This window comes from Oncorhynchus mykiss, chromosome 5 (genome assembly GCF_057628025.1).
Source record: "Oncorhynchus mykiss isolate SJ-2025 chromosome 5, ASM5762802v1, whole genome shotgun sequence".
Taxonomy (NCBI): Eukaryota; Metazoa; Chordata; class Actinopteri; order Salmoniformes; family Salmonidae; genus Oncorhynchus; species Oncorhynchus mykiss.
The window spans coordinates 47,257,083-47,747,500 of record NC_143026.1 but is presented as its reverse complement, the minus strand read 5'-3'; the positions used below and the strand labels follow the sequence as shown (position 1 = coordinate 47,747,500).

The 490,418-nt window shown below is 43.1% G+C and overlaps 8 protein-coding genes across 21 annotated transcripts in view; 2 read left to right on the top strand and 6 right to left on the bottom strand.

Annotated features, from left to right (window-relative positions):
• LOC101268922 (Smad7) overlaps positions 1–17,537 on the bottom strand; it is a 24,136-nt gene extending 6,599 nt beyond the window's left edge. Inside the window, 3 exon segments of the mRNA NM_001281336.1 lie at positions 10,427–10,498; positions 15,290–15,343; positions 16,431–17,537. Coding sequence (NP_001268265.1) covers positions 10,427–10,498; positions 15,290–15,343; positions 16,431–16,899 — 595 coding nt within the window. The 5' untranslated portion in view covers positions 16,900–17,537.
• Positions 17,538–34,871: 17,334 nt separating this feature from the next.
• On the bottom strand, positions 34,872–191,803 carry LOC110523972 (dymeclin). 8 transcript variants are annotated; one of them, XM_036977713.2, is made up of 17 exons: positions 191,524–191,760; positions 175,994–176,205; positions 170,349–170,401; positions 164,775–164,868; positions 160,957–161,090; positions 155,773–155,845; positions 152,704–152,829; positions 148,734–148,876; positions 109,360–109,548; positions 109,098–109,276; positions 105,473–105,598; positions 102,948–103,061; positions 102,630–102,724; positions 85,970–86,054; positions 52,093–52,275; positions 48,364–48,477; positions 34,872–36,645 (listed from the first exon to the last, which is right to left on the bottom strand). In XM_036977713.2, exons 2-17 carry the CDS (start codon positions 176,131–176,133, stop codon positions 36,496–36,498), a joined length of 1,998 nt encoding a protein of 665 aa, XP_036833608.2. In that variant the 5' UTR covers positions 176,134–176,205; positions 191,524–191,760; the 3' UTR covers positions 34,872–36,495. The 8 variants fall into 8 exon arrangements, with proteins under 8 accessions (XP_036833608.2, XP_036833609.2, XP_090091175.1 ...); XM_036977714.2 differs by having other exon boundaries at positions 175,994–176,200; positions 191,524–191,728; XM_090235049.1 differs by lacking the exon at positions 155,773–155,845 and having other exon boundaries at positions 191,524–191,803.
• Positions 191,804–192,373: 570 nt separating this feature from the next.
• LOC110523971 (UPF0729 protein C18orf32 homolog) lies at positions 192,374–201,139 on the bottom strand. Its single transcript, XM_090235052.1, has 3 exons — positions 200,778–201,139; positions 196,865–197,102; positions 192,374–193,352 (listed from the first exon to the last, which is right to left on the bottom strand). Exons 2-3 carry the CDS (start codon positions 197,072–197,074, stop codon positions 193,272–193,274), a joined length of 291 nt encoding a protein of 96 aa, XP_090091178.1. The 5' UTR covers positions 197,075–197,102; positions 200,778–201,139; the 3' UTR covers positions 192,374–193,271.
• A 2,637-nt stretch (positions 201,140–203,776) lies between these two features.
• Positions 203,777–258,711, top strand: LOC110523970 (adducin 1 (alpha)). Its single transcript, XM_036977703.2, is given in 17 exon segments — positions 203,777–204,046; positions 227,507–227,719; positions 228,876–229,038; positions 231,109–231,260; positions 233,256–233,336; positions 234,015–234,164; positions 234,514–234,657; positions 239,968–240,066; positions 240,337–240,504; positions 240,789–241,136; positions 243,682–243,777; positions 244,075–244,167; positions 249,926–250,082; positions 250,372–250,626; positions 250,629–250,757; positions 251,664–251,747; positions 256,535–258,711. Coding segments are annotated over 16 exon segments (2,643 nt in total). The 5' UTR covers positions 203,777–204,046; positions 227,507–227,524; the 3' UTR covers positions 256,864–258,711.
• Positions 258,712–260,788: 2,077 nt separating this feature from the next.
• On the top strand, positions 260,789–293,895 carry nop14 (NOP14 nucleolar protein homolog (yeast)). Of its 2 annotated transcripts, none has more exons than XM_021603156.3 (19): positions 260,789–261,160; positions 261,328–261,510; positions 264,709–264,843; positions 265,489–265,630; positions 265,883–266,025; positions 266,334–266,471; positions 266,748–266,870; positions 267,097–267,228; positions 268,052–268,346; positions 268,621–268,751; positions 268,868–268,953; positions 269,058–269,193; positions 275,568–275,669; positions 278,387–278,540; positions 281,183–281,342; positions 283,441–283,588; positions 292,636–292,754; positions 293,306–293,461; positions 293,711–293,895. In XM_021603156.3, the coding sequence occupies exons 2-19, from the start codon at positions 261,328–261,330 to the stop codon at positions 293,811–293,813; spliced, it is 2,586 nt and encodes an 861-aa protein (XP_021458831.3). In that variant the 5' UTR covers positions 260,789–261,160; the 3' UTR covers positions 293,814–293,895. The 2 variants fall into 2 exon arrangements, with proteins under 2 accessions (XP_021458831.3, XP_021458832.3); XM_021603157.3 differs by having other exon boundaries at positions 260,807–261,160; positions 261,311–261,510.
• Positions 293,896–295,192: 1,297 nt separating this feature from the next.
• On the bottom strand, positions 295,193–297,874 carry LOC110523969 (vimentin). The gene is made up of 4 exons (XM_021603159.3): positions 297,066–297,874; positions 296,045–296,722; positions 295,753–295,800; positions 295,193–295,644 (listed from the first exon to the last, which is right to left on the bottom strand). Exons 1-2 carry the CDS (start codon positions 297,553–297,555, stop codon positions 296,046–296,048), a joined length of 1,167 nt encoding a protein of 388 aa, XP_021458834.3. The 5' UTR covers positions 297,556–297,874; the 3' UTR covers positions 295,193–295,644; positions 295,753–295,800; position 296,045.
• Positions 297,875–314,279: 16,405 nt separating this feature from the next.
• LOC110523967 (uncharacterized) lies at positions 314,280–344,873 on the bottom strand. 6 transcript variants are annotated; one of them, XM_090236654.1, is made up of 6 exons: positions 344,537–344,871; positions 333,368–333,495; positions 333,072–333,101; positions 330,404–330,546; positions 324,114–324,191; positions 314,280–314,820 (listed from the first exon to the last, which is right to left on the bottom strand). In XM_090236654.1, exons 2-6 carry the CDS (start codon positions 333,468–333,470, stop codon positions 314,800–314,802), a joined length of 375 nt encoding a protein of 124 aa, XP_090092780.1. In that variant the 5' UTR covers positions 333,471–333,495; positions 344,537–344,871; the 3' UTR covers positions 314,280–314,799. The 6 variants fall into 6 exon arrangements, with proteins under 6 accessions (XP_090092780.1, XP_090092779.1, XP_021458826.1 ...); XM_090236653.1 differs by having other exon boundaries at positions 333,350–333,495; positions 344,537–344,867; XM_021603151.3 differs by lacking the exon at positions 344,537–344,871 and adding an exon at positions 334,162–334,782 and having other exon boundaries at positions 333,350–333,495.
• A 25,135-nt stretch (positions 344,874–370,008) lies between these two features.
• klf4 (KLF transcription factor 4) lies at positions 370,009–377,502 on the bottom strand. The gene is made up of 5 exons (XM_021603148.3): positions 377,149–377,502; positions 376,893–377,007; positions 373,292–374,132; positions 372,990–373,157; positions 370,009–372,108 (listed from the first exon to the last, which is right to left on the bottom strand). The coding sequence occupies exons 1-5, from the start codon at positions 377,151–377,153 to the stop codon at positions 371,933–371,935; spliced, it is 1,305 nt and encodes a 434-aa protein (XP_021458823.3). The 5' UTR covers positions 377,154–377,502; the 3' UTR covers positions 370,009–371,932.
• Between the last annotated feature and the right edge of the window lie 112,916 nt (positions 377,503–490,418).

The window sequence follows — 490,418 nt, the reverse complement described above, 5'->3', positions numbered from 1 at the left end:
CTCAGCTCTCTCAGCTCTCTCCCATGGGCCTGTGGTTGTTTCCCCGTGTTGCATATATGCAGACTATGTCTAATTCCCCTGACTGTCCGTCTGTCAGGCGCTGTGACACAGTGGCTGTAGTGCCGTCTATATGTATGCACAGCCAGGGTTTTTCCCTCTCCAGAGGGGAGGCAGACAGGCAGGCAGGAAAACAAACACACACACAGGGAGAGAGTCAGAGAGGGCCTGCCGTCAGCATGACCACAGAGAGGCAGATGAATTACAGCCCTGAGCTCCGGCCGGTGGCAGCCCTCCTTCTTCCTTCTCTCTGTCTCCCTCCTTCTTCCAGACAGGCTCCGCTCTGCCTTTCTCTGCTCTGCTCTGGGCCCAGGAGGGACATTCCAAACCCCGCCAACACCAGAGCACTGTTTCCACTTACTCTCCCTCCCTCTTTTTCTCTCTCTCTCTCTGCTTTCTTCTTCCCTCCTACTGCAGTAGAGCAGAGTACAGCTCTCTCCTTTTTAACATTTTATCTCCCCCTCTCTCTGTGCATGCTGTTTTTGTTGTCGTAGGCTGGCGTCATTTCAAACGGGGTCGGTCTGAAGGGTACAGAGTGGAACAGAGAGGAGCAGAGGGGGAGCAGGGCACGTTACCCCCTCCTCTTCTACCCCACCACTCCACTCCAACCAAAATAAACGATACACTCTGAAAGACGAAGTGTGTGTCCCAAAGGACACCCTATTACCTATATGGTAAAGTAGTACACTGTATGGGGAGTAGGGTGCCATTTGGGACACAGGCAAATACTTGTGTGGCTGTCCTCTAGTCCCCTCCTATCTACATGAAGAGTACTAGGCTAGGCTGCTGCCATCTGCTCCAAGGCTCTTTGTTTGGCCTGTTTTCTGAGCCAGCCCCTGTTCTTATAGACTCAGGTAGATGGTCTGGAATAATGTCAATACATACTCAGGCTAGGTAATGGAGTTGTTTGAGCCTGGTTTAAACCATCCATCTTCACAAAACCACAAACTCACGGGCCTACGTTAAACCAACCCCCCCCCCCCCCCCCCCCCCCCCCAAAAAGCAGACAAAACTAAAATGATATCACAGTTTTATATTTATCTTACACTAAAAAGAAAAGATTACAAGCTGGTAGTAATGGCATACAGGTCTATATCACCAATGAGACTGCAGAAAAGGAAGCTCTCTCTTTCACAACTTTGAAAGAAGAATGTTCTTTCAGTCCTCCAACAATGTGTAACACCCAGCTCCATTCCACAGGGAAGAAGACGGGCCCTCTTCAACCCCCCACCCCCTGTGGATTACCCCAGCTGTAGCTGAGACGTTTGGGCAGCGGAGGAAGAGATGAGGGGGGAGAGAGAGACTGGAGACAGCGAGCATAGCAGACTGGAAAAGTGAATGATTAATTCTGTCTGACTCCACACTCCGATCATTACTATTTCTGGGTGTCTACACAAACACGCGCACTGTGAGACAGGCACGCGTGCATGCACGCACACGCAGACAAACACCTGAGGCGCACACACACACCGACTCAATACGGCTACCCTGTGTATACAGCAAAGTTATCGCTACTCGTGTATTTATTCCTCATCTAATTATTTTTCAATTATTTCTATTTCTTTCTCTCTGCATTGGTGGGAAGGGCCCGTAAGTAATAATTTCACTGTCAGTCTACACCTGTTGTTTACAAAGCATGTGACAAATACAATTTGATTTGAGGCGTATATAGACATACACACGCCACGGGGGGGCTGGTGAGGGGAGGACGGCTCATAATAATGGCAGAAATGGGAGTGAATGGAACGAACCATGCGGAAAACCGCGTGTTTGATACATTTGATACCACTCCACTGATTTCGCTCTAGCCATTACCACGAGCCCATACTCTCCAAATACGGCGCCACCAACCACCTGAGACGCACAAAGCATTTTGTCATTTTTTGTTCACTTGCTGTTTAACCTTCAACTGTGAGTACAGTTAGGTAAAGACAGAGAGGACACCTGAGAATGAGTTCTTGTTTAGCCTGGCTTTTCAGGTACCCTTCTCTCTCTCTCTCGCTCTCTCTCGACACGGAGGGGGGAGGCGTCTTTCTCTTTCAGTCAGGCAGTCATAGTCTCAACACCCTGCTCCGCCTGTGGGCAAGTCTATTCCAGGGGTCACAGGTCATGACAATACATTCATTTCTGTGTTCTCTTCTTTTCTGTTGCCTGGCCTCGTCTGTCTCTTCCTCTTTTTGACGACAGCTGAACTGACTTTAACGAAAGGACAGGCTGCATACTTTGTCGATCTTAAACCGATCTAGTAGACTGGTACGTATCGATTTCTGAGCACACACACACACACACACACACACGTAACCTTTTTAGGTCCTATAGTTCTTATAAAGTTGGCTTTGTTCTGTGTCTTGTGCAAACATACAAAACAATGTATCGCCACAATACACAAGTGATCAACTATCCCGACTATAGGAGACATGCGGTGCTTGAGCGGTGGAGTCACGTCATATACAGTACAGTCACTGGAACGAAAGGCCCAGCTAGCCGGCTGACATAATTACAGGAGCATAACTTAATGATAATAATTCAGAGGCTCGGCTAGATCCAGGAAGAATACGGTTCTCACACTCACAGGCCAGAAGACAGGCCAAACACACACACACACACACACACACACAGACACTCTGTGGAAGCTCTCGAGCGGCTCCAGGGTGGGGCATGAAGAGTTATTACCCTTCTATAAATGTTATCTTTTTCCTGAGGCATCAGCCCCTCTGACAGCAGCAAAATCTCAAGAGGCATTCCCTCCCCAGCAATTAGCCAAGGTAAACTCCAGCCAGTCTAAACACAACAGAGGAGGAGAGGAGCGAAGGAGAGGACTGGCTCTACTGACCTAGGGCTGGGGAGAGAGAGGGGGGGCATGAGAGAGAGAGGACATGAGTGTCAGAGTGACATCGGCACTAGTATGATGTTCTTGAGAGAGAGAAAGAGGAAGGAGAAAGGGGGGAAAGAGAGAGCGAGAGAGAGAGAGAGCGAGAGAGAGAGGAAGGGAGAAATGGGGGAAAGAGAGAGAGGGAGAGAGAGAGAGAGAGAGAGAGAAAGAGAGAGAGAGAGATGAAGGGAGAAATGGGGGAAAGAGAGAGAGAGAGAGAGAGAGAGAGAGAGAGAGAGAAAGAGAGAGAGAGAGAGAGAGAGAGAGGAAGGGAGAAATGGGGGAAAGAGAGAGAGAGAGAGAGAGAGAGAGAGGAAGGGAGGAATGGGGGAAAGAGAGAGAGAGAGAGAGAGAGAGAGAAAGAGAAAGAGAGAGGAAGGGAGAAATGGGGGAAAGAGAGAGAGAGAGTGCGTGACAGTGTTGATTTGTTTGCTAGGCCCTGTCCTGTTCCCATAGGGTGCCAATCAATGAAGGGGGAAACGTCTAATTAGGGAAGAAGTATTACATAACAGGGAAGATGTCAGCAGCTCTTTCCTCCAGTCCAGGAAGTCTGTCCATACAGACATACGAGCCCAATTCGCAGGAAGGGGACATGAGTGGCTGCACATACACAAAGGGGGGGGGGGGGGGGGGGGGGCATGCAGCTAGTGTTTCTAACTTATTTATAAATCTGAACAAATGCGTACAATAAATCAAAAATAACTAGTACCCGGCAACCACAGGGACACATCTTCTCAGAGAGGGAACTATAGAGCCCTGCTTTTATCATTACTCCACAGGCCAACCCAGAGGTCACTTATGTGAGGATCACAGGAATTTCAGCACTGGCCCAGCATGGGACTGGATACATGGAGCAGGTTTGGGGTCAATTTCATTTAAATCCAGTCAATTCAGGAATTGACTAGATTGAAATTGACCCCAAACCTGCTCCGTGTCCAGTCCCATGCTGGGCCAGCGCTGTCAGTCAAACTAGTATTCCTCAGAACTATATTCAGGATGTGCAGCCTTCCCCATGCCAGAGCCTTGCTCTCTAACCAGACCCGTCTCTCTGTAACAATTATCTCTACTTCCACCACGCGGGGAGGGGGACGACGACAAACCCACCGCCCGGCCCCTTCCTAGTTCCTATACCCCCCCCAACCTCAGTCACAATACCCCTGCCCTTCCCTTCCTACCCCGGCCCAGGCTGGCTAACTGATTTATTATTCCAACACTACATCATTTGTGAGGGAGGGAGGGAGGTGGAACCCCCCCCCCCCCCCCCCCCACCCCGGCCGAGACGTCCCTGAGCGACAGAGTAAACAAACACTGCAGGGTGGAGAAGGAGACGGTGCTGGGCATGCAGGCAGGAATGATGATATCATCATGGGTCCTTCACCCCACCACAGAGATGCCCAGAGCAGGGCTTGACTAGAACCCTGTCCCTCTGACACCGCTGTAGCCGGAGCGACACAGACAGAACAACCGGCAGCATTGTTCTACATCAGGATGTCAGGGATCTCCGTGGGAACCAAACCGGCGCCAGGCTACACTGCCACGGCAACGACCATAGTGCTGCCTGCCAGGCAACCAGTCAGGCCAGTTGGGCACTAAAAAACTATTTGTTGATGTTTTAAAAGCATAACTGATTATTAAATACTATCCGTGGTACATTTATGTGGTTTAGGGTTAGGGCAGATCTATGAGTTCCCCTGAACCACAGCCACTTCCTAGAGACCTGGGCATAGGTATGTGGATGGGACAGAGACCGTACTGTCTGTCATGCAGGCAGGCAGGCATGGGTGCCGGTACCCAGACCTCTGCTGTAACCAACCAGCTTTACTGACGGATTACACATGAATGGTCTGGCTGGCTGTGGTTGGAAATAGCAGAAAGAGGAGAGAGAGCACGTTGCACAGAAATCTCTCTCTCTACCTCGCTCTCCCTCCACCTCTCTCTTTGTGGCTAGGGGACTGGCGGTGGTGAGAAAACACGCCAGGGAGAAGGAATGTTCCCCTCTCCCTTTTGATCATCTCCATATAATGAGTTATGTGAAAAGCCGCTGCCTTCGAGCCGCCGAGGCCAAACAATGGCCACCTTGTTCCCTGCCGGCCTCCCACCAACTCTCTCTCAGAACACCACACAGCTACATAACCAAGTCCCACCCAAACCTTTCACTCTTCTCTGCCTGCCCAAAGGTACAACCGAAAAAAGAAACTCTCTACCCGTGAAGAACTCACACACAACTAAAGGCAGGGCCTCTGCCTGGCCAGAGGTAGAACTCACACACAACTAAAGGCAGGGCCTCTGCCTGGCCAGAGGTAGAACTCACACACAACTAAAGGCAGGGGCCTCTGCCTGGCCAGAGGTAGAACTCACACACAACTAAAGGCAGGGGCCTCTGCCTGGCCAGAGGTAGAACTCACACACAACTAAAGGCAGGGCCTCTGCCTGGCCAGAGGTAGAACTCACACACAACTAAAGGCAGGGCCTCTGCCTGGCCAGGGGTAGAACTCTTGTCAACTCTGTTCGGCGCCCCTCAAGCCTAGAGCAAAGGAATCTGACTGAACTGGGGATGGAAACGTTGAGGGTAATAAATATAGTTGAGGTTAGGGTTGGACATGGGGATAGGAGCCTTACAGAACAGTCACAGGGTGGGTTTGTGTGATTTCCTGGGGGCCTAGCCTGAGCCTGGGCATTTACTACTAATGTGTAGAGAGCCTGAACAACTGGACTGGTTTTCCTCTTCAATCCTCCCCCTCTCACAGTTTTTCAGATTCATGCACCATAATGACAGTGGGTGGGGAACCGTGGACGGCCAGAACCAAATTAACTCCCTGCCCGCCAAGAGAACTCCTTGGCCGCAGCTCTTGGAGAGGAAGTGGAAAGTAATGAAAGTTCCTCGCTCAGCGCAGCTCAGTCAACTGAGAAACACACAGATCGCCTTCCAAATGGCAACCTATTCCCTGTATAGTGCACTACTTTTGACCAGAGACCCACGCGGTCAAAGTAGTGCACTATACAGGGAATAGGGTGCCATTTGGGACGCAAACACCGAGGAGAGGGCTGTTTTGAAATTACAGAGAGAGAAAGAACTGCTTCTCCTTTGACCCTGCCTTTTCCCCTCTCTGCAAGTAAGAAAAACAAAGGAGAGAAATAAAATAAGTTTGGGGATTGAACTGAAAAGCTAGAGAAGGTTGAAGTCAAGATGTTTGGCCATTTGATTAATCAGGGATCTCTCTAAACTGTGACGAACTGGGTGTTCTGTTCAGCCTAACTCTCTCTCTCTCTATCGTTTTACTGACTTGACTGTCTTCAATGTTTGCTTTCCATTCAGAGGAGGCCACCCTCATCTCCCTCCCTGTTCATTGCCTTTTCCTCAAACACATGAGGTAATTTCCTGTGACTGCCTGTCCTTTCCTTCTCTGTTAACCCAAACAAGACAGGAATGTAACTAACGGGGGACTGTAGACTGTGGCTGCTCTGTTGTAGCTGTTCTCTGGAGAGGTTCACCTCCACCACCTCGCCGCTCAGAGTGGGGCCTGGGGACAACAAGGAGCTAGCTGACAACGCAGAGACTGAGAATCTGGCACAGGGTGGAAGGACTGAGAGAGGCGAGGTATAGGCTGTAAGACTTAAACATTGAAGGCAAGACGGAAAGAGAAAAGGTACAGACTGAGTAGGTTTTTATACTTTAGTACCGTAACACCAAGTACTAACATAGTACCAAGAGACAGGCTCCGACAGCCTGGTCTCACTGGTCTCCACGGTCAACTTGACGGTGGGAAGAAGAAACCCCATTAAAATGTTACCAGAGTCACCGGGCCTATTCCTTATGTTAAGCGGCTAATAGCCAGTTCAGAGGGGCTAGAGGCTGGGTTCGCTAGCTAACAGTTTAATAATGTACTTCAACCTAAATTTAACTTGCTGAGAAGAGGAAGCTAGGCTAGCGCCTGTGTGACAGTAGGCTGACATCCAGTGTGTGTGTGCGTCCTGTCAGCCTGCCAGCCAGCCAATGTCCCTGTGTGGGTCATTCTATCCCAACGTCTGACGGCCAAGGCCGTGGCATGTCTCACGCACGGGCACACGCACGCACACACACACGCCTGTCAGCTCAGCGCCACCACAGCAGAGCAGTGAGCCAGAAGGATCAGGTTACAACAGGCACTCCGGGGTCATTCCTAGCCGGCACCAGCCAGGCATGCCACCTCCGGCTTTGAACCCGACCCCCACCACTACTCACACGCACAGAGTCCCAGCCACTCACGACCCAGACCCATAGAATATAGAGGAGATACAACACCTAACCCCCCTCCGACCCTGTCGCCCACAGACAAAGTCATATGGCCCCCCCAGCACTCCTCCCGCACAGTGCACCAAGGACAGGAGACAGAACAGCTTGCCCCCCTGTGACCTGACTGTGTCCACCCTCCCCCCCCCCCACCCACCCACCCACAGGAGATACAGTACATACAACACCTAATCCTTTCCTCACCCCCACCTCACAGTCTACACCTCCCCTGTTTCCCGATGCTCGGCGCCCACCCCAATGTACACACTACGAATCACCAATAGTCGCTATGCCATTACTATACTATGTAGCACTTTGTGACATCTGCTGATGTAAAAAGGGTTTTATAAAAACGTTTGATTAATTACTATACCCCCCCCTCACCCACTCAGCAAGGTCCGCATCCACATCCCCAAACTAATATTTGAAACACTTCAGCCATGAATATTACTTTAAAATACAACAATCACAAACTGAACAAGAAACACAAAGCCCACCCTGCCTGGGGTAGGGGACCTGACTGTGCCAGGAGAAGAACCATGAGTAGGAGGGGGAGGAACTGGAGCAGAGAGACAGGGGCCAACAGATACAAAAGAACAGACCCACTACTATGGCCAAATTCTGGTCTCTGTCCATCCGGGACTCGTGACCCTCTGTCCTAGCCTCCGGCCCAATCCTGGGCCCAGCCCCGGCCCACTGCCAGTCTCTCCGGCCATCCCTGGCTCGCCTCCCTCTGCTCCACTCGGATGACGTGCTAGAGGAGGCTTTAATGTTCCTAGTCTGGCAGGCAGCCTAGTTTGCATTTGTGCTTGTCACTGTCACATTGATGTTAACTCCTTAATAACCCTGCTTTCCAGGACAACAGAAAGCCCGAGGTTAGGGACAGGGACGAGTCTGGGGCTCGGGGCCTCCCACCAGAATATATTCCTACCAGTGCAGACCAGCTCCACAGTAACTAGCGTGTCTTCCTCCCACTAGATAATCTATAGCAGAGCACTAGTCTGTCTCACCATCCTGACCCTGAGCCAACCAGACCACAAAGGTGGAGAGAGAAAGACAGAGAGAGGATTTGCTATTGCTCTTTTATCCCCCATAGTTTTTCTTTCTCTCTCTTTGTTAGCTTTTTATTTGATTTAACCTTTACTTAACTAGGCCAGTTAAAGAACAAATCCTTATTTACAATGACTGCCTAGACCGGCCAAACCCGGACGACGCTGGGCCAATTATGCGCCATCCTACGGGACCCCCCAATCACGTCCGATTGTGAAACAGCCTGAATTCGAACCAGGGTGGCTGTAGTGACGCCTCCAGCACTGAGATGCAGTGCCTTAGACCGCTGCGCCAGTCGGGAGCCCAAAGTGATTTCTTCCAAGTATTTCATTTACGGTTGTGTGCAGCCAAAATACTGTTCAGTTCACAAATATTGCAAGGTTATTTTGTGTTTTTTTTATTTAGGAATATAAAAATCTCAATGTGCGAGTTACTTAGGCTGAGGTAATCTTCATTGAATGTCATATTCCAATTTCAATAGGCTGTGTACTGTGTGTGTAACAGCAGTACCATCCTCCCTCCCTCCCTCTCTTCTTCTGTAAATACGTCTGGGTAGCAACATAAAAAGGGCAAAGTGAGTGAATTAAAAGGTCAACATGGAGCCTCCGGGAGGGGCATGTTTCTTTTGTGAGAGCCCCGGGGGGAGCACAGTTTTCTTCCCTTGCCAGAGAAATCAAATCCTTGGCTCCAGGCACCCAGGCCCTTTCCTCCCTCACTCCCTCCCTGCCGCCCCCCTTCCCTCCCCTCACTGAGCCCCATTCACTAGGGCTGGCCGCCCTGCCTTGGCTCAGCCAGGAAGGAAAACAGGGGAGGGGTGCATGCCTGAGGGAGGAGAAGAGGAGGGAGAGGAGGAGAGGGGATTAGCTAGTTAGACTCCAGTCTAGGATTTCACAGTGTGCACTGGGGTTCTAAGAAACAGGCTAAAAACCTCTCCACAACAGAGAGACCGAGAGCTGCGCTTTTCTGTTTCAGGGGGCTTTGTTTTCTCTGTGTTTATACACTCAGCCAGACAGCCAGCCCAGCTTACAATCTAAGTCCCCAATCTAAAAAGCCCCTATCTGGAGACTGCTGACCCTCCCCCCCCGTCCCTCAAAGCCAACACCAGCTCCTCTCCTAAACAAAGGAGGGGAAAAAATACGCAGTGAGCAAGCTAAGCACCCCAACCAACTGACATAAAAAGCCTTTAAAGTCTCTGTAATGAGAAACATCTGAACGAGAGAGAGAGAGAGAGAGAAAGCACAGCTAGGCTGGAGGAGTGAATTCTTCACCCCCCCCCCCCCTCTTTCTTCCACCCCCCCTCCACCTCATAAACACTATGTTATCCGCTTGCCTCTGGGTGGGGGGCGAGGTGGAGAGAGACGTGAGAAAGGTGGTACAGCCTACAGGATTATGGGAGAAAATGTAAGACTTAAGAGGCCGTCCAAAAACACCTCCCTCCCTCAGGTAAAGAATATATTATTACTACCAGAGAGGGACAGAGTGAGACAGAGAGAGGGACAGAGTGAGACAGAGAGAGGGACAGAGTGAGACAGAGAGAGAGAGACAGAGAGCAGTAGCACAGGTTAATAAGGGTAGCAGACCCCCCCTCCCCCTGCTAGCTGAGTGCATTGTGTTCAGAATAACGTGGACTCAACCCCATGACCAGCCAACCTTAACCAACCCTTTAAGCAGCTTGCATGTCTGTGCTCATGTTCCCATGGAGGGTATAGTAATGAGGGCTTCATCCATCTTTAGATGCTGTGGCCCCTTGTCATCCACTGATGACACGATTATCGCCTCACAAAATGTATACACACACATACACACACACGACGTAACATCTCAGCTCAGATCCCCATCCCAGGCAAAATCAAGAAGAGTGCAAACACACGCACACACTATACAGCGCTCTCTAAAGCAAACAGAGTTTTTTCCCTGTTTGGATTACATTAAACAAAACAGCATGAGGGAAAATGAAAGGAGGAACAGAGAAGAACGCTTGTTCAAAGAGCCGGGAGGAATTTGTGTGGATTGGATCTCTTGAAACACGCCTCCCTTCTTTCATTACAGCGAGGAGGGGAAGTAGGGGCCCCTCCAATGAGCCACTGCATCATGACAGAGCGAGAGAGGGAGGATGGGAGGGAGAGAGAAAGAAAGAAAGAAAGAGAAAAATAAAAACCAACGGGCTTGTGTCTTACCTGAGAGCCCCACGGGGGCCGAGTAGGTAGTTCCTCCAGTCTCAGTGGATGAAGGCCCCGAGTCTAGTGAATCTGAACGAAGAGAGAAGGACAGAGAGAGAGAGAGAGAGAGAGAGAAAAGTGTGTGTGTTAGAATGAGAGATCAACCACAGTGTGAGCAGAGAGAGCAGCTGTGAGAAGCTGTGAGAAGCTGTCAATCACACAGTGAAATCAATGCCTAATGAAGACACTGGACCACTGAACTCTGGGAGTCACTCAGTCAGTTCAGACAGCTAGCCAGGAGCCCTACTAATAACCTCACAGATCCACACACACACACACACAGCTCACTCCTACGAACTCACTGCACTTCTTTCTGGTGAAATGACCCCCAAAATACACCAGTAGTAGATACATATTTGTTTGTCGTTTGTAGCTTTGTAATTGTACAGAATTTCAGACAGAACATTTGATAGCAAAATAATATGACGCAAAACAAAAGCGATCAGATTCTTAGCATGCTAGTTAGCCGGACAGACACATCAAGTCTTAGCAGCCCTTCACCAGATATGAATAGAAGTGACTACTAAAGCGGGAGGCCTGCCCTGTGACGGCCTTCAACACTAGCCACCACTAATCCCATAATCCTCTGCAGTCTTCACTCAGAGAGACAACTAGAGCGGCCATGTTGGAGCAGAGAGAGGGAGAGAGACATAGCGAGGGAGGGGGGGCTGGCAGTGGCTCTGACGACAGGCTCTGGCAGGTCTCGACACACACAGCACTTTAAAACATACAGCAGCGCCCCTGCTCTGTTCCTTCTCCCAGTCCCAACCCCGTAAAAACCAACCACTCCTCCACAACACAATCACATTTTCCTTTTTCCCTCAAACTTTCTAAGAGGCCCAGAATAAATAAATGCCTGGCTTGGAGGGAAAAGAGGCGTTGACTTGAAAAACATGTCCGACTCCACTGCAGCCGAGCACTACTTCATCAGAGCCTGGTTGTGGCCCAAAATGGCACCCTATCCACTGGATAGTGCACTACCTTTGACCAGAGCCCTATAGGACTCCCTACGGGCCCTGGTCAATAATGCACTACATTTGGGAATAGGGTGCTATTTAGGACACTGCCAGACCAAGTCTCTAATAGGAGTATACAGGTTAGCAGGATACACTCCATCAAAACCCAAAACAATGAAGGAAACAGGAAATAGCCCCAGCCTTGAAAACTGTGTATAGCGCATTTTCTTAATGGCATACTAGCCAACAGAGGAAACTCTGGCTCCCTCTCCTCTCCTCCTTGCCCCCCCCCCCCCCCAACAGGAGATGTAGCAGCAAGGGAGATGGGTATTACACTTGTATGTAGTGTTTATAGCTCCTCTACGTAGTGTAATAACTTTTCTATGCAGCGTTATTATTTGTCTATAAGACGACTACTGACGCAACGGTCTGTGCGAGTCAGTAATGAATCTGTTCCGATATGTGGACTGTGTCTCAGCCTCCATAGGATCCAAAAAGACTCTGTCAAAACGGTACTGTGGTCAACCTAACGAGATACAGGGCCATGGTCAAGCAGCCTGCCTCTCTTTCATGGCTGTCCAATGAGGCAGGCCTGGTTTCCTGGGCACGGTTCACCACAGTACCCGGGGCTGAGGTGGAGCTAGTCCAGACCAAAAACCTGGAAGACCTACTGAGAGAGAGAGATGGAGGGGGGTTGGAAGAGCGAGTGAGATGTAGATAGAAAGTCACAGGGACGGGGTGTAAAACAGATAGAAACAGAACATTTGGAAAAAAAAGAGTGTGGGAAAGAGGTGAACTGAGTGATTTAAAGTAAGTGACAGAGAGAGAGAGAGAGACAGAGAGAGAGAGAGCGAGAGAGAGAGAGAGACAGAGAGAGAGAGAGACAGAGAGAGACAGAGAGAGGGGGGGGGGGGGGAGAGAGAGAGAGAGAGACAGGCAGCTAGCGTTTTACGACGGCAGCTTTTGATACTGCCCATTTTTTGGCAGTGTGGCGAGACAGACTGACACGTCCATCCGAATCCTGTTCCTTAAACAACTTCTCTCTCTGTCCTTCTCCCCCCCCCCCCCCCCCCCACACACACACACACACACTCTCCTGTTCAGATTTACGCATGCGGCAACAGAAACTGAAACACACACCGCTGACTACCCTTTGACGTGTCTGTTTTTTGATAGGCAAATGATTGTAGCATAAACTTCAGACATTGGAATCATCAATGCACTGCTAAGCTCTTATTATTGACGGACTATTGATCATCTGCTGCTTATGTCCTGTTGGCAAACTGTCCACACACACTCAGACTTGCAGTGCCTCTGGTATGGCAGTTAGTCTATTGAACTTGGCCCGTGACCAACCAGCTCCTACCTGGGTCCAGTGAGAACTGTCTGTCTGCCTCTGTCTGTCTCTCGAGAGGATCCTTGTCCTCGTTGTACATGGCTGGCTCTGCTGGTCAAGGACACAAGCCTTGCAACATCATGCCTCTAACCCCAGTGGAGTCAACGTTCACACACACACACACACACACACACACACACACACACACACACAGTACAACCCACACACAGTACAACCCACACACAGTACAACCCAAGGCCAGGCAGAGAAAAAAAAATGATACTAAACACACCTATACCTCTCATTCTAAGTGTTATATATGCAGGTACACACTGTAGTGGCACTCCACCATTGTGCTGTGGGAGAAAAGCAATGTGGTATTCCTCCTATTGTGGCGTGATGAGGCAGGACATTGCAATGCAGACCAGACCACCATGTAATCCAGTAAGACGTTAGCATGGTAATGTGGCCTGTTGAAACAAATTGTGGTAGGGAGTCAGAGGACTAAATAGAGCTGGAGTGGACACACACACAAGCGCACGGGCACACGGAAGAGGAGTCAGAGCCTACATAAAGTGGGAGGACTGGATGACTGACAGCTCCCTTGGCCCAGAGGGAATACCCATGTCTGTCTTTCAGGCATCTCATCTGTCCTCTACATCTAGGCTCAATGTGTGTGTGTGTGTGTGTGTGTGTCTCCGTAGCCCAGCCACGCTCCACTCCATTGTCCTATTAATATCTGTCCTCTCTCACACACTTTAGTTTCCCTCTCTCTCTCTCTCTCTCTCTGCTATATTAACATAGACTAAACCCTCGAAGAATCGCAGCTGCACATGAACATCCTTTCTTTTCTTTCCCTATGTTCAATGAAAGACACTTTCTCCTTCTCTGCTGCTGCTGTTGGGGAAACTTCTGCTGCTTCCTGCTCTATTGTTTCCCTGGGCTTTTCCTCCCTGTCTTGTTGTTTTCCTCGGTCTCTCTTTCTTCTTTCCTCCTCACCACAACCAGATGAGCGACTAGAGTGTGTGTGTGTCGTTCTCTCATTGGGGACATGGCGTATTCATCCACATCACTCACTGAGAAGCGACACTCCAAAAAGAGCAGCGGAAGTGTAGTAAACGGTTAATGGAGCCCTACAAGCATCCTCACAGGAAGCTGCCTCCCAAACGATTTCTTCCTACCCCCGGGACCCTATTACCTATATAGTGCAACAACAACAACAAAAATGTTTAAAGTAGTGTACAATATAGGGAATAGTGTAGTATTTGGAACGTCCCCTCTGTGCGGCCTGATCGGGGCCATGCAGGAAACCCAAAAACTGTCTGATTCATAAAAGGAGTGACTCACTCACGGCCGCCGCCAAAAACACTTCAACTCACGACCTCGTCCTCGCTTAACTCAACACTGTCTCTTGATTCTCTATCTATTAAATGACAAACACGTATCTAATGGTTTCATTTCAATGTTTAACATACACATGACATCTACCTGACCATAGTAGAGCAAGCTGTAAGGATTCATTCCATTTCAGGCATGGATGAGCTCCATGATAGACTGCAGCAGCAACACACACAGCAATTCAATATCTACCAACTTCGCTTTTTTTGGCAGACACTTCCTTCTAAAATGGCTCACGGGCTAAACCACAGGCCTGCATACACACATTAAGAGCTCCAAACACACGCACACGTGACACTCCCAACCCCTCAGCTGTAATCTACAGTCAGAATAATTCTACAGATAAAACTGGGCTCCAGAAATCTTTGTATTTTCCCCTTGTGTGATCCACATCTCCCCCTAAACTGTCTCCCTTCACTGGAGCTGCCCCCCCACGGCGTGTGCATCTTGCGTGTGTGTGATTGTTTGTGTGTAACCTCCCTGCGTGTGTCTCCTCTCTCCCTGTCCTCTGGTGCCAATGCTGTTTATCTGTCCTGCTAGGTCATCCCCTCCAGCCCAAAGTTTGTGCAGACAGACAGCCACTACAGAGCTGGTGCCGGTCTGGAATGGGCCCTGGCCTTGGCTACCTGCCATTCTATTACAGGGCCCTGATCGGCACTGGGCTGCATGGCGCGGGCAGGCATGCCACTCTCAGTCTGACTACCATCATAAATCAAAACAGAGCGAGGAGCATTTCCATATACACACAGAGCAGAACTCAATGCACCTAATAGTGTGAATGACTTGAGCTAGTATGAGACTTCCTTTTTCACTAGTGTCATAATAACACATTGTTTAGAAATGACTGGGCAAAAGTATAATGTTGTTGTAATGACTTATGTTTAAAACCTATAATAAGTTATAGGCCTATAATGTGCCTTTTTAATTTCTACAAATGGAATGTAAGTATAATTTTCATAGAAATGAAGTGGAAACAACGTTGATTAAACCAGTGTGTGCCCAGTGGGTATACTCATTGGAAAAATACAAACACAACCAGAAACCTCAACATATGTAGCCTACATTCAAGAAACATTCTTGAAAAACGACTCTTTCTTTTTTAAAGAAAAAAGAAGTAATAATAAAACTCACCGGGTGGTTTAAGAAAGTCCATTGGGTATCGGGAATAAGGCGGAGGGGGAGACTCTGAAAACGAAATGAAAGAAGGCATGAGAAAAGGGGTCCAGGGGAAGAGAGAAACTTATGATAACAGTTTGCATTCTTTTGGAAAACTGTTTGTGTTAGCAGTGAGGGTTGGAGGCAGGGCAGGCAGCAAGGCTGCCTTGATATCTGGTGGAGAGATAAACAGGGGGCGTCTGGCGCCAGCCTCCAGGCGACTATCTGACTAGGCTCCGACTCAGGCTGTGGAGATACGGCTCTCTTTTGGCTCACAACAGAACAGGACACTCCAATCGGAATCGTTGCCGGGCTGGCTGCAAGCAAACTAACTTGGTCCAGACTGACTGTCAAATACACAAGATAGTCTACATGAAAGGCTACGTGAAAGGTCATTTAAAATAGTTCAACTTTGTGTAGGTCTCGTGTGTTATATTATAGGCCTGTTGTTAGTAGTACTTCTGACATGAAAACATTAAAGTACAATCAACTCGATTTGTTTTACGAGACAAAACTTGGGAAACCACATTTAACATGTGTAGTAGGCCTTGCATTCGGTATAATAAATATAATATAAACATATAGGCCTTTTTTAATTCTTTATAAGCGTTTCCAAGTAGATTTTAAAGCAAAAACAAATATATAAATACAATTAAAAAACAATAACTTGGCCAAGCTTTGCCAAACCAATAAAGAGATGACATAATATAATATACTGGACATAATGTAATTACAATTGCATTGACCTTTGTAATCTCTGCATTACTTGCGAGGAGTCATTCAAAGCAAATCTAGATTTGTATTATATCCCAGATAGATAAATAATAAAACGGGGGACTTCTGCCATATGGTCATGACATGATGATGCTGATAAAACTGTTCTAACGTCACACCAACCAAGTCTGACCTATGCTATTGCAATAGACACCACCGGTAAATTGTGTCAACATGTCTGGCAAAGTGACATGCCAATCAATTTGCCCATATAATATATAATAGTGAAACAGATAGACCATGCATATAATTAGCAATAACAGATGTTTTTTCCCCCTTCATGTTATTATTTTTTGTAAAAATAAAAAAAAACAGCATTAACGGTCCGTGTATGTTAACTTACCGAGTTCACAAAGCCTGCTCATGTGGTGAGGATTGCAGCAAACGAGTTCTGGGTTAATTTTCCCATAGGATTCACAGCAAGGTAGCCTTTTTAATTCCGAGCAATGCCTGAGGTCCGACCACCGAAACACTTTGTAGAGCAGCAAGGGGAGGGAATAAGACTGCTGACCCAGTTTGGTGTCCACTTTGCTGGGTAGGAGCAGGCAGGGGCTCCGTGCACCCCCCTTTGACTCCACCGCTTGCAAGAGCCCCTCTAATTGTTTCTCTTTGATTTTTTTCAGTATCGAGTGGGTCAGGGCTTTCAATTCAGCCTCCGTTCCGGCGCTAGTTTTCCCGGCAACCTTCGTCGATTTACCCATACAGCAACCCCGGGATCCATGCGTTCGTGTATCCGTCTCCCCGTCGCCCTCGACGGGCGCACGGCTCCTCCAGAGTCGCCGGACGAGCCCCGTTCGTTTGGTCCTAAACATGCGGGACGAAAAGAGGGTTTCCCGGCTAAAAAACGAGCATGATGTCCGCAAATCATGAAGATTCCGGGATCCGAGTCCAGGCAACGACAAGCAGCCTGAGATATTATTATGGAGAAACTGGGAGGTGGAGAAGCAAAGAAAATCTGTAGCATACGCCAGTCTAATTTTCTCAAAACTAAACCCCACAAAAAAAAAAAATGTCAAGGCTCCTGCCGTGATAGTAACCTTCTCTGTAAAGAGAAATTAACCATCACCTTAACGGTATTATTATAACACTATAATAGGCCTACTGCTAATACACAGCTATATCGAAACATAAATCTTAATGTCAATGTAGGAACGCTGAGCATCTAGAATACAAAATAGCAGCATAGAGAAATTGTTACAATGTAGAGCTAGGCTACTGTGAACATTAAATGCTACATTCGTTCCATTCCATCAGTGTGCTATGTATAAAGAAAAACATTGTAACATTACTTTGCGCGTATGGTTATGAGTAGGATTTTTTTTTGTGGTATTCTGAGCCAATAGGCTAAATATCCTGGTAAAATACTATAATTATTATATCCACGAGAAAAAAAACGAAGCTCGCCCGTTTTCTTTAGAAAAAAAAATAATCCACACAACCCTTGATCCGAGAGCAAAAAGGCTTTAACAAAGGCCGGTGTCTATGTTTTTTTTATCCCCTATCTTCTAAATATCATAACCGTCTGCACATGATGTGATCTTCCAATATAGATTTAGATGTTACGAGAGAAGGAAAGGATCCTCCAAAAACAGATCCAAAGCGAATGAGCAAATCCAAAACTGGAGCCGCTGAGGTGCCAGACAGAAATCTACCCCGAGTAGTAGAGGTAGTTGCGTTTCCGATTGAATACCGAACAGTCTTGATTACAATAATTACCTACAGCCTATATATCTTCTAAATATCCCTTGGTAAATTAATCCAGCCACTTTTCGGAATGAATTTCTGTAATCGGAGGAATAAAGCGAGTGGAGTTTGACAAAGAAGTGATGAGATCGTCAGAAAAGGTCTGCGAATGACTCGGATAGCTCAAGTGCCCTTGCCTTCTCTCACTCGCTCTCTCTTTCTCTGACTCTCTGTGCTCTTAGCTGTGTCCTCCGGTGCGCATTGGCGCGCCCCGTCACGTGGTTGTCTAGACACCCTGTCGCTTAAAAAAAATGATTGTCTTGCGCAAACAAGAGATCAAGTAGCTTACATACAGAGAATTCGTTGGGTGAGGAAAAGTTTCAATTTCCAGAAATTACAAAGTAACAAAATATAAAAACAAGGCGAAAATATCACGTGGTGGGGGGGTATGGAGCTAGAATGGCTATTTTACTATATAAATGAAACACACTCTCTCTCTCTCTCTGAAAGAGAGATAAGGGTTGATTCAGGGTAATAGTTGTCCAAACATTATGATTTGTTTTAACTTTTATTTACTTTGCGCCATATGATCACATTAATGCAGTGGGCATAAATATAAATAGGCTAACTATGATTGACATTGATCATAACACAATAATATTGTTGGTATTATAATATATTGTATTATAATTATATATTGTAATATATTATATTGTTGTTATTGTTATTAGGCTATTATTATTATTATGTTTCCCTTTAATGGTGGGTAACCTAGTTGCACGGTCTCAACCTTTTTCCCCTGAATGGTCTCAACGAACTACTGCCTCCCTCTGGTGACAGTTATTTCCCTGTGAAATACATCTGACATAGGTTACCTACTTATTTATTACACATTTGGCTACTGATCATGGACAAGTTCACTGTTATTGTACAAAACGTTTTGTTGTATTTTTTCTTAGATAATATCCCACACTTGGGTTGTCTACCCTGTCTATCATTGTCAGAGACTGGTGACTGTTGCCAATCAACAGATTATAGGCCTACAGTAGTAGTTTGCTAATCTCAGTTTGCCTGAGTAGGTTACTTTCACATCTACATTATCAGATCAAATTTTAAATTGGAACCTATAAGCATTTCACTTCACCCGCAATAACATCTGCTAAATATGTGTATGTGACCAATATAATTCTATTAACATAGGCTAATCGTCTGGACTGGAGCACCACCATTTGAAATAGCCTACAGTAGCCTAATGGGACCGGAAACCTAACTATGGGGCCTAGCCTATAGTTTATATCTTTCTTGTGCTGGGGAAATGTGTAACATTTCCTGTTGATACATCCAGCCTGATAGTATAGACTAATAGGGATCCTACCATCTGATTCAATGTAGCTAAAATTATTTAGAAGAGAGACCGAAGCTTAATTGTAAAACATCATCCAAATTACAGAATAAAGAGAATGCAACACCTATTTATCTATACTTGGGGTGTGGAAAGGAGACAGAAGACTACCTTCCCTCCCCAAAGTCTACAAATCTCTACCAAAAGGAATGACAACATATGTCCCCTTTAACTGACTCGTTGGCTGTACAGACAGGTCTGTCTCTGAGTTGGTCGGTGTGAGTAAATTGAAGAATGCTGTCTGCTGTAGCCTAATTGTGTGCTAGACATAAGGGGAGGAGACGCAGGCAGGCAGCAGTAGCCTACTATGTTAATGTGGGTGCCAGTCAGGCAAGGCAGTGAGTGTCGCTGCAGGGCACTGGGATGGGGTGGATGATGGTAATGATGATGGGATATGTGTGTTCTATTCAGGATGGCAGGCACCAACAGTCAATGGCTCAGACTCATTGTTCCACCGATTCCCCACTGGCGCCGCACATCAGTTTAAACTCAACCAACAGCAGCAGCACGCAACATTTTTAAGGTAGTCTGGAAGTAATCTACACCAAAAACAACCACAGTTCAGAACATAGAGTTTGTAGAATCCAGTTTTTCTCCCTGGCTCTGAGTAATAAAAGTGGATTCACCCAGTTTACAGGAATTATTTTTATCAATACATTTTTTATTTCAAATTGACAAAATAAAATTATGTAGGGTGACTAGCCCCCCGAGCAGAAAGGGTAAGTAACCCAATATTGGAAAGGTAATCTTAATGTTTTGTACACTCAGTGTGTGTGTGTGTGTGTGTGTGTGTATATATGCAGTTGAAGTCGTAAGTTTACATACACTTAGGTTGGAGTCAATTAAACTCGCTTTTCAACCACTCCCACATTTCTTGTTAACAAACTATAGTTTGGCAAGTCGGTTAGGACACCTACTTTGTGCATGACAAGGCATTTTTCAAAAAATGGTTTAGACAGACAGATTATTTCACTTATAATTCACTGCATCACAATTCCAGTGGGTCATACGTTTACATACACTAAGTTGACTGTGCCTTTAAACAGCTTGGAAAATTCCAGAAATTATGTCATGGCTGTATGAATGTATGTATGTACGAAGCTTGGGATAGGCTAATTGACATCATTTGAGTCAATTGGAGGTGTACCTGTGGATGTATTTCAAGTCCTACCTTCAAACTCAGTGCCTGTTTGCTTGACATCATGGGATAATCAAAAGAAATCAGCCAAGAAATCAGCCAAAAAACAATTATAGACCTCCATAAGTCTGATTCATCCTTGGGAGCAATTTCCAAACGCCTGAAGGTACCACGTTCATCCGTACAAACAATAGTACACAGGTATAAACACCATGGGACCACACAGCCATCACACCGCTCAGGAAGGAGACGCATTCTGTCTCCTAGAGATGAATGTACTTTGGTGCGAAAAGTGCAAATCAATCCCAGAACAACAGCAAAGGACCTTGTGAAGATGCTGGAGGAAACAGGTACAGAAGTATCTATATCCACAGTAAAATGAGTCCTATGTCGACATAAGCTGAAAGGCCGCTCAGCAAGGAAGAAGCCACTGCTCCAAAACCACCATAAAAAAGCCAGACTACGGTTTGCAACGGTACATGGGGACAAAGATCGCACTTTTTGGAGAAATGTCCTATGGTCTGATTAAACAAAAATAGAACTGTTTGGCCGTAATGACCACCGTTATGTTAGGAGGAAAAATGGGGGGGGGACTTGCAAGCTGAAGAACACCATCCCAACCATGAAGCACGGGGGTGGCAGCATCATGTTGTGGGGGGGGGGGGGCTTTGCTGCAGGAGGGACTGGTGCACTTCACAAAATAGATGGCATCATGAGGTAAGAAAATGAAGCAACATCTCAATACATCAGTCAGGAAGAGTGAAGCTTGGTCGCAAATGGGTCTTCCAAATGGACAATGACCCCAAGCATACTTCAAAAGTTGTGGCAAAATGGCTTAAGGACAACAAAGTCAAGGTGTTGGAGTGGACATCACAAAGCACTGACCTCAATCCCATAGAACATTTGTGGGCAGGACTGAAAAAGAGTGTGCGAGCATGGAGGCCTACAAACCTGACTCAGTTACACCAGCTCTGTCAGAATTCACCCAACTTACTGTGGAAAGCTTGTGGACTACCTTGAAGAATCTCAAATATTTTGATTTGTTTAACACTTTTGGTTATTTTTTATTTTTATTTAACCTTTATTTAACTAGGCAAGTCAGTTAAGAACAAATTCGTATTTACAATGATGACCTACCCCGGCCAACCCCTAACCCGAACGAAGCTGGGCCAATTGTGCGCCACCCTATGGGACTCCCAATCACGGCCGGTTGTGATACAGCCTGGAATCGAACCAGAGTCTGTAGTGACACCTCTAGCACTGCAATGCAGTGTCTTAGACTGCTGCGGAGCTCAATAGTATAAATAAAGGAAACCTTGGAATGGGAAAGTGTTTTTTCTTTATTTTTACTATTTTCTACATTGTAGAATAATAGTGAAGACATCAAAACTATGAAACAACACATATGGAATCATGTAGTAACCAAAAAAAAGAGTTAAACAAATCAAAATATATTTGAACTTTGTGGGTTGGAAAAAGTATTTTTTGTGTCAGTAATTGGGCAATGTTCGGGGCTCTTACCCAACATTATCCTATCCTGTCTGCTCATGAATAGATTATTCTGCCAATCTGCCTGCCTTCTATTCATACAAAAGCAAATATTCTACATTTCCGAAAAACAAAACCCAGTTAGAAATACAGAAGATAACATTAACCTTATTTAACTGTTACATTATTATCTACAACAGCCTTAGTGGAAATAGGCCATCATGTATTTAAGCCATGAACATTCTAGATAATCTTTAGTAATGTCATTTATTGACACACAGGACTGGTTTCATGTCTAAGCAATTAAACCAGATTACTCCACTGGAGCAATCACGCGCATGTGATGATTGATGTAGGCTACATGCATGGTGATATATGCTCATGTTAACCCAGCAATTGCACAGATAAGAGCAATAATAAAATAGAGAAAATAAAGATTTGTATTATTCTGATCTCAGAGCAGATAGGACCAAACTGCAAACAAATTATAAAAAATAATGAAATACCACAATTAGTTACTCCATTCCCGAGCGGAAACCAAGGGTACAAAGTTGCATGTTCAAGCACATTCGACTACCACTTTGTTATTTAAAAATAAATAAAAATTCTGCTATGCACTACGAGAAGGGATGCAATGGACATAGCATACAGCAACAACATCTAGCCATTTCACAGTTATTTACAAAGAGCAGTGAAAAGGGAAAAATTGCATGCATAACAAGCACAGGGGAATTCCTCAAATCACAAGACCGCGTTTGGTTAGTAATTCTGTGTAGGCTAACTGTTCCATAAGGCATGAAACTTACTTTTCTCTCATAATAAAAAAATCCTAAAAAACGTGCTTTACATTCATAAAGTTTATTTGCGTTACATTACGTTTATCTACATGTAAAATGTATTGACCATCAACCAGCTTATCTGAGAGAGAAACCAGTCATAGCCTTATCAATAGCCAACACTTGCACTGTTTGTCTGTGAGTGATCTAATGTGAGTGATCTGCTACAGTCATACCCAGCATGTCTGTCTTTATGAGGTCACAGCAGGAGGTGGGTTGATCCTGACTGACCACCTCATATGATAATGCCCTTTTAGTGGTCAAAGTTCATCTTGATTTATCAGTGGCTGCATCAGGAATGACACCCTATTCCCTAAATTGGTCATTTACAATGCTAGTTTCATCAGCTGTTGTAGAATGTGATATGAAACACAGTAAAACATAGTTTGACTGCACTGGACCTTTACATGTAATTTAGAAAAATATCATCTATATTGTTCCTCTGTGAAATCTGAAACTTGTTAATTGATTTAATTACTTATGCATTTAATTCATTATGTTGTTAAATTATCACTTTACCTATCTTTATTTGTTTCGGTGTCAAGTGTCAATCATAGAGATACAGTGCCTTGCGAAAGTATTCGGCCCCTTGAACTTTGCGACCTTTTGCCACATTTCAGGCTTCAAACATAAAGATATAAAACTGTATTTTTTTGTGAAGAATCAACAACAAGTAGGACACAATCATGAAGTGGAACGACATTTATTGGATATTTCAAACTTTTTTAACAAATCAAAAACTGAAAAATTGGGCGTGCAAAATTATTCAGCCCCTTTACTTTCAGTGCAGCAAACTCTCTCCAGAAGTTCAGTGAGGATCTCTGAATGATCCAATGTTGACCTAAATGACTAATGATGATAAATACAATCCACCTGTGTGTAATCAAGTCTCCGTATAAATGCACCTGCACTGTGATAGTCTCAGAGGTCCGTTAAAAGCGCAGAGAGCATCATGAAGAACAAGGAACACACCAGGCAGGTCCGAGATACTGTTGTGAAGAAGTTTAAAGCCGGATTTGGATACAAAAAGATTTCCCAAGCTTTAAACATCCCAAGGAGCACTGTGCAAGCGATAATATTGAAATGGAAGGAGTATCAGACCACTGCAAATCTACCAAGACCTGGCCGTCCCTCTAAACTTTCAGCTCATACAAGGAGAAGACTGATCAGAGATGCAGCCAAGAGGCCTATGATCACTCTGGATGAACTGCAGAGATCTACAGCTGAGGTGGGAGACTCTGTCCATAGGACAACAATCAGTCGTATATTGCACAAATCTGGCCTTAATGGAAGAGTGGCAAGAAGAAAGCCATTTCTTAAAGATATCCATAAAAAGTGTTGTTTAAAGTTTGCCACAAGCCACCTGGGAGACACACCAAACATGTGGAAGAAGGTGCTCTGGTCAGATGAAACCAAAATTGAACTTTTTGGCAACAATGCAAAACGTTATGTTTGGCGTAAAAGCAACACAGCTCATCACCCTGAACACACCATCCCCACTGTAAAACATGGTGGTGGCAGCATCAAGGTTTGGGCCTGCTTTTCTTCAGCAGGGACAGGGAAGATGGTTAAAATTGATGGGAAGATGGATGGAGCCAAATACAGGACCATTCTGGAAGAAAACCTGATGGAGTCTGCAAAAGACCTGAGACTGGGACGGAGATTTGTTTTCCAACAAGACAATGATCCAAAACATAAAGCAAAATCTACAATGGAATGGTTCAAAAATAAACATATCCAGGTGTTAGAATGGCCAAGTCAAAGTCCAGACCTGAATCCAATCGAGAATCTGTGGAAAGAACTGAAAACTGCTGTTCACAAATGCTCTCCATCCAACCTTACTGAGCTCGAGCTGTTTTGCGAGGAATGGGAAAAAATTTCAATCTCTCGATGTGCAAAACTGATAGAGACATACCCCAAGCGACTTACAGCTGTAATCGCAGCAAAAGGTGGCGCTACAAAGTATTAACTTAAGGGGGCTGAATAAATTTGCACGCCCAATTTTTCAGTTTTTGATTTGTTAAAAAAGTTTGATTGTGTCCCACTTGTTGTTGATTCTTCACAAAAAAATACAGTTTTATATCTTTATGTTTGAAGCCTGAAATGTGGCAAAAGGTCGCAAAGTTCAAGGGGGCCGAATACTTTCGCAAGGCATTGTACATTGAGAACTCTCGATGGATATAACCCGATTTAGTCTAGAAATCGAAGGCTTCCACCATTTAAAAGTCCAATGTAGCCGTTTTTATCTCAATATCAAACAATTTCTTGGCAACAATGTGATTGTTTTAATTAAATGGTCTAAAAGAAGAAGAAAAAAATGCTTCTTAGCAAAGAGCAATTTCTCAAACAAGAATTTAGCTAGGGTTGTCAGAGTTGTCTTTGCTACCTGACAATTTTACGGTTTTTACTTTTTAATTATCGTTTATATTTTTAGTTTTTCCCCTCACTCAACTTTTTTTCATTCAACTTTTTCACTCCGGACGCTTTATCTGGACATGGTTCGTCAGGACCTCCACCAGCCAAAGCTAAGTAGTAACATTAACATGATGCCTTCTAATTCGCTGTACTCATAATATACAGGAGAACGATCGCCTTACGGTGAGGATAGCTGTGCTGCAAGCCCAGCTTCAGACGCAATCATTAGGCAAGGGTCATTTCAGTGTAGGAAAGGATGAAACAGCGTCTGTGCCACCAGTAAGTACAGATAGTTGCGTTAGTATAAATCCCCTCGCACGGTCCCCACAGCCGGACAACTTTCTCATGGCTCCCTCACTTCAAAGGCAGTTATAGTCAATGAACTAATCACTGATGATAATCTTGATGTGCTTGGCCTGACTGAAACATGGCTTAAGCCTGATTAATTTACTGTGTTAAATGAGGCCTCACCTCCTGGTTACACTAGTAACCATATCCCCCGTGCATCCCGCAAAGGCGGAGGTGTTGCTAACACTTACGATAGCAAATTTCAATTTACAAAAAAAAAAAACTGACGTTTCGTCTTTTGAGCTTCTAGTCATGAAATCTATGCAGCCTGCTCAATCACTTTTTATAACTACTGTTTACAGGCCTCTTGGGCCATATACAGTGTTCCTCACTGAGTTCCCTGAATTCCTATCGGACCTTGTAGTCATAGCAGATATTATTCTAATTTTTGGTGACTTTAATATTCACATGGAAAAGTTCACAGACCCACTCCAAAAGGCTTTCGGAGCCATCATCGACTCAGTGTGTTTTGTCCAACGTGTCTCTGGACCTACTCACTGCCACAGTCATACTCTGGACCTAGTTTTGTCCCATGGAATAAATGTTGTGAATCTTAATGTTTTTCCTCATAAACCTGGACTATCGGACCACCATTTTATTATGTTTGCAATCGCAACAAATAATCTGCTCAGACCCCAACCAAGGAGCATCAAACGTCGTCCCAGACAACCCAAAGATGCTTTGATGCCCTTCCAGACTCCCTCTGCCTACCCAAGGACGTCAGAGGACAAAAATCAGTTAACCACCTAACTGAGGAACTCAATTTAACCTTGCGCAATGCCCTAGATGCAGTTGCACCCCTGAAAACTAAACATTTGTCATAAGAAACTAGCTCCCTGGTATACAGAAAATACCCGAGCTCTGAAGCAAGCTTCCAGAAAATTAGAGCGGAAATGGCACCACACCAAACTGGAAGTCTTCTGATAAGCTTGGAAAGACAGTACCGTGCAGTATCGAAGAGCCCTCACTGCTGCTCGATCATCCTATTTTTCCAACTAAATTGAGGAAAATAAGAACAATCCAACATTTATTTTTTATACTGTCGCAAAGATAACTAAAAAGCATCATTCCCCAAGAGAGGATGGCTTTCACTTCAGCAGTAATAAATTCATGAACTTCTTTGAAGAAAAGATCATGATTATTAGAAAGCAAATTACGGACTCCTCTTTAAAACTGCGTATTCCTCCAAAGCTCAGTTGTCCTGAGTCTGCACAACTCTGCCAGGACCTAGGATCAAGGGAGACACTCAAGTGTTTTAGTACTATATCTCTTGACACAATGCCGAAAATAATCATCGCCTCTAAACCCTCAAGCTGCATACTGGACTGTGCTTGGCCCTCCTATGTTGAACATAATAAACGGCTCTCTATCCACCGGATGTGTACCAAACTCACTAAAAGTGGCAGTAATAAAGCCTCTTGAAAAAGCCAAACCTTGACCCAGAAAATATAAAAAACTAATCGGCCTATATCGAATCTTCCATTCCTCTCAATTATTTTTGAAAAAGCAGTTGCACAGCAACTCACTGCCTTCCTGAAGACAAACAATATATACAAAATGCTTCAGTCTGGTTTTAGACCCCAACATAGCACTGAGACTGCACTTGTGAAGGTGGTAAATGACCTTTTAATGGCATCAGACCGAGGCTCTGCATCTGTCCTCGTGCTCCTAGACCGTAGTGCTGCTTTTGATACCATCTATCACCACATTCTTCTGCAGAGATTGGAAACCCAAATTGGTCTACACGGACAAGTTCTGGCCTGGTTTAGATCGTATCTGTCGGAAAGATATCAGTTTGTCTATGTGAATGGTTTGTCCTCTGACAAATCAACTATAAATTTCGGTGTTCCTCAAGGTTCTGTTTTAGGACCACTATTGTTTTCACTATATATTTTACCTCTTGGGGATGTCATTCGAAAACATAATGTTAACTTTCACTGCTATGCGGATGACACACAGCTGTACATTTCAATGAAACATGGTGAAGCCCCAAAATTGCCCTCGCTAGAAGCCTGTGTTTCAGACATAAGGAAGTGGATGGCTGCAAACTTTCTACTTTTAAACTCGGACAAAACAGAGAAGTCAAATAAAACCGCCCCCACAATATTTTTATCATCAATTTCTCTCAGCCAATCATCAGTCATTTGTGTAAGTGCTGTGCTTGTTGAATGTCATTCCCTGTAAGCGTGTTGAAAGTCTGTTGTCAATATGTTTACAGTAAAATAGCATTGTATCTGGTCAAACATAATTTTTTACAAAAGTTTACTTAGGGTTGGTAACAGGCTGATTGGTCGGCTATTTGAACCAGTAAAGGGGACTATTATTCTTGGGTAGCATAATTACTTTTACTTACCTCTACGCCTGAGGGCACACACTTTCTAGTAGGCTTAGATTGAAGATATGGAAAGATATCTTCAGCTGTTCTGAGCTGCCCTTCATAATGTCATTGTATCCCACATGAACTATGATAGACTCAATTTCCTGATGCTGGTTTAAAATGTTTGGGAGCATCTTATTGATGTCCTGTACTCGTGCTCCTGGATCGCAACGTTTTTGCTCCAGGTAGTAAGACATTTCTCATCATTGAAATCTGCCCATTCCTACCCCTCACACATTTCGTTGAACCTTTCATGGGTCCACGAGAAGCAGGATAGCGTGCGCCCGCTGCTCCCAGTGATATGTCCAGACCTCCCACAGCAGGCAGACCTCCCTGTCAGATTCAGAGAAAGGAGCCGAACTCGACAATGAAACTGCTGCTGTAGTCCGCGTAGTTGGAGTCAGCACCGCCATTGCAAACAGTCAATCCCTATGATATTACATGTTTGGTTGTGACACATTAAAAATACATGACGATTGACCAACTTATATATACCACTTATTTTAATGGTACGTTTACAAACATACAGTATCAGTCAAAAGTTTGAATACACCTACTCATTCAAGGGTTTTTCTTTATTTTTTCTATTTTCTACATTGTAGAATAATAGTGAAGACATCAAAACTATTAAAAAACACACATGGAATCACGTAGTAACCAAGAAACTGTTAAACAATTCAAAACAATTTTTTATTTGAGATTCTACACAGTAGCTACCCTTAGCCTTGACGAAAATGTGCACACTCTTGGCATTCTCTCAACCTGCTTCACCTGGAATGCTTTTCCAACAGTCTTGGAGTTTCCACATATGCTGAGCACTTTTTGGCTGCTTTTCCTTCATTCTACGGTCCAACTCATCCGAAATCATCTCAATTGGGTTGAGGTCAGGTGATTGTGGAGGCCAGGTAATCTGATGCAGCACTCCATCATTCTCCTTCTTGGTCAAATAGCCCTTACACCGCCTGGTGGTGTGTTGAGTCATTGTCCTGTTGTCAAGCAAATGATAGTCCCATTAAGCGCAAACCAGATAGGATGGCATATCGCTGCAGAATGCTGTGGTAGCCATGCTGGTTAAGTGTGCCTTACATTCTAAACACTGACAGTGTCAACAGAAAAGCACCCCCACACCATCACACCTCCTCCTCCATGCTTCACGGTGGAAACCACACATGTGGAGATCATTCGTTCACCTACTCTGCGTCTCACAAAGACACGGAACTAAAAATCTCAAATTTGGACTCATCAGACCAAAGGACAGATTTCCACCGATCTAATGTCCATTGCTTGTGTTTCTTGGCCAAAGCAAGTCTCTTCTTCTTATCGGTGTCCTTTAGTAGTGGTTTCTTCAGCAATTCGACCATGAAGGCTTGATTCACGCGGCCTCCTCTGAGCAATTGATGTTGGGATGTGTCTGTTACTTGAACTCTGTGAAGCATTGATTTGAGCTGCAATTTCTGAGTCTGGTAACTAATAAACTTATCCTCTGAAGCAGAGGTCTTCCTTTCCTGTGGCGGTCATCATGAGAGCCAGTTTCATCATGGGGAAAGGGGGATACCTAGTCAGATTGCAGCCCAGTATTCGGGCTGCAATTTGAGGCTGGTAAATTTAATGATCCTCCCCAGCAGAGGTAACTGGATTTTAATTTCCTGTGGCGGTCCTCATGAGAGCCAGTTTAATCATAGAGCTTGATGGTTTTTGCGACTGCACTTGAAGAAACTTTCAAAGTTCTTGAAATTTTCCAGATTGACTGACCTTCATGTCTTAAAGTAATGATGGACTGTCGTTTCTCTTTGCTTATTTGAGCTGTTCTTGCGATAATATGGACTTGGTTTTTTACCACCCTTACCTTGTCACAACACAACTGATTGGCTCAAACACATTAAGAAGGAAGGAAATTCCACAAATTAGGCAGACCTGTTAATTGAAATGCATTCCAGGTGACTACCTCAGGAAACTGGTTGAGAGAATGCCAAGAGTGTGCAAAGCTAGCATCAAGGCAAAGAATCTCAATTATAAAATATATAGTGATTTGTTTATGGATTCATTTTTCAATTTTCACCTAAAATGACATACCCAAATCTAACTGCCTGTAGCTCAGCCCCTAAAGCAAGGATATGCATATTCTTAGTACCATTTGAAAGGAAACACACCAACTGTTCTTTTGTATTTTTTTGTACCATCATCTTTGAAATGCAAGAGAAAGGCCATAATGTATTATTCCAGCCCAGGTGATATTCAGATTTAGGCAACTAGATGGAATCAGTGTATGTGCAAAGTTTTAGACTGATCAAAAGAACCATTGTATTTCTGTTCAACATATTGTTTCAAGACTGTTCAAAGGTGCCTAATTTGTTTATTAATAACTTTTCATGTTCAAAATTGTGCACTCTCCTCAAACAATAGCATGATATTCTTTCACTGTAATAGCTACTGTAAATTGGACAGTGCAGTTAGATTAACACGAATTTAAGCTTCCTGCCAATATCAGATATGTCTATGTCCTGGGAAATGTTTTTGTTACTTACAACTTCATGCTAATTGCATTAGCCTACGTTAGCTTAACCGTCCCGTGGAAGGGACACCAATCCCAAAGAAGTTTATAACGACTTTTGGAGCTAACTAGTGTGCTCAGATTATATCCTGATGTCGACATGCATGTAAAGTTGTATTCATAACATTGCTAACTTAGCTAGCTAGCTAACATACATTGAGAAAACAAGTTATATTAAGTGGCTAGCTATTTAGCGTTAGCAACATTTGGTGATCAATGAGATAGAGCTAGCTAACCAGCTGAGCTAGCAAACAATGTAACAAAAGTATAATTTCTTATTTGAAATTATAATTATTGAAATGTTTCAATATTTTATTTACATAACATTATTTAAATATATATTCTAAGTTTGGAGACTTGACAGTTAAAAAAACAAAACATTTTTGGGTGGTGGGACTGTAATTTGCACCACTTAGGTAGAATCGGCCATATACTACACAACTTTTGACCAGTCCCCAAACGGGGTGGCATAGTGAATAGTGTGGTATTTCAGACACACCCTGTATATTGTGGAACAAACATAACAGACTTACAGCATGGGGTCATTGGAAGGACGGGCATGACTAACCTTTTAGACTTAAATCTTACTGTTTGAGAAAGAGGGGGAGAGCGAGAGAGAGAAAAGGCTAATCTAGAGGCTAGCAGAGAGTAGTTGTTAAGGCTCCAAAGGATTTATGACAAAGAATTGAACTCTGAACCACAGTTTTATGGCATTATACGACATTAAAGCATGTTGTAAAAAAGCACCGTAATTTCTCTCCACAGAGAGAAAGTCAAGCTGAGGGCTACATGCATGTAAAAGCTATTAGCCAATGTGATTTTTTTTTAAAACACTGCATGGATTTGGCAAAAAATTGTAGGCTATTTAACTCACCACTTTGATTTGAAGTTGGGAAAATTCCCTTTGATAACAGCACTATGACAAGCTGTCAGATTATGAGGAATAAAACTGTAGCTAATTCTAACCTGAGGGAAAGGAGAGGCAGGTTGTTAGCTCTGCGGTCTGGAAGTCTTGTTCACACCAACATAATGACGGCATACATACCTTTTAAGTAGGCAGGGACTGCTTAAATTTTAAGGTGCCTTAGTTGACAGTAGTGCTGCTGCTGACAACATTGTATATCGACGTGCAAAGAGGAGGGATTATTGCTATGCTCAAATGTTGCAAACCTTTTTTCCACTAGCCTGAGAGAACAAATGTTCTAACACTGCATGTAAGTGAGATTGAAGATATGTCAATATTCCTATTTCATGGCCTCCCGAGTGGGGCAGCGTTCTAAGGAACTTAAGGCGGCGCACAATTGGCCCAGCATCGTCCGGGTTAGGGGAGGGCTTGGCCGGGGGGGACTTTACTTGGCTCATCGCGCTCTAGCGACTCCTTGTGGTGGGCCGGGCGCCTGCAGGCTGACTTCGGTCGTCAGTTGAACAGTGTTTCCTTCGACACATTGGTGCGGCTGGCTTCTGGGTTAAGAGGGAGGGTGTTAAGAAGCACAGTTATGCGGGTCATGTTTCGGAGGACGCATGACTCGACCTTCGCCTCTCCCGAGCCCGTTGGGGAGTTGCAGCAATGAGACAAGATCGTAATTGGATCGCAATAGGATATCACGAAATTGGGGAGATTAGGGGGTAAAATACAAAAAAATAACAAAAAAACAATAGCAAGTTAATCCTGTAAATGTGGCATCCGCATAACAATGACAGGAGAGAAAACGTGAGGATATGATGGAGCCGAGTGACTTGGTATATAGAGAAAAGAGGGCCTAGAACCAAGCCCTGGGGGACACCAGTAGTGAGAGCATGTGGTACAGACTCAGATCCTTTCCACGTCACCTGGTAGAAGCGACCTGCCAGGTAGGATGCAATCCAAGCATGTAAGGAGCCTGAGATGCCTAGCCCTGAGAGGGTGGAAAAGGAGGATGTGATGGTTCACAGTGTTGAAGGCAGCGGCTAGATCTAGGAGGATGAGAACAGAGGAGAGAGTCAGCTTTGGCCGAGTGGAAAGCCTCTGTGACACTGAGGAGAGCAGTCTCAGTTGAGTGACCCGTCTTGTAGCTTGACTGGTTATGGTCAAGAAGATCGTTCTGAAAGAGATAACAAGGGAGTTGGTCATAGACAGTACGCTCAAGTGTTTTGGAAAGAAAATAAAGAAGGGATAATGGTTTGTAGTTTTTGAAGTCAGAGGGGTTGAGTGTTGGTTGCTTAAGGAGGGGAGCAACTCTGGCCATTTAGAAGTCACAGGGGCGCAGCCAGTGGTCAGGGATGAGTTGATGAGGGAAGTGAAGAATGGAATGGGAGGTCTCCAGAGATGGTCTGAAGAAGGGAGGAGGGGATGCAGTCGAGTGGGCAAGTTGTCGGACGGCTGGATATTACTAGTCGCAGGATTTCATCTGAAGAGACAGAGGGGAGAAAGAGGTGAAGGGTAGTTATGTGAGAGTGGGACCAGTGGATTCAATAGGCTCAGTGAATGAGGAGCGGATATCGTCAACCTTCTTTTCAAAGTGGTTGACAAAGTAATCCGCAGACAGGCCGGGGGAGGACGTGGAGGATTAAGGAGGGAGGAGAAGGTGGAAAAAAAGTTTCCAAGGGTTAGAGACAGGAGCTTGACATTTAAAGCCATAGTAAGCGACTTTAGTAGCGGATACAGAGGAAGAAAAGGTAGAGAGGATGGAATGGAAGGATGATAGGTCCTCCAGAAGTTTAGCATTCCTCCATTTCCACTCAGCTGCCCGCAGCCTTATTCTATGAGCTCACAGTGAGTCACTCAACCACGGTGCAAGAGGGGAGGGCTGAGCCGGCCATGAAGAAAGGAGACAGGGAGAGTCATAGGATGCGGAAATGGGGGTTAGTAGGGTCGAATAGGCATAATCAGGAGAGAGAAGGATTTAGCAGCAGGTAGAGATGATATGATAGAAGAGTAGAGAGTAGTGGGAGAGAGCGAACATTGCGATGGGGCATGACCATCTGGGTAGGTGTGGTGAGCCATTGTCGGGAAATGAGCTTATCAAGGTGTCAAGCTCTTTGAGTAACTCTCCAAGGGTACCTGGTGGGAGATAGATGACAACAATATAAAGCTTGAGCGGACAAGTGACAGTGACAGCATGAATTTCAAATGAGGAGATGAGGTGTGAGGGGGATAAAGGAGAACATCTCCACTTAGGAGAAATGAGTAGCCCTGTGCCACCACCGAAACGACCAGATGATCTCGGACTGTGAGTCAGCTGACAAGAAAGCATCTGGAGTATGTTCTCTGGTGTAATCCATGTCGCTGTCTAAGCCAAAAAGTGTAGGAGCTCAGCCTTCTTGACCGCAGGTTGGCAGTTCCAAACGCTGCCGGTGACTAGGAATTCCACATGGGTTGAGCACGCAGGGTACACTAAATTAGAAATGTTGCAGCCAAGGGGCAGGGATCATCTGTAAAACCTACAAGGAGAGGAGTGAACAGGGATAGAAAACACACAGTTGAAAAAGCTTCAAAAGAGCAAAGTGAGATCATCTGTTTCGGCGACGGTCGTAGTTTTGGCGATGAGACTGCCGCTGACACGACCGCCGCTATCCAGGGATCAGGGTTGTATTCGCTACACACCAAATTTAAGAAAACAGACCAAAATATTCCATAAAAAAAAACATTTTCTGTTGCATAATGGTTTGCTACGGTATACACTAATGAATACGAGCCATGTTGAGGTCTCTATTGCTTCAACTACATCTCCCAGAAGTGGTCACTTGGCCTACGTTCCAAATGGCACCCTATTCCCAATAAAGTGCACTACTTCAGACAAAAGCCATATAAACCTGGTCAAAAGTAGCACAGTATATAGAGAATAGGGTGCCATTTGGGACGCACCCTGTAATGGAAGCCCTCTAAGGTGACCCCTACTACAGGAAACAACAAGGTGAGTATAGCTAGCATGGCACTTTACCAAGACCGTAGCCATCTGGCGCATCTAGAATGGGTGTGTGTAGGTGTGTGTCATGAGAGTTAGCTAATGAAAGGACAGAAAAGAGCAACCGGAGATAGACTCTACACTTTTTGTAACAGGCTTTGGAGCAGTCCAAACCCAGAAATGGAGTAGAAATGTTACATCATTGTCAGTAGCCGTCATATGGTCTATTCTTTACATTAAATTAAATAAAGTATTATTGTAATTCAGCCATGAAAATTGCTCCAATAAAGAGGAAAAAGCATGAAATTCCATTCAATAGGGTTGACAAACACACAAAGGATCATATTGTATTGTTAACTCCAGCTACCTAAGTGGATTCATGCTTCAATTTCACCTCCTTATAGAAAACAGTCTGTCTCTCTGTGGTCATTGTAATAGAGTAATATACAGATAAAATGTACTCTAGATCTGTACATACCAACCCATCACTTTTTAAACATACAATCATTTTTTACAATAGATGTTTTTGTGATTACATAGGAGGTATAGAAGACAACTATTACATTTGAAGTAGAAAGGAGATATTATATGAAGCATGTTACTTTAGTACGTTGTTACCAGAGTGAACTAACATTCCAGAATAATTTACTTACACGCAAACAGCAAGATTCCAGTTTTAATACATTCTTCTTATTTTTCAGAGGAAAACAGCGGTCATAACAACCCCAATGAAATAAAATGCTTTCAAGAGTGCTTCTCAAGGGCCTACCAATTGGATATCACGAAATTGAGGAGAAAAAGGGGTAAAAGTACAAAAAATAAATGATTTAAAAAAGTAGAAAAAAAGAGGTGCTTCTCAAACTTCACGCACTCACTATAGAGAATACTCTCGTTACTGAATGCAAGGAGAGAGTACATCTTTGGGTACATCCGAATAATCTCTTTTTCCCCAAAGTGAGCACTTGTTCACCTCCCTTCAATGGATTTAAATGTGTGGGAAGTAGTGGACAAGTGCACACTTCAGGAAGAAGTAGTGCACTATACTAGTGCACTATATAGGGAATAGGGTACCAATTTTGACGCATCCTGGAACATTTACAAGGCTAAATAAACATGTGACAGCCTATACAGTGTATAGTTATTTTTATATTTTTAATAATTATGCTTCCTAAATTCAACTTTGTCAGTTGTTGTTGTTCTATATTGACATTAAGACAAATACGTAACTACCAGGAATACAATTCTTTGCTGATGTTCCTTTACAAGGATATTAAGGTTCTCATTTTGCTACTGTTGTTGCTGTTGATTGTCGTTTATGTTTTGGTGGGGGCAAATATCAAAATCCATACATAAATACAATAATAAAAAAAACAAATCCTATAAAACAATCAAATAAACAAATAAACAAACAAACATGATTGTGCACAAAATAACATTGAAAATAAGGACCCCCTGTTTTGCTAAACTACTGATAATAAATAGTTACTGTGGTAAAGACATGACTTAAGACCGTCACAAAAGCCTGGTCCCAGATTCTGTATGTGACAAGTTCTGGGACTAGGCTACAGCGACAAGTATCGTATTGACACCTCTAGGTCATCACCAATGTTAACTGTTATCAACTATCAAGTCCTCAACCTAGGATCCCAGGTGACCTGCTCTGAATACTCTGACAGTTGAATACTCTGAATACTCTGATTTTTTAAATTTCTTTGAACCATAACTACTTCACTTCATAAAAAAGAGAAAGATTTAAGCAAACCCAAAAGAACCAAGGGTGAATTTGAAGTGAGGCAAAACCAGAGAAGACTGAGGACAGAAAATGCACCAAACTCCCAATAATGGAGAAAACAAACTGTCTCTGTTAAGAGTACCATCCTTAGTATTCAGTGCTGCTGTTGAGGTCTGGTTGTGGAGCTGAAACATGTGGAAGCTAGCCTGGTTGTACCAGACTGAATTATGACTCACAATGGTGAGCTCAGTGTTCAGTCTGGACTAACCAGGCTACGTGGAAGCACAGAGGAAAAGTTTGTCTGATATGAACGAATAGGAGCAGAAAGGAAGACCAGTATATTCAATGTCCTCCTGTCTAACATCCCATAGTAACCCAGGGATCTGTCTGTAGAGGCACTTCCAAAGCAGTGCGCGCACACACACACACATGGGCGAATCCTAACTTCCACTAAGGTAACATCTTCCATTTACATCGATGCATGACTAAGTGAACATTTGACGAAAGTGGAAGTTTGGATTGGCCCATAGCTAGACAGACGTGAACTCTCACAATCAGCCAGAGTCCATGCTGAAGAGTTCTATGCCTGTAGGGCTCCAGTTAAGGCCTACTCCAGAGTTGAAAACCAGGGACCACACGTAAGGGATGAAGAAGTCTTCAGGCTGGTCCTCCTCCACATACCTAAACTTCAGCTCCGGGAACTTCTGTAGAGAGACAGAGAAAAGACAGAAGAAGAAAATGTTAAGATAAAGATCAATGGACAGGACAATCACAGAGATGGAGTCTTGATCTTTAGTCTCGGTCTTGAGACTTTCCGGTTTTGACACCATCTCTGGACAAACATACAGTACCTGTCAAAAGTTTGGTCACACCTACTCATTCAAGGGTGTTTCTTTATTTTTACTATTTTCTACATTGCAGAATAATAGTGAACACATCAAAACTATGAAATAACACATATGGAATTATGTAGTAACCAAAATAGTGTTAAACAAATCAAAATATATTTTAGATTTTACAAAGTAGCCACCCTTTGCCTTGATGACAGCTTTGCACACTATTCTCTCAACCAGCTTAAATTAACACGTGTGCCTTGTTAAAAGTTAATTTGTGGAATTTCTTTCATTCTTAATACGTTTGAGCCAATCAGTTGTGTTGTGACAAGGTATACAGAAGATAGCCCTATTTGGTAAAAGACCAAGTCCATATTATGGCAAGAACAGCTCAAATAAGCAAAGAGAAACGACAGTCCATCATTACCTTAAGACATGAAGGTCAGTCAATCTGGAAAATGTAAAAAAAAAACGTTGAAAGTTTCTTAAAGCGCAGCCGCAAAAACTATTACACACATCTGATTCAGAGGGGTTGGGTTAAATGCGGAAGACACATTTCAGTTGAAAGCATTCAGTTGTACACTGACTAGGTATCCCCCTTTCCCCATGATGAAACTGGCTCTCATGATGACTGCCACAGGAAAGGAAGACCTCTGCTTCAGAAGATAAGTTTATTAGTTACCAGACTCAGAAATTGCAGCTCAACTCAATGCTTCACAGAGTTCAAGTAACAGACACATCTCAACATCAATTGCTCAGAGGAGACCGCGTGAATCAGGCCTTCATGGTCGAATTGCTGCAAAGAAACCACTACTAAAGGACACCGATAAGAAGAAGAGACTTGCTTTGGCCAAGAAACACAAGCAATGGACATTAGATCGGTGGAAATCTGTCCATTTCTGATGAGACCAAATTTGAGATTTTTGGTTCTAACTGCCGTGTCTTTGTGAGATGCAGAGTAGGTGAACGAATGATCTCCACATGTGTGGTTTCCACCGTGAAGCATGGAGGAGGAGGTGTGATGGTGTGGGGGTGCTTTGCTGGTGACACTGTCAGTGTTTAGAATGTAAGGCGCACTTAACCAGCATGGCTACCACAGCATTCTGCAGTGATATGCCATCCTATCTGGTATGCGCTTAATGGGACTATCATTTGTTTGACCACAGGACAATGACCCAACACACCACCAGGCGGTGTAAGGGCTATTTGACCAAGAAGGAGAGTGATGGAGTGCTGCATCAGATGACCTGGCCTCCACAATCACCTGACCTCAACCCAATTGAGATGGTTTGGGATGAGTTGGACCGTAGAATGAAGGAAAAGCAGCCAACAAGTGCTCGGCATATGTGAGAATTCCTTCAAGACTTGGAAAACCATTCCAGGTGAAGCAGGTTGAGAGAATGCCAAGAATGTGCAAAGCTTTCAAGGGAAAGGGTAGCTACTTTGAAGAATCTAAAATATATTTTGATTTGTTTAACACTTTTTTGGTTACTACATGATTGCATATGTTATTTAATAGTTTTGATGTCTTCACTATTACTCTACAATGTAGAAAATAGTCAAAATAAAGAAAAACCTTTGAATGAGTAGATGTGTCCAAACTTTTGACTGGTACTGTATATGACCAGAGAAATGTCAGATTCAGTGTCTATAACTCCCTGGTATTCCTTACAGATGACAACACAAAAGAGTCAGTATCTACAGCCGGTTGGTGACAGCCAGTCAGGACATGAGCTAGCTAGCTACAAACAAAAACTGGTTAAACTCATCCATCTGATGTAATTCCATCTGCACCAGTCTAGTTGCTGAGGTAAAGGTACTTAGGTGGCCTCTGACCTTTAAACAGGCCCAGTTAAATGTGTTCAGCCCTCCATTGACCTAACTGGGACACTGGAAACCATAAACTGAAGACACTTACTGTGAAAAGGTACTTGCACCCTTTCTGATTTTCTCTATTTCTGCATATTTTTGATACTGAATGTTATCAGATCTTCAATCAAAACCTAATATCAGATAAAGGGAACCTGATTTAACGAAGAACAAAACAATGGATACTTATTTTATTAACACAGTTATACAACACCCAATTCCCCTGTGTGAAAAGTAATTGCCTCCTTGCACTAAATAACTGGTTGTGCCACCTTTAGCTGCAATGACTGCAACCAAATGCTTCCTGTAGTTGTTGATCAGTCTCTTACATCGCTGCAGAGGAATTTTGGCCCACTCTTGCATGCAGAACTGCTTTAACTCAGCGACATTTGTGGGTTTTCAAGCAAGAACTGTTCGTTTCAAGTCCTGCCACAACATCTCAATTGGGATTAGGTCTGGACTTTGACTAGGCCATTCCAAAACTTAAAATGTGATGCTTTTTTTAAAGCTATTTTCATGTAGGCTTGATTGTGTGTTTTGGATCATTGTCTTGCTGCATGACCCAGCTGCTCTTCAGCTAACAGAGGGATGGCCTGACATTCTCCTGTAGAATTCTCTGATACAGAGCAGAAATCATGGTTCCTTCTATTAAGGCAAGTTGTCCAGGTCCTGATGTAGCAAAACATTCCTAAACCATCAAGCTACCACCACCATGCTTGACCGTTGATAAGATATTCTTACTGTGGAATGCAGTTTTGTTGACTCAAGTTTGCCAAAAGCACCTGGAAGCGCCTGGATGATCATCAAGAGTCTTGGAAGACTGTTCTATGGACATATGATTCAAAAATATAACCTTTTGGACGACATGGGTCCCATGGGCCTACTCCCGAACGCTGTCCCAATCAGAACGATGCTGAAATTATCATCTAGTTGACCACATGCGGGTAGGCTATTCCTTCAAATTTATTACAACGATTGGATAACTTAGGGAGTTTCAGTATGCAACAATTTAATTACATGCCTTCAATTGCATTAGCCTACTTTATTCAAATATTTTCATCATTCTGTGATATTTATTCCCACAGTAATTCTTTATGGATTCATCCAGTTGTGGTTAAGAAAACATTGCATGCTTAGTGGTGGGCTATGCGAAGAGATAGGAGAAGTGACATGCCTTGCAAAGTTTAGAACTGGCAGGAGGATGGTTACCTGGGGCTACCTAGCAACCATCAAGAGTTTAACAGCGTAGTGCGTGCCAATGCCTCCTCAGCATTTACGGCTACATATCATACTAAACCGTAGGCAGAAGTTGACTGACATTTTTACTAGGTCGTTGCGCGTAAATAAATGTTTTGGCTTTGATACCAACAATACCTCTCAGATACAACAAAAATGTGGAAAAAAGTTGACAGTATGGTAAAGTTGGCGGAAAAACATCTTCGTATGAAAGGAATATTAGAGACTCACTCAATCAGGGGGAAGTTGTGGTGCCTTCAGAAAGTATTCACACCACCCCTTGACTTTTGACAAATTTTTGTTGTGTTACAGCCTGAATTTAAACTGTACTAAATTTAGATTGTTTTTTGTCACTGGCCTACACAAAATACCCCATAATGTCAAAGTAGATTTATTTTATTTATTTTTAAACAAATTAATTCAAACTGAAAAGATGAAATGTCTTGAGTCAATAAGTATTCAAACCCTGTGTTATGGCAAGCCTAAATACATTCAGGTCACTTAACAAGACACATAATAAGTTGCATGGACTCACTCTGTGTGCAATAATAGTGTTTAACGTGATTTTTGAATGACCACATCATCTCTGTACCCCACACAATTTCCAACACAGATGAAACCACAAAGACCAGGCAGGTTTTCCAATTTCTCGCAAAGAAAGGCACCTATTGGTAGACGGGTAGAAAATAAAAAGCAGACATTGAAAATGCCTTTGAGCATGGTAAAGTTCTTAATTACACTTTGGATGGTGTATCAATACACCCAGTAACTACAAAGATACAGGCATCCTTCCTAAGTTACCGGAGAGGAAGGAAGCCGCTCAGGGATTTCACCAAGAGACCAATGGTGACTTAAAACAGTTACAGACTTGAATGGCTGTGATAGGAGAAACTGAAGATGGATAAACAACACTGTGGAATGTTGTTGTACTTAATCCACCATACTAACCTAATTGATAGAGTGAAAAGAAGGAAGCCTGTACAGAATATTCTAAAACATGCATCCTGTTTGCAATAAGGCACTAAAGTAGTACTGCAAAACATGTGGCAAAGCATTTAACTTTTTGTCCTGAATACAAAGTGTTATGTTTGGGGCAAATCCAATACAACACATTCCTGATTACCACTCCATATTTTCAAGCATTGTTGTGGATGGGTCATGTTATGGTTATGCTTGTAATCGTTAAGAACTAGGGAGTTTTTCAGGATAAAAAATAAACGGAATGGAGCTAAGCACAGGTAAAATCCTAGAGGAAAACCTGGTTCAGTCTGCTTTCCACCAGAAACTGGGATTTTTTATTTTATTTTTTAAAACAAGCATTTCGCTACACTCACATTAACATCTGCTAACCATGAGTATGTGACAAATAAAATTTGATTTGATTAATTCACCTTTCAGCAGGACAATAACCTAAAATGAAAGGCCAAATCTACATTGGAGTATTTTACCAAGAAGACAACGAAAGTTCCAGTGTCCGAGTTACAGTTTTGACTTAAATCTGCTTGAAAATCTATGTCAAGACCTGAAAATTGTTGTCTAGCAATGATGAACAACCAATTTGACAGAGCATGAAGAATTTGGAAAAGAATAATGGTCAAATGTTGCACAATCCAGGTGTGGAAAGCTCTTAGAATCTTACCCCAAAAGACTCACAGCTGTAATCGCTGCCAAAGGTGATTCTAACATGTATTGACTCAGGGTGTTGAATACTTATCTAATGAAGGTATGAGTGTTTTATTTAGTACACATTTTTTATTTATATATATTTTGTATATTTTATATATTATGTTCACATTTTTCTTCCACTTTAACATATGCATATTTTGTGTACACAGTTGAATACATTTCAATCCCACATTGTAAGAACAAAATATGGAAAAAGTCAACGGGTGTGAATACTTTCTGACGGCACTGTATGTGCGTGCGTGAACCCATTTAGCCTCAGTTACTTGGCTCTCCTAGCCACATCTAGCCCACTCCCTGAAAGCTACACCCCATCTTTGATTTCAGGTGACATCAGGTGAGAAAGAACGCTCGTTAAGGAAGACCAGAGGGGTTGCTTAAGGGTTGCTAAGGTTATAGTTCAGACACAGTGGTAGGATTGTCAAACGTTTGCCTGCCGACAGTACTTAGCACCTCTGAACTGTGTCGGCAGTCAATCTCTTTAGTATTCACACAGCAGAGACCTTCAAGTCGTCAGCTACTCAGCCTAATTAAAATACTCCAAAACAGAAGAGGGAAGTAGTTTTGTTTGACAATGCATGTCCGTGTATGTTGCTTAGCTAGTTCATGGGTAAAAATACAAATGGTCAAGATTGGTCTAGATTCCAAAGTTAGCTAGCTGCGCTAATGTTGTTATTTTGTAGAAAACTCTTGTTGATACTAGCCAGATAGCCACAGCTAGATAACTGCTTAGCAAGATGACGAAGAAACAATTTAATTAACTTTCCATAATCTCATACTGCCAGCGCCAGCCCATAGCCAAATGTTTAGCTAGCTAGCTAATGTTAGCATATTTGCTAGCTAGCGCAACATAGATAGCTAGCTAGAGACATTGCAATAACTCCACAGCGAACACAGGCAGCAGTTTCATGAAAACTAATCCATTGTGATTTAATTAAAATATCAATACCTACCCTGCTCATGCCCAGTAACAGCTAGTGTCCTTCCTACTATCAACAAGAGGCCAGCCAGAAAGTCTCTTTCAACCAACAAACCAGCCAAGCCAAGCCCTACCTAGCCTATCCAAGAAATGCAGCAGGCAGGCCTGTATAATCATCAATAATACAGTGATATCTCATCATATCCCACCAGTTCACAGGGCAATGCTTGGGCCACACACTAATCACTGTATTATAGTCTTCATTGTGTCCACTCAACACAATAACAGTTGTGGGTATGGGGGTATCGGTCTGTGGAACAGACTGACATATGGGCTATGGACCCTGTGTGTTCATATGATACTCTGTATCAGCCAGTGCTTCATCTGGCTAGCTATCATTAGGCATTCAAAACAGCTATCTAGATCAGTCCCTTGTTGCTTGCATGGCTTGCTGTCAATGTTGTTTTGTAAGAACTTATCTAGCAACTTATCTAGTAATATGGTCAGGTAAACACACTACAGAGCCCAATCCAGACACCCTTGCACTGGCCCCAGTGTTTCCTGGGAAGCAGACACAAACAAGCTGGTCCATGATTGGCTCATGTTTGGCCTGGTTTCAGCAATTCCCCTCTCTCATTCCCTTCTCCCTCCCTTTCCCTGCCTGCAGAGCAGACTACATACTTGGCTCAGCCTTATGCCAGTCAGAGTCAGACCAGCCCAGGCGTGTATCCCAAATGGAACCATATTCCCTATTGGCACTGGTAATAAGTATTGCATTATAGGGAATAGGGTGCCATTTGGGATGCATGTCAGACCAGCGCCCCTAGCCCTCGCTCCCCAGAACACAGACTGACTGACTGGGTCCATATCTTGACTGTAGGACTCTCTGTTCCCACTGTTACATGGCTTAGAAGGAATAGGCTTTACAGACCCCACACAGACAGAGTGGAATGCAGCTAGAAGCATATTAGAAAAATAATAATAAATACAATTCCACACAAAACAACAAACGTTTATTATATTATTGGTACGTTTCAGGTAGATCTTCAGGTGTGTTTCAGGTGTGAGGGGCTCGTCTACTTCTCTGTCTGCTGGCCTCTGGAAGCCCCAGTTATGGAGCGTTCTCCTCTCTCCTCTCCTACTTTCCTCTCCCCTTCCCTCCTCTCCTTACCACTTTTCTCACCTGTACTCACCCCTTCTCTGTCCAGTCTCCTTCCCTCCTCTCTCATATCCTCCCCTACTCCACTTTACCCTCCGCTCTCCTCTCCCTTCCAAAGGAGCCAAACTGTCTGTACCTTATCACTACAGAACGAGGCAGCGCAGGCCAAACAATACATTCCACAGGCGCTGTCTGATTGCATCCCAAATGGGATACTATTCCCTATATAGTGCACTTTTCTGGTCAAAAGTCGTGTCCTATGTAGGGAATAGGGTGCCATTTGGGACATAGCCTGTTTGTCATTGAAAGTCATTGAGCCTGATAGGTGGAGGAGTAACAACACACAACTCTGTTGATATTCAAATGGAGAGGAGGGGGAGTGGGGACTGGGCTCACAGAAGACTGGAAAGGAGAGTGAAAGCCAGGGATGGATGTAGAGGGAGAGTGAAAGCCAGGGAGGGATGTACAGGGAGAGTGAAAGCTAGGGAGAGAGGGAGAGAACCTGGGAGAAGGAGATGAAAACCGGGAGAGAGACCGAGAGAAAGCCAGAGACAGAGGGAGGATGGCTAGCAGGCAGGAAGAGAGAGACAGACAGAGACAGATACAGAGGGAAAGGCAGATAGAGGGAGGCTGGACAGCAGGCAGGGAGAGAGAGGGGCTGGCCCCTAGCCCTGGATGGGTCCTTTGTCTCTGTCTAGGGGCTGAGGGCAGAGGTCTGAGACAAATAATAGGGACAGTCTGGCGCTGCTGATACACTGTGGTGTGGGGAAGAAACATCAGCTGGATATCCCTGGGGCATTCTCACCTTCTGTTAACCCTTTCATATAGATACAGACAGACGGCCAGGGACATACGCATGTCTAGGCTGACTCATTGACTCACAAAGTGTCTACCATGCTGGTCTATGTCTAATTCTATGTCCATGTCTAGTTCATTCGCCACTTATATGCTAATATATGTCTAGTCTAGTTCATCCGTATGTGCAATAAAACCTGTGACTCTGTTTGTCCGAAGAGAGATAAAGTCAAAACCGGAGCCCTTGATACACAAACCCAGACGTCCATGAACATACATCCTTTAATTTGTGTTAGAAGAACATGGTAGACTTGTATAGTCTATGTCTAGTTTAGTCCATCTGTATAGAACCAGTGACTGACTAGACTGTCCTATCATCATAATTTTATAGATTTTTATTTTATTTAACTAGGCAAGTCAGTTAAGAACACATTCTTATTTACAATGACGGCCTACCCCGGACGACGCTGGGCCAATTGTGCGCCACCCTATGGGATTCCCATTCACGGCCGGATGTGATACAGCCTGGATTCGAACTAGGGACTGTAGTGACGCCCCTTGCACTGAGATGCAGTGCCTAACACCACTGCACCACTCGAGAGCCCACTAGACATATATTAGCATAGAAGTGGTGATTGAACAGACATAGACATAGAATTAGACATAGACCAGCATGGTAGACATGGTAGACACTGAGTCAGCCAGACATGCTGATGTCGCTGGCCGTCTGTCTTTATCTTTATGAAAGGGTTAACAGAAGGTGAGAATGCCCCAGGGATATCCAGCTGATGTTTCTTCCCCACACCACAGTGTCCCAGCAGCATCAGACTGCCCCTATTATGCGTGTCAGACCTCTGCCCTCAGCCCATAGGCAGAGACAAAGGACCCATCCAGGGCTCAGATGATAATGGTAAAAGGAAGTCAGAATTAATCATTTGAACTCCACATCCACACATTCAGCTGCTGCCGAACCCACCTCCTGTGATGGGCAGATTCAGATTCACTTTTATTAAATCGGTTAGTTAGATAGCCAGTCGAAAGATAATACAGGCCTTGCCAACTATTGTCTAATTTTCTAGTACTCTACCATGCAAGGCACTAAATAAAGAAAATGTCATTGGTAGCACTGGTGCGCTCAACTTTAAAAAGCTAGGAGCACCACATGAAATTTAGGAGCACCAGAAGCAGATGTTTTGCCCTACAAACTAGTATGTAGCACGGTAAAGACATGTGTTTATTATACAAATACCTGTCATTGAAATGACTAAGTCATTTGTGGAATATTAGGTTTCTGCATTGTGTAAAAGCACAATATTTCCATTGAAAATGTTACTGTCTCTTTAAAAAGGTCAGCTTTGTGATGATGACATGCAAGAGATGTGCCATTTAGTCATTGCAAAGCTGTGATCTCCTGAAGAAGCTATCCCTTTTACATTCTTTCTGTGCCCCCAAGTGTTTGGATAAACTGGTAAAGTTAGATAGCTAGCCAATGAGGTAACACGACTGAACAAAGTGCAAACAAATGGTTAACAACCGCCCACAACATGGTTTATTATGGATGTAAAATGGTCCCGGCGATCTGCTATAGCAGGGTCTCCCAAACTCAGACCTGGGTGCACCTTTAGTTTTTTTGCCCTAGCTCTACACAGCTGATTCAAATAACCAACTCATCAAGCTTTGATTATTTGAATCAGCTGTGTAGTGCTAGGGACCGAGTTTAGGAAACCCTGTACTACAGGAAGATTTTTTATGTTGCGCTGGTAATATGGGACAGATCCTTAGACCTGGTTGTGCTTTAAGTAAACCATTGTCGCTGTAGTAATGTTGCAACCATGACGCTACCGAATCTGCAATTGCTTTTTTTCTCAAGGGCACTCAAACAATGGTACAGCGAAGCCTTATCATTACAATTATTAACTGGGAGATTTTTCCCCTAATAATCGCACAGTGCTCCCAAAATTAAACTCCTGTTCGCACAGCAAAATATTGAGTCGCACCTTAGAGCCCTGCTACCATGCCATCTCAATTGAACAAATAGCTAGGCAATGCTCTATATAAGTGCTTTGTGAGGGCATTTAAAGAATTATTGATAATTTCATACAGCATTAATCATTAGCCTATTAATTCTTATTTGGAAGATAAGGTTGTGTCCCAAATAGCACCGTATTCCCTATATAATGTCCTACTTTTGAAAAAAAAGAAAAAAGGAAGAAAGAAAAAGGGCACTATATAGGAAACAAGATACCATTTGGGACACAACCTAAATAAGGGGAATGAGTGAACGCAGACAGACAGACAGACAGCCAGCCAGGGAGACAGACAGCCAGGGACAGACAGCCAGGGAGACAGACAGACAAGACAGGGAGACAGACAGACAAGACAGGGAGGGAGACAGACAGGGAGGGATGGAGACAGACAGGGAGGAAGGGATGGAGACAGACAGGGAGGGAGGGATGGAGACAGACAGGGAGGGAGGGAGACAGGGAGACAAGGAAGTGATGAGTATCTCTCAGGCAGAGCAGACTGAAGCAGAGTTGAGCGATGGAAGGATCGACCTAGATTATCACACTGCAGTGGTAATATTGTGTCAGGATACATCAGTCAATTGCAGCATGATATCATTACACTAAAGAAGAGATGAGAAATAAAGCTACACTAGCTGTCAATCAGACCAGTTCCATACCCTGCATAGACAGACACACCTAAACTACAGAATAGATACTTGCCTAGATAAAGGATAACGCAGGGGTTCTCATGGGCTACATACGGAAGGTGTTGATACAGGAATCCTGTGCTACAGACACTGAATACTGTACACAGTACAGTATTTGAAAGAAAACAAATACCATTTAAACTCAGGTTCTGACAGATACCTATGCCTAGATGAATAGACTGCAGAGTTTTTTTCCTAAATGCTACATAGAGAAATGCTGAAACGGAGGGTGCTGAGATATACAGGAGGATATGGCTGGTCGTCAGACAGAATATCCCTTTTATCCCTTAGCTAGCTAGTTACAGTAGTAGTAGACACAAATGCCTTCCAGTTCCAATGACATGAGACAGAACATGGAACACATGATGAAACACTCAATTAAGGCGTCTGGGCGCTGAAGATGGACCCCATGCCTAGGATACATATTTCCTCCTTGATTATTGTATGGATGGGGAATTGTGGGTAGGTGGCGTCCCGCGGCGAGAGCAAGGTAATGAGGTGCTGCTGTCAGATTTATTTCTCTCCCGGATTACACATCCCAAATGACACCCTATTCCTTATATAATGCACTGTCAAAGGTAGTGCGCTATATAGGGAATACGGTGCCATTTGTGACACAGGCAGAAGACAAAGTGTCGGAGCGATGGCACCTTCTTGAAATGCCATTACCTGCAGCAGCATATTTACCAGGCAGGAAGGATGGCTGTGATGGGAACATTAATGCTAATGAAGATTTGAGCTGGTCTTTGTCTTAGCTCATCCTCATCCCTAACTCCCCAGTCCCAGACAAGCTCTCAACATCCCAGTCCATCCCTTTCTTATAACTCCCAACTCCCTTTCCCCATCTCCCATCCTATCCACCATCCCCAGCTCCCATCATTAGCTCCCAGCCCCATCACTCCAGCCCACATTAATCCCTATCCCCATCCCTGATCACTCCTACCAAAAGTAATCAGATTACGTTCGGGTAATCTAAAAGTTACATGACTAATTACAATTTTGGACAGGTAACTAGTAACCGTAATGGATTATATTTAGAAAGTAACCTACCCAACCCTGTGTGTGTGCGTGTCTATGGTGTTACCTTGAGGCAGTCTTTGAGCAGAGAGTCTGCGTACGTCCGTCTGTGTGTTGGTCTGGGTTCTTACCTGGAGGCGGTCTTTGGGCAGGTTGTGTGTCTGTCTGTCAGAGTGCGAGCGTGTGTGTGTTACTTACCTTGAGGCGGTCTTTGGGCAGGGCCTGTGCTCCCTTCATGATGACCTCCTGAACCCTCTCTACTGACAAGTCTGTCCCTGCTGCCTCAAGACGCTGGCTGAAGAAACCTATCACCTGGGGGACAGGGACACACGTCAGAAAAAGGATTTGTGTGTGTGTGCATGTTAGCTTGAGGAACCTTTCAGTTGAACTGTTATTTTTCAGTCGTGTGTGTGTAGTGTGAGAGATGGTGTTTTTTTGTTGTAAGTGGACAATTACACACACACACAGTTACACTTTAAGGTCCAGTCTTTTTCGTGCGCTTTTCGGTGTCGCCACTGACACTCTAGAGAATTAACACTTCAATGAGTCTCGTCTCTGTACATTTGTACATCAATAACATATGTTGATCTGATTGAACTATCATCTCTTCTCAGCTTCTATTTGTATCATCTGGATCCTAATTAATTTAACCCTGTTATTTGGGTCTTCACAATAGTCTACCATTGCAACAGACGTCCCCCCCCCACCATCACCCCTTAGGCAGGGTTGTAGTAGACCACATATTGAGTGTCTCGGTCTCGTATCCATTTTTACTTGACTCAATCAATGGGGACTTGTAATTTCTTCCTGAGATCAGCCGAGACCCGAGGCTTCATTTATAACCGTTGTGTAAATTTTACACAAAAAATAGAGATTCATAAACTTGGTGCAAGCCATACATACGCATGTGTCCCATTATGAATTAGACCGGTTGTGAAAAAGCCCATCCTTCACCTTTTATGGTGACAATAACACCCTTCTTTGCTGTAAACTTTGGAAGTATTGGAATTAGGCCAAGACAGTATCTAAAGGAAATAGCAATGGCCAACTTGATCAAACGTCTTGGGAGGTGGCAGAATGTTTTCTTTTGCAGTGACATTTGCTGTATCTGATCGTCCCGGAAACACAAAAGCAATAACAATAACAAATTGTTTTAGACTTGCAAACAGATCGTTTGCCTTCAATAATGTTCTGCATTTACTTTTTCCTGAACCTAAACATGCTGCACTGCCGCAAATTCGGAAACATTGTCTACTCTGAAAAAAATACTAGCAGTGCTAGCCTACACACATTCAATGCAAAAGATCAACTGTCTGTTCACCTGTCAAATTCTATTGTAGGCCTATGTTATAACAGTAGTTCCTTTCAGATGTATAGAGCAAAAATGAATTATAATGGCCTATTTAATAGGCCCAATTAAATGAGATGCGCATGGTAATTTCTTGTATGGCTACTTGGTGAATATGAACACTTCATGGCCAGAAAGGTGAGGAACATATTATGCAATGGTAGATATATTTATTATGTTTATAAATTAAATAGTCTACTCGAGAAATTACAGTACTCAGACATAGCCCACACATGTCAACGGAAACGATGAACCGTCTGCTCTACCGTTAAACTGCGTTTCAGATTGAATCTATTTACTACTGTGAAGTGGGTCCAATTAAATGAGAGATGGAACAAATGGTAGCCTATCCTAACTTGTTGTATAAGCCTATAAGTTATTTTGCGATTATGAAACAATCACTAACCAGGTTTCTATCAAAGCTTTTGTCGGATGAAAAAAAATATATGACCGGCCTGATGGAAACAGAACATTACCCAGTAAACGTTCCAAACGTCGACAAAACCAAATATGCTAGACAAGGTGGGATCTTTTTGTACCGGTAAAATAAATTATTACGGAATGTTGGTGGAAAATATTTTATGCACAAATATTGATTTAATAACCATCAGATTTGTTGTATTTAGGGGTCCAGCAAAATTAAGGAAGTTTATACAATTTTAAAAACATTACAATACATTCACAGATTTCACAACAGACTGTGTGCCCTCAGGCCCCTACTCCACCTCATATCTACATTACTAAATCCATGTGTATGTTATCGTATGTGTGTGTGTGTGTCCGTACCAATGTTTGTGTTGCTTCACAGTCCCCGCTGTTCCATAAGGTGTTTTTTGATCTGTTTTTTAAATCAAATTTTACTGCTTGCGTCAGTTACTTGATGTGTAATAGAGTTCCATGTAGTCATGGCTCTATGTAGTACTGTGTGCCTCCCATAGTCTGTTCTGGACTTGGGGACTGTCAAGAGACCTCGTGTGGCATGTCTTGTGGGGTATACATGGGTGTCCGAGCTGTGTGCCAGTAGTTTAGACAGACAGTTTGGTGCATTCAACATAAAAGTAAAAGACATAATAAAAGGCATACTTCAATAAAAGTCATATTGAAGTCAACTTGGAGTCACGCGATGATGACATGTTGCGTGGTCCTCCCACTACGACTCGGGAAAGCATGCAATTTATTAGGCTACAGATTAAATAAATTATGGACTTCACAGGGTTGTGAAAGTGTGAGGTGATGAGCTTGCTGCTCCTTTCCAATAAATATCTAGAGTCTTATTGTAATGGGTCCTATGTGTAGCTGGTGTAGAGAGTCAGGCGCAGGACAGCAGATATGAGTAATAAACGTACTTTTACTCAAAATGTAAAAATATACAAAGTAACAAATACACGCACACCACGACAGACCGAAAATACAATAAACAATCACTCACAAAAACCTATGGGGGAGCAGAGGGTTAAATAATGAAACAGTAATTGTGGGATTGAAATCAGGTGTGTAAAACAAAGACGAAACAAATGGAAAATGAAAAGTGGATCGGCGGTGGCTAGAAGGCCGGTGACGTCGACCGCCGCCCGAACACGGAGAGGGACCGACTTCGGCGGAAGTCGTGACACTTATTCTAGTGACACGATGGCCGGGGATTGGCTGCCGTTTGACAAATAAAAATCTAGTATTTTGATAATAATAATAATAATCTCATCATGTAGGCTATATGTGTGCTCCAGCCAACAGCTCTCAGAGCCAACAACACGCAGGTAGCGCTGTTGGCTGGAGTGCTTGTGCCAACACCAGAGTGGGCACACTCACTATATAACGCAACATTTTTTGTGCGAAAACCATCAGTAGAGTTCAAAATGCGATGGAAACCAATTGAATTTGTTTAATGGGAATTTAACTGCAAAAGGTATTATTATTTGCCCTACGTCATCACGTATAGCCTTTTATCTGCAACAAGTCCATCTCAGTCACACATATCTTCTGGGGAAAATGCAGATGTTTTAATATTCACATGAAATTCTGTCACCAATTGGATGGAAACCTAGCTACAGTCCCAGACAGACCTCTCAAACAGGATGCAGCACACACAAGCATCAGAGGCAGCAGGGCTGGGTTACAGGGAAAGGAGTAGTGAAGATTAGGCTGCCATCTGTCTTTACTGTTTCGAGACACTTGTTGGAAGACTGAATGACAGCTAGAGTAGCTCTCGACAACATAATCATGTTCTTAATTAATATTTTACTATCAGCCCCATGAGGGTACAGAGAGTGGACTTATTTTATTCATCAATACATTTCAGAAACTTGTATTGAGTTGTACTGTGCTGGTTTCTTCTCATCTGACACTTCAATAGTGACCAGCCCTCATACCAAAACATACAAAGCCGATTCACAAAACTACTGAAGTCTTACGCTTTCTAAATCCTGTTCATAAATTGTAAATTGCCATTTGTTTTCTATGAAGAGTCTTAGATTCATGTTTGAATTTAAATTCATTGGAATGGGGTGCGTGCGTGTGTATGAGCAGTGTACGTCTGTATGTGCATGCGAGCACTCAATTGTATGCCTCTCTCTCTCACTCACTGTGTCGAGGTTCTGCATGATGTCCTGGAAGGATGGGTGTGTTCTGAACTGTTCAAAGAGCTCTCTCTTGTAGAGCAGGGCGTAGACCAGGTTGGGGTTGTGGTGTAGAGAGTTCGACAGACACGAGTTGATGATCTCCAGCATCATCCTGATCACCTCCTCAATCACATTCAGGTCCTGGGCCTATAAAAGAGAGAGATGACTAACTATTAACATACAGGGCCTATAAAGAGAGAATCTGATTTATTTTATAAGAGACAGAAGAAGCAAGACACAATAGACAACTTTTAGGTGAAACATTTAATGACCTGATATTTCACTTTGGGGGAAAACTGTATGAAAGAATTACCCTGATGTGTCACCTTTGTCTTACTGCAGTAAATTAGAATTTTTTGCTAAATGTCCAACACAGTGGTCATCTGGTTTAAAGCAAATAGAGATTACATAACCAAAAGAACAAGGCTACTAGAAGTAAAAGGGAAACTTTGTTCCTAGAATCAATGGTTTCCATTGGGTCGTAAATAGAAAGTGACTGTGTGTGAGAGCACGGCAGCCTAGCAGCGGCCATAGCGAGGGAGCCAGAGAGGAAGCCGGGGGCACCACTAGGTCCGTAGCGGTAGTACACAGGGATCACAGGGGCAGGCAGGCGGCAGGGTGGTTGTGTCATGTTGAGGGATACCCATTGTGATGCCTGCGTGGCTGAGATGGTATCTAGCTCCATACAGACTGTCTGGAGTCTCTGGCTAGGGACCAGACAGCACTGCAGCACTCTGCTATGCAAAACAGCAACATATTATGCCTGCCTGCCTGTGAGGGAGGGAGGAAGGGAGAGAGGGAGAGAGAGAGAGAGAGAGAGAGAGAAAGCAGAAGGAGCGGGGAAGTGAAGTCCCTTCCGTGGCTGGATTACAGCCCTGCTCCCTCCCTCCATTACCTCATGCTATCGTTCACTCCCACTTTGTAAACCACCAATCTCTAATCTCTAACTATGCTCAGAATATCAAGGAACCTAGGTTATTGTAAAGGCATCAAATCATGTTCTAACAGCTGAAGTAAGGTCACTCATCTAAACATGTGCCATTGGCCTGAAAACAATCATGTAAATTCTAAAACTCACAATCATCAATACACCAGACATAAGGACGTGGTGGTGGTTAGGGCTGTGGCGGTCATGACATTTTGTCAGCTTGTGACGGCCAAGCAAATAACTCCCAGTCTCACGGTAATTGACCATTAATTAACATAAACACATTTAGCATCTCCTTGCTTCCACACACAGTTTACAAGCCACTGATGCAGACCTTTGGAACATCTACATTTTAAAAAGTCGAATAAATCCATGTAATATAGCCTACAAAAAGAACAATAATCAATTATTTATTTTAGGCAGGTCAAAAGAAACATAATATGAAGAAAATGTAGTCTGTTTCAGATTAACAGAATAGCTTTCCTTATGTTAGGCCTTGATCTGGCTATGCCATATGGCGGTGGGCTACACTAGTTCATTTAGCAGACAAGATTTGCTTAGAATTCCGTGGAATTATTTTATAGTATGAAGAATACAATTGAACATAACTGAATAAAATAGAAAGGTTATTTTATACAAATGATTTGGGGGAGTGCGCACATGCGGCTATTCTGTGTTGAAAAGTTAACAAAGATATGCTTAATTATTTATGTAACTTTAGTTGTGAAACAGATGAGCTCATGGGCTCTCATGTGGTGTTTGATTAGATTTTCAAATACATTTGCATTGATGTCAGAGTGATTACAGGGACAATAGAGTACTGAATAGGAGGCAGTTAGCAAGTTTGGTAGGCTACAAATGACCATCAGCAACATCAGAGCTTGGAGACGCCTATTTGGAGAAGTCTAATTACCATGATTACCATACAGTCACTGTAACGGCCCTAGGGGCGGCAGGTAGCATTGGGCCAGTAACCGAAAAGTTGCTGGTAAAAATCTGTCCTTCTGCCCCTGAACAAGGCAGTTAACCCACTGTTCCCCGTCATTGTAAATAATAATTTGTTCTTAACTGACTTGTCGAAAGGGAAATAAAGATTATATTAAAAAAATTACCCTCCATAACCATCTGTGCACCCACAGAATAAAATAGAACATATGCTATGGGTCTACCACTCTACCATAGCTCCAAACAACATGGGCTTCCAGGGTGTCAGCTGGGTACTAGCAGCAACAACACACCATACCGTTTCAACTGCATAGGGACTCACACTGTCCTTTTGACTCACAAAACAACTCATGTCCGAACCAATTTCCTCACAGCGAAGGAGAGAAGACATCACTCCTTCAGAGGGGGAGAGAGAGATAAGGGGAGAGAAAGAGACAGACGCATGGTATCTGCATCCGCATGGGGCTGCCAGCCTGAGGCTGGTCTACTTGCTATTTCCCTTTCGACTCACTCCCTCCCTACTGCTTGTCTACTTGCCATTTCACCTTTGACATCAACAGTTTCATTCTACCCAGTCCCTCCCTCCCTGCCGTCTGGCAGCGCTTATGCCATATTCCCATGGCTGAGAGGGAGGAAAGAGCATGGCTGCATCCCAAATGGCACCCTATTCCCTTTATAATGCCCTACTTTTGAAAAGGTCCCACATGGCTCTAGTCAGAAGTTGTGCACTAAGTAGGGAATATGGTGCCATTTGGGACACATACAATCATGTCTGTCTGCAGCAGCAGGAGAGCTGGATCACCCTCTGTGCGTCAGACCAATTTAGACCCCTGCACTAATGGCTTCTGAGTGGCTAAGACGGAGCCAGCCCACCAGCCGAGAGTCACTGGCTGAAAATCGAGTCAGAGACGCAATGGGGAGCCACTGACTGCAGGACCGCTGAGCACAAAAATGAAGAGAAGGAGAGGAGTGAGCAAGAGCGATCCATTCTGAGGACACAAAGGGTAGATAGGAAGTGCACACTGAAAGATGGATAGTTGGTTTATCTGAGTGATGGCATCTCCTGGCTGTAGGGCTGTGGGGTCCTCTGCACCGCCATGTGATACATGTTCTCTGAACAGCTGGATCTCCAGTACCTTACAGAGATAGAGTCATGCCTGTTCCAGCCCAGGAGAAAAGAGAAGGCCTAGGAGAAAGCTAGTCTGAATAATCCCATGCAGCGTAGCTATAGCTAGATATCATCTTCTAGGGTAAGGCGGGGTAGCAGAGATGGAGAGGACATACTGTGCTCTTCATCTACATCTGATAGTGCAGCGCTGGCTTGTAGATAGCCGCTACTCAGATAGCCACTGGCTTGGCTGCCTGGTGTATTACATTACAGTAGTTTATGAAATGACATGGAAGAGAATAGATATCAGTCCAGCTGATCAGTCCTGCAAAGGTTCTCAGAGTCAGATGTCAAGATCAGAGATATGGAGAACAGTGAATCATCTCTAGGAGAGTGTGTAGGAGCGACATTCAACCTACTGCAAAACCTGCATCAAAAGGAAATGTATGTGCCAGAGTATGATTATTGGTGCGTGAGTGTATGTCAAAGAGGCAGCTTGTGTATGAGGGAGTCTGTGTGTGTGTGTGTGTATATAAAACACATACAAATACTCAAGATAAAACTATGAGGCAGCGATATGACGTTGTCATAGAAACATGCACATGATGAGCAAACGGAACACAGATATGGAATGAAACGGGGTGTTGGTGTGTGTGTGTGTGAGTTGCTCGCATCAAAAAGCTTTTTGTGTTCAAATAAACATGGTGTGTGACAGGAACAGTTTGTCTGATAACTGTTGAAAAGAGCCAGGTAGTGACCCAAATGGCACTCTATTCCCTACATAGTGCACTACTTTAGACCAGAGCCCTTTGGGTCTTGGTCAAAAGGAGTGCACTATATAGGGAACAAGGTGCCATTTGGGACAGACAGAGTTAGTAAAACATTTATTCACACAACCATCTGTCATGTAGGACACAGGGAGGGACAAGGCCGGATTAAGAAATCATAGGCCCTTTTTTGTGCTGGCAAAAAATTGAGTTGTTGAGAATTAAAATAAATAAATATTGGTTCTACAGACAGATTAGTCTTCTCTTTTCAGCGGTAGGCATTTGCTTTCCAAACTGTACATTTTTACCGCAATTGTATTTAGAAATTTGCAAAAAGGCAAAATAACAGCCGCAACCAACCATAGAAATATAATCTATAGATAACAGTTCCCACTCAAGTCAGGACGGGAAGCCATTGCTAGCGTACCCATGAGTTTAACACTCAAATTGCCAGGGTAAGAGCAGATGTTCCAAATCCCTTCTATGGATTATAGGTCTATGGCCACAATAGAACAAGCTGTATATTTGGCGCACATGCTGCCCAAATTGCGGCCTTCCTGACTGTAGGCAACCGGTCACTGCCAAACTAAACACTTGAGTAAATGAGGGATACAACGTTTATGTTATGATGTGTTGGGTGCATTTTCCTGGCTTGGTTTAGGTCCACTTGTAGAATCTATGCCAAGGTGCACTGAAGCGGTTCTGGCAGCTCATGGTGGCCTAACACCCTTTTAAGACACTTTATTTTGGCAGTTACCTGCATGGCTTGTGATCAAATTTTATCCAGTTATTTTTTTGTAACTACTGATGCTCTGTGGCTAAATGTTGCTCTCTGGTGTATTTTGAACATTGAAAGCGGGCTCCTTTGGTTGGATAAAATAATAATAAAAAAATAACTTTTTTTTTTGCTTCGTGCCCCTTATGGCATTGGGCCCCTGACTCACACAGTTGGCCAGTCACATTTTCTTAATATGCAGTTTATTTTTTATTATTCAGTTACCCATTCAAGGCAGTTACCCACTTGGGCCTCCTACCTCCTCTCCTCCCCCAATCTGATGATGAGCAGAGCGGCAGCAGGCGGCTGTCTACACTCATTGAGAGAGGGCTCCTGAATCCTCCTGTGGTTGCGGTAAAAATATGTAAAATATATACTACATATACTGTATTTCATGTATTGTTTTGTTGTTTTTGCTACCTGTTGGGCCCCCCACGGGCCTGGGAACAGGGGCCTCCGCCCCGGTAAGCCCCTGCATTCACCCGGGCCCTGGGGAGGGAGTGTATACATTTGTTGCCCTGGCTAGGTTCAGAAGAGCTCGTGTGTGTGTCTCCCTTTCAGTGTTTCAGTTCGGAAAATTTGTCACAGACAAGTGACTGGGAAGATTTATCAGACAATTTATCAGACATCTGAGAAACTTACAGGCCATCCATATGCATTGGGTGCGTATCCGATTAGGGCGTCCACCCATGTAGAGCCAGCCCCATCAATAAATGAGGGATATTGGCCAAATGAGACACATTTAATGTGTAGCATATGCAAAACTTTATAGCCTATTGTTTTATGGGTTTTTAATTTTCTAAAACAATAATTGTCCACCTCACGGTTCAGCTGTCGGAGATTTGAGCACTAAATGTATCAGGGCATTACATGTATAGGCCTATAGGATTAGGCATCCACTTTAAGGTATTAATATATTTTTTTACATTTATAAAAAATCAAGAAAAGCTTAAGCCTCAGAGAGAGAGAGAGAATTAGATATGCCGGCGCCATGCTATGACACCGACATGGACTTTTTATAGTCAGATATACAGTGCATTCGTAAAGTATTCAGACTCCTTGACTTTTTCCACATTTTGTTAGTTACAGCCTTATTCTAAAATTGATTAAATCTACATACAATACCCCATAATGACAAAGTGAAAACAGGTTTTTAGATATTTTTTTAAACGTATTAAAAATAAAAAACAGAAACACCTTATTTACATAACTATTCAGACCCTAATCTATGAGACTCGAAATTGAGCTCAGGTGCATCCTGTTTCCATTGGTCATCCTTGAGATGACTCTCCAACTTGATTGGAGTCCACCTGTGGTAAATTCAATTGATTGAATATGACTTGGAAAGCCACACACCTGAGAAAATAGGTTTTCCTCTAGGATGTTGCCTGTGCTTAGCCCCATTTTGATTGTTTTTTTATCCTGAAAAACTCTCCAGTCCTTAACGATTACACGCATACCCATAACATGACGCAGCCACCATTACGCTTGAAAATATGGAGAGTGGTACTTAGCAATGTGTTGTATTGTATTTGCCCCAAACATAACTTTGTATTCAATAGAAAAAGTTAATTGCATTGCCACAATTTTTGCAGTATTAATTTAGTACCTTGTTGCCAACAGGATGCATGTTTTGGAATATTTGTATTCTGTACAGGCTTCCTTCTTTTCACTCTGTCAATTAGGTTAGTATTGTGGAGTAACTACAATGTTGTTGATCCATCCTCAGTTTTTTGTGTTTGAAATCCCGTGCTCAAATGGGGGACTTCACAGAAAATTGTATATGTGGGGTACTTAGATAAGGTAGTCATTCAAAAAATATGTTTAAAACTATTATGCAACTTAAGCAAATTTTTACTTCTGAATTTATTTAGGCTTGCCATAACAAAGAGGTTGAATACTTATTGACTGAAGACATTTCAGCCTTTTAAGTTGTTATTAATTTGTAAAAGTTTCGAAAAACATAATTCCACTGACTGGAGTCAGTGACAAAGAAATGTAAATTGAATACATTTTAATTTTGTGATATCCAATATCCAATTGGTACAGTCCTGTCACATCACTGCAACTCCCCTGCAACTCCCCTACGGACTAGGGAGCGGCGAAGGTCGAGAGCCTTGCGTTCTCCGAAATACGACTGCTTCTTGACACACTGCTCGCTTAACCCGGAAGCCAGTCGCACCAATGTGTCGGAGGAAACACCGTCCAATTGGCGACTGGAGTCAGCTTGCAGGGGCCCCGGTCCACCACAAGGAGTTGCTAGAGCGCGATGGGACAAGGAAATCCCGGAAATCCCGGCCGGGCAAACCCTCGACGCTGGGCCAATTGTGCACCGCCTCAATGGTCTCTCCGTCACAGCCGGCTGTGACACAGCTTGGGATCGAACTTGGGGCTATAGTGACGCCTTAAGCACTGCGATGCAGTGCCTTAGACCGCTGTGCCACTCGAGAGGCTCCAATTTAATCCATTTTAAATGGTCTGTAACACAACAAAATGTGTAAAAGTTTAGGGGTGTGAAAACATTCTAAAGGCACTGAATGAATGAATATTAATTACAGCTAAATCATTTTACGTATTCAATTAATAGTTTAGTACCAAAACCAAGAACCCTTTCCAGCTTCTTTCTGAAGCTTTAAAGTCGCAATAGTCTACACGTCACAGAAATACAAATGGAATTTACACAGCATAATTCCCTGAGTGCATTTCACTTCCCAGGTTGCACATGGCAGCTGGATGTCTAGTTTCTACTGGCTACTGCTAGGAAGCCCAGACAAACGCAAAGTAGTCTAAATATATTGCTGTCAAGTTGAGTGCGTTTCACATGACTTTTGGGTTGTGTAATCATATCATAATGCTCACATGAATGGCATGCTGAAAATATATTAATGACATTTATCACACAATTATTCAAATTTAGTAGAATAACGACAACGTTACAATGTAACGGTAAAATCGTTTTTTTGCCGTTTTGGAACTAAACCTCCCTTGCACTGCACTGCTTTGTAACTAACACCTTTTGTTTAGTTGCATTAGTGGGCTGGCCCTCATCTGCTCTGTAATCAAAGTTTCCAATAGTTCGCTTTTGGAGCCATTTATGTCAACACATTGTGGGCGTGGAGGTATGATGTTTTCGTTAGAAGAAGCCATGACAAAGATATTTAAAAGTAAGGTTTCCCCTTCTGTCTGTGTCAATGCTTTCAGTATTTTCTCTCTCTTCAAGCTTAAGTGGTTTGCGCTGACAGCTGCATGTGCAAGCGCAGCCTGGCCAGCCCCCTTGAGAAAATTCTGACAAATTACAACAGACTCGATCCTCGCAATCCATATATGATGTGAAATACATTTGACAGAAGTACCGAAAGTGACAAATTCTAGCACCAAACCGTTTTGCATGTTCTAGTATCAAAGTACCAAAGTTTCAGTATACCGTGCAATACTTGATATAGGAGTACAATTCGCTTCTTTCTATCAGAATATTTTTCATAAAGATAAGCATTCAATTCTTAGATTATAGGACTAACTTTGGTAGGCCTAAAACATTCTTCCTCATCTCAAGCTCAACTTGCAGAGTCAGTTGAGGCGTCGGTGAGCACTGCCTTCAAATCATAGGACTACAGTGCCTTGCGAAAGTATTCGGCCCCCTTGAACTTTGCGACCTTTTGCCACATTTCAGGCTTCAAACATGAAGATATAAAACTGTATTTTTTTATGGATATCTTTAAGAAATGGCTTTCTTCTTGCCACTCTTCCATAAAGGCCAGATTTGTGCAATATACGACTGATTGTTGTCCTATGGACAGAGTCTCCCACCTCAGCTGTAGATCTCTGCAGTTCATCCAGAGTGATCATGGGCCTCTTGGCTGCATCTCTGATCAGTCTTCTCCTTGTATGAGCTGAAAGTTTAGAGGGACGGCCAGGTCTTGGTAGATTTGCAGTGGTCTGATACTCCTTCCATTTCAATATTATCGCTTGCACAGTGCTCCTTGGGCTGTTTAAAGCTTGGGAAATATTTTTGTATCCAAATCCGGCTTTAAACTTCTTCACAACAGTATCTCGGACCTGCCTGGTGTGTTCCTTGTTCTTTATGATGCTCTCTGTGCTTTTAATGGACCTCTGAGACTATCACAGTGCAGGTGCATTTATACGGAGACTTGATTACACACAGGTGGATTGTATTTATCATCATTAGTCATTTAGGTCAACATTGGATCATTCAGAGATCCTCAGTGAACTTCTGGAGAGCGTTTGCTGCACTGAAAGTAAAGGGGCTGAATAATTTTGCAAGCCCAATTTTTCCGTTTTTGATTTGTTAAAAAAGTTTGAAATATCCAATAAATGTCGTTCCACTTCATGATTGTGTCCCACTTGTTGTTGATTCTTCACAAAAAAATACAGTTTTATATCTTTATGTTTGAAGCCTGAAATGTGGCAAAAGGTCGCAAAGTTCAAGGGGGCCGAATCCTTTCGCATGGCACTGTATGTTATCAAAAGCTAATAGCAACACCACACCGTCACAAAAGTTTCTAAACTTTATTAGGGTAATATCAAAAGTCAAGGAATTGTTTATAGGGAAAATAGAGCAGGATATTATATTGTGGAAAACACAACATTAAAGTTGGAACTTTCCTTCACTGGAATTAAACAAAACATTTGCAAACTGGTTTAAACCTTAACAAAAGTTTTGAACAGGCTGTATATTGCAGCAAGCACCAAGAAAGGCTAGTGCCAACCTTACCCAACAAATGACAGCAATAGGTTAATGATATTTACAGTGCCTTGTGAATGTATTCGGCCCCCTTGAACTTTGCGACCTTTTGCCACATTTCATGCTTCAAACATAAAGATATAAAACTGTATTTTTTTGTGAAGAATCAACAACAAGTGGGACACAATCATGAAGTGGAACGACATTTATTGGATATTTCAAACTTTTTTAACAAATCAAAAACTGAAAAATTGGGCGTGCAAAATTATTCAGCCCCCTTAAGTTAATACTTTGTAGCGCCACCTTTTGCTGCGATTACAGCTGTAAGTCGCTTGGGGTATGTCTCTATCAGTTTTGCACATCGAGAGACTGACATTTTTTCCCATTCCTCCTTGCAAAACAGCTCGAGCTCAGTGAGGTTGGATGGAGAGCATTTGTGAACAGCAGTTTTCAGTTCTTTCCACAGATTCTCGATTGGATTCAGGTCTGGACTTTGACTTGGCCATTCTAACACCTGGATATGTTTATTTTTGAACCATTCCATTGTAGATTTTGCTTTATGTTTTGGATCATTGTCTTGTTGGAAGACAAATCTCCGTCCCAGTCTCAGGTCTTTTGCAGACTCCATCAGGTTTTCTTCCAGAATGGTCCTGTATTTGGCTCCATCCATCTTCCCATCAATTTTAACCATCTTCCCTGTCCCTGCTGAAGAAAAGCAGGCCCAAACCATGATGCTGCCACCACCATGTTTGACAGTGGGCATGGTGTGTTCAGGGTGATGAGCTGTGTTGCTTTTACGCCAAACATAACGTTTTGCATTGTTGCCAAAAAGTTCAATTTTGGTTTCATCTGACCAGAGCACCTTCTTCCACATGTTTGGTGTGTCTCCCAGGTGGCTTGTGGCAAACAAAAAAATACAGTTTTATATCTTTATGTTTGAAGCCTGAAATGTGGCAAAAGGTCGCAAAGTTCAAGGGGGCCGAATACTTTCGCAAGGCACTGTATTTTACAACATGCCTACTTATAAGCTATCTTAAACTAAACACTGAGCACACAATTAAAAAAAGGCAGATCGAACTTAATTTAGTCAATGAAAATTTCTCAACAGAATGAAACTCATTTAGCATATTTAAAGAACTGGTTTAGATTAATATATAGGACTACAATAATAACAATAACTACACATTCAAATGGCTCTCGTGTGAAGTAGTGACCCGCGACATACGCCTAGTTTCCTGAAATGGGTCACACAACCGTTTTTGGCAGAAAAGCCTTTTAGAACTTGTGAACTTCCATGTGTCTAAATAACAAACGTCTATGCCATCTGTAAATACTAATAAAATTGTTAAATTACGAGCATAGTTGGTTTAGCCATAGAAAAAGATTGCAACCTTCCTGCTAGCCATGATTGGCAGAGATAACGAGTGGGCTGAACATGCCAAGAGATGTGTTCGGATTGGCCATATACTGTAGCACATTTCTGTCTATTTGAGCTGGTTAGTATGTGTAGGTAATCCTGTCTAACGTGGCTATTAATATATATATATATTCTTAGTAGAATGGCATACGTGTTGCTCTCCACTTTCTGGAGGGCCGAGTTTTGAAGTCAGTGAAATTAGATGATGATAGCTAAGGAGATGGAGAAAACACCGGTCTCTGGATTACATCTTCAAACTAAGGGCAATGATGGCATCCGTGACAGGGAGAAGCGTCCAAACATGATGCACAAGATAGTCTAGCTAGCTACATTTTCAGATATTACACATTTATAATTTTGACAAAGTCGGTTTCATTTCAAGTTAAAGTATACTGTTAGCTAGCTACCTAACGTTAGCTGGCTGGCTCACTAGCTAACATTACGTGTATGAAATTATTATTCGTATGTCAGGGCCATTTGCTTGGCTACTTATAGCCTAATGTTAGCTAGCTGCAGATTCATGCAAGTTGGTAACATCATGAGTTGGGATTATGGTTCATTGTTTACCTAGCTAGCTACATGTCTTAACAAATGACTCCACTATGCAAGTAACCACTTATTTTATAAATGTTTCATTTAACTAGGCATGTCAGTTAAGAACACATTTTTATTTACAATGACGGCCTACCCCAGCCAAATTGTGCACCGCCCTATGGGGCTCCCAATCATGTCCAGATGTGATACAGCCTGGAATCAAACCAGGTACTGTAGTGCCTTAGATCACTGAGCCACTTGGGAGCCCACTCGGGTGTGTTCGTAAATTCAGCCTGGCCATCTACTTCGATTTTAGAGCACTCTCGTCTGAGTGTGATGGAGCGCAGAATAACTGTTGAATTTACGAACGCTCAAAACCCATTGAATATGGCCGGTGTCAGTAAACGTCGGCAAAAAAGCATAATTCAATTGTTGCCAGCAGCACAGTCACAGTCATCAACGCTCTGGATAACATGAAAACAACCTAACCAGCTCTGCCAAGGCGCATAAAATGGTCAGAGTGGGGTGTCCTCTCATTTGTGTCTGGAAGTAGCTAGCCAAAGTTAGCCAGTTAGCTTGGGTGCTTGACTGCCGTTGTGAGGTCAGAACGCACGGATCAACCATACTCATCGGCCAGAGCGTCCAGTGTGCGGTCTGAACGCTCCCAGAGCGAAACGCTCTGAATTTACGAATGGACATTCTGATAGCACAGTTGCGGTCACCAACGCTCTGGATAACATAAAACACTGCCTAAACAGCGCTGCTAGGGCGAGTAATGTTCAGTGAGGTGTTCTCTCATTTGTGTCTGGAAGTAGCCAGCAAGTGAGCCAGTTAGCTTGGGTGCTTGACTGTTGTTAGTACAAAACGCTTGGATCAACCCTTAAAGAGATGGGTCGGGCTAAAGCTTAAGAGGATGTGAACGATGCTGAATGGGTGTAGACAAATAAGAGCTTTCCAGTTTGTACCAAAACACTCAAATTAAATTTCTCAAAAGTGAGGTTAAAAGTTTATCAACTTTCAAAGCAGAATTACTTTCCTATTGCTCCTCAAATGCAGTGTATGATATACCATTTTGTAGCTGTGTCTGCTTTAATCCAATGTAAAAAAAACACACATTTTGTTACATAAGACGGCGGGCAAGGCGGTCGGTCACGTACACAGTGCATTCGGAAAGTATTCAGACCCCTTAACTTTTTCCAAATGTTGTTTCGTTACAGCCTTATTCTAACTACAATACCCCATAATGTCAAAGAAAATACAGGTTTTAAAAAATGTACAGACCCTTTGCTATGAGACTCGAAATGGAGCTCAGGTGCATTCTGTTTCCATTGATAATCATTGAAATGTTTCTACAACTTGACTGGAGTCCATCACTGGTACATTAAATTGATTGGACATGATTTGGAAAGGCACACACCTGTTCTATATAAGGTCAAAGCAAAAACCAAGCCAGGAGGTCGAAGGAAGTGTCCATAGAGCCCTGAAACAGGATTGTGTGAAAGCACAGATCTGGGGAAGGGTACCAAAATATGTCTGCAGCATTGAAGGTCCCCAAGAACACAGTGGCCTCTATCATTCATTAATGGAAGAAGTTCGGAATCACCAAGGCTCTTCCTAGAGCTGACTGCCTGGCCAAACTGAGCAATCGGGGGAGAAGGGCCTTGGTCACAGAGTTCCACTGTGGAGATAGGAGAACCTTCCAGAAGGACAACCATCTCTGTAGCACTCCACCAATCAGGCAGTTATGGTAGAATGGCCAGACAGAAGCCACTCCTCAGTAAAAGGCACACAACAGCCCGCTTGGAGTTTGCCAAAAAACACCTAAAGGACTCTCAGACCATGAGAAACAAGATTCTCTGGTCTGATTAAACCAAGATTGAACTCTTTTGGCCTGAATGCCAACCGTCATTTCTGGAGGAAACCTGGCACCATCCCTACGGTGAAGCATGGTGGATGCGGCATCATGCTGTGGGGATGTTTTTCAGAGACAGGGACTGGGAGACTAGTCAGGATCTAGGGAAAGATGAACAGAGCAAAGTACAGAGAGATACTTGATGAAAAGGTTCACTTTCCAACAGGGCAACAACCCTAAGCACACACCCAAGACAACGCAGGAGTGGCTTTGGGACAAGTATCTGAATGTCCTTGAGTGGCCCAGCCAGAGCCCGGACTTGAACCCGATCGAACATGTCTGGACAGACCTGAAAATAGCAGCAATGGTTCCCATCCAACCTGACAGAGATTCAGAGGATCTGCAGAGAAGAATGAAGAAACTTCCCAAATATAGGTGTGCCAAGCTTGTAGTGTCATACCCAAGAAGACTTGAGGCTGTAATCGCTGCCAAATGAGTAAGGGGTCTGAATACTTATGTAAATGTAATATTTCCATTTTTGAATTTTTATAAATCTGCAAAAATGTCTAAAACCAGTTTTTGCTTTGTTATTATGGGGTATTGTGTGTAGATTGATAAGGGGAAAAAAATGATTTAATCAATTTTAGAAAAAGGTTGTAACGTAACAAAATGTGGAAAAAGTAAAGGCGTCTGAATACTTTCTGAATGCACTGTATATATATAAAAAAAAGTGTAGACACACCTCATTCAAGGTTTTCCTTTTTTAAAAACTATTTTCTACATTGTAGAATAATAGTAAAGGCATCAAAACTATGAAATAATACATGTGGAATCACGTAGTAACCAAAAAAAGCATGTGTTATTTCATAGTTTTGTTGTCTTCACTATTGTTCTACAATGTAGAAAATAGTTAAAATAAAGAAAAACCCTTGAATGAGTAGATGTGTCCAAACTTTTGACTGGTACTGTATATATAATGATAAATCAAATGATTATAAATACTTTTTTTTTTTTTGCATCCTACATGTATAGCGAGTTGCACAGTAGCCTGCATAAGGTCGAGCATCAATGTTCTTCTCATCTTTGTCCACTACAATATTAAAACTTGTCCAATACGGAGGACATTCCCTTTGAAGGCTTTTCACTATAGGCATACTCTAACTTTCGTTTTACTTCAGGCCTCCATCTTCGCAATCAACAGTATCCTAAGGCTCCTCTCTCGCTCTCTCCCTCTCCTCAACAGCAGGCGCATGCACATAAGGCAGTGCGCAAGGAGTGAGAATGGTGCTGAAGGGTGAAATCGTGATGTATGATATGCAGCCCCGGACAATTTATTTTATCGGCCAAAAGCCGGCAATTACCGGCAACGGTAGCCCTGGTTTGTGTGTGTGTTGATCATTTGTGACTTCCCATGACTACAAATCAGACAACACGAAGAGAAACAAAACATTTCTTTAAAACAGCTGTCTTGAGAGAGAGAGCTACTAGCCTGGGATGACACATGGAATTGAATAATAATACATATTTTTGATATTGGTCGTATTCCTACTAGCACTGCTTTTGTGGAATTTGGAGGTTTCAGGTTTCTAGCAAACCAAGTGGTGGGACTGCAGTTTGACTGAAAACTAAAGTGAACCTTCTATCATAAGGCTGCACCGCAAGAGGCTGAGAGGGAACCCAAGTCCTGACTAAGGACAACTCTAGTCTGGAATCAAGAAGTCCAAAGCAGCTTAAAGACACTAATGAAATAAGCCCAGTGGCGATCTGACTGCTTAGCAATGCAGGCTGACCAACACACACACACACACACACACACACACACACACACACACACACACACACACACACACACACACACACACACACACACACACACACACACACACACACACACACACACACACACACACACACACACACACACACACACACACACACACACACACACACACACACACACACACACACACACGTCCGTTACCATGGCCACCTCCTCAGAGTCTGCCCTGATCTACCTGTGGTGTGACATTTTAGCAAGGTGGGAGTCTGTTGCCAACGTTATTAGCATTATGACACTTTATTCAACACTGTGTGTAGGTGTGTGTGTGTGTAACAGGCTCAGTCAGTAAATGTCAGTCAAAAGCTCTGGTGATGGCTGCTTTACTCAACACAGTTAAACCTAATGACAGCTTTACATCTCGCTACGTTATGGAGAGAATTCAACGATAGGACTAGACTTGGCTATCGATTAGGAGAAGCCAATCATCAATCACTTCCTGAAATCGGGCTGATGTCATTGGCTCTGGAAGCAGGAGAAGATTAACCCAACACACATTACTAATGAAACATACAGTGCCTTCAGAAAGTATTCACACCTCTTGACCTCTTGACTCCACATTGTTGTGTTATAGCCTACATTTTAAATTGAATAAATTATGTTTAAAAAAAAAAAAACATTTTTACAATGAATTCAAAATAAAATGCTGAAATGTCTTGAGTCAATAAGTATTCAACCCCTTTGTTATGGCAAGCCTAAATAAGTATAAGAGAAAAAATGTGCTTAACAAGTCACACAATAAGTTGTAATAGTGTTTAACACGATTTTTTAATGACTACCTCATCTCTGTACACCACACAGGTCCCTCAGTAGAGCAGTGAATTTCAAATACAGATTCAACCACAAAGACCAGGGAGGTTTTCCAGTGCCTCGCAAAGAAGGGTACCTACACTGTAATCCCTTTGAGCAAGGCGAAATCCCTTTGAGCATGGTGAAGTTATTAATTACACTTTGGATGGTGTATCAATACACCCAGTCACTATAAAGATACAGGCATCCTTCCTAACTCAGTTTCCGGACAGGAAGGACAACACCTTGAGGGCAATGGTGACTTTAAAACAGTAACAGAGTTTATTGGCGGTGATATGATAAAACTGAGGATGGATCAACAACATTGACTGGGGAGTTTTTCCAGGATAAAAATAAATGGAATGGAGCTAAGCACAGGTAAAATCCTATAGGAAAACCTTTTACAGTCTGCTTTCTACCAGACACCTTTCAGCAGGACAATAACCTAAAACACAGGGCCAAATCTACACTGGAGTTGCTTACCAAAAGGAAAGTGAATGTTCCTGATTGGCCGAGTTACAGTTTTGACTTAAATCTGTTGAAAAATCTATGGCAAGACCTGAAAATGGTTGTCTAGCAATGATCACCAATCAATTTGACATAGTTTGAAGAATTTTGAAAATAATAACTGGGCAAATGTTGCAAAATCCATGTGTGGAAAGCTCTTAGAGACATAACCAGAAATAATTGCTGCCAAAGATGATTCTGTATCGATTCTGGGGGTTGAATACTAATCGAATCAAGATATATTAGTGTTTTATTTTTTATACTTAGGATTAAGGAGGAGGACAGGTAATAGATGTGTGTGTGACAGCGACCTTGAGACAGCAGAGGCAGCCAGACCAGACAGAGCCTCACTGAGCAGTGTCTGTTTGTCTGACTGACTAATAAGGATTGATGGTGTGTCATGGAGCAGAGGTACCATCTGCCTCCCAAATGGCATCCTCTTCCCTGTATAGTGTACTATTTTTGACCAGGGCTCATAGGGAGGGGAGGTGGTGGCCCGCCAGGCACGGACTCCAGAGTTTTAGGTTCTAATTAGTCTAGCTGAAGAAGAGGAGATGAGAGGATGAGGAGAGTGAAGGGGAGAAGAAGAGAAGAGAGGATAGGAAACAAAAGAGGGAAGAAGAGAGAAGAGGAAGGAGGAAGAGAATGGGAGAAAGAGTAAAGAGGAGAGTAGCAGGAAGCGTTGGAGGTGGCAGCTTGCATTTCCCACTCCTACAGCTCTCTCTCCCTGCAGCAGATCTCTGTCTGTAATGAGATTAGCCCACTGCACACCAGGGAATCCAGGTCAGATGCAAATGTGCAAGCTAGACGTCTGTGTGTGCTTCGAAGTGTGTGTGTGTGTGTGTGTGTGTGTGTGTGTGTGTGTGTAAGCTCAACGTCTTTGTGTGTGTTAGACATGCTAGGCTGATTAAATGAGAGGTGCCCCAGTCTCTCCCCATATGTAATGAAGCAGAGACTTAAAAAAAAAATCCAGACACCCACACCACCTGCCCCCTTCCCCACTCCTATACTCCTCTGTCTAGCCACATTTCCCTCTCCTCTTTAAATACAGCAATAGCAATATATACTGAGTGTACAAAACATTAGGTTCTTTCCATGACAGACTGACCAAGTGAATCCAGGTGAAAGCTATGATCCCTTAAAGATGTCACTTGTTAAATCCACTTCAAATCAGTGTAGATGAAGGGAAGGAAACAGGTTAAATAAGGATTTTTAAGCCTTGAGACAATTGAGAAAAGGATTGCGTATGTGTGCCATTCAGAGGGTGAATGGGCAAGACAAAATATTTAAGTGCCTTTGAACGGGGTATGGTAGTAGGTGCCAGGCGCACCGGTATAATTGTGTCAAGAACTGCAACGTTGCTGGGTTTTTCACGCTCAGCAGTTTCCCGTGTGTATCAAGAATGATCCACCACCCAAAGGACATCCAGACAACTTGACAACCATGGTGTTCCAAATGTTTTGTACACTCAGTGAAGGAGGGAAGCATACATTAAGTATTTTACAGATATCTACACTACCGGTCAAAAAGTTTTAGAACACCTACTCATTCATGGGTTTTTCTTTATTTTTTACTATTTTCTACATTGCAGAAAAATTATGAAGACATCAAAACTATGAACTAACACATATGGAATCATGTAGTAACCAAAGAAAATGTTAAACAAATCAAAATATATTTTTAATTCTTCAAAGTAGCCACTCTTTGCCTTGATGACAGCTTTGTACACTCTTGGCATTCTCTCACCCAGCTTCATGAGGTAGTCACCTGAAATGCATTTCAATTAACAGGTGTGCCTTCTTAAAAGTTAATTTGTGGAATTTCTTTCCTTCTTAATGCGTTTGTGTTGTGACAAGAGGGGGGGGGGGGGTGGTATACAGAAGATAGCTCTATTTAGTAAAAGACCAAGTTCATATTATGGCAAGAACAGCTCAAATAAGCAAAGAGCAACGACAGTCCTTCATTACTTTAAGACATTATGGTCAGTCAATGCGTGAAACTTTGAAAGTTACTTCATGCGCAGTCGTAAAAACCATCAAGCGCTACGATGAAACTGGTTCTCACGAGGACCACCACAAGAAAAGAATGCTGCAGATAATACGTTCATTAGAGTTACCAGCCTGCTTCACAGAGTTCAAGTAACAGACACATCTCAACATCAACTGCTCAGAGAAGACAGCATGGTCGAATTGCTGCAAAGAAACCACTACTAAAGGACACTGATAAGAAGAAGAGACTTGCTTGGGCCAAGAAACACGAGCAATGGACATTATACCGGTGGAAATTTGTCCTTTGGTCTGGAATCCAAGTTGGAGAGTTTTGGTTCCAACCGCCGTGCCTTTGTGAGACGCGTGTGGGTGAACGGATGATCTCTGCATGTGTATTTCCCACCGTAAAGCATGGAAGAGGAGGTGTTATGGTGTGGGGGTGCTTTACTGGTGACACTGTGTTTTATTTGGAATTCAATGCACACTTAACCAGCATGGCTACCACAGCATTCTGAAGCAATACGCCATCCCGTCTGGTTTGAGCTTAGTGGGGCTGTCATTTGTTTTTCAATAGGACGATGACCCAACACACTTTCAGGCTGTGTTATGGCTATTTTACCAAGAAGGAGAGTGATGGAGTGCTGCATCAGATGACTTGGCCTCAACAATCACCCGACCTCAACCAAATTGAGATGGTTTGGAATGAGTTGGACCGCAGAGTGAAGGAAAAGCAGCCAACAAGTGCTCAGCATATGTGGGAACTCCTTCAAGACTGTTGGAAAAGCATTCAAGGGGAAGCTGGTTGAGAGAACACCAAGGGTGTGTAAGCTGCCATCAAGGCAAAGGGTGGCTGTTTGAAGAATCTCAAATATCTTTCTTTAACAGTTTTTTGGTTACTATACAATTCTATATGTGTTATTTCATAGTTTTAATGTGTTCACTATTATTCTACAATGTAGAAAAAAAAGAAAGAAAGAAAAACCGTTGAATGAGTAGGTGTTCTAAAACTTTTGAACAGCCATGATTGGGAGTCCCATACATGAGATATGTTCATTCTATCCCTATCGCAGATGTTGAGGATGTACAGTATATGGGACGAATGGCTTCAGGTGCTTGTGTGGAGGTGAGCCGTAGTCATTACTGACAATGATCCTATCTTTTTTTAAATTAGTTTTTTATTTAACTAGGCAAGTCAGTTAAGAACAAACTCTTATTTACAATGACGGCCTACCCCGGCACAATCCGGACGATGCTGGGCCAATTGTGCACCGCCCTATGGAACTCTCTATCACGGCTGGATGTGATACAGCCTGAATTCGAACCAGGGACTGTAGTGACGCCTCTTGCACTGAGATGCAGTGCCTTAGACCGCTGCGCCACTCAGAATGCTGTGGTAGCCATGCTGGTTAACTGTGCCTTGAATTCTTGACTGACTTGTTTGGCTATTTGCATAACCGCAGACATAGACCGTGTGTGTGTTGTAGATGAGAGAGTGTGTACACTTAGGAGATAACTGTTAATCTGTGTACTGCTGATCCTTAAACCTGGAGGGTAGGGCTGAGCGTGCGTGTGTGTGTTAAGACTGGTTTTAGCATTCAGCATGACACAGGGTCAGGGGAGGCCTCGGGGACTGTCTGTTCTGTCTGAGTGTCTACGTCCTGCTGTGTTCTTTGTGTGTGTGTGTATATATTTGTTCTGTGTGTGTGTGTTCTGTGTCTGCCACTACCTACTCATTTACAGAACAGGGCTGATCATCAGTTATTAATAACAACAATGCCAATACAGCCTGCCTTCTGATATGTCACCAGGGGCAAGCGTTGGTTACCGTGGTTACGGAGAGCCTCCGGGCCTGGCTATATTGAATAGGTCAGAGGTTAATGGGTCAGTGGTGAGGTGTGACGGCCAGGAGAAAGCATATGTGTGTGTGTGTGTGTGTGTGTGTGTCAGGTCATATCTGCTATCTGAGTGAGAGTAGAGTAGCAACACAACATAGCCTTTGTCAAGGCAAAAGGCAGACAGCACACAGATCTGAGGGAGGTTAAGAGACCAGACAGACCACAAAAGGAAGAAAAAAAATGACCAAGTAGAATAACTGTCTGTTAGTACGATGAATTCCAATTGTTACAGCTATGTGCACTATTTACTGTCAATAGAAGGAGAAATACTTCCCCAAGTCATGCAGATGAAGCGCTGAGAACATTTAAATGTGTTGAATTATCAATGGTGGTGACTATTCCATTGTGTGAGTGTGTGTCCTACTGCGTGTGCGTGTTCTGCTCTTAACAATGCTCTCTATGAGGCTGCAGGCTTAGTGAAGAGACATGAACATCTGCAGGATTTTCTCCTAAAGCAGGAGAGCTGGCATGAATAAACAAGCAGCTTAATGTATTGGCTGTCCCGCTCCACACGGGAGGTACTTTGTGTGTGTGTCTGTGCATGCGTGTATGTTCGGCTCCACTCGGGAGGTTTGGTAGGGGAGTATGCAAAATCCAAACCGGTCAGAACCACCTACCGCAGTGAAACAATAAAAACAACACCAGCAACCAATGGTGCACCACAGCCCTAGGGGGAGAGAGAACGAGAGTGAAACACACAGACAGAAAAGAGCTGGCGTTGAAACAACAAGATTATTTTGGGAGGCTGTAATGGGTAATTCTCTGACCTGCATTATAGCACATAGAGGGAGGCATTCCATAATCACAATTACACCACACTGTACAGGGCCATCCCTCCCCTCTTCCCCTGCCCTTCGTCTCCCCCTTACTGTTATGGCCATATGAACTGGACCAGATTAAAGGGGAGGGGGACGGGCGGTGTGTGTGTGTGGACGGACAGCAAGGAGGTCTACAGAATGTTCCCCCCCCTTTTCTGAAATAGAAACCTTGTTATTCCCAAGGTAAACAAATTACACTTCCTGTACGCAAAGGAAGTAATCAGCAACAGTGGAGGAGGAGAGGATGAGAGAGACAGAGATAGAGAGACACAGTTTTAGCAGACAGGGAGGGTCAGCAGTTTTATCGAAGCCCCTCACTTAATCACAAACTGGCTTCCACACAAGAAGAGGAGGGCCTTCTGCAGAAAGTGTTTAGGTCGGCAAGTCTTATTCCAACCACCAACCCCTTTTCACGCAATACAGTATAGAATAGATGAAAGGTAAAAGCTTAGAACTGTTTCTGCGGAAATATCTACACTGCACTTACAAACACAGCACAAACCTCTCCAAACCTCTTCAAATGGTCAATGATATCAGTCTGTCTGACACGACAGACAGCGACAGACAGACAGAATACAGGGCGTTAACTGAATTGAACTGAACTGTATAGAGCAGTAGTCTCAGTACTCTGAGTATTATGGAGGCTCAATTAGGGCTCAGCCCATGTAATTACAGGAGCTTTCATTTGTCCGCTAACATTTCGGCTTTGACTTCATTAAAGGCTCGAGACGAGTAGTGTGTCTAGGGGTGAGAGAGTGTGTGTGTCTGAATCCATGTAAGTGGGAGAGCGAGAGTGTGTGTGTGTGTGTGTGTTCATGCATGCTAAGAGACTCAAGTTCAGAAGTCAGATAAGTAGCACTTGTTGTTTGCTGAAACCCATGCTGTTAGAGTGGGCCCTATAGTGCATTATAGAAGTACAACACTACCAGACAAACTCCCATCCACCCCTCGTGTCTTACTTTCTTTCATCAGACACCCATATCTGAAGTCATTTTGTGATCGTGTGTAGCTCAGTTGGTAGAAGCATGGCACTTTGCACTTTGCAGTTGATTTCCGCTGGGGCCACATATGGGACCGTACTGTACTCAACGTACTCTAAGTGTTTACTGTACTGTAAATTGCTTTGGGTGGCATTTATTATTTCACCAACATCTGTAAGCTAACCTAGCGACAGCTCAGCCTAGTGGGCTTCTGGGTAAAGCTGGCTTGGGTTGGGAGTCTGACCTGCCTGTCTGCCCTGACAGTTAGCTAGAGGCCAATAGGAATGCTGGCTGGAACTGAGAGGTTGGCTGGTCTGGTCTGCCTAGTGCCCTGGCTCCCTGGCAGTGGTAGCTTCGTGCTAATCCAGCCCCCATGACTGGCTGGTCATTAGTGGATTAGTGACTAACTGGCTGCTTCCACCTGCTGACTGTAACCTCAGCCTCAGTCTGAGCTACTCCCCCCTACCCCCCTCTCTATCTAAGCCAGCAGTGTAAAGACCACAGTACATAAAATACCTGTATAGTATTAGGCCCGAGAGCCGGCTGGCTGGGGCGGCCCTACTGAAGAAAGATGCTGGCTGCAGACAGTAAGGGAGGGAGACAGGAAGACAGACAGGCAGAACAGACAGACAGACAGAAAGAACAGACAGGGAGAGAGGCAGATGGACCGGCAGGCAGACAAGTGGGCAGCCTCTGACTCATCCTCTCTCAGTCTTTGCAGCAGTCTGTCGGAAGGTTTGCCTGCCATAAGCAGGGTGACAGTGTAAACTAATGACGGAGGGGGTGTGGAGGTAAAGCAGCAGGAGCGAAAGGGATGAAATGAATCTCCTCGCACTAGCAGGGTCACCTGTGCATATTGTGGTGTGTCATCATAGTGTTGTAGTATTCCTAAGTACTAGTTTAGCGTTTGAAAACAAACAAATAAATGATACCGCTGCAGTATGGATTCAGCCGAGCAGCACAACAGCTACAGTATATGTGATGCAATATTCTAGCTAGCAGGACTAACCCACAGAGGGAATAGTGCTCCAGGCTGAATCGGTGAGTATATATACAGACAATTAAACAGAGCAGATTCAGTGAGCCCACAGATGTAAACAGAGACACACGGAGGTCTGGTATGCCATGTTAAAGAGGTTATCTATACAGTATGTAGGGTTTAGGATGTATCTGTGTGGTGCTTTGATCTCCTCACAGAGATGAGTCCAAACCACTATTTCTTTCTTCAATATATTTCAACTATCCTTAAGAGGGAAAACAAAAACAACAAATCATTCCTGCTACTGGTTCCTACTGAGTCCGGGCCCTAACGTTCAGTTGAGCTCATCACGAAAGGACGAGGCGAGGGATTGAGTGGTAGAGTAAGATGGGGGATGGGCAGGGGTGGGCGGATAGCTGGAGAGAATGAGGGAGAGTGAGTGTGTGCGTGCGTAACAGCAGTCACTTTGAAATGTTCATTAGTAAACAGACACATGACCTCTGCTGAGGGGGTTTACAGGGGATAGGGGCTGGAGCTGCCCTTGGCCTGTCCCCAGGGGCCAGGGCCTAACCCTCTACAGACCTGACACTAACCAGACCCAGCTTCACAAACACACAGAGACAGAGAGAGAGACAGAGAGATACTGTGAGAAATACTCCCAAATAATATCATATTTTTTCAAGATAATATGTCAATCAATTCCCAACTTCTGTGCATTTACTAATGACATAAAGATGGGAATTATTCTGGGTGAGGGACAAACTGCTAATATTACTTCCAGATATGTATATGATTTCCATAGCCGGAGGGACATCCCATGACCATTAATACATTGTATATAACTTACAACTAATACATAGTGTAACCATCATCCATTTACATTTTCTTCATGTAAATTCATTTATTAGCCATTCCTTCGTTCTTTTTATCATCTTATTTTCTTTAATTAAATGTATCGACCAAAGATGACAATACAACAGCAGTAGTGTTGTACCTGTATACATGATTATATGTACTATTTTTATAATTACTACTGAAATGAACTGTATTTCAATATCCTCATTGCATTGTACTGTATTTACTGAAATGCTGTACCCCTATACTGCTTTGTCAATATCTACAAATTATATTTCATCCAATAAAGCAATCTGAATTAGAATTTGAGAGCTTGAGAGAGCGAGATAAAGCAAGGGAGAGAGAGAGCGAAGGGGAACGAGCGAGGGAGAGAGAGAGCGAAGGGGAAAGAGCAAGCGAAGGGGGAGAGAGAGCGAGGGGGAGAGAAAGAGAGGGAGGGGGAGAGAAAGAGAGGGAGGGGGAGAGAAAGAGTGGGAGCGAGGGAAAAGGAGAGCAAGGGGGAGAGAGCAAGGGAGAGAGAGGGAGCGAGGGAGAGAGAGGGAGCGAGGGCGAGAGAGAGAGAAGGGGGAGAGAGAGAGCGAGAGGGAGAGAGAGCAAGGGGGAGAGAGAGCGAGGGGGAGAGGGAGCGAGGGGGAGAGAGCGAGAGCAAGGGAGAGAGAGAGGGAGCGAGTGAGAGAGAGCGAGGTAGAGCGAGGGAGCGAGGTAGAGCGAGGGAGCGAGGGAAAGCGAGGGAGCGAGAGAAAGGGAGAGCGGGGAGCGAGGGGGAGAGAGTGGGAGAGAACGAGAGAGAGAGCGGGAGAGAACGAGAGAGAGAGCGGGAGAGAGACCGAGAGAGAGAGAGAGAGAGAGAGAGAGAGAGAAATCGAGACCGAGAGAGAGAAAGCGAGACCGAGAGAGAGAGCCGGACCAAGAGAGGGAGAGAGAGAGAGAGCGAGGGAGAGAGAGAGAGAGCGAGGGAGAGAGAGAGAGCGCGAGGGAGAGAGAGAGGGAGAGAGAGAGGGAGAGAGAGAGGGAGAGAGAGAGCAAAAGAGAGAGAGAGAATGCTGTGTGCGTGGGAGGTAAGGAACAAGGGTTGATGAACAGGAGGAGGGGGATTTGGTGGTGGTGAGGAGATGCAAAGACAAAGTTGAGTCCCAAAAGGCACCCTATTCTCTATAACGTGCACTACATTTTCATTTACATTTGCCACTTTTTGGTCAAAAGTAGTGTACTAGAAAGGGAACAGGGTGCCATTTGGAACACACAGGTATTAGGGGGAAACGCCCCCACTGAGCTGACAGTGTTTGAGGTCTCTCATCCTCTCTTTTTAATATCCTCCTGCTTTAAGGACAATCCTACATTAAACAAACATTAGCTCCCTCTCCCTCGCTCTCTCTCCATAGCCTGGCCACCATGCCAAATTACATTGTTTCCAGATGCCAGTCAGTCACAAACTCTCTCTCTCCCTACTCCCCTCCTCTCTTTTTCTACACCCCTTCGGTCTCTCTCGCAGTTCACTCTCTACTCCCCCGTTCCTCCTCCCCTCGAGCAGCGGGGAACGGAATACTGTCAGGGCCAGCTGCTTTATATTACTGCCTTTACATCCACTCTTCTGCTAAACAGACCAGAGAGGAAAGAAAGAGGGGGGAGAGAAGGAGAGAGAAAATAGAGAACGATGAGGGAGACTACAGAGGGAAGGAGTATTGCGGCTAGTTAAATATGTTTTGTCCCGCCCCACTTGGCATTGACACCGAGCAGATACTACTGAACAGGAACAGGGATGGGGACAGGGCTAGATACTCTACCCCTCCCTAGCAGATCAGTGACTCAATCAGGTCTGATGCCTGTGGCCAGTGGCCAGAAAGCTGCCATATAGACCAATGTCCCTATAGCCCATGATAACAATAACATGTTCATGGCCAGCCAAGCCCACTGTCATTCACAAAGGGACTGTGGGACTGAATATGAATATGGGCCAGAAGGCAGAGAAGGATTTCATCAGAGTGGTCCATCGAGCTCACATGGATTAGAATATATCTAGGTGTCATATGGAGCTCAGTGCCCTGAGCTGCAGTCTAGCCTAATGAGAACATCCACAGCTCTAAGCACATGGGGAAGGGAAGAGGGAAGCTTTGGAGAAGGAGGGAGGAAAAGAGAGAGCTGGTTACCTCTAGGCTACAGAGAGCTGGTAGGCCCATCCACCGAACTACCAGGTGTGAAACAGGGAAGGGACTCAGGGAGTATGATCATTTGGTATAGAGCAGACCTAACTCACGCTATTAAATGAATCAAAACAGGAAAATGTTACTTTTGGCTAGAAATCCAAAAGGAAAGACTAATCAGAGAAAAACATCCTCCTGTGTGCTACTTATACCCCCCCACTAGAATCTCCATACTTTAATGAAGACAGCTTCTCCATCCTGAAGGGGGAAATCAATCATTTCTAGGCCCAGGGACATGTACTAGTCTGTGGCCACCTAAAGTCCAGAACTGGACAAGAACCTGACACACTCAGCGCACAGGGGGAGAAACACCTACCTGGAGGTGACAGCATTCCCTCCCCCATATATCCCCCCCCCACTTATCCAACCAAAAAAAGACACCTGAGCCTACGCCTTCACTATTGTGAATCACTAAAGCAATACAGAAATACACAACGAAAAAAAAGGAACAGCACGTCAGAAATCAGCTCAATGTAATTGAAGAGTCCTTAGACTCTTTGAAAATTGGAAAACACAAAACAAACAACACAAAGAGTTATCTATCCAAAAATTGAGATGTATAGGTAAACCACTTCCCCAATATGTTTGGCCCTATAACAAAGAACAGCTAGCAAAAACATATACATGATCAAATACAAATCTTAGAATCAACTATTAAACACTACCAGAACACACTGGATTCTTCAATTACATTGAATGAACTACAGGACAAAATTCAAACCCTCCAACCCAAAAAGGCCTGTGGTGTTAGTATTTATTATGGATCCCCATTAGCTGCTGCCAAGGAAGCAGCTACTCTTCTTGGGTTCCAGCAAAATTAAGGCATTTTATCATTTCATTTGTATCCTCAAAGAAATGATAAAATATACAGACCACAAATTCCAATTCTCTATACTTAAACATTATCCTTAGCTCTGGCATATTCCCCAATATTTGGAACCAAGGACTGATCACCCCAATCGACAAAAGTGGAGACAAATTTGACCTCAATAACTACCGTGGCATATGCATCAACAGCAACCTTGGGAAAATCCTCTGCATAATCATTAACAGCAGACTCGTACATTCCCTCAATGAAAACCATGTACTGGGCAAATGTCAAATTGGCTTTTTACCAAATTACCGTATGACAGATCATGTATTCACCCTGCACACCCTAATTGACAAAAAAACAAACCAAAACCAAGGCAAAGTCTTCTCGTACTTTGTTGATTTCAAAAAAGCTTTAGACTCAATTTGGCATGAGAGTCTGCAATACAAATTGATGGGAAGTGGTGTTGGGGGAAAACCATACAACATTATAAAATAAATGTACACAAACAACAAGTGTGTGGTTAAAATGGACAAAAAACACACTTATTTTTATATATAAATATATATATATACACAGTGGGGCAAAAAAGTATTTAGTCAGCCACCACTTGTGCAAGTATATATATACACAGTGGGGCAAAAAAGTATTTAGTCAGCCACCAATTGGGCAAGTTCTCCCACTTAAAAAGATGAGAGAGGCCTGTAATTTTCATCATAGGTACACTTCAACTATGACAGATGACATGAGAAAGAAAATCCAGAAAATCACATTGTAGGATTTTTAATGAATTTATTTGCAAATTATGGTGGAAAATAGGAATTTGGTCAATAACAAAAGTTTATCTCAATATTTTGTTATATACCCTTTGTTGGCAATGACAGAGGTCAAACGTTTTCTGTAAGTCTTCACAAGTTTTTCACACACTGTTTCTGGTATTTTGGCCCATTCCTCCATGCAGATCTCCTCTAGAGCAGTGATGTTTTGGGGCTGTTGCTGGGCAACACGGACTTTCAACTTCCTCCAAAGATGTTCTATGGGGTTGAGATCTGGAGACTGGCTAGGCCACTCCAGGACCTTGAAATGCTTCTTACAAAGCCACACCTTCGTTGCCCGGGCGGTGTGTTTGGGATCATTGTCATGCTGAAAGACCCACTATATGTGAATTGATCGCCCCCCATCTATCCTCAGAGGTCGTACTGTTAAGTGACCTAAACTGGGATATGCTTAACACCCCGGCCGTCCTACAATCTAAGCTAGATGCCCTAAATCTCACACAAATTATCAAGGAACCTACCAGGTACAACCCCAAATCCCTAAACATGGATATGTGGATATCTTAGATATGATCCTGACCAACTTTCCCTCTAAATACACCTCTGCTGTTTTCAACCAGGATCTCAGCGATCACTGCCTCATTGCCTGCGTCCGTTATGGGACCGAGGTCAAATGACCACCTCTCATCACTGTCAAACGCTCCATAAAACACTTCTGCGAGCAGGCCTTTCTAATCGACCTGGCCCGGGTATCCTGGAAGGATATTGACCCCATCCCCTCAGTAGAGGATGCCTGGTTGTTCTTCAAAAGTGCCTTCCTCATCATCTTAAATAAGCATGCCCCTTTCAAAAATTTTAGAACTAAGAACAGATATAGTCCTTGGTTCACTCCAGACCTGACTGCCCTTGACCAGCACAAAAACATCCTGTGGCACACTGCACTAGCTTCGAATAGTCTCCGTGATATGCAACTTTTCAGGGAAGTCGGGAACCAATACACACAGTCAGTTAGGAAAGCCAAGACTAGCTTTTTAAAACAGAAATTTGCATCCTGCAGCACTAATTCCAAAAGTTTTGGGACACTAAAGTCCATGGAGAATAAGAGCACCTCATCTCAGCTGCCCACTGCACCACCGATAAAGCCACGATAATCAAGAATTTCAATAAGCATATCTCTACGGCTGGCCGTGCTTTCCACCTGGCTACCCCAACCCCGACCAACAGCTCTGCACCACCAGCAGCATCTGGCCAGAGCCCCCCCTGCTTCTCCTTCACCCAAATCCAGACAGCTGATGTCCTGAAAGAGCAGCAGAATCTGGATCCCTACAAATAAGCTGTGCTAGACAATCTGGACCCTCTCTTCCTAATATTATCCGCCGCCATTGCCGCAACCCCTATTACTAGTCTGTTAGTCTGTTCAACCTCTCTTTCGTATCGTCTGAGATTCCTAAAGATTGGAAAACGGCCGCGGTCATCGCCCTCTTCAAAGGAGGTGACACTCTAGACCCAAACTGTTACAGATATATCCATCCTGCCCTGCCTTTCTAAAGTCTTCGAAAGCCAAGTGAACAAACAGATCACCCACCGTACCTTCTCTGCTATGCAATCCGGTTTGCGAGCTGGTCATGGGTGCACCTTAGCCACGTTCAAGGTCCTAAAAGATATCCTTAACCGCCATTGATAAAAAACAGTACTGTGCAGCCGTCTTCATCGACTTGGCCAAGGCTCTCGAATCTGTCAATCATCGTATTCTTATCTGCAGACTCAACAGCCTTGGTTTCTCTAATGACTGCCTCGCCTGGTTCACTAACTACTTCTCAGATAGAGTTCAGTGTGTCAAATCGGAGGGCCTGTTGTCCGGACCTCTGGCAGTCTATGGGGGTCCCACAGGGTTCAATTCCCGACTCTTTTCTCTGTATATATCAATGATATCGCTCTTGCTCCGGGGGATTCTTTGATCCACCTCTATGCAGACGACACCATTCTGTATACATCTGGCCCTTCTTTGGACACTGAGTTAACAAACCTCCAAACGAGCTTCAATGCCATACAACACTCCTTCCGTGGCCTCCAACTGCTCATAAAACGCTAGTAACACTAAATGCATGCTATTCAACCGAGAGCTGCCCGCACCCGCCCTCGCGCCTAGCATCACTACTCTGGACGGTTCTGACTTAGAATATGTGGACAACTATAAATACCTAGGTGTCTGGCTAGACTGTAAACTCTCCTTCCAGACTCATATTAAGCATCTCCAATCCAAAATTACATCTAGAATTGGCTTCCTATTTCGCAACAAAGCCTCCTTCACTCATGCTGCCAAACATACCCTCGTGAAACTGACTATCCTGCCGATCCTTGACTTCGGTGATGTCATTTACAAAATAGCCTCCAACACTCTACTCAGCAAATTGGATGCAGTCTATCACAGTGCTATGCGTTTTGTCACCAAAGCCACATATACTACCCACCATTGCGACCTGTATGCTCTTGTTGGCTGGTCCTCGTTACATATTTGCCGCCAAACCCACTGGCTCCAGGTCATCTATAAGTCTTTGCTAGGTAAAGCTCCGCCTTAGCTCACTGGTCACCATAGCAACACCCACCCGTAGCACGCGCTCCAGCAGGTATATTTCACTGGTCATCCCCAAAGCCAACACCTCCTTTGGCTGCTTTTCCTTCCAGTTCTCTGCTGCCAATGACTGACACGAATTGCAAAAAAAATTACTGAAGTTGGAGACTTATATCTCCCTCACTAACTTCAAGCATCGGCTGTCAGAGCAGCTTACCGATCGTTGTACACACAGCGCATCTGTAAATAGCCCAGCCAACCTACTACCTACTTCATCCCCATATTTGTTTTTTTTTCTGCTCTTTTGCACAGCACTATTTCTTCTTGCACATCCTCATCTGAACATCTATCACTCCAGTGTTAATTTCTAAATTGTAATTACTTTGCCACTATGGCCTATTTATTGCCTTACCTCCTTACTTAATTTGCACACACTGTATACACATTTTCTATTGTGTTATTGACTGTACCTTTGTTTATCCCATGTGTAACTTGTTGTTTTTGTCGTTGTTTTTGTCGCACTGCTTTGCTTTATCTTGGCCAGGTCGCAGTTGTAAATGAGAACTTGTTCTCAACTGGCCTACCAGGTTAAATAAAGGTGAAAAAATACAAATACCTAACCACTGTGACCGACCCAAAATTAAGGAAATCTTTGACTTTGTCTCTAACTCTGAATGATCGGTTATGAAAAGCCAACTGGCATTCACTCCGGAGGTGCTGACTTGTTGCACCTTCTACAACCACTGTGATTATTTTTATTTGACCCTGCTGGTCATCTATGAACGTTTGAACATCTTGGCCATGTACTTTTATTTTTTTTATTTTTTATTTTACCTTTATTTAACCAGGCAAGTCAGTTAAGAACAAATTCTTATTTTCAATGACGGCCTGGGAACAGTGGGTTAACTGCCTGTTCAGGGGCAGAACGACAGATTTGTACCTTGTCAGCTCGGGGGTTTGAACTCGCAACCTTCCGGTTACTAGTCCAACGCTCTAACCACTAGGCTACCCTGCCGCCCCAGGCGCAGCCAGAAAAGGACTGGCCACCCATCAGAGCCTAGTTCCTCTCTAGGATTCTTCCTAGCTTCCTGCCTTTCAAGGGAGTTTTTCCTAGCCACCATGCTTCTACATCTCTATTGCTTGGGGTTTTAGGCTGGGTTTCTGTATAGTCCTTTGTGACATCAGCTGATGTAAGAAGGGCTTTATAAATATATTTGATTGATAAGAGACTCAGTTAGCATAGCCTTGCTATTGAGAAAGGCCGCCGATGGCAGACCTGGCTCTCAAGAGAAGACAGGTTATATGCACACTACCCACAAAATGTGGTGGAAACTGAGCTGAAAACTGAGCTGCACATTACAACATCCTGCCAAATGTATGACCATATTAGAGAGACATAGATGCACATAGATGCGCAATCACACCAGCAAGATTTGTGACCTGTTGCCACAAGAAAAGGGCAACCAGTGAAGAACAGTTACCATTGTAAATACAACCTATATTTATGTTTATTTATTTCCTTTTTGTACTTTTAACTATTTGCACATCATTACAACAATGTATATTGACATCATATGAAACTTTTGTGAGTGTAATGTTAACTGTATATTTTTGATTGTTTATTTCACTTTAGTTAATTATCGATTTCACTTGCTTTGGCAATGGGGGGGGGGGGGGGGGGTGAAGAACCCCTTGGACCTTGAGGGAGGGGGAAAGTCACTGCAACCAGTCACCCAGGAGAAGGGGCGGGGGGGAGAAGGGGATGGTGAAGGCTGCAGACTGGGAGGCAGGAAAGCAAGAGATGGAAAGAGGAGAACAGTGGCCTAGCCAGTCTCCTATCACCAGTAAAAGGCCAAAGGTAGATCCACTATCTCCTAGGCCTCCTATCACAACACCATCTACTACTAACAAAGAGAGAGACGGAGAGAGATGGTGTGTCCTAGAGAATTACAGTGACAGAGGACTGGGGAGAGTGATAAATGGGGTGGGAGAGAAAATAAGGGTGAGATGGAGTGAGAGAGCAGTGAATGAGGGGGGTGGTGGTGGCTGGAGTGGAACGAAGGACTAGGGGCGATTGTAGGGGAAGAAGTAAAGTCAACCCCCCCCATCACCCTCGCTTTCGCCCCTTCTCACCCGGCACGCACGCTCTGGAGTCAACTTTAATTACTGCCACGTGCCACTTCATCCCTTTCATCCCCCCGCCTCTCTACATTTCCCTCCTCCCCTCTCCCACAGCTAGCTCCCTCCTCAGCCTTCCCTCTTAGCCTCTCCCCTGCCCATTTCTACCCTCTCCCATGAGACCAAGACCTGCTCCCTCCTCACCCATCTCACCCCTTCACTCCCCGTCAGCCTTTCTCTTCTCCCCCCTCTACCCTCTGTAAATCGTGTCTGAGCTTGTGGCTCTGCGTCACGGCAGATCAGTCACGAGGCCTGAAGGCAAAGTGGGGCCTGTCACTCTGCCTTTGTCCTGCCTAGTCTCCCCTCATCTCCCATCCTCCCCCCTGTGACGCAGCACACTACACCCCAACACGACTCACACAGCCTGCCTGGCTCTACAGACAACAACACTGCCGTGTGCATATCAGCGTCACATTTTCATAGGTGCTTGTTGTATATATGCATAATGTGTATTTATTGCAGTACAAATAGTTGTTATTATTAGGAGCTTTGGTGAGTAATTTCCAATGTATTTGTTTCACAAGGAAAATCAACTTTAAAAAAACAAGTTTTTAAATGTGTGTGCCAAATATGAAGGTGTGTTTATTTGTGTGTTTGCATCCAACGTGTTATGACGTTTGTAGTGACTGATTGAGAAGCTGACTGATTGAGAACCGCAAACAAATTAAGTAATTGTAGGTTGTTGACTGGATGTTATGATAACCACCTTTATGTTCAAACTGCAGGATTTCCTTCTTCCTAGCACTAAATAAAAACCTCTTAACAACATTACTTAGTAACAGAACAAAACTTTGAAGTCTAGACTGGACGTGAGATACGAACACAGAACAAGATCCCTGAGAGCTGGTTGGAATCTAGTCACAACTTCTTCCATTGAGACCAGGGTCATATTTATTAGACACCAAACATAAACAGGGGGCGGTACTACCTGAACTGGTCCAATAAGAAATGTCTTGTTTTTGTTTTCTGTTGCAAAATATTTCTTTACTATGTTTTGCTATGGTGTGCCCTAATGAAAATTACCCCGACCAGCTTATTGTTGGAGCTTGGAGGAGACCTTCCATGATATAATTCACACAGACATATAGCAAACATGATATAATTGATAAAGACGTATTCAAAACACAATGTGACGAGGGAGGGTAATGTTTGGGTGAAGTAATATCATTGGCCAGAAGTTAATTCAGCATCAACGACTCTAGACATAGCAATGGTATTATCAAGTATATGGGTGTATGTGTGTGTGTGTGTGTGTTTTGGAAGGGAAAAGGGCCATTAAGGAGACATCCAAACAAAAGAGAGTGGGGGTGAAGGGTGCTTCCCTTCTGCCTGTGTGTGGGAGGAGCCTAATCACTGACACGCACACACCTCCAGCCACTTCTGGGTCTGTGCGTCTGGGTGTCTAGGTTTGCGTATGGCCTCTGTCTCTTACTGGGTTTGCATCTGCATTCATGTCACCTGTGTCTTTGTTCCTGTGTGTTTAGGGGGGGTTGTCAGGCATCAGGCCCCCCCAGCCCTAAGGCCTGCTCCCTCCCTGCAGACAGAGGAGGCTGTGGTGTGTGTGGCTGATTGCAGTTGACGTGGCTGGAGGTCCAGGGGACCAGGGAAGTGGGGGAACTGTACTCACATAGTCTGCCCGCCGCAGGCCCCGTGGAGACTGGGTAGCCTGCTCCAAAATCTTGTTGTGCTTCTTGGACAGCAGTGCAAACAGGCTGAGGGGGTGAAGAGGGAGAGAGAGGGATGAGAGAGGGAGCGAGACAGGGGAGGAGGGGGTGAAGAGAATGAGGGAATGAAGAGAATGAGGGAGCGAGACAGGGGAGGAGGGGGTGAAGAGAATGAGGGAATGAAGAGAATGAGGGAGCGAGACAGGGGAGGAGGGGGTGTGAGAGAGAAGCAACAGCATGAATCAGACTAGCAACAACATCCTCCTCACATCTCACTCAAGAAAGACAGACAGAGACAGCGTTACAGAGGAGATCTAACACACAAACACTGTCACTAACACACATGATGCTGTACGCACTACACATGGGTATTTCTATAAACTAGGGTACCATTGAGGATTTCCTGCGGTGGACAACTTATTTGCTGTTGATAAATTGATAATAATCAGCCAATTTTTAAAATGTCATTACATTAAGATATAACAGGGGAACATAGCTACCTACATTCAATACAATTCACAAGTTGATTTAAAAACAGTCTAAAACCTTTTCTCGTGGTTGGAGTCTTGACAGACATGTCCAACATCGCTTGACATAAAACAACTTTTCTTTCCTTTCATTTATGGCAGGTGTTGTTAGTTATAATACGTTTTAAATCAAATCAAATTGTATTTGTCACATGTGCCAAATACAACAGACCTAACAGTGAAATGCTTACTAACAATCCCTTAACCAACAATGCAGTTTTAAGAAAAATAATTGTTCAGTAAAAATTAATTAAAGAGCAGCAGTAAAATAACAGTAGCGAGGCTATATACAGGGGGTACCGGTACAGAGTCAATGTGCGGGGGCACAGGTTAGTCGATGTAATTGTGGTAAAATGTACATGTAGGTAGAGTTAAAGTAACTATGCATAGAGTAGCAGCAGCGTAAAAAGGGGGGGGGGGGGGGGGTCAATGCAAATAGTCTGGGTAACCAGCTGTTCAAGAGTCTTATGGCTTGGGGGTAGAAGCTGTTAAGAAGGCTAGAAGGGACCTAGACTTGGCACTCCGGTACCGCTTGCCGTGTGGTAGTAGAGAGAACAGTCTATGTGGCTGGAGTCTTTAACAATTTTTAGGGCCTTTCTCTGACACCGCCTGGTGTAGAGGTCCTGGATGGCAGGATGCTTGGCCCAAGTGATGCACTGGGCCGTACGCACTCTCCTCTGTAGTGCCTTGCATTCGGAGGCCGAGCACATGCCATACCAGGCAGTGATGCAACCAGCCAGGATGCTCTCTATGGTGCAGCTGTATAACTTTTTGAGGATTTGAGGCCCATGCCAAATCTTTTCAGTTTTCTGAGGGGGAATAGGCTTTGTCGTGCCCTCTTCATGACTGTCCTGGTGCGCTTGGACCATGTTTGTTTGTTGGTGATGTGGACACCAAGGAACTTGAAGCTCTCAATCTGCTCTACAACAGCCTCATCGATGAGAATGGGGGCATGCTCAGTCCTCCGTTTCCTGTATTGTGAATGCTGAGCTGTAATCAATGAATAGCATTCTCACATAGGTGTTCCTTATGTCCATGTGGGAAAGGGCAGTGTGGAGTACAATAGAGATTCCATCATCTGTGGATCTGTTGGGGCGGTATTCAAATCGGAGTGGGTCTAGGGTTTCTAAGATAATGGTGTTGATGTGAGCCATGACCAGCCTTTCAACGCACTTCATGGCTACAGACGTCGGTAGTCGGGTCGGTAGTCATTTAGGCAGGTTACCTTAGTGTTCTTGGGCACAGGGACTTTGGTGGTCTGCTTGAAACGTGTTGGTATTACAGAATCAGTCAGGGACAGGTTGAAAATGTCAGTGAAGACACCTGCTAGTTGGTCAGCGCATGCTCGGAGCACACGTCCTGGTAATCCGTCTGGCCATGCGGCCTTGTGAATGTTGACCTGTTTAAAGGTCTTACTCACATCGGCTAAGGAGAGTGTGATAACACAATCATGCATGCTTCAGTGTTGCAAGCCTCGAAGCGAGCATAGAAGTAATTTAGCTAGTCTGGTAGGGTCTTGTCACTGGGAAGCTCGCAGCTGTGCTTCACTTTGTAATCTGTATGGTTTGCAAGCCCTGCCACATCCGACGAGCGTCAGAGCCGGTGTAGTACGATTAAATCCTAGTCCTATATTGATGCTTTGCCTGTTTGATGGTTCATTGGAGGGCATAGCGGGATTTCCGGGTTAGAGTCCCGCTCCTTGAAAGCGGCAGCTCTACCCTTTAGCTCAGTGCGGATGTTGCCTATAATCCATGGCTTCTGGTGGGGGTATGTATGTACGGTTAACTGTGGGGACGACGTCATCAATGCACTTATTGATGAAGCCAGTGACTGATGTGGTGTACACCTCAATGCCATCGGAAGAATCCCGGAACATATTCCAGTCTGTGCTAGCAAAACAGTCCTGTAGCTTAGCATATGCATCATCTGACAACTTCTTTATTTATGCATCCTGCTTAAGTTTTTACTTGTAAGCAGGAATCAGGAGGATATAATTATGGTCAGATTTGCCAAATGGAGGGTGAGGGAGAGTTTTGTACACGTCTCTGTGTGTGGAGTAAAGGTGGTCTAGAGTTTTTTTCCCTCTGGTTGCACATTTAAAATGCTGGTAGAAATGAGGTAAAACGGATTAACTTACATACCATTTCATGTCTCCTTATGTTATGGCGTGAAAACAGCTTTCATGGGCACATAAATTCCAAGTAATATATGTGATTGGAAAATGGAATGTTTCTAACCAGAAGAGTCACCTTAACTTGATACTTATAATAAATGACATAGTAATGACAAATTCCATAGTAGCCTAATGGGCATATTCACAATGGGGCCGATTCAGACTTAGTAAATGTATGCCTTTTTTACGCATTTTGATTTAAGTACTTCTAAATATTTGGTATTCAGACTTATGCACGTGCGACCCTATGCACGTGCGAAATGAGATTTGCATGGGTGTGGCTCCCTTGTGAGCACATAAAATATTTTATTCAAACCCAGAAAACACACTCACTGGGTGGACTACCAATTTGATCAGGCATAGTTTCTTCAATTCATTTTTTCTGTTCAATTATCTAAAGAAATCACTTGAAATACTGTGCAAATTTATTTTGGTCAGCACAACATTAGAATGTAACAACAAGTAACTCAGAAAATCAAATAGGCCTACTGGAATATCTTGAAAATCAGACATTTCCTCAATTTGGTTCTTGAAAAGTCTTTGAAATTATTGTAGCCGAAATTATTATAAACTCTCCTGATCAAATGTAAATATCCAATATTTTCATTTCTAATCAGTTTTTGTGACAGACTTCTGACACTTTTTGCATACTTTTTGGGGAGAGTTTTTGTTCTATAGGCTATAAAAACAATACAATTTAAAATGCACATCCTTGAAAATGATGATTGTGCTTGAAAAAGTAATTAAAAGTCCATGAATTTGACTTTCCAATGTCTGTACGAACCCTGCATTTTGGTTTATGGGCCAATTGGCATATATTATCCATTTTGAAATGTTGATCCATCCCAAAGTCACACTTAGGACCCATTATTTATAGAAAGACCCAAATATATCTTAGAAAATATATTTTTAGAAAACACAAATTCCTAATGAGAGAAAATACAGCAATTTCTCAGTAGCATTATTTAGAAACTATAGATCACAGATCAGTCTGTGATGGTTTAGTTTGTCTTGTTTATTTTTTTAAATCATTGAACCTAAACTGTATGTGTAAACATGTACATGCAGGGCCCAGCTGTAAATGAGACCTTGGTCTCAGTCTGTGTTCCTTGTTTAAATAAAGGTATAATAATAATAATAAGGTGAATCCCAAATGGCACCCCATAGTGCAATACTTTTGACCAGAGCCCTAAGGTCTACGGGATAGGGGGCCATTTGGGATGCAGACAGAAGCTCCAGCTACGTACATCTATGGATTCTTTAGAAAAGGTTTGTATGACTCATTCAACTGCAGATTTGGTGGTTTGGCATATGCTTTTCATCCGTCTATCTACACATTAGCTGTCTTAACAAATCATTCCAAACAGTGTGTCTGTGTGTCATTCCAAACAGAGGCATCATCATCACAAGGCATGTTAACACAAACAACAACGCAACCAGGGGAATGAAAGCAAGGCAAACAAGCCTCAGAGATAAAAGTGCAGCTAAATATAATAGAAAATAATAGAACAAAGAAAAAGTTTGTTGTGTGAAAGATGTAGAGGATCCTGATGGATTGAGGTACATAAAAGACATATGCATCCCAAATGGCAACCTATTCCCTATACAGCATACTACTTTTGACGAGAGCCCATAGAGTTAGTTAGAGGACTCATGGATATAATTGAGGGCTTCCACCATTTTAAAGTAGTCAACTGGGTGGGGATTCCTATGGGTTGGGCCAATGATCAGAGCCTTCTCTTCTTCAACTTGTGTTAAATATGGTTTGTAAATGTCTAAGTTATATCACTACCATCTAATGGCCACAATAAATCAATGACATAAGATTTGGTTCAGGATTTGGTTCAGGACCCCAACATCAATCCACAAAATAAGAAGAAAATTGACCACTTCAAAATGGATCCTTATCCATTTTGAAGTGGTCAATTTTCTTCTTATTTTGCTGTCACAGACACCATAACGGGATAGATACAGATGTGAGTCCTCTAACTCTATGCGAGAGCTGTATAGGCCTTGGTCAAAAGAAGTGCACTATAAAGGGAATAGGGTGACAGTTGGGACACACAGAGACTGGTAGTACTAAGAAGTAAATGGCATGATAACAAGGCTGCGCAAGGGATGCTTGAATCTTTAGTATGCAGGCTGGCAGGGCAAGGTCAAAACAAACAAACAGGTGAAAATCGTATATATTCTGAAACAAATCGTTCAATAATATTCTTTAGAGTTGCAGACCATGTTCGTTGTTGACGGAGACTGACTACACATGCAGCTTATACATGTTTGGTACCCAATATCATTCAGACATCAGACTAACGTTACTATTCACATCCGTTTTCTCCAAAATCATCAAATAGATTCTGTGTAACAGAATATGGACGTCAACCAATCCTTGTTCTATTGGTAAACTTATAACAGGGGTGGGTAAACTTTTGGGCTTGATGGCCACATTAAGAAATTAAACGGAGGGCCGCAAAGATTTTGTTTTAATGATTTGTTTGTTAAAATCTATTTGAGGGCTAGAAAAAGGGCAGTTTAAAAAAATTATATATATAGGTCCATTATAACTTCTACATACATTCTGTGTAGTTTCAGAGTGGCCTAGAGTGTTTTTTTTGTCTTTACAGAGCACAGATTCAACTACAAAGACCAGGGAGATTTTCAAGTGCCTCAAAAGGGCAGTGATTGGTATATTGATGGGTAACAATAACAAATCAGTCACTGAATCTCTCTTTAAGCATGGTCAAGTTAATAATTATGCTGTGGATGATGTATTAAACCACCCAGACACAAATATAGTCATCCTTCTGAACTGAGCTGCAGGACTGGAAGTAAACTGCTCTGGGATGTTACCATGAGGCAATTGGTGACATTAAAGCAGTTACAGAGTTCAATGGCTGTGATGGCAGAAAACTAAGGATGGATCAACAACATTGTAGGGACTCCACAATAATGACTTAAATGACAAAGTGAAACAAATACACAAATATACAGAATACAAATATTCCAAAACATGCATCTTGTATGCAACAAGGCACTAAAGTAATACTGCAAAAAAACATGGCAAAGGAATACACTTTTTGGCCTAAATGCAAAGCCTTATGTTCGGTGCAAATCCAACACAACACTCCTTATTTTCAAGCATGGTGGTGCAGCATCATGGTATGGGTATACTTGACATCGGCAAACACTGGGGAGTTTTTCAAGATAAATAGAAACGGGATGGAGCTAGGCATAGGCAAAATCCTACAGAAAAACCTGCTTCAGTCTGCCTTACGCCAGACACTGGGAAAGGAATTCACCTTTCGGCAAGACAAGAACCTACAACACAAGGCCAAATCTATGCTGGAGTTGCTTACCAAGAAGACTTGAAAGTGGCTGTCTAGCCATGATCCCGAACATCTTGACAGAGCTTGGAGAACTTTGAAAATAATAATGGTCTAATATTGCACAATGCAGTGTCTAAAGCTCTTAAAGCTGCAATATGTAACTTTTTTGGGGGGACCCGACCAAATTCACATAGAAATGTGAGTTAAAGATCTCTCATTTTCATTGACAACAAATCTTAGAAGCGGTAGATCGGTTCTATGTGCGCTATTTCTATATTTCCTGTTCTTAAGTTTTTGCGTCTTTTATTTTCGGTTTTGTACACCAGCTTCAAACAGCTGAAAATACAATATATTTGCTTATTGGAAAGATATTACACAGCAGTTTAGATAGTACAATGATTCTCAACACTATGCATTGCTTGTTTTGCACAAACTTAAAACAGGCAAACTGTGAGAATTTATGCAACTAGGAATTCTGCATAGTGCACCTTTAAAGAATTAGCCAAGAAGACTCAAAGCTGTACTCGCTGCCAAAAGTGTTTCTATATTTCATTTAATATATATTAATCAAAAAAATAATAATCTTCCTCTGGCAGAGTATTTTGGGAAGATTGTTGACAAATGTTTTAAATGCCACTTTGTAACAAAACGTGAAGAAATCCAAGAGGTATGAATACTTTTGCAAGGCACTGTACATCATTAAGTCTCTCAGGGTCGGCCTCCATAGTGGCGCAGCGGTCTAAGGCACTGCATTGTAGTGCTTGAAGCATCACTACAGACCCGGGTGCGATCACGGGTGTGTGACCTGGGTCGTGACCGGGAGACCCATGAGGCGGCGCACAATTGGCCCAGCGTCATCCGGCTTAGGGGCGGGTTTGCCGTCTGGGATGTCCTCGTCTCCTCGCGCTCTAGAGACTCCTGTGGCGGGCTGGGCAAATGCATGCTGACACGTCGCCAGATGTACAGTGTTTCCTCTGACACATTGGTGCGGCTGGCTTCCGGGTTAAGTGAGCAACGTGTCAAGAAGCAGTGAGGCTTGGTAGAATCGTGTTTCAGAGGACGCATGGCTCTCGACCATCCGTATGGGAGTTGAAGTGATGGGACAAAATTAACTACCAATTGGATATCACGAAATTGGGGAGAAAAAGAGGTAAAAAGTAGAAAAATTATAATAATACAAAAATAAAGTATTTCATGGTCTGCTCCACTGACCTTGAGTACAGGCCACCATGGATCAACACACATCAATATACACAAATACTTGACAACATAGGCTACATGCCAACACACACAGACCGAGACACATCCTCTTTCTCTATCGTCTTTATAAACCAAGTGGGAACAATATGAGAGATTTTTTTAAATAATTTGGCAAAAAAAAATATGTATAAAATATATAGATACACCTCAGATTTGAAAAAAAAATCTGTACAGCTACAGTCATTACTGCATGCAATTTCTAAGCAACCAGCTTCAAATGGCATACCATCGGCACCCAGTCCACCATTGAATCAAACAACCATTTTTTCTAGTAACATTCCTGTAATCTTTCTCTTCTATCTCAGAGTACTCAGCCTGGACCACAGAACATAAATAATTAAATCAATTCAGCCTAGGCTCCTCATGCAGTACTGAGCTGTCCATCACCACATGCCCCTACCCTTGAAAAATAGAGAGTGCCCCCCCCCCCCCAAATGGCTCCCTATTCCCTATATAGTGCACTACAAAAGGCATAGGGTGCCATTTGGGATGCACGGACAGCCTAGCTCAGTCTCTCTCTCTATCCCCACTAGAAACAGCAGAGCAGATGGTGGCTGATGCTCAATAATAACAAGTAGAGACGTATAAACAGCCGCGTGGGAATACACAGGGGAGCTCACCGCCTAATAACACACAGGAGCAGGGCAGGCACACACACAGACACACATGGAAAAACACACATACAGTGCATTCGGAAACTATTTAGACACGTGGTTACGTTACAGCCATATTCTAAAATGGATGAAATTACACACAATACCTCATATTGACAAAGTAAAACAGGTTTTTACTCACAAGTTTGGACACACCTACTCATTCAAGGGTTTTTCTTTATTTTTTTTACTATTTTCTACATTGTAGAATAATAGTGAAGACATCCAAACTATGAAATAACACATATGGAATCATGTAGTAACCAGAAAAGTGTTAAATCAAAATATATTTGGATTTCAGATATTTCAAAGTAGTCACACTTTGCCTTGATGACAGCTTTGCACACTCTTGGCATTCTCTCAACAGCTTCATGAGGTGGTCACCTGGAACAGATTTCAATTAACAGGTGTACCTTGTTAAAAGTTAATTTGTGGAATTTGTTTCTTTTTTTAATGCATTTGAGTCAATCAGTTGTGTTGTGACAAGGTAGGGGTGGTATACAGAAGATTGCCTTATTTGGTAAAAGACCAAGTCCATAGTATGGCAAGAACAGCTCAAATAAGCAAAGAGAAACGATAGTCCATCATCATTACTTTAAGACATGAAGGTTAGTCAGTGAAGTGCTTTCTGAAATGGCTGTCAGAAAAGGGGATAAACATTGATCTGGCAACTGTTTCAAAACAGGAGAAGGGTAATATTCTCCCGAGTTTTTATGCCACCGCAAGGACTGCTAAAGGAGACTGATATAGAATCAGCAGCATTGTTGGACACTGCCACTTAAATGAGCCTCTACTGAGCTGGCCTTGGTGCCTGATGAGAGAAACGGAGTTCCTGAAAGCAAACAATGTCTTTGCTGGTATCATAAAACAGCTGAGAAGGGAGGGCAGGGACAGAACCAGCCAACACCCAGCTATAACACAGCAGAACCTAAATCCGAAGCCTTGAGCCCCGCCACCCCTAGAGGATTACTGAATAAGGTGTGGTTTGATTTGCAGTTGCTTTTGGCCGAAGAGGCAACAAAGGAAATCGCAAACTGAAGCCAGACTCATTCGTAATAAAAGAGGACAAAAATGGATCGAGATAGGCAACACTGAGTTTCAATGAAGAAACCAAGAACCACAAAAATCCAATGGAAAGAGACTAAGAGAATCGTTGTGGCTGCATGTATGAACACCTAGGGAAAGAGCTTTGCTTGATCGCTAGAAAAATCACGAAATTACCTGAACATGCCCCAGCCTTTTATCTACACCCCAAACAAAATCTCTCTGATGACGACAACATGTGGTATACCATAGAGCCAATGGGACTCAACACTCTTTCATCAATGCTGCCCCGTCTGTGCAAGGTATAACATTTTGTTCAAATAGCTAGGCTGCTATACAGTATATGAATATAATAAACATGAATAGAATCATTGTCATATTGTCATTATTAATTGCTCGCTCTCTCTCTCTCTCTGAGGCTGGCACATCCCATAGGTATACCAAACACTGCATCAGGACAACTGCCATCCAGCAGCTCTCCGATGCAGGTCTGGAGGCCAGAGTATGTGTACGGACGCAGGGCTGAAAGCTCTCTTAGGAGCTATTGGAAGCCGTCCACGGATAACAGAAAGAGATGGAGTAACATCCTAACAGCTACGTGCGACAACAAGGCAGTTGTTCCTGAGAAAAGGTGGCCAGCTGCGCTTGAGTCCCCGGCATTAGACAAGTACTGAATGGAAATATGCATTTCAATGTGTATCACGAATAAATAGCTGTCGATGCTGTGAACATCTGAAAAAAAGTGTCATTGTGGATTCTATTCTGATCTGCTGTATCAATGTCTTTGCTACAATGTTTCAGCGCCATTTTCAGCTCCATGGACAGCGCCCCTACAATGTTTCCATCTGACATAACATTTTCCTATGCATAGACCAGATGTGCACTGTTTTCAGAACCATGGACAGCGTCCCTAGAAACCAATGTTCTGGAACTATCAATCAGCATTTGGGAAATTTTGCTTTACATGGCAGTCAATATGAAAATAACTAACGACTAGAGACCACCTAAAATGTCACTTGACAACCAGTGTTAGTAAATGTAGCATCATGTTTTTGTTTCAAAATTAATAGTTTGGGAAATAATCTTGATTTTTAATGCAGGTAACCCGTTGTATAAAAACAATAGTACACTCGAGGCCATGTGATATGACATTTTTATCATGGCTGTGGTGGACTACACCAATCGGCTTCGCCTCGCGGATATGACCACATCACAGCCATGATAAAAATGTCATAACACATAGCCTTGTGTACTATTGCTTAATTGTTGATTGTAAAACATACACACTAGGGTATGTCATATAAAAAAATATAGTATTTAATTGGGGCTTTTACATGGCGTGTGTGTTTTTGTTGATTCCAAAACATAACAGTCACACTTGGTAAAATGAATGAGATATGGGCATGCTCAGTTTTGTTTTCGTTGTTTCCAAATCATAGACACACTATGCTGGCTTTGACTGAGATCTGGCATTGTTTATTCAGTTAATTTAACGTCTGGGCATGCTCTGAAGCTTTGTCCTCTTTAAAAGCCTAAGGGGAAAAACTCAAGGGGAACAAACATCCTTTGTTATGAGGTCTCTGTGTTTTTTAAAATGGGAGTGGTTGCAGATACGGCTTCTCCCGGACCTGTTTTTTCCTGGACTAAAGGCCTTGAAGTTTCTGCACATGTGCAGATCACGTTCTGGTCAAGTGTTTATTTACCTAATTCTTCAGGTTTTACCGGTGAAATGTCCATGCAGCATCTGCATACCAACCATTTCATCTCAATCAGTTTCATGAGTTGAATGATCTTGTAAAGTGAGCAAATTTTAGAGCAGATGGTGTTAAAACTATAGCATAGTCTACCTGTGTATCTTGCCTAGTGGCGCACATTGTTGAATTTGGCCACAAGAGAGAAATTACGTGGTGTTTTTGTCTTGCAGTAACGTTATACTATGCTACTATATTCAGTTTGTTATGTAGAATACTATCATTATGTGATCAGACATTGATTCAGCTTTGATCTAACTTTATTAAACGAGCCCGAGTAGCCTGTTCTCTACGAGTAGAGCAGAGATTGTGTAAAGTAGAGAATAAACAAATGCAGAGAACGTGATCAGCACACGAGCAGAAGCTTCGGGTCCTTAAGTCTGAGGGGAAAAAAAGATCAGGGAAAAGTCTGATCCACAGCCATGGCCTTTTTATAAAGGTGGTGAGATGGAGGGGGCACACTTTGTTACTAATTGATTGACAGGGCAGGGTGCTAGCTGCCATACACTATTGTTTTGGCATCAGTGTCATGGCAACCTGTTCAATTGTTCATGTCTAGTCTAGACAGTGCCTGGAAGCTGTGTCAGATTGACCTACTGAGAGAGAGCCAAATTGCCTGGCCACCGGTGAGCAGTGCGCACACGCTCACCTACACACACGCACATACGCACGTACACACACTTGCTTTCTCTCTCTCTCTCTCTCTCTCACATCAGCAGACTAGGGCCCCCCAAAAAACATATAGCTAGACCAAATGGGAGAGAATCTCCCAAATTGTTGCAAAAAGAACCTAGCCGGATAAATGCAGTACTGAGCTGAGATGTACACCTGCTACACATGTCAGCACCATTCATCCGATGCAGGTCACGGAGTCCATTTATCATTGGCTTTATGTGGGGTGATTGAGGTACTGAAAAGTGTATTGAGATATGATTACCAGTGCTGGCTAAGAGGCCTGGGTCTGAGTCTGTCTGTAGGGTAACTAAGATTCTATGGCGTCTTTTGTAGCCATGGTATTAATAAGACTGAGAGGCACACCTGGTGATCCCCACCAGCACAAAGACTCTGCCACACTGACTGACTGCAAAACCCTAGTCTACAGCACAGGCAGCAGTGGAGGCTCATCAGAGGAGAAAGGAGAGGACCATCCTCAGTGAATTTCATTAAATTAAAAATAGTTTAAAAAAAAATGTAACTGATCCTTTTTAGATAAAACTATACTAAATATTTTCACGTTACCAAATAATTGATTAAAACGCACTGTTTTGCAATTAAGGTCTACAGTAGTCTCAGCAGCACTCTGTAGGGTAGCTACATGTTGTAGCCTGAGGACAGCTAGCTTCTGGGTACATTTACTTCCATACATGGTTCCATACATGGCTCATGGTTCTCACCCCCTTCCATAGACTTAACACGGTAATTATAACAACTTCCGGAGGACGTCCCCCAGCCTATTATAGCTCTTGAAGCATGAACTGATATTTTGTCCACCCAATCAAAGTATCAGAGAATTAATCTAGCACTGAAAACACAAGCTACAGCCAGCTAGCACTGCAGTGCATAAAATGTGGTGAGTAGTTGACTCAAAGAGAGAAAGAAAATAGTTGAACAGTTTTGAACAAATACATTTCTTCCAAAATGGAGAAGCAAGATAGACAGAGATGGTAATTCTTTCCCCTCACTTAGCTAGCAAATGCAGCTAGCTAGTTTAGCCACCTCAAACACCATGCTCAAACAGAGGGATGCTATGTTAGCTAGCTGGCTAAGACTATCCAACAAAACACTGGAACTCTTCCAAGTCAAGGTTTTGATTTTTACAAATGTATTGCCACCGGGGCCCACCAGTTTAAGTGCTAAATTGTACACTAACGTTACTGCATGATTGTAGCTGGTTTACTAACACGTTAGTTCTATTAGCTATGTTGACTATGACATTACTTGATATAATATGGTGACAACGATGTAGGTTGTGTGTAGTGGTTATGATATGGATTGGCTTGGAAAGTTTTTTTTGCCTGGTTACACAGCTGATGTGTTGTGCATTGAAGTCCACAAGCGAAGGGAAAAAAGGTGAGAGGAGAAAATCAAATCGATGCGAGAAGGAATACAACGTGGCTGGTATGAAAGTGAACTGTGTTTATGTGTTATCAGGGGTGTATTCACCACCGATTCTGTTGAAAAACGATTCTTAAATGGAAGCAAATGGAATTAAATGGCAATAAACATACCAGAATTTGTCAAATAGAAACTCTTGTTTGCAATTGTTCTACTAATAGTTACACCCTAGATCAGCTAGATGCAGGCAAGAGTGTGCAAGGCGGGATTGAATGACACCAACATTTTCTCTCGACCTGTATGCACCTATGTTGTAAACTTTCATTCATAGGCATGGTTGTAGCAACCTCGTGATAGGCATAGGAAAATTTGAGTATCGTGTAGTAGCCTAAAAATATTGCTGTTACATTGAACTAGGTGAATGGAATATGAAATGACAGTCATCCAACATGCTGTAATACAATATAATTTCTTCACTCATCTTAAATGGCACTGACCGCCACCGACTGACAGGCACGGCTTTACAAAGAACATGCATGTGTAGAATGTATCTTTGTCAAAGGTAGGGCTCTAGAGAATAGGGGGTCATTTTGGATCCATTCAGCGAGTCCATTATCCGTGAATCATTCCAGCATGCAAAGATGCAATACAAATGATGCTGTGCTCATGCAGCAATCAGTAGGACAGAAAGATAATAAAAAAAATGTAAAAGAAGCAGGAAGAGAGGGCAGCAGAAGACTAGTAGTCTTAGAGTCTGGTTATAACCCGGAAGCATAGGACTTGAGAATGAGCGAGCAAGTAAAGTGCACAAGCTCCTGTCCTAGTGCGTCGCACGCGGTGAACCAGCCAGTGTTTGTGGCGACTGCAACTGGAGTGGGGGAAATACATATGGTCCAGAACATACAAGTATCTCCGCATGTGGAGGCTGGCGCAGCTGAAAGAAAAGGGGAGGAGGAAAAAAAGGACAAAAAAATACATAAAATAATTTGTTTTCTCCAATTTCGTAAAAAAAAAAAAACGTAAAATACTTTAGCATAGTATGTTTGGGTTACGGTCAGAAAGGTGACAAAGGGGTTCAAAAAGAGGCAAAAGAGAAGCCATCACTGATTGTCAGTTTGTTTAATATTATAGCTCAACAAGACATCCCAGAATAATAACTGATAACAGCCAAAAGTATCGAAGGATTCGAATTTGTGTTTGACTCCAGCAAACTATTCTCACTAGACAGTTAAAGAAAATCTAACATTGACTTAAGCCTTGAGCATGCAGTAAAATCATTGGAATAACTTTCCTTTACGACACTGACTGTTCATGTAGCAGTCCTGTGTAGCCAGGGTTGTGGGTTTGATTCCCATGGGGGGCCAGTAGGAAAAAGCATGAAAATACTTATACACTCAAGACGCTCTGAATAAAAGTGTCTGCTAAATGACTCAAATGTAAAATTATAACCAATGCTTTGCCTGAAGCTTGGCGTTCTAGATATACTTCACATGCTCTTATACAACACAGTAGTATTTTCTACTTTGTTTGTGAAATTAGATACATGTAGGGCGGCAGGTAGCCCTGGGCCAGTAACCGAAATGTAGCAGGTTCAAATCCCCAAGCTGACTAGGTAACTAATCTGTCGATGTGCCCTTGAGCAAGGCACTTAACCCTAATTGTTCCTATAAGTTGCACTGGATAAAAGCGTCTGCTAAATGACTCAATTGTAAACGTGTAGAGAGATGATGTAGAGGAGAGGAGGCAAGATCTGGAGGCATCTGCAATGGGGCTGAGATGCAGAGATGCACAAGCAAATCAGTGTAGGAACTACTATTACCTTTCCCTCCACCACCACATCCCAAATCTTACTTTTATTTCTTATTCTTAGTCGTTTTTTTTGTTTTTTTTAACTGCATTGTTGGTTAGGGGCTCGTAAGTAAGCATCTCACTGTAAGGTGACCTGTTGTATTGGGCGCATGTGACTAATACAATTTGAAGAAAGACTGTGTCAGCTCGGCTACTCTCTTAGTAATAATAAAACACGAAGGAGTGTGTGTGTATGCATTTCTGTTTCCATTTCCCCGTGGTCACGAACAGCATTAAATGATCCTGAATGAATTGATGAGAGGAAGAGGAGAGGCCATGCACTTGTCTGGTCGTTCTGGGTGAACATTGAAAGGGAGCGTGTATGTGTGTTAGAATGTATGACCAGTGGAGTGTGTGCTCCTAACCAGGGCTCATCTGGAACAATGATCTGGGTGAGTCACTGGGCAAGCCCTTCACATTCCCATTCATTCATATAGTTAACTTCTAACCACAGAGTCATGAGAAATCTCCTCCCTCTCAACAGCTTGGAGTCATAACCATTACCTTCCTTGACTGACTGACTGTTTCAAAGCCAGAATACACAACCAGAAGACGTGATGTCTTTATTGAGAGCCAACCACAGATCTATGACAGCTAGCCAAGTGGTCTAATATGTGATGAGCCACGAGATGAGCAATAGACCTAGGCTACAGCATTACAAAGGCTGCAGCTGACGAAGACGTTGGCATAAATTGAATCTGTACATCCAGTGAAATATCTAATATCAATTGTTTTACAAATAAAAAGAGAGTAAAAGAAAGTCAAAATAAACACAAAGCACGTAATTCCAAGCACTTTCCCACTAACTATGTGTCTTATTATGACCAGCAACTTTATTCCATCATCAGGGTGGAGTAAGTGTTTGTGTGACTGAGTGAGTGTGTTTTCTTATACATGTGTTTGTCTAAGCTTGTTTGTGTGCTTAGTAAAGCTACCAAGGCAATCTGGAATCTGTTGCTATGTATCAAGTCGTCAAGGCATTCAGAGAAGCCAAACGAAATCACTAACTCAATCACACATCAAATAATCACCATATAAAATACTACCACTCCACCCTACAGGATAATTTACAAAACAGAATAAATATGCACAATTATTACCCTTAAAATGTTGACCTTATACTTTGTATGTGCTTGTCTTTAATTCCGTCATGCACCAAACCAACATGGTCACTGGCACCAAGGGAAATGTGTAACCCATCTGTACTTCCAATCCACCAATCTAAAAACATGGTTTCAATCTGAAATCAGTGCGTTGCAAATTGTAATTGTAATGCAATAATCTGCCAATATAATGATAGTCATTTTATGTCGGACTTAACTAGCTACACTTCCAAACCGCCGACCTAAAAACACTGTTTTCAATCTGGAAGCACTGCGTCAATCTGCAAGAAATGGATTGGAATGTGATAATCGGCCAATATAACGATCGACTATCTTAGCCACAGTTGTTATGGAAATGTTGAAATTATGTGTTGTGAATCAATCCATGCTAATGCTTGCATACTGGTGTGGTGATTTGGCAAGGGTTGGTCCTCTGTGGTAGACCTTATAAAAATAAAAACATTTTTTTTTATGGTAATGTTTGTGACTGAATAGTGGCAGACTTTAGTACAGAAGGTACTGTAGGCCATGAGTCAAGGAAGAAAACAAAAGCGTAATCAAATGACTCATTTAAATCCTCTCTGATGAGGACAATCAATCCAACCTTTGTTTTTCTCCGCCTCTACTGCCTTGGTGAGGGAACGCTGCAACATCAGTAGCTAAGAAGATAGGTGGTCTTTCCCACTCAGCACAAAACACAACCCTGGAATATCTACACCAGAAGGTGCTGCACAGACCTGCTAAACCTCTACAATGTTCAATCTACCAGTAGGCTTTAGTTCGAGTTGAGATCATATTAATACCCATTAACAAGCATTGGCCATACCCATGTCTGTGTTGACAGTCAGCAATAGTTCTACGGAGGACGGAGCTGTAGCCTCACCTGATGATGCGCTGGGCTGCATACTGGTGTAGGCAGCGGAACTGGGCAGACATATTGGCCAGGGCAGCCAGGCAGTTGGTGTGCAGGTACTTATCCTGGAAGAGAGGAAGTGAGAGACGTGTATTGACCTACCTGGAATTCCAAACAAAGCTAGGAGAGGGTAAACAAAGTGTATGTGGAGATTTGTTTTTTGTGTGTATTCGTGTGAGTGTGTGTGTGTGTGTGTGTGTGTGTGTGTGTGTCTGTGTGTGTGTGTCTGTGTGTGTGTGTATGTCTGTGTGTGTGTGTGTGTGTGTGTGTGTGCGCATGTGTACTCACCCTGGTCCGTGTCATGTTGAACTGGATGGTGCGTATGACCACTAGGATGAGTAGACTACCCAGGGAGATTTCTGTTAATGAACGCTCTGAATACCAAGTTATGTTTTTTAATACCTGGGAGAGAGGGAGAAAGAGAAAGAGGGCGAGTGAGTAACTATTCAGCATTTTTTTATAGCAGTGTTGGAGGGAGAGGCAGGTGGGGGTGTCCACAGCAGCATGCCCCCCGGGGTATTTTTTTGTAGAAGGACTGTGAGAAGGTCATTTCGGGTGACTTTTTAAAGGTACATTATACTCCAAAATGAATGAAAATCAAATGACTCTGATCTATCTATAATCCTCCCCAGACATGAGCATATAACATATTGCCCCCAAAATATTTTAGGGCTGACATTTTACCATAGCTTATATATGGGACCATACCATATTATCAGGCAGGTGTGCTATTAGCAATGAGCAAGGTTTTTTTCTGGATCAAAAAGGGACTACTTTCCTGCAATTTTATAATTTTTTCCCATGGAGCGGAGAGACAATGTTGCATTTTGCCATGGAAAATTCTGTGTTCTTATGATCAAACATTATAACAAAATCAATGGGGCCCCTGGGCATGTGCCCTGCGTGCCCGATCGGTAAGCCAGCCATGGCAAAAGTACTCCTAAATTCATAGTTTTATTTGATTGGTTTCATTGTTTTAGCTTTTATTTAGTCGATTTCTAGTTCTCAAATATATAAAACATATAGGTCATTTAAATGTTATACAAACTTGGTCTGGTTTTAGTCATTTAAGCTTTACACTGACAGTTTTTCTATCCCCAAAAAATAAATAATAATAATAATGTTTGGTGTGGCGGCAAGAATTTAGCAGTGGCGCGCCACTTCTAAATGAATAAAGTAGAAACACCGGTACTGTACAAATTAAGAGGAAAAGTTAGAGCACCGCCAGCAGTAGCTATCACAGTTTCGATCACAAATCACTTTTTTCTCTGTAAAACACAAATATCAAAAGTGTTTCATGCAACTATTTTTCCATTACTACAGTAGGCCTATTACTTCTGGTTGTCAACCTTGTGTTTCCAGGGTGCTTAGCAACCACGGTAACAGCACTTCATGTCAGAAGTAAAGTAAGTCTCGGTAACGGTTGGCAGGACAGGATGTCATAAGGTTTGGCCTTACTTTATGTTGGGGAAGGATATAGATTCTGAAAAAGCAATCTAGACACACACAATTACACATTAAATAATGCATTTGAGATTGCACCTTCTTTTCCACTAACATGCAGAAATAGAATAATGCACTAATTTAAAGACCTATTCTGTACTGTCAAACTATCACAGATTTAGACTTCAAAGAGATAATTTGTGAAATTGACTAGGCTGCGCCATGGTCACGTCTGCACTATCAAATGCAAAAGAGGTTGTAGAAGCCTAGCTGTGATGTGTGTAGTAATACATGATCCGAGTCCATCCACCTGGCTCTGGAGACACTAAATGGAGTCACAGTGACACAGCACTGGGTGACAACCATCAGCAACTGATGGACAAAACATAGACCAACATGGTAGTATAATCCCAGGCTCAAATCACGGCCCCAAAACACCACAACAGCATTAAAGTACTTCTGCATTGATTTTTCTATGATGAAAAACACCCATCTGAATATTGAGAGCTGGCCTGACTGTGGTTGGTTTATATTGAACCTAGTACTGCTGGAAATTACATGTCAACAGCAAAGAGACCAATGTGAAATGGATTTTCATCCAAAACATAGAGACTCAGAGAGAAGTCTGCTGGCAGCTACAGCCTAGGCTTTCGGATTTCCTGCTGCAGTCAAACAGGGTTCCCAAATGACACAATATTCCCTATATAGTGCACTACTTTTGACCAGAGCCCTATGGGCCCTGGTGAGAAGTAGTGCACTATATGGGGGATAGTGCCATTTGGGACTCAGACGGAGACAAATTCATATGCAGCCCAGCCAGTTGCCTGAAACTCGATAGGCTCCGCACGTACAGAGAAAGAGAGGAATGACTTTAAAATGTCAAAAATGATTCACACAACTAAAATGTAATGGAAGAGCAGAATGGTGTCAAGCACCGTGTCCTAAGTGGTTTAAAGGCTCTCTGTTCAAACACACGGCGAATTCATTGACAAGCTGAGTAGGAAGAAAAAATGAAGACTGAAATACACAGAGGGAGATGGGGAGACAGTGTCTATCATAGAATGTACTGTTCTTATCTGAAATGGCACATGTCCTGACGTTTGAGAAATCATACCTCATACAGAGAAATGTCTCAGACGTCTATAACCAGAATGTGCTGAAAGGGAACACATGTTTGCAGGGCTGTGTCCCTTCTGTCATAGGAGTGCAATTACTGGTGTGCATCATTTGTGTGTGACACTGGAGTACATTTTCAGGGCTCAATCAATCAGGGATACTACTCACCCCTTCACGTATGGATCTGTTGAAGGTATCGTCCTCAGTTAGGATGAGGAGGATGGTGAGGGTTAGAGTGAGGGGTCAGTACTCACCACCTCATGTATGGACCTATTGAAGGTATCTTCCTCAGTGAGGATGAGGAGGATGATGAGGGCCATGTAGACGTGATGAGAGTTCCTGTCTTCCACATGATACAGGATCTTGAGGATGGGCATCACCTAAGGAGGAGGGGAAGGAGTAAAATAATTAGAGAACGAGCATGTGCGTTGGCTATTCGTATTTTCATGTATTTATTTAGCCAGGATAGTCCACTCAGTAACACATTACACTGTTTACCAGGATGTCCTGGTCTACTGTGTGTGTGTCTGCATGGCGTTTCTCCAGGGTACGTGTCTGCATGGTGTTTCTCCAGGGTACGTGTCTGCATGGTGTTTCTCCAGGGTACGTGTCTGCATGGCGTTTCTCCAGGGTACGTGTCTGCATGGCGTTTCTCCAGGGTACGTGTCTGCATGGCGTTTCTCCAGGGTACGTGTCTGCATGGCGTTTCTCCAGGGTACGTGTCTGCATGGTGTTTCTCCAGGGTACGTGTCTGCATGGTGTTTCTCCAGGGTACGTGTCTGCATGGTGTTTCTCCAGGGTACGTGTCTGCATGGCGTTTCTCCAGGGTACGTGTCTGCATGGCGTTTCTCCAGGGTACGTGTCTGCATGGCGTTTCTCCAGGGTACGTGTCTGCATGGTGTTTCTCCAGGGTACGTGTCTGCATGGTGTTTCTCCAGGGTACGTGTCTGCATGGTGTTTCTCCAGGGTACGTGTCTGCATGGTGTTTCTCCAGGGTACGTGTCTGCATGGTGTTTCTCCAGTGTAGGTGTCTGCATGGTGTTTCTCCAGTGTACGTGTCTGCATGGTGTTTCTCCAGTGTACGTGTCTGCATGGTGTTTCTCCAGGGAACGTGTCTGCATGGTGTTTCTCCAGGGTACGTGTCTGCATGGTGTTTCTCCAGGGTACGTGTCTGCATGGTGTTTCTCCAGGGTACGTGTCTGCATGGTGTTTCTCCAGGGTACGTGTCTGCATGGTGTTTCTCCAGGGTACGTGTCTGCATGGTGTTTCTCCAGTGTACGTGTCTGCATGGTGTTTCTCCAGTGTACGTGTCTGCATGGTGTTTCTCCAGGGTACGTGTCTGCATGGTGTTTCTCCAGGGTACGTGTCTGCATGGTGTTTCTCCAGGGTACGTGTCTGCATGGTGTTTCTCCAGTGTACGTGTCTGCATGGTGTTTCTCCAGTGTACGTGTCTGCATGGTGTTTCTCCAGGGTACGTGTCTGCATGGTGTTTCTCCAGTGTACGTGTCTGCATGGTGTTTCTCCAGTGTACGTGTCTGCATGGTGTTTCTCCAGGGTACGTGTCTGCATGGTGTTTCTCCAGGGTACATGTCTGCATGGTGTTTCTGTTTTGATGGTTTAACTGCCATGGTTCAACAGCCATTCTGTCAACTTCTGTTGTGAAATCCTGCATTCCTGCTGTGCAGACTGACACTGTTGCAGAATAAGCAGGCAGAGTGCACTGAGCAAGCTCTGACACGAATTCAACATCCCAGACTACACTAAGAGAAAGTGTGTGTTTGTGTGTTTAGGCCTCCAGCATTGTTCCACAGAGGGGTGCTTCGGGAAGCGCTATGTGTGTCCACCCATGTGTGTGTGTGTGTGTGTTTGTTCAAGCATGGTTCCACTGTGTGTGGGAGTGATCCTCTGTCACAGGTGGGTCCTGCAGAGCAATGGTCTGTGGCGCCCCCCCTCTGTGCTCCCTAATAAACTTAAAACCTGCTAAGAGGTGACGTCACAGCACACCCCACAGGAACAGCTGTCTACTGTGCCCCACTGTGTCAGCAGGGAAAAAATAAGAACTACAGTGCCTTGCGAAAGTATTCGGCCCCCTTGAACTTTGCGACCTTTTGCCACATTTCAGGCTTCAAACATAAAGATATAAAATTGTATTTTTTTGTGAAGAATCAACAACAAGTGGGACACAATCATGAAGTGGAACAACATTTATTGGATATTTCAAACTTTTTTAACAAATCAAAAACTGAAAAATTGGCCGTGCAAAATTATTCAGCCCCCTTAAGTTAATACTTTGTAGCGCCACCTTTTGCTGCGATTACAGCTGTAAGTCGCTTGGGGCATGTCTCTATCAGTTTTGCACATCGAGAGACTGACATTTTTTCCCATTCCTCCTTGCAAAACAGCTCGAGCTCAGTGATGTTGGATGGAGAGCATTTGTGAACAGCAGTTTTCAGTTCTTTCCACAGATTCTCGATTGGATTCAGGTCTGGACTTTGACTTGGCCATTCTAACACCTGGATATGTTTATTTTTTAACCATTCCATTGTAGATTTTGCTTTATGTTTTGGATCATTGTCTTGTTGGAAGACAAATCTCCGTCCCAGTCTCAGGTCTTTTGCAGACTCCATCAGGTTTTCTTCCAGAATGGTCCTGTATTTGGCTCCATCCATCTTCCCATCAATTTTAACCATCTTCCCTGTCCCTGCTGAAGAAAAGCAGGCCCAAACCATGATGCTGCCACCACCATGTTTGACAGTGGGGATGGTGTGTTCAGCTGTGTTGCTTTTACGCCAAACATAACGTTTTGCATTGTTGCCAAAAAGTTCAATTTTGGTTTCATCTGACCAGAGCACCTTCTTCCACATGTTTGGTGTGTCTCCCAGGTGGCTTGTGGCAAACTTTAAACAACACTTTTTATGGATATCTTTAAGAAATGGCTTTCTTCTTGCCACTCTTCCATAAAGGCCAGATTTGTGCAATATACGACTGGTTGTTGTCCTATGGACAGAGTCTCCCACCTCAGCTGTAGATCTCTGCAGTTCATCCAGAGTGATCATGGGCCTCTTGGCTGCATCTCTGATCAGTCTTCTCCTTGTATGAGCTGAAAGTTTAGAGGGACGGCCAGGTCTTGGTAGATTTGCGGTGGTCTGATACTCCTTCCATTTCAATATTATCGCTTGCACAGTGCTCCTTGGGATGTTTAACGCTTGGGAAATATTTTTGTATCCAAATCCGGCTTTAAACTTCTTCACAACAGTATCTCGGACCTGCCTGGTGTGTTCCTTGTTCTTCATGATGCTCTCTGCGCTTTTAACGGACCTCTGAGACTATCACAGTGCAGGTGCATTTATACAGAGACTTGATTACACACGGGTGGATTGTATTTATCATCATTAGTCATTTAGGTCAATATTGGATCATTCAGAGATCCTCACTGAACTTCTGGAGAGAGTTTACTGCACTGAAAGTAAAGGGGCTGAATAATTTTGCACGGCCAATTTTTCAGTTTTTGATTTGTTAAAAAAGTTTGAAATATCCAATAAATGTCGTTCCACTTCATGATTGTGTCCCACTTGTTGTTGATTCTTCACAAAAAAATACAGTTTTATATCTTTATGTTTGAAGCCTGAAATGTGGCAAAAGGTGGCAAAGTTCAAGGGGGCCGAATACTTTCGCAAGGCACTGTAAGTCAAAGAGGATGACTCAGATTACACAGATTACATTTCAGAGTTTCCGTTAGGAGAATGTGGTGCCGGAAAACGTGACCAACAAGATTTTAAATTTGTACCTAATAAACTGAGCATATGTTCTCATGTTTGTGTTTTGATGCAGCAGTGTGTAGAGAGTAGTGTATGTGTGCGCAATTTGTGACTAACTCACCAGGTTCTCCATGTCTGTGCGTGACAGCATGTATGTCCTCATGTTAGTGTTCTGATGTAGTAGTGTGTAGAGTATCAGTGTAGCCTGGTCGGATCTCTGCTGCTCACACAGAGCTGTGTAAAGGCTGTTGAAGTTAATCTGGAACATATGGTGCTGCTCTGTAGGGACGGATGACATGTCTGTGGAAAACACACAGGTTTAGTACCCATTCATTGAAAGGTCCCCCTGTCACCTTTTACTGGTACTAGCGCATATTCTGTACCTTGTGTGTTTTTGAAGCATGTGACAGCCTGTCTGTAGGGATTGGGACAGTTGTTGGGTCCATCTGTCAGATTGGCTAGCACCAGAAGCAATAACAGGCTCTGATTGGACAGTGGCAGAGGGTTCTGTTCCTGTTCCAATCCTGGCTTACTGCCGGCTCCACCCAGCGCGAACACACTCCACAACCCACCTGGAGGAAACATAATAGTGAAGAACTCAAAACTATGAAATAACACATATGGAATGTGCAAAGCTGTCTCAAGGCAAAGGGTGGCTACTTTGAAGGATATAAAGTATGTTTTGATTTGTTTAAAACTTTTTGGGGTTACTACATGATTCCATATGTGTAATTTAATAGTTTTGATGTCTTCACTATTATCCTACAATGTAGAAAATAGTAAAAATAAAGAAAAACCCTTGAATGAGTAGGTGTGTCCAAACTTTTGACTGGTACTGCACGTCACAGGGTTATACAGACTTTAGCACATCACCCAAAACCAACACAACACGCCTTTTACTATATTGTCAGAAGCATCATCAGACCTCGGTAGTAGCCTATTTCATGCTGTGCTCTAAAGATGGCATCGTAGTCACACAAATACATTAGAAGATCATTGTTGATCTGATCAGAAACACTGTGCTCACAATCCTTATCTCCTAATGATGTCGCTGGTGAATTTAGTTAGAATTTTTAAATATATTGCACAATCGGCTAAGGTTTTTACTAGGCGCGAGCCCATCCAGGCTTGAGTCCCGTGAGCGAAACAGACGTAACGAGCTTGAGAAGAGTATACTGAAGCAAAGATTCATCCAAATTTTAGATAAGAAAATATCCGCCTACCTTTCTGTCATGTCAACCATCCATCCAAATGAAATAATTCCATATGTCTGCCTTTTGTCTTTATAAACATTCACATAGCCTATTCCATGATACGGAGTAATCCAACGAGCAACACTGCAGCTGTTGACTGCTGTTGTATCAATGCATTTATCACGGCAGTATTCATACCCCTTGGAATAAGGTTTTGTGTCTGTCCTATATCTAGGTGATTTTCAGGATGTCTCATGGTCTGACAAACACCGCAGTAACACCTTCTACAGCAGATGCGGAAGGCAGACCTAGGCAGATGCAGTGGATTGAGACGGAGCCCATGCAATATCTCCAGCTTAAACTAAAATAGTTTTAAGGGGATTTTTTATGTTACTTAGAATGATGCACAGGTGCATCAATAGACTGAAGGATTTCAATTCTTCAAGCTCTGTCAAGTTCATTTACTTATCATTGCCAGACAGCCATTTTCAAGTCTTGCCAAAGATTTTCAAGCCAATTTAAGTAAAAACTATCTAGGCCACTCAGGAACATTCAATGCAACACTGTAGGTGCTTACCATTTGGCCTTGTGTTTTAGGTTATTGTCCTGCTGAACGGTGCATTTGTCTCTCAGTGTCTGTTGGAAAGCAGACTAAAAAAGGTTTTCCTTCAGTCCTTGCCGATGACAAGCATACCCATAACGTGATGCAGTCACCACCATGCTTGAAAATATTTAGGAGTGGTACTCAATGATGTGTTGTGTTGGATTTGCTCCAAACATAATGATTTGCATTCAGGACATAAAGATACATTGTTTGCCACATTTCTTTGCAATTTTACTTATTGCAAACAGGATGCATGTTTTGGAATATTTTTTATTCTGTAAAGGCTTCCTTCTTTTCACTCTGTCATTTAGGTTAGTATTGTGGAGTAAGTACAATGTTGCTGATCCATCCTCAGTTTTCTGCTATCACAGCCATTAAACTGCGTTTTAAAAAGTCACCATTGGCCTCATGGTATTTGTATGTATTATGGATCCCCATAAGATGCTGCCAAGCTACTCTTCCTTACTGGCAGTTATACAATTTTAAAAACAATACAATACATTCATAACACACTAAGTGTGTGCCCTCAGGCCCATACTCCAGATCTACAACACATAATCCATGTGTACGTGTGCGTATAGTGCGTATGTTATCATGTGTGTGTATGCATCTGTTTGTGTTGCTTCACAGTCCCAGCTGTTCCTTAAGGTGTTTTATCATCTGTTTTTAAAAAAATATCTGATTCTACTGTTACCTGATGTGGAAGAGAGTTCCATATAGTAATGTGCGCCTATCAGAGTTTGTTCTGGACTTGGGGACTGTGAAGAGACCTCTGGTGGCATGTCTTGTGGGGTATGCATGGGTGTCCAAGCTGTGTGCTAGTGACGGACTTCTCCCAATCTTAGCTACTGTTGTATCAATATGTTTTGACCATGACAGTTACAGAGAGTTGTATGTGTGGAGTACAGATATGAGGTAGTCACTAAAAATTTGTGTTAAAAAACTATTATTGCACAGAGTAAGTACATGCAACTTATTATGTGACTTGTTAAGCACATTTTTACTCCTGAACTTATTTAGGCTTGCCATAACAAAGGGGTTGAATAGCTGACAAGATATTTCAGCTTTTCAATTCTAATACATTTGTAAATGTTTCTAAAAACATAATTCCACTTTGGGTAATGTGTGTAGGCCAGTGATACAAAGTCAAGGGGTATGAATACTTTTTGAAGGCACTGTATAATCAATACACGGCTTTCAAGGAGTAGGGTATTTAAGGCAAGTGTATTTGATACAAAACAGTCTATAAGAATATTTTCCCATTTTATGAAACTAGCCAACATTATCACATTCTTTTGCTCGCTCCAGGAAGGCAATTTGTCCCTGGATTGCAAACTAAATCCCCTGCATCATCTTGTAAATGATTGTCATTCTGCCAATTTGAAAATGAAAATGTAGACTAATCATAAATGTAATAATAGCATAATTGATTTACCCCAATGAAAACTTGGACAGAGGGCATAAAGCGCATTTCGATAGATGCATGCATCAGTACCAAGCCTTTTTTTTATAACTGCAACATAAATTAATTTAATTTACAAGGATATGTTAACTGTCAGCTGGCTACTGTAGGAAAGTTACAATCAAATTAAACATTTGTGACATAACTGAACCTTTTAGCCCATCCTATGAAGTGGATGTTACTTGTCACCCGTCTTTCCCTCTCATTTTAGTAGATATATTTTTGCCGTAATGATTTGATCACACCATGCAACTAGGGATGTAGCCTACAGTCAGAGAGGGAAGATGGACAATGTTGATTGGCAGGTGAAAAGGGGTTGAAAAGTAAAAGTAGGAGGCGGGATTAGGTCGGCTCCTTTCCTCCTTGCTGGGCAGAGATTTCAGAACCCGCAACCCAAATGTATCACAATGTATTTGCCATACCTCACAATCGATTGGACTTCCTGCATGTATTATTTTCGCTGTGACAGAACGTTTATATTTTCCGTATACTGTACCTAACAAATTATATAGTCACTGAACTAATAAGGCCACCACCATTTTGGGATTTTCAGACAATCTTAAAGCAACATCTTAAAGCATAAAGAAATCTGAAAATGGTGGTGGAAAATTGTGTTTCATTTAGACAGTACACACAATTGTTTCTTTCCCAGCGGCTCGCCATTCAAGCAATGGAGGAAAATGAAGCCTTTGCAGCCTAAATGGAGGATGCTTTATGTACGAGCCGGTCCACGGGGGACAAGAGTGTATTGCACACTATCGGCTGCCTAGGCTAAGATTTACTAGGCTACTGAATTCCCTATGGTTGTTTAGCATGCAAAATGACTTGTAGGTCAATGAACAAGGTAGGAGAGGTTGCATCAGTTGTCACGAAATATTAGATATTTTTGGAAGATGTATGTAATATGAGCAAAACCTGTTAATGAATCGGCTATTTGTAAATGTTTTATCGATTTTCTGACAGATACATGCTTTTCTACATGACCAAAAGTATGTGGACACCTGCTCGTCAAACACCTCATTACGAAATCATGGGCTTTAATATGGAGTTGGTTACCTCTTCCACTAGAGGCTTTCCACTAGATGTTGGACATTGGTGCGGGGACATGCTTCCATTCAACCACAAGAGCATTTGTGAGGTCAGGCAGTGATGTAAGGCGACTGCGTTGTGATGGCACCGGAGGGGAAGGCTGCCATCTTATCAGCTCTTAACTAACCATGCTATTTTGTTTGTTTTTTTCACGTTGTTCGTAACTTGTTTTGTACATAAGAGACGGTAGCAGCAACATTATGAGCGAAAAGAGCTTCTGGACATCAGAACTGAGATTGCTCACCTCAAACTGGACGAAGAGTTCTTCTTCAATGAGTCGGACGGGAGGGATATAATACAGACACCCGACAGCTGGTGCACGATATCTAAGGAAGTCTCGAGGTTTTGCTCGCCTGAGGTAGAGTATCTCATGATAAGCTGAAGACCACACTATCTACCGAGAGTAGATCATCTGTATTTTTCATAGCTGTCTACATACCACCACAGAAATCATTGCTGGCACTAAAACCACACTCAATGAGCTATACAAAGCCATAAGCTAAAAGGAAGATGCTCATCTAGAGGCGGTGCTCCTAGTGGCCGGGGACTTTAATGCAGGGAAACAAATCAGTTTTACCTCATTTCTATCTGCGTTTTAAATGTGCAACCAGAGGGAAAAATATTCTCGACCACCTTTCCTCCACACACAGAGACGTGTACAAAGCTCTCCCTCCATTTGGCAAATCTGACCATAATTATATCCTCCTGATTCCTGCTTACAAGCAAAAATTGAAGCAGGAAGCACCAGTGACTCGGTCTATAAAAAGTGGTCAGATGAAGCAGATGCTAAACTACAGGACTGTTTTGCTAGCACAGACGGGAATATGTTCCGGGATTCTTCCATTGAGGTGTACACCACATCAGTCACTGGCTTCATCAATAAGTGCATCGAGGACGTCGTCCTCACAGTGACTGTAAGTACATAACACAACCAGAAGCCAAGGATTACAGGCAACATTCGCACTGAGCTAAATGGGAGAGCTGCCGCTTTCAATGAGTGGGACTCTAACCCAGAAGCTTATAAGAAATCCCGCTATACCCTCCGAGGAACTATCAAACAGGCCAAGCATCAATACAGGACTAAGACTGAATCGTACTACACAGGCTCTGACACTCGTCGGATGTGGCAGGGCCTGCAAACTATTATAGATTACAAAGGGGGTCATAGCCGAGAGCTGCCCAGTGACACGAGCCAACCAGATGAGCTAAATCACTTATATGCTCGCTTCGAGGCAAGTAACACTGAAACATGCATGAGAGTATCAGCTGTTACGGACGACTGTGTGATCACGCTCTCCCGCAGTCTATGTGAGTAAGACCTTTAACAGGTAAACATTCACAAAGCTGCAGGGCCAGACGGATTACCAGGACGTGTATTCCGAGCATGCGCTGACAAGTGTCTTGACTGACATTTTCAACCTCTTCCTGTCTGAGTCTGTAATACCAACATGTTCAAGCAGACCACCATAGTCCCTGCGCCCAAGAACACTAAGGTAACCTGCCTAAATGACTACCGATCTGTAGCATTCACGTCTGTAGCCATGAAATGCTTTGAAAGGTTGGTCATGGCTCACATCATCACCATTATACCAGAAACCCTAGACCCACTCCATTTGTGCATACTGCACCAACAGATTCACAGATGATGCAACCTCTATTGCACTCCACACTGCCCTTTCACACCTGGACCAAAGGAACACCTATGTGAGAATGTTATTCATTGACTGCAGCTCAGCGTTCAACACCATAGTGCCCTCAAAGCTCATCATTAAGCTAAGGACCCTAGGACTAAACACCTCCCTCTGCAACTGGATCCTGGACTTCCTGACGGGCCACCCCCAGGTGGTAAAGGTAGGTAACAACACATCCGCCACGCTGATCCTTGACACAGGGGCCCCTCAGGGGTGCGTGCTCAGTCCCCTCCTCCTGTACTCCCTGTTCACTCATGACTGCACGACTCCAACACCACCATTAAGTTTGCTGACGACACAGTGGTAGGCCTGATCGACAACAATGAGAGGTCAGAGACCTGACCGTGTGGACAACAACCTCTTCGTGATCAAGACAAAGAAGATGATTGTGGACTACAGGAAAAGGAGAACCTAGCATACCCCCATTCTCATAAACAGAGCTGTAGTGGAGCAGGTTGAGAGCTTAAAATTCCTTGGTGTCCACATCACTACCAAACTAAACACACAAAGACAGTCATGGAGAGGGCACAACAAAACCTATTCCCCCTCAGGAGACTGAAAATATTTGGCATGGGTCCTAAGCTCCTCAAAAGGTTTTACAGCTGCACCATTGAGAGCATCCTGATGGGTGGCAACTACCTCCGACCGCATGGCATTACAGAGGGTACAGCCCAGTACATTTAACAAAAAAAAAAAATATATATATATATATATATATATATATATATATATATATATTTTTTTTTTTACCAGGTAAGTTCTCATTTACAGCAACGACCTGGGAAATAGTTACAGGGGAGAGGAGGGGGATGAATTAGCCAATTGTGAGCTGGGGATGATTCGTGACAGAATGAGGGACAGCTTGGGAATTTAGCCCGGACACCAGGGTTAACACCCCTACTCTTACGATAAATGCCATGGGATCTTTAGTGACCACAGAGAGTCAGGACACCCATTTAACGTGGAATCCGAAAGACAGAACCCTACACAGGGCAGTGTCACTAATCACTGCCCTGGGGAATTGGGATATTTATTTAGACCTGAGGAAAGAGTGCCTCCAACTGGCCCTCCAACACCACTTCCAGCAGCATCTGGTCTCCCATCTAGGGACCGACCAGGACCAACCCTGCTCAGCTTCAGAAGCAAGCCAACAGTGGGATGCAGGGTGGTATGCTGCTGGCATCACTGACATCACCAGGGCCAAGCTTCCTGCCATCTAGGACCTCTATACCAGATGGTGTCAGAGGAAGGCCCTAAAAATGGGCAAATATTCCAGCCACCCTGGTTATAGACTGTTCTCTCTGCTACGTCACGGCAAGCGGTACCGGAGCGCCAAGTCTAGGTCCAAGAGGTTCCTAAATAGCTTATATCCCCAAGCCATAAGACTCCTGAACAGCTAATCAATGGCTACCCAGACTGCTACTACTCTCTGTTATAGTTATGTATAGTCACTTTAATAACTCTACCAACATGTACATATTACCTCGACACCGGTGCCCCCCCACATTGACTCTGTACCGGCACCCCCTGTATATAGCCCCGCTATTGTTATTTACTGCTGCTCTTTAATCATTTGTTATTCTTATCTCTTACTTTTTAAAACATATTTTCTTCTTCTTTTTTCTTAAACTGCATTGTTGGTTAAGGGCTTGTAAGTAAGCATTTCACTGTATTCGGCGCATGTGACAAATAGAATTTGATTTGGTCTGGCTTGCAGTTGGCGTTCCAATTTATCCCAAACGTGTTCGATGGGGTTGTGGTCAGGGCTCTGTGCAGACCTTCCACACCGATTTTGACAGACCATTTCTGTGTGGATCTCGTTTTGTGCACAGGGACATTGTCATGCTGAAACAGGAAAGGGCCTTTCCCAAACTGCTGCCACAAAGTTTGAAGCACAGAATTCTCTAGAATGTCATTGTATGCTGTAGCATTAAGATTTCCCTTCACTGAAACTAAAGGGCATAACTTGAACCATGAAAAACATCCCTGTGCTTTATAAGCATATTTATAACACCTTATAAGCAATGTGAAACGCATGATTATAGGCGCTAGTAACTGCTCATAAATATATATGAAAATATTTTGTAGAAATTATGCTAAAAAATAAATGTATAGAAAATGGGACAATGAAAGCAAGCAACCTACAACGCCTGGTACAGAGAGGAATGTAAGGACCAACAATTGAGATGTTGCTATTAAAAATACATTCTGAACATGGTACTGTATTTTTTTAACACAGTGCATTCTGGCTCTACTAAACCTTATACTATCAGAGGAAAGAACACAGACCGTGTGTTAGAAGACTAATCTTTATCAAAGTGAAATGGATCTGTCTCCATCTAGAGGTGATAGACATTACTACAGTCCTGTTTCCAAGCCTGACTGCTCTTCCTACACAATTATGGGCAGTAATAGCTCTGCTATTGTCAAAACCACGTTCCTTCTTTGATCTGCTGGGTTAATGCTTTGGTCCATATTCATCTGTGTTCTTGGAGAAAGAACTGAATCACAGCAAATGCAGTTTGTCAATGTAAAATGTGACTGGGGAGCAGTAGTCTTTCTGTGTGTGTGTGTGTGTGTGTGTGTATCCCTGACTCTGTCCAACTCAGTCTAATGCCCTGGAGCTGGACTGTATGGATCCAGTGGGTGGAAAATCTGCCTGGACATCTCAGTGCCTCGGCCAAAGGACATAAACAAACACCATCCACAGCAAAAAACAGACCATGGTCACATCCCTGCTTTCCCCTCTGTCCGCCTCGGCCCCCCCCCCCCCACAGTTCCCCCTCAGGATAGTGACGTCCTTGCCAGTCTCCCTCAGCCCCCAGTCTGTGGCCTGCCCAGGGGCCACAGTGCTGGTCAAGCACTCCAAGCTAATTCCTTGCATGGCGTCTAGCGGTGGCGGCTGGCGGCAGTAACCCAATGGAGCGGGGGAGTCGGGGGTGAGAGGGAGGAGAGGAGTGGGGTAGATAAGGAGCCCTTGTGACTGAGCCCTGCTCATCACTGGCACCAGACCGGCTACACCACACCCATCTCTGTGAGAGCAGGTCTCCGTCCAAAATGATACCCTATTCCCTACGTAGCACACTACCTACAAAATTATATAAAATACTAGTAGTGCACTATATAGGGATTAGGGTGCCATTTTGGACACAGACCAGAGCAAAGCAGAGCCAGGGTCTGGCTGTCTGGCAGCAACGCTTCCTGACTCACTCTACTGACTCTCTCTTTATCCACCTCTCTCTCAATCTCTTTCTTTCTCCCCCCTTCTACTCCCTTTACCTCACTGTTATGCATCTGGCTTGCTTACCCTGCCTGCCTGCCCACTACACAAATACAATAATGCAATATCGCATGTGCCTTTCTGGCTCTGGCCCTGTCGCGCCATTACAGAAGGAGGAGGAGAGGCTTAATGTGGACACAGGGACTGGCGCCTGGGCTGGAAGAAGGCAGGGTGCATTGAGGGCACATCCTCGGCTCCAGGCTAGCCCTTGGTCTGCCACACCACCCACACAACAACAACACTGCCCTTCTCTTGCTATTCAACCAGGAATTAACACTGCAACCCGTTCATGACTGTTTGGCATTTCTCCCCAGCTATCAGGCTCCCTCTGAGAGAAAAGTCTCCATGTTAGGATTAATAAGAGTTTACAGTGGTCTACCACACTCTCTCCCTCTCTCCGCCTGTCCGTCCGTCCGTCCGTCTGTCTGTGTGTGTGTCATATTCAGTTGATCATGGCCCACGGTCTGTGAGAATAAATCCAGACTGACCCATACAATGATTGTAATAATGAACATAGAGATAGTGTCACAATTATTGCCATTTGACAGGACATCAAATCCTCATTATGAGAAATGGCTGATAGTTCATTGTAAAGTGAACCTTGAACAGTATCTACCGTATTCATGTTCACCCAGCATGCTGTCGGTCTCTCAGGCTTCCATCTGTGTGCTGTTAACAACGAGTCATACACTAACAGCTAGCGCCATCATAGACAAGACACTGGCATGACATATATTTGAGAAATCTACAGTTGAAGTCGGAAGTTTACATACACCTTAGACAAATACATTTAATCTCAGTTTTTCACAATTCCTGACATTTAATCCAAGTAAAAATTAGGATCACCACTTTATTTTAAGAATGTGAAATGTCAGAATAATAGTAGAGAGAATGATATATTTCAGCTTTTATTTCTTTCATCACATTCCCAGTGGGTCAGAAGTTTACATATACTGATTGAGTGTTCGGTAGCATTGCCTTTAAATTGTTTAACTTGGGTCAAACATTTCGGGTAGCCTTCCACAACCTTCCCACAATAAGTTGAGTGAATTTTGGCCCATTCCTCCTGACAGAGCTGGTGTAACTGAGTCAGGTTTGTAGGCCTCCATGCTCGCCACCTTGACTTTGTTGTCCTTAAGCCATTTTGACACCTTTGGAAGTATGCTTGGGATCATTGTCCATTTGGAAGACCCATTTGCGATCAAGCTTTAACTTCCTGACTGATGTCTTGAGATATTTCTTCAATATATCCACATATTTTCCTACCTCATGATGTCATCTATTTTGTGAAGTGCACCAGTCCCCCCTGCAGCAAAGCACCCCCAAAACATGCTGCTACCACCCCCGTGCTTCACGGTTGGGATGGTGTTCTTCGGCTTGCAAGCCCTTTTCCCTCCAAACATAACAATGGTCATTATGGCCAAACAGTTATATTTTTGTTTCGTCAGACCAGAGGACATTTAACCATGAAGTACGATCTTTGTCCCCATGTGCAGCTGCAAACCGTAGTCTGGCTTTTTTTATGGTGGTTTTGGAGCAGTGGCTTCTTCCTTGCTGAGTAGCCTTTCAGGTCATGTCAATATAGGACTCGTTTTACTGTGGATATAGATACTTTGTACCGGTTTCCTGAGCGGTAGGACGGCTGCGTGTTCCCATGGAATCCTTGCGAACTATTGTTTGTACAGATGAATGCGGTACCTTCAGGTATTTGGAAATTGCTCCCAAGGATGAACTAGAATTGTGGATGTCTACAATTTTTTTCTGAGGTCTTGGCTGATTTCTTTTGATTTTCCCATGATGTCAAGCAAAGAGGCACTGAGTTTGAAGGTATGCCTTGAAATACATCCACAGGTACACCTCCAATTGACTCAAATTATGTCAATTAGCCTATCAGAAGCTTCTAAAGCCATGAATTTTTTTGGAATTTTCCAAGCTGTTAAAGGCACAGTCAACTTAGTGTATGTAAACTTCTTACCCACTGGAATTGTGATACAGTGAATTATAAGTGAAATATTGTGTCTGTAAACATTTGTTGGAAGAATTACTTGTCATACACAAAGGGGATGTCCTAACCGACTTGCCAAAACTATAGTTTGATAACACTAAATTGGTGGTGTGGTTGAAAAACAAGTTTTAATAACTCCAACATAAGTGTATGGAAACTTACGACTTCAACTGTACGTCTGCTCAATCGCATGTACACTGTTGTGAGTCTAACGGAGGGTGACTTGTGCGGAGATGAGATGACGTTAAGAAGTGATGGCAGTCAGTAAAACAGAACCAGCAATGTAACACATCAGCCTACACTCTCACAACTCCCACACAAGATTTGATCCAACGTTTGACACCTTGGAAGTGTTTTGTTTACCTGTTGTTCAAGCTACCTACACTCTCTCTTCCAAACCAGCTCACTCAAACAGCTCCCTCCCACACAAGAGTTATCATGTTTCTTACACCCTAAATGGTTTGTTTAACAATTTGAGTTCCTAAACCTTTCACAAATGCTGAAATCCTGCAAAACATTTACACGCAAATTTGTTCTGCACACGATTGATAAAAGAGGCCCAAAAAGAGGGTAGGGGGAATTTCTCAAACCCTAGCTTCCTGGAACAAGTCATTCTGACTGGAAACATGAAAGGGAGGGAGAGGGGAGCAGACAAGGACAGAATGTGTGTGTGTGTGTGTGTGTGTGTGTGTGTGTGTGTGTGTGTGTGTGTGAGGAACAGAACAGACAGATTGTGCTGGTTATTTATTTCCAGTCTTCGTTTTATTTTCAGTAGAGTAAATGAATTAGGACATGGTGGCGGAGTGCCAGCAGCTTAAAGACGTCGTGAGGTCTGTAGGCGTGCTGATTTACCAACAACAGGAAAAATATGCACACACACCAATACATTTACCAACGTTAGGAGAAACATACACACAGCAGAACATACAACGCTGTGACGACTGCCGACACACATACAGTGCATTCAAAAAGTATTCAGACCCCCTTCACTTTTCCCACATTTTGTTACATTACAGCCTGATTATAAAATGGATTAATAAAATAAAATAACTAAAATTGACACACAATATCCCACAATGACAAAACGAAAAAGTATTTGTCATTTGAGAAAATGTATTTAAAAAATGTAAAAAACAAATACCTTGTTTTACATAAGTATTCAGACCCTTTGCTTTGACACCCTTTGCTATGACACACGGCTGAGGTGAATCCTGTTTCCATTGATCATCCTTGAGATGTTTCTACATCTTGATTAAAGTCCACCTGTGGTACATTCAATTGATTGAACATGATTTGGAAAGGCACACACCTGTCTATATAAGGTCCCACAGCTGACAGTGCATTTCAGAGCAAAAACCAAGCCATGAGGTCGAAGGAATTGTCCATAGAGCTCCAAGACAGGATTGTATAGAAGCACAGATCTGGGCAAAGGTACCAAAAAATGTCAGCAGCATTGAAGGTCTCCAAGAACACAGCGGCCTTCATCATTCTTAAATGGAAAAAGTTTGGAACCACCAAGACTCTTCCTAGCAGTGCGGCTTGGCTGGGTTTCGGAGGATGCACGGCTCTCGACCTACAGTGAAGCACGGCGAAGGCAGCATCATGCTGTGGGGTTGTTTTTAAGAGGCGGGGACTGGGAGACTAGAGGGAAAGATGAACGGAGCAAAGTACCGAGAGATCCTTGATGAAAACCTGCTCCAGAGCACTCAGGACCTCAAACTGGGGTGAAGGTTCACCTTCCAACAGGATAACGACCCTAAGCACACAGCCAAGACAATGCAGGAGAGGCTTCGAGACAAGTCTCTGAATGTCCCTGAGGGGCCCAGCCAGAGCCTGGACTTGAACCGGATCGAACATCTATGGAAAGACCCGAAAATAGTGTGCAGCAACTCTCCACATCCAACCTGACAGAGCTTGAGAGGATCTGCAGAGAATAATTGGACAAACTCACCAAATACAGGTGTGCCAAGCTTGTAGCATCATACCCAAGAAGATTCGAGGCTATAATCACCGCTAAAGGTGCTTCAACAAGGTACTGAGTAAAAGGGTCTGAATACTTATCTAAATATAATTTCATTTATTTAAAAAATCTATAAACCTGTTTTTGCTTTGTCATTATGGGGTAGTGTGTAAAGATTGATGAAAATAAACATATATTTTATCAATTTTAGAATAAGGCTGTACTGTAACAAAATGTGACAAAAGTCATGGGGTCTGAATACGTTCTGAATGCAGTACCAGTCAAAAGTTTGGACACCTACTCATTAATGGGTTTTTCTTTATTTTTCACATTGTGAAAACTATGAAATAACACATATGGAATCATGTAGTAACCAAACAAGTGTTAGAATCCAAATATATGTTATATTCTTCAAAGTAGCCACCCTTTGCCTTGAAGACAGATTTGCACACTCTTGGCATTCTCTCAACCAGCTTCATGAGGTGGTCACCTGGAATGCAATTCAATTAACAAGTGTGCCTTGTAAAAAGTTCATTTGTGGAATTTCTTTTTTTCTTAATGCGTTTGAGACAATCAATTGTGTTGTGACAAGGTAGGGGTGGTATACAGTAGATAGCCCTATTTGGTAAAAAAACAAGTCCATATTATGGCAAGTACAGCTCAAATAAGCAAAGAGAAACAACAGTCCATCATTATTTTAAGACATGAAGGTCAATCCGGAAAATGTCAAGATATTTAAAATTTTGTTATCAATTTTCACCTAAAATGACATAACCAACTCTAAATGCCTGTAGCTCAGGACCTGAAGCAAGGAAATGCATATGCTTGATACCATTTCAAAAGGAAATACTTTGAAGTTTGTGGAAATGTGAAATGAATGTAGGAGAATATAACACATTAGATCTGGTAAAAGATAATACAAAGAAAAACACGTGTGTATTTTTGTACTATCATCTTTGAAATGCAAGAGAAAGGCCATAACGTATTATTCCATCCCCGGAGCAATTTCAACTATGGCCACTAGATGGCAGCAGTGTACATGCAAAGTTTTAGACTGATCCAATGACACATTGCATATCGGTTCAAAATGTTGTATCAAGACTGCCCAAATGTGCCAAAATCGGTTTATTCATACATTTTCAAGTTCACAATTGTGCACTCCTCAAACAATAGCATGGTATTCTTTCACTGTAAAAGCTTTTGTAAATTGGACAATGCAGTTAGATTAACAAGAATTTAAGCTTCTGCCCATATCAGATGAGTCTATGTCCTGGGAATTTTGATTCTTTCTTACAACCTCATGCTAATCACATTAGCCTACGTTAGTCTGCAAGCGGGACACAGATCCTGTGGATGTTAAAGTGCAGTTGCAAAAAACATCAAGCTTTATGATGAAACTGGCTCTCATGAGGACCACCACAGGAAAGGAGTTACCAGGTTAAATAAATTGCAACCCAAATAAATTCTTCACAGAGTCCAAGTAACAGACATCTCAACATCAACTGTTCAAAAGAGACTGCGTGAATCAGGCCTAGTCGAATTGCTGCAAAGAAACCACTACTAAAGGACACCAATAAGAAGAGACTTGCTTGGGCCAAGAAACACAAGCAATGGACATTAGACCGGTGGAAATCTGTCCTTTGGTCTGATGAGCCCAAATGTGAGATTTTTGGTTCCAACCACCGTGTCTTCGTGAAATGCGGAGTAGGTGAACGGAGATGATCTCTGCATGTGTGGTTCACACCGTGAAGCATGGAGGAGGTGTGATTGTGTGGGGGGTGCTTTGCTGGTGACACTGTCTGTGATTTATTTAGAATTCAAGGCATACTTAACCAGCATGGCTACCACAGCATTCGGCAGCGATATGCCATCCAATCTGGTTTGTGCTTAGTGGGAGTATCATTTGTTTTTCAACAGGACAATGACCCCAAAACACACCTCCAGGCTCTGTAAGGGCAATTTGACCAAGGAGAGTGATGGAGCGCTGCATCAGATGACGTGGCCTCCACAGTCGCCCAACCTCAACCCGGGGAGGTGGTGAGGGCCCTGGGAGTGTGGTGCCAGGAAAATAACCTCTCACCCAACTTCAACAAAGGACCTGATTGTGGACTTCAGGAAACGGCAGAGGGAGCACCGCCCTATCCACATCGATGGGACTGCAGTGGAGAAGGTGGAAAGCTTCAAGTTCCTCGGCGTACACGTCACTGACAAACTGAAATGGTCCACCCACACAGACAGTGTGGTGAAGAAGGTGCAGCAGCACCTCCTTCAACCTCAGGAGGTTGAAGAAATTTGGCTTGACACAATTGAGAGCATCCTGTCAGGCTGTATCACCGCCTGGTACCGCAACTGCACTGCTCGCAACCGCAGGGCTCTCCAGAGGGTGGTGCGGTCTGCCCAATGCATTATCGGGGGCAAACTACCTGCCCTCCAGGACACCTACAGCACCCTAACCTACAGCACCCTATGTCACAGGAAGGCCAAAAAGCTAATCAAGGACAACAACCACCCGAGCTAATGCCTGTTCACCCCGCTATCATCCAGAAGGCGAGGTCAGTACAGGTGCATAAAGCTGGGACAGAGAGACTGAAAACAGCTTCTATCGCAAGGCCATCAGACTGTTAAATAGCCATTACTAGCACATTAGATGCTGCTGCCCTATATACATAGAGTTGAAATCACTGGCCACTTTAATAATGGAATACTAGTCACTTTAATAATGTTTACATATTTTGCATTACTCATCTCATATGTATATACTGTATTCTATCCATTCTACTGTATCTTAGTCTGTCACAGACATTGCTCACCAAAATATTTATATATTCTTACATCCATTCCTTTAGATGTGTGTATTGTTGTGAAATTGTTAGATATTACTGCACTGTTACAGCTAGAAATGCAAGCATTTCTCTACACTCGCAATAACATCTGCTAAACACGTGTATGTGACAAATACAATTTTATTTGACCAGTACACACCTCACAACGAGGGCCAGAAGTTTTTACCCTGACAATGGTTCTACATTACTCCTGGTCCTAATCTTGACATGCTATATTCTTCATGTTGATGTCTTAATAACTTCCACTCCCACCCCCCCACACTCTAGCCCAAAGCATGCCTTCTCTGGTAGTAATGCGGGCACTAAAACTGACTAATCCAGGCCAAGTCATGGTGCCATGTCCAGGAGGCAGGAGTTGGGCGAGGAAGCGGGGGCCAGGGCGAAAGAGAGACGAGAGGCAGATAAACAGAAGGCCCAAACAGGGGCTAGGAAAGGGAGCAGGGGCCGGGTCAGGGCATACAGGCCCAGGCATACTGTAGACAGGGTACCCAGACATGGAAAGAGACCGGGTTGGGTCGAGGCAGACAGCAGACAGGCCCAGGCATACTGTAGACAGGGTACTCAGACATGGAAAGAGAGACCCGGGCTGGGTCGAGGCAGACAGCAGACAGGCCCAGGCATACAGTAGACAAGGTACCCAGACATGGAAAGAGAGACCGGGCTGGGTCGAGGCAGACAGCAGACAGGCCCAGGCGTACTGTAGACAGGGTACCCAGACATGGAAAGAGAGACCGGGCTGGGTCGAGGCAGACAGCAGACAGGGTGCCTAGGCAGGGGCTAGGAAAGAGAGCGGGGATGGGTCGGGGCAGACAGGCCCAGGCCTACTGTAGACAGGGTGCAAATCCCCACAACAAACGCAAAAGCCAGCCAGAAAAACAATCTTGAAACATAAAATAGTGGAATACTCGAGCAACGCTTTATCGGAGCCATGGTCTGTTTTGGGAGAACCCAGACAGGCTGCCAGGACAGGGTGGGCTGAGGGGCGTGTGTGTGTGTGTGTGTGTGTATGGGAGGGAGGGAGGATGTGGTAGCTTTTGGGATACTGGACAGGAGGCATGCTATGCTAAACAGATTACAAAGCTCTACTGACACCACAGGTAGTAACTCAAACATAAAAGAAGTGGAGCAACTGCTACCAATGGTATGAGGGGAGACAAAGTTTGAGTACAGATGAACTACAACAGACAGCATACAGGACAGCATGTTTAACAAATTACGAAGGCTACTCCCTGCCACAAGTGATGACAACGACTCAATGCATATAGTACAAAAGAAATGGAGCGACTGCTATCAACGGTATTAATGCCATTGTATGTTACTGTTCATGGATATAGCCTAACCGTTTTCCAACTGGTGTTTGTAAGAGTTTGCAACAGTTTTCACTGGAAACTAAGCCATATGTCTCTCTGGAATCACCTTAAGATTGTAATTTTGCCCAGAGCGTTGGAACATAATGATAATGACAGTACAGTAAAAGGAAAATTACAATCCAGTTGGTTGGGTGGCTTCAAAGCTCTCTTTTCTCTCCATGGAGACAAATAAGAGGGCTGATATAAAACTGGTTTGATGAATAGATGAATATGTTGGCTACCGCCCTGCCTACAGACAGCCCGACTGACTGGCTGTGGCAGGCTAAGTGATTGACTGACTGACTGGTTGGATGGCTGACAGACTTCCTGGGAATACCCCACTAAAGATCACACAGGCACAGGGCTAAAGATCACACACACACGCTCTCTGTCCTGTCGTGCCATGTGAAACAGGATCATATTGTCATGCTGGGACTGGGAGCGAATAAGTAGTGGGGAAATTGGCCCTACCTTGAAGAGGGGAAACAAACCAGTGAGTCTGTCTGTCCATCCATCCAGGCCCCATCCCATCTAGAGAGCAGAGATGAAGGGCACATTGTGACAGTCAGGATTCCACAGCTCTCACACATTCATTCAGATTCACCACGTCGCTGAGTCACACATGTGATCACAACAATTCGATAGAGAGCCTTGACCAAACCCGTCTGTCTGCCTGCCCAGGCCTCCAAGGCATGTTGGCCTTTTCTGCCACATTACACACTTTGTTCCAGTGTGGACACCCCAGGCAGTCTCTAATCTGTGCTCATCCAGTTGAGGGGACGATCTGTCCCAGTTGTGGACATGACTAGTCAGCCAACATCCGATATGGCGTCTATCTATCACTGTGTGTGTGTGCGTGTGGGGAGGGAGGAGATGAGGCAGTAGCAGACACAGAGGCTCTTGGGGATTACAGAGAGGTCAGGGTATAACTCAGATCACACAGTCAGGCAGTAGATCGCTACACACTGACACACACACAAGTCAGAGACACAGACAGAGACAGGCCGGCTGCTGATGGCCCGCTGATAGGCGTCTGCCACCAACAAAGAGCACTTATCTGTGGGAAACCGATGACCGCCATTCCATTTAGACACACAGACTCTCCCTCTGGTCAAGGGCCCTCTTTCTCTTGTTTTGTTTGACAATGGTTTTCTTTTCCCCCCCATTTAGACAGCCTCTCACTCCCTCAGTCTCACTTTGGCCATGGCATGGCCGCTCGCCCTCTTTCTCTTCTATGATTGACCATGGTTGTATCTCATCTCTTTCTTTAATATATTTCCCTCTAGTTCGTTTCATCCCCCTCTTCTCCTATCGCTCTTGCTCTCTGTCATGCTCTCCAACAGGGCCATGTGTCCTGGTATATCTATAGAGATATATAACATCCTTGTTACATCCTTATGATCACAACAATGTTATTAATTTAATTTCCCTTTGCTTGATTTTGCCTCTCACGGTTTGCCATGTCTTCCTTTCATTATGAAATGGGATCTTTCATAGCCACAAAGTACATTGGGAGTAGGAAGAATTATCCAGTCCTCCACAGAGATAGTGCTCAGTAGCGGTCCCATCTCGTCTGATGAGGAGTGATTCCAACTGGCCTCTTCCTGTTCCCTGAAAGTATTTTCTTCCTGCTCCTCCGCTACAATCACACAGGCCTAGCTTTCCCATGGAGCAGCAGCACTGTGTGTGTGAGTGTGAGTGTGAGTGTGTGAGAGAGAGAGAGAGAGAGAGAGAGAGAGAGAGAGTGAGTGAGTGAGTGAGTGAGTGAGTGAGTGAGTGAGTGAGTGAGTGACCATCGGGTTCTTGGTCAACTCCCTGACCAAGGCCCTTCTCCCCCAATTGCTCAGTTTGGCTTCTCCCCCAATTGCTCAGTTTGGTGGCCAGCTCTAGGAAGAGTCTTGGTGGTTCCAAACTTCTTCCATTTAAGAATGATGGAGGCCACTGTGTTCTTGAGGACCTTCAATGCTGCAGACATTGCTGCAGACACAATCCTGTCTCGGAGCTCTACGGACAATTCCTTTGACCTCATGGCTTGGTTTTTGCTCTGACATGCACTGTCACCTGTGGGATCTTATATGCCTTTCCAAATCATGTCCAATCAATAGAATTTACCAAAGGTGGACTCCAATCAAGTTGTAGAAACATCAAGGATGATGAATGCAAACAGGATTGTTGAAACTTGTTGAAAGTTCTTTTTGAAAAAGGAGAAGCTAACAAATTAGCAACAACATCCTCTTTGGCAACACCTGCTGCAGCCACTGAAAACTAGCCGACCAAAAAAGCTATCTAGCTAAACCGTGGGAAAACTACTGCTCGCAAGAAGGCAGAAGTTTCCATAAGTTTTTTGTAAAAATGGTCCCACTCATTAAGTTCAAATGTGATTGGTTGATTCCACTGATTCCACCAAAATGTTGCCCTAATGCAGTTGAATGGCAGATATCTTTATCTTGCTTCTGATGGCCTAGCCAATGTCTGACTTAGCTAGCTAGATTTATCTCCCCAGGGATCAGCAAAGAAAAAAGATTGGATATTATTTTCACTTCTTTCCAACAAAAGCTGAAAACAAATCAGAACATAATTGAAAATAATATAATTATCATTATATATTTTAATCATTATTTTACAAGTTCTTTCTTAACCCTTCTCTGAAGGCCCTTTGTTCCCCACTGTGTTTTGGTTAGTAACCATTTGTCGAGTGGCTCTATTTTTCCTCAGCATGCATTTTTTTCACTATTCTGAATGTCTAAAGAATCCATATGTTGTTCTGAAATATGAACACAGAAATACTGGACATTTTGAACTCTTGTTATAGTGTTTTTTTGACAAAATGACACTCATGATCTTGAATTGGTCTCACATTTTCTCGGTCTTGACTCGATTTGCTCAGGTCTTGAATCGGTCTCGCTTTAGGTGGTGCGCCTGGCACCTACTACCATATCCCGTTCAAAGGCACTTAAATATTTTGTCTTGCCCATTCACCCTCTAAATGGCACACACGTCATCCATGTCTCAATTGTCTCAAAGCTTAAAAATCCTTATTTTAACCTGTTTCCTCTCCTTCATTTACACTGATTGAAGTGGATTTATCAAGTGACATCAATAAGGGATCACCTGGTCAGTTTGTCATGATGAAGTAGATGTTATTAATGTTTTGTATACTCAGTGTACAGCATTTCACAACTTTGGATTTCACCCCCAACATATTTGGATCGGTTTGGGGTCCGCGGACCGATGCACTCGTATTTTAGACATTTGAATCGGTGGCCGATGCGTATCGGTTTTATTACGCTAAATAGAATTTTCCTCGGACATCAACTCTAAGCCAGCCTAGTCCCCTGTTAGTGTTAACACCTCCACATCCTCTTTTATTGTCCAGGGGACTACATGCTGCACACTGCTGTACAAATACCATTCATTCTCGGCTTGGCTGTCAGACAGAACAGGCTTGTTGTCCTATATAAAGACATCAGTGTGAGTAGGGTACTAAAGTTTGATTTACAATCAGGATGCATTGTAGACTGTAGTTAGCTGTAGCCTTGGCATGCAGACAAGCAGTAAACTGATTTAGCTAGCTGCCATTGTAGAATGATGCCATTGTACGGTAGAATGGGAGAGGAGGATGTGTATGAAGATGCACAAAAAAAGCAGACAGAGAAACTAAGTAACGAAGAAACTAACATCATGAAGTACAAACACCTGTCTAGTCTGGTCGGAACAGGACTCTTTCTCGGTCTCTAAATCTGTCTCTGAGCACACAGCCTTCCTTATGTGTCATGTCTGATCTTTTCCGGGTAGACTACAGTGTGGACTGTCTGATAGATCGAGGGGAGTTGCCCTGTCCTATCTATGAGCACACAGCACTCTGTCGTACCGTCTGTGAATGGGAGACATTATGGAACAATATCAAGGCATGGCCCTCATTCTGGCGCACAGATGGATAGACACACATTTTTTACATTTAATTAATTCAGCAGACGCTGTTATCCAGAGACATACAATTAGTGCATTTATCTTCAGAAAGCTAGGTGAGACAACCACATCACAGTCGTAGTAAAACAGACATCTAACCTCCCGCTGAACCCTACCCAGCAGCCTTTAGTGGCCTGTGAAGGGCCTTGTGTACTAAGTGGAGTGAAGAGGGAAATACAGAAGTGGAGAATCAGAGAAATGAGAAGCTGAGCGATAAAGAAAAACATCCACCTTGCTAACACACTCCACACTTTGGAGGGATATGGTTGATCAAAGCTCCCTGTCACAAAACAGTACAGAAAAGTTAAACCCCTTTCTTCCATTCAGCAATGCTCTCCTGTCTATCTTCATGTGATCTCTTTATTTATTTTTACTATCAGTAAATTATAGTTAAATCTCATATCTGTCCAAGTAGCATTGAGCTCAAGGCCGTGACCCACAGCCCCCATCCCACAGAGACAGTGAGACAGCTGGCCCTGGACATCCAGGCTGTGGTTTGGCCATGACAGGCTTTCTGGATTCCCCTGGCTGTTCCTGGCCAGCAAAACATTTATGATGACTGATTATCTTTTTATCACAGGCTACATCCAGCATCAGAGGAAGAGAAGGTCCTGTAGCTGTGTGCGTGTGTCTCAGCGAGACCTAACCAGCCACATCCCTGGCACTGAGAGATTCCCACAGTTAAAACACAACAGGCAGTCATCTGACTCTAAGGGACCATTGTTTACTCTGCTACAGTACTTCACTACTTCCCCATTAAAACGGGATGTGTCCCAAAATGGCACCCTATTCCCTATTTAGTGCACTACTTTTAACCAGGGCCCATAGGTCGATAGTAATTTTAAAAAGTGCACTATGTAGGTAATAGGGTGCCATTTGGGACACAGTACTGGTATCACAGAGAGTGAGGACTCCACAAAATCTAACTATAAACAGGAAAACCCCAATTCAAAACAAAGGCAGCTATACCACAGTCATTAACTTAATTGATCAAATATATAATGAATCTCCATTCGCCAAAGAGGTCTCCAAAACAGATATATTGTTTTATCACAGTGGGGGAAGGCTTCTTGAGAATAAAATACGAGAGGGTTGTCGAGTGTCTTGGTTTCCCTAGCAACCCCAACTCCTGTGTGTGTGGGTAGTGTTTAGAATGGCAGACTATCGCAATGACAATGAATTTGGGGAACAGTCGGACAATACCTTACACATAGGGAGGGAGTCCCTGTAGGGGAGTTATGGCGTGTAGTTATTCAATGCACAAAATACCCCTTATTCATTAGTGACTACTGGCTATGATTGGAAATTGATACAAAATACCATTGCAGTGTCATTTTTGGAACATCAATAATTTCAACACGAAGTGTCCACTCAGATTCCGACCAAAGATGATAAATAGATCCAGAGAGAGACGAGAGGTCTGACATCACTGTTTTGGTCTGTTCCTGGAAAATCAGGAAGTAAAACAGGCAACAGAGTCTGACAGAGTCTCGGGGCTGTTCATTAAAATGAAATGCATCCTTGCACTCTCTGGATGATGGAGACACAGATTCAGTACAGTCATGCCGGCGCTGTCTGTCCTCTACTAATATGTCTAAGAGAGTCTTGGCTTACATCAGTACAATTACATTTTAAATGTTGAAATGATGGGATGTAAAACTAATCCTGTGATTTACGCGACTTCTGTTCAGACGAGACGAGGCAAAGTATAAAAATCTAAGGCCGTAAACTGGGCTTTTTTAGATAATGTCATTTCCTGGCGCTCTCAGATCTACTTATAATTGCTTGTACAGACCCAGGTAATACAACATCACATCAAATATCAGTGTGTGTGTGTGTGTGTGTGTGTGTGTGTGTGTGTGTGTGTGTGTGTGTGTGTATACACAGTACCAGTCAAAAGTGTGGACACCTACTCAAGAGTTTTTCTTTATTTTTACTATTTTCTACATCGTATAATAATAGTGAAGACATCAAAACAACGAAATAACACATGGAATCATGTAGTAACCAAAAAAGTGTAAAACAAATCAAAATATTTTATATTTTAGGTTCTTCAATGTTGACAGCTTTGCACACTCTTGGCATTCTCTCAACCAGCGTCATGAGGTAGTCACCTGGAATGCAATTCAATTAACAAGTGTGCCTTGTAAAAAGTTAATTTGTGGAATTTCTTTCCTTCTTAATGCGTTTGAGCCAATCAGTTGTGTTGTGACAAGGTAGGGATGGTAGACAGAAGATGGCCCTATTTGGTAAAATACCAAGTCCATATTATGGCAAGAACAGCTCAAATAAGCAAAAGAGAAACGCTAGTACATAATTACTTTAAGACATGAAGGTCAGTCAAGGGCAGCCCAAATAAGTGCTTCAGAGTTCAAGTAACAGACACATCTCAACATCAACTGTTCAGAGGAGTCTGCATGAATCAGGCCTTCGTGGTCGAATTGCTGCAAATAAACCACTACCAAATTACACCAATAAGAAGAAGAGACTTGCTTGGGCCAAGAAACACAAGCAATGGACATTAGACCAGTGGACCAGTGGAAATCTGACCATTGGTCTGATGAGTCGAAATGTTAGGTTTTTTTTCCCTCCAACCGGAGGAGGAGGCATGGTGCAGGATGTGTGATGGTGTGGGGGTGCTTTGCTGGTGATTTATTTAGAAATCAAGACACACTTAACCAGCATGGCTACCACAGCATTCTGCAGTGATACGCCATCGTATCTGGTTTGCGCTTAGTGGGCTATCATTTGTTTTTCAACAGGACAATGATCCAACACACCTCCAACCTGTTTAAGGGCTATTTGACCAAGAAGGAGAGTGATGGAGTGCTACATCAGATGACCTGGACTCCACAATCACCGGACCTCAACCCAATTGAGATGGTTTGGGATGAGTTGGACCGCAGAGTGAAGGAAAAGCAGTCAACGGGTGCTCAGCATATGTGACCCGTTTCAGGAAACTAGGCATATGTCGCGGGTCACTACTTCATAGGCAAGCCGTTTGAAAGTAAACTATTTTTTTAATATAAAATGCGCGCTTCTGTCTATTTGAGTTGGTCAGTATGTCTTTGTAATCCTGTCTAACGCTGCTTTGTTTTTTTTACGCATTGTGTAGAAAAACTGCATAAGTGTTGCTCTCCACTTTCCGAGTTTTGTAATCAGTGGAATTCGAGTATGATAGCTAGGGGAGGTGGAAAAAAATATCTGTCTCCGGATTACATCTTAAAACTAAGAGCAACCATGGCATCCGACAGGAGACGTGTCGATCCATGAATGATGTATACTGGTAAGATAGTTACATTTTCAGAGATTACACATATCTAATTTTGACAGAAAGTGGTTTCATTTCAAGTAAAAGGTTACTGTTAGCTAGCTAGCTAACGTTAGCTGATAATACGACCGCACCTGAAATGGTAACTTGGATAGTGGAGTCTTTTGTTAAGACATGTTGTCACGTTCTGACCATCGTTCGTGTGTGTTTTCCTTGTTTTAGTGTTGGTCAGGACGTGAGCTGGGTGGGCATTCTATGTTGGATGTCTTGTTTGTCTATTTCTATGTCTGGCCTGATATGGTTCTCAATCAGAGGCAGGTGTTAGTCATTGTCTCTGATTGGGAACCATATTTAGGTTGCCTGGGTTTCACTGTGTGGGTGTGGGTGATTGTCCTATGTGTTGTTGTCCCTGTCTCAGTGTTAGCTTACACAAGTATAGGCTGTTTCGTTTTTTTCGTTAAGTTCTTTGTTTTGTAGTGTTTGTTATTGATTCGTGTTTTACGTTCGTTCATTAAACATGGATCGCAACCTACACGCTGCATTTTGGTCCGACTCTCCTTCACATACAGAAAACCGTTACAGAATCACCCACCACAAAAGGACCAAGCAGCGTGTCAACAGGCAGGAGCAGCCCAAAGATGAGATGCGCAATAAGGATTTCTGGACATGGGAGGAAATCCTCGACGGGAGAGGACCCTGGGCTAAACCAGGGGAGTGTAGCCGCCCAAAGGTGCAGCAGGAGAAGAGGCAACAGGAGCAGCCCAAAGAGGAGGACAGCATGGACTATACTTCTTGGGAGGAGATAGACAGGTGGGCGGTCGACCCAGTGCCGGAGCCCGCCTGGGATTCGATGGAGCAGTGCGCGGAAGGTTATCGGAGAATGGAGTTGGCAAAGCAAGCACGGCGGCGCGGACGGAAGCCCGAGAGTCAGCCCCAAAAATGTATTGGGGGGGGGGGGCTAACAGGGAGTATGGCTACGCCAGGTAGGAGACCTGCGCAAACTCCCTGTGCTTACCGGGGGGCTAGAGAGACCGGGCAGGCACCGTGTTATGCAGTGGTGCGCACGGTGTCCCCATTGCGGGTGCATAGCCTGGTGCGGTATATTCCAGCTCCGCGTATCGGCCGGGCTAGATTGAGCGTCGAGCCAAATGCCATGAAGCCGGTTCTACGCAGCTGGTCTCCAGTGCGTCTCCTTGGACCGGCTTACATGGCACCAGCCTTGCGCTCGGTTTCTCCGGTTCGCCTGCATAGCCCAGTGCGGGCTATTCCACCTCGCCGCACTGGCAGGGCGACCGAGAGCATTCAACCAGGTAAGGTTGGGCAGGCTCGGTGCTCAAGAGCTCCAGTGCGCCTGCACGGTCCGGTCTACCCAGTACCACCTCCACACCCCAGCCCTCCGGTAGCAGCTCCCCGCACCAGGCTTCCTGTGCGTGTCCTCGGCCCAGTACCACCAGTGCCAGCACCACGCATCAGGCCTACAGTGCGCATCGCCTGTTCAGTGCTGCCAGAGCCTTCCTCCTCTTCAGCGCTGCCGGAGTCTCCCGCCTGTTCAGAACTGCCAGTCTGCAAGGAGCTGCCAGTCTGCAAGGAGCTGCCAGTCTGCAAGGAGCTGCCAGTGGGCAATGAGCTGCCAGTGTGCATAGAGCTGCCAGTCTGCAAGGAGCTGCCAGTCTGCAAGGAGCCGCCAGAGCTGCCAGTCTGCAGGATGCCGCCAAAGCTGCCAGTCTGCAAGGAGCCGCCAGAGCTGCCAGTCTGCAGGATGCCGCCAAAGCTGCCAGTCTGCAAGGAGCCGCCAGAGCTGCCAGTCTGCAAGGAGCCGCCAGAGCTGCCAGTCTGCAAGGAGCCGCCAGAGCTGCCAGTCTGCAAGGAGCCGCCAGAGCTGGCAGTCTGCAAGGAGCCGCCAGAGCTGCCAGTCAGCATGGAGCAGCCAGGGCCGCCAGTCAGCATGGAGCAGCCAGAGCCGCCAGTCAGCATGGAGCAGCCAGGGCCGCCAGTCAGCATGGAGCAGCCAGAGCCGCCAGTCAACATGGAGCAGCCAATCAGCATGGAGCAGCCAGAGCAGCCAGTCAGCATGGAGCAGCCAGAGCTGCCAGTCAGCATTGAGCAGCCAGTCAGCATGGAGCAGCCAGAGCAGCCAGTCAGCATGGAGCAGCCAGAACTGCCAGTCAACCAGACTCTTCCAGATCTGCCAGTCAGCCAGACTCTTCCAGATCTGCCAGTCAGCCAGACTCTTCCAGATCTGCCAGTCAGCCAGACTCTTCCAGATCTGCCAGTCAGCCAGACTCTTCCAGATCTGCCAGTCAGCCAGACTCTTCCAGATCTGCCAGTCAGCCAGACTCTTCCAGATCTGCCAGTCAACCAGACTCTTCCAGATCTGCCAGTCAACCAGACTCTTCCAGATCTGCCAGTCAACCAGACTCTTCCAGATCTGCCAGTCAACCAGACTCTTCCAGATCCGCCAGCCAGCCAGGATCTGCTGGATCCAACTACCTGCCTGGGCTTCCTCTCAGTGCTGAGCTTCCTCTCAGTGCTGAGCTACCCCTCAGTCCCGAGCTGCCCCTCTGTCCCGAGCTGCCCCTCTGTCCCGAGCTGCCCCTCTGTCCCGAGCTGCCCCTCTGTCCCGAGCTGCCCCTCTGTCCCGAGCTGCCCCTCTGTCCCGAGCTGCCCCTCTGTCCCGAGCTGCCCCTCTGTCCCGAGCTGCCCCTCTGTCCCGAGCTGCCCCTCTGTCCCGAGCTGCCCCTCTGTCCCGAGCTGCCCCTCTGTCCCGAGCTGCCCCTCTGTCCCGAGCTACCCCTCTGTCCCGAGCTGCCCCTCTGTCCCGAGCTGCCCCTCTGTCCCGAGCTGCCCCTCTGTCCCGAGCTGTCATTAAGGAGGGTAACCTATCTAGGGACGCTAAGGAGGTGGACTAAGACTATTATGGAGTGGGGTCCACGTCCAGCGCCAGAGCCGCCACCGCGGACAGATGCCCACCCACACCCTCCCCTATAGGTTTAGGTTGTGCGTCCGGAGTCCGCACCTTGGAGGGGGGGTACTGTCACGTTCTGACCATCGTTCGTGTGTGTTTTCCTTGTTTTAGTGTTGGTCAGGACGTGAGCTGGGTGGGCATTCTATGTTGGATGTCTTGTTTGTCTATTTCTATGTCTGGCCTGATATGGTTCTCAATCAGAGGCAGGTGTTAGTCATTGTCTCTGATTGGGAACCATATTTAGGTAGCCTGGGTTTCACTGTGTGGGTGTGGGTGATTGTCCTATGTTTCGTTGTCCCTGTCTCAGTGTTAGTTTACACAAGTATAGGCTGTTTCGGTTTTTTCGTTAAGTTCTTTGTTTTGTAGTGTTTGTTATTGATTCGTGTTTTACGTTCGTTCATTAAACATGGATCGCAATCTACACGCTGCATTTTGGTCCGACTCTCCTTCACATACAGAAAACCGTCACACATGTACAGTTGAAGTCGGAAGTTTACATACACTTAGGTTGGAATCATTAAAACTCGTTTTTCAACCACTCCACAAATTTCTTGTTAACAAACTATAGTTTTGACAATACAGTTAGGACATCTACTTTGTGCATGACACAATTAATTTTTTCCAACAATTGTTTAGACAGATTATTTCACTTATAATTCACTGTATCACAATTCCAGTGGGTCAGAAGTTTACATAAACTAAATTGACTGTGCCTTTAAACAGCTTGGAAAATTCCAGAAAATTATGTCATGGCTTAAGAAGCTTCTGATAGGCTAATTGACATAATTTGAGTCAATTGGAGGTGTACCTGTGGATGTATTTCAAGGCATACCTTCAAACTCAGTGCCTCTTTGCTTGACATCAAGGGAAAATCAAAAGAAATCAGCCAAGACCTCAGAAAAAAAAATGTAGACCTCCACAAGTCTGGTTCATCCTTGGGAGCAATTTCCAAACGCCTGAAGGTACCACGTTCATCTGTACAAACAATAATACGGAAGTATAAACACCATGGGACCACGCAGCCGTCATACCGCTCAGGAAGGAGACGCGTTCTGTCTCCTAGAGATGAACGTACTTTGGTGCGAAAAATGCAAATCAATCCCAGAACAACATCAAAGGACCTTGTGAAGATGCTGCAGGAAACCGGTACAAAAATATCTATATCCACAGTGAAACAAGTCCTATATCGACATAACCTGAAAGGCCACTCAGCAAAGAAGAAGCCACTGCTCCAAAACCGCAATAAAAAAGCCAGACTGCGGTTTGCAAATGCACATGGGGACAAAGATTGTACTTTTTGGAGAAATTACCTCTGGTCTGATGAAACAAAGACATAACTGTTTGGCCATAATGACCATTGTTATGTTTGGAAGAAAAAAGGGGAGGCTTGCAAGCCGAAGAACACCATCCCAACCGTGAAGCACGTGGGTGGCAGCATCATGTTGTTGGGGTGCTTTGCTGCAGGACGGACTGGTGCACTTCACAAAATAGATGGCATCATGAGGTTGGAAAATTATGTGGATATATTGAAGCAACATCTCAAGACATCAGTCAGGAAGTTAAAGCTTGGTCGCAAATGGGACTTCCAAATGGACAATGACCCCAAGCATACTTCCAAAGTTGTGGCAAAATGGCTTAAGGACAACAAAGTCAAGGTATTGGAGTGGCCATCACAAAGCCCTGACCTCAATCCCATAGAGAATTTGTGGGCAGAAGTGAAAAAGCATGTGCGAGCAAGGAGGCCTACAAACCTGATTCAGTTACACCAGCTCTGTCAGGAGGAATGGGCCAAAATTCACCCAACTTATTGTGGGACGCTTGTGGAAGGCTACCCGAAACGTTTGACCCAAGTTGAACAATTTCAAGGCAATGCTACCAAATACTAATGGAGTGTATGTCAACTTCTGACCCACTGGGAATGTGACGAAATAAATAAAAGCTGAAATAAATCACTCTAACATTATTCTGACATTTCACATTCTTAAAATAAAGTGGTGATCTTAACTGATCTAAGACAGGGGATTTTTAATATTAAATGTCAGGAATTGTGAAAAACTGAGTTTCATAGTATTTGGCTAAGGTGTATGTAAACTTCCAACTTCAACTGTAGCTAGCTAGCTAGCTAGCCAGCCTGGTAAACAATGAACCATAATCCCAACTCATGACGTTACTACCCTGCATGAATCTGCAGGTAACTAACCAACCAGGTACAATATTAGCCAGCTAGCTATCTAACATATGATCTTATTATTTGTATCTCAGAGCTATTTGCTTGGCTAGCTATAGCCTAATGTTATCTAGCTAACATTGAACCTGGCTGGTTAGCTACCTGCAGATTCATGCAGGGTAGTAACGTTATGAGTTGGGATTATGGTTCATTGTTTACCTAAGTAGCTAGCTACATGTCTTAACAAAAGACTCCACTATGCAAGTAACCATTTCAGGTGTGGTCGTAAATTCAGTCTGGCCACCTATTTCAGAGCACTCTCGTCCGAGTGTGCCAGAGCACAGAATAAACTGATTCATTTCCGAGCGCTCAACAAATGTTGAATATGGCCGGTGGCAGTAAACATCAGCAAAATAGCGTAATTAAATTGTTGCCAGCAGCGCAGTTACAGTCACCAACGCTCTGGATAACAGGAAAACAGCCTAACCAGCTCCGTGAGGGCGAGTAAAATGGTCAGAGTGGTGTGATCGCTCATTTGTGTCTGGAAGTAGCTTGCTAGCTAGCCAATGTTAGCCAGTTAGCTTGGGTGCTTGACTGCCGATGTGAGGTCAGAACATTCGGATCAACACTACTCATCGGCCAGAGCGTCCAGTGTGCGCTCTGAACACGAAACACTCTGAATTTACGAACGGACAATCTGTCACCAACGCTCTGGATAACATAACAGCCTAACCAGCTCTGCTAGGCCAAGTAATGTTCAGTGAGGTGTTATTTTCCCAATGTTCCCATACTGTAGTGGGGGAAAGGGAGCACAGAGGTTTTAGCAGCTCACTAATCACCGTGGCAGCGCAGCGGCTCGAAGCACTTGTCCGGTCACAACTTGCAGACTTGTTTACGTGTTGCTGTGTGTTTTGTTGCCCACCTTACTTTGCTGCCTGACAACTTTACGGTTTTTACTTTTTAATTGCCGTTTATATTTTATATTTTTCCCTCACTCAACTTGTTTTCCCATTCAACTTTTTCACTCCGGACGCTTTATCTGGACGTGGTTCATCAGGACCTCCAACAGCCGAAGCTAAGTAGTAACATTAACATGATGCCTTCTAATTGCAGTCGCTGTACTCATAATATACAGGAGAACGATCGCCTTACGGCGAGGATAGCTGTGCTGCAAGCCCAGCTTTAGACGCAATCGTAAGGCAAGGGTAATTTCAGTGTAGGAAAGGATGAAACAGCGTCTGTGCCACCAGTAAGTACAGATAGTAACGTTAGTATAAATCCCCTCACACGGTCCCCGCAGCTGGACAACTTTCTCATGGTTTCTCGAAGGAAATGCTGTAGGAATGCTCAACCGGTGTCGCTCATTCAGCCGACAGAAACGTTTAACCGATTTTCCCCATTAAGCAGCGAGTCGGAGTCTGAGGCCGAGCCTTCTCTTGTCTCTACTCCTCCCGTTACGGGGTCTGAGACAGTGCCGGCTAAAGATGGTGCCGGCTAAAGCTAAAACTGGCGAGTGTAGAGAGTATAGAGATATTGTTATCCACGTTGGCACCAACGATGTTAGGATGAAACAGTTAGAGGTCACCAAGCACAACATAGCTTCAGTGTGTAAATCAGCTAGAAAGATGTGTCGGCATCGAGTAATTGTCTCTGGCCCCCTCCCAGTTAGGGGGAGTGATGAGCTCTACAGCAGAGTCTCACAACTCAATTGCTGGTTGAGAACTGTTTTCTGTCCCTCCCAAAAGATAGAATTTGTAGATAATTGGCCCTCTTTCTGGGACTCACCCACAAACAGGACCAAGCCTGACCTGCTGAGGAGTGACGGACTCCATCCTAGCTGGAGGGGTGCTCTCATCTTATCTATCAACATAGACAGGGCTCTAACTCCTCTAGATCCACAATGAAATAGGGTACAGGCAAGGCAGTAGGCTGTTAGCAAGCCTGCCAGCTTAGTGGGAGTCTGCCACTAGCACAATCAGTGGTCAGCTCAGCTATCCCCATTGAGACCGTGTCTGTGCCTCGACCTGGGTTGGGCAAAACTAAACATGGCGGTGTTCGCCTCAGCAATCTCACTAAGATAAAGACCTCCTCCATTCCTGTCATTATTGAAAGAGATTGTGACACCTCACATCTCAAAATAGGACTACTTAATGTTAGATCCCTTACTTCAAAGGCAATTATAGTCAATGAACTAATCACTGATCATAATCTTGATGTGATTGGCCTGACTGAAACATGGCTTAAACCTGATGAATTTACTGTGTTAAATGAGGCCTCAACTCCTGGTTACACTAGTGACCATATCCCCCGTGCATCCCGCAAAGGCGGAGGTGTTGCTAACATTTATGATAGCAAATTTCAATTTGCCCCCCCCCCCCGAAAAAAAAATTACGTTTTCATCTTTTGAGCTTCTAGTCATGAAATCTATGCAGCCTACTCCATCACTTTTTATAGCTACTGTTTACAGGCCTCCTGGGCCATATACATCATTCCTCATTGAGTTCCCTGAATTCCTATTGGACCTTGTAGTCATAGCAGATAATATTCAAATTTTTGGTGACTAATATTCACATGGAAAAGTCCACAGACCCACTCCAAAAGGCTTTCGGAGCCATCATCGACTCAGTGGGTTTTGTCCAACATGTCTCTGGACCTACTCACTGTCACAGTCATACTCTGGACCTAGTTTTGTCCCATGGAATAAATGTTGTGGATCTTAATGTTTTTACTCATAATCCTGGACTATCGGACCACCATTTTATTACGTTTGCAATTGCAACAAATAATCTGCTCAGACCCCAACCAAGGAGCATCAAAAGCCATGCTATAAATTCACAGACAACACAAAGATTCCTTGATGCCCTTCCAGACTCCCTCTGTCTACCCAAGGACGTCAGAGGACAAAACTCTGTTAACCACCTAACTGAGGAACTCAATTTAACCTTGCGCAATACCCTAGATGCAGTTGCACCCCTAAAAACATTTCTCATAAGAAACTAGCTCCCTGGTATACAGAAAATACCCGAGATCTGAAGCAAGCTTCCAGAAAATTGGAACGGAAATGGCGCCACACCAAACTGGAAGTCTTCCGACTAGCTTGGAAAGACAGTACCGTGCAGTATCGAAGAGCCCTTACTGCTGCTCGATCATTCTATTTTTCCAACTTAATTGAGGAAAATAAGAACAATCCTTAATTTATTTTTGATACTGTCGCAAAGCTAACATAAAAAGCAGCATTCCCCAAGAGAGGATGGTTTTCACTTCAGCAGTAATAAATTAATGAACTTCTTTGAGGAAAATATCATGATTATTAGAAAGCAAATGACGTACTCCTCTTTAAATCTGCGTATTCCTTCAAAGCTCAGCTGTCCTGAGTCTGCACAACTCTGCCAGGACCTAGGATCAAGAGAGACACAAGTGTTTTAGTACTAAATCTCTTGATACAATGATGAAAATAATCATGGCCTCTAAAACCTTCAAGCTGCATACTGGACCCTATTCCAACTAAACTACTGAAAGAGCTGCTTCCTGTACTTGGCCCTCCTATGTTGAACATAATAAACGGCTCTCTATCCACCGGATGTGTACCAAACTCACTAAAAGTGGCAGTAATAAAGCCTCTCTTGAAAAAGCCAAACCTTGACCCAGAAAATATAAAAAACGAATCGCCCTATATCAAATCTTCCATTCCTCTCAAATATTTTGGAAAAGGCTGTTGCGCAGCAACTCACTGCCATCCTGAAGACAAACAATGTATACGAAATGCTTCAGTCTGGTTTTAGACCCCATCATAGCACTGCGACTGCACGTGTGAAGGTGGTAAATGACCTTTTAATGGCATCAGACCGAGGCTCTGCATCTGTCCTCGTGCTCCTAGACCGTAGTGCTGCTTTTGATACCATCTATCACCACATTCTTCTGCAGAGATTGGAAACCCAAATTGGTCTACACGGACAAGTTCTGGCCTGGTTTAGATCGTATCTGTCGGAAAGATATCAGTTTGTCTCTGTGAATGGTTTGTCCTCTGACAAATCAACTGTAAATTTTGGTGTTCCTCAAGGTTCCGTTTTAGGACCACTATTGTTTTCACTATACATTTTTCCTCTTGGGGATGTCATTCGAAAACATAATGTTAACTTTCACTGCTATGAGGATGACACACAGCTGTACATTTCCATGAAACATGGTGAAGCCCCAAAATTGTCCTCGCTAGAAGCCTGTGTTTCAGACATAAGGAAGTGGATGGCTGCAAACTTTCTACTTTTAAACTCGGACAAAACAGAGATCCTTGTTCTAGGTCCCGAGAAACAAAGAGATATTCTGTTGAATCTGACAATTAATCTTAATGGTTGTACAGTCGTCTCAAATAAAACTGTGAAGGCCCTCGGCGTTACTCTGGACCCTGATCTCTCTTTTGACGAACATATCAAGACTGTTTCAAGGACAGCTTTTTTCCATCTACGTAACATTACAAAAATCAGAAACTTTCTGTCCAAAAATGCAGAAAAATGTATCCATGCTTTTGTTACTTCTAGGTTAGACTACTGCAATGCTCTACTTTCCGGCTACCCGGATAAAGCACTAAATAAACTTCAGTTAGTGCTAAATACGGCTGCTAGAATCCTGACTAGAACCCATAAATTTGATCATATTACTCCAGTGCTAGCCTCCCTATACTGGCTTCCTGTCAAGGCAAGGGCTGATTTGAAGGTTTTACTGCTAACCTACAAAGCATTACATGGGCTTGCTACTACCTCTCTCTCTGATTTGGTCCTGCCGTACATACCTACATGTACGCTATGGTCACAAGACGCAGGCCTCTTAATTGTCCCTAGAATTTCTAAGCAAACAGCTGGAGGCAGGGCTTTCTCCTATAGAGCTCCATTTTTATGGAATGGTCTACCTACCCATGTGAGAGACGCAAACTCGGTCTCAACCTTTAAGTCTTTACTGAAGACTCATCTCTTCAGTAGGTCCTATGATTGAGTGTAGTCTGGCCCAGGAGTGTGACGGTGAACGGAAAGGCTCTGGACCAACGAACCGCCCTTGCTGTCTCTGCCTGGTCGGTTCCCCTCTTTCCACTGGGATTCTCTGCCTCTAACCCTATTACGGGGGCTGAGTCACTGGCTTACTGGTGCTCTTTCATGCCGTCCCTAGGAGGGGTGCGTCACTTGAGTGGGTTGAGTCATTGATGTGATCTTCCTGTCTGGGTTGGCGTCCCCCCCTTGGGTTGTGCCATGGCGGAGATCTTTGTGGGCTATACTCGGCCATTGTCTCAGGATGGTAAGTTGGTGGTTGAAGATATCCCTCTAGTGGTGTGGGGGCTGTGCTTTGGCAAAGTGGGTGGGGTTATATTATATCCTTCCTGTTTGGCCCTGGGTATCATCGGATGGGGCCATAGTGTCTCCTGACCCCTCCTGTCTCAGCCTCCAGTATTTATGCTGCATTAGTTTGTGTCGGGGGGCTAGGGTCAGTTTGTTATATCTGGAGTACTTCTCCTGTCTTATCCGGTGTCCTGTGTGAATTTAAGTATGCTCTCTCTAATTCTCTCTCTTGGAGGACCTGAGCCCTAGGACCATGCCTCAGGACTACCTGGCATGATGACTCCTTGCTGTCCCCAGTCCACCTGGCTGTGCTGCTGCTCCAGTTTCAACTGTTCTACCTGTGATTATTATTATCTGACCATGCTGGTAATTTATGAACATTTGAACTACGTGGCCATGTTCTGTTATAATCTCCACCTGGCACAGCCAGAAGAGGACTGGCCACCCATCATAAACTAGAGAGGAACCAGGCTTCTTCCTAGGTTTTGGCTTTTCTAGGGAGTTTTTCCTAGCCATCGTGCTTCTACACCTGCATTGCTTGCTGTTTGGGGTTTTAGGCTGGGTTTCTGTACAGCACTTTGAGATATCAGCTGATGTATAAAGGGCTACCTTTTGTGACTTCCGGCGCCGACAGAGATGGCCGCCTCGCTTTGCGTTCCTAGGAAACTATGCAGTTTTTTGTTTTTTTACGTGTTATTTCTTACATTAGTACCCCAGGTCATCTTAGGTTTCATTACATACAGTCGAGAAGAACTACTGAATATAAGATCAGCATCAACTCACCATCAGTACTACCAAGAATATGTTTTTCGCGACGCGGATCCTGTGTTCTGCCTTACAAACAGGACAACGGAGTGGATTCCATGCAGCGACCCCCAAAAAGAACAACTCTGAAAAAGAGGGAAACGAGGCGGTCTTCTGGTCAGACTCCGGAGACGGGCACACCGTGCACCACTCCCTAGCATTCTTCTTGCCAATGTCCAGTCTCTTGACAACAAGGTTGATGAAATCCGAGCAAGGGTAGCATTCCAGAGGGACATCAGAGACTGTAACGTTCTTTGCTTCACGGAAACGTGGCTCACTGGAGAGACTCTATCCGAAGCGGTGCAGCCAACGGGTTTCTCCACGCATCGCGCAGACAGAAACAAACATCTTTCTGGTAAGAAGAGTGGCGGGGGCGTATGCCTTATGACTAACGTGACATGGTGTGATGAAATAAACATACAGGAACTCAAATCCTTCTGTTCACCTGATTTAGAATTCCTTACAATCAAATGTAGACCGCATTATCTACCAAGAGAATTCTCTTCGATTATAATCACAGCCGTATATATCCCCCCCAAGCAGACACATCGATGGCTCTGAACTAACTTTATTTAACTCTTTGCAAACTGGAAACCATTCATCCGGAGGCTGCATTCATTGTAGCTGGGGATTTTAACAAGGCTAATCTGAAAACAAGACTCCCTAAATTTTATCAGCATATCGATTGCGCAAACAGGGGTGGAAAGACCTTGGATCATTGTTACTCTAACTTCCGCGACGCATATAAGGCCCTGCCCCGCCCCCCTTTCGGAAAAGCTGACCACGACTCCATTTTGTTGATCCCTGCCTACATACAGAAACTAAAACAAGAGGCTCCCACGCTGAGGTCTGTCCAACGCTGGTCCGACCAAGCTGACTCCACACTCCAAGACTGCTTCCACCACGTGGACTGGGACATGTTTCGTATTGCGTCAGACAACAACATTGACGAATACACTGATTCGGTGTGTGAGTTCATTAGAACGTGCGTTGAAGATGTCGTTCCCATAGCAACGATTAAAACATTCCCTAACCAGAAACCGTGGGTTGATGGCAGCATTCGCGTGAAACTGAAAGCGCGAACCACTGCTTTTAATCAGGGCAAGGTGTCTGGTAACATGACCGAATACAAACAGTGCAGCTATTCCCTCCGCAAGGCTATCAAACAAGCTAAGCGTCAGTACAGAGACAAAGTAGAATCTCAATTCAACGGCTCAGACACAAGAGGCATGTGGCAGGGTCTACAGTCAATCACGGACTACAGGAAGAAATCCAGCCCAGTCACGGACCAGGATGTCCTGCTCCCAGGCAGACTAAATAACTTTTTTGCCCGCTTTGAGGACAATACAGGGCCACTGACACGGCCTGCAACGAAAACATGCGGTCTCTCCTTCACTGCAGCCGAGGTGAGTAAGACATTTAAACGTGTTAACCCTCGCAAGGCTGCAGGGCCAGACGGCATCCCCAGCCGCGCCCTCAGAGCATGCGCAGACCAGCTGGCCGGTGTGTTTACGGACATATTCAATCAATCCCTATACCAGTCTGCTGTTCCCACATGCTTCAAGAGGGCCACCATTGTTCCTGTTCCCAAGAAAGCTAAGGTAACTGAGCTAAACGACTACCGCCCCGAAGCACTCACTTCCGTCATCATGAAGTGCTTTGAGAGACTAGTCAAGGACCATATCACCTCCACCCTACCTGACACCCTAGACCCACTCCAATTTGCCCAAATAGGTCCACAGACGATGCAATCTCAACCACACTGCACACCGCCCTAACCCATCTGGACAAGAGGAATACCTATGTGAGAATGCTGTTCATCGACTACAGCTCGGCATTCAACACCATAGTACCCTCCAAGCTCGTCATCAAGCTCAAGACCCTGGGTCTCGACCCCGCCCTGTGCAACTGGGTACTGGAATTCCTAACGGGCCGCCCCCAGGTGGTGAGGGTAGGCAACAACATCTCCTCCCCGCTGATCCTCAACACTGGGGCCCCACAAGGGTGCGTTCTGAGCCCTCTCCTGTACTCCCTGTTCACCCACGACTGCATGGCCACGCACGCCTCCAACTCAATCATCAAGTTTGCGGACGACACAACAGTGGTAGGCTTGATTACCAACAACGACGAGACGGCCTACAGGGAGGAGGTGAGGGCCCTCGGAGTGTGGTGTCAGGAAAATAACCTCACACTCAACGTCAACAAAACTAAGGAGATGATTGTGGACTTCAGGAAACAGCAGAGGGAACACCCCCCTATCCACATCGATGGAACAGTAGTGGAGAGGGTAGCAAGTTTTTAGTTCCTCGGCATACACATCACAAACAAACTGAATTGGTCCACTCACACAGACAGCATTGTGAAGAAGGCGCAGCAGCGCCTCTTCAACCTCAGGAGGCTGAAGAAATTCGGCACAGAAATTCGGCAAATTCGGCACTTACAAAAGCACTTACAAACTTCTACAGATGCACAATCGAGAGCATCCTGGCGGGCTGTATCACCGCCTGGTACGGCAACTGCTCCGCCCTCAACCGTAAGGCTCTCCAGAGGGTGGTGAGGTCTGCACAACGCATCACCGGGGGCAAACTACCTGCCCTCCAGGACACCTACACCACCCGATGTCACAGGAAGGCCATAAAGATCATCAAGGACATCAACCACCCGAGCCACTGCCTGTTCACCCCGCTATCATCCAGAAGGCGAGGTCAGTACAGGTGCATCAAAGCTGGGACCGAGAGACTGAAAAACAGCTTCTATCTCAAGGCCATCAGACTGTTAAACAGCCACCACTAACATTGAGTGGCTGCTGCCAACACACTGACACAACTCCAGCCACTTTAATAATGGGAATTGATGGGAAATGATGTAAATATATCACTAGCCACTTTAAACAATGCTACCTTATATAATGTTACTTACCCTACATTATTCATCTCATATGCATACGTATATACTGTACTCTATCATCGACTGTATCCTTATGTAATACATGTATCACTAGCCACTTTAACTATGCCACTTTGTTTACATACTCATCTCATATGTATATACTGTACTCGATACCATCTACTGTGTCTTGCCTATGCTGCTCTGTACCATCACTCATTCATATATCCTTATGTACATATTCTTTATCCCCTTACACTGTGTACAAGACAGTAGTTTTGGAATTGTTAGTTAGATTACTTGTTGGTTATTACTGCATTGTCGGAACTAGAAGCACAAGCATTTCGCTACACTCGCATTAACATCTGCTAACCATGTGTATGTGACAAATACAATTTGATTTGATTTGATTTACATAAATACATTTGATTTGATTTGATTTAGAGTATGATATACCATTTTTTAGCTCTGAGTCTACTTTTATCCAATGTATAAAAAAAAACATTTCAAATGTTGCTACATAAGACCGATTTGAGCTGGTCGGTCACATACTGTATATGGGAACTCCTTCAAGACTGTTGGAAAAGCATTCCAGTTGAAGCTGGTTGAGAGAATGCCAAGAGTGTGCAAAGCTGTCATCAAGGCAAAGGGTGGCTACTTTGAAGAATCTCAAATATAAAATATATTTGGATTGTTTAACACCATTTTGGTACCTACATGATTCCATATGTGTTATTACAAAGTTTTGATGCCTTCACTATTATTCTACAATGTAGAAAATAGTAAAAATAAAGAAAAACCCTTGAATGAGTAGGTGTGTCCAAACTTTTGACTGGTACAGTATGTGTGTGTATAAGTAATTTGCCTGTCTGTCTGTGCACCTGTTGTTACTTACTTGCTACTCCCGAGGCAAGTCCGTAGAGCAGGCCTCCTCTGTCAGACTGCTGTTCAAAGATGTGTGTGGCAGGAGGCGGACACTTCTCCTGTCTGATGAAGTTATACAGCAGAGTCTTCACCAACAGACTGGTCAGGGACAAACTGGGGAGGATGAGACATAGACAACGACACAATTAGTGACACTAAGTCAACACACAAGCCAGCAGCTTGTATTCATGGATGCCAAGGAAAACCAGGCTTCCCCAAAAAATGTACCCAAGAAAAAATATAAAAACATAAAATAATGTATCTTTAGTCTCTCTGTGTTTTATAATTTTCATTCAATTCGCAAGAGGTTGAATGTGTCTCACCGGAGAAAGCATCCGAACGAGCACAACAGTGCCCCTCTGTCTCTGTATGTGTAAGCCATCTATCTGATGCTGTCTGGTCTAAAAGAGTATGAAATTGTTGCCGCTTGTAGCATTGAATGCAAGGAAAGCCAGCGAGCCCTTGACAAAAAAAGTGTGAAATAAGAGCCAATCACTGTTGAGATAAACTGAGTGAGCTCAACTGTGAATGGTCCTGATGCACCAAAATAAAGTGTCAAGGGAAGCCAGTTTGGATTTGGCATCATTCCTATCAAATCGCATCAACAGCATGCGTCATTGAGAGAAACAACTTGAATTGTTGCATTTCGTTGTGTTCTTCCGGTGGCTAGCTCATTCCTAAATTAGCCATGTATGGCGATAGTTATTTGGGCTTGTGGTTTTACTTAATTCTCCGTACTGGTCAATTAATATATTGGTGATTCTGATCCAACCATTAATTTATTAATTGTACCCCTGCCCTGAGAAGAAGGAAGTTCAACACACAGAAATCAGAACCATAGACAGCTACATATTTAGCTTAAGTTGAATGGACTAAATCGGTTTTGGCATCTTTCAGTTGTCACTGTATTATACTACGCATAGGTGATTTTATGATGTTGAAATGGTGCTGGAAAAGTGGAGGCAGCTCCTGTTTTCTTTGTGACTTGCGGTAACTCTCCGTGGTTCTATATCAATAGTTGTTTAGTGGTCCGAAAATGTCGGAAACATTAAAACTTGCCTGACCATGCTGTAGGTCATGTAACTGTTACGTGCAATATGCTTTGTGGACTTCAATGGACAGAGGTTGCTCTCCAGTTTTGTGATGAAACAAAAGGTGTGGTTGAATTTATTCTGCAACTGTCTTCTTATTGTCTCGGCCTTTAGACCTATAGATCACGGTCGCAAGGCATATCAACTAACAGATTACAGAGCAAACAACGCAATTATCAGAACACTTAGATGGTAATATGGCATTTTCTTTCTGGCTTCCCAGTGATTTTAGCCACACACAACTACTGACACAGAGAAACCCAGTAGACCTGCTAGCAATAGATGGGCATGACAGGTATGTTATTACATGTTATCACATTATCACCATCATTTAAGTGATAATGCCCCCGAGGCCAGTGTTTGGAGGATATATTGGCACGGGTGTTGTTAGGCCTGAGACAAAAGTCGAGTTACCAACATATTCAAATAATGATCTAAATACTTGAATTAAAAAGTTATTTTGATGAATTTATTTATCCTTCCACAAGATATAGTCCCGACACAAATCTAGAGTTGCTACCCAAGCCGGCTGGTTGCTCGCTCTATTGGTTCGATTGCTAGAGACACAAACCAGTTGTTCAGTCTTTTTGTTCTGTATCAATGGACGCGACCCAGTCGTTCATTCTAAATGTTCCATTGCCATACTAGCTGGCAAGGTTCTTATCCCTTGCTTGCTAGCTAGCCAACTACGGCTAACTTAGTCACATCAAAAAGTTCAGCCAGAATTACAAAGTAACTTCATTTGCATCTGTTTAAGCTGTTTTCTAGAGACATTTATTTGGATACATCCATAACAATGAGCTAATGAGGCGCGATTTCGCCTGGCATAGAAAATGTGCTCTCTCGTCAGGACACTGTTGTTCAGAGAAGCTAGCCAACAAAACAGCTAACAATCATTAAAAACTGAAGCTGGAAAGACCGCAAACTAGCTGCAATTTGTTTCCTGAACCTTATTTTCAATTAACATTTCTTTGTATATATCCATAAAAACTATGCCAGCTGATTCATGACCCCGAATGCTTGGGAAACGCTGCCTGCCTGTCTCGTCTCGACTCACAACACGTTCATTACTATGGGACAGCTGGAGATCGAATTTGAATATTGATAGAATGCTGTAAATGTCGAAGAGACAGACAGCAATATTTATACAAATCTGTTGAAAACTAAATGTTAGTCTAAAAGGAATAGTGAGATAATGTCTAGATGCTTTTTATAGTGGAGATCAAGTTTATAAATTGCTTGTCTGGGCTAATTAGAGGGTGGATTGCGAAGAGTAAATTGGCATTTTAACGTCATAGATTTAGCCGGTGGTAACTTGCGGCAAAGACACCGGCTGGAATTCAGTTTTAACCAATCAGCATTCAAGATTAAACCCACCCGTTGAATAAAAAATGACATATTCCTGACCTATGCCATCTATTTTCAGAAACAATGAAATTATTAATAATTGACCATTTCACCTGTAACAGTTGTGTAACGATATTCGTCGTCGGAAGAAGAGGAATCATCGGACCAAAGCGCAGCGTGGTAAGTGTTCATGCTTTCTTTATTAAAACTGAACACTATAATAAAAATAACAAAGAATAATAGAAACAGTCCTGTAAGGTGCAAACACTAAACAGAAATTAACTACCCACAAAAACCCTGTGGGAAAAAGCTACCTAAGTGTGGTTCCCATTCAGAGACAACGATAGACAGCTATCCCTGATTGAGAACCATACCCGGCCAAAACAAAGAAACACAAAAACATAGAAAAAGGAACATAGAATGCCCACCCAAATCACACCCTGACCAAACCAAAATAGAGACATAAAAAGCTCTAAGGTCAGGGCGTGACAAGTTGTTTACCTACACATTTATTGTGGACATTTCTCAACAACAAAAAATCTATTATTAAAATATGTCAGGACTCAGGTGAGAGGATGACTGTTCTTTCTGTGATTAATAAGTGTATACTGTTTTTGGATGTTTTTGTGGGAAACCAACCTATTTTCTTGTTTTAACGTTGGACAGATATGGGAAAACGTCCCAAGAAAAGCAGCGGTGGGCTTCCGTTTCTGTTTGAATGTGAGGAGAGGAACACATAACTCTATTGTGTGTGACTGTGTGTGTGTAACTGTGTGTGTGTGTGTGTGTGTGTGTGTGTGTGTGTGTGTGTGTGTGTGTGTGTGTGTGAGGGAGACCGTGTGCTGCGTGTGTGCTGCATGTGTGTTGCATGTGCGCGAGACCGAGGGAAGTGGAGCGCTTAGAAAAACAACTGGTGTTTGTTTTTGTGGGCCTTGTTTTTGGCTGAGGCAGAAGCTCAGCTTTCTTGTGTGCCCTGGCCAGCCTCCCACTGAACCTCAGACAGAGTAGGGTCTGTCCCTATTGGCCCCGGCCAAAAGTAGTACACTATATTGGGTATAGGGTAGCATTTGGGATGCACTCCTCCAGACCCACCAGGGAGATGACTGGCTCCTTAGTGGCAGAGACCGACATCTTGGCTGGACCACTTTCCGTGGAACGTGAGAACATTACTCGGACCTTGATAATGTTACTCGGAACCCTGTCTGGAACAATCTGTAACATGTAGCTAGCTGTTTCCAAGGACTCATGGAGACTCCTGCTAAAGTTTCTTAGTTAGGATCATGTGATTGTGTCATTGTAGAGACTCGCTTGCCAAGGTTACTTTTAGGTCGTGATTATGCCGAATAAGAGTGAACGGGGAAGGCGTCACGACAGTCGCAGACCCATATGTGTTTAAGTATATACAGTAGCAGACCTGGATTGAAATAGTATTTGATTTCATTCAAATGCCTTCACTCACAGTCGGGTGTGTATGTGTGTGCGCGTCACCATCTCTCTACTCACCATCGCCCCTTCATCAGGTACTGGTAGATGAGTCCGTCTCTCAGGATCTCCTTGTGAAAGAGTTGGTAGGACAGCAGCACCAGCATGGTGGTCACAGCCTCAAACAGGATACTGTACGTGATGTCCCTGTAACACAGAGAGAGAGAGAGAGAGAGAGAGAGAGAAACACACACTGTGTTAAATAGACATATAATTTGGTGATCGTGCTGCACAAAGCCTATAAGCACCAAGACATTGAAAATATTTTTTTGGGGGGGGGGTTGAAAATACGTATTCAACATCTTGTGCTCAAGCCTGTACAGTTGACAGGAAACACACATGGAACATAGTATTCTGAATGAAACTGGTGTGTACTGAGGAGGACATAAGCTGCTCTCTCTCATCTCATGAATTGGCCCACATGCAGTGACTAACAGATTGAGTACCTCTGTGTGATGTGATTAATATGTCTAGTGACACTGGTCATGACAGAGAGAGAGACCCATGGTCTTTGAGCATCAGTGTCACCACCAGTCTTTCCTCACTCGCTCTCTTTTTCTGTCCCTCCTACTCTCGCTTTCTTGATCCCTGTCTCTCACACTCTGAACCCCCCATTGTGCCTCTCCTTCCTGTCCCCCCGCTCTTCCAGTTCCGCAGCCTGTGATGTCACGCCACAGATGCCTTTCACTTTCAGGGTTCTATTTTTACCACTGTACTCAGAGTGGGGGGCTATTCAACTGACACAACCAACACCCTTGTGTCCCCCCCCACCACACACACACAGGTAGTGGGAGGAATTGATCTAGTGTTCCTCTTGGCATTAATCAGACCAACTGGCACACACAGATTATACAGTCTGTACTGTATATAAAACATCTGTGCCCTTTAGATGTTTATTTTCTTTTTCAGTGTAACACAAGCTACCATGGAAAACATCTCCAAATGGTGCGTGCCTGTCCTAGGTGACTGTTCTAGTCAGGCCTACATTGTTTTATTGGATACATGGTGATAACAAGTGATGGATCCTAAACAAAAGGAGTTCAATCAATCAATCATATATTGATTGCTGCAGTACATCACTGGTCAACTCTCAAAATATTTTTCTAAACATTCTTAAATGTTTTTAAAAATGGGATACATTCTTGAATTCTACCAAAAGTCAGGCTTTCTGTCCCTCTCCTCTCTACTCGGAGCACGTAGATAGGAAACGGGCCAACGGCAACAAAGCGAAAAGAAAAAAAAGACGTTGTGGAGCTTCAAAACAATGAAGAACGGAATGAAATGCTGAACAGAGACAGAGAGACGTGTTTGTTTCAAACCCCTGTCAATCATTTCCTTCAAACCTCAACCAACCTTTGCCTTGGAATGGCTCTCATGTAAACAAGAGTAATAACATCCGTCAGTCCTCCTTTTGCCTTTGATCGAGTTACTACAAGGAGAGTTGAATAAGACACTTACATAGCAAAGTGTGTATGAGTGTGTTCAACTCAGAGTAAGGTTACCGTCATGCACTCCTCAATCACTATCCTCATCATCATCACGGTTCATAGGTTCTAGGCATGACGGTCACATGGAGGAGGAACGGAAGACAAGGAAGTCCAAAGAACATTCCATGGGACATGGAGATCGTCATGCCGATACTTTTATATTGAGTGTGAGGGAGAGAGGCAGTCTTGGCCTGGAGCATGGCCATACTCACGACACACACAAAGGAGGAGACTCATGCTTTCAGCACAGGCACATTGGCAGACCTTCAGAAGTGAATGGCATGGCTAAATAATAGGTGTAGTCAGGCCTAAATAAAAAGTAATAGAAATGTCGACCATGAAAACTAAAGGCAAAGAAATAGACATAGAAATGAGTGTACTGCTGACTGTTTGATGAACTTACACACAAAGATACATCCAGGTGCAGGCATAAGCATGTGTGTGCGCGCACACACACCGCTGCGTGTTGGAAAGGCACAAAGGCGAAGACAGAGGAGTAGCGGAGAAATGCCTTTGAAATGTACACCAGCGCCACCAGCAATGCCGGGCCAGATCTGGGCCGACTCACCACGACCAGCCCGGCGACACAGAACCCAACAAAGCCCCTGAGCCGGAGCGAAATGCCCAATCAGCACAGCAAAGACGTAAGGCTCAGGTCAAAAGTAGTGAACTATATAAGGAATACAGTGCTATTTGAAATGCCGCTGAAGATGCACACTGACCATCCGCTCTCCCTGCTCCCTCCCCAGGGCATTGGATGCATGTCCCACCCCCAAACAGGGGACTGTAATCCAGCCATCCAAGGGGCTCCTCTCCCCTTACCGCCTGCCTCTCCCTTTGACCCTCCCTAACTAACCCTCAGTGTCTCTCAACCGCCTCACTGTGTGTGGGTGTGTGTGGGAGTGAGAGAAGGAGTGTGTACACCCCACCAGATGGACCATGAGACTGCACTGCAATGGGAACACAGAGATCCAGTGACCCTCTGCCTCTGAACCTCTGCCAGAGACCTCTATTCTATCAGAGACAGAGAGAGACAGAGACAGCGAGAGAGAGAGAGAGAAAGAGAGAGAGAGAGAGAGAGAGAGAGAGAGAGAGAGAGAGAGAGAGGCTGGCAAACAGTCAGAGATGCAAGATGAGTAGGTGAATAGAAAGACAAAAACAAAAGACGGTGTCCTTGGTGTGACACCAGAGGACCTTGTGCATTCACAGTGGAGCTCAATGAGTTGGGGCAGGACACAGGATCATATTACCTCGGTCTACCACCATCTGCCCCTGTCTGGGGTCCAAAACCACCACTGATACTTCAACAGACAGTGCCATTAGGACCAGCTTATGGTGTCAGGTTTTATATGAAAAAGGGAGAGGTATAAAATGCTACGAGTCTAACTGATGATATAGTAGGCGCAGAGAAGCTGTAGTGTGTAGAGCTGGCCTTTCACTTGTCACTGTCCGTGTACTCATTAAAGCACGTGGAGGTCGTCACAGAGGGTCCAGACTCACCACACCTCAATCTGCTCCCCTCCCTCTATGCCATTCCCTCTTACCACCTTATGCCATTCCCTCTAACCACCTTACCCCATTCCCCCAGGAGAGGTATACTCACAGCAGGGGAACCTCCACCACCAGGTGTACGAGGTTACACATCAGCTCTTCCAGCAGTAACTCGCTCCCTGTGTCTGGAGAGAGCGAGAGAGAGACTGGGGTTAAGCCAATTACCTAGCCTGTTTCTGCTTTCACCCCAGTTTCAATTAGATCAGCCAGTAGCTAAAATCACTCCCTTACCACAGTAAAAAAGACCACTGTGTCCATTTGGGTTCAATGGGAAGCTGTGGTGAGTGCAACCCAAGCTGACAGACAAACAGAAACACATAAGAAGAACACAAGGCACAGTGGGAAGGCTCCATAGGACGCATGGCCTTGATACTGATTAAATATACACTAAGTGGCCAGGTTATTCGGTAAACCCATCTAGTACTGTGTCGGACACCCCTTTGCCTCCAGAGCAGCCTGAATTCTACAGCACATGGATTCTACAAGTCAGAAACGTTCCACAGGGGTGTTGGTCACACCACCAGGTGGGATTGGTCCATGGACTCAAGCTGTGAATACCATATCCTGACTCTGTCATCAGCATGACGCAACAGGAAGCAGGATTCGCAGGACAAGGCAATGTTTTTCCACTTCTCAATAGTCCACTGTTTGTGATTGCGAGCCCACTGGAGCCACTTCTTGTTTTTAACTGATATGAGTGGAACCCGGTCTGGTCGACTGCTGCTATAGCCCACTCATAACAAGGATCAACGAGTCTGAGATTCCGTTCAGCACGTCACTGTTGTACTGCGCTGTTATTTGTCCGTTTGTGGCCTGCACGCTTCTTTCCATTCTCCTTCGACCTCTCTCATCAATGAGCTATTTTTGCCCACAGGAATGCCATTGACTGGATGTTTTTTGTTTGTTGCACCATTCTCGGTAAACCCTAGACATTGTCATGCGTGAAAAGCCCAGGAGAGCAGCAGTTTCTGAGATATTGGATCCGACGATCATACCTCCCTCAAAGTTACTTAGGTCACTCCTTTTGACTATTCTAACTTTCAATCAAACAGTAAATGAATGTCTCGATGCCGGTCTGCCTGCTTTTTTCAGCAAGCCACGGCCACGTGACTGTGTTTGGGGGCGATTCATTTTTGTGAACTGTGTGGTGTACCTAGTAAGTGAGTGTATATACACTAGACTAGTCTATGTTCATTGGCAAAGCCAACAGGGATGAAACATCTCTTGTACATTTTATCATGGCAAATGTTCATACAGTGTTTACCTGATAGGGTTGAATACAGAGGTTCCTGAATATCACACAGTCTATGCTGTATATCTATGCTATATATTATATGTTTTGATATCTTTACACTTCAAATGGGTCTTGTAATGAACACAAGTAGCAAACACTATTATAATGCATTATACATGTTCAACATTACTCTCTCCATGTTTAATCTCCTGTGACTAAAAGACTATTCCCTGTCTACACATTTACAGTATCAATCTGTGAACACCAACAGAGAAACAACATAAATCACAAGAATAAAAACAACTGCTCTGTCTCAGTTTTGGTTTCTGCAACTCCTAGCAATACGCCATTGAAATCCCTCTCTCTCCTCTATCTCTCACTTCCTTCTTCCATCCCTCTCCTTGAAGGATTGAAAGAGAGACAGTGGAGGGTGAAGACAGCCTGTTGGCACCATCTCCTCCTCCGTCTCCAACAACTTCCAATTAAGCGTTTCCAGCCCTCCACTCTATCTTTGTCCTACTAACATCCCCATCTTTTCTCACTAACGTCCCTCCCTTCCTCCCTCTTCCCTGTCTTTTCTTCCCACTAATGTCCCCCTCTCTTCCCTTCCCCAGCTTTTCCCACCAACGTCAGTCCAACCCTTGGGAGCCAAGGGCTTAAATGGGAACCCAATCTAGACTACAGAGCCGATATTAACTCTGATGATGGGATGTGATGCCGTTTTTCCACGTCTCCCTCTCTCTCCCCCTCTCTCTGGAAGGGTGACCTACCCAGCAGCCACTGAAGACAATACCAGATGAGGAAATGGAGTGACTGAACTGGCAAAGGGATGAATGAAGGAACCACAGTTCACATAGGCTTAAGTGTGTAGCAGCTTCAGAGTGTGTGTGATTAAGACATCAGTCTCAACATTAAGGTTTCCATTAGCTGGCTATCGGACGATAAGAAAAATGAAAAGCCAAAAAATAAAACTGCTGCCGACCAAAATGACCGGGAGGAAAAAAAGTAATTGCAAAATAATGCTTTTTATTAATTGATGGAAAAATACTAGTGGAGGCAAAACATTTGTTTTAAATTTACCTTTATTTAACCAGGCAAGTCAGTTAAGAACACATTCATATTTTCAATGACGGCGTAGGAACAGTGGGTTAACTACCTGTTCAGGGGCAGAACGACAGATTTGTACCTTGTCAGCTCGGGGGTTTGAACTTGCAACCTTCCGGTTACTAGACCAACGCTCTATCCACTAGGCTACCCTTCCACCTGTCATGCTTATCGTCTACAGGTTAAATTGGCGTTTGTGTATCTTTGTTAGTCATCATGTAGCCCATATCATTTATCAACACAGCTATCACACGTGTACAGTACAGCATAAAGAGTCTATTTTGAGCGGGATTTCTCCTGCAGCTCCTAAGCAGGATGCTGCTGAAGTAAAACATGCTTTTATAAGCCCATTCATGTAGAAGCATTCTAAATGCAATCGTGTTAATCTGTTTTCAAGGCCACGATTAAAAACAGCTAGGCCTACTATTTTTATTTGTCAACTGGTAACCTAATTGAAGCATGCCTCCATTCATCATTTAAGTGCAAGCAACAGGCTATCAGCGTGTCACCAGCACTTCACAATGTGAGCTAGAGGCAGTACGCATTTTGAAAACATAGGCCTACTTAATTGTTTGAAACCTAAATGCTTTACTTCATATTATGAGGCATGTCATACCTTGCTTCAAAGTAGCCTATAGGCAAATCCGACCATGGAAAAGTGGATGCAATTATTTTATAAAGACTTCATAGGCGGCGTGTTAATTTCAAGTTTGGAGAAGCAAATAATTTATCCTACTATTTATACTACCGATCTGCGTGCCAGTTATGATTTTCATATGCGCATTTGTGGAACAGTTTAATTTCAATAATAACATTTTTGTTTGTCAAAATCATTGTCACCTGGTAAATCATAAAAATCTGAATTCAAATGGTAAAAATCTAAAAGTTTCAATTAAGTTAATGTGAGAGCACCAGCCTCTGCCAAATGGACACATTGATACACCGCGATCCATTGGCGGTTATAGAAATGAGCGCTTTGAACTCAGTCTATAGGCCAATGCAGCAGTAGGCCTAGAACTTCCATTGTCAACTAAAACAAAATACATGAAGTCGACAAATAAAAACTGCAGAAAATATGATAAATTCAGGTTCTTTCAATTGCATTCATCTCTCCACTCAGCACGTCTACCTCCCTTTCTATACATCTTGAACTACTATTTTTATAAATTCCGTATTACATACATTTATTACTGGTGACATGTAACAGAGAATTTAAAAAAATAAACAATCAAAGGTCAAACAATTCACACAATAAAACAATGAATGCGCAAGAATTGGCGGGAGACAGCTGAGACTCGTCTATATCTTCGTCACACACCCCTACCATTCTTCTTGTCTCAACATTTTAAATTATACTCAAGACATTATCTTCACACATATTTTAGATGCTTTTCACTGACAGCCACAACTCAGTATTCAGCTAGGTCTATTGCCACTTGCTCTGCCCAAATTGCGGGCCTCCCAAATAGGCATAGGCCTACAAGCTTGTGGCTTGAAACAATCAGCAACAACAACAAAAACAATAGAAAATTAAATATAGATCCTTGATTCCGCTGTCGCTAAATTACGCTTTCTGGTGAAGTATTTGAATGATTTGATTTATTTCTGTATAGACAGGAGTAATTATATAACTTTGGCAAATTTCTGAAAGACTTTTCATATTAACTTTCTTTCCTTGTCCAGAAGCCAAAGCCACAATCCTAGTCATATTAGAAACCCATCCTTGTTGATGCATCTTTAGATTCCCCCTCTTTCTAAGTTTTGAATGGAGATTTTGATACATATGGAACCGCTCTCATCAGTTGCGCTGTTTAAAATAGAGTTTTGGCAAATGTTTGAAAATTATGTTTTGTTGGCTGCTTCATTACATGTTCTGTTAAAATGATTCACCATAATCGAAATGTGACTTCTGTCATTCTGAGCACTGTGGTCGGACGCCCAAATGGGTTACACACCCAATGGTAAATTTCTCAAATGACCGGTAAATTAAAATATTCCATGTCATGTTGCACAGCACCACATTTTCCTAATGGAAATCCTGGTGTGTGTGCACTGCAATCTTTTTCATAGGTCAAAGTAAAACACACAACGTCATTTCCCAATAATTCACTATACAAACTAGGATGTTTACCCCTTTCTCTCCTTGGTTTTACAGAAAAGCAAAAAAAATCCCACTATACAAGATGATTTCCTCACCATCACATCAGACTAAATTCACTCAGATGGTTAGCTAGGATATGTGATCAGCGTAAATTATTTATTGCTCATAGGCATTGAGTAAAACAAATACCCTGTCTCCCCCCATAATTTACTCTTACTGGCAGAGGGATAAATTAAAGAAAAAGCCAGCCATAACAACCGAAGGTCACTGTGTGGCACCTTCAGGCCAAAGGGGACTGGTGGCAACTTAAATTGTGGAGGACCAGCTGGAATGGAATAAATGGAATGGTATCGAACACAAACATATGGTTTCCATGTGTTTGATACCATTCCATTCACTCCATTCCAGCCATTATTATGAGCCGTCCTCCCTTCAGCAGCCTCCTGTGCTTCAGACTGTATGTTTAAGACTTTGTCAGTCTCTGTATGTGTTCTGTGAAATTCACCATTTACCTCAGAGTAACTCACATAATTTCCTAATCTTTTACTTGATCAAGATGTTTACTCTTTTCCTCACTGGTTTTACTATAAAAAGAGACACATTTCCCAATTCCCACACTAACTGCTCTCTTCCACTCTCCCGTCTGCAATGACACACTGTCCTGGCTGTGCTTCAGTATTGAAAAGGGGGATGGATGCGGAGGTGGAGGGACACATGTGTGTGCGTGTGCATGCGTGGAGGGATGGATAAAGGAATACAGGTCTGAAGCGAGGGATGAAGGGATTTCTCTCACTCACCACAGGAGCCTGGCACCCTCTCCTGGTAGGAGAACTGTAAGTGCAGATCCTCCTCTGTCATCTCCCTGATGAAGACTTTGAGAAGGCAGCGAATCATGAACAAAGTATTGTGGGCCTGCCAGATGAACAGCTGACTGGAAAGGGGGGAAAAAGAAGATGAAGATTATTCACTGGCTGAGATTTGTATTTTTCCTTTATCAAGACAAGAGAAATCTAGGCATTGTAATTAACACAAATACTAAACATGAAAATCAGGCACTTTCATTCCATTGTGTCAAATATGCTCATTGTTAACTTAAACTGATTTGGTTGGATATCGCATTAAGTCCGTAGTACCACTATCTATAGACTGGGGGGAGACATAGTGGACATGGTAAACTATGGACATAGTAAACAACCCTGTAATAAAAACTGGTGGCTAGGTGGCTTTGTCAAGGCTACAGACAGCGGACATCCTGTGACATAGAGATGTCCTGTGGCCCCTTGGCTTGTCCTCAGAATGATTGGCCCCTTCAGGGAGACAGCAGTTATGACTCGTGACACATCCGCTATAGAGACACGCAGTAGCCTTGACTAATTGTCTATTCTCACAGTCAGACAGTTACCACAGCCAGGAAGAATGGATGAGCCTCTGCTCTGATCTCTGGTGTTCACCAGGTCATATAAGAACACCAACAAAGCAGACACTCACAAAAACAAGTCACAGCAGGTGACAACAGTTGTGACACCAGTCGTGACTTGCGACACATCCGCTATAGAGACGTAGCAGCAGCCTTGACTACCACTGAGGAAAAGAGCAGCCTCTCACAGTGACAGTCACAACAGCCATGACAGTCAGGAAGGAAGGATGAGCCTCTGATTTCTGGTCACACACATGTACCACCAGTTAATTTAAGCCCACAAATCAACACTAACATAAAAACACACATACAAGCCAATATTATGACCAAAGGCATGTCCCAACAGTTCATTTTAGCACACTAACCAGCACACTAACCAAAACTTATAATCAAGCCAATACATGACCAAAGCAACTGCATTACCTTTAAATAAGCACACCAACACTCGCATAAATACACATTCAAGTCAATATTATGACCGAAGTAATACAGGTAACTGCCAAAATAAAATAAAGAAAACAAGTATATTGAAAGCAGATGCTTCCACAGAGTTAGGGTTCCTGAGTTAATTAAGCAATTAACATCCCATCATGGTCATGTATAAACATGCCCAGTTGCCCATTATTTTGTCTACCATGGCTAGAAGAGATCTTAGTGACTTTGGAAGAGGGGTTTCAAAGGAGCATATGTGGACACAAGTGTGTGTGTGCAGGGTTCAACACTAACTTGTACTACCAGTGCTACCAACTTTTTCAGTTGGTGAAACCAGCACATGATTTGGTAGACCCATTTAAAAAAATATATAAAAAATGATAATGACCTGGTCCGAGTCCCATAATGCGCCTGCATTCCATACAGAAGCAGGCTAATTATGACTAGCCATCTTTAAATTAGCATGCCATTGTGTTCTAACATTGATTTGGATAGATTTACTGTAACAGCAAAGAAAATAGACTTAAAATATAGTGCAAAATGCATTTACTGCAGATTTCACAGTGACATGTGTTCTTTTCTCCTAAATCTTCTAGAGGGCATAATCCACCATTTTTTCAGGTTTTCATTCTCAAAAATCACACTTTCTAAATCGGAAAAACAAAACTGGACGTTCTAAATCCACAACAATGCTTCAACCACATCAGGGGACCATTTTTTAAGTCTGGGGGAGAAAAAAAACTTTGTAGTTACCCTTTAATTCAGGTGCACACCAGCCAGACAGTTGTGTTTGGCTAGCGGTGTTTCTGTAGCACACATGGAGTTTTCAAAACTAATTGCCACTGGATTGATGCAAATTATTATTATTCTGCTAGGTAGAAATACAATACTTTGAAGTTACTCTGCTCACCCATTCTTGCCTTAGCATTTACTGGTAGATATCATAACTTGGAACATCTTTCCTACCACCTTTCTACCCCTACCACTGTCAGTCTTCGTTAAGCTGCTCCAAGCAGCTGTTTGAGAGCTGCGCGCTCTCTCTGCCGGGTAGATTACCTATAGGCTATATGTGTACAGCACACGTGATAAATAATCAACATAATGAACTAACATATTTATTAATCAATTACATAGCCTAGATTAAAAATGATTACAATATTTTTTATCACTGGCTACTGACAAGGGATGATTGACTGGGGTTTCTAAAACCTCCTCGGGCCAGCGTGCAACCCTGTAGGCTATGTGGAGTCCTGACACACACAGACGGGCATTTCCATGCTGTTGTTGGCTCATCAGAAAGTTGGTTGATTTTTGGGCAATTTCATAATACTGAATAAATCAATATAATACAAAAATAAGCAAATTGTGAACCAAAAACTAATGTGACCAGGTAAATTTTTTCCACTGGCACCCTTAAAACCAATTTTAAAAAGTGTGTCGCACTGCCAAGTCAAATTACATCAAATGAGACTGTTTTGGTCACAGTATCGAACCAGTGTGTGTGTGTGTGTGTCTCAGTCACCAGATCTCAACCCAATTGAACACTTATGGGAAATTCTGGAGCAGTGACTTAAACAGCATTTTCCACCACCAAAACACCAAATGATGGAAATTCTCGTGGAAGAATGGTGTCGCCTCCCTCCAATAGAGTTCCAGAGTTCCAGTAGAATCTATGCCAGGAAGTACTGAAGTTGTTCTGACAGTTCGTGGTGGCCCAACGCCCTATTAAGACGCGTTATGATGGTGTTTCCTATATTTTGTGAGTTACTACTAGCTTCTATTGTAACTGTGGCAAGGTTGTATGTGAAGACTTGTGAGGACACCCACCATTTTACGAGTGGCATGACCTACACAGTTCTATGAGAACCAGCGTAGCCTTGCAGTTCACACAAACATCAATAGCTTCACATTTTGTCATTTTTTATGTTTGAATGTTTTTCTCCCAGAGTTTTCCCATGCAGACACCTTTCCACCACCGCACACATCTGGTCCACCAGATCTAGTTGGTAAACTTAGAGCCGCCCCTATTCCACTAATTACTATGAAGTTTCAGTTGATGTCTCTTACTTACTGGAAGTCTGACAGCTGGTGTCTGAGAATCGCTGGTGTCTCCCTTGCCTTACTAGAGGTTTGACAGCTGCTCCTCTTCTCTTACAAGTGACCATAAGCGGGATCTCTCACCGCAAGGCCACTTCCAATCCAACTACGGTGACAAAATCCCATGGTGTTCATGACCAGAGCGAATCACAGCACAATGCAAATGACCCATGCACAATGCAAATACGCCTCCAATTATGTGGGTAAAACTGGAAAACCAGATTGAAGAGAGGAATAGGGAGGGATAACTGACTAACTCACTCCACCCTCAGGTTTATGAATGAAACACTTATCAGATCATCTGGATTTCAACTTGGATGAGTTGGATCTCCCATCCAGAGTGCGGTTGGGTTTGTCACCAACACAGCCCAAACTATACCTTTTGGTGGATTCCCATGGGAAATGTAAAAAGTCAATGGTTCTGCTAGAGCATTACCACTAAATCATGAGTACAGAACACAACATATTCATTATTGTACTATCCATGTCATAGTCCCAAACTCTAAGCCTACATGAACATTTCATCCCAGTCACTGATTTAAACATAAGCATACAACACAGGGCGTAGGTCTATTTATTATTGAACTACTCAATTTAGATCACTGATTCCCATCCCATCACTTGTTCTTGGAACAGCACTTGTTACTTGGTTTTACACATAGTACTCACTCTTGGCATTCTGTGGATATTTTCAACTCTTTGGTTCTTCCAAGGAATATTCTCACTAGGGCTCCAAAATTCCCTGTTCTGGGATTGTTCTCAACTGTAGGAGGGGCAGACCGGAGAGGAGAGAGGAAGACACAGTACACTGTATTTAAAATACCTGCTTGGTGATTCTGACACACATTACATCAATAATCTATACTGAACAGAAATATAAACGCAACATGTAAAGTGTTGGTACTGTTTCATGAGCTGAAATTAAAGATCCCAGAAATGTTCCATATGCACAAAAAGCTTAATTCTCTCAAATTGGTTTGTATTCCTGTTAGTAAGCATTTCTCCTTTGCCATGACAATCCATCCACCTGACAGTTGTAGCATATCAAAAAGCGAATTAAACAGCATGATCATTACTCAGGTGCACTTTGTACTGGGGGACAATAAAAGGCCACTCAAATATGCTGTGTTGTCACACAACACAATACCACAGATGTCTTAGGTTTTGAGGGAGTGTGCAATTGGCATGCTGACTGCAGGAATGTCCACCAGAGCAGATGCCATAGAATTTAATGTTAATTTCTCTACCATAAGCCACCTCCAACGTCATTTTTTATAATTTGGCCATACATCCAACCGGCCTCAAAACTGCAAAGGCGTCGTGTGAGCAAGTGGTTTGCTAATGTCAACCTTGTGAACAGAGTGCCCCATGGTGGCGGTTGGGTTATGGTATGGGCAGGCATAAGCTACAGACAATGAACACAATTGCATTGCAATTGCATTTTATCGATGGCAATTTGAATGCACAGAGATACCGTGACAAGATCCTGAGGCCCATTGTTGTGCCATTCATCCGCCGCCATCACCTGATGTTTCAGCATGATAATGCACGTAAACTGTAAGCTGAAAATGCTGAAAAGCTGAAAATGTCACCCCTTGAGCATGTATGGAATGCTCTGGATTGACATGTACGACAGCGTGTTCCAGTTCCCGCCAATATCCAGCAACGTTGCTCAGCCATTGAAAAGGAGTGGGCCAACATTATTATACAGGCCACAATCAAAAGCCTGATCAACTCTTGGCGAAGGAGATGTGTTGTGCTGCTTGAGGCAAATGGTGGTCACACTAAATACGACATATGTATATCTGTATTCCCAGTCATGTGAAATCCATAGATTATGGCTTAATGAATTTATTTCAATTGACTGATTTCCTTATAATGAACAGTAACTCAGTAAAATCGAGTTAATATTTTTGTTCAGTATGTATGTATGTATGTATGTATGTATGTATGTATGAATGTATGTATGTATGTATGTATGGCAAAGGTTGGCTACTTTGTGAAGAAACTAAAATAAATTAGATTTTTTGGGGGGTTATTACATGATTTCATGTCTTCACTATTAATCTACAATGTAGAAAATAGTAAAAAATAAAGAAATACTATGTAATGAGTAGGTGTGTCCAAACTCATTAAAAAGTAGTAAAAATAAAAAGAGAAATACCTTTTTCACATAAATATTCAGACCCTTTGCTATGAGACTCGAAATTGAGCTCATCCTGTTTCCATTGATCATCCTTGAGATGTTTCTTCAACTTGATTGGAGTCCACCTGAGGTAAATTCAATTGATTGGACATGATTTGGAAAGGCACTTGTCCGTAGAGCTCAGAGACAGGATTGTGTCAAGGTGCAGATCTGGAGAAGGGTAGCAAAAAATGTCTGCAGCATTGAAGGTCCCCAAGAACACAATGGAAACAAGATTCTCTGGTCTGATGAAACCAAGATTGAACTCTTTGGCCTGAATGTCAAGCTGTGTGCTTAGGGTCGTTGTCCTGGAGGAAACCTGGTACCATCCCTACGGTTAAGCATTCTGGTGGCAGCATCACGCTTTGGGGATGGTTTTCAGCGGCAGGGACTGGGAGACAAGTCAGGATAGAGGGAAAGATGAACGGAGCAAAGTACAGAGAGATCCTTGATGAAAACCTGCTCCAGAGCGCCTAGGACCTCAGACTGGGGCAAAGGTTCACCTTCCAACAGGACAACGACCATAAGCACACAGCCAAGACAACGCAGGAGTGGCTTCTGGACAAGTCTCTGAATGTCCTTGAGTGGCACAGCCAGAGCCTGGACTTGAACCCGATCGAACATCTCTGTAGAGACCTGAAAATGCTCCCCATACAACCTGACAGAGCTTGAGAGGATCTGCAGAGAAGAATGGGAGAAACTCCCCAAATACAGGTGTGCCAAACTTGTAGTCATATCCAAGAAGACTCAAGGCTGTAATCAGTTATTTTCTACATTTGCAAAGATTGCTAAAAACCTTTTTTTGCTTTGTCATTATGGACTATTGCATGTAGATTGCTGAGGGGAAAAAACAATTTAATTAATTTTAGAATAAGGCTGTAACGTAACACAATGTGGAAAAAGTCAAGGGGTCTGAATTAGAGGACGACCGATTAATCGGAATGGCCGATTTCAAGTTTTCATAACAATCGGTAATCAGCATTTTTGGACACCGATTATGGCCGATTACATTCCATTCCATGAGGAGACTGCGTGGCAGGCTGACTACCTATTTTGCGAGGTAAGCAAGGAGCCAAGGTAAGGTGCTAGCTAGCATTAAACTTATCTTCTAAAAAACAATCAATCTTAACATAATCACTAGTTAACTACACATGGTTGATGATATTACTAGTTTATCTAGCGTGTCCTGCGTTGCATATAATCGTTGCAGTGCCTGTTAATTTAACATTGAATCACAGCCTACTTCGCCAAACGGGTGATTTAACAAGCGCATTCGCAAAAAAAACACTATCGTTGCACCAATGTGTACTAACCATAAACATACATTTATTTTCTTAAAATCAATACACAAGTAAATATTTTTAAACCTGCATATTTAGTTAATATTGGCTGCTAACATGAATTTCTTTTAACTAGGTAAATTGTGTCACTTTCTTGCGTTCTGTGCAAGCAGAGTCAGGGTATATGCAGCAGTTTGGGCCGCCTGGCTCGTTGCGAACTGTGTGAAGACCATTTCTTCCTAACAAAGACCGTAATTAATTGGCCAGAATTTTCAATAATTATGACACAACATTGAAGGTTGTGCAATGTAACCGCAATATTTAGATTTATGGATTTCACTGAAAGAATAAACATTTTGTTTTCTAAATGATAGTTTCCAGATTTGACCATATTAATGATCTAAGGCTCGTATTTCTGTGTGTTATTATAATTAAGTCTATGATTTGATAGAGCAGACTGACTGAGCGGTGGTAGGCAGCAGCAGGCTCGTAAGCATTCATTCAAACAGCACTTTCCTGCATTTGCCAGCAGCTCTTCGCTGTGCTTCAAGCATTGCGCTGTTTATGACTTCAAGACTATCAAATCCCGAGATTAGGCTGGCAATACTAAAGTTTTGAACATCCAATAGTCAAAGGTATATGAAATACAAATGGTATAGAGAGAAATTGTCCTATAATAACTACAACCTAAAACTTCTTACCTGGGAATATTGAAGACTCATGTTAAAAGGAACCACCAGCTTTCATACGTTCTCATGTTCTGAGCAAGGAACTTAAACGTTAGCTTTTTTTACATGGCAAATATTGCACTTTTACTTTCTTCTCCAACACTGTTTTTGCATTATTTAAACCAAATTGAACATGTTTCATTATTTATTTGAGACTAAATTGACTTTCTTGATGTATTATATTAAGTTAAAATAAGTGTTCATTCAGTATTGTTGTAATTACCATTATTACAAATATATACAGTGGGGAAAAAAAGTATTTAGTCAGCCACCAATTGTGCAAGTTCTCCCACTTAAAAAGATGAGAGAGGCCTGTAATTTTCATCATAGGTACACTTCAACATGACAGACAAAATGAGAAAAATAAATCCAGAAAATCACATTGTAGGATTCTTTATGAATTTATTTGCAAATTATGGCGGAAAATAAGTATTTGGTCACCTACAAACAAGCAAGATTTCTGGCTCTCACAGACCTGTAACTTCTTCTTTAAGAGGCTCCTCTGTCCTCCACTCGTTACCTGTATTAATGGCACCTGTTTGAACTTGTTATCAGTATAAAAGACACCTGTCCACAACCTCAAACAGTCACACTCCAAACTCCACTATGGCCAAGACCAAAGAGCTGTCAAAGGACACCAGAAACAAAATTGCAGACCTGCACCAGGCTGGGAAGACTGAATCTGCAATAGGTAAGCAGCTTGGTTTGACGAAATCAACTGTGGGAGAAATTATTAGGAAATGGAAGATATACAAGACCACTGATAATCTCCCTCGATCTGGGGCTCCACGCAAGATCTCACCCCGTGGGGTCAAAATTATCACAAGAACGGTGAGCAAAAATCCCAGAACCACACGGGGGGACCTAGTGAATGACCTGCAGAGAGCTGGGACCAAAGTAACAAAGCCTACCATCAGTATCACACTACGCCGCCAGGGACTCAAATCCTGCAGTGCCAGACGTGTCCCCCCCTGCTTAAGCCAGTACATGTCCAGGCCCGTCTGAAGTTTGCTAGAGAGCATTTGGATGATCCAGAAGAAGATTGGGAGAATGTCATATGGTCAGATGAAACCAAAATATAACTTTTTGGTAAAAACTCAACTCGTCGTGTTTGGAGGACAAAGAATGCTGAGTTGCATCCAAAGAACACCATACCTACTGTGAAGCATGGGAGTGGAAACATCATGCTTTGGGGCTGTTTTTCTACAAAGGGACCAGGACGACTGATCCGTGCAAAGGAAAGAATGAATGGGGCCATGTATCGTGAGATTTTGAGGGAAAACCTCCTTCCATCAGCAAGGGCATTGAAGATGAAACGTGGCTGGGTCTTTCAGCATGACAATGATCCCAAACACACCGCCCGGGCAACGAAGGAGTGACTTCGTAAGAAGCATTTCAAGGTCCTGGAGTGGCCTAGCCAGTCTCCAGATCTCAACCCCATAGAAAATCTTTGGAGGGAGTTGAAAGTCCGTGTTGTCCAGCAACAGCCCCAAAACATCACTGCTCTAGAGGAGATCTGCATGGAGGAATGGGCCAAAATACCAGCAACAGTGTGTGAAAACCTTTTGAAGACTTACAGAAAACGTTTGACCTCTGTCATTGACAACAAAGGCTATATAACAAAGTATTGAGAGAAACTTTTGTTATTGACCAAATACTTATTTTCCACCATAATTTGCAAATAAATTCATTAAAAATCCTACAATGTGATTTTCTGGATTTTTTTCCCCTCATTTTGTCTGTCATAGTTGAAGTGTACCTATGATGAAAAGTACAGGCCTCTCTCATCTTTTTAAGTGGGAGAACTTGCACAATTGGTGGCTGACTAAATACTTTTTTGCCCCACTGTATATATAAAAATTGGCCGATTAATCGGTATCGGCTTTTTTTGGTACTCCAATAATCGGTATCGGCGCTGAAAAATCATACTCGGTCGACCTCTAGTCTGAATACTTTCCAAATGTAGTGTGTGTGTGTGTGTGTGTGTGTACGTATGTATGTATATCTATTAGGCAGGCATAAAACTCAAACCAACAAACATAAGACGTACTCAGGATCTTGGCCAGGGGAATAACAGCCTCTTCCAACAGCTTGGAGTTACCACTGTAGAGGAGGGAGAATGAGCAAGAGAGAGAGAGTGAAAGAGCGAGAGAGCAAGACAATGTTGGTCAATTCAATACCACAGCACTGTGGTACTCTGGACAGTTCTCTGAAATGAGAAGTTGTCATCATCAGTCTACTGTGCCCTCTACTGTCAAGTTAGCATAGTCACAACACACTCATTCTTAGAAACAGAACTAGAGTACAATTTTATACGTCTCAAAACTCTCATTGGCTAACTCCGGTTTCCCAGCACTACCACTTGAGAACACCCACTCCTCTTACGTGCCTCACTAATGTAAATAAGCTTGTACTGTACAATCAGAAAACACCTACAATTTCAGCAAGCTGTTACTGTAACTTAAGGTCAACTACATATACGGTCACATCTGATCATAAAGTCTGTTAGATTAATGTTCTAAGTCAGCTGATGTGTAAAACCAGAACCTAAAATCTGTTTGGCCTGGAAGACAAACTTCAAATTCTTAGCTATTGTCGACAGCCTGGTGTAACGTGGGCCTTCGCTGCATCCTGCACCTTAGCTAATGTTTGCAGCCCGGGATAAGTCCCAAATGGCACCTTATCCCCAATGTTCTGCACTACTTTTGACCAGGGCCCATAGGGTTCAACTTCATTTTTTAAATTTAGCTCGACATTAAATTACCTCAGCAATCATTGCGGCTTGCTATGGAGCGGGCAAGCTATTTACATGCATTGGACAGACAAGTGTAGTGTGTGAGATGCGACTGAAATTTTGCGAGAAAGCGAGAGAGGGTGGAGGAGACGACTTGGCTTAAAGCGCTGGGCAGGGCTTGACATTAACTTTTTTAGCCACTTGTCCTTTGGACCAGCAGGACAGATTTTTTACATGTCCGAAAGCTGAAGTCACTTCTCTTTCCCCTCCCAAAAAAGGACCAACACCATCGAACAGAAAGGTGACTGAAATGAGTGAAGAACAAATAATTTTCTTTGCCTGCCCATAGACAATGTTATCAGCCCCTAGCGGCCATCACCCCCAAAAAATATTTTTATGTTTAACACAAAGACTGCTAGCGCAAGCTCGGATGCAACGGGAGGGACGAGACGAAACATGACATTGACAAAATATATTTAGTGGAGCCAAATCTTTTCTAACAGCCTATTCCACTCTGGTGGAGCCTTGGCAAGAAAGAGATGTGTAGTAGCCTAAGTATATCTGGATTTCTGCGCATCTGTGTGTGCTGTGCAAGTGACACACAGTCAGAGCCTTGCTGGTTTTGTGTTATGTGATCGGTTGTAAATCATGGGCCGCAGACCTGTGCCGTCCTCAGAACTGGATAAACGGAGTCGCATTTCTGCCTTTATGCATTGTAGGTAGGTTGCACATTGCTAGTAAAATATGGAGATGGGGCTTGGCCAACTACGCATTATTTCTTTCATAAGCTTTCCTTATCTTTAGACTAAGATATTTTGATTTCTCATTCAATTTTTCCATAGTTGTAATGTTTGCTCAATTTCACTTATTGTGACCTAAAACATGTCATTCTCAATAGATATGTGATTGAGAATAGCATAGACTCCAATTTCCATAATTTTTCACATTTAAAAGCTGCAACATTAAGGACATTTAACACTACTAGAATAGTTCATAACTTTAAATTTGTCTTAATGCTTTTACGGTATTTCAATTAGTAGGATTAGGCTTTTGGACTTTAATTTATTTAATCACATTCCCAGTGGGTCAGAAGTTTACATAAAGTCAATTAGTATTTCATGCATTGCCTTTGAATTGTTAAACTTGGGTCAAACGTTTCGGGTTGCCTTCCACAAGTTTCCCACAATAAGTTGGGTGAATTTTGGCCCATTCCTCCTGACAGAGCTTGTGTAACTGAGTCAGGTTTGTAGGCCTCCATGCTTGCACACGCTTATTCAGTTCTGCCCACAAATGTTCTATTGGATTGAAGTCAGGGCTTTGTGATGTCCACTCCAATACCTGGACTTTGTGGTCCTTAAGCCATTTTGTCACAACTTTGGAAGTATGCTTGGGGTCATTGTTTCTTTGGAAGACTCATTTGCGACCAAGCTTTTAACTTCCTGACTGATGTCTTGAGATGTTGCTTCAATATATCCACATCATTTTCCTACCTCATGATGCCATCCATTTTGTGAAGTGCACCAGTCCGTTCTGCAGCAAAGCACCCCCACAACATGATGCTGCCACCCCCGTGCTTCACGGTTGGGATGGTGTTCTTTGGCTTGCAAGCCTCCCCCTTTTTCCTCCAAACATAACGATGGTCATTACGACCAAACAGTTTTATTTTAGTTTCATCAGACTGGAGGACATGCATACCATAGTCTGGCTTTAGACATGCATAACATAGTCTGGCTTTTTTATGGCGGTTTTGGAGCAGTGGCTTCTTCCTTGCTGAGCGGCCATTCAGGTTAAGTCGATATGGGACTCATTTTACTGTGGATATTGATACTTTTGTACCGGTTTCGTCCAGCATCTTCACAAGGTCCTTTGCTGTTGTTCTGGGATTGATTTGCACTTTTCGCACCAAAGTATGTTCATCTCTAGGAGACAGAACGCGTCTCCTTCCTGAGCGGTATGATGGCTGTGTGGTCCCATGGTGTTTATACTTGCGTACTATTGCTTCTATAGATTAATGTGGTACCTTCAGGTGTTTGGAAAGGATGAATCAGACTTGTGGAGGTCTACAATTTTTTTCTGAGGTCTTGGCTGATTTCTTTTGATTTTCCCATGATGTCAAGCAAAGAGGCACTGAGTTTGAAGGTAGGCCTTGAAATACATCCACAGGTACACCTCCAATTGACTCAAATGATATCAATTAGCCTATCAGAAGCTTCTAAAGCCATGACATCATTTTCTGGAATGTTCCAAGCTGTTTAAAGGCACAGCCAACTTAGTGTATGTAAACTTCTGACCCAATGGAATTGTGATACAGTGATTTGTAAGTGAAATAATCTGTCTGTGAACAATTGTTGGAAAAATTACTTGTGTCATGCACAAAGTAGATATTCTAACCGACTTGCCAAAACTATAGTTTGTTAACAAGAAATTTGTGGAGTGGTTAAAAAATTAGTTTTAATGACTCCAACCTAAGTGTATGTAAATTTCCGACTTCAAATGTATGTCTCGTCTTAATATCGAGCCTTGCTGAGCATCTTGTTGTTATGACATGCATTATCTGAATTAGGCCCACAGAATTATACCGATGGAAGAGCAGCTTCTATAAAGGTATTTTTGATATATTAACTACAAAAAGGTAACACGTGTTTTAATTTTAATTCTGTTGCCGCTAGCTAGCTCTGGTCCAACATGAACCCATCTCTCATAAATTCAAAGACATTCAACGTGAAATGTGATAAGCATAAACTAGTATTAAAAAAGTTTAATACATTTTTCTCTAATTAAAAATCTCTCCTTAAATACTGAATCAGGCTTGTAACATCAGTAAACTACAGTAGACTATGCTTTGGAGGGGGAGACAGGCAAAAAGTTCTCAGCTGGCAGGCAGGCAGACACTGGTATACGTTTCTGAGTGATAGAGTACGGGCTTTGAATAGGCGCTTGTTGCATTTTGTGGGACTGGAAAACAATACCCGGAATCTAAAAGAACACAATTAACCGGTTCCCACGCTATTAAAATAAAGGTTCTGTTCCGGAACAGTATAGATCACTTTCGTTCCCAGTTCTGATCCTGTTCCTCGAGAAATACTGTTATTTTCCGGTTTCCGGTTCTCTGGAGTATAAAATAACAGGGTGTGTGTGCGTGCGTGTGTATGTTATTGAAAGGAAATTACGTAATTGGTGAGGGCAAAGTGAAGCCACAGTAAACATTACAAAACTGATGTTTGATCTACTTTTACTTCTTATGGCTGCAGGGGCAGTATTGAGTAGCTTGGATGAAAGGTGCACAGAGTTGTCCAGAGTCAACGGCCTGCTCCTCAGTCCCAGTTGCTAATGTATGCATATTATTATTAGTATTGGATAGAAAACACTGAAGTTTCTAAAACTGTTTGAATGATGTCTGTGAGTATAACAGAACTCATATGGCAGGCAAAAACCTGAGAAGAAATCCAAACAGGAAGTAAGACATCTGAGGTTGGTCGATTTTCAACCCAGACCCTACTGAATTCACAGTGGGATATGGATGAAGTCGCACTTCCTAGGGCTTCCACTAGATGTCAACCGTCTTTAGAAACTTGAATGAGGCTTCTACTTTGTTGTGGCGCTGAATGGGAGCTGAATGAGCCAGGTGTCTGGCAGAGAGCCAAGGGCTGGTCATGCGCAATTCACATGATAACACGACCTGCGTTCCATGGCTTCTCTACACACAAAGGAATTCTCCGGTTGGAACTTTATTGAAGATTTATGATAACAACACCCTAAAGATTGATTCTATACTTAGTTTGACAAGTTTCTTCGACCTGTAATATAACTTTTTGAAGTTTTCGTCCGACGTTCGGATGGACCTGCACGAGCGTTTGGATTTGTGTACTAAACGCGCTAACAAAATTAGCTACTTGGACATAAATAATGGATAAATAATGGACATTATCGAAAAAATCAAGCATGTATTGTGGAACTAGGATTCCTGGGAGTGCATTCTGATGAAGATCATCAAAGGTAAAGGAATATTTATAATGTGATTTCTGATTTCTGTGAACGTAACGCTACAATGTAAACTCAGATTTTTTTTATATAAATATGAACTCTATCAAACAAAACACACATGTATTGTGTAACATGAAGTCCTATGAGTGTCATCTGATAAAGATCATGAAAGGTTAGTGATTAATTTTATCTCCATTTCTGCTTTTTGTGACTCCTCTCTTTGGCTGGAAAAATGGCTGGGTTTTTTTGTGAGTTGGTGGTCACCTAACAATATCGTTTGTGGTGCTTTTGCCGTAAAGCCTATTTGAAATCAGACACTGTGGTGGGATTAACAACAAGATTACCTTTAAAATGGTATAAGATACATGTATGTTTGAGGAAGTTTAATTGTGAGATTTCTGTTGTTTTGAATTTGGCGCCCTGCACTTTCACTGGCTGTTGTCATATCATCCCGTTAATGGTATTGCAGCCCTAAGAAGTCAAAAGAAGCACTACATGGAAATCGCTCTGACATTTCCTGGTTGCTAAAATTGGAATAGTTTGCCAATTTTCAGTTTTTAATTATTATTTTTGATTTTACCTTTATTTAACTAGGCAAGTCAGGTAAGAACAAATTCTTATTTACAATGACGGGCTACCCCGGACAAACCCGGATGATGCTGTGCCAATTGTGTGCCTACTTTATTAGCCTGGTCACAGATTTGTTTGTGCTGTCTTCCCAATTGCTATGGTTGTTGTGTACTACTTTATCATGGGCTGCGTCCCAAATGGCACCCTATTCCCTACCTAGTGCACCATGTTCTCAGTTCTCACGTTACGGGAAAAGTGGTCTAGCCAAGACGTCTGGCACTGAGGAGAGAGCCAGCATAGTTTCCCTGATGGGTATGCTGGTCTGGCCCTAACTCGTCAGGTGGCAGGGTGAAGAAAAGCACATCATGATTCTGTCTGTGGTGTAAGGATACGGGGCATGTTCTTACCTGCTAGTGGGGCTGATGAATGTGAAGGAGATTAGCTGGTTCCAGAAGGGGTCATTATCTGAGATGGACTCTGTGCCGATCAGGGTCCGGAGGCTCTGGTTCTCTGACAGGTCACTGACCTGGCTTGTGTTGGCTCCCATCTCATGGGATGTGGATCTAGGGTGAGGCTCACTCTCACTGTTTCATCTCCCACTATCACATCAGGTACTGTACTGGTAAAAATAAGGAAACATACTTATGTTAAATTAATCAATAGAACCACTGTCCTCAGGTTATCAAGATTATAAGCTTAACTAAAAATGTTTGTTATGGTTCATGAAATAGGAAGTAAAACTGAGTTCAGCTGTTAATAGATCATCTTATTTAACTGAGACCTAGGCCTACTTCTGATCGAAACTCCGCAAAAAAAAACTGCTTTTATTTTCAGCAAACTTAACATGTAAATACAGTGGGGCAAAAAAGTATTTGTGTCAGCCACCAATTGTGCAAGTTCTCCCACTTAAAAAGATAAGAGGCCTGTACTTTTCATCATAGGTACACTTCAACTATGACAGACAAAATGAGAAAAAAAATCCAGAAAATCACATTGCAGGATTTTTTATGAATTTATTTGCAAATTATGGTGGAAAATAAGTATTTGGTCAATAACAAAAGTTTATCTCATTACTTTGTTATTTACCCTTTGTTGGCAATGACAGAGGTCAAACGTTTTCTGTAAGTCTTCAAAAGGTTTTCACACACTGTTGCTGGTATTTTGGCCCATTCCTCCATGCAGATCTCCTCTAGAGCAGTGATGGTTTGGGGCTGTTGCTGGACAACACGGACTTTCAACTCCCTCCAAAGATTTTCTATGGGGTTGAGATCTGGAGACTGGCTAGGCCACTCCAGGACCTTGAAATGCTTCTTACGAAGCCACTCCTTCGTTGCCCGGGCGGTGTGTTTGGGATCATTGTCATGCTGAAAGACCCAGCCACGTTTCATCTTCAATGCCCTTGCTGATGGAAGGAGGTTTTCACTCAAAATCTCACGATACATGGCCCCATCCATTCTTTCCTTTACACGGATTAGTCGTCCTGGTCCCTTTGTAGAAAAACAGCCCCAAAGCAGGATGTTTCCACCCCCATGCTTCACAGTAGGTATGGTGTTCTTTGGATGCAACTCAGCATTCTTTGTCCTCCAAACACGACAAGTTGAGTTTTTACCAAAAAGTTATATTTTGGTTTCATCTGACCATATGACATTCTCCCAATCTTCTTTTGGATCATCCAAATGCTCTCTAGCAAACTTCAGACGGGCCTGGACATGTACTGGCTTAAGCAGGGGGACACGTCTGGCACTGCAGGATTTGAGTCCATGGCGGCGTAGTGTGTTACTGATGGTAGGCTTTGTTACTTTGGTCCCAGCTCTCTGCAGGTCATTCACTAGGTCCCCCCGTGTGGTTCTGGGATTTTTGCTCACCGTTCTTGTGATAATTTTGACCCCACGGGGTGAGATCTTGCGTGGAGCCCCAGATCGAGGGAGATTATCAGTGGTCTTGTATATCTTCCATTTCCTAATAATTGCTCCCACAGTTGATATCTTCAAACCAAGCTGCTTACCTATTGCAGATTCACCAAATACTTATTTTCCACCATCATTTGCAAATAAATTCATTAAAAATCCTACAATGTGATTTTCTGGATTCTTTTCCCTCATTTTTTCCCCACTGTATTTGTATGAACATAACAACAACTGAAATGTAAACTGAACAAGTTCCACAGACATGTGCCTAACAGAAATGGAAAAATGTGTCCCTGAAAAAAGGGGGGGGTTCAAAATCAAGAGTAACAGTCAATATCTGGTGTGGCCACCAGCTGCATTAAGTACTGCAGTGCATCTCCTCCTCATGGACTGCACCAGATTTGCCAGCTCTTGCTGTGAGATGTTACCCCACTCTTCCACCAAGGCACCTGCAAGTTCCCAGACATTTCTGGGGGGAATGGCCCTCACCCTCCAATCCAACAGGTCCCAGACGTGCTCAATTGGATTGAGATCCGGGCTCTTCGCTGGCCATGGCAGAACACTAACATTCCTGTCTTGTAGGAAATCACACACAGAAAGAGCAGTATGGCTGGTGCCCGTGTCATGCTGGAGGGTCATGTCAGGATGAGCCTGCAGGAAGGGTATCACACGAGGGAGGAGGATGTCTTCCCTGTAACACAGAGCGTTGAGATTGCCTGCAATGACAACAAGCTCAGTCCGATGATACACACCGCCCCCAGACCATGACGGACCCTCTACCACGATCCCACTCCAGGATACAGGCCTCAGTGTCACGCTCATTCCTTCGACAATAAATGCAAATCCAAACATCACCTCTGGTGAGACAAAACCAAAACTCGTCAGTGAAGAGCACTTTTTGACAGTCCTGTGTGGTCCAGCGACGGTGGATTTGTGCCCATAGGTGACGTTGTTGCCGGTGATGTCTGGTGAGGACCTGCCTTACAACAGACCTACAAGCCCTCAGTCCAGCCTCTCTCAGCCTATTGCGGACTGTTGGAGGGATTATGCGTTCCTGCTGTAACTCGGGCTGTTGTTGTTGCCGCCATCCAGTACCTGTCCCACAGGTGTGATGTTCGGGTGTACCGATCTTGTGCAGGTGTTGTTACACGTGGTCTGCCACTGCGAGGATGATCAGCTGTCTGTCCTGTCTCCATGTAGCGCTGTCTTAGGCGTCTCACAGTACGAACATTGCAATTTATTGCCCTGGCCACATCTGCAGCATGCCTGCAGATGAGCAGGGACCCTGGGACCTTTCTTTTGGTGTTTTTCAGAGTCAGAAAGAGTCAGTAGAAAGGCCTCTTTAGTGTCCTAAGTTTTCATAACTGTGACCTTAATTGCCTTCAGTCTGTCAGCGGTTGGTGTCTTAAAATGACCTTTCCACAGGTGCATGTTGATAATTGTTTCTGGTTCATTGAACAAGCATGGGAAACAGTGTTTAAACCCTTTACAATGAGGATCTGAACTTTATTGGATTTTTACAAATGATCTTTGAAAGACAGGGTCCTGAAAAAGGGACGTTTCTTTTTTTTGCCGAGTTTATAAATCAAATCAAAATCAAATGTTATTTGTCACATACACATGGTTAGCAGATGTTAATACGAGTGTAGCGAAATGCTTATGCTTCTAGTTCTGGCAATGCAGTAATAACCAACGAGTAATCTAACCTAACAATTCCACAACTACTACCTTATACACACAAGTGTAAAGGGATAAAGAATATGTACATGAAGATACATGAATGAGTGATGGTACAGAAGGGCATAGGCAAGATGCAGTAGATGGTATCGAATACAGTATATACACATATGAGATGAGTAATGTAGGGTATGGAAACAAAGTGGCATAGTTTAAAGTGGCAAGTGATAAATGTATTACATAAAGATGCAGTAGATGATATGTATATACTGTACTCTATGAGATGTGTAATGTAGGGTATGTAAACATTATATTAAGTGGCATTGTTTAAAGTGGCTAGTGATACATTTTTTACATCAATTTCCATTATTAAAGTGGCTGGAGTTGAGTCAGTGTGTTGGCAGCAGCCGCTCAATGTTAGTGGTGGCTGTTTAACAGTCTGATGGCCTTGAGATATAGAAGCTGTTTTTCCAGTCTCTCGGTGATACAGCCCGCCAGGATGCTCTCGATTGTGCATCTGTAGAAGTTTGTGAGTGCTTTTGGTGACAAACCGAATTTCTTCAGCCTCCTGAGGTTGAAGAGGCGCTGCTGCGCCTTCTTCACGATGCTGTCTGTGTGAGTGGACCAATTCAGTTTGTCTGTGATGTGTATGCCGAGGAACTTAAAACTTGCTACCCTCTCCACTACTGTTCCATCGATGTGGATAGGTGGGTGCTCCCTCTGCTGTTTCCTGAAGTCCACAATCATCTCCTTTGTTTTGTTGACGTTGAGTGTGAGGTTATTTTCCTGACACCACACTCCGAGGGCCCTCACCTCCTCCCTGTAGGCCGTCTCGTCGTTGTTGGTAATCAAGCCTACCACTGTGGTGTCGTCCACAAACTTGATGATTGAGTTGGAGGCGTGCATGGCCATGCAGTTGTGGGTGAACAGGGAGTAAAGGAGAGGGCTCAGAACGCACCATTGTGGGGCCCCAGTGTTGAGGATCAGCGGGGTGGAGATGTTGTTACCTACCCTCACCACCTGGGGGCGGCCCGTCAGGAAGTCCAGTACCCAGTTGCACAGGGCGGGGTTGAGACCCAGGGTCTCGAGCTTGATGACGAGTTTGGAGGGTACTATAGTGTTAAATGCTGAGCTGTAGTCGATGAACAGCAATCACATAGGTTTTCCTCTTGTCCAGATGGGTTAGGGCAGTGTGCAGTGTGGTTGCGATTACGTCGTCTGTGGACCTATTGGGGCGGTAAGCAAATTGGAGTGGGTCTAGGTTGTCAGGTAGGGTGGAGGTGATATGGTCCCTGACTAGTCTCTCAAAGCACTTCATGATGACCGAAGTGAGTGCTACGGGGCGGTAGTCGTTTAGCTCAGTTACCTTAGCTTTCTTGGGAACAGGAACAATGGTGGCCCTCTTGAAGCATGTGGGAACAGCAGACTGGGATAAGGACTGATTGAATATGTCCGTAAACACACCAGCCAGCTGGTCTGCGCATGCTCTGAGGACGCGGCTGGGGATGCCGTCTGGGCCTGCAGCCTTGCGAGGGTTAACACGTTTAAATGTTTTACTCACGGCGGCTGCAGTGAAGGAGAGTCCACAGGTTTTGGTTGCGGGCCGTTTTCAGTGGCACTGTATTGTCCTCAAAGCGAGCAAAAAAGTTATTTAGTCTGTCTGAGAGCAAGACATCCTGGTCCGTGACGGGGCTGGTTTTCTTTTTGTAATCCGTGATTGACTGTAGACCCTGCCACATACCTCGTGTCTGAGCCGTTGAATTGTGACTCTACTTTGTCTCTATACTGACGCTTAGCTTGTTTGATTGCCTTGCGGAGGGAATAGCTACACTGTTTGTATTCGGTCATGTTTCCGGTCACCTTGCCCTGGTTAAAAGCAGTGGTTCTGGTGAGAGTTGTATTTCTGGTGAGAGCTGCGTTAGGCTACATTCTGTATTGTAAATTTTTGGAGCCTGGGTCTAACTACTCATACAGTCAGTCAGTAGCAAAATGTATGGCATCTCAGAAATGTTCTTTATCTTATTTAAGGAACTACTTTAATGAGCTACCTAATTATACAGTGGCAAGAAAAAGTATGTGAACCCTTTGGAATTACCTAGATTTCTGTATGAATTGGTCATCAAAGTTGATCTGATCTTCATCTAAGTCATAACAATAGACAAACATTGTGTGCTTAAACTAATAACACAAATTATTGTATTTTTCGTGTCTATATTGAATACATTATTTCAACATTGTATGTTGGAAAAAAGTATGTGAACCCCTCGGCTAATCAGCTAGCCTGGAGTCAGCTAGCCTGGAGTCCAATCAATGAGACGAGATTGGAGATGTTGGTTAGAGCTGCCTTGCCCTATAAAAAAAACACTCACCAAATTTGAGCTTGCTATTCACAAGAAGCATTGCCTGATGTGAACCGTGCCTCAACCAAAATAGATTTTAAATAAAGCTGGAAAGGGTTACAAAAGTATCTCTTAAAGCCTTGATTTTCATCAGTCCACAGTAAAAGAAACTGTCTATAAATGGAAAGTTCAGCACTGTTGCTACTCTCCCTAGAAGTAGCCGTCCTACAAAGATGACTATGACTAACACAGCGCAGTGCTCAATGAGGTTAAGAAGAATCCTAGTGTCAGCTAAAGACTTCTCTGGAACATGCTAACATCTCTGTTGATGAGTCTATGATACGTAAGACGCCAAACAAGAATGGTGTCCATGGGAGGACACCAAGGAAAGAAGCCACTGCTGTCAACAACAAAAAACATTGTTACATGTCTGAAGTTTGCAAAAGTGCATCTGGAGGTTCCACAGCGCTACTGACAAAATATTCTGTGGACAGATGAAACTACAGTTGAATTGTTTGGAATGAACACACAACACTATGTGTGGAGAAAAAACTCATCCCAACTGTAAAGTACGGTGGAGGGAGCATCATGGTTTGGGGCTGCTTTGCTGCCTCAGGGCCTGAACAGCTTGCTATCATCGACAGAAAAATGAATTCCCAAGTTTATCAAGACATTTTACAGGTGAATATTAGGCTGTCCGCCAATTGAAGCTCATCAGAAGTTGGGTGATGCAACAGGACAATGATCCAAAACACAGAAGTAAATCAACAACAGAATGGCTTCAACAGAAAAAAAAAATACACCTCCTAGAGTGGCCCAGTCAGTCCTGACCTCAACCAAATAGAGATGATATGGCATGACCTCCAGAGCAGTTCACACCAGAGATCCCAAGAATATTGCTGAATTGAAGCAGTTTTGTAAAGAGGAATGGTCCAAAACACTTCCTGACCGTTGTGCAGGTCTGATCCGCAACTACAGAAAACATTTGGTTGAGTTTATTGCTGCCAAAGGAGGGTCAACCAGTTATTAAATCCAAGGGTTCACATACTTTTCCCACCCTGCACTGTGAATGTTTACACGGTGTGTTCAATTTTGACAAACGTATAATTGTTTGTGTGTTATTAGTTTAAGCAGACTGTGTATGTCTATTGTTGTGACTTAGATCAGATACCAATTCATGCAGAAATCCAGGTATTTCCAAAGGGTTCACTTACTTTTTCTTCCCACTGTACATCTGCCCAAATCTGGCTTATGATGCACATCTGTCTGGCAGCATCCTCAAATCCATCAGAGAAAATTTTTAAAAATTAAGCGTTTGAGCTTACCTTCATTAGGAAATATGACCCACTTTGCAGAATAATGAACCTAATCAAATAATATATTTTATTGGTCACATGAGCCAAATACAACAGGTGTAGACTTTACAGTGAAACGCTTACTTACGAGTGCAGCATTAAAGAAGACAAATATTTACTACACTATTGGAGTGAATGATCAATACACTTCTCCCAAACATGTAGGCTTGGAGCAATGTGTCATGACATCAAATCAGGTACTCCAGGGTTCTCTCCAAAAGTGACAGACTTAGCAAACTCTGATTTAGCCACAAAATGGAAGCAAGGGTAATAGAAAAAAGATGACTACCTGGCCTGGGCATAGTAATGAATTAGGCGACATGGCATGTTCATTACACAGTACAGTGGTATAGCGTGGTATGAGTTTGCGTTCTAGTCTATGGTTTCCTTTAGTACGTATTCGTTTGATCACACCAGTCATGTGGGAAATTCCACAGTAACAGAATTGCGCAGAGACTGATTTTTCACTTGAAAATGTATGTTAAAAAATTAAATTGATGTCAAAATTTAACAGACCATACTCTACGCACAAGGAAGAATTGACATTCAACATTTCACAAAACCATTTAATGGAAGAACTGTGCAGATGCAAAGTTTGGTAAAAGAATCTCTGTAGAATTTTTTAGCCAGTGGTTTTAAATGTTGCACTCACGAGCCAAAAGGGGTCCCGAAAATTGCATACTACATCACGTGCAGATACAGTGCCTTGCGAAAGTATTCGGCCCCCTTGAACTTTGCGACCTTTTGCCACATATCAGGCTTCAAACATAAAGATATAAAACTGTATTTTTTTGTGAAGAATCATCAACAAGTGGGACACAATCATGAAGTGGAACGACATTTGTTGGATATTTCAAACTTTTTTAACAAATCAAAAACTGAAAAATTGGGCGTGCAAAATTATTCAGCCCCTTTACTTTCAGTGCAGCAAACTCTCTCCAGAAGTTCAGTGAGGATCTCTGAATGATCCAATGTTGACCTAAATGACTAATGATGATAAATACAATCCACCTGTGTGTAATCAAGTCTCCGTATAAATGCACTTGCACTGTGATAGTCTCAGAGGTCCGTTAAAAGCGCAGAGAGCATCATGAAGAACAAGGAACACACCAGGCAGGTCCGAGATACTGTTGTGAAGAAGTTTAAAGCCGGATTTGGATACGAAAAGATTTCCCAAGCTTTAAATATCCCAAGGAGCACTGTGCAAGCGATAATATTGAAATGGAAGGAGTATCAGACCACTGCAAATCTACCAAGACCTGGCCGTCCCTCTAAACTTTCAGCTCATACAAGGAGAAGACTGATCAGAGATGCAGCCAAGAGGCCCATGATCACTCTGGATGAACTGCAGAGATCTACAGCTGAGGTGGGAGACTCTGTCCATAGGACAACAATCAGTTGTATATTGCACAAATCTGGCCTTTATGGAAGAGTGGCAAGAAGAAAGACATTTCTTAAAGATATCCATAAAAAGTGTTGTTTAAAGTTTGCCACAAGCCACCTGGGAGACACACCAAACATGTGGAAGAAGGTGCTCTGGTCAGATGAAACCAAAATTGAACTTTTTGGCAACAATGCAAAACGTTATGTTTGGCGTAAAAGCAACACAGCTGAACACACCATCCCCACTGTCAAACATGGTGGTGGCAGCATCATGGTTTGGGCCTGCTTTTCTTCAGCAGGGACAGGGAAGATGGTTAAAATTGATGGGAAGATGGATGGAGCCAAATACAGGACCATTCTGGAAGAAAACCTGATGGAGTCTGCAAAAGACCTGAGACTGGGACGGAGATTTGTCTTCCAACAAGACAATGATCCAAAACATAAAGCAAAATCTACAATGGAATGGTTCAAAAATAAACATATCCAGGTGTTAGAATGGCCAAGTCAAAGTCCAGACCTGAATCCAATCGAGAATCTGTGGAAAGAACTGAAAACTGCTGTTCACAAATGCTCTCCATCCAACCTCACTGAGCTCGAGCTGTTTTGCAAGGAGGAATGGGAAAAAAATTCAGTCTCTCGATGTGCAAAACTGATAAGACATACCCCAAGCGACTTACAGCTGTAATCGCAGCAAAAGGTGGCGCTACAAAGTATTAACTTAAGGGGGCTGAATAATTTTGCACGCCCAATTTTTCAGTTTTTGATTTGTTAAAAAAGTTTGAAATATCCAATAAATGTCGTTCCACTTCATGATTGTGTCCCACTTGCTGTTGATTCTTCACAAAAAAAATACAGTTTTATATCTTCATGTTTGAAGCCTGAAATGTGGCAAAAGGTCGCAAAGTTCAAGGGGGCCGAATACTTTCGCAAGGCACTGTATGTGCATCACGTCATTGCGCTCGCTCTCCCTCTGCTGTGTCCACTGAGCCCACCCTGCAACCTCATTGGACAATGCTGGGCAGGCCTCTTGCTAGCTGTCACCCAAATGTGAGGGGCTGAATCTCATTGGCTGGAACTCAAATGGCTAGGGGGCCACCCCACGTGGGTGGAAATACAGAGAAAATGTCACAGCACCGTGTCAAGAAAACAATCGCTTTCAAACTAGGAATTTCATGGCAAATTGAGGTAAGACCGTAATTCTGCTGATTATGAATGTATGATCTACACATTCCACAGTCCAAACTAAAATAGGCTACACAGTCCAAACTAAAATAGAACAGCTCTACCGCTTCTTAGTCTTGTTTTCAATGAGAATTAAGATCTATAATTCACATTTCTATGCTAACTTGCCAGGTCACCCAGTCACATATCGCAGCGTTAAGATTCAAAGATGTCTGCAGAAAGAATGGGGTGTCTGCTATGACATAACACCTTGAGTTTGAAAACATGAATTTGGGTTATTGAACTACAGTAAGTGAAGTGGATGTATACAGGGCAACAGAATTGCAGTAACGGAATTACATCATGTGTCCCTGATCTGTAATACACAGAAATGCATAATTATGGATATAATTTCCAATTCATGTTGATATAGAAAAAGAAAAATAGAAAAAGGTATAAACGTATGCAATATCCTCCTTTGCATATTTGGGTATTGTTCTGGCTATTATTTTAAGGAGCTTTTTGGTTGGTCCGGAGTTTGGTCTGTACCAAATCTGAACCAATCGTAGACATCTACAGTTGAAGTCGGAAGTTTAGCCAAATACATTTAAACTCAGTTTTTCACAATTCCTGACATTTAATCCTAGTAAAAAGGACCTGTCTTGGGTTAGTTAGGATCACCACTTTATTTTAAGACTGTGAAATGTCAGAATAATAGTAGAGAATTATTTATTTCATCACATTTCCAGTGGGTCAGAAGTTTACATACACTCACTTAGTATTTGGTAGCATTGCCATTGAATTGTCTAACTTGGGTCAAACATGTATGTATTTTTTAAACCTTTATTTTACTAGGCAAGTCAGTTAAGAACAAATTCTTATTTTCTATGACGGTCTAGGAACAGTGGGTTAACTACCTTGTTCAGGGGCAGAACGACAGATTTGTACCTTGTCAGCTCGGTGATTCAATCTTGCAACCTTTCAGTTACTAGTCCAACACACTAACCACTAGGCTACGCTGCTGCCCCTGAGCTGTGCTAAACATTTCGGGTTGCCTTCCGCAAGCTTCCCACAATAAGTTGGGTGAATTTTGGCCCATTCCTCCTGACAGAGCTTGTGTAACTGAGTAAGGTTTTGGCCTCCTTGCTTGCACACACTTTTTCAGTTCTGCCCACAACTTTTCTAAAGGGTTGAGGTCAGGGCTTTGTGATGGCCACTCCAATACCTTGACTTTGTTGTCTTTAAGCCATTTTGCCACAACTTTGGAAGTATGCTTGGGGTCATTGTCCATTTGGAAGATCCATTTGCGACCAACCCGACTGATGTCTTGAGATGTTACTTCAATATATTCACCTAATTTTCCTACCTTATGATGCCATCTATTTTGTGAAGTGCACTCATCCCTCCTGCAGCAAAGCACCCCCACAACATGATGCTGCCACCCCCGTGCTTCACGGTTGGGATGGTGTTCTTAGGCTTGCAAGCCTCACAATTTTTTCCTCCAAACATAACGATGGTCATTATGGCCAAACAGCTCTATTTTTGTTTCATCAGACCAGAGGATATTTCTCCAAAAAAGTATAATCTTTGTCCCCATGTGCAGATGAAAACCATAGTCTGGCTTTTTTATGGCGGTTTTGGAGCACTGGCTTCATCCTTGCTCAGTGGACATTCAGGTTATGTCGATATAGGACTCGTTTTACTGTGGATATAGATACTTTTGTTCCTGTTTCCTCCAGCATCTTCACAAGGTCCTTTGTTGTTGTTCTAGGATTGAGTTACACTTTTCGCACCAAAGTACGTTCATCTCTAGGAGACAGAACACGTCTCCTTCCTGAGCAGCATGATGGCTGTGTGGTCCCACGGTGTTTATACTTGCATTCTATTGTTTGTACAGATGGACTTGGTACCTTCAGGGGTTTGGAAATTGCTCCCAAGTATGAACCAGACTTGTGAGGGTCTACAAAACATTTTGAGGTCTTGGCTGATTTCTTTTGATTTTCCCATGATGTCAAGCAAAGAGGCACTGAGTTTGAAGGTAGGCCTTGAAATACATCCACAGGTACACCTCCAATTGACTCAAATGATGTCAATTAGACTAACAGAAGCTTCTAAAGCCATGACATCATTTTCTGGCATTTTCCAAGATGTTTAAAGGCACAGTCAACTTAGTATATGTAAACTTCTGATCTGACCCACTGGAATTGTGATAGAGTGAATTAGAAGTGAAATAATCTGTCTGTAAACAATTTTTGGAAAAATGACTTGTGTCATACACAAAGTAGATGTCCTAACCAACTTGCCAAAACTATCATTTGTAATTAACAAGAAATTTGTGGAGTGGTTGAAAAATTGCTTTTAATGACGCCAACCTAATTGTATGTAAACTTCCGACTTCAACTGTATGTTTAAAATGTTTGGACATCAAAGTACAGCACAGTAGAGCTCAGTATTGTTTTTCTTAAACCTTAATTTGAACAAATTCTTATTTTACAATGACGGCCTATTGTGCATCCTATAGGACTCCTGATCACCGTCGGTTGTGATACAATCCGGGCCCGAACCAGGGTCTGTAGTGACGTCTCTATTACTGATGCAGTGCATTAGACCGCTGCGCCACTCGGGAGCCTAATGGGAGTACAGTACAGAACAGAATAGTAGAGTTCAGTAGAGTATAGGCTAGTTCAGTACAGTTCAATACAGTACATTGGAGTACAACTTGTGTGCTACTGTGTACTGTACTATACTCAACTTTTGACTTTACTCTGTGCTCTACTGGACTGTATTCCCCACACTTCTGAAACATCAACGGCTATGATTGGTTACGGTTTGGATCAAAGTAAGGCCGCTCCGGACTGTACCAAAAGCGACATATTGAAATCAAGGCCAGGTTCAGATTGACAAAATTTCTACTACTTTTCAACGTCCATGGACATCCAGTGTTGGTCGGTGATCAGTTGTTAAGGATGCTGGTTACAGTAAATGGAAAGAAAGGGGGCTCATGGGTAGGTGTCAGCCAGGAGAGGTGACATTAACTGGAGAGGGGGGGGGGATGATCAGACGACCATTGTCTTGCGTCAGATAGGGCATCGATTCCGCCTGCACTGATCAGTCTCGTACCTCACAAAGGGCAATGGGATAGCAAGAAAATAGTTCTAGTTCAGCTACAATGTGCTGTCTGACGTTAGAAAATATTACCTAGGTGAGATGATCGCCAAATAAACGTCAAAAACAGGCTGAATTAATCAAAGCTATAACAAAACATTTGTAAATAATGTTCATGTAATTTGGTTAGGGAAGTCGTACCATTTGACATCTAAGGAGTTTCAATATCTAGATTTCCATCAAATTGCCAACAGAGTTTCATGCAAATATTCTAAAATCTGCCTGAAGTGGTGTGTTTCCACAAAACTGACTTGTTGCGAATGAAAATTAATGCATGAAGACAGTGCACATAAAATGTACTTTGTCACTTAAAACTTCTTAGGGCTAGTCCCCTTTTTTCTCAATTTCCGCCTGACTGACGTGCCCAAAGTAATCTGCCTGTTGCTCAGGCCTGGAAGCCAGGATATGCATTTAATTGGTACCATTGGAAAGAAAACACTTTGAAGTTTGTAGAAATGTTAAAATAATGTAGGAGACTATAACACAAATAAAAATAATCCTGGAGTGTTACCCGCTAAACACCAGTCTCAATGTCAACAGTGAATAGGCGACTCTGGGATGCTGACATTCTAGGCAGAGTTGCAAAGAAAAAAACATATCTCAGACTGGCCAATAAAAATAGAAAATTAAGATGGGCAAAAGAACACAGACACTGGATAGAGGAACTGACATTGAGACTCGTGTTTTGCGGATACCATTTATTGAAGCTGCCAGTTGAGGACTTGTGAGGTGTCTGTTTCTCAAACTAGACACTCCATTAGAGCGCCTTGTCGCTCGGTCAGAACATCATCACACGTGGTACGGTTTTGGAAACATCCGAGATGAGTACATTACAAAAATTGATACACACCTTTATAGGGTTAGTGTTCCCACAAGGCCATATCTTCATGTTACAGCGCGTTCAAGGCAAACAGATAGAAGACTGAGCCTACTGCCTGCGCTAATTAGCTATCTGCATCTCCTATTAACACCTGTGTCTGAATTGAAGACGGTCGCCACAAACATGTTGTCACTGAAAAATACTGTTGGCTGCAATGTTAAATTGATTTGATAGAAATACATAAAATCTATAAAAATGCCATTTAAATCAGTATAAATCTATAACTAATTCACAGTTTGTCACAGAAACATCAAACTAAGTATGATTTATTCTGTAAATGTCTAGCATACTTTTTTTATTCTTTGAAGCACAACCTTTAGAACTATGGGCTCCAAAAAGCGTCTTTAAATGTGTCAACAATGCATAAAAATGTGGTCCTCTTTTTTTCCAGTCTTCAATGGGAAGCAAGACTGCTCAATGTGTGTTTTGCATCATCCAGAGAAAACTGATGACCATCTGGGTTTGTCTTTGTGTAATATAACAGTAGGCTATGAAAACTCATATAGTTTCATCCATCAAGACATTTAGAAGTATGAAACTTTGTCTTGAAATTTTTAATCAGGGTTATCCTTGCTCTAATGTTATATTATAGTTACTTTAATATTCTACTATGAGATATACTAGATACATACTATGACAGCAATCCACTGTAATAGGTACACACGTATCTGGCACAAGTGACAATTAAACTGATTTGGATTTCAATGACTGCCGTTATTGTAATGTTTGATATTACAACATTGATGTGTGATACCTTTTTTATAAACGCATATGTTTTTTGCAAATGTATGCCTTTATTACTATATGATTTATATTGCCTGAATACTCAACAATGATTAACACCTCAGTTGTGTGTGCGTCTGTCAAGTTTGAGGTCAAATGCATGTCATTTAAAGTCAATTTAGCAAATTAACAAAAATCAAATTCAATTTGAAAATGTTCCTAATTGCAAAAGCGTGTAACAGAATGGGTATTCCAGAACTGGAATTTACATGTAAATAAACATAACCCTGTTTTATGTTTTTAATACTGCAGATAGAATGTGTGCCAGAGATGGTACCATTCAGCTTGTCTGGGGATGACAAAAGAGGATTTCAACAAAGCCTAAATAGAAAATGATTGGAAGGGGCCTCTTTGCTGTTAAATTACAGACACATAAATGACTGTTGTGCCTTCTAACTACTTTAAAATGTGGAACTGTTGCACTAAAAATGCAAACATTGATTCGGCATACAATTTAAGATTCATATAGAACAATGCACTTGAAATAAACATTTCTTTAAAAGTTACTGCAAATAAATGCATACTTTCACTTTTCTCTGAGACATTCACTGAATTAGTTATTGATTTCTTCTTCTTTAAATGCAATATTTGAGATTGTATGTATTTTTATTCAAACAAAACTGGAATTTCTACTCAAAGCAAAAGTTGTAAAAGTATGCTTGACATTTATAGAATAAATCATACCTAGCTTGATAATTGAAAACAAACGTTTGAAAAGTATGCTACACATTTATAGAATAAACCATATCGATTTTTGTTTCTGTGACAAGCAATGAAATAGTTATTGATTTTTTAAAATGGCTTTTGGGGAATGTGTATTGGGGTCCGAATATAAAACCAACTTTACCTCGGTGTGACACCTTGTCAATGTAAGTAGCTAGCTTGGTTAGCCATAGCAACCTCACTAGCTACAGCAGTCGCAAACCTGCATTTCGCCCTCCTTGCACGTCTGTGGCTGACAGTTTGCTATAACGTTGCCTTTTCAGTAAAACAAATATACATAAATACCGACCACACAAGTAACACAAAAAGAGGTATTCATGGACTTGTCCGGTAGCAAGTCAACTAACGTTAGTTAGCACACAACCTAGCTGCAGCTAGTTTACCGCAAAACAAACGGCCTAAACGCAGCTGACAGGCTTCCTTAAAGACTGTGAAACTTGTCAGGTGAAACAGATGTGTAACTGACATGAGATTAAAATAACACACTAGCTAATTAATCGAGTAGCCAGCCAGCTATGTCTGGCTAGCAACTATGCTAGCCACTAGCATTAGCTGACAGCTCACCTGTCAAATTCACTGCGCTCGTGGCACCTAGCTAGTTTACGTCTCCCAGGTTCTTCTGAAGTCTTCTGCTTACTGAACAGTAGCTAATAATGTAGATGTCAATGATAAACAACCGTTTGCTAATTTGAGAAAACTCTTGATTTGACTCGTCCTATTCCATCATATTTTCACGTCGCCACAGACTTGCGCGCACGTGACGTCTGACAGTTAGGCAGAACGTGCATAAAATTGAAGATTGAAATACACAGCACGGACTCGACACTTACACGTTATCAAAGCCAAGTCGATTCTAGACATTTTATTGATATCTGAAACGTTCACTCGAATGTTCTGCCCTAAACTTCACGGGGCAGTTTCTTAGCATGTCATGTATCTTCTTCAAACCATTTTTTTTGTATATAATTTGAACATTACTGTGGCTAGGAATAACATTCCTTATATTTTAACCTTAGTCATTGTAACTAGAGCAGATATTGCACCTTTGCTGGCCCTAGTAGTAGCTAGAAGAGGTCAAGCCACTTAGAAGACAAGGCTGCAAAAACCCTGGGAGCTGTTTTCCCAGACACAGATGAAGCCTCGTGCTGAACTAAAAAGCAATTTCAATGGAAGTTCTTAATCGAGCATGCTTTTAGTCCAAGCCTAGGCTAAATCCGTGTCTGGGAATCTGGCCCTCAGTGTGGGTTTGAAAAAAATCAAGGTCTTTTATCCTATTATGGTTATGATATAAGCATCTATGACATCCCTGTCTGCTCATATATGCAAGATAAATACAATCAAAGTAATCCATATAGCTTTATTTCTACATTGCACAAAGTAAAATAAAAATGTTTTAAAACAGGAAAGATGTCAATTTTTAAATTGTTGATAATTTATTTCAGAATGATAAAATGTATACTAAATACTATACAGAACTAGGTATTGTATGTTATAAACACATCAGCGATTCAAGCTTGATAAACCAAAGGCACTATTAATTTATTAAATGTGCTACACATAGGCTTGAAAGAAAAAAAATCCATTGTAATTTCAGAAAATGTCAATAATATATTTGCCAATAATAGTGGAATGATAGTGTTCCATAGTATTACTTACCCTCCCATCTTGTGTTATTCGCCTATTGATTTCTCCCGCCAGACAGTCATCTGCTGTCAAAATGTTCTGACTTTGTGGCTTTGGACCATAGGTTTTGGTCCACTAGCACCAAAAGTTACTTTTAGTTATGGTCCACCAGCTTCAAACAGCGATAACGACAATATTTATTGTTATCGAAAAGATCATTCACAGTGATTTAGATCGTACAATGATTCCCTACACCATTCAGTGCTTGTTTTCTGACATAAATTGAAATTGAGTGAACAGTGTAGAATTTTAGCAACCAGGAAACCACTAGATAACACAGCCACAAAGACAGAACAGCTTTCACATTTTGACAACAGATGCTGCTCCAGTGGGAGGAATGAATAGGTGAATATCACTACCAATCTCACAGTGAAACACAAAAATGTCACTATTCCTGCAAATATATTATGGACAATTTCTGAAATTATAATGCAATCTTTAATCAATCTCTCAAAGCAATTGTAATGAGCATTATGGAAAATGACAATTGTGTTGCTATGTTAAATCAAGCATTAAACGATTCAACATTACTCAACTAAATAAAATAATGATTAACTTAGTGTTTTTCTCCATATTGTATTAAAACACTTTCACAGTGATAAATATAACTTAAGGTGTGAAGTGAAATGTCAGTCAGTCTTCTTGTCAAAGGCTGCAGTAGCTGAACCATTTGCACCTGCCCCATTAGCAACCAAGCCATTGACTTCGGTCTGAAAAGAGAGATGGCTTCATTAGATGACACATGACAACAGATATAAAGCAACAGTCCAGCAGCTTTGTAAACAACAGTTAACTCTGACTTGACTCTGGTCCTATTCCATCATATTTCCATGTCGCCAGACATGCGTGAACGTGACATCTGACAGTGTAAACATTGTATTTATATCTGAAACGTTCACTTTAATGTTCCGCCCTGAACTTGTTACCATGTTATGCATCTTCGTCTAATCATATTTTTTTGTATATATCATTTGAACATTGCTGTGGCTAGGAATAATATTCCTATACTGTCAACTGTGTTTATTTTCAGCAAACTTAACAAGTGTAAAAATGTGTATGAACATAACAAGATTCAACAACTGAGAAATAAACTGAACAAGTTCCACAGAAATGTGCCTAACAGAAATAGAATAATGTGTCCCTGAACAAAGGGGGGTCAAAATCAAAAGTAACAGTCAGTATCTGGTGTGGCTGCATTAAGGTATTGCAGTGCATCTCCTCCTCGTGGACTGCACCAGATTTGCCAGTTCTTGCTGAAAAATGTTATCCCACTCTTCCACCAAGGCACCTGCAAGTTTCCAGACATTTCCGGGGGAAATGTCCCTAGCCCTCGCCCTCCAATCCAACAGGTCCCAGACATGCTCAATGGGATTGAGGTGCTGACCTGTTGCACCCTCTACAACCACTGTGATTCTTATTATTTGACCCTGCTGGTCATCTATGAACATTTGAACATCTTGGGCATTTTCTGTTATGATCTCCACCCGGCACAGCCAGAAGAGGACTGGCCACCCCTGATAGCCTGGTTCATCACTAGGTTTCTTCCTAGGTTCCGGCCTTTCTAGGGAGTTTTTCCTAGGCACCATGCTTCTACACCTGCATTACTTGCTGTTTGGGGTTTTAGGCTGGGTTTGATTGATTGACTGAAATCCAGGCTCTTCGCTGGCCATGGTAGAACACTGACATTCCTGTCTTGCAGGAAATCACGCACAGAACAAGCAGTACGGCTGTTGGCATTGTCATGCTGGAGGGTCATGTTTTTTTATTTTTTACCTTTATTTAACTAGGCAAGTCAGTTAAGAACAAATTCTTATTTTCAATGACGGCCTTGGAACAGTGGGTTAACTGCATGTTCATAGGCAGAACGACAGATTTTGTACCTTGTCAGCTCGGAGGTTTGAACTTGCAACCTTCCGGTTACTAGTCCAACGCTCTAACCACTAGGCTACCCTGCCGCAGGCTTCCCTTCCGCATCCTGACATGCAGGATCATGTCAGGATGATCCTGCAGGAAGGGTACCACATGAGGGAGAAAGATGTCTTCCCTGTAACGCACAGCATTGAGATTGCCAGTAATGACAACAAGCTCAGTCTGATGATGCTGTGACACACTAGACCATGACAGACCCTCCACCTCGGTCCCGCTCCAGAGTACAGGCCTCAGTGGAACGCTTATTCCTTCAACGATAAACACGAATCCAACCATCACCCCTGGTGAGACAAAAAAAAACACGACTCGTCAGTGAAGATCGCTTTTTGCCAGTCCTGTCTGGTCCAGCGATGGTGGGTTTGTGCCCATAGGCGATGTTGCCGGTGATGTCTGGTGAGGACCTGCCTTACAACAGACCTACAAGCCCTCAGTCCAGCCTCTCCTAGCCTATTGCGGACAGTCTGAGCACTGAGGGAGGGATTGTGCGGTCCTGGTATAACTCGGGCAGTTGTTGTTGCCATCCTGTACTTGTCCCGCAAGTGTGATGTTCGGATGTACCGATCCTGTGCAGGTGTTGTTACACGTGGTCTGCCACTGCAAGACGGTCAGCTGTCCGTCCTGTCTCCCTGTAGCGCTGTCTTAGGTGTCTCACAGTACAGACATTACAATTTATTGCCCTGGCCACATCTGCAGTCCTCATGCCTCCTTGCAGCATGCCTAAGGCACGTTCACACAGATGAGCAGGGACCCTGGGCATCTGTCTTTTGGTGTTTTTCAGAATCAGTAGAAAAGCTTCTTTAGTGTCCTAAGTTTTCATAACTGTGACCTTAATTGCCTACTGTCTGTAAGCTGTTAGTATCTGTGAAGTTACTTGGATTTTTACAAATTATCTTTGAGAGACAGGGTGCCGAAAAAGGGATGTTTCTTTTTTTGTTGCGTTTATTAGTCTCGGAAATCCCAGACCTAAGCTGGAACATTGTTAACATTATGGGAGGCAATCTGTCTGCCTAGGGAGACTATGCATGTATACTGAACAACAACACAACATGCAACAATTTCAAAGATTTTACTGAGTTACAGTTCATATAAGTAAATAAGTTAATTTAAATTAATTCGTTATGCCCTAATCTATGGATTTCACGACTGGGAATACAGATATGCATAGGTTGGTCACAGATAAAAGTACGAGTGTGGATCAGAAAACCAGTCAGTATCTGGTGTGACCACCATTTGCCTCATGCAGCGCCATACATCTCCTCCGCATAAAGTTGATCAGGCTGTTGATTGTGGCCTGTGAAATGTTGCCCCACTCCTCTTCAATGGTTGAGCGAAGTTGCTGGATATTGGCGAGAACTGGAACGAGCTGTCGTACAAGTCGATCCAGAGCATCCCAAACATGCTCAATGGGTGACATGTCTGGTGCTTATGCAGGTCATGGAAGAATTGGGACATTTTCTTCTTCCAGGAATTGGGTACAGATCTTTGCGACATGGGGCCATGCATTATCATGCTGAAACATGAGGTGTTGGCAATGGATGAATGGCCTCAAGAGATCGTCACTATCTCTGTGCATTCAAAATGCAATTGTGTTTGCTGTCTGTAGCTTATGCCTGCCCATACCATAACCGCACCATTGGGCACACTGTTCACATCAGAAAACCGCTCGCCCACACGGCACCATAAACTTTGGTCTGTGGTTGAGGCCGGTTGGACGTACTGCCAAATTCTCTAAAACGACATTTGAGGCTTATGGTGTAGAAATGAACACTCAACTATCTGGCAACAGCTCTGGTGGACATTCCTGCAGTCCGCTTGCCAAATGCACGCTCCCTTAAAACCCAAGACATCTGTGGCATTGTGTTATGTTACAAAAAGACACATTTTACAGTGGCCTTTTATTGTCCCCAGCACAAGGTTCACCTGTGTAATTGACATGCTGTTTAATCAGCTTATTGATATGCCACACCTGTGATGTGGATGGACTATCTTGGCAAAGGAGAAATTCTCACTAACAGGGATGTAAACAAATTTGTAAACTAAATTTGAGAGAAATAAGCTTTTTGTGCATATGGAACATTTCTGGGATCTTTTATTTCAGATCATGAAACATGGCACCAACACTCTACATGTTGCTTTTATATTTGTGTTCAGTATACAATGTGTGCGATGCCTTCTTCAGCATTCATAGCCAGTCTGAGCCTTGGTCACCGGAGGTTGCTACAGGTGCAGTCTACTAGTGGTGGAACACTGTCTGAGTCCATAATCCAATAACAGGTTTTGGGTAATGTATTACCTTGCATGCTCCATTGCTCACCACTGGGCATCCATTGCTCTTTTCACTGGCTTTCATATCACCCGTTCCTGTGACACTCTCCTGGACAGCTTTTTTTGTTGGCCAAAGTCGGCTTATAATTGGACCCATGAAGGGGTAGATGATGGGTTCAAGGAACCTCTTATACACCCACAAGAGAATGGGAATGACGATGCAGGGAATGCAGACCATAGCTGTATCTCAACGATCAATGGACAACCTGCAACCGAGGGGACAGGGAAAACAAGGTTAATAATTTCTCAAATGTGTCATTAGGAAAATGGCTACTCTTATCTACAGTAATACAGCGGTGCCTAAAATGTCTCCCCATTGTCCTGCACTGGAAGCAATACTGCACATATATGGTGAGAGCATATGAGAACATGTGATATGTTTCAAGTAAACAAGACTCGAAAAATAACTAAATATTCCATTATGCACCGACGGTATAGATGGTGGGCCGTAGCAAGCTATCTGCTTTAGTTTGAGAATATCGATCTGTCGAGGAAGAGTTTTTTTTTTTTTACATATATGCTATATTTATTTATTCCGAACACATTTCCGTCTGTTGGCAATGTCAGTTCTTGCACATTTTGATCACGTCTGCCAATTACATCTTCTGTATCTAAGGTAGTAGACAGCTCGAGAGAGATCTCCATTAAAAAAAAATGCTATCAGGTCAAATATTTAGTATTTATTTGTAATCTAAAAACAGAGCAGCACATGTTGCACTTAGATGTACATGGAGGACGCATGTCAACCTCTCCTGGCTCAAAGTTGATGAGAGATTGACTGCATCACTATTGATGTTGTAATGTAATTGTATATTTTTTATTTCACTTTATTTAACCAGGTAGGCAAGTTGAGAACAAGTTCTCATTTACAATTGTAAGAAAAAAAATGTAAAGCTATGTATATTATTTGTGGTGTCGTTTCCGGCAGCAGCTAATTGGGGGATCCTAATAAATACTAAACTATACTGAACAAGGGCTGAAATAAAAGATCCCAGAAATGTTCCACACACACACACAAAAAGCTTCTCTCTCTCAAATGTTGTGCACAAATAGTTTTACATCCCTGTTAGCAATTGGCATGCTGATTGCAGGAATGTTCCCCAGAGCTGTTGCCTGAGAATTGCATGTTAATTTCTCAACCATAAGCTGCCTCCAAAGTAATTTTAGAGAATTTGGTAGTACGTCAAACGTAACCACGCCAGCCCACAACCTCCACATCCGGCTTCTTCCCCTGCGGGGCCGCCACCTGCCCAGCTGATGAAAGTGAGGAGTATTTCTGTCTGTAATAAAGCCCTTTTGTGGGGAAAAACGTATTCTGATTGGCTGGGCCCGGCCCCCCAGTGGGTGGGCCTGGCTCCCAAGTGGTTGGGGTGGGCCCATCCTTGCCCAGTCATGTGAAATCCAGATTAGTCTAATTTACTTCAATTGACTGATTTCCTTATATGACCTGTAACGCAGTAAAATTGTTGGAATTGTGACATGTTGAGTTTATATTTTTGTTCAGTATATTTAGTTACTGTATATAAATATGATACCATCAATGCAAGCTGTAAAATGACTCCCAACTTAAAATGCAGCAACCTTAGTAGTTTAGCTATCAGGAGCAGACAGCTTCATCACTAGCTGGCATGCCATTCTGGGACAAGGAGCATTTATCAGTTTATTCCAAGTAATAATTTAAGACTACAAGAACTCTATAGGACAAGTAGTGTAAAGCTAATAGTCATTAAGGCAGGAAACACTCATTTAATTCATACAGACAAATAAGAAATGCCACATTATCCCTGTCAATTGTTGGAGTAGGATGATTGCAGAGCAACCTGCCTCAGTCTGTCAGGATGTTCATTTTCTAGCTGAAACTACATTTATTCTCTTCTCTCACTTTTGTCTCACATTATCTATTCAGTGCTCCCGTGTCCTGCTCCCAGACATCAGCCAAATGCTATTCACCAAGCATGGGCTGTTTCACCCACCTGTGAGGAGAACTATCCTACTGCAGTTTGAACTAGCTCTGCCGTCACTATTTAGACAGACATTCTTTGTGGATGTCTTACACCATCTAGTGCATTTTACAGTTGAAGAACACCCACTACTAGTGCTTGTTTGGGCATCTTTATTCATTATTGTTCCATTATATTACTCATAAGTGTCATTGGACAAAGGAGTCTTCTGTACTGAGGAGCTTTGTTAAGAGGCCCGACTCTCGGTCTGAACATTAACACACATCGCTTGCAGTACGGTTTTGGAAGGACCTTGTCTTTCATACCAGTGGGAAAAAATATGAAAAAAATGTTACGTTCATACACACCTTTATAAGGTTAGAGTACCCACACGGCCATATCGCAATGTTACAGCGCTTGTTTACGGAAAACAGATGAAAGAGGACCCCCTGTGCTAATACACCATCTAGCGTGCTCCGAACACCTGTGTGTGTAAACCTAACTCAGGAAGTGTATTCTTGTTGGATGGAGGCACACGTAGCTGTATATGGATCTGTGCAAAACTGCAACAGTTGGTGTATTTCTTTATTTGAAGGATTGTTTCTCACTGATGAAAGACAAGGACCATGTTTCGAAAGTCGCATTGCAAATGTTGGGGTTGTAGTTCACATGAGCTAGTTGTGGGCGAAGCTAACCGCTGAAAACTGTAGGGAGAATGCAGAATGCTCCTAGAAGGCTAGCGTCAGCCCACCACCATAGTAGAGAGGTCAAACGTTCAGGCTGCTGCAAAGACACTATGGAGGCTCTAGTCTAGAGTACCCTGATTAAATTGTTTAAGAGACTTTTTAAACTCTCTACCATCAGGGAAGAGGTAACTGCCGGCCCAGACTCCTTTTTGCAGGCCATCGGATCAATCTCCCCCACCAAAGGAAAAGTTTTAAAAACTAATAATGTTTTCAAGAGTTGGGGTCTCAATTTACTGTTGTGAGTTAGAATAGTAGAATACACAAGGTGCAATTTCGAAATGTGGTTATGCTTCAGCAATTTGTCTCTTGTTGTCAGTCAGTTAGCCCATGTCAGATAAAAAAAATTGATTTCTAACATACATTTTGTGGTCAGTTTTTTCAACTTGTTATCATGGTCGAATTACAGGCCAGGGAGCCCGCCATTGATTTTGTTAGTCAGTCTCACTCAGATATCATTAAAAACTGCAAACATTCTCTTCACCCTATGGCAAAATTAGTAGAATGGTCTGACATATTCTAAAATTGCTAAATCTTCTCTCCAGCCAATGGCAAAATCTGTAGAATTGCAGAAAACTGCAACATTTTCTATACTCCCCGTGGATGTTTTCTTTACAAAATTAACTTTAAAACAATTCTCTCAGTTCTCAATAGGGGGGCCACTGAAATGTTTTACTGGTCGTGTGGGGTGATTGGGAGGTATGGATGTGGGTAAACAGAACTTGAGCAACTGCCACCCCTCATGATGAGTTTAGATTTTTGTTGTGGCCCCCACCCCATCAAAGTTAACCATCCCTGCTCTAAATGTATTTTAGAGCATTTTTAAACTCTCTAAATGGTTAAATGTGTGAGAAATATGTCATTGTTGCAATAGTGTGTGAGTGGGCAACATACTGTTATCTTAAAATGAACATGTTTAATTATTTTGCCATACTAAATTATTGTATATTGCGCTAATTTCCCTAATATGGACAGTTTGTGTTACTACCTTACAAAACTTGCATTTTCACCCAATACAATTGAGTGGAATAACACATCCTTTTTACCTCAGATTGGTGATGTTAGTATATAAAAAAAAGTGTATAGCCATCACGACAAAATAAGACTACACCCCAAACGTTTACACCCTGTTCTATTGTCTTCAGCGTGACATCGATGGAAATGACTAACACAAACAAATGTGTTGCGATACACTTACCCAGATAGCAACCCACTTGAATCAAAATGTCTCTAGCGGTATTCTACAAATTGTCCTCTAACCAGTGATATACACCTTATTCCCAATTTTTTTTTTTTTTTTGCGGTGCTCGTTTAAGCAGGACCCGGAACCTTAATTTCCCTCTCTCGCGCAATTTATTTCAACGTGATATCGCGTTATTGACAAATAAGTGTTGCTCTTTCCGATTTGGCGACTCCAAAATCGAAACGCAGCACTAAAAATGTAGCTCTCCGTCTTCTGTAGGTTGTTCTCGAACCACTGATGTAAAAATCTCGTTTCCATTTTTTTAGTTATGGTAGTTTCAACAGCGTTTACAACCTGAATTTTCACCTAATCTCCCCTTGCCACTTGTAAAAACAACAGGGTTTTTGGTGCTTGTGTACGGTTTATAAGGTGCTCGTTTTAAAAAAAGTTTATTGAATTTACTGTTGATGCATATGTATGTGTATATACTACATTTTCGGTTTTAAATATTACGAACTGTTTCTGCATGCTTATTGATTTGGACAGGTTAAAACTGCTTTGATATTGGGCTATTTATCTAAATGTGTTGTCGACAGGAAGCAGCGAAACCATAATTTGTAACTTAAATGTTAGCTATATAAATTGCATTTTCAACATACATATCCAATTGTATTGTACTTAATCAGGTAAAAAAAAAAACAACTGAATGAGTCCAGAAACATGCTGCCATTGATTTATTTTGATGACCTAGGCCTTTATTTTTATTTTTTTCCACCTTTATTTAACCAGGTAGGCTAGTTGAGAACAAGTTCTCATTTACAACTGCGACCTGGCCAAGATAAAGCATAGCAGTGTGAACAGACAGCAATACAGAGTTACACATGGAGTAAACAATAAACAAGTCAATAACACAAAATAAAAAAAGAGTCTATATACATTGTGTGCAAAAGGCATGAGGAGGTAGGCAAATAATTACAATTTAGCAAATTAAGACTGGAGTGATAAATAATCAGATGGTCATGTGCAGGTAGAGATACTGGTGTGCAAAATAGCAGAAAAGTAAATAAATAAAAACAGTATCGGGATGAGGTAGGTAAATTGGGTGGGCTATTTACCGATGGACTATGTACAGCTGCAGCGATCGGTTAGCTGCCCAGATAACAGATGTTTAAAGTTGGTGAGGGAGATAAAAGTCTCCAACTTCAACGATTTTTGCAATTCGTTCCAGTCACAGGCAGCAGAGAACTGGAAGGAAAGGCGGCCAAATTAGGTGTTGGCTTTAGGGATGATCAGTGAGATACACCTGCTGGAGCGCGTGCTATTGGTGGGTGTTGCCATCGTGAACTGAGATAAGGCGGAGCTTTAACTAGCATGGACTTGTAGATGACCTGGAGCCAGTGGGTCTGGCGACAAATATGTAGCGAGGGCCAGCCGACTAGAGCATACAGGTCGCAGTGGTGGGTGGTATAAGATGCTTTAGTAACAAAGCGGATGGCACTGTGATAAACTGCATCCAGTTTGCTGAGTAGAGCATTGGAAATGTATGGAGCAACACAATGTTTAAAAAAAATATAAAATACATATAACAGTGCAGCTTATTTAACATGACTGTGCATAAAAAGCCAAACCTGATAATATATCACAGAAGATTAGCCTATACTGTAGTTATCCGAATGCCTCACGTTTCTCTAAATTGGGGCATTTATGCTTTAGGCATAAATGTTAATTGTGTATATATTATTGGCCTACCAGAAATCACCAAAACGTTTTGCCCTGCCAAACCGTAGTGTGGCAGACTGTTTAGCTGCACATCAATGAAAGTTGCAATTTTTGTAGCAAAATCCTGTAAATTAGCTGCGTTTAAAAAAATATTATCCCCTTAATATGGTTAATGCAATTGGCAATAAGTACATTAATGTAACGTTATCTGTTTGATATCTATAGAAACATTCTGACTAGCTAGCTGCCGTTATTCAACCAGCTTTTGACGCTTACCTAAATCAGAAAATATGATTATTTTCTACTCTTGGATAAAAGCGAATGTACATCTTACTATCGTGCATTGAAGTGCATTGATGTTACGTTTGTGCATTGATGTTACGCAGACTAAATTTACGTAATTTCTGAAAGGACGTCATTTCCGGATTCGCCAAAGAATTATCGTTACTAGTTTCTATTTCTGGAATTTATCTTCCTAAAATGTGATTTTAAACCTAACCACACTGCTAAACTAACCTTGAATGAAGACCAAAAAGCTACATTTTGTTTTGATATAGCCTATTTAGACTTTGTGGTGGGCTATCTAGTGGAAACCAGATGATTGGTTCGTGCTGTACAGTAGCAACAATAACATTTCGCAGCTTGTAACAATATTTATTTTTGTATTATTTTTGCAATACCGTTCAAAGCAAAGAGATACGCAGATGTGGTTTATTTCTAATCTCGAGGTCTACTACAGGGGGTAAACTATTGTATAAAACATGAATAGTATTGAGTGGCTGACTTTTTTAACTTTTGAAGGGAAAGCCTGTATTTCCTTACAATGCCACAAGGTGACATGAGTGTGTCGACTACATGATTTCTATCGAATGTAATGGACACAGTAAAGGGGGGGAGTTCTCAACTAAATGCTATTGTCTTTCAAAGAAGTCCTGCAATTAATTAAATGAATTATCTATATACACAATTAACATTTATGCCTAAAGCATAAATGCCCAAAATTAGAGAAACGTGAGGCATTCGGATACCTACAGTATAGGCTAATCTTCTGTGATATATTATCAGGTTTGGCTTTTTATGCACAGTCATGTTAAATAGGCTGCACTGTTATATGTCTTTTGGGATGAAAAAAAACACATATTTTTTAAACATTGTGTTGCTCCATACATTCCTATAAATCGAAGCCCGGTGCCTTTGCAGCAATGGATTATGAGCACAACCAATTATACATACGTGCCAGGCATTCACCGCACCCACGTGAGAGGGTCCATGCTTTCCGGAATCCTTGGGACGTCACAACTCTGACGTTGCCCTATTGAAGTTAACATGTAAAATGGTTAAGGTTAGGTAAGGGTTACGGTTGTGGTAAGGTAAGGTTAGGGACGTCCCAAGGATGCCAGAAAGAACTAACCCAAGTGAGAGGGCGGTAGTTGGGCGGAGCGTCGCAGTAACTACAAGCAGAACCAGACCCTTTTGAAAGCACAGCGGATAGAAATTGTGAAAATAGCAGGCTCGCTATCTAGAAGAAGGTGCTGTCTTTCCAACCATATTTCGAATAAACGAGGGTAAGTTGCAACAGATAATGTTATTTCAATAGTAGTACGATCCAGTCGGTGCGAGATCATGTAAATTATGGAAGTGTTATTTTCATTTCTCTTTGTATAATATGTAGCGAACTTGCAAGTAGCGTCGCTACAACGTTGCCTACGCGTCGCCAATGGACTTTGCAGAGGGGCGTGTGGACCTTTTTTTTTGTTGTTGTAACTGAAGCAATAGTGAATTATACACTGAATAGTTGTGTTGGCCTACTGGTAGGGTTAGTAACAACAATGCCTCTAGGCTACTACTAATCCCATCACCCACCTAGTCTAATTCAAACGCAGGAGTGGGTATAGGCTCCTAAAGCCACACGTTCTAGTAGGCTGTTGTCTGAGAATGTTGCATAGCCTACACGGGGACAGGACGCTGAGTTTAGGTTAAACAAGTGCATTGGTGTGTTTTATTATAATATTTATCATAGCATTATGCAATATCGAGTGCAGCATTATGCAATGTTGTTAGAGAACTGTATGTGGCCCCTAATTGGATAGTATTTTATGGTTTACAGTAGGCCTGAATAATGAATGGGACAGGAAAGGAAGTAGGAGACCTTCAAACCTTTGAGTCAGTCATTGCTAATAGCCAGATGTTATTTGAACACCTAAACTCGGCAAAAAAAGAAACGTCCTCTCACTGTCAATTGTGTTTATTTTCAGCAAACTTAACATGTGTTAATATTTGTATGAACATAAGATTCAACAACTGAGACATAAACTGAACAAGTTCCACAGAAATGTGACTAACAGAAATGGAATAATGTGTCCCTGAACAAAGGGGGTCAAAATCAAAAGTAACAGTCAGTATCTGGTGTGGACACCAGCTGCATTAAGTATTGCAGTGCATCTCCTCCTCATGAACTGCACTAGATTTGCCAGTTCTTGCTGTGACATGTTACCCCACTCTTCCACCAAGGCATCTGCAAGTTTCTGGACATTTCTGGGGGGAATGGCCCTAGCCCTCACCCTCCGATCCAACAGGTCCCAGACGTGCTCAATGGGATTGAGATCCGGGCTCTTCGCTGGCCATGGCAGAACTCTGACATTCCTGTCTTGCAGGAAATCACGAACAGAACAAACAGTATGGCTGGTGGCATTGTCATGCTGGAGGGTCATTTCAGGGGTACCATATGAGGGAGGAAGATGTCTTCCCTGTAACGCACAGCGTTGAGATTGCCTGCAATGACAACAAGCTCAGTACGATGACGCTGTGACACACCGCCCCAGACCATGACGAACCCTCCACCTCGATCCCGCTCCAGAGTACAGGCCTCGGTGTAACGCTCATTCCTTCAACAATAAACACGAATCCGACCATCACCCCTGGTGAGACAAAACTGCTACTCGTCAGTGAAGAGCACTTTTTGCCGGTCCTGTCTGGTCTAGCGACAGTGGGTTTGTGCCCATAGGCGACATTGTTGCCGGTGATGTCTGGTGAGGACCTGCCTTACAACAGGCCTACAAGCCCTCAGTCCAGCCTCTCTCAGCCTGATTACTGATGGAGGGATTGTGCATTCCTGGTATAACTCGGGCAGTTGTTGTTGCCATCCTGTACCTGTCCCGCGGGTGTGATGTTTGGATGTACCGATCCTGTGCAGGTGTTGTTACACATGGTCTGCCACTGCGAGGACGATCAGCTGTCCATCGTGTCTCCCTGTAGCGCTATCTTAAGCGTCTCACAGTACGGACATCACAATTTATTGTCTTAGCCACATATGCAGTCCTCAAGCCTCCTTGCAGCATGTGTAACAGTATAACTTTAGACCGTCCCCTCGCCCATACCCGGGTGCGAACCAGGGACACATCAACAACTGATACCCACGAAGCATCGTTACCCATCGCTCCACAAAAGCCGTGGCCCTTGCAGAGCAAGGGGAACTACTACTTCAAGGTCTCGGAGCAAGTGACATCACTGATTGAAACGCTATTTAGCGCGCACCGCTAACTAAGCTAGCCGTTTCACATCCGTTACACTCACCCCCCTTTTGACCTCCTCGTTTTTCGCAGCAACCAGTAATCCGGGTCAACAGCATCAATGTAACAGTATCACTTTAGACCGTCTCCTCGCCCATACCCGGGCACAAACCAGGGACCCTCTGCAATCATCAACAAATGATACCCACGAAGCATCGTTACCCATCGCTCCACAAAAGCCGTGGCCCTTGCAGAGCAAGGGGAACTACTACTTCAAGGTCTCAGAGCAAGTGACATCACTGATTGAAACGCTATTTAGCGCGCACCGCTAACTAAGCTAGCCGTTTCACATCCGTTACACATGCCTAAGGCATGTTCATGCAGATGAGCAGTGCATCTTACTTTTGGTGAAGTTATTTGGATTTTTATGAATTATCTTTGAGAGACAGGGTCCTGAAAAAGGGACTTTTTTTTGTTGAGTTTAACTGTGCTGGTGTGTGCTATTGTAGGCCTAATTCAACCATGCATGTGTTTTTTTCCCAGTGCACTGTAGCAATGAAGTATTTCATGTTGAATTTTGAACATCCCATATTTTTCTTTGTCTATTTGAACAATCATCCAATAAGCTTCCAATCTCCCAAGAGATGTTTGATTACTCTTTCCTACTGATGACAATCCAGCCTTGCCTAGGCTACAGTACACATGTCAACAACCCAAAGAATAAGGAAGCATTATGGATTTCTATAAAAAAAGCCTTGAGATTAATACTTTGTCCTTCTCTGTACAGTGTTATCCCATCATAGGTAATTGTCATGCAGCCAGGCAGTGAAAGGCTTGGTAAGAGCATTGAGGGTTGTTCAGAGGATGTCTGAGGCTCTGTGCTGACCTGGCGAATTAATGTGTGCCTTCACCCTGTCTTTGACCTGCTGATATCAGGGTATTATTCATTGGACACCAAACGTAACCAAACTCACTGAAACATGGGGGGACTTGCAGAACTTGTCCAATAAGAAACACTTGTTTTCGTTATCTGCTGCAAAGTGTTTTGCTACGCTATGCACTAGTGAGAGAGACCCCAGGTGAATGTGTGCCATGCCATCTCTGGAATGCAGATTGCTGTTAAATTTGGGGCAATACTGGAGATCAGAGCATATTTCACTAAACTATTGCTTCTTTAGTCTGCTAGCTGTTGATATATTTTTCCAGTCAGTTAGTGGGCTGTAATTCCCCTCCTTTATGAGGATTAGTAGAAACAAACTAGGCTAGCAGCCTGTAGAGCGAACTGGAGGGGTATCTCCTTGGATTTTGTTATTTTGTTGGAATGGGAGGAACACCCTTTCGATTGGAACTGCTACACACACACAGACTCTTGTTTTTAAGATCGTTTTTTTTAGAGGTCGACCGATTATGATTTTTCAACTCCTACACCGATTATTGGAGGACCAAAAAAAAAGCCGATACCGATTAATCGTACAATAAGAATAAAATGTAAAAAAATATATATACATTACAACAAAACTGAATGAACACTTTTATTTTAACTTAATACATAACATCTATTTAGTCTCAAATAAATAATGAAACATGCTCAGTTTGGTTTAAATAATGCACAAACACAGTGTTGGAGAAGAAAGTACAAGTGCAATGTAAAAAAAAGCTAACATTGAAGTTCCTTGCTCAGAAAATTAGAACATATGAAAGCTGGTGGTTCAATATTCCCAGTTAAGAAGTTTTAGGTTGTAGTTATTATAGGACTATTTCTCTCTATACCATTTGTATTTCATATACCTTTGACTATTGGATGTTCTAATAGGCACTTTGGTATTGCCAGCCTAATCTCAGGAGTTGATAGGCTTGTCATAAACAGCGCTGTGAGTCAAGCATTGCTAAGAGCTGCTGGCAAACGCAGTAAAGTTTGAATGAGTACTTACGAGCCTGCTGCTGCCTACCACCGCTCAGTCAGACTGCTCTATCAAATATCAAATCATAGACTTAATTATAATATAATAAACACAGAAATACGAGCCTTTGGTCATTAATATGGTCAAATCCAGAAACGATCATTTTGAAAACAAAACGTTTATTATTTCAGTGAAATACCAAACCGTTCCGTATTTTATCAAACGGGTGGCAACCCTAAGTCTAAATATTGCTGTTACATTGCACAACCCTCAATGTATGTCATGATTATGTACAATTCTGGCAACAAGCTAGGCGACCCAAACTGTTACATATACCCTGACTCTGCGTGCAATGAACGCAAGAGAAGTGACACAATTTCCATAGTTAATATTGCCTGCTAACATGAATTTCTTTTAACTAAATATGCAGGTTTAAAAATAAATATACTTCTGTATATTGTGCGTTTTTTGCGAATGCGCTTCTGTTAAATCATCTCCTGTTTGGCAAAGTAGGCTGTGATTCGATGATAAATTAACATTGATTATATGCGACGCAGGACACGCTAGATAAACTAGTAATATCATCAGCCATGTGTAGTTAACTAGTGATTATGTGAAGATTGATTGATTGTTTTTTATAAGAGCAGTTTAATACTAGCTAGCAACTTACCTTGGCTCCTTGCTGCACTCGCGTAACAGGTGGTCAGCCTGCCACGTAGTTTCCTCGTGGAATGCAATGTAATCGGAGTCCAAAAATGCAGATTACCGATTTGTTATAATTAATCGGCCATGCCGATTAATCGGTCGACCTCAAGGTTGTTTTAGTGCACCAACCCACACCCTTGACCCCAGTGAAGATGATGATTAAAATGTGTTCCTCATTTCAAGTTTGTTTCCCCCTCTCTCTCGCTCTCTTTCCTTCCTTTCTCCAAGTGCAAACGTTTGGCTGGGTTTCATTGTGTAGAATGCAAGATTTGTCAGTGCAAGGGGGGGAGTCTTGTGTTGGACTCAAGAAACAATGTTTTCTGATGTCATGAAATATTTGAATACCTAGGTTAATATTTTACAATGTTTCAAGAAAAACAGGTTGATCCAGCCCAGTGGCACTCAGTGGTGTAGTGGATGCTATATGCAGATATATGCCGTATACCCACTCTTTGTTCAGTGGGTATTGCGTATACTCACTTCTTAATCCCCACTGACGCGTATCAAAGTGGTGTGGTGGAGGTATTTCACCTTATCAAATATGTAGTTGTCGTACAATAGAGAAATCAGGCGAAAAGTAACTTACACAAATGCAAAGCCTGTGAAATACTCTATGTTCAGATGCGCGCCACACAGTTTCAGCAGGCAGCAGGCAGAAAAAGGAAAATAAGTTTCAACTTTTATCTACCAGTATATGCTAAGGCAACAATGGACATGTAAACAATGTATTGAAAATGATTGGGTACGAAGTCTTGGTTGAATCTTTGCGATGCGCAATTCAGTCATCATGCGCATTTTAGCACATCGATTTCTAAAGGCTTCCCCCAAAACCCTTCACAATTAAATGTTGACTGCAAAGTAGGCCTACCCTGGCAGAATGATACCATGATGATTTGTATCAATCAGGGGCATTTATTTAGCAAACTCTGCCATCACATGTAGGACATGTACAGAAACACCACTAGCAAAACAGTCTCTTGCTAGGTTCGCAATTTAATTAACGGGCTACTGCACCCTTAAAAAAATTAACACAATCGTAGTGAATTTCAGCTAATACATAGCATAAGTGCTTTACTGTCATTATATTCATTTTGTTTAAAAAAAACGTAAAAAATAACCTACATTCACTTTATTATTGGATTCCTCAGCCTGCTGTTTTTTTCAATGCTGATCCTATAAAATCAAGCAACAGCACTGGTAACAAGATTTTTAATTAAAAAAAAAAAATATTATATATATATTTTTTTATACATCTCTGTTCGAACGCTTCTGCATGTAATTATTACATCTTCAACCTAGTCGTGGATACACTCAATGGCTGCCAGTCCACCAATTATGCCATTGATTACATTTCTATGGAATAGATACTATATGTAGCGACCCGCTTGGACAGTTGTGTGCCTCTGTTCTGACGTCCTGTTGTTGTGTGGTTATCACGGCACGTTTACCGGTCACTCAGGCTTTCGTGGGGTCCAGCAGGCCAGTCCCCCTGCTGTCTGCCAATCAAAGGAATGCCTGGAATGTTTTGGTGCCAGGACTCATTGTGGTTGGTGGAACAGGGGGGGCTGGGCACAACAGGTTCTGTTATATTGGCATGCTTAATGGTTATCTCTCTCTTACATCCTGTATCAGTGAGAGAGCCATCAGGGTTAATGATTTGGTATATAACAATTTACTTAGTGTAGTCATACAATTTGATTTGTATAATAAACAGTTTGATATGAGAATGTGATCCACTGTCCTGGACAATCTTTTATTAATGATATATCGAGATCATTACAATACTTTATTGTCCATTTGGTTCAAATGGAATTTCATAGTGTGCCATTTTCCAAACCAATCTCCCTTCAGACACCGATCTCCCACCGATCTCCCTCTTACATGTGACATCTGACTGCCACATAAAGCCTTGAGAGAACCCTCGCCAAGCACGGTCACTGCCCCCTCAACACAACGCTCTACACTCTGCAGCATGGAGCAGATAACATTTCCATGTAAACAGGGTTGGCTTCAGCGCAGATGTTATTAAAAAGAGATTATGAGTGTGGGAGTGCACGTGGGTACTGTGAAGTAAGATATTTTCTTAAATACCCTCCTTTCTCTAAGGCAGATAACATGTCCATGCTAACAGGCTCGACTTTAGACTAGTTTTAAGGAGGACTGTGTAAGGCCACAATATTTCTCAATAATCATTTTCTGTGCAAATGCCAAATATATGCCAAACATCTTTCCACCCTTTTAAATGACTTTTTTAAAATGGATTTAGATTTCAGGAATTAAACTTTAGGAAGAATTTGGGGCCATATTAATGCAGAATGTCTTGATGCTAATTTAGCCATCTGCTAGCTACACACATTCACTGTCCCTCCTGCTTTTGCTCTTGCATAATAACACAGCACCATCTGTTTAACCCAGGCACCACCCTCAAATGTGCTGAGCAGTCGGCAGCAGGTCCAAATTTGAAGACACTAGTATGCTTTTCACACTACTGGGCCAACCTGAGTCAGGCAAAGTTGGAATGAACAAGATTGTCTCCTATATTTAAAAAAATAAAAAATAATAATATTGAACCTTTTTATTTAATTAGGCAAGTCGGTTAAAAACAAATTCTTGTTTATAATGACGGCCTACCAAAAGGCCTCCTGCGAGGACGGGGGCTGGGATTAAAAACAAAAAATATAAATATAAAACAAAACACACATCAATGCAAGAGACAACACTACATAAAGAGAGACGTAAGGCAGCAACACATGATAACACAACATGACAACAACATGGTACACACACATTATTGGGCACAGACAACAGCACAAAGGGCAAGAAGGTAGAGACAACAAAACATCACGCAAAGCAGCGACAACTCGACATGATTGAGTCTTTGAATGAAGAGATTGAGATAAAACTGTCCAGTTTGAGTGTTTGTTGCAGCTCGTTCCAGTCGCTACCTGCAGAGAACTGAAAAGAGGAGCGACCCAGGGATGTGTGTGCTTTGGGGACCTTTAACAGAATGTGACTGGCAGAATGGGTGTTGTATGTGGAGGATGAGGGCTGCAGTAGATATCTCAGATAGGGGGGAGTGAGGCCTAAGAGGGTTTTATAAATAAGAATGAACCCGTGGGTTTTGCTACGGGTACACAGAGATGATCAGTTTACAGATGAATATAGAGATCAGTGATGTGTCCTATAAGGAGCATTGGTATTGGTGGCAAATCTGATGGCCAAATGGTAAAGAACATCTAGCCGCTCGAGAGCACTCTTACCTGCCGATCTATATGTTTGTTTTATTTTACTTTAACTAGGCAAGTCAGTTAAGAACAAATTCTTATTTTCAATGACGGCCTAGGAACAGTATGTTAACTGCCTTGTTCAGGGGCAGAACGACAGATTTTTATCTTGTCAGCTTGGGGATTCGATCTTGCAACCTTTTGGTTACAAGGTGACTACTTCAAGCTCTAAACCCTCAGAGGTAGTAATAACACCCCTGGGAAGAGGGGCATACTTCTTACCAAACCACATGACCTTTGTTTTGGAGGTGTTCAGAACAAGGTTAAGGGTAGAGAAAGCTTGTTGGTGGTTAGAATAGGATGGGAGGCCAAAAGTCTGTGTAACCAATTGAAAGTCAGAGTTCCGAGTGTGGGAACAAACAGTCTGTCCCACGGTTGGGTAAAGTAAGTTCGTAGTCAACAAAGCATTCATGAGGCAAATAGCAAAATGCACAAGAACAATTTTTAATATATAACGACTTGGGGCAAGCCATTGTAAGTTCAGAGTCACTCGCCCCAACAGTGCGTGTGTGCTGGAGGCGAGCGACAGCTCAGGAGAGAGGGGGGAGTGTGGTGAAGTTACCTGTACCAGACAGGGGGAGACAGGCCAGGGCAGACGGTGAACAGATCGCCAGGTGGAATCCAAGCAGCAGTGCAGCAGGCAACTGGAGTAGGTGTCACACCCACTTGGGATAAGCTTTTATTTCTGGAGGCAGATGTCTTGTTGAACATGCCAGTGGGTGGTCTTTGAACAGTGAACGAGGGCTTCAAAGACTCCTGCCACTTGTTGGGCCCAAGGGCCTCGACACCTCTCACGTCACACCTCACCTCACGTCACACCCCCTAATTGAAGTTGTATCTTGTTTGTCCTAGCAAGCCTGGCAGACTTAACTCAGCATTCAGTATCCATAATAGAGGTCGACCGATTAATCGGAATGGCCGATTTAATTAGGGCCGATTTCAAGTTTTCATTACAATCGGAAATCTGTATTTTTGGGTGCCGATTTTTTTTTTTCTTCTTTTTTTTTATAAAAAAAATGTTTTTTTATTTTTTTAAATCTTTATTTAACTAGGCAAGTCAGTTAAGAACACATTCTTATTTTCAATGATGGCCTAGGAACGTTGGGTTAACTGCCTCGTTCAGGGGCAGAAAGACAGATTTTCACCTTGTCAGCTCGGGGGATCCAATCTTGCAACCTTATAGTTAACTAGTCCAAAGCAATAACGACCTGCCTCTCTCTCGTTGCATTCCACAAGGAGACTGCCTGTTACGCAAATGCAGTAAGCCAAGGTAAGTTGTTAGCTAGCATTAAACTTAACTTATGATTGATTGTTTTTTCTAAGATAACTACACATGGTTGATGATATTGCTAGATATTATCTAGCGTGTCCTATGTTGCATATAATCTGACTGAGCATACAAACATACAAGTATCTGACTGAGCGGTGGTAGGCAGAAGCAGCCGCGTAAACATTAATTCAAACAGCACTTTCGTGCGTTTTGCCAGCAGCTCTTCGTTGTGCGTCAAGCATTATGCTGTTTATGACTTCAAACCTATCAACTCCCGGGATTAGGCTGGTGTGACTGAAGTGAAATGGCTGGCTAGTTAGTGCGCGCTAATAGCGTTTCAAACTTCACTCGCTCTGAGCCTTGGGGTGGTTGTTTCCCTTGCTCTGCATGGGTAACGCCGCTTCGATGTGGTGGCTGTTGTCGTTGTTGCTGGTTCAAGCCCAGGGAGGAGCGAGGAGAGGGACGGAAGCTATACTGTTACACTGGCAATATTAAAGTGCCTACAAGAACATCCAATAGTCAAAGGTTAATGAAATACAAATGGTATAGAGGGAAATAGTCCTATAATAACTACAACCTAAAACTTCTTACCTGGGAATATTGAAGACTGTTAAAAGGAACCACCAGCTTTCATATGTTCTCATGTTCTGAGCAAGGAACTGAAACGTTAGCTTTCTTACATAGCACATATTGCACTTTTACATTCTTCTCCAACACTGTTTTTGCATTATTTAAACCAAATTGAACATGTTTCATTATCTACTTGAGGCTAAATTGATTTTATTGATGTATTATATTAAGTTAAAATAAGTGTTCATTTAGGATTGTTATAATTGTCATTATTACAACAAAACATTTTTTTAACCGGTATTGGCTTTTTTGGTCCTCCAATAATCGGTATCGGCGTTGAAAAATCATAATCGGTCGACCTCTAATCCATAAAGTAAAATATATAATTCTAATGTACTTTTTTTATTTGCATTTTTCTTCTTGGCTTTCAAAATAGTATCAGACCAAACACTACTCACTCAGTTCCAGGTTGGATGGTGTCCTCAGGTCTGCTGTTTGTTTGCGAGAGCACCCTCTGTATAGCTTGAAAAAGAGAACCTTGGTAGAAGTAATCCCTCCAGTTCATTTTGGCCAAAATTAGGTTGCAGGTCCCTGCCAAAAATCCAATATTGACCAAGCAAAAACAGGTTTTTAGAAACTTTTGCAAATGTATTAAAAATAAAGTGAAATATCACATTTACAAAAGTGACCCTTTACTCAGTACTTTGTTGAAGCACCTTTGGCAGTAATTAGAGCCTCAAGTCTTCTTCGGTATGACGCTACAAGCTTGGCACACCTGTATTTGCGGAGTTTCTCCCATTCTTCTCTGCAGACCCTCTCAAGCTCTGTCAGGTTGGATGGGGAGCATTGCTGCGCAGCTATTTCCAGGTCGTCTGGCTTCGGGCTTTTGTCCTGTTGGAAGATGAACCTTTGCCCCAGTCTGAGGTCCTGAGAGCTCTGGAGCAGGTTTTCATCAAGGATCTTACTGTACTTTGCTCTGTTCATCTTTCCCTCGATCCTGACTAGTCTCACAATCCCTGCCACTGAAAACCATCCCCACAGCATGTTGCTACCACCACCATGCTTCACCGTAGGGATGGTATTGGCCAGATGATGAGTGGTGCTTGGTTCCCTCCAGACGTGATGATTGGCATTCAGGCCAAAAAGTTCAATCTTGGTTTCATCAGACCAGAGCATGTTGTTTCTCATGGTCAGAGTCCTTTAGGTGCCTTTTGGCTAACTCTAAGCTAGTGTGTCTTTTGTCTGGCCACTCTACCATAAAGGCCTGATTGGTGGAGTGCTGCAGAGATGGTTGTCCTTTGGGAAGGTTCTCCCATCTCCACAGAGGAACTCTGGAGCTCTGTCTGTGACCATCGGGTTCTTGGTCACCTCCCTGACCCTTCTTTCTCGATTGCTCATTTTAGCCCGGCGGGCCAGCTCTAGGAGGTGTCTTGGTGGTTCCAAACTTATTCCATTTCAGAATAATGGAGGCCACTGTGTTCTTGGGGACCTTCAATGCTGCATACATTTTTTTTTGATCTGTGCCTCGACAAAATCCTGTCTCTTAGCTTTCTCTTAGCTCCTGTCTCTTATTCCTTCGACCTCATGGCTTGGATTTTGTTATGGCATGCACTGTAAACTGTGGGACCTTTGTATAGACCGGTGTGTGCCTTTCCAAATCATGTCCAAATCATGTCCAATCAATAAAATATACCACCGGTGGTCTCCAAGTTGTAGAAACATCTCAAGGATGATTAATGGAAACAGGATGCACTTGAGCTCAATTTCGAGTCTCATAGCAAAGAGTCCGAATACTTGTGTAAATAAGGTATTTCAGTTGATGTGCACGAAAACCCCCACCTCTTTTCGCTTTGTCATTATGGGGTGTTGTGTGTAGGGTGATGAGAGCAAAATATTTATTTAATCAGTTTTAGAATAAGGCACAAAATGTGGAAAACGTGAAAGGGTCTGAATAATTTCCTAATCCACTGTATGAGGATGAAAATCATGTTAAATGATGTATTGAATATGATGCCACTGTACATGGACCTCTATCAGTCATCTCAGTATTGTTAAACTCTGTTCAAATCAATGCTGGAATGTAGACTTCTAATTCAATAACATGAAATGGCATCTTACTCTATTTCTAAAAATGTATTTCAAGTGATTTATCAGGGCACAAAAAATATATTAATGAAATTTTACATTACTTTGGATTATAAAGCGTCACTTGAAGTTGGATTCAATAATGACATTACGCAGTCGATAACCACTCGTCCCCCAGCTGTAAGAGAGCATTTTTGTGAAATCAGAATAGTATTTTAATAGCCAGAAACACACAAGTATTTCCATCTTCAACATTCATGAGTATAGAAGTTTTATCAAATTGGGCTACAAATTGGATGCTTGAGGATGGTTATCAGGGCTTTGCCATGTAAACACTGCAACAGACACACAGAACACACTGTTCAATGCTCATAACATCTCATTTACATGAGTGAAAAGGGCCATGGCTATAATGCGTTCTTCTGTTATGAGTTAGGGGCACTAGTTATCTGAGGCACAGGCAACAGTTGACAGGCAGTGGATTCCTACATCCCAAAGAAGCATTATTATGGATTCCATCTATGACAGGCATTCACTCTGGAGTTAGAGACTGCACTCATTGTTTGGAAGTATAGTGGACTTCGCCATGTATCACTGACCCATCCAGATATGGAGGCACACACACAGGAAGTGAGAGAGGGTGAGTTTGAGACCAAAACTTCAGTTTCCTCTCCTCGCAAAATCCTTTCACAAAATGACTTGACTGGCATATTTTTGGAGCTAACGCAAGTGGTCTTTTTATCCTGTTGTTTCAAAAAAATGAATGTATGAATGACCTAGGTTTGATGGAAAGGTATTTTCAACGGAACTTCCTGCTCTGATTGAAAGCGCTTTGGTAAAATGATCTTATTTCTTGTGTATTTTTGTTCTGCTTTATTTTATAGTACTACTGATATTGATTACTTCATTTTTGGGAAAGCGCTTGCAAGAAAGGTATTTCGCTGTACTTGTGCATGTGATGAAAAAAACGTAATTTAAAATGTTTGCACAGTCCGACAAGCCAATTTGAAATAGGTTTTCCCTCCAACATAATGACTAAAGGGGTGTAGAGTGGGGTTACATAACATTACACAGCCAAATGGTGTCTCAAATAATTCAAATGTTTTTCACTTTCATTATCTATGATGTTGAAATAAGCTAACTGAAATGTTATTTTTCATTACATTCTCTACTGTTATTGGAGATCTAGCAGGTGTAAAAGAAACGCCTGAAAGTAGATCCACCCACATACTGGTCTTGACGAGAAGAAAAACTGTCGGGAGGTTGTTTTCTGCACTGTAAAACCTATCCAGTAAATGTGTAGGAGGAGTTAAGATGGAGTGTCGCCTCGTCAACGTCCAAAATCGGAAGAAGCATCAGCCTCTCTTCCCATTTCCCCTGAACTGCAACATCTGGTTGTTGGGGACTCGGCAGAGGTTATTGGAGATCAAAAGTCAAGAACACACATGTTCATCTTAATGGACCCTTCCCCTACCCTCCCTACAGTAACTCTGGTCCATCTGCAGAGCTGAAACTTAACCTCTATCTTCTCTCTTGCTCGCTAGCTAACAGCTTTTTGACTGAAGTTATTGTAGTACTAACAGTTAGTCGCCATCTCTCGCTCTCCTAATGCATTCGTCATTGCCTCATGTCAGGATGCAGGCTGGGAAAGGACGGAAAAGTTATGAACAGCATCTGGACTGTTGCAGAATTTCTCCAAAGCCGTCTTACTCTAATCAATGCTACTCTTTAGGTTAGTTTCCCCCAAGGCATTGTGTTGGAATGTGACCCAGATTGATTCATTCCTTTAATTATATTGGAAGGTTATACGTTGTAAATTATTTAGGTATGCATGCATCAGTGAGAGATTTAGAGTGCATTTTGAACCAAATCTTTAGTCAGAAGGACATAGGCTCATTTTGGGTTCAAAGATGACAATGGTGTTGCAACCTGTATCCCTACTACTACCTAGTGCAATCTGTCATGAATGAGATTTCTATTCCCAGTTCTCTGTAACAAGTCTGGAACGTGTTAATAACACATTTCATTTGGAGTAGAGTTGGTGTGTACTGTAATGATAGATTGCTATACTATTACATAAGTTTAAAAGGCTATTCCCAGTTTCCATGGTAATGTGCTTCGTTTCCATAGTGACCACAGTCAATGCTACACCCCTGCACATTTCTGATGTGCACCAGTTGTTGAGTAATAGTGGGAAGGGGGAACCTGTGTGATGTGGGGTTAGTACATAATGCAGATGAATCAGCCAGGTGTGAAATGTACAACTCTGGGCCTGATGCTACAATTGCAGCTTTTATCAGTAGCTGCACAGTTCTCTATCCTGGAAGCGTGATATTAAGTATAAGATATGTATGTAAAACGTTGAGCTGATATTCCTTGTAGAAATGGACGGATGGATGGGAAAGGCCATGATGTTTCCACTGAGCTTGGGGATGGTTGGATGCTTCAGTGTAGCAGAATGGGCACAGTAGATCTGTGTTGACGGTGGTCAGCAACAACATCAGCATTGTGTGCTTGAAAGGGGAGTGTTTTTGTGTTTGTTCAGCTTCATGATTATACTGTACTGTATCAAATGACATGGTAAGCACTGAGCAGCATGTAGTCTCTCGACATCCTTCCATCAATCCATCTCCCAAAAAGCATGAGGATTTCGACACCCACCATCTGAAATTGTGATGAAATCGTTTCTGTAGTTATAATTTAATCTCTACTTGATTGCACCCAAATTGTCCCTTTAAAAAAAAAAAAAAACATTTATAGGATTCATATAATCTTCAATAGATATAGTACTTATTAACATCTAATAACACCGTAAGTCTTCCTAACAATGAGTAAGACATTTGGAATCTAGGCTTGGACGGTATACCGTTGATACCATATACTGAGGTATTTGGAAATGGCCACAGGATGGTGTTTAGAAACTGTCAATACCGGTCCAAATAGGTACTATATTTTTTGAAGATGATATGAATCCCATAAATTAAAAAGGGAACATTTTAGGTCTTGATTTGTCATGTTTTCTATGTAGCTACAAATATTCATAGGCTATAGTAGTACATTGCCTAATTTTCCTATTTTTTGACAGCTTAGCTGCCGTGTTAGGGTAGATGCCCACGCAGTGGAGCGCATATGATATTGAGTTGCAATGACATTTGTTTACATAGCCAGCTAACAAGTGGATTGTTTTGTCCTTTTTCTACCGACGCAATTAATTTGGAAACTGTCCCAGCTTCGTAATTAATCAGCTAACTTTGTAGTTGGTCTGTCAGGCAAGAAAACAAGTTGGAGGCAACATTGTGCTTTGCTCGTGACACTGTCACTTACTTGATAGTCTCACTTCCTCTCTACAAAGACAACCAGCTATGACCATCAAAATAGATTAAGAATTATTCTAAACCTGTTTGGCTAAATTGCACTTTGTCATCTTTGTAATCTTTTACTTTCAACATCCTAAATAAACAGTAGTTGATGTGTTGAATCTGTAAACCGTTGTGCCACATGCTTTGACTTCTTACCATCTATGAAAAGTAATCTGAACATGGGTGTTGAAGTGGTTGTACCCTATATAGCCTTTGTGGTTATAATCTGACCCATCTATGAACATATTCATGAACGTATTTTTGTGTACTCTATATCCTGTCTGACATGCATATGTACAACATGAATTGAGAAACAATCTGGCCACCAAGGTTTTCGTAAAATAATTTTGATTGATTTGAAAGTGCTGTATAGCATCATGATACTGTTGTGTGTGTGTGTGTGTGTGTGTGTGTGTGTGTAGGTGGAATGGGAGGCGTGTAACTGTATCACACAATTTATTATGGAAACCTCTAATAGGAGATTTATTAGGAAGAGAGTATGTGTATGGTTGAGAAAAGGAGATGATGTTCCCGGCCACAATTGTATCCGTTTTGTTGCTCTGCTCTCTCTCTGTTAGTCTGTTCCTCTAGGTCAGTGAAAGCGAGGGAAGTGATGTAAAAACTCAGGGCTCAACAGCAGAAGGCAAGGAGGAAGAGGAGTTAGAGATGGTAGCAGGGATAGAGCTGTGGGGTAGGAGGAAGAGGCTCCCTCTCAGGTGTCTTATGTTTCCATAGAGTGTCTGCCCCATGTCAGACCACAGCCTGGGCCTAAAGTGACAGCAGCAGGGATTTTGGAGTTGTTTTTTAAAAAGTTGTAGGAGTCTGACTTTTAAAATGTTTTACACTTAATCTGCTTTTTTAAAACACCAACCTGTCCGCCACCACATCCAATTCACAGAATTGTAGGCTACTATTTCTACATTGTGTAAAGCCTAGTCTGTATGAAATCAGTTGTTTGCATTTTTACGTTGTTACAGAAGTAAGAATTTTGTCAATAAAATTGCCTACTTTGTGTGGGTGCATTCAGATATCTTTTCTCTGGATCTTTCTTGATCTAATACTCTTAAGTACTATTTACATTTTGTGCCACTTTGTAGGATGGGTCCTTGTGTCAAGAAGTTTCATGGCACGTTGTAGGCTAAATGCAAACACTTCAGTGACAGTGTGACATGAATATTGTAGGGAAATTGTGTACTTTTTAAAATAGTCTTCTCTCTATCTAATACTGGTTGCCTTCACTGAATTGTTGTCAAAGTAATCTACTATTTCTACATTTGTCAGGCCTGGTCTGTACTAAATCTTATTGAGAGAGGTTATCTATATTTTGAAAGGGTCTCTGAATAGTTGTTTACATTGTTACAGAAGTAAGAATCGTTGTCAATCAAGTGGCCAACTTTGTGTGGGATTTGAAATACTTTCAGAATATTGTCCTCTGATCACATTTAAAAATATATAGTATAATAAAGTGTAATGAAGTAATAAAGTATAATATATTATACCTGGTACATTTTTGGTGAGTAATTTAGTCAAATTTGCTGCATTAAGTTTTTTGATAGTGAGGGTCTTTACACAATGGAACACAAAATTAGTGTAATTGACATGAATCTGGTGTCATATTAAAGAAGAGGTTATGCTCTTTAAAACTAAGTTCACTTGTAATTGTTTTTGCGCCATGTCTGTTTGTTTGAAATGTGTGAGACAATGAGCTTTATCTTGAAAATGTTCAGTAATCTACAGCAGCATCCTAGAATTCTATTGGGGTCTAAAGGGTTAAGTAAATATCTGCAGTCAACTTGTGAAGTAACTTCGGAGATGAAGCAGATCGCATTCAGTGGCGACCCATCATTCAGGGCAGAGCCCCACCTGTGTGGAGCCCCACATTTTTAGCTAAAAAAAAAAACAGGGCTTACCCGTTTTGCATGTTATTTTGGCATTCATTTGTGTCACATATCAGTTTGCAAACAATGTAATAAAAAAATAGAGTTAATAAAGCCGCATACTAACATGGACTCTTTTTTTGTTGCTTTTTTGAGTAATGCAGCTCCAAAATGCAGGTGTTTCAACCTAGCTCTGTGCTTTCTGTGGTGGTGGGGCAGCCATCAGACTATATGGAGCGTTGGTGTTGGTAATGTTCTCTAGTTTCGCCATGATTAGCTCAGTGTTCTGTCACTCGTGGGGACAGTACATCAGCGCCAAGTCTAAGGGTAGACCTCAAATTAAAGTCCCTGGGTGCTGCCATAGTTACAATAGAAGTGCCCATCCAAGAAGGCGCAAGGGCATTGGCCACAGATAAAATGGCGTCAAATCACATATCAACAGTTGCTTTGATTGGACTGATCATGTCAGCATCATTATTTCAAAATCTTAGCTTGCAGTTATCATGAATCAAGTCGACAATCTACTGGCAAATTATTTTTAATCCTTGTCATATGAAGTGAAATTATAGATACAACTTATCGGTGCTCATTGGACACACACGTCCGGATCCAGAATTCTATATAATGTCACGGGTCTGGGTCGGCTCTGATATGATATGATTGTCATGGGTCTTCAGTATTTTGTCATTTTTAACTGACTTATCCGTAAAGGCCGTACAGAGCTGAACACTACTTCTGCAGTGGAGAGAGAATATTACAATTTATGCTGCTGCTCTTTTGCATGAGAGTGGAGCCTGCCTTCCTGTTGGCTCTTGGTTGTTGTAGCCTATCCTTTAACCTTTAATTCAGTAAATGTGATTCCGTCTTCCATTCCGTCTTCCATCTCCTCCTAACATTTGCAACACGTGGAGCGGGGCTCTTCAGCCTATTGCCACTTTGATGACTTATGATTGGCCAACAACAAGCTACACACGCCACGCTCCATCTCGTGAAAAGTAAGAACAGCAGCATTAATTATGCATTGTCTCTCTTTCTCTCCTTACTGCAGCAGTCGCGTTAGGATCTGTACAGAACATTCCGGACAAGTCCGCTATAGTTTATATATACCCGAGACCGTGACAATCATAGCAGATCTGACCTAGACCAATGACATTTATTTAGAATTCTGGATCCGGACCCACTTGGGTCTCTGGTATTCAGGTACAGGTGGATCTGTACCGGCAGTTGGAACCTCTACTGTGAAAAGAAAAGTAGAGTACAGTATATTCTACTAAACTATACCGTACTGAACTGTTCTCTGCTGTGCTGCGATGTGTTTTCCAGACTTGTGAAACACGAGGAGAATGACTTTCATATCCATAATTATACATTTCTGTGTAGTACAGGCCAGGGACCTGTGGTGTAATTCCCTTAGCAGGTGTAAATCCATTTCACTTACTATAGTTCAATAACAAATCTCTACAGACATCTTTGAATCTTAAATCGGAGCAGATATTTAAGAGCTTTTGGAAAACATGTTCACTGTAATTCCATTACCAAAGTTTGCATTTGCACAGTTCTTTCATTACACTTTTTTTTTTTAATGGTATTTTTTTGGTTGAAATTGTTTAAAGTAGTCCTTGTGCATTGAGTAATATGGTTTGTTAAACTTTGAAATCAGTGGTTTTTGTTTGGCATATATTTTAAAGTGAAAAAAAACAGTCAAAGCGTAATTCCGTTACTGTGGAAATTGCCCTCAACTACAGTTTATTTTAGAGATTGTTCCGGGTCGGTTATCTAAATGGCATCAGGGTTGTATGTAAGAGAAGACAGATTTAGTCTGCAATGCTCCCTTCTCACACTGGCACCACAACATTAACAAAAAATACTCAACAATCAATAGTGCAGAGTGTGACTATGAACCAGAGACCTAAGAGACCATTAAGGAAGGATTTCATTGCTGGACACAGAAGACCATGGGTTGTGTACCAGATGTCACTCTATTCCCTATATAGTGCACTACTTTTGACAAGAGTCCTATGTTCTGGTCAAAGTACTGCACACCAGTACCAGTCAAAAGTTTGGGCACACCTACTCATTCAAGGGTTTTTCTTTATTTTGACTATGTTCTACATTGTAGAATAATAGTGAAGACATCACAACTATGAAATAACACATATGGGATCATGTAGTAACCAAAAAAGTGTTAAACAATCCAAATATATTTTATATTTGAGATTCTGCAAATAGCCACCCTTTGGCTTGATGACAGCTTTGCACACTCTTAGTATGCTCTCAACCAGCTTCATGAGGATTGCTTTTCCAACAGTCTTGAAGGAGTTTCCACATATGCTAAGCACTTGTTGGCTGCTTTTTCTTCACTCTGCAAACCAAATGGGATAGCGTATCGCTGCAGAATGCTGTGTTAGCCATGCTTTTTATGTGTGCCTTGAATTCTAAAAAAATCACAGACAGTGTCACCAGCAAATCACCCCCACACCATCCCACCACCACCTCCGTGTTTCACGGTGGGAACCACACGTGCAGAGATAATCCATGCACCTACTCTGCGTCTCACAAAGACATGGCAGTTGAGAACCAAACATCTTAAATTTGGACTCGTCAGACGAAAGGACAGATTTCCACAGTCTAATGTACATTGCTCGTGTTTCTTGGCCCAAGCAAGTCTCTTCTTATTATTGGTGTCCTTTAGTAGTGGTTTCTTTGCAGCAATTCAACCCTGAAGGCCTGATTCGTGGAGTATCCTCTGAACTGTTGATGCTGAGATGTCTGTTACTTGAACTCTGTGAAGCATTTATTTGGGCTGCTATCTGAGGTGCAGTTAACTAATGAACTTATCCTCTTCAGCAGAGGTAACTTTGGGTCTTCCTTTCCTGTGTTGGTCCTCATGAGAGCCAGTGCCGTCATAGTGCTTGATGGTTTTTGTGTCTGCATTTGAAGAAACTTTCAGTTCTTGAAATGTTCCGCATTGACTGACCTTTGGCTTAAGTTAATGATGAACTGTCCTTTCTCTTTGCTTATTTGAGCTGTTCTTGCCATAATATGGACTTGGTCTTTTACCAAATAGGGCTATCTTCTGTATACCATCCCTACCTTTTCACAACAGCTCAAACGCATTAAGGAAAGAAATTAAAGACATTTACTTTTAATAAGGCACACCTGTTAATTGAAATGCATTCCAGGTGACTACCTCATGAAGCTGGTTGGGAGAATGTCAAGCGTGTGCAAAGCTGTCATCAAGGCAAATGTTGGCTATTTGCAGAATATAATTTGATTTAACACTTTTTTGGTTACTACATGATTCAATGTGCTATTTCATAGTTTTGATGTCTTCACTATTATTCTACAATGTAGAAAATAGTAAAATATTCAGTAAAACCCTTGAATGAGTAGGTGTAAAACTATTGACTGGTACTGTATATAGGGAATAGGTTGCCATTTGGGAGGCATACACATCTATATTCTCTCCACCAGACAGACAGTGCAGCATTATCCACTGTCCTGTTGGACAATAAATGGAAATTCGTCATACAAAACCAGAGATTTGAGGACTTTTTTGTCCTGATGAGTTTGGAACAGCAAGACTTATGCCTAATTGCTATTTTTCTGTTCATGTTATTTGGTAGCCTGGAATCCAAGCTGTAAAACAGAGCATGTCTGTTTGGATTCTAAGCTAGTTGATCTCTATTCTGTGCGTGTAAATTACACCAATCACAAGAATCCCTCAGGTCAGAAGTGAGATCCTTGCTTCAAAACAGTGTGGAAACATTGTATATACATTTTGACTTGATAAAGGATGCATCGTCATGGTTTTTCTACTTTCTCCATTCATTTATCCTGATTTCCCCTTTTTATTTGCACCTAAACTCTTCTTATTGTGTATCTGGCACTAAACCGATTGGACCAATGTCTGCTGTGAGGGCTGGATGGTTTGGGCCTGGCTAGTAGTTGTCATAGCATCCTTGTGTCCAGTTTTGGCTGCCTGAAAGCTGCTGTAACTGCTGAGAACTGAGAAGGGCAAATGGTTTACAGTGGTGTCTGCCAGCCCATAGAGGCCCGCTAGCCTTACTCTAATCCTCTTATGCTGCCCGTCTTTGTCCTCTGGGGGGTAGGTCTCTGTCTACAGGCTGCTAATGTACTTTATCTGAGAGAACATTATCCCCTCAGACAGCCTTGACAGAAATGAGACAAGATCAATTGCAAATAATTTCGGTCCCTCTAGCTTCGACTCCAGCCGCTCTAGGTTGAGTCTTGAATGGAAATCCGTGTCATGTCTGGCAGTGAGACTACTGTCCCTCCTTTCTCTCATCCCACCATCTATTTTCACTCCATCTATTTTTGCTCCATCTCTCCCATCAGCAATTCCAAGGCAACACAATTATGCTGAGACTCGCTTTAAAGACTTGAAAGAGTATTATTATTTTTTTTTTTCAACGCTTAACAAACCATACAACTCTATGCAATGACTACTTTGAACAATTTACACAGTAAATAAATACACGCATGGAAAACCCCGTTAAAATGGAATTGCACCCATCTCTCTCTGATCGTCAATGATGTTCTGTCTAAATTGGAGGTGGCGGTGCAAGCTGTACTGTGGTCCCTCCTTCCTGTACTCACTGTGTAGCCATCAAACACAATGATTGCCTGTGTTTTGCCGTGCTAGTGTTGGGTAAAATATATTGATTTCCTGTCCATTTTTCCCTGGCTCAGCCATTCAAAACAAAACCCAATAATAACAATAGCAAGGGACTTTCTATTTTATTATTGGGTTTTGTTTTGAATGACTGAGCCAGGGAAAGTGGACAGGAAATCAATAAGCCATGGGGTGTGTAGTCACATGACCAAACAGGAAGCAGCAGAGGTGATGGCATAAAGCCATGCAACGTGACTGAATGTTTGGGACAGCAAGTGTGACGTGCACATTTTAAATTCTGAGGCAGTGGCATACACCCAGTAGTCCAGTGTGACTGTGTGATATTAAACGGATTACTTCGATGAAACCAGGATTGTGTTCATTAGGTACCAAATGTAAGAACTGACAGGGAGAGACTACTACCTTGGACTTGTCTAATAAGAAATGCTAATTTTCCTCTTACATTTCAAAATGTTTTTCTACAAGCGTACCTTAATAAACATGACCAGTGGAGATTTTAGCATGTAAATCTTGGTGGGGCAAACTAAAGAAGTACATGTTTTAGATCGATGCCAGCAAAGCCACACCACAACACTTAACAATACATGAATTGCACTGTAACGGTGACAAACAGTGCCCACAAACCTGTTAGGGCCTACAAAAAGCTGTCCCCACAGCAGAGTTCTCTGCTACATCTGGCTCTCAGCGGAGCCTTGTCTGGCAGTGAAACAGTTCATTCAGCCTCATTTACTGCCTTTTAAAAAAACATAGCTGATGTGGCTGACTTGCTTAAACAAATGTGGATTCTACTGACAATTGAGATGTACAAACTACGGCATAAGGGGACGACGAGCGGATAAGAGGCAATCTGTAATTTAGATTAAGATATTAATGAGCGAGTTAGGATGGACGTAGTCAATAACTATTTGTTCAGCACTTTTGAAAGGTACAGCAACAGAACTAAGAACATGGGCCATTCCTACAGTATTATCCCTGTACACCAAGGGAGAAAGGGACGTATAAGCAGACAATGAAAACTCTTACAATAGTCAATGATTACATTTCTCTAAAACAGGCTATAGGCTACATGTGCACTACCAAGTCAGCAGTAGGCTGAATTATGAGGGGAAAAGGGACCAAAAGATTAGGGTGAGGCATATGGGCTACTAACAGCTGACATACACTCAGCTACAGTATACATATCTCGTTGGCATATTACATCATTTATGCTGCAGAATACAATACATTTTTGGACATGGCCAATGTTGAATGTTTATCCTTTTAAGCTTGGAAAAGAGACCCTTAAACCCAGACTTGGACCACACACACACTCTACTGAATAGCAGGCTAGTAATTGCTTTGCAATGCTTGCAGTTAGCCACTGATTCCTTCAAACCACTCATTGTTGAATTTGCGATTTCCAACTTGTTGTGTAATGGTTGTCCAGTGGCCGATCACTGATACATTTTGTCGTAGTGTCCCCATGAGTGACAGAACACTGAGCCAATCATGACGCAAGTAGAGAACATTACAAACCCCTATTTTCCGCTGGCTACCTCACCACCACAGAAATCACTGAACTAGGCCGAAACACCTGCATTTTGGCGCTGCCTTACTCAAGAAAGCAAAAGAGACCATGTTTTGTATGCGGCTTTATTAACTCAAATATTTGTAACTTTTTATTATTATATATTTTTTTTTACATTGTTTACAAACTGATGTGACACTTACTAATGCCCAAGTAACATCCCCACCTGCCCTGAATGACGGGTCGCCACTGAACATGACCCATGTTGTAACATCTGACCTTTTCTCCCTGGCATCTTCAGGAGCCAACAGACCTGGTGATGAACGGTGACTCAGGTGCTGGGGTGGTGACTGCCCTCCCGCCCACCACCGCCCCCCACAAGGAGCGCTACTTTGACCGTGTGGATGAAAGCAGCCTAGAGTACCGGCGTGAGAGAAACATGGCTCCAGACCTCAGACAGGATTTCAACATGATGGAGCAGCGGAAGAGGGTCTCCATGATCCTGCAGAGCCCGGTAGGACTGGCTATCATACACACGCATGCAAATGCACATTCTCACAAACCCACACACACTCAGTATGAAGTGCTACTCCTTTTCTATCTTATGTCTTAATGTAATGTCACCAACATAAGAATATAAGAACACCTTTTGTTACTTCAAATTGAATAGCCTTTTTGTGTAGGGCTGTATCACCCTCTCCACTATCACATGGTATAACCACTTAACATTGATCAACAGTTTATCTGTCTCTCTCGAACACACTACTGTTCCCTCAACGCTCAGTTTAAGCCCAGTATATACGTATAAAAACTAAATATGTATACATCAGCCCTTATAGAGCCGGAAAAAAGACGGTCTTTATTATGCTGTGCAGTGTGGATGGATCAGGGTCTAGGGATAGGCAGAGAGCCATAAGGCCTCCGTACTCTAGTCCGAATGAGTTTATATGGGTCAGAGAGGAGATGAGCTCTTTCAGGGCAGCAATGACACACGCACATACACAAAGTGTGCCCACACCGACAGCAGCTGAGAGGGTAACACAAGGGTAGAGTTCATGATATTCTCCCCTAAGGTTCTCGTCATGTCAGGGGGCAGTATGAAATATACAGGACCAGTGTGAGGAGCAGATAATTTTTTAGTTCTCTCATAGCTGCTGTTGGGACAGTGGGAATGTTTAGTACAGTAATTGCTAGTCAGCCCTTCTGTAATATACTACGCTATTCCTACAAACATTGTTTCAGTTTGGAGCCTCTCTGTCTCCTCTTTGCAATGCGGCAGTCAACAGGCACTTCAGACTTACTTGTGACATTGTCAAGCAGCGACAGTGAGAGGACACGGGCAGATCTAATGTAGAGGCCCTTTTTAATTCAGATCACTCTTGATTTAAGAGTAACCATGGATCCTGTAATAGATGAACTAACAATAGCCATCCAGTGACAGTATTAGAATGCATCAGCGATTGCGACAGTGTATTGGCGCGTTCTGTCCTGCCCTGACCCTTCATCTGTCTGTGTGAATGTCAACTCTGCGACGGTTGTAGTGTATTGGCCCATATGTGTGCAGTGACGCGTCCTGACCCTTCAATGTCTGTCTCCAACTATGTGACTCTCTGACTGTGTGTCTGTCTCTGTCTGTTACTGACTGTGTTACTGTCTACTTTACTCCCCAGGCGTTTTGTGATGAGCTGGATACGATGATCCATGACCAGCTGAAGAGGGGAAAGACCCCCACCAGCCTGTTGGCCCTGCAGCAGATAGCTGATTTCATGACCACCAGTATCCCAACCATGTACCCTGCAGCGCCACAAGGAGGCATGGCTGCACTCAACATGAGTGAGTAATATGGAGTAGAATCCTGTCCTGTGTCTTCAGTTCTTACCACAATGATTCATTTTTAAATACTTTTGAAGTAAGTAGACTGTCTGGGGATACTCGAGAAGAGGTTTGGGATACTTTTTAATCGAATGTAAACTCAGCAAAAAAACTACAAAAAAAGAAACGTCCCTTTTTCGGGACCTTGTCTATCAAAGATAATTCGTAAAAATCCAAATAACTTCACAGATCGTCATTGTAAAGGGTTTAAACACTGTTTCCCATGCTTGTTCAATGAACCATAAACAATTATTGAACATGCACCTGTGGAACGGTCGTTAAGACACAAAAAGCTTACAGACTGTAGGCAATTAAGGTCACAGTTATGAAAACTTAGGCCACTAAAGAGGCCTTTCTACTGACTCTGAAAAACACCAAAAGAAAGTTCCCAGGGTCCCTGCTCATGTGCGTGAACGTGCCTTAGGCATGCTGCAAGGAGGCATGAGGACTGCAGATGTGGCCAGGGTAATAAATTGCGATGTCTGAACTGTGAGATGCCTAAGGCAGCGCTACAGGGAGACAGGATGGAGAGCTGATCATCCTCGCAGTGGCAGACCATGTGTAACAACACCTGCACAGGATTGGTACATCCGAACATCACACCTGCGGGACAGGTACAGGATGGCAACAGCAACTGCCCGAGTTACACCAGGAACGCACAATCCCTGCATCAGTGCTCAGACTGTCCGCAATAGGCTGAGAGAGGCTGGACTGAGGGCTTGTAGGCCTGTTGTAAGGCAGGTCCTCGTCAGACATCACCGCCAACAACGTTGCACAAACCCACCATCGCTGGACCAGACAGGACTGGCAAAAAGTGCTCTTCACTGACGATTAGCGTTTATTGTCGAAGGAATGACCGTTACATCGATTTGCAGGTGGAGGGTCCGTCATGGTCTGGGGCAGTGTGTCACAGCATCATCAGACTGAGCTTGTTGTCATTGCAGGCTATCTCAACGCTGTGTGTTACAGGGAAGACATCCTCCTTCCTCGTGGTACCCTTCCTGCAGGCTCATCCTGACATGACCCTCCAGCATGACAATGCCACCAGCCAAACTGCTCGTTCTGTGCGTGATTTCCTGCAAGACAGGAATGTCAGTGTTCTGCCATGGCCAGCGAAGAACCCGGATCTCAATCCCATTGTGCATGTCTTGGACTTGTTGGATCGGAGGGTGAGCGCTAGGGCCATTCCCCACATAAATGTCTGGGAATTTGCAGGTGCCTTGGTTGAAGAGTGGGGTAACATCTCACAGCAAGAACTGGCATATCTGGTGCAGTCCATGAGGAGGAGATGCACTGCAATACTTAATGCAGCTGGTGGCTACACCATATACTGGCTGTTACTTTAGATTTTGATCCCCCACCTCCTTTGTTCAGAGACACACTATTCCATTTCTGTTTGTCACATGTCTGTGGAACTTGTTCAGTTTATGTCTCAGTTGTTGAATCTTATGTTCATACAAATATTTATACATGTTAAGTTTGCTGAAAATAAGCTCAGTTGACAGAGGACGTTTTTATTTTTTTTGCTGAGTTTATATGGCGCTATATGTGATGCATGTACCTTGCAGCACCCCAGGGAGCCATGACTGCCCTCAACATGAGTAAGTAATGTAGCTAACATATGTAGAATGACTAGTTAGTGCACTGGTCTGTTACATACTGTATACCCCATCCATTGTCTGTTACCCTCAACTTACATGCTGCGTAGATGTGTTTAAATGTTACGCATATGTTGTCTAGCACTTCCACTGATAGTCATGTGACCAGATTAGTAGGTCCCCTCAGTCCAAGATGGCCTCCACTGAGATCAGAGGTTGGTAGTAGTGTTGTAGTAGAGGGAAACTTCAGGCTTTGTAATTATAGAAGCTTTGGTAATTACAAACGCTTTGTTTATGCCAAATAAACACATTCTTTGTTAACCGAGGTAAGTGAAATTGTTCCTCTGTCTCTTTTTTCTCAATTAAATTTGTTTTATTGGAATTATGTAACAATATACATATTGCCAAAGTGTCTCCCTCTCTCCCTCTCTAGGTCTGGGTATGGTAACTCCAGTGAATGACTTACGTGGATCTGACTCTATCTCCTATGAGAAAGGAGAGAAACTGCTTCGTTGTAAGCTAGCTGCCTTCTACCGCCTGACAGACCTCTTTGGCTGGTCCCAGCTCATCTACAACCACTTAACCGTAAGAGAACCTTATACTGTAGGCATCTTACCCCTCTAGTAATACTGTATATCACTGAAGCTGTCTTGTAGTCAGTAGGAAACACCTGAAGTGGTATGTAAGGACAGGATCTTTTTTTCCCCCACTGCAGGATAATGTAGTGCTTGCTTAGCACATTTTACCAGCATATTTTCGGAAAGCTCGTTATGGAAATGTGGGGTTGGCTAGGTTAGTAAGATTAGCTGAGTAAGCGTTTATATAGATGAACCATCAAAAGAATGTGAAAATACTAACTACTGCATTATTGTATGTATGTACAGTTGAAGTCGAAAGTCTACATAAACCTTAGTCATATCTATTAAACTCAGTTTTTCACAATTCCTGACATTTAATCCTTGTAAAAATTCCCTGTCCTGGGTCAGTTAGGATCACCACTTTATTTTAAGAATGTGAAATGTCAGAATAATAGTAGAGCGAAGGATTTATTTCAGCTTTTATTTCTTTCATCACATTCCCAGTGAGTCAGACGTTGACATACACTCAATTAGTATTTGGTAGCATTGCCTTTAAATTGTTTAACCTGGGTCAAATGCTTCAGGTAGCCTTCAACAAGCTTTCCAGAATAAGTTAGATGAATTTTGGCCCATTCCTCCTGACAGAGCTGGTGTAACTGAGTCAGGTTTGTAGGTCTCCTTGCTCGCACAAGCTTTTTCAGTTCTGCCCACAAATGTTCTATTGGATTGAGGTCATGGCTTTGTGATGGGTACTCCAGTACCTTGACTTTGTTGTCCTTAAGCCATTTTGCCACAACTTTGGAAGTATGCTTGGGGTCATTGTCCATTTGGAAGACCCATTTGCGACCAAGCTTTAACTTCCTGACTGATGTCCGGAGATGTTGCTTCAATATATCCACATACTTTTCCTGCCTCGTGATGCCATGTATTTTGTGAAGTGCACCAGTCCTTCCTGCAGCAAAGCACCCCCATAACATGATGCTGCCACCCCCGTGCTTCACGGTTGGGATGGTGTTCTTCAGCTTGGAAGCCTCCCCCTTTTTGCTCCAAACAAAACAATGGTCATTATGGCCAAACAGTTCTACTTTTGCTTCATCAGACCAGAGGACATTTCTCCAAAAAGTACCATCTTTTTCCACATGTGTAGTTGCAAACTGTAGTCTGGCTTTTTTATGGCGGTTTTGGAGCAGTGGCTTCTTCCTTGCTGAACGGTCTTTCAGGTTATGACGTTTTACTGTGGATATAGATACTTTTGTATCTGCTTCCACCAGCATCTTCACAAGGTCCTTTGCTGTTGTTCTGGGATTGATTTGCACTTTTCACACCTAGGTACCTTCATCTCTAGGAGACAGAACGCGTCTCCTTCCTGAGTGGTATGATTGCTGCGTGGTCCCATGGTGTTTATACTTGCGTACTACTGTTTGTACAGAAGAACATGGTACCTTCAGGCTTTTAGAAATTGCTCCCAAGATGAACCAGACTTGTGGAGGTCTACACATTTTTTTTCTGAGGTCTTGGCTGATTTCTTTTGATTTTCCCATGATGTCAAGCAAAGAGGCACTGAGTTTGAAGGTAGACCTTGAAAAACATCCACAGGTACACCTCCAATTGACTCAAATTTTGTCACTTAGCCTATCAGAAGCTTCTACAGCCATGGCATCATGTTCTGGAATTTTCCCAGCTGTTAAAGGCAGTCAACTTAGTGTATGTAAACTTCTGATCCACTGGAGTTGTGATACAGTGAAATAATCCGTCTGTAAACAATTGTTGGAAAAATGACTTGTGTCATGCACAAAGTAGATGTCCTAACCGACTTGCCAAAACTATAGTTTCTTAACAAGAAATGTGTGTAATGGTTGACAAACGAGTTTTAATGACTCCAACCTAAGTGTATGTAAATTCCGACTTCAACTGTATGTGTGTGAGCCATTTGGGGTAATTCCTTAGGCTTGTTTGTTTGGTACTGAATAACTTGTTAAGACCACCATCTGTACTCTTCCAGGTCAGGGTGAATTCAGATCAGGAGAGGTTCATTATTGTCCCTTTTGGGCTTCTGTACAGTGAAGTCTCCGCCTCCAGTCTGGTAAGGTTCTTCCCCCAGTGCCTCTCACTCTTAACAGAGCTGCCTGCATAATGTATAATAACGCTGTGAACTAATAAAAAAAAATGTATGTCCTATGTTGTATTAAATGCATTTTAAATAAGTGATTTGTCATTTTACCTGCCTATTTTAATATAATATCTGGCTTTGGGATTCTGAATGCATTACGTTTATCATCTTCCAACCGTACTAGAGACATTAAGGTTGTTCCATCTCTGGCTAGTGTATACTGTAATCTGGAGATATAACACTTGTCTTGTTATATAATGACTCATAGATCCTTCAAGGCCGAAGCTGCCGTCAACCCTTTTCCCTCTGCCTGTTTTATCTTTTTACATTGTCAATTTCACTGACAGGCAGTGTCACTGTAGCCTGAGTGCCATTTGTGCTGTCTTGCCAACTCTTATATCAAGTTTGGCTAGAGTTTGCAAGACCGAACAAATAGATCTGGGACTCAGGCTAGCATCGTAAGATAAGGGCATCGACTCACTTGTTTAACTGAATGATCCCAGATGTATTTTTAGTTAACTTTTAGATTGTTCATTTCTCTAGGCTTTCAGTCATAAGGCATTGACTCACTGCTGCCTGTCTGGTCCTATCCCATAGAGCTATGTAATAATGTATCCTGTCTATTTAATTATTATTATTATCCCGTCCTAGGTGAAGATTAATATGCAAGGGGAGATTGTGGACCGGGGGAGCACCAATCTAGGGGTCAACCAGGCTGGCTTCACTCTCCACTCAGCCATCTATGCAGCCCGGCCAGACGTTAAGTGCATTGTGCACGTCCACACACCGGCAGGAGCTGCAGTAAGAAATAAGCCCCCCCACCCACCTGACAAGTTCCTAACTTCCTGTCTCTGCCCGGTTGCTACAGATCTATGGAACTTTAGCATTTTTATGCTCTTGTAAACGTTAAAGTATTAGGTACATCTATTTTAGCTCATCATTCCATTGGTGAAAATTCTGCCCACCCGGTACATCAAGCGAGCTAGAATGAATGTGAAAAATCATGAAATACTGCTGCTACCAAGTCAGCTGTTGTGGTGTAATTACAGTCTCTGTGTGTTGTTTCAGGTGTCGGCCATGAAATGATATCTGCTGCCCATCTCTCCAGAGGACCTGTCCCTATTGGTAAATAACTTGTGTTGTATTTCAGGTGTCGGCCATGAAGTGTGGCCTGTTACCCATCTCTCCGGAGGCCCTGACCCTGGGGGAGGTGGCTTACCATGACTATCACGGCATCATCATAGACAAAGAGGAGAACGTCCTCATACAGAAGAACCTGGGGCCAACCAGCAAGGTACCAGAAGAAGGGTTCAAAAGTATGGGGGCCAGGCTAGGGAGGGTTTGAGAATACATTTTCAAATCAAATTGTATTTGTCACATACACATGGTTAGCAGATGTTAATGCGAGTGTAACGAAATGCTTGTGCTTCTAGTTCCGACAATGCAGTAATAACCAACGAGTAATCTAACCTAACAATTCCACAACAACTACCTTATACACACAAGTGTAAAGGGATAAAGAATATGTACATAAAGATACATTAATGAGTGATGGTACAGAACGGCATAGGCAAGATGCAGTAGATGGTATAGAGTACAGTATATACATATGAGATGAGTATTGGAGGGTCTATAAACATAAAGTGGCATAGTTTTAAAGTGGCTAGTGATAGATGTATTACATAAAGATGCAGTAGATGATAGAGTACAGTATATACATATACATATGAGATGTGTAATGTAGGGTATGTAAACATTATATTAAGTGGCATTGTTTAAAGTGGCTAGTGATACATTTTTACATCAATTTCCATTATTAAAGTGGCTGGAGTTGAGTCAGTATGTTGGCAGCTGCCACTCAATGTTAGTGGTGGCTGTATAACAGTCTGATGGCCTTGAGATAGAAGCTGTTTTTCAGTCTCTCGGTCCCTGCTTTGATGCACCTGTAATGACCTCGCCTTCTGGATGATAGCGGGGTGAACAGGCAGTGGCTCGGGTGGTTGTTGTCCTTGATGATCTTTTTGGCCTTCCTGTGACATCGGGTGGTGTAGGTGTCCTGGAAGGCAGGTAGTTCTTCACAACGCTGTCTGTGTGGACCAATTCAGTTTATCCGTGATGTGTACGCCGAGGAGCTTAAAACTTACTACCCTCTCCACTACTGTCCCATCGATGTGGATAGGGGGTGCTCCCTCTGCTGTTTCCTGAAGTCCACAATCATCTCCTTTGTTTTGTTGACGTTGAGTGTGAGGTTATTTTCCTGACACCACACTCCGAGGGCACTCACCTCCTCCCTGTAGGCAGTCTCGTCGTTGTTGGTAATCAAACCTACCACTGTAGTGTCGTCCGCAAACTTGATGATTGAGTTGGAGGCGTGCATGGCCACGCAGTCGTGGGTGAAAAGGGAGTACAGGAGAGGGCTCAGAACGCACACTTGTGGGGCCCAGTGTTGAGGATCAGCAGGGTGGAGATGTTGTTTGCAAGTGTGCGTGCGTGCGCACATTGTAATGGTTTTGACTTGAGGTTAGTGTTTGTTAGGGGTGCCAGGTAGGTTGTGCCTACCAGAGAAAATATTGATTTCTCCATTTTGTTTGAGTGATTGAGTCCGGTCTGTCAAGTCCACACCAGTGCAAAGGACTCATGTGAAAGTCAGTATGGAAATACACTTTTCATAAATCCTTAAAACATTGGAAATAACTTATTTTGCATTTGCAATTTTCGTCTGTGATGTCGTGACCGCTCGAGCCTGTGGATTTCTGAACATAACACGCCAACCAAATGGAGGTTTTTGGCTATAAAAATAATCTTTATCAAACAAAAGGAAACTTTTATTGTGTAACTGGGAGTCTTGTGACTGCAAACATCCGAAGATCATCAAAGGTAAGCGATTCATTTTTATTGCTTTTCTGACTTTCGTGACCAATCTACTTTGCTGCTAGTTGTTTAATGTTTTGTCTGCTGAGAGAGATGTCCTAACAAACGCTTGGATAGCTTTTGCTGTAAAGCTTTTTTTAAATCTGACACGCCAGGTGGATTAACAACAAGCTAAGCTGTGTTTTGCTATATTGCACTTGTGATTTCATGAATATTAAATAATTTTAGGAATTTGAATTTGGCGCTCTGCAATTCAGCAGATGTTGACAAAAATGATCCCGTTAACGGGATGGGTGCGCCAAGAAGTTAAGGCATGAAACTTCTTCGTCTGAGAAAGTTAAATCACCTTCCTCTTCAACGATATCCAGGACCTTGTAGCCATCAATCTCCTCCAATTCCTCAGCAGAGGGGAAACTGTCCGTAAGGCGTGAGACATGTCCTCTTTCAGCTCTCAGTAGTTCAGAGGACCCATTTGCTACACCATCCTATATAGTCCTTGCCATTTCGGGAAAAAAAACGTTGTTTTTGCATTATTTAAACCAAATTGAACATGTTTCATTATTTATTTAAGGCTAAATAGATTTTTATTGATGTATTATATTAAGTTAAAATAAGTGTTAATTCAGTATTGTTGTAATTGTCATTATTACAAATAAATAAATAAAAATTGGCTGATTTAATCGCTAGCGGCTTTTTTGGTCCTCCAATAATCGGTATCGGCGTTAAAATCATAATCGGTCGACCTCTAGTCTGAAGGTACCACGTTCATCTGGACAAATAGTACGCAAGTATAAACACCATTGGACCACGCAGCCGTCATACCTTTCAGGAAGGAGACTCGTTCTGTCTTCTAGAGATGAACATACTTTGGTGTGAAAAGTGCAAAACAATCCCAGAACAAACAGCAAAGGACCTTGAAGTGAAGATGCTGGAGGAAACCGGTACAGAAGTATCTATATCCACAGTAAAGCGAGTCCTATATCGACAACCTGAAAGGCCGCTCGGCAAGGAAGAAGCCACTGCTCCAAAACCGCCATAAAAAAGCCAGACTATGGTTTGCAACTGCACATGGGAACAAAGATTGTACTTTTTGGAGAAATGTCCTCTGGTCTGATGAAACAAAAATAGAACTGTTTGGCCATAATGACCATCGTTTTGTTTGGAGGAAAAAGGGGGAGGCTTGCAAGCTGAAGAACACCATCCCAACCGTGAAGCACGGGGGTGGCAGCATCATGTTGTGGGGGTGCTTTGCTGCAGGAGGGACTGCTGCACTTCACAAAATACATGGCATCATGAGGTAGGAAAATTATGTGGATATATTGAAGCAACATCTCAAGACATCAGTTAGGAAGTTAAAGCTTGGTTGCAAGTGGGTCTTCCAAATGGTCAATGACCCCAAGAATACTTCCAAAGTTGTGGCAAAATGGCCTAAGGAAAACAAAGTCAAGGTATTGGAGTGGCCATCACAAAGCCCTGACCTCAATCCCATAGAAAAGTTGTGGGCAGAACTGAAAAGGCGTGTGCAAGCAAGGAGGCCTACAAACCTGACTCGGTTACACCAGCTCTATAAACTTATTGTGTGAAGCTTGTTGAAGGCTACCCAAAACGTTTGACCCAAGTACTAATTGAGGTTAGGTAAACTTCTGAACCACTGGGAATGTGATAAAAGAAATAAAAAGCTGAAATAAATCCTTCTCTCTGCTATTATTCTGACATTTCACATTCTTAAAATAAAGTGGAGATCCTAACTGACCTAAGACAGGGAATTTTTACACGGATCGAATGTCAGGAATTGTAAGAAACTGAGTTTAAATGTATTTGGCTAAGGTGTATGTAAACTTCCGACTTCAACTGTACTTCTCCCCATCTTAGCTACTTTTGTATCAATATGTTTTTTGATCATGACCGTTTACAATCTATGGTACTCCAAGCAGTTTAGTCATCTCAACCTGCTCAATTTCCACATTAATTATTACAATATTTAGTTGAGGTTTGGTGTGCAGTGAGTTTTTTTGTTCCAAATACAATGCTTTTAGTTTTAGAAATATTTAGGGCTAACTTATTCCTTGCTACCCACTCTGAAACTAACTGCAGCTCTTTAAGTGTTGCAGTCATTTCAGTTGCTGCAGTAGCTGACGTGTATAGTGTTGAGTCATCCGCATACACTCTGGTTTTGCTCAAAGTCGGCGGCATGTTGTTAGTAAAAAATAAACAGCTACCCTGGGGAATTCCTGCTCCTACCTGGATTACATTTGAGAGGCTTCCATTAAAGAACACCCTCTGTGTTTTGTTAGACAGGTAACTCTTTATCCACATTATAGCAGTGGGTGTAAAGCCATAACACACAAGTTTTTCCAGCAGCAGACTATGATCGATAATGTCAAAAGCTGCACTGAAGTCTAACAAGACAGCCCCCACAATCATTTTATCATCAATTTCTCTCAGCCAATCATCAGTCATTTGTGTAAGTGCTGTGCTTGTTGAGTGTCCTTCCCTATAAGTATGCTGATATTCTGTTGTTAATTTGTTTACTGTGAATCTGGTCAAACACAATTTCTTCCAGAAGTTTACTAATGGTTGGTAACGGGCTGATTGGTTGGCTATTTGAGCCAGTAAATGGGACTTTTAGTATTCTTGGGTAGGGGAATGACTAGCTTTCCTACAGGCCTGAGATCACACACTTTCTAGTTGGCTTAAATTGAAGATGTGGAAAAACAGTATTTTTCCATCCAGATTGTCAGACCCTGGTGGCTTGTCATTGTTGATAGACAACAATTATTATTTTTTTCACCTCCTCCATCTCGCCAATGGAACAAGTCATTAAGTAGTTGGCAATATCAGTTGCCTTTGATGAATGAGCCATCTGATTCAATGAATGATGGAGCCGAGTTGGCTTTTTCTCCCAAAATTTCATTTAAGGTGCCCCAAAGCTTTTTACTATCATTCTTTATATATTTTTTTGTTTCATAGTATGGTTTATTTTTATTAAGTCATAACTTCAAAACAACTGTTCCTTTGCGTTGGTTGTATTACCAAAGTAAATGATCACAGTCAATTTAAGTCACAAAACAATAACAACCTTGGTTCACTGGTAAATGTCCATTACCTCGGGCATAAATAAAAAAAAGTCTAGCCCGGGTAAAGGAGTGCAGTGAACCCGAGTGACCTCAGTCACACAATTGTCTTTCCATAAAATGATGCGTGAAACCCATCTCCTTCATACAATCAGATTGCAATAAACTCCAGTTTCACACATAATAAAGAGTATCAAATCTCAGCAGTCTTAAACTGAATACATAAACCAACACGGTATAAATCACCCCAAAACAAATGGGTCAAAGGTCAAGGAGAACAGCCGAGACCAACGTAGATCGGTAGTCCAACAATGGACAGAAGTAGATCCGATACTGGTTGATCTTGCGACACAGCTACAGTACAAACTTTGAAATACAACAAAACAAACGGGGTATGAACGACTTTCCAAGCTGAGTGTTGAACACTTCCTCTCTCGCCCAATATCACCAACCCACTTTTGCACGGCAGATGCTGGCTATTTAATAGGGAATTAAAGCGGAAGCACCCCATCGGCAGGAGAAGCACTGGGACGGTTCAGACAAATTCAGGGCAGTCACAACATGGCTTAATCTGTCTGGAAACTGGCCCGACATGTCTGTGTGAGAGTGGACAGCGTTTGTGGGTACACTGAGTTGTTTGGATGTTATTTGTCCTCTAGGTTCTGATCCTGAGAAACCATGGTCTGGTGTCTGTTGGGGAGACTGTGGAGGAAGCCTTCTACTATATCCACAACCTGGTCACTGCATGTGAGATCCAGGTAGGACAGTTTTCAGACCAAACTTGATTTCTGTGAGAATCTGCTCCAGGGCCTCTTCTCTGCGGCCGGTCTTGATCAATGATGCATCATATTGTATTATTACAAAGAGGAGGTTATATTGTTACTCTCAGGCAAGATGCCAACTCTTTGAGCATTTGAAATCTAAGCACAACATATACCAAACACAATACTTCCTTCTGCATGTGACATGATTGTGACTGAATTACTTTGTGTGGGACTATGTGTTTGTGTGTGTGTGTGTGTGTCCAGGTGCGCACCCTAGCCAGTGCTGGAGGACCTGGTAACCTGGTGATGCTGGACCCTGCTAAGTACAAATCCCGGCCACGGTGCTCTGAGCATGTCGAGGGCTCCAAACACCCGAAATGGCTGGTCGGGGAGCAGGAGTTTGAGGCTTACATGAGGATGCTGGATAACCTGGTAGGAATTAATCTATTAGTCTTGAGAGTAATGATACCTTTTCATAAACTGGTCCCAGATCTGTTTGTTGTCTTGCCATCTCCTATGGTCATTGCCAAATGTTGTTTGACCGTAGGAGTTAGTAAGACAGTACAAACAGATATGAGACTACCAGGATAACATTTTCTTACAGTTGACAGGTTTTCATGTGAAATATAATTATTAATACTGTAGATTACTATCAACTATTTGATATGCCTTGCATTAAAAAAAAACTCTAACTGACTGTCTCTCTCTTTCTCTAGGGTTACAGGACAGGCTACCCCTACAGGTGCCCTGCCCTGCGAGACAAAGCTAAAAAGTTCAGCAGCGACATAGAGATCGCTCCCTTGGCCACGGGCTATTCCTATGCCGAGGACAGTGACTCGGGCGCTCGCTCCCCTCTCAAGCACAGCTTTCAGAGGCAGCAGCGTGACAAGACCCGCTGGCCCAACTCGGGCCGGCCGGAAGAGGCCTACGAGGAAGGGCCCGACAGTGGCAGCCCCAAGTCGAAGACTAAGGTGTGGACGAACATTACACACGATCACGTCAAACCCTTGCTGCAGTCTCTCTCGTCCGGTGTCTGCGTGCCAAGCTGTATTACCAACTGCTTGGTCTGTGCCTACCTTATTGTTCATAGTTACAGTTCAGCTAGTTGATGACAGGGCAGCTGGTTGGCACTCTAAGGTTGGGGTGAAATGGATCCTGTGATCTATTTAGACCCTGTGATATAGCTACTTCTCCAGACAACTCCAGTGTTTGGATGTATCTAACCACCCTCTCTGACCAGTATTTAACTAATTCCCATTGTGGTAGTTTTGCTCTATTTTCCTCTCTCTAGCCAGTCCAAAGACCAGACTTTTAATAACTGCTTGAGAGCAGTTCCCTTAAATGCCCTTCTTTGTTCTAAAGAAGTTGTTTTCCCTACGAACCACTCTTAAGCAGTTGGTCCCTCCCTCTATTCCTCATCTTAGTCCCTCCCCTTTCCGTCCTTTGTTCCCTCAGGCTTTAGGGTGCCACATCAGCAGCCCAGCGCATGCGGTGCTGCATGAGTAGTCAGATGCATTGTAGGTGCTCTCCGGGAGGAGGAGCGACAGGGGCGTTGCATGAGCCCAGAGTGGGCGCGGCTCGATGATGTTGCTAACCAACCACTACTGTTGCTTTACAGATGTATTCTCGTTCCTTTCTGTCTGGTGTTGTGTGTCTGGTCTGTAGCTTTTATAACTGTACACCCAGGGAAGTTAGTGCAGTATTAAACTCAAGCAAAACGTAGGATGCATTTTACTAAAGCAAACCCTCATACCTTTCTACGGTGTTGCACACAATTTTTGTACCACAGTTGATATGAGAGTGACAATGTATTACTAATTACTAGCTAATGTAATAGAACCATACACTAAATTATAGATAGACAGTGTCCCCCTTTTGTAGATGCACTTCAAAGCTAGCATGCCTCTCTTTATTTTGAGCACTGTTTGACCTTTGAAACTGAGGAATTTACCTCTATCTCTTGTAGCTGGTCCTTCAGCCAGACAGCCAATTACATCACAGTTAAATCCACAGACAAGAGTGAATAAGGCGCAAGGCCGCCCTGCTTTTGGTACGGAATTGGAATCAGAATATCATGAGTCATAGCCTGCTTTTTTTGTGAGTCTGCCCCCTCTATTCTTGAATCCCGAACCACCTCCCAACTCTCCAGGGCTGATAATATGACATTTTATTTGTGTTCCCCTGCATGAGCGAATATGTTTAGTAACATTTTTATTTTTAAACAAGACATTTAACCCGTTCTTGACTTTTGAAACAATTACCTCCTCTGGGAAGTAGGAGAAAGTGTTGTGTTGTGAGACTCGGTACATAATCAGTGAGTATATCATGTTTACATGTCCATCCCATGTTTCCTAACTACATCCCAGATGCCCTTTGCCTCTTCCCCATCTAGTTTTTGGTTTGGCACCTAACAGCTTTAACAGCCCAGCTGAAACATCTCTTAAACAGAAAAGAACCCATAGCTTATGCTACTCCAAGGCAAAATGCATAGTAACATGCTTTCCAGTAAGTGCATCAAAAAAGATGGAAAAAATATAAATATTTGCATGAAGGCTAAAAGTAGATTCAGCGGCTGCTCATTTAATCTATAAAAAAATCAAATGAAAAGCTCAATCTTTTTCTTTCCATCCTGGCCTGAGCTTTCCCATCGTTTCTGTTTAAACACCTCTGTCAAGAACTCCCAGAACAGTCCAGTTCATTACCTTCATGACAGCTCCAGAGGTTTTTTTTCTCCACAGCTGTCATAAGAAAGTTGTTCAGTAGTAGATCAAAATACCATTGCGTAATGGCAGCCCCTTTTAACTAAACGTGAACTAAGGACCATTTAACTTGTATAAAATGTAATTCTTGGGGGTAACACTAAGTTGGCGTTTTTTAACCAATAACCAATTAGTTATTCTGTCAGTCAGTGAATGGTGGACGAGTGTCTCGTCTGTCGGTGTGTTTTTCTCTTTATCCCTGTTGTTCTGTTACTGTACTGTATGTTAGCCTGGGAAATGACTTGGTGATGCCCACTCTCACGCCTCAACACATTGCTGCTAGCTCGCTGGTCGACATACAGTACATAGCTTCTACTGTACTGTAAGCCAGCGCCATCCTCGCCTCACCCTTCCACGTCCTCACCCCCTCCCCTTCCACGGTCTCTCATCTTCTTGTGATGTCTTCAGTTGCTCTTTTTTTGTGTTTTTTTACTTTTCTCTGTTTTTGAAGTCTACGAGTAACAGCCAGAGTATCGATGATGATGATGAGGAAACATTCAATAACCGATGCCTGTTAGGGGGTTAGATAATTACATAAAAATACCAGTAACTTAATACTGAAAAGGACTGTTCAGTGTGTACTTTCTCGAACTATGAAATATAGAGCCATCCTGCCAAAAGATGTATCATCATTGGTTTACTGCTTCCAGGTGTTTTTATTTTTTAAAATTCCGTTAGTCATACCTTCTCAATTTCTTTCAGTTTGAAAAGCATGACCTATTATTATTATTGTCCTGAAAAGGCCTGCATAGTCTGTATATTTAAATATTTTGCGGCTGTTTTTTTTTCATGTGATTTTGGCAGCATCGTTTTAGGCAGTTTATTTGAATTGTTGCTTTGGTAATTTCAGTGGACGAATGAGGAAGGGATGCGACAGGCTGCAGTAGCCAATCAGTTTGTCCCGCTCAACACAAACCCCAAGGAGGTGCTGGAGATGAGGAACAAGGTAGGATATCATTTTAACATGGACTCTGTCGATTATTTCAACATGGGTTGATTTGTGTCCCAACTCTCTGCCCTACTCCTGTAGTGTGCACTTATACACTGTTCATCATGGATTTAAAGCATTAGGTTGGTGTAAGTGTTGGCTGGAGCGATTTTTCAACCAAAAAAAATGAATCCATGAGTGGTAGTGCACACTTCGTAAGAATGGTAGAGAATCAGGATTTCTGTCTTTGTGCTTTTCAATGCATGTCTGTGACTCCGTATCCAACACCTCTTTCTGTCTGCTACCACCCTCTAGATCCGAGAGCAGAACCTTAAGGACATCAAGACTGCAGGGCCTGAGTCCCAGGTGCTGTGTGCTGGAAGCATTGTGGACCGCTCCTTTGTCCAGGTGAGTCCCTCCTGTGACCTGCCCCACCTCACAGCCGCCAGACAAACCCTGCAAAAATAGCGATATGTGTGCTGCCCTAAATGCTTAACCCTGAGCCGGACCACATTTCAAATTCTTAAGCTTGGTTTGATTGAGTTTGCCTGGAGCAATGAAACAAATATAATAGTTGCAGAACCGCAAACCCTGCGCTCAAAGCAAAGGCTAAAAGTATTTAAATAATTTCCAGTATTTGAACCCAGGTCTGATTTGATCACCCCCCGCTGACATTTAAGTTAACTTGGTTATTCTTTGATCACAGAAGTTCTGTAAACTTCCTGCTGCGTCTCAGGACGGGTTGTGTCCATCCCCTTTGGTTGATGTTAGATTTTCCTCCTTTTGATGACTAACCCCAACATGCTGTTAGCCTTCAGCACTGGTGGCCTTCAGCACTGGTGGCCTTCAGCACTGGTGGCCTTCAGGTCTGTCGGATTACTTTCATATGTCTTCAGAGTTGAGTTTGCATGTTGTTGGTTTGCCTTCCTTTGACCTCTGGCGGATCCCATTCATAATTTGTTATTGAGGTTTTGCTAGTTTCATTTGAATGATTTTTGGTAGGACTGCTGAGGCCATTGTTGAAGTGTTTGTCTGCTGACCAATGTAATGTGCATTATGTGATCAGATTTTACTATTGAAGGTCTTTAGAAGGACTGAATTGAGAAAGAGCTGTTGGTTTTCTCTTAACCTTTCTTCACTGTTAGTTGTAACGTTTTGGTTTTGCGTGATTTGATAGCGTTAAATCTAGCCTTGTGCATTGTATTGGGTGTTTGTCTCTGTAGTTTGACTTGCACACACTCCTGTGGTGTGTTGCAATGCATGATCCAGAGCCATTTGTTTTAATCATGATCACGCTCGAGACTGCCCAATTCACCTCCCTGAAACAAACGCTGCGTGTGTGTGTGTGACTATGCGTATTGTAACAAATGTGTGTTCTCGGACTGGGTTCTGCCCCCCTCACTCAGTTTACTATTGCAGGACGCCCCTCTGTCTGACTGTACGGACACTATTGCCAGCCTCGATCTGTCAGAGGCCAATAGTCCTGCTAAGTCTTTTAGAAAGGTACTTCCTGACCTTCCATGACCTCTCACCTCTCTTCTGTTTTTCTGTGTGATATCTGGAGCATGTTAGGCAACCGTTGTGGAACATTGCAGCTAGAAATAGAGTTGATGTTATTCCTTCAAGTCACATGTCAGAAAAAGCCAATTTATTCAACATTATTTATATATTTCTATCTCAATGTTCCACAATGTTGTGCCCTGTTGAATGCGGCCCTGTTCTTCATCGCCCCATATATAGGACTCCAAGGTGAGGTACAAACATTTAAGACAAATTGAATAGGCCCTATTGTCCAGACTGCTTTGAAATGCTCCATACTAGTAGTGACGTCAAACGTTCAGGCGCCACGTTAAATTGTGTTTTAGACCATTTTTTAAAACTATATGGTTAAATGAGTGAGATAATGTCATGGTTAGTTTGTGAGTGGGCAATGTATGTACAGTTGAAGTCAGAGGTTTACATACACCTCAGCCAAATAAACTTAAACTCAGTTTTTCACAATTCCTGACATTTAATCCTCGTAAAAGTTCCCTGTCTTAGGTCAGTTAGGATCACCACTTTATTTTAAGAATGTGAAATGTCCGAATAATAATAGTAGAGAGAATGATTTATTTAAGCTTTTATTTCTTTCATCACATTCCCAGTCGGTCAGAAGTTTACATACACTCAATTAGTATTTGGTAGCATTGCCTTTAAATTGTTCAACTTGGGTCAAGCTTTTTCAGTTCTGCCCATACATTTTCTAAAGGATTGAGGTCTGGACTTTGTGATGGCCACTCCAATACCTTGACTTTGTTGACCTTTAGCCATTTTGCCACCACTTTGGAAGTATGCTTGGGGTCATTGTCCATTTGGAAGACTCATTTGCGACCAAGCTTTAACTTCCTGACTGATGCCTTGAGATGTTGCTTCAATATAGCCACATCATTTTCAATCCTCATGATGCCGTCTATTTTGTGAAGTGCACCAGTCCCTCCTGCAGCAAAGCACCCCCACCTCATGATGCTGCCACCCCCGTGCTTCACGGTTGGGATGGTGTTCTTCGGCTTGGAAGCCTCTCCCTTTTTGCTCCAAACAAAACAATGGTCATTATGGACAAACAGTTTTATTTTTGTTTCATCAGACCAGAGGACATTTCTCCAAAAAGTACAATCTTTGTTCCCATGTGCAGTTGCAAACCATAGTCTGGCTTTTTTATGGCGGTTTTGGAGCAGTGGCTTCTTCCTTGCTGAGCGGCCTTTCAGGTTATGTCGATATAGGACTATGGATATAGATACTTTTGTACCTGTACAATTTTTTTATGAGGTCTTGGCTGATTTCTTTAGATTTTCCCATGATGTCAAGCAAAGAGGCACTGAGTTTGAAGGTAGGCCTTGAAATACATTCACAGGTACACCTCCAATTGACTCAAATGATGTCAATTGGTCTATCAGAAGTTTCTAAAGCCAGCCATGACATAATTTTCTGGAATTTTCCAAGCTGTGTAAGGGCACAGTCAACTTAGTGTATGTAAACTTCTGACCCACTGGAATTGTGATACAGTGAATTATAAGTGAAATATTCTGTCTGTAAACAATTGTTGGAAAAATGACTTGTGTCATGCACAAAGTACATGTCCTTACCGACTTGCAAAACTATAGTTTGTTAACAAGAAATTTGTGGAGTGGTTGAAAAACTAGTTTTATAATGACTCCAACCTAAATGTATGTAAACTTACGACTTCAACTGTATATCCTCTTAAATTGACATGTTGAATTATTTTGCCATATTAAAGCGCCAATATGTAACATTTTGGGCGATCTGATCAAATTCACATAGAAATTAGTTATAGATCTGTCATTCTTATTGAAAGCAAGTTTAAAAAGCAGTATTTGTTCTATGTGCGCTAGTTCTATGCATCCCGTTCTTAAATGTAGTTTTTGCATCTTACTTTCGGTTTTGTACACCAGCTGAAAATAAAACATTTTGGGTTATGGAAAATATATTTCACAGCAGTTTGGATGGTAAACTGATTCTCCACACACTCAAAACCTGCTTGTTTTGTCACAAACTGAAATTAGGCTAACTGTTAATATTTCAGAAACCAGGACATGGCGGACCAATTTCTGCATATTGCACCTATTTTAAGTAATTGTATATTGACCTAATATCCCTAATGTGGACAGTTTATTACAAGCTTGCATTTTCACCCCATAAAATGTAGTGGAATTACACATCCTTTTTTACCTCCGATTGGTGATGTTAATATAAAAGTTTATAGTCATCACAATGACGAAATGTATTGCTTAAAACAGATCAATATCATTGGTTTTGTACTGTTGATTTTGTCATGGGCTGGGTTGAGCAGGACTTGCAACGCAGAGTTGAGGTCGCTGGCCACACCAATGCATGGATTTGACAGTCAAACTATCACTTAAATAGCAGCTAACCATTGTCATTGTTCATATCCTATGCTGCGTCGTGATTCATTTACGTTAACTAACAGAAAAAGTGGTCTGTTCCTTTTTCCGTGATGGCAGCCTCCCGAAATCAACAACCGCCATTCCAAAATCAAAATGCAACACTTAAAAATACAAATTGTCCTCTAACCAGTGATGTACACATTCCCAGATTCCGTGTGATTTTTTTTTGTTGAGCTGTTAGTTTGAACAGGACGTGCAATCTCTCCCTCTCGCGCAAATGATTTCAACGTGATATCGATATGAGATTAAGTGTTGCGTTTCTCTTTCCGTTTTGGCGACTTCCAAATAAAAATGCATCACTCCGAAATGCAAGCAGACTGTCTACTGCAGGTTGTTCTCTAATCAGTGATGTAAAAAATATCTCCAGTTTCCATGCGTTTTTTGTCGTTGTGTTAGTTTCAACAGCGCATACAACCTGATATTCCCCCCTAATTGATATGAGTGATTTTATTGGCACTTTTCAAAACATATTTTTGGTGCGTGTGCAGTTTATATGGTTCTCGTATACAACTATATGATTACTATTCTTTCTAAAATGATCCGCTGCCATTGTTGCAACCCCTATTACCAGTCTGTTCAACCTCTTTCGTATCGAGATCCCTAAAGTTTGGAAAGCTGCTGCGGTCATCCCCTCTTCAAAGGGGGGGACACTCTAGACCCAAACTGTTATAGACCTATATCCATCCTGCCCTGCCTTTCTAAATTCTTCGAAATCTAAGTTAATAAACAGATCACTGACCACCTTCTCTGCTGTGCTATCCGGTTTCTGAGCTGGTCACGGGTGCACCTCAGCCACGCTCAAGGTACTAAATGATATCTTAACCGCCATTGATAAAAGACTGTACTGTGCAGCTGTCTTCATCGACCTGGCCAAGGCTTTCGACACTGTCAATCGCCACGTTCTTATCGGCAGACTCAACATCTCAAATGACTGCCTCACCTGGTTCACCAACCACTTCTCAGATAGAGTTCAGCGTGTCAAATCGGGCCTATTGTCTGGACCTATGGCAGTCTATTCGGGTACCACAGGGTACGATTCTCGGACTGACTTTTTTTCTCTGTATATATCAATGATGTTGCTCTTGCTGCAGGTAATTCCCTGATCCACCTCTACGCAGACGACACCATTCTGTATACATCTGGCCCTTCCTTGGACACTGTTAACTAATCTCCAAAAGAGCTTCAATGCCATACAACACTCCTTCCATGGCCTCCAACTGCTCTTAAACGCTAGTAAAACCAAATGCATGCTTTTCAACCGTTCGCTGCCCGTGCCCGCCCGACCAGCATCACTTCTCTGGATGGTTCTGACTTAGAATATGTGGACAACTACAAATACCTAGGTGTCTGGCTAGACTGGCCAGGTCGCAGTTGTAAATGAGAACTTATCCTCAACTAGCCTACCTGGTTAAATTAAGGTGAAATCAATTTATTTTATTTTTTTAAGTAGAATACACAAAGTGCAAGTTCGAGATTTGGTTGTGCATCAGTAGTTTTTCTCTTGTTTTGTCAGTCATTGACAGTCACTCAGTTAGCAGCGTTGGCTAACAATTTTTTTGATTTTGTAAATTAGTCTAGCCAGATACCTAAACTTGTTGGGCACGTGCCCAGGGGCCCGGACATTCAGGGGTCCCCCATTGATTTTGTTACTCACTCTCACTCAGATCATTAACATGGCAAAATGTGTAGAATTGTAGGAAATTTGCTTTAAAACTGCAAAAAAAAATATCTCTGCCCCATGGCAAAATTAGTAGAATTGAATGACATTTGTTATAAAATTGAAAAATGGTCTCTTCCCCAATGCCGAATGCATAGAACTGCAGAAAATGTACTTCAAAAGGTATATTTTTCTGTCTGCTGTCAAGATAGGGGCCACAAAAAAGGGGGGGGGGGGGGAGCAGCGACCACGTAATTTTCAACTTAAGTTTTAGGAATATAAATTTGATCTTTCAACATTAATTTCCAATGTTATTGTACTTAACCAGGTAAAAAAAAAAGTCCAAAAACATGGTGCAATTGATTTATTTTGATGATATACCAGAAATCACCTAAACAGGTTTGACCTGCCAAATACTAGTATTAACATACTTAGAAATTCTCAGTGTTGGCATTGATTTAAAAAATTGTCTGACAATATTAATTTTGTGATGCACAACAGGCCTGTTTTTTAGCAACAATGTGTCCCTTCCTGTCTGAACCACTAGGGTGAGCTGGTGACCGCGTCTAAGGCCATCATAGAGAAGGAGTACCAGCCCAGAGTCATCATCAACCAGAAAGGCCCCAACCCCTTCAACAAGCAGTTCGACCAGGAGCTGGAGGAATACCGCAAGGAGGTGGAACTCAAACAGAAAGGACCCGATGGTAAGACCTGTCTCCTAGATCACCTCTTGGGTCACGTTATACCAACTCAGAGAAGAACTGCACTGTTTATTCACCATTAAACCCTCTTTTCTCCATTAACTTCTAGTAGCAGTAGTAGGAGCAGTAGTAGGAGCAGTAGCAGCAGTTCCAGACGGGAAATTGGTTTGCAATATACAGTTTTAAGACAGAAATGACAATGGCAGAAAGATACAGAGGTAGTTCTTCACAAAGCTCCTGGAGCCCACAACCCATCACAGAGATCCAAATTGTTGTTGCATCATTCATCCAGTACAGGGTGAAGGGTCCTCCACAGCCGGGACACAGCTCCCTTCACCTGGGCCTGGGGAGGGAGGCCTGTCCCCCTCTACCTCCCCACAGAAGCCTGCACTGAAGCCAAAGCCCCGCTGTGTCCCAGAGAAGGAACTGGATGTTTCAGAGACCCCCCCCACAGCCTCCACGGCCACCCCTACCACCACCACCTCTTTCCCCAGCGGGGACACCCTGACACAGTCGGGGGATGGTCAGGAGAGCCCTGGGATGTCCACAGGGGGCCCAGGGCCTACGGGGGAGATTCCCGCCCAGAGTCTCCTCACAAGGATTTTCACTGTGCTGTGCTGAAGGCCCTCAGAACCACCAACACAGAACTGGCTGCCCTCACCCTCCTTGAGGCTCCAGGTACTGACTGACTGCAGAGCGATTCTGGCCTGCCCTCTGTATTCTGACACTGGAGTCCCTTTTCTGTCTCTCCGGGGTTGATCCTGTTCCCGTCCTACCCACTACTTAGCCCCCTCCAATCCTCAAACCTTGTCTGTCCTCTGCCTATGCCCACTTCTTCATGATGAAGGTTGCAAAATGTCCAGGTTTTCCATAAATCCAGGTTGGAGGATTCCAGGAATCAGCAGGGAGGAAATCTTTGAACTGGGAAACATCCCACCAGGATTTCTGGAAAACCTTGGAATTTGGGGAAAGTTTCCAGAATTTTGCAACCCTCCCCCTACCATCTGATCTGACTCATCTCTGTTTAACCAATGGAATCCAATTGCTGATTGTTGCTGTCCGAGGAAGCCTTCCCCAAATGAACATGAATGATCTCTTTCATCAGTCCTGGGCAAGAGACTCTTCCTCATCCTCCTGCTCCTCCTCCTAACATGGACCTGTTTTCCTTTTGGGGTTTGTAAAGGTTTACTACTAATCATCTGATTGGCGTCTCCAATGGAAGAGGTTCCTTATCTGGGGTGAAGGTGGACTTACATGGATCTTGTTGCCATTGTGGGCTTTATTACTTCTGCAGTGTCGTGTGCAATATCCTATAATAATAATAATAATAATAATCAGTGCCTGTGTTCTTTTCTCCTATGTTCTGTATGCTGTTTTTATATACTGTATGTGGTGGTGTAAGGGTAGTAATGTATTACACTCATTTCTCTGGGTTGTTGTGTGTTGTTTTGAATGAACCCTGTAACTGACAATCCTCAATCAAAATCAATGAATGCATTGCTCTAATCTGACCAGTTGACAACCTTCGTCTTTTCATTTGTGAAGTGGACTTTTAAATTAAGTTTGATTCGATTTCCTCCCTAGATGCGTTACCGGAGCCTGAGGAAGAGGTGAAGGGTCAGAGTCAGACCTGCACGCCCCCCAGCACCCCTGTCAGAGCAGAGGAAGGTTAGTTGGCCTAGGGGCTTCTCCTGGACTACTACTGGGTATGAGTCACCATGGTTAAGGGTCAAAAACAAGGAATTCAAGGGTTCCTGTCTGTTTTTCTTTGATGTGGTCTTTAGCATAACTGTAGTTGCTTTTGAATGTGATGTTTAATGTGTAATAACAGGCCAAGAGGTTTGAGACTAATTGAGTCAATTGGGGTTCATTGGGTTATATGGGAAACAAACAAACCGTAAGATCAGAGAGGTATACTACAAAGTAGGATCATCAATGAGTTAGCCAGCTATCTTGGCTAAATGTTCTGAAATAACATTAACATTTCAGATGCACTTGAAATGAACATGGTCTGTCACATTAACTCAACAACAAAAACACATATCTATGTTTATCTTTCTTAATGAACCAGAAAATCTATTGTTATTTCTGGTTGTTCATCAAAGTTAGCTGGCTAAATTGTGGATCCTGATTTGTAGTATAACCCTCATGTAGTGGAAAGTTCAGTGTAATTCAGGGTTTTCATTTTTGTCCAAGGAATATCCTCTTAGATTATGATTCCTCAAGATCAACAGAGCGCTACAAATGGGTAATGTACCAAAGGTAGCCATGACTTTTAGAGCGGAGTGAATTTTTCTTACATGAGATTAAGATTGAAGTGCATTCTGATCATTTTAAGAAATAATTTTGTTTTATTCTCCCTCTTGGTCTTTATTACTGTTGGATTACATCTTTTAAAGTCAGCAGGGGAATGCCCAATACAGTATAATGACACTACTGGTTGTAAAAACCATAGAGTACATTATTTCCCAGACTCTTCTTTGCCATGGATTATACAATAATAAAGAATTAATGCATCGAGATCTATGGAGGCCTGCGAAGGACATAGTTATCCTTCCTCTGATTTTCTAAAGCCAATACTGTGCTTCTTCTAGCATCTCCCAGTATAAACCATAACAAGTGTGTGTTCTGTAGGATGTAAAGTATAGAAGAGAAGTAGAAGGTGATTGTCTACTAGACCAATCACTGGTGTAATCTAATCAAAGATGGTTTAACCCATTCACTTCTCCATTCTCCATCTTTTGGAGTCTTGTTAAGAATATGGATTTTTTTTTTCTCTCCTGGTGTTTCTCCTAATTTCATTTGGATTTTTATGTTATAATTTTAACACTGTGGTGGCTGTGATTGACTTGCATCTATAGACATTTGTTTCTACCTGTGCTTCTTCTTTGTGGCTGCGTTACTATCAGGAGATGGAAATGCTAGAGAGTACCTGTTGCCATAGTAAGTACGTATTGTTCCAACTCACCACCGACCCATGGCTTGTGTTCAAACTATTAACCCCACCGTTCTTTGCATGGATTCACTCATCCGACTCTTCCTCGTTCTCTCTCTCTCTGTGTCTCTGTGGCCCGCTGGGGTTGAGTATCTATTCCTCCTCACTTTGGTCCTTGATTTCCTGTTCTTTCCCTCTTATTTCCTTTTGTTGCCAGGTGCTATTTCAGAGGTCCTCCCTGTCTGAAATGACAGTATCTCTTAAATGATGAGATTGATGTTAACACCACTTCCTATACAGTCTATGTTCCTAGCCAGCGACAGTGGAGAGATCTGAGATAGACCCAGCAACAAATCTCTTTTTAGGTAATCTCTTCCTTCCCGGAGTTGACCTATTGTGAACTTAACCTTTTTGAGTCTTACATGGGAACATCTTATTTTAAAACTATGTGAAATCATAAGTACCTGCATTAGAATTTCCATTAATAAAATACATGAAACAGGTAATGTATATTGCTATTATAATGTATTGAATGTTTTTGTTCCAGATGAGACCAACCTCTGGTAAATACAGCTCTCCTGTATTTTAGTGGAGTGTGGCTGTAGTAGAATACATCATTTTTTTCGCTTTGCTAAGTGTGAGGCTTATTTTCTGTTGGCTTAGCAGTAACATGAACAGCTTCCTATATCAATTATTTGTTTATCTTAGTGCTGCGTTATGTTTACCCCTCATCAATATTCAGAGGATCTTCTGGGGTTAAATGGATAATCAGTCTGTTGTGTGTACCTGCTAGTAATATGAGTTAGAAATACAGTATATTGTCTGTGGCTTGTATGCATGGTGAGGAACTCAGACAAACAGCGGACAGTGGCTGTCTTATGCTACATTGACTGCACAGTTTATACATAAGCATGAAGATGAACTGTACTTAATCCCACTGCACTGTATAGTTTATATGCACATGAATTTGATATACAGTGCATTCAGAAAGTATTCAGACCCTTTGACTTTTTCCACATTTTGTTTTCCTCTACACACAATAGCCCGAAATGACACAGCGAAAACAAGTTTAGACATTTTTGAAAATACATTGACTCGCATCCTGTTTCCATTGATCATCCTTGAGATGTTTCTACAACTTGATTGGAGACCATATGTGGTAAATTCAATCGATTGGACATGATTTGGAAAGGCACACACCTGTCTTTGTAAGGTCCCACAGTTGACAGTGCATGCCAGAGCAAAAACCAGGCCACGAGGTCGAAGGAATAGTCCGTAGAGCTCAGAGATGGGATTGTGTCTCCATTCTTTAAATGGAAGAAGTTTGGCTCCACCAAGACTCTTTCTAGAGCTGGCCACCCGGCCAGACTGAGCAATCAGGGGAGAAGGGCCTTAGTCAGGGAGGTGACCAAGAGTGATGGTCACTCTGACAGAGCTCCAGAGTTCCTCTGTGGAGATGGTTGTCCTTCTGGAAGGTTCTGCCATCTCTGCAGCACTCAACCAATCAGGCCTTTATGTTAGAGTGGCCAGACGAAAGCCACTCTTCAGTAAAAGGCACATGACAGCCCGCTTGGAGTTTGCCAAAGGGGCGAAGGTTCACCTTCCAACAGGACAACGACCCTAAGCACACAGCCAAGACAACGCAGGAGCGGCTTCGGGACAAGTCTCTGAATGTCCTTGAGTAGCCCAGCCAGAGCCTGTACTTAAACTGCTAGTAATATGAGTTAGAAATACAGTATATTGTCTGTGGCTTGTATGCATGGTGAGGAACTCAGACAAACAGCGGACAGTGGCTGTCTTATGCTACATTGACTGCACAGTTTATACATAAGCATGAAGATGAACTGTACTTAATCCCACTGCACTGTATAGTTTATATGCACATGAATTTGATATACAGTGCATTCAGAAAGTATTCAGACCCTTTGACTTTTTCCACATTTTGTTTTGTTTTCCTCTACACACAATAGCCCGAAATGACACAGCGAAAACAAGTTTAGACATTTTTGAAAATACATTGACTCGCATCCTGTTTCCATTGATCATCCTTGAGATGTTTCTACAACTTGATTGGAGACCATATGTGGTAAATTCAATCGATTGGACATGATTTGGAAAGGCACACACCTGTCTTTGTAAGGTCCCACAGTTGACAGTGCATGCCAGAGCAAAAACCAGGCCACGAGGTCGAAGGAATAGTCCGTAGAGCTCAGAGATGGGATTGTGTCTCCATTCTTTAAATGGAAGAAGTTTGGCTCCACCAAGACTCTTTCTAGAGCTGGCCACCCGGCCAGACTGAGCAATCAGGGGAGAAGGGCCTTAGTCAGGGAGGTGACCAAGAGTGATGGTCACTCTGACAGAGCTCCAGAGTTCCTCTGTGGAGATGGTTGTCCTTCTGGAAGGTTCTGCCATCTCTGCAGCACTCAACCAATCAGGCCTTTATGTTAGAGTGGCCAGACGAAAGCCACTCTTCAGTAAAAGGCACATGACAGCCCGCTTGGAGTTTGCCAAAGGGGCGAAGGTTCACCTTCCAACAGGACAACGACCCTAAGCACACAGCCAAGACAACGCAGGAGCGGCTTCGGGACAAGTCTCTGAATGTCCTTGAGTAGCCCAGCCAGAGCCTGTACTTAAACTCGATCCAACATCTCTGGAGAGACCTGAAAATAGCTGCCCATCCAACCTGACAGAGGTTGAGAGGATCTACAGAGAAGAATGGGAGAAACTCCCCAAATACATGTGTGCCAAGCTTGTAGCGTTATACAAGAAGATTTGAGGCTGTCGTCACTGCCAAATGTGCTTCAACAAAGTACTGAGTAAAGGGTCTGAATATGTAAATGTGATATTTCAGTTGTTTTTTTTAAATAGATTTGCAAACATTTCTAAAAACCTGTTTTTGCTTTGTCATTATGGGGTATTGTGTGTAGATTGATGTTGGGGGGAAAAACTATTAAATCGCATCTACTGTATAAAAGCTGTAAGGGCCTTACCATTCTCTGGATGTTATTTTAAGCATAAGTAAAAGAGCTGTTAAGCTTTGCTTTGTGAAATGGTCAGCGTTCTTGTCTGAGTCTTCAATGTAAAGCTTTTGTGGTCCGAGTCTTCAATGTATAGCTAGGCGGTGGTGAAGGCCAGTTGAGCTGATGGTGTTATTCCGCAGCTGAGGAGCATGTCTTATTGATGCCTGAAGATTCTGCTCTGCAGACGTAGACTGTTTTCATGGTTGATATAGATATGTGTTCACGACTAGCTGGGCGACAGAATAAAGACTGAATGATGGCAGAAGAAAATTGGATATATCGCTGTTGTGGATTAATCTGTAGCCCAAGTGAGAGTAATGGGAAATGGCTAATGTAAATAGTTGAATAGCAGATTTTAAAAGCTGATCTCATATCTGCCTTGACATGTGGTCTCATCTGTATTGCAGCTGCTTTGCAGGCCCTGTAAATGAACCGTTTCCTCCTATCTAATTAGATCTTCTCCTCCCTCCCCCTGCTCTCCCGCCCTCCCTCCCCCACAGAGCCCCAGCCGGAGCACACCTATAAGTATGAGAGTGACCAGGCTCCACTGAGACAGACCCTCCCTGACCTGACCCAAGACGACGAACCCTCCGCCACCCCTGCCCCCACCCTCCCCGCCAAAGACCCCACTCCTGTCCCTCCCGCCACCACTGAGGGAGAGGGGCCTGCTGACGCTTCCGCCGCTGGCAATCAAGACTGTGAACAGGACGGTGACGAATATCTCAGCAAATCATCTTCCAAGAAGAAGAAGACGTTCCGCACTCCCTCCTTCCTCAAGAAAAACAAAAAGAAGATGGAAGAAAAGGAACAAAAAGCAAAGGAACCCTAGATGAGACCTCCGCCTGCACACCCCTCTCACGCTTTGTAACCCTTTGCTTCCCCTTGAGCGAGCCACAACCCACATATTTCGATGTTGATGCTTTTTATAATTTGTTTGTCTGGCATTACAACTTTGTGGGCACCTCCTAGTGTGTGCTAATTTTCTATAAAAAAAGGGTCAAAATCACTTATGAAGTTTTAATAAGTCGCTTTCATTGGTGAATGACTGTGCATTAAGTCTGGTTCAGTGTGGCTTGTTACGCATGCTGTCTATTTAGGCCCACTACTTGGAGTGAGCAGTGCATTTTTATTTTCAAATTATTATTATTTTTTAATAGTTACTGAAATTCGATTAACCACTACAATGTTTTGGGATTGTATCAAAGTGTGTGTGTGTCGTTCCCCCCCCCCCCCCCCCCCCCCTCCCTTTTACTCCGTCATTTAACTGGTGGTAACCGATTCAAAATGTATAACTACAAATGAACTGCATGGTGCTAATTTCAGATTTCTAACATTAGCGTAAAGTCTGTTCACTCAAACATGGGGTCCAAGTTAGGTTTTTCTTGGCCTATGGCCCGTGAGAACTCAAATCATGTCAAGAATAGCATAACAACTCTTAATCTGAATTTGACATTCTGTCACTCCCGTACCTCTTCCATCAACCAGGGTTTAGTGGCACCTGGTGAGAGGGAGGACTGCTGCTCCAATCACAAAGACATAAACAAACGGGACCTAAGAGGACAGATACAGTACTAGACAGAGAATACAAATGTATTTTATATAGTTAATGATATAGCTGTAGTCAATTTATTTTGTTATTAAAAAAAAAAATCTTAATTTAGACATTTTCACTTGATGTGAGAGCATTGTGAACTGAAGCACCACAGCCTGGACTGCTGTTTTATAACCGTTGCTTTTAGAGGAAACAGTAGGTCAGCCTGGATCCAAACTGAAAGTCAAAAAGAACAATTCAGTCTGGATTCAGGCTACCGATAAGTATATAGGGAATGTTGGAATACAGTTCTTTTGAAGCCACATCGCACCATTTTAACACTGTATGCATGATCAGTGACCACACTGCAATGGACTACTCTGTGAACCCCCTCTGAAATGAAATAACTGTCTCAAGAAAACATCTCGCTTTCAAGTTGCATTCAAGATACTGGAGTTCATGTAATCTATCTGTTGGTGTGATCTTACAGCCTGGTCCCAGATCTATTTGTGCTGTCACACCAAACAATGGCAATAGGAATGGACGAAATGACACATCTGGGACAAGGCTAGCGATCTTACACCTTGGCTTTTTAAAAAAAGTTGTCAGGCAGAGGGGCATTGATACCGGACCAATGTCATGAATGAATCCCACTTGCCTGTGAAGCTTGGTTTTAGACCACTATCAAAACCTAGCCTGGTCCCAGTTCTGTTAGTGCTGTCTTTACCAATGATATAAAGGACCATAGAAGTTGGCAAGATGGCACAAATGGATCTATGACCAGGCTACTATTAACCTGGTATATTACATGATTGATGCAAGCTGAGGACATTAGCCTGTTCCCTGAAGAACCGCATGGCATTAAACTAAGGCCTTGTATTGTTTGTTGTCTCTACATTATGACTAACTCCCTTTTACTTATTGTTAATTACTCCCTTTTACTTATTGTTAGTATTGTTATTAGCACAATGATAGCAAAGTCCTTAGTCATTTCTTAATTTGAAGTCACTTAGAATTGTTTTAAACTTGCAGCTAAGCTGTTCCCCCATTACACAAATGTGTAATTATACCATTTATAGACTACCATCTCTTTTTCACTGTACTGTTTATTTTTGTTCAATCATTAATAAAAATCCTTCCTTCAAACAATTCCAAATGATCATTTTTGCCAAGACTAGTAAATCTTGAGTTGACGTTTCATCAGCAGAACAATACTTATGGTATTACTCGCTGATATTAGTACTACACTGAACAAAAATATAACTGCAACATGTTAAGTGTTTCATGAGCTGAAAAAATAACCCAGAAATGTAACATATGCACAAAAAAAGCTTATTTCTCTTGAATTTTGTACACATTTGTTTACATACCTGTTAGTGAGCATTTCTCATTTGCCAAGATAATCCATCAACGGACAGTTGTGGCATATCAAGAAGCTGATTAAACAGTGTGGTGATTACACAGGTGCACCTTGTGCTGGGGACAAAAGGCCACTAAAATGTGCGGTTTTGTCACACAACACAATGCCACAGATGTCTCAAGTTTGGATGGAGCGTGCAATTGGCATGCTGACTGCAGGAATGTCCACCACAGCTGTTGCCAGAGAATAGAATGTTAATTTGCCTACCATAAGCCGCCTCCAACGTCATTTTAGAGAATTTGGCAGTATGTCCATCCGGCCTCACAACTGCAGACCACGTGTATGGCGTTATGTGGGCGAGCGGTTTTCTGATGTCAACGTTGTGAACAGTTTACTATACAACATTCACTTAGTATTACTTTCTTAGCTACCGTATACATATCTCCCTGGCATATTACATAATTTATGCAGCAGCAAACAATACATTTTTGGACTCGCCTTGATGTGCTGTGCTCACTTGAACAGGAAGGTAGCGTGGCGGTCCTTCGTGGGTAAATTTTGTCATCAAACTTTGTCATTAAAGTCTGGCATTCTCTGAATTTCAAATAAAAATGTACAGTATTTGTCACATGTGCCAAATACAACAGTGAAATGCTTACTTACAAGCCCTTAACCAACAATGCAGTTTTAAGAAAATACCTTAAAAAAGTAAGAGAAGAATAACAAATGATTAAAGAGCAGCAGTAAATAACAATAGCAAGGCTATAAACAGGGGGTACCGGTACAGAGTCAATGTGCGAGGTCACCGGTGTCAAGGTAATTGAGGTAATATGTACATGTAGGTAGAGTTATTAAAGTGACCATGCATAGATATAACATAGAGTAGCAGCAGTCTGGGTAGCCATTTGATTAGCTGTTCAGGAGTCTTATGGCTTGGGGGTAGAAGCTATTTAGGAGCCTCTTGGACCTAGACTTGGCGCTCCGGTACCGCTTGCCGTGCGGTAGTAGAGAGAACAGTCTATGACTAGGGTGGCTGGAATCTTTGACAATTTTTAGGGCCTTTCTCTGACACATTTATGGTACTTCAAGACAACTGTGAACTCTGGAAAAAAACACGGTTGATTCATGACGTCAGTGATCTTCAGGTTGGAGCTCAGAAAGTGGCCTGAGTTCCCGACTTGGAATTCCGGGTTGGATTTACGTATTTTCCCAATCGGAGCTGTTTTTTTTCTCCAGAGTTCCCAGTTGTCTTGAACTCACTGAAATTTGAGATTTCCCAATTCCGAGTTTCCAGTTGTTTTGAACGCGGTAGAAGTTACGCTGGATTGACAGCATGGCGAATGTTGAATGTTTATCCTTTTAAACTTGGAAAAGAGACCCTTAAACCCAGACCTGGACCTCACACCCAGTCCACTGAATAGCAGTTGGTGATTGCTTTGCAATGCTTACAGTTAGCCACTGATTCCTTCCAAACCACTCATTGTTGTATTTTCGTAATGTTTATGGCCGATGAGCACCTACGTTTTATCTCTAATCTCTCTTCATATGACAAGGATTAAAAAGGATTTTCCAGTAGATTGTTGACTTGATTCATGATGATGACTGCTAGTTTGTGACTGCTTGATCAGTCCATTCAACGCTACAGTAGATATAACATGATTTGAAAACATTGTATCTGTGGCCAATGACCTTGAGCCTTCTTGGATGGGCACTTATAATGTAACTATGGCAGCACCCGAGGGGCATGCATTTTCAAGCACCTCGTAGATTTTGTCCCCATGAGTGACAGAACCCTGAGCCAATCACAACGCAACTAGAGAACATTGGCAACCCCTACGCTGGTGCTTCACCACCAAAGAAAGCACTGAGCTAGTATTTTTTACATAACTGATATGTGTCACGTAGTAATGCCAAAATAACATGCAAAACATGCACACACAAAAAAAGCTAACAGGTGGGGTCCTGACGAGCACCTATTTCACATCTCATCCTTTTTCGTTTTCCTTGAAGTGCAATGCTGAGTGTTTACCAGATGGCGACGCTGCAGAATATTACTTACCATGTCAACTGACGAGGAGTCGCCTCATGATGAACTTTGACCTCGTGCTGGCACGCGGATTTTCTGCTGTGGAACAACGTGGATAATGCAAAGTAGATGATTTAACGTTATATTTTAACTTGAAAATACATATGAGGTGTTTTACTTGAACGCGTTAACCATATCCAATCTATAAGGTATGCCATTACAATTTATGATGTTTGCCTTGAGAACGTGTCCAACGTTAGCTAGCCAGTTATCACACTAGCTAATGTATTTCAATACTTTCTTTACATGGTTGTTATATTAGCAAGGAGGTTCTCATCCATATTCTTGCCTTCACCTAGCTACCTATTTTGTCTAGATGGGGAAACCGCCAAAAAAGAAGAACCTTGCTGATAAGGTTCGCAAGACCAAAACTTCCACCGAGATAAAAAACAACCCATTCGAGGTGAAAATCAACCGGAAAAAGTTTGACATCCTCGGGCGAAAAAGCAAGCACGACGTCGGTCTGCCAGGTGTATCCAGATCTAAAGCCATCAACAAGGTAGGTGGTTGTAATGAAGTGTTTATGTACACATGGGGCTTTGAAGATAACATATGCTGAGATTGATGTAAAGTATCTAGCCTGGCTTCAGATTTGTACTCTCTTACCAACTTCCTATGGTCGTTGTCCATATAAATTGACCAAAGGAGTTAACAAGACAGCGTAAACAGATCTGGGACCAGGCTAGATGGATCCTAAAGACGCCCGTAGTAGACTAACTAACGTTTGCTCCAAGCAAAAACTCGTCTTGGCGAAGGGAACTAATTGCCAGCAATAGTTGCCGCAACATTTTTTTCATTGAAATTGACCAAAAAGTCACTATTATTCGAAGGTCCGAGTCCCAAGTAGAACGTCTATAGTAGAGGTCGACCGATTATGATTTTTCAACGCTGATACTGATTATTGGAAGACCAAAAAAGCCGATACCGATTAATCTGCCAATTTTTTTTATTTGTAATAATGACATTTACAACAATACTGAATTAACACTTATTTTAACTTAATATATAGCATCAATAAAATCAATTTAGCCTCAAATAAATAATGAAACATGTTCGCTTTGGTTTAAATAATGCAAAAACAAAGTGTTGGAGAAGAAAGTAATATGTGCCATGTAAAAAAAGCTAACGTTTAAGTTCCTTGCTCAGAACATGAGAACATATGAAAGTTGGTGGTTCCTTTTAACATGAGACTTCAATATTCCAAGGTAAGAGGTTTTATTTAGGTTGTAGTTAATATAGTATTATAGGACTATTTCTCTCTATACCATTTGAATTTCATATACCTTTGACTATTGGATGTTCTTATAGGCACTATAGTATTGCCAGTGTAACAGTATAGATTCCGTCCCCCTCCTTGCCCCTACCTGGGCTCGAACCAGGAACACATAGACAACAGCCACACTCGAAGCATCGTTACCCATCACTCCACAAAAGCCGCGGCCCTTGCAGTGCAAGGGGAATAACTACTCCAAATCTAAAAGCGAGTGACGTTTGAAACAGTATTAGCGCCCACCCAGCTAACTAGCTAGCCATTTCACATTGGTTACACCAGCCATTAGGCTGATAGGCTTGAAGTCATAAACAGCGCTGTGCTTGCGAAGAGCTGCTGGCAAAACGCACTAAAGTGCTGTTTGAATGAATGATTACGGGCCTGCTGCTGCTCAGTCAGACTGCTCTATCAAATCAGACTTAATTATAACATAATAACACACAGAAATACGAGCCTTTGGTCATTAATATGATTGAATCCGGAAACTATCATTTCGAAAACAAAATGTTTATTATTTCCGTGAAATACGGAACCGTTCGGTGTTTTATCTAACGGGTGGCATCCCTAAGTGTAAATATTCTTGTTACATTGCACAACCTTCAATGTATGTCATAATTACGTAAAATTCTGGCAAATTAGTTCGCAATGAGCCAGGCAGCCCAAACTGTTGCATATACCCTGACTCTGCGTGCAATGAACGCAAGAGAAATGACACAATTTCACCTAGTTAGTATTGCCTGCTAAACTGGATCAGTAGTTATAACTAGTGATTATGATTGATTGTTTTTTATAAGATAAGTTTAATGCTAGTTAGCAATTTACCTGGGCTTCTACTACATTCACGTAACAGGCAGGCTACTCGTGGAGTGCAATGGTTAGAGCGTTGGACTAGTTAACTGTGCGGTTGCAAGATTGGAACCCCTGAGCTGACAAGGTGAAAATCTGCCCCTGAACAAGGCAGTTAACCCACAGTTCCTAGGCAGTCATTGAAAATAAGAATGTGTTCTTAACTGACTTGCCTAGTTAAATAAAAGGTATAAAAAACATTTTTTTTAATAATCGGGAAATCGGCCATTCCGATTAATCGATCGACTTCTAGTCTCAAGTCATGTCCAAGTCGTATCTTATAATGCCGCGTTCAAAACAACTGGGAACTCGGAAAAATAATGACGAAAGTGATCTTCAGGTCGGAAAGTTAAAGCTCTAGAAAGAGGCCCGAGTTCCCCAGGTGGATGACATATCAATTTTTACCAGTCCAAGCTCGTTTTCTTCAGTTACCAGTGGTTTTTAATTTTTATTTTACCTTTTATTTAACTAGGCAAGTCAGTTAAGAACAAATTCTTATTTTCAATGACGGCCTAGGAACAGTGCTGTCTGTTCAGGGGCAGAATAACAGATTTGTACCTTGTCAGCTCGGGGATTTGAACTAGCAACCTTCCGGTTACTAGTCCAACTAGGCTAACCACTAGGCTACCCTGCCGCCCCTAGAGGTCGACCGATTATGATTTTTCAACACCGATACCGATTATTGGAAGACCAAAACAGCCGATACAGATTAGGCGGCCAATTTTTATTTATTTGTAATAATGACAATTACAACAATACTGAATGAACACTTATTTTAACTTAATACAATACATCAATAAAAATCAATTCAGCCCCAAATAAATAATGAAACATGTTCAATTTGGTTTAAATAATGCAAAAACAAAGTGTTGGAGAAGAAAGTAAAAGTGCAATATGTGCCATGTAAAAAAGCTAATGTTTAAGTTCCTTGCTCAGAACATGAGAACATATGAAAGCTGGTGGTTCCTTTTATCATGAGTCTTCAATATTTTTAGGTTGTAGTTATTATGTGAGCTTGCAAAGTAAACGATAACAATTATTGTTCACTGAACCATTTTTGGAGCTAGATATTTATGTATGGCAATCCTTTCCCAACAATTTGACATTTGCACTCCACCCAATCTTATAGCAAATCAGCAATCTGTTCGCTTGCTCAGTGGTTCTCAAACGTTTTTACCCACGACCCCCAAAAAGGAGTGCTTCCAAGCTTACACATACTTGCCCCTGCACATGCACATACTTGTGCGCACAAGAGAATGCACGCGCACAATCGCTGTGGAAGTGTAGCCTGCCATTACAGCCATAAACAGTGATGCATTTTCAAAATGCATGATACAGAAATTAACAGCATTTTACACCTGCTTTTTTGAGCTGAAAGTCATTCCTGTTAGCAGCCCATATCAACTAAATGTAGTAATGTATGTGTGAACTGTTTTGACTGGGAAGCATACGGTAAGCTTTACAATATCTCAAATCACAGCTAGAGTGGTTTGCAACGTGTGTTACCATGTTTCTTTAATTCTATTTATTATTGTGCCAGTGTGGATCTTATGCTTATAAAATATTCCTTTCTTCCCCCAGCGAAAAGAGACCCTGCTGAAGGAATATAAGACAAAGGACAAGGCCAATAAGTTCATAGACAAACGGTTTGGTGAATATGACACCAAGATGGACCCAGAGGAAAAAATCCTTCAGAGGTTTTCGATGGAAAGACAGGTGAGATCAATACGGACAGACATACAGTATCTCTCTTCGCCCCACTGTCACTGCATGAAACACCTTCTATGGGAGTGGGCAAACTAAGGTCTGTGGCCGGCATCTTTTTTTTTTTTTTTAGATATGATTATTTGGGGTTGTTAAAAAACACTCAAGGCCACACTTGAATGTCTAAAATGAGAGAGAATGTATAGGGACCAGGGCTCCCTTGCAAAATCAACCTTGTTCTCAATGGGACACGCTGTTAATTTTAAAAATAAAACCCCCAAAATGTTGAAATTATAATGGATTTATATATTTTCTGGCCTGCAAATTGGACATATTTTTTAACAAATCTGTGTGTCCCTTAGTTGATTTTCAAAATCCCGATGTGGCCCTTGAGCCAAGACGTTTGCCCACCCCAGCCTTACCATTGTCGATTTACAGCATATCCAATATAAAATAATTCATTAAACTAGAGTCTGTGGAGCTGCACTTTGGCTGGCCCTGTGCTCCTCTCAAATCTGTGTGTTATGTGGGTGGGTTGAGACCAGAGGAGAAGACTCATTTCCAAAGTAACATTTGGACAAATACATGTGTATTGTATAAAGATGTACCGTAGTCCATAACTTAACATGGTCCTCTCTTGATGTTTTCCCCCTTCAGCGTACCCAAGACAAGAAGGACATGTATAACCTGAATGAGGAGGAGGAATTGACCCACTATGGCCAGTCTCTGTCTGAGATGGAGAAGCTCAACAACATGGTGGACAGCGACGATGATGCAGATGAGAAAGGAGTGCTCTCAGGTGAGACACAACGGCCCCAGTCTTCACAGAATCCGGGGGAGCTGTAGACTAGGGAGAGGGAGAGAAGGGGTGGGGGGAAGTGAGAGAAAGATAAAGGGGAGGAGGGAAAGCCAGCAGGTGGTGGCGAGAGAACATAAAGATGTACATTGGCTAAGTATTTGTCTGTAAAAAAAAGAAGGTGTCACTATTGGTGACACCTGTTGAAGTAGTGACATAACAAGGACAATATTTTCTCATCCATCTTTCCTCCAGCTGAGCTGACTGCATCCCACTTCGGGGGAGGCGGTCTGCTGAGGAGGAAGACCCAAGGGGAGAAGGATAACGGGGGGAACCAGAGAGCCAAGTCCAGACAGGAACTCATAGAGGAGCTCATCCTCAAGTCGAAACAAGAGAAGGTGAGCGTCAATCCCTCTAGTCTCATTCTAGGATGTGCCTTAATGTCTTAAGACACATTAGGAATGGTATTAAGGTTTATTCACTGAAATGTTGGTGGGAGGTCCATTCAATTGTTTGGGGAGCATCCCAAGGTTATCAGTGTGCTGCATTTTCTTCCTTTTTAGGAGGGGTTTAATACCCTTCGTCTTGACTTGGTTGTGTATTGTGGTCCACCAGATATTTGATGAACTTTTCCAGTACTAGCAATAGCGCTACGGGTGTCTTGAGGTGAGATCAGATGCCTGACAGGTCTGTTGGTTGTCCTCAGAGGGAGAGGCAGAACCAGAAGGAGGAGTCCCAGGTGCTGACAGAGAAGCTGGACCAGGACTGGAAAAGCATTCAGGGGCTGCTGGCTCACAAGAATGCCCCCAAGGCTGACAGACTGGAGGAGGAAGACAAACCCAAGGTAAAAGAACAGGACATGCTTCCAATGGAACTTTTAATTGATTATCCACCAAGTCAAACATGTCCCTCATACAAAATATAATTAGTATCTTATTGAGTCTAACCTGTATACATCAAGGTTAAATTAAAATGTTTCCAGGAGACCTTATCTCAGGGAGATGAACCCGGATAAGTAAAATGATTGTGCCCAAGGAAAAAACCCTTTGTCTCATCTCAAATCAAATTGTATTGGTCACAAACACATATTCATCTTTGTCTCTTCCCTTGTATGTTCCAGCTGGATGAGTATGACATGATGGTGCGAGAGCTGGGCTTTGAGATGAAGGCTCAACCATCTGAGAAGATGAAGACTCCAGAGGAAGTGGCCAGGGAGGAAAGGGAACGCCTGCAGAAACTAGAGGTATGGATGTGTCTCAACACCATTTCCTTGTAATATTTTCTTTATGACCATTGATGGCTAATGGGTCTGCTTTCACCTGACCTGTCAGACAGTGATCATAGCGAAAAGGACTTGAGAAAGGGAAGGATGTTAACTATTGACACACTGACACAGTTTGTCCCTCTGTGGTTTGACCTGTCTACTGTACTGAAGCTATTTCCTTTCTGTGGTTTGACCCTTGCCCCAGGCTGACAGGCTGAGGAGGATGATGGGAGATGTAGTAGAAGACTGCACCAAGACCCAGGCTCACATGTCAGCTGACGACCTCAACGACGGCTTCATCCTAGACGGTGATGAAAAACCGACTCTGGCCTATCAGGTAAGGGACCAGGCAGGCTCTGCCTTGTCGGGGAAGGGACCAGGCAGGCTCTGCCTTGTCGGGGAAGGGACCAGGCAGGCTCTGCCTTGTCGGGGAAGGGACCAGGCAGGCTCTGCCTTGTCGGGGAAGGGACCAAGCTCGCTCTGCCTGTGTGTGGATTTTGATTTGACCTTGTGTCTTGGAGTTCAGACATCGCATCATCGCTACTCTCTCAATGGAAGGAAGTAGTAGGAAGGGTCACACATTTATTTGGACAGTGATGCTAAAACGTTTATTTTGGCTCTAATATTCCATCCTTTTTTATTTGAGATCAAATGTTTCATATTAGGCGACAGTCTAAAATCTAAATCAAATAAAATTGTATTTGTCACATGCGCCACCTTCCTGTGAAATGCTTACCTACGCCACCTTTTATTTGAGGGTATTTTCAGACATATCTGTTTTACCGTTTAGAAATAAAAGTGCCATGTATCTAGTTCACCCATTTGAAGGTGTCATAGGTGTTTGGACAAATTCAAATATTTTTAGTAAAACGTGTATTTGGTCCGATATTCCAATGACTGCATTTGCAGTTTGTTTTTGTTGTGCCCAACCGATATGCATGAAAATATCCTCAAATAAAAGGTGCCATTCTGTACTGTCCCCTCATATGGAACATTTGATCTCAAATCCAAAATGCTAGAGTATAGAGCCAAAATAAATATTTAAGCTTCACTGTCCAAATAAATACATAGGGGAGTGTGTGACACAGTCAAATTTACAGGCGTTCACTGAAAGAAGAGCACATAACAAAATTCATTTTTTTCTCGTTCTCTCTCTATAGGATGGGAAATGGAACATAAATGAGGAAGGAGCAAAGATAGAGGGGGATGACGAGGAGGAGGGTGGTGAAGGAGAGAGTGGTGAGGAGGAATCTGGTGGAGAGGAGGAAGAGGAGGGCAGTGGCGAGGATAGCCACTCAGACCTGGACTCTGAGCAGGAGAGTGAGGGAGGAGAGGAGGAGGAGAAGGATGAGGAGGAGAAGGATGAAGTGCCTGCAACCAAATCTCAGCTGAGTGAGGAGGAGAGGAAGGCCCAAGCAGAGGCAGCTAAAACAGAACTACCATACACTTTCAAAGGTAAGACCCCTGTTTTATATGATCTAACTGGACATCATTTTCGGTAGGTGATAGTTTTTTGGAATATATTGGTATATAGGAAAAATAATTGACGGATTGATCTAAAATTATTTATGTTTCAATTGAAAGCTAACATTGACTGCTCTCCAGTCATCCAGCAAAACAAAACATGACTCTCCCTGGTGGTCATGCCCTGACACAACACCATCATTGTCTTGTCTGCCTTCTCCACCCATGTCCAATGTCCTTCTCTCCCCCTTGCCCCTCCTCCCAGCTCCGGAGAGCTACAGTGACCTGAAGGGCCTACTGCAGGGTCATCCTGCTGACCACCAGTGTATCATCCTTGCCAGGACACAGAAGTGTAACCATCCCAGTCTGGCTGTGGGGAACAAACTCAAACTACAAGTCAGTGTTCAGCCTGAATCACAAGATGGAATTGTTAACTGATATGCAGATGTTTTGCTATGGATCAAAATAGTTATTTGATTCAACTGCTGTGTATTTCTCACTTCCTCTTTTAGAAATTATTTGGCTTTCTGCTGGAGTATGTGGGCGAGTTGGCTTCCAGGAGTCCACCAGAACTTTCCACAATAGACAAAATTATACCGTGAGTAACGCTCTCTAGTTTTGATATGCTATATGATTTGACTGTGCCAGGTGTATTGATTGTAATAGTGCTGGTTTGTTCTGTCTCTCCCTGCTGCTCTCCAGGCAGCTGTATGGTCTATGTCAGCTGTTCCCTGAAGCTGCTTCCAAGGCGATGCAGACGACTCTGGTTGACAGCGCACACAGGATGGAGGAGGTACTGGAGGTCAAGGGTCGGGCCGCCTTCCCACAACTAGACATGGTACCCTTGACTTTCCTCTCAAATGGTTTTGCTTCCCACTTCTCTGTTATGTTATTGCCATGGACTATCTTTTTCTGCGTGAAACACTGCTCTACATGTCAAGTCAGGAAAAAAGCCAGGGAAATTTATTTATTTATTTATTTTATTTCACCTTAATTTAACCAGGTAGGCTAGTTGAGAACAAGTTCTCATTTACAACTGCGACCTGGCCAAGATAAAGCATAGCAGTGTGAACAGACAACACAGAGTTACACATGGAGTAAACAATTAACAAGTCAATAACACAGTAGAAAAAAAGAGTCTATATACATTGTGTGCAAAAGGCATGAGGAGGTAGGCGAATAGTTACAATTTTGCAGATTAACACTGGAGTGATAAATGATCAGATGGTCATGTACTGGTAGAGATACTGGTGTGCAAAAGAGCAGAAAAGTAAATAAATAAAAACAGTATGGGGATGAGGTAGGTAAAATTGTGCTATTTACCGATAGACTATGTACAGCTGCAGCGATCGGTTAGCTGCTCAGATAGCAGATGTTTGAAGTTGGTGAGGGAGATAAGTCTACAACTTCAGCGATTAAAAAAATGAATAAAAATTATTTTATTTTTTTGCAATTCGTTCCAGTCACAGGCAGCAGAGAACTGGAACGAAAGGCCGCCAAATGAGGTGTTGGCTTTAGGGATGATCAGTGAGATACACCTGCTGGAGCGCGTGCTACGGGTGGGTGTTGCCATCGTGACCAGTGAACTGAGATAAGGCGGAGCTTTACCTAGCATGGACTTGTAGATGACCTGCAGCCGACTAGAGCATACAGGTCGCAGTGGTGGGTGGTATAGGGTGCTTTAGTAACAAAACGGATGGCACTGTGATAAACTGCATCCAGTTTGCTGAGTAGGGTGTTGTCATCTACAAAATAGCTTCCATCGCTGAAGTCGAGGATCGGTAGGATAGTCAGTTTTACTAGGGTAAGTTTGGCGTGCGTGAAGGAGGATTTGTTGCGGAATAGAAAGCCGGCTCTAGATTAGATTTTTAGATTGGAGATGTTTATGAGTCTGTAAGGAGAGTTTACAGTCTAGCCAGACACCTAGGTACTTATAGATGTCCACATATTCTAGGTCGGAACCATCCAGGGTGGTGATGCTAGTCGGGCATGCGGGTGCAGGCAGCGAACGGTTGAAAAGCATGCATTTGGTTTTACTAGCGTTTAAGAGCAGTTGGAGGCCACGGAAGGAGTGTTGTATGGCATTGAAGCTCGTTTGGAGGTTAGATAGCACAGTGTCCAAGGACGGGCCGGAAGTATACAGTCTGCGTAGAGGTGGATCAGGGAATCGCCCGCAGCAAGAGCAACATCATTGATATATACAGAGAAAAGAGTCGGCCCGAGAATTGAACCCTGTGGCACCCCCATAGAGACTGCCAGAGGACCGGACAGCATGCCCTCCGATTTGACACACTGAACTCTGTCTGCAAAGTAGTTGGTGAACCAGGCAAGGCAGTCATCAGAAAAACCGAGGCTACTGCGTCTGCCGATAAGAATATGGTGATTGACAGATTCGAAAGCCTTGGCAAGGTCGATGAAGATGGCTGCACAGTACTGTCTTTTATCGATGGCGGTTATGATATCGTTTAGTACCTTGAGCGTGGCTGAGGTGCACCCGTGACCGGCTCGGAAACCAGATTGCACAGCGGAGAAGGTATGGTGGGATTCGAGATGGTCAGTGACCTGTTTGTTGACTTGGCTTTCGAAGACCTTAGATAGGCAGGGCAGGATGGATATAGGTCTGTAACAGTTTGGGTCCAGGGTGTCTCCCCTTTGAAGATGGGGATGACTGTGGCAGCTTTCCAATCCTTGGGGATCTCAGACGATATGAGAGGTTGAACAGGCTGGTAATAGGGGTTGCGACAATGGTGGCGGATAGTTTCAGAAATAGAGGGTCCAGATTGTCAAGCCCAGCTGATATGTACGGGTCCAGGTTTTGCAGCTCTTTCAGAACATCTGCTATCTGGATTTGGGTAAAGGAGAACCTGGAGAGGCTTGGGCGAGTAGCTGCGGGCGGGGCGGAGCTGTTGGCCGAGGTTGGAGTAGCCAAGAGGAAGGCATGGCTAGCCGTTGAGAAATGCTTGTTGAGGTTTTCGATAATCATGGATTTATCGGTGGTGACCGTGTTACCTAGCCTCAGTGCAGTGGGCAGCTGGGAGGAGGTGCTCTTGTTCTCCATGGACTTCAGTGTCCCAGTACTTTTTGGAGTTAGAGCTACAGGATGCAAATTTCTGCCTGAAGAAGCTGGCCTTTGCTTTCCTGACTGACTGCGTGTATTGGTTCCTGACTTCCCTGAACAGTTGCATATCGCGGGGACTATTCGGTGCTATTGCAGTCCGCCACAGGATGTTTTTGTGCTGGTCGAGGGCAGTCAGGTCTGGAGTGAACCAAGGGCTATATCTGTTCTTAGTTCTGCATTTTTTGAACGGAGCATGCTTATCTAAAATGGCGAGGAAGTTACTTTTAAAGAATGACCAGGCATCCTCAACTGACGGGATGAGGTCAATGTCCTTCCAGGATACCCGGGCCAGGTCGATTAGAAAGGCCTGCTCACAGAAGTGTTTTAGGGAGCGTTTGACAGTAATGAGGGGTGGTCATTTGACTGCGGATACAGGCAATGAGGCAGTGATCGCTGAGATCCTGGTTGAAGACAGCGGAGGTGTATTTGGAGGGCCAGTTGGTCAGGATGACGTCTATGAGGGTGCCCTTGTTTACAGATTTAGGGTTGTACCTGGTGGGTTCCTTGATGATTTGTGTGAGATTGAGGGCATCTAGCTTAGATTGTAGGACTGCCGGGGTGTTAAGCATATCCCAGTTTAGGTCACCTAACAGAACAAACTCTGAAGCTAGATGAGGGGCAATCAATTCACAAATGGTGTCCAGGGCACAGCTGGGAGCTGAGGGGGGTCGGTAGCAGGCAGCAACAGTGAGAGACTTATTTCTGGAGAGAGTCATTTTTAAAATTAGTAGTTCGAACTGTTTGGGTATGGACCTGGAAAGTATGACATTACTTTGCAGGCTATCTCTGCAGTAGACTGCAACTCCTCCCCCTTTGGCAGTTCTATCTTGACGGAAAATGTTATAGTTGGGTATGGAAATCTCAGAATTTTTGGTGGCCTTCCTGAGCCAGGATTCAGACACGGCAAGGACATCAGGGTTAGCAGAGTGTGCTAAAGCAGTGAGTAAAACAAACTTAGGGAGGAGGCTTCTGATGTTGACATGCATGAAACCAAGGCTTTTTCGATCACAGAAGTCAACAAATGAGGGTGCCTGGGGACATGCAGGGCCTGGGTTTACCTCCACATCACCTGCGGAACAGAGGAGGAGTAGTATGAGGGTGCGGCTAAAGGCTATCAAAACTGGTCGCCTAGAGCGTTGGGGACAAAGAATAAAAGGAGCAGATTTCTGGGCATGGTAGAATATATTCAGGGCATAATGCGCAGACGGGTATGGTGGGGTGCGGGTACAGCGGAGGTAAGCCCAGGCACTGGGTGAGGTCACACATGGGTGGGAGGTGGGACAAAGGAGGTATCAGGGGTATGAAGAGTGGAACTAGGGGCTCCATTGTAAACTAAAACAATGATAACTAACCTGAACAACAGTATACAAGGCATATTGACATTTGAGAGAGACATACAGCGAGGCATACAGTAATCACAGGTGTTGATTGGGAGAGCTAGCTAAACCAGTAGGTGAGACAACAACAGCTAATCAGCTAGCACAACAACAGCAGGTAAAATGGCGTTGACTAGGCAGAGAGGGTCGGATTAACTACACACAGAGCCTGAGTGCGGCTGGGGCCGACAGATAAAACATAAACAAACAGAATGGAGTACCATGTTTAATGGACAGTCCAGCAGGCATCAGCTATGTAGCCAAGTGATCAGTGTCCAGGGGGCAGCGGTGGATGGGACAGGGAAGCTAGACTGGCGAGTATTATCCAGGCTAGAAAAACTGGCTGGCTGTGCAGCAGGTAAAAGCCGCTAGCAGTGGCTAACAATGACTAAATAGCTTGTAGCTAGTTAGCTGGTTGGCTTCTGGAGGTTCTTGAATGTGTTCTAAAAATACAAAATAATAGCGATTCCGTATCACATTGGGTGAGGCAGGTTACCGGAAGGTATAATCAAATTAAAAATCGAAAAGAGATTGAAAGTAAATATGGGTCCAATGAGTGGATGGGCTGGCTGGGGACGCGGCGATTCAGACAGTTAGCAGGCCTGTGCTAACTAGCTAACAGTTAGTAGGCCGTGGCTAAACAAGCTAGCAGTTAGCAGACTGGGGCTAAACAAGCTAGCAGTTACCAGGCCTGAATTAGCAAGCAAGCAGATAGCACGGGCTAGAAAGTTAGCCTTTGGGGGACGTCGCGATGGGGGTTAAGTCTGTTTATGCCTCTTCATGCGGTGACATCGATAGACCGGTCGTGGGTCCCGATATTGTAGCCCAGGAGTATGCTTCGGTGGTAGCACAGGAGCTCTGGCCGGGCTAGCTTCAAGCTAAGTGGATGGAAACGCTAGCCAGGAGTAGTCATCCGGGTTTGCGGTTAGCTAGTTAGCTAGTTGTGAAGATCCAGATTAAAAAGTTCCGTTTGGGAATCCGGGGATAAAAATAATAGGTCCGTTATGCTCTGGTTAGAGTCGCGTTGTTCGAACTGGCGAGAGCTTTCCGAGCTAAAGGTTAGCTGATGACCGCTAGCAATGGTTTGCTGACTGGTAGTTAGCTGGCTAGCTTCAGTTGAGGGGTTCCGGATCCGAAGTAAATATGAGTACTTTAGGGGAAAAAAAGCAGATCCACGCTACATTGGGTGAGGAGGGTTGCAGGAGAGTATTTAGATGTTGAGGTTTAGAAAAATGTTTTAAAAGATATGCGAAGAAAAATATGTTTTTAAAAAAAAAACGGATATATACAAGGGACACGACACGACGTCTGACTGCTACGCCATCTTGAATGAAATACCCTTCTGACATCTGTTGATCCTGTTCCATTTGTTCTCTGACAGTGAGAAGTCATGCCCCCAAATATACCCTCGTAAAACTGACTATCCTACCGAACCTTGACTTTGGCGATGTCGTTTACAAAATAGCATCGAACACTATTCAGTAAACTGGATGTAGTCTATCACAGTGCCATCCGTTTTGTCACCAACGCCTCATATATACTACCCACTACTGCGACATGTATGCTCTCGTTGACTGGCCCTCACTTCATATTCGCGCCAAACCGACTGGCTCCAGGTCATCTATAAGTCTGCTAGGTAAAGCCCCACCTTATCTCAGCTCACTGGTCACCATAGCAGCACCCACCCGCAGCACTCGCTCCAGCAGGAATATGTCACTGGTCATCCCCAAAGCAACTCCTCCTTTGGCCACCTTTCCTTCCAGTTCTCTGCTGCCAACGATTGGAACAAATTACAAAAATCACTGAAGCTGGACACATATCTCCCTCACTAACTTTAAGCATTAGCTGTCTGAGCATCTATACACAACCCATCTGTAAATAGCCCACCCAACTACCTCATCCCCATATTCTTATTCATTTTTTTTGCTCCTTTGCATACCAGTATCTCCACTTGCACATTCATCTTCTGCTCATCTATCACGCCACTAATGCTAAATTGTAATTATTTCGCCATTATGGCCTATTTATTGCCGTAGCTCCCTAAACTTACTACATTTGCACACACTATATATAGATTTTTTTATTGTGTTATTGGCTGTATGTTTGTTTATTCCATGTGTAACTGTGTTTATGTCGCACTGCTTTACTTTATCTTGGCCAGGTCGCAGTTGTAAATGAGAACTTGTTCTCAACCATCCTACCTGGTTAAAGAAAGGTGAAATAAAAACATTTAATACAAAGAAGTGATGTGGGGAGAATCGATACAATTACATATTGAAAATTTAGGTTTGACGATATTATAGCGATACTTGACTACCAATTTTTCTTAAATTAATTGCTAGTCAGCCATAGCTAGTGCCACTCTGCTGTAGCTGCGCAAAATCTCTGGTATGTTTCATATTATAGCTTGTTCTCAATCTTCTTTGTAAATAGTGAGCCAACATTTTTTCTGCACTTTTGTTTCCATGACTGATCAATGCGAATTTTCTCACGCTCTCGTCTCTCTGCAGCAGACATAGTGAGTGCGTATAGAATTGTGAGAATTGCAATACATATTGTATCGGGATAATGTCGTATCGTGAGGTCCCTGGCAATTACTACTAGCCCTAACAGTGAGCACCAAGCTTGTCTGTAAATTGGTTTCCTATGACAGTGTTCTGTCAAGTTGACGTGTTGGTGACGTCTCTCTCTCGCCGTCTCTCTCCTTTTTTTTCTCAGCTCATTTACCTGAAGATAACAGCATTGCTGTTCCCCACCTCAGACTTCCGCCACCCTGTCACCACCCCAGCCCTACTGTACATCAGCCAGGCCCTCACCAAGGTAATTATCGCACAGTGTGTTTGAGCCTGTGTCTGTGTATGACAGACAGATTGTGTGTGTGAAGAGCTTGTGTCAAGTTGTCTGGATAAAAATCCTAACCCTAACCCTCACAATGGGACTGACCGTAATTAGTCGACTGGTTGATTGTTTGATAGATTGTTTTAGTCGGGCAGATAATAAATAGTGCATTCGGAAAGTATTTTCCACATTTTGTTACGTAACAACCGTATTCTAAAATGGATTAAATAAAAATGTTTCCTCCTCAATCTGCACACAATACCCCATAATGACGAAGCGAAAACAGGTTTTAGACATTTTTGTAAATGTATTCAAAATAAAAAATGGATACCTTATTTACATAAGTATTCAGACCCTTTGCTATGAGACTTAAAATTGAGCTCAGGTGCATCCTGTTTCCATTGATCATCCTTGAGATGTTTCTACAACTTTATTGGAGTCCACCTGTGGTAAGTTCAATTGATTTGACATTATTTGGAAAGGCACACACCTGTCTATATAAGGTCCCACAGTCGACAGTGCATTTCAGAGCAAAAACCAAGCCACGAGCTTGACGGAATTGTCCGTAGCGCTCCGAGACAGGATTGTGTCAGCACAGATCTGGGGAAGGGTAGCTAAAATTGTCTGCAGCATTAAAGGTCCCCAAGAACTTAATGATGGCCTACATCATTCTTAAATGGGAGAAGTTTGGATCTGCCAAACTGAGCAATCGGAGAAGGGCCTTGGTCAGGGTGGTGACCAAGAACCCAATTGTCACAGAGCTCCAGAGATCCTCTGTGGATATGGGAGAACCATCTCTGCAGCACTCCACCAATCAGGCCTTTATGGTAGTGACCAGACGCAAGCCACTCAGTAAAAGGCACATGACAGCCGCTTGGAGTTTGCCAAAAGGAACCTAAAGGACTCTCAGACCAGGAGAAGCAAGATTCTCTGGTATGATGAAACCAAGATTGAACTCTGTGGCCTGAATGCCAAGCGTCACGTCTGGAGGAAACCTGGCACCATCCCTACGGTGAAGCATGGCGGTGGCAGACTCATGCTGTGGGGATGTTTTTCAGCGGCAGGGACTGGGAAACTAGTCCGTATCGAGAGGAAGATGAACGGAGCAAAGTACTGAGATCATTGATGAACACCTGCTCCAGAGTGCTTAGGACCTCAGACTTAAGCAAAGGTTCACCTTCCAACAGGACAATGACTCTAAGCACACAGCCAAGACAGTGCAGTCTCTGAATGTCCTTGAGCCAGAGCCCAGACTTGAACCCGATCGAACATCTCTGGAGAGACCTGAAAATAGCTGTGCAGCGATGCTCCCCATCTAACCTGCCAGAGCTTGAGAGGATCTGCAGAGAAGAATGGGAGAAAGTCCCCAAATACATGTAATAAGACTAGAGTCTGTAATCGCTGCCAAAGGTGCTTCGACAAGTGCTTGAGTAATGGGTCTGAATTCTTATCTAAATGTGGTATTTCAGTTTTTCGTATTTAATAAATTTGCAAACAATTTTTTTTATGGGTTTTGTCGTTATGTTGTAGTGTGTGTAGATTGACAAAGGGGAAATCAATTTTAGAATACACACTCACACTCACTACCGGTCAAACGTTGTATAACATCCACTCATTCAAGGGTTTTTATTTTATTTTATTTTTTCTACTTTGTAGAATATTAGTGAAGACATCAAAACTATGAAATATCACACATGGAATCATGTTTTAACCAAAAAAGCTTTAAACAAGTCAGAATATATTTTATATCAAAGCCATAGCCACCCTTTGCCTTGATGGCTTTGCACACTCTTGGCATTCTCTCAACCAGCATTCACCTGGAATGCTTTTCCAACAGTCTCGATGGAGGTCCCACATATGCTGAGCACTTGTTGGTTGCGTTTCCTTCACTCTGCGGTTCAACTTGGCTGTCTTAACGGATCATTAGAATATTCCCAAAGCTGCTAACCCTGCCCATCTGGCACTCTAGGCAGGTTAGAGCAAATACTCAAACTATTTGAAAAATGTAAAGTACTAGTTGAACCCGGGTCTGCAGAAGAGGGCTTTATCCTTCCTTCCTGCCACCAACCCTTTGTTTAATCATGGTGTTTATGTAGATAGCTCAGCTCCAGATTTTGCTCAATGGAAAGGAACATGCATGCATACACACACACTGTTTCTGTTGCTACATGCCTGCATTTTCACTAAGCTTTTGACCCGTGGAGTCATGTCCTTTCTTAGTGTTGAATATGGTGGTGATGTCAAAGCAAACCTTTCCAGGGGAAAATATGAAGTTGTATTCTTATGTAACATCTACATGCCAACAATGACTTTGTTGCTATGCGAATGGTGAAAACAGGCTAGAGAACCTCTGAGTTACTTTCTCAACGTGATTCGCGCGCAGACATGCATTTACACACACACACACACACACACACACACACACACACACACACACACACACACTAGAAAAAGAAAGCAGACTGGCTAGCTAGTTGAAGCTAATGGCTTTGTTTCAGAAAAAGCAGAGGATGCACAGAAGTGTCACAAGGTCATAGAGAAGGAAAAAGGATTGAAAGCACATTATTGTCCCCTTCTGAAGATTGTTAGTGTGTGTGTGTAAATGCATATGTACTATGTTTAGTAGGCAAAGTAGTTTTGAGGTGGTGATTTATGCCTAAATTTGACCTATTTTCCCTGTGTTTGTGTGATGTCATCAGTGTCCCGTGATGTCATTAGAGGATGTGACATCAGGCCTGGTGCTGTGCTGTCTGGCGGTGGAGTACATCTCCTTCTCCAAGAGGTTCTGTCCTGAGCTCATCAACTTCCTGTTGGGAGTACTACACCTGGCCGTGCAAGATAAGACCTCTACAGGTACGGCCTTTCTGTTAATGGGCTACTGTCATATCTCCTCATCAACTAGGCCTAACTGGTTATTAATTTTCTCCATTAGGGTTGGGGTTGTTTCCATTTTAATTCAGTCAGGTCTTATGAGGATAATTGGAATTAATGGCTACTTCCTGAATTGAAATGAAATTGACCCCAATCCAGCTCAGTCCCTGCCTTCTCACGGTATTCAGCACAGTACCATAAGCAGCCACACCCAATGTCAGGATTTTTTGGGTGCTGTTCGAAATATGTTAAAATATTATTTGGCTATGTTTTTAACCTGAGCACTTGCTGCGCGAGGGAGCGACTGTGCTCTGCAACCACTGCAGGTGAGACGAAGCGAGAGAGAGGATTACTGGTCAGCGAGTGACCAGTGATTCTGATCCCAATAAACCCGGGGGCACACTTCCTGCCCGTCCACTTCAGTATAGAGCAGGGCTGCCCAATTCCGGGCTTGGTGGGCCGAAACCGTTCTGGATTTCATCCTCTCCTTCTTTTTGGGACTAATTTAGACCCGGGACACCAGGTGAGTGCAATTAACTACCAGGTAGAAAAAAAACCCAATGTGTTTCGGCCCTGGAAGCAAATTAGTTATGTATGTAACATGGATCATTTAATTTAGGCAATGCCTTTTCATTGTTAAAATAGGCATATAATTTATTTCTCAAAAATGAATACTCAATAAGTAATCAAAGCTTATTACAAAGATCTGGGTCTGAGCCCCTCCCTGTGCAACTGGGTCCTAGACTTCCTGACGGGCCGACCTGGTGAAGGTATGCAATAACACCTCTGCCAAGCTAATCCTCAACATGTGGGCCCCGCAGGGATGTGTGCTCAGCCCCATCCTGCACTTCCTGTTCACGCATGACTGTATGACCGTGCACACCTCCAACTCAATCATCAAGTGTGCTGACTACACAACAGTGGTAAGCCCTATTACCAACAACGACGAGACAACTTACCGAGGGGAGGTGAAAGCCCTTGCAGAGTGGTGCCAGGAGAATAACTTCTCCCTCAACGTCAACAAAAGGATATGATCGTGGACTATAGGAGACAGCAGAGTGAGCACGTCCCCATCCACATCAACAGACCCGCAGTGGAGAGAGTCAAAAGCTTCAAGTTCCAGAGGACCTGTGTGTGGTGAAGGTGCAATGGCGCCTCTTCAAACTCAGGAGGCTGAAGAAATTCTGCGTTGCCCCGAAGACCCTCACAAACTAATACACATGCACCATCGAGAGCATTCTGTCAGGCTGTATTACTGCCTGTTACGGCAATTCCACTCCTAGCAACCGCAGGTCTCTCCAGAGGATGGTGCGGTCCGCCCAACGTATCATCGTGGGCACACTGCCTGCCCTCCAGTACATCTGCAGTACCCAGTGTAACAGGAAGGCCAGAAAGATCAAGGGCCTTAGCCACTTGAGCTGCGGACTCTGGTCCGGATGCTAATTTCCTGCAATTTTATAAATTTTGCCATGGGGGTTTTGTACTGTGTATTTAAATACTGTATTCTCGACTGAGTTCATTCTACCACTTACTGTACATTTTAGTTCAACTTTAAACTCACCACATTTATTTATATATTGGATTCTTGACATAGCTCGTTCTAATATCTACTGCTGTACATATTCTTAGTATATTTTGTGTATATTTGTGTAGATTGCGTTTGAAATACTTTGCTACAGTCCTATTTGGGTTATTCATTGGATTTGTTCCGACATAAAGCATTATATATATATATATATATATATATATATATATATATATATATATATATATATATATATATATATATATATATATATATATATATATATATATATATATATATATATATATATATATGAGGATAATTGGAATTAATGGCTATATATATATAAAATTCCGCTGCATTGTTAGGGGCTAATGTATTCTAAACTGTGTACACAACCAATAAATGTTGATTTGATGTTAAATACTAATATCAGTTCGAATATTCAAATAAATGTGGGCAGAGGTCTGAATGAACACTTCTAAATAACCAAAAACGTTTGCCTGCCCACCTACCTGTTTGTGATTGCCTCTGTGTTTCTGCCAGCTACAGTATGATACTGCACGATGCTGTAGAGTGCATTCAGGGCACCATGGCAGTAGTGGTGCCCTGTGAAATAGTTTCACCGCCATGCCAAGTCATCGGCAGAATGAAAGCTAACCTCTGCTAGGTGTCAAGATCTCAACTCCCGTTGATGCTGATTGGATTTAGTGGAATTTAAATAAATCATGCTGTTACGCATATTTTGTTTGCCTTGTTCCACTTCGCTTGTTATTCTAAAAAAGTATGTCTCCTCCGTAGTTGTTCTAGTGGGTTTATTTGTCATGTAAAAGACTGGAGCCCTGTCTGTATTTATTTTACATGTAGACCACAGGAGGTTGGTTGCTCCAAAATTGGGGAGAATGGGCTCGTGGTAATAACTGGTGAGGAATTAGTGGAATGGTATCAAATACATCAAACGTGGTTTCCATGTGTTTAATGCCATTCCATTCGCTCTGTTCCAGCCATTACTAAGAGCTGTTCAGCAGACTCCACTGATGTAGACAGTGTGACACCTAGGGCCCTATCTTGACTGGCTGCTGTGTTGTGTTCCTGCCAGGTTACTCAGTGGTGCCACCCTTCAGGCAGAATGGTAAGGTTAGTGACCTGCTGGTGCTGTCAGACCCTGAGTCCAGCCAGACATGGAGCAAGAAGACCCTACCTCTGTCTGCCACCCAGACACTCACACTGACCACTGACCTGGACACAGACCACTACAGGTAAGATAGAGAGCTGAGCACCAATTTTTAAAAAAGGGTCCGATCCTTAAGCAGTGTTGCTGTCTTGTAGAAGCCTACAGCTGTGCAGTGGCATATACTTTTTTTAGTTAATTCAGCAGACTAGACACTCATTTATCGAGCCCTTGTCGCAGTCAAGACATATTTTATATGTAAAAAAAAAAAACACGTAATAAAACCAAGGGTTGGAACAAATTATTTTCCAATTAAGTCCTGAACCAAAAAAAAACAAATTGTTTTAATATTAAACAACAACATTTAGCTCAACATTAAATTACTTCACCAGCTATGCATTGCGGAAAGAGCAGCTTGATATGGAGCGGGCACGCTATAGATCAGCGAGTTGTTTACATGGGAAGACAAGTGTCCGGCGCGAGATGCAACTAAAATTTTGCGTGTGGGGAGAGAGGGTGGAAGAGGAGGCTTGGCTTGAAGCGCTTGGCGTCTTGTGATGACTTGCATTATCTGATTTAAGCCCGCAGAATTATACATACAGAGGGGCAGCAGGAACCCAAACAAACCAACACACACAAAACAAACCACACATTTCATTGCAAATTTTAAAAAATAAAAAAAAAATATATATATATATATATATATATATATATACAGTGGGGCAAAAAAGTATTTAGTCAGCCACCAATTGTGCAAGTTCTCCCACTTAAAAAGATGAGAGGCCTGTAATTTTCATCATAGGTACACTTCAACTATGACAGACAAAATGAGGGGGAAAAATACAGAAAATCACATTGTAGAATTTTTTATTTATTTTCAAATTATGGAAAAAGGGAGCTATCTTTATCAGCATCATAGAAGCGGATAGTATTTCAACCACAAAATATGCATCCAAGCAGTTTAATATCCTTAACTGGTCAGGCTGATGTCATTAGAAAATGTTGGCGAAATCTTTCCTGTTTTTTTTTTTTAGCATTTTCTCCCCGGTCTCTAAATGTCAATGCTGGGCGAGAGAAGCAGAGATGAAAGAAAAAACTAACCTTACCAATGTCAACTAGATTGCAGCATTTATTCGGTCAATTTATGACATTCTGGTGGGCAATTGTTTTGTCTTCTAGGGCAACAATTAATGACAGAAGAGAAGCAGCATATAGGCTATCTAATTATAGACAAGTGGACTTACAAATAGCCTACCTAAATGTCAGAAATGATAAGCGAAAACAGACGTAACTAAGAAGACATAAATTGTTCTGCCATCTCTGACTGTACAACACATTTACTATATTTGCAGTTTAGGGTCTGTGAAGAGCTCAGATTTTCACTATCACATATCGTCAGGCAGTTGCGAATGGGTAATTCGAAATTGTGTGTGGGTGAACAAACAGCTGATCCGCATATCACTAGCACGCGCAGACAGGCAACTTTGGGATGAAACATTATTAGGCAACTTGGAAACGGTCGTCTTTCTGTTTTGTAGGCTATGCGTTCGCCAAACAACTATATTAAAAGCACCTCTGTCGCACTATTCACACATCATTCGCTGCTTCAAGTTCAGTAGCACCTCCTGTCCTAGTTGGGTGTGCGTTATCAGGTGCGCCAATAGGCTGTACAGTGCATTTGGAAAGTATTCAGACCCCTTCACTTTTTCCACATTTAGTTACATCACAGCCTTAAACTTAAAAACTAAAGTTTTTTCCCCGTTATCAATCTACACACAATGACAAAGCATAAACAGTTTTTTTTTTAAGTTTGCAAAAAGAAATAACACATTTACACATTTGCTTACTTACAAGCCCTTAACTAACAATAGTTAAGAAAAGTAAGTGTTAGGTAAAAAAATAGATAAGTAAAAAATGTAAATAACAAATAATTAAAGAGCAGCAGTAAAATAACAGTAGCGAGGTTATATACTGGGGGTACCGGTAACGAGTCGATGGTTGTGGGCACAGGTTAATTGAGGTAATATTTACATGTAGGTATAGTTATTTAAATGACTATTCATAGATAATAAACAGAGTCGGTGTGTGTCCATGTGTGTGTTTTTGCATGCGTCTCTGTGGGTCTGAGTGTGGTCATTTAACCAGTGTCTTCTGTCTTAATGATGCCCCCCCCCCCCCCCCCCCAGACTGTCTGCTGTGGCCACCTGTATGGACCTGCTGAAACACTGCTCTTCACTCTACAGAGAACTCACTTCCTACTCGCACATCTTTCAGCCAATCACAACCCTGCTCTCCAAACATCTTCCAATCAAAACGTATCCTGTAGCATTACAGGTGAGTGGAACTGTAGTGTCATCCAAAGACAACTTAGTTGGGCTGCCCTGGGCAAATGTTGCTGCAGTAAAACATTTGAAGACCATGACAAAGTGTTGTGGTTTACAAATCAGGGATTAGTTAAATTAGTCAATCAAGCACTGTTTTAATTAGGTTTTTTTTCAAGAGGATAGTTGAGCATGTTCATTCCCTTCATCTGTCATTGAAACACTTACCAGGCTTATTTAATAGTAACAGTTAGAAGGTTGATGGCTTTACATGCCTTCCACTGGGCAGTGAACCCTGGAGTTTTTACATCTGATTACAAAAAAAACTAACTAATCAGTTGTTAGCAGAAAAAATATGAATACTTTTGAAAACTAGATTAGTTCTTGGGTAACTTTTAAATTGGGTAACTTTTAAATCCCCAATTTCATGGTATCCAATTGTTAATAGTTACTATCTTGTCTCATCGCTACAACTCCCGTACGAGCTCGGGAGAGACGAAGGTCGAAAGCCATGCGTCCTCCAAAATACAACCCAACCAAGCCGCATTGCTTCTTAACACAGCGCACGCACATCCAATCCGGAAGCCAGCCGCACCAATGTGTCGGAGGAAACACCATGCACCTGCCGACCTGGTTAGCGTGCACTGCTCCCGGCCCGCCACAGGAGTTGCTAGTGCGCGATGAGACAAGGATATCCACACCGGCCAAACCCTCCCTAACCCGGACGACGCTAGGCCAATTGTGCGTTGCCCCATGGACCTCCCGGTCGCGGCCGGCTGCGACAGAGCCTGGGAACGAACCCACAGTCTCTGGTGGCAAAGTTAGCACTGCAATGCAGTGCCCTAGACCACTGTGCCACCCGGGAGGCCCAATAGTTGCAAATGTAAGTGTTCCACCTAAGCGGGTCTGACCATGTTTGATGGATCCTCCTTGTTTAATTCTAATGCAGGGGGTCCAATCTGGCCCGCGGGGGTTTTGAGTAGAAAAAATGAAATAATAAATAGTCATACACGTCGATCCAGAGCATCCCAAACATTCTCCGTGGTTGACATGTCTGGTGAGTATGCAGGCCTTGGAAGAACTGGGACATTTTCAGCTTCCAGGAATTGTCTACAGATCCTTGCCACATGGGTCCGTGTATTATCATGCTGAAACGTGAGGGCATGGCGGCGGATGGAGGTCACGACAATGGCCCTCAGGATCTCGTCCCTGTATCTCTGCATTAAAATTGCCATAGTTCAAATGCAATTGTGGATTTTCATAGCTCATACCTGCCCATATCATAACCCCACTGCCACCATGAAGCACTCTGTTCACAACGTTGACAACAGCAAACTGCTCCACACAACGCCTTACATTTTCTGCCATTTGCCTGGTACAGTTGAAAACAGGATTAATCCGTAAAGAGGACACTTCTCCACCGTGCCAATGGCCATCGAAGGTGAGCAGAACTGTCGTCAGGTCAAAACCCTGGTGAGGACGACGAGCATGCAGATGAGCTTCCCTGAGACAGTTTCATCACCTGTCCAGATGGCTGGTCTGACGATCCCGCAGGTGAAGAAGCTGGATGTGGAGGTCCTGGGCTGGCGTGCTTACACGTGGTCTGCGGTTGTGAGACCGATTGGACATACTGCCAAATTCTCGAAAACAACTTTATGGTAGAGAAATTAACAATAAATTCTCCGGCAACAGCTCTAGTGGACTTTTCTGCAGTCAACATGCCAATTGCACGCTCCCTGAACTTGACATCTGTGGAATTGTGTTGTGGGTGCATATGTGTAATGATCGTGCTGTTTAATCAGCTTCTTAATATGCCACATCTATCAGATGGATGGATTATCTTGGCAAAGGAGAAATGCTCTCTTACAGAGATGCAAACAAATTTGTGCACTAAATTTGAGTGAAATAATTTCCATACACAACTTTTCAGGGATCTTGTATTTTCAGTTCAACACTTTACATGTTGCATACAGTGCCTTGCGAAACTATTCGGCCCCCTTGAACTTTGCGACCTTTTGCCACATTTCAGGCTTCAAACATAAAGATATAAAACTGTATTTTTTTGTGAAGAATCACCAACAAGTGGGACACAATCATGAAGTGGAACGACATTTATTGGATATTTCAAACTTTTTTAACAAATCAAAAACTGAAAAATTGGGCGTGCAAAATTATTCAGCCCCCTTAAGTTAATACTTTGTAGCGCCACCTTTTGCTGCGATTACAGCTGTAAGTCGCTTGGGGTATGTCTCAGTTTTGCACATCGAGAGACTGAATTTTTTTCCCATTCCTACTTGCAAAACAGCTCGAGCTGGTGAGGTTGGATGGAGAGCATTTGAACAGCAGTTTTCAGTTCTTTCCACAGATTCTCGATTGGAATCAGGTCTGGACTTTGACTTGGCCATTCTAACACCTGGATATGTTTATTTTTGAACCATTCCATTGTAGATTTTGCTTTATGTTTTGGATCATTGTCTTGTTGGAAGACAAATCTCCGTCCCAGTCTCAGGTCTTTTGCAGACTCCATCAGGTTTTCTTCCAGAATGGTCCTGTATTTGGCTCCATCCATCTTCCCATCAATTTTAACCATCTTAACTGTCCCTGCTGAAGAAAAGCAGGCCCAAACCATGATGCTGCCACCACCATGTTTGACAGTGGGTATGGTGTGTTCAGGGTGATGAGCTGTGTTGCTTTTACGCCAAACATAACGTTTTGCATTGTTGCCAAAAAGTTCAGTTTTGGTTTCATCTGACCAGAGCACCTTCTTCCACATGTTTGGTGTGTCTCCCAGGTGGCTTGTGGCAAACTTTAAACAACATTTTTTATGGATATCTTTAAGAAATGGCTTTCTTCTTGCCACTCTTCCATAAAGGCCAGATTTGTGCAATATACGACTGATTGTTGTCCTATGGACAGAGTCTCCCACCTCAGCTGTAGATCTCTGCAGTTCATCCAGAGTGATCATGGGCCTCTTGGCTGCATCTCTGATCAGTCTTCTCCTTGTATGAGCTGAAAGTTTAGAGGGATGGCCAGGTCTTGGTAGATTTGCAGTGGTCTGATACTCCTTCCATTTCAATATTATCGCTTGCACAGTGCTCCTTGGGATGTTTAAAGCTTGGGAAATCTTTTTGTATCCAAATCCGGCTTTAAACTTCTTCACAACAGTATCTCGGACCTGCCTGGTGTGTTCCTTGTTCTTCATGATGCTCTCTGCTTTTTTAACGGACCTCTGAGACTATCACAGTGCAGGTGCATTTATACGGAGACTTGATTACACACAGGTGGATTGTATTTATCGTCATTAGTCATTTAGGTCAACATTGGATCATTCAGAGATCCTCACTGAACTTCTGGAGAGAGTTTGCTGCACTGAAAGTAAAGGGGCTGAATATGTTGCACGCCCAATTTTTCCGTTTTTGATTTGTTAAAAAAGTTTGAAATATCCAATAAATGTCGTTCCACTTCATGATTGTGTCCCACTTGTTGTTGATTCTTCACAAAAAAATACAGGTTTTATATCTTTATGTTTGAAGCCTGAAAAGGTCGCAAAGTTCAAGGGGGCCGAATACTTTCGCAAGGCACTGTATATATATATCACACACTTACACAACTGTTCAAAAGTTTGGGTTCACTTAGAAATGTCCTTGTTTTTTAAACAAAATGTCCGTTAAAATAGCATCAAATTGATCAGAAATACAGTGTAGACATTGTTAACCTCCTATAGGGTATGTGGGACGCTAGCGTCCTACCTGGCCAACATCCAGTGAGATTGCAGAGTGCCAAATTCAAATACAGAAATACTCATTATAATAATTCAGAAAAGATGCAACTATTTTACATAGGTTTAAAGATGAACTTCTTGTGAATCCAACTACATAGCCCAACAGACAAATCATTACAAACAGTAACCAGCCAAGTAGAAGAGTTACACAAGTCAGAAAGAGAGAAAATTATTCACTTACTTTTGATCTTCATATGATTGCACTCGAGGACCTTCATTTATTCAATAAATGTTTTTTTTGTTTCTAAAGTCTCTCTTTACATCCAAAGACCTCCTTTTTGTTTGAGCGTTTTCTTCAGTAATCCACAGGCTCAAACGCCGTCACAACGGGCAGACGACAAATCCAAATAGTATCCGTAAAGTTGGTAGAAACATTACAAACGTAGTTCATAATCAATCCTCAGGTTGTTTTTAGCCTAAATAGTCGATAATATTTCAACCGGACAATAACGTCGTCAATATAAAAGGTCAACAAGAAAGGCACTCTCTCGGTCGGGCGCATGAAAATGCTCGTGTGACACGGCAGGGTCTACTCATTCAGACTGCTCTTACTCCCTCATTTTTCAGGATACAAGCCTGAAACGATTTCTAAAGACATCTAGTGGAAGGCAAAGGAACTGCAATTTGAGTCCTAAGTCAATGGATACTGTAATGGCATTGAATATAAAACTACACACACACAAAAAACTACTTCCTGAATGGATTTTTCTCAGGTTTTCGCCTGACAAATCAGTTCTGTTATACTCACACACTATTTTAACAGTTTAGGAAACTTTAGTGTTTTCTATCCAAATCTACCAATTATATGCATATCCTATCTTCTGGGCCTGAGTAGAAGGCAGTTTAATTTGGACACGCTTTTCATCCGAAATTCCAAATGCTGCCCCCTACCCTAGAGAAGTTAATGTTGTAAATGACTTGTAGCCGGAAACTGCAGATTTGTTATGGAATGTCTACATAGGTGTACAAGCCCATTATCAGCAACCAATGGCACGTTGTTAGCTAATCAAAGTTTATCGTTTTAAAAGGCTAATTGATCATTAGAAAACTCTTTATCAATTATGTTAGCACAGCTGAAAACTGTTCTGATTAAAGAAGGAATTAAACTGGCCTTTTTTATACTGTTGAGTATCTGGAGCGGCAGCATTTGTGGGTTCGATTACAGGCTCAAAATGGCCAGAAACAACTTCCTTCTGAAACTCGTCAGTCTATTATTTTTCTGAGAAATGAACGCTATTCCATGTGAGAAATTGCCAAGTAAACTGAAGATCTCGTACAGCGCTGTGTACTACTCACTTTACAGAACAGAGCAAACTGGCTCTAACCAGAATAGAAAGAGTGGGATGCCCCAGTGCACAACTGAACAAGAGAACTAGTACATTAGTGTCTAGTTTGAGAAACAGACGCCTCAACTGGCAGCTTCATTAAATAGTACCTGCAAAACACCAGTCTGAACGTCAACAGTGAAGAGGCGAATCCGGGATGCTGGCCTTCTTGGCAGAGTTGCAAAGAAAAAGCCATACCTCAGACTGGCCAATAAAAAGAAAAGGTGTGCAAAAGAACAGACACTGAACAGAGGAAGATTTGGGGAGAAAGGTTATGTACAGACAAATCTTAATTTTGAGGAGTTCGGATCACAAAGAACATTCGTTAGATGCAGAAAATATGCTGGAGGAGTGCTTGACGCCATCTTTCAAGCATGGTGGAGGCAATGTGATGGTCTGGGGTAAATGGGATCTTGAAGAAGGAAGGCTGTCACCCCATTTTGCAACGCCATGCCATCCCCTGTGGACGGCGCTTAATTGGAGCCAGTTTGGACAGGACAATGACCCAAAGCACAGCTCCAAATTATGCAAGAACTATTTAGGGAAGAAGCAGTCAGCTGGTATTCTGTCTGTGCTGGCCACTCCATTATATAGTCACCGGATCTCCACCCTATTGAGCTGTTGTGGGAGGTGCTTCAGGAAGCATGGGGTGAAATCTCTTCAGATTACTTTAACAAATTGACAAATAGAATGACAAAGGTCTGCAATTGCTGCAAAAACAGTTACGTTTGGACACACCTACTCATTCCATGGGTTTTCTTAATTAAAATAACAATTAATAATTAAATAACACATGAAATCATGTAGTAACTAAAAAGGTGTTAAACAAATCAAATCTTCAAAGTAGCCACCCTTTGCCTTGACAGCATTGCACACTCTTGGCATTCTCTCAACCAGCTTCACCTGGAATGCTTTTCCAACAAGGTGTTCCCACTAGGTATACACGATATGTCGGAATTGGACGAAATTAGCTAAAAAAAATGCAGACATTGGTATCGGCCTGATGTCTAGTTTAACGGCGATGTTAAAAACCGATGTCAAAGCTACCGTGCGTACCTATATAACACAGGTTCAGGACGTAATGACGCCACGTAAAAATGTTGCGCTACATGTACAACACGGCATTCCTAACCTAGCCCACAATGTCTACTGTGTGTGTGTGTGGATCAAGAAGTCGAGCAGTCATTTGAAAGAGCAAGAACATTTCAGCAAGGCAACTCAAAGGCGAAATCCATTAAAGTCAAGATAATGGAATTCATTGCCCTTGACAATCAACCGTTCTCTGTCATGGACGATGTTGGCTTTCACCAACTGGTCGAGCACCGGTACACACTACCAAGTGTGCTATTTTTCAGATGTTGCCCTACCGGATTTACACATTAATGCTATTGGCTGCACTACATGCATACTATGGAATGCTGTTTGGGTCTTTGAGTGTCAAAAAAGATACAGTAGCACTGTCAAAGCTGTACCAAAAAGTTTGGAAACACCGTCCACGAACGATGTGTTTACAATACCGCGTTGGTAATAAAGCATCTTTTGTTCGACCGCAACTTCTGTGGTAGCTAGCTTTAGCTTGGTACCTAGCTAGCACCAACACAACCAGCCTGAAAACAATGACCAGTAGAAACTACAGTAATTTTCATTATTCTTAGCAATGATTTAGGAATCCTTGTTAGTGTTGTTGTTCGCCTATTGAAATTGAACATCATGAAAATAAATAGCCAACCAGCTACTTAACACGGTTGCCCAAAGCTAACGTTATAAGCAGCCAGCTAACTTTATCTGGCTAGTGAGGCTCGACCGGACCTGGTTATGTGTTGTGAAGCTAGCCACAATAAGGATTACACACAATAATGGCATCTGCGGTTTGCCTTCAAAATAAATATATGACATTGACAGTGATGCAAATGAACACAAATAGTAGAATTATGCTACACTTATTTTGAAGGTGAACTGCAAATTCCACTAATATGCCTAATCCATATTGTGGCTAGCTTCACAACACGTGCATCTTTGGTTGAGAATGAAACGGCTGAACAAAGAAACAGCACCGCAAGTCAGCAAAATAAATAGGTTTTGATTATGTCTTACTGGTAGCGGGGACATGCGTAAATGCCAACAAAATAACTTTTTGGTGTAAGTGTAACCCTTTTTATTTAACTAGGCAAGTCAGTAAATACTCCTTTTTTTTTACAATGACGGCCCGGACAACGCTGGGCCAATTGTGCGCCACCCTATTCGACTCCCAATCACAGCCGGACGTGATACAGCCTTGATTCGAACCAGGGACTGTAGTGACACCTCTTGTAACTGAGAAGCAGTGCCTTAGACTGCTGTGTGTGTGAACTTTTTAACTGCTTAAATGGCCGCTAAGCACCACCACTTCCATGCTTCACGGTGGGAACCACCCATTCGGAGATCATCCGTTCACCTACTATGCGTCTCACAAAGACACTGCAGTTGGAACCAAAAATCTCAAATTTGGACTCATCAGACCAAATGACAGATTTCCACCGGTCTAATGTCCATTGCTCGTGTTTCTTGGCCCAAGCAAGTCTCTTCTTATTATTGGTGTCCTTTAGTTGTGGTTTCTTTGCAGCAATTCAACCATGAAGGCCTGATTTACAGTCTCCTCTGAAAAGTTGATGTTGAGGTGTGTCTGTTACTTGAACTCTGAAGCTTTTATTTGGGCTGCAATCTGAGGTGCAGTTAGATCTAATGAACTTATCATCTGTAGCAGATGTAACTCTGGGTCTTTCTTTCCTGTGGCGGTCCTCATGAGAGCCAGTTTCGTCATAGCGCTTGATGGTGTTTGCGACTGCATTTGAAGAAACTTTCAAAGTTCTTGATGTTCCGCATTGACTGACCCTCATGTCTTCAAGTAATGGACTGTCGTTTCTCCTTTTTTCTTAATTGAGCTGTTCTTGCCATAATATGGACTTGGTCTTCGCCCTATTTGATATGTCTTCTGTATACCCAACCATACCTTGTCACAACCCAGCTGATTGGCTCAAACGTATTAAGAAGGAAAGAAATTCCACAAATTAACTTTAAACAAGGCACACCTGTTAATTGAAATGTGTTCCAGGTGACCACCTCATGAAACTGGTTGAGAGAATGCCAAGCTTGTGCAAAGCTGCCATTAAGGCAAAGGGTGGCTGCTTTGAAGAATCTCAAATATAAAATAAAACACTTTTTGGTTACTACATGATTCCATATGTGTTATTTCATAGTTTTGATGTCTTCACTATTATTCTACAATGTAGAAATAAATAGAAACCCTTGACTGGTACCAATTTCCAGTGCGTTCCTCCGGGCCTCGAAGACCGACTGCGGCCCCAGGGCAAAATTACCTCTGTTCTAATGCCTCTTAAGGGTAAAGTTATCAAAGTAATCAGATTACCTTACTGAGTTTGGCTAACCTAAAAGTTAAATTACTGATTTAACAATTTTGAACTGTTAACTACTAACTATAACAGGGTACATTTAGAAAGTAAACTACCCTGCCCATGGTCTGTGTCATGGTTCATTTCTATAAGGAGAATTTGAATTTCAGTTTACTTCCTGAATTGACTGACTGTAAATGGAATTGACCCCCAACTTGGACTACCTCTCACTATAGTGAGTCCTTGTTTTATCCATCTTGGGATGGGAATAGTGGTAAAGCAGTATAATACATTTACCTTCACACAGGCTAGCAAGATGCTTATTACAATGGAGCATTGTCACAGTTCAGCTGCTCACCCTCACAGAAATACTCACTATTTCACCACTAGTTGCAATTGATGTAGGATTTGTTTACTTGCAAGTTGTCTACCACATGGTGTTTTTGTATAGGAGCGTTTTTTACTATTGACATTTTTACTTTTTACTTATTGAAATGAGTCTTCTAGGCTGGGTAACTAGGCCGGTTTTCTAATATTGTGCACTTTTTTTATCTTCTTGTCCCAGGACCTTCATGGGGAAATCCTTGCGACCATATCCGGTTCACTGACATCACATCCTCTCCTGGTGTTTCAGAAGAAGAAACCCATTCCCCTCAAACTGTTCACACCAAAGATTGTGGAAGTGTGAGTGAGACCTCTAAATTCAGTTATTTGTGTGGAGAAAAAGGAAGACAAAGTGATTGTATTCCCTTGTAATGTCTTCTTCAATCCGAGATAGTAGAGTGAGACTCATCTTAATTCCGTTATTTGCGTAGCATTACCCCACTTAAGATGTAATTTTTTATTGAACCTTTATTTAACTAGGCAAGTTAGTTGAGGAACAAATTCTTATTTAAAAACGATGTCCTACCAGGGAACAGTGGGTTTAACTGCCTTGTTCAGGGGCCGAATTACAGATTTTCACCTCGTCAACTCGGGGATTCGATCCAGCAACCTTTCGGGTACTGGCCCAATGCTTTAACCACTAGGCTTCCTGCCACCCCTGATTAAGATAGCGATGGATTGTTTTCCCTTGTAGTGTCACATGCACCCATTTGGCTTACATCAAATATTGTAGAAAGATTGTGTGAGACTAAATTAATTTATGTATAACAAACGCCTATGAAAATTGGCATACAAAAGAACTATGTTCCCCTTTAGTTTCACCTTCCATTTTGTAAACCTCTCAATTCCAGGCTGGACTATGGGAAAAAGCGAGGGAACACAAAGGAGGAGAGGGAGAAGGAAAGGTTGAACCACAAGTATAAGAAAGAGTTCAAGGGAGCTCTGAGAGAGATCCGTAAAGACACCCGCTTCCTGGCCCGAGAGAAACTCAACGAGGTCATGGGCAGGTCTGTATGACATTACGTACACTTATCACTATAGCACATGCCAGAGTCTGGTCTAGTGGTAGCGCTGCCAACTCCTGACTACAAACCCCTTGGTGATGGTTATTTGAGCCCCGCCTTGGCCACTTTCTCTTCTGTGCCCTTCACCTTTCACCCCCCACTTAACCTTTTATTTTTTTAAATACTTGAAAATATATGGACTTTTTTCATGTGCAGATGACCTAATGTTTTTTTTCTTCCCTCTGTTTGTAGGGATGCAGAGAGGAAGAGGAAGGTGAAGGAGCTGTTTGGCAGTCTGGCCACCCAGGAGGGGGAGTGGAAGGCTCTGAAGAGAAGGAAGAACAGCAGACACTGACCTATTCAAAACAAACTTTGTAGTATTTTCTATTATACTTTTGTTTTAAACATTGCAAAATAAAATTGCTGAGAACAACGTGCATGATTTGTATTAATTTGTGGATATCATCATCCATTTCATATGTTATATTTGTATAACATATTTGTACAATATGTCATTTTCTAAATGTACAATGTTTCAAATTTGCAAAATGTACAATATGTTAATTTACAAAACTTGTTACAAATTCCAATTTGTTGTGGCTAGCGTTTGCTAGGCTTAGAGTTAAGGTTAGGAGTAAGGTTAAGGGGAAGGGTTAGCTAAGATGCAAAGTAGTTGAAAGTTGCCAAAATGCTGAAGTTGTCTGTGGTTAGATTCAAACATGCAACCTCTGGGGAGCTAGATGTTTGTGTTATACACCCAACCAACCAACCACCCTACTTTTAGTTTTTGCTTTAAGTAACCTTCTGTCTTATGTGCAACCATACCAAACGTAACATTTCAAAAATCATTTGAGTTTCCTGGATATATGTTCACTATGTTATGTCTAGTCTGAGACTTGTTGTGGAATTATTGTAATCAAAAGGTGAGACTTACATTTCAAAACAAGTCAACTTTTTTATTTATTTCCTGCAGTAATGGAGCTTGTCAACGAGCCCCCCCCCCCCCTAGGTAATTCGTTGAGAGCCCAACAAGCGGATTTGAGCCACGGCGTTTTATAGCAAAGTCCATCCTCCTGGAAGTTCATGACAAACAGCAGATGTATGGAATGGGTCACAAGGTTAGGCTTCATATGAAAGATACTAATAATTCTCCGCAAACAGTATCGGCTGTAAAAACTTCTCATTATGTTGAGACCAGGTTCTGGCCCTGGGGCCTTCTCCCCTTGGTACCCAGTACAGAAACATTAACTCATGCGATGGAATGCGGTCTTGTTAGGCTTATCACCCAAAGACCATGTAAATATTCTGTCCGTGTTAAATCTCCCTGGACTGAAAGTGGGCCTCAAACACAGATGGATGTTCTTTAAAAAAAAAATATTCTGTTGCATAAAACAAGCATTTGATGCAGTAACAGTATTTTAACAATCTTGTAATTCCTGTTCTAACAGACCATCCTGGTTGACTTTGTGTAATCTTACCATGTACGTTTAAAAAAAAAAAAAAAAGATACTTTTGTTCAAAGTAATAAACATCTTTATATTTATGTTGCTTTCATTTCGTGTGAGTGGAAAGGTTTTGGTATTTCCCCACATTTCAGAGTGTGCAGTAATAATTTCTAGTCAGGTTTTGGTTATTCTAATACAAAGTGGTTGGGAGCTTTTACATCTCTGACAAACCCAGACATCATTTTAGACTAGGAGATTAAAAATGATTACCAGAAACAAAACACAGCAGTTGTATGCACTCAAGTTAAGCTTTATTTATTATGTAGTAGTGGGTATACATTTATGTAAACAGCTTTAGTTATCTTACATAGAATGGGTGAGTCACAAGGTTTAAATTAAAATAAAGGGAATGTTTTTGTTTGAGGAGTTAACCATACTGTAGCAGGGCACTCCAATGTTCGAGAGAGGTTGACAGGGTCAGGCAGGAATGGGAGCGACCGATGACGAGGGCTGGTCAGGGGAGCGGAAGCTGTGGTGGGTAGGACTTGGGGAGAAGGTAGGGTGCTGAGGGTCTGCGTGTTGAAAGGGTTGGACGGGAAGATCTGGGGTAGTGGAGGGAGAAGTTGACGGGCAATTAAGTCTGGGAGGGCTGCCGGGTGGGAGATACGGTAGGGTGCTCAGGCAGACATTCTGGCAGCTGTGTGGGTCTCCACACTGAGGTGGTCCTCTCTCTGACCGCTCCTACATGGAGAAGTAGGTTTCATATGGAGGATTGAATCAGGGTACATAGCCTGAGTGGTACACAGCACAATTGAAAGTGACTATGGAAATTATAAATAAGGTCGGTACCTTTTTTTTATTTGAAGTTCTCCTCTGTCTCGAATGATATTTGGACACCTACAAATATAATAAATGTTTCAGTTATGCAGTATTGAAAGTGTGAACAGTGCTTTAGTGTTGCAAGTAAATATTCAAATCATTTTCTGATGTCAACATATTTTCCTTTAAGCCTTAGCATCACAATGAGCCATAAAGCCATCCAGTCAGTCACATAACTTTCTCTGTAACTCTTTCTCTACATCAAAGCACCACTTAGACTTTGAGGACACTACAGTTACCCATCCATCGGTGATCAACCCACCTTAAACTTCTGGCTCTTTCCCTGCCGAGATCCCCAGTCTGCTCTCTTCTCCCTCCAGCAGCTTCCTGTAGACGGCTATCTCAGCATCCAGCTTCAGCTTGATATGCAGCAGCTCCTGGTAGTCAGCCAGGTACTTGCCCATCTCCAGCTTGGTCTCGCAGAGTTGGTTTTCCAGCTGGGCAATGATGCCCTCCAGGCCTCCAACCTTATCCATGTGGGCCATCTCCATGTCCTCCAGCTGCTGCTCCAGGGCCATGTTGCGTGCCCTCAGCCCATCAATCTGGTTCTGGAGGTCTGTCACCTGGTTGTGGAAAGTGGTGATCTCTTCTTTAATCGACTTCATCTGCTCTTCTTTCTTGCCGGCAACCTCTTTGAGGGTTTCGAACTTGCCCTTGTACCACTTCTCGGCTTCCTGTACGTTTTTGGCCGCCACAGCCTCGATCTCGGCACGCATGTTGCGCAGATATGCGGCCAGGTCTGGGCGGTCACCGTCAATTTCCGCAGTCACCTTGGAGTCCTCGATCTGTTTCATGAGGTCGGCAACTTCCTCGTCGTGAAGCTTCTTGAGGAACTCAATCTCGGCCACCAGCTGTTCGACACGCTTTTCAAGCTCCGCCTTCTGCAGGGTGGCATTGTCTACGTCTTGACGGAACTCCCTCAGGATCATCTCTGCCTCCTCTGGAGATGGATAAATGGGGGAGGTGAGTAGATGTTTTAAAACATTACAACAACAATGATATTATAGTATTGCGATCAGGTTCACTTGGTGTATGTAGACAAAACGTTGGCTGATCATAAACCCCTACGAGTACAAGCAATCTCAATCAACCAATGGTATGTCTAGAAACATTGTGTCGTCAAATTTGGCGTTTTGATTATTCAAGGAATAAAATTATAGCTAGAAATCCTGCGTTCTTCATGGAAATTTGGTTTATATCATCATACAATAATGTCAATATGAAAGACGATCGAGATCAGTAGATCTCCCCAGCCAGTGATCAGTGTGGGACTGCTACCATACCTTTCAGTGACAGCTCCTCTTCCAGTTTCAGCCTCCACACCTCCACCTCCTCCTCAATGTATCCCCTCTCGATATCAGCAGCTCCCTTCTCATTGGTCAAAGCTTCAATCAGCTCCCTCATCTCCTTGAACTTGAGTTCATACTCTTCTCCGATGCCGGTGGGGCCTCCCTTGAAGCGGCCCTGTAGGGCGGCGAGCTCTGCAGTCAGCTGGGCGTTCCTCTGTTCAAGGGCCTGAACCTTCTCGATGTAGCCGGCGAACCTCACGTTCAGCTCCTGCATCTCCTCCTTCTCGTTGGCATGCTGTTGGTGTATCTCTGTGCCGATTTCCACGGCAGATGACAAATTGCCTCCCTGGTACCCGGACCGCCCACGGTTGTTGTACGAGGAACCGCGACACCGGGAGGGAGAGGGGCTCTGGACCCGCGTACTGCTACGAGAGCCACTCACCTGCAGTGACTGGGATTTCTGGGAATAGGAAGCTCCTCTCATGTTTGCTTCTCAGTGTGTTACAAAGTGTGTTCTAGAATCAGATTTAGTTTCTTGAGTATAGTTCCAGTTCCACCAAAAGGATTTGAAGGCCTCTTGTGTTCTCTCTCTTTGCTGGCTGGCCCACCTTATTACTGTACTGACAGTCTCTCAGATCGACCAGTGTCTTTTATAGGGTCACAAAGAATGTCTCGGACTCCCTTGAAACTCTCGCAGGGTTTTGACATGTTTTAAATGTGGATCATCACTCTCTTCCAAAGACCTGCAGCACAACAGTCTTCATTAGCTAGCTAGCATTGCGTTGTTAGTAGCGGTGACGGGTGGAGTTTGTGCGGCCCACGCCTCCGTGTGAAATAGTGATATGAGGATGTATGCCCGCTATTTTTCACTCTTACTTAGGGCACCGCTAGGGACTCGGGAGGGTATGGAGGCCATCTAGCACATTGGGAAACACTGACGAAGTGACAGTACTTTGGCAACAGATTTTCCTGTAAGACTTTCCGACACAGCTTCACGGTAGCCTCCCTCACACAATCAAGATGTCAGACACCATTGCAGTGGATAATGTGTTATGACAAATAGGGTTATAATGATAGTAAATCTATTCCTTGATATTTTAGATTCAGTTGCCTCTATTTGTGCACAGTAAGAAAAGCCTATATTAGAACTATGGACAACCACTATTTGTCAGTAAAGTGGTCTAAAGCACATGCAACTGAGCACTATTGAAATGTTTGGAGATGTTTAAAAGTCGTAATCTGAACTGTCAAAAATGTAAATCTGCATTTCATGAGACAATTTGGTTTCTTTAGTTTTTACAGTTCGCTCGCACACTCGAATCACATTGAAATCCCTTCTACAACCCCTCCTGTCAAGCCATTTTCATCTCTTCATTCGTGGACATGAGATTACTTTAGTTGGCCAAATGGTGAAGTAATACTCTTGTATTAGCTAACATTAGCTATGTATTATATAGCTAGATGTGTGCTGTGTCTATGTGGGTGTTATCTGTGTCTGTGTGATTCCTCCGGACCAAGTTGTCAGTCCCCTGTGAGGGCTCTACAGTCATGGATATAAGATGACATGTCTTCACCAAATGAGGAATTAATACATTGATATACCACATGTTTTGTAGTGAGTCAGGATTAGCTTGCTGCTGGCATTAGTGTGATGTGGGTGTATCTGTATGCTGCCTCCATGCCTATAGCCCCATACTCATTCCATTGTGAAGGCCTCAATCTTTGGTCTTCTCTTGACCAGAGAGAGGGTGAATAAATACTGCATGTTCAGTAGATAGCCAATCATCACTGCTATCTAGCTGTGTGTGGGTGTATCTATTTGTACTCCTCCAGCCCAGGTCAGACTCATTCCCCTGCTAAGGCCTCTACATTCATGGATATACGATTTAAGTAATGCCTTAATGTACCACATATTTAATAGGGATTCATGATTAGCTAGCTGCTAACATTGGTGTGCTGTGTGTGGGTCTATCACTGTACAATATCTATCTCTTTTAATGCCTCCAGCCCCAGTCAGCCTCGTTCCCCTGTGAGGGCATTGGCGTTGAGCAGGTTCAATCTCTAGGGTGCTTGTTAATTGGCTTGGGCCTCTGCTGTGACACGAGTCATGGAGACATTTTTAGTAATTTAGCAGACACTCTTATCCAGAGCGACTTACAGTAGTGAGTGCAAACACTTTCATACTATTTCCTATGTGGTGTGCACTACTACATACTATTCAATATGTAGTACACTACTTTTGACCAGAGACCCATGGGTTTCCCATTGCGGGCCCTGGACAAAAGTGCACTATAAAGAGAATAGAGTGCCATTTGGGATGCAGACGACTGACTCCTCCCCGCCAAAAGTCTATATGGGAGTGGCACTAGGATGTCCAGCAACAGTGTTAACTTTTTGGTTTCTCTAGAGTATACTGCATGGAGTCCAGGGTCATGATGAAGTAGGGAGGAGGAGAACATTTTTTTAAAACAAAACGAGCATAAACGGCAGACGGAGTGATGAGTTCAGGTAGTACCACCTTGCGGTTACTGATACATTGTGTGCCTACTTAACGCATTCCAGATTTACAATAAGTCACTGAAGTTTGTGGTCTAACCTCCACTGGAAACTGATAATTGTCTGACTGTGTTTTCTGTGACTTTAGAGGTGGTTGAAGTGCTCTGTTTCCCTTTTGACTCCAGGTTTAAGTGACAGTGGCAGAAGGGTGTGGAAAAAAACATTTGTCTCTAGATATGGCAATCTGAGTCAATATGATAATATGCAGTGACAACAGTGCATTGCTATCTGTGGTCACAATAAGACTGACATTTTAGGGAAACTACTTTGACCTAGTAATGATTTTTATATATTTGTCAATAAAAAAACAATGTGGACAAGCAAGTCATGTTCATTTTTCTTTGTGTGAGTTTCTCCTAGATAAAAAAAATCTAGAAAAAGCATCTTGTCTAATCTTATTTATCATGCCCGTGTCTGTTGATTTAAGATACCTTTGGCACTCATCGACAATCAGAGAGCTGATATGACTACACGCACAGCTATCACACACCCACAGGTAGTGTCTATGGGGACTGTCAATGCCTTCCGTACTATTTCCATCTCTCAGCCACGACCATGTCACCTGTCTCGCTGAGGATCTGATATAATGAAAATAACTTGTTGCCTTAAAGACCCAGATAAGTCAAAAACTAGACTTTCCTGTGTTTTATATAAATTCAGTGGCCAGTTTATTATGTACACCCATCTAGTACTGGGTCGACCCCCTCCCACCTTTTGCTCCAGAACAGCCTGAATTCTTCAGGACATTTTATTTTTTTATTTAACCTTTATTTAACTAGGCACAAGGCATGGAAAGGTTGCTCAATTGGTATCAAGGTACCTAATGTGTGTCAGGAAAACATTCCACACACCATTAAACCACCCCCACCAGCCTGTGCTGTTGACATCAGGCAGGATGGGTCCATGGACTCATGCTGCTTACTCCAAATCCTGACAGCATTCAGCATGATGCAACAGGAACCAGGATTCGTCGGACCAGGGGATGTTTTTCCCCTCCTCAATTGTCCAGTGTTGGTGATCGCGTGCTCACTGGAGCCGCTTATTCTTCTTTTTAGCTGATAGGAGTGGAACCCTGTCTGGTTGGCCCATCCATGACAAGGACAATCGAGTTGTTCATTCTAAGATGTTGTTCTGCACACCACTGTTGTGCTGTGCCGTCATTTTCCTGTTTGTGGACTGCCTGTTAGCTTGCACGATTCTTGCCATTCTCCTTTGTCGCACCGTTATCGGAAAACCCTAGACTCTGTCGTGTGAAAATCCCAGGGGCCTCATTTATCAATATTGCATAGAAACTATTCTAAAATAGTACTTACGAATGGAATTTAGAATGGTGTACGCATAGAAAAGTGTGTTGGATAAATCAATCACACAAGCATCATACACACACTGGTAGGCGATAACCATTGATAAATACCAATTGTACTCAGCCTCAGTGCTCATATGGTCAAAACCATCCCTTTAAAGCTCTTGGGGAATCTTCAACGCTTCAACGCGTACCATGAAATACAACGGCGCAACTAATAAAAGCTAAGAAAAAAACTTTTACGAGACTGGAATAGAGGTGCTAGTGTCAGAGATGGAGTACAACCTGAAGGTTTTTATTTGGCTCGCTCAGTTGTCGCTTGACCAGTACAAATAAAAATATAGCTTCACAGAGAGGACCATTAGGACAATTAAAGTTGCTTTAGCAATGGCAAATATAACCTATGTCAAATGAGTAGACAACAATCACCAATAAGCCACTATCCTCAACAGCTCCCTCCTGTAGGCGTAAAGGCCAACATTGCTGTTCTGCAGAATTAAGGAGTTGTTCCACCTGGCCACCACATTCAGCAGCGTCTTTTTGTACATCACATACAGTGCATTCGGAAAGTATTCTTACCCCTTGACTTTTTCTACATTTTGTTACATTACAGCCTTATTATTAAATTTAAAAAAAATTCATCCATCTACACACAAAATCTCATAATGACAAAGCGAAAACAGGTTTTTGAGACAATTTTGCAAATTTATTCAAAATAGAAAACATACCATATTTACATACGCATTCCGACCCTTTGCTATGAGACTTGAAGTTGCGCTCAGGTGCATCCTGTTTCCATTCATCATCCTTGAGGTGTTTCTACAACTTGATTGGAGTACACCTGTGGTAAATTCAATTGATTGGACATGATTTGATAAGGCACACAACCATCTACATAAGGTCCCACAGTTGACAGTGCATGTCAGAGCAAAAACCAAGCCATATGGTCGGCGGAATTGTCCATAGAGCTCACAGAAAGGATTGTGACGAGGCACAGATCTGGGGAAGGGTACCAAAACATTTCTGCAGCAATGAAGGTCCCCAAGAACACAGTGACCTCCATCATTCTTAAATGGAAGAAGTTTGGAACTACCAAGACTCTTCCCAAAGCTGGCTGCCCGGGCAAACTGAGCAAGACGGGGAGAAGCATCTTGGTCAGGGAGGTGACCAAGAATCTGATGGTCACTCTGACAGAGCTCCAGAGTTCCTCTGGGAGAACCTTCCAAAAGGACAACCATCTCTGGAGCACTCCACTAATCGGCCAGACGGAAGCTCCCCCTCAGTAAAAGGCACATGACAGCCCACTTGGGGTTTGCCAAAAAGCACCTAACTCTCTAGCCTGAATGCCAAGCGTCACGTCTGAAGGAAACTTGGCACCATCCCTACGGTGAAGCATGGTGGTGGAAGCATCATGCTGTGGGGATGTTTTTCAGTGGCCGGGACTGGGAGACTAGTCAGGATCGAGAGAAAGATGAACGAAGCAAAGTACAGAGAGAACCCTGATGAAAACCTGCTCCAGGGCGATCAGGACCTCAGACTGGGACGAAAGTTCACCTTCCAACAGGACAACAACCCTAAGCACACAGCCAAGCAGCCAAGACAAGTCAGGAGTGGCTTCTGGACAAGTCTCTGAATGTCCTTGAGTGGCCCAGGCAGAAAGTAGATATTGGCTTGTCATGTCTTTTCCTAAAACCACTCTTACAGGATTATTGTGAGGATTTAACACCTATCTTAAAAAGACTAAAACGTGTCATTCAGGTGCAGATCCAAGTGCAATCCACCCTTGGATTTTTAGCAACGGGCTCTTTTCAGCAACTCAATGATTTTTTATTAAAGCTTTTTTACATTGTTTTTAAACTGATATGTGACAAGTATTAATGCCAAAATAACATGCAAAACAGGCAACCCCAACAAATTGAAAAATGTTGTGGCTCAAAACAGGTGGGTCTCTGCATCTTTACTAAACTGTAGACATATTAGTTACCACACCCAGTCTCGGGGATGGCTAACTCTAGATGGAAAGACCTGTGTGTTGTCCTTGTTAATGCAGACAGAAAAGAGCTCCAACTTCTTAATCATAGCCTCAATTTTGTCCCGTACATTGAATATAGTTGCGAAGAATCCCTGTAATCCTAGATTCAGATCATTCAGGTGAGAAAAAACATCACCCAGAGGCCAGTCGTGTGAGAAACTTGTCATCATGCAAGCGGTCAGACAAGTGAAAACTATGGTCAGTAAACTTTAAGCTCTTCTCTCAATGTAAAAAAAATAAGTGTCAATACTTGATAACCAACGCACTTCTGCATGTTGTAAAAGCATTGCATGGTTGCTGCCTATGTCATTGCATAATTTAGAAAATACACGAGAGTTCAGGGGCCTTGCTTTAACAAAGTTAACCATTTTCACTGTAATGTCCAAAACATCTTTCAAGCTGTCAGGCATTCCCTTGGCAGCAAGAGCCTCTAGGTGGATGCTGCAGTGTACCCAAGTGGCGTCGGGAGCAACTGCTTGCACACGTGTGCGTTACCACTCCACTATGTCTCCCTGTCATGGCTTTTGCGCCATCAGTACAGATACCAACATGAGCAGCATCTACGTTTGGCTGCTCATGTTAGTAGAATTCCCGCGAGAGAGTAACAGTTAATGTGATTGGATGTTAATTATTTGACTAGGCTACTTGTATTTGACATTGTGTTGTTATTTCGCTGAACACTAGATTATTCAATTTTATTTTTGGCAGTGACACGAGGCTACTCAGGCAAGAAAAACACCTCACCCACACTTATAGCCCTGTTGGAAAATATAAATGGACTGTTTGAAAATGTGAAGGAAAAAAAGACCTAGAGGGAGCTGTTGAGGATGGATGGCTTATTGGTTTGTTGCCTACTCTTTTGCCATTGCTAAAGCAACTTGAATTGTCCCATTGGTCCTCTTTTTGTAGCTGTTTTTACTGGTCAAACCACATGAGCGAACCTTTTGGTCGTACTTTCTGACACTAGCACCGCTATGTATTTCAGTCTCTTTTGCACCATTGTAGGCTATTTCATGGTATGGCGTTGTATATTCCCAATGGGCTTTAAAGGGATGATTCTGACCATATTATGCTTAATCGGGGGCGTTTCTAAATGCAAATAGCCAAAGTCGTATTTCCACAATCGTTGGAATAAAACTGTGAAGTTGTGTTAATGCCCTTTTAGTGTTACAGCTGTTTGAAAAGACCACCTGAGACTTCAGCCTGTTTTGGTGGGATGGAGTTTTGGCCTGCCTGGTGACATCACCAGGTGGTAAATTAGTTAATAGACCAATAAGAGTTTCAAACCAATGCCATTAATAGCGAGTTTTCTCCTCCCCACTTAAGACCACTCCTAGAAAAGTCCTAGCAACATTCTTGCTTGGGAAATTGCTCTTTGCTAAGACGCTATTTTGATTTATTGTTGACCATTTTAATTGAAAGCAATCACAGTAAGGTACTTAATTGTTACAGAGAAATGCTTTGATAGAGATAAAAACAGCTGCATTTGATTTTTAAAGAAAAATACCACTCAAAAATGTAATTTTGGTGTTTGCTTCATTAGTCCACTGTTGGTGTAGTCCCAAAATGTTTTGGATGTCAGCAATCAAGTTTTCAAGATATAGAACTTTCAAAATACAGAAAGTGTCACAGTATGATGGTTGTGATGCGTTTTGGAATTTTCTTTTAAGATCCTGCTGAGACAGTCGGGCGGAGTCGGTGTTGGAAAAGACTGAAGTTGGCTCTCCTGTTACATACTAATACTGTACTTTTACAATGAGCATGCAGGCAAAACATAGAAATAGAATCCCTAGAATGGCATTCCTCAATACAGATCAGCCATATTGAGTGTACCAATGAATTTCCCAGTCACACTGCTCAAAAAATAAACACTTAAACAACACAATGTAACTCCAAGTCAATCACACTTCTGTGAAATCAAACTGTCCACTTAGGAAGCAACACTGATTGACAATAAATTTCACATGCTGTTGTGCAAATGGAATAGACAACAGGTGGAAATTATAGTCAATTAGCAAGACACCCCCAATAAAGGAGTGGTTCTGCAGGTGGAGACCACAGACCACTTCTCAGTTCCTATGCTTCCTGGCTGATGTTTTGGTCACTTTTGAATGCTGGCGGTGCTTTCACTCTAGTGGTAGCATGAGATGGAGTCTACAACCCACACAAGTGGCTCAGGTAGTGCAGCTCATCCAGGTTGGCACATCAATGCGAGCTGTGGCAAGAAGGTTTGCTGTGTCTGTCAGCGTAGTGTCCAGAGCATGGAGGCGCTACCAGGAGACAGGCCAGTACATCAGGAGACGTGGAGGAGGCCGTAGGAGGGCAACAACCAAGAAGCAGGACTGCTACCTCTGCCTTTGTGCAAGGAGGAGCACTGCCAGAGCCCTGCAAAATGACCTCAAGCAGGCCACAAATGTGCATGTGTCTGCTCAAACAGTCAGAAACATACTGCATGAGGGTGGTATGAGGGCCCGACGTCCACAGGTGGGGGTTGTGCTTACAGCCCAAAACCGTGCAGGACGTTTGGCATTTGCCAGAAAAGATTGGCAAATTCGCCACTGGCGCCCTGTGCTTTTCACAGTTGAAAGCAGGTTCATACTGAGCACATGACAGACGTGACAGAGTCTGGAGACGCCATGGAGAACGTTCTGCTGCCTGCAACATCCTCCAGCATGACCGGTTTGGCGGTGGGTCAGTCATGGTGTGGGGTGGCATTTCTTTGGGGGGCCGCACAGCCCTCCATGTGCTCGCCAGAGGTAGCCTGACTGCCATTAGGTTCCCGAGATGAGATCCTCAGACCCCTTGTGAGACCATATGCTAGTGCGGTTGGCCCTGGGTTCCTCCTAATGCAAGACAATGCTAGACCTCATGTGGCTGGAGTGTGTCAGCAGTTCCTGCAAGAGGAAGGCTTTGATGCTATGGACTGGCCCGCCCATTCCCCAGACCTGAATCCAATTGAGCACATCTGGGACATCATGTCTCACTCCATCCACCAACGCCACGTTGCACCAAAGACTGTCCAGGAGTTGGCAGATGTTTTAGCCCAGGTCTGGGAAGAGATCCCTCAGGAGACCATCCGCCACCTCATCAGGAGCATGCCCAGGCGTTGTAGGAAGGTCATACAGGCACGTGGAGGCCACACACACTACTGAGCCTCATTTTGACTTGTTTTAAGCACATTACATCAAAGTTGGATCAGCCTGTGGTTTTCCACTTTAATGTGTGACTCCAAATCCAGACCTCCATGGGTTGATACATTTGATTTCCATTGATAATTTTTGTGTGATTTTGTTGTCAGCACATTCAACTATGTAAAGAAAAAGTATTTAATAAGAATATTTCATTCATTCAGATCTAGGATGTGTTATTTTAGTGTTCCCTTTATTTTTTTGAGCAGTATACTTTCTAGGCATTCTATTTCTGAGGCAAACACACCTTTTTTGAATAGATGTAATAAGACAAACTAAGAAATAAAGACATGTTATACCTTATTCAACATTTAACAAATGTAACTAAACTCCTTGTCACAGTTAGTTGAATGTTTTGGTTCCATGCTGGTATGTTTCAAACCACCTGGTATTTTACTAATCTGCAGAGTGAGAACATAAAAATACAAGTTCATAAATTCACAAATACCGCATATAGCACAGCAGTACACACAAAAATAAAGTATACTTCCTTTCAAATTCATATAGTTAATTGTTATAGACACTTATGTGCTTTTTCATAAATTGTAATACAGTGTACTCCGCATATAGTGATCGCATCTGTGCAGGACTGTCAGTGGTTTATCACAGTACACTAAACTCAGCAAAAAAAGAAACGTCCCTTTTTCAGGACATTGTCTTTCAAAGATAATTTGTAAAAATCCAAATAACTTCACAGATCTTAATTGTAAAGGACTGTTTCCCATGCTTGTTCAATAAACAATTAATGAACATGCACCTGTGGAACGGTTGTTAAGACACTAACAGCTTAAAGACAGTAGGCAAATAAGGTCACAGTTATGAAAAGTTAGGACACTAAAGAGGTCTTTCTACTGACTCGACTCTGAAAAACACCAAAAGAAAGGTTGCAAGGTCCCTGCTCATCTGCAGGCATGCTGCAAGGAGGCATGAGGACTGCAGATGAGACAATAAATGCAATGTCCGTACTGTGAGACGCCTAAGACAGAGCTACAGGGAGACAGGACGGACAGCTGATCGTCCTCGCAGTGGCAGACCACGTGTAACAACACCTGCCCAGGATCGGTAAATGCGAACATCACACAGGTACAGGATGGCAACAACAACTGCCCGAGTTACACCAGGAACACACAATTCCTCCATCAGTGCTCAGACTCTCCGCAATAGGCTGAGAGAGGCTGGACTGAGGGCTTATAGACCTGTTGGAAGGCAGGTCCTCACCAGACATCACCGGCAACAACGGCGCCTATGGGCACAAACCCACTCTCTGGACCAGACAGGACTGGCAAAAAGTGTTCTTCACTGACGAGTCGCGGTTTTGTCTCACCAGGTGTGATGGTTGGATTCGCATTTATCGTCAAAGGAATGAGCGTTACACCGAGGCCTGTACTCTGGAGCGGGATCGATTTGGAGGTGGCGCATCCGCCATGGTCTAGGGCGGTTAGTCACAGCATCATCGGACTGAGCTTGTTGTCAATGCAGGGAAGACATCCTTTGCTGTGCGTTACAGGGGAGACATCCTCCTGTGGTACCCTTCCTGCAGGCTCATCCTGACATGCCACCAGCCATACTCAGCCACACCAGCCAGCATGACAATGCCACCAGCCATACTGCTCGTTCTGTGCGTGATTTCCTGCAAGACAGAAATGTCAGTGTTCTGCCATGGCCAGCGAAGAGCCCATAGATCTCAATCCCATTGAGCACTTCTGGGACCTCTTGTATCGGAGGGTGAGGGCTAGGGCCAATTCCCCCCAGAAATGTCCTGGAACTTGCACGTGCCTTTCTGGAAAAGTGGGATAACATATCACAGCAAGAACTGGCAAATCTGGTAGAGTCCATGAGGAGGAGATGCACTGCAGTACTTAATGCAGCTGGTGGCCACACCAGATACTGACTGTTACTTTTGATTTTGACCCCCCCTTTGTTCAGGGACACATTATAAAATTTCTGTTAGTCACGTGTCACGCCCTGACCTGAGTATTCTTTGTTTTCTTTATATATTTTGGTTAGGTAAGGGTGTGTCGAGGGTGGTATGTGTGTTTTTGTCTCATCTAGGGTTTTGTATGTCTATGTGTGTGTCCCTAGTCTAGGCCTATTGTAGGTCTATGGTGGCCTGGATTGGTTCCCAATCAGAGGCAGCTGTTTATCGTTGTCTCTTGTACTTCCGGCGCCGACAGAGATGGCCGCCTCGCTTCGCGTTCCTAGGAAACTATGCAGTGTTTTGTTTTTTTACGTGTTATTTCTTACATTAGTACCCCAGGTCATCTTAGGTTTCATTACATACAGTCGAGAAGAACTACTGAATATAAGATCAGCGTCAACTCACCATCAGTACGACCAAGAATATGTTTTTCGCGACACGGATCCTGCGGATCCTGTGTTCTGCCTTTCACCCAGGACAACGGAATGGATCCCATGCAGCGACCCAAAAAAACGACTCCGAAAAAGAGGGAAACGAGGCGGTCTTCTGGTCAGACTTCGGAGACGGGCACATCGTGCACCACTCCCTAGCATTCTTCTCGCCAATGTCCAGTCTCTTGACAACAAGATTGATGAAATCCGAGCAAGGGTAGCATTCCAGAGGGACATCAGAGACTGTAACGTTCTTTGCTTCACGGAAACATGGCTCACTGGAGGAACGCTATCGGAGGCGGTGCAGCCAGCGGGTTTCTCCATGCATCGCACCGACAGAAACAAACATCTTTCTGGTAAGAAGAGGGGCGGGGGCGTATGCCTTATGGCTAACGAGACATGGTGTGATGAAAGAAACATACAGGAACTAAAATCCTTCTGTTCACCTGATTTAGAATTCCTCACAATCAAATGTAGACCGCATTATCTACCAAGAGAATTCTCTTCGATTATAATCACAGCCGTATATATCCCCCCCCAAGCAGACACATCGATGGCTCTGAACTAACTTTATTTGACTCTTTGCAAACTGGAATCCATTTATCCGGAGGCTGCATTCATTGTAGCTGGGGATTTTAACAAGGCTAATCTGAAAACAAGACTCCCTAAATTTTATCAGCATATCGATTGCGCAACCTGGGGTGGAAAAACCTTGGATCATTGTTACTCTAACTTCCGCGACGCATATAAGGCCCTACCCCGCCCTCCTTTCGGAAAAGCTGACCATGACTCCATTTTGTTGATCCCTGCCTATAGACAGAAACTAAAACAAGAGGCTCCCACGCTGAGGTATGTCCAACGCTGGTCCGACCAAGCTGACTCCACACTCCAAGACTGCTTCCATCACGTGGACTGGGACATGTTTCGTAGAACGTGCGTTGAAGATGTCGTTCCCATAGCAACGATTAAAACCTTCCCTAACCAGAAACCGTGGATTGATGGCAGCATTCGCGTGAAACTGAAAGCGCGAACCACTGCTTTTAATCAGGGCAAGGTGACTGGTAACATGACCGAATACAAACAGTGCAGCTATTCCCTCCGCAAGGCTATCAAACAAGCTAAGCGTCAGTACAGAGACAAAGTAGAATCTCAATTCAACGGCTCAGACACAAGAGGCATGTGGCAGGGTCTACAGTCAATCACGGACTACAAGAAGAAATACAGCCCAGTCACGGACCAGGATGTCCTGCTCCCAGGCAGACTAAATCACTTTTTTGCCCGCTTTGAGGACAATACAGTGCCACTGACACGGCCTGCAACGAAAACATGCGGACTCTCCTTCACTGCAGCCGAGGTGAGTAAGACATTTAAACGTGTTAACCCTCGCAAGGCTGCAGGCCCAGACGGCATCCCCAGCCGCGCCCTCAGAGCATGCGCAGACCAGCTGGCCGGTGTGTTTACGGGCATATTCAATCAATCCCTATACCAGTCTGCTGTTCCGACATGCTTCAAGAGGGCCACCATTGTTCCTGTTCCCAAGAAAGCTAAGGTAACTGAGCTAAACGACTACCGCCCCGTAGCACTCACTTCCGTCATCATGAAGTGCTTTGAGAGACTAGTCAAGGACCATATCACCTCCACCCTACCCGACACCCTAGACCCACTCCAATTTGCTTACCGCCCAAATAGGTCCACAGACGATGCAATCTCAACCACACTGCACACTGCCCTAACCCATCTGGAAAAGAGGAATACCTATGTGAGAATGCTGTTCATCGACTACAGCTCGGCATTCAACACCATAGTACCCTCCAAGCTCGTCATCAAGCTCGAGACCCTGGGTCTCGACCCCGCCCTGTGCAACTGGGTACTGGACTTCCTGACGGGCCGCCCCCAGGTGGTGAGGGTAGGCAACAACATCTCCACCCCGCTGATCCTCAACACTGGGGCCCCACAAGGGTGTGTTCTGAGCCCTCTCCTGTACTCCCTGTTCACCCACGACTGCATGGCCACGCACGCCTCCAACTCAATCATCAAGTTTGCGGACGACACAACAGTGGTAGGCTTGATTACCAACAACGACGAGACGGCCTACAGGGAGGAGGTGAGGGCCCTCGGAGTGTGGTGTCAGGAAAATAACCTCACACTCAACGTCAACAAACGTCAACTAAGGAGATGATTGTGGACTTCAGGAAACAGCAGAGGGAACACCCCCCTATCCACATCGATGGAACAGTAGTGGAGAGGGTAGCAATGTTTAAGTTCCTCGGCATACACATCACAGACAAACTGAATTGGTCCACTCACACAGACAGCATCGTGAAGAAGGCGCAGCAGCGCCTCTTCAACCTCAGGAGGCTGAAGAAATTTGGCTTGTCACCAAAAGCACTCACATACTTCTACAGATGCACAATCGAGAGCATCCTGGCGGGCTGTATCACCGCCTGGTACGGCAACTGCTCCGCCCACAACCGTAAGGCTCTCCAGAGGGTAGTGAGGTCTGCACAACGCATCACCGGGGGCAAACTACCTGCCCTCCAGGACACCTACACCACCCGATGTCACAGGAAGGCCATAAAGATCATCAAGGACATCAACCACCCGAGCCACTGCCTGTTCACCCCGCTATCATCCAGAAGGCAAGGTCAGTACAGGAGCATCAAAGCTGGGACCGAGAGACTGAAAAACAGCTTCTATCTCAAGGCCATCAGACTGTTAAACAGCCACCACTAACATTGAGTGGCTGCTGCCAACACACTGACACTGACACAACTCCAGCCACTTTAATAATGGAATTGATGGGAAATGATGTAAATATATCACTAGCCACTTTAAACAATGCTACCTTATATAATGTTACTTACCCTACATTATTCATCTCATCTCATCTATATCATCGACTGCATCCTTATGTAATACATGTATCACTAGCCACTTTAACTATGCCACTTTGTTTACATACTCATCTCATATGTATATACTGTCCTCGATACCATCTACTGTATCTTGCCTATGCTGCTCTGTACCATCACTCATTGATATATCCTTATGTACATATTCTTTATCCCCTTACACTGTGTATAAGACAGTAGTTTTGGAATTGTTAGTTAGATTACCTGTTGGTTATTACTGCATTGTCGGAACTAGAGGCACAAGCATTTCGCTACACTCGCATTAACATCTGCTAACCATGTGTATGTGACAAATAAAATTAGATTTGATTTGATTTGCCTGTTCACCCCTCTATCATCCAGAAGGCGAGGTCAGTACCCGAGCCACTGCCTGTTCACCCCTCTATCATCCAGAAGGCGAGGTCAGTACCCAAGCCACTGCCTGTTCACCCCTCTATCATCCAGAAGCGAGGTCAGTACCCGAGCCACTGCCTGTTCACCCCTCTATCATCCAGAAGGCGAGGTCAGTACCCGAGTGAGCCACTGCCTGTTCACCCCGCTATCATCCAGAAGGCGAGGTCAGTACCCGAGCCACTGCCTGTTCACCCCTCTATCATCCAGAAGGCGAGGTCAGTACCCGAGCGAGCCACTGCCTGTTCACCCCGCTATCATCCAGAAGGCGAGGTCAGTACCCGAGCGAGCCACTGCCTGTTCACCCCTCTATCATCCAGAAGGCGAGGTCAGTACCCGAGCCACTGCCTGTTCACCCCTCTATCATCCAGAAGGCGAGGTCAGTACCCGAGCCACTGCCTGTTCACCCCTCTATCATCCAGAAGGCGAGGTCAGTACCCGAGCGAGCCACTGCCTGTTCACCCCGCTATCATCCAGAAGGCGAGGTCAGTACCCGAGCCACTGCCTGTTCACCCCTCTATCATCCAGAAGGCGAGGTCAGTACCCGAGCCACTGCCTGTTCACCCCTCTATCATCCAGAAGGCGAGGTCAGTACCCGAGCGAGCCACTGCCTGTTCACCCCTCTATCATCCAGAAGGCGAGGTCAGTACCCGAGCCACTGCCTGTTCACCCCTCTATCATCCAGAAGGCGAGGTCAGTACCCGAGCCACTGCCTGTTCACCCCTCTATCATCCAGAAGGCGAGGTCAGTACCCGAGCCACTGCCTGTTCACCCCTCTATCATCCAGAAGGCGAGATCAGTATAGATGCATCAAAGCTGGGACCGAGAGACTGAAAAACAGCTTCTATCTCAAGGCCATCAGACTGTTAAACAGCCACCACTAACATTGAGTGGCTGCTGCCAACACACTGACTCAACTCCAGCCACTTTAATAATGGGAATTGATGGGAATTGACGTAAAATATATCACTAGCCACTTTAAAAAATGCTACTTAATATAATGTTTACATACCCTACATTATTAATCTCATATGTATATGTATGTACTGTACTCTATATCATCTAATGTAAAGATGTATCACTTGCCACTTTAAACTATGCCACTTTGTTTACATACTCATCTCATATGTATATACTGTACTCGATACCATCTACTGCATCTTGCCTATGCCGCTCTGTACCATCACTCATTCATACATCTTTATGTACATATTCTTTATCCCTTTACACTTGTGTGTATAAGGTAGTAGTTTTGGAATTGTTAGTTAGATTACTCGTTGGTTATTACTGCATCGTCGGAACTAGAAGCACAAGCATTTCGCTACACTCGCATTAACATCTGCTAACCATGTGTATGTGACAAATAGAATTTGATTTGATTTGATTGGGGAACCTATTTAGTTTGCCATTTTCCAGTTTGGGTTCGTGGGTTATTGTCTATGTTATGTTGCTTGTTAGCACAGTGTTTCTTTAGCAGTCAAGTTAGTTAGTTAGTTAGTTAGTTAGTTAGTTAGTTAGTTAGTTAGTTAGTTAGTTAGTTTGTTAGTTTGTTTGTTTGTTTGTTAGTTAGTTTGAGTGTCCTTCGTGTTTTTTCCATCTTTTCATTAAATCATGCATTCACACCACGCTGCGCTTTGGTCTACTTAATACGACGATCGTGACAACATGTCTGTGGAACTTGTTCAGTTTATGTCTCAGTTGTTGAATCTTATGTTCATACAAATATTTACAAGTGTTAAGTTTGTTGAAAATAAACGCAGTTGACGGTGAGAGGACGTTTCTTTTTTTGCTGAGTTTATATCTCGGGTGTCCAATCAAAAACCCATCTTTTGACCAATGGGTAAAAATAATGTTAATTGTGTAGATAGAAGGATGGTACAAATGTCTCAATTATACTCCGTTCAAAAGTTATTGGAGTTATTACCCTTCTAGGATGGCTAGAATTAGGGTGACTAAATCAGTGGAGGCCAGAGAAAAAAGGGGTAAAAAAAAAAAATCGGGGAAAATCTGGAAAACTTCATCAAAATCAGCTAGGTTGGATTTTGTGCAAGAATTAAGGCTACTGGCTACCTGACAGGCTCACTTTTCCGTTGAACTCGTCGTCATTCTTCTCGAATCCGCAGGACTTAAAACAATCAAGATAAGATGGATATTGATTTTGAGACATGTTTTCATATTTTAGTGTACGCTTCATATTAATTCAAAATTACTTTTATAATTTTTGGGGATTTCCCACAAAAACAAATGTACATCTGTGAAATGTCAACAGAGCACTAAGCGTATACCAAGCTTTTTATTTTCAAAGCCGACCACCAAACAAATGTAAAATCCTCAAGTTGTTACGAGAAACTTGCTATGTCAACAGAGTGCGGTGCTTATTATTGGCTGTATTAGGTTAGGAAATCCGACTTCATGGATATCATTAGTGATATGTTAGAGAAAGGCTCCACTGAACAATTCAGAACATGAATAATCATATTTGTCTTGGTTTAATTTATTTTATAACATAAGGAAGTGACATGTCATCACCAAAAAAACATGCGTTTTCCCACCCTCGGAGCAGAGTGGGCGGACACCGTCCTGTTTACAGTATTTGTATTTACTTCACAGACAGATAGACAGAACAGATAGACAGAACATAAAGGTAGTCCCTTCTGTGTCCAGGTGGCTGCCTTAGTGGGAGGGAGTTACTGAAGATGGGCGTATAGACCCCACTCAGGACTGACTGACGGAGACTCCAGGACACACACTGACCCACACACACACACACTGGCGTACACCCACGAAGCATTAAGACACACCCATACACACGTTACACACACACTAATAGATACACACACAGAGTCATACACACACGCACGGTACAGACTCCATTAAGGAACACAACGAGGCACAACCGGACTTGGCAGGGTGACATGGAATGTTTTGATAGTTGATTCTGGATTGTTACAGTAGTTCTGGAATGTTCTGAGATGAGGCACTTGACAGTGCTGTACTTCTAATAGCCATCGGAATCCTCCTGCAAGTACAGATGGGGGAGAGGTTACTTTTAGAATTATTATGAAATTATTTTACCACTTGTGTAACAACTGATAACACTAAACTCTATTACCGTGTAGAAAGCAGTTACTATGTAAGTACATGTTAATACAATGTCACTACAGATATTTCACGTTTCAAGTTTTAATGTCACGTGCACAAGTACAGTGGAAAGCCTTTTTTGCAAGCTCCAAACAGAACAATGCAGTAATCAATATCAACGTAGCACTAAAAATAACACAAGGTAGAACAAAAACACACAATAAATAAAAATAAGAAATAAGAAGAGCACCAGAAAGTAAGAAGCTATATGCAGGGTCAGTTCCAATACCATATTTACAATGTGCAGGAATACTGAAGTGATAGAGGTAGACATGTATAGGTGTAAGGTGATTAGGTATCAGGATATATGATCAACAGCAGCGTACAAAACATTAGTGTAAAAAACATTAGGAACACCTTAATATTGAGTTGCACTTCCTTTTGCCCTCAGAACAGCCTCAATGTGTCGGGGCATGGACTCTATTTCTTTAAAAAAAGTTACCTTTATTTAACTAGGCAAGTCAGTTAAGAACAAATTCTTATTTACTATGACGGCCTCTACAAGGTATCGCAAGCACTTTACAGGGATTCTAGCCCATGTTGACTCCAGTACTTCCCACAGTTGTGTCAAGTTGGCTGGATGTCCTTTGGGTGGTGGACCATTTTGATTGTATGTCAGTACGTGTTTGTAGAGTCAGGAAAAACGTGTGAGTGTTGGAGTGTCAGTGTGCGTGAGTGTTTAGAGTCCTGTGAGTGTGCATAGAGACAATGCAAAAATTAAATACAAGGGTCACCTAATGTGTAGTTACATAGGTATTAGGGTAACTTAAGGTAAAGTATTACCCTATTTGTACATAATGTTAAAAATAAGATGAATTAACAAATCGTATCACATAGTGCTGATGGATCATGATGATGGTGGATGGAACCCCAAAGGACTTCTTGTGAGGAACCTCACCCATCTTAACAGCCAAATTCAAAAATTTAACACAAAAACCCATGTAAAGCAATCTGATGAATGAAACATGGAAAAGGATGACTATCTAAAAAGGGGAGGATGTGTCACGCCCTAACCTTAGATATCCTTATTGTTCTCTGTGTTTGGTTAGGTCAGGGTGTGACTCAGGTGGGAAATTCTATGTCTTCTGTTTCTTTATTTTTGACCGAGTGTGGTTCCCAATCAGAGACAGCTGTCTATCGTTGTCTCTGATTGGGGATCATACTTAGGCAGCCCTTTTTCCCACCATTAGGTTGTGGGATCTTGTTTTCCGTTTAGTTTCTGTAGCCTGAAAGAACTGTGCGCTTTCGTTTTTTGACTTTGTTATTTTGTTTGGTGTCATCAATAAAGATACGATGTACGCCTACCACGCTGCGCCTTAGTCTCCTTCTACCAACAAGAGCCGTTACAGGATAATGAGGAGTAAACCATTAACTGCTGATGCACTAACCATGCTTCTATCCAACCATTTCATATGGAGGAATTTCCTGACTGAATGGATGAAAATGTCATGACAGGTCTGACAGAAACATGAAATGCCATTACAATTTTATAAACAGAGTCAGAAAATGTCTTCATTCGACATGGTGGGGTCTTTTTGTGTCTGTAAAATTAATTCTGCTAGAAATGGAGGTGGAAACCGAGTGATGCGATGATATGTTGTGTGTTCCTCCCACTAAGACTCGGGAAAGCATGCAGTTTATTAGGTTACAGATTAAATACATGATGATGAACTTTAAGGGGTGGTGAAAGTACAAGGTCACCTAATATCGCTCTTATCCATGCTCCTTTCCAATAAATATCTAGAGTCTTATTCTGGTGACGTGATGACCGAAGCTTGGCTGCCGTTTGACAAATACAAATAATATCGCTCTTATCCATATTAATCTCATAACGTAGGTAGCCTACCCGCATTGTATCTGTGAACTGTTGGATAGAGCGCATGTGCCAAGACCAGAGTGGGCACATTTTCTATATAACGAAACAGTTGTTGTGGCAAAACCATCAGTAGATTTTAAAATGCGATGGTATGCCATTTAACTTATTTTTTTCATTCATATTTTTCATTCGGTACCTGGGAATCTATGCACACTACGTGACTCTCATCCCCTATGTGCACTAACGTTGCGTTATAACGCACAGCCTTTTATCCACTAAAAGTAAGTTTGATGGAAACACCACTGGTGGGAAAATGTGCATCTTGTTTGATGAAGATTTTAGAATATTTGCATGAAAATCTGTCGCAAATTGGATGGAAACCTAGCAAATGACTCAGTTTGAGACTCTGAAATATTGATTTTATTGTCACAAAAGATCAAAGCAGGACTCTCGAACCCTGTTCCTGGAGAGTTACCCTCCTGAAGGTTTTCGCTCTAAACCCAGTTTTATCTAACCCTTCAGTTTATCAAAGGGTGGTTACATGCTGACCACACTGCTCGCATCACGTCCATGTTATACAATCATTGCACCCACACTGCTCGTGTGTGTCAAAAAAACGTCTGCTTAGCTGGCGCATATACCCACGTGGGTGTTGAAAGATGATCTATGGCCCACACTCCGGTCAGTTGTAATAATGCAGTAAAGTTGGTTGCCAACCACCATATAAATTCCAAAGAAGAAAAAGTAGCCTGATGGAAGGAGAAGAGATGACAAGAAACTAATTTGGTTTACCGTTATATCTGTGGATTAATTGTCGGAGTAGAGGACCTTGTGCATTTCAGGTAAAAGAGCAACCCAATGTTTGTACACCAGGACAAATTAGCTAACAACAGTAAGCTAGTTAGCTAAATTGCCATAAATGTTTAATGCTTTTTGACCTCTCCCAAAATTAATATAATTGTATCAGAGTTTGTTTTAATATTTCAACCTGCGTGTCCTGATCGCATCTGGTGTGGGTGAACAAAATCAACTTGTGTGCAATGGCGCACGCAGACGCATGCGTGTGTGCGGTTAGGTCTGCATGTTAGGGTTGGAGTGAAAACCTACAGAATGATAGCTCTCAAGGAACAGGTTTGGTGAGCCCTGGCCTAGAGCATCTGACACAGATTTCTAGAGTTGTTGTTGTTATTTACTGTAGTATTTTGGGGAAAGCGCACAGTTTAGCCTAGCATCATGTTGTGGGGTTGCTTTGCTGCAGGAAGGACTGGTGCACTTCACAAAATAGATGACATCATGAGGTTGGAAAATTATGTGGATATATTGAAGTAACATCTCAAGACATCAGTCAGGAAGTTAAAGCTTGGTCGTAAATGGGTCTTCCAAATGGACAATGACCCCAAGCATACTTCCAAAGTTGTGGCAAATTACTTCAGGACAACAAAGTCAAGGTAATGGAGTGGCCATCACAAAGCCCTGACCTCAATCCCATAGAAAATGTGTGGGCAGAACTGAAAAAGCGTGTTGGAGAAAGGAGGCCTACAAACCTGATTCAGTTACACCAGCTCTGTCAGGAGGAATAGGCCAAAATTCACCAACTTATTGTGGGAAGCTTGTTGAAGGCTACCCAAAACGTTTGACCCAAGTTAAACAATTTAAAGGCAATGCTACCAAATACTAATTGAGTGTATGTAAACTTCTGACCCACTGGGAATGTGATGAAGGAAATACAAGCTGAAATAAATCATTCTCTCTACTATTATCCACATCGATGGAACAGTAGTAGAGAGGGTAGCAAGTTTTAAGTTCCTCGGCATACACATCACAGACAAACTGAATTGGTCCACTCACACAGACAGCATTGTGAAGAAGGCGCAGCAGCGTCTCTTCAACCTCAGGAGGCTGAAGAAATTTGGCTTGTCACCAAAAGCACTCACAAACTTCTACAGATGCACAATCGAGAGCATCCTGGCGGGCTGTATCACCGCCTGGTACGGCAACTGCTCCGCCCTCAACCGTAAGGCTCTCCAGAGGGTAGTGAGGTCTGCACAACGCATCACCGGGGGCAAACTACCTGCCCTCCAGGACACCTACACCACCCGATGTCACAGGAAGGCCATAAAGATCATCAAGGACATCAACCACCCGAGCCACTGCCTGTTCACCCCGCTATCATCCAGAAGGCGAGGTCAGTACAGGTGAATCAAAGCTGGGACCGAGAGACTGAAAAACAGCTTCTATCTCAAGGCCATCAGACTGTTAAACAGCCACCACTAACATTGAGTGGCTGCTGCCAACACACTGACACTGACTCAACTCCAGCCACTTTAATAATGGGAATTGATGGGAAATTATGTAAATATATCACTAGCCACTTTAAACAATGCTACCTTATATAATGTTACTTACCCTACATTATTCATCTCATATGCATACGTATATACTGTACTCTATACCATCGACTGTATCCTTATGTAATACATGTATCACTAGCCACTTTAACTATGCCACTTTGTTTACATACTCATCTCATATGTATATACTGTACTCGATACCATCTACTGTATCTTGCCTATGCTGCTCTGTACCATCACTCATTCATATATCCTTATGTACATATTCTTTATCCCCTTACACCATGGGTGTCAAACTCTGGCCCGTGGGCCAAATTTGGCCCGCAGGGTAATTATATTTGGCCCGCGAGACAATACCAAATTACTACTAGAGCTGGCCCGCCGGTATTATACAGCGCATTCACCACTAATACTACGAATCCCATAATGCTCTGCTGTTTTCGCGCGCCAATCAGGACAGGACCCAGAAACGCTCTCTCCTCTGTGACAGTAGTCATAGCAACATGAAGAGATGAACATAAGTTTGGTTTCACAACAGAATATGTTTAAAAAAGCCACATCACAAAGTGAGGCTGCTGTGAAGGCTAGTTATATAGTGGCAGCAGAGATCGCAAAATCAGCCCGGCCCTTTAATGAGGGAGAGTTCATGAAAAAGTGCATGATGAAGGTTTGTGACCTCGTATGCCCAGAGAAAAAACAAGCATTTTCAAACGTGAGCCTGAGCAGGAACACAGTAGCTGAACGCACATGTGATCTTGCCACCAATCTGTATGACCAGCTGATGGAAAAGGGAAAAGATTTTGTTGCGTTCTCCCTCGCTGTGGATGAGAGCTGCGACGCATCTGATACTGCTCAGCTGTCAGTCTTCATCCGTGGAGTGGACTCAAATCTGTGTGTTACGGAGGAGCTATTAGGATTCAAATCAATGCATGGCACAACCACAGGAAAGGAAATCTTTGAGGAGGTTTCCAAATGTGTAACTGAAATAAAGCTGCCGTGGGATAAACTCGTTGGATTAACGACAGATGGTGCGCCAGCGATGTGCGGTAAAAAGAGTGGACTGGTGGGCATGGTTCGGGAGAAGATGCGGGAAGAGAACTGTGCAGGTGAGCTAACTGTTTACCACTGCATCATACATCAGGAAGCACTGTGTGCCAAAGCCCTAAAGATGGAACATGTTATGACCACAGTAACACAGGTAGTTAACTTTATAAGAGCCAAAGGTCTAAATCACCGCCAGTTTAAATCTTTTCTGGAGGAGTGTGGTTCGGAATACGCAGACGTGCCGTATCACACAGAGGTGAGATGGCTAAGCAGAGGAAAAGTACTGAACAGATGTTTCGAGCTGCGTGAGGAAATATGTCAATTCCTGGAAACCAAAGGGAAGGATACAGCAGAGCTCCGGGAGCAAAAGTTCCTGTGTGAGCTGGCCTTTCTCTGTGACATCTCGAGCCATCTCGATGCGCTGAACCTGCAGCTTCAGGGGCGGGGGCGCATCATCACAGACATGTACGCTGCAGTGAGGGCCTTCAAAACTAAACTGTGCCTGTGGGAGAATCAGATGCTGCAAGGAAACCCTTGCCATTTTCCCTGCTGCCAATCCATAAAAGCGCAGATCTCTACCGCCGTGTTCCCATGCGCACAGTTTGCTGAAAAACTCAGTGTTCTCGCCTCTGAGTTTAGCCGACTTCGATGCCCAGAAATGCAAGTTTGAACTGCTTAGTAATCCCTTCGCAGTTGATGTGGAAAATGCACCAACCAACATCCAAATGGAGCTGATTGAACTCCAGTGCAACGACACGCTGAAGTCAGTATGATGCTGTGGGCGCCGCACAGTTTCCACGGTTCATCCCTGACACAATGCCTCAGCTCCGCACCCAAGCTGCTCAGATGCTCTCCATGTTCGGCAGCACTTATCTATGCGAGCAACTTTTCTCCTCGATGAAGATGACCAAAACAACTCACAGGAGACGTCTGACTGATGAACATCTTCGCTCGATACTGAGGATTTCTTCAGCTCAGAGCTTGAGCCCAGACATTGATGAACTAGCATCCAAGAAGAGATGCCAGGTATCTGGCTTGGGCACATCAGATTAGACCAGTGTGCAATAATTAACGTTTTCTTTATGCACTTTTTCTTGCTACAAGGCATGGGCTTGAATGGTTGATTGATTTATTATCATTTTATTTGTAAAATTATTAGCCAGTGGAAAAAGTTTATTTTGGTATTTAAATCAGAAGGCTGCAAATAGAAAAGAGGCATACAATTTTTATTTAAATTTTATTTATTTAATAAATGAATGCCATTGATGTGTTTTTTCATTTGAAATTCGATTTTGCATGTCTCCACTATTAAATTATATATTGTATGGTAATAAGCGATGCTTGTTCCATATTCAATGTTAAAGCAAAACTTGTTTGGGTCCATATTAAAAGGTTAATTTGTTCAATGTTGGCCCGTGACTTTGTTCAGGTTTTACATTTTGGCCCACTGGGTATTTGAGTTTGACACCCCTGCCTTACACTGTGTACAAGACAGTAGTTTTGGAATTGTTAGTTAGATTACTTGTTGGTTATTACTGCATTGTCGGAACTAGAAGCACAAGCATTTCGCTACACTCGCATTAACATCTGCTAACCATGTGTATGTGACAAATAAAATTTGATTTGATTTGATTTGATTTATTATTCTGACATTTCACATTCTTAAAATAAAGTAGTGATCATAACTGACCTAAAACAGGGAATTGTTACTAGGATTAAATGTCAGTAATTGTGAAAATCTGTGTTGAAATGTATTTGGCTGTGGTGTATAGTTGTGGCCAAAAGTTTTGAGAATGACACAAATATGAATTTTCACAAAGTCTGCTACTTCAGTTTGTATGATGGCAATTTGCATATACTCCAGAATGTTATGAAGAGTGATCAGATTAATTGAAATTAATTGCAAAGTCCCTTTGCCATGCAAATGAACTGAATCCCCCAAAAACAGCCCTGCTACAAAAGGACCAGCTGACATCTTGTTAGTTATTCTCTCGTTAACACAGGTGTGAGTGTTGACGAGGACAAGGCTGGAGATCACTCTGTCATGCTGATTGAGTTCAAATAACAGACCGGAAGCTTCAAAAGGAGGGTGGTGCTTGGAATCATTGTTCTTCCTCTGTCAACCATGGTTACATGCAAGGAAACACGTACCATCATCATTGATTTGCACAAAAAGGGCTTCACAGCCAAGGATATTGCTGCCAGTAAGATTGCACCTCAATCAACCATTTATCGAATCATCAAGAACTTCAAGGAGAGCGGTTCAATTATTGTGAAGAAGGCTTCAGGGCACCCAAGAAAGTCCAGCAAGCTCCAGGACCGTCGCCTAAAGATGATTCAGCTATGGGATCGGGGCACCACCAGTACAGAGCTTGCTCAGGAATGGCAGTAGGCAGGTGTGAGTGCATCTGCACGCATTGTGTGATGAAGACTTTTGGAGGATGCTCTGGTGTCAAGAAGGGCAGCAAAGAAGTCACTTATCTCCAGGAAAAACATCAAGGACAGACTGATATTCTGCAAAAGGTACAGGGATTGGACTGCTGAGGACTGGGGTAAAGTCATTTTCTCTGATGAATCCCCTTTCCAATTGTTTGGGGCATCGGGAAAAAAAGCTTGTCCGGAGAAGACAAGGTGAGCGCTACCATCAGTTCTGTGTCATGCCAAGAGTAAAGCATCCTGAGACCATTCATGTGTGGGGTTGCTTCTCAACCAAGGGAGTGGGCTCACTCACAATTTTGCCTAAGAACACAGCCATGAATAAAGAATGGCACCAACACATCCTCGGACAGCAACTTCTCCCAACCATCCAGGAACAGTTTGGTGATGAACAATGCCTTTTCCAGCATGATGGAGCACCTTGCCATAAGGCAAAAGTGATAACTAAGTGGCCCGGGAAACAAAACATCGATATTTTGGGTCCATGGCCAGGAAACTCCCCAGACCTTTTAATCCCATTGAGAACTTGTGGTCAAACCTCAAGAGGCGGGTGGACAAACAAAAACCCACAAATTCTGACAAACTCCAAGCATTGATTATGCAAGAATGGGCTGGCATCAGTCAGGATGTGGCCCAGAAGTTAATTGACAGCATGCCAGGGCAGATTGCAGAGGTTTTAAAAAAGAAGGGTCAACACTGCAAATATTGACTCTGCATCAACTTCATGTAATTGTCAATAAAAGCCTTTGACACTTGTGAAATGCTTGTAATTATACTTCAGTATTCCATAGTAACATCTGACAAAAATATCTAAAGACACTGAGGCAGCAAACTTTGTGGAAATTAATATTTGCGTCATTCTCAAAACTTTTGGCCACGACTGTATGTAAACTTCCGTCTTCAATTGTATATGCATACAATGCCCTGATGCATTTAGCGTTCAAATCAGGTGGACAATTATGGTTTTGGGACAGTAAAAACCAATACAACAATAGTCTATAAAGTTTTTAACATCGAAACACAATAAATTGTTGTTTTGATATTTCTTATAGGCAGTTTAAGGACACATAAGTAACTGTGTAATTTTTGGCCAATATCACCTGTTTATTGATGGCGCTGGCAGTGCCCAGTCTGAAGTTTCTTTCTCTCTCTCTTTCTACTCTTGGATCTGGTAGGGTCTCTTTCATCCGAACCGTCATGTGTCTGTTTGGTTCTGTTTTCCAAAAGCCTTTTCGGAATGGGTCTGATTACCCTCGGGTCCATTCGGAACGGGTCTTAGTTTATAAATGTAATATTTATGCATATCGGGTTGGGTGGGAAAGCCATAGATCCATTTCGGAACGTGTCTAACTTTTTGAACCCGTGAAGACCTCTTCACATCCCTATGCTCAGGTGTGCCCCAAAACCTTTCCTAATCTTGACTGTTTTATCTAGATTGTTTTTAAAACAAGGTGTGCCACCGTTTAAAAAAGGTTGGGAGCCACTGCTCTAGAAGATGTTGTAAGTAGTAGGTAAATATCCTACCTCTGCAGCAGTATCACCACCCTCTGGGTCCACTGGTGACTCCTTGATAGGTGAGTCTTTAGACATAGTATCTTCATCCTGCAATAATAACACACATTCACTGACCAGGTCAACAGTGGGGAAGTGTTGGAAATATCCACAGTAGACAATGACCACTTTTGTTAGTTGGTTGCTGTATACACAAAACATTACAAACACCTGCTCTTTCCATGACATAGACTGACCAGATGAATCCAGGTGAAAGCTAGTATCCCTTACACTTCAGTCAGTGTAGATGAAAGAGAGGATCAGAAACTTTTTTTAGTGTTTCCTAAAATGACATACCCCAATTTAACTGCCTGTAGCTCAGGACCTGAAGCAAGGATATGCATGTTCTTGATACCATTTGAAAGGAAACACTGAAGTTTGAGGAAATGTGAAATTAATGTAGGAGAATATGACACATTAGATCTGGTAAAAGATAATACAAACAATTCAAAAAAAAAATTGTTCCATCATCTTTTTGTTCCATCAAGACAAAGACCATAGTGTATTATTGCAGTTTAGGTGCAATTTAGATTTTGGCAGCAGTGTGTGTGCAACATTTCAGATTGAGCCACATTTCAATACTGGACAATATTTTGTATCAAGTCTGCCCAAATGTACCGAATTGGTCAATTGATACATTTTCAAGTAAATCATTATAGAGAAACAACAATGATATGGTAATGCAAAATGTGAGTTTACACACTCCTAGGAATGTCATACATGATGGATCAGTAGCTTACACACTAACTTTCACACATCTAGATGGCTGGGTGGGGTGGGTGTGGAGTCAGAGACAGCAGGGGTCGAAACTGTAGAACCCAGCTCCTACATTTGAATATAAAAATGGATTTTATTAAACAAAACTATGCTACATTTTCTCTCTGGGACCCTCAGAATGACAAATCAGAGCAACATTACTGAATGTAAGTACGTACATTATTTACCTTCAGAGGTGAATGTATCAAACCAGTTGCCATGAAAAAGTTTTTTTGTTGTTGTGTACTCTCCTCAAACAATAGCATTGTATTTTTTAACTGTAATAGATACTGTAAATTGGAAACTGCAGATAGATTAACAGGAATGTAAGCTTTCTGCCCTTAAAAGACATGTCTATGTCCTGGGAAATCCTGTAGAGGTTAAAGAAGGCTTTTTAAGCCTTGAGACAATTGAGACATGGATTGTGTATATGTGCCATTCAGAGGGTGAATGGGCAAGACAACATATTTAAGTACCTTTGAATGGGGTATGGTAGTAGGTATCAAACTCACCGGTTTTAGTGTGTCAAGAACTCCATCGCTACTGGGTTTTTCACGCACAGTTTCCCATGTGTATCAAGAACGGTCCACCACCCAATGGCCATTTAGCCAACTTGACATAACTGTGGGAAGCATTAGATTCAACATGGACAAGGATCCCTGTGGAAAGCTTTCGATACCTTGTAGTGTCCATGCCTCGACGAACGGAGGCTGTTCTGATGGTGGAAGGTGTTCCTAATGTTTTGTACACTCAGTGTATTCCAAGACAAGTGTGCTAACAATTGCAGGCTGTGGGAAACAAACCTATTACATTAAATTCTGTGCTACAATACAAGGCATTTATTGGTGCTTGTCATTGTTGTGACCTTTAATAAGATACAGGCCGGTGACACATACAGCTTCACTCATCTCCTAGTGTGTGTGTGTGTGTGTGTGTGTGTTTGTGTGTGTGTGTGTGTGACATGGCTACCAGCTGACAACCTTAGAGCAATTACCGTGCCCTCTCCTCCTGTATGTGTGTGTGCGTAGGTGTGTTTTTGTGCCCTCTTCTCCTGTATGTGTAGGTGTGTGTTTGTGCCCTCTCCTCCTGTATGTGTGTATGTGTAGGTGTGTGTTTGTGCCCTCTCCTCCTGCCATTCCATTTAACACCGCCCACTGCGTCTCCATCTGTTCACGCAGCACAGCCAGAAACACACACACACACACACACACACATAGAAAGAAGCACACCACACAGCGTCTCTCAACACCCACCGTGGCCAATAAATACTGTCTCTACTGTGCTATTTTCTATTCTGCTAATAATTTTAAGAAACCCAAACCCATGAAGCCCCATGATATAGTTATTTTAAATTATAAATAAAAACTGGAATATCTTATCCAGGTCAGTATTAACTTGTAATACATACATTTTTTCACTTTTAATTGAGCCTTTCCCATATGAAACATTAACAAGATTTTGATTGTGTTCCTCTTGTCTTGTGGCCCAACAACCGAACATACAACAGAACAGCATCTGTGACATGAGTGCAATGAGTCGGTCTACGGGAGCTGGTGAGGTGTGTTCTCTGTTCTGTCTTACCAGCCCAAATCCATTTACCAGCCGGAGCATCGCTGCTAGCGCTGCTAGTTGTTTGTGTGTGGGTGGATGGGTGTTCCATTCAACAAACAAACAGGCAGCAGCCTCGCTCTTCCTCCCTCGTCATCAGACACCCCATCTCTCACACTGTCTAACTAACTGATGAGAGTTGGCTGGCTGCTGTGGACAACCAGATGAAAGTAGATTGATCGCTCTGCTCCCTAACCCACCTCTGTCTAAATGAGATCAATCCAATTCTGTGCACCATCTCTGGCTTCGTTCCAAATGGCACCCTATTCCTTATATATGTAGTGCACTACTTTTGAACAGCACCCATGTAGGGAATTAGGGTGCCATTTGGGACATAGTTTCTGTATTTCTGTGTTTCTTCTGTCAAACTCGGAGGACACGTTAAGGTGTTACACAGAGGACGCGATTAGGCATTAGACAGGGTTTGGCGATAAACCGCTAGGTAGCCAATCAATGGCCACAGGAAATGCCACAATCAAACGTCTTTAAAAACAAATCAAATGGACAGGGGATTGTGTCGACACACAGGCGATTAACAGAGAAAACAAAGATTGTAATTGGCTGAAAGATAATGCTGAAGACATTACTCGGATTACCAGAGTGGTTCCAAGGAATTGCCCCCTGTCCAGACCAAAATATTTATTCCTTTAGCAGCAAAAACTTCCACTACTTTTATCTTATTCATCAGTAGCAATTCTGGGTGTGTGTCGGTAATTATTGTTCTGAAGTTCTTGATCTTGGAACCCAGAACCAAATCTTGTGTGAACACTGGCCAGCTACTCAATTTGTTTAACATTTACGTTAACAGTCAGTCATTAAATTCTAAATCCTAAATCAAATCAAATGTATTTATATAGCCCTTCGTACATCAGCTGATATCTCAAAGTGCTGTACAGAAACCCAGCCTAAAACCCCAAACAGCAAGCAATGCAGGTGTAGAAGCACGGTGGCTAGGAAAAACTCCCTGGAAAGGACAAAACCTAGGAAGAAACCTAGAGAGGAACCAGGCTATGAGGAGTGGTCAGTCCTCTTCTAAAATCTACATACAGTAGGAGCTCCTCAACAAACCTTCAATTGAGCAGTACACTGTTCTCTTCTCTGCCCAGGGAGCTTCTATTTGTTTATAACTTCCTCTCAGTAGCATAACCACAGCCTAATTGTATAATCCCTCTAGAATTATGTCCCATTTAACACTTCATTAACCTCTGTGTGTGCGGATGTGTGTGTGTCATGTAACAATTTATTAATCTAGTCATAAACGAACAAAGGCAAAGGATGAAGCAGCTAAAGTTATTGTTCTAATTAGTGAGGTTTTCTCTCTGATTGATGTCGTTGATTTTTTTCTAATAATAATGCCAGTGTGTGTGTGTCCGTGTGTGTGTGTGTGTGTGTGTGTGTGTGTAAGGACACTATACAGATAATGAATGCAATGATTGCTGAGTACCTGTGACATCAGCAGGGTGCTTTGGGGTGGCTAATTCACTTGGCAGATTAACACTGTTAAAGCAACAATCTGTCAGTTGTTTTTCATACAGATGGCAACCCCTCCACTTCTTTTGCTATAAAGCTGAGGGATGGGGCTGGAGAAATGCAACCATTCTCAAATGCATAGATTGAGTTCAGTTCTACTAAACTCTTGAGGCAAGTTTTTTCCCTCAAGAATCAATGGGTGTTTTGTCATTCATTGAATTGACCATTTGAACAGCTGTACATATTGCAGATTGTCCCATTAATTGGAAGAACATGGAAGGGCAGACTGAAGAAACCTTGTTGCTTTGCTGTTGGTTTGAAGATGAATCATCACTACTATTACAAGGCCAGCATTGCAGGCAAGCTTTACTTTAATATGTCCATGATTCTGTTTAGTTTTGTTTTGAAAGAGAGACAATCCATTTTTCATCTTCAGAGACCATCAGGGCTGCAAATTGTCTGTCTGTCTGGATCTTTCTCTGCCTTTATATAAACAGACCTTCAGACAGACAAATGAGAATCCATCCTGCTTTTTATGACAGAGAACTAAGAACGCCGGAGGAAGAGGATAAGAAAGGAAAAAGCAACAAGCCAGAGGACTCAAGGTCAGGCTTCATTTGACAGGAGGGAAAGAGAAGTGAATTAGCTGTCACATTTAAAATGGTTGAAAAATGCTGTGCTGAAAGGAAAGGACAGCATTCAGATGGCAATAGGTTCTGATGAAATGTCGGTATCAAGACTAAAATGAATAGCAAAGGTTGCTTCTGTTTTCTCTCTTACAGTGCATTTGGAAAGTCTTCAGACCCCCTGACTTTTTGCACATTTTGTTACGTTACAGCCTTATTCTAAAATTGATAAAATTATTATTTTTCCCTCATCAATCTACACACAATACACCACAATGACAAAGCAAAAACAGGTTTTTATAAATGTTAACAAATGTATTAAAAATTAACTACAGAAATACCTTATTTATATAAATATTCAGACCCTTTGCTATGAGAATAGAAATTGAGCTCAGGTTCATCCTGTTTCCATTGATCATCCTTGAGATTTTTCTACAACTTGATTGGAGTCCACTTGTGGTAAATTCAATTGATTGGACATGATTTGGAAAGGCACACACCTGTCTTTGTAAGGTCCCACAGTTGACAGTGCATGTGCAAAACCACAAGAACACAGTGGCCTCTATCATTCTTAAATGGAAGAAGTTTTAAACCATCAAGACTCTTCCTAGATCTGGCCAAATTGAGCAATTGGGGGAGTAGGGCCTTGGTCAGGGAGGTGACCAAGAACACGATGGTCACTCTGACAGAGCACCAGAGTTGGGAGAACTTTCTTGAAGGACAACCATTTCTGCAGCACTCCACCAATCAGGCCTTTATGGTAGATTGACCAGATGGAAGCCACTCTTCATGACAGCTCAATTGGAGTTTCCAAAAGGCACCTAAAGACTCTCAGGCCATGAGAAACAAGATTCTCTGGTCTGATGAAACCAAGATTGAACTCTTTGGCCTAAATGCCAAGCGTCGCGTCTGGAGGACACTTGGCACAATCCCTACGGTGAAGCATGTTGGTGGTAGCATCATGCTGTGGGGTGGTTTCAACAGCAGGGGCTGGGAGACTAGTCACGATCGAGGGAAAGATGAACGTAGCAAAATACAGAGAGATCCTTGATGAAAACCTGCTCCAGAGCGCTCAGGATCTCAGACTGGGGCGAAGCTTCAACTTCCAACAGGACAATGACCCTAAGTACACGGCCAAGACAACACAGGAGTGGCTTCGGGACAATCTCTGAATGTCCTTGAGTGGCCCAGCCAGAGCCCAGACTTGAACCCGATCGAACACCTCTGGAGAGACCTGAAAATTGCCGTGCAGCAACGCTCCCCATCCAACCTGACAGAGCCTGAGAGGATCTGCAGAGAAAAATGGGAGAAACACCCCAAAAACAGGTGTGCCAAGCTTGTAGCATCATACCCAAGAAGACTCAAGGCTGTAATTGCTGCCATATATATATATATATATATATATATATATATATATATATATATATATATATATATATATATATATATATATATATATATATATATATATATGTATATATATATATACGTTTTTTGCTTTGTCATAGCGGGGTATTGTGTGTGGGGTATTGTGTGTTGATTGAGGGGATTATTACAATAAGGCTGTAATGTAACAAAATGTGGAAAAAGTCAAGGGGTCTGAAAACTTTCCGAATGCACTGTATATGTGTATAAGAATAAAAAGTAACCCCCACTTGTTTGTCATTCATCTCAATTTAAATGTTGTGTGAGAGAGAGGTACAGCTAAAACTAAGCGATAGAGAGCTGTAAAGTGTTTGAGTAAGTGATGGTATCAAATATTGAACAAGGTAGGAGTATGGGTCAGGTATCTCAGGTTCTCACCTGTTTGGCTGTGTCTTTCTTGACCAATCCAGTCGCAGCAGCAATATTCCCCGCCCCCTCCACAGTCCTGTGAGCCACTGCTGTCACACCTGTTACCATGGCGCCGCCCACCTGGGAAACGCCAGACACTGTTTTACCTGCAACTACCAGGAGAGGGAGAACATATGTGGTGGTCACTTCTAGGAAGATTTTAACCCACTTAATCTTAACATTTCTCCAAGTTTCACCTTCGTTGTAAAGCCCTAGTTATTTTGTTGCTTTGACAGTCATTTCTGAAAAACAAGCTACCATTCCCAGTCACAAGGGGATTTCTGTCTGATTTAAGAAGAAATGGTCAACTTGTTATTGTTATTTTATTGTGTTACTTTTTTTATTACTTTAGTTTATTAAGTACATTTTTTCTTGACAAATTTTTCTTAAAACTGCAGTGTTGGTTAATCTTTTTTATTTATTTTTTATTTACATTTATTTCACCTTTCTTTAACCTGGTAAGCCAGTTCTCATTTACAACTGCAACCTGGCCAAGATAAAGCAAAGCAGTGCGACACAAACAACACAGAGTTACACATGGAATAAACAAACGTACAGTCAACAACACAATAGGAAAGTATATATACAGTGTGTGCAAATGCAGTAAGATTAGGGAGGTAAGGCAATAAATAGGCCATGGTGGCGCAATAATTAGAACTTAGTAATTAAACACTGGAGTGATAGATGTGCAGAAGATGAATGTGCAAGAAGAGATGATGATGATGCAAAGGAGCAAAAAAAAGAAATAACAATATGGGGATGAGGTAGTTGGGTGGGCTATTTACAGATAAATATGGGCTTGTAAGTAAGCCTTTCATGGTAAAGTCTACACCTGTTGTATTCAGGGCATGTGACAAATACAATTAGATATGATTTATAAGAATACATTTACTATAATTTACTATAATCTTTTTTTTTGTTTCATGTTTTTTATTAAGTTGAACATGTGCTCTTTATGACAGAATTTTAAAATGAGGTGAAATCAATGTTTTTTTTGGACCAAGTAACACTTCTCAAAAGGCACCAAATTGGTGGAACGACCAAAATGCCTTCAGAAAGTATTCGTATCCCTTAACTTATTCCACATTTTGTGTGTTGTTGTGTACAGCCTGAATCTCTAATGATTTAAATTTAGATCTTTGGTCACTGGCCTACCCACAATACCTTATAATGTCAAAGTAATTATGTTTTAGAAATTTTTACAAATGAATACAAATATTTAAGGTGAAATGTCTTGAGACAATAAGTCTTCAACCCCTTTGTAATGGCAAGCCTAAATACGTTCAGGAGTAAACATTTGCTTTACAAGTCACATAAGTTGCATGGACTCACTGTGTGCAATAATAGTGTTTAACATGATTTTTGAATGACTACCTCATCTCTGTACCTCACACATACAATTATCTGTAAGATCCCTCAATTGAGCAGTGAATTTCAAACACAGATTCAACCACAAAGACCAGGGAGGTTATCCAATGCCTCGCAAAGAAGGGCACCTATTGGTAGATGGGTTAAAAAAAGCAGGCATTTAATATCCCTTTGAGCATAGTGAAGTTATTAATTACACTTTGTATGGTGTATCAATACACCCAGTCACTACAAAGGGGAAGGAAGGTCAACAATGTCGTGGTTACTCCACAATACTAACCTAATTGACAGAGTGAAAAGAAATAAGTCTGTACAGAATAAAAATATTCCAAAACATGCATCCTGTTTTTAATTAACAAGGCATTAAAGTAATACTGCAAAAAATGTGGCAAAGCAATTCACTTTTTGTCCTGAATACAAAGTGTTACTTTTTGGGCAAATCCAATACAACATATTACTGAGTACCACTCTTCGTATATACCAGCAAAGTGGTGGGTGCATCATGTTATGGGTATGCTTGTTTAGGAATGGGGAGTTTTTCAGGATAAAAAAGAAATGGAATGGAGCTAAGCACAAGCAAAATCCTAGAGGAAAACCTAGTTCAGTGTGCTTTCCACCAGGCACTGGGAGATGAATTCCCCTTTCAGCAGGACAATAACCTAAAACACAAAGCCAAATCTATACTGGAGTTGCTTACCAAAAAGATAGTGAATGATCCTGAATGGCTGAGTTACAATTTTGACTTAAATTTACAGGAAAATCTATGGCAAGACTTGAAAACGGTTGTCTAGCAATGATCAGCAATCAATTTGACAGAGTTTGGAGAATTTTGAAAATAATAATGGCCAAATGTTACACAATCCAGGTGTGGAAAGCTCTGTCATTCACCTATTAACTTCATCCAATGAGCATAGCACACTAAGGCAATTCCACCACGCTTGCTGATTAACCTATGGGGTCACTTGTGCAATAATCACTTCCTTTTCTGTCAACCAATAGGTATAAATGTAGGGCGTATTTGTCAACCTACCCCTTGTCTCTGACTTGATGTTTTGCAGCAACAGTCTTCCAACGACCTTCCAGCTCCCCACCACCACCAGCATAATAACCTGAAGGCCCATCATCGGAACCCCGTTCTATGGACCATTGCTCGGAGACAAGGCCTACCCCAACTATTCAATACAATTCCATATCGTATTCTGTCTCTGCTGTAATTCAGTTAAGCCTGTACTCAACTGAGTAATGTTGGTAATGGTGACATGTAGACTACCTGTTGTGACTCCATCCTTTGTTTTGTTGCCTATGAAAAAGAACAAAAACGTGAAGGAGGGGTGACAAATATTTAACATCCCATTGATGTCAATGGGACCACTGTCATTCAATAAAATGATCTCTTTACATGGTCTGATTAACCATGCTCGTACATAATTTCTAACATTCAACATCTCAGCATCTCATCTCAGCAACACTTAGCATTCGACATCTCAGCAATGATTTAAAAAGCAAGTTAAAGGAAAGAGCAGGTCGGCTACAATTGTCAAGACCTACCGACAAAGATAACGCCACCTTTTGTCATCTCAGCCGCCCCAGTTACTCCCTGCTTCGTCTTCTCCGCTGCTGCCACGACCCCATCCTTGGCTTTCGAGAACCCCTTCATTAGCGCGTCCATGGTGTCCAAAATGACACAGCGACAGCTGTGGAAATGTCAAACCGGGCAGTGCAGTCAGTGCCGTGAAGAACTTCTAGAACTTCTATCTCGGTAACCGGTGGCGTTACGATGGGAAGGAGGAGGAGGTTAGGGTTTTGCAGAAATGCCACCTCCTACCATTCTCTTTCTTTTGACAGACTCGGCAGGTTAATGTCGTTTATAGACGCAGTCTGGGATCTTAATCACAGCAAATTTGTAACATATCATACGAATTGGATTCGTAACATATCATACGAATTGGATTCGTAACATATCATGAATTGCACTACATTCAAAAGTACTGGCTGAAATATATACATAAGTTCTGGAGCATCACTTTAACATGTATTCCAATTCCCCTTTACATGCATGACAATGATTATGGACAACAAGAGCCAGGTATTTCTCGTTAGAAGCCTTGGTGATTCCGACTAGGTTAAACCTAGTCTACCACACCTGTTGGCAGCACACATCACATCTGTCCTCCAGAAACGATGTCTCAAGCCTAATTGTATCATGAACAATTCCGACACCAGCTCGGTCTTACATTTTCATAGAGAAGGGAAATAATAACAATTGTAGTTTATTGAGAATAATTAATTATGAAACAAAATTGACTGGTGTTGAAAAAATGGCATTCGAATTGCTACAAACCTGTGGATTGTTTGCGCACCTGTTATTTGTCTTCCAACTTCCCCTTTCGGCACTGAAATCCGTGTCGCCTTGTCTAGATTTCGCCCTGCAGGTTTGAAACCGATACTCTTCTCCGTTTCAGAAGCAGACAGAGATTGCTCGTAATTCCGTGGTGCTGATGCTGGGAGAGCTCGAGATAGAATGGCTGCTTTACTGTCTGCATCCCACCACCTCGTGCGCCGCCCCACACACATCCCCTCCCCTCCCCTCTCCTCTCCATTACCCATCTCATTCAATCAGTTATGGTGACAGTGGATCTTGGATGGATAACAAGCATCATGGGAGAGGATGATGCTTACACACTGATTACACACTGTAATCACAAATAGCATCTGTGTCTGATCACCCACTTCCCTCCCCTTTATTTCTTCCTCCATCCTCTCCCTCCCCTCATCCTCACCCTCACCCTCATAATCCTCGCCCCCCCCCCCCTTCTCCCTCCTCCACCCCTGCCCTGCCACTTCCTGTGGACCACCCTGGGGGCCCAGTCGGAGTCTCTCTCTCTCCACCCTCTCTTTCTTTCTGTCTCTCCTTGTCTCACTCACTCACTCACTCACTCATTCACTCACTCACTCACTCACTCACTCGTGTAACTCAGTTGTGCTATGGAAGTTTTCCAACAGAAGATGTGTTTGTGGTACAGTAACTACAGTGCCTTGCGAAAGTATTCGACCCCCTTGAACTTTGTGACCTTTTGCCACATTTCAGGCTTCAAACATAAAGATATAAAACTGTATTTTTTTGTGAAGAATCAACAACAAGTGGGACACAATCATGAAGTGGAACGACATTTATTGGATATTTCAAACTTTTCAAAAACTGACAAATTGGGCGTGCAAAATTATTCAGCCCCCTTAAGTTAATACTTTGTAGCGCCACCTTTTGCTGTGATTACAGCTGTAAGTCGCTTGGGGTATGTCTCTATCAGTTTTGCACATCGAGAGACTGACATTTTTCCCATTCCTCCTTGCAAAACAGCTCGAGCTCAGTGAGGTTGGATGGAGAGCATTTGTGAACAGCAGTTTTCAGTTCATTCCACAGATTCTCGATTGGATTCAGGTCTGGACTTTGACTTGGCCATTCTAACACCTGGATATGTTTATTTTTGAACCATTCCATTGTAGATTTTGCTTTATGTTTTGGATCATTCTCTTGTTGGAAGACAAATCTCCATCCCAGTCTCAGGTCTTTTGCAGACTCCATCAGGTTTTCTTCCAGAATGGTCCTGTATTTGGCTCCATCCATCTTCCCATCAATTTCAACCATCTTCCCTGTCCCTGCTGAAGAAAAGCAGGCCCAAACCATGATGCTGCCACCACCATGTTTGACAGTGGGGATGGTGTGTTCAGCTGTGTTGCTTTTACGCCAAACATAACGTTTTGCATTGTTGCCAAAAAGTTCCATTTTGGTTTCATCTGACCAGAGCACCTTCTTCCACATGTTTGGTGTGTCTCCCAGGTGGCTTGTGGCAAACTTTAAACAACACTTTTTATGGATATCTTTAAGAAATGGCTTTCTTCTTGCCACTCTTCCATAAAGGCCAGATTTGTGCAATATACGACTGATTGTTGTCCTATGGACAGAGTCTCCCACCTCAGCTTTAGATCTCTGCAGTTCATCCAGGGTGATTGTATTTATCATCATTAGTCATTTAGGTCAACATTGGATCATTCAGAGATCCTCACTGAACTTCTGGAGACAGTTTGCTGCACTGAAAGTAAAGGGGCTGAATAATTTTGCACGCCCAATGTTTCAGTTTTTGATTTGTTAAAAAAGTTTGAAATATCCAATAAATGTCGTTCCACTTCATGATTGTGTCTCACTTGTTGTTGATTCTTCACAAAAAAATACAGTTTTATATCTTTATGTTTGAAGCCTGAAATGTGGCAAAAGGTCGCAAAGTTCAAGGGGGCCGAATACTTTCGCAAGGCACTGTACATTCACCTTGGGCTATATTACCTGATCTGGGTAAGGACCTGAAAATTGGCAAAGACATCAGCCACCCCAGCCATGGGCTGTTCACTCCGCTACCCCCTGGAAAATGGCACCGGTGCATCAGCGCTCAGACAAACAGGCTCAGAGACAGCTTCTATCTCCAAGCAATGAGACTGTTGAACAGCTAAGTGATGGCTGCTCAACCTCCATTCTGCACCTACTCTAACTACACTGAGTCACAGGTCTCTAACCACACACTCACACACACTTACACTGACACTTTGCACACACACACACATACACACACACACACACACACACACACAGGTTGTATTTAGAGTTGGTTGTATCTAAATGACAATTTGATATATGCCTGTAGATATGGAGGGTTGGTTTATGGTTCTGGGGTTTGAGTAAAGAGACAAAGCTGAACGATGAATTATGCCGATGCTGTCTTATCCTGTGTGTGTCTTTGCTATAAAGGACCTCATTTGAAATGTAGAAGGGGCTCTCAGAGAATTCATTGAGAGACACTGAATTTATCTGAGAGTCACAGGATTGTGATAGAGCTGATATAATTAAAGATGGACTTTGATAACTAACTCTGACTTGTGTTGTGGTTTGCTCCCATGATTTGGTAAATAGAGGAAATTTCCACGAAAAACACACACACACACGCACACACACACATTGAACGTCACTCAGAAATACTGCTGTCCAGTCACTTTTATACATGCCTTCATGTACATATTGTATCTACCTCTACTACCACTGTATCCCTGCACATTGATATGATAATGGTACTGTTAGAGTTGCGTAAATTCAAATCTGGTATCAGGATAAATATAACAATGAGTCACCGATTGTATACTATGTATTTTTTATTAGCTAAGTAATAAATGGCAAATGCAACTTTCGTATATACGGGCTCACTGTAATACCACGCAGGGCAGAACAGAGAACTGACAAGATGTATGTAAACAGTATTCTTTATACTGTTTATAGAGGCTGGGCGTGGTTTAAACTTGCTCAGCCTATTGCAGGCGCTCAGGCGGGTCCCCGCCTCTTGGCGCTTCTGTTGATAGATGTAACTCTTGCTGTGAAGAACATCCATGCGCTCATGCTCGATACCGTTATCTCGCACCTGGCTCCTGTTATCTAACAAAAGACCGCTTGTTCTCACAACACCCCGCTCTGAATGTGCCCCCCTCCCAACTAATTTGAACAGTTCCTGTCTTCATGCTACTCTGTATTTTTCCATCATGAGAAAGGCCCATGGCCCTGAAGCTTTTAACAATGTTTCAAGTCAGCTATGTTGCATAACACATACATACATCCACACAAGCCAACAGCAGATAATATTCAATCATATATATGGTAATGGCTATAATGTAAAACACAGGATCCAACAGTACTGGCCTTGTATGTAGCATTAATTATTGTGTTTTTATTTCTAATTAGTTTTCATTTGAGCATATCTCTCTTTAAGATCCTATTCTGGATTTTCTATTTTCTTCCCTTTGACATTGACACTGCACTGTTAAGGAAGAGCTTGAACGCAAAATTCTACCTGCATTGTTTACCCCTGTTGCATTCTCTGCATGTGACAAATACACTTGGATTTGACCGCGGTCTTTCTCATAATTATAGGAATGGTTGCCAAAATGGCATTCTATAACATGCACGACAATGACTGTGAAGACACTTTGTTAGAAATACAAATGAAATAATACTTATCACGAAGCAGCAGCAGCAGCAGACATGGTGGCAGCGTGCTGGATCAATCTCATAAGCAGCCAGGGGCTGCAAGGACTGTTGTGAGCATCTGCAGGACTATCACATCAATCTGTCTAAGCTTCAGTAGTAGGAGGGTGGATGGGCAAACTGGGCATTCAGTTAGCCACCATCATAGCTCAGCACAAAGCTTGAGGACATCATCTTCTCGGTCCACACTACAAATATGGTAGGAGGATAGGAAGATGTGAATTACGATAGAATAGGGTGTTTTTAGTAAAGTTGTGCACTTTGTGCTCCCAAAATCTACACCGGATTCACCGCAAAGTCCCAGGCCATCTGACTGTACATCATTCAGTATCTCCTCTTGTCTTCCCTCCATGCCTCCCCTCCCAGCCTTGTTTACATCATATAAGACCAAACTCTCTAGATAATGCTACAAACACTTGGGAAAAAGCCTATGGAAAATGTCCTGTATATTGTCTTCTAACTCCCAACCTTTATGTTGCATCACAGAGAATATAGAATGCGTCCCAAATGGCACTTTATTCTCTATATGGTTTGACTAGGGCTCTATGCACTATGCAAGGAATAGGTTTGCAATTTGGGACACAACCATAGAGATTTGTTTCTGTGGAATAAGAAATGAAAAAACCTAATATATTCCACTCTAATATCAATTAAACAGGCACTTGTATTCCTAGCCTGATTCCAAAGACGTAATTGTGATGTTTAGCCATTCTTTTCTGAGCTTAGTTGCAAGAGCGATCCTCTGTGTCTGTTTAACAGAAGTGCTTCTTTGTTGACAAACGTGAATTTCAGAGGAAATTGGCATTTCTTCATTTCCATCACCCATGAGGAATATTGGAGGACCATAACTAGGGCTGATTTGAGAAGACGTGTGTGTGTGTGTGTGTGTGTTTAAAATTCACATATAAAAGTAAAAAAAGTTAAGTAAAAAGTTACCCCTTGTACAGTTGAAGTCGAAAGTTTACATATACCTTAGCCAACTACATTTAAACTCAGTTTTTCACAATTCTTGACATTTAATCCAAGTAAAACTTGTCAGGATTTGGCCAGGGTTGTTCCGGTTTTGGTCACTAGATGCCCCCATTGTGCTTTTTGACCCTTTTGTTTTCCCTTGTTCCCAGTTATTATTTGCACCTGTTGCCTCGTTTCCCTTGATTGTATTTAAACCCTTAGTTTTCCTCAGTTCTTTGCTCTGTGTTTGAATGTTGGCACCCAGCCCCAGTGATGCTGTGAACATTTGTTGCTCCAGTTGGACTCTCTTGTGGTACTCTGTTTTTGTTCTTGTTTATTTATTTTTGATTATCTTTTGAGGCTTTTTCTGCTGTACCTACCACCTTGTGGATTTACCTTTTTGACTTGGAGGATTACCTTTGTTCTCTTGGAATTACTTTTGACGTTGTGGATTTATATTTTTGCCTGAAGAACTTTCCTTGTACTTTATTAAAACACCGTCTCAAGTACTGCTGTGTCTGCCTCAACTTCTGGGTTCTGCCGACTATTCGTGGCTTAGTTTGCTAAGTGACTCTTTCTCACACCGGAGACCCGGGTTCGTAACCGGGTCCTGACAACTTCCATGTCTTAGGTCAGTTAGTATCACCACTTTATTTTAAGAATGTGAAATGTCAGAATAATAGTAGAGAGAATGATTTATTTCACCCATGGTATTTATACTTGTGTACTATTGTTTGTACAGGCATTTGGAAATTGCTCCCAAGGATGAACCAGACTTGTGGAGGTCTATAAGGTCTACTGATTTATTTTGATTTTCCCATGATGTCAAGCAAAGAGGCACTGAGTTTGAAGGTAGGCCTTGAAACACATCCACATTGACTCAAATGATGTCAATTAGCTTATCAGAAGCTTCTAAAGCCATGACATTTTCTGGAATTTTCCAGAATCTACTTGAAGATCCATGGCAAGACCTGAAAATGGTTGTCTAGCGATGATCAACAACCAATTTGACAGAGCGTGAAGAATTTTAAAAATAGTAATGGGAAACTGTTGCACGATTCAGGTGTGTAAAGCTCTTAGACTTACCCTAAAGACTCACAGCTGTAATTGCTGTCAAAGTTGCTTCTCCAAAGCATTGACTCAGTGTGTGAATACATATGTAAATGAGATACACATGTATTTTATTTTTAATAAATATGCAAACATTTCTAGAAACATTGTTTACTTTGTCATTATGCTGTATTGTGTGTAGTTGGGTGAGAACCATATCTAATCCATTTTGAATCCAGGCTGTAACACAACAAAATGTGGAATAGGTCAAGGGTTATAAATACTTGCTGAAGGCACTGTAATTATGTTAGGCTTGAATTAATCCCCCTTGAGTCTAATTAATACACACACACACACAAGACTTAAGCTAGAGATATCATATTTTGTATGTTTTGTATGGGATGAGTCTCAATCCACCACATCTGCCTATGGTGGCCTTCTGCATCTGCGATGGAAGATGGCAGAGCTGCAGTGCTGTTTGTCGGACCAGGAGACATCCCGGAAATCGGGATGTGTCCTAACTTGCAAACTAATATTACTTTTTATTACCAAGGATTCTTTCAGCCAAGGACTATCCAGCAAAAGTTCTGACAAACCAGCAACCAGCAAAAGAAGCACAACAAATATCCAACCTGGAACTGAGTAAGTAATGTTCAGTCTGAAGCTACTTCAAAAGCCTAGAAATAATATAACATTACAACAATTTCTAGATATTTTACTTTATAAATACTGAATGCTAAGTTAAAAGGCTACCAAACTTGCAAGGAAAGAACAGACCCGGCTGCAACTTTAACTGACACTGAAGTTTGAAGTGATAGCTGTGAAGCCCCTGAGCCCAACAATTGCAGCAGGGTTCCTCCCCTACCCAAATGCAGAGGCCTCTTTGGTCCACTGCTCCATGGCTTCCCACTGTGCAGAGGTCACTACAGTACAGTACCACGTGGATATTAAAAATGACAAGGCACGGGAAGAATACAAAGAGAAGCTCCCCATGGACAATCCGGAGACATTTTTGCTGACTGCTACAAAAAGGGGAACGTAATCAACCGAATCTTCCACATAGACAATCCCTGGGCATGGCACACAGCGGGTATAAGAGGGGGGGGGGGGGCTCCCGAGTTGGCGCAGTGGTCACTGCATCGCCATTAGAGATTCTGGGTTCGAGTCCAGGCTCTGTCGCAGCCGGCCGTGACTGGATACCCATGGGGTGGCGCACAATTGGCCCAGCCTCGTCAGTTTAGAGGAGGGTTTGGCTGGCAGGAATGTCCCTGTCCCATCGCGCTAGTGACCCCTGTGGCGGGCCGGGCGCAGTGCACGCTGACACGGTCGCCAGGTATACGGTGTTTCCTCCGACACATTGGTGTGGCTGGCTTCCGGTTTAAGTGGGCACTGTGTCAAGAAGCAGTGCGGTTGGGTTGTGTTTTGGAGGACGCACGGCTCTCGACCTTCGCCTCTCCCGAGTACATTCAGGAGTTGCAGCAATGAGACAAGACTGTAACTACCAAAAGGGGTAAAAAAAATTACAAATAAAGAGGGTATTGGTGGAGGGTGGGAAATCGGAATACTGGAAAATATGGACACAGACACCCTCTGTCAACCTATGGAATGGTGGTGCAGGGCCACTTCATACATATCCAAAAGGATTTCCACAGAATCAAAGCGAGACCATGGCAGGAGAAGCTTTTTTTCTTGGTGACGACCACCCCACCCCGAGCGAGTCTGATCAAACCTCTTCAAACTGTCCTGCAGATGAGGATTGTCACCCCCGCAGGACCGAACACACCCAGGCCCCACAACTGCACGGCTCCTCCATCATTGAGAGGGAATTCACAGAGCTGGTGAGAGACATGGTAGAGCTCAGAGAGCTAGTCCACACACTCCAGACAGCACAGACATACCAAACAGACCAGCACAACACGAACCCAGAGGGCTGAAGGTAGAGATAGATGGCTCTCTGAGAGAGCTGGCTGCACTCCGGTCTGAGGTGAGAGAACTTAAGGAAAAGAGAGAGGAACACATGGCACAGCTAACAGAGGAACACACAGCCCAGCTAAGAGCACTGCAAGAGGAGGTGAGAAAGAGCTAGCCATCCCCCCAAGAGAAGCCAACCGCCCACTTCAACAGGACAGAGAAGGTAGGATCCACCAACTCAACAGACTCCCCCTCCAGGCATCCCCCCCTTTCAGCCCACCAGATAGCTCTGCTGACAACACCCCCACACCCATTGAGGACACACAAAATCCCTAGATTGTCCTTCTCATTGACTCAAATGGGAAATACATTGATGACAGGAAACATTTTCCAAAACCCCAAGTAGCTAAACTCTGGTGTCCAAACACCTGGCTTGCAATGGAGCTGCTGTCAGAGGACCGACTAGGGTCCCACAGCCACATCATAATACACACAGGCACAAATGACCTTACAGCCCATCAGGAAAGGGTAGGCACAGCACTCAAGGGAGTGATTGAAAAAGTCTCTTACACTTTCTCCAACGCTCAAGTGGTTATCTCCACCCTGCTACTATGAAAATACTTTCACCCTGCCACCATACAGCAGGTAAATTCAAGCATTTCCCATGACTGTGCCTCAAAACCAAATGTTTACCTGGCCCACCACTCCACCTTGGACTTCAACAGCCTTTATGACCAGGTTCAGCTCTACAAGGCAGCAGGCCCCTCCTTTTCCAGGACCCTGAAGAACATCACCCTCAACCGCAGCCCCAGCACCCCACAAAGGAGCAACAGCGAGACACCCTCCCAGAACTGCGAGACTCCCCCGGAGGACCTGCACCAAGAGGATCCACAACAAGAGGACATAGACCCAGACCACAGCACCACCAACCACATCCCCTCCCCAACCAGTCTACCCCTCCCCAAACAAACCCTTCAGCCCCCCCCCCATGCCCCCCCCCCCTTGCAGCAAGGACCTCAACATAACATTCACACTTATGACCACTCCGTGAGCAGAGCAATGGGCCCAACCTGTACTAATACACCCGCCCAAGCCCCATCCTGCAACCTAAGAGAGCTCAACATTCTCTGCTCACAACTACTGTAATGGTCCGAGCCTAAACCACATAAAATCAACACTAGACACTATGGGACACAAAGCTTTTACTATCTCATCCTGGAATATACAAGGTCTGAGGTCATCTGCCTTTGGCCTAAAGAAAATGTAATCGCTTTTAGACAACTTCAAGAACAAAACGTTTCACTTTAGTAGTGAAGGTGTACATTTGGCTGTAGCAAACCTAAACAGAATATTTGAAAAACAGACAACCTTAGAAAATTAACAGCAATGACAAGTGGTTTAATGAAGAATGCAAAAAAAGTAATTGAGAAACCTATCCAACCAAAAACATAGAGCCCCTGAAAATCTGAGCCTACAAAAATGCGCTACGGAAAAAGAAGGAACAGCACGTCAGAAATCAGCTCAATGTAATTGAAGAATCCATAGAATCTAATCACTTCTGGGACAATTGGAACACACTAAACAAATAACAACACAAAGAGTTATCTATCCAAAATGGAGATGCATGGCCAAACCACTTCTCCAATATTTTTGGCTCTATAACAAAGAACAAAGATCAAAAACATATACATGACCAAATACAAATCTTAGAATCAACTATTAAAGACTACCAGAACCCACTGGATTCTCCAATTACATTGAACTACAGGACAAAATACAAACTCTCCAACCCAAAAAGGCCTGTGATGTTGATGGTATCCTAAATGAAATGATACAATATACAGACAACAAATTTAAATTGGCTATACTTAAACTATTTTTACATCATCCTCAGCTCTGGCATCTTCCCCAATATTTGGAACCAAGAACTGATCATCCTACTCCACAAAAGTGGAGACAAATTTGACCCCAATAACTACCGTGGGATATGCCTCAACAGAAACCTTGGGGAAATCCTCTCCATTATCATCAACAACAGACTCGTACATTTCTTCAGTGAAAACAATGTACTGAGAAAATGTCAAATTGGCTTTTAATCAAATTACCGTACTACAGACCACGTATTCACCCTGGGATGCAGCTTGAGTCCCACTCTCTTCAACATATCTATCAACGAATTGGCAAGGAAACTAGAATAGTCTGCAGCACCCGGCCAAATCCTACTAGAAACTGAAGTCAAATGTCTGCTGTTTGCTGATGATCTGGTGCTTCTGTCCCCAACCAAGGAGGGCCTACAGAAGCACCTAGATCTTTTGCACAGATTCTGTCAGACCTGGGCCCTGACAGTAAATCTCAAGAAGAAAAAAATAATGGTGTTCCAAAAAAGGTCCAGATGTCAGGACCACAAATACAAATTCCATCTAGACACCTAGAGCACACAAAAAACTATACATAAACTACCTGTACAGGAACCAAAGTCAGCGGAAATTTCAGAGCGCCACTCGTAGTACTCGATAAAACTCAAACTTTCATTAAAACACACATGTAAGGTACTCAATTAAAGCTACACTCGTTGTGAATCTAGCCAACGTGTCAGATTTGTAAAATGCTTTTCGGCGAAAGCATGAGAAGCTATTATCTGATAGCATGCACCCCCCAAAATACCTGAACGAGACCTAAACAAAATATTTTGCGGTAGCCGGCGCTACACAAAACGCAGAAATAAAATATAAAACATTCATTACCTTTGACGAGCTTCTTTGTTGGCACTCCTATATGTCCCATAAACATCACAATTGGGTCTTTTTCCCGATTAAATCCGTCAAAGTATGCCCAAAATGTCCATTTATGAAGGCCGTCTGATCCAAGCAAAATTCAACTTTACAAGACGCAATGTCACTTTTTAAAATTAAAAAAGTTGCCTATAAACTTTTACAAATCACTTCAAACTACTTTTGTAAACCAACTTTAGGTATTAATAAACGTTAATAATCGATCAAATTGATCATGTATTCGATAGCAGCAAGTCTTGAAATCATCGTCCATTTTTTTCACTTTCATAATTTCCTGGGTGCACCCCAAGACAGGAAGTGCCTATACGTCATCCCACCAAGGATAAACTTGCAACGAAATGCCAGTATTGGCGACATCGTGTGGAAGCTGTAGGCGTTGTAAACGGAACCTCATCTATTTTGTATCGCCTTTAGTTGAGTATCTGGAGCATCAGCATTTGTGGGTTCGATTACAGGCTCAAAACGGCCAGAAACAAATAACTTTCTTCTGAAACTCGTCAGTCTATTCTTGTTCTGAGAAATGTAGGCTATTCCATGCGAGAAATTGCCAAGAAACTGAAGATCTCATACAACACTGTGTACTACTCCCTTCACAGAACAGAGCAAACTGGCTCTAACCAGAATAGAAAGAGGAGTGGGATGCCCCAGTGCACAACTGAACAAGTAAGTACATTAGTGTCTAGTTTGAGAAACAGACACCTCACAAGTCCTCAACTGGCAGCTTCATTAAATAGTACCCGCAAAACACCAGTCTTAACATCAACAGCGAAGAAGCGACTCTGGGATGCTGGCCTTGGCCCTAAACAGAAAGTACACAATGGTAGACTACCTGACCCAAAATTAAGGAAAGATTTGACTATGTACAGACTCAGGGAGCATAGCCATGCTATTGCGAGACCTGGCTCTAAAGAGAAGACAGGCTATGTGCACACTGCCCACAAAATTAGGTGAAACCTGAGCTGCATTTCCTAACCTCCTGCCAAATGTATGACCATAGAGATACGCATTTTCCTCAGATTACACAAAAAATAAATAGTTTTGATAAACTCCCATTGGGTGAAATACCACAGTGTTCCATTACACCAGCAACACGTGTGACCTGATGCCACAAGAAAAAGGGCAACCAGTGAAGAACAATCACCATTGTAAATACAACCCATATTTATTACCCTTTGCACATCGTTGCAACTGTAACAAAGATGCAGGGAGTCAGTTGCGGTCAGTGAGTTTAATAAAACATTTAACTAGGTAAGTTAGTTAAGAACAAATTATTATTTACAATGACAGCCTACCAGGGAACAGTGGGTTAATTGCCTCGTTCAGAACAACAGATTTTTAATCTGTCAGCTCAGGGATTTGATTCATCAACCTTTCGGTTACTGGCCCAACACTCTAAACGCTAGGCTATCTGCCGCCCACACATAGAGTGAATACACAAATAAGATTAAGGTCTGAACATGAACACAGAAATGATGCTGCCTGATAACAAGGGAGTGCTAGATAAAGGGGAGTGATAACAAGGGAGCGCTAGATAAAGGGGGAGTAATCAGGGAAGTGATGAAGTCCAGGTTTGCCTAATGATGAGGCGCAGGTGTGCGTAATGAAGGTTGCCAGGTGTGAGAAATTATGGTTTGCCAGGACAGGTGGTTAGTAGACAGGTGGTTAGTAGACCGGCAATGCCAAGCACCGGAGAGGAGGAGTGGGAGCAGACGTGACAGCATCACTGTATATAGACATAATATATTGAAATGTCTCTACTCCTTTGGAACTTTTGTGAGTGTAATGTTTACTGTTCATTTTTTATTGTTTATTTCACTTTTGTTTATTATCTATTTCACTTACTTTGGCAATGTAAACATATGTTTCCCATGCCAATAAAGCCAATGAAACTCACACCTAATTTCAGACATAATGTGCCCTCCATCCCCTCGGGCATCATACACACAATCAAACAAATAAGACCAGAAAAGCACAGTGCCAGTCGTTCTTCAGTCATTTGTATGACAGTTGTGTCATTGTTGGTGTTGTGGTTTTTGTTGTTTTCTGTCAAATTCTACCCGAAAGAGAGATAATGTGAGAGTGAGACAGAGAAAGAAAGAAAGAGCACGAGAGAGAGAGAAAGTGCCCTCCATCCCCTCTACTCTCTGTGGACAGACTCCTACACAATCTTCCCACTGCTCTGTCAGATCTGAGACAGTCTGTCTGTACTGTTGCATTATTTATCCAGACACTCCGGTCTTTGGGCCTGGTCTCATACAAATGTATTTTATTTATTAACACACACACACACACACATTGCATCTCATTCTGCCTCCTCCTCTGAAAAAATGACCTTCAATAATAGTACCATTTAATTGTCACCTTTAACCAGTGGTGGAAAAGTACCAAATTGTCATAGAAAATGACTCAAGTAAAAGTGAAAGTCACCCAGTAAAATGCTACTTGAGTAAAAGTCTTAAAGTACTTAAGTATCAAAAGTAAATGTAATTGCTAAAATATGTTTAACTATCAAAAGTAAAAGTATAAATACATTTTAATTCCTTATGTTAAGCAAACCAGACAGCACCATTTGATTTATTTTAATTTTATGGATAGCCAGGGGCACACTCCAACACTCAGACATCATTTACAAACTAAGCACGTGTGTTTAGTGATCAAAGGCAGTACGAGGTGTTCTCTTGATAAGTGCATGACTTGGACCATTTTCCTGTACTGCTAAGCATTCAAAATGTAACGAGTACTTTTGGGTGTCAGGGAAAATGTATGGAGTAAAAAGTACATGATTTTCTTTAGGGAATATAGTGAAGCAAAAGTAAAAGTTGTCCAAAATATAAATAGTAAAGTAAAATACATATACCCTAAATAACTACTTAAGTAGTACTTTAAAGTATTTTTACTTAGGTACTTTACACCACTGCCTTTAACTGCAGTGTGTGTGTGTTTGTGCCTTTGAGTCTGTGTGTTTGTATGTGTTTGTGTATGATTTTGTCTTTCCCGGTCCGGGACATTGTGTGTGTACGCACGTTCTCGTGCGTGTGTGTGTGTGTGACTTTCATCTGTTTTCCCCAAAAATGTTTTACAGCTAATTAGAGACCTTTCTCAGGCTCTGTGACATGTTTTTCATCAAGGAATGTGTTTTGAAGTGGGCAGTGTGTGATGTCACCACGCATTCATTATTCTAAAGCAGACTCTGGACTTGGAGGTGTGCTGCAAGATTGGTAACGTTATTGACACTTTTTCTTTATTTATTTCACCTTTATTTAACCAGGTAGGCTAGTTGAGAACAAGTTCTCATTTGCAACTGCGACCAGGCCAAAATAAAGCATAGCAATTCGACACATACAACAACACAGAGTTACACATGGAATAAACAAAACATACAGTCAATAATACAGTAGAACAAAAGAAAACAAAAAGTATATATACAGTGAGTGCAAATGAGGTAAGTTAAGGAAATAAATAGGCCATGGTGGCGAAGTAATTTCAATATAGCAATTAAACACTGGAATGGTAGATCGGCAGAAGATGAATGTGCAGGTAGAGATACTCTGGTGCAAAGGAGCAAAATAAATAAATAAATAGATACCAGTATGGGGGTGAGGTAGGTAGATAGATGGGCTATGTACAGGTGCAGTGATCTGTAAGCTGCTCTGACAGCTGGTGCTTAAAGCTAGTGAGGGAGATGTGAGTCTCCAGCTTCAGAGATTTTTGCAATTCGTTCCAGTCATGGGCAGCAGCGAACTGGAAGGAAAGACGACCAAAGGAGGAATTGGCTTTGGAGGTGACCAGAATTGGCTTTGGAGCGCGTGCTACGAGTGGGTGCTGCTATGGTGATCAGTGAGCTGAGATAAGGCGGGGCTGTACCTAGCAGAGACTTGTAGATAACCTGTAGCCAGTGGGTTTGGCGACGAGTATGAAGCGAGGGACAACCAACGAGAGCGTACAGGTCGCAATGGTGGGTAGTGTATGGGGCTTTGGTGACAAAACGGATGGCACTGTGATAGACTGCATCCAGTTTGCTGAGTAGAGTGTTGGAGGCTATTTTATAGATGACATCACCAAAGTCGAGGATCGGTAGGATGGTCAGTTTTACGAGGGTATGTTTGGCAGCATGAGTGAAGGATGCTTTGTTGCGATATAGGAAGCCGATTCTAGATTTAATTTTGGATTGGAGATGCTTAATGTGAGTCTGGAAGGAGAGTTTACAGTCTAACCAGACACCCAGGTATTTGTAGTTGTCCACGTATTTTAAGTCAGAGCCGTCCAGAGTAGTGATGCTGGACGGGCAAGCAGGTGCGGGCAGTGATCGATTGAATAGCACTTAGTTTTACTTGCGTTTAAGAGCAGTTGGAGGCCACGGAAGGAGAGTTGGATGGCATTGAAGCTCGTCTGGAGGTTAGTTAACACAGTGTCCAAGGAGGGGCCAGAAGTATACAGAATGGTGTCGTCTGCGTAGAGGTGGATCAGAGAATCACCAGCAGCAACATCATTGATGTATACAGAAAAGAGAGTCGGCCCGAGAATTGAACCCTGTGGCACACCCATAGAGACTATCAGAGGCCAGGACAACAGGCCATCCGATTTGACACACTGAACTCTATCAGAGAAGTAGTTGGTAAATCAGGCAAGGCAATCATTTGAAAAACCAAGGCTGTCGAGTCTGCCAATAAGAATGTTGTGATTGACAGAGTCGAAAGCCTTGGCCAGGTCGATGAATACGGCTGCACAGTAATGTCTCTTATCGATGGCGGTTATGATGTCGTTTAAAACCTTGAGTGTGGCTGAGGTGCACCCATGACCAGCTCTGAAACCAGATTGCATAGCGGAGAAGGTATGGTGGGATTCGAAGTGGTCAGTAATCTGTTTGTTAACTTGGCTTTCGAAGACCTTAGAAAGACAGGGTAGGTTAGATATAGGTCTGTAGCAGTTTGGGTCTAGAGTGTCACCCCCTTTGAAGAGGGAGATGACCGCGGCAGCTTTCCAATCTTTGGGAATCTCAGACGATACGAAAGAGAGGTTGAACAGGCTAGTAATAGGGGTTGCAACAATTTCGGCAGATAAGAGAGGGTCCAGATTGTCTAGCCCGGCTGATTTGTAGGGGTCCAGATTTTGCAGCTCTTTCAGAACATCAGCTATCTGGATTTGGGTAAAGGAGAAATGGTGGGGGCTTTGGCGGGTTTCTGTGGAGGGTGCCGGGCAGTTGACCGGGGTAGCGGTAGCCATGTGGAAAGCATGGCCAGCCGTAGAGAAATGCTTATTGAAATTCTCAATTATAGTGGATTTATCGGTGGTGACAGTGTTTCCTAGCCTCAGAGCAGTGGGCAGCTGGGAGGAGGTGCTCTTATTCTCCATGGACTTTACAGTGTCCCAGAACTTTTTTGAGTTAGTACTACAGGATGCAAATTTCTGTTTGAAAAAGCTTGCCTTAGCTTTTCTAACTGCCTGTGTATATTTGTTCCTAACTTCCCTGAAAAGTTGCATGTCACAGGGGCTAATCGATGCTAATGCAGAATGCCACAAGATGTTTTTGTGCTGGTCAAGGGCAGACAGGTCTGGAGTGAACCAAGGACTATATCTATTCCTAGTTCTACATTTTTTGAGAGGGGCATGCTTATTTAAGATGGTGAGGAAGGCACTTTTAAAGAATAGCCAGGCATCATCTACTGACGGGATGAGGTCAATTCCAGGATACCCCGGCCAGGTCGATTAGAAAGGCCTGCTCGCAGAAGTGTTTCAGGGAGCGTTTGACAGTGATGAGGGGTGGTCGTTTGGTCGCAGACCCATTACGGATGCAGGCAATGAGGCAGTGATCGCTAAGATCTTGATTGAAAACAGCAGAGGTGTATTTGGAGGGTGAATTAGTTAGGATGACATCTATGAGGGTGCCCATGTTTACTGATTTGGGATGTACCTGGTAGGTTCATTGATAATTTGTGTGAGATTGAGGGCATCAAGCTTAGTTTGTAGGATGGCTGGGGTGTTAAGCATGTCCCAGTTTAGGTCACCTAGTAGCACGAGCTCAGAAGATAGATGGGGGGGCAATCAATTCACATATGGTGTCGATGGCACAGCTGGGGGCAGAGGGAGGTCTATAGCAAGCGGCAACAGTGAGAGACTTGTTTCTGGAAAGGTGAATTTTTAGAAGTAGAAGCTCAAATTGTTTGGGGACAGACCTGGATAGTAGGACAGAACTCTGCAGGCTATCTTTGCAGTAGATTGTAAAACCGCCCCATTTGGCAGTTCTATCTTGGCGGAAAATGTTATAGTTAGCAATGGAGATTTCAGGGTTTTTGGTGGTTTTCCTAAGCCAGGATTCAGACACGGCTAAGACATCTGGGTTGGCAGAGTGTATTAAAGCAGTGAGTAAAACAAACTTAGGGAGTTGGCTTCTAATGTTAACATGCATGAAACCAAGGCTTTTACGTTTACAGAAGTCAACAAACGAGAGCACCTGGGGGGTGGGAGTGGAGCTAGGCACTGCAGGACCTGGATTAACCTCAACATCACCAGAGGAACAGAGGAGAAGTAGGATAAGGGTACGGCTAAAGACTATACGAACTGGCTGTCTAGCACGTTCAAAACAGAGAGTGAAAGGAGCAGGTTTCTGGGCACGATAGCATAGATTCAAGGCATAGTGTACAGACAAAGGTAAGGTAGGATGTTAGTACATTGGAGGTAATCCTAGGCATTGAGTAATGAAGAGAGAGATATAGTCTCTAGAAATGATTAAACCAGGTGATGTCATCGCATATGTAGGAGGTGGAACAACATGGTTGGTTAAGGCATATTGAGCAGGGCTAGAAGCTCTTCAGTGAAATAAGAAGGTAATCACTAACCAGGACAGTAATGGACAAGGCATATTGATATTAGAGAGAGGCATGCGTAGCCAAGTGAACATATGGGTCCAGTGAGTGGTTGGGCTGGCTGGGGACACGGCGATTCAGACAGTTAGCAGGCTAACAAGCTAACAGTTAGTAGGCCGGGGCTAAACAAGCTAGCAGCTAGTAGACCGGGGCAAGCTAGCAGTTAGCAGGCCGGGTTAGCAAGCAAGCAGTTAGCATGGGCTAGCAGTTACAGACCGGGCAGGTAAGCTAGCAGTTAGCAGGCCGGAGCCGGCAGCTAGCAGTTTGTAGACCGGGGCAAGCTAGCAGTTAGCAGGCTGGGTTAGCAAGCAGTTAGCAGACCGGGTTAGCAAGCAAGCAGTTAGCAAGAGTTAGCAGACCGGGTTAGCAAGCAAGTAGATAGCAAGAGTTAGCAGACCGGGTTAGCAAGCAATCAGATAGCAGGGGCTAGAAAGTTAGCCTTTGGGGGACGTCGCGATGGGGGTGAGTCTGTTTTTGCCTCTTCGTGCGGTGACGTCGATAGACCAGTCGTGGAATTAGTAGGGTTCCAAGTAGCTCTAGGTAGCTAGCAGGCCTAGCTGGTTAGCATAATGGGCCTTCAGAGGGCGTCGCGCCTGAGGGGCCTGTTTGAGTCCTCGGGCAGATTATGTCGGTATTCCAGTTTTAGGGGATCAGCGGGGTTCCATGCCCCGTACCGGCTGTAGAAGGGGTCTGGATATTGTAGCCCAGCAGTATGCTTCGGTGGTAGCACAGGAGCCCTGGCAGGGCGAGCTTCTAGCTAATTGGTGCTTTCTCTGGGATGGAAACGCTAGCCAGGAGTAGTCATCTGGGATTGCGGTTAGCTAGTTGTGAAGATCCAGATGAAAATGTTCAGTTTGCGGTAGGAATCCGGGGATAAAAATAACAGGTCCGTTATGCTCTGGTTAGAGTCACGTTGTTCGAACTGACGAGAGCTTTCCGAGCTGAAGGTTAGCTGATGACCGCTGGCAATGGTTTGCTGACTGATAGCTGGTAGTTAGCTGGCTAGCTTTAGTTGAGGGATTCCGGATCAGAAGTAAATATAAATACTTTAGGAAAAAAAGCAGATCCACGCTACATTGGGTGAGGTGGATTGCAGGAGAGTATTTAGATGTTGCGGTTTAGCAAAATATTTGAAAGGATATGCGACGAAAAAGATGTAAAACGATATATACAAGGGACACCACAGGACAAAGACGTCTGACTGCTACGCCATCTTGGATCACTAATGTGTTATAAGTAGTCTGTCTAAAGTGCAAGGAAGAAGTATCTGTTTATTTTACAATCATTTTTAGCTTTGTCATTGTTGAGGAGAATTATCCCTATATCCCCAACCAATTTTAAAGCTTGAATCCATTTGTGAACTTCTAAATTAATGTCATAACCCCATTGTTTCTTGAAAAATATAACTTATAGCCTCATGAGCAACTATTATACCTCATCTGAACCAACAATATAAGCTTGTTCTACTCCAATGTTTGTAAGTAATGTAAACGTAAACAAACACTGTATAGCCTCAAAACATGGTTAAAACTGCTATTTTGAAAACATGGATGGTCAGTCCTTGTATCCACAACTCTGCCTATGAATTTGAGAGTGGTTACATTTCTCCAGGTCCATCCCTCAGCTTTTTTACCAAAACAGAGGTGGGTTGAGGCTTTGTTATTGTTTCAATCAAGGACTCTAACTTTAAAGGGACAGCCTGTAATTGTTTTTTTTGTTTTTTAAATATTTTTTTTTTATATAAAGCTGAGGGGTGGGACAAGAGGAATGTAACCACTCTCAAATTCATAGAAGGAGTTATTGATGCAAGGACTACTGTCCAAACTTGGTATTGGACAATAAAGAACCAGAGTAAGTCTAATACTTGTTGTTCATATTACACCAGAGTGTCTATCAGTCTCAAAACAATTCAGACTTGCAAATATACTTCCATAAAATATATAATTAGCAATATCATGAAAATAGGTAATAGGAAGAAATAAAACTTGAAAAAAGAAAATGTAGAGAAAACTTGTGGTTAGTGAAGCACACAGAAGCATACGGAACATGTCATTATAGATGGAGAGACATTAAACATGACATGACAGTGTGCTGTTGCAAACACACTCACATGCCCCCCCCCCCCCCCCACACACACACACACACACGGTGTCTCTCTCTGTTGTCTTCAGAAGACAGACTCAGTAATTGGTATGTGCAGCAAGGGAAAATCAGGTAGGAGAGGGAAGATGAAAACCTTTCTTCAGTGAAACTCCACAGCCCTTCTGTTCTGTCTGGGTGGTTCTCCTAAAAATTACAGTGACTTCATATTGGAGGACAAAGCAGAAGGGGGTTAGATCTAACGTTAAGTTAACACTTACAGTTTTTTACAATCACTTTGGCACTAATTTTGGGAACATTGATGTCATTTTTCAAAACTCTAGACACAAAACTCCCAACCAATGATCAAAATGCAAATTTTTCAAAATTCTAACACTTTTTCCAATTGCTTAGATACAATACACATAAAGCTAAGATAATTTGTTCATTGAACTAAAATCACCTGTTCAAAATGACACAACTTAACATCAAACTATTATCATTTAAAAATGCAATTCACACATTACATATGAGATGACTGTCTATTCATTTCATTACAATGATCTAACTATCAATTGATACAACTGCTCAAAATGATAAGTAACTTTTGTGTACTCTTAATGCATACGGAAACTAATGAACAATATTCCATGTTTAGATCATGAAAGTTTCAAGATAACGAGATCCATTGACGCCAATTATCGTGGAACATGAACCAATTAGACTACATTATCTATGGATGTAATATTTCATCATCATTCTTTATCAGACACTGTTTCTATGGTCCCATGTACCACTTTCCAAACCAGGTTTTCAGATTTGACATTACTGTACACTTACCGGCCACTTTAGTAGGTACACCTATCTAGTACTGGGTAGGACCCCCTTTTGCCTCCACAACAGCCTGAATAATTCACGGTGTTGTATGTTAAGAGATGCCCTTCTGCACACCAGCTGTTATTTGAGTGTTTGTGGACTTTCTGTTAGCTTGAATTAGTATGGACATTCTCTTCTGACCTCTCTCATTAACAAGGTGGTTTTGCCCACAGAACTGCCACTCACTGAATGTGTTTTCTTTATCACACCATTCTCTGTAAACTCTAGAGACTGCAGTGCGTAAAAATCAGAGGAAGGCAGCTGTTTCTGAGATGCTGGAATCACCATGTGTGGCATCAACAATCATACCACGGTCAAAGTTGCTTGGATTACGCATCTTGCCCGTTCTAATGTTTGGTCGAACAACATCTAAAGCTCTCTACTCTATATACTCTATATATTGAGTTGCAGGCAGCCACATGATTCGCTGTTCGAATGTAACTGTCCTTGATGAGCTAAATCAGGTCTGTAGAGCTATGTCATTGTGTGGGATAATGTCAGGTTCCACCATGCTGAAATGGTGCAAGCATGGTTTCAGGCCCATCCACAATTTACCACCCTGTGCTTACCCCCATACTCTCCTTTCCTTAACCGGATTGAGGAATTTCTCTCCACATGGAGGTGGAAGGTATATGATAGGCGCCCTCACGAACAAGCCGCCCTTCTCCAGGCCATGGATGACGCATGCAATGACATGACGGCAGACCAGTGTCAGGCCTGGATTCGCCATGCCCGAAGATTCTTCCCAAGATGTTTGTCTAATGAAAACATTCTTTGTGATGGGGATGAGAACCTGTGGCTAAATCCACAAGACAGGGTTGATGGAAATATAGAAGTACAGTAATCCATCTTTTGTTTTGCTTTTTACAGTAAGCCAGGTGAGGAACACTACAGTGATGTTTTACAGTAAGCCAGGAGAGGAACACTGCAGTGATGTTTTACAGTAAGCCAGGTGAGGAACACTGCAGTGATGTTTTACAGTAAGCCAGGTGAGGAACACTGCAGTGATGTTTTACAGTAAGCCAGGTGAGGAACACTGCAGTGATGTTTTACAGTAAGCCAGTTGAGGAACACTGCAGTGATGTTTTACAGTAAGCCAGGTGAGGAACACTGCAGTGATGTTTTACAGTAAGCCAGGTGAGGAACACTGCAGTGATGTTTTACAGTAAGCCAGGTGAGGAACACTGCAGTGATGTTTTACAGTAAGCCAGGTGAGAAACTGCAGTGATGTTTTACAGTAAGCCAGGTGAGGAACACTGCAGTGATGTTTTACAGTAAGCCAGGTGAGGTACACTGCAGTTGACCTTTAACTGTTTTTTTCTTTTTTTGTAGCTAATTATTTTTGCTTTGATTCAAAGAAACCTATGTTGTGATTTTATTGTATTTCATCAATGTATTTCATCAATAAAAATTTCATCAATATTTTGTTCAATGATTCCACTGTGTCTGTAGTATTCTCTCTACTAGTCCTTTACAGTGATGTATTTACGTGTAGTAGCATAATGAAACATGTATCACATATTTTGCTCTACAATATTTAACGATTGTACGAACAACTACACAGTGAAACTATCGGTATTGTCACGCCCTGACCATAGAGAGCCTTTGTTTCTCTATGGTGTAGTAGGCCAGGGTGTGACTGAGGGGTATTGTAGTTTATTTTTTCTATATGGGGTTCTAGTTTATTATTTCTATGTTGGTGATTTGTATGATTCCCAATTAGAGGCAGCTGTTAATCGTTGTTTCTTATTGGGGATCATATTTAAGTAGTTATTGTTCCCACCTTTGTTTGTGGGATATTATTTTGTGTTTTGTGCATCACGTTTCGTTGTTAGTTTATTGATTTAAAAAAAATAATAATTTAAGTTTCACTTTATAATAAATATGTGGAACTCTACATCCGCTGCGCCTTGGTCCGTCTCTCCTCACGTGCGTGACAGGTATCTTGTGTGTGGGTGATATAAATGAATGGTCCTATGGTAATTCATGATAAATGAGTTATTTGAACCAATGATTCTGCAAGCTCAATGGTTTCTTTTAACGATATGAATGCACATTGCAATGTTTTGAACATTGGACAGCCTGTGTTACAAGTGATGACCGTTTTGGGTCTAGAGTTTTGAAAAATGGCCAAGTTTCTGAAATTAGTGTCAAAGTGATTGTTAAACTGTAAATGGTTTGGGAGGCCAAACACTACAAAGACTCCGTTGCCTTTTTACCAGCACACAGACCCCCTAGTGGTATGAAGAGGTAAAATGATTTTGTTGATTTTATTCACCAGAGAAGATTTTTGCAGTTTACATCAGTGGCTGTGCATCTAACACTAATAGTGTACATTTAAAATGTACATATTAAATAGATAAAAAATACTGTGAAACACATACCTTCGCTTTTATTTTGTGTGTTAGGATGTTGAGTGATACACATTTGTGCCATGCACATTTACCTACTATCATTATGGCTATATTCTTAGTTGAGGAGCCCTGGTGATGTTCCTGTCTGGGAATGCAGTGCCACCTATTTTACTGTCATGTAGCTGCTCTGTTCTCTGGAGGAGAACCCAGAGGGTTCTCAAACGGTAGAACCACAAGGCTCTCCTGAGTCATGTTCATTAGGGCCAACAAAAACACTATTTGAACTTGTCCAATAGGAAAAGCGTATCTCCCTGTTTCATACCCTTTTCTTCCGTTTGGTGCCTCCTGAACACAACCCTGGTTGGAGTGATTTAGTCCACCTGCACAGTTTGTGATCTGACATAGACATGTTACGCAGGCTGTACAGAGTTCAGTCAAAGGTGTGGTTTGGAAAGGGAGTCCTATACTGTAATAATAGCATATTATAAGCCACATGCACATAACTGTTAGTCTGCTGTCACCAGCTCTCAAAATCATCCTGTGTAGTCACGTGGATCATTCGTCAGCCAGGTAATAAAATAACTGCCTGCTATTCTTAGCAATGTTGTAGCCTACCAGCTCTTCTGAGTGACCAGAATCATACAGATTGACCTGTTAAGTACATTTCCAACATTTTTTTTAATGGATTACCATTTCGTGAGTCACTTCCTTATGATCAGCCATGCCTACCTACACTGGCAACCTCTCCTCTGCTTGGTTACCATCCCATCCGGCTGGGCAACTTCCATATGAATCATCAGTTGGCTCTAAGGAGTGCGGGAGAGTTAGTCATTGCTAGGGCGTTGGTTCGTGCACTTTATAATAATCTACCAGTGGATGTGTGCAGCTGGACTGGAAACACTACTGAGAGATTCAAGATTTGTGTGAGGTGTAAGTGGGGGACAGGTAGGCTGTTCTGTCCAAAAATCATAATTCAAAAAGCAGCGAAGAACCGAAATGAAGAACCATTTTACAAGAGATTAAGAAAGAACCCACTGGGCTCACCATGTCATTTCAACGTGGAAATATGGGTCATTTTTGGTTGAGACGTTGATCAATGAGATTTCAACCTTTTATTCAACCACTCCAAAAAGACAACCAGAAGTTTGTTGAGTTCCCAATGTGGTATCACTATGCTTTCAAGCATCTAAAAGCAGAACCAAATTCCAATGGAAAAACGATGTCAGCTTTTTGGTTTAGTGTTCATCTAAATGTGTTATCACTGCACTTTCAACCATTTTAAAAGCACAACAAAGTTAAAATGGGATACAATGTCATATTTTATTTATACAACAACTTAATGTTTTATCACTATACTTCATCTATCAGCACAACTAAATGACCTGGATTGTGGTTGAGATTACATTAAAAGTAAGTAGCGCAAGTGATCAATGACGTTCGAGATTTTTTTTTTTTTTCTCTTTTTATTGGTATTTTCTTTCAGTTACAGTAAACAATGCTTGAAATACAGTACATTGCACGTGTTTTTACACATTCGCTATACCATGGGAACATGCTTTTTGAATGAGGTAGGAATGTATACGCCCATACGAAAATATGAAATACTTAAGTACTGTAATACTTTCATAATGAAACATACATTAGGAACAACAAAGAGCACAAAAAAAAACATGGCTAGCCTTCAAAAAGAAGAGACAAACTATAATAAGACAGGCTAATATTAAACACTCACAAAAAGGTGGATCAATTAAATACAAAGTTTAGGTAGGCAGTTTACTGCAGAGGGAAATTGCAGTGTCTCTACATAGGTAAAGAAAGGTTGCCACATTCGGTAGAATTTGTCAGAAGAAGGGTATAGGTAGGGTAGGGTATATTTTATCTTCTCCAATTTACTAGTATAAGACATCTTTAATCCACACACAATGAGAGGGATGAGTGGGCAACTCCCACAGAATGAAAATCAATCTTCTTGCCAACAAACCCAAAAAGTCAGATGTGTATTTTGGTGATGTTATGGTACCAGATATTACCTCAAATAATGATGTTATGGCAGTAGGAGCAAAAGGCACTTGTAATACTTTAGATGTGGTATCAAAGATGGCAGACCAACAGTTATGTAGTGAAGAGCAGGCCCTAAACGTATGTATTAATGAAGCAGGAGCTTGCCGACACCTGTCGCAAACAGAGTCGAAATCAGGATAGATCTTAGAAAGCCTGAATTTAGTCCAGTGAGTGCAGTGGATTTTGCATTGGATCAAACCATGTTTGGCACAAATAGAAGAGGAGTGGACATGGTGCAGAATATCTTCCCATGTGTCATCAGTAAACTCATCACCTAGAACATAAAGTTTGAATAGCTGAGAATGAAGGATTGAGAGTAAATTTGATCATAGCTATAAGAAATAATACTTTTTATTTTGGGGGATGGTGTGAAAAATGCATCAGTGGGAGGGCCCACAGGAAGTGTGGGGAAGTGTGATGGACACGGGAGAAAATTAATATTCCCTACTAGTTGGATTGAAAAAAAACGCCAGGGGTCTGTAACGGCAAACTCTTCAAGAAAAGTTTGGGTAGCCTTAGCAGACTTAGAAGGTGTGCTGATTTTGTTGGAGGAACAATCTAAAGTAGGATTAAGCAAGCAATTAAAATCTCCTCCCAAGATTAATAAGTGTGAGTCATATGGACGTGGACATGAAGACAGAAAGACAAAACATTTTTTTTCTTCATCCCAATTTGACGCATAGACATTGGCAAGGACAATAATATTGGCAAGGACAATAATATATCTGCCATTGGCATCCGAAATAACATTGGAAGAAACAAAGGGCACTGATTTGTGTATCAGAATTGCTGCTCCCTTCGATTTATTCTTAAAAGTGGAGTGATAAAGTTGGCCTACCCAGCCTTTTCGCAATCTAAAGTGATCTGAAACTCTCAGATGGTTCTCTTGTAAACAAGCAATCTACTGTATGTTTCCAGATGTTGAAGACGATGAAGTACTTTACTTACTATGTTTGACTGGCTGATTCAAACCTTTACAGTTCCAACTAGACAATTTAAGTATACTCCCAGTCGACTGCACTATTAAATTAGGTTGTTGAGTTATCCTTTGGAGAAAAATAAAATGAGTGTAGCCTTTTAAATGTAAGCGGAAGACCAGTGGTGTAAAGTACTTAAGTAAAAATACTTTAAAGTATTTTACTTTACTTTACTATTTATGTTTTTGACAACTTGTACTTTTACTTCACTACATTCCAAAATAAAATAATATACTTTTTACTCCATACATTTTCTTTGACACCCAAAAGTACTCGTTACATTTTGAATAGTAGGACAGGAAAATGGTCAAATTCATGCACTTATCAAGAGAACATCCCTGGTCATCCCTATTGATCTGGCAGACTCGCTAAACACAAATGCTTTGTTTGTAAAATATGTCTGAGCAGTGACGGTTCTAGCTTGTATGCCTCCCTGGGCGAATCCCCCCACTAATTGCATTAGTAATGTACAAAGTTAGAGGTGCGCTATTTATTAGATTCTCCCACTGGATGACTGAACCTGACATATGAGAAAAAAAATTAACAAAAAAAACTGTTGAACTTCCACCCACCCGCTGAAGCATCTTCCCAAACAAGATGCGCGCATCCCCCCTAGTATACAACCGCCTAAATACTCTCCAGGAAACATAGTGGTTCAAGCAACTAGGCTAAACGCTTACCAAGTGGAGCGCTGTGACAATTATATTACAAAAGATATATATAAGAAAAAAAGATTGAAAGCACAGTTTATCAATAGTGCCAAGTAAAGAGACAACAGGGTGTTAAATCAAATAACATAGACAGCTTATGGCCTCGACAAAATCAAAGGGAACCTGTTCCACAAGCCAACATAGAAAACAATGACAAAATAGCAAAAAATTACATATATACAGTGGGGAAAAAAATATTTAGTCAGTCACCAATTGTGCAAGTTCTCCCACTTAAAAAGATGAGAGAGTCCTGTACTTTTCATCATAGGTACACTTCAACTATGACAGACAAAATGAGAAAAAAAATCCAGAAAATCACATTGTAGGATTTTTTATGAATTTATTTGCAAATGATGGTGAAAAATAAGTATTTGGTCAATAACAAAAGTTTATCTCAATACTTTGTTATATACCCTTTGTTGGCAATGACAGAGGTCAAATGTTTTCTGTAAGTCTTCACAAGGTTTTCACACACTGTTGCTGGTATTTTGGCCCATTCCTCCATGCAGATCTCCTCTAGAGCAGTGATGTTTTGGGGCTGTTGCTGGGCAACACGATCTTTCAACTCCTTTCAAAGATTTTCTATGGGGTTGAGATCTGGAGACTGGCTAGGCCACTCCAGGACCTTGAAATGCTTCTTACGAAGCCACTCCTTCGTTGCCCGGGCGGTGTGTTTGGGATCATTGTCATGCTGAAAGACCCAGCCACGTTTCATCTTCAATGCCCTTGCTGATGGAAGGAGGTTTTCACTCAAAATCTCACGATACATGGCCCCATTCATTCTTTCCTTTACACGGATTAGTTGTCCTGGTCCCTTTGCAGAAAAACAGCCCCAAAGCATGATGTTTCCACCCCCATGCTTCACAGTAGGTATGGTGTTCTTTGGATGCAACTCAGCATTCTTTGTCCTCCAAACACGACAAGTTGAGTTTTTACCAAAAAGTTATATTTTGGTTTCATCTGACCATATGACATTCTCCCAATCTTCTTCTGGATCATCCAAATGCTCTCTAGCAATTTTCAGACAGGCCTGGACATGTACTGGCTTAAGCAGGGGGACACGTCTGGCACTGCAGGATTTGAGTCCCTGGCGGCGTAGTGTGTTACTGATGGTAGGCTTTGTTACTTTGGTGCAGCTCTCTGCAGGTCATTCACTAGGTCCCCTTGTGTGGTTCTGGGATTTTTACTCACCTTTCTTGTGATCATTTTTGACCCCACAGGGTGAGATCTTGCGTGGAGCCCCAGATCGAGGGAGATTATCAGTGGTCTCGTATGTCTTCCATTTCCTAATAATTGCTCCCACAGTTGATTTCTTCAAACCAAGCTGCTTACCTATTGCAGATTCAGTCTTCCCAGCCTGGTGAAGGTCTACAATTTTGTTTCTGGTGTCCTTTGACAGCTCTTTGGTCTTGGCCATAGTGGAGTTTGGAGTGTGACTGTTGAGGTTGTGGGCAGGTGTCTTTTATACTGATAACAAGTTCAAACAGGTGCCATTAATACAGTTAACGAGTGGAAGACAGAGGAGCCTCTTAAAGAATAAGTTACAGGTCTGTGAGAGCCAGAAATCTTGCTTGTTTGTAGGTGACCAAATACTTATTTTCCACCATAATTTGCAAATAAATTCATAAAAAATCCTACAATGTGATTTTCTGGATTTTTTCCCTCATTTTGTCTGTCATAGTTGAAGTGTACCTATGATGAAAATGACAGGCCTCATCTTTTTAAGTGGGAGAACTTGCACAATTGGTGGCTGACTAAATACTTTTTTGCCCCACGGTATATTATAAGAATAAACGCTTACTATTTCAGCCAACAATGAGGAAAATGTACATATTATGATAAAATAAAAAAACAGGAGGCACTGTGCTAGGCTACATGTGTCGGGCCTTACCTATCAAACACTGCACTGCAGATAGGCTACATGTGTCGGACCTTACCTAGCAAACACTGCACTGCAGATAGGCTACATGTGTCGGACCTTACCTAGCAAACACTGCACTGCAGATAGGCTACATGTGTCGGGCCTTACCTATCAAACACTGCACTGCAGATAGGCTACATGTGTCGGACCTTACCTAGAAAACACTGCAGATACGCTAAATATCCATCTAGTTGCTCCAGTCAGTCTGGGGGAGCAGTTCCCTTCAAGTTCTTGTTGATAAAGTCAATTGCAGCGGTCGGGTCGTTAAACTTGTGAAGTGCTCCGCTTGGTAGTGTGATATACGGAGCTCAGCTGGGAAGAAGAGACCAAACTTGACTCCCGGACAGGTGTGCAGAAGCCGCTTTGTGTTTCCAAACATCACTCGTATCTTGGCCACAGAGGCAGTGAAGTCTGGGAAAATGGATAGTCTCTTGCCTCTGTACAGTAAGGGTGATGCTTCTCCAGCTTGGTGCAGGATCTGGTCCCGGACGTGGTAGTAATGCACTCCAATGATGAAGGGCCATGGGGGGTCACGCTCTCTGGGTCTAGCTCGCAGTGACCTATAGGCACGGTCTGAGGGGTTTTTCTTCAAGGTTAAGCATGTCCTGCAATAGTTGGGAACCAAAGTCTGTTGGGCCAGACCTTCAGCAATGCCCACTAGGCGTATGTTGTGGTGGCATTGACGTCCTTCTAGGTCCTCACATTTTTACTAAGAGCGAATTCACTGTGGCCTGGAGGGTGGTTAGGTCATCCCTGTAAGACACAGCAGAGCGCTTTAGTTAACGTATGGTAGTCACTGTTACCTGTAGAGCAGCTACAGATGATTTCAGTTCATTAATTAAGGACATTTTCGAGGGAGAGTTGTGGAGGGAATGTCGATTTTTTTGAGTGAAGTATGTAATATATAGTGCCAGTCAAAAGTTGAGACAACTACTCATTCAAGGGTTTTTCTTTTTTGTTCACTATTTTCTACATTGTAGAATAATAATGAAGACATCCAAACTATAAAATAACACATATGGAATCATGTAGTAATCAAAAAAGTGTTAAACAAATCAAAATATATTTTAAATTATTCAAATTAGCCATCCTTTATCTTGACAGCTTTGCACACTCTTGGCATTCTCTCAACTGGATTTATGAGGTACTCACCTGGAATGCATTTCAATTAACAGGTGTGCCTTGTTAAAAGTTCATTTGTGGAATTTCTTTCCTTCTTAATGTGTTTGAGCTAATCAGTTGTGTTGTGACAAGGTAGGGATGGTATACAGATGATAGCCCTATTTGAAAAAATACCATGTCCATATTATGTCAAGAACAGCTCAAATAAGCACAGAGAAATATCAGTCCATTATTACTTTATTGCATGAAGGCCAGACAATCCGGAAAATTTCAAGAACTTTTAAAGTTTCTTCAAGTGCAATCACAAAAACCATCAAGCACTACAATGAAACTGTCTCTCATGAGGACCACCACAGGAAAGGAAGACCCAGAGTTATCTCTGTGACAGAGGATACGTCCATTAGTATTACAAGCCTCAGAAATTGCAACCAAAAAAATGCTTCACAGACACATCTCAACATCCACTGTTCAGAGGAGACTGCGTGAATCAGGCCTTCATGGTTGAATTTCTGCAAAGAAACCACTACTAAAGGACACCAATAAGAAGACACTTGCTTGGGCCAGGAAACACGAGCAATGGATATTAGACTGGTGGAAATCTGTCCTTTGGACTGATGAGTCCAAATTTGAGCTTTTTGGTTCTAACCGCTGTGTCTTTGTGAGATGCAGAGTAGGGGAATGGATGTGTGGTTCCCACCGTGAAGCATGGAGGAGGAGGTGTGATGGTGTGTGGGTGCTTTGCTGGTGACACTGTCAGTGATTTATTTAGAATTCAAGGCACACTTAACCAGCATGGCTACCACAACATTCTGCAGCGATACGCCATCCCATCTGTTTTACGCTTAGTGGGACTATAGTTTGTTTTTCAACAGGACTATGACTCAACACACCTCCAGGCTATTTGACCAAAAAGGAGAGTGATGGAGTGCTGCATCAGATGACCTGACCTCAACCCAATTGAGATGGTTTGCGATTAATTGGACCGCAGAGTGAAGGAAAAGCAGCCAACAAGTGCTCAGCATATGTGGGAACTTCTTCAAGATTGTTGGAAAAGCATTCCACGTGAAGCTGGTTGAGAGAATGCCAGAAGTGTGCAAAACTGTCATCAAGGCAAAGGGTGGCTAAATATATAAATATATATAAAATATATTTTGATTTGTTTAACGCTTTTTTGTTTACTACATGATTCCATATGTGTTATTTCAGTTTCGATGTCTTCACTATTATTCTACAATGTGGAAAATAGTTTAAAATTAAGAAAAACCCTTGAAGGTGTAGGTGTGTCCAAACTTTTGACTGGTACTGTATGTCTCTTTTGATCCCATCCACAGCTTCTGTGAACTTCCTAAAACTAAGGGCACGTCCATCGCTGTCCTCCTCCCGCCTTGGCGAGTTGCTTGGTGGGGATGCTCGCCTAGGCAAGCCTGGGGCTTTAATGGGACCTCCTTTGGGAGGGTCTCTTTTAGACCGAGTGTATTTTTTATCAGCCATTTTCGGGATTTGTGGAACAGCGAAGAGTCAGATTATGTTTCGGAAATGAACCTCAGCAATAGAAGTCAAGTTCTAGACTAGACTGACGTTTTAAATAACAGAAATATGACCGTTTGCTCAATTTGTGGCTGTGCTAGCTTGCTGCCGAAAGTTCGGTAACTGAATGCGGGCTTCTTATGTCAGTCACGTTTACATCGACTATATCCCTTTTTTCACTGTTATGAAGAGAAAAGAAACTGTGTCAGGAGCAGACAAATAGCTCTCCTCTGCTGCGGCCTACTTCAGAAATCCTCCATTCAGCAATTCACTGACATTATTACCGTTCGGAAGAGCAATGAGACGTGAAACTATGTCAACAATACTTAGTAAACCGAAATGAATAAAACAATAAATGAAACTGTGGTCTAAATTAACAAAACTTTGTCACAACTTGGCGGAGCTCCGTGAAATGTGTGTTACATCATTCATGCCCCCGGACATCTGCTGTTCAAGATTCTGATATTTATATTGTGAAAATATATTGTGAACATGCTAGCTTTCTATGATTACATAATAAGAGTTTTAAAGTTACAGTAACCTCAAAATGTGGCCATGGACGAGTTGCTAATTTTAACGTTGAATAAAAATTGCTATGTTAGTTTGTAAGATAGCCTTAACTTTAGGCTATTTACTGTATCACAAAAGTCATGTAGAATTGTGTTAGGTCGACAACGCAACCACACAAAGGAGTGGAAGGCGTGAATGTATATTTTGTGCCACTGACTTAGTCTGACGTTAATTCCAGTTTGTCTACAAATTAATAATGTTGGATTCACGTTAAAGAATAGGACTAAATCAAATAAAACTTTAAATATACTTGAATTAAAGTTTAATTTGATTTGATAATAAATATGTTGGATTCATGTCTCAATTTCAACCAAAAATCTAAATGAAAGAATAAGACTTCATTCATAGTGCTATATAGGCCTAAATAGTGTAATTGATTGACTGTGGTCAAATTTAATTAACCTTGTTAAAACTTCCCTTTGGAATGACTTCAATAGCAACAGTGAATCAATTTAGTCAGTTATTAAGAGATCTCTCAATAATCATTCTCAAGATAACACATTGCTATGCAGGGCTTGGTTAAAACCCTGGATGGGAGACCACGTGGATAAATGTAGATAGATCAACTCTCCAGTTGATGTAGCATTGAAGCATTGAATTGTTTCAAAGGTACAAATTCAAAATATTTTATACAAGGTTTATGTTGAAAATTGGTTACCATAATGACTACTCTGTGGTTGGAATTTCACCCTCAAGACAACAGTTGATTATTTTTTGCAAATCCAATGCATTTTCCACGTAGATCTCACGTGACAATACGTTGACAAATTACATTGAAACAACATTGGTTCATCCAGTTTGTGCCCAGTGGGAAGGCAGGATACATCTGGAATTGTGTTAAGAAAGCTGCCCCGAAAAGGGTTAAATGTTGAGTCCCTTTGCTCATACTAGGAGCCATTAGTAATGTGGTTAATTATTTGTTATTTTATTAGCTGTTGCATAAGGAACAGCTACTGTTACTGGGTTCCACACAAAACATAAAATATTACATAATACGGTACATTAATAGATGAGAACAGCTCAAGTAAATCAAGACATGACAGTCCGTTATCACTATCTAGTCCATACATACCCTACAGTTTAACTGACAAGCTAGGGTATACACTAATGTAATCAAGCTGACTGTATACCTGAGTAGGCGTAAAGATGGCCAGTCGAGATTGTGCTGTATTCCACTAGAGGGCAGCCAAAGACCCTAAAATCCCCAGCCTGTTTCAACCCTATGAGACAGGTATTTCACCGGGATGTATAAATGTGAAGCATCTGCTTGGCGTTTCCACTCCCTACCAAATATGGTAGTGAGAGGAAGTCCAGTGGCCGGCAGTGGGAGAAGATGGAAGGAGATGGATGTTGGCCGACATTCTGCACATTTTCTCATTGATGAAACATTTGATCTTATTACAGTTTTCTGTTCCCAAAACTAGAATCTGTTATGAACAGAGTGGCCTAGACTTTAACCTAAAAAAATCGCTCTGTTAGAAGGAGTGCAAAGGCGAGTTGAGTTATTGCACAAGCGCACTTCACAGAGTGAAGAACGGGCTAATAGGATACGTGCTTGGCACTGCCCACCTTTTTGCTTGTTCTGCCCACTATGACTTATTTTTTCCCATTGGAAACTACGGGCTGTTGTCTATCTTGGTTTAGTTATAAAAATCATTGGTACTGTGCTGTACATGAATAGTTGGGATACGGTTTCAGGTATTGGGATTTTACTACATCACAACATGAACCACACCACAAAGTGTCCAGTTCACAGCTCAAAATCAAGTATATTCTGGGACAGAAAGTGGGCTTAATTTACAGAAATTCATTTGATTAATGAAAAAAATCAGAAACACTAGAGATTAGGTCTACACCTGTCTAGGTATGTTGGATTTATGTGCCACGGCAATACCTGTAAAACGCTGTGTCTACATACCTCGTGCTGAGTCACATCCTACAGCTGCAGTGGTCTATGCGCACACATGACAACGATGAGGCCGTGGGGTGAGGGGGTGGAGGGGTGGGGTGGATTTGAGGAAGGGGTAGGGAGGATTTGGGGAAGGGGCAGGGAGGGTTTGAGGAAGGGGATGGGTGGGGTGGGGTAAGGGAAGGGTGGGGTGGGTTTGGGCCCCCCTGTCTGGTCTGGTCAGCAGGTGTTTATTATGGGGACGTTCCCTGAGTGTGAAATCAGGGCCTGGGTCTTTATAAAATGGGTCTGAAATCAGTGTCTCATAGTACTGCTGACCAGGTTGGAGTGTATAGTATAGGTTGGTAAAGATAACTGAATTTAATTAACCTCCCTGGTATGTAGGTCAAGCATTGACTAACTAACTGCCAATAACAAAGAGGGGTGTGGAGGTACAGAAACATAATTATCAGAGGAGGGAGACACGGATGAGTCACCAACCACTCCTATATAGTAACATACAGTATGTACTGTATCTTTAAAACACAGGTACCTTCACTCATAACTGATTTATAAGATAGGTAGGATATATAATACAGTACCACTCAAAAGTTTGGACACACCTACTCAATTCAAAAAAAATTCTGTATTTGTACTGTTTTCTACATTGTAGAATAATAGTGAAGACATCAACACTATGAAATAACACATATGGAATTATGTAGTAACCAAAAAAGTGTTAAACAAATCTAAATATATTTTTGATTTGAGATTCTTCAAAGTAGCCACCCTTTGCCTTGATGACAGCTTTGCAGACTCGTAATATCAATTACAGTCCCATTCTCATTTGCTTTTAACAGTACCAATGAATTAGAGCAGGTCACGGTAGAAATAGTTTTAGTTACTCAGCTCCGTGGTCTTGGAATTCTCTCCTGAACAGTAAAAAATTTGATGATCTAGTCTCATTGGTGGAGTTTAAACACTTGATCGACGTAAATATCAGAGAAAAGTATAATTGTCTTTAGGACAGCTGTTTTTTAGTTAAGACATTCATGTTTTTTTTACATTTTTTACATGAAATGTAATTGTTGTACTGTATGTGTGTCTATAGTTTTGTTTAATGTTGTGTTAGTGTATGCAAGTTGTTTTGTCTGAAACTTTGTTCCCCCTGCTGCTATTGGACCAGGTCTCTCTTTTAAAAGAGTTATCTCAATGAGAAAAGCCTGTATAAATGAAAGTTAAATAAATAAAACATTTCACTTAATTTACATTTTTTATACTGAGTATAAACAAATCTCTGAAATAGGTTATCTTGGGTTTTGCCTACACTCTTATATAAAAAAAGGGTTCCAAAAAGGTTCTTCAGCTGTCCCCATAGGAGAACCCTTTTTGGTTCCTGGTAAAATCTTTTTGGTTCCAGGTAGAACCATTTAGGGTTTCATGTAGAACCCTCTGTGGAAAGGGTTCTACATGGAACCCAAAACAGTTCTACTTGGAACCAAAGGGGTTCAACCTGGAACCAACTAGGGTTCTTCAAAGGGTTATGCTATGGGGACAGCTGAATAACCCTTTTAGGTTGTAGGTATCACCTTGTGTGTAGGGGGTTCCCCACTTAGGTCCATAATGACTGTTTGAGTAAAAGTACCAGTAAAACAAACGGGGAGCTAAAATGTTGAGTGATAATAACCTAAAGAACAGCCTAACAGCAATATAACCGATAGAACATGTCATGAATAAGTTCAGATCCATTAAAATAAATAAATAAGTAAAACCATGTTAATTGGAAAAGGAAAGATGTAGTGGAAATGATACGATAATGATCATAATGAATTCATGTTAGCCGGCCTACACATAACTTATAAATACAAACTTGTTGTCGAACATATCTCCTCCTGGGCCCGTATTCATAAAGCGTCTCAGAGTAGGAGTGCTGATCTAGGAGCAGGTCCCCTAGTGACAGGTAGGAGTTTGGAAACCACAGACAGTAACAATGTTAAAGGGATTGTATGAATTCATTTGACTAGGTAAATGGGGACGCCTACCTTTGATAACTATTTATGTTTAACTAGTTTAATAACTATTTTATGTAAGATATTTATGCTACACTATGCTACTTCAAAGACTTTGTTGAAATTGCTAGTGAACAGAAACTCCACAACTTGGATGTTTGCAATGATCATGAAGTGTGTACACTTTCCTTCTATTATATAGCTTTAGAAAAGGAGAGAAGCATTATTAAGCATCTTAAATAAGATTTGAAGCATTCATATTATTTTAAATGTGCTATGACTTACGTAAATAGATAGTCAAACTATATAGTTTAGTAAAACTAGATACGGATGTTGCTTCGTTTTGATTTACATGGTTGAGGTACATTTACCAAATACATTCATCAAAACATTTTACAGGTTAATACGAGTATGGAAGAATTTACATAACAGTGCTATCAAAACAGCAGTGATCAGTACATACAAAGTGAATTTTAAATACGTTTTATTCTTTATGTTGTACAAAACATTTTAAGCAGTTTTTAAAAAGCATTTTCTTTACAAATGTACAAAACTTCAGATTATATTACATGCTTTGACTCTGAACAACAAAAAAAAACGTTGTTCAGAGTTTTTAAAGATGATATGAATGTCTCATGTAACATTATTGCATTTTGCAACCACAGTGCATTGAAAGATTGCCATCGCCGTTGAAGAGCAAAGTTTTCACCTGATTAAAGTTCAATTGCGGAAGAAGAAAAACTCACAGACAAGAAACTCACAGACAAGAAACTCACGGACAACCATGTGATACTTGATACTCTTTTTTTATCTGTTTTCTTAAAAAAAAAAATCTTTGGTACCTTTTAATACACTTCATTATCTTTGAGCAGTTTCCTGTAACATACCAATTAATTTGTACCTGTAATCAATGGCTTGGAAGAGTAATATAAATGTCTAACACAGTATGAATTTGACAAACAAAGTTTCTGATAGAATGGATATAAGGCCTCTTAGGATGTGTTGTGTCGTTTCTGTGTTCTGTCTGTCTGAGTCTTGTTTCCCTGATAACTAATACATTTCCAGTCATACGTTGGCTTGGCACCTGGTCCTCCAAGTTTTGTCGATAAATAGCCTAGATGGTAAATTCCAGTTTTGTCCCACAAAGGAGGTTGTTCCCGAGGGCTCTTGTCAAACGTCATATCACGATCCCATTTATGGTAGTGCTGAGCAATTAGTGCTTTTTGAGGTCAGTTCGGTTTCGGTTCAATCATTTTTTTATTTTTTATAATTAGGGTTTTCGATTTTGGTTTTGATTATTTATTTTTGATGTTATGAATTATGTGGGTTGAATGCTGTAACAACACAGAATAAAACTATTAAAAAAGTCTCATGATAGCAGTGATTGCCCATTACCTCTTATCACTTTTTAACCATAATTTGTTCACTTCACTTTAATAAAATCTTTTAGTTGCTGTGGATATTCAAATTTTTTTATTTGATGACTTTATTATTTCATTCCAAGTCTTGATCTCATCTCTATAGAGCTGCTGCTTATTCTGTCCGTCAAAATCACTATTGTTATAGTTATTTAAACTAAATAAGGCATTATTTTATGACTGCTGAATACCAACTATCAATTACATAGATCAAGTGTCAAACTCATTCTCCTGAGGGCAGAGTGTCTGCGAGTTTTCACTCCTCCCTTGTATTTGATTGATGAATTAAGGCCACTAATTAGTAAGGAATCCCTCACCTAGTTGTTTAGGTCTTTAAGTGAAAGGCAAAACCAGAAATCAGCAGACACTACCCTCCATGGAATGAGTTTGATACCCCTGACTTAGATTATGTATTTTCAGGTAGAGATACATTGCGAAGCAATTGCTCTCTATCCCTCTCGATCGCATTTTCTTCTCTCTTCTTTCTCTTTCCGTGTCTGCCCCCCACACCTAAGTAGGCGTGCAATAGATTATTATCATTATAGTTAATGACCACGTTTACTGTGCTAAACTATGCAGAATATTGTCCTGTCGGAAACTACAACTCCCTACTGCATCACATAGTTTGGGCTTGATACTGTGCAATGTGTGCATTGAGCAATTAGTTATTTAAAAAACGAAAAATAACCACCATTTCGGTTATTCGCTTATCACTAATACATGGACAAAGAACAGTCTTTAGTCATAGGGTTTGAACCTAGCGAGTGTAACACTCTTTGTCGTGAATCACACAACTTGTCTTGATGCTTTGACAATGGCTAGAAGGCAATGTTTGGTTTTTAAAGCTACAAGTTCAGGTCGGTCTTTGTAATAATATCTTTAGTCTTTAAGTCTTGGTCTATGGCGTCCAGTGAGTCCATAGGTGTCTCTTCATGTGTAGTGCCAGGTGGTCGGACCTTGAGAAGGCCCTGCCTCATAGGTGTCTCTTCATGTGTAGTGCCAGGTGGTCAGACCTTGAGAAGGCCCTGTCACACTTGGCACACTGGAACGGGCGATGCCCGGTGTGTTTCCTGTAGTGCCGTGTGAGCTCATCCGAACGGGCAAACTTCCAGCCGCAGCCCACCCAGTCACAGTGATAAGGCTTCTCTCCTAGTAATGACACAACACACGCATACACGCGTGCACACAGGCACGCACACACACACACACAGAGAGCGAGAGAGACACAAACACAAACAAGGCCGTTAGAATTGTGTTTGTTGACCCTGGAGTTAAAACAGACCAAACTCTCCTCTCCTCAACACAGAGGTTGTTCCTGTCCTGCAGTGCATGAAGGTTAAACAAATCAGCCTACAGTTGTATTTGAAAAGTGATCAGTATAAACCTGCTGTTGCTGTTTAAATGCCCATTCATGACACCTGCCAACTGGGCTGCTGTTCTCTCTTTTTAGCTATTTTACCATGATGACGCAGTAGAGTAATTTACTGCTAGCATTACAACAGCCGTTATGCCAGGGCCAAGCAGCATGGGGTAGGTAGCAGGGAAGGTAACAGTTATAGGTGAACATATAGTGTACTGCTGAGGGACATTAACTGGCATTACTGAATAAAAAATTCATGAACGCATGAATAAGTAAAATCATCCTGTCATATAGTAGCTCTATAGTGCAGTTAACACACAAGGGTCACATTGTTGCCTCTTACAAATTGTTCCATTTCAACAAATTAAATGGATCATTCCAGCCATTAAATGTGTCTCCATTCTACAGACTGTCTCTATACCAAATCATTACCAAATTAATAAAAAATGTAAAGTAAAGTTAATATTAATCCGGTATTAAACTTAATGTTAAAGCTTCCTGCTGTGAATCACTAAAGGCCGACCATTTCATAAACCATAAACTACAGTAATGAAACTCATAACCAAGCGATGCAATAAGAATTAAAAAGTGGTTTTTAAAAATCCTCCTGACATCAAAAAACCTTTTGAAATTGTGTTTTTCCAATGAGAAATCCAACATGTGTACCAACCTGTGTGCGTTCGGTGATGTGCCTTGAGGTGAGAGCTCTTGGTATAGGTTTTTCCACAGCCGGCATAGTCACACGTGTGTGTGGCAATTCTCTTCCTAGGCCATGAGCGCCGCCCGCGTTTGGGTTTGGGCTCCTCTGGTAGACTATCGCCACCGGGGGACAAAAGCTCTAGGAGGAGAGAAGAGGGTGAAGTGAGGAGCTCATCACCTCAATGTTTTCCTCAGAGTCAGGCACCAGAAAATGTTAATGTTGTGTAAAAAAAGGCTCTTGGTCAAAAACACTTAGATTGAAGTTGAACTTACCTTGGTACTGTAGAGACCCACAATGCTGTGGGAGTAGAGAGTAGCCTGTCGGAGAGGTGTGGTGGTAGCCCGGACCGGGCAGCGGGATTTGGGGGTGGGTTAACACCTGGCTGGAGGGGTGGTGGTCCCTGGCCAGTGTGTGGTCCGGAGACAGAGATGAGGCTGATCGGCTGACAGTCATAGGGCGCCCCCCTGGGGGGAAGCCGTGGGGGTCGAGGTGGGGCCTCTGACCAGCCCTGGGCTGGGAGTGTGAGTTCACCACCCCTAGTTGGAGGTCCATGGGCCGGGTGATGGTGCACGTACTAGGGTTCTCCTGCTTTATCCTATGGCAAATAAAGGGCAACGAGGAGGAGGGATCCGCGGCAGCGCCAACACCAACACCAACACCAGCTTTACTACTCACATTAATGCTGTGGCCAACCTCTGCCATATCCATTGTGGACTTCACCACAAACTTGCCATGCAGGCTGGTGGGATGGAGGTACGCCGTGTCCAGTTCAGGCCTCATCAGCTCCGCCACAAACCCCCCAGAGGGGGACACGTCGCTGATGTCAGGGATAGTGTACAGCATGTCACTGTGAGCAGAGTCCTGGGGAGATGGGAGCTGGTAGGAGGAGTAGGAGCCCGGGGAAGGGGACAGGTTCTGGGACCCGCTCGTTGCCATAGCCTCAACCTGCTGCTGTTGTTGTTCCTGCTGTTGCTGTTGTAGCATAGTGTTGGACAGGATAAAGTCATAGTCCAGTAGGTCCAGATCTTCAGGTTCTTTCTTGGCCATTCCAGTGGAGATGTCCTGGTCAGAACAGCTGCTCCTCTTCAGGTGGGACAGCTCCTCCTTCCATCTCTAGGGAAGACGAGAAACACACATTAAAATCAGTATGAGTACAGAAAGAGAGCCAAGCTAATAGGTAATCCATCAACATAATGCTGAAGACTGCCTGATATAATGGTGTTAAACCATTGAGAGACTGGCTGAGGTGAATCTGCTCACCCAGACTGTGTGTCCTTGGTCAAAACATGTCATTGCCAAATGTAAGTACCTGTACATTTCCTGTTCTGTCTAACTGAAATGGGAAAGTGATTCTTGGTCATATCTATCGTTGTGTCTCAAATACGCTTGTGTAATCCCAGGCATGTACAATAATCCCAGACATGTACGATAATCCCAGACATGTATGGATTAGTTCCAGTTTATTAGGATGCTATAACACAAGAGATCTGGATAAGCTTTTCCTGAGAACAACTCACATTTGGTAGGCTATTCTATTCACATTATTGGCAATAGATTAACCAACAGCCTAAATCAATTCAAATCAAATCATAGTTTATTGGTCGTGTACACAGATTCGCAGATGTTATCCAGGTGCAGAAAATTGCAACAGCGCAGTAATACCTAGCAGTAAATAAAACATAAAAAAACACAATCCACACATAATCCCACAAAAATAATAATTAAGAAATAAAGAAATTAAGAATTTACAGAACAAGCAATGTCAGTGAACGGAATATATATATATATCCAGTGGAGACTCCTCAGAGGAGGAAGAGGAAGACCTTACTCCACAGTTTATTTTTATTTTTATAGAGCAACATTAAAAAAACGTTATAATTTTTAGATAAAACTTTACTAAATATATTCACATCACCAAATAATTTATTAAAACGCATTGTTCTGCAATGAAGGTCTACAGTAGCCTCAGCAGAACCATGGTGTAGCCGGAAGACAGCTAGCTTCTGTCCTCCTCTGGGTACATTGATTTCAATGCAAAACCTAGGCGGCTCATGGTTCTCACCCACTTCCATAGATTTACACAGTAATTATGACAAATTCATAATTCCCCCAACCTATCAAAGCTCTTGCAGCATGAAATAACTTAAAGCATAAGCTACAGCTAGCTAGCACTGAAGTGCATAAAATATGATGAGTAGTTGACTCAAAGAGTGAGAAAGACAATAGTTGAACAGTTTTGAACAAATTAATTTCTTACAAAATTAAGGAGAAGCATGAGAGAGATTTTTAAACTTTCACTTTCACTTAGCTAACAAATGCAGCTAGCTTGTTTAGTCTACTCAAACACCCGGCTCAAACAGAAAGGGATGCTATGTTAGCTAGCTGGCTCTGTCCATTCAGCACTAGAACTTTTCCAAGTCAAGGTAAGCTTTTGGTTTTATTCTTGTATTGCCACTGGGGCCCACCGGTGTATCTGCTAAACTGCTTTCTGGCTGTACACAGTACTGCATGACTGTAGCGGGTTTACTAACGCGTTAGGCCTAGTAGCTATGTTGACTATGACATGACAACAATGGAGGCTGTGTGTAGCAGTTAGCAGTCATGATATGAAGGTTTTTCTTGGAAAGTTTTTTTTGCCTGGTCACAGACAGCTGATGTGTTGTGCACTGAAGTCCACAAGCGAAAGGAAAAGGTGAGAGGAGGAGAGCGTGTAGATAGTTGCGAGAAGGAATTATACTGTACAATGAGCAAAGTGATCACGCTGTTTTTATGTGGCTGCTATGAAAGTTAACTGTGTTTGTGTGTGATCAGGGGTGTATTCATTCCGACGATTCTGTTGAAAAAGGTTTCTTAAACAGAAGCAAATGGTACAAAACGGGGAGAAAGATATCTGAATTTGTCCAATAGAAACTCTAATTTGCAACTTTTGGGCTAATGATTACACCCTAGATCAGCTAGATGCAGGCAAGAGTGTGCATGTCGGTATTGAATGTGTCACTGTCTGTCTCTTGATGTGTGCACCTACGTTGTAAACTTTCATTCATAGGCTAGGTTGTAGCAACCTCATGATGGGTACAGGGAAAATTTGAGTATCATGTAGTAGTCTAAACCTATCGATGTTACGTTGAGCTGGGCGAATGGAATATGAATGACTGTCATCCAATATGCTGTAATAGAAATAAGGCTCATAAAAAAATAATGATAATCCTCCCTCATCTTAAACTGCACCAACCGCCACTTATATATACATATAATGTATGTAACTATATATAGCCTACATACTACATAATGGTGTGTAAAGACAGTATGCAAAGTATATGAATAGAAAAGGTGTGTACAGCTGTAGTTATGTAGGATGAGCCTAGAATAGAATACAGTATATACATATAAAGTGGGTAAACACTATGTAAACATAATTAAAGTGATCAGTATTCAATGACTCTATGTAGCCGACATAGGGCAACAGTCTCTAAGGTGCAGGGTATAGTACCAGGTGGTAGCCGGCTAGAATAGTGACTAAGGTTCAGGGCAATGTAAAGCAATACAGGATGCCACTGCTGGGTATATGCTGTAAATTATAGCTCAATTCTTATAGTAGACTACCATCCATTCAGTCAGTGACCACGCTGAAAATTCTACTGTTATCCCGGCTGGTGCACGCCCCTACAGCGGTGCCGTGAGCTAGAGTACGGCAATGATACAACGTAGCAACACGAATAACTACGAGCAATGACATAATGTCAAGAAATTAAACAAATGTCCATAGAAATACATAAATAAAACCGATTATGACCTGACCTACCATTAAATATGCCTATAGCCCAGACTGTTGAGATAAAAAAAAATAAAAAAAATTGCTATGACCATACTCACCAAATTCGCATGTCCCGTGGATTTATTCTTGACAGTCGGGCCGCTTGCAAATGTGGATATGGATGGCAAAAGCGTCCCGCTCAATGCCATATTATCGAAGTCACTTGGTGGTTGCCTGCATAAACAAAAAAAGATGTAAATGCAAATCCTTATCGTTTTCTTCCAAAATAAGGAACAGCCTATTAGGATCCAAGCGCACGTTATAATGGCATTGGCCATCCAAAATGCTGCTTTGTCAAACTAAAAAAGCCCGCACCTCATCAATGAAAATATACGTGGTTCTTCTGATGAATTTATTCTGTAAAATACACTGGTTGTTTCAGCATGGGTTACGTAGCCTATTTTACACCGGTTGACAATCCGAGATGATGTTGCGCTACACTTCACTCCAAGCCATGCTTGTGGGCGCAGCGACTGGAACAGGCAGACTGAGACGGACAACCAGGCATGGAACCGCTGATGCAAATTGATCAGGAGTGAGGCGACACCCGGGGATTCCCTCGTCTCCCTAGCAATCCCGCTGCCATGCAGGGACCGGAGTACAGACTGAACCGACAAAAAGTGACAGCGAGAGAAGGGTTTCCTACTTCTTAAATCATCGCCGGTGGACACGCCTTCGTGTTGCTGAGCAACAGACAGGCAGGACAGAAACAACACTTCTCGCTGGTTAGGTAGAAAAAATAAGGTGCAGTTCATGACGACAGCACAAGCTTGTAGGGCTGAAAAAGACAGAAAAAAACGAACTCCGCGCTGTCTCCTGTTTATATCCATGCAAACAGAGCGATGGCAACAGGGAGGCCCTTACACAGTCGTTAGCTTTTTATCCAGAGCTAATGTGGGGGAACCGGATCAACTCAGTTCTAAGGGATAGCCTATAGGTTTCACAGTAGGCTAGTATGGGAATAATGACTTGTAGTTGCACTAATTGACGAGATATTGTAGCTCCTCTACAGAAAACACAAGTGTTCAAGGGGCCTCATTTATCAACCAAGTGTAAATGCCTTACTAAATTCTGGCATACCTGGAGATTCTAGGTTTTGCGTGTGCCAAAAATGTTCATTGATAAATCAAAAACATATTGTAGGCCTATTATACACTCCTGCCTGGAAAACGCCCTCCATTCACCTTTATGGTAACAAAAACACCCTCATTTGCAGTATAATTTGGAAATGTTGGAACTGGGCCATGTCCATTTCTAAAAGAAAGCACAATAGCAAATGTGATCTCATTTCTGTAGAGGTGTGGGCAGAATGTTTGAATATTTTGCTGAACACTCACTTCACATTTTACATGATTGATGGTCTTTTCAAACAATTTAAAAGTAAACGCTGCAGCCCACATACAAAATACCAATTCTTGTTCAATATTGTATTTTTTAATAGATGATTGTGTTTCTATCACCTGTCTTGGAATAGGCTCTGAGATTAAATGGGCTATGATGTTTTATTTATTTATCCTTTATTTAACCAGGTAGGCAAGTTGAGAACAACTTCTCGTTTACAATTGCGACCTGGCCAAGATAAAGCAAAGCAGTTCGACACATACAACAACACGCCTCTATCTCAGTCACAGCAATACTGCTAGCCTACTCAAACTGTCTAGGCTACCGGTCTATTTACATTTGGGCATACTTATCTAATGAATGAGCAATGTTAAATAGTATTTGTTGTGTTGCAGGAATACACAACGAAAAAACATATGATTATAAAACTCAAAGTAACATTTTAGGCTACATGCTGCTATGCAATCTCTTTTACCAATGGCGTTTTAATATTGTTATTAGCCTACCATTGTTATAATTCCTGCGCGTCAAACAAGTTCAATAAATAGCCTACCAACCTTTGCAGGAAAAGTGTCGCAAGAGCATTTTTTGTCAGGTAGCACCTTTGATAATGAGGCCCCAGGACTGGGGACTCCCCACTCTAGGCTACTGTGTAGGTATTCCCTTGTCTGTCACTCTAGCCTATGCCTACTTGTGATAGTTGCCTATACCGTAAGTACCCTTATAGCCTTATAGATTTCCAATATTCTAGCTCCAACAGTTCTTACATTTCAAACATTTCTGATTATTCTCTAACAATTATTCAGCAGCTATTACCTTAAGTGAATAATAATGTAACAAATAAGGAACAGAATGCAGCTATTTCTTTTATTAGTAAATGTATAGGTTACAATGTTTTTTATGCTTATCACATAATATTTGTAGAGTTGCCTACTATTGTAGCATATGGGTAAGTTATTATTAGCTTAATGTGTGTCCCTTATGAGCTGAGTGTGTATTGTGTAACCTCATTGTGTACTTTGCCTGTGCAATACAATGGCGTTTAACAATTACACTGGCCTACTACAGGTGTGTCACTGATTGTAAATGACAAGGTACAATAGGCAATGATGGCTGGTAAAATAGACAAAGTACGTACATTCCAAAATGCATATCAGACGAGACTTTGCAATAAATGGTTTTGTGGGAGTATCTCAGTATTGCAGACAGACATCTGCAATGCACCTGCCTTAGGTGAGTTTTGCATTTTGCATATTGAACTCCATGTCTGTGATCAGCTCATACATAAAGCAAACATAAAATTAGAATAGTTTTGGATCACTTCGTGTTTCATTTGAACTATGTATCTGTACTTTTTTCAAACCCTTCGGGTTTAATTGCTGATCTCACACCATGTCTTGTTATCGGCGAAGGAGTATGACAAGAACATTATTAATCTACTTCTGAGCCTCACATGAGATCAGCATTACAACATGCTTTTTCTGCATAGCTTTTTCTGAATGTCCTTTCATAGAATAAACAAGTTAACTTTCCATAAAATAAGCAGTTAACTTTCCTTAGAATAGGCAGTTGGAGTTACAATTATGTCTAAACACTCACTATACTGGCATATGACTATATACGGTACATCTAGTTATACTACTTATAAACTTGTAGGATCTCTGAATACATTCTCATGTTGTTTTTGAAGTGGGCTGAGGCTGTGTAGTGTTTGCTTTGAGCTGGAAGCCGACATAAATGCTGTGTCCCATGGAGGTCTATCAGCTTAGAGTTCTGTGTCGAGAGCAAACACTACTGGCTCACCAATCCTGTTGCATCAGGATCTTGTCGGTTGGGCCTTGTCAACAAATGTCCAATTGGTTGTCTTCATTACTCCATTTACATGACATCTACATTTCACTGTAGTGTAGAGACGTGATATGATACTTGTAAAACAATTGTTAACAGTGGAATAATAATAAAACAATTGCTTTACAAGTATCATATCACGTCTCTACACTACAGTGAAATGTAGATGTCATGTATCTACGTACTGTCACAAGTTATATACATACATAGTCACCTTACCCCTGCCTACATGTACAAATGACCTTGACTAACCTGTACCCCCGCACATTGACTCGGTACTGGCATAGCATCGTTATTGTAATTTTATTGTGTTACTTTTAATTATTTTTTTGTTTAGTTTATTTGGTAATTATTTTCTTAACTCTTTCTTAAACTGCATTGTTGGTTAAGGGCTTGTAAAGTAAGCATTTCACAGTAAGGTCTACACTGTTGATTAAGGGCTTGTAAAGTAAGCATTTCACAGTAAGGTCTACACTGTTGGTTAAGGGCTTGTAAAGTAAGCATTTCACAGTAAGGTCTACACTGTTGATTAAGGGCTTGTAAAGTAAGCATTTCACAGTAAGGTCTACACTGTTGATTAAGGGCTTGTAAAGTAAGCATTTCACAGTAAGGTCTACACTGTTGATTAAGGGCTTGTAAAGTAAGCATTTCACAGTAAGGTCTACACTGTTGGTTAAGGGCTTGTAAAGTAAGCATTTCACAGTAAGGTCTACACTGTTGATTAAGGGCTTGTAAAGTAAGCATTTCACAGTAAGGTCTACACTGTTGATTAAGGGCTTGTAAAGTAAGCATTTCACAGTAAGGTCTACACTGTTGATTAAGGGCTTGTAAAGTAAGCATTTCACAGTAAGGTCTACACTGTTGATTAAGGGCTTGTAAAGTAAGCATTTCACAGTAAGGTCTACACTGTTGATTAAGGGCTTGTAAAGTAAGCATTTCACGGTAAGGTCTACACTGTTGATTAAGGGCTTGTAAAGTAAGCATTTCACAGTAAGGTCTACACTGTTGATTAAGGGCTTGTAAAGTAAGCATTTCACAGTAAGGTCTACACTGTTGGTTAAGGGCTTGTAAAGTAAGCATTTCACAGTAAGGTCTACACTGTTGGTTAAGGGCTTGTAAAGTAAGCATTTCACAGTAAGGTCTACACTGTTGGTTAAGGGCTTGTAAAGTAAGCATTTCACAGTAAGGTCTACACTGTTGGTTAAGGGCTTGTAAAGTAAGCATTTCACAGTAAGGTCTACACTGTTGATTAAGGGCTTGTAAAGTAAGCATTTCACAGTAAGGTCTACACTGTTGGTTAAGGGCTTGTAAAGTAAGCATTTCACAGTAAGGTCTACACTGTTGGTTAAGGGCTTGTAAAGTAAGCATTTCACAGTAAGGTCTACACTGTTGGTTAAGGGCTTGTAAAGTAAGCATTTCACAGTAAGGTCTACACTGTTGGTTAAGGGCTTGTAAAGTAAGCATTTCACAGTAAGGTCTACACTGTTGGTTAAGGGCTTGTAAAGTAAGCATTTCACAGTAAGGTCTACACTGTTGGTTAAGGGCTTGTAAAGTAAGCATTTCACAGTAAGGTCTACACTGTTGGTTAAGGGCTTGTAAAGTAAGCATTTCACAGTAAGGTCTACACTGTTGGTTAAGGGCTTGTAAAGTAAGCATTTCACAGTAAGGTCTACACTGTTGGTTAAGGGCTTGTAAAGTAAGCATTTCACAGTAAGGTCTACACTGTTGATTAAGGGCTTGTAAAGTAAGCATTTCACAGTAAGGTCTACACTGTTGATTAAGGGCTTGTAAAGTAAGCATTTCACAGTAAGGTCTACACTGTTGGTTAAGGGCTTGTAAAGTAAGCATTTCACAGTAAGGTCTACACTGTTGATTAAGGGCTTGTAAAGTAAGCATTTCACAGTAAGGTCTACACTGTTGATTAAGGGCTTGTAAAGTAAGCATTTCACAGTAAGGTCTACACTGTTGATTAAGGGCTTGTAAAGTAAGCATTTCACAGTAAGGTCTACACTGTTGATTAAGGGCTTGTAAAGTAAGCATTTCACAGTAAGGTCTACACTGTTGGTTAAGGGCTTGTAAAGTAAGCATTTCACAGTAAGGTCTACACTGTTGGTTAAGGGCTTGTAAAGTAAGCATTTCACAGTAAGGTCTACACTGTTGGTTAAGGGCTTGTAAAGTAAGCATTTCACAGTAAGGTCTACACTGTTGGTTAAGGGCTTGTAAAGTAAGCATTTCACAGAAACATCTGTTGTATTTGGCACACGTGTCAAATAAAGTTTGATTTGATTTGATGTCTATTTTAAAGACTAAACCTCCTGGCTTTGTTTGGTGAGAATATACTTGCTGTTAAGTGTTAAATTGATAAAGAAAAATAAAAAAAATACCTGTTTCCTGCAGCAAGTTTCAGAAACACAAAGGGCCTATCTCAATATGGCCATATTCTTTATGATAGAGGACAATGGCTTTGTGTAGAGGTCTCAAAAGACAGGATTCACTTTCAACTCTTTCTGAAGTTGTTGGCCTCGAGAGAAAGAGATACAGAAAAAAAGGGAACGATAAAAAATAAAGAAGGAAGGTAAGAGAAAGAGAGCGATAACATGTATTGTGTAAATCGATCAATTCATGGATCTATTTACAGTTGAACTGTAAAACTGTTCCCAGTAAATCTACAGCATTTTACTGGCAGCAGAGTTGCCAGCTAAATACCGTTTTTTGCTTTACAGCAGGGAAGCTGTAAAAGGTTTTACAGTAAGAAAAAGGGTAGTGTATTATACAATACATCATTACAGCATCACAGCTGTATTATATAATTACAGTTAATTGCTGGCAACTCTGCTGCCAGTATAATGTTGTAAATGTACAGTACACCATGTTACCGTAATCAGATTTATGGTGCCAATAATCTTACTGTAATCTTTTTATTGTAATTGTAATGAATTAATGGATGAATGCATTAATTCATTGAGAGGAGGCAGGGTTTGTATTTTACAATATTTTACTGTAATTACATGGTTGACTGCTAGGTAATGTGTTTTAATATTATAGCATATCAAAGTGTTATCAGAAAGTATTTAGACCCCTTTCCTTTTTCCACATTTTGTTATGTTACAGCATTTTAAAATGGATTAAGTTAATATTTTCCTCATCAATGTACACACAATACCACATAATGACAAAGCGAAAACAGGTTCTAAATTTTTTAGCATATGTATTAAAAATGGTAAAAATTAAGGTCATTTACATAAGTATTCAGAACTTTTGCTATGAGACTCGAAATTGAGCTCGGGTGCATCCTGTTTCCATTGATCATCCTTGAGATGTTTCTACAACTTTATAGAACTTCTACAACTTCTTGATTTTAGTAATATCTTCGGCGGACAAGGGCGGCACGATTTCTTTACACATCCGCTTCACGTGATTGGCCATCAGAATTGTCTTGGACATGATTTAAAAAGCCACACACCTGTCTACATAAGGTCCCACAGTTGAGTGCATGTCAGAGCAAAAACCAAGCCATGAGGTTGAAGGAATTGTCCATGGAGCTCCGAGACAGGATTGTGTCGAGGCACAGATATAGGGAAGGGTTCCCAAACATTTCTGCAGCATTAAAGGTCCCCCAAAACACAATGGCCTCCATCATTCTAAGATGGAAGAAGTTTGGAACCACAAAGACTCTTCCTAGAGCTCTCCGCCCGGCCAAACTGAGCTTTTGGGGGAGAAGGGCCTTCGTCAGGGAGGTGACTAAGAACCCGATGATCACTCTGACAGAGCTCCAGAGTTCCTCTGTGGAGATGGGAGAACCTTCCAGAAGGACAACCATTTCTGCAGCCTTTATTGTAAAGTGGCCAGACGGAAGCAACTCCTGAGTAAAAGGCACATGACAGCCTGCTTGGAGTCAGACCAGAGTTACCTCTGCTGCAGAGGATACGTTCATTAGATTTGCCAGCCTCAGAAATTGCAGCCCAAAAAAATGCTTCACAGAGTTTACTTTCCAATGCTAGTAAAACTAAATGCATGCTCTTCCACTGACTGCTGCCAGCACCCGCCCGCCCGCCTAGCATCACTACTCTGGACGGTTCTGACTTAGAATATGTGGACAACTACAAATACCTAGGTGTCTGGTTAGACTTTAAACTCTCCTTCCAGACTCACATTAAGAATCTCCAATCCAAAATTAAATCTAGAATCGGCTTCCTATTTTGTAACAAAGCATCCTTCACTCATGCTGCCAAACATACCCTCATAAAAATGACTATCCTACCGATCCTTGACTTTGGCGATGTCATTTACAAAATAGCATCCAACACTCTACTCAGTAAATTAGATGTAGTCTATCACAGTGCCATCTGCTTTGTTACCAAAGCCCCATATACTACCCACCACTGCGACCTGCATGCTCTCGTTGGCTGGCCCTCGCTACATATTCGTCGCTGAACCCACTGGCTCTAGGTCATCTATAAGTCTTTGCTAGGTAAAGCCCCGCCTTATCTCAGCTCACTGGTCACCATAGCTACACCCACTGTAGCATGCGCTCCAGCAGGTATTTTTCACTGGTCATCCCCAAAGCCAACACCTCCTTTGGCCGCCTTTCCTTACAGTTCTCTGCTGCCAATGACTGGAACGAATTGCAAAAATCACTGAAGCTGGAAACTTATATCTCCCTCACTAACTTTAAGCACCAGCTGTCTGAGCACCTGTACACAGCCCATCTGTAAATAGCCCAACTACCTCATCCCCATATTGTTATTTTTTTGTTGTTGCTCTTTTGCACCCCAGTACCTCTAATTGCACATCATCGTCTGTACATCTATCACTCCAGTGTTAATGCTGAATTTCAATTATTTCGCCACTATGGCCTATTTATTGCCTTGCCTCCCTACTCTTCTACACACACTGTACATATATTTTACTTTGTGTTTTTGTCTGTACATTTGCTTATCCCATGTGTAACTCTGTGTTGTTGTTTTTGTCGCACTGTTTTGCTTTATCTTGGCCAGGTCGCAGTTGTAAATGAGAACTTGTTCTCAACTGGCCTACCTGGTTAAATAAAGGTGAAATAAATAAAAATAAATACATTAAAATTGTTTGGTCACTACTACATTACCATATATCAGTTATTAAATTGGTGCAGTGTTCTCACATATGGATACAACAAATATATCCTCATACAAGGCAAGCCTCAAAATGTGTTAATGAGTTAGAAACAATAGTGCCATGCACCCAATTGTGGTCAAAAGGGTTTTTGGCACACCAAAAATAAGGCAGGGTACTGTATTCTGTGGGGTGGAATTACAGTACATTTTCAAATACAGTACCTCTTTCATGTAATGTACTGTTAAACCAACGTTTCATTAGAATTTACGTTATACTTTAACAGTTATGCCTAAAATCACCCAGAGTGCATTGTACAACTTTGTGAATAACTAATATTAACTAACATTGTTGTTCGTTTTATTGTGTAATACTGTAAAAAACAGTGTCACTATAGAAAGCAAAAAATCCAGTATTATGGGTCATATCTTTTAAACTGTTTGGGCTAGAAACAATACAGTTTCTCTGTAGTAATGGTGCAAACATAATCGTCACTAGCCTCATCTGTCTGTTGGTAATGATCCAACAATGACCTGAACACAGTCTAACGATTAGGATTATTCATTTAGGATTTATTCGTTTATAAACTGTATTCGTTTATAAATGTATTTTTCTTTTTTTTTACGTTTTCAAGATGTCTTTCATTTCAGTGGTTTTGTTTCTCTTTGCCCTGTGAATGAATTTTTGGACTAAATAAAAGGGCTGGCTTGACATATTTTTCTAGATTTTTTCTAGTGCGCGATGGGACATGAATTTCCCTGCCTGCCAAACCTTCCCCTAACCTGGACAACACTGGGCTAATTGTGCACCGCCCCATGGGTCTTCCGGTCACAGCCGGCTGCGACATAACCTGGACTCATACCCAGAATCTCTAGTGGCACAGCTATCGCTGTGATGCAGTGTCTTAGACCACTGCGCCACTCGGGAGGCTGTCTTTTTCTTTTTAAACTAAAATATTCAGAGCTTTCTGCGTCTCACCTGACAGCTTGCTTTGTCCCACTACGAGTCATTGCTAACAGATGGCTCGTTGCGGAAACTTCCGTAGTCCTTGATCAACTAAACCTAAACTATTACCAAAATATTATTTCCCATCAAGAGATGCATATCTCTAGGAACAATACTTACGATCTGTGGGGTTGAATGTACCCTTCGCTACCAAAGATGCACATTTTTATCCAGGGTCTCCCATTTTCCGCCTGTAGAAGTGGTCAGCCCACAGGTTGAAGATAGGAGACCCTGTATAAAAACGTGTTTTAAGTAAGTATGAACATCATGGGACCACGCAGCCGTCATACCGCTCAGGAAGGAGACGCGTTCTGTCTCCTAGAGATGAACGTACTTTGGTGCGAAAAGTGAAAATCAATCCCAAAACAACAGCAAAGGACCCCGTGAAGATGCTGGAGGAAACATGTACAAAAGTATCTATATCCACAGTAAAAGTTAGTCCTATATCGACACAACCTGAAAGGCCGCTCAGCAAGGAAGAAGCCACTACTCCAAAACTGCCATAAAAAAAGCCAGACTATCTTTTGCAACTGCACATGGGGACAAAGATCGTACTTTTTGGAGAAATGTCCTCTGGTCTGATGAAACAAAAATATTACTATTTGGCCATAATGACCATTGTTATGTTTGGAGGAAAAAGGGGGAAGCTAGCAAGCCGAAAAACACCATCCCAACCGTGAAACACGAGGGTGGCAGCATCATGTTGTGGGGTGCTTTGCTGCAGGGGGGTCTGGGGTACTTCACAAAATAGATGGCGTCATGAGGAAGGAAAATTATGTGGATATATTGAAGCAACATCTCAAGACATTAGACAGGAAGTTTAATGCGTGGTTGCAAATGGGTCTTCCAAATGGACAATGACCACAAGCATACTTCCAAAGTTGTGGCAAAATGGCTTAAAGACAACAAAGTCAATGTATTGGAGTGGCCCTCTCACAAAGCCCTGACCTCAAGCCTATAGAACATTTGTGGGCAGAACTGAAAAAGCATGTGTGAGCAAGGAGGCCTACAAACCTGACTCAGTTCCACCATCTCTGTCAGGAGGAATGGGCCAAGAATCACCCAATTTATTGTGGGAAGCTTGTGGAAGGCTACCCGAAACGTTTGAAACAATTCAAAGGCAATGCTACCAAATACTAATTGAGTGTATGTAAACTTCTGACCCACTGGGAATGTGATGAAAGAATTAAAAGCTGAAATAAATCATTCTCTCTACTATTATTCTGACATTTCACATTCTTAAAATATAGTGGCGATCCTAACTGACCTAAGACAGAGAATTTTTACTCTGATTAAATGTCAGGATTTAAAAAAATATGTTTTTGGATAAGGTGTATGTAAACTTCCGACTTCAACTGTAGTTCTCATTATCCAAGCATCATACCAACCATACCAACCTCATGTAAGGACATCATCAGTGACATCAAAAATGGAGGTAATGATATTGTACGTCAACGCTAATCATGTAAGCCCTAACTCAATGCTGTCAAGGTGTCATGTTCTCATGTTGACTCAAGTGACACATTGGTGTGGGATGCTAGTGAAAAAATGTCCTCATGTTAAATTGCCATTATGATTGGTCCATTGGATTTGATGAAGTATGCTCTCAGTCTCTTACTTGCAGCAGCTCCAAAGTCTCTGGAAAGTACCTCCTGTAACGATTTTCCTTGGCTCTCCGTAGACACTTTTCCAATGAGGAGACTAACCACTCTGTTATCACAACTATTGCTACAACTGTAAGAGACCCCTACATGCTAGGCTCCTACACTATTGGATGGTAAGGTCTCCAACAGAAATGGTCAGTCTTTATGACTAGTCATCCATACCCCCTGTTGCGTTATTGGGATTGGACCGTTAAATTGCTGACAAACAGAAACCCCCAACGATTCTTCAAGGTTCCTGGATGACTTGTCAGAGGAACGTTTCCAACAGGATTGGTCACTATAACATCAAAAATGTGATACTCATCACAATTGTACCTAATGTCAAATGCATTGACATGTTTTTCAACAAACATATGTATATAAAGATGGGTAAATAAAACTACAGACCTTCTTGCACAACTCTCTGGGCACTTGGCTGTTGTCTCCAGTCAGATTAACTTGTCTTGCCTGACATGGTTTCCAGCAGCATTCCATCCCTAGTTCAGTCCCCCAGGAAAGCATTCAAGTCAATATGATGACTAATGGAAAATACTCCAGATATTGAGGTTATCGCTGCTCTCTTCCAGATGCTTTACAGTAATTAAAAAATAGCATTCATTTTTTGCCTGAACTCGTAGCTTGGTCTAGCTTTGTTAATTCACACTGCTAACAAAAAAAACACAGCACTAATGATATGATATTTGCCATGTCCCTCTGTCGGTCTGTTTTGTCATCTGATGCTCAGTGCCTTTGTTTGTTTGTTTTAACTGTATATTTTTAACTGTCTGTAGATTATATTGTGATAACATTCAACCTGGGCTCAAGGGTAAACGTAACATGCTGTAGTAAATGAATCCGAGACACTCCAATGAGTATGATGTGTTACATTTGATATGGTATGTACTAATTAGGGGATGTCCGTCATACATTTCGTATGATATGTTATGAATTATAATTCATATGTTACGCAACATGCACCAATTTCAAAGATTTTGCTGAGTTACATTTCGTAGAAAGTAAATTAGTCAATTGAAATAAAATAATTTGGCCCTAATCTATGGATTTCACATGACTAGCTAAATAAGCTCATTTGCTAGACGTTCGCATTATACTACACCAAACGTAACATATCGAATTAATTTCAGTGTCCTGGATTTTCATTTACTATGTTGCATCTAGTCTATGAGACCAGCCAGTGACATTCCATGTTGTTGTGTGTAATTACAAGAGTAAACTGGTTAATCCAGTGAGGGACACTCAAAACTCATCCCACAAACTAAGACATTCTTTACTTTTCTTTCTTTCTTTTATTTTCCACATGGCACTAAAAGTGAAAATTCATTAATAAAGAAGACACAATATAGTAAAACATTTTTGAATTCCTGTTCTCTATTAATTCAACCTAGATAGTGAAGTCAGGTGAAAAGAGAAGGTCAAAGACAGGTCATCTCCAGTAAAAGTTATTGTCGGGGTAGTTGAGGGATTAAAAAGGATTCATCAAAACATATCATGCTTTCTTGTCAGTTAGTCTGGTCCACCAGTAAGCTAGCAATTAGCCTGGGGATGAGACAACTTGTCAGTTAACTTGCTGTGTTACATATCTGTTCAAAACTTCCTGAAAGGACATTTTGTATCAACATTTAGGATCAAAAGACACACACCTTATGGACTAAAGATATTGTAGGGCAAGATAAGCTTAACGTTTAGGTCAAATGTAGCTGGAACTGATGCTCAGGAATGAGCTGTGTAGAACAAGAGGTGCTCCACTCACAGAAGTTAGCAGACTAATTTGAGTGTGCCTATTTAATCCACAAAACAATTTGTATTTGTTGCCATAGCTTCTGTTTATGAAATAAAAACATTTCAGCACTTGTTTGAAAGCTTCTGTTCATAAAATAAAATAAATTCTGTACTTTCCCATTCTTAAAATATAGTGGCGATCCTAATCTGACCTAAAACAGAGAATTTTTACTCTGATTAACAACAACAGTGGGCAGGCTTGAAAGCATGCCGTGTCAGTCAGTGTGGTGGCGTGCATTGCATTGCATTGGGCTGTATGTGTTGACAGGGCCCAAGCCAAGCTTCCACAGGCAGGGCCCCGGTCCTGACCGGCCTGCTGCTTGCATCACACCATCCGATCTGGTGGGCTTCTGCGCTTAGGCTAGGGAGGAAGATGGGATGAGAGAGAGAGAGAGAGAGAGAGAGAGAGAGAGAGAGAGAGAGAGAGAGAGAGAGAGAGAGAGAGAGAGAGAGAGAGAGAGAGAGAGAGAGAGAGAGAGAGAGAGAGAGAGAGAGAGAGAGAGAGAGAGAGAGAGAGAGAGAGAGAGAGAGAGAGAGAGAGAGAGAGAGAGAGAGAGAGAGAGAGAGAGAGAGAGAGAGAGAGAGAGAGAGAGAGAGAGAGAGAGAGAGAGAGAGAGAGAGAGAGAGAGAGAGAGAGAGAGCTCCTGCTGGGCTGCAGGCTGTCCACCCTCTGGCTGCACTGGGATACCACTGCTGCCTTAAATATGGCAGTTATTTTTAACCCGTTACGTAATAGAGCCCAGAGCCGTCCCACTCTGTTACAATGTTTCCCTTCAGTCGGAGGGGAAATGGATGGGAGCCACACTTCCTGGTCACATCGTGCTATAACAGAGCACAGGAGGGCTGCCGAGTCAGAGAAATAGCTGAAACAGGGGAAGGAGTGGGAGAGGACGGGGGAGGAGGGGAAGGGGTGTGAGCTTGGCATACTGCCTCGCTGCTGCTGTACTCTCTCCCAAAGCGTAACCCCCTCCTCAGCAGCTAGAGAGGGGCTGGTCGTGCTGTCTGGGCCTCTAGACAAGGCAGGCTGTTTTAATCAGCTGCTTGGACGTCAGGAACAAAACAAACAGTGCGGGCAGCAGAGATTGGGGTTTGTGAGTCGTGGAGGAAATGAGAGCGTGGGTACGACACATCGGCAGACGAGAGGCGTCGTGACGTCAGCAGGCTGCGCCAGGATTAGAAACCTCTATAAAGGAATTGGGATTGCTGGCTAGTTCCCTCACACACACACAGAGAGCAGAGCATTTACACTGAGTGTATACTGACACACCACTGCCAACTGCCGCCTTTAGTACCCGTCGCCTTATCACATCTTTTCTTATATGTAGTACGTATGCTCTGTAAAGCCTTTATTAGTTATTTAAAGTGGAACCAATATCTTTAGCGCAAATGTACAGTTGGATAGAGTTGACACAATTCCTAAACAAAGTGATGAAATCTTCATTTTTTTAACCTCTGAAACTTCTATTGAATAGCTGACGTAGTAACACTGTGGGACATCAGGCATGGCAAAATAGGTCCGGTGTAGTGTAGAAGAAGTATCTGTTTTGGTGAGATAACATTTCAGTTATCTCAGTACTGAAGGAACTTCTATTCTACAGCCTGCATACACATACAGTATATGCATTATTAATATTGTCATGTTCTGTCCTTTTATCAATTCATTAATATGTATTTAGATAGTCCTATGCCATTTGTATGCTCATGGATTTCAGATTGTATTGACTGCTTTGCAGGCATAATAAAACTTGTACTATACACTGTGGTATAGCAGACATAGCCACATATTTTAGCCAGACATCCATTGGCAGGCACTCATTTTGTCTTCACTCAACATTATGTTTGGTCTTTAGGAAGCGTCATCAGTGTGTGGTACCATCAGACCATTGGTCAGGCCAGGCCAGGCAGACTACAGGCAAAAACAGGAGATGGCGGTTTCTTACGCTTGACAGCAGTTTTGGGGTTTGGGGTATGAGGGCTCCTTTCATCATGCTATGGTTGGGGACATAGGAGTACGTTTGGAAGGCCGAGGGATAATATCGCCATACACACATGTGAACCAAATGATGTAAGATACTATTATTATTATTATTATTTTTACTTTCATTATTTGAACATGTTACATTAAGAAATATATGTAGTATGTAGGTGATTTCCACGAGTAGGAACAATGATGATTTAGTGGGGCATGATTGCATAATTGTGCGAAGTCATGGTTCAATGGGAAGGGACTGGTTCAGATCCACATTTCTCTGGTCTACATGATGGGCTGAATGAGGAAATAATGTGAAACTTCAAGAAATTATCAAGGAAAATTAGTCATTTTGGGACCCAAAGAACACAAATATACACAATCTCCTCTTAAAGTATCAGAGTACTCCATTGAGTATGTTTTTTGGTCCGGGACTAGGATTAAGTCCGGGAGAGTCTGGGGAGAAACGTCCCTTAATCTTTTAGTTTGTGGTTAATAAAATATGTGTGTCCAATATCTTTTCCTAAAACCACCTTTTACAGTGGCTAACTTAATATTGTATAATACACTAGACGAACACCATCCTTCCCTGACACTAGTATTTTTAACAGCAACATAATCTTTCCATCACAGAGTGTCAAAGATTGCTGACTATTTTTCTACCCTCTTACAAAATACCATAAGTGTATGACCCCATTCTATTCTGTCCATTCAAAATGTGTAACTTTATACAGCATGACCTTCATGTGTAAGTCTTAACTGAATTAGTCAAACCAACCTGTTTACTTTTACGGTAAAACATGAAGAAACAAGGATCATTGAGAATGACAAGGCTTTATTCATACAATGTGAAGACATTGTGCTCTTTGTAGTGTGTTTAAAGTTGGAAAATAGCAGAATTATTTGTTACAACTTACATCCATACAGCAACACTGATTAAAAACCATTTCACTCACGGTTTTACCATAAAGAGTTTGCCTGTCGAGCTTATACAGTACACTACTACAGTGCTGCGGAGAATATTGCTCTATGGATCTGTCGGCGACCACATCTTTACAATGTAAGCATGCGTTCCTATAGAAACAGATGAAGAAGTAACAGTTTTATTTTCCTTTGAAAGTTTAATTGGAAGTTTTGGAACTCCGGATCCAGAAAACAGGCCTCAGTAAGTACAGCAATTGGACGTTTTGAAACGTTCCAGCAGCGTCTTCATTTTGGCCTCGTCCGCCAGTTAATAGGTCATTTTATTCTCAGCTTTCAACAGCACCATTAAGCATCACCAAAGATTTTTAGAACTAAACCAAGATAGACCACAGCTTATCATTTCCAATGGGAACAAATTAGTCATATTGGGCAGAAAAAGAAAGGTGGTGGACAGAGCCAAGCATGCACTAGCGATATCCTATTGTCGCGTTCTAGTGTACATCTGAATATTTCCATTAGGAATCGCCTACTCTGTGAAATGTGCATGTGCAATAACACAATTTACTTTTGCACTCCTTCTAAACAGTGCGATTTTTAAAAACTTTTGCAAAGGGTAAAGCCTACTGAGTAAAGCCTACTGAACTTAGTCCACTCTGTTCATAACAGATTCTAGTTATGGGAACAGAACACTGTATTGAGATCAAAATGTTTAATTGATGAGAAAATGTGCGAAATGTTATCCAAAATCCATTATCCCACTGCCCGCCAGTGGGCTTCCTCTCACTACCATATTTGGTATTGAGTGGAAACGCAAACCGGATGCTTCACATTTATACATCTGTCTCATTGTTCTATCTGTGCCATCACCATCCCATCTTCACAACAATCAACGATTAAATCACTGAAGTTTTGTTTATTTAAATACAATGGAAATGGGAATGGGATATTGTGATTGACTGCCTATGTGGTTGTATGACAAGCTTGTGTGTAGGCCTATATGTTTCCAATCACTTTGGTTGTGTCCTTATGAAAAGTTCCTCTTTATTAGAGCACACAATATCTCTGTCGTGCAGCACTAGTGAGAAGGATTTTCCCAGATAGAGTTTGGCATAATGAGTTGTTGAAATTCATGCCAGCTGAATTATCTAGAGGATGATTTAAATCACGCTACAGAATGTTTTATTGATTTGCTCACTGAGGTAATGGACCATCATGCCCAGTAAGAAAGAGTACAGTCGGGGCACGTCCATCTCCATGGATTGATGATGAACTGGGTGAGGCTTTTTCTCAAAGAAATATGGCAAAAGTCTTAGCAGCCAAGTCAAAATTAAAAATTGATGAACAGAATTATAGAACATTATGTAATTATGCAGTTAAATTGAATCGAAAGACAAAAAAGTTATTTTACAACAATGCTTTTATTGATTGTAAAAATGATTCTAAAAAGGTATGGAACACAGTTAAGGGCTATCTCATCATGCCCATCTAGTGTGGAGGTTGACGGGAGAATAATAACAACACCAGTCGGTATTGCCAATCATTTTGCAGATTTTTTTTACAAAGAAAATTAATTTACTGAGCAACAATGTAAACATATATTCTTCCAAACAAGCTATTGTCCAATGGATTGAGAATCATATTATGAGCAACAAGATCTGCTCTTTTTGTCTGCAAATGGTGTCAGTGGAGGAGGTGTTAAACCTATTGAAGTCATTACCTGATGGTAAATCTACAGGTTATGGTCCTGTGGACAATTTTTTTGCTTCGCTGTGCTACTCCCCAGATTGCAGTTCCACTGAGATACATATTTAATTGGTCACTGGAAAAGGGGATGTTTGCAAATGTATGGAAGCATGCGAAACTGTGTCCTATTCCGAAAGACTGCAAAGAACCCATTACTCCTGCCAATAGTCGACTAATTAGTCTACTCCCTACACTCAGTAAGATATTGGAGGGTATTGTGAGTAGACAAATATGGGAGTACATGGAAAATAATGATCTGATTACAGCCAATAAGCATGCTTATCGCAAAAACGATTCCACTACCACTGCATTGGTTGACATGACTGACCAGTGGCTCAATGCTGTGGATAATGGCACGTTTGTGGGTGTACTATTTTTAGATTTCAGTGCACCATTTGATTTAGTGGATCATTAAATAATTTTGACAAAATTAATGCATTATGGTTTTAAGGTGGTAGCATTGAATTGGGTACAGTAATATCTAACTGACAGGAAACAGTCCACCTATATCAATGGTTAATTTTCTTCCCCTCATGTGTTAAACTGTGGAATACCGCAGGGCAGCTGCCTTAGGCCACTTCTTTATTTAATATATACCTTGCCTATGCCTTAACTGAAACTCAAGCTACTATATTTGCTACTATATTTGAAGATGATACTACAATTTATGCAGCAAGACAATCGGTTCAACAGGTACAGCAAGCTTTACAAGGAGATTTGGAGAATATCAGGGAGTGGGTTTGCTAAAACAAACTTGCTTTAAACACCAAGAAAACCGAAGTTATGTTGGTCTGTTCCACTAGGAAAAGGCCAAAACAGCATGGGATACAATTAAGTATGGGAGGAGTACAAATTGAAGAAGTGGCAGAAACTATTGGGAGTGCAGCTAGACAACTGCTTATCATGGTCATCTCAAATAACTAATCTATGTAAAAAAACAGCATGCATAATCAGAAGGATAGTTAAATATTTAACCAAGAAAAATTATTCAGCAAATAACACAAGCATTAATTGAGAGTCAGGTGAACTACTGTTCTGTGGTCTGGGGAAATGAATCATCAAGTGAAAACATGCTTATTTTATTTCATAATATACATCATTAAAAACGGCCAAGTTCTATTCACAATGGTATTCAGTTGGTAAGAGACAGACATTCCGTAAATACTTTCCGTAAATTACGTAAATGATTGTCCACCATCTATGCATTATCCAGACAGAAAAGAGAAATAGGCAAAAGAACATTTCGATTTAGAGCAATAAAGAAATTTAATAAATTAACTGAGCAAACCAGAAACCTTTCAATATATACATTTAAACATAATTTTAAAACAATTTAAATATAATACATAGAAATGTTGTCGGACTATAGTAGCTGAAGAATCAATATTTTTTAGATTGAGTATTTATTGGGTCATTATGATAGTATATTATGTAAGTTTGTAATAGTGTGTTATATGTGAAAATGTGTTTGTATTATAAATTGTATTTTAATGTTAAAGGACTCTTGGAAGATTAGTCAAAAAGGGGACTAAAAGAGATCCAAATCAAAACAAAATGCCATAATTGTTGTTGTCACGGATCCCTTTGGAACTTTCATTACGCACACCTGTCCCCTATTCCCACTGATTAGTACTTGTGTAACTGTGCCCTTTGGTTTCCATTGGGCTGTCCATTGTTGTTCCCATGTCCATTGGTGGTGTGAGTACCAGAGTTGGTGCAGCTGTTATGCTGTGTGCTTTATATATTGTGTATTACGGGTATCATTTTTTGTCATCCAATGAGGTTTAACCTCACTCTTTTGTTAGTGTACTACCCAGTGTTTTTGTATACGTGTTTGTTTTGGGTGTATTAATAACCCCTATTGTGTATTCCTGCGCCTATCCATGACAAATCTTTTCAGTCTCCTGAAGTGGAAGAGGTGTTGTCGTGCCCTCTTCGCGACTGACTTGGTGTGTTTGGACCATGATAGTTTGTTGGTGATGTGGACACCAAGGAATTTGAAGCTCTCGACCTGCTCCAGTATAGCCCCGTCAATGAGAATGCTGGCTTGCTCAGCCCCCCTTTTCCTGTAGTCTATGATCATCTACTTTGTCTTGATAACATTGAGGGTGAGGTTGTTGTCCTGGCACCACACTGCCAGGTCTCTGACCTCCTCCCTATGTCTCATCGTTGTCGGTGATCAGGCCTTCTACCGTTGTGTTGTCGACAAACTTAATGATGGTGTTGGAGTTGTACTTGACTATGCAGTTATAGGTGAACAGGGATTACAGGAGGGGACTAAGTACGCACCACTGAGAGGCCCCCGTGTGAAGGAGCACCGTGGCAGATGTGTTTAGTGCCTACTCTTACCACCTGGGGGCTGCCGGTCAGGAAGTCCAGGATCCAGTTGCAGAGGGAGGTGTTTAGTCCCAGTGTTCTTAGTTTAGTGATGAGCTTTGAGGGTACTATGGTGTTGAACGCTGAGCTGTAGTCAATGAACAACATTCTCACATAGGTGTTCCTTTTGTACAGGTGGTAAAGGGCAGTGTGTAGTGCAATAGAGATTGTCTCATCTGTGGATCTGTTGTGGCAGAATGCGATTTGGAGTTTGTCTAGGGTTTGCGGGATGATGGTGTTGATGTGCGCCATGATCAGCCGTTCAAAGTACTTCATGGCTACAAACGTGAGTGCTACGGGTTGGTAGTCATTTAGGCAGGTTACCTTGGTGTTCTTGGGCACAGGGACTATGGTGGTTTGCTTCATACATATAGATATTACAGAGTCGGTCAGGGACAGGTTGAAAATGTTAGTGAAGACACTTGCAAGTTGGTCAACACATGCTCTGAGTACACGTCCTGGTAACCTGTCTGAATGTTGACCTGTTTAATGGTCTTACTCTCATCGGCTACGGAGAGCGTGTAACACAATGACATACGGCAATTAATGCAGAAGTGGGGAACAGAGCTGGGGAAGAGAACGATATAGGGGAGGTAATAACACAGGTGATTGAGTCCAATGAATCAGTGATGCGCGTGACGAGGGAAGCCGGTGTGCATAATGATGGTGGCAGGAGTGCGTAATGCTGGACAAAGGAGAGGTCAGGGTGAAGGTCCAAGTCCGCAGCCATGGCGGTGATGTTGATGGGGTGGCAAGTTTGGCCAGCAGTCATTTATCAGCAGAAGGAGGAGTGGGTTTCTGAGGGCAGGACATGCATGTGTGGGCACCACTACAAAGTGGGCATATGTGTAGGAGCTTGCATGAGGAGACGCTGCAGCCGTAGTTCTTGAACGTGTTGCAGATCATGAGACCTCTTGAGTAGATCACAGAATAACCACGGCGGTCCGTCCTTCCAGAGGAGGCGGGGAAGACAGAATGTCTAGAAGGAGGAAGAGGGTAGGGCGGAACAGTGAGCCGAGGCATGGCAGAGGAAGCTTCAGGGGTTGCTGAGGGTGGGGCAGACAGGGTGCAGGCGGTTGCAGGGTGGGATGTGCAGCCACAGAGGTCGCAGGCGAGGGACACTTTGCCGGCGAATCTCCACGTCGAGGGCACCCCAGTATGTCATGATGTTCCACTGCAGGACCCTGGAGGGAGTGGGGCTGGGTTGCTCCAGTGAAGACTGGAACAACGAGACAGTTGGTTCACTGAACTGTCACAGAGTCACAGCTTGGAGGGTAGAGGGCCCATAACTGGCTGAGTAGGTTAAAGATGTGCGAGGTACTTGCTGGCATATAGAGAGGGTGAGTTGGAGCAGCAGTCACGGGGCCATCGGAGCTGGGGGGGAAGGGGGCCGGTGGCTGTGAAGATGGAGCAGGCAAGGTAGCCAGAAGGCCAGAGCGGGCAACTGGAAAACTAGTTGTGACACTGGCGGAGACAAGGTGTGAAAGGTGGAGGGTAAAGGAAGCAGTATGCTGAGAGAGAGAGAGAGAGAGAGAGAGAGAGAGAGAGAGAAAGAGAGAGAGAGAGAGAGAGAGAGAGAGACGGTTGCTGGCAGAGAGTGGGTGAGCCACTGCTGAGGCAGCGGTCCCAGGGTCAGCAAGGCCAGAGAGAAAAGTTGGAGCAAGAGCCGTGGTGATTAAGAAGAGAGAACAGGTTTGGAGGCTGATTAGCAGTTAGTAGCAGCTGGAGGTTGTTTGAGGAGTTATGTTCAAGGCAACTGGTTAAATGTTGCAAACAGTAGTGGAGGCTAATTCGTAATGGTTAGTGTAAGTGTTACGTTCAATTCTGGTCCTTTCTCCTGAATTATTGTTAATCCTTGACACCAGGCATGTCAAACTCTTTCCATGGAGGGCCTAGTGCCTGCTGGTTTTTGTTTTTGCCTTGCAATGAAAACCTAGACAACCAGGTGAGGGGAGTTCCTTACTAATCAGTGACCTTAATTCACCTTAAAACATGCAGACACTCTGCCCTCCGTGGAACGAGTTTGACACATGCGTAACACCATTATTGAAGCGTTCATTCTTACATGAACTTGGAATTCAGAGAATCTAGGATCATTGCCTTCCAGTTGTCATCAGTGTGTCAGTTTGTCTAAATCTATTGGGCTGGGTTCCCATTGGCAAAATCAATGGCACATATTGCGGTTAACCTCAATCAAACAACACATAATTTCCAACGGATCAAGATGTCTGGAATGTGTCACTGTAAGAACAATGCATGATAGTCTGAAATTCAGTGATTCTGTGGTTCTGGAATGGGACGTTTTATTGAAATCATGCTGATTCTAATTGTAGAGGGGGGCGCAATAACTCAAACCAGAAAGGCCACCAAATTATCAGTTAACAAGACTCTCTCTCTCTCTCTCTTATTCTCCTTCACCTCCTCCAAGAAAACATCACTATGCATAACTAACATCATCCCTCATCACATCACTTACAGTACATAGTATATACAGTGCCTTCAGAAAGGAGTCTGACCCCTGACCCCCTCTGCACAAAATACCCCATAATGACAAAGCTAAAAATAAAAAACAGAAATACCTTATTTACATAAGTATTCAGACCCTTTTGTTATGAGACTCGAAATGGAGCTCAGGTGCATCCTGTTTCCATTGATCATCCTTGAGATGTATCAACAGCTTGATTGGAGTCCACCTGTGGGAAATTCAATGGATTGGACATGATTTGGAAAGGTACACATCTGTCTATATAAGGTCCCACAGTTGACAGGGCATGTCAGAGCAAAAACCAAGCAATAAGATCAAAGGAATTGAGCTCTGAGACAGGATTGTTTCGAGGCACAGATCTAGTGAAGGGTACCAAAACATTTCTGCAGCATTGAAGGTCCCCGAGAACACAGTGGCCTCCATCATTCTTAAATGGACTAAGTTTGGAACCACCAAGACTCTTCCTAGAGCTGGCCGCCCGGCCAAACTGAGCAATCGGGGGAGAAGGGCCTTGGTCAGGGAGGTGACCAAGAACCCAATGGTGACTCTGACAGAGCTCTAGAGTTCCTCTGTGGAGATGGGAAAACCTTTCAGAAGGACAACCATCTCTGCAACACTCCACCAATCAGGCCTTTACGATAGAGTGGCCAGAAAAAAGCCACTCCTCAGTAAAAGGCACATGACAACCTGCTTGGAGTTTGCCAAAAGGCACCTAAAGACTCTCAGACCATGAGAAACAAAATTCTCTGGTCTGATGAAACCAAGATTGAACTCTTTTGGCCTGATTGCCAACCATCACTGCAGGTGGAAACCTGGCACCATCCCTACAGTGAAGCATGGTGGTGGCGGCATCATTCTGTGGGGATGTTTTTCAGCGGCAGGGACTGGGAGACTAGTCAGGATCGAGGGAAAGATGAACGGAGCGAAGTACAGAGAGATCCTTGATGGAAACCTGCTCAAAGCCACTCAGGACAGACTGGGGAGAAGGTTCACCTTCCAACAGGACAACAACCATAAGCACACAGCCAAGACAAGGCAGGAGTGGCTTCAGGACAAGTCTCTGAATGTCCTTGAGTGGCCTAGCCAGTGCCCGGACTTGAACCTGATCAAACATCTCTGTAGAGACCTGAAAATAGCAGTGCAGCAACGCTTCCCATCTAACCTGACAGCGCCTGAGAGGATCTACAGAGTAGAATGGGAGAAACTCCCCAAATACAGGTGTGCCAAGCTTGAGCGTCATACCCAAGAGACTCGAGACAGTAATTGCTACCAAAGGTGCTTCAACAAAGTACTGAATAAAGGGTCTGAATATTTACATGGATGTCATATTTCAGTTTTAATTTTAAATGTATAAATTAGCAAACATTTCTAAAATCTTGTTTTTGCTTTGTCATTATGGGGTATTGTGTGTAGATTGATGAAGGGAAAAAACAATTTAATACATTTTAGAATACGGGTGTAACCTAACAAAATGTGGAAAAAGTCCAGTGGTGTAAAGTACTGAAGTAAAAGTACTTTAAAGTACTACGCTCGTAGCTTTTTTGAGTATCTGTACTTTACTATTTATATTTTGGACAACTTTTAAAAACAATGTACTTTTTACTCCATACATTTTCCCTGTACTCGTTACATTGTTGATGCTTAGTAGGACAGGAAAATGGTTGAATTCATGCACTTATGAAGAGAACATCCCTACTGCCTCTGATCTGGCGGACTCACTAAACACACATGCTTTGTTTGTAAATTATGTCTGAGTGTTGGAGTATGCCCCTGGCTAAAAAAAGAAGAAAATGGTGAAGTATGGTTTGCTTTATGTAAGGAATTTGAAATGATTTATACTTTTACTTTTGATACTTAAGTATATTTTAGCATTTACATTTGATACTAAAGTATATTTATAACCAAATCCATTTAGACTTTTACTAAAGTAGTATTTTACTGGGTGACTTTCTTTTACTTGAGTCATTTTCTATTAAGGTATCTTTACTTTTACTCAATCATGACAATTGGGTACTTTTTCCACCACTGAAAAAGTCAAGGGGTCTTATTACTTTCCGAAGGCACTTTGTACACTAAAGTTAGAAGTATCCAGAACACAACACCGGATTAGTTGACTGAGCTCAAAAAAACGGGATTTACCTGGGGTAGTTGGGGTTGTTGGGACTTCCCTGGAGAATAGTGTGGCTGTCAGCAATGTGAAGCTAGAAACCCACAAGGGTGTTTTGACACAGGGGTGTTAGAAATGACAGTGAAAAGACAGGACAAAAAACATGAGCGCATGGAAGCATGCACATGAGCGCACATAGTCAAATATCATGGGCTGTTCAACAGAAACATTGATTTAATGTGTGTAGAAAAATACAAGCCATTAAAATAAAAACAAATTAGTAGGTTAACGTGGATTTCTATCTTTATTAAACACATATGTCTCCGAGCCATTCCCACAATTTTGGGAGAATCTGCACAAATAAGCAAAATACGATTGGTTTATGGAGGTTTAGAAACTTTTTCCACATTTTGTGTTACAGCTTGAATTTAAAATGGAGATGTTTTGTCACAGGCCTACTACACACAATACCCTATCATGTTGAAGTGGATTTTTTAAAACAAATTAATAAAAAATTAAAGGCTAAAATATCTTGAGTCAATAAGTATTCAACCCCTGTGTTATGGCAAGCCTAAATAAGTGCAGGAGTAAACATTTGCAAACACAAGTCACATAATAAGTTGAATGGATTGTGTGCAATAGTGTGTAACATGATTTTTGAATGACTACCTCATCTCTGTACCCCAGACATATAATTATCTGTAAGGTCCCTCAGTCGAGCAGTGAATTTCAAACACAGATTCAACTACAAAGACCAGGGAGGTTTTCCAACACCTTGCAAAGGGCACCTATTGGTAGATGACAAAAAAAGCAGATATTGAATATCCCTTTGAGCATGGTGAAGTTATTACACTTTGGATGGTGTATCAATACACAGTCACTACAAAGATACAGGGATCCTTCCTAACTCAGCTTCCGGAGAGGAAGGAAACTTCTCAGGAATTTCACCATGAGGCCAATGGAGTTATGTGTGACAGGAGAAAACTGAATGGATCAACAACATTGTAGAAACTCCACAATACTAACCTAATTGACACAATGTCACGGTTGTTGGGATAGACAGACCAAGGCGCGGCGTGATTCGAGTTCCACATCTTTTATTAGTGAAACTTAAACAAAACAATAAACAAACAACGCCAGTGACGTACCAGCGCGCACATCAGCACTCAACAAAACAATATCCTGCAACCCAGGTGGGCGCAATGGAGAACTTAAGTATGATACCCAATGAGAGACAACGAACATCAGCCTCCTCTAATTGGGAACCATACCAAGAGCACCAACATAGAAATGAAAAAACTAGAACATCCCCCAGTCATGCCCTGACCTACAACACCATAGAGGTCAGGGCGTGACACACAATGAAAAGAAGGAAGCCTGCACAAAATAAAAAATATTCCTAAACATGCATCCTGTTTGCAACAAGGCACTAAAGTAATACTGCAATAAAGGAGGCAAAGAAATTAACTTTTTGTCCTGAATACAAAGTGTTATGTTTGGGGAAAATCCAATACAACATATTACTGAGTACCACTCTCCATATTTTCAAGCATAGTGGTGGCTGGATCATATAATGTGTATGCTTGTAATCGTTAAGGACTGGGGAGTTTTTTAGGATAAAAATACATGGAATAGAGCTAAACACAGGCAAAATCCTAGAGGGAACCCCGGTTCAGTGTGCTTTCCACCAGACATTGGGAGATTATTTAACTTTTCAGCAGGACAATAACCTAAAACCCAAGGCCAAATCAACACTGGAGTTGCTTACCAAGAAGACAGTGAATGTTCCTGATTGGCCGAGTTACAGTTTTGACTTAAATCGGCTTTAGAATCTATGGCAAGACCTGCAAATGCCTGAGTTACTGTTTTGATTGAAACCTACTTGAAAATCTATGGCAAGACCTGAAAATGGTTGTCAAGCAATGATCAACAACCGATTTGACAGAGCTTGAACAATTGTGAAAATAAAATTAGTCAAATGTTGCGCAATCCAGGTGTGGAAAGCTTAGAGACTTACCCCAGAAAGACTCACAGCAATAATTGCTGCCAAAGATGTGTCTACAAAGTCTTGACTCAAGAGTGTGAATACTTATGTAAATTAGATATTTCTATATTTCATTTTCAATACATCTGCTAATGTTAAAAAAACAACAACATGTTTTCACTTGTCATTATGGGGTATTGTGTGTATAGCTAATCTATTTTGAATTCAGGCTGTAACACAACAAAATGTGGAATAAGTCAAGGGATATGAATACTTTCTGAAGGCACTGTAGAGGAAGAGGTTTATTGTTAGCCACACTGTAACACCGCATTGTTGGTTGATGTTGTCATGTGAGCATTATTCATTTGGATCGTCAGGGAAGAGTGGGTGACTTACAGAAACACAAATAGAAAGGCAAATGGACGTGCAAAGAGCCAAAATTGAGAGATCAAGAAAAACAACAAGTTACTGAATGTGGGTTTACCTTTCCTGATGTGAGAAAACTATCCCCATTACATTCCATGGGCTAGTGATCAAACACACTTAGGTCACTGTTTTTTCATCTGAGAAACCTCTATTGTATGGGATAGACTCAAAACACAGGTCTGTAGAGAAAGCTACAGAGCGTTGGGACGGTAACCGTAAAGGTTGCTGGATCGAATGCAACGGTGGTTGTATGAAGGAGAAGGTGAGGACCAAGATGCAGCGTGGTATGTGTCCATATTTATTAGAATGAACACGGAAATAGCAAAAATAACAAAGAGAAACGACCGAAAACAGTTCTGGCTGGTGCAGACACACAACAGAAAACAGAAAATAATCACCCACAAAACACAATAGAAAGCAGGTTCCCTAAATATGGTTCTCAATCAGGGACAGCGATTGACAGCTGCCTCTGATTGAGAACCATACCAGGCCAAACACAGAAATAGCAAATAATAGAAAAACGAACATAGGCAACCCACCCAACTCATGCCTCACACCCTGACCATACTAAAACAAAGACATAATAAAAGACCTAAGGTCAGAACGTGACAGTACCCCTCCCAAAGGTGCAGACTCCGGCCGCAAAACCTAAACCTATAAGGGAGGGTCTGGGTGGGTGTCTGTCCGCGGTGGCGGCTCTGGCGCGGGACGTGGACCCCACTCCACCATAGTCCTTCGCCGCCTCTTTACCCGCCTCCGTGGCCTATTTAACGCGGTGACCCTCGCCGCCGACCTCGGACTGGGGACCCAAGCCACGGGTCCCGAATGGACGGGAGATTCCGGCAGCACCGGACGGACGGGAGATTCCGGCACCACCGGACAGGCGGGAGACTCCGGCAGCTCCGGAGTGAAGGGCGATTCTGGCAGCTCCTGGCTGACTGGCGGCTCTGGCAGCTCCTGGCTGACTGCCGGCTCTGGCAGCTCTTGACTGACGGGCGGCTCTGGCAGTTCCTGACTGACGGGCGACTCTGGCAGCTCGGGACAAACCGGCGACTCTGGCAGCTCGGGACAGACCGGCAGACTCTGGCAGCTCGGGACAGACCGGCAGACTCTGGCAGCTCGGGACAGACCGGCAGACTCTGGCAGCTCTGGAGAGACCGGCAGACTCTGGCAGCTCGGGACAGACTGGAGACTCTGGCAGCTCGGGACAGACGGGAGACTCTGGCAGCTCGGGACAGATGGGAGACTGGCAGCTCGGGACAGACGGGAGACTCTGGCAGCTCGGGACAGACGGGAGACTCTGGCAGTTCGGGACAGACGGGAGACTCTGGCAGCTCCTGGCTGACTGGCGGCTCTGGCATCTCCTGGCTGACTAGCGGCTCTGGCAGCTCAGGACAGACAGGCAGCTCTGGCAGCTCCCGACTGACGGGCGGCTCTGGCAGCTCCCGACTGACGGGCGCATCTGGCAGCTCGGGACAGACCGGCAGACTCTGGCAGCTAGGGACAGACCGGCAGACTCTGGCAGCTCGGGACAGACGGGAGACTGGCAGCTCGGGACAGACGGGGGACTCTGGCAGCTCGGGACAGACGGGAGACTCTGGCAGCTCCTGGCTGACTGGCGGCTCTGGCATCTCCTGGCTGACTAGCAGCTCTGGCAGCTCCCAACTGACGGGCGGCTCTGGCAGCTCCCGACTGACGGGCGAATCTGGCAGCTCGGGACAGACCGGCAACTCTGGCAGCTCGGGACAGACCGCCAGACTCTGGAAGCTCGGGACAGACCGGCAGACTCTGGCAGCTCGGGACAGACCGGCAGACTCTGGCAGCTAGGGACAGACCGCAGACTCTGGCAGCTAGGGACAGACCGGAAGACTCTGGCAGCTAGGGACAGACCGGCAGACTCTGGCAGCTAGGGATAGACCGGCAGACTCTGGCAGCTAGGGACAGACCGGCAGACTCTGGCAGCTAGGGACAGACCGGCAGACTCTGGCAGCTCGGGACAGACCGGCAGACTCTGGCAGCTAGGGACAGACCAGCAGACTCTGGCAGCTAGGGACAGACCGGCAGACTCTGGCAGCTAGGGATAGACCGGCAGACTCTGGCAGCTAGGGACAGACCGGCAGACTCTGGCAGCTAGGGACAGACCGGCAGACTCTGGCAGCTCGGGACAGACCGGCAGACTCTGGCAGCTCGGGACAGACTGGAGACTCTGGCAGCTCGGGACAGACGGGAGACTCTGGCAGCTCGGGACAGATGGGAGACTGGCAGCTCGGGACAGACGGGAGACTCTGGCAGCTCGGGACAGACCGGCAGACTCTGGCAGCTAGGGACAGACCGGCAGACTCTGGCAGCTCGGGACAGACGGGAGACTGGCAGCTCGGGACAGACGGGGGACTCTGGCAGCTCGGGACAGACGGGAGACTCTGGCAGCTCGGGACAGATGGGAGACTGGCAGCTCGGGACAGACGGGAGACTCTGGCAGCTCGGGACAGACGGGAGACTCTGGCAGTTCGGGACAGACGGGAGACTCTGGCAGCTCCTGGCTGACTGGCGGCTCTGGCATCTCCTGGCTGACTAGCGGCTCTGGCAGCTCAGGACAGACAGGCAGCTCTGGCAGCTCCCGACTGACGGGCGGCTCTGGCAGCTCCCGACTGACGGGCGCATCTGGCAGCTCGGGACAGACCGGCAGACTCTGGCAGCTAGGGACAGACCGGCAGACTCTGGCAGCTCGGGACAGACGGGAGACTCTGGCAGCTCCTGGCTGACTGGCGGCTCTGGCATCTCCTGGCTGACTAGCAGCTCTGGCAGCTCCCGACTGACGGGCGGCTCTGGCAGCTCCCGACTGACGGGCGAATCTGGCAGCTCGGGACAGACCGGCAACTCTGGCAGCTCGGGACAGACCGCCAGACTCTGGAAGCTCGGGACAGACCGGCAGACTCTGGCAGCTCGGGACAGACCGGCAGACTCTGGCAGCTCGGGACAGACCGGCAGACTCTGGCAGCTAGGGACAGACCGCAGACTCTGGCAGCTAGGGACAGACCGGCAGACTCTGGCAGCTAGGGACAGACCGGCAGACTCTGGCAGCTAGGGATAGACCGGCAGACTCTGGCAGCTAGGGACAGACCGGCAGACTCTGGCAGCTAGGGACAGACCGGCAGACTCTGGCAGCTCGGGACAGACCGGCAGACTCTGGCAGCTAGGGACAGACCAGCAGACTCTGGCAGCTAGGGACAGACCGGCAGACTCTGGCAGCTAGGGATAGACCGGCAGACTCTGGCAGCTAGGGACAGACCGGCAGACTCTGGCAGCAAGGGACAGACCAGCAGACTCTGGCAGCTCGGGACAGATGGGAGACTGGCAGCTTGGGACAGACGGGAGACTCTGGCAGCTCGGGACAGACGGGAGACTCTGGCAGTTCGGGACAGACGGGAGACTCTGGCAGCTCCTGGCTGACTGGCGGCTCTGGCATGTCCTGGCTGACTAGCGGCTCTGGCAGCTCAGGACAGACAGGCAGCTCTGGCAGCTCCCGACTGACGGGAGGCTCTGGCAGCTCCCGACTGACGGGCGCATCTGGCAGCTCGGGACAGACCGGCAGACTCTGGCAGCTAGGGACAGACCGGCAGACTCTGGCAGCTCGGGACAGACGGGAGACTGGCAGCTCGGGACAGACGGAGGACTCTGGCAGCTCGGGACAGACGGGAGACTCTGGCAGCTCCTGGCTGACTGGCGGCTCTGGCATCTCCTGGCTGACTAGCAGCTCTGGCAGCTCCCGACTGACGGGCGAATCTGGCAGCTCGGGACAGACCGGCAACTCTGGCAGCTCGGGACAGACCGCCAGACTCTGGAAGCTCGGGACAGACCGGCAGACTCTGGCAGCTCGGGACAGACCGGCAGACTCTGGCAGCTTGGGACAGACCGGCAGACTCTGGCAGCTAGGGACAGACCGCAGACTCTGGCAGCTAGGGACAGACCGGCAGACTCTGGCAGCTAGGGACAGACCGGCAGACTCTGGCAGCTAGGGACAGACCGGCAGACTCTGGCAGCTAGGGACAGACCGGCAGACTCTGGCAGCTAGGGACAGACCGGCAGACTCTGGCAGCTCGGGACAGACCGGCAGACTCTGGCAGCAAGGGACAGACAAGCAGACTCTGGCAGCTAGGGACAGACCGGCAGACTCTGGCAGCTAGGGATAGACCGGCAGACTCTGGCAACTAGGGACAGACCGGCAGACTCTGGCAGCTAGGGACAGACCGGAAGACTCTGGCAGCTCGGGACAGACCGGCAGACTCTGGCAGCTCGGGACAGACCGGCAGACTCTGGCAGCTCGGGACAGACCGGCAGACTCTGGCAGCTAGGGACAGACCAGCAGACTCTGGCAGCTAGGGACAGACCGGCAGACTCTGGCAGCTCGGGACAGACCGGCAGACTCTGGCAGCTCGGGACAGACTGGAGACTCTGGCAGCTCGGGACAGACGGGAGACTCTGGCAGCTCGGGACAGATGGGAGACTGGCAGCTTGGGACAGACGGGAGACTCTGGCAGCTAGGGACAGACCGGCAGACTCTGGCAGCTCGGGACAGACGGGAGACTCTGGCAGCTCGGGACAGACCGGCAGACTCTGGCAGCTAGGGACAGACCGGCAGACTCTGGCAGCTCGGGACAGACGGGAGACTCTGGCAGCTCCTGGCTGACTGGCGGCTCTGGCATCTCCTGGCTGACTAGCAGCTCTGGCAGCTCCCGACTGACGGGCGGCTCTGGCAGCTCCCGACTGACGGGCGAATCTGGCAGCTCGGGACAGACCGGCAACTCTGGCAGCTCGGGACAGACCGCCAGACTCTGGAAGCTCGGGACAGACCGGCAGACTCTGGCAGCTGGGGACAGACCGGCAGACTCTGGCAGCTCGGGACAGACCGGCAGACTCTGGCAGCTAGGGACAGACCGCAGACTCTGGCAGCTAGGGACAGACCGGCAGACTCTGGCAGGTAGGGACAGACCGGCAGACTCTGGCAACTAGGGATAGACCGGCAGACTCTGGCAGCTAGGGACAGACCGGCAGCCTCTGGCAGCTAGGGACAGACCGGCAGACTCTGGCAGCTCGGGACAGACCGGCAGACTCTGGCAGCTAGGGACAGACCAGCAGACTCTGGCAGCTAGGGACAGACCGGCAGACTCTGGCAGCTAGGGATAGACCGGCAGACTCTGGCAGCTAGGGACAGACCGGCAGACTCTGGCAGCAAGGGACAGACCAGCAGACTCTGGCAGCTCGGGACAGATGGGAGACTGGCAGCTTGGGACAGACGGGAGACTCTGGCAGCTCGGGACAGACGGGAGACTCTGGCAGTTCGGGACAGACGGTAGACTCTGGCAGCTCCTGGCTGACTGGCGGCTCTGGCATCTCCTGGCTGACTAGCGGCTCTGGCAGCTCAGGACAGACAGGCAGCTCTGGCAGCTCCCGACTGACGGGCGGCTCTGGCAGCTCCCGACTGACGGGCGCATCTGGCAGCTCGGGACAGACCGGCAGACTCTGGCAGCTAGGGACAGACCGGCAGACTCTGGCAGCTCGGGACAGACGGGAGACTGGCAGCTCGGGACAGACGGAGGACTCTGGCAGCTCGGGACAGACGGGAGACTCTGGCAGCTCCTGGCTGACTGGCGGCTCTGGCATCTCCTGGCTGACTAGCAGCTCTGGCAGCTCCCGACTGACGGGCGAATCTGGCAGCTCGGGACAGACCGGCAACTCTGGCAGCTCGGGACAGACCGCCAGACTCTGGAAGCTCGGGACAGACCGGCAGACTCTGGCAGCTCGGGACAGACCGGCAGACTCTGGCAGCTTGGGACAGACCGGCAGACTCTGGCAGCTAGGGACAGACCGCAGACTCTGGCAGCTAGGGACAGACCGGCAGACTCTGGCAGCTAGGGACAGACCGGCAGACTCTGGCAGCTAGGGACAGACCGGCAGACTCTGGCAGCTAGGGACAGACCGGCAGACTCTGGCAGCTAGGGACAGACCGGCAGACTCTGGCAGCTCGGGACAGACCGGCAGACTCTGGCAGCAAGGGACAGACCAGCAGACTCTGGCAGCTAGGGACAGACCGGCAGACTCTGGCAGCTAGGGATAGACCGGCAGACTCTGGCAACTAGGGACAGACCGGCAGACTCTGGCAGCTAGGGACAGACCGGAAGACTCTGGCAGCTCGGGACAGACCGGCAGACTCTGGCAGCTCGGGACAGACCGGCAGACTCTGGCAGCTCGGGACAGACCGGCAGACTCTGGCAGCTAGGGACAGACCAGCAGACTCTGGCAGCTAGGGACAGACCGGCAGACTCTGGCAGCTCGGGACAGACCGGCAGACTCTGGCAGCTCGGGACAGACTGGAGACTCTGGCAGCTCGGGACAGACGGGAGACTCTGGCAGCTCGGGACAGATGGGAGACTGGCAGCTTGGGACAGACGGGAGACTCTGGCAGCTCGGGACAGACGGGAGACTCTGGCAGTTCGGGACAGACGGGAGACTCTGGCAGCTCCTGGCTGACTGGCGGCTCTGGCATCTCCTGGCTGACTAGCGGCTCTGGCAGCTCAGGACAGACAGGCAGCTCTGGCAGCTCCCGACTGACGGGCGGCTCTGGCAGCTCCCGACTGACGGGCGCATCTGGCAGCTCGGGACAGACCGGCAGACTCTGGCAGCTAGGGACAGACCGGCAGACTCTGGCAGCTCGGGACAGACGGGAGACTGGCAGCTCGGGACAGACGGAGGACTCTGGCAGCTCGGGACAGACGGGAGACTCTGGCAGCTCCTGGCTGACTGGCGGCTCTGGCATCTCCTGGCTGACTAGCAGCTCTGGCAGCTCCCGACTGACGGGCGAATCTGGCAGCTCGGGACAGACCGGCAACTCTGGCAGCTCGGGACAGACCGCCAGACTCTGGAAGCTCGGGACAGACCGGCAGACTCTGGCAGCTAGGGACAGACCAGCAGACTCTGGCAGCTAGGGACAGACCGGCAGACTCTGGCAGCTAGGGATAGACCGGCAGACTCTGGCAACTAGGGACAGACCGGCAGACTCTGGCAGCTAGGGACAGACCGGAAGACTCTGGCAGCTCGGGACAGACCGGCAGACTCTGGCAGCTTGGGACAGACCGGCAGACTCTAGCAGCTAGGGACAGACCGGCAGACTCTGGCAGCTAGGGATAGACCGGCAGACTCTGGCAGCTAGGGACAGACCGGCAGACTCTGGCAGCTAGGGACAGACCGGCAGACTCTGGCAGCTCGGGACAGACCGGCAGACTCTGGAAGCTCGGGACAGACTGGAGACTCTGGCAGCTCGGGACAGACGGGAGACTCTGGCAGCTCGGGACAGATGGGAGACTGGCAGCTTGGGACAGACGGGAGACTCTGGCAGCTCGGGACAGACGGGAGACTCTGGCAGTTCGGGACAGACGGGAGACTCTGGCAGCTCCTGGCTGACTGGCGGCTCTGGCATCTCCTGGCTGACTAGCGGCTCTGGCAGCTCAGGACAGACAGGCAGCTCTGGCAGCTCCCGACTGACGGGCGGCTCTGGCAGCTCCCGACTGACGGGCGCATCTGGCAGCTCGGGACAGACCGGCAGACTCTGGCAGCTAGGGACAGACCGGCAGACTCTGGCAGCTCGGGACAGACGGGAGACTGGCAGCTCGGGACAGACGGAGGACTCTGGCAGCTCGGGACAGACGGGAGACTCTGGCAGCTCCTGGCTGACTGGCGGCTCTGGCATCTCCTGGCTGACTAGCAGCTCTGGCAGCTCCCGACTGACGGGCGAATCTGGCAGCTCGGGACAGACCGGCAACTCTGGCAGCTCGGGACAGACCGCCAGACTCTGGAAGCTCGGGACAGACCGGCAGACTCTGGCAGCTCGGGACAGACCGGCAGACTCTGGCAGCTTGGGACAGACCGGCAGACTCTGGCAGCTAGGGACAGACCGCAGACTCTGGCAGCTAGGGACAGACCGGCAGACTCTGGCAGCTAGGGACAGACCGGCAGACTCTGGCAGCTAGGGACAGACCGGCAGACTCTGGCAGCTAGGGACAGACCGGCAGACTCTGGCAGCTAGGGACAGACCGGCAGACTCTGGCAGCTCGGGACAGACCGGCAGACTCTGGCAGCAAGGGACAGACCAGCAGACTCTGGCAGCTAGGGACAGACCGGCAGACTCTGGCAGCTAGGGATAGACCGGCAGACTCTGGCAACTAGGGACAGACCGGCAGACTCTGGCAGCTAGGGACAGACCGGAAGACTCTGGCAGCTCGGGACAGACCGGCAGACTCTGGCAGCTCGGGACAGACCGGCAGACTCTGGCAGCTCGGGACAGACCGGCAGACTCTGGCAGCTAGGGACAGACCAGCAGACTCTGGCAGCTAGGGACAGACCGGCAGACTCTGGCAGCTCGGGACAGACCGGCAGACTCTGGCAGCTCGGGACAGACTGGAGACTCTGGCAGCTCGGGACAGACGGGAGACTCTGGCAGCTCGGGACAGATGGGAGACTGGCAGCTTGGGACAGACGGGAGACTCTGGCAGCTCGGGACAGACGGGAGACTCTGGCAGTTCGGGACAGACGGGAGACTCTGGCAGCTCCTGGCTGACTGGCGGCTCTGGCATCTCCTGGCTGACTAGCGGCTCTGGCAGCTCAGGACAGACAGGCAGCTCTGGCAGCTCCCGACTGACGGGCGGCTCTGGCAGCTCCCGACTGACGGGCGCATCTGGCAGCTCGGGACAGACCGGCAGACTCTGGCAGCTAGGGACAGACCGGCAGACTCTGGCAGCTCGGGACAGACGGGAGACTGGCAGCTCGGGACAGACGGAGGACTCTGGCAGCTCGGGACAGACGGGAGACTCTGGCAGCTCCTGGCTGACTGGCGGCTCTGGCATCTCCTGGCTGACTAGCAGCTCTGGCAGCTCCCGACTGACGGGCGAATCTGGCAGCTCGGGACAGACCGGCAACTCTGGCAGCTCGGGACAGACCGCCAGACTCTGGAAGCTCGGGACAGACCGGCAGACTCTGGCAGCTCGGGACAGACCGGCAGACTCTGGCAGCTTGGGACAGACCGGCAGACTCTGGCAGCTAGGGACAGACCGGCAGACTCTGGCAGCTAGGGACAGACCGGCAGACTCTGGCAGCTAGGGACAGACCGGCAGACTCTGGCAGCTAGGGACAGACCGGCAGACTCTGGCAGCTAGGGACAGACCGGCAGACTCTGGCAGCTAGGGACAGACCGGCAGACTCTGGCAGCTAGGGACAGACCGGCAGACTCTGGCAGCTCGGGACAGACCGGCAGACTCTGGCAGCAAGGGACAGACCAGCAGACTCTGGCAGCTAGGGACAGACCGGCAGACTCTGGCAGCTAGGGATAGACCGGCAGACTCTGGCAACTAGGGACAGACCGGCAGACTCTGGCAGCTAGGGACAGACCGGAAGACTCTGGCAGCTCGGGACAGACCGGCAGACTCTGGCAGCTCGGGACAGACCGGCAGACTCTGGCAGCTCGGGACAGACCGGCAGACTCTGGCAGCTAGGGACAGACCAGCAGACTCTGGCAGCTAGGGACAGACCGGCAGACTCTGGCAGCTCGGGACAGACCGGCAGACTCTGGCAGCTCGGGACAGACTGGAGACTCTGGCAGCTCGGGACAGACGGGAGACTCTGGCAGCTCGGGACAGATGGGAGACTGGCAGCTTGGGACAGACGGGAGACTCTGGCAGCTCGGGACAGACGGGAGACTCTGGCAGTTCGGGACAGACGGGAGACTCTGGCAGCTCCTGGCTGACTGGCGGCTCTGGCATCTCCTGGCTGACTAGCGGCTCTGGCAGCTCAGGACAGACAGGCAGCTCTGGCAGCTCCCGACTGACGGGCGGCTCTGGCAGCTCCCGACTGACGGGCGCATCTGGCAGCTCGGGACAGACCGGCAGACTCTGGCAGCTAGGGACAGACCGGCAGACTCTGGCAGCTCGGGACAGACGGGAGACTGGCAGCTCGGGACAGACGGAGGACTCTGGCAGCTCGGGACAGACGGGAGACTCTGGCAGCTCCTGGCTGACTGGCGGCTCTGGCATCTCCTGGCTGACTAGCAGCTCTGGCAGCTCCCGACTGACGGGCGAATCTGGCAGCTCGGGACAGACCGGCAACTCTGGCAGCTCGGGACAGACCGCCAGACTCTGGAAGCTCGGGACAGACCGGCAGACTCTGGCAGCTAGGGACAGACCAGCAGACTCTGGCAGCTAGGGACAGACCGGCAGACTCTGGCAGCTAGGGATAGACCGGCAGACTCTGGCAACTAGGGACAGACCGGCAGACTCTGGCAGCTAGGGACAGACCGGAAGACTCTGGCAGCTCGGGACAGACCGGCAGACTCTGGCAGCTTGGGACAGACCAGCAGACTCTGGCAGCTAGGGACAGACCGGCAGACTCTGGCAGCTAGGGATAGACCGGCAGACTCTGGCAACTAGGGACAGACCGGCAGACTCTGGCAGCTAGGGACAGACCGGAAGACTCTGGCAGCTCGGGACAGACCGGCAGACTCTGGCAGCTCGGGACAGACCGGCAGACTCTGGCAGCTCGGGACAGACCGGCAGACTCTGGCAGCTAGGGACAGACCAGCAGACTCTGGCAGCTAGGGACAGACCGGCAGACTCTGGCAGCTCGGGACAGACCGGCAGACTCTGGCAGCTCGGGACAGACTGGAGACTCTGGCAGCTCGGGACAGACGGGAGACTCTGGCAGCTCGGGACAGATGGGAGACTGGCAGCTTGGGACAGACGGGAGACTCTGGCAGCTCGGGACAGACGGGAGACTCTGGCAGTTCGGGACAGACGGGAGACTCTGGCAGCTCCTGGCTGACTGGCGGCTCTGGCATCTCCTGGCTGACTAGCGGCTCTGGCAGCTCAGGACAGACAGGCAGCTCTGGCAGCTCCCGACTGACGGGCGGCTCTGGCAGCTCCCGACTGACGGGCGCATCTGGCAGCTCGGGACAGACCGGCAGACTCTGGCAGCTAGGGACAGACCGGCAGACTCTGGCAGCTCGGGACAGACGGGAGACTGGCAGCTCGGGACAGACGGAGGACTCTGGCAGCTCGGGACAGACGGGAGACTCTGGCAGCTCCTGGCTGACTGGCGGCTCTGGCATCTCCTGGCTGACTAGCAGCTCTGGCAGCTCCCGACTGACGGGCGAATCTGGCAGCTCGGGACAGACCGGCAACTCTGGCAGCTCGGGACAGACCGCCAGACTCTGGAAGCTCGGGACAGACCGGCAGACTCTGGCAGCTCGGGACAGACCGGCAGACTCTGGCAGCTTGGGACAGACCGGCAGACTCTGGCAGCTAGGGACAGACCGGCAGACTCTGGCAGCTAGGGATAGACCGGCAGACTCTGGCAGCTAGGGACAGACCGGCAGACTCTGGCAGCTAGGGACAGACCGGCAGACTCTGGCAGCTAGGGACAGACCGGCAGACTCTGGCAGCTAGGGACAGACCGGCAGACTCTGGCAGCTAGGGACAGACCGGCAGACTCTGGCAGCTCGGGACAGACCGGCAGACTCTGGCAGCAAGGGACAGACCAGCAGACTCTGGCAGCTAGGGACAGACCGGCAGACTCTGGCAGCTAGGGATAGACCGGCAGACTCTGGCAACTAGGGACAGACCGGCAGACTCTGGCAGCTAGGGACAGACCGGAAGACTCTGGCAGCTCGGGACAGACCGGCAGACTCTGGCAGCTCGGGACAGACCGGCAGACTCTGGCAGCTCGGGACAGACCGGCAGACTCTGGCAGCTAGGGACAGACCAGCAGACTCTGGCAGCTAGGGACAGACCGGCAGACTCTGGCAGCTCGGGACAGACCGGCAGACTCTGGCAGCTCGGGACAGACTGGAGACTCTGGCAGCTCGGGACAGACGGGAGACTCTGGCAGCTCGGGACAGATGGGAGACTGGCAGCTTGGGACAGACGGGAGACTCTGGCAGCTCGGGACAGACGGGAGACTCTGGCAGTTCGGGACAGACGGGAGACTCTGGCAGCTCCTGGCTGACTGGCGGCTCTGGCATCTCCTGGCTGACTAGCGGCTCTGGCAGCTCAGGACAGACAGGCAGCTCTGGCAGCTCCCGACTGACGGGCGGCTCTGGCAGCTCCCGACTGACGGGCGCATCTGGCAGCTCGGGACAGACCGGCAGACTCTGGCAGCTAGGGACAGACCGGCAGACTCTGGCAGCTCGGGACAGACGGGAGACTGGCAGCTCGGGACAGACGGAGGACTCTGGCAGCTCGGGACAGACGGGAGACTCTGGCAGCTCCTGGCTGACTGGCGGCTCTGGCATCTCCTGGCTGACTAGCAGCTCTGGCAGCTCCCGACTGACGGGCGAATCTGGCAGCTCGGGACAGACCGGCAACTCTGGCAGCTCGGGACAGACCGCCAGACTCTGGAAGCTCGGGACAGACCGGCAGACTCTGGCAGCTAGGGACAGACCAGCAGACTCTGGCAGCTAGGGACAGACCGGCAGACTCTGGCAGCTAGGGATAGACCGGCAGACTCTGGCAACTAGGGACAGACCGGCAGACTCTGGCAGCTAGGGACAGACCGGAAGACTCTGGCAGCTCGGGACAGACCGGCAGACTCTGGCAGCTTGGGACAGACCGGCAGACTCTAGCAGCTAGGGACAGACCGGCAGACTCTGGCAGCTAGGGATAGACCGGCAGACTCTGGCAGCTAGGGACAGACCGGCAGACTCTGGCAGCTAGGGACAGACCGGCAGACTCTGGCAGCTCGGGACAGACCGGCAGACTCTGGAAGCTCGGGACAGACTGGAGACTCTGGCAGCTCGGGACAGACGGGAGACTCTGGCAGCTCGGGACAGATGGGAGACTGGCAGCTTGGGACAGACGGGAGACTCTGGCAGCTCGGGACAGACCGGCAGACTCTGGCAGCTAGGGATAGACCGGCAGACTCTGGCAGCTAGGGACAGACCGGCAGACTCTGGCAGCTAGGGACAGACCGGCAGACTCTGGCAGCTAGGGACAGACCGGCAGACTCTGGCAGCTAGGGACAGACGGGAGACTCTGGCAGCTCGGGACAGATGGGAGACTGGCAGCTTGGGACAGACGGGAGACTCTGGCAGCTCGGGACAGACGGGAGACTCTGGCAGCTCGGGACAGATGGGAGACTGGCAGCTTGGGACAGACGGGAGACTCTGGCAGCTCGGGACAGACGGGAGACTCTGGCAGTTCGGGACAGACGGGAGACTCTGGCAGCTCCTGGCTGACTGGCGGCTCTGGCATCTCCTGGCTGACTAGCGGCTCTGGCAGCTCAGGACAGACAGGCAGCTCTGGCAGCTCCCGACTGACGGGCGGCTCTGGCAGCTCCCGACTGACGGGCGCATCTGGCAGCTCGGGACAGACCGGCAGACTCTGGCAGCTAGGGACAGACCGGCAGACTCTGGCAGCTCGGGACAGACGGGAGACTGGCAGCTCGGGACAGACGGAGGACTCTGGCAGCTCGGGACAGACGGGAGACTCTGGCAGCTCCTGGCTGACTGGCGGCTCTGGCATCTCCTGGCTGACTAGCAGCTCTGGCAGCTCCCGACTGACGGGCGAATCTGGCAGCTCGGGACAGACCGGCAACTCTGGCAGCTCGGGACAGACCGCCAGACTCTGGAAGCTCGGGACAGACCGGCAGACTCTGGCAGCTAGGGACAGACCAGCAGACTCTGGCAGCTAGGGACAGACCGGCAGACTCTGGCAGCTAGGGATAGACCGGCAGACTCTGGCAACTAGGGACAGACCGGCAGACTCTGGCAGCTAGGGACAGACCGGAAGACTCTGGCAGCTCGGGACAGACCGGCAGACTCTGGCAGCTTGGGACAGACCGGCAGACTCTAGCAGCTAGGGACAGACCGGCAGACTCTGGCAGCTAGGGATAGACCGGCAGACTCTGGCAGCTAGGGACAGACCGGCAGACTCTGGCAGCTAGGGACAGACCGGCAGACTCTGGCAGCTCGGGACAGACCGGCAGACTCTGGAAGCTCGGGACAGACTGGAGACTCTGGCAGCTCGGGACAGACGGGAGACTCTGGCAGCTCGGGACAGATGGGAGACTGGCAGCTTGGGACAGACGGGAGACTCTGGCAGCTCGGGACAGACGGGAGACTCTGGCAGTTCGGGACAGACGGGAGACTCTGGCAGCTCCTGGCTGACTGGCGGCTCTGGCATCTCCTGGCTGACTAGCGGCTCTGGCAGCTCAGGACAGACAGGCAGCTCTGGCAGCTCCCGACTGACGGGCGGCTCTGGCAGCTCCCGACTGACGGGCGCATCTGGCAGCTCGGGACAGACCGGCAGACTCTGGCAGCTAGGGACAGACCGGCAGACTCTGGCAGCTCGGGACAGACGGGAGACTGGCAGCTCGGGACAGACGGAGGACTCTGGCAGCTCGGGACAGACGGGAGACTCTGGCAGCTCCTGGCTGACTGGCGGCTCTGGCATCTCCTGGCTGACTAGCAGCTCTGGCAGCTCCCGACTGACGGGCGAATCTGGCAGCTCGGGACAGACCGGCAACTCTGGCAGCTCGGGACAGACCGCCAGACTCTGGAAGCTCGGGACAGACCGGCAGACTCTGGCAGCTCGGGACAGACCGGCAGACTCTGGCAGCTTGGGACAGACCGGCAGACTCTGGCAGCTAGGGACAGACCGCAGACTCTGGCAGCTAGGGACAGACCGGCAGACTCTGGCAGCTAGGGACAGACCGGCAGACTCTGGCAGCTCGGGACAGACCGGCAGACTCTGGCAGCTAGGGACAGACCGGCAGACTCTGGCAGCTAGGGACAGACCGGCAGACTCTGGCAGCTCGGGACAGACCGGCAGACTCTGGCAGCTAGGGACAGACCAGCAGACTCTGGCAGCTAGGGACAGACCGGCAGACTCTGGCAGCTAGGGATAGACCGGCAGACTCTGGCAACTAGGGACAGACCGGCAGACTCTGGCAGCTAGGGACAGACCGGAAGACTCTGGCAGCTCGGGACAGACCGGCAGACTCTGGCAGCTCGGGACAGACCGGCAGACTCTGGCAGCTCGGGACAGACGGAGACTCTGGCAGCTCGGGACAGACGGGAGACTCTGGCAGCTCGGGACAGATGGGAGACTGGCAGCTCGGGACAGACGGGAGACTCTGGCAGCTCGGGACAAACGGGAGACTCTGGCAGCTCGGGACAGACGGGAGACTCTGGCAGCTCCTGGCTGACTGGCGGCTCTGGCATCTCCTGGCTGACTAGCGGCTCTGGCAGCTCAGGACAGACGGGCAGCTCTGACAGCTCCCGACTGACGGGCGGCTCTGGCAGCTCCCGACTGACGGGCGAATCTGGCAGCTCGGGACAGACCGGCAGACTCTGTCAGCTAGGGACAGCCCGGCAACTCTGGCAGCTCGGGACAGACCGGCAGACTCGGGTAGCTCGGGACAGACCGGCAGACTCTGGCAGCTCAGGACAGACCGGCAGACTCTGGCAGCTAGGGACAGACCGGCAGACTCTGGCAGCTAGGGACAGACCGGCAGACTCTGGCAGCTCGGGACACACTGGAGACTCTGGCAGCTCGGGACAGACGGGAGACTGGCAGCTCGAGACAGACGGGAGACTCTGGCAGCTAGGGACAGACGGGACACTCTGGCAGCTCCTGGCTGACTGGTGGGAGACTCTGGCAGCTCCTGGCTGACTGGCGGCTCTGGCATCTCCTGGCTGACTAGCGGCTCTGGCAGCTCAGGACAGATGGGCAGCTCTGGCAGCTCCCGACTGACGGGCGGCTCTGGCAGCTCGGGACAGACGGGAGACTCTGACAGCGCTGGGCAGGAGGAAGACTCTGGCAGCTCAGGACAGACGGGAGCACCTGTAGGAAGGAGACGTAGAGACAGCCTGGTGCGGGGGGCTGCCACCGGAGGGCTGGTGCATGGAGGCGGCACCGGATAGACCGGACCGTGGAGGCGCACTGCAGAGCACCGAGCCTGCCCAACCCTACCTGGATGAATGGTCCCCGTAGCCAAGGCAGTGCGGTGAGGTGGAATAGCCAGCACTGGGCTGTGCTAGCGAACCGGGGACACCATGCGCCTCACGGCATAACACGGTGCCTGCCCGGTCCCTCTCTCTCCACGGTAAGCACGGGGAGTTGGCGCAGGTCTCCTACCTGACTTCGCCACATTCCCCGAGTGCCACCCCCCAATACATTTTTTGGGCTGCTTCGCAGGCTTCCAGCCATGCTGCCGTGCTGCCTCCTCATACCGCCGCCTTTCAGCTTTCGCTGCCTCCAGCACTGCCTTGGGGCGGCGATATTCCCCAGCCTGTGCCCAGGGTCCTTTGCCGTTCAGGATCTCCTCCCATGTCCAGGAGTCCTTAGATCGCTGCTGCTGCTGCCCGTTACCACGCTGCCTGGTCCTTTGGTGGTGGGTGATTCTGTAACGGTCGTCGTATGAAGGAGAAGGTGAGGACCAAGGTACAGCGTGGTATGTGTCCATATTTATTAGAATGAACACGGAAATAACAAAAATAACAAAGAGAAACGACCGAAAACAGTTCTGTCTGGTGCAGACACACAACAAAAAACAGAAAACAATCACCCACGAAACACAATAGAAAGCAGGTTCCCTAAATATGGTTCTCAATCAGGGACAACGATTGACAGCTGCCTCTGATTGAGAACCATACCAGGCCAAACACAAAAATAGCAAATCAAAGAAAAACGGACAACCCACCCAACTCACGCCCTGACCATACTAAAACAAAAACATAATAAAAGAACTAAGGTCAGAACGTGACATTGAATCCCTGAGCTGACAAGGTAGAAATCTGTTGTTCTGCCTCTGAACAAGGCAGTTAACCCACTGTTCCCCGGTAGGCTGTCATTGTAAATAAGAATGTTCTCAACTGACTTGCCTAGTAAATAAAGGTTCAATTAAAAATAAGAAGAGGAAAAGCTTTTAAATGACATTAGGTATCCCTCCCTTTATGACTGCTGTCCAAAGCAGATGAAGAGAAATCCTAACCTCTACTCTAGTCTATGGGCCGTTTTCCATGAAGACTGCAGTTCAGAGTCACATTCCTCAGCAACATGCCATGTTGTTTTGACAGTCGACAATTCTCAATAATATACAGTAGCATGCATTTCTATGGGGCATATGAAAACCAAAATGTGTAGAGTAGGCCTATGTGTCATATATTCAAATTTGGTGCTATAGAACAGCAAATGGAGATGTTGTGGCATACATAGGCCTACTTTTTCAAGTGTGGAGACAGACATTTTCTATTAGTTCTGACAGTGAATCATACAACAGGTGTGTTTCTATGTGCTTGACCTACTTGCCACTGAACTGCCTGGCTCCTGGGTTTATAGACCTGCAGTCAGAATGAACTCACTGGCTACAGGTTTTAGTCTGCATGGTCTTTAACTTCTTACACTACCTACCTCTATACCAGCCATACGCTCACACACACACACACACACACACACACACACACACACACACACACACACACACACACACACACACACACACACACACACACACACACACACACACACACACACACACACACACACACACACACACACACACACACGTACTCACACACAAACTCAAACACACACCCAAATACACTCACACACACACTCATGGTAGACGTGATATACACACCACTATTACCAGGGAAACTATGATGAGATGTGGTGAGGTGAGATCTCTAGTCTACACCAGGGAACTTCACAGACCGTCAGGCGTCATTGTAACATCCCTAACCTCCCTCATCCAACCCACTGTTTGACTGAGGAAAGCACACACAGCTTCAGTTTGTCTTTGAGACAAACAAATAATGTCACTCAGTTTGTGTGGAGACACAAGTAACCGTACTATTTAAATAACACCAAAACAATGAAGGACTTCATTTGAGCTGCTACTTTATTTGTATTTTCTAGTTAAATAAGTCAGGGGCTCTTCCTGTGTGGTTCTGTGACTATGACGGAAAACAGTGGAGCACTGTGTGTGCTGTGAGTGTGTGTGCGTGCATGTGTGCCTAAGTGGGTGTGTGCGTGCGTGTGTGTGTGTGTGTGTGCGCTGTGCCCTAGAAGTACAGGGTTTACTGTACAAAGAAGTACAGGGTTTGCTGTGTCACCTTACTCAATGCGGTGGGAAACACTGTAGGGGAGAAGCACAGAAGGCTATTTTTGGGACAACCAATCACATGTCCTTAGTTCCCATAGCAGGATAGTGTTCAGGATAATGTTCTTCGAGGCTAGTGTGCTTGGAGCGATTGGACACGGAGTCATCCCCAGATCGTCTTTCAGAAAGACTTTAAATGTTCATGTTTTTGGGTCACATTTCTAAAAGGTGGTTTGAAAGTTAAATGAAAACATTGTATGTAAAATGGCACAGAGCAATGTCAGATCACTTATCATCTGTGGCATCTCTACTGTTCTGGATGAAAATACAAGTAAATAGTAACTAAACTGTTTTATAATGATGCAACCAAGTGCTCTGTTCAGTTTCTCAGCTCCGATATGCATGTTTTCCCAGCACACAGCAGACTTTAAGTGCATTTTCCCACAGAGAATTCAGATTGTGTAATTGGTTGTCAAACCTGTTACATTTTTCTTTCTGCACTATTTTAATTCCTCATCACAGCGTCGCAGCAGAGAGCAGGCCCCTCCCACCAATGATTCATCCAATGTGTGCGTAAGCAGAGTTCTGTACCATACCAACCCGGCCAGGGTTCGCACAACTTTAATGACTGACATGTTAAAAAAGGGCACAACAAATGTTGCGCAGCGATGCTTAGCTTATACAGGGCATGTAGGTTTATCTCCAAAGACTTGTTTCTAGGGTGCGTTTGAAGTGAGAAGTAAGCAGTGGCGAACCTGGCTTGGCTGTAAAGTGTGGGAGCTGCAGAGATGGGGAGAGAGAGGGGAGAAAGGGAGAGGGGGACATGAGAGAGGGAGCGGTGGAGAGAGGAAGAGTGGAAGAGGGAGAGAGGGGGAGTGGGAGAGAGGAGAGAAGAGATAGGCCATGTCAATGGCACTGAGTGATGTGTTGGGCGAGGGGGAGTGTGACGATTGTCCTTATGTGTAGTGGTCTGGGTGTAGCTGGTGCAGAGGAGTCAGGCGCAGAACAGCAGAGATGAGTAACACAAGTAACTTTACTCAAATATTCCAATAACATGTCATAATACCGAGCCCACAATAACGGACCGAACACACATAAAACAATCACGCACAAAAAACATGGGGAAAACAGAGGGTTAAATAATGAACATGTAATTGGGGAATTGAAACCAGGTGTGTAAAACAAAGACAAAACAAATGGAAAATGAAAAGTGGATCGGCGATGTCTAGAAGTCCGGTGACGTCGACCGCCGAACGTCGCCCGAAAAGGAGAGGGAACGACTTCGGCGGAAGTCGTGACATTATGTCCTCCGTTACCTAAGCTAAAGTTAGGCCTTATTATGAATAACCAGACACTGTTTATGAAGCTGTTTATTTAGAGGCAGGGAACAAATCGGCATGTTGCCGGGTTTGCAGGTATACTTGATGCCTGTGTTTTTCTTTTGAGAGCTATATTTGATTCAATTTATGTTCCTTGTGTTGCAACGCCCAGTTTATAATGTATTGTACAGTCACCGGCTGTCTTTATCGCTACTTGCAAAATAAAAAGCCTCACTTTGGGCAAGAAAATTGGTTCTGCATTATTCTATTGGGGCGGCAGGGTAGCCTAGTGGTTAGAGCGTTGGACTAATAACCGGAAGGTTGCAAGTTCAAACCCCCGAGCTGACAAGGTACAAATCTGTTGTTCTGCCCCTTTTGCACGCCCAATTTTTCAGTTTTTGATTTGTTAAAAAGGTTTGAAATATCCAATAAATGTCGTTCCACTTCATGATTGTGTCCCACTTGTTGTTGATTCTTCACAAAAAAATACAGTTTTATATCTTTATGTTTGAAGCCTGAAATGTAGCAAAAGGTCGCAAAGTTCAAGGGGGCCGAATACTTTCGCAAGGCACTGTAGCTAATGTTAGCGTTAGCATCCTAGCCACAACAAATTGCAATTCGTAACATATCATACATACATTTAGCCAATTGTAATTTGGAAAATATAATACGAAATGGATGATCAACATCCAACTACAAACTAATATGACCGCATCATCAAAAGCTGAGACTCTCATGAACACGTACTGTACATGTCGGTTGTTTTGCTTTACGACGCAAGTCTCACAAGACTCTGTCCCTGATTGAGAACCATACCTGGCCAAAAACAAAGAAACACAAAAACATAGAAAAAAAGAACATAGAATGCCCACCCTAGTCACACCCTGGCCTAACCAAAATAGAGAATAAAAAGCCTCTCTATGGCCAGGGCGTGACAGTTTTGGCCCATAGTTAGCTGTGGTCAATTTGCAGTGTACAAATGATTATAATTATGTTCCCGGCCCCCCGAACATCCGCTTAGACAAAAATCGGCCCACAGGTGAATCTAGTTGCCTACCCCTCCTCTAGGTTATTCACCTATGTAGCCTGGCCAAGCCCCTGGCAATAGCAATATGTTTTCCAACTCGGTCAATAAACGTTACAAAATCATCATGAAACTCATAAAACGTTTAGTTAATAATAGTAGCTATCTCACTATTTTAAAACGTACATTGTACTTTTGCACATTACGAACCAACAGGACAAATTAAGAGACCATCTTTCTGACGTTCTTTATATTTTGACTACACGAGAATATGAGAGGTGAGAGGTCAGTGAAATGTCACTTCCTGGTGATTAAACAGTTAGTCAACCTTTTTGTTTACTATTTCATGACTGTATGTTTGCACAAAAAAAAAAAAGAATGCTGGGCTGTCACCCGGAAATGATGTTACACTGACCCCCGACCTCTCCTCTGCAGCCAAAAAGAAAGCAACTGGTTACTGTCTCTTAATTTGTCATTTTTTAAAGGTTCAAAGGGTTCATAATGTGCCAACGTACAATGTAAATAGTGAAATAACATTGTTAACATATGTGAGTACTATTTACGACAAGTAACGTGTTGACATTGTGCCAAGGGATTAGCACATTAGTGAACAAGGGGGAAATGCTAGCTAGCACCCTGTGTTTGTACATTTTACTCACAAAAATAGTTATTGCAATGATTCTGGGGAATTGAATTTTAATGCTTTGAAAATGAATCTTTGTTAAATCTAATCAAGAAAAGTTCAACTGAAAAATGCCAATAGTAGGATTTTTCTGCAATGCTCTCAGGAATTGTTTTTTGTGCAAATCAAACAAAATTGTTAATATTCTGTGGTTTTGTCTGTATTATTTTTGATAAGTGAGGTATGTTTATAAATGCTTTATAAATGCTTTATGAATGGGAAAATGGAAATTACATTGATTGCATTGAATTCATACATAGACATTTAATGCTGGTGTCATAGAGCAGAGTGGCAAACTGCACAGTTAATTACCATGAGGTGCTTAGCTATAAACGCTTTATGAATGGGAAAATGTACTTTGCATAGAATTTATAAATAGATCTTTCATGTGTGCGTTATAGACCAGTTTGACCAACTTAAGCCTAATTGTGATATGGAGGAGGGCTGTTAATGTGTTACGAAATGGTTATGACCCTCAACTACACGATTTGATCTGTAAAATATATCCTTGAGGATGTAACCATGTGGGGGTCTTCATGCACCATTGACCTCAGTGAGAAGAAGAAGGTAAGTCACAGGTCTATACTGGCCGGTGGGGGGAATGGGGCTAGTACAGGCTAGAAACAGTATCAGCATAACTTTCAAAATGTGGTTTGGCCTTTTGGCATATTTACTAACACTGGTATGGCAGAAACACACTTTTGAGAACAGCCATAATGATGACACTATGCTGTCAATGTAATGATGCCTCTATTAAGATACCTAAATATGAGCTCTTGCATAGAATGACATGAATGCGCTAAAAATACTGTATTTCATTAACAAACCCTTTCCTGCTGTCAAACGACCAAATCACTCTCTAGTGTCCTCATGGGTGGAATGTTATTCATATTTTTCATAATTAATAAACATAATTTTTTTTTGGGGGGGGGGGGTCCGTTGTTTCTATGTCAAACAGTTTTGTTGAATTTCTGTCTCCTGTGATGCATATAAAGTGTAATATTGGGATGCAATAGTCAAAATTGAATACATTTCAACTTTATATCTGACATGCTACAAGTGTCTTCTTTTTAAACCCATAACTATGTGTGTGAGGTGGGTACCTTTGTTTCAAAGTAGATTTGTTTACGACTACCGAGAAACACTCTGTGTGACCTTGACTTAGCCCCTGCAGTAAAATGATCATTATTAATAATGCGGTTGGGGCCTGTTATAACACGTTCATGAAATGCGTATAGATATGTGATACATGCATTATGGATATGTAGTCGAAGTCAATCGTTGCCAAACAAAATGGCTTCTTTACCTTTTACCTCACCTTACCTTTCCTCTGCCGTGTATGCTCCTTGTGACACTTGAGATGCTATGAATTGTCCACTAAACATTAGCAGCACTACATAGCAGTATCTTCTTTTTTTGTCTTCATGACATTTTTTTTGTTTTTTTGTTGTTGTCTCATTTATTCAGTAGATTGCCTGGTCATGTGATCATGTGGTCAATTGAGGCAGCCATCTTGAGAAAAGGTAGAGCGCCAGGTCACAAAGTAAACATTGGCTTGATGATAATGTCTTAATGTCCCATGTCTAATCTTACTTAACACACCCTACAGTCAAAGATAGGCACTTTCTCTCAGCCTGCAGGCTCTGTTCAGTTAGGTTACTGTAGTACAGGATCTCACAATGACTACAACTGTACACAGGGGATCAGTGGGAAAATCTTGACTGAAGACGTCTCTGGACACATTTGCCAGGTCTCCCTGACAAAATAGGTCTACATAAAACATGTAATGATCCTACGGCATCCCAATGTTGGTAGAAAGTTGATATTTTACCTCAAATGTGTACTGTGGTAATAAGGAAGGTGAGAAAACAGTAGGAGATATGCAATCATATTGACAGTTTAAGACACATTAATTTAGTAAATGAATCCACACAAACTCCCTCGGTACAGTATCGTGCAACGTGCTAAACTGCAAAATCCCTCCCTGGCTAGATGGCTAGATGCTGCCTCACGCTACAGCCTCCACCCTTCAACCATTCATAGATTTATTTTGTGGTCTGTGTAGCTGAGCAACGTTAAAGTCATGAATTCTGTTCCAGCAGAAATCACATACAGTGCCTTCGGTAAGTATTCAGACCCCTTGACTTTTCCCACATTTTGTTAGGTTACAGCCGTATTCTAAAATGTGTTAATATCAGTTCTGCTGTGAGATTTGTTGCATCCATACGGCCTGTACAGTCATGTCATAATTCATCAGCAATAGGAAACAGTGGTGAGGATCACGAAAGACTATTGGACTCAGTTAGTGCCTGGTCAGACAAGAGGTCTAGGTAATGACACGCACAAAAATACACACAAGCAACTAACCTGGAGCCTAACTGACAGAGAACCTCAACCGGTCCCAAGACCCCTGTGACCAGGACTATAAGGGTCCTGTACTCAGGACCACTCACCGCTAAGGCCCATTTATAAAGGAAATATAACCATGTATTTAAGTGAGTGAATGAGGGTACACACATGCCAAGACTTACGCCCATTGGTTGAGAGAGAGGAAGGTGATACTTGTAAAAGTGAGCCCACAGGTTAAACAGCAAGTGTGAGGAATGTGAATTATTGTGCTTATAGACTATACGGTAAATAGGTAAATGACATTCCACACATGGCTAATTTGTTTTACCTTTATTTAACTAGGCAAGTCAGTTAAGAACAAATTCTTATTTTCAATGACGGCCTAGGAACAGTGGGTTAACTGCCTGTTCAGGGGCAAAATGACAGATTTGTACCTTGTCAGCTCGGGGGTTTGAACTTGCAACCTTCTGGTTACTAGACCAACACTCTAACCACTTGGCTACAGGAGGCTACAGGAGGAGAGAGGAGAAGAAACAAGACACTAAGCTGATGATGATACGTTTGTATTCATTCCCACTATGCCCGTAGAATAGGAAACAAAGTGAATTATGTTATGCTTACTGGATGACGATAAATGAGCATTCAGACAAGCCTTCCTGGTTTAACTAAACTACATTTCTCTGACCTGCTGGGCCTGGGATGAGTAAGTAGGGCCTAGTGGACAAGGGGGGCATGGTGGTACCATAGGGCAAGGAGCGGGCCTGGCTGAAGTAGTAGGCCACAGGATGGCCCATAACGTCACCTCTGTACTGACCGGCGCTTACACAACCCTGGCGGCCCTCCCTGGCCATGTGTCGGGACAGAGACCGGGGGCGGGGGCTGTGTGTGTGTGTCTGCCGGGGCTGGGACATTGTGTGTGTGTCGGGGCCGAGCGTCAGGGCCGGGGCCCGAGGAGGAAGCTGTGAGGACAGACAGATCCCCTCTCTGGGGGTTTGGGGAGGAGACAACTCCGTCGACGCTGAGCACGCTCAGTTCTGATTCCGAAAGCAGGAAGGAAAGGAGAAGGGAGGGGAGTGGATAGGGCCCTCGCTCGTTGCTTTATTGTAAATCCAGGCTAGTTTGTTCCATGAATGCCACAGAGGTGGAGTTACTTATACACACAAAGCACCCGTCTAATCTCTACCATTCTCTTCTTTAACAATACACAGCTCATTATTTTTGGCCAGCAGCAAATGGCTCTTAGAAGAAGTTAATTCACCTTATCAAAGTGACAGACCCTCAGACTAACATATACTTAGCCTACTAATGCTCTTCACAACTGATAGCACTTAAGACAGAGAGAGAGCGAGAGTAACATAGGCAAGCAGCTAGCTAAGTATCTATTCATGTCCTTAAAAATTGCCTGGCTGTCCTTATTTCAATGCATTTGGATTGTGTTCACTCTCAGTGAAAAAAGCTTCTCAGAGTAAGAGTGCTGATCCACCTGTTATGTCTCTGTTTTGCAGGTCTGTGTTTCCGGGATGCATTGGGATGTCCTGGTGCTGTTTGTTTGTGAGTGTGGTGCAGACGACACACACACAACACTATGGACCAGATTTTGGCAGTATCAGGGCTTGTGGTGTGGTGCATGGGCTTCTGTGGCTTGTCCCCCCTCTGGCCAGGCATTGCTCTGCAAGTTTTATGTTTGGGGGGGGGGGGGGTTGCTTCCTTTGGAGTGGATTGCAATGGCCTCAGCGTCAGAGGAGCATGTGTAACTGTGTGTGCCTTTGCCGGGCGAGGCCATGCAAAGCTGAGTGGGAGCAGATTTGACTTGGAGGCGTGTCTATTGATCGGGTTGGGAGTATCTAAAACATTTGGAGGCCTTGCCACTAGACTAATTGGTGGGAACTGTACCAATTGGAACAGGTTAAGTAGGCTAAATGTTGCATGGACAGGTGAATTCCGGGTGCCTAGAGTATAATCATTAATTTCCTATCTTAGGTTAGGCTACTTGGCTGTTGAGTGCATGGAGAATATGACCGATCAATATCTATTAGTCTTTTGAAGAGGAACTTTTATTCAGATACAATGGTCCCTCGCCATGCATTCGAGTGGTGCTGTCAGCTAGAAGTAGCACAGGGAGGAACCTGGACCTGCCTATAAAACACACACACACACACACACACACACACACACACACACACACACACACACACACACACACACACACACACACACACAGCCAGCCAGCCAGCCAGCACACCTCTCCTCTCTCTCTCCTCGCATCTCTCTCCCATGCCATGACAGGGCACTTTCTCTCCCCCAAACAACTTGTTTCTTGAATCAAATCAAAATGTGAGTGTGGGAGATGTGCCGAATACAACAGGTGTAGACTTGACCGTGAAATGTTTACTTACGAGCCATTTCCCATAGTTAAAAAGTAAGAAAAATTTGCACAATAAAAAAAGCTAATAGTAACACAATAAAATAACAATAACGAGGCTATATACAAGGAGTACCGGTACCGAGTCAAGGTGCAGGGGTACGAGGTAATTGAGGTAATATGTACATGTAGGTGCGGGTAAAAGTGACTAGGCAATCAGGATAGATAATAAACAGAGCAGAAGCTGCGTGTGAAGAGTGTGAAAGTGTGTCCAGTGAGTGTGCATACAGCCAGTGCAAAAAAAAGGGGCTCAAGGCAAATATTCCAGGTAGCCATTTGATTAACTGTTCAGCAGTTTTATGGCTTGGGGAAGAAGCTGTTCAGGAGCCTTTTGGTCCCAAACTTGGCGCTCCGGTACCGCTTGCCATGCAGTGGCTTGGGTGACTTGGGTGGCTGGAGTTTTTGACAATTTTTAGCTCCTTCCTCAGACACGGCCTGGAATGGCAGGGCGCTTGGCTCCAGTGATGTACTAGGCCGTACGTACTACCATCTGTACCGCCTTACGGTCGGAAGCCAAGCAGTTGCCATAACAAGCGGTGATGCAGCCAGTCAAGATCCTCTCAGTAGTGCAGCTGTAGAACGTTTTGAGGATCTGACGGCCAATCGGCCAATGGCAAAACTTTTCGGACTCTTTAGCGGGAAGAGGTATTGTCGTGCCCTCTTCACAACTGTGTTGGTGTGTTTGGACCATGATAGGTCCTTAGTGATGTGGACACCGGGGAACCTGAAGCTCTCGACCTGCTCCACTACAGACGCGTCGATGTATAGGGGTGGGGGTTGGTTGTGTTTAGCTCAGCATCGCCCCTCCATTAGCCCTGGGACCAGTGGTTAGCAGGGAACGGCATCACTACCTGTATGACATCCCTACACTTCCTGACACCTACTGAGATCTCCCTGTGGGGGAGAGAAAAGATCTGCGTTGTTGCACATCAGACAATGTGAGTGACGTGTGTGGGAGTAGTCGCACCCTTCCTTGACGCATGCATACTCACATTCCTGTATGCACGCGCACACTGAAAATTGATGATTAAAACATTTTACATTCTATAGGATCAATGTCTGTGGCAATTAGAAGTTTGACTGTGACAGCATTTTAGTAGGAAAGCACAGCGGTGTGTGTTGAAATAGCATTTTCCCCATAAAAATATTACCAAAGTACCTAGATAACGAATGAAGTAGTAGAATGTGCTCTCTGAGCATCACAAACACCTCTTGGTGAACCTGACTTCACTGATAAGACCTAAGGCAAGCAGCAAGCTGGTGACTGCAGCTTTTAGTACTGTTTTCTCTACTTGTTTAGCAATTGAGGTTTTCTTGCTAATAATGTTCTCATGACAGATATATTATGAGTGTGTTTGTTGGCACATGAAAACACTTTCAACAAACAACCACTGTTTTCTTTACCAAAGGGCTATGTAGGGTAGGCTATACAGCGCCAGTCAACAGGCTACAAAAAACACAAATGGACAAAATGCTTCATACAACCTCACATTATTTTCGTGATATATTTCCGTCTCAAACTCTCAAATTAGTCTTATTGATTCACAATGGGAATGTTGAATTGTACAATCATTTCATTTAGAGTGCTTCTATAGCATTCAAAAACAAAACCCTTCTCCCCGTCCGAACGTCCACATTGACCATACATTGTCAGAGTTGTTTTTCTTTCTCCCTTTCTTTGACAGTGTTCTAAACCACTAAAGCTGGCTTATAAATGTAGATTACAAGTTTATAAAATAACCTCAGGGGTTTGTGTGAGGCTGCATTTGGAGTTGCGTGACGCCATCTAAAACCCTTAAATTGTGTAACTGCCATGGTGCCTACCAGGGCTAGATATTAATACACAGAGAGGAGAGGAGGAGAAAAGGATAATGAGGAGGAGGAGGAAGAGGAGAGTCAACATCTGGGCAGATAATTCCCACTGTGCCTTCTTTACTGAGCTGGTAAACTGAGAAATCCAACTGCCACTTTTACCTCCCTGTGTGGCTGTGTGGGTACTGCGTGTGAAAGGGGAAAGGGTAAGAGGGATACCTCGTCAGTTGTACAACCGAATGCCTTCAACTGAAACGTGTCTTCCGCGTTTAACCCAACCCCTCTGAACTCTGCAAGAGTTCCCTGAAACAGCATGACCCTATAACTGAGTAAAAGTCCTCTTATCCTCTTACAAACTGTTTCTACATAAACTGTCATTACCAGGTATTATGCTTTATCTTAGTGCACACAGCATGGGATGTGAAGGGTGGCTTTTCAAATGAAGTTTTATTGAACACAATGGCCAATTTTCCTGTTTAATTTGAATTTTCCTGTTTAAATCAATTATTTTTGGGATTATATTGGGCTTCCTCTGGTCTGTAAAATGTTAATTCTGGCCATTCTGTTGAGTCTAGCTCATCCATCAGTGCTGATGTGAAGGAAACTTAGGTGAACTAGAGCTCAGGGGTGAAGATAGGCCTAACCGTAAGCAGAGGGGGAAGGACAAGACAAGACAAGCCCTGGAACACAGCAATCTTCCCCAAATCGAGCAGAGCGCTTCTCTTCCGGAGAGTTTCTGTGTTTGCATACAGACAGAAAGGAATTCATTGTGCAAAACATTCAGTGGAATCCACGCCAATATGCTTTAGGTTTGCACACACATGAATCATATCAACAGCAGTTTTTGTTTCAACGATAAATACATAGTATGTTCGTTAAACAAGAGGGTCTCTTCCCTGCCTGGAAACCCACAACCCTCCGTGGTGGTCTTGCAATAGCGCAATCCCACTTCTCACACATATGCAACAAATGTGGTCCAAAGCTGAAAAAATGACTGCTTTAGTAGCAAAGGTCATCAAGTGAAAATGACATTGTTTAAAAACAAAATATCCTATTTCAGAAAAATCTAATTTGAAAAAGGCTTGGTATCTCATTTGATCAACGTTTGTCTTGGGCTTTAGGGCTTCCGTAAACGAGGCTACTCCCAAGATTTCAAAATTGAGGCCATGACATAATATTTACTCAGGTCTAGACTTTCTCTTCTCTGAAATAACACAGCCATCATTTGCAGAAATTACCTGGTAGTTGTCTGTGATTCAACGTTCTACAATAGCTGCCATGAAATCTCAGTGAATGCACACACACACACACACACACACACACACACACTGTTGTACAGCTAACCCTCACACACACACACAAACGTTTCCGTGGCCTGGTCCATGACATGAATTTACAGGGACTTCAATCATGCTGTACTAGCAATGTCCAAGGCAGCAGACTGACTTCTATAAACTGTGACTGCAACATAATTTTGTGATCTAGACGGGATGGGCCTGATTGGTGTCACACCTTTGCCCAAGCCCTAGCTAACACACCTGACTACAATAATCCACTAATCAGGTTATGATGCAATTAGTTTAATTAGGGATGGGGAAAAAGTGTGGCACTTGCCCATCCTTGCTCTGGACAAACAGGATAGTCCACATAAGGCAGGCATGTCAAACTCATTCCATGGAGGGCCTAGTGTCTGTGGGTTTTTGTTTCTTCCTTTCAATTAAGACCTAGACAAACAGGTGAGGAGAGTTTAGTATTTAGTGACCTTAATTCATCAGTCAAGTACAAGGGAGGAGCAAAAACCCGCCGACACTTGGCCCTCCGTGGAATGAGTTTGACACATATGACATAAGGGCTTACCTGCTAGTATATTGTAGTTCCATGTATTCCTTCGATAAAAGTGTATAGTTCCCCACCGTATCATTTTTTATTTTACTAGGCAAGTCAGTTAAGAACAAATTCTTATTTTCAATGACGGCCTAGGAACAGTGGGTTAACTGCCTTGTTCAGGGGCAGAGCGACAGATTTTTACCTTGTCAGCTCGGGGATTCAATCTTCCAACACTCCAACACTTCCAACACTCTTCCAACACTCTAACCACTAGGCTACCTGCGTCCCCATGCTCATTCGGGCACTGTATCTATGTTGTTGCCATGACAGCCTCAATGTAAACAACAAAGCTCTTAATAACCAGCGATAGGTTTTCATCGAATGCGTAGGAGGCTGGTTCAAAGTCCAACTAATAAACACAAGTTCAAGAAGAAGTCACTAACAAAGTAATTTGGACTCGGAAGGAACAAGAGCCCTTCCTCCACTCCGATGACCCCAATGAGAAGGCCAGGACAGATTAGATACATTCACTGGAGTAATTTTGCTAACCCCTCTAATTGACCAATGGGATTTCAGGTGCATGGGGGAAAACTCAAAGTTCACAGCATGTTCAAGGGTAACTACGTCAGCCTTCTGCCCCTGGGAAGGGTGAAGAAAATCAATAGGAGGATTTACGTTTGGAGTGCTAGTGGCATAGAATGTATGTCATTTGAAAGGATTTATCACTAGCCTAATCCGAATAACATCTAGTGTAATTTGTTAATCTTGCAAAAATATGACCCAAAGTCTGATCAACAATGAACCTTAAATGTATCCGGCGGAGGTGATGATAGAAATGTGGTGAAGAAACTTATTTTGACAGGCATTAAGGAAAACACCGGCAAGGCCACTGGTGATATCATGCTATGTTTTCTCCTCCACCAACGCAATAAGAGCCCTGTCCAATCCCAAGCCCTTAACACTGAGGCCTGGGGAGCTGCCGTTAACCAGTGCATACTTTCACCCTGCTACAACTGCTCTGTGTGTGTATGGTCAAGTTTGTGCGTGTGTGTGTGTGTGTGTTTCCACACTGCTCTAACTCAAACCTAGGCAGCTCAGATGCCTCCCTCCCTCTTTCCCTCTCCCTCTCTCCGTCTCTCAGACCACGCCTGTCTGGATGACATCAGCCTGTGATGTCATCAAGAGACCACCGAAGGTAGGCGGAGTGCTTACAACGACATCACTCTGGCAGTGGACAGCACCGGGGTGGGCTGGGTGGCAGCTGTGTCGAAAACGCTCACCCTGGAATGAGCTAGCCTAACACACACACACACACACACACACACACACACACACACACACACTGATTCAAACAATCTGATCCAGACCGAGCTTGGCTGTTTTTGGGATCCCAGGACAGATTCATGTCTTGTTTTTGAGCCAGCAGATAAATATTACAGTGACCATTTCCAGTTAGATCGAGCAGAGTGAAAAGGTCGAAGTTCCTGCATCCTCTAGGTCAGTGGTTCCCAACCAGAGGTACTAGGACAAACTTTAATTAGTGGTGCAGTAATCGAAAAATGTTGGGAACCACTGCTCTAGGTTTATGCGGTGGAGATTTTAACAAGGATTACTGTACTTGATTTTGAATTGACTATGGTTTGCTCAACAAAACTATTTGTGACAGCTACAAATATTACATCATTGGATGGATGGATGAATGGCCATGTCTAATTTGATTGAGCAAGAGTAAAACCCAGTCCTTATAGAGTGAAGGGTGAACAGGGTGAAAATAGCTTTGTTCAACCAAACCAACTGTTCCTGAATTCTTATCTTAAAGAGAAAGAGAGAGAGAGAGAGTGAGAGAGAGAGAGAGAGAGAGAGAGAGAGAGAGAGAGAGAGAGACCCTTGCCAAAGCATGTAGCCTCAAAGCTCATGGCAGGGACTCAACTCTCTCTGTTGCATCATCGAGCTAGCTAAATCCCAACTCTCTCTGTTGCATCATCGAGCTAGCTAAATCTCAACTCTCTCTGTTGCATCATCGAGCTAGCTAAAACCCAACTCTCTCTGTCAGGCTCAAAAAGAAGTGTGCATCACAATAAAAACTGTCAAATGAATTCATGTGAAATGTACTGTACGGATTTGGATACAGGGATATGCAGAGTCTGTCATTCAGTCAATCAGTTATAAAAACAAAGAGAGTCGCACACTCCAAGTGTATAACCTCCCAGTAATTTATTGGGTAAAAATAGCTTACAGTTTATTCACCATTAATTAGTCAGCAACTCAACACTAAATCATTTTCTCTGGGTGTGCGCCAGCTCATGCTTTTTTATCAGTCAACCAATCAGTGACAAAATATTTTAATTATGTATCTATTGTGTAGGGTGCCGTCTTTCTGATGGAACGGGTGTCCTGACTCTCTGAGGTCATTAAAGATCCCAAGGCACTTATCGTAACAGTAGGGGTGTTAACCCCGGTGTCCTGGCTAAATTCCCAATCTGGCCCTCAAACCATCATGGTCACCTAATAATCTCCAGTTTGCAATTGGCTCGTTCATCCCCCTCCTCTCCCCTGTAACTATTCCCCAGGTCGTTGCTGCAAATGAGAACGTGTTCTCAGTCAACTTACCTGGTAAAATAACAGATAAATAAATTGAATGTCACATTTAGCTAGTTTTTAAAAAATGATATTGTATTTTTTATAATTCTACACACATTGATTGCAATGTAACTTAAGTTTAGATCATGTATGTATTGTATCAATGTATCTGGTTGTCATACAGACAGACAGTTTGGAATGAAGGAAGAACTATTTTGTCTTTGAAGATTCTTGGAGGATGGAGTGACTTGACTGATTATGTTTATGTTTTGATAGATAATTCCCTCTTTTCCATTTGGTGTGTGTAATTCTGGGTTTGTTTGTGTTCGGGAACTTTCCATCCTCCTTGTTGTCAGGCCCAGTGCTAACATAATGTAGGCCTCCCTATAGATTACCTCCAGATGTTGCTCTCTTACAGAAACAGCGCTAAGTCATTTTGTTTCTGTATGTTGCATTCAGCCTCCACTACCATTTCTCATCTGACTGTAGAGATGACAAAAACCCCGACTTTGAATAAGGCTTAGACAGTACTAATGTGACAATTAGGTTAGCCTGCTGCGCTAAAGCTTTAACATTGATTCAATGAGACATTTCACTCTATTACAAAAACATTCAGTCTTACATTCGCCCTCCTCCACCACAAACATTGTATTTATTTATTTTATTTAAAAAAATGTTTAACCTTTACTTAACTAGGCAAGTCAGTTAAGAACAAATTCTTATTTACAATGACAGCGTAGGAAAAGTGGATTAACTGCCTTGTTCAGGGGTAGAACAACATATTTTTACCATGTCGGCTCAGGAATTCGATCTAGCAACCTTTCGGTTACTGGCCCAACGCTCTAACCACTAGGCTACCAGCCACCCCATAATGGATTAAATAGTGATAATGTGACCAATTGGTTTCGAACACAGATCTACTGCATGTTACACTGTTAGCCCGCTGAGGTAAAGCCAAGGCATTTGTTTGGGGAGCTAACCCAAGTCTTCAGGTATCAGGCCAATGTACTCGCCCCACCTCCATCACACTAACAGGCCTGAGAGTCAGTAGGATTTTTTTTTATATTGAGGAATTGATTTTTCAATTTGTGGTGGCAGCATCATGTTATGGGTATGCTTGTCATCTTTGTTGCTGCAGAGGGTGCTGAGATGTTGACAAGGGTGGGGGTAGCCAGGTGGAAAGCATGGCCGGCAGAGGACAAATGCTCATTGAAATGATCGATTATTGTAGATTTATCGCTGGTGACAGTGTTTCTTATCCTCAGTGTTTCTTATCCTGAGAGGAGGTGCTCTTATTCTCCATGGACTTTACAGTGTCCCAAAACTTTTTGGAATTAGTGCTACAGGAAGCAAATTTCTGTTTGAAAAAGCTAGCCTTAGCTTTCCTAACTGACTGAGTATATTGGTTCCAAAAGTTGCATATCGCAAAGGCTGTTCGATGCTAATGTAGAACGCCGCAGGATGTTTTTGTGCTGGTCAAGGGCAGTCAAGTCTGGGGTGAAGCAAGGACTATATTCTTAAATGGAAGAAGTTTGCAACCACCAAGACTCTTGCTAGAGCTGGCCTCCCAGCCAAACTTAGCAATTGGGGGAGAAGGGCCTTGGTCAGGGACCAAGAACCCGATGGTCACTCTGACAGAGCTCCAGAGTTCCCCTGTGGAGATGGGAGAACCTTCTAGAGGACAACCATCTCTGCAGCACTCCACCTTTAACTGAGAAGCGACTTCTCAGTAAAAGGCACATGACAGCCCACTTGGAGTTTGCCCAAGGGCACCTAAAGGACTCTCAGACCATGAGAAGCAAGATTCTCTGGTCTGATGAAACCAAGATTGAACTCTTTGGCCTGAATGCCAAGCGTTGCGTCTGGAAGACAACTGGCACCATTCCTACGGTGAAGAATGGTGGTGGCAGCATCATGCTGTGGGTATGTTTTTCAGCGGCAGAGACTGGGAGACTAGTCAGGATCGAGGGAAAGATGAACGATGCATAGTACATAGTAGTTGATAAAAACCTGCTCCAGAGCACTCAGGGTCTCAGACTGGGGTGAAGGTTCCCCTTCCAACTGGACAATGACTCTAAGCACACAGCCAAGACAATGCAGGAGTGGCTTCGGGACAAATATCTGAATGTCCTTAAGTGGCCAACCAGAGCCCGGACTTGAACCCAATCGAACATCTCTGGAGAGTTGTGAAAATAGCTGTGCAGCGACGCTCCCATGCCAACCTTGGCACACCCGTCAGAGCTTGTGAGGATCTGCAGAGATGAATGGGAGACACACCCCAAATACAGGTGTGCCAAGCTTGTAGCCTTATACCCAAGAAGACTCGAGGCTGTAATTGCTGCCAAAGGTGCATCAACAAAGTACTGAGTAAAGGGTCTGAATACTTATATAAATGTAATATTACAGTTTTTATTTTTAATACATTTGCTAACATTTCTAAAAACCTGTTTTTGCTTTGTCATTATGAGGTATTGTGTGTTGAATGACGAGGAAGAAAAAAAACAATTTAATACATTTTAGAATAAGGCTGTAACATAAAATGTGTAAAAAGTCAAGGGTCTGAATTATTTCTAATGCAGCTTAATTTGCTATATCATTGTTGTACTGTTTCCAATAGGTCACCAGAAGATGGAGAAGGTGCAGGACCAGAACAGCCCGTTTGCATGGAGAACCATCCTGTCCTATACCCTGTCTGCCATCTATTCATTGCAGAATACAATGATGATCTTTTATTTGTCTTTTTTATTTAACCTTTAATTAACTCGGCAAGTCAGTTAAGATCTAATTATTATTTTACGATGATGGCCTAACCCGGCCAAACCTGGACGATGCTGGGCCAATTGTGCGCCACCCTATTATCTACAGGACAGACTATACGTGTCTGTGTCTCAGAGACCAAACGCAGTAAGCAATACTAAGTATACTTATTACTTGCTGTGTTAGGCATCTGAGACGCAATGGCCCATGGTATAATCTTTAGTATCATCACAATGTCTATTTCATAATTTTGTGAAATAGACATATGAAAACTCTAATTAAATCAACAGTACTTATCCTTAAGGCCCCATCAGTCTACCAACAAAGTAAATCAATCTTAGAACTTAAAACATAAAACATTAAACATATCTAATGAGTAAACACTATTTAATTCTGTTGAAAGTAAAAGAAAGAAATCAGACTGCAATGAAAGGTTGTTGTCATTCTTCAATTCAACTCTTGTCACTTATTTACCTAACATAATAAACAGATGCACTGCAATTCAGTTTTCTTTATTGCAAACATGTATTGGAACATGTATTTGTGTAAATCTTTCTCTGATTGTAAACAAGGTCATAATGAAAGACAAAATCATGGCATGTACAGTTGAAGTTGAAAGTTTACATACACCTTAGCCAAATACATTTAAACTCAGTTTTTCACAATTTCTGACATTTAATCCAAGTAAATATTCCCTGTCTTGGGTCAGTTAGGATCACCACTTTACTTTAAAAAATGTGAAATGTCAGAGTAATAGTAGAGAGAAGGATTTATTTAAGCTTTTATTTCCTTCATCACATTCCCAGTGGGTCAGAAGTTTACATACACTCAGTTAGTATTTGGTAGCATTGCCTTCAAATTGTTTAACTTGGGTCTTGCGTTTCGTGTAGCCTTCCACAAGCATCCCACAATAAGTTGGGTGAATTTTGGCCCATTCCTCCTAACAGAGCTGGTGTAACTGAGTCAAGTTTGTAGGCCTCCTTGCTCGCACGCACTTTTTCCGTTCTGCCCACAAATTCTCTATAGGATTGAGGTCAGGGCTTTGTGATGGCCATTCCAATACCTTGACTTTGTTGTCCTTAAGCCATTTTGCCACAACATTGGAGGTATTCTTGGGGTCACTGTCCATTTGGAAGACACATTTGCGACCAAGCCTTAACTTCCTAACTGTTGTCTTGAGATATATCCACATTATTTTCCTCCCACATGATGCCATCTATTTTGTGAAGTGCACCAGTCCCTCCTGTGGTAAAGCACCTCCACAACATGATGCTGCCCCCACAGTGCTTCACGGTTGGGATGGTGTTCTTCGACTTGCAAGCCTCCCCCTTTTTCCTCCAAACAAAACGATGGTCATTATGGCCAAACAGTTCTAATTTTGATTCATCAGACCACAGGACATTTCTCCAAAAAGGACGATCTTTGTCCCCATGTGCAGTTGCAAACCATAGTCTTGCTTTTTTATGGCTTTTTTAAAGCAGTGGCTTCTTCCTTGCTGAGCGGCCTTTTCAGGTTATGTCTATAGAGGACTCGTTTTACTGTGGATATATATACTTTTGTATCTGTTTCCTCTTGCATCTTCACAAGGTCCTTTGCTGTTGTTCTGGGATTGATGTGCACTTTTCGCACCAAAGTACGTTGATCTCTAGGAGACAGAACGCGTCTCCTTCCTGAGCGGTATGACGGCTGCATGGTCCCATGGTTTGAACAGATGAACCTTCAGGCATTTGTAAATTGCTCCCAATGATGAACCAATTGTGGAGGTCTGCAATTTTTTTTCTGAGGTCTTGGCTGATTTCTTTTGATTTTCCCATGATGTCAAGCAAAGAGGCACTGAGTTTGAAGGTAGGCCTTGAAATACATTCCCAGGTACACCTCCAATTGACTCAAATGATGTCAATTGGTATATCAGAGGCTTCTAAAGCCATGACATCATTTTCTGGAATTTTCCAAGCTGTTTAAAGGCACAGTCAACTTCTGACCCACTGGAATTGTGATAGCGTGAATTAGAAGTTAAATAATCTGTCTGTAAACAATTGTTGGAAAAATGACTTGTGTCATGCACAAAGTAGATGTCTTAACCGACTTGCCAAAACTATAGTTTGTTAACAAGAAATTTGTGGAATGGTTGAAAAATGAGTTTTAATGACTCCAACCGAAGTGTATGTAAACTTCCGACTTCAACTGTATATGCAGAAGAGGTGTAAAATTCAGAATAATAATATTCTCTGCAACTGGATCTATCCAACACTTCGTGGTCAACATTGGATAATGTATCACGTGTATATCACATCCCCCAATCTGACCCCTGATCTTCACCCTAAATATAAGACATGTGTCCAAATGTTCTTCTCTCTAATGAGGCATAATCACATTTACTGCACACACAACATTCAGGGGCTTGTTTTATCATGGCCTCTTAAAAGGTGTCAGGTTCAGTTGGTCCATTCAGTGTGACGTGGATGACAGAACTGGGTCCTATTCATTAGGCACAGGACAGAAGAAAACATCCCGAAAGAGGCAGGGACTATCTTAACTTGTCCAATAAGAAACACTCATTTAAAATGTTCTTTGCAAAACGTTTTGCTACAGTGTGCCTTAATGAATAGGACTCTGGGGGAAGACAGAGGAGCTCAGGGGTTAATCAGATACTCATTATCATCTGGTTGGGAGGCGAGACACCTTGGCCCCCCTACATCCAAACCAGGTGTGGCTATTAAAGGAAGACAAATAAAGAGAGGAGGGTTCCTTTTTATTAGTCTGGATCCAAACTGAATTGTTCTGTTTTACAAGTTAACCAATTGTAAACAGGAGAATCTCAGTTTGAATGCAGGCTACCTTTACATACCTAGTGGGTCACTCTCCTAGCTTGGTCCCAGATCTGTTTGTGCTGTATATTGTAAACATAGGAGATCATAGGAGTTGGCTATGCAGTACAAACTGATCTGAAACCAAGCTGTTGCTCTCTGTGGTGGGATGTGAAAACCAATAAGGGCATGTGGCCTAATCAACGTCAAGTAGCATGAAAACGATCCCTCATTTCCAGAAGATGTGTCACGTTCATAGAATTCTCTTTATGCTATGAAAATAATTTCCCCTCACATTCTCATGGGTGTTTTAGGCTATCCACTCCCTATGATTCAAGTGCGCACATTGCTTTTAGTGATGGCTATGCTGCGCATGAAATGATGCTATGACCAAAACTTTCTGTCCATTTTTTTAATGTAAAATGGCTTTCTATTAATTTATGTCTATATAAATTCAATGGAATTGAGTTAGGTATTGTGTCAATAATAGTGACGGGGATTTCTGTAGGCCATATATATGTAGGTTAACTTAGAGATGGTGGAAATCTTATCACTTAATGGTCAATTGAGAACATCTTTATTTGGCATCAACATATATATATTTTACATAAAACATTTCATTAAACAGTGAAGAACAGAATAAAGGGACAACATGAATGCAAAGTTAGTTAGAGACCCCTTTTCTCATGAAAACTGAAGCTCTCGCTTTACTGTCGCCTTTATCACGTCTCTGACGTCAATGTAGCAAACCATTAAGAAGAATGTTGGCAACTCTGAGATCTGGCTACAATTACAGAGCTCTGTCACTCTGGAGCTCTAGAGAGAGAGAGAGAGAGAGAGATGCAATCAGTCTGTCAACAGCTTTAGCTGTCTCCAGGCGCTATAACAACTCTCTGATACAACACATTAGACAACGGATATTTAAATGACAGACCAAAAGTGGATTTTTTTATTTAAAACTTTCACTTGCAGATGGTCAGCCTATCAACAAACTATCTGTTGATAATCAACTGTTCGCTAAAGTTATGGTTAGGTTTAGATTTAGAATGAGGGTAAGGGTTAGGGTTAGGATAAGACTTAAGATTGTGGCTAAGGTTAGTATATAGTTAGGTGAAATGTTACTGACAGTCTGTAGATAGTCCATCTGTAGTTGCTCCACAGACTATCAAAATAAAGTGTTGCCCCATAGTCGATGACTAACATAAGGGTGGTTTGCTGTTTCAATCTCTGAACATGCTTATTTTTTTTGTGGAAAGCTGCAACGCTACATCAAGGAAGAAAGTCAACAAAAAAAATGCATGCATTGCCTCTAACAAGCATATGCTTTGGCAATCTCAGAACAAATTAGTTTTCTTATTTCTGGAGGGTCTCGCAAAGAGAAGTCACTCTTCATAGATCTATGAGCCATTTGCTTTATGTGGAAGTGAAATACAACATCTAATTTAGTATGATGAGACTGGATCTCTAAAACAGCTGTATTCTACATTAAGCTTGGTTTATAAGAATCTAAAAGCCTCCCACTGTCACCAGGGCACATAAGGTGCATACATTACATACCACACTGAACAAAAATATAAACGCAACATTACTCTCAAATTTTGTGCACAAATTTATTTACATCCCTGTCAGTGAATATTTATTATTTGACAATCTAATCCACCCACCTCACAGGTGTGCCATATCAAGAAGCTGATTAAACAGCATTATCATTACACAGGTGCACCTTGTGCTGGGGACAATAAAAGGCCACACACCACAATGCCACAGATGTCTCAAGTTTTGAGGGAGCGTGCAATTTGCATACTGACTGCATGAATGTCCACCAGAGCTGTTGCCAGATAATTTAATGTTTTTCTTGCATAAGCTACCTCCAACATAGTTTTAGAGAATTTGACATTACGTACAAACGGCCTCACAACTGCAGACCACGTGTATTGCGTCGTGTGGGTGAGCGGTTTGCTGATGTCAACCTTGTGAACAGAGTGCCACATGGTGGCAGTGGGAATACGGTATGGACAGGCATAAGCTACGGACAATGAACACAATTGCATTTTATCGATGGCAATTTGAATGCACAGAGATACCATGATGAGATCCTGAGGCCTATTGTGAGACCCATTTTTTTTTAATGGTATCTGTGACCAACAGATGCATATCTGTATTCCCAGTCATGTGAAATCCATAGATAAGGGCCTAATGAATTTATTTCAGTTGACTGATTTCCTTATTTGAACTGTAACTCAGTAACATCTTTGAAATGTGCATGTTTCGTTTATATTTTTGCTCAGTATATATGCAATTTAAAGTATCATCAACAATGCAATGTTTTCAGCTGTTATCATAGCATTATCTAAATGACATCTGAGATACAAAGTGTGTATTGTAACCATTTTACCCTTTGTGTAAAAGCTGCGTGCATATCTTAAGTGACTAAATCTGTTCAAGGTCATTCAACTAGACCTGCTACTAGATTGAGACCTGCATGGAAATTTAGTCCAACTTTGAACCTAAATCCAATGACATGGTGACATTTTGTGTTGATTTGATTGACAACTCAACCTAATAATCAAAATTAGACATTGAAATGACATCTGTGCCCAGTAGGTTGAGTCTTGGCATTCATGGTCTATAGCAACAAGGGAATTAGTTTCAACTTAACATGCATTTTCTACGCAGAATGAACAATACCAGTCCATATAAAATCAACTACAGTTGAAGTCAGAAGTTTACATACACCTTAGCCAAATACATTTAATCTCAGTTTTTCACAATTCCTGACATTTAATCCTAGTAAAAATTCCCTGTTTTAGGTCAATTAGGATAACCACTTTCTTTTAAGAATGTGAAATGTCATAATAATAGTAGAGAGAATTATATATTTCAGCTTTTTTTCCCTTCATCACATTCCCAGTGGGTCAGAAGTTTACATACACTCAATTAGTATTTGGTAGCATTGCCTTTAAATCGTTTAACTTGGGTCCTGCGATTCGGGTAGCCTTCCACAAGCTTCCCACAATAAGTTGGGTAAATTTTGGCCCATTCCTCCTGACAGAGCTGGTGTAACTGAGTCAGGTTTGTAGGCATCCTTGCTCGCACAAGCTTTTTCAATTCTGCCCCCAAATATTCTATAGGATTGAGGTCAGGGCTTTGTGATGGCCACTCCAATACCTTCACTTTGTTGTCCTTAAGCCATTTTGCCACAACTTTGGAAGTGCATTGTCCATTTGGAAGACCCATTTGCGAACAAGCATTAACTTCCTGACTGATGTCTTGAGATGTTGCTTCAATATATCCACATCATTTTCCTCCCTCATGACACCATCTATATTGTGAAGTGCACCAGTTCCTCCTGCAGCAAAGCACCCACACAACATGATGCTGCCACCCCGTGCTTCACGGTTGGGATGGTGTTCTTTGGCTTGCAAGCCTCTCCCTTTTCTCTCCAAACATAACAATGGTCATTATGGCCAAACATTTCAATTTTTGTTTCATTCGACCAGAGGACATTTCTCCAAAAAGTACAATCTTTGTCCCTATGTGCAGTTGCAAACTGTAGTCTTGCTTTTTTATGGTGGTTTTGGAGCAGTGGCTTCTTCCTTGCTGAGCAGCCTTTCAGGTTATGTCGATATACGACTCGTTTTACTGTGGATATATATACTTTTGTACCGGTCTCCTCCAGCATTTTTACAAGGTCCTTTGCTGTTGTTCTGGGATTGATTTGCAATTTTCGCACCAAAGTACGTTCATCTCTAGGAGACAGAACGCGTCTTCTTCCTGAGCGGTATGATGGCTGCATGGTCCCATGGTGTTTATACTTGCGTACTATTGTTTGTACAGATGAACGTGGTACCTTCAGGCGTTTGGAAATTGCTCCCAAGATGAACCAGTCTTGTGAAGGTCTACAATTTTTTTCTGAGGTCTTGGCTGATTTCTTTTGATTTTCCCATGATGTCAAGCAAAGAAGCACTGAGTTTGAAGGTAGGCCTTGAAATACATCCACAGGTACACCTCCAATTGACTCAAATGATGTCAATTAGCCTATCAGAAGCTTCTAAAGCTATTACATAATTTTCTGGTATTTTCCAAGCTGTTTAAAGGCACAGTCAACTTTGTGTATGTAAACTTCTGACCCACTGGAATTGTGATAGAGTGAATTAGAAGTGAAATAATCTTTCTGTAAACAATTATTGGAAAAAGGATTTGTGTCATGCACAAAGTAGATGTCCTAACCGACTTGCCAAAACTGTAGTTTGTTAATGAGAAATTTGTGGAGTGGTTGAAAAACAAGTTTTAATGACTCCATCCTCAGTGTGTGTAAACTTCCCACTTCAACTGTGTGTACTGTTACTGTACATCGACTCATTCAGTCTGAATTATGTGCACTAGGTTTAATATAAACAGTCATGCGTAACTGATATCTCCTAACCTTTATGGGAGTAGAGGAAATTACTGTGACAGTGAGAGAGAGAGAGAGAGAGAGAGAGAGAGAGAGAGAGAGAGAGAGAGAGAGAGAGAGAGAGAGAGAAAGAGAGAGAGAGAGAGACAGAGAAACAGAGAAACAGAGAAACAGAGAAAGAGAAGCTGATTAATTTTCATCCCTCTATGCTCTTAGTCTGTCAACAGCTTTAGCTATGTCTCCAGGCACTATAACAACTCTCTGTTACAACACATTAGACAATGGATATTTAAATGACAGACATCCAAAAGTGGATATTTTCTTAACATTAACTTGCAGTAGAACAAACTTTTGAAAATGAAAAATGCATGTATGCTTATGACGTTAGACCTGGTTGCACTGACAGTGTCAAAGCTTTGTTTGGATAATCCAGATAGTCCATCTGGAAATACTCTACTGATGGTTGTACTATCAACAAACTATCTGTTGTTAAGCAACTGCTTGCTGAAGTTATGGACCCACGGTTAGGTTTAAGGCATCCGCATGCTTCCCAGTCAAAACAGTTCGGATGAGTTCAAGCACATATTATGACAAAATTTTGTGGCGTTTTAGTTCATTTTGGGACTTTGGTAAGTTTTTGGGGGGCTGTTCGGACACACACATTTTTTTCTCGAGGCCAGTCGAAGTCGACGCCCCTTCTTCCATGATTGGTCAACTGTAGGGATTCTTCAATAAAGTCTTTGTTGTCATTCAACGAGAGATGACCTGTTTTCATGCACATTTTTTCATTGAGAAATACTGCACCAAAATCTCCTCTGCAAAAACATTGAAATGAATGGCAGATTTCTTGAGTTATCTTAGATTAATTCGGACTATTTTGAGAAAGTGTATACTGGCTACAGTGTCACGAAATGGACAAACAGTACTATTGACGCTTTTTTCTAGTTTTTCAAGTATGCCAGCACAATCATTCAGTTCGCTAGCCGCCCGCCGTACTGAAGCATGCTGATGCCTTTAGAATAAGGGTTAGGGTAAGGGTAGAGAGAAAGAGAGAGAGAGAGAGAGAGAGAGACACCCTACACACCCTGATAGATAAAAATGTCCACCAAAATAATACCAAAATTTACGCTTGCTTTATCGACTTCCAAAAAAGCATTTGATTCTATTTGGCATAGGACTGTTCTACAAAGTTATTGAAAGTGGTGTAGGGGGTAAAACATATGAAATAATTAAATCAATCTATACTGGCAATACGTGCAGCATTAAAATTGGTAAGAAAAGAACAGAATTCTTTAACCAGGGGTGGGGCCTTCGCCAGGGTTGCAATCTGAGCCCTGCACTCTTCAAGACTTACATTAACGAATTGGCCACTATTCTAGAAAAATCCTCAGCCCCTGGTGTTAGTCTCCACAATTCAGAAGTTAAATGCCTACTCTTCACAGAAGACCTATGCCTGCTGTCACCCACAGCACATGGGCCCTGGCAGTAAACCCCAAAAATACTAAAATAATGATTTTCCAGAGAAGATCCAGATCTCAGGGATTTAGACCAAAGTTCTCAATTGGTACAACATATATAGAGTACTGTACACACTACAATTACTTAGGCTTAAAAATAAGCTCAACTGAACACCTTAATGAGGCAGGGAAATACCTATTAAAATTTGGCTAAAACTAATTGAATATCTCATTGAACCAATTGCACTTTATGGCAGCGAAGTGTGGGGTCCACTTGCAAAACAAGATTTCATCAAATGGGACAAACACCCCATTGAAACCCTGCATGCAGAGTTCTAAAAGATTCTCCTACATGTCCAGAGGAAAACTACAACAATGCATGCAGGGCAGAATTAGGCCAATATCCTCTAATAATAAAAACTCAAAAAAGAGTAATTAAGTTTTGGAAATATCTAAAATACAGTGACCCCCTCTCATATCATTACCAAGCCCTGCAATGCCAAGAGCTGAGCAAAGAAAAGAGTCCCCTCACCCAGCTGGTCCTGGGGCTGACTTCACAAACCTGTTCTACGAACGCACTGAAGCCTCAGGACCAGAACATCCAATCAATCAGGATAAACCAAATTACAACACAGTCAAAACAAAACTATATTGCTTATTGGGAAACACAAACACAAGCACAAAGCAAAATGCAGTGCTATCTGGCCCTAAATCGACAGTACACCGTGGCTAAATATTTGACCATGGTTACTGATCAAAACCTTAGAAAAACCTTGACAAAGTACAGGCTCAGTGAGCACAGCCTTGCCATTGAGAAGGGTAGACACAGGAAAACCTGGCTCCCTGTAGAGGAAAGGCTGTGCAACCACTGCACAACAGCAGAACCTGAGACGGAGCTGCATTTCCTGACAAAATATTAAAAATCTAAAACAATTAGAGAGTGTCATTTTCCCAAATTTGAAACCCTTATTCAAGGTTTCAAAGACCTCTCTGATGAGGATAGGCTACCTGTCCTGTTTGGGGAGGACGCAGAGAGCTGTGGGATGGCAGCACACTACATTGCTGCCCACCATAAGATGAGGGACAGTGTCTGGGAGTAGAGGAAATTACTGTGTGTGTGTCTGAGAGAGAGAGAGAGAGAGAGAGAGAGAGAGAGAGAGAGAGAGAGAGAGAGAGAGAGAGAGAGAGAGAGAGAGAGAGAGAGAGAGATTGGTTGGAGCACCAACACCATTATAAATACAACCTATTTTTATCTGTTTATTTATTTTCTCTTTCCAATTTCAACTATTTGCACATTGTTACAACACTGTACATGGCCAATAATATAACGTTTGAAATGGCTATATTATTTTAAAACTTTTGTGAGTGTACGTTGACTGTTCATTTCTTAATGTTTATTTCCCTTGGTTTATTTTCACTTGCTTTGGCAATGTAAACATATGTTTCCCATGCTAATAAAGCCCTTCGAATTGAATTGGAGCGAGAGAGAGAAGGTATAAGCATTCAAAGGCCATGTCAACTTTGTCCAGTTGTTTGCCTCCTTGAGTATACAGTCCTCACATTTAAGCAAATGTTTGTTGATAATAAATACTGTCCGATTCACAGACGCTGGTGCAACGCTAAACACAAACTTTATTGAAACACTCATTATATCTCATAGTGTCCTTTATTGAGTTGACAAGGTTCCCTTTTACTCCCACTTACATAGACACTTGTGTTTTTGTTTGATTTGACAGCATAGCTACGCAACCCAATATGATATAAATTGGAGGATAAATAAAAAGGATAAAATGGCTGGGACCTGAAACAGAAAGCTCATTAGTTGTGTAAACACACAGATGAAACCATTATACTGGACGGGATGTAAGCTAGACAAACAAGCAGAGAGGGAGACATACAAAACTTGGCTATTTTGATATCCTCGTATTCAAAGCACAATATACATCAAGTTAAAAGAATGGCTGGGGACAGAGTTTCACAATGGAATGATATATGATGTACAGACATGATTTACAGTCAGGTCCAAAATGATGCACATGCAGACATGAACCCTATACCTACTGTAAAATATGGTGGTGGATATTTAATGTTCTGGGGTGATTCTTCTTCCACTGGACCTGTGGATCTTATAAAAGTCAATAGCCAAAAACCTGGTTGCCCCTGCAGGTTGAAACTTGGCCGTGGATCTTCCAGCCAGACAATAACCACAAGCACACATCCACAAAGAAATGGTTACAGGTCTCGACCCCGCCCTGTGCAACTGGGTACTGGACTTCCTGACGGGCCGCCCCCAGGTGGTGAGGGTAGGCAACAACATCTCCCCCCCGCTGATCCTCAACACTGGGACCCCACAAGGGTGCGTTCTGAGCCCTCTCCTGTACTCCCTGTTCACCCACGACTGCGTGGCCACGCACGCCTCCAACTCAATCATCAAGTTTGCGGACGACACAACAGTGGTAGGCTTGATTACCAACAACGACGAGATGGCCTACAGGGAGGAGGTGAGGGCCCTCGGAGTGTGGTGTCAGGAAAATAACCTCACACTCAACGTCAACAAAACTAAGGAGATGATTGTGGACTTCAGGAAACAGCAGAGGGAACACCCCCCTATCCACATCGATGGAACAGTAGTGGAGAGGGTAGCAAGTTTTAAGTTCCTCGGCATACACATCACAGACAAACTGAATTGGTCCACTCACACAGACAGCATTGTGAAGAAGGCGCAGCAGCGCCTCTTCAACCTCAGGAGGCTGAAGAAATTTGGCTTGTCACCAAAAGCACTCACAAACTTCTACAGATGCACAATCGAGAGCATCCTGTCGGGCTGTATCACCGCCTGGTACGGCAACTGCTCCGCCCTCAACCGTAAGGCTCTCCAGAGGGTAGTGAGGTCTGCACAACGCATCACCGGGGGCAAACTACCTGCCCTCCAGGACACCTACACCACCCGATGTCACAGGAAGGCCATAAAGATCATCAAGGACATCAACCACCCGAGCCACTGCCTGTTCACCCCGCTATCATCCAGAAGGCGAGGTCAGTACAGGTGCATCAAAGCTGGGACCGAGAGACTGAAAAACAGCTTATATTTCAAGGCCATCAGACTGTTAAACAGCCACCACTAACATTGAGTGGCTGCTGCCAACACACTGACACTGACTCAACTCCAGCCACTTTAATAATGGGAATTGATGGGAAATGATGTAAATATATCACTAGCCACTTTAAACAATGCTACCTTATATAATGTTACTTACCCTACATTATTCATCTCATATGCATACGCATATACTGTACTCTATATCATCGACTGTATTCTTATGTAATACATGTATCACTAGCCACTTTAACTATGCCACTTTGTTTACATACTCATCTCATATGTATATACTGTACTCGATACCATCTACTGTATCTTGCCTTTGCTGCGCTGTACCATCACTCATTCATATATCCTTATGTACATATTCTTTATCCCCTTACACTGTGTACAAGACAGTAGTTTTGGAATTGTTAGTTAGATTACTTGTTGGTTATTACTGCATTGTCGGAACTAGAAGCACAAGCATTTCGCTACACTCGCATTAACATCTGCTAACCATGTGTATGTGACAAATAAAATTTGATTTGATTTGATTTGATTTGACCACAAAATCAACAATTTGCAATGGCCATCTCAGTCTCTAACATCTCAGACTTTAACCCCATGTCAAGGGGTGTACTAGAGGTGAAGTCAGGTGCAGGAGAGCAAAGTAACGTTAACAGGCACACTTTTTTTTTAGTTCCAAAAAACGAGAGCGCTAGATAAATCAAATGCGCTCAAAACACGGAACATAAAAAAAGTCAAGCGCGTAATAAAACACCACAATAACATGAAAAATTACACACAAAGACATGATGGGAAACAGAGGGTTAAATACATGTAGATTGATTGGGTCATGAAAACCAGGTGTGTATGGAACAAGACAAGACAAATGGACATACGAAAAATGGAGCGGCGATGGCTAGAAACCCGGTGACGTCGATCGCCGAACGCCGCCCGAACAAGGAGAGGAGCCGACTTCGGCGGAAGTCGTGGCACCCCGTTGAAAACCTGTGGTTTAAATCTAAGCGCAGACGAAGGATATCAAAGAACTGGAAAGATTCTGTATGGAAGAATGGTCTAAGATCCCTCCCAACGTGTTCTCCAATCTCATAAAACATTTTAGAAAAAGGCTCAGTGCCATTATCCTTGTAAGGTGACATATTGAAAGGTATTGAAAACATGGGTGCTGGGATTTGCATCTTCACTGTTCTTCAAGTAGGTGTGTTTGTGTGCAATTTTCAGAGGAGGTTGTTGGGAGTCATCCTTGTGCGTTGAGATGTGTGCTTTGTTTGGCTTTAATGATTGTTTTTTGTTTGGCATGGATTTTGAGGTGCTGGGAATATGATGTCATTAACGTTTGTTGAGATTTATGTACGTCTGAGATGTTTTTTTGTCTTTCTTTTTAATGTCAAAGGTCAGTCATTAAGTCCCAGCCAACGTCATGTCTCGTTTAGTGGATCTATGTCTGTGAATCGTCTTTGTCTATGTATTTTGTCTAAAAAAAAACAATAAAGTAAAAGCATTTCAAAATTAAAAAACAGGGGTGCCAATATTTTATTTTTAAAAGAGCCTACTTGTTCAACATAATCTCTTTCTCATAGCGTATTGTATTCGTATAAAATAATATGATTTTCAATTTTTAGGGAGCATAACAATATAACTCAGTATTTGCATTATTTATTTTATGGTATTTTTTGTTCAAGGGTGCCAATAATTTGGATCTGACTGTATATACCCACCTGTGTACTAGGACCATGAGAGTATCCCTATATACAAATGCGGTCTGATCTGACATCTGATACCCCAGCAGTCAATGGACTTGCTTTACATAGTTTATTACCTTGTGTGTTACGTTCTAAACAAAACTAAACTTGGTTCAAAATTCCTCCGATTTATGTAATTAAGTTGATGACGTAAATAAAGCTGATGCATAATGACATTACAAGATTAATTGCAATGCGAGGGACAAAATTGTGAATTGAATTTAGGTGAAGAACATTCGTAATTCCCAAAAGGATCCAGTTATGTTCAATCAGTCCGCTCTATCAAACAAGGGTTATAAATGCCATCATTAACTTGGACATAAGAACGGGTTACATTACTTTGTCAGTACAAGGTATTTGAAAGTGTCAGTATGACATGGACATGACAGTGTCATAAACATGACAAAGACCATTCAATTCAGATGAAATTATTTTGTCATGACATAGGAAATGGTTTGCATTATGGCTGACCTGGCATAACACCCACTATCAATCAATCAAATGCATTTATGAAGCCCTTTCTATATCAGTCGATGTCACAAAGGGCTATAAAAGTGTTAATATGTGTCTGATCACAAACCATGATCAATCTACCCATGTCCATGATTAAATATCTTGTTAAAGGCTTTGTGTTTACACCTCCTCTATATTAAACCCAGCAATGATAAATCATATTATATCATAACTTTGTCTTAGTGCATTACAAAACCTGGCGGTGATACCACACAAGGGAAAATGCGTCAGTGCTTTAGATCCTAGCAGGGAGATGCTACCAGTTTTCCCATTATCCTCTTCAACCCCTGTGCCCAGTCAACTTTTAGTGCTGTGCTGTGTGTTTCAGTGATTGGCGTCTTGGACCCACAGAGACATGTGTGGAATGACTCTCGTCAAACAGGGACGATGGGACCGACTTGAGGATTCCAGAACACGTACAAATTCTAGAACATTCCAGAATGGTGTTCTTGTGTGAAAGGTTTTCCAGAACAGCATTGTGTGAAAAGCACTTGTCAAACAATTATCCCAGAACACCATATTATCTTGATGATTGGGAAAGGGGAGCTGGATACTTGATATGGTGGCCCTGACAGAGAATGTCACTTCTAGTGTGAGATGGAACAGGTCTCCAAGAAAAACAGGAACTTTGGCAGTAGAAACTGAACGGACATGTATCTTAGGTACATATTATGGGTTGGACAGTAAATGCGGCTGGTCCAAAGAGAATAGAGCTATGCAAAGTTGTTGCATTGAGAAGAATGCCTCCTGCTTATTTAACAGTGATAAGATCAGCTCCTTCTAGTAGATGAATGGATACGTTTAACTCGGGAAATCAGACTTGGATGGATTAAGATGAGGACATTATATTAGCTCAGCCCTCTGATCAATCAACAGCTGAGTGAGAAGATGTCAGTTTCATATTTTGTGCTCCAGGTGTTTTTTCAGAAGTAAATCTTCAAAAGCTTTTAAATAAAAGGTCACCCAATTAATTACTCAAATGTCTCTGTGGTGATAAATGGTTCAAATACATTTAAAACATGGAGTGTCTCCTACATAGAAAAATGTTTTTTTAATGATTTGAATATCGTAGCCACGATGAAAATCTAGAGGGATACCGACTGAACATGTCAATTAGTTACAGCTTTGAGAACCCAGAATCTCAGAACCCATGAGCGCTAACAAATCTGTCATGAGAGTCAAGAAAACCCCCTGAGCAGCGACCTCATGCCCTTACTAAGGGTCAAATGTTTAAAAGTTGTACTGTAAGCCAGGAAGCAGTTTGTCAGGTGGAAAACTTCATCATTTGACAAACCTGGACATTAGAACTGGTTACATTACATTACTAACATTGTTTGAAACACATAACCAGCAACCATCTTTCACAAATCTCTGTTGTAAAAGCAATCATTCATGACTGCCAATATCAATAACTAGACTGGCATAACCGCCTTGCATAAGAAGAGTTCTATACAGTCCACATGTTGTGGATTTAAATATTGGAATTGAAAGAACATTCACAGTACCACTGTAACCCTTCAGTCTGAATCCTCCAGCTAATCAGCAGTGTGACGGCACCGCAACTTGATAACACACTAATGAGAAAAATATGTGTCACGTTACACCAACCACTCATTTCTAAAGGAGAGGGGGAGAACAGGCGCCTTTGAGGCAAACTGTGGTTGTGTCTCTCTCTCTCTCTCTGTCCCTGTGTGTGTGTGTTTGACTCCACTGGAAGTGGAATAGAAAGAAGGGGGAAAAAATTAGAGGCGTCATTGAGGGAGGAAAAACAAACATAAGTTATAGTCTCAAAGATGCTTTTCATTACATTCTGGTAAAAATGATACTCCTTTCTTCTACAGCCAGTGAATCAAACACTATTGAAGCCTAATTGATTTTTGATCACATAAATAACACAGTGAAGTTGGAGAGTAAGACATCCTGAAGTGTATTCCGTAAACAAGATGTCGCATTCTGACCTCAGACAACAAAGATACGAGGCATGACGACATGTCCAATAGAAAGACGACTGCTACTTTACTATAAGTATCAATCTCCTTTGAAGGCTGTGTTTTATGCAGATTATTTCACTGTGCGTGGCAGACACTTGGACAGTGAGATATTGATGACAAAGACAAATAGATCGGTGGTAAAGGAGCTGTGTGTGTGTGTGTGTGTGTGTGTGTGTGTGTGTGTGTGTGTGTGTGTGTGTGTGTGTGTGTTCAGCTGTTTGGCTCAGCTGTTTGAAGTGACACTCTCTAAATCTGCCCCAGCATGAGAATATGTTTTTTATTCATTTTTTATTTATTAAGGATCAATTAACCTTTTACTGCAACAGGCTAAATCAGGGTCACACAGAGTGTTTATTGGTAGTCTTAAACAAATCTACTTTGAAACAAAAGTATACACCTCATACACAAGGCTATTGGCTTAAAAAAAGAAAGAAGACAGCCTCCTGAGTGGCGCAGTGGTCTAAGGCACTGCATCGCAGTGCTAGCTCTGCCTCTCGAGATCCTGGTTTGAGTCCAGGCTCTGTCACAGCCGGCTGTGACCGCGAGACCCATGGGGTGGTGCACAATTGGCCCAGCGTCATCTGGATTAGGGAAGGGTTTTGCGACAGGGATGTTCTTGTCTCATCACGCGTAAGCGACTCCTGTGACGGGCCGGGCGCAATGCACGCTGACACGGTCGCCAGGTGTACGGTGTTTCCTCCAACACAATGGTGCTTCTGGGTTAAGCGGGCGTTGTGTGAAGAAGCAGTGCGGCTTGGCTGGGTTGTGTTTCGGAGAATGCACGGCTCTCGACCTTCGCCTCTCCCGAGTCAGTACGGGAGTTGCAGCGATGGGACAAGACTGTAACTACCAATTGGATACTACGAAAAAGGGTTAAAACAAAGTTGAAATGTATTGCATTTTGAGTTTGCATCCCAATATTACACTTTATATACATCACAGAAGACTGAAATATAACACAACTGTTTGACATAGAAACACCCGATTTCGACCCATGAGACCACTAGGTCATTTGACTGCAGGAAAGGGCCTACGAACATATTCTTATTTACAATGACGGCCTAACAAGAGGCAGAAGGCCTCCTGTGGGGACGACGGCTGGGATAAAACATTTAAAGGTAGGACAAAACACACATCACAACAAAATATACACCACCACACTACATAAAGAGAGACAACAACACAACATGGTAGCAACCCAACATCACAGCAACACAACATGGTAGAAACACAACATAGCAGCAGCACAACATTGTAGCAGCACAGACATGGCACAAACATTGTTGTGCACAGACAGCAGTACGAAGGGAAAAAAGGTAAAGACAACAATACATCACGCGAAGCAGCCACAAGTGTCAGTAAGAGTGTCCATTATTGAGTCTTTAAATGTCGAGATGGCGATAAAACTGTCCACTTTGAGTGTTTTTTTGCAGCTCATTCCGCTCGCTAGCTGCAGCGAATTGAAAAGTGGAGCCACCCAGGGATGTGTGTGCTTTGTGGACCTTTAACAGAATGTGATTGGCAGAATGGGTGCTGCATGTCTTGTGCCACATATAGTGGGGCAAAAAAGTATTTAGTCAGCCACCAATTGTGCAAGTTCTCCCACTTAAAGAGATGAGAGAGGCCTGTAATTGTCATCATAGGTACACTTAAACTATGACGGACAAAATGAGAAAAAAAAAATTAGAAAATCTAATTGTAGTGAATTTCTTTGCAAATTATGGTGGAAAATAAGTATTTGGTCAATAACAAACGTTTATCTCAATACTTTGTTATATACCCTTTGTTGGCAATGACAGAGGTCAAACGTTTTCTGTAAGTCTTCACAAGGTTTTCACACACTGTTGCTGGTATTTTGGCCCATTCCTCCATGCAGATCTCCTCTAGAGCAGTGATGTTTTGGGGCTGTTGCTGGGCAACACAGACTTTCAACTCCCTCTAAAGACTTTCTATGGGGTTGAGATCTGGAGACTGGCTAGGCCACTCCAGGACCTTGAAATGTCACTCCTTCGTTGCCCGGGCGGTGTGTTTGGGATCATTGTCATGCTGAAAGACCCAGCCACGTTTCATCTTCAATGCCCTTGCTGATGGAAGGAGGTGTTCACTCAAAATCTCACGATACATGGCCCCATTCATTCTTTCCTTTACACGGATTAGTCGTCCTGGTCCCTTTGCAGAAAAACAGCCCCGAAGCATGGTCTTTCCACCCCCATGCTTCACAGTAGGTATGGTGTTCTTTGGATGCAACTCAGCATTCTTTGTCCTCCAAACACGACAAGTTGAGTTTTTACCAAAAAGTTATATTTTGGTCTCATCTGACCATATGACATTCTCCCAATCTTCTTCTGGATCATCCAAATGCTCTCTAGCAAACTTCAGACAGGCCTGGACATGTACTGGCTTAAGCAGGGGGACACGTCTGGCACTGCAGGATTTGAGTCCCTGGCGGCGTAGTGTGTTACTGATGGTAGGCTTTGTTACTTTGGTGCAGCTCTCTGCAGGTCATTCACTAGGTCCCCCCGTGTGGTTCTGGGATTTTTGCTCACCGTTATTGTGATCATTTTGACCCCACGGGTGAGATCTTGCGTGGAGCCTCAGATCGAGGGAGATTATCAGTGGTCTTGTATGTCTTCCATTTCCTAATAATTGCTCCCACAGTTGATTTCTTCAAACCAAGCTGCTTACCTATTGCAGATTCAGTCTTCCCAGCCTGGTCTACAATTTTGTTTCTGGTGTCCTTTGACAGCTCTTTGGTCTTGGCCATAGTGGAGTTTGGAGTGTGACTGTTTGAGGTTGTGGACAGGTGTCTTTTATACCGATAACAAGTTCAAACAGGTGCCATTAATACAGGTAAAGAGTGGAGGACAGAGGAGCCACTTAAAGAAGAAGTTACAGGTCTGTGAGAGCCAGAAATCTTGCTTGTTTGTAGGTGACCAAATACTTATTTTCCACCATAATTTGCAAATAAATGAATATAAAATCCTACAATGTGATTTTCTGGATTTTTTTTCTGTCATAGTTGTCTGTCATAGTTGAAGTGTACCTATGATGAAAATTACAGGCCTCTATCATATTTTTAAGTGGGAGAACTTGCACAATTGGTGGCTGACTAAATACCTTTTTGCCCCACTGTATACAGAGATGACCAGTTTACAGAGTAGTATAGAGTGCAGTGATGTGTCCTATAAGGAGCATTGGTGACAAATCTGATGTCCGAATGGTAAAGAACATCTAGCTGCTCGAGAGCATCCTTACCTGCCAGTCGATAAACGACGTATTCGTAATCTAGCATGGTTAGGATGGTCATCTGAATAAGGGTTAGTTTGGCATCTGGGGTAAAAGAGGAGCGATTACGATAGAGGAAACCAATTTTAGATTTAACCTTAGCCTGCAGGCTTGGATATGTGCTGAGAGAAGGACAGAGTACTGTCTTGCCATACTCCCAAGTACTTGTATGAGGTACATTAAGCTCTAAACCCTCAGAGTTCGTAATCAAACCGGTGGGGGGGGGGGGGGGGGGGGGCAGCTGAGTATAAGACTCAATCATCTGCATATAAATGGATGAGAGAGCTACCTACTGCCTGGGCTATGTTGTTGATGTAAATTGAGAAGAGCGTGAGGCTTAGGATCGAGCCTTGAGGAACTCCCTTGGTGACAGGCAGTGGCCGAGATAGCAGATGTTTCTGACTTTACACTTTGCACTCTTTGAGAGATGTAGACAGCAAACCAGGCCAAAGCCCCCTCAGAGACACGAATACCCCTTAGCCGACCCACAATAATTAAATGATCTACCGTATCAAAAGCTTTGGCCAAGTCAATAAAGAAAGCAGCACAATGCTAGTGGTGAGATAATGTTGGACCTTTAAGGGAGAACTGGAAAATGGTCTCTCCTCTTAGAAGGGGTTCTATGTGGGGTTATATGTGTTCTATGTCAGGTTGTGTGATCCATGTGGGATTCTGTGGGGTTGTATGTGTGGTTCTGTGTTCTGTGTAGGGTTCTACGTGTTCTATTTAGGGTTCTATGTCAAATTAAATACAATTGTATTTGTCACATGCTTCGTAAACAATAGGTGTATACTAACACTGAAATGCGTAATTACGGGCCCTTCCCAACAATGCAGAGAAAGAAGAAAAAAAACGACAAAAAACTAGAAAGAAATAGAAAAGTAATGGCACAAGGAATAAATAGAAAGATAACAAGACAAGGAATAAATGCACAATGAGTAATGATAACTTGGCTATATACATGGGGTACCAGAACCAAGTCGATGTGCAGGGGTACGAGGTAATTGAGGTAGATATGAACACTGAGCAAAAATATAAATGCAACAAGCAACAATTTCAAAGATTTTACTGAGTTACAGTTCATATAAGGAAATTCGTCAATTTAAGTACATTCATTAGGCCCTAATCTATGGATTTCACATGACTGGGAATACAGATAATCAAATCAAGAGTTGATTGGAAAAAGTTGTTCAAAATAGGACATTGTATTATATCTTTGTACTCCCTGACGAAGGCCATGCAGACGAAACACACCAGAGTTTGTTAACCTTGTTTCCATTGAACATGCCATACAAATTAAGGCCATTTCAATTAATTGTATGAAGAGTGCCTTGGTCCTTATTTCTTTTGATGACCCTTTTACCAAAGAGCACCTCCCGTCTACCAAAACCTACTATTGTGTACCTTAGCAGCGCTTCCCTTCCTTCTTTCTTTTTCTTTCTACAGATATGCATCTGTTGGTCAGAGATACCTTTTCAAAAATGTAGGGGCGTGGATCAGAAAAGCAGTCATTATTTAGTGTGACCACCATTTGCCTCATGCAGCACGATAGATCTCCTTCACATAGAGTTGATCAGGCTGTTGATTGTGGTCGTTGGAATGTTGTCTCACTCCTCTTCAATGGCTGTGTGAAGTTGCTGGATATTGGCGGGAACTGGAACATGCTGTCGTACAAGTCGATCCAGGGCATCCCAAACATGCTCAATGGGTGACATGTCTGGTGAGTGTGGAAGAACTGGGACATGTTCAGCTTCCAGGTACAGTTGAAACCAGGATTCATCCATGAAGAGCACACATCTCCAGCGTGCCAGTGGCCATCAAAGGTGAGTATTTGCACCTGAAGTCGGTTACGATGCTGGATTGCTGTCAGGTTAAGACCTGGTGTGGATGACGAGCAAGCAGATGAGCTTCCCTGAGATGGTTTCTGACAGTTTGTGCAGAAATGTTTTGCAAACCCAGTTTTGCAAACCCCCAGTTTCATCAGCTGTCCGGATGGCTGGTCTTAGACAATCTTGCAGGTGGAGAAGCCGAATGTGGAGGTCCTGGGCTGGCGTAGTTACATGTGGTCTGCGGTTGTGAGGCCGGTTGGATGTATTGCTAAATTCTCTAAAATGATATCGGAGGCAGGTTATGGTAGAACAATTACCATTTAATTGTCCGGCATCAGCGCTGGTGGACATTCCTGCAGTCAGCATGCCAATTACATGCTCCCTCAAAACTTGAGACATCTGTGACATTGTGTTGCGTGACAAAACTACACATTTTAGAGTGGCCTTTTTTTTGTCCCTAGTACAAGGTGCACCTGTGTAATGACCATGCTCTTTAATCAGCTTCTTGACATGCCACACCTGTTAGAAGGATGGATTATCTTGTCAAAGGGAAATGCTCTCCAACAGGGATGTAAACAAAATTGTGCACAGAATTTGACAGAAATAAGTTTTTAGTGTTTATGAAACATTTCAACTCATGAAACATGGGACTGACACTTTACATGTTGAGTTCATATTTTTGTTCAGTATATATTCTGCCATGCCTTTATCGATCTGATATTTTGTTTACTAGCCCTACTTGGTAGCGCTGTTTTGTTCTGGTAGCATTCGTTCGTTCGCATTTGCAGTTGTGTCGGTATTCTAAGCCAAATTGCTATTCTGTGTTTTGTTTTGCATGCATGAATATTGAATATCTAGGCTACCACTTTCAGTGTTTAGTTTTCCTTATTTTGGTAAGACAGCTGTGTGTACGGCTGCATTCACATAGGCTGTTTGTGACAGATGAATTACACTATCTCTCTTGTAGCCTAAATTCGTTACAAAAACGGCCTTGCTGTAGTGGGTAGGGCGCTGTCCTTTGTGCTGATGCATGGCAGAGATAGGCTAGAGATTTCATGCCAACCTGTCATTTCAAAAGCACTCAATCAATGGTCTCAGAGTCTCAGCATTTGAACTTTATGTTTATTGTGGTATAGCGTGATACAAGCAGAATTCAATGTTATTCCAATGTGAGAAACCCCAGAATTGTACACCCTGACCAATTTCAACTGCCCCCTTAGTCACTTTATCCTGGCTCCAGGTCTGTATTTTGTGTTCTATGTGGGGTTCTGTGTGTTATATGTGGTTTCCATGTATTCTATGTGGGGTTCTATGTATTAGGCTAAGGCCTCAGTGTACAATAATATCAAATGATTGATTGGTCAAAATAAATTTGCTGGATCCATTTGGAATAGTTTTCTTCTGGGTAATTTTATTCCATTCCATGGTACTTACATGCAGTGATCACTGGGCCAGAAATTAGGAAGTGTTTAAGCCAAGGAAATCCTCATCACACCCAGTCTTCATGGGCTCACTGCCTGTAGTGCCAAATAGGGTTGGACAGTATCCAGATTTTCATACCTTTATAACGTTCCCCCTCAAGGGTGCGTGCTCAGCCCCGGGTGCGTGCTCAGCTCAGCCCCACACATGCCTCCAACTCAATCATCAAGTTTGCAGACGACGCAACAGTGGTAGGCCAGATTACCAACAATGACGAGACGGCCTACAGGGAGGAGGTGAGGGCCCTGGCAGAGCGGTGCCAGGAAAATAACCTCTCCCTCAACGTCAACAAAACGAAGGAGCTGATCGTGGACTTCAGGAAACAGCAGAGGGAGCATGCCCCCATCCACATCGACGGGACCGCAGTGGAGAAGGTGAAAAGCTTCAGTCTGCCCAACGCATCACATCAAAAGTGCACAACAATTGTTTCAACAGATTATTTCATTTTGCCCCTGTATCACAATTCCAGTGGCTCAGAAGTTTACATACACAAAGTACACTGTCTGCCCTCCAGGACACCTACAGCACTCAATGTCACAGGAAGGCCAAAAAGATCAAGGATAATCAGCCACCTGAGCCACGGCCTGTTCACCCCGCTACCATCCAGAAGGCGAGGTCAGTACAGGTGCATCAAAGCTGGGACCGAGAGACAGAAAAACAGTTTCTATCTCAAGGCCATTAGACTATTAAATAGCCACCAGTAGCCGGCTACCACCCGGTTACTCAACCCTACACTATAGAGGCTGCTGCCCTATATACATAGACATGAAGTCACTGGTCACTTTAATAATGGAACTCTAGTCACTTTAATAATGTTTACATACTGCTTTACTCATCTCATATGTATATACTGTATTCTATTCTACTGTATTTTAGTCAATACCACTCCGACTTTGCTCGTCCTAATATTTATATATTTCTTAACTCCATTCTTTTACTTTAGATTTGTGTGTATTGTGAATTGTTAGATATTACTGCACTGTTGGAGCTAGGAACACATGCACGTTGCTACACCAGCAATAACAGTTTGCAAGTTTACATACACTTAGGTTGGAGTCATTAAAACTCGTTTTTCAACCACTCCACACATTTCTTGTTAACAAACTATAGTTTTGGCTAGACAGTTAGGACATGTATTTTGCACCTGACCCAAGTCATTTTTCCAACAATTGTTTCAACAGATTATTTCATTTTGCCCCTGTATCACAATTCCAGTGGCTCAGAAGTTTACATACACAAAGTTGACTGCGCCTTTAACAGTTTGGAAAATTCCAGAAAAGGATGTCATGGATTTAGAAGTTTCTGATAGGCTAATTGACATCATTTGAGTCAATTGGAGGTGTACCTGTGGATGTACCCGTAGTTCAAAGCCTACCTTCAAACTCAGTGCCTCTTTGCTTGACATCATGGAAAAATCAAAAGAAATCAGCCGGAAAATGATTGTAGACCTCCACAAGTCTGGTTCATCCTTGGGAGCAATTTCAAATGCCTGAAGGTACCACGTTCATTTGTACAAATAATAGTACGCAAGTATAAACATGGGACCACGCAGCCGTCATACCGCTGTCTCCTAGAGATGAACGTACTTTGGTGCGAAAAGTGCACATCAATCCCAGAACAACAGCAAAGGACCTTGTAAAACGAGTCCTATATCGACATAACCTGAAAGGCCGCTCAGCAAAGAAGAAGTCACTGCTCTAAAACAGCAATATAAAAGCCAGACAACGATTTGCAACTGCACATGGGGACAAAGGTCGTACTTTTTGGAGAAATGTCCTCTGGTCTGATGAAACAAAACTAGAACTGTTTGGCCATAATGACCATCATTTTGTTTGGAGGAAAAAGGGGGAGGCATGCAAGCCGAAGAACACCATCCCAACCGTGAAGCACGGGGGTGGCAGCATCATGTTGTGGGGGTGTTTTCCTGCAGGAGGGACTGGTGCACTTCACAAAATAGATGGCATCATGAGGTAGGAAACTGATGTGGATATATTGATCTCAAGACATCAATCAGGAAGTTAAAGCTTGGTCGCAAATGGGTCTCCAAATGGACAATGACCCCAAGCATACTTCCAAAGTTGTGGCAAAACGGGTGCTATTTCTTTCCAATCGTAAAAAAAAAGGAGGGGATTGATTGTCCCTGCTGTAACCCACTTTGCTAGCACGTTAGCAAACCAAACTCATAGCTGGAACCCTGAGCTGTAGATAAATTATTTGGCACACTTAGATAGTTTATTTTTTTAAATGTTTTTATTTCACCTTTATTTAACCAGGTAGGCAAGTTAAGAACAAGTTCTCATTTACAATTGCGACCTGAAGTTAACATAGTTAGAGCCCCAAGCTTTCAAAATACCTTACACTTTATTTGGATAGTCCAGATTGTCAATCTATCAACAAACTATCTGTTAATAAGCAACTGGTTGCTAAGGTTACAGTTAGGGTTTGGTTGAAAATAAGGGTTAGGGTTAAGGTTAGGGCTAGGGTTAAGTGTAGAGTTAGGATAAGGGTTAAGGTTAGGGTTAGCGCTAGGTTTAGGGTTAGTAGATAGTTAGTTGAGATGTTACTGATAGTCTGCAGAGAATCTATAGATGGACTATCCAAATTCCAATTGTTACCCACCCCGGTATGCAATATATACGGTATAACGCTCAATTTCTTGCATGTGATCTTCTGTACAAAGTACACAACATTTATTTCACATCTTTCAGTAGGTGTCAATGCATTTTAAGTGGAGTTAACAACACGCATCATTTTCATCTTTCGCAAATAAACACAACACCCAAGTAAATAATCATGGAGACAAAGAAAGCCTCAGCACAATATTAGGCCATCCACAGAACCTTTGTAATCACAATGATCTGTTTTTCTTCCACAAAGTCCTCCCTCGCCCTCACCTCGTCGTAGCCCCAGTGTGTCTATTTCTCTGTAACGACACAGCGGAGTTATAGGAATCAGAGAGGGGCTACAGTCCCCTCACCCCGAAGTTACACAGACCTATTGACCCTCCTCTGAAGTCACGTCCGGATTATTCTTTGATCTGTACTTCGGTACTTTGAGCACCAAAGGCTGTACAATAATAAGTCATGCAGTGTATGAAGTTCTATAGCTGAGATAGCTACTCATGTTTCTTTTTGACTGATCCTCTCTCCCCTTGCTATTTATGTTGTGTCCCTTGGTTTACCTCTACTTGGTTTACCTCAACGTGCTGTTTTCTCTGCAGTGCTTTCGCCTTCTCTCTCTCTCTCTCCCTCTCTCTCTCTCTCTCTCTCTCTCTCTCTATTTTCTCTGTCCAGCACCTCCTCCTGTGGTGTGTCTCCTGAGTCCATCTGCTCAGCAAGGAGGACAGGAGAGGAGAACTGGCCACCTCCTGCGGGAGCATCTGTCCCTCTCAAAGCCATCCTCCCTCCCTAACTTCTCCTCCGTCCTCCTCACCAATGGACTCACAACAGTTCTGCCCTAAGAAGCCACAGCCCTGGACACGAATCTCAGCCCTGGACAGGCTTGAGAGGCACAGCGTAAAAAAACAGCAACTATGCACAACAACTATTTAGCAAGAGGACAAATCAGGTGAAGCATGTGTCTTTGGACCCGAAGACAAATGCAAATTCCAATCATTTGGGGAATTGAGTCGTACTTCCGATAAGTACAATACAATTAACACATTTTTCTACCATATTTGTCCCATGAAACCAACTTATTTAACCACCGCATGTGTGATTCTGAGGCTTTAAACATTACTTACTATCAGCACAAGGCAACATTAGGCCCCAATATTGTTTACGTTTAGATTTCAATACATACATTATATAGGAAACTGTGACTCATGCTGGCTCTAGTGTATAGTTATTTTTTTTTTAAATCAAACTTAAGTTGCTCTCAGCTCACTGATTGATTTCCTGGCTTATTAATGAACACCAGACTTTTACATAAAACTGTGAGGTAACACTTTAGGGAAATGTTTACTTTATTTGACTTGCTTAATAACTTGTTATAAACATCTATGAGCCTTTATTATGGATTTGAATAAGGCTTAACATGTTATGTGTCTTTACGTATCAACATTTCAACTGACTCAAAATGGCTGGTATTTAGGCACATTAAAGTGTTACCAAAGAGAGAATTTAACAAGTTTATGTCTGTGCCAAACTGCCAATGTGTCTCCGATGATGTCCCATCACGTGGAAAATGTCCCTTCGACCAAGCTTTATGTGATGTCTGAACTGTTTGTGTGTATGTGTGTGCGTGTGTGTTTTTGTGTGTGTGATGTTTGAGCTGTTTGTGATGTGTGATGTTTGAGCTGTTTGTGATGTGTGATGTTTGAGCTGTTTGTGATGTGTGATGTTTGAGCTGTTTGTGATGTGTGATGTTTGAGCTGTTTGTGATGTGTGATGTTTGAGCTGTTTGTGATGTGTGATGTTTGAGCTGTTTGTGATGTGTGATGTTTGAGCTGTTTGTGATGTTTGAGCTGTTTGTGATGTTTGAGCTGTTTGTGATGTTTGATGTGTGATGTTTGAGCTGTTTGTGATGTGTGATGTTTGAGCTGTTTGTGATGTGTGATGTTTGAGCTGTTTGTGATGTGTGATGTTTGAGCTGTTTGTGATGTTTGAGCTGTTTGTGATGTGTGATGTTTGAGCTGTTTGTGATGTGTGATGTTTGAGCTGTTTGTGATGTGTGATGTTTGAGCTGTTTGTGATGTTTGAGCTGTTTGTGATGTTTGAGCTGTTTGTGATGTGTGATGTTTGAGCTGTTTGTGGTGTGTGATGTTTGAGCTGTTTGTGATGTGTGATGTTTGAGCTGTTTGTGATGTGTGATGTTTGAGCTGTTTGTGATGTGTGATGTTTGAGCTGTTTGTGATGTGTGATGCCAGATGTTTAGACTGGAGTCCCCGGCCAGGTTCCCCAAATCCACTGAGACATCAGAGCAGAGAAAAAGCAACTGGGGACTGGTGGAGTGACCTGCTCCAACCACAGAGAAGCTGGCCTTTGAAACGATAATGCCATGTCTGTAGTAACACCGCTTAAATTATAACATCCTTTTTGTAGTAAAACGGCATTCCTTTCTGTAGTATCAATAAATGTACTAATTAGCATACTTTAAAGTCTACATGAGAAGAGTATGACTTTGTAAACAGAAGAGCATTGATTTTATCTTATATAATAGATGACCAATACGACATGCAAGTGATGCGGCAAGTAGCCTTGTCGTTTTTGAACCTTTCTAAGCTTTTAGAATGGTATACAAAGGGCAGAAACGTAGCGCAATGGTCTTCAGCGCAAAACATCATAAAAGGCATTCATCCACAAACAGGAATATAATTGTATATACAGCACCAGTCAAAGGTTTGGACACACCTATTCGTTCAAGGATTCTTCGTTATTTTTGACTGTTTTCTACATTGTAGAAAAGTAGTGAAGACATCAAAACTATGAAATAACACACGTGGAATCATGTAGTAACCAAACAAGTGTTAAACAAATCCAAATATATGTTGTGTTTTAGATGACGGACTGTCGTTTCGCTTTGCTTATTTGAGCTGTTCTTGACATATGGACTTGGTCTTTTACCAAATAGTGTTGTCTTCTGTACACCACCCCCACCTTGTCACAACACTACTGATTGGCTCAAACGCATTAAGAAGGAAATAAATTCCACAAATTAACTTTTAACAAGTCACACATGTTAATTGAAATGCGTTCCAGGTGAATGGTTGGGAGAATGCCGAGATTGTGCTACTTTGAAGATTCTATAATCTAAAATATATTATGGTTACTACATGATTCCATATGTGTTATTTCGTAGTTTGATGTCTTCACTATTATTCTACAATGTAGAAAATTGTCAAAATAAAGAAAAACCCTTGTATGAGTAGGTGTGTCCAAATTTTTGACCGGTACTGTATGTATCTTATATGACCACGTTTTCACGAATTTCATGTTATAATCTTGAAGTCCAATCAAAAGACCAGGGACATGAACACTGAAGTGTAAGGTAGAAACGCGTCACTTGCACACGCTATTATTAACCATGATGGATTTTAACACTTTTCATTCCACTAAAATGTATAGAATAAAAATGTCAAAAAATCAATTTCAGCACCATTAAACCCAGTGACGGGCAGGAACACCGGCTGTCACGATCGTCATGGGAAGAAGTGGACCATAGTGCAGCGTGGTACGTGTTCATTCTATTTATTTCTTTAATGAACACCGACAACAACAAAACATATACGAACGTGACGTTCTGCAGGGCAAAATAACAACCAATGCAAAAAGGAGATCCCACAAATGAAAGAGGGAAAAAGGACTGCCTAAGTATGATTCCCATTCAGAGACGACGATGGACAGCTGCCTCTGATTGGGAACCGCACTCGGCCAAAAACAAAGAAACAGATAACATGGAATGCCCACCCCAAATCACACCCTGACCTAACCAGACAGAAAAATAATACGGCTCTCTAAGGTCAGGGCGTGACACCCGCAGCCAAAACCAACTATACAAAAGTCGACAACTGAATTGTACTAGTGGTCACCCAGCCCATATTTATTAATGAGACACTTTTAATAATTATCTTGTTGCTCTTATCCTTTAATATGTTGTATGCTCATGGATTTCAATTTGTATTGACTGCTATATGAGTGTAATTAAAACTCGAACCTTAAAGTCTTCTCACTCTCACAGTAAGGGTATACATGCTTTCTGAGTGAATATGAGTCATAGCAATATTATACGCTCACTTTATGAGAAGTGTTGAAAGTATCATTTGGATCGCACAAAATGTATTTGTTCCTGCTAGGCTACTTTGGAGGACATGAAAATAATTTACACAACGCTCAAAATATATGTTGTCCTATATTTATTTAGGTTTAGTTCCTTTACGTTTTTGTTCATTACAAACGTTTAATCACAATTCACCATCAAATTACAGGTGTATTTGACGTCATTAGAAATAGTTTAACTCGATTTCCTAATTTGACAGCACCAATGTTTCCAAGTGCTACGGAGGGAGAGGAACAAGTCAGGGACCAGCAGGCATTTATATCATAGCAAAACCTTGAATGATGTTTCTTATATTTTTATAGACATGTAGGTCCCCCAGTCCCCCCTCATTTCTGTAGTGTTTAAGAAGAAGTAGATCATCAAACTCAGGACCGTTAACTATTACTGCTGTTGGGCGGCATTTCTACACATCATTGACACATTTCACGGATCGCATATGTGAGCATAACATGGATGATTTTAAAACCTGCATTAACCGAGGTTCTGACACTAAAAGTGAAAAAGAGACCTAAAATATACCATGTCTGTTAACTGTGAATGTACAGATGTAGGATCTTATTTGGAAACAGTTTGCTACAGTAGGTAAATAATCCTGCAGCAACAGTAAATTTCAAGTATCATGTTAATTATAAGGAATGGACTTTTCAAGGAAGCTCTCCCGCAACAGGGTGGTCAAATTAAATTTAAGGTCCTACGTCTGTACAGCCTTGCATTACCCCAACTAATAATTAAGTTGCATCTGGGAGACATCTTGTGTTAGTCAACCCCTGTACATTTTCGTTAGGCATCAGGGCAAAGCAGGATTGTCATCTAGCTCCAATGACCTGGAGAGATGTTCACTTTAATCCAACTGACCCAACACACTTATATGATGGCATAATGTAGTGATATTGGTTTTTGAAAGAGATCACATTGCAATTCTTGTGAATCATTACCCCTCCTGCAGTTGCTTCCCCAGTCATTCAGCTCTTGCGTCACCTGTCCTGAAATCTGCATGTGTAGTGGCAGCGCTCCAAACCATTTACACCTTGCACAAGAGTGACGAATGTAATCATTCATGGTCAACCTCGTCGGGCACGGCTGCAGGCATATGCAGGGAGACTTCCGGCAGTGTAGCCTCCTGTATTTTCTCTCTTTTTAAAAATATTTCCCCCTTCCCCTATCTCTCTCTTCCCCCCCTTCTCTCTCCCTATCTCTCTACCCCTCCTTCTCACCCTATCCCTCCCTCTCTATTAGGGTATCTTGACAACACTAGCACGTATGGCTGTGCACGTAGAGGGCTTCCCTTTAGAAGATGTGTGAAGGAGAACATAGGTCTGACTGCTGGCATTCCTTTGTAATTGCAGGAGGACGTTCACTGTGTGAAGAGTTTTGTTTTGTTTCCCCTCGTGAAAACAAACAAAACGTCTCTAAGTGTGGTGAAATGTGAACAAATCTTTGAATCCCTATTGTAAGCAGTCAGTCAGCGTGAATCTGAGGCTTGTCTTAAGATGTCGTGTCATATCATGTCATATACCAGCTAAAGGTTAGAGCAAGTGAGGTGTAGTTTTGATCCAAATACCTTGGCACCCTTTTACTCCACCTATTCACTATTGTGAGCTTGTTCAGTATAATCACCTGCAACTGACAGCTGCTTCTGACAAATACTTTCCCTTTCCCCCTCACAGTCTGTCTCCAATGTACTGGAACCCAATAAACTGGTCTATGATGTCAGTGTAACTCCTAGGACATTTACGAGGGGTTCCCATGAGGGTCTCTTGGCCTCGTGTTGATGCATTCGCTCTTCCAGGACCAGAGGACGCATACACAATACGATACACCACAGCAAATGGGTGGAGAGTGGAGTGGAGCGGGGAGATACGGTGTGACAGAACCACGCAGTTGGTTTGGCAGTACCACTGAAGACCAGATGACAGAGAATAGGGAATTAAAACAGAGAAATGTGTGTGTGTTTGTACGTGCGTACGTGTGTCTTGGCCTGCAGCTCAACAAGCCAGCCAGTATCAATGCACTTAACAGATTCTCAACCCTGTGCTAATATTGAAAGGACTTTATATCAGTTAAGTTCTACGATAAGATGTGAAAGTTACACACCTAGTGAATCTGAACAACTGCCTTATAAGTGCATTTATACTGCCACATGATTAGTGGAATTTTCATCTACACAATATGTACATCTCGTAGGAATTGGATTTTATTTGACTAGGCAAGTCAGTTAAGAACAAATTATTATTTTCAATGACGGCCTAGGAACAGTGTTCAGGGGCAGAACGACAGATTTGTACCTTGTCAGCTCGGGGATTTGAACTTGCAAACTTCCGGTTACTAGTCCAACGCTCTAACCACTAGGCTACCCTGCCGCCCCGGGTTGACATGACTGTGGGCGTACCTCAGACTACAGTACATCGAATTGCTGTCAGTTGATACGGGGAAACAGTCAGTGGTTGTGTTTGATACACAGTTTTAAGTATTTCAGCAAACAAAGAAAGGCACTGAGCTACGGAGTACAAACATAGGTGCACGGTAAGGGTTTCCGAATATACATTTTTATAAGTATAGACTGACAGCGACTCGGTGTCAGTCTATACTCCACTCTCGTGGAGTTGAGCTGTGCTATCCTTATGATACACTTATAGTGCAATATGACACACGTTAAGCTAGAAAGTTTTACCTAACCAAAAACATATTTCTTTCTGAATGACCACTGCATGTGTATTCATGTCCTACTAATTAGAGAGAGGGTTATGAGGTAGACCAAGGAGCTAACACACATCATAGAATTGTCCTCTAGGTCTTCATCTAAACATGCAGCATTCTCAATCTTCGTGGATCCTTTAATCCTCAACCTTCTAAAAATATGAGTGCAGAGAGCTATAATAAATAAAATAATGACCATAGAAATCACCCTGCATGCTCTCCCATGTGATGCAATCTGTCATTATTCAAGCCCTCTCTGTCCCCTACCATCTCACCCCCTGCAATCTTCTATGGTAGGTCCAAAGACACAAACACAGTATCGAATACAAGACTGTAAGATGTGGTCTTAAGTCATGAAAAACATTCCAGGATAGACAAAGGTTTGGAAGAGACAATGACTATACCAGTGATGACTTTACAATGACAGTGTAATATAGGCTTCTCAAGTTACTTGAGACCACTAAATTTGGGTTCACAAAAGTGTTGGGACCATTTGTGTGAAGCCACTTCCTCGTGCTTCTCACCAAGTGGCCCAAGTTCCCCCACTACACACACACGCACACACACACACACACACACACACACACACACACACACACACACACACACACACACACACGCAACCTTTGAAGACTTTTGCTGTGACAGATCGTTTTGGCTGCACACATGCACACACGCACACACGCACACACGCACACACACACACACACACACACACACACACACACACACACACACACACACACACACACACACACACACACACACACAAACACACACACTCACATGGGATAGATTATCTTTCAGAGGCATCCTACAAACTATGGCCATATAGACGGTTGGATGATTACCTTGGGAAATGTCAGTGTCCAGCAGCAGAAAGCCCTCACCATATTTTCCCACACCTGTATTGTGTATTGTGTCACCCTATCCCTGCACATCCTCTCATCTTCTCTAGTCACCTTACACTGGGCTGGCTTTCCCAACGGTTCCAGAGTGTGGCAACTGGCTGCCAAGGACTGTTGGTACTTGCTAGTACTGTAGTCTCTTGTAACAGACTGTGGCCATCACACACACGAGTTGGTACTGGATTTCGATTGTGCAGTATCATGTGCAGGGCAGACCATGCAAAGATAGTGTCAGTCATTTATCCTCTCTTGAAGTAGATGAGGGAAAATGCTATTATTTACATACAGTGCATACACAAGGTGAATAGGAAAGCTGGGAGAAATGTAGATTTAATCAAAACAAAACACCCAATGCTGAGGTAAAGTAAGTGTGTACTGAAAATAGTCTGCCTCTGTCTGTCTGTCTGGGATCCTGTAGTAGCTTCAGTTCACCGTCAATTCTAAGCCTTCCTGAGCTTAAGTTTTCCCATCCAGGATACCCTGGTAATACATGGGTAACCGGACCCCTGTACGAGCTGCTGATATCAGACACCACAGAGGCCAACCAACTCTTTCTCTGCAATCTAGGCCTCTCACAATCGGCACGCTATCGAGCGACGTAAGTCGGAAGCTTGGGTTACCGCTTTCTTTCTTCCCTTTCTTTGTGGGATCACTATATTCACAGGATGTAGCGATAACCCTAGCTGTATCTAGCCCTGAGGTGGGATTAGACTGTCTATAGCACCAAAGTGCTCTTCTGTGGCCGTCACAAACATCCTCATTCTAACATTACATATGTAGTGCAGTATAATGACATTTGTGAAGGCAGCAGAAGAGCACTTTGGTGCTATAGGCAGTCTACAAGGAAGGTTTAACTAACTGCTCGGGACCTGGTTATAAATGATCAATGGGAATTGTTTGGGATTGGGAGGAGGAAGAGACATTGAATGGATGGGTAGAATGACAAGAAGTTGTAGAACGTGAATACGAACTGAGCTAGAGGAGAGGCAAAAATAAAGTCAGGATAAGAATTATAACAGATTCACAAAACTTGTGAACTCATTATGTTGCACAACAAGTCCTGGGAAACAACTTCTCTCTCAATGATCCAGTTGAAGAATATAAATGACACATTTATGACATAATTAAACACTTCAAACAAGATACACCGACCCGACTAAGAAACGGAATGTGTGTGTGTTTTCCTTGGCGTGTGTGTGTGTGTGTGTGTGTGTGTGCGTGTGCGTGTGTGCGTGTGCATGTGTGTGTGTGTGTGCGAGTGTGTGTGTGTGTGTGTGTGTGTGTGTGTGTGTGTGTGTGTGTGTGTGTGTGTGTGTGTGTGTGTGTGTGTGTGTGTGTGTGTGTGTGTGTGTGTGTGTGCATGCGTGTATGTGTGTGCAGGTGTGCGTGTGTGTACATGTGTCTGTGTGCCTGCATGTGTGTGCGTGTTTCATCTGTCCAAGTGGAATTGCAATGTTTGGTTGTAATAAATAAGGGGTATCTGGTTTCCAGAAGCCCACTAATTAAACTGGGCCCTTTTTTAGTAGTGAGCGGTTTCAACCATAGCGGCACATCCTAATTTAAGCTAAATCTGTTCCACTCTAAACAAAATACAGAAGTCAGGCTATAGCGAGGGGGTTGGTGGGGAGGAAGGGGAGTGTTCGGGGGCTGATTCTGGTTCCAAAAGGCTTGAGGGGTATTTAGTGTGCATGTTGCCTGTTGTCTATTTTGAAGCCTTTTCATTTAAATCAGATCAGCATCCTGTAGTGCTCCCAGAGAAAATATATCCCAATCAATCGTTCTCATTGAGAAAATAAACAAATCATCACTGGAGGCCTCATTAGGTTGACGTGCCTAGTGCCTATGCCTTTCCCCTTGCCTGTGCCCAGCAAGTTTAGTTTGGGCTTAACGACTACTGTACGTTTCTCTAGTGTCAGATAAAGGAAAACATGCTTTTAGTCAGATATCACAGCAAAATGTACCCCAAAATAACAAAATTAGAAGTCAATCAATGCCATGGGATTTGTATTGGCACAATAAGTGACCGACTACTGTATCTGGTAAAGGAAGGCTTGGGCAGCCTCCAAGGGAACATGTAGTGTGTATTTTACCTCCTTTTTGAATGATGCAGAAAAGAGCATCTGCTAAATGACTAAAATATCAATGTTAAATGTAGTGATGAACCATTGCACGTGTAAATCCATGCTGTAACAGTACAGGAGTGGGGTGGAGGCAGTGGTGGCATGAGGACCATGAAGCACCTGTTTTCTATCACTGATCAGCAGCATGTGTAATATGAATCAAACCATCTGGGCACGGTGCTGCCCATCAGATTACTTACTGAACAGCTGCTGTGAGCGAGAAGGCAGGGTTCCTCTACTACAGTGCCTCTCTTCCAGTCCAGAGTGCGACCTGGGTTCAAATAGGATTTGTATTCTTTCAAATACTTTTTAGTCTTCAATTGAGCCTACCTGGACTTTTGGGACTATCCCATTGGTTCGATTGCACCATGCAGGCAAGCTCAATAAAGTGTAGTTGAAGTATTAAAAAATATACCAATACAGGGATAGGATCTTATTTTTTTCCAGTATTGTCGCAGAAAAATAATCCTGCAGCAACAGGATTTGAAGTTTTAGTCCATAATGTTGCTTGATTGGTGGTTAGGCTATTAACTGGACAGAATTAGGCTACATGAAAAGTACAAAACTATTATAACCCTGTGTAAGTGTGGGTTTTCAGTGGATTTATGTAAATCATGAAGCTCATCTGCAGGACAATTCTCAGCAACAAAAGAGGGATCAAATTAAGATCCCATATCTGTCCAATTTGAACCCAGGTCTGGAGTCAAGTAGCCTGCGCTACAGCACACAACCCCAACATTGCAATTTCAAAGAATGGTGAAGGTCAGTAATCTGTGTCGAGTCTTGCCTGCCTAGGGTTGTGTGTGTGTGTGTGTGTGTGTGTGTGTGTGTGAGAGTGTGTGTGTGTGTGTGTGTGTGTGTGTGTGTGTGTGTGTGTGTGTGTGTGTGTGTGTGTGTGTGTGTGTGTGTGTGTGTGTGTGTGTGTGTGTGTGTGTGTGTGTCTGTGTGTGTGTCTGTGTCTGTGTGTGTGTCTGTGTCTGTGTGTGTGTCTGTGCCGTCTATATCCGCTTGTTGATGTCCCATACTGAGGTTGCAGTAATTTATAGTCCGGAGCACAGTAAACCAATCCCCTGAAATAGCTTTTTCCTGCAAACTAGAGCCATAATCATTATGCTTAATTCAATGTAAAATATATATATATATATACACTACCAGTCAAAAGATTTAGAACACCTACTCATTCAAGGGTTTTCTTTATTTTCACTATTTTTTACATTGTAGAATAATAGTGAAGACATCAAAACTATGAAATAACACGTGGAATCATGTAGTAACCAGTGTGAAACGAATCAAAAATGTTCTTATGTTTGAGATTTTTCAAACATAAATGACACCTTTTATGACAGCTTTGCACACTCTTGTATCCTGCTGTTTTTTCCAGTCTACAGTAATGCCTCCTGCCATTGTTCTATTATACCTCTTTCAGCCTGTGACCTCAGGGACCCTACACCACACCTGCTCCCACCTCTCCCTGCAAGGTGCATGCCTCCTGGTTATCGTTACCTGGCTGAAAACACAGTGCCTTGGAAACAAAACAGTGCAGCCACCTATTGTTAGAGAGCTTAAAGGCCTGCACATGGAAGTCATCTCGGTGTCTCTGTGTCTTAACATACATACAACATGCATTGTGTGCCCCAACCCCTCTTTTATGCTGCTGCTACTTTCTGTTTATCATGTATGCATAGTCACTTTATCTTTACATTCATGTACATACTACCTCAATTGGCCCCACCAACCAGTGCTCCTGCACATTGGCTAACCGGGCTATGTGCATTGTGTCCCGCCACCCACCAACCCCTCTTTTACGCTACTGCTACTTTCTGTCCATTATATATTCATAGTCACTTTAACCATATCTACATGTACATACTACCTCAATCAGCCTGACTAACCGGTGTCTGTATGTAGCCTCCCTACTTTTATAACCTCTCTACTGTTTTTCACTGTCTTTTTTACTGTTGTTTTTATTTCTTTACTTACCTATTGTTCACCTAATACCTTTTTTGCACTATTGGTTAGATCCTGTAAGTAAGCATTTCACTGTAAGGTCTACACCTGTTGTATTCGGCGCACGTGACAAATAAACTTTGATTTGATGCACACACACGCACACACCCTAACAGCTATGGAGTGGAGTGGTGAGCTGTGCTGGGTTGGGTTGGTAAATACAGAGTTTGAGAGGAGAAAGAAAGTTACCAGGCAACAAGGAGGGAGAGGGAGAGGGAGAGGGAGAGAGAGAGAGAGGGAGAGGGAGAAAGAGAGGGAGAGGGAGAGGGAGAGGGAGAGGGAGAGAGAGAGGGAGAGGGAGAAAGAAAGTTACCAGGCAACAAGGAGGGAGAGGGAGAGGGAGAGGGAGAGGGAGAGGGAGAAGGAGAAAGAGGGAGAGGGAGAGGGAGAGGGAGAGGGAGAGGGAGAGGGAGAGGGAGAAGGAGAAAGAGTGGGAGAGGGAGAGGGAGAGGGAGAGGGAGAAAGAAAGTTACCAGGCAACAAGGAGGGAGAGGGAGAGGGAGAGGGAGAGGGAGAGGGAGAGGGAGAGGGAGAGGGAGAGGGAGAAAGAGAGAGAGAGAGAGAGAGAGAGAGAGAGAGAGAGGGAGAAGGGGAGGGAGGGAGAGAGAGAGAAAGAGAGTAACCCTGCACCGCAGCCCCTACACACCAACCCCTCTGTTATAGAGAGTGCATCACCACCACCACCAACCCCACATCTGGTCTATATTTAGCTTAGGTTGGAGTCATTAAAACTCGTTTTTCAACCACTCCACAAATTTCTTGTTAACAAACTATAGTTTTGGCAATTCGGTTAGAACATCTACTTTGTGCATGTCAAGTAATTTTTCCAACAATTGTTTACAGACAGATAATTTCACTCACTGTGTCACAATTTCAGTGGGTCAGAAGTTTACATACACAAGGTTGACCGTGCCTTTAAACAGCTTGGAAAATTCCAGAAAATGATGTTATGGCTATAGAAGCTTCTGATAGGCTAATTGACATAATTTCACTCAATTGGAGGTGTACCTGTGGATGTATTTCAAGGCCTACCATCAAACTCAATGCCTCTTTGCTTGACATCATGGGAAAATCAAAAGAAATCAGCCAAGACCTCAGAAAAAAATTGTAGACATCCACAAGTCTGGTTCATCCTTGGGAGAAATTTCCAAACCCCTGAAGGTACTATGTTCATCTGTACAAACAATAGTACACAAGTACAAACACCATGGGACCACGCAGCTCAGGAAGGAGACGCGTTCTGTCTCCTTGAGATTAACGTACTTTGGTGCGAAAATTGCAAATCAATCCCAGAACAACAGCAAAGGACATTGTGAAGATGATGGAGGAAACCGGTACAAAGTATATATATATCCACAGTAAGACAAGTCCTAAATCGACATAACCTGAAAGGCCGCTCAGCAAGGAAGAAGCCACTGCTCCAAAACCGCCATAAAAAAGCCAGACCACGGTTTGCAACTACACATGGGGACAAAGATCGTACTTTTTGGAGAAATGTCCTCTGATCTGATGAAACAAAAATAGAACTGTTTGGCCATAATGACCACTGTAGTGTTTGGAGAGAAAAGGGGAGGCTTGCAAGCCAAAAAACATCATCCCAACCGTGAAGCAAGGGGATGACAGCATAATGTTGTGGGGGTGCTTTGCTGCAGGAGGGACTGGTGCACTTCACAAAATAGATGGCATCATGTGTCAGGAAAATTATGTGGATATATTGAAGCAAAATCTCAAGACATCAGTCAGGAAGTTAAGGCTTGGTCGCAAATGGGTCTTCCAAATGGACAATGACCCCAAGCATACTTCCAATGTTGTGGAAAATGGTCTAAGGACAACAATGGTCTAATGGTCTAAGGACAACAAAGTCAATGTAATGGAGTGGCCATCACAAAGCCCTGACCTCAAAAATGTGTGAGCAGAACTGATAAAGTGTTTGCGAGCAAGGAGGCCTGCAAACCTGACTCAGTTACACCAGCTCTGTCAGGAGGTAGGGGCCAAAATTCACCCAACTTATTGTGGGAAGCTTGTGGAATTCTCTCTACTATTATTCTGACACGTCCCATTCTTAAAATATAGCGTTGATCCTAACTGACCTAAAACAGGGAATTTTTACTAGGATTAAATGTCAGGAATTGTGAAAAACTGAGTTTAAATGTATTTGGCTAAGGTGTATGTAAACTTCCGACTTTCATTGTATATAGATTTGTTATTGGTGAAGTTTCTATAAAGAACCATACCACTGGGCATAGATTCAAAGTATTTTCCACGTTGGTTCAACGTAATATCATTGAAATGATGTGGAAACAATGTTGATTCAACTTGTGTATGCCCAGTGGGATGCTCATAAGGTTCTAACCGGAAGATCTATAATGAACCCTTTCCTAAGGTTCTTTATACTGTAGCACCAAATAAGGGTTACGCTATAGTTACAACCCTTTTGCGGCTATATAGAACCTTTTTTATGGTTCTTTATAAACCCTTTATTGAGAATGGTTCTTTAAAGAACCTTTCTCAATCACAAAGGTTCTTTGTAGAACAGTACAGAGTTTTTATTCTGGTTTAATAGACATATTATATTGTTACATTTCCATAGGTTGTATTTTTGTGTTGATTAACAATCAGGTGTGCTAGCTCTGGAATGGCTGGGTGTCTCTGAGGAGAGAGTTGAGAACTTAGACTTAGACAACAGTTCTCAATTTGACACAAGGCTGTATGTGAGTCTTTCACAAGACACTGTCACTGCCACCAGTAATGTATAACAGATAATAGTATAACACAACAGATTAGATAAACTGAAATGACACACTCACTCACTGTTACACAAAAAGAGCTGTGCGCTAACCATGCCCCAAAATATTCAAATGAGCTTCCAACCCTACATTTTTGTTATCACTAAAATAGAAAATAACGATTTTTTAAAACTGCAAACACGTGCTGTAGAACCATTACCCTTCCCGAAGAACCCTTGAGGAACCATCATTTTTTGTGTGTATATCACAACCATTTCTGGATGTTGAATTAGTTATTCAATGACTCTACAACACAGTTAAGAAGATGAGGAATTGGTTTAGACAGAGCACTGTGGTACTTACTGTAAATTACCCCTGGGAAAGTGTTGAAAAAGATAGTTAATTCATGTACAGGACATACACAAAAAAATATCTCTGTACACATTACTGTGGTAACATAAACCTAGGGCCTATTCCAGGTTTCAGTGACTTACGGCGTCATGTTCGATCTGGTTTAACTTAACTTGGTCTTTAACGAGGTGGGTTGAGTCTCTGGGAGAGAGATTAAAATAAGGTATTTGAGGTAGGATCATAATTAGATGCTCAGTTTGAGTGCCAGTGCTTTATCCAACTAGCTCTCACAGTCTCACATCAGAGTTAGATGTTCATCCATGTTTCTCAAGCGTCAATTTTTTTTAATTGTTCCAAATGTCAAATTTCGAAGAGTTTAAAAGATTACCTCCATCCACCATCCCCGACCACATCGTTCTAGCAAAACCGAAACCTACTTGAAGGTAACAGCCCTCACTGTTGCCCCTAGTGGCCGGGTTCCATGTCACATCCCGATTGTCCGCAGACATTAATGAACGTCGAATACTGACTTGTATCATGGACTTTGCTTTCTAGACATGTGGTTAGCCGATGATAAAGGAAGAGTAACAAAATGTCATACACAATTCAGTTACACTTTCTTTGGCGGTAAGGACCAAAAATGATTTAGTTCAACAGTTGGTAATGACTTGTTCTTAATGGAAATTCATTATTTTGGTTGCTATAGTTGGTACAACATTTACAACATTTCACAATAATATTTGGTTACTTATATTCTAGTGAAACTATATAAAATACAGAACCTGACTTATCTCAGTGCGATGCCAGATTTTTTGAAAAATATCACAGGCATGCCTTTAAAATGAAAAATACACTTTTGAAGAAAAATAAATATTCTGAGAATCTGACCCGATAGACATTTATGACTTAGTGGAAATTTTGTGGAGCGAGCAGGCTGGGGGAAGCAGGGGGGGGGGGGGGGGAGCAGAGGGAAGAGGCGACGTGTGTCTGACCACAGTGCAAATAGCCACTTTGACATTTGAATTAGCTTGAAACAAGCTGGTTCCCTGGAGAAACGACAGTTGAAGTTGAAGTTCAGTGCTGCAGTCAGATATCCTAAAGGAGAAAACAACCAGGAAAACAGACAGAGGACGTGGGGACGGGACTCAAAGATTTGAGTTCAACACTGCTCATCACGCACGTGATACATAGGTGGTGTCAGGCAACACAAATCTCAAATCCACATTTGTAGCTTTCTTCAAAAGCTGCTCAATTGAAAGGGCTCGGTTCTAAAAAAGCAACTTGTGGCTTTCTAAAGTCAAAGTGGGCAGCACAATCAACTCCATGGTCAGGAGTGGGCAACACAATCAACTCCATGGTCAGGACCCCCACCACTATCACAACTGTTTAGAGAGGTAGCCTGTTGATACCAGGACATGAATCCAGACATCACTTCTACCCACCAGACCAAACTGAGACCAGATAAATGATAAGGACAGGGTTCCCTCTAGGAAAAATGTAAGTCTATTCTTTCATATGATGAAGAAAAGTATGGTTAAACAAATAGACACCAGACGACCACAGACTACGATCATGCCACAAGAAGTCAGCTCTCCCCGCAGTTCCCCAGCAGCTAGTCTCTGTCTGTGTGCATGCGTGTATGTGTGTGTGTGTGCGTCTATGTGGGTGGCTGCTGGCTAGCATTCCCCAGAGACAGAAAGAATGACAAAAACTTGGAAAAACAAAGGAGAGAAGAAAAAAACAATCGACTGACACAATAAAATAGTAATTAGCCACTAGCATTAATGACAATAAAAATATAGTCTAGACGGGCTGTGTTAAATAAAATTGGTATTTTATGTGAGTATAATTTTAATTAAAGGCAAAACAATGTCTGCCAGCCAGCGAAGGTTTAAAGTATCTCGTTTTATAAAAGGCGTAATAACCCTCTGCAGTAGTTAGTTGTTTGTTGATGCGAGGGGAAAGTATGCTTCTGTTTGTCTGGTTCCAACTACCATGTTGGAAAGAGCTCATGGGTTTCATTATTGAACTTACTGTGTTTTTTATTGTCATTGAAGTGGCTGTTAACTTAAATTAGCCATAATGTAACTCTACAACTATGATGTTGAAGATCACAGCCCATTCTCTCTGAGCATGTTATTGTGTTCGTTTTCAACACAGTATAACGGGCATGTTCAGCACCTCTTAGAGTGCATTTAACCCTTGAAGTTTGAGAAAGAAGTCAAACGTCAGCAATTGTAGGATTGTCAGGATGTCAGTGATTGTATCGCCTGAAATCCTGTTGTTCATTGGTGAATAATTTACAACTCAAAAGTACGACACTGTATAGTTCTAGAAGCCTGTAGGAATTCTGTTTGGGAATGAAGTTATTCAATTACATATTACATATTCAGGAAAGAAGCATTTCGATTACAGAGTGAAGAAAGTCGCAAAGTATATAGCTTGGCTAGCCAGAGTTCATTCGTGGAAACTCCTATAAAGGAAGCAGCACCTAGATACCCATTATTTCTGTGATAGCAGTGGAAAAGATAAATCGCATGTTTATGAGCTCATGATAAACAAAATTAGAGCAGAGCAACATTCTCTACTGTGGGTTTATTTGTGGGGTGATGGGGGTTTGCAGAGAAGCGTTTTTACGTTTTTAACATTACTTTATGGGCCAATATTATCACACCCCTTGACTTTTTCCACATTTTGTTGTGTTAGAGCCTGAATTTAAAATGGATTAAACAGAGATGTTTTGTCACTGGCCTACACACAATACCCCATAATGTCAAAGTGGAATTATGTTTTCTGAAATTTGAGTCAAGAAGTATTCAACCCCTTTGTAATGACAAGCCTAAATAAGTTCAGGAGTAAAAATGTGCTTAACAAATCACATAATAAGTATCATGGACTCAGTGTGCAATAATAGTGTTTAACATAATTTTTGAATGACTACCTCATTCAATGACTACCTCAATGACTACCTCATTCACTAGGCAGGTAGCCTAGTGGTTAGAGTGTTGGGCCAGTAACTGAAGGTAAAAATCTGTAGTTCTACCCATGAACAAGGCAGTTAACCCACTGTTCCTAGGCCGTCATTGTAAATAAGAATTTGTTCTTAACGGACTTGCCTAGTTAAATAAAGGTACAATAAAACATCTCTGTACCCCACACATGCAGTTATCTGTAAGGTCCCTCAGTTAAGCAGTGAATGTCAAGGACCAGGGAGGTTTTCCAATGTCTCGCAAAGAAGGGCACCTATTGGTTGATGGGTAAAAAGAAAAAGCAGACATTGAATATTCCTTTGAGCATGGTGCAGTTATTAATTACACATTGGATGGTGTATCAATACACCCAGTCACTACAAAGACAAAGGCATCCTGAAATCAGTTGCCAGAGAGAAAGGAAACCTCTCAGGGATATTAAAGTAATATTGCGACAACATTTGCAAAGAAATTAACTTTTTGTCCTGAATACACAATCTTATGTTTTTAGGCAAATCCAATACAAACCACTACACCACTAGTACCACTATACCACTAGTACTACTGTTCTATATTTTCATGCATAGTGGTGGATGCATCACGTTATGGGTATGCTTGTAATCGTTAGGGACTGGGGAGTTTTTCAGGATAAAAAAAATACTGAATGGAGCTAAGCACAGGCACAATCCAAGAGTAAAACATGGTTCCATCTGTTTTCTATCAGACACTGGGAGATGAATTCACCTTTCAACAGTACAATAACCTAAAACACAAGGCCAAATCTACACTGGAGTTACCGAGAAGACAGTGAATGTTCCTGAGCGGTCAAGTTACAGTTTTAACATAAATCTACTTGAAAATATATGTCAAGACCTGAGAATAGTTGTGTAGCAATGATCTACATGATCTACAACCAATTTGACAGAGCTTGAAGAATTTTTGAAAGAATAATGGGCAAATATTGTACAATCCAAGTGTGGAAAGCTTAGAGACTTACCAAAAAAGACTCACAGCAGCAATCACTGCAAAAGTAATTCTGCAAAGTATTGACTCATGGGTGTGAATACTTATGTAAATGAGATACTGCATTTCTATATTTCATTTTCAATAATTTTGCAAAAGTGGGTGTAGATGGGTGATACAAAAAAAATCTATTGAATCCATTTTGAATTCAGGCTGTAACACAACAAAATGTGGAATAAGTCAAAGGTATGAATACCTTCTGAAGGCACTGTAAGTCAGCCTAGTGTGGTTGTTTTTCTTTCGCTCTCCAGACTAGATTACTTCTAAAGCCCAATGAGTGGTGTGTTTGATAGAGAGGATATCTAAAATGACATACAGGAAATAGTCCTAAAATAGGACCTTTTTTCCCCCCGGTGGTCATAATAACTCAGTGTCTAATTTATATTTTAAGGAGCTGGTAAGCATGAATCTTTTGAGAGACAAGGGTCTACTTTAGTAACATCCTGCATTCTTTAACACATCTTTATATCAGGTTGTCAACCAATGAGATTATTGTAACGTAATAATCAATTACCAATATGAATTAATGAGACGCATTACTGTTCAAAAGTATTTCCGTCTTTTAAGAGTACATTATAACTGTTAGACCTAATAGTACAGTGTCCTCATGGGGCCTCTAACTACAGCGCTCCAAAATAACTTGTTATAATTTCAACTGAACAAGCAGTTCATTATGGCACACGCAGGGTAACAGCGAAGACGCTGACTGCTGTTATTTCTGTTTGTTTAAACTTTTACTCACAGTGAAACAACATTCATTTGAGTTTGTGGGATGTTGGTGGTTTGGGGATTGTGGAGTCGGTGTTAAGAGCAGGCAGATGGTCTGGTCTACTCTCTCCGTCAGTAAAGCTCAGTGTTGTAGAACTGGATATACAGGACGTCTTTTCTTTTGTTAATGTCGTTGAATTGAGGGATACAGTCGTCTTTTTTTTGTCACAAAATAGACAAATGGATAAATGGTTGATTTTCGACTTTCAGCTGGAGAAAAAAAATTATACATTTAGTAACATAGCACAAAAGTCATATTCCCTTGTGGTCTTTATACATGTTTCCAACAGTTTAAAAAACACAGACCAGGTTCTTGATTGAAGAATCAGTGAATGGGAAAGAGAACGTGAGAGTCCCATTCCCAGCTAGTCTCCTGGGGTTTCTTTCCCACTAGTATCCCAAAAATAGACACTGAGGACTCAATTATATGGACCACTCCGTACTATGAAGGGGGCAATCATAAAACCAGAGTGTTTACTTTCCCTAAATCTTATGTTCCTTTGATTGAGTCGAGGACAAGAAAGAAGATGAAAGCTTGCGATGGATGTGATGCAAGTTTGAAAGTACAGGCTCTAGGGGAAATACAGTACAACGCTGGAGAAAATATGACATCTGTAATTGTCAACCATCTTTGACATGAGGCAAAGGAAACAAATCTTTAGTCCACGACTGCTTTACTTCAGACTGTCCATCATAATTATAGAGTACCCAGCAAACAGGGAATGCCTTGAGGACATTCGGCGACGTTATCATTAGGTCCCCTTAATGGTTTTGGTGCAACATTATCCCACTGATGCTCTAAGAACGTTGCTTGATGGTCCCAAGGGAACGAGGAGGGAGTCCTTTCCCAAGGGAGTCCTTTCTATAGATCCCAATTTGTCCTGGGGACGTGTTTAGGACATTCTTGAGACATTGTGTCATGGTCCCCTGAAGGTACCCTGAACATTCTTGGGACGTTGTGTGTGTCCCGTGGAGGTTTTGTCTAGTTCCTGGTTTGTCCTGGGGACATCCCTGAGGACATTTTAAGCATGTTCTTGAGACATTGTGTCGTGGTCCCCTGGAGGTTTTTGTCACTTGATGGTCCCAGGTGTCCCAAAGCATTATAGGTAAAGTAATTAAATGGTAGGAGGGTTTTAAGGTAAGTTGTACGCTGTTCAGAGGATATAGTGTTGAAAACACTTTACACAATGATAGCATGATCACTTAGTACTGACTTTTCAATATGACCCCACCTTGGATTTTAACTCACAACCTCTGGATTTGGGGTATGCTGATCTTTCTGCTGCTCCGCAAAGTCTGAAAAGAATCATGTCTACACATTCATAACCTATAACACATCTAAGCAAAATAGTGCTATCTGCACTGCTATTTTGGTTGTCAATTAATCTAAGTATTCTGGATTCAATTTACTCATTTCAACAATTAAAAACACACCTGAGCCCTGTTAAAAATACACTGATGAAAAACGAATATACAGTGCCTTGCGAAAGTATTCGGCCCCCTTGAACTTTGCGACCTTTTGCCACATTTCAGGCTTCAAACATAAAGATATAAAACTGTATTTTTTTGTGAAGAATCAACAACAAGTAGGACACAATCATGAAGTGGAACGACATTTATTGGATATTTCAAACTTTTTTAACAAATCAAAAACTGAAAAATTGGGCGTGCAAAATTATTCAGCCCCTTTACTTTCAGTGCAGCAAACTCTCTCCAGAAGTTCAGTGAGGATCTCTGAATGATCCAATGTTGACCTAAATGACTAATGATGATAAATACAATCCACCTGTGTGTAATCAAGTCTCCGTATAAATGCACCTGCACTGTGATAGTCTCAGAGGTCCGTTAAAAGCGCAGAGAGCATCATGAAGAACAAGGAACACACCAGGCAGGTCCGAGATACTGTTGTGAAGAAGTTTAAAGCCGGATTTGGATACAAAAAGATTACCCAAGCTTTAAACATCCCAAGGAGCACTGTGCAAGCGATAATACTGAAATGGAAGGAGTATCAGACCACTGCAAATCTACCAAGACCTGGCCGTCCCTCTAAACTTTCAGCTCATACAAGGAGAAGACTGATCAGAGATGCAGCCAAGAGGCCCATGATCACTCTGGATGAACTGCAGAGATCTACAGCTGAGGTGGGAGACTCTGTCCATAGGACAACAATCAGTCGTATATTGCACAAATCTGGCCTTTATGGAAGAGTGGCAAGAAGAAAGACATTTCTTAAAGATATCCATAAAAAGTGTCGTTTAAAGTTTGCCACAAGCCACCTGGGAGACACACCAAACATGTGGAAGAAGGTGCTCTGGTCAGATGAAACCAAAATTGAACTTTTTGGCAACAATGCAAAACGTTATGTTTGGCGTAAAAGCAACACAGCTGAACACACCATCCCCACTGTCAAACATGGTGGTGGCAGCATCATGGTTTGGGCCTGCTTTTCTTCAGCAGGGACAGGGAAGATGGTTAAAATTGATGGGAAGATGGATGGAGCCAAATACAGGACCATTCTGGAAGAAAACCTGATGGAGTCTGCAAAAGACCTGAGACTGGGACGGAGATTTGTCTTCCAACAAGACAATGATCCAAAACATAAAGCAAAATCTACAATGGAATGGTTCAAAAATAAACATATCCAGGTGTTAGAATGTCAAAGTCCAGACCTGAATCCAATCGAGAATCTGTGGAAAGAACTGAAAACTGCTGTTCACAAATGTTCTCCATCCAACCTCACTGAGCTCGAGCTGTTTTGCAAGGAGGAATGGGAAAAATGTCAGTCTCTCGATGTGCAAAACTGATAGAGACATACCCCAAGCGACTTACAGCTGTAATCGCAGCAAAAGGTGGCGCTACAAAGTATTAACTTAAGGGGGCTGAATAATTTTGCACGCCCAATTTTTCAGTTTTGGATTTGTTAAAAAAGTTTGAAATATCCAATAAATGTCGTTCCACTTCATGATTGTGTCCCACTTGTTGTTGATTCTTCACAAAAAAATACAGTTTTATATCTTTATGTTTGAAGCCTGAAATGTGGCAAAAGGTCGCAAAGTTCAAGGGGGCCGAATACTTTCGCAAGGCACTGTATATTATATATTCAGGAGCAACATTCAAACAGAATAACATTATTTGGTGGGGCCTACGACATGAATATCGTACATTCTGACGTAAGAAAATACTCTCAATGGAGCACACAAGTACATATTGTACTGATGTTTTTTATAACTAATTTAATAGTAGCGTGAGCCTCGATATTAGAAGCCAATAACATACACTGAGTGTACAGAACATTCAGAACACCTTCCTAATATTGAGTTGCACCCCCTATTTTGCCCTCAGAACAACCTCAATTAGTTGGGAATAGACTAGAAGGTGTCGAAAGCATTCCACAAGGATGGTGGCCCATGTTGACTCCACTGCTCCCCACAGTTGTCAAGTTGATTGGATGTCCTTTGAGTGGTGGACCATTCTTGATACACACGGGAAACTGAGTGTGAAACCCAGCAGCGTTGCAGTTCTTGAGACAACCCGGTGCACCTGGCACCTACTACCATACCCCGTTCAAAGGCACTTCAATATTTTGTCTTGCTCATTCACCCACTGAATAGCACACAGGCACAATCCATGTCTCAAGTGTCTAAAGGCTTAAAAATCCTTCTTTAACTTCTTTGGGATAGGGGGCAGCATTTTCACTTTTGGATGAATAGCGTGCCCGGAGTGAACTGCCTCCTACTCTGTCCCTGATGTAGTTTTTGAACTCACCCCCATTGAATACACTGTGGGATATGGGTTATTTTGCACTTCCTAAGGCTTCCGCTAGATGCCAACCGTCTTTAGAACATTGTTTCAGGCTTCTCATGTGAAGGGGTACATAGCCCATCTATAATTTAGCCCAAACAACTACCTCTTTCCCTGCTGTATTTATTTATTTATTTTGTTCCTTTGCACCCCATTATTTTTATTTCTACTTTGCACATTCTTCCACTGCAAATCTACCATTCCAGTGTTTTACTTGCTATATTGCATTTACTTTGCCACCATGGCCTTTTTTTTGTTGCCTTTACCTCCCTTATCTCACCTAATTTGCTCATATCGTATATAGACTTGTTTCTACTGTATTATTGACTGTATGTTTGTTTTACTCCATGTGTAACTCTGTGTTGTTGTATGTATCGAACTGCTTTGCTTTATCTTGGCCAGGTCGCAATTGTAAATGAGAACATGTTCTCAACTTGCCTACCTGGTTAAATAAAGGTGAAATTTAAAATGTAAAATTTAAACATTTAAAAAGGGGGACCGGATGGGAGCTGTTTGACTAAGGGTCTGCCAGCAGCCTCGTTCTCAGTCACACGCTTTCACTTGAGAGGTAGCTCTCGTTCCATTGCTTTTCTACAGACAATGGAATTCTCCGGTTGGAACATGATTGAACTTTTATGATAAAAACATCCTAAAGATTGATTCTATACTTAGTTTAACAAGTTTCTCAGACTTGTAATATAACTTTTTGAACTTTTCGTCCGACTGGACCAGATCGCGCTTTTGGATTGTTTACCAAACGGCCTAACAAAAGAAGCTATTGGACATAAATGGACATAAATGATGGACATTATCGAACAAAACAAGCATTTATTGTGGAACTGCGATTCCTGGGAGTGCATTCTGATGAAGATCATCAAAGGTAAGTGAATATTTATAATGCTATTTATGAATAATGTTGACTACCCAACATGTCGGATATTTCTCTGGCTGGTTTGGGCTCTGAGCGCCGTTCTCAGATTATGGAGAAGTTTATCTAAAGTTTCATGCATAAGTTTCATGCATGATTGACAGTTATTTTGTGTTTCTTCCACTGTTGTCACCTTCTCACCAAGCTGCTTGGCGATGGTCTTGTAGCCCATTCCAGCCTTGTGTAGGTCTACAATCTTGTCCCTGACATCCTTGGAGAGCTCTTTGGTCTTTGCCATGGTGGAGAGTTTGGAATCTGATTGATTGATTGCTTCTGTGGACAGGTGTCTTTTATAGAGGTAACAAACTGAGATTAGGAGCACTCCCTTTAAGAGTGTGCTCCTAATCTCAGCTCGTTACCTGTATAAAAGACACCTGGGAGCCAGAAATCTTTCTGATTGAGAGGGGGTCATATACTTATTTCCCTCATTAAAATGCAAATCAATTTATAACATTTTTGACATGCGTTTTTCTGGATTTTTGTTGTTGTTATTCTGTCTCTCACTGTTCAAATAGACCTACCATTAAAATTATAGACTGATAATTTCTTTGTCAGTGGGCAAACGTAGAAAATCAGCAGGGAATCAAATACTTTTTTCCCCTTACTGTATATTAACATAATCAAAGTGTACCAATTGTTGTGTATCCACAAAGTTATTTTTCAAATGTGCTTGAACTATGGATCCTTTCAATCGAGGACAGGCTAATTGAATGAACAACAGAGACGATGTGCAATATGAATCAATATTTTTTTATTTAGTTTGGGGATGCCTTGTCTCCGAGGAATGATCATTGGAGTCAGATTATATGATGCCATGTGAGGGGGTAGCTGGGAGACCCGCCCGCTGGGAGACGGGAGTTCGATGACGGGCCTTCATTTGGTGGTGGTGGTGGTGGTGGTGGTGGTGGTGGGAGGTGGATGGTCGTTAGACTGTTGCTGGACGTGAGGGAACACAGGTAAGTTGACTTTTTAAATGCGTCACAAGATACAGTGCCTTGCGAAAGTATTCGGCCCCCTTGAACTTTGCGACCTTTTGCCACATTTCAGGCTTCAAACATAAAGATATAAAACTGTATTTTTTTGTGAAGAATCAACAACAAGTGGGACACAATCATGAAGTGGAACGACATTTATTGGATATTTCAAACTTTTTTAACAAATCAAAAACTGAAAAATTGGGCGTGCAAAATTATTCAGCCCCCTTAAGTTAATACGTTGTAGCGCCACCTTTTGCTGCGATTACAGCTGTAAGTCGCTTGGGGTATGTCTCTATCAGTTTTGCACATCGAGAGACTGACATTTTTCCCATTCCTCCTTGCAAAACAGCTCGAGCTCAGTGAGGTTGGATGGAGACCATTTGTGAACAGCAGTTTTCAGTTCTTTCCACAGATTCTCGATTGGATTCAGGTCTGGACTGACATTCTAACACCTAGATATGTTTATTTTTGAACCATTCCATTGTAGATTTTGCTTTATGTTTTGGATCATTGTCTTGTTGGAAGACAAATCTCCGTCCCAGTCTCAGGTCTTTTGCAGACTCCATCAGGTTTTCTTCCAGAATGGTCCTGTATTTGGCTCCATCCATCTTCCCATCAATTTTAACCATCTTCCCTGTCCCTGCTGAAGAAAAGCAGGCCCAAACCATGATGCTGCCACCACCATGTTTGACAGTGGGCATGGTGTGTTCAGGGTGATGAGCTGTGTTGCTTTTACGCCAAACATAACGTTTTGCATTGTTGCCAAAAAGTTCAATTTTGGTTTCATCTGACCAGAGCACCTTCTTCCACATGTTTGGTGTGTCTCCCAGGTGGCTTGTGGCAAACTTTAAACGACACTTTTTATGGATATCTTTAAGAAATGTCTTTCTTCTTGCCACTCTTCCATAAAGGCCAGATTTGTGCAATATACGACTGATTGTTGTCCTATGGACAGAGTCTCCCACCTCAGCTGTAGATCTCTGCAGTTCATCCAGAGTGATCATGGGCCTCTTGGCTGCATCTCTGATCAGTCTTCTCCTTGTATGAGCTGAAAGTTTAGAGGGACGACCAGGTCTTGGTAGATTTGCAGTGGTCTGATACTCCTTCCATTTCAATATTATCGCTTGCACAGTGCTCCTTGGGATGTTTAAAGCTTGGGAAATCTTTTTGTATCCAAATCCGGCTTTAAACTTCTTCACAACAGTATCTCGGACCTGCCTGGTGTGTTCCTTGTTCTTCATGATGCTCTCTGCGCTTTTAACGGACCTCTGAG

Coding starts and splice junctions, on each gene's coding strand:
- LOC110523969 (XM_021603159.3), bottom strand. CDS start 297,555: ATGAGAGGAGCTTCCTATTCCCAGAAATCCCAGTCACTGCAGGTGAGT. Junction 296,723..297,065: donor AGAGGAGCTGTCACTGAAAG/GTATGGTAGCAG, acceptor ATCCATCTCCAG/AGGAGGCAGAGATGATCCTG.
- klf4 (XM_021603148.3), bottom strand. Junction 374,133..376,892: donor CCACGGGACATGCGAATTTG/GTGAGTATGGTC, acceptor CGTCTTCCCTAG/AGATGGAAGGAGGAGCTGTC. Junction 372,109..372,989: donor ACATCACCGAACGCACACAG/GTTGGTACACAT, acceptor TGTCATTACTAG/GAGAGAAGCCTTATCACTGT.
- LOC110523971 (XM_090235052.1), bottom strand. CDS start 197,074: ATGGTCTGCATTCCCTGCATCGTCATTCCCATTCTCTTGTGGGTGTAT. Junction 193,353..196,864: donor TGAGCAATGGAGCATGCAAG/GTAATACATTAC, acceptor CTCTCTTTTCAG/ACCGAAGTCAATGGCTTGGT.
- nop14 (XM_021603156.3), top strand. CDS start 261,328: ATGGGGAAACCGCCAAAAAAGAAGAACCTTGCTGATAAGGTTCGCAAG. Junction 266,871..267,096: donor AACGCCTGCAGAAACTAGAG/GTATGGATGTGT, acceptor CCCTTGCCCCAG/GCTGACAGGCTGAGGAGGAT. Junction 267,229..268,051: donor AACCGACTCTGGCCTATCAG/GTAAGGGACCAG, acceptor CTCTCTCTATAG/GATGGGAAATGGAACATAAA.
- LOC110523967 (XM_021603153.3), bottom strand. CDS start 334,375: ATGTGTGTGGGGCGGCGCACGAGGTGGTGGGATGCAGACAGTAAAGCA. Junction 330,547..333,071: donor AAAGGATGGAGTCACAACAG/GTAGTCTACATG, acceptor CTCTCCTGGTAG/TTGCAGGTAAAACAGTGTCT. Junction 324,192..330,403: donor AGAAAGACACAGCCAAACAG/GTGAGAACCTGA, acceptor TTATTATTGCAG/GATGAAGATACTATGTCTAA.
- LOC110523972 (XM_036977713.2), bottom strand. CDS start 176,133: ATGGGAGCCAACACAAGCCAGGTCAGTGACCTGTCAGAGAACCAGAGC. Junction 155,846..160,956: donor GAGGGTGCCAGGCTCCTGTG/GTGAGTGAGAGA, acceptor CGCTCTCTCCAG/ACACAGGGAGCGAGTTACTG. Junction 36,646..48,363: donor TGCCCAAAGACCGCCTCAAG/GTAAGTAACACA, acceptor GTCTCTCTACAG/AAGTTCCCGGAGCTGAAGTT.